The sequence below is a fragment of the Balaenoptera musculus genome, chromosome 14 (assembly GCF_009873245.2).
Source record: "Balaenoptera musculus isolate JJ_BM4_2016_0621 chromosome 14, mBalMus1.pri.v3, whole genome shotgun sequence".
NCBI classification, from domain to species: domain Eukaryota; kingdom Metazoa; phylum Chordata; class Mammalia; order Artiodactyla; family Balaenopteridae; genus Balaenoptera; species Balaenoptera musculus.
Window position 1 is genome coordinate 33,683,301 of NC_045798.1, and position 576,716 is coordinate 34,260,016.

At 41.3% G+C, this 576,716-nt stretch overlaps 4 protein-coding genes and 1 pseudogene across 21 annotated transcripts; 4 read left to right on the forward strand and 1 right to left on the reverse strand.

Annotated features, from left to right (window-relative positions):
• The first annotated feature begins 33,127 nt into the window (after positions 1–33,127).
• Positions 33,128–256,555, forward strand: EPB41L3 (erythrocyte membrane protein band 4.1 like 3). Of its 18 annotated transcripts, none has more exons than XM_036875021.1 (27): positions 33,128–33,434; positions 169,207–169,415; positions 172,306–172,503; positions 204,431–204,535; positions 206,090–206,132; positions 211,334–211,409; positions 213,412–213,630; positions 213,983–214,070; positions 219,271–219,423; positions 223,529–223,626; positions 224,334–224,509; positions 227,721–227,941; positions 232,190–232,483; positions 237,359–237,412; positions 240,458–240,493; positions 240,679–240,744; positions 241,206–241,397; positions 247,096–247,170; positions 247,548–247,637; positions 248,617–249,324; positions 249,832–249,954; positions 250,603–250,986; positions 251,782–251,913; positions 252,400–252,498; positions 252,927–253,007; positions 253,285–253,401; positions 254,594–256,554. In XM_036875021.1, exons 2-26 carry the CDS (start codon positions 169,218–169,220, stop codon positions 253,393–253,395), a joined length of 4,020 nt encoding a protein of 1,339 aa, XP_036730916.1. In that variant the 5' UTR covers positions 33,128–33,434; positions 169,207–169,217; the 3' UTR covers positions 253,396–253,401; positions 254,594–256,554. The 18 variants fall into 18 exon arrangements, with proteins under 18 accessions (XP_036730916.1, XP_036730921.1, XP_036730915.1 ...); XM_036875020.1 differs by lacking the exon at positions 33,128–33,434 and adding an exon at positions 115,636–115,983 and having other exon boundaries at positions 254,594–256,553; XM_036875026.1 differs by lacking the exons at positions 33,128–33,434; positions 253,285–253,401 and adding an exon at positions 115,634–115,983 and having other exon boundaries at positions 254,594–256,555.
• A 4,336-nt stretch (positions 256,556–260,891) lies between these two features.
• Positions 260,892–297,290, forward strand: LOC118906710 (annotated as a pseudogene).
• A 21,292-nt stretch (positions 297,291–318,582) lies between these two features.
• Positions 318,583–324,759, forward strand: ZBTB14 (zinc finger and BTB domain containing 14). Its single transcript, XM_036874798.1, is given in 5 exon segments — positions 318,583–318,719; positions 320,063–320,146; positions 321,294–321,965; positions 321,967–322,020; positions 322,022–324,759. Coding segments are annotated over 4 exon segments (1,350 nt in total). The 5' UTR covers positions 318,583–318,719; positions 320,063–320,143; the 3' UTR covers positions 322,643–324,759.
• A 25,374-nt stretch (positions 324,760–350,133) lies between these two features.
• Positions 350,134–352,303, reverse strand: LOC118906893 (protein LDOC1-like). Its single transcript, XM_036874799.1, has one exon. It carries the CDS (start codon positions 351,505–351,507, stop codon positions 351,109–351,111), a length of 399 nt encoding a protein of 132 aa, XP_036730694.1. The 5' UTR covers positions 351,508–352,303; the 3' UTR covers positions 350,134–351,108.
• A 31,097-nt stretch (positions 352,304–383,400) lies between these two features.
• AKAIN1 (A-kinase anchor inhibitor 1) lies at positions 383,401–429,771 on the forward strand. The gene is made up of 2 exons (XM_036874800.1): positions 383,401–383,688; positions 427,700–429,771. Exons 1-2 carry the CDS (start codon positions 383,673–383,675, stop codon positions 427,894–427,896), a joined length of 213 nt encoding a protein of 70 aa, XP_036730695.1. The 5' UTR covers positions 383,401–383,672; the 3' UTR covers positions 427,897–429,771.
• The last annotated feature ends 146,945 nt before the right edge of the window (positions 429,772–576,716 follow it).

Here is a 576,716-nt window from a genome sequence, read left to right on the forward strand (position 1 = left end):
GTAAGAAATCATCTAGCTTTGGGTGAAAATTAAGAGAGAAACCACTTGACCTCTTTCTCTTCTGAATGAGTCTACTCATGATCGGCACAATCAGGGTGCATTACTCGTAGAAGACGGGAACTGACATTTTGGCCTGCCAAGTACATCAGGCAATTAATTTGGGAACGAAATCTGCTCCTTACTAAGCCCATCTGGGTCTTGGGAGGCTTGTCTGATTGGGTAAGTCTCAGTGGGAAGGGAGTCCTATTAAATACAAAGACATTATAAGTGGGTTCTCAGTTCCTTAGGGATCCTGGCAGCTCTATACCAAGGTTGGGAAAACAGAAGGTACTCTGAAGCAGCCCCGTCAAGAGAGCATGTCCAGGTTCAGATGACCTTGGCTGCCATGTTGATCGCGCTTGGAAGAGGGCTCACTCCAGAAGCACCCATCAGCCCAAAGCTTGCTGACAGAAAATCCTGTTTCTTTTTGCTCATGACGCTCTCATTTATGCAAATCTTTCATGAAAGGTAATCAGTGTCACTCTCTACCCTATCCTTATCCATGAGAGCCTCAAAATTTTTATTTTGTATGATTAAATCCTCACAAAATCCATGTTGCCAAATCTACGAATAAGAGTTTCGTTTCAAACGGGGGATGTTTGTGAGTCCTTGGATTCTCCAGTTATACCGATGTCTAGCCTCTTCATGGGTGAGGCAGCCCTAAGCCCGGCATAGGGGCAGGACCCACCCTCTGAGAAAGCCCAGAGCCTCCGCGATTCTCCCCCCACGTAGGAACCCAGTTCTGCACATCTGGCAACAAAGACTTGATGGTCCCCAGACCATAGTCTAGGTATAAACTCACTCAGGGACTCTGCGATGAGAGCGCCTCATCCCTCTGGAATCCGGGACGCGCACTAGATAATTGTGCCCCCCAGCCCCCCAGGGGGAAATGATGGCAACTTATCTGAGAGGGAAAGTGAGATAAAACTCTCCTCCCACTGATGGTTTTCAGGGAGTGAGCAGGTTGACCCCCGGAGGCCGAGGGCGACTGGACAGGAGCGCTGTGACCCCCTGGCCCCTCCCACTGGCCTTCTGGGGGGCGGGATCCTAAGCAGGGCGGGATGTTCGTCCAGAGAGCACCGTCCCTGCCCCGGGCTCGCCGCTCACCGACTTCCCCACGCCCAGGCCACATAGAGACCCGGGCCTTCGTGTTTGTGTCTAAAAGCTCCAGCTCCAGCCCGCGAGGAGGCTAATTTGGCATTAAAAATGCTGCGTAAAACATACTATTAAGCTAGCTTCCGTGCAAAGCTCATAAAGATGAGCCACGGCGGGTTTTGGCTTTCTCCCCAGCGCAGCCCTGCAGGGACCATCTTTTGCATTCCGTTCTGAACTTCGCAGAGCAGGTGGCCCGATGCTGAAAGGGGACTCACATCCTTGTCCATTAGACCGGGGGTTTTAAAACAATTTACAGAATTTGCGGGCAAGTATCTTGTTTTCATCTCACAAGAATATGTGAGCCCAGGACCTGACCTACGTGAAGCTCTGCAGCGAAGTAAAGACAGAATCTCTGAGGGTGCCTGAGATGCGGGCAGAACACAGCGTTTGCTGGCACGATGGGTTACACCCAAGGCATCCACCCTGGGTTAGCGTCATTAACAGTTACTACGCCACTGACGCCAGAATCCCCACGAGACCAAAAAGCCGTGGCAGCCACCCCTCTGTCTGGCTTCCCTTCCCTCGGCTTTAGATGAGCTAATTCCCTAGTTCCCATCCCATTGGCTTGTCTGGGTGTTTTCCTCTCTGCTCCCTCCTTCAGTGATGGTTAACAGACTTTGGGAACCCCTGCGGCAGAGGATACCATGCCCCCTGTCCAACTCTGGCTCCAAGCCTCAGGTTACACACCCTGGTGATGAGGAATGTGGGTTGGAGCAGGGCTGGGGGGGGACAGTGGAGCTGAAATGGTAAGAATGCTCCAGAAAGAATCTGCAGGGCACTCTCATGGCCACTTGATCCTGGGGGTGAACTAAGGAAGGGCTTGGGGAGAAGGCGAGAAGGCAGAGGAGAATCAAGGAGGCATAAACACATAAGGCCCCTTCCTACACATCTTACCACCAAACTGGCATTTAAGAGAGGAAATGTAATAAACAATCAGGATTTATTTCTCGATTGTGGCAAATGTTTTCCAAGGCCTGTGATGTGCAGTGTGTTACAAGTAGTTTTTAAACAATCTGAGAACCATGAGGGAGCTGCAGGGCCAGCGGGGAGAGTTGTAACCACGCTTTCCAGGGAGTTACGTGGTTGGTCCGGGTTCTGAAGAACCGGTCCATCAGAGGCCAGAGGGCTGGGAGGTTTGTGCCTGAAAGAATACTACACATTTGGGGGATGTGTTTAGAATACCTGGAGCATAGCATTCAGGAATGAGGGTAGTGGTAGAAAAGATGCTGCAAAGGTAAGAAAGGGCTTTACAGTCATGATGAGGAATTTGAGCCTCATGGGTAAAATGGGTCTAATGACCTGGCGTACAGTTTAGAAATGTAATTTTCTTAGATTTTTTTAAATGAAGTATAGTTGATTTACAATGTTGTGTTCGTTTCAGGTGTACAGCAAAGTGATTCGGTTATATATACATATATATTTTTTTTCAGGTTCTTTACCCTTATAGTTTATTACAAATATTGAGTATAGTTCCCTGTGCTATACAGTAGGTCCTTGTTAGTTATCGCTTTTAAATGTAGTATGTGTATATTTTAATTCCAATCTCCTAATTTATCCCTCCCCGCCCTTTCCCCTTTGGTAACCATAAGTTTGTCTAGAAATGTAATTTTAATAACTAGATAGTGTACACAAGAGTGGAAATACCTTGTGGGAAGGAGACTGATGAGGAGGCCATTGAGGAAGGTCACAGAATGGATGGTAAGGGCTGGTCTAAGGCAAGGGCCAGCAGAGAGGATGGGGTGTATCTGAGAGAATCTCATGAGGAGAATCAGAGATGTAGAGATACAGTGGGTGAGAGGCTTAAGAGTGAAGGGGAGTCAAGGATGAAGGAAGGTGTGTGACTTGAGCAGTTCATTGTATTTTCTCTTCCAAGGACTGAGGAAACCCTTTCCCCTTTCTTTGATCTTGAAAGGGTTCATTATGAATCCCCTCCCCTTCCTCACCCTCCCAGAAAGGAAGACACAAAATCTTTCCAGAACTCTCAAGACATTCATTGTTGTACTCATTCATTATACTACTTCCCAGTAGGAAGCTGATTTAGGCTGGGGGGTTAGCTTTGGTTAATATCAGGTGCCTAGTGAGGTGTACATCACTGGCTGAGCCTTCTTCAGCCTTTCATTTCATTTATGAGAAGGGGGGAAGTACCAGAATCTTTTCCTGCTTGAAATAGATGCTAGCTCATATCTTGGACACAGCTGATCAATAAACACTTAAAAATCAAGACCTTGTTCCCATCAGTGTTGCACCCTCCATAAAGCTGGCATTCCAAAGGGACAGGGCCCTTCCTTCTTGGCCAGGTTGGGAGCCTATAGTTTTCCAGTAATGCAGCCTGTGCAGTTGAGTGTGTCCCTTTTTGGTTTAATTGTAGTTTTTGGCTCAAGGAATCTCACATTGTCTACGATAGTCCTGGCTTAGCACCAACGACTAATGGACAGTCCTGTGGCTGTGAGCCCATCATTGGCTGGAAGGATCGGTCAAGCTTCTAAGAGTTGACTTGCAAACAGGTAGAGGGGATGCTGGAACTTGATGCACAGACCAAGTCAAATATTCTGAGCTATTCTTCAACAGCGACTTGCTTGTGAGGCACCTGTTCAGGTGGTTTTGAAAATCTTTAAATCATTGGTTTGTAAAAATGCTATTAGTCCCTTGACTGTTCCATTTACCACAAACTTTTACATCTATAAAAACTATCTTCTCCATTTAAAATGCACTCTATACTCTTTCTAATTCATTATGTAACTCTGGGCTAAGGGAAGAGAAACATCTCTCTTCAGCTGTTGTTGTTTAGAGTTACTCCACAAATGTAGATTTCCATAAAAAAAAAAAAAGGAAATAGAATCTAGAACAATTCTTCTACCTGATTTTGATTGCACTTCCTCTGGGTATTTTTTAGTGTGGCAGGCATATTTAATTTTATACATTGCACTGTGATTTTCAATTATCTTTTTAAAAGCCTTTATTTTAAAATTCATACAAAAGTCTTGGTCTGCTACAGTTTTGTGTCTTAATCAGTAAAGTGTGGTTTAAATGAGTATACATGTTTATGAGGGCCTCTTAGATAATAAATCCTCTACTCTTAAGAGTTCTGACATTTTTGAAACTGAACAAATCGACCATGCTGTTTCACACAGCCTCAGGGTTGCCAGATTTAGCAAGTAAAAATACGGGATGTCAGGTTAAATTTAAATTTCAGATAAATAACAGTTTGGCTTTTTAGGATAGGTATGTTCTAGGCACTATTTAGGACATACGTATACTAAAAAAATATTCATTATTTATCTGATATTCACATGGGGTGTCCTATATTTTAGCTGGCAAACCGAAAGCTCCTGTAAATTGAAGGTTAACATACAAACCCAATAAGTCTGGCTTCCTTGACATTCTGTGTTTTTCCACAAGAAAATTTCAGCTACTGGAATATTTTCTTTTGAAATGTAGCCTCTCTCTGTGTATAAGAAGAGTGTTTTTGACAGGACAGTGTCATGCTTGATTCTTAGGAAATGAGCCTATAGACCATCTTTCAAGGATAGACACTAAAGGAACCTGTAAGGACAAATAGGAGATTCTGTGGATGCATGAAAAGATGGCTCTCTCTCCATTTCACTCACAACTTATGAAACAGAGCAAGGATCCAGTCTTCTGGGATTAGTGCAAGTCATAGGCCATGAAGATCTTAGCTGGGTCTTTAACTAGGACTGTAATATGCTCTAAATTTGGGCTTTTTGTAGCCATTTCACTAAACTGCATTTGACAGAGACAAAGGATTCCACTTATATTCCAATGAAAATTGCTTTACTATTAGACAGACCCTCTTAAGCATGTGTCACTTCACAAGGGGAAGTTAAGGATCATTCTTTTCATAGCATCCCACGTAGAAAAAAGCTCCTATTATTTCACTTCCAAATTCCTTTGAAAAGTTGCTGACCTTAATTTCCCCTTCTTTCCCAGGATGAGAAGATTAAGAAAAAAAAAAAAAAAACCCACATGTGCATGAGGTCATTTAAAGACAGCCTAATTAACAAAGACATTATATGACATCCATATTAACCCAACCCTTAATTTGCTACCCCCTACACTGCCTTCTGAGTGCTGGTTAGTATCATGTGTGGACCTTGGTGATGGAGCTTTCCTAGGTGAGGAAACTGATGCCCAAAGAGGGGCTTGCCTGGGCCAAAGTCACACATCGAATAGGAGATCCAGTTGGATCTCACACTCAGCTTTCCTGAATCTTTTCCCCAACAATTATTTCTATCTCATCCATTGACTCTATATGTGTAGGTGAAAACTCACTCAGGTGTATGATTGTTTAAAGAGTTGCCAACTGGGACTTCCCTGGCAGTCCAGTGATTAAGCCTTCGCCTTCCAATGCAGGGGGTGTGGGTTTGATCCCTGGTTGGGGAGCTAAGATCCCACATGCCTCGTTGCCAAAAAACCAAAACATAAAATAGAAGCAATATTATAACAAAATTCAATAAAGACTTTTAAAAAAATCATCCACATCAAAAAAAAAAAAAAGTCACCAGCTCACCCATGTTCACAGCAGCATTATTCACAATCGCCAAGAGTTGGAAGCAACACAAGTGTCCATAGACGGATGAATGGTTAAAAAAAAATGTGGTCTATACAAACAATAGAATAGTACTCAGCCTTCAAAAGGAATGAATTTCTGAGATATGCTACAACATAGATGCACCTTGAGGACCCCATGCTAAGTGAAATAAGCCAGTCACAAAAGGACAAAAACTGTACGACACCACTTACATGAAGGACCTAGAGTTGTCAGATTCATAGAGACAGAAAGTAGAAGGGTGGTCGCCAGGGGCTGGGGGGGAGGAGGGAATGGGGAGTTATTCAATGGGTACAGTTTTAGTTTTCAGCAAGATGAAGAGTTCTGGAGATTGGCTGTCAACATGTGAATGTACTTACACTACTGAACTGTACACTTAAAAATGGTTATAATGGAAAATTTAGTGCTATATATTTTTTACCACAATAAAGAAAAGCCTCATCAGACAAATGAATCTGATTTTGTGAGAGTCTAAGGCACTTGCTTCAAGGGCTTTGCCGATAAGAATTGGGTTTAAAATTGAGAAGAGACCTTAAGTATTCAACTACGTAAAGGATGTAAAAGTGGTTAAGAAATCTGTGTCTAGGATGATGTTGGTGACCTTTGAGAGGAAGGATGAAGCGCTTTTCAGGTGGCCCAGAGTGGAGTAGGACAGAGCTGCAGACAAGGGCTCTGAGAAGGCCATCCTGCCCCAGGGCACCCCCCTGCACTCTGCCCTGTGGTTCAGGAGATTCAACTCAGTCAAGTCGCCCTGGAAGAGTTACATTCTAAAACCGCTAGAGCAACACACTGGGCTTCTCTTCCCGGCTTCCCAACAGGTGTCCACTTTGCAATCTCTTCTCTGCACTGGATGCCCCCTGCTTTGAACTCCCAAAGCCCCTGAACCCTTCCTTCAAAGCTCTCAGCAAGGGATGTGATTTATGCACTGCAGTCCTCTGTCCACCGCCAGCTCCCTGAAGGCAGGCATGGTTCCTCCCTTGTTCTTCTTGTGACTCAGCAGCTGGCATCGTGTTCAGAACAGAGCAGGTTCACAAGGACTAATTTCTAAATGTCTGGGTCAGTCAACAAGCAGCTGAGAAGAGCGGTGGGGCTGTGAAGCTCAGCTGGGTGGTGGTGAAGCCAACTTGCTGAAGCCATCACTGAAGTACTCCTTTGCATCTGCCTAGCAGCTATAAAAATGGACTATTCTCCCCAGACTCTGACGACAGCATGATGTGAAGGGCTCCTACAGGAAGCACTGAGGCTGTAAAATCAACCTAAGTATTACATTTCCAACTTTTAAGATGGGGTACGTTTTTAAAAAGCATATCGTTTAATCCTTCATATTTCAATCCTAACTAATAGCTACAAATAAAACACCGTAAACCTTCCCTTTCTGATACTTAATGAGAACCAGCACTAGCTGTACAAATAGACACAACCATACCTTTCAGTGTTTTAGCATAATGTAGTCAGTGTGTATATGAATATATATATTTCCAAAACACTTTTGGCCAGTAACCTTAATAATTGGACTTATTAAATATTCTTTTTGCTTCTGTGGGAATTAAAGTGGGAAATAATAATCCTTTGCGAAATCTCCCTCTGGGACTGCCAATGTCCTGTAGATTTTCTCTGTAGAAAAGAATCTGAAAAAGAATAGATATATGTATATGTATAACTGAATCACTTTGCTGTACACCTGAAACTAACACAACATTGTAAATCAACTACACTCCAATATAAAATAAAAATTTTTTTTAATTTTAAAGAGAGACATTTAATTTAAAAAAAGAAAAAGAAAGAAAAGAAATTGCAAGGACAGATGATTGGACTGAGTATGTTCTGGGGCTGAGATTTGAGAGTCTGCATCAGTGTTTTAAGTTACAATGTTACAGATCTGGTGAACCACTGAAAACTGAATCTAGGTCCACATTGGAACTAAAATGCATTCACTGCCAACCACCTCCGTAGAAAAGCAAAACAAGCTAATGACTTGTATCACAATAAGTGATTTTAACAGAAACATTTTCCTTTTTTTTTCTCCTATGAAAAATCAATTCTAAAAGTCTTTGTCTAAGGTTGAAAGGTTACAAAGCCATTTGAAAAGTCATTAGCTTGTTTTGGAAGTTGGAAATTGAGATGTTTCAAATACATATTCAACAAAATTGGGAAACATTGAATTCTCCACTTTCATCTTTTCTACAGAATAAAATATCCAAGGATTTAACAAAAATTACATGAACCTAAAATTCTCCTCTAATGAGGAAGAAGGCAACCCAATCTCTCCTTATTTTATGTGCAGTGTACACTTCAACACCATGGTGACATTTCAGATAAATTTCTGATTGAATGAAATAAAGTGGATTTTTTGGTTATCAATTGGCTTCATCCCTAATGGACATTTGTTCCTTTTCCCAAAAATTCAAAAATAAGGACTTCCTGTATCTGCCCCTTCTTGTTACTACATGGTTCCATTTAGATTATGTGTCACCATGAGACCTCAGGTGGTAAAGCTTCTACTCTGAAATAAGCCTGAGAACACTGTTGGCAGTGCCTTGCCTGGAATATCATAATTTGATACCATAATACAAGACTTTCCAGTCTGGTATTTAAAAAATGAAAGCCAACATCTGCTCTCCTTGGGGTCTAAGCTAATTACTCTTAACTCAGCAAAACTACCTTTTCATGTCTCCTCCTAGATAACTAGTTTTTACAACTGACAAGGAATACTCAGAGCAAGATTTGTAAGGCAACAATTTCTTGATTGATGCTAATGATTTCCAGATGTCCTAGTGTCTCCACTCTTCTTGTTGTAGCATTTTAATATTTCCTTCAGCCTATTTAGGTTTTTACCACCAAAGTTCTTCTGTCATGAAACGATCGCAAAAATTAGTAGCGTCAACCTCAAGTACTGGCATCTATCTAAGCTGAAATAGGGATGGTAGAACTGCAACACATAGAAGTCATATCAAGATGAAACGTGGAATAAAATAACACAAAAATAATCTTTATGAAAAAAATCTTCCCTTGAATACAGTATGGCAGTTCCTCAAAAAATTTACAGTAGAATTACCATATAATCCAGCCATTCCAATTCTGGGTCTACAGGCATCCCTCGGAGATATTGCAGGTTTGTTCCAGATCACTGCAACAAAGTGAGTATCATGATAAAGTGAGTCACACAGACTTTGGTTTCCCAATGCATATAAAAGTTATGTTTACACTCTGGTAGTCTATGGAGTGTGCAATAGCATTATGTCTTTACAAATGCACATATCTTAATTTTTAAAAATACCTTATTGCTAAAGACTGCTAACCATCATCTGAACCTTCAGCGAATCATAATCTTTTTGCTGGTGGAGGGTTTGAAATATTTTGAGATTTACCAGAATGTGACACAGAGACATGAAGTGAGCAAATGCCGTTGGAAAAATGGCACCAGTAGACTTGCTCAACACAGAGTTGCTGCAACCCTTCAATTTATAAACAACAGTACCTGTGAAGCACAGTAAAGTGAAGTACAAGAAAATGAGGTATGCCTGTATCCCCAAGAGAATTAAAAGCAGGGTCTGAAGAGAGATTTGTACACTCGTGCTCAGAGCAGTGTTATTCACAATTCAAGAGGTGGAAGCAACCTAAATGTCCATCAGTGGATGAATGGATAAACAAAATGTGATAAATGCACACAATGGAATTATTCAGCCTTAAAAAGGAAGGAAATTCTGTCACATGCTGCAACATGGATGAACCTTGGAGACATTATACTCAGTGAAATCAACCAGCCACAAAAGAACAAATACTGTATGATTCCACCTACATGAGGGTCCTAGCGTCATCTAATTCATAGAGACAGAAAGTAGAACAGTGGTTGCCAGGGACTAAGGAGAGAGAATAGTGGAAAGTTATTGTTTACTGGATATAGAGTTTCAGTTTTGCAAAATGAAAAGAGTTTGGAGAAGGATGGTGGTGATGGTTGCACAACAGTGTGAATGCCCTTAATACCACTGAGCTGTACCCTTAAGAATGGTTAAAACGGTATGTCGCCTTGTCGTGATGGATAGAGTTGTACCATTCCAAGGCAGTGTGCCTGCAAGACATTCTGGGAAGAAAGCAGAAGCCTCGTCGAGGAAGAAGCAGGGCTGATTTCACCTGGGCTGGGGAGTTGGGAGGGAGATGACATACCTGCGTACCCCTGGCCAAGGAGCTTGCGCCGCGAAAATCACAAAGCTCAAACACTGGTATGGAAAACTTAACATTGACACAAACAAGTGTCAACATACAAGAATAGCGAGAAAAGAGTGGGACAGGGCAGCCCAAGTCTCACGATGATAGACAACCCCGAAGTCATCAGCAAGCCCTATGGCTCTAGGGTCTCAGCTGGTGGCTGGGGCAGGGTTGAACCTCTAGGAAGGGACCCGTGGTTATCAGAGCCCCATCCAGGCAAGCTGGGGTTAGTAGAGAGCTTTACAGGAGCTGGATGGAAACCAGGAACCAAAACAGAAGCTCCAGCAGTTAATATTCCGAGTGTCTACTGTCTGCTTTACATTCCTTATTTTACTTATCCTCACACCATTAATAACAGCATCTCTTATGTTGCACTTTGTGCCACGCAGAGTTAACAAGTTTTCCACTGATTAACTCACTTAATACTCACACCATCTGTGAGGTTTAAGTCCTATTAACACTATTTTACAAATAGGGAAACTGAGGTACAAACAACCCATAATCCCAGGAGTCAGGGGATAGGAACTCCGATGAACTGCATCACAGATAGAGAAACCAAGCCCTGAGGGGGCGGGTGGGGGGAGGTGAGTACATCGCCCAGGTGACCCAAGAACAAGCAGAGCTGAACTTCAAAGCTGGGAGTCTGATTGCAGAGGCTGGATTGTAATCGCTGGGCTTTACTTGCTGCCTGGCGAACTCCAGGGAGGCTTAGAAAACAGCCCCAGCTCAGTGTGAGCAGGAGTCCCTCCCAGGGCTCCCCCAGCATCAGGCTGAGGGCTCCAGGACAAATTCAAGACTCACACTCCCACCCCCCCACAGCCTCATCGCCTCCCCCGCCTCTTCCATCCCCCACCCCCGGTCATCAGAGACAAAGTTGACCTGATCAGACCAAGATTGGCTCCGGATCTGGCCAGGCTGATCAGGCCATGTGGAGCTCAAGGGACGGAGCTCACCGTCACCGCTAGCACACATACACCAAGAAATGTTCTTGGTAGATTACAACATTTACGGACTGTTGCAGCAACTTAAACTGGCCATTTCCCTTTATTTTTATTCCCTTTTCCCCTTAACATTGTATTCCCTCTGGTCTAGAAACAGTTCTCCTTCCAGAAAAGGAATGCCTTGAGGCTGGCAGTGTTATCAATTTTATTCTATTCATAAATTGTCCAGCTTTAAGCATGCATTCATCCAGCTCACTTCAGAGCATGAATCAGAATAGAACATGCTAGATCTCGCTCCAAAATAATTTCTAACACTCCATCACATCCCTTTCAGTCTGGTGAAAAAGGACTCTAGTTCTATGGAACTAGATTTTTGGCCCATTCTGTGTGAAGAGGCCTCTGGTCATTGCCATAGAATTTAAGTCCAGGGAAAGAGTTATGGAAAGCAGATAATGTGTGATGAGCTTACAGACAACAGTGGGGTGTCCTGGTTTCCTCATCTATCATTCTAAGGGCTATGGGATCAAATCCCTAAGAAAGTGTAACCTGAACCCTCTAATATTTTGCTTGGGATTCCATTTAAACAGAAAATGAGCTCAATATAGAGTTTTAACCATGTCTAATAGCCTAGAGGAATATCTACTTTTAATGAATGATATATAGCAGTTTAAAAAATTACATTGTTCTGCTCCCCTGTATCTCAAAGATACTGTTTTAAAATTGGAAATATCTGCATAAATATCATAATAACATTGTTAATGTCATTTTGATTACCCAAAAAATCTCATACTTCGTCATAGACATTGTCTACAGAGAAATGTTAACCATTGTGCAATTGAAATCAGGCTCATGGTCTGAAAGATATTCATTCAACTTTAAAAGTTGTTAGATGATTTTAATAGAAGTTTACATAACATCTGTCAGCATTAGTACTCTATTTCTCCTGATAACAAATTTACCAGACACTCTTAACACTGGAAAATCAAAGATTGTTGGGAAAGATTTTGCAGGCCGAGAAAAAACTATAAGGTAAGATTTTCTGATATTATAAAATATTGGAAAGCTATATCATTTCATACTTATGAAGTTTCCAGGATTTATCTGCATCTCCAGTCTTTTCAATCATCTTAGCTTTCGAATATTTTCCAACTACTCTACACTCAAAACTTAATTCACCCATTTCTCAAGCATTGAATGAATATAAAAGATCTCAGTTTTTTATGCCACTGGGGAAGAGCTTTTTCAGGCATGATCACTTGCATTGATGGCTCTGTTCTGGCACTCGGTAATGGAAGCAATAGGAATTAAATTTTTTGAATGTCAGGGCATCATTATGGTTCCAAGATTACCCTCCTTTTCTGTTTCCTGGTTTGCACTTGGCTGTTCAAATGGAACAAGTAACTAAGTTAACCAACTCATGTAGCTGGTCCTTACAGTCAAGAAAGTTCCATGGAGAGTGCTACTCTACAAATGTTCAAACTGAGAATAAGGTGCTGACCCCAGAAGGAAAAGATATATGGGAGCTAGGTCAAGAGTTGATGTTCCTCTTCACTTTTCACAAGGGCCTTTTCTACCTCTACTGCTCTTGTCTGACGGTGATCCAACTCATGAGAAGTCTATTTTAGCATCTACCGTTGTGGCAAGGACTCTCTCAAAAAGCAGAACAGAAACAGCTACAATGGTAACGTGATTTCAACCAGAAACTAGATTTGCCTCCAGGGAGTGAAGGCAGCTCTGTGCATATTAAATTCTGTATGTGGTTGAAATCTGCTTCTCGTTTACTGGGTCTGAAAGGGAATAAAATGCATGTTTGGATTTTTAGGTCCTTTATCTGTCATCAGAGGAATATTTTCATGGGCCTTATGTAATTCTTTCAAAGATGACACCAAGAATAACCTGCAAAACTTATGCTCTTTAGATATGCTCAATTTCATCCAAATATAGCAGATAACATTACTGCATCTATCTTTTATGTCCTGAAATATTCCAAGTTTGACTTAAGTAAAAGAGAAAACATTCTTCTTTCTATTATTTCCTTACTTGTGAGCAACTATTTATTATAATTCTTACTGGCGAAACTTGCCTTTGGGGTGCCTAGAAGGTGTTCATAGAATCCCCTTTGAGGCCTTTTAAAAATACAGGTGCCAACCACATATATAGTCAACTGATCTTTGATAAAGGAACAAAGGCAATACAATGGAGCAAAGATAGTCTTTTCAACAGATGATGCTGGACAGCCACATGCAAAAAAGTGAATCTAGACACAGACGTCACATCCTTCACAAAAATAAACTCAAAATGGATCACAGGTGTGGAGAAAAGGGAACCCTCTTGCACTGTTGGTGGGAATGTAAATTGATACAGCCACTATGAAGAACAGTATGGAGGTTCCTTAAAAAACTAAAAATAGAACTACCATACAACCCAGCAATCCAACTACTGGACATATACCCTGAGAAAACCATAATTCAAAAAGAGTCATGTACCACAATGTTCATTGCAGCTCTATTTCCAATAGCCAGGACATGGAAGCAACCTAAGTGTCCATCGACAGATGAATGGATAAAGAAGATGTGGTATATATATAGAATGGAATATTACTCAGCCATAAAAAGAAACAAAGTTGAGTTACTTGTAGTGAGGTGGGTGGACCTAGAGTCTGTCATACAGAGTGAAGTAAGTCAGAAAGAGAAAAACAAATACAGTATGCTAACACATATATATGGAATCTAAGGAAAAAAAAAAAAAAAGAGGTCATGAAGAACCTAGTGGCAAGACGGGAATAAAGACACAGACCTACTAGAGAAGGGACTTGAGGATATGGGGAGGGGGAAGAGTGAGCTGTGACAAAGTGAGAGAGTGGCATGGACATATATACACTACCAAATGTAAAATAGATAGCTAGTGGGAAGCAACCGCATAGCACAAGGAGATCAGCTCGGTGCTTTGTGACCACCTAGAGGGGTGGGATAGGGAGGGTGAGAGGGAGGGAGATGCAAGAGGGAAGAGATATGGGAACATATGTATATGTATAACTGATTCACTTTGTTATAAAGCAGAAACTAACACACCACTGTAAAGCAATTATACTCCAATAAAGATGTTTTAAAAAAAATTCGAAAAGAAACATACTGAGCGCTAAGTATGTTGAAAGGGCTTTAAGTGCACCTTCCCATTTTGTTTTCACATCATCCCACAAGGTGGGCATTATTATTATCCCCATTTTACAGATGAGAAAACAGCTTGAAGAGGTTAAAGTAACTTGCCTGAAGTCACAGAGCTGGAGTGAGCAGCAAAGCCTGAGTGTAGAACTGGGTCGATCTGACTCAGCATCTGGGCTTGCTCAGCGTTTGTTGTCCTCTGTTGGGTGGATCTTCCTGGACAATGAACTTGAGGACAGTCTTAGACCCTAACCCAGAACCACGTGTGACTCACCTTGCTCCTTTACCCCTTCAATACCAGCTGCTTCCACTTTCTGTCCATTATTTCTACCGAAAATCCCTACCTCGTGCCTCCCCCTTCGACCCAGGCTTTATTCTGCTGGCCAGTGAGTTTTCCTTAATCATGACTTTCAACCTGTCAGAGGCAAGTTCAAAACTCTTAAATACTAAATCTCTCTTTTCTTTATGTCCTCCTGTGAGGTCTCACGTGCAGCACTGGTTCAGGTGCTCTCCTGGCTACAAACCTTGGTCTGTTATCACCTCTCCTCCCAAATGTGTTCCCTCCTCCCTCGACTGGATAGTCTCCTCCTGGTCTCAGGAACATTCGATGACCACCCAGCTCCATTCTTGAGCTCGTATTGTCTTCTGGACTGGAATGCTCTCCCCTTTCTCTTCTGCCCACCCCTGCTCACCTCCTGGCTTGAGCCCACCTTGACCTCTTCCTCCCCTGCCCTCCTTCAACTCTCACTGCCTGCAGGGGTCTCTCCAGTTCATGGAACAAGCTCCCCCTCCGTAGACCATCTGTGCATTCACATTTATACACTACATAAATGGACTACCATGTGGACACCGTCAATGTGCATTTGCAAAATAGAAATTAAAAACTGGTGCTTCTGGTCTTTTCTTCCTTCACCTCAAAAAGTCATACTGAAAGCCCTTAGGGACAACTTCCTCCTTCCACTGGGCCGTCCCCAGGCTCTGACCACCCTGTGACCTCTTCGTCTGATGCTGCCAAATGTCCCTGTGCAGTTTGTCACGTGCCCCTACTTTATATTCTTTAAAAATATGTTGTATGTTCTTAAGGGGAATAACTCTCTTTTCAGTGGCAGAAATGGAATATCACATAGGAGGTGCCCAATCCTTTACTGATACAAGTTCACTGATGTCCACTGCACTAAGGGGACATGTTAAGTTTCAAGGCTGCTGGTTACTGTGGGATCACAGCTTCTAGTCATTGCATAAAATGAGATGGTAGTGATCTCAGTTTGTCTAACTCCAAAGGGAAGCCAGGCAGTTCATGTGTCCCATGTCACTTGGCCAGTTCCTGTGAAACTGGACATTTCCAAAAGAACAGTCTGACTTGCAGCCAAAAAGAGAATAACGTATTTCACCAAGTCTTGGCGAATTGAGAATGGTCTGGCTTTTTTTATTTCCTTCCCATCTCCCTTGCCTCTCTCTCTCTTTTTTATATTCTCTCACAGCTTTATTGAGATATAACTGATATATAACATTGTGTAAGTTGAAGGTGTACGATGTGTTGATTTGATACATTCATATATTGCAAAATAATTACCACCTTTGCATTAGCTGGTGTTCCCATCCTGTCACATAATTACCATTTCTTTTTTGCAGTGGGAACATTTAAGACATACTCTCTAACAATATTCAAGAATATAATATACTACTATTAGCTATAATCACCGTGCTGTACATTAAATGCCCAGAACCTGTTAATCCTATCACTAAAAGTTTGTACCCTTTGACCAGTATCTCCCCCTTTCTTCCATCCTCCAGCCCCTGGCTCTACTCCCTGTTTCTCTGAATGTGGCTTTTTTAGATTTCACATGTAAGTGAGATCATGCAGTGTTTGTCTTTCTCTATCTGACTTATTTCACTTAGCATAATGCCCTCAAGTTTCATCCAAGTTGTCACAATTGGCAGGTTTCTTTCTTTCTCATGGCTGAGTAATATTCCACTGTATACATCCCACATCTTCTTTATCCATTCATCCACTGACAGACACTTAGGCTGTTTCCAAGTCTTGGCTGTTGTGAGTAATGTTGCAATGAACCAGAAGGTGCAGATATCTCTTCCAGAGAGTGATTTCATTTTCTTCATATAGATAACCAGAAGTGGAATTGCTGGATCATATGGTACTTCTATTTTTAGTTTTTTGAGGAACCTCCACACTGTTTTCCACAGTGGCTACACCAACGTACATTCCCACCAACAGTGCGCCAGGGTTCCCTTTTCTCCACACCCTCGCCAACACTTGTTATCTCTTCCCTGCCTCTCTTTGAACCCTGTATAGATGTCCCTAGATTACCTGAAGGTCAGGTGTCATTTCCTGAATCACGTAGCAAGATGAAAGTTGACACTATGCACCCTGACCAACATCTAATGAACAATCTAATGTTTACAGTCATGCCTTTTCTCTGAGAAAAGTTTCAGTTAATCATTGCTCAGAATAATAACCTTGGCTGGAAAGAGTGGAGAGTCCTATTACTGAGGTATGCTTTTTTTCTTAAAGTCATTTTCACATCTTTAAATGTAGTCTTCTGTCATTAAAAACTCCCGAAATGTGTCTCATTTCTTTCTGTTCTCCCCGTCATGTTTTACACCCTTGTTAATTATCTGAGGGATGCAGAAAGTAGCACATAAGTGAAATTTGCCAATGCTGACAAATTAGATAGTTGCCAAGGGTTCAAAGAGAGGAAAGGAAGAAGGTAGGAAATAAAAAGTCACACCATTCTTAATAAATAATGAGACAATATCTAGCCATTGACATGAGTGACTCATCTGAAGGATTAACACCCCAACGTAGACACACAGTAATCCTGCCAGGGAAGACAGAATTCTGCAGCAAGACCTGGTTTCCATATTCTTTGGTGTAAAATGTGAGGGTGGTTGGCCTGTGGCATTTTCAGTGGAGGCATTTGATGCTTTGACCTTTTGGCGAAAGAACCTTACCAACGAATACTGTGATTTTGCACATGACTTTGGAAAGCAGAGCCTGGCCAGGAAGGAGCCACTCTCCTGGCCCCTGCAGAGCTGGTCTTGGGAAGATTCCAACAGTGTGAGCCCTCGCTATCTACCCCTCAGCCCGACATCATGCAGAGAAGCACGGGGCTCAGCTGTGCCTGTGGAATCTTGGGGATGATCTCAGGTGGTCAAGGCCAAGTTGGGGATCTAGGTGGCAGTGAAGTTGCTAGTGTTCCCCTGTCCCTTAGACTTCTGGTGGTCTGGTGGGGGAAGGGGGCGGGTAGGGAGTAGACAATCAGGCTTATCCTTATTAGCCAGGTGGCTTCTCATTTCCTGGCCATCTTCCCCGCTATCACCTATTAAGCATCTACCTGTGCAGAAACTATTATTTCACCTTTTCTAAAATCACCTGGCAAAGCATGTATCAGAATACCATTCTCCAGGTGAGAAGAATACTTTCAGAGGGACGAAGTCACTTGTCCAGATTCACATGGTTAGTAAGTAGAAGTCAAGACAGTCAAAGGTTGACCTCTAAACTCAAACCTTTCCGTTTCACTAGGCTACTTCTCACCTGCATTATTGAGTGGCTACTCGCTTGTATAAATATAGATCTGTGCACACATGTCCCCGCCCTACCCCACCATGTGCTAGCCCAATCCTTCTAATTCCTAAATCCACCACCTTTCCTCTGAGTTTGTTGTCGCTGTTACAGCTCAGTCCCTTCTGGTTCCCTGTGGCTTCTCCCTGAAATCTCCGGCAGCAAGAAGCTCTGAAGGCATTTTTGTTTCCTGAAATGTCATCAGTTCCCACCCACCCCCCATTCCCTGCAGAATGAGCATCAAAGGGAGACATTTTTTGGTCCTTATTTTGATGGCATTTCAGACACAGGGCTCAAATAGCCACAAAGCCCATTAACTGAACTTCAACACAGTGGTAGAAATAAGAAGTTTTGCTTCTATGCATTTTTATCTGCTATTTCAATACTAGAGTTCTTTAACTATGAAGATTCTGGTCTTGACAGAGGACTAACTTTGTGAGATGTAGGAGGTGGGAAAAAAATAGACTTCATCTAACTATGAGAAAAGTATCTTAAGGGTTATTTAAAAATCCTTTTCCAAACACCTTTCCCACCTACATTCCAAGTTAAGAAGAATGTTACCAAATATCTTTTCCTAAAATACATCCTTTGGATTCTGTGAAATAGCACTGTTATAAAGAGTATAAAGAGATTTAAAAAAAAAAAAAAAAAGGAAAGGGATAAAAAAAAGAGGATTTATTTATTCCCGGAAAATGGTTCTTAAAGTGTGGTCTTGGGAACCCTGAGCAGTACCTGAGACCCTTTCAGGGGGACTGCTGAGTTGAAACAACTTTCACAACAAAATTAAGACATTATTATCTTTTTTTACCCTTATTCTCTCATGAGTACAATCTAGTTTTCTGGAGACTACATGGCATGGAATGACATCATCTGACAGCTTGTATTCTGATGTTTTTTTAAATTGTAATTTGGTACACCCACTATGAAAAACAGTATGGAGGATCCTTAAAAAATTAAAAATAGAACTACCATATGATCCAGTAATTCCACTTCTAAGAATATATCCAAAGGAAATAAAAACACTAACTAGAAAAATATCTGTACCCCATTTCATTGTTGTACTATTTACAGTAGCCAAGCAATGAAAACAATCTAAGCGTCCATCGATGGATGAATGGGTAAAGAAGTTGTGGTGTATATATATATACCACATTATATATATAAATGGAATATTATTCAGCCAAAAAAATGAGGAAATCCTATCATTTTTGACAACATAGATGGACCTTGAAGGCATTATGCTAAGTGAAATAAGTCAGACAAAGACAAATACCGTATGATCTCGTTGATATGTGTAATCTAAAACAAACAAACAAAAAACTTCCAAGATTATAGAAAAAGAGATTAGATTTGTGTTACCAGAGTCAGAGGATGGGGAGGGGGAATTGGAGGAAGGTGGTCAAAAGGTACAAACTCTGGTTATAAGATGAATGAGTATTAGGGATGTAATGTACAATGTGATGACTGTAACTAACACCGCTATATGATATACAGGAAAGTTGGAAAGAGTAAATCCTAAAAGTTCTCACCACAAGGAGGAAATTGTTTTCCTTTTCCCTTTCTTTTCTCTTTTATTTTTACTGTATCTATATGAAAAGATGGATGTGTTAGCTGAAACTACTGTGTAAATCATTTCATAATTTATGTAAATCAAACCATCATGCTGTACACCTGAAACTCATACAGTGATGGATGTCAGTTATTTCTCAATAGAACTGGAAATAAATAAAATTTTCACTTTTATTTTCTAATATGATAAATGTGGATATAATCCACATAAGCAAAAGCTCTTCGGGGTCCCCAGTAGTTTTTTAAGAATGTAAAAAGATTGTAAAACCAAAGTCTGCGAGCTGCTACTCCAAGAAAGACTTGCTCATTAGAAATTGGTATCTCATGATATATCCCGAAAGAAGGTACCATGTCACCATGGTGGTGAGTCCGGTGAAGGTCACAGGAGGAAATGTAATATGAGTTCTCGTATTCCCAAAGACACTCCGAGGACATCGGGCTGGGACACACTTCTGGCAGGCTCTCTGCACACACAGTAGCAAACTGAAGTGATGAAAAGAAAAGAGCGGTAGGCTATCTACGATCTGAACACTCATTCAGAGCAAACACTCAGCAAAAGTGAGTGGATCTAGACGGGGAAGTCAAATGACAAATTCAAATGAAAGTGCGTGTCCACACACGTTGGGTTCGTTTGGCCATGCACAAGTCCCGGAAAGCAATCCGAGACGCGGGTCTATTTTGCAGCACCTGAGTCCAGAAGCGAAATCAGAGGCAAATGCTATGCCTGCCTGGCACAGGCTCTTCCGGCCTCCAAATGACAGTTGTGGAGGAAAGCTGCCTTTACACAGAGCCTGCCGGTTCCATCTTGTCAAGGATGGCGCTCCTAGAACGAGTGATGGAGTTCTTTCTCAAGGCTGCCTCATTGCCTGTCTTGCAAAAGCAGCCCGATTAGATATTCTTTGTGCCATCAAACAACACCACCACGTTTGGTGGTTTTGTTTGCACCCAAGGTTGCAATTATCTGATAAAATAAGAAGCCCTGATGTGTTAATTTCTTTAGAACTTTGGGAAGTTGAGAATAAAGTGTCCACTCTTTTTTTTTTTTTTTAGTTTTTATTGGAGTACAGTTGATTTACAATGTTGTGTTAGTTTCAGGTGTACAGCAAAGTGAATCAGTTATACATATATATCCACTCTTTTTTAGATTATTTTCCTGTATAGGCCATTACAGAGTATTGAGAAGAGTTCCCTGTGCTATACAGTAGGTCCTTATTAGTTATCTATTTTATGTATAGTAGTGTGTATGTGTCAATCCCAATCTCCCAATTTATCCCCCCCCCATACCTCCTGGTTTGTTTCTATGTCTGTAACTCTATTTCTGTTTTGTATTGATAGATAAACTCATTTGTACCCTTTTTTTAGATTCTGCATATAGGCAATATCACATGATATTTGTCTTTCTCTGACTTACCTCACTCAGTATGACAATCTCTAGGTCCATCCATGTTGCAGCAAATGACATTATTTTGTTCTCTTTTATGGCTGAGTAATATTCCATTGTATATATGTACCACATCTTCTTTATCCATTCCTCTGTTGATGGGCATTTAGGTTGCTTCCATGTCCTGGCTATTGTAAACAATGCTGCAATGAACATTGGGGTGCATGTATCTTTTTGAATTATGGTTCTCTCCACTCTTAAGGGAAAGTGAAAGCTATCTCCTGGTATTGATGGATGTACTTAATATTAGCAGCTTTCTACAAAGCTCTATACAGTTGACCCTTGAAAAACATGGGGGTTTGGGGGGCCGAACGCTCTCCCTGCCCCAGTTGAAAATCGTATAACTTTCCAGTTGGTGGTTCCTCCATATCCAACGTTCCACATCCCTGGATTCAACCAACTACAGATCGTGTAGTTCAAATTTGGTGAAAAAAAATCCACAGGTATGTGGACCTGTGTTCTAACCTATGTTGTTCAGGGGTCAACTGTACTTCTAAGTAGTAACTGAGAAACTCCAAATTATTCTAAACAGTCATTCAAGACAACATCAGGAACGCTTTATGTAGAAAGACATTTCAAGTATCCAGAAATTCCAGGTATTTGTGGTTAACTGTGTGTTCTCAGCAACCGCTGCTGGACAGAGAAAAGGCACCCAAAGAAACCCTGATGGTCTGTCTTACTGCTTAACTCAAAAGGGCTCAAGCAATGGTTGTACAATGTCAATGTCCTTACTGCCACTGAACTGTATGTCTAGAAACGGTTAAGGTGGTAACTTCTGTGTTATGTACATTACACCACAATAAAAAAGAAGGGGCTCAAGCTGTAGTAAAGGAAAACCACTCCAACCTTGCTCTGAGCTGCCTAAATCAAGACAATTTCCAGGGCTAGGCAGGTGGAACATGCCAAACCACATTTGACACGGCCTGATATCAGCAAGCGTAGATCCACACTGGGGCAGTAAAATGGATACACATCTGTACTCTGAACACGGAGATTATTTTAATCACCACATGTGTAGGTATTGTAAAAATCATCAAATAGAGAACAACAGACTTTTGCACCCTGGACTGCCCTTGCCTTACTGGGGAGCTATTTGCACAATCTAACACTTTGTATGAGCTATCCTTATCATCCAGGTTTGACTGCAACACTTGTGCAGCTGTTTGGACTATTTGGACTCATATCTAGGTATTGATTTGCAGAGTCAGTATTCTAACACTTGAGCCCTTGAGAAATATGACCTAAGATCCAGGGCTACAGTGTTTAAAAATAAGTAAAACAGCGTTCTTATTGCGTTTAGAAAAATATATACAAGCACAAGCTTGTCAGAAATTTAAAACAGCAAATTTGATAGTGGGAAAATCTGCGGATGGGAAGTGGGAAGTGTGGAAAGATATGCAGTCTTATTTTAAATCAGAAGTGGAACTTACCAAACAACAAGTAAAATGGCCTTTAATATAAAATGATTTTACGCATCTAAATTTAGCCAAGGATAAACCAGCCAACAACTCAGGACATTAATTGTGTTCCAGTCTTCTAACCAAAATAGGTATGGGTTTGACTCACTAAATTAAGGTATAATTTTTTTTTTTTAATTTACTTTTGGCTGCGTTGGGTCTTCGCTCCTGCACGTGGGCTTTCTCTAGTTGCAGCACGGTGAGCAGGGGCTACTCTTCATTGTGGTGTGCGGGCTTCTCATTGCCGTGTCTTCTCTTGTTGCAGAGCATGGGCTCTAGGCGCGCGGGCTTCAGTAGTTGTGGCGCATGGGCTCAGTAGTTGTGGCTTATGGGCTCTAGAGCACAGGCTCAGTAGTTGTGGTGCATGGGCTTAGTTGCTCCGCAGCGTGTGGGACCTTCCCGGACCAGGGCTCAAACCCGTGTCCCCTGCATTGGCAGGCGGATTCTTAACCATTGCACCACCAGGGAAGCCCCAAATTAAGGTATAATTTTATATACAAAAGCCTTTTCAAAATTTGGTAAAGCAGACAACTAACTCATGTCTTAAGAGAATTTGGAAACTATTAACATTATAAATCAGAGGATATTTTTCTTCAATATCCAGTGAGAAGTCTACTCACAAATATGTATGCTTTTTATTTTTAAAAAATTGTTCCAGGATGTATGGTATAATGCCATTTAAAAAATACTCAATCATTTTGCCCAATTCTAAGGTATATAATTGTACATCTAAATCATAGCTATCAGTATATTATTAGAAAAGCCATTCCAACACAACAGGCTATGTTAGCATTAAGGGTCACAATGGTTTTTCTAAACTTTGTGAACTACAAAATGATAAATATGTTGTAATTAATAATGGACAAGTTTTGTAAAATAACCATAAGAAATGCACTGAGCTTAAAAAGAGGCAGTACAACTCTGGAGAGGTAATATTTGAGCTAAACAAATGTTATTTGTTACAGTTTTCTCCCAATTCATGTCATGGATTTATTCATTTAAAGAGAAAAAGAAATATCAAAAATATAGGTCATTAATATTACTTGAGGCAGGTTTTCCTGACATCAGCCAAGAAGCCAGCAGCTCTGTCCTTGATTTTCTCCATGGTAATGTTTCTAATAAATACATTGTGATGACAATAAAATCATCTGGAAAAAAAGAACAAAATATCTCTTCTCTCTTTATGAATTGAGGTTTTCCAGACCCTTCTTTCATTTTTTCATCAAAAGAAATGCCAAATTTGGCTTCCTGATCTCAAACTTTATTACATAGTTAAAATCATCAAAACAGTATGGTACTGGCACAAAACAGCCACAAAGACTGATGGAACAGAACTGAGAGCCCAGAAATAAACCCACGTGTATATGGTCAACTAATATTTGACAAGGGCTCCAAGAATGTGGTATCTATCTATCTATCCATCTGTCTATCTATACAATGGAATATTACTCAGCCATAAAAAATGATATCCTGACATTTTCAACAATATGGATGCATCTTTGGGGCACCATGCTAAGTGAAATAAATCAGAGAAAGACAAATACTACTTGATTTCACTTATATGTGGAATCCAAAAGATTGCACTGTTGGAAACAGGGAGGAGAATGGTGGTTGCCAGGGGCTGAGGGGTGGAGGAAATGGGGAGATGCTGGTCAGAGTAGAAGCTTTCACTTATAAGATGAATAAGTTCCAGGGAATCTAAAGAACAGCATGGTGACTATAGTTAACAATATTGTATTGCATACTTGCAAGTTGCCATGAGAGTAGAGTTTTAATGTTCTGGCTAAAACAACAACAATAAAATGGTAATTTTGTGAGATGAAGGATGTGTTAACTGATCCTATTGTGGTAAACATTTCACAATAAATATGTGTATCAAATTATCACGTGCTACACCTTAAATTTACACAATGTTATATGTCAATTGTCTCTCAATAAAGCTGGGGAAGAAAAAGAGTTGCCAAATTTGGGATTCTGTGAGAGCCATTTTAGGCTTAGTTTGTGAAGGAAAGGTAAAGAAAGGGTCAAAAAAAATATCCATGGCCACATATGAATTGATGTATATGGCAGATCTGGCACTTTTGATGTTGTTTGTGCTTACCTTTTTTGATGAAGGGAAGGTTGTCATCCTTAATTCTGTTTACCAGGAGAATTTTATTTTCCCTATATTGTATTATATAATTTAAATCAAGGAAGAATTCTCCCAAATGAGGAGGAAATCTGTGACCAAAGTAGTATGAATGAATCCATTCTATCCAAAATATTTTTGAGCGCCTGCTGAAATAATAACTTTGTTTCTCATGCACAGAGAATTCTTCTAGGTGCTTTGTGCCTATAAACTAAGTGAACCCTCACAATTTCCTGCTGTGTCCCAATTTGATGGATAAATCCAATGGGGTAGGTATTTCAATGGTCCCTTTGTGCTGATTAGGAAGTTGACAAACAAAGGTGTTAGGTCAGTTAGCCCAGGTCAGAAAGACAGAGCTAGGATTCACCCCGGGGGCAGTCTGGTGCCAGAGCTGGGTGAGAGTCCACACAGGATAGCTTCTTTCTAGGTGCAGAAGTTGTAGATAAAGGGAAAAACAAAACAAACAAAAAACCCATCCCATCTCTGTCATCACGGAACTTACTGTCTAGTCTGAAAAGCACATCAATCAATCAATACTGAATGGTGAGTGCTAGGAAAACTGCACAGAAGGTTACGTGGAATCTGATTTAAACTGAGAGGTGCAAGGCGTGAGGCGAGTCCTCTCAGAGAAAGTGCATTTCAGTTGGGCCTCGTGGGATGAAGAGGCTTTGTCAGGAAGAAGAGACGGCAAAAGAAGGAACTGGGCAAGTGCAGAGAAGGAGGCTTGGAAAAGGTGGGCAAGCGCTCACTGCCATCTTGGACTCCAAGTGAGGGCAGATCGCAGTGGGAGGAGATACAGTTGCTGGGTGGGCTGGCGGCAATCCCAGATTAGGTTACTTTAGGCATTTTCAAATTTTAGCTAGGGTGAACCGAAGGTCATTGAAAAGAACTAAGCAGAGGAAGAATCCCTGGGCTGGTATGAGAAGAATGTGCCAGAGGCAGCAAGGGTGGAAAAAAAAAAAACAACACAGCAGTTAGGAGCCTACTGACAGCCCAGGCAAGGGAAGACGGGGTTTGGAAACCATGGCGATAGAAGAGGTGGACACCTTAAGGAAATGATCTGGTGGCAGATCTGGCCAAACCTGACAGGTCTCCAGGTGACTCGAGGCACCCCCGGGAAAACCCTGAAACACTGGAATAAATATCCTTTTCTTATAGATTTGAAATTCTGGATTATATTTTTAAAATCAGCATTGTTCTTTTTATGGATCAACCATATGTGAAATAAGAGAACGTTAACAAGTTTGCTTAAAATCTGATGATGGAGCGAACCTCTGCAGCAAATCCTACCCTCTTCAGGTGTCACTCAGACAGTATCTGCCTAGGAAACTCTTTATAACCTAGTTCCTTACTGTTCCAAAGGAGCCCTTCGTGTTTTAGAGATGCCTGAGCCAGACCTCTGTCAGATCCTTCTTGTGGCACCTTGGGTCTGGCAAAGTTCTGCACTGGGCCCTCCCCAGTGGACAGCCCCAGCACCCAAATAATTGACAGGATGAAAAGAGCCAGGGTGAGGCCAGAGCCAGGGGCTGACAAGGTCCAGGAGCCTTACTAAATCTCACTTAATGAAAATAAACATCACAACCAGCTACACAGTACATGGCTCCTCATGGCAAAGAATGTAGCTCTGATTTAAAAAAGAAAAAAGTAGAAACCAGATTAATATTCAGTCCAGTTACCAGCACCGGCTTAAGGTGAGACAGATGGCAACAGCGGTTAATTTTAAATCCATCTTATATTGTATTTCGAAAACTTCTTGCTTTGTAAAATGTGGCAAAGAATTCACTTTTCAGATAATTAACTCCAATGTATTGCTAAGTTCGTATGCCTTGCCCCAGATCAGAAAATAACCTAAACAGTTTCTGCATCTAGAGTGTTTTTTTCACGGGCTGCCATGCATCAAGCCAAGAAGCAGGAAACGTCAAGTCCTAAATCTTTACAATGAGTTGATGATCTGCAGTTATGTGGAAGGTTTATTGCTCAGTCACTGCTGTTTGATATTTTTCTGCCAAGGGCAGAGCTTACTCTGGAACTTTCTGCTCTCAGCAACTTGGTGAAACTTTTATTTATAATGTATAGTTTTTTGTTTTTCTTTTTAAAGGAAAACCATTCTGGGGCTGGTTTATGCCATGCCAAACCTAGCAAGTTCTGGAGGAATCATGGAAGATTCGATGGTTTTAAGTATTACAGTAGGATTTCACTTGGGGGAAAAGCTGGTCAGGAGGATGGGAGTATCTGACTGTAAAAAAAAGAAAAAAAGTGCAGGCTTCACATCAACAGTGTTTTTAAACTTCTGCTGTACAAGTGGCTTGAGAAGGAGGATGGTGGCGGTGATGATAGCACACTGTCATTCTTAGGGCTCTTTCTAGTTTTCGAAGCCCTTTCATCAAATTATTTTATTCAATCCTACCTATTTGATGAGGTCCTCCATGCCGTTCCCAATTTATCTAAGGAGACTGAGATTCAGAGAGGTTAATGCTGAGATCACACTGCTGGTAAAAAAAAAAAAAAAACAGCAGTGGGGAAGAAGTTGCAAGGCATTTCAAGAAATCACAACTTTATTTGACTTTTTGCTTAACATCTTGAAGGAGCAGGACAGCAGTATCGGGAGGAAAAGATTTATGCTGCAAAGGCCAGTCTCCAGCTTGTGCATCAGGAGGCCTTGAGTTTTGCCAGCCTTTGTGTTAGCAAGGATGACTCCTTCGAGAAAACATGGAAAGGTCTTCCCTTCGAAAGAATGCGTAAGCCAGATAGCTATTTCTGCAGAATGCAAAATTCATCTCAAAGGCTCCCACTAATGAGATGAATTTAAGAGAAATAACCCTCTTTCCAACTATCTCATTCCATTAAGGATGTGCTGAAAAACTTTAAAAGTTAGAACACCTAAAATTTCTATCGGAGCTGTATCTTTCATTCAAGTCACTGTGTTCTACTGCAATATCTACCGGGACACCTTGGGGGAATTACAGAAAATAAAAATAACTGTTTTTGTAATTCCAAATATAAATCACTGTATCATATGTGTTGTCTCCAAGCACAGTCATTAAATAATAGTAGGACTGGCCTCAGTCAAACCTGCTCTCTGAACAGTTCTGAAATGTACACTCAGATTCTCCTAAAGTACACAGAATAAGGTACATTAAAAGTTGGGGGCTTCCCTGGTGGCGCAGTGGTTGAGAATCTGCCTGCCAATGCAGGGGACACGGGTTCAAGCCCTGGTCTGGGAAGATCCCACATGCCGCGGAGCAACTAGGCCCGTGAGCCACAACTACTGAGCCTGCGCGTCTGGAGCCTGTGCTCCGCAACAAGAGAGGCCACGATAGTGAGAGGCCCGCGCACTGCGATGAAGAGTGGCCCCCGCTTGCCACAACTAGAGAAAGCCCTCGCACAGAAACGAAGACCCAACACAGTCAAAAATAAATAATAAATAAATAATTTAAAAAAAAAAAGTTGGATGATTAATCGATGCTGAAAATGTGTCCAATAGGTATGAGTTTCCATTTCATTTTGTATAAATGTTTTCTAAGGACTTTAAGCTTATAAGGCCCAAGTTGGACCCAGAGCTTTAATAGTAGAAGAAAGGGATTCATTTCCCTTGTGAGCTGAGTTGCCACTTTAGAAAAAGATAGTGCTAAATTTGAAATATCATTAACCCCTTTAATGAGTTCTTTCTGCTCCAAAAGACTTCTGTTTCACAAGAGGAAAATGTCCAAATTCCTCTTAACAGACTGCATGATCTTAAAAAATATATTTGGAAATACTTGTAGAACTTTTCATTTTGATGTCTGGTGGTATGTAATTTCACCTTTTGGTCCACTAAATGGTCAGATGATACCTAACAACACTTTGTTTCCAGATTACCTGCTTTACCTCATATTCATCAAACACATAGTCCTTTTCTGTCTTTACATCCTTGATAATCTTTTACTCTACTCTGCTTTAATTATATAGGCCTCTCTATGAAACCTTTCACGTTTACACTATTTGGCGTCAATTTCTCAAGTCACCTTGGCAACCACTTAGCCTGTGGGTGTATCTAGTCAGTTGTAAATGTGTTTATGTGCTCCCGGAATTTCACCCATTCTTTTAACAAATATTTATTGAGGGTCTATTGTATACCAGGCTCTGATATAGGCACTGAGGGTGTAGCAGGAAACAAAAGAGACCAAAATTTCCTTTTTCGTGGAGTTTATAGTCATGGCAGGGGAGAGGCAGACTGTCAATAATTCATAAAGACAATTCATACAATGTTGGACTATTATACATGCTATCGAGAAAAATCAAGCAGTGAGAGAGAGAGAGTGTGTTGGAAGGAGGGAGTGTAATTTCAAATATGGCGCCCAGAGAAGGCTTCACTGAGGAAGACACATTTGAGCAAAGACCTGGAGGTGGTGGAAATTAGAGGGACCGCTGAGGAAGAGCATCTCAGGTAGAGGGAGGAGGATGCAAGTTTCAGGAGCATCTCGGAAGCCAGTAACCTAGAGTGGGTGCCCAAGGTGGAGAGCAGTAAGATATGAGGAAAAAGAGGCATTGAGACCAAAGAGGCAGATCGGTTTGGATTTGGAATTTTTATGTTGACAAAGTACAAGCCATGGAGAGGGAAGTGAAAATGATACGACATATTTTGAAAGCATGATTTAGGCTACTGGGCTGACGATAGTCTTTAGGAAAGCAAGGTCCAACACAGGAGTCCAACACAGATGGTGGGCTATCTATATATCTCTATATAATAGATATTGAGATAGATTTCCCTCTATATGTTTCCATAGGTATATAGTTATAAATGGCTATATAGAGAAATAGATACATAGATAGACACACACATAGCAGTAGACATAAATGTATGTGTGCCTGTGTGTGAACATTTGTCAATTATTTCCTCACTCTATCCACTGAGAGAACCTAGAGGTTACGACATGCCAGTAGCAGTGAGCATGTTGGGTGCCCAGATCTCATTCCTAAATGCCATCCTCCATGAAAAGGAACCAGGGCTCCTTGGATAGCTGATTCCAAAATGAGCCCAGAACATCTTGATGTGCCAGAAAGTTAGAATGTGCCCAAAGAATCGTGGGGACATGTCAAAGGGACTGAAGAGCCATCTTAAAGAGACACCCCTTAGCCAAATCTAGGTAATTTGAGCATCAAAATAAATAATGAAAATAACAAAATGATTCATTGGATGGAATAGGAATTCCTGAGTCTATACTGACATAAATAGATAAATGCAGGGAAGGGAAATATTTTCTACAGAAGAATGCCAATTAATAGTTGCAAAAGGAATGATGCAAATGGGGGATAGTCATTTGGCAACCATCGTAGTTGGGGGGAGCTGATTCAGGCGGGAGTCATCAATGCCTGCTAAGACTGGTTGAGTGAATTTTCAATGAGAAACAGAATATTGATGTAGCCTAGGAGTATATCCCTACAAAATACTTATCAATTACAGGGCAAAATGCTGACTTCATACTGGAGGATTCCAGCATCTGCCAAGCCAGGTGATCAAGGTTAATATCACAACGGTGAGATACTTCTTAATGTAAATGAACTGCCTAGAGTACAGTATCATTTCTTTGTTATTCCTGACAAAAATGCATGACCTGGGTCAAACATGAAGAAACATCACATGGATCCAGGTTGAGATCTCTGAAATCTACAGAATGAAAGGCATGTAGTTTTCAAAGCTGTCAAGGGCATGAAAGACAGGAAAGACGGAAGAACCGTAGCAGATTAAAGGAGAAGAACCAGACGCATCACCTCCATGTAATGTGTGATCCTAGACTGGATTCGGGACCAAAAATGAAAAAGAGCCATTTTGTGGAAACCTGGTGAAATCTGAAGGGGTTCTATGGATCAGTTGTTCTGTGCTTATGTGGGAGAGAATTCCGATTTGGGGGAAATATACACACTGGAGTATTTAAGGATAATGAGGCATCATGTCTACACTTGCACTTAAATGGTTCGGAAAAAAGAATATTGATCATGAGTATCTATCCATCTAGAGAAAAAGAGAGAGAGATCAATGTAAAATGGTAACAATTAGGGAAACTGTTTCCTCAAAAAAAAAAAAGAAAAATGAGGACTTAGCTCATAAGGAATAGTTTGCAGTCTCTAAGTCAAGAATATTAAAACATGGTTAGTTTTAGCTTTCTAGATTTACAAACAAAGTTGTTAGATTTGGCCTAAAGTCTGAAAAACAACGTATTAAATACTTACTTAAAAGGAGAAAAAAAAAAGAGTCAATCTCCCATACAAAATGGGTACAAAAGTGCAGGCCTCGCTAACAGCAGCACGTTGAGAAAGGTATTTTGCTGGCAGATGGGGCTGGAGCACTGCGTTCTTTTTTAAGGAGCTCAGAGGCAATTTGGAGGGTGAGAGATGGTGAAAGATTGTGAAACCAGGTCATATGAGGAAAGGCTGGAAGCCCAGGGCACTTTAGTCTGGACAAAAGAAGTCACGCAGGGGACCTGTTATTTGTCTTAAACGATCTGGAGTGCTCTCTTGTGAAACAGGGCTTAGACATTTATATGACCACCATGGGTAGAAACAGAACCAACCAGTAAAAAAAAAAAAAAAAAGTACTGTTCCATATTTCATCTTCAAGTAAGGGAGAGGGAATGGACTTGGGGTTAGTGAGATTCTCATCACAGGGAAAGCAGAACCAGGGTGAGCACCTGCCAGAAATACTCTATCAGAAACAAATATTAAAAGTCTTAGGTGACCTTTAAGCCCCTTTTAAACACTTTACAATAACACCTACTATTTATCGAACGCTTCCTATATGCCCAGGGTTACAGACGCATTATCTCAGTTAATCCTTCCCACGGCTCTAGCAGACAGGCACCCTGACCCCCTTCACACAGATGAAGAGAATGAAGCTTAAACAGCATGTCTCACTTGGAAACCAAACGCATCACACAGAAGTTGGTGCCTGGAGTCAGCCCTATGCGTGCTGACTCCGTATGCCACTCAGGGACTCTTAGCTGCATATTTCCTGCCTCTGAGTCCCAACGACTCTCTCTTGTCTCCTCCTTCAGAATCTTGAGCCACTGGCATGTTCAATGGACCAAAGAGTGTCGGTTGATTTCTCTCACTGTCCACAGATGCTCCACTTCTCTCTCTTGCTGCTTTCTCATTCACTTGAGCCTTTAAGCCCCTTCCCCACTATGAAGGAAATGCATCTTGTGTAGTTGTTTGTGCCTCACCTGGCTGTCCACACATCAGATGTTTAGATGGATTAATATCACTACGGCTGCCATCCACACCCCAGTCCACCCCACCTCTTATCAGGTAAACCTCTGGGTATTGAGTTCAGCTGCACTCACACTTGAGCCAAGCCACACCTTCATTCTACGCAGGGTTTCAGCCAGTTCAGGTCAAAGGGCAATGCATTTAGCAAGCACTTAACGTGGAGTATGGAAATATCTCCTCGTGAATGCTTTGCCTCTGAATTGCGTGGCCCTAGTCTCCTTGGGTTTCAAGAAGTTTCAAGAAGATGAATAAGGACAGGCTTGCCTCTTCTTGAGAGAGGTAAACGTTAGCACTTGGCTGCAGGGAAAAAAAAAAAGTTGGCTATTATTTTCCAAAGGGGACCCAAGATGTTAGGATCTCATGAAACAAAATCTGCCTTAAGATGCAAGGAGCTAGTGCCATGAAGCAGCATTCCGAGTCACTTAGCCACAGTTGACAGGAAGTGGCTCCTCCTTGACCGGTGCCAACTGCCCCCTGACTTCCTTTAGTGAATCCCCTTTCCTCCCCCCTCCCCCTACTGAGGAGTCTACAAAGCACAGCCACACACGACCACGTGTGCGCGCTTGTCACGCTTAACAGTGCCACACCTGCGCTCACAAAACACAGACGTGTCCCTGATGGGCTATAAAATGTGCTATTTGGGAAGTTAATTTTGAAATGTTATTAAACTAATAGGTACTTGGCAATGTACCTCTTTCCCAGAGATACACTTAGGAGTGAGACGCTTCGGGTTGATTGGATAGCTTTCCAGAGTGGTATTTTCATCTTTTTTATATGTTTTTCTCCTCCGGTAGACTTTACCCACTGAATTTTCCAGAAAGCGTGACTTCAGGAGGTTGTAAGCGGCAGAGGGAAGAGTGCGCATGAATGCCCTGGGAGATGGCGCAGTGAACTCCCGTCCCAGTCTTTGGGGCGGCAGTGGGAGGGAAAAGAAAGATAATGTGCCCTTTGTTTACTTAAAAGGCCCAAGAGTTGTGCAAAACGCAGGCCTCCTATATGCACCGGCAGGAGTTTTCATGGCCTGGACTCCGAGGCGTAGAATCAAGCACGTGGCTGATACGCTGGGCCTTCAGGCCTGGAGGTTCCGTGGGCACCAGTGGGGGTGGGTGGCTCAGGGGACGCTGGAGCCCAAGGCTCCTCCGCGGCACTGATGCAGGTTGGGTGAGAAAAAACAGCGACCCAGGACTTATCTTCATATTTTAGCGCTTCGTGTAAACTTGTGCGAAACTTAAGCAAAAACAAACCTCCAACCACTCTCCGACTCACATCCCTGCATGCTTGCCTCTGTGGCTTTAACTCTTTTCAGGGATTGCACACATTTAATACCAGCAAACGAAACCGAGTTACCAGGTCCCCTTCAGGCACACTAAGGGCATTTCTCACATCCTCTCTCTCTCCTCCAATCCGCAGCCGACACAAAATTGCGCGTCTGTTAGTATGTGTGCCCGATCCTTCCCCTGCTTGCAAAAGCCGGAGTAGCTCCGAGAACTCGCCAGCTATAAAGCCCGGGGTGGCCGGGCAGGAGCCGCTCACCGCGAACCGCGGCTCGGGGGCGGGAGCGGGGCGGGGCCGAGCGCGGGGACCGCCCGGGCGCGGGGCGCAGCCAACCAGCGGTCGGCGAGGGCGGGCCGGCGCGGGCCGAGGGGCGCGGGCAGTCACAGGCGCCCGGCGCGCGCTGCAGGTGGTAACTTGGAGGTGCCACCGCCGCCGCTGCGAGAGGGCCCGGGTCTGAAGGCCCCTACCAGCCTCTGGGAGCCCTTTCCCGCCGCTGAACCCGAGACCAGATCCGGGACAATCCGAAGGAAAAAGCCGCTGCGCAGGGACCTGTGAGCAGCCCTACCTCTCCTCTGCCCTTGCGCTACTTTTTTTCTTCCAGGAAGGTTGTGCCGGGGAGCGGCGAACAGGCTCCTGGAGGGGCCGGAGAGGGACGCTCCCGGTGACCCAGGTGAGCCCCTTTCCTTCCCCTACCCCATCCCTCTTCGCAGACGGTCGCAGGTCGGGACTCCAGCTCTCCGGGTGGGCAGGGGCTGGTGCGTGGGCGCCTGCCCTTGGCTCGAGGTCGAGGAGGGAGAAGGCGAGGAAGGGGCGAGGCTGGCCCGGCCGGGGGCTGCCTTCCCGGGCCCGCCTGGAATCCGCAGGGACGGACAGAGAGGGCTCGGCGGTGGCCGGAGGGCTGACACCCTGGTCGCAGCGGGCCGGAATCGCCCCCCGTGCGCGCCGTTCGGGAGCCGCAGCGGGAGCCGGGCGCGGCGCCTCTGCGAACCTTCGGAGTGAGCGCGCCGAGTCAGGCGAGCGCACGAATCTTCAGTCCCTGCGAGCCCAGAGCGCCGAAGGACGTCATCCCTCTATGCCCCGCAACTCCTCCTCCGCCCCTACTCGCCTCCACCCCTCCGCGCCGGCGGCGCAGCCTATTCGGAGATTTCGTGTCTTGTCCAGCGCGCGGAGTGGTTGTTGCTGTCACTCCCCTCCCTGCCCTCGCCGGAGTTGGAGCGCCCCGGGGTCTGGTTCCCCGGCCCCGGCCTCCTAGCGGTGCGCTGGGGGCGAGTGGGGCAGGCCAGTTATCTGCGCCGAGGGCGGAGGTGGGCGCGGGCTCGCTCTCCAGTGCTCGCTGTATCCATCCCCAACCCCCTGCAGCTTGAACCGCTGGCCAAGGGAGCGGAGTCTCTGTAGCCAGACCTTGCTCGCTCTGGGAAATTGGGGGCCTCCTAGGATGTTGCAAACCTCGGAGGAGAGGCGGGAGCCTCTGCCTCCATCTGGGCGTTTCAGCCCCTGCCGTGAAGTGAACATTGGCTCTGACCTCCGCCTACGGGCTCTGGCATGGGGGTGCTGGCGGCAGTGTGGGGTGTGTGTGTGTGTGTGTGTGTGTCTGTGATCCTCCGTGAGGCAGAGGCGCAAGAGCCCACTCCCCCTGCCCCGCCGCGCCGCAGGGCTCCGCCGCCCCTCGCCGCGAGCGGCGCGCAGCTGCATCCCAGCAACTCAGCGCTGCTGGCCCCTCTCCTCCTCCCGCTCCAGCTGCTAGCCGCCCCCCCCCCCACTCGCCGCCCACCTAGGCGCGACCCAGGGTGAAAATCATCTGGCCGGAGGGTGCGGGTGGGGGAATCGAGTCGCTCCCGAGGCGAATGGGGCAGGTTTCCAAAATCCAGAGGAACGCCGCTCGCCGGGCATTTCATCTTCCCGCGGCTCGGCTGTGAGGACCTCGGGTAGAGGCTGGCGGAGGCGAATCCGCACTCCAGAGAGGGTGTCGTGTCACTCGGAAAGCCGAAGTTGGGGTCGCTGAGCATCCGAACTCCCTTTGGCGCGTCCTGCGCGGAGGCGGAGGAACCAGGGGCTGGCGTGCAGGCGCGCTGCGCGGGCGGTGGGGAGGCTGGGGACCAGCTGCCGGAGGGCGCCCCGGGCCGCTGGAGCCGGAGGGCTAGGCGTCGGCGTGGGAGGGCGCGTCGGGGCTGCGGCGGGCTCGGGGGCGCCCGACTAGCGCTGGAAGTTGAGGTCGGGGTCCGCGCCGCGTAGTGACAGCCCTCCCGGCCCCTGCGGATTCCCGAGCAGCAGCCACGCGGCGCTTTCGGTCCCCGCCTCTGCCCGCCGGCCGCGGCTTTCGCTTTTCGTTCTGCAGAAGTGAAGCCTCTGCGCCCCGAAAGCCGGGGGTACTGGAGGCGAAATCCTCCGGGGAGCGAGGGCGGCGCCGAAAAGACTCGGAAAGGGAGAACGCAGGATCCGGCGGGTAAAGCCGTCGAGCGCCAAAGATCCCCGAGGCAAGGCGAGGCTGACCCAGGCAAGAGGTCCGGCTCCCGGCCCTTTGCGCCGCTCTCCCTAGGGGACCAAGGGTTCCAGCCTCCTGCGCCCCCAGCCCAGGCTCGTGGACAACTCCTGTGTAATTCCCTCCGAAGTGCATTGGATTAAGACTGGGCGGGGAGAGGGCTGGAATCCATGAAATGAATGAAAGTAGAAAGGACTGTAAATCCCAAATATACTTCCGGTTTAAATCTAAATTCCGTTTGGTTAGAAACAGACTCTAATCTGGTAGCGCAAGGTCTGCGTGCATTTCTCCTAATGACAGTTAGTGGAGGGCCCGGCAAGGCAAGGCTCGTCCTTCCCAAGCTGGAATTGTGCTGCAGATGGAGGTTGGGAAGGGGTGGGAGTACGGGTGCACATACCCTTAATTTACAGCAGGGAAGCGGTCAAGTTCAGGTTGGTTTGGAAATGACCTTGCAGGCCTTCTTCCCCTTCTCATCTGCCACAGGCATTTCCCACCTGGATCAGTTACATACGTTCAGAGACTTAGCGACACCAAGGGGTTAAAGATCCTCTCCTGTAACATTAGTTTCCAAAGAGGACTTTTAAAGAGGCTTCTTAGAACTGTAGTGCCCTCAGGAAAACATTCTCTGTTCGGAGGAGCAGGGGTGTAAAACCGAAATTTTATAACTAGACTGTGATATCTCAGCCCCAATAAGGGAGGTTTCCTCCAGACTGTGGTGTAAGTTATTGAGAGCAGGGCTCTGTCTCATCCTTTGTCCCCCCAGGGCCTGGTATATAGTAGGTGTTCAACAAACATATATAGACTGATGCTTATAATTTAAAGTGTTGGCCTGAAAAGACATTTAATAATTTCTAGGGTCAGTCGTTTTTAAAATCAGAATATTAAACCAATTATAATAGTCATTATGAGGCCTAATGTGCATTGTTTACATGCACTTTTAAACTATTTGGGATTTGTGAAATCACTTTGAATAAAAATGCACTTAAGGTGTTAGGAAGTTTAGAAATAACAGCATGACCGTTGCATGTTTAAAGTCCCTCTGTAACAGTCTCGGATTGAATACCTCTAGAAATGGAGATCTCACTACTTTCATAAGGGTTCTAGCCACTTTAGATAAACTCATTATTCAAATGTTAGGAACTCAAGGTTGAACATGACGGGGCCTCTGCCCGTACGTGCTGGTTGGCAGGGCCAAAAAGGAAACGTGATTTGGTGCTACTGGGTAGACACGGGAGAAAGTTAAGGGATCTCAGCGCTTTGAGTGGCAGCAGCAAGGGGCACTTGACTGAGGATGGTCCTATGCTTTGGATTTGGAGGAGGAAGAGAACAATATAAACTGACCAATAAGAACTTTCTCGAAGCTCGGCCTGCTTATCTATTCCTTCCAGCGCCATTTCCTGAGCTATAACACTCAGCCCTCTCTCTCTCCTACACGCCTACGCTTCTTACATGTAAGAGCCGTCTCCAAGCCTCTCTGTTCCTTTTCTTCTTGAATCCTAAGATTCTTCATGCTATCCCCATCCCCGCATTGCCAGCTCTGCTCACAACACACTGAATATTAACATGCTATCTCTGAAAATTAAAAAAAAAAAAAAGGAGCAAAAACTCAAGCAGGGAATGATTTGTGTAGGACTTGAAGTCAGGGCGGTTGGCGGTGAGTGGTTCATTAAAAAGATCCAGGGAGCCGGATGAGTCACGGGTCCACTGTGGGCAACCACTTCCTCATCATTTTCACCTGCCACACGGTGAGAATCCATTTATGACTCCACCGTTCTCAGAGGCAGTGGGCTGGAGACTGTGAGAGCGAGCACATGGAACGTAGAATTTTCCAGTTCAGAACCAGTTAACCAAGAACAGCAAGACCCACAATTAGTTAGAAAACACGACTTTCCACGGAGAGCTGCTTAAGGGGCTGGAGATTGTAAAAGCTATCGAACCGTGCTCTTCACAGTTCTCCATCTTCTCCAAAGATGGAGAAACATCAATGGCTGTTAGAAAGTTTCTGATTTGTCATTTTGCCAGGGAGTCAGTGAAATGGTGCTAGAGAAATCAAAGCAGCCAGCAAATCGCTGAGGGGAAGAAAATCTTTGTGTTTTAGTGCGACTCGAGTAGCACGTGAGGCTTTTGTTTGACAGCATTCGGTGTCATGATGACATGAGGTACAAAGCAGGTCTGATAGATGGGCCACCTGTGTGCTGAAGGGCCACCGGTCACAGAGCCCAAAGCTAATACAGGGGCTCATATCCCGGTGGGATTGTGGACAGAAATCAGGACACCGGAGCTAGAAGTACAGTATCTTGGAATCCTCAGTAGCGAGAGAGTGAGCAGCTAACTAGGTTAAGAGCGGTGATGTGATAGGGGATGGCATTGCATATAATTGGGGTCGATTAGGAGGATTTCAGTCAAGTGGCATGAACCCAGATCAGAACTGGAGGAAAGATATGAATGGGCAAAGGAATGCCCGGTAGTACTTACACTGGGAATTCGGAAACAGAAGGAGGGAGAGAGCTGCCGTGTCTCCGTGTGGTGGGGAAGCAAGGGCAGGAGTCAGAACTCAGACCCCCCACTGTTGCTACATCACGTTATGTAACGTCTCTGAGCCACAGTGACCCCATCAGTAAAATGGGGATAAGGATACTTCCTGGTGAGGAATCAATAACCTGTAAATACCTCACATTTACTTGTTACTATGGCATGTTATTTCTGGCTCTTAGGTTAGCTACCCTGGCAACAAGCTTCCGGTTTGCTAGACCCAGGAGTATAGATTGGCTGGATGAATTATTACCAGGTCTTTCTCTTCAGCCTCCATTAGAAATCCAGTCTCACATTTCCAACTGCCAAGTAGATATTTTTACCTAGCTGTTCCAGAGTCACCTCAGACTGAATAGGTCTAAAACTTTCATTCATCAATTTCCTACTTTCCTCCCTTATCCCAGTACATGTCCTGAGTCGCCAGGCAGGAAGCCTGGTCTTCATTTTTTACACCTTCTTCTTCTCACGTTGCTGCCCTGTAGACACACAGAAATGCCAGTGGTCTTGTTGTGGTGACTCCCACTGTCACTTCCTTTCTATATTATTGTCACCAGTCCTTCCCCAGACTCTTGTCACCTCCTGCTTGGACCGTTGTGGTCATCATCCCATCCCACTCTCATCCCAGCCCCCTAACCCGGGCTTCCAGCTCAGTCCTTTGATTGGACAGTTTTGATCACATCATTGCCTGACTCCAAACTTCAGGTCTCTCCTATTTCCTGAAGGATAAGATCTCAACCCTTTATATCTGTGTTCACAGCCCTGTGTCCAACACTCAGTGTGATCTCCCACTGGCCCTGGCAGAAAACCCATGGCACCTGTCCCCGTCTTGGATGCACACCTTTAAATTTTATTTCGATGTCCTTTGCTCATCCATTTCCTTCAACGGAAATACCCCTCCTCCCCATATCTTCATCTTGAAATCCCACCGGTTTTTCAAGGTCCAACTCAAACACCACCTCCCTTCTGAAGTTTTCCCTGATCATTCTCAGAAGGGCTCCCTCCCCTTTCAGCAGATCTTTGCATTTTCCTCTTATGTGGCACGTACCAGGTCTTTATTCTGTAGTGTGTTCCTGTTGATGGGAGAACTTATTCATCTTTGTATTCATCATTGAGTGGTGCCCAGAGTGTAGGCTCCGTCACTTTTCATTGAGTGAATGGTTGTGTAGTGATGCCTGAGAAAGACAATGAAAGAAGGATGCGCCAAACCCAAGTCGGTAGGAGGAAGAAGTAGCCAACCCTTGATCGGGTCTTCGAAGGTGAAGTGAAAAAGAGGCAATTATCTGAAAGTCACAAACTACCCTCTACGTCCTTTTTGTCTAATTAAATGAATAACTTAAGCTTTGGTAGCTGGAGGAATCTGTGTCATTATTGACATTCTTCATTGTAGAAATGAGCTTCTAGTCGTGTGAGTTGGACAGTTTTCCAAAACAGACCAGAATGTGGGGAAGCCAAAGCTGACAGTGATTGGGCTGAAAGAAAACAGATATCCTGGGCAAGATGCCTGTAAATGCTGAACGCATCCAGAAAGAGGGAAGAATTCTTGGTCTGGGGCTCATGAATTTGTCTGATCTAGAATTCCTTTTAGGAAGCTTTTCATCTGATTCCTCTCATGGCTCCTTGATTTGCAAAATATACATACTATATTATCAAAATATATAATCATGCATGTGTTAATTAGCATGGGTAGTTGTCTGAATGTTTCTGATCGAGAAGAATAAAAAGACTAAGCCGATCCTCTTGTGTATACAATATGTTTGAGGACAGGTGGAAAAACAAATTATTATGAAAAGCTTGCCAGCTTGCTTGTTCTAGGAAGAGAAATGCTTCCAAACAGTCTTAAATATACAAGCCTTCAAACTTGAGAGGATAAATCCATCCTCATCAAATAAACAGCCCATTGCACACGAGGAATGAACAAGTAGGAAAAAAAAATAGGACATGATCAGGTGCTGAGGTTTTGAATAGTTAGGACTGGGACACTTACTATATAATGTTGGAATTATACTCTCAAACCTCTTCTAGAATCTGAGCAATTGGATGATCTAAGTGATCAAGGGCTGTTGTATCTGTGCTATATAAATTTTGACACATGGTGTTTTAAAGATTTTTTTTTTGATGTGGACCATTTTTAAAGTCTTTATTGAATCTGTTACAATGTTGCTTCTGTTTTATGTTTTGGTTTTTTGGCCGCAAGGCATGTGGGATCTTAGCTCCCTGACAAGGGATGGAACCCACACCCCCTGCACTGGAGGGCAAAGTCTTAACCACTGGACCGCCAGGGAAGTCCCCACACATGGTGTTTATAGGGTTTACATAAATATATTACAAAATAGAAAAGATGTTGGTCATCCACTGGGTGAAAACATTTGGCCACATGTGTGATTCTTATTCAGGACACTGTTCCAAACTGGCTAATGGAAATGATAGTGTTACTATATCACAGAGAAAATGAAAAAAAAACAAAAAAAGAAACTAAATGGCATCTCAAAGTGAGACACAATATTTTAATTACTAGTCTGATAGTTGTTTTTTTTTTTTAAATCAGCATTTTGCCATACAAATCTCTCCATCTCTGTAACCTCTTCGATATAGAAGTCCATCATGGAAGATTCACATGAACTAATTCAAATACAAGCAGATATTTGTTTTTTAAAATTTTATTGAAGTATAGTTGATTTACAATGTTGTGTTAATTTCTGCTGTACAGAAAAATGATTCAGATATATATATATATATATTCTTTTTCAGATTCTTTTCCATTATGGTTTATCATAGGATATTGAACATAGTTCACTGTGCTATACCTTGTTTTTTATCCATTCTATATATAATGGTTTGCATCTGCTAATCCAAACTCCCAATCCTTCCTTCCCCCACCCCCCATCCCCTTTGGCAACCACAAGCCTGTTCTCTATGTCTGTGAGTCTGTTTCTGTTTCATAGATATATTCATTTGTGTCATATTTTAGATTCCACATATAAGTGATATCATATGGTATTTGTCTTTCTCTTTCTGACTTACTTCACTTAGTATGATCATCTCTAGGTCCATCCATGTTGCCACAAACGGCATTATTTCATTCTTTTTAATGGCTGAGTAATATTCCATTGTGTGTGTGTGTGTGTGTGTGTGTGTGTGTGTGTGTGTGTGTATATATATACATATATCACATCTTCTTGATCCATTCATCTGTCGAGGGGCATTTAGATTGTTTCCATGTCTTGGCTATTGTAAATAGTGCTGCCGTGAACATAGGGGTGCACAAATGCAAGCAAATGTCTAATCAGAGACTAATATTCACCTTCAAAAGAGAACGTCTTTCTTTCCCCCCAGCAGCCATAAAATTCTGCAGCGCCAAATCATCAAACCAGGAGCCTGTGCGGGCAGAGACTATTTGGATAAGCTAGAGGTCTGCGTTAAAACAGACCGAGATATATTTGCATTCCACCTAAGATAGTTGTTTTTTTGGATGTTGGATGCCCTTTTTAGTTTGGGTTGTGAGAAACCCAAAATCTCTCTTTCTTATAGAAATCTGTCTTATAAATAAGATAATATCTATACAAAATGAGAATGTTTAAAATGCATAACGTGCAGACCCTAAAGAGCAGTGTGAACATGGTGATACAACATAAAATGAGCGGGAGAGCCTTGCTGCTACGGTCAGTGCCCATCCCACTGTGTAGGAGCTCCACGGAGAGTACCTTTTGGGAAAGAGGGGACAACAACGATCATATGTGGGTGGATATTGGGGTGGGGACACGTATGAGGTGCCACACTTTGCCTGTTTTCCCTCTGTATCTCAGTGTCTTCCTTTCATGCCAATTCCTGAAACACCCTTTTATCGAAGTCTTAACAATGACTTTCAACACGGATCCTTAGAAACTGTTTAAATACAGTAATGTCATTTTTGGAAAGCATTCTCCCTGCTTTCACCCACCTTCTACACGTCTATGAACTAAGCTTCCATCCCCTGCCCATACACATACGTCAGTGTCTCTATATCGTGTTATTCTGGATTTCCTTGGAAACAGAGCCTGAGATCAGGATTTGGGTGCCAAGTGGGGACAATCAAGCCGTCACACTCACCCAACTGCACTCCTGTGCCAGCAGCTTCTCCTGAATGTCTGGGGACACATCACCTAAGTGTTCTGAGTCTAGGTTTCTTCTGCAAAACTAGTTTAGTAATACCTACCTAGCAGAGTTGTTATTAGGACTAGGAAAAATACTTATAAAATGTCTGGTATATAGTAAGTGCTTGAACAAGTGTACCCATTCCTTTGTGTCCTATGATGTATATTATATTAACATTTAATTCAGTATGAAAATTTGTATTTAACCAATCAACTTTTAGTCTCAATATCTGTGTCTCAAACTTTTGGTTCTGACTCTATTTTTTAATCATTAAAAAATGAACTGTAATCCTGAGTATATTTAAATGTAATTTTCTTTTTGGCACTTTTCAAGTTTTTAAAAAAAATAGTAACCAAAGTACAATGCAGTTAGGAAGATAAACCTGATAATCCTACTGCAAAAGTTTCTGCATTTTAAAATCGATTAGAAATTGTTATTTTGTTATTTATAACAAATATTTTGTTATGTATAACAATTGTTATATTGTTATTATTATTTGTTATGAATGATGCATCATTCATACCTTCTCTATATGTGCATCATTCATGTTGCAAAAATAATGAGTGGCATAGACATTTATCCTCTGTCTGCACTAAGATAATCCATGACAAATTCATTTGGACTCCTTGATCCTGAGGTGATGAACATTGACCATTTAATCACCAAGATAATTAGGTAAAACTGCTGCACCTCGTGTTTTTCAAATGGACAGAGCTGATCTATTTCTTGGAAGAGCAGTTTAATTTTCAGTGGATATAAGAGTAACCCATGTTTTCCAGGCCAAAAAGCTTAATAACTTTAAGACAACTGACTCTATCACCACCTGCAATTGTGGTAATTCTAAATAGAGTCAGATTTCTCCTAACTGACCTTAGGAAGCCCTGGGGAATCTCTCCCCTGCTTCCAAGACCACATTCCCTCTGTGCTGTCTGTACGTCCCCCCCCCCCACCATTTCCACTTGCTTTTATTCAAGCCACCCTAGTGATATTTGGCGTTAAAGATGCCAAATGCACCAAAGGATGCTGATAAACCCACTGTGGCCTGAACCCAACAGAGAGGGGCCCATGTGGCCAGGAGGTGACATGTTCTCCAGCTTTCCTGAGGTCTGGATTGGGTGCAGGTTCTGGAGCACTGCTCAGTCGGCTGTGTTATCCCCGTGGCCCAGGAGGTCCAGCATTCATCCCCTTTTCTTGGAGACACCACCACACAACAGGGCCACTTGGTGGATTCTGTGATTGAGGTGAAGTGGCTCTTTCCCTCAGGACCCGGACACGAGCATCCGGGTGTTAGGATGGAGGCTGGAGCCAGGCATACTCTGTGTCACCCTCCAAATCTGTTCCAGCTTTCATGGTTTCATATGAAATCCTTGGCACATAGTAAACGTGTGAACAGGTGTACCCAACTTGCAAGCTTGTGAAATCTTGGAGTTTATCAAATAGGCAGTGGGGAACCATGGGGGGGATGTATGCAGAAGAGTAATACAGGAGGCTAGAAATAGAAAGCTTACTCTGGCTACGGGTGGGGTGAGTTTGATGGCGTAAGAGGGCAAAAAGCTAGATGGGCAACTAGGAAGCTTTCCCACCTAAGCACCACACCCCACACTAACTTGGGACCTTGATTCTCTTCTCCTTTGACCTGGGTTCTTTCCCAGGAGGCCCCTAACTTTTTCTCCTATGGTTAGATGTTGGAATAACAAAAGCTACAAACGTAGAGATTTCATTCTTCAAAGGTTGGGTGGCTTAGATACTTTCACAAATTTTATGAATCTTGGGGAATATTATCATATTCCAACGTCATCTGTTGAACACGTTGTATTTATAAAGGATGAGTAACTTGTGCTATTCTTAGCTATTTGCTTCCTTTGAAAAACATATTAAAGATTAAAATGAGTTAGGTAATTCAACAGTGAGTAATGCTGCTGAAGTGTATGTGCGACCCAGATGTCAAACCTTTTCACTCAGTGAAAAAGTATCACGATGTTTTGATTTATGTCTTGTACTTTTAATATATGAGTATATGCCTATCTTTCAGGTTATTTCATGTAGTATTTTGTCTCAAGTGTAGCTTTGCTCGCCCCTAGATATGATTAGAAGATAACTAAGTGTGTTTCAGGAAAAATAAGCAGTGATGTAATTTTCCAGATTGTGGGTTCATCAGCACTTAATTTCCCTAGATGATGGTTTATTCATCTTTATGATGGAGTTACAGTGGCTCCAGCTTTCAAATCTACAATCCTAAAGCGTCATCATAGATAAAAAACCTTTTGTTTTTTAAACCTGATAACATCACATAAACTTCATGATAGTTTTTATATGTTAGCATTATTGAAACACAATGTTATCACAAGGAAATGAAAATATCACTTTGCACAGGGTCTGCTATACAAAAATACTAAGTATGCTGTGTAGTAGAAATTACCACAACATTGTAAATCAACTATACTTCAATAAAATAAATTAAAAATGAAACAAGACAAAATATATACTAAAGAATTCTTTAATAACAATAATAATAGTAATAGTATTATTATTAGGAGCACAGGTAATATAGTTTTTGTTCTCCAGATAATTGATCACATTAGCCTGACGACAGTCAACTTCTCATTTTTCGGAATTGGCTCGGCACTTTTCCTGTTTAACCATGTTACCCAGAATTTCATGTTTATTTTCCTCTCCTTTCACCTCTCTGCCTAGATTTGGATGATCTCAGAGATATTCTGGGTAATCTTTACAAAGCCTGGCAAGATGATTTATCTGTGTGGTTTTCACTAAAATCTATTGAAGTGATAAGCACAGGCTAAAGTATAGCACATCTTTCAAAATGCTTTCTCCTGGACTCCATTTGGCCTAAGGAAATGGGGTGTTGGTTACATCCGACCAGCTGTTAGTCTAGTAGAAGGTAAAGGTCCACTGGGCAGGGCTGGAAATGTAGCAAGTGGCTTTAGCGGTGAGCTGCTTGTATGATGCTTCAGAGAACAGCTGGACTGAGCCACTGGTGACATCCTATTGGAGTGCAGTTCACTTACTACCTGGAAATGAGTGGATGTGGAAAAAGTATCTGACCCATAAAATTATTGCTCTGACCAAAAGTATAATTTTAATAAGATTGAGAAAGAGAGTTGAGAATAGAAAAAAAAAATGAAACAAGGAAAATAACCATTCTCTCACGTTATACTTCACTGTGTTGGATGCCAATGAAAGTGAGTGCTGGGCATCAATAAAGAAAGTTGCATTGTGTTCATAGAAAATTAGTGTCAAATAAATATGCTCTCCCTCTTTCTCTGCCCACTGCCTCTGAATATCACCCTAGTCCCTACCTCAAAACAACAACAACAGGCTTCCCTGGTGGTGCAGTGGTTAAGAATCCACCTGCCAGTTCAGGGGACACGGGTTTGATCCCTAGTCCGGGAAGATCCCACATGCCACGGAGCAACTAAGCCCGTGCACCACAACTACTGAGCCTGCGCTCTAAAGCCCATGAGCCACAACTACTGAGCCTGCGTGCCACAACTACTGAAGCCCACATGCTTAGAGCCTGTGTTCCGCAACAAGAGAAGCCACCGCAATGAGAGGCCCGCGCGCCGCAACAAAGAGTAGCCCCGCTCGCCCCAAATAGAGAAAGCCCGTGCGTAGCAACGAAGACCCAACACAGCCAAAAGTAAATAAATAAAATAAATTTGAAACAACAACAACAAACAAACCAAAACTCTTTTCTCTTCCTTCCAGTTTTATTGAGATGTAATTGACCTACAGCACTGTAAAGGTTTAAGGTGTGCAGCATAATGATGTGACTTACATACAACATGAAATGATGACCCCAGTAAGTCTAGTGAATATCCATTACCTCATATAGATAAAAAATAAAAGAAAGAGAAAAAAAACTTTTCTTCCTTATAATGAGAACTCTCAGGATTTACTCTCTCAACTGTCATATATAACATACAGCAGTGTTAATTGTATTTATCATGTTGTACATTATATCCTAGTATTTACTTATTTCATAGCTTTGTACCTTTTGACCACTTTCATCCAGTTTCCCCCTCTCACCCGACACCCACCTCAGGTAACCACAAATCTGATCTCTTTTTCTCAGTTTGTTTTTTTTTTGAAGTATGATTGACCTACAACACTATGTCTGTTCTTGGTACGCAACATTGTGATTTGTTATTTCAATACATTACAAAACGATCACCACGATAAGTCTAGCTACCCTCTGTTAACATACAAAGATATTACCTAGTGATTGACTATATTCCCCGTGCTGTAGATTTCATCCCCATGACTCATTTGTTTTACAGCTGGAAGTTTCTACCTCTTGATCCCAAAACTCTCTTAACAGCCAAGAGCCAGATTTTTGTGGGGCTGTCCTTTTACAGAGGACATAATGGGTGTTCAATAAATGCAAAGAATCATAGTGACTTGATTTAGCGTCGTGAACCGGGATGGAAACTAAGCACATCCGTTCACTCGTTTTCAAAAAAGTTTAAGTGGCTGAGTTCATCAGAGTGATAGTTTAAAAATCCTGTCTCTGCTAAACCTCTCCTTGTAACTTCAGCGAGGGGTTTGATTTTCCCTTAACACCCAATAGTCAGAGAGCTGTGAGAACATGCGTTCCACCCGGGCTGAAAACACTGAGCTGCGTTCCAGATGCCTTCTCTTCATGGTCAGATGGGTTCCTGGTTGTAGCCACAAGCTGAATTTGTCCGCATGGGGTTGCTTGCTTGAGATTTATGGTGTGGTTCTCCCCCACTTTGTGCTGACTCTTCTCTGTTCACAAAGAGACGCTGAATTCAGAAATATGCTTTTTGGCATTGACCTACTAAAGTATCAGTTTGCTCCTGATGTGAAAGCCAGCATCAAAGATGTGGACAGGACAAGGTCAGTGACCTCTGAACATCTTGAAGCCTTTTATTTTTCAACTGCACTCATGCCGGGGAGAAGCCTGGCTTTAGTAGTCCTGTGCCCTTTGGAACAGGTTGAGCATCTGCCAACAGAGTCTTCCTTTTCATTTGAGCCCATGGTCTTTGGAAGGTTTGCATCTCCCCCCATAAGGAATGCCCCCAAATCTCATACTTTGGCAAGTTTCGGCTCTCCTTTTCTGAGTTATTTTTCAAAGCAGAAGGCAAGCAATGATCACAGGGTCATTTAATGTATGTAGTGCATTTTGTTTTTTAGAGCATAGAAATGCTTATGTTCTTCAGCCTTTGGCTTTTTCGGTCCTACGGGGGAAAAGATTAGATTGATAAAAGGCAGAGAGCTACTTTCGGAATGTAGGCATTCCCCATTTTACAGATGAATCATTTTTCCAAAAGTGCATTTGTCAGTATTTGTTTGGAATTTTGAATTCTTTGCCCGGAGAGAAGATGTTGAAAATTATGGTTAGGTTTCCAGGCTAATTCAGACAGCTATACTCAATCTATGTCATGAGCAAATTTTGGAACTATTAGTACCAGTGGTGGGACTCAGACAGGAAACCAATGGTGCCCCAGGAAGCCATGGGGGCAGCCGAAGGGGCAATTCTTTGGATGCACCTATAGCATCCCTTCCTGAATCCCTCATCCATCTTCTGCCCATTTCTCTGGGCTCTGATGTCCACATACTATCCTGAGTCACACTTCTATGCTTATAGTTAGGCTTTCTTCCCAAAATACATTCCTCATTCCAAATGTATTACCTTCTCTCTTTCTCAAATAAAACTACCATTTTCTTAGTTCTGCTGCTCTAACCTGGTAATAGGGAAGCCACCTGATTAAATTAATCATATTTTTGTATGTGTGCAAGGGATTGATAACCCCATAACCCTTCATGCTATTTGCATTAAAAAATAGAATGTCTCACAGGTGGCCAACAGGCACATGAAAAGATGCTCAACATTACTAATCTTTAGAGAAATGCAAATCAAAACCACAATGATGTATCATCTCACACTGGTCAGAATGGCCATCATCAAAAAGTCTACAAATAATAAATGCTGGAGAGGGTGTGGAGAAATGGGAACCCTCCTACACTGTTGGTAGGAATGTAAATTGATACAGCCACTATGGAGAACAGTATGGAGGTTCCTTAAAAAACTAAAAATAGAGTTACCATATGATCTAGCAATCCCATTCCTGAGCATATATCTGGAAAAGATGAAACTCTAATTCAAAAAGATACATGCACCCCAGCAGCACTGTTTACAATAACCAAGACATGGAAGCAATCTAAGTGTCCAATGACAGATGAATGGATAAAGAAGATGTGATGTATATATATACACATAAACACACACACACACACACACACACACACACACAATGGGATATTACTCGGGCATTAAAAAGAATGAAATAATGCCATTTGTGGCAACATGGATGGACCTAGAGATGATCGTACTAAGTGAAGTAAGTCAGAAAGAGAAAGCCAAATATCATGATATCACTTCCATGTGGAAACTAAAAAATAATACAAACGAACTTATTTACAAAACAGAAACAGACTCACAGATATAGAAAACAAATATGGTTACCAAAGGGGAAAGTGAGGGGAGGGATAAATTAGGAGTTTGAGATTAGCAGATATACACTACTATATATAAAATGGATAAACAACAAGGATTTACTCTATAGCACAGGGAAATATATTCAATATCTTATAATAACTTGTAATGAAAAAGAATCAAAAATATATATATGTATAACTGAATCACTTTGCTGTACACCTGAAACTAATACAACATTGTAAATCAACTCTACTATGATAAAAAAAAATAGAATGTCTTGTAACTCAAATTAAATACAGGTTGTTGTATTTACTTCAGTTTGGTTTTCACTTATTTTTTTACAAGCAAGGTACTGATGTGGGCCATGAGAATAAAAGTGTGAATAAAATATGATGCTTATCATCTCACAGGGAGACAAGTATATGAATGCCAATAAACATGATACAGAATGTGATAATGATGAATTTCAAAAGAGAACTTTATGAAAATATCAAATCTTATACATTACTGGAGAGAAGCAGATAAACTGATAACAATAATATTGAAAAATAATTTGCATTTTCTTATAAAGATGTGCACATATTCCAACATAGTAATTCTGCATATAATTATATACCATTGAGAAACTGTCACACATTTGCACCAAAAAATGTTTCAAAAATACCCATAATAGCAGTAAATTGGAAACAGCACAAATGTCTTTGGACAGGAGAATGGATAAGTAAATAATGGCACAGTCACAAAATGAGATATTATACAAGCCACAGAAATGAATGAAGTATATAGGTTTAACCAACCATGTGGATGAATCATTAATAATGATGATCAAAATGAAAGCTGCAGAAGATTGAATGATATAATACAATTTTTATAAGGCTTTTTTTTTTCAAAACCATGCAAAACTTAACAGTATTCTTTAGGAAAACCTACGTTGCGTGGCAGCCAGGGGGTAGGGCAGGAGGACTGAATGGCAGATGCAGAGATTTTGGTAACAGTCTTGTGTTACTGCATTAGGTGATGGGTTCACAAGTGTTCATTTTATTATTACACTTGCACATGTATATTTACATGTATGAAATTATTGCATAATAAAAACATTTTATGTGCACTTTTTAAGTGACCGCCCCAGTTTGGGGGAAACACCAGAGAGGGGGCACTTAATTCTGACAGAAAGGCTGGGAAGGCTTCCTGGCGGAGGGGGCTGTGTTCACCCTGGACTTGGAGGAAAAGTAGGGCTTTGGGGGTCGGACAAATGCTGAGTGGTGGAGAGTGGGGAGAGAGAGAGTGAGGTGGCCATGTACATGGTGGGCTTGTGACAGAGAACTTGGGTGGGCTTGTGGGAGCCGGAGGTGTAGAAGCTGCAGCTGAGAGAGGTGGGGCAGGGGTGTGGTGTATTCTTTCCATGTAAGGAGCCAGGTGACCATGATGCCAGTCAGCCTGCTCAAGAACGCATGAGGTCACCAATGGAATGGAAGGAAAAGAAGCCACAGATGGAACCAGGGGAGGGCAGGGAACCCAGGTAAAGAAAATCAGGAAGACCCCTTGAACGAGGGGTTGAACCAGAGAGCTCAGAACCACGACATTCCAGGCAGAAGAGGCTTTCAGACCCATGGAGGGAAGGATTCCATGGCACCGAAAAGGGTTGTCCTTGAGAAAAGGGAGTAAGTAGGTAAATGCAATCACAGATTGCAGACAAATGTTAAAGTTGAACGAGTTTCCAGAAGCCACATCAATCGAGTTACCACATCCAACGTCAGATGTCAGGGCAGAGAGTTTCAACCAAATCATCACGGGATAGAGGATTCTATTTTTAATCTATTCATGAATTACAGGCATCCGTCTTCACTGTACACTCATTCACTCCCTTTCTGTTTCTCTCTTTGTTACGTATACATTGTAGTTACCTAAAAGTTGAGCAGCTCTTGGATGGCCAGTTGTGATGGGAAGAAAAAAGGGAAGGAACCAAGAAAAGGAACTGTCATTTACTGAGCACCTACTATGCTCCAAGTATTCTGATCTAAGGGCTGAATATGCCTTTATTTCTGGCTTTTCCCACACCTCTGTAGTAATGTTGAAACAACAAAATCAAGGCTTGCCCAGGGCAAGTGACTCACCAAGCCAAAGTCGATTCAGAAATACAGTCTGTCTGGGACTTCCCCTGTGGTCCAGTGGTTAAGACTCCGCGCTTCTACTGCAGGGGGCACGGGTTTGATCCCTGGTTGGGGAACTAAGATCCCGCATGCTGCGTGGTGCAACACACACACACGCACAAATACAGACTATCTCTATGAAATCATACCGGTTCCCTCCTTCACACCCTAACCCTACCCCTAACCCTTAAAACAAAGCACCTTTAAAGAAAAGCTATAATTAGATCCATTGAGAAGTTTAACTCCATGCATTTTTTGCTCAGATGTCTTTAGCATTTTTAAAGATGTGCCCTCTTCTCCTATGTTCTACCATCTCAGTCTTGATGGAAGGTTCTAGTACCTTATCAGTTGCTATCTTTAAGGTACAGGCTGTCCCCTCAGTGATGCTGTTCCAGCAGGCGTCCCTGGAAATGTACTTGGATAACAGTGTTTGCTGTGACCAGCCTTGTTTCCTGGCTGTGTTCCATCGTCCCCTTCACACACATTTCCTTACCTTGACATGCCTTAGATCTGTCTTCTCTCTCTGATTTTACGAACATACAATTATTTTCTTGTTATTAAAATCATAATCACGCTTTCAGTTGCTATTTATTCCTGGAAACTGCATATTAAGATAATTATTTTTATCTTGCTGACACTAAAGTTAACAACTCATAAATTTTATTTTATAGTCATGGATATTAACCCCATAGCTGCCTGCCTCTAGTTCCTGGGTGAAAAGAGAAGTGAGGTTTTTTTTCCCTAAGAGTTAGGGGAATGCAGAAAGGACTTGAGGGTGGGTAAAATTTGCAACCACTTCTGAGGGGACAGGTACCAAAAAGCCACCAAGGAAGCAGAGAAGGTTTGCAAGCAGCAGGGGAGGGCCTCACTGAAGTCAGGAAGGACCATCTTTCCTAGAAGCTCCATTTCCTCCCACCCCACAGAGTATCCTTAGAGCTCTGACCCTGATTTTTGGCTCCACTGGAATGTGGGCTCCTCTATAAACATTTGCCACTTCCCAATTAACCATAACGTGGGTTTTAAAAGGTAAGCGCAATGCAGACACTGCACTGACCATGTAGAGGAAGTTATTTATTTATTTATTTTAATATTTATTTATTTGTTTATTTATTTATTTATTTATTTATGGCTGTGTTGGGTCTTCGTTTCTGTGCGAGGGCTTTCTCTAGTTGCGGTGAGTGGGGCCCGCTCTTCATCGCGGTGCGCGGGCCTCTCACTGTCGCGGCCTCTCTTGTTGCGGAGCACAGGCTCCAGACGCGCAGGCTCAGCAGTTGTGGCTCACGGGCCCAGTTGCTCCGCGGCATGTGGGATCTTCCCAGACCAGGGCTCGAACCCGTGTCCCCTGCATTGCCAGGCAGACTCTCAACCACTGCGCCACCAGGGAAGCCCCCGGAAGTTATTCTTTTTGAAAGCAACCTTGAGATTCATTATAGGTTGATGAAGCTCTGTGTTGGAGCCTGATGAATTCATTTTCTATAATGAATCATTAGAGGCTGGAAAAGTAGGTTGAACAGTGAGTGATTCTGTACATCTGTCACATACCGGGAAAGAGACAGTAACTGCAGCCTCCTACACGTATAGTCTAGCCTGGTCTCTTATCCTTTGCCGTCCTGATTTGTGCTCTTGACACTGCAGTTCGCAAACATTTTGGTCTTAGAACCTCTGTACAGTCTTAAAAATGATTGAAGACCACAAAGAACCTTTGTTTATGCATGGTATATCCATTGATATGTACTGCATTGGAAAATACAGCTGAGAAATTTTTTAAATACTTAATTCACTTACAAATAACAATAAAAGTCCATGCCACATAAACCTAATTCTTTTTATGAAAGTTAACTGTGTTTCCAAAACAAAAACAATTTAGGGTAAAGAGTGTTATTGCAATTCTATTTAATGTCTGGCTTAGAAGAAGAGAGTGGATTCTTATGTAGGCTTCTGCTTCCGCGTCAGAAGCTGAGAGTGAGATCTCATAGATCATGTAGCTTCTAGAAACTTGCACTGTACACTCCTGAGAGGATGAGAGTGAAAATGCAAATTATGTCCTAGTATGACTAGGAAAATTGTTTTCATCTCACAGGCCTTCTGGAAGAGGCTTAGGGACCTCCCGGGGTCCTGGACCACACTTTAGGAACCTACTATAGATTCATGGGCCTTCTAATGGCCCATAGGTTGGTTGGAAATAAGCCAATAGGATGACTGATGGATAACGGGAAATAAGATTGGAAATTGAAGTTGAGGCTACAGCATGTCCTGTCTATTTGGACATTCCTTATCCAAGGAAGGAGCTGAGCATTCCTGCTGAGAAGCAGACATTCCAAAGCCCACTCTGAATTTGCCCTGCTTGCTATTTCCCCAAGGTCTTTTTCAAACATCATTTCATATCATCTCCACCACAACTCAATGAGAAAACCAGGACATCTACTATTCTCCTTTTCCACTCAAGGAAACAGAGATGTTTAATGACTTGCTCAAGATCCCCCAGTTCCTTTAATGGACCACTGAACCCACACCTCAGATTCCTCAAGTCCTCCCCCCATGCTGGCCATCTCCCATCACTGAGGGTTCAACCCATGCACTCAGGGACCATTTGCACAGGGTGATAGAAATTGGCAGAAGATGATAGAAAGCAGATGCGTAAGCTCACTTCTATGATAGTGATTCATGTATGCACCGTGTATTCCCTCTTCTGATTCTTTAGGAAATAAAAATAGTTAATATACCAGACAGGATCAACTATATCCTTTGGCCAGTAACATGACCGTTCGCATGTTCTCACTGAGAAGAAAATTCACCATTTCGTTACTAGGAGAGTAGATTAAACCAAATGCTACTCACAAGCCAAGTTGTTAAACTTTTAAAACATCCAGAGGACGTTGGATGTTTTAAAAGTTTGGATGGACGTTGGATGGAGGAAGACCTCGCATGGGCACTTTCCAAGGTGTCCGTGGACTTGGATGGAACAGGAGAGGGCTGTGGACTGAGTGCTGACAGCTCGATCCTCTCTGGTCTTTGCAGGCATATCCGTCACGACTTCATCCAGTGCCCTTTAAGTAACTGCTCTCATACCGCCATCGGCTGAGAAGGAAGACCAGGTTTCTTGAGTTTGTGCTAGGATGCTTTTGTTTTACAAATTGCGATATTTTTAACACTTTCTGCTGAGTGTGACTTAGAGTCTTATTCATTCTTTCCTTTGAAGATTGAATCTACACGGGGTGGCCAAAATTTCCAGTAATCATTCTGACAGTAGCTTTTTGTTTTTAATTGTAGTAATATGCACAAAACATAAAATTTAGTATCTTAACCATCTTTAAGTTCAGCAGTGTTACATCCTTTTGCATCGTTGTGCAGCTGATCCCGAGGACCCTTTTCATCTTCCCAGTGAAGTTCAACTCCCCATTTCTCCCTCCCCCCAGTCCCTGGCAACCACCATTCTACTCTCTATCTCTATGAATTTGACTACTCCAGGGACCTCATAGGAGTGGAATCGCACAGTATTTGTCCTTTTTGTGTCTGGCCTATTTCATTTAGTGTAATGTCCTCAAGGTTTATCCATGTTGGGGCACATGTCAGAATTTCCTTCCTTTTTAAGGCTGAATAGTATTCCAGTCTACGTATGGACCACATTTTGTTTATCCATCATGTGTTGATGGACATTTGGGTTGCTTCCACTTTTTGACTATTGTGTACAAGGCTGCTATGAACACAAGTGTGCAAGTTATCTCTTTGAGACCTTGCTTTCAGTTCTTCTGAGTTGATAGTAGCTTTTGATGTAATGGATTAGTAGTTTACATCTGTAGGGCAGAGGCCCAGGAGGCCCTGGTGGATCCAAGGATCACAGAATTCCTCTAGCATGACCTTGGCACTGCCTGGTCTTCCAAGGTGACTGTCATGTGGAAAGCCTGTGACAGATGCTCTGTCTTAAATGAAGCCTGTTTAGGGAGTTCCATCTACTTGATATTATGTTTTATGTGACTTTATGCTGTGAAATTTCTTCCCTAATAGAGCAACTATTATGGCTTGTAGGATCGAAAAACAACATAGCCTAGAAATTTTATGCCATGTAAAATTTTTTCATGGCCTCTGTAGAAAAGATAATAACTTATTTCTTTGGTCTTTTTATTGATGAATTCAAATTATATTCTATGGCTCTGACCTTCAGCACATTCTAAAATGAGTTATAATTTATATTCTTGGAAAATGTATAATTGGAATTATTTTAGTCAAATGCTTGTGGGAATGTGTAAATAATTTTACTGGGTTTTCTGATTTTGATTTTGAATTAGCCTAAGTCTTTACTTGGCCACAGTCTCAAACTCCCTCCCCGTCCCCCCCATTCTAGTCCAGACTTGCTTTAATTATTTTTATGTCCCTATACGTTCATACAACTCTTTCATGGTCTCTTTCTGGAAATATCTATTACATATTCAAATGTGGCCTGCATGCGTTTTCTCTTATTTGCAACTGCTCAATGAAAATGTTCAACATAGTTTTGGAAGTTTTAGCCACAGCAATCAGAGAAGAAAAAGAAATAAAAGGAATCCAAATCGGAAAAGAAGAAGTAAAGCTGTCACTATTTGCAGATGACATGATAATATACATAGAGAATCCTAAAGATGCTACCAGAAAACTACTAGAGCTAATCAATGAATTTGGTAAAGTAGCAGGATACAAAATTAATGCACAGAAATCTCTTGCATTCCTATACACTAATGATGAAAAATCTGAAAGTGAAATTAAGAAAACACTCCCGTTTACCATTGCAACAAAAAGAATAAAATATCTAGGAATAAACCTACCTAAGGAGACAAAAGACCTGTATGCAGAAAATTATAAGACACTGATGAAAGAAATTAAAGATGATACAAATAGATGGAGAGATATACCATGTTCTTGGATTGGAAGAATCAATATTGTGAAAATGACTCTACTACCCAAAGCAATCTACAGATTCAATGCAATCCCTATCAAACTACCAATGGCATTTTTCACAGAACTAGAACAAAAAATTTCACAACTTGTATGGAAACACAAAAGACCCTGACTAGCCAAAGCAATCTTGAGAATGAAAAATGGAGCTGGAGGAATCAGGCTCCCTGACTTCAGACTATACTACAAAGCTACAGTAATCAAGACAGTTTGGTACTGGCACAAAAACAGAAACATAGATCAATGGAACAGGATAGAAAGCCCAGAGATAAACCCACGCACATATGGTTACCTTAGATTTGATAAAGGAGGCAAGCATATACAGTGGAGAAAAGACAGCCTCTTCAATAAGTGGTGCTGGGAAAACTGGACAGGTACATGTAAAAGTATGAAATTAGAACACTCCCTAACACCATACACAAAAATAAACTCAAAATGGATTAAAGACCTAAATGTAAGGCCAGACACCATCAAACTCTTAGAGGAAAACACAGGCAGAACACTCTATGACATAAATCACAGCAAGATCCTTTTTGACCCACCTCCTAGAGAAGTGGAAATAAAAACAAAAATAAACAAATGGGACCTAATGAAACTTAAAAGCTTTTGCACAGCAAAGGAAACCATAAACAAGACCAAAAGACAACCATCAGAATGGGAGAAAATATTTGCAAATGAAGCAACTGACAAAGGATTAATCTCAAAGATTTACAAGCAGCTCATGCAGCTCAATAACAAAAAAACAAACAACCCAATCCAAAAACGGGCAGAAGATCTAAATAGACATTTCTTCAAAGAAGATATACAGATTGCCAACAAAGACATGAAAGAATGCTCAACATTAATCATTAGAGAAATGCGAATCAAAACTACAATGAGATATCATCTCACACCGGTCAGAATGGCCATCATCAAAAAATCTAGAAACAATAAGTGCTGGAGAGGGTGTGGAGAAAAGGGAACCCTCTTGCACTGTTGGTGGGAATGTAAATTGATACAGCCACTATGGAGAACAGTATGGAGGTTCCTTAAAAAACTAAAAATAGGGCTTCCCTGGTGGTGCAGTGGTTGAGAGTCTGCCTGCCAATGCAGCGGACACGGGTTCGAGCCCTGGTCTGGGAAGATCCCACATGCCGCGGAGCAACTGGGCCCGTGAGCCACAACTGCTGAGCCTGTGCGTCTGGAGCCTGTGCTCCCAACAAGAGAGGCCACGATAGTGAGAGGCCCGCGCACCGCGATGAAGAGTGGCCCCCGCTCACCACAACTAGAGAAAGCCCTCGCACAGAAACGAAGACCTAACACAGCCAAAAATAAATAAATAAGTAAATTTAAAAAAAAAAAAAACTAAAAATAGAACTACCATACGACCTAGCAATCCCACTACTGAGTATATACCCTGAGAAAACCATAATTCAAAAAGAGTCATGTACCACAATGTTCATTGCAGCTCTATTTCCAATAGCCAGGACATGGAAGCAACCTAAGTGTCCATCATCGGATGAATGGATAAAGAAGATGTGGCACATATATACAATGGAATATTACTCAGCCATAAAAAGAAACGAAATGGAGTTATTTGTAGTGAGGTGGATGGAGTTAGAGTCTGTCATACAGAGTGAAGTAAGTCAGAAAGAGAAAAACAAATACAGTATGCTAACACATGTATATGGAATCTAAGGGAAAAAAAAATGGTCATGAAGAACCTAGTGGCAAGACGGGAATAAAGATACAGACTTACTAGAGAATGGACTTGAGGATATGGGGAGGGGGAAGGATAAGATGTGACAAAGAGAGAGAGTGGCATGGACATATATACACTACCAAACATAAAATAGATAGCTAGTGGGAAGCAACCGCATAGCACAGGGAGATCAGCTCTGTGCTTTGTGACCACCTAGAGGTGTGGGATAGGGAGGGCAGGAGGGAGGGAGATGCAAGAGGGAAGAGATATGGGAACATATGTATATGTATAACTGACTCACTTTGTTATAAAGCAGAAACTAATACACCATTGTAAAGCAATTATACTCCAATAAAGATGTTAAATAAATAAATAAACATTAAAAAAAAAGAAAAAGAAAATGTTAACCAGAGATACCTTTGTAGCTCTTGTGAATTATCTACCTTTGCTTTTCTATAGCAACTTTGTCCTTAACCCACAGTGTCTTGGCAACGGGGCAGGTTTAGAAAGGAGAGAACTCTTATTACCATGCTCAGAATGGGGGTGAGTTACCACCAGTTGTTGGATTATTTCTAATCTGTGTTTTCTTCTCCGTTTTGCTCACCGTCCCTGTCTTGCTGCCCCTCGGAACATGGCACGTGACCTGCCCATCACCTGGAAAACTGTTATCTCTGGGCATGTGACGCGGGCGATGTGGGTGAGTCCTGAAATTAATGTTTAAGCTGTCGATTTCTCTCTCTTGTCTGGGGAAGAAAAAAGTTGCCAAGTGAAATTGTTTGATGGGACAATATCTTTAGCATCTTAGTGCCCATGTGCGTGCACCCCCATACACCTTAATGTTTTGCCATTGGTTTTCTTTATTTTTGGAAGGGGAGGGTTTATATGATTTTTGAAGAATAGTTCTTTATAACGAATCAAATGGAATTTTCTAAGGCTCTTGTTCAATTGTTTCTATAAATCACACACTGCAAATATTCATAATTACCATTTATGGCAGATATTAATGTGTTTGTTTTTGTGATGCTGGGATCGTTTCTAATATAAAGGCATTGGAAATGATGCATTGTTGATGTATTTATATTAAATGAGTCATGAATCTTGACATGAAATCTTCCCACTTTAATTGGTCCTCAGTCGATGGTTTCAAAACTCAAGGTAGCAACACTGTTAAATATCAAATTCTAACTTTGCTCTTCCAAAACTGGGCAATAAGGATGTACTGGGCACTCACCTACTGCACATGCAGGACCAGGGAGGGGAGAGAGGGTTGATGTCTGCTGGTGGATTTCTTGCTGTGGAATGGAGACCAGACGACAGGCAGGTTTTGAATACAAAAAATAGATTTTTAGTTACATTTCTTTCTAGTTATCAAGCATGTGGGAAGCAAGATTTTTTTAAAAGCCTTTGATTAGCCTGATACTATAGAAGTGGCTGGTCCAATAGCTTCTATCCATTTTTAAAATTACTTAGCATGGCTAATTCCTGGAAAAAAGAAATCAGTTGGGGTATATTTCCATAGGAAAATCACTGTCTTGGTTATCAATTCCCCTTTCATCTTGGGTCTCCCTCTGCATAAATTTCAAATAAATTTCAAACTGCCATCTTAGCCAGTTGAGGTGGTGGGATTTCACTTGTTGGGAGCAAATACATTTGTTATTGCCATCTGATATTTCTGGAATCTGTAAAATTATATTGAATGTTAGCATGAAATTTGGCATGGATGTTTGTAAGATTTTCTATTGTGGTGTAAGTAATTTGGGAATCTTTACCTTAGATGATTTAGTTGCCCATAAATATCCTAAGGAATATGTATCATTTGAGTTTACTCTGTTGAGCTGTGAGTAGTTGATTTGACACAATTACCACCTAATCAGCTGTTTTGCCTATTGGGTTATGCTATCATTTTTCAGTTCCACATCTAAAATCTCCTTTTGGAATTCACACTGTGTGTTTTCCTCCGTGTGTCTCTCTGGGTCTTTCCATCGCCCTTCTTCTCGTAAATGATAACCCGCTGGTCAGCCATCCTTAAAATCTCACTTTCTCTTCCAATAATAATCAGTAACCAGAACCTACTTCTTTTAAATTAATCATGCCCCAAATCTTGTGAATTCTTCTTTTGTCTGGGACCTGGAAGGCCTTCTGAAGATAACACTGTATTTGTGAGATGCTCTGGGAATCTTCAGAAATCTCTGGTCCTAAAAGCAGCAAAGTACAAGTCAGGGTGTTTGCTTATTATTTCTCATCCGACTCTGTTGTAGGGCATGTGTGTTCTCACCAGCCTCTCCTTTTCCTTTACTTTCTAAGGCTCCCTTCTAGTCTATTAAGGAATCTTTTGATGTGTGGGTCATTTGGTTTTTTAATCTGTTTTTGTTCCATTTATAGGGAGGGGTTAGGCTGGCTCTGCAGCCTAAAGAGTTACTGGTTTGGTCAATATGGGATCATTTTCTTAAAAAAAAATAGCTAATGGGTTTGTCACCCTGACATGGTTTACTTTTTGGGATGTGCACGATCACGTGTCATCAGCACCCTCATTTTCAGCATTACCTTCGTCACTTCCTCTTTCCCAGGTACTGGGCGATGGACTCCACATGCATCTCATTTAATCTTCCTAACAACCTCATGATACAGGAACTTTTTATCATCTGAATTTATGGATGAGTAAACTGAGGTACAGCTTGACCTGCTGAAGGCCACCAGAGTCCTAGTCATAAAATGTTTTCATTTAGACACATTTCCTTTTAACCATTTTAACATACTTTTGGACTCTTCTGTACCTTCAAAGACAGAATTTTGGTACATCTCAGACAATACTTTGTCCCGTACAATGAAATTTGTCTTTTATCCGGCAGTTATGTAAAGCTCTTTCATGAGTCATGGCAGGGAGTGAAGGGGGGGCAGGAGTGGTTATAGTAAAAGACTTGTTAATTAGTAGGGTGATTTGCCCTATGAAAGAGATTTCTGTTTCAAGAGGAGTTGATATCTTTGTATCTGACAATATAATCATATTTTGATAGAACTAACAGTAGTTTTGCAGGAAAAAAATCAAACAGAAGCTAAATTCTTTCCCAATTCATATAAACCCTGTACCTACAAATTCCATTTAGATTTCCAACTCTTGCTTTTGAGGGTTATTGAGCTTCTGAATCCATCATGAGTACTTCTCTAATAGCTAATTTTCTGCTTTATTAGTCAGGGTAATAAGGCCCTTCTCAAAATCAGAGAGACAGGAAAAGCAGGAAGTTATCTTGGTCACCTAGCTCACCCTGCTTGAATCTCCCAAGGGTCTCCATTGACAAGGGTAGGAGTTGGTGGAGCCAAGCCACAGACATCTTGGACAAGATGCTGGGATTTCCGGTTACCCAAGGTGTGCAGATACTCATAATATCTTACCTGAGTTTTGCAGCAGCTTGCCAAACCCTTCTTTTCATCTTTATACCATCCTCCATCTTGCTCCAGAGAGACATAGCCAAGCTATAAATCTGCCCACGCCTCCCTCTTGCTTTAAACACCCCAGTGGTTCCATCTTGCTTCTGGTACTGCTTCTCCACCGTAGTTTTGCAACAGCCTGGTGAGCATTAATCATTTGTCTGGGTGTCACAGGTAAGGGGCTGCTAATGATAAGTCTAAGTATTAAAGTTTAAAAAGGATTTATTTTTTTACAGTAAAATAGACTGTTTTCAAGTTTACCTCTATGGCACTATTATTTGCACTCACTTTTATTCCATATTATTTCTTCTGTGTGTAAGATAGATAAAGATCTATCTGTCTGTCTATCTATCGGATGCCACATCTGGCTATGTGCTGGGGATTGTGTATAAAATCATCAGCCCTCTTTATTTGTCTTATCACCTAATGGTTCCTGGTGTACAGCTAATAATTCTGTTTATCAAGAGTTTCTGTAGCGCTTGTGAGTTGTGATTTTGTAGTTATTAACTTGGGCAATGTAATTCTACTCGTGGAAAATTTCTAGGTAAGAAGGAAGGCAAGGGTAGATTAAGAGAGCTCCAACATTGTGTTGTATGCAGTGATGTTACGAACATCCTGACCCGTAATGACAGTAATTTTTGATGACCAAGTAAACGTCAAAGTGATGATAAGGAGTAAAACTTTCAGGAGGAAAAATCATGTAACTAAAAAGTTAAAACCTGTACATTTCATTTGTTTCAATAACAAAAAATAACATAGTTACTCTTCAAGAGTCCGTGTTTATTTACTTTTTTAATATTACCCGTGTAATGGAGGTCTGAAAAAAAAGACAAGGTTCTTCTTTCAAAATAAAACAAGAGGGCTTCCCTGGTGGTGCAGTGGTTGAGAGTCTGCCTGCCAATGCAGGGGACACGGGTTCGAGCCCTGGTCTGGGAGGATCCCGCATGCCGCGGAACAACTGGGCCCGTGAGCCACAATTGCTGAGCCTGCGTGTCTGGAGCCTGTGCTCCGCAACGGGAGAGGCCACGATAGTGAGAGGCCCGCGCACCGCGATGAAGAGTGGCCCCCACTTGCCGCAACTAGAGAAAGCCCTCACACAGAAACGAAGACACAACACAGCCATAAATAAATAAATAAATAAAATTTAAAAAAATAAATAAATAAAAAATAAAACAAGATATTTTGAAAAATCTTATGCACTGAAGGTTTACCTTGTAAGATGACTGATTCTGTATATAGTAGATGATGTTAGTACTTACATGTTTATATAAGGTGTTATCCATACCACCCTCATCCTCCTGAAATGTCTGTGCTGCTTTTTGCTTTATATTCCCAAGTAATTTTGCTAGAGGTGAGGAGTTGGAAAAATCTGCAAGTATAGGTTGCATGAAAAGTCATCTGTCTTGTGTCTCGGTCTGAAAAACAGGTCAAGAACAAAGCTCGTTAAGATGACCCACAAGTTCTCCCCGATCCTGTTACCACCTACCAGATGCATCTGCCACTTTGCTTTTAGCCCCAGACTTGTGTCACTTGTCACTCCTGCTGTGTCCCATGTGTGTTCTGCCTTTAGCATCCCAGGAACTCACATGTATCCATGATTTTTCTCATTTTCTTCCTCCTGCTTCCCGCTCCTTCCCTTGTCTTTATCTAGTAACTCCTGCTTGTCTTTTACACGCAGCTCCTGCAAGAATTCTGTCCTGATAAGCAACCTCTCCTCCCACCCCACTGGGTATAAGAATCCATCAGACTTTTACAGCACCCTGCATGTGTCTCCCTTTGTCTTTGCATGTCATAAGGGAGTGATGGATTTACCTATATATGCCCTCTATTGTTTTATAAAATCAGAAAGAACTGGGATTTCATCTTTAACAATTCCTTATGCCTAACGCCTACAGTCTGCAGGGCTGTCACGGGTTGTGTTTCTTGAGAATAGATTGTGAAATGGACATTGGCAGCCAAGGTGTTTCTTAGCAAGAGCTCCTGGGACCAAGGCCAAGGAGGAAAGCAGGACTGGGCAGAGGGAGAAGTCGTGATCCCCACAAAGGTCTCAGCTCACCCTGTGGGGACCCCTATAACTGGAATGACCTCCAAGTGGTTCCCAATTAGAGCTAGATGGCCCGAGTCTCCTTTCCCCTACTGGAAGGAGGTGTGACCTGTGCAAGACGGTTTTCTTCAGTGGAGGCAACCCCACAAAGGACTGACAGCTGAGGACTGCCTTTTGGCAGCATTTCTAGAAACTGGAGGATTATAAATCCTTTGCTCCTGTAAGGGGATCCGGGCAGGATATCATGGTGTCCACCGTATAGGCACAGAACTTTTTTGTGAAATTAACTGAAGAAGAGAAAATGCCTGTGAATTTGGGGATTAGAGGAGGAAATGAAACACGTGGGTGATTTCTATCTGCTCTATTAATAGAAATGGTTTTAATAAAATGGATTTTTCTCTGAATAAGGAGATACAATTTTTTAAAGACCCTTTAAGCTTTAAGGCTTCCAGCCCTAAAACCAGCAAATGCATTGTTTGTAACTATTCCAAATCCTGAAATTTCTGCTACTCATTTCATAAATATTTATTGACTCCCCGAAAGATGCACAGCACTATAGTAGCCAGTGTGGGACCCAAAAAAATTGTTTAAAGAAAAAATCAAATATCAAGGAGATTTCAAACCATTGGTAGATAAAGCTGTCTAGACGACTGATCATAATGCAAGGCAGAATGAAACCTTGGAATGAGATGTCATACAAGCTGAGCTTTGAACCTCCAGAGACTTGAGTTTGACTCTTCCAGGAAATGGTAGCTTTTACTTTTCTTCCTGAAATCATATCTCATTCAACTTTTATAGCTTCTACAACCAATGACGTCTATTTATTGGAAGGAGGGGTGCTCTTATCAAAACCTACAATGGCCAGTGAAATCAGAATCATAACTCCTTCTTCTCTATTCCACTTCCAGACTCTAAAAATGAAATGATGCTTGTGCCTGTCAGGCTTGGTTTCTGTAGGGAAAAAAGTCACCAAACATGGGGCTATATTTCAGTTCCAGGGCTGGACCTACAGCCGCCTACAGGTCTTGCTTTGTGATGCTGGCTTCTAATCACCTCCCAGGTTCACTGTGCACCCTTGTCCCCACCGGTGACTCTGAGCCCCATGCAGGATGGAGGTGTGCCTCAGCTCATTTCCACCGTCTTTTCAAAAGCAAGTGTCTTTGTTCACCTCCCTTTCACTTAAAGGGGACGCCCCCTTCCTTTTAATGACTTCTGTGTACGTGTAGTTCCTTTGTTTTCTCTACCTTATCTTTAATTGCTAAGATGATGACAGTGCTGGTGAAGAAGACATTATGTCTCTCCCTCAAAGCTTTAGTGAAAAGGAAAAACACCAAAGCAAACTGAATTACAATAGCAAAGTTCTAAATTATGCTTATGAGGCAGTGTTGGTGATAAGGAAGTAGTTAAACATTACTTTGCTTAGAAAGAGATTGTTCTCAGGACCAATACGGAGTGTCAGCAAAATGAAAACAATTGATTCATCAAGTTCTTCCCTCCCTGGCATATAGAGAGTGAGATTATTAGCTCGGCAAAGTTATTCTACAGTCTACTTTAGTCTGTAGTTTTCTCTATCAACCATTTTTTTCTGATGGTCCTAAAGTCCCATATTTAAAAGTTTTAAAACATCAGTTACCCATTCTCCTCTGCTGACTCTTCTGAAGATGCTGCCCTTGAGATAAAGAGCGGAGGGCTGACAGGCTGTAAATCTGTCGAGTCTGTATTGATCTTTCCTTTTGGATTTAGCGTCACTTCCCTTGTGTCCATCATGCCGGAAGTAGATACAAGGTGCCTGGCTAACCTCTATCTTTTAGGGAACAATTAGAATATAAGCTTTACTCTGTAAGACTCTTTTTTTTTTTTTAAATATTTATTTATTTTATTTACTTATTTTTGGCTACACTGGGTCTTTGTTGCTGTGTGCGGGCTCTCTCTAGTTGTGGTGAGCGGGGGCTACTCTTCGTTGCAGTGCAGTCTTCTCATTGTGGTGGCTTCTCTTGTTGTGGAGCACGGGCTCTAGGGTGCATGGGCTTCAGTAGTAGCAGCACACGGGCTCAGTAGTTGTGGCTCACAGACTCTAGAGCGCAGGCTCAGTAGTTGTGGCACACGAGCTTAGTCGCTCCGCAGCATGTGGGATCTTCCCAGACCAGGGCTCGAACCCGTGTCCCCTGCATTGGCAGGCGGATTCTTAACCGCTGCACCACCAGGGAAGCCCCTAGACTCTTATTACCATAGTATTAATACTGGCTACAAGACTGGCAAGAGGGGTGGGGAAAGTGCAGTGTTTGAGGGAAATGTGTTAGTGTGTATTTTCTGTGCTACAGGGCAGGTCCCACCCCCCTCCCACTTGAAAAACTAATTGGAAAACTCCATCACATTGGAGGAGAAGGACAAATAGCTTTGCATCAACATGAAAACTTGATATGAAAATATGAAAAGTTGAATGACCGATTTTACATAAAAGCCGTCGGTTTTAAAGATATTGAAAAAGGCTCTCTATTTAATGTAGTTTGTCCAATTCATCCAGTCTTTGTTTTAACCAAGGAATGGCTTGAGAACCCAAAGCTCAGATAGTTTCTCTTCTTTTTAAAAAATCACCTCTGTCATCAAAGATTATCCACTCCAAAGTGCTATTCTTCTTTACTCCTATTAGTTTTGCTTCTATAAATCATTTATGTAGCAGAATAATTTGAATTTAATAAATGGCTTGCAAAGGACAAAATCAGCTTGCCTGTGGAAAATATGAAGCAAACATCAAAGAACATAATTTTCTGTTTTTCATAACTGTTTGGTTTAACAGGTATAAATCCCCAGTTATGATGGATGCTGGATTCTTGGGGCAGTGCTAACTGCCTCCATGCCTACCTGACCCTGATTGAACCCGTTTCTTGGACTTTCTGGGGGAGAATGTGAGGTCAATGAATTGTACTTGTTCAAAGGTTACTCTGCTACATAATTCAGCTGTCAGCAGAACTAGGTCTGGCCTGGCCCAAGATTTTGTATAGGTCTGGAAAAAAAAAATTAAAGAGACTCTGCAACATTTTACTGCCTAGTAAACTGACAGAATCACGTCGGCTGTGTCAGCACAAGCGTTGGGGAATTGGGCAAGGGTTCTTGCTGCTGGTCTGAACTTTGCATTTCGAGCACGTTGCGTTGGAAAGACAGCCCTGAGATAGCGCAGTGGGAGCTGACCCAGGGACGATGAAGGGAGATATTTGTGGGGCAATCGTGGTGCCTTTATCCATCAGCAGTGAGTGATGACTAAGTTTGGCGGGTTATCTCTGACGCCTTATCTCCTCCAGCTTGAGTCCACCGAGAGGCTCAAGAGTAGTTAGAGCCTATTTTTAACAGCAAGTCCTACCGACCCATAATTGAACATGCGATTTTTTGTTTTTTGTTTTTTCAGTTCAGAAGCCCCTACCTCCTCAGACATTCCTAAATGCCTGATTAGGGCTTCCTATATTTCTGCATCGTGGAAACTTAGAGGTTTGAAAGTATTCTGTTTTGTTTTGTTTTTTATTTATTTTATTGAAGTATAGTTGATTGACAATGTTGCGTTAATTTCTGCTGTACAGCACTGTGATTGATTTATACGTATATATACATTCTTTTTCATAATCTTTTCCCTTTTAGTTTATCTCAGGATATTGAATATAGTTCCCTGTGCTGTTATTTTGGATGTTTTCTCTTTTACGCATGCTCTGATGTTTTTAAGAGTCTTGTTTTCCACAACAGTGTATCTCTAATTGGAATGTCATGACGGATCTGAGGACTGTGCCCACTTTAGACACGGGAGAACATTAACATTGTCAAAATATTTTTACAAGGATCCAGAAAAGATTTATCTCCCATGCCCTGTATATCTCCTCCCCAAAGGAAATGCAATGTTTGCATTGAATTCAGAACCTTACAGCTCTTGACTGTAGCAGCAGCTTTGCACCAAGTGCTTCTCCGTAGTAAATGTTGATGGTCCTATTCAGTGTCACGGTTTTAATTGTTAGAAAGAAAAATTCTTTTCTGATGGTACTGTAGATTTTGAGGGTACATTCTTAAAAAATGAGAAAATATGAGTGCCTTTTGGGTTTTGCTTTCAATTGTTAATTTTTTTTTCCTTTCCCTTTTTTAAATCACTCCAAATCTTGAACATGGGGCTCCACCTAGTGTAAGTTTTAGGTTAAAAAAATAGTATATCTATAAGGAAAGGGCAAAAATTAGCTGAATAGACTTCTTTATGATATGAATGCAGAACAAAAGATAGTAATAATTTCATAAAATGCTTTTGTGGTTCCAAATGCTTCATGGAATTTAGGGACATAGAAACATTCTTTTTCATTCCCTCGTTTTCCACAAATTCTTACTTTTATACCTTTTTTTTTTTTAAGGCAAAATTACATTACAGCTATGTGTAAATACAGTTTTAGGTTGTAAACATTTTCTTTGCCTATGGTAAATGGATTTAGATCCAATTTTCCGGTGGTATAACAAGACAAGAATCTCAAATAAAACACTTTGGGATGTCTTCACAGTTGGTAAACTTAGACTTACTGCCTGAAATTGCTTTTTTTTTTTCTTTTAATAAACAGGGACTTAAATTTTAGGCTAACATTTTAATTTAATACTTTACATAATGCCGTATGATTATATTTTGAAAATGTTTATATTGCATCCAGCTGTAAGATTTAGATTTTTTACTTAGCAACCACTCAGTGGAGTTGTATTACTGTCGATAATATAATTTTTTACAACTTTGAAATGATCACTATAGTGTAGTATTCAGTTTCTTTATATTTTGTTCTCATAGAGGGAGATTTCCAGTGCTTATATCTATTGCCAGTGAGTTCCAAGAGCAGAATGTGTGTACGTCTCTAAAGAACTAAAACTAGACTGAAGTGACACCTACAGGAAATTGACCTAGCTTGATGACATCAACAGCCAAGAGATGCAGAGAGTTGAGAAATTCACTTGAGAAAAATGTCCCCTCGAGTATTTGGATTTTCAGATGTGCAGCATTTGCCCTAGACCTGACCCATTGTGGTTTCAGGGGGAATAATATTTCTTTTGTGCCTCCTGCATGACAGATGTTGTACATATACAATGTATCTACTTTTCCTCACACCCTGTGAATTAGGAACACAGATCTATTTTACAGATAAGGAAACTGAGGCTCAGAGAAATCAAATAACTTATCCAGGTGTGTCAGGATTTGAACTCAAGACTATGTCTCTCCATACTATGTGTGTTCTTTCCTTGGCAACCTATTATGAACCTATGTAAAACTTATGAAATCCTTCATGACACCAACTCTTTTTTAGGTTTCCAGTTAATCACTATTTTTATTCAAGACTGAATATGTTCTAGATTCCAAGGGAGTTAATACTATCGTGTCCTCAGGAAACTTTCAATTTAGCTGAAGAGGCTGAGCCCAAGTGTATTTTCTAAGACCATTTATTCCCTTCTACATTTAGTTAAGTGCCTGGTGTATGGTATACATAATAAGTGCAATAGGAATTTGGATTTCTAAAAGCAAGGGGTCTTCTTTCCTACCCACCCCCTTCTCCAGCAATGAGAACTTTCCTTCTGCAATGGAGGTGACAAGATGAATCAGAGTGTTATCTAAGAGCAGTGATTCTCATAGTTTGGGCAGTTGATGCCCCTTTGCACTCTTAAAAATTACTGAGGATCCACAAAGAGCTTTTGTTTAAGTAATCTATGCCTTTTGATATTTACCATTTTAGAAGCCAAAACTAATAATATTTTAAAATATGTATTAATCCATTTAAAAATAACATTAGTAAACCCATGTTACATGTTAACACAAGTGACATATTTTTATGAAAAATAACCCTGTTTTCCCAAACCAAACAATTGAGTGAGAAGAGTAACATTGTTTTACATATTTTAAAAATCTTCTTTTTTTAAAATTTATTTATTTATTTTTGGCTGTGTTGGGTCTTCGTTGCTGCACGCGGGCTTTCTCTAGTTGCGGCAAGCAGGGGCTACTCTTCGTTGCGGTGCGCGGGCTTCTCGTTGCGGTGGCTTCCCTTGTTGCGAGCACAGGCTCTAGACACGTGGGCTTCAGTAGTTGTGGCACGTGGGCTCAGTAGTTGTGGCTCTCGGGCTCTAGAGCGCGGCTCTAGGGCTCTAGAGCACAGGCTTAGTAGTTGTGGCGAATGGGCTTAGTTGCTACACGGCATGTGGGATCTTCCCCAACCAGGGCTCGAACACATGTCCCCTGCATTGGCAGGCGGATTCTTAACCACTGAGCCATCAGGGAAGCCCAAAAAAAATCTTCTTAATGTCTGATTTAATAGAAAGAAAACCACTGGATTCTCATCTGCTTCTGCATTCAAGCTGTTACGATACATTGTTTTGGTTGAAGTCTGGCGAGAAAATCCAGCTTCACACAGAAATATTGTTGGACAAGGGAGAAGTACTTTAATAGCCTTTTCAGATAATTCTTTTGGCCTTGCTGACCCATGAAAGGGTGTTTGAGGAACCCCCCAAGGGGTTCCTAGACCCCACTTTGAGAACTGCTAGTCTAAGTAAGATGAGACCTATATTCAAATATCACTTCAGGTCTGTCACTTCCCAGATCTGAAGCCCTTGGAAGTTACTTAACCTTTGAAACAATGTATGCACAGGATCTGGCACAGAGAAGGCACTCAAATAGATGGTTGTGATGTGGATGTGATACCAGTAATAAAATGCTGCTGTTCCCCTGGCCTTGGATGATGTGAAGCCCAGAGTCAGAAAACAAAGTCATGCTCAGCTCAGGGGTGCCTAGAAGTAAAACTCTGTGGAAGACAATGATACTATGGGCAAAGCAGGACCCATCTCATTCCTAGGTTATACAGCTTGGTCCATTCAGTTTGATATCCTTCCCATCCAGGATGAGGCTGATTTGCTGGGTTTTGTACAATTTTCCTACATTCTGAATACACTACATTAGAGAACTGGTGATGGTGGTTATGACTGGAAGAAAATATAACAGAGATGGGGTTTCGTATTTTATATTCACATTTGATATGAAGTTCATTGTTTAAAGTATAATGAATAATTGCAATTTTTCATAAAATAAATGGTAGAGAATGAGTGCTTTGGGATTGGAAAAAGTTTTTTAAAATTCTGGGAAGGCTTTACAAATGCTTTTCAGCAGTTTAGTACATTGTGATTTTGAGTAAAGCACATTTCAACTATAATGTGCTGTGCCCAGTTTTTTCTGTAACACTTCGGAAACAGTACTGTCAGTCTGACACGTGATACTAAAAGGTTATGTTCAGGATGAAGCAGGACAATGGAGTCTGTTCCTCTGAAAGCCAAGTCATATTACAGGGAGATGAATTTGCATGTCCTCAGTCAGAAGGGTTACAAGACAGGTCCAGAATACCGGTCAGAGATCCTAGAAGCAAGAAGACCAATGCGTGTAAACCAAAGCAGGCTTGGGAAGGGTCTGGTGGCATTGAGGGGGAGGTTAGGAACAAACAGTAGACTGAAGTTAGACCCCTGGCAGTCTAAGATGGGACAAGACAGAGGTGAAACTTTGGTTGAAGCCAAATCTTGTAGATCATGCTTTTATCTATGGTCTTATTTAGTTATAGGGAGGGCTGGGAGAGGATATTTCCAAATGCTGGAAAATGTACTCCTTAAAAATGATTGGAAAAAAAAAGTTATCTAAAAGGTTTGTAGAAAAATATGTCATTATTAGAACACTATGAAAGTGACCCCTTGAAAAGAATCTTCTTATTGCATTGTCAGAAGGATGATATAATGTTTTTGTTTCAAAAGAACATTTTAGCCACAGCAATAAAACTGCCACAGAGATTTATCATTTAGAGGAAAAAAAAAAATCAACAAAACTCTTTATTTTCTGCTTGGGATGAGCAGAATAAGAAATTCTTTTCCTTCATAACTTCTGTGGTTTCAGGTGAAACTAGTATTGCCAATCAGTTTGAATGTCCCCAGCTAAGACAGATTTTTGTGTTTGTGCTAGTCATCTACAAGCTTCAGAGACCCAGATGTGACCTGCCTAAGAGGACCCTGCTAATCAGAGTGTGGTTAGAACCCAGGTCTCCAACTTGGCTGTGCTACTTTGGGTAGGTCACGCCCAGCTTCTGAAGGTCTCTGTCACATATACAGTAGGAAATAAGACTAGATCATTGGTCCTCAAAGTGTGGTCCACAGACCAGCAGCAACAACATCCCCTGGAACTGGTTAGAAATACATTCCTAGGCCCCCTCCCAGACCTACTGAAGCATAAACTGTAGGAGCAGGACCCAGAAATCAGTGTTCTGACATGTTCTCCAGATGATTCTGTGCATTCTACAGTTTTCAAGCCACTGGACTAGCTGATCTCTAAGGCCCCTTCTAGTTTCAATACTAGAAGATCCTGAGTCGTGTGGTTCATTCTGGCCCTCAGGGAATAGTTGTATGGAGCAATCCGAACAGAGAATTGTTTTTCTTTAATAGATATCCAAGGTGGCAACTGCCCTAGGTGGCTCATTGCATTACTTAACCATTTCAAGAAGCTCTTATACTTTATTGTTTATACAAAAATATATGTAGGACTGATTTTTAAAATTGATTTTTGGATTATGGTTACATTAAAGACTCAAAAAAAGCTGTAAAGATTCTCCAGTGGGGAGGTTGGAGGGGAGGAGAGCCACATACTAGAATAAACATTAAATTTACACACAATTTCAAGAGGTTCACAGATGCCCTAACACCCATCCCTGGTCCTCACAGACTTGGTTAAGAAAAACTGACTTAGAAAATTTTCAGTAAATTGTTAAGGAAAGTATAAGCACTTTTCCAGGGGTTCTAAAGGAGAGACTCATTCAATACATCTCCTCCAGTTTCCATTTGTTTGTCAAATCTGTTTTAAACACTTACTGATAGGGAAGGAGCTGCTCTAAGTCCTGGGGTGGGATATATCCTATTCTCTGTGAGTTTTCACACAATTATATGCAAAAGTGGCCAGAACAAGTACCAAATGGGCCACAGATTCCTTCTGCCAGAATATAATTGGGGGGGCGCGGGGGGCGGGAATTCCCAAAAGAGATGGCACTTGAGTTAGTCTTTGGAGATGAGCTAGATGGGCATTTGTGAGCTGAGAGGATGGCAGGAGGGAAAGGTGGAGGTCAAAGGTCATTCGAGAGTCCCAATTGATGGAGGAGCTTTCCACAGAGAACCCATGGCTCCTGAGTTTTCTTCAGGGGCCACATGGAAATCTCTAGAAGGAGATGAAGTAGAATCCTTTCCTTCCTTCACTTATGTTAACATGCACAGTTGTCACTTCTCTGCTTTGGCTCCAAGGATTCTCTTGGAAACAATGTCTTCCAGCTGAGGATATTGGATCTTAAACAATTGGGCTGCTCTCCTAAAAGAGCGAGTTATAACCATTTGCCCACAAGACATTTCTTAGACTTTTGAGCTCTATTTTTACTTCAACTTTCAAGAAGCTAAAAGTTGGGTCATTAATCATTTGCTTACTCTCAGTGTGCCTCATGTGAATTGATTAATTCTGTGTACTTAGCAGGTGCTCATAAGGCATTGCCTTTTAGTCTTTTAACACGATTTTAATTAATTCTTGCAAGAAAGATAATTTTCTACTCATTTCTTAGAACTTTTCAATTATAATGACAGCAGTTTTGTCTTGATGACCTCATGTAGCCCATCATTTCTTGGTTGTTTAATTTCAGAAGAAATAGGGCAGTGCAAAAGTGTTGCCAGAGGTATGACTTTCCAGGCCCCCAGAGTTCCCGGTAGTGATGGACAGCTGGGGTTGATGACGCCCGTGTGGCGTGAGTGTCTCCGGGGGCAGGGAACATCACTGTTCCCTGAGTTCTGTTGTTCCTGCTTCCCCATCTCTATGCCCCTCCCCCTCTGTTCTGGGGGCGCCTGGCTACCTGTTTGCTGCAGGTGCAAGCTTCCCTCCTCCAACACATTCCTAGGTATGTGCTGCAAGATTGGACGGAGGAACCACTGAGGGCCTCCCTCGCCAGCCCCGCCAGGATCCCCAGACATCTGAGGGCCATTCTTGCAATGGCCGGTTGGCAGTCTATCTAGCTTCTCTTTTAAAGATGAGAATGATTTTTCTAGAGTTTTTTGGTGGCATGGCTTTTTAGGTAAATTACTTATCATAATAGTTAATTAGCTCATTTTTCTTTGTTTTTCAAAAACGAGAGACAATGAGGAAGTTCACTGTTGCTTAAAACATTTTTATTTAAGTCTAGTCCCTGCTTAGCTTAGTGTTCTTTCATAGGCAATTATTTCATTTTTCTAGGAAGGGGAGTGGCTGTAAAAGATTACATCACGGCATTTATTTTGTGGTGTTCTCCCTTTCCGGAAAACGACATATTGAAATCTTTTGAAAGTCTTTGTTCGATTTCATTTTTCTTTCACTCCTGACATTTCTTTTTACCCTATACTTAGAAGTCAAATAAAGGTGAGATTCTCACACAAGTTTTTACAAAAGAAAAGTGACATATTCAGACTTTTACCAATCATTGCAAATGCCATTTGAAATTTTACTTTCCTAATATTTCTTCCACTTTTTTCTCCCAAGCAAATGATTCCTCATGTTTGCACACCACAAAAACCTTTGTGACCTTGGTCGATGTGCTTAACGTGGAAATATTCATGGCAAATGAGGATGGGATATGTAATTAAGTCCCCGGGGTATGAGAAAGTAGTAAGCATTTAACAAATTTTTATTGAATAAATGAATGGATCTACCATTTTAATTTTTCTTTTTCACTCAAGATGACTTCATAAATACTTTTCCAGGATGTACACAGCTCATGTATTTCAAATTTAAAATTATTTTATCATAATAACATATCATTCTTAGGTTACTTATAGTTGGAAAACGGCCATTTCCACATTACTGAAGGCATATTAAAAACATCTTTACACATACAACTTTTTTCCCTTTCAGTTGCATCTTGAGGGTACCAATTCTAAAGTTGGAATTACTGGGTCCCAGCCTATGATCAACATCCTGACTCTTATTGAAGATTTTGCGGTTGTTTCCCAAGTTTATTGCACTCTTTTTTTTAAAAATTAATTAATTAATTAATTTATTGCTGCATTGGGTCTTCGTTGCTGGGCATGGACTTTCCCTAGTTGCAGCAAGCGGGGGCTACTCTTTGTTGCAGTGCGCGGGCTTCTCATTGCTGTGGCTTCTCTTGTTGCAGAGCATGGGCTCTAGGCACACGGGCTTCAGTAGTTGTGGTGCGTGGGCTCAGTAGTTGTGGCTTGCAGGCTCCAGAACACGGGCTCGGTAGTTGTGGCGCACGGGCTTAGTTGCTCCGTGGCATGTGGGATCTTCCCGGCCCAGGGCTAGAACCTGTGTCCCCTGCATTGGCAGGCGGATTCTTAACCACTGCGCCACCAGGGAGGTCCCTATTGCACTCTTTACAGGAATTTATAGGGCTCCTAGCAAGTCCTGCCAACATTATTTTAATTTGCGTCTCCCAGCTCAGTAAGTGTGAGATGGTACTTTATTTAAATGTGTGTTGCCTTCGTTGTCTGCGAAGCTGAATATCATTTCAAAGTGTGTTATTTTAGTGCCTCTGGGTGTGAGCTGCATTTTACTCTTGTTAAGCTGAGGTTAGGTATTATCTTAACGGATTTAAGTAGGTATTTCTAAGAGGCTTACATTCATAATATGGAGAAATTTATTGTATCATTGCATCTGTTTTTATTTTCATCTTAGTTCTCATTTTCATGTCCTACAGAATTATTTTATTTCATTAAGTTAAAGCCATTAATAGATGATAAGAGTCAAACAAGGACTTTTCCTGGTGGCACAGTGGTTGGGAGTCCGCCTGCCAATGCAGGGGACACAGGTTGGAGCCCTGGTCCCAGAAGATCCCACATGCCGCGGAACAGCTAGGCCCTTGTGCCACAGCTGCTGGGCCTGTGCTCTGGAGCTCGCGAGCCACAACTACTGAAGCCCACGCGCCTAGAGCCCAGGCTCTGCAACAAGAGAAGCCACCGCAATGAGAAGCCCACACACTGCAACGAAGAGTAGCCCCCACTCGCCACAACTAGAGAAAACCCGAGGGCAGCACCAAAGACCCAAGTAGCCAAAAATAAATAAAATAAAATAAATTAAAAAAAAAAAAAAGAAGAGTCAAACAAACTCTAGCTGCTCTCCAGAATTAATTAAAATTCCCTTTCTCGCTCACTCCCCCTTTAGGTCTCTCTCTCAGGCTTTTAAGCTTTCATTGGTTGCCTTTACATCATATGGAAATTTCATGGATGTCACGTGAGGAAACAGAATTAGGAAGGGAAGAAGGACCATTAAGGCTGTGCGTGGTCTGAGCTGCTGGGGCACTTACCCCGGGATGGTCTTTTTCCAGTTATAAGGCCCATCGTCAGTTGATTAATTTCTACCGTTACCTGCTTCTTCCTGATGATCCCTACTTCTCAAAGTTGCATAAAATTATCTCCTTACTAAATGATTTCTGACACAGATGGTGACTGATATGGCTTAAATTTCATTTCCAAGATGTCTGTTAAAACCTGTTCTAATGAATTTTTTAAATGTTATAAACCAAAATCTGTAATTTGTTTACATTTGCTCAGGACATTTGAACAAGTTGAGGTCTTGCTGCCACTTCTTGTGCAGGTAAAGAGCTAAAGAATTGTGAAGGTTCTGAAGAGATTAAAACATGACTATAATTACCTGGGACACCGAGGGTTCGAATACCAGCTGTGTTTCCAGCATCTGCCTGTAAATGTGTCACGTTGTCAGGCTTCATGGACCCACCGAATAACCAAGCTGCCAAATAATTATCTTCGGAAATCATTTAAATGACCACACAGGAAAGCCTACTTATCATAAACAATACCCCACACAGAAAAACACAACGCAATACAGTTCGTTGATATTTTAAGAATATTTAGACTACCGATTCATAACATATGATCCTTGAATCTTTCAGCTTCTCTGTCTCATGTGGCTTGGTCAAATAAACGACTTAAAAAAAAATGCCATATGCCAAAATACAGAATTTTGCTCTAACTGAATTACTGAAGTAGGGAACACTTTTTAGTTATCTATTAGCTTGATTCGTGGATTTATCAATCAGGACCGTCCCAGGAGGCAGGAGGCACACTCAACTGTGAATTTTGGAGAATGTAACACAGGGAATTTTACAGAAGCCAACAAGGGGGTGTTGAGGCACCAGGACCAGAAGAGTAGCCAGTAGTTACCACCCCTGGCTGAAATGGTGAGGGCAGGAAGCTGTTAACAGCCCTCCATGAGCTGAAGGGTAGGAGAGAAGCCGTCCAACAAGAATGGTCCTTGGAGACAGATGCTGCCCCTGGGGGGCACATGGCACCAAAGCAGGGAGGAAGCCGGGGGTAAGTACCCCAGCCTCGCTCTACTCTGCTTGAGTCTGGACACCATCTCCCATCCTCCCAATGTCAAAGCCAACCCAAGCAGAGGGTCCAGCAGCCTGAGTGATGCAGGTCCTAGGAGTGGACCCTCCCCCAACCCCCAACTCCCTGGTACCAAGCAAAGCAAAGTAGAAAATGGATCTGGGTCCCATGAATAATTAGCATGATAGAATGTTGAGGTTCCCTTTGAGGAAATTTATTGGTAAACATGTTCAGAAGAGCAGTATGCAATAGAATCATGTATCTTTTAAATAGCTCTGTACTTGCATTACTTGTTTCAAAGATACATATTTAAGATCTTTCTATATTATTTGAGTAGCAGGAACAAGTAGAGAGATGATCATTCATTGGCAACGGCATCCACTTCTTGTAACTTACAACTGCAGAAGCCAATTAAGTGAACTTACCAGAACTCGAAAAAGAGCAAAAACTGAAATGCAGACTGCAATTAACATGTTTATGTATTTTCCCCTTTCTTTTACATTTCAGTTTGCACGTTGTCTTTCTTGAAAAGTTTCACACAATTCCTAAAGGAATAAAAGGGTCCTTCTATTAATGTGGGGGGATTACACCCTCCTCTACACAAGGCAGCCATTGACTGTACAGTAAGAGTCACACATACCCGCGGTCCAATTTTCTGAGTCATCCTCTCATGCTGGACTTAGCATTATATTCACTTTTTAAATTCAAGTCAGCCTTCTCTTTGAAGCTGTGTGCCTTCGGTTTTAATTTGCTACAGATTTTCACTTTGAAGGAGATGAAATACTTTGATACTTTGGGGTGTCTTGCCATTGGTGGTTGGGAGTTATTTTTGTATATTTATTGATTAGAGTGCTGAAATTCTCCCTTTTATGATGGGAAGAAGCATAAAATATTACTCAGGGAAGGTAACTAACATTTACTGTACACCTATTACGTGCCACAGTCTTTTCATCTTTCTCTTTGTTCTGTATCCTTCATTTTATTTCACAAAGAAGCTTGGAATAATTTTGTTAACAGGTCACGTTCTTTACCATGGCTCTATGCTGTAAGCGTGATTAATTTCACTTTACAGGTGAGTAAAAAAGATCGAGAGAACTCAAGTGACATTGTAAAACTATGAACTGAAGCAAATATCTAAGTTACACCTTGCTGTCTCTCCAATAAAAATGAGATGATCTGCTAATGTTAAACTAACTCAGTACCAGGACAACAACAAAATACGCCTCACCCCACGCATCAAAGACTTTCCGGTCACACCTGTTTTAATGGGATGACATTCGACTGCAACAGATTCATTCAAGGAATTTGGGATCTGCCACAGACAGGACTTAGCTGATGCATAGTGACTGCATCTAGGAAATAAAGGCCCCAGCTTTTCACCAGTTTATACCATACCCTCATTTCCAGTGGTTTATGGATAGAGAACCTATAGACAGGGCATGGTCCAGGTCAGAAGCACATTATGTAAGCATGTAAGAATTATTTTCTAGGACCATGTCCCTTAAAATGGTTAATCTGAAATTTTCAGAGGCGTTTATCCCCTAAAAATATACCATGTCTCTTCAATTCTCAGATGCTGTATGGTTAGCCCATTGACTTAATAACAGCTCTGGGGGGAGAAAACACTATCACGTTATATATACGAATTAGTTTCACATCCCAATTTCAGAGATACTGAAATGTTCAGAGAAAAGCACATGTTAGAAATGAGGAAATAAAGAGTTCTTGTGACATCATTTTCTGGAAGTAAACTTTGTTCCTTGTAGTCAGCTGTATCCAGATGATATTCTGAAAAAAAAAAAAAAGAGGAAGAAAAAGGCCTCTTGATTTTGAATTTTGCTGTTCTGGATGGCCCACTTAGACCGTGATTCTAATGGGTAAATGGGTCATGCCTGGGGCACCGGGCTCTCCTGGGCTGGCTCCCGAGATTTGGATTAAAATCAAGCCTCAGCCACAATGTCTGTGAACTTCCCCAGGCTTCATGAATACAGCAGGCAGTTGAAGGCCTAGCTTGTAAGGCTGGTGGACATTTAGAAGAGCTCACCTGGGTGGGGTACCCTGCCAGGTGGTCACGACTGTTGCTGTACATTTTCTATGATGGTTTTATGACCTATTGGTCTCAGCCTCCCTGCCTGGGAGTCAAACAGTAACTAAAAGAGTCAGAAAACATTATTTCCCTGACTCATCTCTTTGCCTGAATCTCCGGAATTCCAGAACCCTGTCCAGATTCTCCTTTCTATTCACCGTCATTTTTCCGGAGTATGTAAGGTGCATCTCATGGGCTTGGGGTCCTTAGTTACCTTGTGGTCCTTAGTTACCTTGTGGCATCTGCCACCTTCACCTCTGCTGCTCTGGGTCCCTGCCATGACGTCAGCAGTGGCTCTCAATTCCTGGCAGAGGCCAGTGACTTCTCTGGGGACCCTTCGCTGGCCCTGCTGAAACTCCAGCATCAGTGCTGTCAAATTTCACGTCCCTCAGGGATCCCCAGGGACTGCTTTTCGTTGGCATTTACACTTTCATGAAAGCTCCTGTAATTCCAGGGGACACTTAAGTTTTTATGAGAGGTTAAAACAAGCGAAAATCATCACTCAGGTCCGACTTCCAGCTCAGTCACAAACTATTTGCATAAAATCAGTAAGTCACTTAGCTATCTGGGCCTCAGTTCTTCCTTCCTAAAATGAGGGCTGGAAGAGCTTATTTCTTTGGTCCTTTCCAGCACTAACATTCTCTGAGTTAAAACCATTTTGGCTGCTGTAAGAAAATACGAAGTCACATTTGTCATATTTAGAAAACAGTTTTAGAATCTCCTTAAACGTATGCTGTTTAGCATTTTAAAAGTAAGCATCTGTTTGATGTTGGGGGAAATTAAATTGTAGGCTGCAGATGTGATCCTGTTGTCTGTGGAAACATCTATTTATAAGCCTAGATCTCTAACCAGCCCGGAGGCGGCTGCCAAGATTTCTGTGTCCCTTTACCTGTTTTCTGGTCTTTGTGGGATGAAGATTTGGGGAAGTTGTTCCCGCTCAGGTGGCTTCTTTTCTCCTGTGTTTAGCACTTTTTCCGGCCTGGGATCATTTTACAGCCTCCCACTGCACTTCCTCTCTGATGTAAGAGCAAAATGTAGTGGCTGCGGACACCCGGGATTCGATTTGAGAGCAAACCCTGATGGTCTTTGGATTTGAAATCACTGGGGGGGCTTTCTACTGAGATGCCATGAAGCAAAATTTTCTAGTTTGATGTAAAAACTCAACATTCCAAATCTTTATTCTCTTTTGCTTTTCCTTTTCTGCCTTTTCTATGAAAGGTATAGGTTGTTAAAAAAACAAAATTCAGTGGAGTCCATTTGAAGATCTAATTGGCTTTAATTCATGAATCAGGAGGCATCCCATCTGACAAAGAGAAAAAATGCTCCGACGAGCTGAATGAAATGGGAGATCTTTAAAAGTAGAAGGGGGCAGGGCCGAGGAAAGAGCAGATTCCCTCACTTCCTTTGGGGGCTGGAGGGTGGGACAGTAATCAGTGGGTTACCTACTACTGCTGACCAGGCTAGTCCAGATTGACTGGTTTAAGATTACAGTCCTGGGAGAAGTTGAAACTGCAGTTAGGTTGGGAATTAAGTCTTGGTTTGCTGATGTGAGGCTTAGAACAGGTGCTCCATTTTGGGCCTGTTGTCTCTTTTTTTTAACAAAGTGAAACTACAACATCTAAGTTTTTTGGAAGGTTAAATTTTTGTGTTTTGAAGATCTGAGTGACGTTTGACGGAATGTCACAGAGCTAAATCATGAAGAATGTGTGTGTATGTGTGTGTGTGTGTGCATGCGTGTGTGTGTAAATGGGTGAAAGGGGGTCCCATGCACTTTTTCCCCTAGTAGTAAATATATCTGGTTCTCACGTATCTTAAAGATTCAGAGTTTGTAGAGGTTTTTGTTGTTGTTTTCGGCTTTTTTTTGTTTGTTTTTTGGTGGGTTTTTTTTTTTTTTTTGCGTTTCTGCATCCCACTTCCAACTCTCATACCCATCTTACTTATTTACATCAACAGAAAGCACTGAAAATTGTAACCTATTTACTCTTTCATTATTCTCTGGAACGCCTAGCTCTTAAAATCCAATTTGAGATAATATTCTTATAACTGAACTTAAACTCAAGGGAGAACTTCATATTTAGACGCTGTAAGGGTAAATGCCCTAAACTAAAAGGCTCCAAAAATAGGATCTCAGAAACCAAATTTAGGAAGGCCAGACTCTCTCTAAGTGATGATAATAGTGAGTCTTATTTTTATGATAATAATTGGTACTATTCATTACGTGCTGGTTACATTCCAGATTCCATCTGCTATATATCAATAACAATAAAGTGAAATTTTTGTTTGTTTGCCTGTGTCATACCAAAAAGGCTTAATGGATTTTTTTCAATTTAAAGAGATCTGATTACAAATAGTGACAGATTCGCTTGCACTCAGTCGCTCTGTGAGGCCACTGGCAAGTGTGGGCCTGACCCTCTGAAGAAGCAGAAAGTGAGGTACGACCAGAGGCTCCAGGGCCCGAGGATGTGGAGGACAGGCATGCTGGGAGGTATATGTGAAAATGCAAACAAGGATTATAACCAGGAGCCCCAGGAGGAAAGTCATGGGCCAGGTGCTCCAAAGGAATCATATTCAATTTAAGCCAAGTTGCTTCTCATTTGGACAACTCAATGACATATACTGGAGGAGGGAAGGAACACAATAGTTTTTGACAATAATTAATGAGTCTCGAGCAGTGCTGGAAAAGCTTGGCAACATTTTGTGTGTTTGTGTCTGTACATATGAGTGCATGAGTGTGTGCCTGTACATGTATGTGTCTATACATGTGTATGTGGTATGTGTCTACACATACGTATAAGCATATACATATGAGTATTATCTGTTCATGAGTATGTGTCTGTTGTTATGAGTTTATATACATATGTGCCTATACGTGTGTATATATGTATGTCTGAATACAGATTGTGCATGTGTTTATGCACATGTATGTATGAGTCTGTACATACGTATGAGTGTGTATCTATACCTATAGTGTCCATACACGTGTGTGTGTCTACACATGTGTATCTAGGCATATGAGTATATATGCATGTGTTTCTATGGCTGTGTATTCATGTATGGATATTTGTATCTGAATTATGTATGTATCTGTGCATATATATATGTGTGTGTATCTTTGCTATTAAGAGCTTGGGCAATGAAACAGGACAGAACTGGGTTCAAGACTCTTCCATCATAATTGTGCGACCTTGGAGAAATTTCTTGACCTCTTTTTCTTTCAATCACTTTATCTTTTTTTTTTTTTAATTTATTTATTTATTTTTGGCTGCGTTGGGTCTTCGTTTCTGTGCAAGGGCTTTCTCTAGTTGCGGCAAGCGGGGGCCACTCTTCATCGTGGTGCACGGGCCTCTCACTATCGTGGCCTCTCTTGCTGCGGAGCACAGGCTCCAGACGTGCAGGCTCAGTAATTGTGGCTCACGGGCCCAGCTGCCCCGCGGCATGTGGGATCTTCCCGGACCAGGGCTCGAACCCGTGTCCCCTGCATTGGCAGGCAGACTCTCAACCACTGCACCACCAGGGAAGCCCTCAATCACTTTATCTTTAAATTGGACATAATAATCATTCATGCCTCATAGATTGTAGTGAGGGGCATATCGAAAGATGTTGGTAATGCTCTGGCTTGTAAGCAACTAAAAGCATTAGTCGTCACGATCGTCACCTTCATTGCCATCTCTAGTCCTCGTGTCCTGAGGACACTGAGGCTGCGAGAGTGAGATACCCCCTTCCAGTGACGTAGGCAGTACATTGTAGGTCCAGGACGCTAGCCTCGGTTGGTCTGTGTATTGCCCAGAAGTATCTGTTAGACTGTGATATCTTTCCTGCCTTTCTACACGATCTGGAAAAAATAAGTTGATCGGTTCTGGTTATGACCTGTAGACAAGGTTGCTCCATCATCATGGGTGAATGGGAGTCCCTTGCACTGTTTGTACGTCTCCAGTTGAGAACAGGGCAATGGTCCCTGTCCTGGGCAGTGTGGGCTTTGGAGTTCACCAGACCTGAATCTGAGTCCTTAATGCAGCACTGTATGACCTGGGTCCAACTTTTGTTTATTTGTTGCTTTTTTCTTGCTTCTTTGGGTGTTTTTAGGACCTCAGATGTACAAACTGGACTCCTAGTAATCATTGGTTAATGATACACTCTCATCTGTGTTCCCTCTTTATTTATTTGGTTATTTTTTTAAATGCAGTAAGACCAATGAGACCACCTTCCCGAACAAAAGCTAGGATTTGACAGTAACCCAGTAAACCATCTAACCACTGGGCTGTTCCCTCATTTCATCCCAGCTCCGCCTGCATTGACCTCATCCTGAATCTCACGTTTATTACTCCTTTATTTTCCTTTACATGCAATCTTATTGCATTCATAAGTATTCTGAAAAAGACACTTTTAATCGTGATTGTTTTTTACTTTCTGAAGAGGACATAATGTTGCATGTAATCCTTTGAGATTAGCCTTTTCTTGGGGAGATTCAGCTCCATTCTGATATGCTGTACTACATTTACTTTGTTCTATTGTTTAATATTCAAATGTATAAGACATTCCATAGTTTATTTATACACTCACTTGTTGATGGGGCATTTGTGTATCTTCAGGATTTTACTGTTGTGGAGAGAGCTGTTTTGACATTGTTGAACATAACTCTTCATGCACATGTCCAAGAATTTCTCTTGGACAGGAGTGGAATTGCTGGATCATAGGGTTTAACTTCAGGATATATTACCAAATTGTTTTCCAAAGTTGGTTGCCCCATTTGTCACTCTCCTTGGAATATAGATCCACGGTCCTTTAACACTTGGAATTGTTAGACTTTTTCATTTGTGCTAATTGAATGGGTATAAAATGGTTATCTCATTGGGGGTTTTAATTTACGTTTCTCTGACAATTAATGATGATGAATACTTCTTCTCATGCTTATTGGCCATATGTCTTTGTTCTGAAATGTCTCTTCATATATTTTGATCGCTTTTCTCTTGGGTTGTCATTTTCTTACCAGTTTGTAGGAGATGTTGGGCAAGTTACTTGATCGTTTTTGAGATAATTTCTGCATCTGCAAAGATGAGGATGGGACTTCCCTGGTGGCGCAGTGGTTGGGAGTCTGCCTGCTAATGCAGGGGACATGGGTTCAAGCCCTGGTCCGGGAAGATCCCACATGCCACAGAGCAACTAAGTTTGTGCACCACAACTACTGAGCCTGTGCTCTAGAGCCCACAAGCCACAACTACTGAGCCCGCATGCCACAACTACTGAAGTCCGTGCGCCTAGAGCCCGTGCTCTGCAACAAGAGAAGCCACCGCAATGAGAAGCCCACGCACCACAACGAAGAGTAGCCCCCGCTCGCCGCAACTAGAGAAAGCCCGTGTGCAGCAACGAAGACCCAACACAGCCAAAAATAAATAAATAAATTTATATATTTTTTTAAAAAATGGGGATGATAATTCAGTGTTCAGAGGGTTGATTTTCGGATTCATGTTTACATATGATACCATAAATACTGACATAGAGCACAACAGATGATCAAAAAAAAAGTTAGTTCTTGCTCGCTGCTTTAGTGAGCAAAAACTAACTTTGGAGCCTCCGTTTGGTAGACTGGCTTTGTTGGAATTTGCCCCATTTGCTTAGTTGGAGAATCTCTGCTTATTGGCCTGGGCAGTGTAGTCCTACTAATATTTTTATACTTTAGGGAATAAAGCAGTTCAATGAACTCAGACTCCCTTGGAAGAAATACAGGGAAAGAAAGTGGAAGGGAAGAACTTCAGTGGAGTCCTTGGAAAAATGAAGGAAAAAAAAATCAGTATCACTATTCCATTTTGCTCTCAATAGCCCTGTCTGTAGATGTTTGAAGTGTGTATTCATACGGCAATGGGGGAAACTAAGGAGTTTTTAAATGCTCATCTACATAATTAAACTGAAAATTCGATACCAAGCAAAAGATTCTGCGGCGCTGCTTGGGAGCCGGCGGTCATAGGAAGCCCTGTGTGACTTGAGGCGTTCTGTTCGCTGCTGCTGAAGCTCCTTCCACAGCACTTTTCCGAGTGCTGCAGTCATGCAGAGAAGCTACAGAAGGAACCAGGAAGACTATTAGGTGACGGATCTGAAAGACACTGTAAGATACTGTGCAGTGATTTCTTCCTGCTCCTGGCTTGTTTTTCGAGCGTTGAATTCAAGCAGAGTAGCTGGATGTGGTAGGAAAACAATTGCTTTACCGTGGTTCTGTTTGTGTTTGGTTGAGTCTATTCTTGGAGGAATAGAAGCCAGGATGCCAGAGCTCCGGTCACTTTGAAATCGCTGCACTGCAGTATGCCATCCTTCATCTGCCTCTATCTATGCTCAAAGTCCCTCTTAGGATTTGGAGGTAACGTTTTCATCTTCCTAACATGAATAGTACTTATGAGAAATGACCGGTTTTAGGGATTTACTCTTAATTGGATAAATATTTAAGCAAGTCCACATGTAAATTCAACCAGGAAAATGTGGAAATTCTTCTTTAGTGCCTGATGCCTCTGAAAATGTTGGTTCATTCATGACGTTGCTATGTTGATTGTTCTCTAGTTTTCCTCTGGTTTAAAAGCTTTGCTTTTCAGCTTTTAGTAGGAAAATCTGGAAATAAGAACAGACGAGGTTTAGCAACAATGTCACCTCACATTTCCCTTTGTCCTTCTTTGTCTCCGCCAGTCTGATTCATCAGAAACTCTTTGCTCTAAGGGTACATCTTAGAGAGTTTGGAAACAGCTTTTAGTTGTGATGGCAACTTCAGCTGAAGAAATGGTTAAGAGAAAAGTCTGAATGCTCTCCAAAGACAAGAATGCCACGGGCTTATGCTCAGGTTTTGCAGTTCACAAGTTGTAATTCACTTTCCTTTGTGCCAAGAATTACACAGATGAATAGTCAAATATAACTTAAATTATTTCGTAAGTAATTGTAAAAAACAACTTCATTAAAACATGGATGATACATATACCGCAAAGGGATGAAACTGCCCATCAGTCAAGCCAGGAACCTATTTCAGGCTGGAGAGTCTCATGTCTCGCTCCCTCGGTGGCTTTTGTCGGGCTTTTGTTGATCATTGGGAAAATGAATTTTAACAATAATTGGTGTTAGAAGTGACTAATTAGCAAGGTATGTATACAGAAACTCAGAGAGGGTTTTCAGTGGGCTCTTCTCCTGTTGAAATGTATTGATCTTGACATGTATTTAATCAAGAGGGTTCTTAATCTTTCCAAAGGGGCTGCTTCCTATCTGTCATCTTCCTCATCCTGAGAGACACGGGGCTTTGGATGAACAGGAACGTAACCCCTTTCCTGCCAACTACTGAGTTGCTAATTTCTCTTAATTCTTTCCTTTTCTGATAGTAACTTTCAAAAACATTATTATTAGCTGGGAGATTTTGGTGTGGTATTTTGAGTATTATCCTTATAGTGTACCACATAATATTTTCCTTTGATTGTCTGCTTCTGAAATATTTCTTACATTATTTTTTCAGTGAATCCAGAAATTTTTGCAAAACTCTACAAAAATTAACTTTCTATTATGGAAGTTACAGAGAAAATAGACCTCCCTTAATAGAGCTGTTTTGCTTCAAATGAACTTTGATAGAATGTACCTTTTAGTTGCAAATTGGTGAGAAATTATTTGTACAGAAAATCCAAATCTTGCCCCTCGTTGTTATTGGTACCTGTAGTTTTAGTCACACTTTATTTATGTATTTATTTATTAAAAGTTCGGTTTTATTTATTTATTTTTAATTAATTTATTTATTAATTTTTGGCTGCGTTGGGTCTTCGTTGCTGCGTGCAGGCTTTCTCTAGTTGCCACGAGCGGGGGCTACTCTTTGTTGTGGTGCGCAGGCTTCTCATTGCGGTGGCTTCTCTTGTTGCAGAGCATAGGCTCTAGGCGTGCGGGCTCAGTAGTTGTGGCACACAGTCTCAGTAGTTGTGGCTCGGGGGCTCTAGAGCACAGGCTCAGTAGTTGTGGCGCACGGGCTTAGTTGCTCTGCGGCATGTGGGATCTTCCCGGACCAGGGCTCAAACCCATGTCCCCTGCATTGGCAGGCAGATTATTAACTACCACGCTACCAGGGAAGTCCCTGTTCACACTTTATGTGTAAGGAGGGTAAGAACCAGAGAGGTCTGAATGACTCAGAATTAAACAGGAAATAGTGGAACAAACAGAGGGACCTAAGAACAGAAAGCAGTCTCTTCCCTCCAGGTTGAGAACTTTCTCCCCACCAGTAGCCATCCCTACGGCACCAGTTGCCAGCCCTATGGTACCAGTGTGGTCTAACTGAAGTAGTAGGCATGCACTGGAATCTGGTGGGCACACTTGGAGAACTTATGATAAAGGCAGGTTATGAAGGGCTTTATAAGTTGGATGGAAGAGGCTAGAAATGAGAAAAGTTGTGTCAGGGGGCTCCCAAATTCAGTGACTTGCTAGGAGGACCCATAAGATTCAGCATACATTTGTGCTCACAGCTGAGATTAATTACAGCAAAATGTTGCAGAGCAAAAGCAGCAAAGGGAAAAGGTACATGGGTGATGCCTTGGGGAAACCAGCCCTGAGCTTCCAAAGGTCCATGTAGTCACACAGGACATGCCTAATTCCTCCAGCAACAAACTGACAACACGTGGAAAATGTTGTCCACCTGGGAGCTTACTAGAGACTCCATGCCCAGGAGTTTTACTGGGGGCTGGTCCCATGGACATCCTCTGCCGAGTACCCATCAGAATTCCAGGCTCCCAGAAGGAAAGCGGGTGTTCGGCATAAGCCACATTGTTTGTACCAACAGTTTGGGCCCAGCAAGTCACCTGATCAGTTGGGAGCAAAGGGAACTCTTTCCCAATCCAAGTTCCCAGGCACCAGCCAAGGGCCACCCTTGCAAGCAGGGCTTTCTAAGGATAGCATCTCAACCCTGCTGTGCTAACTCTTTTCTGCACAGGAGCTATTGTAGGTTATTGAACAGCTACAGTGACCTTGAAAACCATTGTTCAAAAGATTTCATTGGAGTGGAGTGGAGAACAGAGTGGAGTAGTTGGTGAGAGACTGGAGCCGGGAGATTGGAAATAATCCAGTCCAAATCTCAGATATCAGTGTGAGAATAAAAAGAGGAGGGATAGATGTAAGAGATAGCTGGCCAGGAGAATAAATGGTTTGGAGATAAGGAAGAAGGGAATAGGAAGACGTTTTCAAGTCTGGGAGATGAAATACCTGGTAGGTTTTTTTCTGGCAGAAGAGGATTACTTAGGTAGAGCCACTCGATGGGAAGGGAAACATTCTAAATTCTGGATATATTGATATAATATATAATTTATATATATTATATATTATGTTTAGGATATATTATTTTTATTATAATATGTATATTATATATTATAAAATAATCAAAGTATATGTATATTTATTGTATATATTATAAAATATGCATATTTTACCACCAATGAAATACATTCAAGATATTGGTAAATTATTTAAAAAACTGATTCTAACATGAAATTCATGTCCATGGTATATTCTTGTGCCATGATTAGACAAGTAGAGTAAATCACATAATAAAATAATTAGTGTTGAGAGGAAAATTTGACTTGTAGTAGCAGTGAAGGAGACACTGTTAACATACATACTTTTAACCTAGAAATAGTATTCACGTCATTTAAAAGTATTTATTTTCGGCAACTTTTTCCAGCTTTTTATTCTACTTACCACTCATTGACAGTTGGAACGCTTTACCTGAGCTGTCTAATCTCATCTTGATTTTTTAAAAAACATAAATAGCTCATGTTTTCTTACGTGTTTGCAAGTAAGAAAGAAGTAGCCTGTGAGCAATCCCCTAGAGGTTTCTGTGCTGTATGTCCAGCCAGATGGCTTCTGAGAGTCCACAGTTACATTTCCTCCCCATAGTTACTACATTAAATATCCAAGTCCTATTTATTGATTATAATATAACTGCTTTTGATCAGAAAAATAATCATTTCACTTAGCCAGAGCAACATTTCAACATTCTACGTGTGTTTTGTTTTGTTTTCTTAAATGAAGGTTCTCTCTCACTTGTGGGCACAGAAAGTATAGTAACAGGTTTGGGATAATTTTTAGACTTGCATGTGTGGGGGACACATGTGATGCAGGAGTTGGGCAAAACTACTTCATAAATATGTATTGTGGAGATGACATTCTTATGTTATACAAATTGGATGTGTCATGATTTTAAATGTCACTTTCGGATTTCATGTAAGAAATTCCTGACTGGCATTTTCTCGACTTTCCTTAGAAGTGACCCCGTAGCCATGGAAACTTACTTCCAGTTCCTTGCTGCTCAAAAGTGAGATTTTTCTCTTTCCTTCTTGCGAGCCCTCCCAGCCCCACCTACTCCTGTTCCTCAGAACTCTTGCCATCTGCTTTAAATGTCAGGACTCCCGTAAGTAGGGGGAGGGATAGGGCGTCCTTCATTCCACTTGGATTCACAAAGTGGAGGTGTAAAAACAGGAAGAGGATTATCTTCTTTATCTTCCATGAGACTGTTTTGTTTGTTGTTAATTTTTAAAACTCATATCCCATGTTGCTCTTAAGTACTTGAATTAGGCACACCAATTGTTCAAATAGAATAAATGGTTGAGGAAGTCAGAGTTAAAAGACAGTATGGGAATGAAAAAGCAAAGCCAGGACTAGATGAATCTGAGAGGTGTATACCTTCATGCCTTGTGGATGAGGTAGGTTGCAGATTTGGCTCTTAGGTTCCTAGCAGGGAAAGTGAAGAGGAAAACATAATCAGTGACAGATTTGAAATATCTGTAAGATAAAAACCCAAGTTTTCCAAATCCTAAAACCCAAGAGGAGATTCTTCCGTAGATGTTCTTTAAGGGTAATGTAAAGGACAATAATTCACCAGCACCCTGTAACAGATAGTGAGACTCATTTGGCTGTTGACTAGGATGTCATCAATATATGCTTATTTATATGCTGCACAAACCTACTTGAGCGGAAGCAGTTCTAAAAAGACCACTGATTCCCAGTACACAGTCCTGTCCATAAGCAAAATTCAGGAAATTCAGAGGAATAGGCAGCCCTATATCCTTCGGGTGATTATATTCATGAATGTATTTCTCCCAACTGGGCTTTTAATAAGAATTACTCAACACAGAATATTGGTTTATTATTTCTGACTAAAACCAGGAGTGGCAGTGTTGCCAAAGTATCTAGGGGTCAATGGAGGAAGTATTGCTGAACCAAACTTGGGTCCACTCGCCTGAGTAAAGCCAATCTGTTGACACCGGTTGTGGTGAAGGAAAGTGCAGCATTTATTGCAGGCGCCAAGCAAGGAGTCGAGGTAACTAGTGCTTAAAAGGCCTGAACTCCCCAAAGCTTTCAGGGAAAAGTTTTTAAAGACAGGGGAGGGGAGGGGGGTTGTGGGGTGTATGATCAGCTTGTGGACAGTCTTCTGATTGGTTGGTGGCGAGATAATCGGGAATCAACATCATCAACCTTCTGGTTCCAAATGGTCTGGGGTCTACACGCTTGTGGTCAGCATGCAGTTAGCTTCTTCCACCTGGTGGGGGTTTGAGTATCTGCAAAACTGCTCAAAGAACATGGCTCAGAATATTATCTATAGCCCTTGAGAAGGAAGTAAAAGTCCCTGACTTTGTTTAATGGCTAAACTATTATTATTTTGTCTTGCTTGACTGTTTACCTTTCTTTCTGCATTTTCTCACTTCTCTGATTAAATTTACTCTTTGGAACTCGGGGAAGGCCTAGGAGGCTAAAGTTTTTCTACAGACAAGAGGCAGGTGGAGGACATGGTGGGGGGGTGGGTGTGGCTCTGTTCCAGGAAGGCCCCATAGGGTCCTCCTTGGCTACAGAAGGACACAGTTAATTTTCTATAGCAAAATTTAAGAACACATCCCTGAATGGATGGTCACTGTGGCTTCACTCAGGGATGAAACAAGGGAGGACCCCATAGCAGGGATAAACATCTTCCTCCAAAAATAGTTCTGGATCCACTTCAGACCAACAGAGAACATGATTCTATCTCCGGTTGTCTTACCTTTGTAGCAGTTATTTGGAAAAGTTAAAAATTTGGGCTAGGAATCATGGAACAACCACATTGCTCAGAAATGAAATGTCATTAAAAGCACAGTATGTTATGCCCACTGGAAAAGAAGTCTTAAAATGCATCATGCTGAAATGCAACGAACTACCCATGAGCGACGAATCCTCAGGGGCCTAGCATTTGGTACAGAACAGGCTGAAAAAATAAACTCCAAGAGATGATGCTTAAATTTGGATCACATTCCTGCTCATTTCAAAATAGAGGCAAGCCGACCTATAGAACGTTTGCATTCCTTTCTCTAAAGAATAGTTTTTTAATTAGCAGGTCAGTGTATTTGAAAATGGAATTTTATTTGACATAAACTAATGGTTCAACGGTGAGGAAATTTAGAGCCCATATGTATTTCTGATACCTCTTGGAATGCTTTCAGATGTGTTCACAACCACTTTTCTCAGAGTACCTGACTTCAGAATGCCAGAAGTTTTCCACTTTACCCTTCAAAGTGTGCTAGTGTAATGGAGAAGTCCATTTCAAAGCAACGCACATAATCTAAATTCTCCATGTGTACTGCACTTACATTCAGAAAGAAAGAAAGTCTCTAAAAACCTGGTGTTTGATAAGAAAGAAATACAGACTATTCAGTACAATGAAACCTGTTTTATTTCAAGGATGACGAAGTTCGATGGAAAATGCTGATAAGGTTGCTTTCCATAATGACTTCAGTCTGCTCCCTAACCTGACATCTCTTACCACATCTCTGTTGCCAGGCAACAGCAGAGAAATAAAACCTGTGTGAGTAAGGAAAGTTTCCTATGTAAGAATGGGTTGTATTCTTTAAGCGGGTAAACTGCTTATTTAGAATTTTAAATACTTTTTTTTCATGTTAAAAATATTATCATTGGCCATTCAGCGCCCAAGCCAGCCACTGTAAGTCTGTTCAATGCCCGATGCTCTTGAAGGATTGAAAAGTAGCACCTTTCCTAGCCAGAGTGAATAGGATGGGTAGTAAACCCTCTACCTCTAGGCGTCCTCCTTATAAGAATTATAACAACTGTACCATAACTAACAAATAATACTCTTTTTAAAGACTCATTAGTAAGAGAAAGACAAATATCATATGACATCACATATGATGATATGTGGAATCTAAAAAAATGATACAAATGAACTTATTTACAAGACAGAAATATATTCACAGCCATAGAAAACAAACTTATGGTTACCAGAGGGGATAGAGGGGGCGATAAATTAGGAGTTTGGGATTAACATATACACACTTCTATATATCAATATAAAATAGGTAAACAAGGACCTACTGTATAGCACAGGAAACTATACTCAATATCTTGTAATAACCTATAATGGAAAAGAATTTGAAAAAATATATATAAGTATCTACAACTGAATCACTTTGCTGTACACTTGGAACTAACACAACGTTATAAATTAACTATACTTCAATTTAAAAAGAGTGAATTATCAAAAAAAATTGATCATAGTAAATAAATTCCAATGTTTTGAGCACAAAAAAAGACTCAGTGTGCATTTTAGAAAGTTTGAATCATAAATAGTAAATATATAAAAGAAAACAGCACTGACTACAAGTTTTGAAGGGGTGTGTCTTCAGCTCTAAGCAAAGTTCATCTAGCTGTATAGCTGGACTTTGCTATAAAAGTACTACAATTTAATTATACCTATGATTTGGTATGAATTATACCAATATATTGCCATGGGGAAATATCAATATATTAAGAATTCCAACTAGGGATACCAGATAAACATCCTCCACTCAGATGCATTGAAAGTTAGCTATGGAAAGCTGTCTCCTCTTGGGACATACACAGAGGAAAAGAAGCAAGATCTTCACTTCTGCATAAGAGAAATACACATCTCTGGGTTAGTCACCAAACCTAGTGTTATGAACTGTGTAGTAAAATACATTTGCCCCTTAAGAGGCCAAGAATATGCTCCTCTCTCATCCCTCCCTCTCATCCCTCAGGTGGGCTACTCATTCACAATGGGGGTATCCCGGATTTGAGGACTGCTTTGTATATTACACCTCAGCAACGTTTTAATCTAATTGTTCACAAGCCCTGCTGACTCTTAATTGCTGTTTTGGTCATGCACACAGCAGTGACAGTGATTCCAAACTAGAAAGTGAGTGATTGACAAAAAATGAGTGATTGAAACATTTGATTAACTTCATACAGTAAGTACCAATACTTGGTAAAAATATTTGGAGGTAGCCGACCACCCTGTTTAAAATGCAGCCATCAAACTAAAAATGTTCTGCCCACCAAAACAGATTCTGCAGTTATTATTTTGTTTCCTTATTTTTTCCTTTAGTTTGCCTCTAGATCTGAAGGCCTAATTTTGAGTATTCCTATTCCAGATAACTGAAAATTGTCCTAAAAAGCTGTGCAATCCTGTTGAAAGGAAACGTTGCCCAATCAAATCTACAGATTATAATCAGGATACATTTTATAGGGACTTCCCTGGTGGTCCAGTGGTTAAGAGTTCCCACTTCCAATGAAGGGGCCGAGGGAACTAAAATCCCACATGCAGAGTGGTGCAGCCAAAAAAAAAAAAAAAAAAGATACATTTTGTAAAATTGTATTTATGGAAAAGTTCCTTAGGAGATGGCATAACCAGCACTAAACTCAATCTTTTAAGCAGTTCCTCAGGTTTTTATAACCGAAAGTCTTGGTTTTCTTTTTCTAATTTTTCAGCTTGAGTTTCTTAAAGAATTCTGTAAATTCAAAGCATGTCGGGGCTATGCCAGGACTCTTTGAAGAAGTGGTTAACACACAGCAATGTATTCAATAACAACTTCTTAATTTGGAAATTCAGGGGTCTGAGAATATGGACTTGAAGAGCAAAATATTTCACTTGGTTCCTCCATTAGAGAACCTGGGAATAATCTATATATACACTGCTAGGAAGATGCCTTAGGGAAGGTTACTGGAACTTCGTTAGTCTCTGCTCTTGTTGACAAATAATCAGTATCACCCACAGATGTTTTGCATTTAATCAGGGCTCCCTGGGGAACCTCCTAGCAAACATGCAGATACCTCTGGGAAATCTAGATCCATATTTTCACATTGAGTGTTTCAAAAACAATCTTTGATATTTCAACAAAGCCTGTGCTTTCTCTCATACCTTTTTTTTTTTTTTTTTTTTTTTAACCGTCCAGAAGAATTGGTATAAACCATAGTGGAAGGAGAAGGGAAGCTTTTGAGTATGGATGGGATGGTACTCCATTGAGGGCCAGCAGTCTTCACATTTTTTTGCTTCTGTCTCACCTTAAAAAAGTTTGAAAAACTATGTACCCCTTGAACATTTTTAGGCTCACATCTAAATGCTTTTATGTTAAATTTTTTCATGTTAAATGGTTATACAGCATGTGGTTTCAGCTATCATGCATATATTATACTTTTCATAATCAAAAAAGTACATCACTCTTTTATATGTATCTTTTAAGTATCGTAGCAATTTGCTATCTGTCATCATCTATTTTATAAGGACAGGAACAAACCTCTCTCTTACAGGTATTTTGCATCATTTCTTTTTCTCCTTAAACTTTTATTTCTTTCTACTTCCTCCACAGAATATTACCCTCATGTGATATTTTTACGCTTGAAAGTATTTTATTGATTACCTATCATAATTGTCTGCAAAAAATGGGTATATAAATTGAAATTTGAACTTTCATTTTATGTGACCATAACGTTCTAAGTTTGAAAAATATTTTCTGGATTAAGTGATTAATTATTAGCAGTAGATGCTTTGATCTAAACAACACCAATATATTACATACTATGATAAAAAAACATAAAAAGTAAAATGTTATTGGAAATTAATCTCTTTATAAGACAGGTAGAGCATTTTTTCTGTTAGTTTATGTATTTGTGGGTAAATATTACATAGTGCTAAGATGAGACAAGGTTCAGCAAAATCCTTCCTTCTTCCCTCCCTCCTTCCTTTTTTCTTCTTTTTCTTTCTCCATTTCTTAGATAAACACAATCAAAATTGTTGAGGTACAAAAGTAGATGTAAATGGAAGAAGAACCATACTACAGCAAATGTTCCCCAATTCTTTGAATATAATACATATTATATAATATATGATATGATGTGAGCTACTTCATTTTGCCCTTCCTCAGTTTGGTTGAGTGGAAAAGATGAGAATTTACCTGAGTTGTGAAAGATTCGTTAATCAGTCACCAAATTATTTCCAATCAGTGAAGAACTTGACTTTGGCAGTCTTTGGCTAGTCCCCTTTCTTGCCCTCCAGAGGGTCACCATCCTGGGATGACATGCTACCCAGCTTAGGCATGGGAGCTGGTGTGCCTTCGCCTTGTCCAGTGGGAGGAAGGGGCTTATGAAGTAGGAGGTGAGAAAGGAGAACCTCAGAATGCAGACGCTTTCTCAGGCAGATCCGTTTTAGGGTCTGGAGGTTAAGAATCCAGAAACTGAGTCCCTTACAACTAGACAAGTGCCAGCATCTTCCTTCAAAATAATTTTGTGTGCTCCTGGAGGCATCTATATTCCAGTTTGAAGAGCATTATTGTAGATGATAAATATTTTGCTATGCGTTGGTTTGTTTGAGGGAAAAGTTCTGATGATGTGTTTAGTTGTCCTATCAATGTCACCATTATTTGAAGAAAAGCCCTATTAGGTAGAATTCTGATGTCTGTGTCCCACCCCACATTGTCCGATGTCTCCCCGCTCCTCTTATTCAATACACAAACTTGATAGAGGATGTGAAAGGCTCAGGGAATCGGGGTTCCACTGGTGCAAAGGAATTTAGTAGGAGTGGAGGAGTCGGGAAAGGAAATGAGAATTTTTGTTTCCTTGGAAACTTAGATGAAAAAGTGAGGTGACAAAGTTGAGCTTCCTCGACTTCCTGACCCATTACTTATAAACTTATATATATATTATACCTAAGCCCATCTTACTCTCATTTCTGAGGATGAGGGGTCCTTCTCAGCTCAAGGACGTTGCCTCCACCTGTGCCCTCCATCCATCTCCTCCAGAATGTTGCCCAGGGACCCACCACCTGCTCCATTATTCCACCCTCTCTTTTGTGGTTCTCTCCCCTTGAGGTATGATCACGTTCAAGTCTATCTCATCCTCATCAACCCCTTTCCTTGATCCATTTCTACTAGCAACTGTCTCTCTCCTTACCTTATCTACTTCCTCATCTCTAAAATGGCAGTAATAATAGTAGCTACATGATAAAGTTACTGAGAGAATTATATGAACTAATACGTGCAAAAGATCCAGAGCCCTGTCTTCCCCTATAAGACGTCAATGAGTTAGCAATTCTTATTAGCCAAGTTTATTGATATTTAAATGTCTGCATTTATTTCTTTCTTTTCGAGCCACTGAATTATTTATCCCCAAAAGTCAGGAGAAATTGCTCTGGCAAGGCCACTTGTGACACTTGTATTTTAAATCCAGTGGACTCTTCTCAATCCCTATTTTTGTGGATGACATAACTAGCTCTATGTAGTCTCTCCCTGACAGTTTCCTGCTGGTCTTCCTCACAGCCATCCTCTCTCATACCCAACCCCTGACCACAAGTGACCCCAAGGGTTCTATCTTTGGCCCAACTCCTTATTTTTATCCATGTTGCCTCTGTGATCCTAATATCCCCTGATCTTCAAGCAAATATTTTATTGACTGTCAGAAATACGAGCTCAATACCTTGCACACAACTCAGATTCAACATGGACACAACAAAATTGATCATTCATCTCACATTCTTTCCCACCTCCCCCAACAACGTAATTCTTCACCCCATTTCTTTATCAATAAATGGCACCACCACCAACCATAGTCACCTAAGCTAGACACCTAGATTCATCACAGACCCCTCCTTTCATAGTCAGACAGTTAATTCAGTCAAAACTTGGGCCTTGGGTGGAAACTGTGTCAAGAAATGGGACATCAAGTCCTGTCAGTTTTGTCTTCTGTGTATTTCTCAATCCATCTCATTTTTCCCATCCCTACTATTAGTGCCCTAATAATAACTTAATATAACAATGACAATAACTCATTTATTAATATTATGAGTTATTATTTCTTGCTGAAAGGATAGCAGAGCTCTTCTATTTGGGGCCTCTGTCACTAACCAGTCTTAATCTCAACAACCCTTTCTCCCAAATGCCTTCAGAATGATAGCTCTGAAATACGCATCTAATCACGTTGCTCCCCTGACTACCACCAATCACCCAAAGGTAAAATTCAAGGACTTACCTTAATAGACAGAATCATCAATCACCTCGGCCTTACCTGCCTCTGTTCAATTTTTTTCCCATCCTCCCTTCTCACAGAGTTCCCCATACGCCTGACTGTTTCAAAGATCCTGTGTCTTTTCTAATTCAATTGTTCCTTCTGCCTGGAACCCCATTCCCCATCTTCATCCCATCCTTCTTCTTTCTAAACCCCTGTTCATCCAGTAAGACTCAGCTCAGGCTGGGCTGGGTGTTCTCATAGCACCTTGGCTTATCTCCAGCTGAGCATCCCCAAGTGAAGTAAAAGGATTTGTTCACATGTCTGTTCTCCCACTGGACAAGTAACAAGTCTATTTCTCCCCCCAAAGACCAGCTCTCTTTGTCCTTGCTAAGTACTAAGTAGTACTAAGTCACATAGTAAGTGTTCAATAAAAACATCTGAAGAGAACTGCATAGAAACAGGGCTGGGAAGGTGCCAGGGGGCTCTGACAGGCCCCAAAGTGGTGATGTGCAGACAAGAGCTTTGGGGACTTCTGTGGCTGAGTGATGGGGATGGGCTATCACAGGGTGGCCAATCAGAGACAGGCTGTTCATCATCGGCATTGTCAATGTTGTCTCCGTCATCACCATCACCACAGTCAACACTGATTGGGTCCCTGCGATGTACCAGGCACGGCTTGTTTCATTTAATCATCTTTCTAGCTCTATGAGGTAGGTACCTTGAGTTGTCCCCTGTCTATTGACGAAGAAACTGAGCCTTAGAGAGACTGAGTGACTTGCCCAAGGTCACACAGCTCATAACTGGTTGAGGGAGGAACAGAAGTGGGTTATATGACTAATTCTTCTTTTATCTAAGCTAGTGACGATCCCCGTTTTCACTGTTTAACTCCTGTTCGTCCTTCAAGAAACGATTCAGTTTGTAAACAGAGCAGCTAAGCAAAATTTTTAACTCTTGTTGTTTAACTCTTATTTTGAAATAATTTTAGACATAACAGAGGAGCTGTAAAAATAATAAGAAAGTTCCTGTATATCCCACACCCAGCTACCCCTGATGATAACAACTTACATAAAAATAGTACAATAATAGAAACTAAGACATGGGTACAATACTATAAACTACAGACTGTTCAGATTTCACAGTTTTCCACTGATGTCCTTTTTCTGTTCCAGGATCCATTCCGGATCTCACCTTACACATTAGTTCACTTAATGGGACCTCCTTCATCTCCTCTAATCTTGTCTGTCATGGCCTTGGTATATTGAAAGACTAACTCTAGATATTTTGTAGAATGTCCTTCCATTTGGCTTTGTCTCATGTGTTCCCATGATTAGACTGAGGTTATGCATTTAGGAGAAGAACCTGTATAGGTGACGTGAACTCTCAGGGCATCATGTCAGGGGGCCCGTGACCTCTGTGTTAACTTATTACTGATGATGTTAACTTTCATCAGTTGGTGAAGGTGGTTCTGACTGTGAGGGTAACACGTATCCTTTTGTAGTTAAGAAATATATGTGGAGAGAGACTTTGAAACTAGGCAACTTACATTTTTACCCCCTAATTTTAGCATTCATCAATGGATCCTGCCTGGAGCCATTATTCCTGTGGTTTTCTAATGGTGATTTTTCTATTTCCTTCATTCAGCCTACAATTATTAGTTGGAATTCTTCTGTAAGAGTTGTTCCTTCTACTTTCATGTATTTATTCGGTCATTTTTTTATAATAGTACAGACTCGTGCATATTTACTTGATTCTTTGGGTTATAATCCAATACTATTCTTCTTCTTGTTATTTTTTTTTTTGCTCAGATTGTTCCAGCCTTGGCCATTAGGAGCTCCTGTGTCCTTTCCATATGCCCCCCAACTTTATTTTTTAGCACTTTCTTACCTTAAAGCCCTAAGGATGCTCCAGGTTCAGCAAATGAAGCACATTTTTTACATTAATTACAACTATGTATCCTACTTGAAAATTAAAATTTCTCATTGGACACCTCATTAAGTCCAATGAAAGCCTCTTATGAAGGATTTACCTCTTACGGCCATAAGAAAACCACGGAAGATAATACGTTCTTTGTTCTTTTCCCCCAATATAAAGTCATGGAAATTACTCTGTAAAGTATGGAATGTAACATTCAAGTCACATAACAAGGCCTACCATTCAATTTCCTTTCAATAAACGTGCAAATGTTCTCCTTCCTGATCAATGTACCCGAACAAATGTAGACTTTCAGAATGGTGCAGTGGGGTATCCTGCAGTGTTCTCTAGAACTTTTAGGATCTGCTTTTAGGAACTTTTAATTCCCGTATTTAGATGAACTTGTACTTTACCTGAGGCTTTGACTTAGTTCAGTAACCCGTTGTCTCTTGAATTAAGTTTGAAAAAGTTAAAATTAAAAAGTTACTTTTATCAGGCAGATTGTGCTGCCCAAATTGTTTCGTCTTTCTAAATGCTTCCCTGGGGAGCTTTTTCTTAAAAATTAATTTTAAGCTAGGGATGAGAGTTCTTCATTCTTAAAGTTACTGAATCTAGGCTAATGTAGACTGTGGTTGTCCCCCATCCATCACTCATCAGACACTTGCTATGCAATTAATCAAGGGAACCCACCTAATTTTAGGTTCAGCTTTAATCAGTTCTTGTGCTACCTCCATTTTTATATTACCCTTTTATACAAACACCTTAGATTACTTTCAACATTTCTGTAACTCAGAGTTGCAGGAGAGCACAAGATTTTGAGAGGATTTGTAGGGACAGGAGCATCTTGGGGACAGTCAGTGGAGGTGCATATATTTTCATGTCTGGATGGTATCATAGTGTTTGAGACAAAGATCAAAATAAGATGGAAAAGAAAAAATAAGCTACCTGTAGAGGTAGGCTAAATAACATGTTCGTGTTTTAGCATGCATAAAGGCGAAATTTTGAGTATAATAACTAATGTCATAATATAGGTGCAGTATAATGAATTTTCTCTCGTCTTACTAGAAAAACTGTTAATTATGTGGTAGGTGAAAAATGTTTCATTTAGATCACATACCAAGAATCTGAGATAGTAATTAAACTGTCAGTAATTGTGTTTAGCCTTCATTGGTTTTTCTAGAGAAGCAACCAAGTAAATATTGCATGATTGATATGAACTGCAAGGTTTCAAATTAAACCATATAACCGTGAATTTATAAACACTTACAGCCATAAGTTCACTTGTAGATCGATTATTTGGAACTCAGAAGACAATTTCCCATAGAAAGATTGCTGTAGTGGTTGGCTTCCCAGGTAACTGGACGGAAGTCTGTTTCACCCACGATGCATCTGAAGAATGGATAAACTGTAGTATTTTACTTCCACCGAATTGATGTTTTTTGCATGGCTGCTATGAAGCTTTGCTTTTGCGGTCCTATCTCTGGTGGAGGTTGAGTTAGCTAGGAGTTCACAGGTGGCCCCAATACAATATTTTCCTGGTGTCCTACGATGGGGGAAGAAGCAGGTCTCTGATGGAAGCAGGGACTTCCTCTAGTTGAGGTAGATACTCCAGGTACCCATAACTTTGTCTCTCTCTCTCTTTGCATAAAATCAGTGTTCTAAGTTAGGAACCCAGGGAAATTTTTCTTCTCCATTAATTTGAAAATAGGGCTGTTAAAAGTTCAGACTTAATAATATGAGAACATTTCATGGTAGAAAACATTGTCATCTATTCTATTGATCTCCAACTTTGGAGTAACTCTGGCTGCCTTAACTTCATAAAAATAAAACTGTAGCCAAATATTTTGAAGATCACAAAGTCCTCCACAGGAAATAAGAAATGTATATTCATCTTCGTAAGGAGTGCATGCCAAATTTTTCTTTTTTGAGGTATTCTACAGAAACGGGTCCTGGAAACTTTTCACTTTAGCAACTATCATTTAATTAATTTCAGACACTGTGTAATGTTGGCAAGGAAAATTCTCCTAAAGTTCAAAAAACTCAGACTTGATGTAGTCTAATTGAATTAAAGCACCACTGTCAAAAACTAAGTACACTTGTAGAATATAAATGCCTGTCCTGTGGTGCCCTCTGCCAGATAATGACCCTTGGGGAAAATGAATGTATTTTTACATCAATGTGAATAATCATAGCTAACATTTACAGTGGGCTTCCTATGTGCTAGGTACACTTGACATATTTGATTCTCAAGCAATCTCAGGAAGAGGGTGACTTGGTCATTCCCACTCTGCATCAAAGACACTGAGGCCTTGAAGGATAATTTAGTGCACAGCCTGGAGATTCCAGAGCCAGGTTTAAACTCAGCTCTTAACACCTAGACCGTGCAGCTTCTATATAATTAAATCTAATACATAATTATTCTCCATACTACCAGCTTAAACGCTCCATGTAAGCATAATGGTACCTGGATACACATGCCATTCCCTGTTACCCATTTCCGGGTTTTTCTTAGGTTCATTTCTTCTTCCCATTTGAAAGGGTCTCAGACGATTTCTGTCCACTTGCAAAGCCCTGTTCCAAGTGGTCTAGGCCCCAGGTTCCATTAATCCTGCATGTTTATTGCAGGGTTCTGTTTTGGCATGGATTAAAGAAGCTTGACCACTATATGATTCAAAAAAATTTTTTTACAAATATATCAGAGTGCATTCATTCAAAGGAATGCTCTCTTCTTGGAGAGGAGAGAGGGATTTGAGTAAACACCTCTCTGCAGACAAGTGCAGTTCTACCATTTACCTGGTTGTGACCTTGGGCAGGTGCTGAACCTCTCAACTGTAAGATGGTATGTACACACGGCTATATTTAAAACGGATAACCAACAAGGACCTACTGTATAGCACAGGGAACTCCGCTCAATTTATATGGCAGCCTGGATGGGAGGGGAGTTTGGGGGAGAATGGATACATGCATATGTATGGCTGAGTCCCTTTGCTGTGCACCTGAAGCTATCACAACATTGTTAATCGGCTGTACTCCAATATAAAGTAAAAAGCTTTACAAGAAAAATGGTATAATATAGATTTAGGGGTTTTCTGAATCTTAAGTAATAGAGTGTATTGTAAAATACTTACCGAGTGCCTGGCAGATAGCTAGTTCTCAATAAATGAGAGTTCTTTTTGTGAGTGGAGATGGTTTTGTGGCTCAAAGTCTTTTTGGAACTGCTTTTTGAACCTCCTTCCAAACTAGCACATTAACCTCTTCTAAGAACTCAGTTGAAAGTGTTTATAGTTAAAACTCAGGGTTTTGTGTCTTTCGTTCTGTTTCTTTTTTTGATGGCCAATGGTTCTGGTCCCAGTTGACCCCTTTATTCATTAGCCTGGTGCTAAATCATTTTGCCTCCTTAAAAAAAAAAAATCCATCTTCAACAACGTGAGTATTTGCAGTTTTTGATGGGGTTCCCAAACACTGAGACAGGTGCTCTTGAGAACTTCTCAGATAAGTGCTTTAAAAATGCTTTCAGCAAAGGCGGCAAGACTGGGGGAAAAACTCTTATTAGGAGCAGCACACATGTTAATATATAAGCACTTAGCTCCAAGCAGATGTGATTTCCTGCACTTACCCCTCTCCATCGGGCAACATAACCAAGTCAGATTAGCTGTTAAGGGCTCCTGGCTGCTTCTTCCCAGCTCCTCTGTGAACGGGATTTATGAGTTCAACACACGTTCTGAAGGTCGAGAGCCATCCTTCTTCACCTTGTCAAGCAGGCGGGTTCTCCAGGGGCACCCTGCTCTGCATCTTGGAGCCCACTGAGGGGAGACGGAGGTGGGGAGACCTCAGGGGCCTCCTGGCTGCACTGGCCGAGGCAGGGTGGCCAACAGGTATTACTGTGAGCTGCCCTCATAACTGCATATAATGCCACCACCATTATATGAACTTAGAGCTAAGTGCTTTCTACATTATTTCTTTCAGTCCTCTCGACGGTCCCTGAAGCAGGTTAGTCACTCAGTTTAGAAATGAGAAAGCAGATACAAGGAGATGAAGCAACACGGCCCAGGCCAAGGTCAGGGACGCAGGCGCACAGAGGAGCCAGTGGACTGACTCCAGGCCCGATGCTCTGTCCAGCACGCAGGGCCGGGGACAGATGGAGAGACTCGGTGTCTGCCAGGCTTCCCCGCAGTCCATCCCCGATGGCTGTCCCGATGGCTCCTCTTTGCCTGCCCTCTAATTCCTCTAACTGGATTGATCACTGAAATGCAGACAGTGAACGTGAATCAGTGGCGAACCTCAGAGGCTGATGCTTTGGGCGGAGGAAGAATTGCGTCATTCTCCCCACCGTAGGGACAGCATTTCGAGCGCCAAATGTTCCTACTCCCGCCACACCGCTGGGAGAAATGGCAAGGTTTTGGTTCCTGCTCCGTCCCTGTCTGCAAACGATATGGATAAATATTTGAGCGCCCGCTGTGAGCCTTACTTAAGTGTCCAAGATCCTAAAGGCCTCGTTGAGTCTGGGTCTGTGCATTTGCTTTTCCTTTGTATCCAGAAGTAGTGAGCGCCTCACTACGGCACACATCTAACCGTCATGACTGTACCGTCTCCAATGACGACGGTCTCGTGATGTTCATCTGTCATAAGTGTTCACCGAGTGTCTCTGACGTGCCAGGCAGTGTGCACGGTGGGGACACCGTGGTAAGCAGCAGCAGCCCTGGGATCTGATTCTAGTGACAGGAGATGGTGGTTCATCAAACAATCATACCACAATGCATAGGTGCCATGGTGGCACTTCCGGAGCCTTTAATGAGGGGGTATGACCCAGTTATGGAAGTTGGAAAAGAGGAATGGAAAGGGGCCAGTCTGAGCAAGCAGAGGAAGGGGGCACGGTTCAGGAGCCCGGCGAGAACTCAGGGCATTGAGGCTGCGTTAGAGGGAGTTGTCCCTGCCCTCAGAACATTGACGTGCAGATGTTCCAAGCATCCCACTTATGTCTCTGAGAGCTCACTCTTGTCGGGGGAAATTGGAGACCCGAGAAGGGACTACTACAGGCTGGAGGGTGGGGAGGGGAGATGTGCACAGATCCAGGAGATTAAGGTAAAATGCAAAGGACTTGGTGATAGAGCTGGTAAAGGAGCTGACGGAGTGAGGTGCCAGGAAGACACCAGGGTTTCTAACTTGTATGGCTGGAGACAGTGGGGTCATTCACTGAGCCCTCTCGTACCTGGTGCTAGGAGTTATTTCAGGGTTTTTATTTTAGGGTTAATGTGCCGTGATACCCATACTGGAAAGTACAGCTATGAGAAAGAGATACCTGCTTCGTTCACAGAGCTTGCAATCTAATCATGGAGCCGGGGAGGGAGTGTTGAAGATATTCTGTCTCCTAAGATTTGTTTAAAGTATGGCTGTGGCATAAACTTGGCAGTGGTAATACACAAAGACGCTTCTTCCAAAGGGGTTGGGAGGCCTTAGCACTTGGGTGCCCTGGGGGAGGAAGAGGCTGGGGATTAGGAGACATTATTGGCAGATAAAGGAATGATCTGGTGATCATTTTGAAAAGGTCAAAAGGTGCTGTGAATCATTGAATAAGACCATAATGCAGGCCAAGTGGAAAAACACAGTACAGGCTTCAAGCCTGAGATTACAGAATCTAAGACTCATCTTTCATGGGCATGCCAAGTGCAATCAAAAGAAGTGAGCCATTTATTGGGAGCAAGTGGGATGAGAGTGATTTGTGAAGGCGGAGGGTGGACTGAACTTCTTTTCCTCCAGCAGCCTCTTAAAAGTATTCACTGCCTGATCACTGCTACATCTTTATAAATATCACCATGGCAACCACTGATATGAAAAACAATACTAGCCTGGACACTTCTGCTCCAGCTGACGTGACAACTCCCACTGCAGTGGTCATTTCCATTGTTTGTGGAGATGAGTGAGGAGGGTCCTGCCTGGACCTTGTGATATTTTCCTTTATCCTGAGAAGACAAGTGCCCATTAAATCCCCCCTGATGTTAAGTGGCATTTGGGGAGGTGGCTACACCATTCTTTATTTTCTTCTCTGAGGATGTGGCGAGAGGTGCATCCTGCTGGTGTCCTCTGTGTTGGTCTGAGGTGAGGATGGGGAATCTTTTAGGGTGGTTGGGAGACTCTGCCCAAATCAGCTCCACTAGTGGATCCGGAGGAGGTATGCTGCATATAACTCTGCACATGTTTTGACCATATATTCATTCCTCCTTATATTTAGTTTTTTCCTTCTGGATCTCTTCCTTCTGGTGTCCAGTCCCAATCCTGGGCAACCTAACTCTGTGATTCTGTCCCTCTAATCACTCTTCACCCCAGAGTCCCATCTTTTATAATCCCTGCTCCTTTCTTCATCTTTTATAATCCCTGCTCCTTTCTTCATTCTTTCATTCAGTAAACACGTATTGAAAGCCTTCCCTCTGCCAGGCATTGTTCTCTGTGGCTGGGACACCCAGGGAATAGGACCCCAGAACCCCTGCCTTTGTGGGACTCACACTGAGAATGTCAGGGGACAGACAGTAAACATAATCAGTAAGGAAATGCTGGGTATGTTAGGTTTTTTGTTTTTTAAGTAGAGTAGGGTGGGAGTGCTGAGTTAGCTGGGTCCGTTCATAATCAGGTCTGCAGGGGCTCTTTGAGGAGGCGGCACGTGATCAGACTTGAAGGAGATGAGATGTCAGCATAGCAGAGAGAGGAGCCGAGGGTGGGCTGTGCCTGGCTTGTTTGAGGATCTACAAGGAGGTGAGATTGAGCGAGGCACTGGGAGTGTGGTTGGTAGAAGAGGCCAGAACAGTGAGGGCAGAGGGTACAGTCAGGAGGCCTTTGGGGCTTTGGATGTGAGTTGACGTGATCTGGCTTGTTTCACTAAGATCACAGTATCTTCTGTTTGGAGAATGACAACAAAGGTCCCAGGGAGGCAGAAGAGGGAGATGTGATGACACTCTTGCAGGAACCCAGAGAGGGATGGTGATGGCTTGCCCCAGAGTGCTAGCAGTGGGTATGGTGGGATTCTGGATAGATTTTGAGGGTAGAGCCCCTAAAATTCACTCATGGATTAGAGCATTCCCCTTTGGCCTTTTTCTCAAACTCGAAATAGTAGTAGAATGCTCTTCTTAGTAAAATAGATCCATCTGTATACATGGATTCCATGTGGGGTATAGCTTTTTAAATTTGATATTTCCCTTTATGTAGAGGAAACTCCAGCTGAACTGATGGAATTCTGTAGGAACAACTGAACATTGTGGTTAAGAGCACAGGCTCTAAAATAAAATTGCCAGGTCCATGACTTCCCAAAGTGTGACCAGGACAAGTGACTTAGCTGCTCAGTGGCCTTGGTTTTATCATCTCTAGAATGTGGATCCTAAGAGTTCCTGCCTCACAGAACTGTGAGGAATAGAGATATAAAGCACTTAAAACAGTGTGGGCACACGGTAGGTGTTAAAGAAAAGTTAGTAATAATTATTTTACTGGCGTTTGCCTTAAGTTCTTTTAGAATCATCTTAGACTGAAAACAACCAGAGTATTCTTTCTATATTCATGTTCTTAGAGACTTTCAGCGGACTTTTCCTGTTCTCTAATATGTCCATGGTAGCAGAAATAGTCATTCCTTAACCCCATGCTTCTCTGCCTTCATAGCTAATGCAGTGTCTTCTCATTGCTTACATTACTGTAAAGTTACTGTTTTTGAAAGTCAAAAAACAATTGAAGATTGCCGATTTCATGAGATTTAACCAAATATGTGTGTGTGTGCGTATATGTACATTTGACTGTAGAGGTAGAAGCCTTTTGGGTCTAGCTTGGGAGTCAGACCACCCAAGTTTGTATCCTGGCTCTACTGGTCATGGCTGTGTGTCCTTGGACACACTGTTGAACCTGCTTCTGCCCCATTTCCCCCTTCTGTCAAATAAGGGCAATCATAGGATCTATCTCATAAGCTTCTCATGATGGTGAAACAAGGTATTCTCATAGACTAGCTCGTAAAACAGTTCCTTGCACAAGGTAAATGCTCCATAAATTTTGGCTTTTAGTAAAAATAGTGATCCCTGGGCTGGGCACCATGATGTTGAATCCCAATGCCTGAACACCCCTGGGGGAAATCGCTAGCTCCAATTCATAAAATGTTAAGATTATATTTATTTAGACATGATTCCCTACTAGACCCCTCTGATTACGTGCTGGAATCTTCTATCATCCACCACCTAAGATACTCATGAGTGTGCAAGTGTATTTTCTCTACTTCACAGAGGAACTTGGAATAAAACTGAATGATATTTTTTTTCCTTTGGGGTGTTTGAAGAGTTGTTGAAATTCTAGTCATGGTATTTAGTGTTATGAGTTCTTTATGCCTGTTGTTAAATATGCCAGCATTTTATTGACACATTACTATGAAACGGGCAGCCAGCTACAGTAATAAGTTTCCCCTAAAGAGTGTGAGTATCAACAAATCTGATGGCAGGCACTGCCAAGGAAGCTGAAGATGTGTTCAAAAAGCAACTAGCTTCACAGAGGACAAATAGGTACATGCATGTTTAATCCAGTGGCTTCTGTTTGAAGGTATAAACAAATATAAACTTCTATGAATTTTTATTTTTATGGCATCCTTCTTTTGAGGAATTCTTAATATTCAACTTAATTTTGTGCTTCAGTCTTCTCTTGCCCTTGTTTCTCAACTCTGCCTACCCTTAAAAACCACTTGGGGAATGTTAATATTGATGCCTGCCCTTCATTCTCCAGAGGTTCTGTTCTAATTGGTTTCGGGTAGATCTCAAGCATCAGTTATTTTAAAAAATATTTTTAAATTTAAACTTTAAAATATTATGAAATATTTCAAATGTACACAGAGTACAGAGAATTATAATAATAAGCCCACATGTATCCATCACGCCACCATGATAATGAACTTCAGTTGCTATTTTTTAAAATCTCCCTTACGTGATTCTTCTGATGCACTGCCATGGTTGAGAACCACGGCTCTATTCTAATAAGACAGAAAATGGAAGGAATATTTCAATGGATATTGATATCAAGAGAAGCTTAAATTTGGGAATTCCCTGGCAGCTCAGTGGTTAGGATTCCGCACTCCCACTGCAGGGGTCATGGGTTCAATCCCTGTTCAGTGAACTAAGATCCCACATGCCCCGTGATACAGCCAAAAAAATAAACAAAAATAAAAAGAGAAGCTGAAATTTGTTCAAGGCCACACAACAATTTTAAGACATCATTCAGTACTCTGTTCATCAAGCCATAATGGCATTCTTGAACATGTATGTGGTATGGCAAGTGTGTGCCTGCTTGATTTTGTTAAAGAGTGGAATCGTTTGGGAATGGGCATTGGAACACCTGGGAACATTTCAGAAAAGGGCTTAGAAATATAATGGTTTCCCGTTTAGAATCTTTAGACCTTGACTCAAACAATGTTGTGCCCACCCACTGGATGCAACGCAATAAAACCTAACTCAGAGATAAAAGTCTGATGAGCAAGGATGGGACAAGTGGGTTAGAGCTGATGGATCAGAGAGGTCATGTAGGAAGGGAACTGGTCATGGAAATTATCTTCAGATTCATGGAGAAAAAGTAATGAACCAATGGCAGATTAATCTCAACCTATAATGGAGAAGTTTTGTAGGCTCTTCCATAATATGTATACACACACACACGTATGTGTTTATATATATCTCAGTATATCTTAATGAAGTCAAGATTTGAGTTGCTACCTAAACAATGAAAAATAGTGGGCAAGCCCTGGTTCCTGGGTGGCAAACATTTGGAAAACAATTTGATCTCAGGGATGGACAGGACTTTAAATATGCTCTTGCCCAATTGCCCATGTGTAAGAGGAATCTCTTCTGGGGCATTACTGACAGATGTCATGTGGTGTCCCCTTGATCCTTCTAGCTGGAGAGCCCACTGTTCATAAGACAGCTGGTCCATATTAGTATTATCTTTTATTGAGCTGAAATCTCATTCTTTAACATAGCTTTAATGAAAGAAAATATTTCTGATGCCTCCCATATTACCTTATATTATTTTTGTTAACTTAAATATATACAGATGTAAAACTAGATTTAAATTCATCATGCTGTAGTTCTCATCAACTATAAAACCAAACTAACCTTACAAATGATATGAAAAATACAAGACCTATAAAGTAACAACATACTAATGGGATTAATGATCTTGTTTTTCCGAAATAAAATCCCTCACGTTGTGCTTAAGGGTAGAAAGATGTAGCCTCTGGTCGATTTCTTTATTTAATTTGGTTCACTAGCTTTCACTAATCAGCACAGGGTATGCCTGTCTGTATATGTATGTTATAGCAAAAGGTATGAATAACTTAAAGTTTCTATGTGCTGGGTTTGGGAAAGTCAAATCTCAAACTTAACTCAAACTGCCAGCAATTAGTTTTCCATTTACCATTTTAATGAGACATCTCTTGGCAACTTTTTCAAGATGTTTTTTGTGTACTTGGAAAGTAAGGTCAGAGTTGTAGTGTTATTGCAATCTTCGATAAATGGGCGTCAAATCCAATTATTGACGGAACTGGGTACAGAACAATCTTTCATTGTTATTACTATACTTACTGCAAATGAACTGCTGTTGCAAATTGATGCACACATACAACGACAGGATCCAAACAATAACTCTTCTGGCAAAATGTGTGCTGACTGCCGTAGTGTAGGCTCCGTACAGTTCGTGGCTGAATGCGGCTGTCCTGTCACTTTTCTCTGTCCCACCTTCTGTGAAACATTGGTGTGAACAATACACCAACTTTCTGACCTGTGTCATTATTGCTGTACCCTGGTCACCTAGATCAGTGGTTCTCAAAACCAAGTGGGATTTTGAATCACCTGGGGAGCTTGTTCAAAGTGCCTGCTCTCTGGATCCCCCCCCAGAGGTTCTGGTTTGCTTATTCCAGGGGCTGGACCCAGGAATCAACATTATGAACAAGTACTCCGAGGGATTCTGATATAAGTGGTACTTTTACTGCTTTCCAAGATTATTGTTGACACGCAAATATAAAACTTAAAACTCTTCACAAACCACCTGGATTGAGAAACTCCGGTGCCCTTCTCAGATTTCTATCATTTGCAAATAAGCCCTTTTTTGATGTTCTGACAAGTGCCTGATAAACATCTTGAACAGGAGAGAATCAATAGCGGAAGCTTTCTTTAAGATGGCTTTGACCTATTAAGCACCAAATTTATTTCAAGGGGCAAAGATAGTCTAATGATGTTTTCATTGATTCCCAGAACATTCTGGAAGCTGTGGACTATTTTCAGGTTGTACCCACACTGTTAAGTATGCATGCACAGGGAGGCATTGAACATAGCAAATAAAAGTCCTGGAAAACAGGAATCAAATCGAGCAGCAAAGCTGATATTTTTCTTGGAGTAGTCATAGCTGCATGTTTCTTCAGTTTACAAAGTTAACTATGGCTTGTTTGCCTAAAGAGGAGAACATAAACCTGGAGACAGAGTCAACAAGTTAATAAACCAGACATCTGAATGTGTCTTATTACCATTTTTTTCTTCCTCGGTTCATTCTTGTTGATTGCTGTTAGGATGAAATAGGATTATTTACAACTTTACAGGAGACTGAGGGGCTTGCTGGCATTCATTTTATGTCTTTTCGGGGGAAGTGATTAAAATGTTAACTGTCTTGGCATCATTCAGTAGTGATCATCTGTTTGGGGTATCAATATGGTCTCAGATGGTGAATCGCTTGGGAGTTGAATTTCCTAATATTATAGGTTACCAACTTCCATTACTTATATTTTGCCACTATACACAAAATACCCAAATATAAAATATTCTTTATTTTTACTTAAGGGGAAGAGAATAGACTTATTCAGCGTTTAAACTTTATAAAGAACTGAGGATTAGAATAACCCTTAAAATTTTATTGTTAGAAATTATGCTATTTATTTATTTTTATTTTTATTTTTTGGCCGCGCCGTGCGGCATGCGGGATCTTAGTTCCCTGACCAGGGATCGAACCTGGGCCCTTGGCAGTGAGAGCAAGAAGTCCTAACCACTGGACCACTAGGGAATTCCCCGGAAATTATTCTATTTAAAAGGGCTGAGATTTCTAAAATTTACTACAAATGAAGAAAGTAAAAAATTATTTAATAAGGGTATATTTTAATGCAATGAAACTTACATGATATATATTAGTCCCATCTTTTTGACGAATATTTTTACAAGAGTACAAAGACAGGAAGGACGCAAATATGGAATTTTGATGAATAGGAATGATTTTTAATTTTTCTAATTTTAATTTTATATTGGAGTATAGTTGATTTACAATGTTGTGTTAGTTTCAGGTATACAGCTAAGTGATTCAGTTATACATATACATATATCCATTCTTTTTCAGATTCTTTTCCCCTATAGGTTATTACAGAATATTGAGTAGAGTTCCCTGCACTGTACAGTAAGTCCTTCTTGATCATCTATTTTATATACAGTATATGTGTGTATATGTTAGTCCCAAACTCCTAATTTATCCCTCCCCCACCTCATTGCCTCTGTGATAACCATACATTTGTTTCTATGTGCATGAGTCTATTTGTTTTGTAAATAAGTTCATTTGTATCATTTTTTTAAGATTCCATATATAAGTGATATCATATGATATTTGGCTTTCTCTGTCTGACTTCACTTAGTATGATAATCTCTAGGTCCATCCATGTTGCTGCAAATGGCATTATTTCTTCTTTTTTATGGCTGAGTAATATTCCATTGTATATATATATACCACATCTTCTTTATCCTTTCCTCTGTCGATGGACATTTAGGTTGCTTCCCTGTCTCGGCTGTTGTAAACAGTGCAGTGAACATTGGGGTGCATGTATCCTTTCAGATTATGGTTTTCTCTGGATATATGCTCAGGAGTGGGACTGCTGGATCACATGGTAGTTCTATTTTTAGTTTTTTAAGGAACCTCCATACTGTTCTCCATAGTGGTTGTACACTCCCGCCAACACTTTAGGAGGGTTCCCTTTTCTCCACACCCTCTCCAGCATTTATTGTTTGTAGATTTTTGATGATGGCTGTTCTGACCAGTGTGAGGTGATACCTCACTGTAATTTTGACTTGCATACAAATCATTTTATTTTCCATTATGTTTTGATTTTTTGAAGGCATTGAATCTGTTCCATATCTTAACAAAAAAGGTAGAAAAGAGCTCTGGATCTTGTGGGGAACGGTTTTTTTAATGATGTACTAGCAGGGGGAAGTACATCATATGTACTTCCTCTCATATGTACATGTTTTCGTATATTTTGTGGTGCATTTGTACTTATTGGCATTTTAAAATTTCGCTTTGCATCTGTGCTCTGCATGTATGCAGACCCCTGAAATGATGTATACAAACGTGGAATGAAGGAAGCATCTGGAAGCTTTGCTGAGCTGTTAACTTGACACTATTCTTAGAACCTAGAAACTCTCAAATGAATTTTTATTTCAAAAGAGTAAGCTTGTTGCTTTTGAATTATGCATTCATCCCTGTATTTCCCTTATCTATGGTCCCTGGTAACGCCCTGGCTAAAGACTTTGTGTCCTCATTTCAAGGACTTAAGATGCAATTCAGGTGCCTGACATTATCCTGAGCATGGAATAAGTCTCAACTAGCTACTGCGAGTGTTGTTAACATTTTACTAAAGCAACTGACTATGAGAAACAGTCAACTTAAAGGGCTGAAGAATATGGAGATATTTTTAAATACCACATGCTTTAATGAAGGGTAGTCTGAGATTGTCGACAGGGCTGCATGCCTGTTAGATCGGCCGCATCTGTAGGGTTTGGTCAAGCCTCAGTGTTCTCCCAGTCCTCGTGTTGGAGGGCAACGTTCTGATGGAATCACTTGATAGATTCTCCGTCATCTCTTCCTGGGGTCTTGTTGATGAGGTTGACAATACACCCTGACATCTTGTTGATGAGGCTCTAATACAACCGGCAAATGCTGCCCTTGCCTTGGCTGTCAGGCCGCAGTTATCATTTGTTTTTCTTTTGCTTCTTCTTTTTTGGCCATGCCACGCGGCTTGCGGCATCTTAGTTCCCCAACGAGGGATCAAACCGGTGCCCCCTGCAGTGGAAACCTGGAGTCCTAATCATTGGACCACTAGTGAATTCCCTGGAGTTATCGTTGCTCATCAGGTAGCAGGGTACCAGTGAGTACCAAGGAGTCGGTATGCTGTGGATGCTTGTGGTTGGATGGAGGTTCGTGGGGAATCCTGTCTCTACAGCTTGGGATGAAGTTACACACTTATCTTACCTAAAGTTAGCCGTGTCCCTTTTCTCTGGATGGCTTGTTGGCCTTCAGTGATGTATCTTCCCTACAGTAGAGCAATTTCAGGAAGCCTATTGTAGGGTAAGCCTTAGTCATGGTGGTAGAGACCAGAACGGGCATCCTGAGACCTGGGCTTGGAGTCATGGAATCGTTCCCCACATTTCATGGCGTATTTCGGTACTTCCTGTGTGAACACAGAAAATTTGGAATCTGACTGAGTTCTCAGGCCAAATCTGCACTCACTCTGGGACTGTCTGAAAGGCATTCCTTTGACCCAAGAACTACTTTTCTGTAACCCGCTGAAACAGCACCATGAGGGGCGTCACACTGACAAGAATAAAAAGTTCTCTGGGGGTACAGTGGCTTTATTTTTGATAGTGAGAGGGATGCAGGGTGATGTTGGTCTTTTATGAAACAAAGCAAATCCAACTATAATGGTATCATCACCTTGTCTTCTCCTTTATTTTGTTACTTTCCTTCTCTTTTCCATGTGGAAGAGCTCGTTATTTTATTTCCTGACGAGCGTTAAAGTGTAGGTTTTTCCTTATTGCTTTTACTCAGCAGGTATTAATATGTGTTCATGTCTTTTTATTTTATGGAACCCTAGTATTTTTGAAACATAAGGAATTTTGGAAATAGTCCTTTATTTTATATGTGAGGAAACGGAACCCTCAAAGTCAAGTGACAACTTAGGGCATTATTCAACGTCCATTCATTCATTTAGCAAAAGTGTTCAATGCTTGCTTGCAGTGTACCCAGTGAGGCACTGTGGGGGGACAGATGACTAGCAGGGGCTTTGGCATGATATTCACAAGGTAGAAGGAAGAGAGTTTATTACAGAGATGCAAGCAAGATACTGACAGCTAGCTTTGTGCTGCTCATGAATTTTCGTTTGGCATTTCTTTTTCTCCATATGTGTGCTAGGAAAAACAAAAAAAAAAAGAATAGCGGAGAGCCTTGGTCAAACCCAAAGGGTTTCACAGTAACTGCTTCCCACATTTACTGTTAAACTGTGAAGCAGTATGGTGTTTACTCCAAATTTTGAATTTATGCAGTATTAGGATAAATAGCTAGGTACTTCTAACTTTCAAAAAATAATATTTAGTATTTGAACATTTCCTCCCAAGAAAATAGACATTCATACACTATTGCTGATTTTTTTCCATCACTAGAAAGATTAAGATTCATGAGTCAGGGAGAAAACAGTTTGCTTTCAATTTTTAAAAAATAGCAAAAATACAGCAATAAAATGAATGAGAATATGAAACCATCTCTGTCTCAAACGATAATGCCAATGTGGTATATATTGTAAACAATACAATTTGTTCAAGTCCACTTTTAAAGGAAAGTGCTTTACTGGGAGATCAGCTCGGTGCTTTGTGACCACCTAGAAGGGTGGGATAGGGAGGGTGGGAGGGAGATGCAAGAGGGAGGAGATATGGGGATATATGTATACATGTAGCTGATTCACTTTGTTATGCAGCAGAAACGAACACAACATTGTAAAACAATTATATTCCAATAAAGATGTTAAAAAAAATGAAAAAAAGAGATAAATTTAAAACATAAGAGAAACATATTGCTTCATGTAAAACAGAATTATAAATTGATATGAAAACAATTTTGAGAATTACTTTGGATTTATGTGTTATGATTTATGTGATATCAGGTTTAGCTTGGTATTACAGGTTTACATCTGCCCCTAATCCTAGTACTCCTTGCATTTTCTTCCTAACATTATGCAGTTAATAAAAACAATGGATCCTTTATAATAAACAACCTACATAAATAAAAAAAAAGGAAAGTGCTTTAGTGTGCATATCAAAAAAGGAAAATAAATCCTTTCTTTATTCACAGATCTTATATGTAACACACACCAGCATATATGTACAGATGTGATACGTGTATATATATATATGTCTAACACTTGTGGCCCCCGATAGGAAATTAACACAGGTCATCATCCACAAATGCATCCAGTATTTGAACTGACCCTTTATCTGTCACTTGAAAGACAGTTTAGGTCTTTGTTATCTCTGGTACTCGGAACAATGCCATAGTCACCTCCTGTCAGCTTCTGGTATTTGCCCATCCTTTCTAGTCTTTGCAGTGTTATCAGAATAGTTTTCCTATAACATGACTTAAGTCACATTTTCTTCCTCCAAAATTTTTCAAAGCTGCATATCTACAGAATACAGATCTATAAACTCCACAGAAACACAGGAACCACAATTTTCCAAACTTCTCTCTTATACAACCTGAAAAATGTGAATATGTGAACAATGCCCCCTCCCCTTTCTTTTTTTTCATTTCCATTTTCTGGTTTATTAAAGGATACTGAATATAGAGTTCCTTGTGCTATACGGCCCCCCCCCCCCCCCCATTGCCATCTTCCCTGTCCTGGAAAAACAGGCCAAGTCTTCCCACCTCCTGGGGCCTCACCGACAGAGCAGGTCCAGAAGCTCTGCCACAGCCATTTAACTCTGCAGCACATCTTTGGCACTGGATAGTAAATGCAATACTTCTGTAAATCCATTTTTTCCCCTCCCTAAATGAGTCGGGGAGCTCCTGGAAGGGTGACTAGGAGTAGATGGAGAGGCCCTTAACATTTTAATAAATGTGCCTTGGTTACTTGGTTAGAGCTTAGATTCTGTGAGAGATCAGGAATAATTTCTTTTGCCTGCAAGTCGCTGTGCACCACCCCGCCCTCCATTTCAGTGGGAAGCGTTATCAATAATGACTTCTCTTTAGGCTGGGAAGTCCAGGAGACCACCTGTAACTGCAGGTTTATGGTGGGGAAGGGGGAGACAGTGGGGAGGCGGGGGCTGTCCAAAGACAGGAAACCTCCTCCCTCAACCTTTAATTCAGATCTTCTCCATTAATTTAGTATTTCTGGGGCACCCACCCTGTGCAAAACGCCGCCAATTTGATTTCTTTTTTTTTTTTCAAAAAGGGAAAAGAAAAAAAAACCCTGCAGTCCCTAAGCCAATAAATAACTCACCTGAAGGTCAGGAACACCCTCCCCCCACTCTCCCGGGGGTGTCTGGGAGGGATAGAGAGCCGGGCAGAAATCGCAGTGGAAATCCAAAGGCTAACGCGATTGGCAACGGTCTGGAGGCGTCGTCCCCGAGCGCGACCCTGCGCCACGATGGAGAAGGCAGCCGCGGCGCGACGGTCCTGAAGTCCCGCGGCGCCCCCTCCCCCGCGGCCGAGCCTGGCCGGGCGCCGTCCCTGGGCGTGTGCCCCGCCGCAGCCCGCGGAGCCTCCGTGGCTCCTGAAAAAGGGGGCGGGGAGCGCGGCGAGCGGCCCGAGTCTGCGGCTTCCTCCCCACGCCCGATCCTCCGCGCAGCGCCCAGAGGACGCGCGCCCGAGCCCGGTCCCTACGCCGCAGCGCGCCCGGGCCCCCGGCCCAAGCCAGGTAACTTTTCTGCCTGCGGAGTTGGGGGGGATCCGAGGGGGGCTTGGGGTCGCGAGGTGCGCAGGGCGGGCCGTGAGCGGGCGCGGGGCGGCCCGGCGGACGCGTGGCTCCGGCGCCGCTCGTCCGCCTGAACCGCGGGAGCCCGGCGCCCGCCCCGCCCGGACCCCCGCGGGGACCCCCGCCGGGCCGAGCCCGGGTGCCGCGTGTCGCGCCCGGGGACGTGCCCGCTCCGCCGGCCGCGCTCCAGCATCGCGGGGCCGGCGCTCAGCCTGAGCCCTGGCCTCCGGCCTGGGGGCCTCACTCCGAGCCATGGCCGAGAGGGGCGGCTGGCTCCCCATGCCCCCGCTCTGTCAGTTTCCTCGCCCCCCCCCACCCCCGTCCCGGGCGCCATGTTTTGAGTTACCCCTCGGGGTAGGGTGGGGGCGGGGCGCGGGGGCGACATTGCGGCGCCGCCCGGGGCGGGGGCCGGCCGGCAGAGGGGCCTGGGCGCGGCGGCTGCAGGCTCGGCGCGGGCGGGCACGGCGCGGTGCCGGTAAGGTGTGCTCGCACAAAGCATCCCCGCTCGGGAGCGGCTGGCCGCTTTTATGTAACTTGTCCGCTTCCCCGAAGTGGGGCGGCGGCCCCCGGACGGCGGCGGGGGCTGCAGCCGGGCGTCCGGGGAGGAGGGGGCAGCGTCCCAAAGGGTTGGTTCGGGGCCGAGGGGCCGGGGGTGGCGCTGCTCACCTGGCGCCCCCGAAGCTCCGCTGCCTTGGGAGGCGTGTGCGCGGGTGGCTCTGCGGCGGCTGGGGGCGGGGAGCCCGGGGGGTGGGGGCCGCGGCTCGGAATCGCGGGAGTCGGGGGGTCTCAGCCAGTTCCTGGCGGGTGCTTCCCGGCTCCTTGCCGCGGGGGCCGGCTTTCTGGGATCTCCCCTCGTCTCTCGCCCTCTTTTCCCTCCCCCTTTCCCGTCTCCTCTCCAACTCTCCCCGCCATCTCACCCCCCCCACCCTCCGCCCCGCCAAGTTCATGGCTTCTGCAATGCGGTGGGTGTGGTTACCTAGTAAATTGACACTGTGGTCCTTTGCCGCCGGAGCGTTCTCTCCTTTTCGGTTTTCAGATTTCCGGATACAAAGTTGTCTAGGGGTTTCTCCTCCAGTTCCAGCCTAGGGTTAAAGTTGGGGAGAGATTGTTGCAGAACAAATAGAAAGATAAAGAGAACATGTGGTATTAATTACGCGTGGAGGCCGGCCTGAGAAATCCTGAGAGGGTCAGGCAGTCCTGCTGATGCGGCGCTTGCATTACGTGTTTAAGTTGGGGTTTCAGCTTTTTTACATTAGGCTTGCGGAATTGCTTTTGCAGATATCCTGCCCATCCCTTTTTTTGGCCCAGTTTAGGCTCTCTGGGGCGGCCAGGTGTGCGTTGGAGTTTCTCCTGGTAACATTAACTTTCCTAGCAGTAGAGTCATCAAATCCAGTGCTGGAAACGTTCTTTTTGAGTTTTACACTGATCTTTAATGTCTCAAGGAAACAAAAATGATAATTTATGGTCATCCATTTATGATCCGGGAGCCCTGAACGCAGCACCAATTACAGAAAATTAAGCAGAAAAGTCCTATTAAGAAAAAACAGCACATCAAAGCTTGAGTGAACTCTGGGGAATGGGAGGTGATTTGTATCTTGGCTCAGTGTTTTTAAAAAATGCATGTTAATTTTGGTAGCAGACTTATAAAATTTCAATTGGAGTAACAAAGCCCTTGTGAGAGGAAATAAATTCTACATTGAGAAGGCTGACTTTAATTTATTAACTTCAGAAGGCATTGATGAAAATAAAATAGCTGAATACTAAATAGTCTCATTTGCATTATGATTTTCTGGTGGTTTAGAAAAGCAAAATACCAGATGCACCAGTTACTGCATACAGTTTATGGAACTAATACACTTTAGGCAAATAATTTTGGCAACACAGGACATGTTTTGTGAATGATTTGTCAAGAAGGAGAAGAGAAGCCACTTAATTTGTAAACCCCTTTGAGGTGAAGGATTGAGAAGATAGAGGTCAAAGGTCTGTCTCAGGGAACTGTTTCCATTTAATTTTTAAGTCATTTCCTGTGCACGAATGCAACTTAGGTTAAAAGCAGTTTGTGTCGATTCTTGCGCAGTGCTTGGACTTGGGCCAACTTTGAATTGTGTTCAAATAGATCTGGGATTTTTTTTACTTGATCAGATGCTGTTTTATCTAGACATTGGTCTTGAAACATCGGTTGGTCAGATGCATCCAGGGGCCACTCAAGTAGAAAAGGGGCAGCCCTTCATGTCCCAGGAGATGTGATATCGTCAGTGCTTTGTGAATCCTTTCTGGATTTACTGTTTGTTGGATTATGGCAGGCATATGCTGTCCAGTGTATTCTCTTCCATGTTGTAAAACATATTTATCTTTTAAGTTAGTGATTTTTTTAAAAAGCCCTAAAATTCACGAATTAGAATTCAAGTCCTCTCCAGTAAAATAGAACTCCAAGAGTAGGCTGAAAAATAAATACATGTTTCTCTTCCATGAGAATTTGACTATAATGGAGAGAGATTTCTTAAGTCCTCAAGTACCCTGGTCATCTTTCCTCCCCCGCCTCTTCCAGGTATCCAACCACAGTCTTCCTCTGAATGTCAGCTTTATTATGGAATATAGACTTACTCAAAAACCATGACTCAGATTTCTCTTTGGCACGACTTCATTTGGAGAGATCTTTGATGGTGCCACTGCAGCATCTCTTTCTTTCGAAAGGCTCTGTAGCTGCTAGTTTCTTGGGAATTCATCAGGCACTCCTGGAGGGCCCTGCTGTCATTTGATTTGTCTGGGCTTCAGAGAATTGTGTGCTCAGAAGCAGGGGCTGGAGCAGTGAAGTCACTACCCTGCCTGGTGTTGTGACATCACGATGGCTCAAAGGAAACAAGGGTGGGGCAGGCAAAACCAGACCATCTGAAGCATCTTGCTGGCTTTAAGTTTGCCTGGTAAATGAATGAGACTCTCCTTTCTCAAGTTGGACTGCGCCGTAAGGTATTGTTTGGAGAATTAGACATGCATGCAAGCCTGCATGGGAAAGTGTATTTCATAGATCAGGGAAGAGGAGGTATTTTTGTGTGTGCAGTAGTAGAAATCATTGAATATTCCTCTTACTGAGGAAAATACTGTAATTTTTTTTAAAGGGCCACTTAAAAATTATATTTAAGTAACGAGTCTATATTGATGCAAAGAGTCAGTATATTTCTTACTCTCCTTTGCACCCAAATGTCTTGCTAAATTCTCGGTTTAGGTTATTGGTGTTGTCTTTGAAAAGTATGTGTTGTTTGTCAAGATACAGTCTCTTCTGGGTAGGCAGTATTCTTTCCGATTTATTTTTAAGTGATGTGCTCGCAGTTGGCAATTAGAAAAAATGGGGGGGCGGGAAAAGTGAGAGGTTTCACAAGTGTAGAAGATATCTGCAGTGATTTGGGGTAACTGATTTCTGTTTAAGTTTTTGCTTTATTTGCAAATTATTTTATAATTTAGCATTTTAGAATTCTCTGAAGTGAGAATTCTAGGGCAGAGATGATCACAGACACGTTGCACCCCAGTTAGTGATGAATCAGTTACAGAAGGAAGTCTGAAATTCTGAAGCTGTAAAGCAAATTTCGTGTTTTGAGTCCTGCATTGAATGTGACGTGAGCATAAAGAAGACCCGAGAATGGCCGCAGCCCGAGGTCTTCTCTCCCCCTCCTTGGTTGGATGACTGTCCTTTTTTCACATGAGTGTATTATGTATGTGGGACCTCTGGGCACTTCTCACTTAACCATGTCGCTGTTCCAAAACACATTTCCAAAGCAAAGGGAAGGAAAAAAGAAAAAGGGAAGAGTGGCACAGATAGAGAAGTTGAAATTAGGTACCAGAACTGCAGCTTGCTTGGTTGAAATGTCTTCGGTACTGCCTTTTTAGACTTTGCAATGATTGGTTAAATTGCACACTTTAGAGTTGTAAGCTTCTATTAGCACCAAACCCCTAATTCTTTGGTAATTTGCAGTACAGAGAAAAAGCTGACAACTTAATTTTTAGGTGGTTGACATTTTGATATACTGTTCTTTTAACCCTTCCTTATAAACTTAAAACAAAAAAAAGAAAGAAAAAGAAAGCAGAAAGGTTTATATTAAATCTAGAAAACAGATGTGATGTTTACTCTGCCTTGTGTGCTTATTTTTCTCTCCATTGATATTGAGCGAGTGCTTGTTGTTTGGAGGAAATTATTTCCCTTGGAGTTTGATCCCCAGACCAGTATGGGTCTCAACACTTAGGGTATTGAGTAAATATTTATGGAATTGAATTAAAAAATGAAGCCATGTGTGACTTACGCTTCACTACAAAAAATATTTGAAAAGGCTTAAAAAACATGCCCACTTATTTAAAAATGAGAATTATCGGATGCATGTATGCAGTTGTTATTTTTAATGGCACCATCCTCTTCATAACAAGTTTGCTGCTCTGTCCATAGCTCAAATTAGACAGATTCTAGAGGTTTTGTCTGATCCGAGAAGAGAATACTGCAGGTTCCCGGAGAAGAAAGAATGGGATCTTTGAGAGAAGATGTGCAGGCGGGCTGTTTCCCTTCCTGCCAGCTCTAATTGGTGTCACAGAGGACATCAGTAGAGGGGAAATACTCAGAAGAGGAGGAAAGGGATCAGATTGGGAAGAGACAAAAGCTGAATTAGGGCTGGGCCATGATATTGATCTTGACATTGAACTAAAAAGAGAAAAACTATTTTCTCTTGTAGATCTCTCTTCTTTGGTCATTTTATATGTAGTGTTTACATTCTCCAACAGTGACTTTCTGTGTGTTTTAGTCAAGCCCCACATTTCATCCTTTCTAAAACAAACCTATTTTTTTTCACATTTGTACGTCTCTGAAATTGGGAAATGTCTTACAGTTGCTCTCAGCCATATGGCAGAGAGAAAGCTGGCAACAGAATTCGTTGATGGGGCACACGCATCAAAAATTGGAGATTGGGTGTCAGTTGGTTGGAAGAAAATCTTGGAGACAGTAATGGAGCACTCGTAAGCAATAGTGCATCACCCATGAAGAAACATAGATGATATTGTGTAAAAACATAGACCACAGTAACTGAGTCGTCATGCAATTCAAAAGAGTTGGATTCTGACCTTCTAAAGAATTATTTTGAATATCTTGGCCAGTATGTTTTGTTTCTCTTTTCTTTATGCATGCACAGAATATCTAAATAAATCTAAAAGAGTTCTCTAAATAGAAAATTAAAATTCCAACCTATGAGTTACCTCTTAATTCGCAGAGTGCTACATATCATGTTATTTCTTACAATTAACGGTGTCATGAATTTTATGAAATATGGTTTGTCACTTGGCTATGCAAATTTAAAAAATGTTTTATAATGTTCGGTGCTTATTCACATGGCCCCTTCTATGTATTGGTAATTATGTTTCTTACGCGCATCCCTTTGTAGGAAAAATCGATTGAGCGGTCTTCATTTTCTGTTTTGGCTTTTCCAATTTGGTCCCTGGAAGATGGTTGGACTTTGATTAGTCATTGAGCAGACATTCCAGATAGAACACTCCAGAAGTCAAGACGCCTGCATTGAACTGGAATGTAGCCTTTATCCTGGGGAGTACTAGGAGATGAGTCAAAGGAGTGTGGGGCTTGATTGTGGATATGAAACTAAGGGATATTTTGGACTTTGCTAGGTACTGGGGAGCCATTGAAAGTAGGGGAGTCGGAAAGAAGATGCTTGGTGATAAATGTAGGATGTATTGGAAGAACAGGAGTCTGGAGACAGATGGTCTTTTGTTAATGGAGTAATCCAAAAAGTTTCAGAAATTGACTGTAATGCTAATTCCTCTCAATGATTGATATTTTGGCAATTCGCTACCTATATTTTTTGTGGTCATATTTAGTTGAAGATTAAATATTACTTTTGGACCGTTTAGGGTGGAAAATGAGATGTTCAGAAGATAGAATGATTTTCATTCCTATTTATCCTTCCAATTAAAACATCTTTGTTATTTCAGGTATTAAGAATAATGCATACTCGCTGTAAAATATTTTCTAATAATATCGAAAAACAAGAAGAAGAAATCTTGTTGTTGTCTAGAGATAGCTACTGAAGATATGTTGGCAAAAATCCTCCCAAAGCTGCCTCTTTGAGTGTGTAATAGACTATAGTGGGTCTTGGAATCAGACAGACCTGGGTTGGGCTCCCAGTCTTCCTATGTGATTGCTTTGTGACATGGGTCAAGTCTCTTGACTTCTTGAGTCTAATCACTTACAAAATGGCTGCAGTGCCTAAACCTCAAGGACATGAGGATTACATATATAATACATGCACAGCACTGGACGTAGTACCTGGTACATCACAAGTACCTAGTTAATAGCAATAGCTTTGTTCGACACAAGTACAGATTTGTAGGCAGTTACATATTTGGCATGAGTAGACTTCTGACTTAAATACTAATATGTAACCTTTTTCTTTTTTATGCAACAGTATGTTCTGGGGAGCTTTTTCATCTATACCAATCTTTATGTGCATCATTATTTTTAATGGGAGATAAATATTTTCTTTGGGTCCTGTGCAGTACTGGTAAAGCATCACTACCTTGACGATGACGATGGGAAGCCTTGTCATCCAGTCCCTCCTCCTCCCGCTGTGCACTGCCTACACTTTTCATCCTTGTCCTGCAGCACAGCCATCAGAGAGCTGTGGTGAAACAGGACATTAAAGCAAAATTAAAGTCACTAACGATGATTGTGTACATCTCAATGTTGTGCGTAAATATTTAGTTTTTAACGGAAACAACCAGCCTTCAGCCATCTATTACCCAATTTCTTAAGTCTAACTGTTGTGTAGAGGTTCTTCATGGGGGGCTGGTGCCCACCGTTTCCCACCTGCCTCCTGCACGTCCCACGGGGCAGCAGACACCGCAGCCTGAACCCGAACCAGCCTGAACTCAGAGTCAAGACGCTTCAGAGGCTGGGATATACTAGGAGTTATGGGGGCGCTGGCCCAGAGATAGAAAATACTAAACTTCCTTTGGCCTTGTTCTGAGTTCCAAAGCCTCCCCTTCTCCTCTGCAGCAGGGGGTTAGCAAAGGTCAGGTTCACCTCACAGATTCCATGCAGATTCTCCAGGCACCTGAGCTGCTGTGTTATGTTCTTAAAAAGCACATGGTTTGGATGGACCTTAGTTACCTGAAATCCAGTCTTGTGTTCCCCATGTTCATGCAGTTGAGGAAGACAGCTTTATGCACGAAGGTCATGCTGTGGGGCCTGGTACCTGGAATTCTCCTAGCCCCCACCGTCGTGGACTCAGAGCTTCAGGATGGGCTTGAGAGCGGCCGGCTTTTATGCAGTTTTCATATGCAGAATTACTCACATCACACAGATATAGACAGGTTTTGGTAATATCCTTACAGAGAATTCCTGGGTTTTTTCCCCCCACCTGATAGCATTCTTTTGTGCTATTAGATTTTTGACTTTTATTGACTTGAGTTTAAGAGGAATACTCTTAGTGGAATGCGTATAAAGTTGGAAAAATAGAGGTTGACTGATTTGTCTGCTCAGGACATTTGGAGAGTTTCTCCCCTTCATTCTTAAACCCTAGGTAGCAGTCATTCATGGGGAGGAGCTGTGTTGTAGAACAAAGGAAATACAGCGAGTTAGAAGAGATACATTGAAACGTCTGTCAACCTTCAGGTGTGTAACTTTGGACAGGTTACTCCATTTCTCTGGGCAATGAAATGGTGATGGTGGTGCAACCTCAAGGTTGAAAGGAAACTTCTGTGTTGGGAGACATCTAGAGCAGTGCGGAGTCCAAGTAGGCGTGTCATAAATGTTCTACCATTTCAGCTCATAATGTTTACCTGCTTTGCAAGTTCCTAGGGACCTAGGTTAGGAATTGCGAGGCTCCAAAGATAAATCCTCAAGGGGAGTATGGAATTTTGTAACATTCCACCACAAGCTCCATCATCCAAAAGATGACCCTCAATGAGAATACAAAATTTTGTCAAATTTGAAACTGCAAATAACAGTAGTTGAAGTTTTCAGAGAATTAGCCACAGCGGTTTTCAAATTTTCATGTGAAACTGAGTCACCTGGGGAATTTGTTAAAAAGCAGTGTCCAAGGACCCGTCCACAGTTCTCACTCAGTAGATCTGGAGTTGGGTCCAGGCACCTGTATGTCCAACAAGTTCAGTGGGTTTTGATGCAGTGGTCCCTGGACCGCATTCTGAGATCGCTGTCTTAAGGAATCATCTCAGTGACTTTCCAGCTTACTGGCTAGTGTCTGGTAAACATCTGGAAAGATAGTACACTGTAAATAAATGGTACTAATGGTCGAGAGAACGGTTAGCATAGAGGAAAGAGCCTTGCCTGGGTTTCGCTATGTCTGGTCCATCACTTACCACTTTTTTTTTTAAATTTATTTTGTTTTTATTTATTTACTTATTTATTTTTGGCTGCATTGGGTCTTCATTGCTGGGTGCAGGCTCTGTCTAGTTGTGGTGAGCGGGGGCTACTCCTCGTTGTGGTGCGTGGGCTTCTCACGGCGGTGGCTTCTCTTGTTGCGGAGCATGGGCTCTAGGCACGCATGCTTCAGTAGTTGCAGCTTGCAGGCTCAGTAGTTGTGACTCGCGGGCTCTAGAGCACAGGCTCAGTAGTTGCGTCGCACAGGCTTAGTTGCTCCGTGGCATGTGGGATCTTCCTGGACCAGGGATCAAACCCGTGTCCCCTGCACTGGCAGGCGGATTCTTAACCACGCCGCCACCAGGGAAGTCCCCACTTACCACTTTTGTGGCCCCAGGAAATTATGCAAAATTTAAAAGGTTAAGGAAGTAGGATTGAAGGTTAGTTTTCTTATCTGTTAAATAGGGGTGATAGTAATTATTTAGCATAAAGGTTGGGAGTATGAAATGAGCATCTTAAGTGAAAATATGTGGCTCTCTAATACGTCTTCAGTTGGGGTTAGTTTTCTTTCCTTATGATTGATAATAGAAAAATGGAGTGAAATCAGTGAAGAAGAGATGCATCTATGAGTAAATGTGATTCTGCTGATCAAAATCATACCGAGTACTTTGGATCTTACAGATATTTTCAAGATATTATGAAGTTCTTAACTTTCATATAGGGGCTACAAAACAAAACACTTTAAATTGCATCGATTTCTTAGGATCCAAAGACGAATTCAAGAGGGAGCTTCCAGTCTTTGGAGCTCCAGTTGCATTGCAGCCTAAGAGTCTTCAGAAGCTTTCCTGAGAGCATGGCCCTGTCTCGGTAGAGAGCCAGTAAGTCAGATGAATTATCAAAACCCCATCAGACATTGCCTTTCTCCCTCTCACTGCACCTTCTCCAGTCACCTTCAGACACACATCTTGGAGTCGCCTTTCAGAGTGTTTTAACATTAGGGCAATGTATGTAAAAGGTAAAGGATGTAATATACAAATATTAGGAAACTAAATTTCGTAATCTTTTTTTCTACTCAGTTTCCGGCAGAATGTTCCTCTGAAACAGTTATCAGCTTTATCGGTTTACCGTCATACCAGTTATTTCTAAATGCTCCTATTTAAGGGTTGGATTTCAAGTTGGTGATCTCCCTGCCTTCGCCCTTCTCCTGGCTAGAATTGTAAACGACCTTGACCTTGCCATCTTAGTCCTGAAGAGCTTGTGTTGCTGGTCAGATGAAGGACGTCCCCCCACCCTCCCTACCTCAGTGTCTGTTTTACTGGCCCCCAGGATGGATCCACATCTTCTCCACTCAGACCAGCTTCTGTCCGAATTCTCTCTTTTCCAAGTGAATCCAGTTCCATTGTCTCCCAGCCTAACAAAATAAGCAAAACAAAACAAATCAACCCATCTTTTAACTCAGCTTCTCCCCAAAGCTTACTGCCGGTGTTTCTTATCTGCTGCTTGGCCATGAGCGAGACTTTGTTGAAATTAACAATTTTTTTCCAGGCAGGATATTCATTTGGCAATAGCAATAATTAATTTTAAAAGATTCACTAACATATACCAAAATCCAGCTCTAAACTGGAAAGACTGATCATGTGACACTTTGAACTTTTGTAAAGCTTTCTTCCTTTTTTCATTAGCCATCTATCTGTTTATTCCACAAATACTTACAGAATGCTTCTTAGGTACCTGGTACCTTGCTCGGTGCTAGGGTTATAGCAAAGAACAGGACTTAACCAAGCTTCGGCTCTCCTGGACCCTGTATTTTAAGCTGGGGGACCAGCAATCAACAAATAAACAAATATGATTTCAGATCGTGACTAGGTCACGGTGTCAATGGGTGTAGAGGGCTACTTCAGATACTGCCATTTGGGGATGTTTAACATTTTATTAAGTCCTTCCTTCTCGTTTGTACCCCTCCTCGCAAGTGTGACATCAACCCTAGATTGCGATCTGTACCAGGCGGTCCACATCTTCAATCATGTGCATGTCTTTGGGCCTCGTATAGCACCTCGCCGCAGTCCCGTGTTAACTGCGGAACAGATAGCGTCTACGCTCACCAGCCCTCTTTCTTGTACCTTACCTTTCTTGTGATATGATTTTTACTTAGAATATACATTCTCTTGCTTCTCCTTTAAGTTTGATTTCTTGGACCATCCCACTCAGATGTGGACTTAACTATGGAAATAATGAAATGTGCACTTAAGTTTAAGATTTTACCATCTTTTTCTTAAAGAAGGTTTCCCAAATTGTGAAAGCTACACTTGCCTCTGATCCCAACCCACATTAAATGCCCCCTTTTGTGAATTCTGACTGCAGCTCTAGTTAGTCAGAACCCAGAAGTTGACTGTGTCCCAACTCATCTTCTCATGGGCTCACACGAGAGATATGTCGAAAGGCTTGGATTTATTTGTGATTGGACTGAAAAGTCACTGGACCTCTCAGAGACACAAATTCTCATATAAAAGTGTAGAACAACCCTTTCTTCCTGTGGAATTACCGTGATGATCCAATGGTAATTTTCCATTGATACAATCCAATTTTTAAGCCATAAGATGCGGGCAATAATAATCGGCAGTATTTTTAGGGAGTTCAGGTGGCAGACATTTAGTTGAAGGAACATCTTTGATTTCTTTCATGCTCTGCTTCCACTGTTCTGCACCTTCATTATTTCTCCTGACGATGAAGTCCGTTCTGAGGACTTAGTGCCAGCACCGTGCGGGTATTGGTGACAGAGCAGGAAGCAAGATGAACAGCAGCCACTTGCTGGCCCCCAGGGCACAGAGCTAAGTCACTGCCCGCTTGGCAGTCATTTGGCTCTGACAAGTGCTGTGATAGGGGAATCGGGGCTCCAAATAGCCCAGGGGAAGCCCGCCTCCCCCTACTCGGGTGTGGTCCTGGGAGGAGAGGGAGTGAGATCTAACCTGGGACCTGAACGTGACCAAAGGTCGGCACCTGGTGGAGAAGAAGGGGAGGGCCTTGTAGGGTCCAGAGTGGGCTAGAGAGGGGTGTTTGCTGTAACTGACCAGCAGGTACAAAGGCCCAGGGGAAAAGGGTGCTTAGTCAGAAATCGCACATGGCTACGGAGTGAGATTGGATCTGGGGAGAGCGCTGGGGAGGTGACAGTGGTGCAGAGGTCCACAGGGTCTGTGGGACATCCTGGGAGAGATGTCCGGGAGCCTTCACATGGGAGTCTGAGGGCCGGAGGGGTCCAGCTTCAAGATCAAGACGCAGACTCATTACAGTAGGATGCTATTAAAGCCTTGGAAGATGAGGCGTGGGAGAGGGCGAGGAGGGCGTGTGCAGAGGAAGAGAGTGGAAAGAGGGAAGGGGGACACACCTGGAAACGTGTTCTGGAAGGAGCAGTGCCCAGGGCTCCCGGGCACCCAGGCCCTCTCTGTGCCTGAAACAACTTTGGTTCAGCTGCCATGATGTTGGTGGTCTCACGGCGAGGGGCTTAGAGAGCGGGACCCATTTCCCCAGGGAGCACCTGCTTCTTCTGCTTCCTCGCTTTCCTTTGGTCCTGAGGATGGAGCAGACTGCAGGGAGCAGAGGAGAGTCAGGAAGTGGGGGAGCCAGTGCCCCCAGGGATCCCTCAGGGAAAAGCCCTGGATACACAGCTGCTTTTCCACATGCCGGTGAGGTGTGAAATACACATGTATATATAATATATGATGTCCTTTTATCCATGGCATTTTATTTTTTCAAAGAAGTATATTGAGAAGCAAAGGTGACATTGCTAAAAATACCTCCCTCCTATGTAGATAAGGGGCTGTGTCTAAAATGGTGACAGGCAGCTCAGTTTAAAGCACTAAACATAGATTTGCCATTTTTTCTTTTATGCAGCCTTTTCTGTAGACCCTAAACGGTTCTAATGTGTAGTTTCAGAGTGCTAGAAAAGTGATGACAGCTTTTTCATTCCCTTAATTTGTTCCCTTTTTCCTCATACCAGAAGTGATTCCACCGGTGGTACAGTATTCTTAATCACAGCGGAACAGAAATACTGGTGCTGCCTTGTCCATTATGCAGAGGTCCATGTCAGGGTGACCCACGGCTGGTTAACTAAGAGACCAGAGGATGCTGAGACAGGGTTGAAGATTCCTCTTAAAAAATAGCGCGAAGTATTTCTGATACACGAAAGGTTGAAAGGTAATATAATGACCACCTATGTATCCAACGTCCAGTTTAAGAAATAAAATGTTACCCCAAATGGCTTATCTCCCCAAGCTCTCCTCCACAGTTGTACCTCCCTCCCTCCTAGAATCGGCCACTCCTCTGATTTGGTGTTTATCGTAACCATAAAATGTCTTTATTCCTTTCCCCCTCACTCTTTATGGCATCACTAAATTATTTGTGGTGTTGTTTTTCACGTTTACGCAACTTTAAACGGCGTCCTTTACCTGTCCTTCGGCAGCTTGCTTTGTTTATGCAGCACATGCTGGAGTCTCCTGTCTGCTGACACCTCCAGGAGCCCACGGTGTAGTTCTTATGTGTGAAAACCGATGCTTTAACCATGGTTCGTGGCTTCCTCCCCAGGCCTTGAACAGGGTTGTGCTTCCCACCTCAGAACGTGGTGCAGCCGGCTGCCCTGTGTCCTCCCATTCTGCATCCCTGGATTCAGCCAACCATGGATTGAAAAATATTTTTTTAGAATGTTCCAGAAAGTTCCAAAAAAGCAAAACTTGAATTTGCCCCCATCAATTTTTTACATAGCATTTGCATTGTATTTACAACTATTTACATAGCATTTGCATTGTATTAGGTATTGTGAGTAATCTAGAGATGATTTAAAGCAGGGGTCCCCAACACCCCGGGCCACGGTAGCAGGCCAGTTAGGAACTAGGCAGCACAGCAGGAGGTTAAGTGTCAGGCGAGTGAGCGAGCAAAGCTGCATCTGTATTTACAGCCGCTCCCCATCAATCGCATTACTGCCTGAGCTCCGCCTCCTGTCAGCATTATGGTGAGTTGTACCATTATTTCATTATATATTATAATGTAATAATAATAGAAATAAAGGCACAATAAATGTAATGCTCTGAATCATCCCGAAACCACCCCCCACCCTGGTCCGTGGAAAAATTGTCTCCCACAAAACCAGTCCCTGGTGTGAAAAAGGTTGGGGACCACTGATTTATTAGAGTATATGGGAGGGTGTGCAGGGGGTTAAGCAAATACTACGCCATTTTACATATGGGACTTGAGCATCGTGGACTTGATACCGTGGATTTTGGTATCTGAAGGGGTCCTGGAACCAACCCCCCCAAGACACCAAGGGACGACTGTCCTTGCTGCCCCTCAGCCTGGGACATCCTCCCCAGCAGGTTTACAAAGCTTGCTCTGCACACACACACCCACCACCTCTCACCCCGCCCAGCACTGTTCCCCTTCCCCGCTGCTGTTTCTTCATGGCACTATGTATTTTACTTATTTATGTTTATTGTGTGCCTCCCCCAACCAGAATATCAGCTCCATGGGGACAGGACTTAATCTGTTTTCTTCACCGTGGACCCCAGCTCTGAGAACAGTGCTAGACACGTAGTAGGTGCTCAGTAAATAGTAAATGAAGGAGTCATTTAAAATGTGATGTGACCTGATGAAGGAGAATTCTCAGTCCACTTTTAACATTTCATTTAGTGGATATGATTTTGCGAAAAGTGATTTAATGTCGAGTTGTAAATATAACCTTAACAAGTGAGACTCCCTGATAAGAAGAGGTCACTTGTGTGGCCTGAAGGATCTTTCTGGGATGTGAGGGAATTGGTGTGTGCACCAGATCAAGACCTTCCTGCTCTGATGGGTGAGTTCAGCCATGCCTCCCAGAGTGACAGTTGGGTTCCAGTCATTTTCAATTAGTTTGGACTTGCAATTCTTTACGCTCATTAGAGTATAGTAATTTTTCCCCTCCCCAAGAATTAACACTTCCACATCGTCAGTATCTTCCCAGACATGCCATCTGGCCTGCCCCCTTCTTTCCCTTCCATTTTTAGCACAGTCGAAGGTAAACAGGTTATTTTTCCCTTCCTTACCAATGAATATTCCATTTTCTTGTAATTTGGAAGATAATTTGCACACCTCTCATTTTCAGTCTTTGTATTCAGTGCTGGGAAAAATCAAAGCATGGTTGGTTTTCTGAGCTCTTTAGTTAAACATCAAGTAGATAAGAGAGGTTTTGATTAGGTGTGCATCCTAATTAAAGAAAAATGAATGATAAATTTCCACTTGGACCGCCGTAGATAATGACTCTGACATATAAGGATAGATAGTCGTGTTGTCCTATTGGCAAAATCATTTATAACTTGGTTTTGAAGAATTTCTTATCTAAAAGAAAGGTTACATGACTGCCTTTTTTCTACTTCTTTATAAAAAATGAAAAATTTCTCTAAATCTGAGTATTCTGTCTAGACTTCATGAGGGTAGAGATCTGCAATTTCTCTTTATCTACCTCCAGGTACTCAGGAAGCGTTTATCTATGTCCAGGTGAAATGGAATGGTTTCTCGTCATTGTTAAATTTGTTTTCACTTATGTTCCTTTCTTCTCAATGTCAGCAGTGACTTGTTCTTGGATGAGCCTTTGCGATCTGCGTGATGAGTTGGACGTGTCGGTTGATAAAGGGGAGTTGATTGAGTGGTAAAGATGATAGCAACTTAGATATTCTCTAATAACTGAGGATGTTGGACGCCTGTACCCCCACCCCCACCCCCATCATCCTTCCTCGTGACCTGCTTCAGTGCGTGACCCACACGCTAGTTCGGAGCAAGATGTACAGGTGCCCCACCTCTTGGGATCCGTCTGTCTTTGGCTTCTGTGACTTTACGAGGTCTGATGACAACCAGGACTCAATTTGAAGCCATTATTCCTCAGCGTGGGCAGTCAGGTTTCTGTCTCAGGCCCAGATCAGCAACTTTGATGTTCTGAAACTCCTTTTAAAGAGTCTGTAATGACGGAGATAATTGTTTTTATGGCTTTCTAGTGAAATGGATTACCTGACAGAGCAGTCTTGTTTCTTGGCGTTCTTTTATCTGATACTGGAAAGAGGATGAGGTGGAAAACCGTTTCAGTAGAAATACCAACATCATTACAGTCCTCATAAGCATTAAATGTGCATTGACTCTTTCTCCTATACAAGGTGTCTTCTTGGAAGATGTGCCGAGGACAGTGCCATGATTTTAATCCAGCCGTCTGATAAAGGGAGGATTGCATGGTAAAGTAAATATCAGTTTGGGTGTTCTCTAATAGCAGAAGAGTTAGGAGGCCTATATGCCTTCTAAAATCATTCTCCTCACGTCTTTAAGTTCTGAGAAGATATTTGTCAATCTTTATTTCATATTTTTTTCTTATCTCTTACATATGTAAGAATATATAATAATCATTTGTATTTTGCATATATGTGTTACGATTATAATTAGGTGTCATAATCAGCATGGAAGTTTTAGCTCAGAATTGTGATATGCAGTAAATTACCTTTTTATGTTGTATGATAATCCCAGCTCAGTCACTTTTTACTCACAGTGCAGTCATAGGCGAGTTCCTTCATGTCTGTTCGTCTCAGTTTCCTCGCCTATGAAGTGTGGCTAGTAATACTTGCCTCGCTGGGTGCATGTGAAGTTTATGTGCTGCAAAGTGCAGATCCAACATGGGAATCGTGGTGACGCTGACCTCACTGTGTTACTGTGAGGATGATTATTAATATTCCTAATACTTCACAGAGTTGGTGTCAGAATGCCAGTCCCCAGGACAGTGCTGGCCCCTGTGAAAGCTTTCCTAGGCCATGGTGTCCCTCCCGGATAAACTCCCCATGGCTGTGGTTGACTGGGCCTTCCGCTGACCGCTCAGAGCCGGCGGCCCCAGGGCTGTCAGGCCTTCTTGGGCCCAGCAAGGAGCAAATGTAGGAAAGGGCACAGAATCGGGTGACTTCTGTTGCTTGGCTGCTCTCATGTTTATGTATCACTGTACATGGGATGAAATGAAATACGGCATATCTGGGTTAAAACTGGGTTTCCTACAATGAATGATTTAAAGGTCAAGAAGTGAAAAAAGCTGGACAGTTGATCTCACACTGTCGACGTTCATGGTGGGCATCTCTCTTTCTGACCGATGCCTCCTCCCTGTGGCTTTGGAGAACTGCTCCTTACTCCTTTCTTGGGATAATTTGGGGCTGTGGGTACTGGCCTCCTGCTCCCTGGCTAAATGAGAGGCGGGTGACCCAGGCCTTGGCATTGTGCTCCTTCTTTCCTGGGTATGTGATCCTCCCCTGGGATCTTCCATTTGGCTAGAGGAAGGTGGCTTTAACTTTCTGAGTGGTTGAGATTGAAGAAAGTGACATTATTGCTTGGCCAGGAGAGTGTGATGTCAACAAGAGAGGTGAGATAATGTGTTATTAGCAAAGTAGAATCCCTGAGGTGTTTGGGGAGCGGCTTTGTTTCCTGCAAATGACCAATGGAAATGGCCAAAACTTTTTTTGTTAATATGTGCTAAGGATAGTAGGAAAACAGCTGCTAACAGTATAATATAGTATACTATATATAATCATAATATACAATATTAACTATATAGTATAGTTTTATATATATATACTATATATAGTGTATATATATATACTAATATATGTAGAGTATATATACTATATATATATATATATATATAAACTCTACATATATATAGTATATATAATATAGAGCCCAGCCAGTTACTATCTGCATGACCAGAGGAAAGTTAACCTCTCTGTGCCTCACGTTCCTTAATTGGAAATAATGGTACCCACATCATAGGTTTGTTGTGAGAATTAAGTGAGTTAACATTTTTAGGGCAATATGTGTGTGTGTTGCGTGTGTGTACACACACATACATATGTATATACATATTTCATATAAAGCACATTTAAAATATGTACTTAAATATTTGGGGGGCATTATAAAGATGCGTGCATACTTTTTAAATTTTTTTTTTTAACAAAAGGTTTTAAAATAAAAAAAGTAGTAAGGACATGATCTTGGACAATCCTTCTTCCAAATGTTAGGTTATCAAGCTTATACCAACAGGTATTAAATTTTTTTAAAGCTGGATATATTTTAAAAATTCAAACAGAGAAAAATTACATTTTATTTTGCAGCAAGATTATACATAATTTATTTATATCAGTTTTATAGTATTAATCCTTTTCCGATTTGGAGTGCTGGTTTATTGTTTCAGTTGACAAAAGCCCAATTTATATAGTTTGAGGAATAAAAAAGGAGAATTCACAAGGAGGAGGCGTGGTAGCCCAGAATCAGAGGAGGATGAGAAGCGAACGGGAGAACTTGAAGGGACCCACTTCTGAGCAGCTTGTATTCGGAAACCATTACAGATGACTTTTGGTTCCGCAGCTACGTCTGACACCGTTTCATGTTCAATAATGTCAGTTTCCGGTCTGTGAAATCAAAGTATGGAAACCACTTCTTTCATGACATTTGTGGCCCTTGTGTGTTGCATATGGTATCTATGTCTGTCCTTATCAAAGATTTTAATGGGAATTACTCATCTTGTATGTCCCTGTTTGCTAAACCTATGATGTTTTTGATACTAGGTCGTTACTATTACTTCTCTTTCAATATTGAAATATAATGTGATTTATGATGCATGTAGTCAAATAGAAAACTTGCCTGTTATTTTGTATCTGTCGCTTTGCTTTGTTATGTTTCATTGTTTAAGATTTGGCCCCAGTTGGGATGAGTTTTAAGAGCAATTTTAGTTATTCATGTTTTCAGATCACTGAAATTAGGCCCGGGTCAAAAACTAAAGGAATAGGTGTGTGCTCGGAAGGCTTTGAACTCTAGGGAAACTGTGAGATGAGAGGGTTGATGACTTTTGAAACTAAGTAGAGTGCAAAACGACGAAATGTATACAGTCTCTGAAAGGTAGTCTGTTGAGTATACTTTGCATGACCGATACCTTCTTTCATCTCGATCACCATTTATATCTAGAGATATACATTGATTATTTTATTATACTGTAACTGTAAACATCTGTTTGGCATTGAAAGGAGTATCTGTTTCTGGTCTACGAAGATAACTCTTTTACTTGTAAACAACCTCCTGAGGTCCCCTGTTTGATTGTTTAACTGCATTCTTGCTACAAGTTAATTTTTTAACTGTTAATATTGTATATTATGATTAAGGGTTTTTTATGGCTAATGTGAGAATAGTTGCCAGTATTTCAATATTTTATGACTAAGTTAATCCCAGTAATATTTTGAATGCCACCTGTGTTAGTCACCTACATTCATTCACCCATTCATGGAACATTTCTTGAGTACCTATTATTTGCCAGACACTTTTCAACTTAGCAGTGAACAACACAAACAAAAACCATAGCAAACAAACAAACAAAAGAAACAAAACCAGAAAATCTCTGCCTACATGGAGCTTATAGTCTAGTCCAATCTGTTATCTCTAAGCCTGCAATACCTTTCTTGGGCAGGTATTACCCCCTGTCTGTAAGTCCTGAGTGGAAGTTCCAGCTTTATACTTTTTTACCCTGGGGTGGGGGAGGGGTGCATGGGTGACGTTATGTGGAAGGGAAATAAAATCAAAGTTATTCAGTGCAGCATTTTCTAATTTTGTTCCCCCCAATAATATATGTCAAGAAGAACGTCATCCCGTGTAACATAGTTGGGGAGAAGCTAGTTTAAAGTGTTTTGACCTATTTTATTATTAATCGGATTTCACATTACCAGTTTTTAGATATTTTTTTTTTAATAGCATTTTGATCATGGAAATGTCGGGTTTAAATTCCTGGAAGATATTTTAAGTGGAAGAACACTTTATTACTTATCTTTTCTTATTTGATGGGCAGTAAACTTAATAACAAAACAATATTCTGATGGAAAGTATATTATTATACCTGGGCATCTTCTAACCAGCAGAATTTAACTCCCAGGGAAGTGCTTTACCACCCTGACCTGGATCCGTCCTCCCTTTTAGGAGGCAAGCAGCTTGATTGTCTCTCCTTGATTAATACTCTGTGACTCGGTAACATGTCCAACTTTTTCAACTCAGGAATAAATCTACTGACCTAGTTTATTTGGCCTTGATTACTCTCTCCTTGATTTGAAGCATATTCCTTTTGGGGGCATCTCTGGTTTGACACCTTTGAAACATCGTCGATTACTAGATAGTATTATTAGCATGTCCTGATGCCCAGCCGGGAAGTAGGTATTGCAGCCGGGGATCACGGACAGGACCCTTGACTTGCCTCAAAAGGCAAAACAATCCCATTACTGAGCCGCCTTTGCGGCTTTGATCCCCGAAGACACTTTAGGTTGGGTTGTGCTCATTTGTAACATTTGTGGAGCGTGGTGCAGGAATGATACTCGCCCTCCCAGTGTTTCCCTGAAGACGGAAGAGCGAAGCTGGGGGATAACTAACCACGGGAGGAAGGGAATCAGGGATGCTCAGCTGAATCCACCTCAGTGCAGGGAAAGGAGGGTAAATCCTTTCTAAGGAAGAACAAAGACCATCCTGTGTGTCGGGTGGACCTCGAGGTTGAAAGTAAGACGATCCCACAGTCACGTGCAGCAGAGGTCCAGCAGTAACTCAGCGAGGAGACACCTGCAGAGGCATCTTCCGACGACGGGGGATGTCCCCGTGGTGCTCTGCAGAGCCTCCTTAGGGACCCCAAGTTGGGGGGGGGGGACACACAGCTGGTGGCTTAGGCACTTTCTCTTGACAAAGGCGGTCAGCAGTTCAGAGGCACCACCCTCTGCTCTTAAATGTATGTGGCACTAGATTTGTTCTATCGCAGTTCTTGGTTATAAGTGACTGTTTTCCCTGAGAATGTTTGAAAGGGAAAACAAGGGGAAACAACGTGACATATCAGGAGTTACTGAGATGTAAGATGGGGAGGAGAACAGGGCTGAAGAGGAAAGGGTTTCGTCATCATCAGTCCCCTCTTTACTGGAAGTTCTGGGCTGTGTCACCATCTTCCCAAGGACACACACGTGCCGTCTGCATCTGGCCCTGCGGACGGGCCACGCCGCGCTGCCACATGGACTGGCTCTGCTAGGAACGTGCTGTGTGCTTTCACCAAAAAAACAACTGTTGAGGGTCTGTTGTTGTTTCAGTCCTGTTTTCCTCTCTCAAAGCCTGGCGTGAGTCATCTTCCCTGCAATTTTTCTCTCTGATCAACCCTATAATTTTATTGTGATAATTCTCCGTGGGCTGTCACTTGACCCACATCTGAGCTGCCGTCTTGGCTGAGCAAAAACATGGCCTGCTCGTTTGCCCAACAAGTGGGTTCAGACACTTGAGCGAGCCTCTGCTTACTCGTGTTACCTTTTGAGATATTTGTACCAAAAGAAAAAGCTCAAATCTTTTCATTCTAATCCTCCTTTTTAGCTGCAAATGTGTCCACATAGAAGGAAGTTTATATTATTTCTAAGTAGTGAAAGAATAGAGACACCCTAAAGGTCCATCCAGAGGGGACCGATTGCATAAATGCTTACCATCCCTGGGGTGGGGGAACGAGGCAGTGTTAAGTGTTAAATACATGGAGATCATTTTCTCCACCTAATAAGAAAACTGTTAAGAAATAGTATTCAAAACACGTTGCTTATTTATTAGTTCATTCAACAAAGATTTACTGAGTACCTATCATTGAGTGCCAGGCATTATTCTGGGAACCCAAGACAGAAATGGGAAGAAGCAAATAAAAATTCTTGCTGTCCTGCAAGTTATACTCTAGAAAATAAACAAATTAATAAAGGGTATTCGAGGTCTGGTAAGTGTTACGGACAAAACACAGCAGGCGAGAGGAGTTAGGAAGGGCGGGTTGGCATTTTTGAGAGAGTGCAGTACTCAGGGAAGGCTTCAGGGAAAGAGGTGCATTTGAACAAAGCCTGAAGGGGACACAGGGAGGCCCGTGGGTGTGGAGGGAAAAGCATCCCAGGATAGCATCCCAGGATGGTTGAGCTCTTCACAGACTGAATGTAGGTGGAGAAGAGCGTAGCTCTGAAGACTGAGCCCTGCAGCTCTCCAGTGTCTGCAGACCATAGCTCAGTCAGAAAGGAAGGGCAAAGCGGGAGCCTGGGGCCAGGAATCCTAACGGAGCAAGTGTCTGGAGGGCAGGGGGGTGATGACTGTGCCCCTTGCGGGTGATGGATAAAGCATGGTGCAGAGTCGTGCGTACAAGATGCTTCTGTTTTGTTTAAAGGGGGAGGAGTTTGTATCCATATTGGTGCTCGATTATGCCTAGAACATTTCTGGGGAAATACCCAAAAAACTTGACATCGTGTCCCCCTGTGGAGGCCTACTGGGGCTCCAGTGAGGGGAGAGAGACTTTTTCAGTTTAAAAGTCATAGTCAGTTTTTAAGCCGTTTCCATTATAAGAACGTGTGAGTTGATGGCAACCCTTGGCTTTCCCTCCTCTTTTCTTTCCTTGGCTCTGCTTTGAGGTATTCTTCTTGTGGGATCACGCCAGACCCTCACCCTGTCAGACTCGCGGGTGCAGTTCATTCATTCACTCATTGATTCATTCACCCTGCCACAAATACTGAGTGCCTGGTATGTGCCGAGGACTGCTTGAAATGTTTGGTGATGGAGCCATAAACCAGAGACAAAGCGACATTTCTTGTCTTAAGAGCAATACCCAGACCTCCTCCCCCATGACTCATCCCCATTGGGTTTAAGGAGTCCCATGGGTCTTTGGGAGTCCACCAAAATATAGTTCTCTTGTGTGTTCTGGCTTCAGACTTTTATAGGCAGTCCTTGAAGCCTCACTGTAATTTAAGACACCAGTAATCTGTGTGGAAAACAGGATTTGGGGCTTTCAGCAACCACTGAAACCACCTCTTTACAGGTTACATTTTGGAATATAACTAACTGGCAGTTGGGAAGTGCCCATACTCGAGTTTTAACTAATCTAATCGGCAGATTTTGTAAAACAATCCGCTCTTGGTTATCTCTGCTTATAGGCATACGTAGTAGTGTAAATGCATGAATTTTGACCGCCGGAGTTTAAAAAAATAAAATCTGTCTCATTAATTGTTTTGCTTAGGCAAATCTTTTTTTTTAATTTTTATTGGAGTAGAGTTGCTTTACAATATTGTGTTAGTTTCTGCCATACAGCAAAGTGAATCAGTTATACATATACATATATCCCCTCTTCTTTAGACTTCCTTCCCATTTAGGTCCCCACAGAGCACTGAGTAGAGTTCCCTGTGCTGTACAGTAGGTTCTCATTAGTTAGGTAAATCTTAAAATGTGTTTACATTCCCCAGGTTCTCACGATCCGATACCCAGGACAGTAGTCTAGCCACATGCTGTGGAAAGGGGGTCCCGGCAGTTCAGTGTTGAGCATTTCTGGTTTAGGGTGTCATGGACTGTAAAGAACACAGAGTTCTTTCCATCAAAGATGGTTTTAAAGCCCCTTTTGGGGACTGGAAGGAAAAAAACCTCAGTTTATGGAAACATTCACATGGGAAACAGCTGATAATGTCAGGAACCAGCATGGACATTCTAGTGTTTCCTTGACCATGTGACTTCCGGTCAGTAAAGTGAGTGGAACAAGAATTTCCAGATGCCTTCTTGCTAGAACAGAGGTAGTTAGCGGGGTCCTTGGTTGGGTGGGAGGGCTGGTCCTCACATCCATTCTTTCAGTATTTCCTTAAAGTATCCTCTTAATTTTGTCTTTGGCATTTCAAAAGCCCACAACATGGATGAGCCCTTGGTCTTAGTTGTTACCTTGTGCTTTCAAGTTGAAGAAGCCGGTAGTGAGGTAAGTTCCCAGTTGTGCCCGGGTGTCAGTCGCCCAGGAGCATAGCATCCATAGATTGTGTGAAATCCGCCCCTGGGCCTGGGGCTCTTGAGGGCGGTCCACAGACCAGAGGCATCTGTAGCATCCGAAATGTTTGTTAGTGAAAAGCATCTCACTGCCCTGAGGACCCTGCCTGTATCAGTTATCAGCTCTTGGGGTATCTGACTTTTTATGGGCATTTGAGTTTCGGTCCATTGTAATAGTCATTTTTCTAGTCAGGGAAACAGTGATTCCGTGAGTTTGAGGCTGACCCTGGGCACAGGCCTCCCTCAGCAAGGACAGCAGGTCCTTCTCTGTTGGGAAAATCTACTTCTGTCCCTCTGTTTCCTAGGACTATTGGAGCAGATCAGAGGGGTGGTGGTAGATGGTGCTCTGTGTTTTGAAAATGTTCTCATTTTCTTAAAAACCAGGCTGCTTTTTGTTTGAAAGACTTACTCCAGCTTAAAGCTTGCTTCCTTCCTTTACTTTTTGACTTATTATTCTCGTTTCTAATGCTGTTGGCCTTGAGGATTTTGAAACAGGGTGGGATTTTTGCCTGCTTTCTCTTAGTTCCTCCTTGCCGTGCTGTTTTGGTTAATCTTGATGATGGTGCCTGGAAAGGAGAATTACATAAAAGGCCAAGGGAGCTGTTGCAATGGGTTCAGCGTCGACGCGCTCTGCAACTTTGAATCAGGAAGTTTCTCGTATGGTTCCCCACTTCCCCATTTTTCATGCCTGGTCTCAAGTCCCTGCCCACATGGCTGGCTCAGTGCATTTTAAAGCAGACCCGTCTCATAGAACAGATCTGTTCATAGCAAGCGGTGGAAGAATGCCTACTTGCTCTCCAGGCCGAATTCCAATCCGTGTTCTTCCAACAGCACCGTCTTGAAGGGGACTTTTTAGGGACTGCTGTACAGCACAGCTCTCTGAGCTCCCCCCAGCAGCCTTGAGGGCAGCAGCTGGAAAGTCTAATTATAGGCTGGGAAACCCCTGAGGAATTACAGAAAGTATTAGCAGAAGGCCTGCATGTAGATGACAGCTGTTTGCCTTGGGCACCAGGGAGCCACAGTGCAGAGAGAATAAAAATAAAGTGTCCTGTCCAGCAGATGTTGGCCTTAGACACATGTGAAAATTACCCTCCTTAGTGATAATACATCGGTGGTCCATCACTATAATAGTTTTGGCTCAAACCCTGTGGGCAAGAGAACATGTGCCTTCCTTGGATTGTTCAGAATTGTGTGTTTGAGACACTTGACTCTTCTGTGTCTGTTGGTTTAAAGATAGCGTAGGAAATCAACATTCTAGACCTGTGATGTGGAATATCAGAATCTTCTGGGTGCAGCTGTGCCCTGCCTGCACTAATGGATTCTAGGACCGAGGAAATCCCATCTTCTTGTCAGAAACATATGGTGCGAGAAATACTCCCTCTGTTTTTTTTTTAAAAACAACCCACCAGCACCAAAGTCATACCAAGAAAGTGCTAATGAGTCTTCGGAAGGAATACATTTCTCGGGCTTAGCATTTTTCATAAGAGGTTCATTTGAAAATATATTGTTTCTTTGTAACTTTCCTTATATTTTGGCATTCCTTGATAAAAATAAAGTGGATACGTACATTAATAATATGCGGTGCAAATAAGGCTAGGTTTGTCTTTTAAAGAGGAGAAAACTACTTTGGAAATAAAAAGAATAATTATTTGCAGGTGGACTATAATGCTTATGCATAAATGGAGGGAGAAAATGTATTTCAAGAGTGATCTTTTCATATAATGTATATTTTTACCGATTATGTGAAGTGATGTTTTATTTTGGTTATGTTGTCGAATTACTCTTGTAAAAAGTGCAAGAACACTTACGCCATTTGTGATTGGCCTCAGATATCAAAACGTACATCAACTCCACTTCTCTTGTTGCTTTCTCCTGTAAAGGGAAAATGAACCTCGCAGTGTAATCAGTGGTGAGGATTGCACTGTGCCGGCAGCTGCTCTGGCGTTCCGTTTCAGTTAGGTTGGGGCAGGAAGGAAGAGCTGCCTCATACTGAAATAATCATCGTATAAGGGTTGATGTCAGCAATGTCGCTGTTAAGAGTTGTAATTTAATACACAAGACGCACTGAGGGAAATGCTCATTTTCTTCCACTTTTGCAACCTTGTAATTATGCTTTTGCCTCTGCATTAACCAAACCAAAGTTATTATTCCTTTTTTATTGAAGTAAGTTTTGAGTTTAAAAATGCAGCTTTAGCATTGCTGTGTCTTTTCTATCATCAGATTTCTGTTAGGCCATACATGAAAATTATCTTGTTTTCTACTTGGGATCAGCTGTTATAACTATAGATACTATATTCTGTACATATTGGGTTTAGGAATCTGAAATATAAATGATAAATAATGGCTAATGTTTGAGTACCTAATGTGTACTTATATGTGCCAGACTGTATAAATTGTATGAATTATCTCACTTAATTCTCGTGAGCTGGTGAGATAGGCAGATCTGACTAATATCCCTATTTACTAAACTAAGACTCAGAGAGGTTAAGTAACTTCCCCAAAGTTACACAGCTGATTCATCATGGAGCTAGTTGAACCCAGGTGGTCTGACTTTAGGGTTTTATACCCTCTCTATTGTATTGTGTCTTCATAACGGATAGAGACCAATAAATGGTGTGAGCAGTTCCCTGCCCCAGTTGCAGAGGAGGTGCTCCGTAAGTATTTGAATGAGGGAAAAGTCTTTCCATTTGCTAGGCTGCCACCTTCAGTTTTATCTGGTCATGCCACCCTTTCCGTTTTCCGGGGTCCTTGAAACCCAGCGCAAACATGCCTGGCTTTCTCTTCCCTCATTACATCAGACGTGCGGCCTTCATGCTCAGACAGTTAGGGTAGGTGAGGTGATGCTGCTATAACAACCCCAGATCTCTGCGCCTTAAAGGAGCAAAGATTCACCTCTTGCTTGAGCTGTACGTGCATTGTGGTTTGGCAAGAGGTCTTTACTCAAGGTAGTAACTGAGGGACCCAGATTCACAAGGACGTGCAGTCTTACTATGCGCCTAGAAAGAGGTGAACGAGAGTTCGTTGGGAGAGAGCTCTGCTAACTGCACAACCAAGTTCCCAAACAGGAGCTCCACACACACCATCCACTGATGCCCGGGCACCTTGCCTGTTGCCGTTTCCCTTGTCCCACTATATCTGTGGATCCCTTCTCTGCAGAATACACTCCTGTCCCCTTACTGGCGGCTCCAGCATTTTTATATAGGGGTGGTGTAACCAGGTACGCTCTTTGGAAGTGGGGAGCTAGAAGATTTGTCTTGTACCTGCATTTGCATAGCCAGCCCTTTTTCGCTTAGATTACTGGGGGGAGGGTGTGGAGGGAGGTGGCTTATGGGGGGATCTATAAATGCTGGAGATGAGGGGGAGAGCTAAAGCTCCCCATCCTTCCTGCTCTCCCCTCCCCAGACCCTTCTCCACTTCCACGACGCTATCATTCAGGCCCTCTTCTTTTGCCTGGATCGCCATTAACACGTTCGGCACTGGGCTACACCCCAGGTCTACTCCCTAATCCATTCCGCACCTTCTAGCCTGTGTGATGCGTCTGACACGCCAATCTGGCCTGTCTCCTCCAAGCCTTCAAACCTCGAAGTTGTCCTCCTTTGATTCTGATGCGCGCTGAGTTAGTCCCCTTTGTGATCTGATCCTGGGGCCTCTTTAGCCTCCTCTGTCTCCTCACCCTCAACCCCTTACCCAAACCCAGACCCTCTTTTCCTGGCCTTGCTCTCTTCTTTGGGTGTCAGATTTCACTCTCCCTGGAAAGGAATTCCTGGTCTCTCATCAAGCTGGGTGCCCCTTCCCCACCGCGAGGCATTTCTCAGCTCTGCTTTAGAACGATTTGCTTGTCTGTGTTCTCTCTGGACTATGAGATCTTTGGGGCGGGGGGGATTTTATATCCACGTCTTTTGTGTGTATCGTTTGTCCCCCGCGCATTAGCACATTGTGCAGAGTTAGTTGAAGGAGCTCTGACCAGGCGGTGGAATCCGGTCTGCTAGCCCTCTCGTTCTTCTTCCAAAGCTGTGCCTCTTTTCCTGTATTGCGGAATTTGACTGAAAGAAAGTTCTAACTCCTCCGAGATCTCCTTGTCTCATTAAAAGCTATTCTCAGATATTACTTTATTCAGGAAACCTTTTGAAATGATTTGGGTACAGATTAGTTTCCATACGTTCTTCATCTCTAGCCAGGTGGCCCTTTCTGATTTTCCAGCCCTATTCCTGGCATACATTTCTACCCAGGAGGCATCCTGTGTGGGTCTGGAAGGTTGGGATGTTGAGGACCCTTAAAAAGTCAGCACTGGGAGTCACCACTTTGAAAATTAGTCAGTGTTTTAGATGGTAAATGTGAAAAAGAAACCTGAGAAAAGCTTCAGTGTAGTATTGCGAAATACAGATTACATATTTGACTAAAACATATCTTGATTTTGTTAGAATCATTGTGAAAAAAAACTCAGAAATCTCAGCCAAAGCCAAGTCTCCTCTCTTCAAAGATGGGAAAAACCAAAATTGGATCTTCTGATTATGTTTGCAGATAAGGGAACGTTGGGAATACATAGGAAAAAAACACAGCCATTAAAAGAAAAGGTGGGGACTTCCCTGGTTGTCCAGTGGTTAAGACTCCACGCTTCCACTGCAGGGGGCGCGGGTTCAATCCCTGGTTGGGGAACTAAGATCCCACATGCCTTGCAGTGCAGCCAAAAAAACGTAAATTTAAAAAAAAAAAGCGGACAGAAAAAAAAAAAAGGTAGGACTCAGTTCCTTTGTCTCTTACTGTCTCTTCAACTCAGTTTTTCTGAGGAGACATTGGAGAAAAGTCAGATTAATTCACTTGATTTTCACACGCTTCCTGTTTTTTCCCCCTTCCCTTGTAATGGAAGTGCTAGTATACATCAAACTCAACAGAAGGTCCACAGCAGGCAAGAACTGGAGGGGGCACGTGGGTGACAATCCACCATCTGCCCCTGGGTTTATTAGGAGTGAAGGTCTTTGGTCAAAATAGATTTGTCAGTTCTTTGTACTTTCACTGTGTTAACAGGTGTCTCAGGACTTGTGGAATGCTGACTGGTTGTGGACCCAAGTTATTGCCCACTTGCATAAAGGGACAACACACAAGTATTGTTCCTTCAAACACTCCTTTTTTAGGAGATTGATGCCTACAATGAATGTTTCATTCCTCTCCTAAATGAATAGGTGAATGGAGTTAACATTTAAGAAAAAAATATTGATATATATTTAATACATTTTATCAGATAAAATTTGAGGGTAAGTCTACTTTAAGATAAAACAACTACTAGATTAATTTCCATTATACATTTATTGAACAAATACGTGATCTGGGTACAAAGCACTGGAATAAAAAGCTAAAACTGCTTGTTCCCTGCTGAAGAAGAGGTCGTGGTCAGGGTGGGCACTAGGTAAGGGCAGAGCAGTTGTTGTAAGTATGTGGGCGCTGCTCCTGAGCACAGGGGAGGGGCTCCCCAACTGCCTGGGAGTTGGGCTTGGTTTTATGTAAGGGCTGATGCTTCACCTGGGTCCTTAAGGAAGGAAGTTGGGACCTCTGGGCCCTCTTATCACCGTTCCTGAGCACAGTGTGTCAGATCTTAACCCTCCTTGGACTACATGACATGGGGCCTGTAGGTAGACCAGATAACCTAGAGATGCAAGCGTCCCCTAGGTCCTCAATACTAGTTTCGTAACAAAATCATATAGTTCATATGTAGTCACATCACATTAACACCTTTCCTGATGTGAAAAAGAGTTCTTTTTCAGAAGTACAAGCCCTCAAATATTATTTTAAAACCGATATTACAATACCAGCTTTCCCTGATTTCCATATTAAAATACTGCATCTGTATTAAGGGGTAAGTATGTGTGTTCTAGGAGTACAGGTACCTCCTGACCTAGGTCTAGGTTGATGATGGTTAGCTGTAAGTAACTTGTTTGATGTATTTAGCTGTTTTAATGATTACCGTGTATGTATAACATGTTGTTTAGTGGTAAATATCAAAAAATAGGCCAAATCAATACGAAAAGATGTTCAACATTGCTAATTACTAGAGAAATGCAAATCAAAACTGCAATGAGGTACCACCTGACACTGGTCAGATTGCCCATCATTAAAAAGTCTACAAATAACAAATGCTGGAGAGGGTGTGGAGAAAAGGGAACCCAACCACACTGTTGGTGGGAATGTAAATTGGTGCAGCCACTATGGAAAACAGTATGGAGGTTCCTCAAAAAACTAAAAATAGAGTTGCCATATGATCCTGCAATCCCACTCCTGGGCATACATCCAGACAAAACTATAATTTGAAAAGATACAGTGTTCATAGCAGCACTGTATACAATAGCCAAGACATGGGAGCAACCTTAAATGTCCATCGACAGATGAATGGATAAAGAAGGTGTAGTATATATACACAATGGACTATTACTCAGCCATAAAAAAGAATGGAAGAATGCCATTTGCAGTTACACAGGTGGACTTAGAGATTATCATACTAACTGAAGTAAGTCAGAAAGAAAAAGACAATTACCATATGATATCACTTATGTGTGGAATCTAAAATGTGACGAGATGAACTTATCTACGACACAGAAACAGACTCACAGACAGAGAACAGACTTGTGGTTGCCAAAGGGGAGGGGGGTGGGGGAGGGAAGGATTGGGAGTTTGGGATTAGCAGATGCAAGCTATTATGTATAGAATGGATAAACAACAATGTCCTACTGTATAGCACAGAGAACTATATTCATTATCCTGTAATAAACCATAATGGAAAAGGCAAAAAAAAATAGCCAAATCAAAAATAAGATATCAGTCTCATATTTTCAGGACCCAGCATATAGCATATAAATGTTGCTGAATGATAGACTGAAGGAGTGAATGGTTCAGAATGAAGGGCGACTCTAAAGAGAATGATTAGATAATTATTTTACAAACCGAAACAAAGCAGAATAATAGCAAAACAACAAAAATCCTATTAGTAGAAACTTGCCCAAAGTGCTCCGGAAAAGCAGCTGAGCAGAGCGATCTGAGGCTGTTTCGTGGTTTCTCTGTGTGAGTGCTGCCCCTGGTTTAGGCACATCCGGTTGGGGACCTGCTGACTTAACTTTTTGATCTCCTTCGCCTCCTTTCAGATTAGTGTGATTCCAGAGTAGCAAACCGTGAAGTAGGAAGATTAATGTCTCCACTCCCATTTACATCTCCAACTGTTCCTTTCTTCCTGCCGCATTTAACTCTCTCCCCTCAGATCTCTGCTGTCCTAGGCAACTGCCCTGGCTCTGACGGACCAAGTGTCACCAGGAGGGGACGCCTTGCTGTGGACCCTCAGGACCCAGTCCTCCATCCGAGGCAGTGAATGCTCAGGAGGAGGTCGGGAGGGGAGCTGCTGGGCCAGGTGAGGACCTGAGCCCTCCTCCGCCACTGGAACAGCCTCAAGTGTCCTGTGGTTTATTTGCTCTTCTCAGAGCTAACGCGTCCTCTCGGGCAGTTCGAATGTTTGGGAAGAATTTCTCAGCACGGCTGGTCTCTGATTATGAAATTTATTGGTTTTATTACCTTGAGGTATGTTTGCCTGACCGGACTCTGAAATCTGGCCTCTTCTAGGTTGGTCTTTGTGACCCTTACGTGGGCGACCTCTTAGCACTCCAGGGCTGGTGGCGCTGATTAGAATAAATATCATCATTGTTCTCGTGATTGAGCGCAGCGTGCTTCTTTATGTTTACGTGTGATCTTTGCTTCACTGGTCTGTGTGTTGCTATCACACTTAAGAAATGGACACATCAAATAACTGTGATTCTTCTTAGATACGGTTCTGCAGAAGAAGCAGAGACGTGGTGATGGGGAATGAGTGAATATATGGGGAAAACAGAAAGGTGGAAGACAGGATTACTTTGCAAAAATTTTAGCACAAACGGAAGAGATTTTAGTGGGAGGTATATCTTCTGCTGTGGACAGTGTTGTTAAAAAATTATACTGCAGTGAATTCTTCTCTTTTTCCCCATCACCAGGGGAAGAACATAGCTTGGAAAGTGGAGTATGGTTTTTTTGTTTTATCATGGCTTTTGGAAGCTGAATGAAAGACAAAATATTTTTAGGACCAGATAAGGATTAGACTCTAGTAATTATGATTTCATAGTTGTGGTTCCTGGATACCCAGAGCATTTATTTTCATCGTCTTCCTGGCTGACCAAGGGCATCATTGTTCTGTGTAACCTGTGTCTGAACTTTCCTTATCTCCCTTCTGAGAGAGTCCTGGGGTAGATAATTATCTCCCAAGCTCAGATTTTCAGCAGAGTTCATGTAAGCACATTACTGGAAATGACAAGTGCACAGAAGTGATAGATGCGGGTGTGATTTTTCTGACAGAGTAGCCAGGAGAGAATTGAACCTGTCCCTTAATTTGGTTTATTAATTATGAATATATTAGCACTAGCGATCCTATGAAACTGTAAAGGAGGAGATAACATTTCATAAGTTTTAAGGAACTTTGCCCAAATCATCTTTGGATTTTAACAAAATGTTCATTTTTTTCCCTCACTAATATTGGAATAAATTCTAACCAGGAGATAGTAACAACAGGAATTGCTCGACTGGTTTCAAAATGATGGTCCATTTATTGAATGCTTTCTATGTGTGTTGGACTGTATTAAATGCTACTCTATATGCATTATTTTACTTAATTCTCAGCAATCATGAGAGGTATTTTATCTGCATTTTACAATTGATAAAAATGGATTGTTAGAGAATTTGAGTAACTTACTCCAATTCACGGAGCTGGTAAGTGACAAAGCTCAAATGTAACATAATCTGTTAGGTTTGAACACCTTGTAGGAGATCGGTGACTGATCCCAACTGGCCAAAGTGATTAATTGCGCTTATTAGTATCTCTCAAAGTATCTTAAATAATAATGTCCTTTTGCCTTTTATTGTTAATCCCCTTGAGAGAGAGGAGGCTCCTCTCAAACTCTTAATGCTGAATATGAGCAGGGTGGGTTATATTCTGCCTCTTGGACCTCACATCGATATTCTCCGTGTCCTTTGTTTGCTCTGTGGTTCTTTATGAGTTTGGACCAAGAGTGATCTGCCTGTGTCATAACCAAAACTGGGTCAGGACGTGGGATGGATGGGTCACTCTTTATAGCATTTTTCTGGATATCATAGACATTTTTGCCTTCTTGATTTTACACAGAAAGGAGTATTCCTCTTTAGATAAATGTGGAGCAGGTGGTACGTTCTGCATGAGATAGGGGTCATGGTTAGTGTACAAGGACACTTCGACCTTGAACAGTGTGGGTTGGAAGTACGCGGGGTCCACTTACATGCACACTTTTTTCCGTGGTACATACTACTCTTTCAGCCGAGGTTTGCTGAATCCAGGGATGCAGGACCGTGGATGCACGGGGGGAACCAGGTCTACGGAGGGTTGACTATGGTTATGTGTGGAGGGGCAGTGCCCCCGACCCCCACGTTGTTCAGGGGGTCAACTGTGCTTTTAATTCCAGCTACTCCCTGGGTTGTCCAGTGGCCTGGCCTCCTTCAACCCTGGCATCCAGACTGCCCTGCCGCCTCCAGGCATTTGGGGGCCATCCTCAGAGATGGAATTGAGGAGGGTGAGTGTCTCAGTTCTGGAGACCCTCATGCTGTCTCTCAGGCCTGGTCCAGAGGGGCCCTAAAGAAGGAACCCATGCCAGTCGAGGAAACATCTGTGATTCTGCGACATGTCTGGAGGAACCGGCTCCACTCCTCCAATTTCCAAGGTGTCGCCACTAGAGATAACAGTGACCGTGCTTTTTCTGGCTAAGGACCCAGATATGTTTTTCTCTCACACTGGACCAAAGCTTCTTTTAAATCTAGACTTTTGTCCCACCCCCTGTTCTATTAAGGAGTAGTCCACAGTGGGTAATTTCCTGAGAACATTCTGAGAAATTAGTAAGAAAAACAACAACAACAATAATAGCTATAATGTACGGAGGATTGGCTACACGCCAGGTGTTGCACATACATCATCTCTAATCCTCACAGTAACCTCGTAAGGTAGATGTCCGCTCATTTAAAGATGAAGAACCTGAGGGCTTCCCTGGTGGCGCAGTGGTTGAGAATCTGCCTGCCAATGCAGGGGACACGGGTTCGAGCCCTGGTCCGGGAAGATCCTACATGCCGCGGAGCAACTGGGCACGTGAGCCACAACTACTGAGCCTGCGCGTCTGGAGCCTGTGCTCCAGCAACAAGAGAGGCCGTGACAGTGAGAGGCCCGCGCACCGCGATGAGGAGTGGCCCCCGCTTGCCGCAACTAGAGAAAGCCCTCGCACAGAAACGAAGACCCAACACAGCCAAAAGTAAATATTAAAATAAATAAATAAATAAATAAATAAAGATGAAGAACCTGAGATTCAGAAGGTCACGCAGCCCAAGCACACACAATTCATAGGGGCTCGAGCTATAATCCCAGCCCATGTCTGGTTTTCTTGACATTCAGGATTGGGTAAATAAAAGGTTTTTGGTCGTGGGGGCTTTTTTTAAAAAAAAGACCCTGAGGTATCTGTTACCTCTTCTATTAGATGACCAAGACCCTGACTTAGGGGTAAGTGCTCAGCAATTTATGTGGAACTGGATTGAAAACATGGGCTAAAGGCTGGTCGGTGTCCAGATTTCACTACGGCGGAAACTGAAGGAGGCCTCTGAATTTTAATTAGCAGGGTTTTCCTTCCTCCCTTTTCTGTCCACTCCTCTTTCATCCTCTCCTCACTGGGAGCCCATTTCAAGTTAAGGGAGGTGCTGCTTTGGAAAGAAGAGGAAATAAGATTTACTCAACGTTAAGCAAGTCAGATGTTCTCGACCTTGTTTCAGTAATCATCATCGCTAATACAGGTGGATAATACTCGTTCCATCAGTTACTGCTTAATAGTCTGTTAGGAAGAAGACTGCGTGTGACTGAGACAGAAGAACATAGCTGTTGTGAAATAGAGCTTGGAATGAGTCTTGCTTTATTATCGAAGTGAAGATCTTAACATTCAAAAGCATATAGTCTGCATATACCTTTTGAGTAAACCAGCAAAACCAAAATGGCATATACATACGTGAGACGCAAAACACAGTAAGGTTGCTGGGCCGATTCTGTGGCCGTAATCAAAGTAAGCAGAAGCTGATGACCTTGACCAGGGCCAAGGAGCTATTGTGATCTACTGGTCATTTCTCTCTCCAAATGTAGTCGCTCAATAACTTTCAGGCTGTGAATTTCCTGATGGGCCATTGATTAGCAAACTTCAGTGCAGGAATCACCTGGGTGCTTATTAAAAGTGCAGAAATGCTAATCTCACTCTTCTCAATCCAGTCTGCATTTTAGAATCCCAGGGTAGTTTTTAAAAATTAACGAGGTTTAAGACCTGCCTCCAGGGATTCTGGTTGAATTAGTGGGGGTAGAACCCAGGCATCTGTGTGAGGAAGATTCTCTGTACCTGTGGTTAATTCTGAGGACTGTGGAAATTTACTAGAGCCCCAGGTGATTCTGACCCAAGTGGTCTGAGCACCATCCTGTGCAAACCTTAAGCCTTCACTGGTTTGCTCTCGCCACTGAATGGTGGCACCAAGTTGTATTAGTGACGGATAAATAGACGTATTTCCGAAGTGTTAAAACAAAATTATATTAGAACAAATCCATTTTTTTAAATAAAAAAACTAACTGAAGATATTAGGATAGTCACCTAGATAAAAGAGTATTTTAAAGGTGTCATAAACATCTCTTTAAGAAGCAATATTTTGTTGATTTGTTTTCTTCTGGTTATAAAAATAATACTGTTGTACAAAAACTGAAAAAGAGAGAGTCAGCCATGTAGAAATGATCTCTCCTAACATTTTGGTTTATCGCTTAAATATGTCTTTTCTTGGTGAGTCTGGATGTTGAAAACCCCAGGCTTAATCCATGGCCTTACCAGGGCTAGTCATTACCGCTACCCTCCCCAGCTGTCTGGGTTCCGTTGCTCGCCCATTCCTTCCATCAGAAAGCATTGTTACCTCCGCGATCTCAGAGAATACTTTAATCTATCTTCCTCTGTCCCTTCATTTTTCCTACTGTAGATCAGAAACATCACTGGGAGGTCGGAAAGCTCTCATTCCGTCCCGAACTTGTGTGACTCTTTCCAGTAAAGATAGAGCTTCCTGGTAAACGTGTTAGAACCAACGTCATCCTCTCTTCTTATTGGTCCATTTTGCTTTTGTACCCTGGCTTTGAGACCTTTATCATCTTCACAACCGGACCCTGGCAGAGTCTACTTTGAGGGAGAAAGCACCCTTTCCCCGCCTATTTGTGTTTTAAAGTAAGGACTGTCCTGTGGCTTCTTTAACTGCATATAAAGCTGCCAGCTAGAGAGATTTATTTGCTTTCGTTTTAAACAGACAGGTTAAAGGATGTAAAAGTAATTTCATTGTGAAAAGTGCAGTAATTTAAAAAAGTTATCAACGTTTGAAGTGAAGCAGGTTCTGCCGTGATTAAACCTTTTCTGAAAACCTAGACCGTAAAGAATGTACGAAAATTTTTAAAGATGAACTCCATTTCAGCCTTTCTGTTTTTCTTCAAATTTATTTTTGTCTGTAAGGTTTTAAGTTAATCCCCATTGAACTGGAAATGTGTGGATTTAAAAATTGAAAGAGCTATTTATTGGCTTAGTTCCACGTTAGAGAAAAAGAATATGAATGGAAGATCACCCCTGTAGCCATTCAGTCATTTTTAGTACATTGGGTGGGAAATTCAACCCCCCAGTCGGAATATCTGATTGGAAGGCGGCTCCAGCAGGCTGCGTTTTTATCTACTGAGGCACCTGGAGCGGGGAGGGGGGTGTGCAGGAGGGGAAGGTGGTGGCTGAGCCAGTCTCCTAAAGCTTTAATTACACAGGATTTGTGGTGCAGATGGAGAACGCTTCCAGTGCTACAGGCACCCAGGGAACAGCCCTGGAGTAAAGAATCCTCTTATCAGCACCTTCGGAAAACTGGACCAGGCACTGTCTCCAAGCAGCTCATTTGTGTGCCAGGGAGATCTTTTTTTTTTTTTTTTTAATTTATTTATTTATTTTTGGCTGTGTTGGGTCTTTGTTTCTATGCGAGGGCTTTCTCTAGTTGTGGCAAGTGGGGGCCACTCTTCATCACGGTGCGCGGGCCTCTCACTATCGCGGCCTCTCTTGTTGCGGAGCACAGGCTCCAGACGCACAGGCTCAGTAATTGTGGCTCACGGGCCTAGTTGCTCCGCGGCATGTGGGATCTTCCCAGACCAGGGCCCGAACCCGTGTTCCCTGCATTGGCAGGCAGATTCTCAACCACTGCGCCACCAGGGAAGCCCCAGGGAGATCTTTTAAGAACATTCTTTGTAATCTTCATCCATTGCTAGCATGGAGATAAAAGCTGATTCATTACGGTAAAAACAGAATAATTAAATACCTGGCCTCACATTTGTATTGAAGGATGAAAAAACTCAACAGCCTATCAGATCCCAAAGTGCAGAAGGATCCAGAATGCCAGAGGAGCACCCATTTCCTCTCCTCACTGTAAGAGTTGTGAACGTTTAATTAATTGTGGGGTGGCAGAGACTCCATGATATGGAACTGTGGTGAAAACCCAATTCTATTAATTTGGCTTCAGAATACATATATGTCCCAGAAAATGTGAGGATTAAAAGGGAAACTGATCGAATTTAGCATATTCTATGCGGGGAAGAGTTGAGAGCTTTTAACATGTATTCATTTCTGTACATTGCAGTAAACCACAAAACAGCCCAGGGGTTTTAGGAGTCGGACTGAATTGGATCTGAGTTCCCAAGACATTATTTGTGGACACGTGACTTAGGGCACATTTATGTTAAATGAGGCTGATGTATTCATTCATTCATTCATATACAGGCATTCCTCGGAGATATTGCAGGTTTGGTTCCAGACCACCGCAATAAAGCACCATCACACAAGTGTTTTGGTTTCCCAGTGCCGATAAAAGTTATGTTTATACTATACTGTAGTCTGTTAAGTGTGCAGTGGTATTATGTCTTTAAAAATATGCATAAAACTTAATTAAAAATACTTTATTGTTAATAAGTGCTAACCATCACTTGAGCCTTCAGTGAGTCATAATAGTAACATTAAAGATCACAGATCACAGTGTTACTGAACTGAGGTTGGGCTGTTTGCTGCTCAAAAGTCAGTAGTTCAAGAGGCAAGTGTCAATAGAAAGGAAAGGTGCTTTAATCAGAAAAGCCGGCCCTCCGGGGAGAAGGTAGTCTCGTGTCCAGAGACCAACTCCCAAGATTCTGCTCAGCCATGACAGTTTTTAAAGGGAAAAATGGTGGGGCGGGGAGTGGAAGAATCTCAGTGAATCATCCAGGCAGGAGGTGGGGGTCTGCATCATTCTCCATTGCGTGCAGGCTGGCTGACCTTCTCTTCAGATGTTGTCTTAGCCATGTGATCTACCTGCAGATTGCTTAGTGGGCTGTTGAGGGAAGAGAGCTAGTCATTCTTGAACTCCTGAATTCTTCATTCTTCTTTTTATCTAGGAAAAGAATCAACAGGTTAATTAGGTTCTTTCAAGGTTAGAGGCAAACAGAAATGGGCCAACAGGAAACGGGATAAAGAGCTGCTTTCAACAGATCACCCTAGCAAATAAAATAATGATGAAAAAGTCTGAAATACTGTGAGAATTACCAAAATGTGACACAGAGACACGAAGTGAACAGTTGCTGTTGGAAAAACGGCGCCAGCAGACTTGCTTGATGCAGGGTTGCCACAAACCTTCAATTTGTAAAAAAACACAATTTCTACAAAGCCCAACAAAGTGAAGCAATACAGTGAGGTCTGCCTGTATTTAATGACCACGGGGCTGACAATAATGGTTACTTTGTATAATTTTGTAAGTATTAAATGGAAACAATAATGGCTTGCCGGGAATTTTCCCATATATTTGATTTCCTTTTCTCAGCACTGGAAATGCCTTTTTTTCTCCTTATGTCTTTATTGATTCGATCAAACATTATTCGTGCCGTGTGAGTCTTCAAATCCCTACCACCCAGGCTCCTTTAAAAGGCAAGATACAAATATTGACAGGCAACTTACCTTCCGGGTCCTTAACAAGGTCTACTTTCCCCTAGGTTTCCCTTCTCATTCTCAGCAGGTGTCCCTCTGGTGACTGCTCCCTCTGGTGACTGCTCCCTCTGGTGCCTGCATGAAGCTTGCCATTAGGAACTAACCACAGAGATAAAAGCCTTGAGACATGCGTGCAGTTTGAGAAAATGGATCAGCCAGGGCCGCATTCTGAGGTTCATCTGAATGTTCAGGGCACTTAGGTGAAAGTAAGACCAGCCTTGTATTCACGAGGCTCAGAAACACACGCTGTTCATTCATTCGTTTTCTCAACATCTGGTTGCAAGCATTTTCCTGGATAGACAGGCGATCAGAGCACAGGTTTTGTTCTCGAGTCATTTGAGACAAGCCCTTTTTGTCCCAGCTGTCCTCAACCCTAACCTCTAGAGAAGCCTGAACCCTGGCTTCTCGACCAGGTACCCCCAGATACCAGAGGGGATATTGCCCCTCACTAAGGTGCAAAGATTGGGGGTTTTGGCCATAACCTTGCCCCTGTTTTGAAAATGAATGGTTCTGTGGGAGAGAGACCCATTTCAGAAAGAGCCAGGCAGCTCTCGTCGGTGGTGGATGACGGCACAGGGTCTGACTCTGTTTTAATTTATTCACTCTCTCTGGTTCACACCTCATTTCTCACAGATGCAGAGTCAGATGCTGGGTAATAGAGAAATATGCTCCTGCATTAAGGTGCCAAAGATATCTTTTTGCTATTAAGTTCTTAGCCAGAGATAGAATTGGCCAGCAGTACAGAAGAAACACACCATCTCCTTTTCTCTCCTCTTTTAATTTTAGCCATTGAATTCTTGAAAATTTCAAACAATGGAGTCAGACAGTTATAACTTGAAACGTATGTTGATGGCGCCTTGTCTATTTGAGGTCCTCCACAAACAACGCTTTTAAAGTTGGAGCTGGTAAAAATCTAGACATCCATTTGAGGCTTAAAGCCACCATCAGTGGAAAGTTATCATTGTTGAGACTCTAGAAGCAGGGTCAGTACCATTCGTATTTTCTCTAGAAGCAACAATGATCGTTTTGTTTGTTTTCCAGAAACAAGTTGGCAACCTGCTATAGAATCCCAAGGGCTTGCACTGGATTAGAAACTAGAATTGTGATTTTTATATTTATATATAGATATAGATAGATAGATAAAGCAAGTAGTAAAGATAAGTGCATAAAGAAAAGTAAGTAGTAGGGAAAATAGTGTGTAAAACAAAATATAGTGTTATAGAAGTTTAAATTTACTAATGTTTGATTTACATTGAGTAAAAGAATAAGGTAGCGTATCAGCATCGTGAATTACAGATGGTCACATAAAACAGTGATTTTGAAAAGCTGTCTACTTCTGAAATAAGAACAGGAGGTTAAGAGTAGGTTTTATTGCTATTACCGAAGTGCAGGACTTGTGTGGAAAAAGAGCTCTGTTATCAGAGGCAGAAACTCAGATTTAATTGTTGGCCTGTGCTTGTTATATGACCTTGGGCAAGTATGACCTCCCTGTCCCCGTCTGTCCTGTGGGGTACCATCCACCGTGCATCTTGGCTTCCCTGTGGACAAGTTCCTTTACTTTCTCAAGTGCCACACCCTGTTAATTATAAAATAATATTAAGGAAAGCACAGAAGGTTGATGAGAAATTATTGCAGCTGTCAAACTCAGGAAGCTCCTATGCATTTTACAAATTGAACCTTCCTTTGAGGAAACCATGGGCAATATTTCCTAATATTGGTATAGAGGTGAGTTAAGCAGATATGCTGTGTTTGAATTGCCATCCCCGCACAGAGGACTTAATGCCAGTTTCTTCCTTAGAAAGAGTGATTTATGCTTAACAGCAAATGGAGAGAATGGTTGCTATATTTAGCTTATTCTCTTAGACTTTCCAGGATTCAGTTTGACCTAAGGACTGTCTTTTTGCTCTTTCCGATGTATCTCGTTGGTGCTCTGAAATTTCCATGTTGATTTGATTTTTTGCCTAAAACCCCAAGGATACTGTGGGAGTGCCTTTGGCTGAGGCAAATGAAGTCATGGTCAATTCTGAACTCTTATTTCAATGATCGGGGACACTAATGAGCGTTGGTAAACAAAGGTAGCAGGAAACGGAATTCAAGTACTCATGTTCACTCCTGCAAATAAATAGATGTGTCTGGCACTTTCCTATCCCAGGAACAGCTCCCTAAAATATTTCTGCTGTTCATTGAATAATACATTCAAATGCTTGTCCAAGTGAAAAAATGTAAATATGTTGTGAAAAAAACACTGCGCTGTGGTTGGTGAGGTAGTTCTAGGTCCAACCTGGGCAAGAGGAGATTCGTGGGTGGACAACTTAGTCACTTAAATTAAACCCTTTAATAGCAGCAGAAGGGTTCTTGTGTAGACCCTGTAGAAACTTTATAACACCTATTTGCGATCCCGATAATGACAGCGTCTTGGTGATAATTCATGTTAAAACCTCATGGAGACTAAAGTTCTTTGCCAGGTTATGTGTGAAACAAGCATATACATACATATGCCCTCTAGCCATGAGCTAGGTACTCAGATGAAGTCTAGAAACCCATGCTCTACCCCCAAGGCCAAAGCTTTTCGTGTTAATCAACCTGCTTTTTCTGGGAAGGCTGGAGCTGTCACTTAGACCAGAAGAAGACGATCATTATACATGCAGCCGGGCGTTGCGTCTCACATGAATGTGTTTAGAAATGATGACCGATGACTTCGGGGTTCACTGAAGATTTCCCTCATTTAGAGATGCAGCAGCGCCCAGAAGAATAAGGATCGAAGCTTAACCTCTGCTTGTCGTTGGGGTCCCTGCCTGGTGGAGAATGCATGATGTGCCGTCCTCTCACCTCCAGGGGTCCCTGTGTCTGTAAGAGACCTAACATTTATAAGAGGTTGTGCCCCACAGCTAGCCCATCCCCCCGTCTGCACAAGGCTCAGATCAGAGCTTCCGATGCAAGGCGCCCCTGCCCTTCCTTTTGTCTCCTCCCACCCTGTTCCAGCATTTTCTCTCGCCTGGACTACTGCCATAGCCTGCTCACCACTCTCCCAGCTCCCACCCTGGCTCCCTCACTCCAAACCCAGAGTGGTCTCTTAAAAGCCTGAATGAGACCCTCTCATTCCTTCCCTTAAACTGCTCCATTGCATTTAAAATAAAACTCAGCTGCATACACTGGCTTACTGAGACCCCAAACCCCGCTCACATCTCCTACTTCATGGTGGACGTTCTCCCCTGCACCTCCTGGGTCCCAGCTCCCTCGACCTGCTTTTCGTTCCTTGACCACACCAGGCTCATTTCGTCCTTAGGGCCCGGGCACTAGTCTTCTGGAAGGCGTGACCCCAGCCCCCGTCCCTGACATGGGAACGTCCCCCCCTCTGGAGAAGCCCTCCCCAACCGCCCAACGTCAGCAACCACCCGCCCACCGTAGGTTCGCTCGTGTAATAACATCTCCCTGTAGCTGACATCTTTTCATTCTTTTTCTCCTTCAATTAGCAGGCAGGCTCTACTAGAGCAGAGACCCCCGTTCGTCTTCACCTGATGTGTCCGCAGGCCTCAGGACAGCTGTTGAGCAAATGTTTGCTGAAGGAATGTATTCATGAATAAAGAAATGATGTAGCCAATATTTCTAACCTTAACTGATAAATGTCCGACCAGAAGCAGAGAGACTCGGTCAGTGTGTGTAGCCGCGTCATGGCTGAATGTACACGTGCCTTTGAAACATCAAAACAAACTCTCAGACCCTTAGGGCCCCCTTCCCCAGTGTCTGGAGTTCAGGAATCCGAGTTTGGGAACTCCCTTGCTTTTAACAGAGTGGTCATAACATAGACGTACTAGAACAGAGCTTGAATTGGTGCTTGTGCCACTCGCTCTGTAGACCTAACTTGCAAGTAGCTTTGTCCCCTCAGGAACCCTGCCTCTCCTCCTGTTAGTGCTGTCACTGAATCCTGTTCAAGTCCTTTACTAACACAAGTCCCCCTTCCTCGAGAGGGGAAGCCAGCTGCTACCTTGGTTTTATTGAAATGTATTTAGGGGCTTATGGAAACAACCGAAAATTCTGTTATTTCAAAAATATATGGGAATTTTGTACCTGGTATTTGGCATCAGTTTGATTTGGAAATACGGATACATATTGATAAGGTGGACACTTCCATCATCACCGTATCTGTTTTCTAAACCGTATTTATTAATTTTTCTGCTCACACATAGAGCTTAACATTTTTGAACTTGAAAAGCTAAGAGCTTGCTGAAAACAGTTTAGGTTTTTCAAATGAATTAAGTAAACTAAGAGTGTTTCCTTCGGCTCTTTCAGATTATCCGGGTAAGTGTTGCTTCGGTGAATTAAATAAAACTTCAGGAGACTCAAATAGTTGATGAAGCCTTCCACTGACGCTGCAGTGGTGGGGAGGCTGGCTTTCTCTCTGGAGCGCTGGTGATTGCTGCCCTAGGAGCTTTACGTTCTTGGGCTGATCAGTAAACATCTGTCCTCACTTAGAGGACAAAATTTCCTGAGATTTCATGCTGTTAATATAACAGTATCTCAGGTTATCAGGTATTCTAGAATTTCAGACTCTTAGAACAGAAAAGGAAGCCAAGTTCTGTTGAGGTCACAAAGCATCTGGCAGAGCTGAGGCTGGTTCTTACCCACCTACCCTCTCAGGGTCCTGTGCCCCATCCTGTACCTCTCCTGTGCTTTTATTTATCCCTGACTTCCCTTTTATCTTCCTGAGGTAGCCTGTGATTTTTAATTGCTTATAAAGCTTAAAACTAGTCATTTAACTTGGGGCTGAAGGGATTTTTTCCTAACACGAGATGATTTCCTGTGAGCCCACCCAGCCTCCACGGGCTGGTGGAAAGCTCTCTCTGGGCGTATGTCTCGCACCCTCGATGCTGTGTTGCTTCGCTTCTCAAGGTAACCTGTCAGATTGTACATTCCTTGAAGCAGGGGACTGTGGCCTTATTTTTTTGGGTCTTGTTTAGTTTTTAAAAATTCTGAACACTGAATTGTAGATGCGCAGTGCTGTTATGAAACCTTTGTCTCCATACTGATGGGAGTTGGTCATCCCTTACAGGTTGACCATGGTCATTGTGAAAGTAATTTTGAATTATTATGTTGTCATCTTAAAAATTCCAGGGCTTCCCTGGTGGCGCAGTGGTTGAGAGTCTGCCTGCTAATGCAGGGGACATGGGTTCGAGCCCTGGCCTGGGAAGATCCCACATGCCGCGGAGCAACTGGGCCCGTGAGCCACAATTACTGAGCCTGCGCGTCTGGAGCCTGTGCTCTGCAACAAGGCCCGCGCATCGCGATGAAGAGTGGCCCCCGCTTGCCGCAGCTAGAGAAAGCCCTCGCACAGAAACAAAGACCCAACACAGCCAAAAATAAATAATAAATAAATTTTTAAAAAAAATTCCAGCTTTCTGCTTACACTTAAAGTCAGGCATCTTCATAGGAGTTGGTATATTGGCTTATAAGGTTTGAACTTATTTGGCCAAAAAGCTTATTTGAATAAAAACAATCAGAATTGTCTCTGCCACTAGTCACAAACGGTGTCTCAATTCCTTACTGTCAAGTTTTCAAAGATATTTTATAATGATCAACCCTGCATTCCACTGTTTTGTGCTTTGAGGAGTGACTGGTCCACCACTGCCCCATCGAGGCGGCCTTGGTCTGATAATTTGGTCTAATTTTGAGCTGATGTTAGTTATCCCCGTGGCTGCCAGAATGGCCTCTGTGTGATGGGATGAGGTCTCCTTAGCGAGGACCAGCCAGGCTTGCAAGGCCTGACCTCTGCCTGGCTGGTCTCACCGCCTCCCATCACTGCCCACACAGCCCTCGTGTTCCAGCCGCCGCTGACCACATGCCCTCATGCAAGGACGTGCACGTGGATTTTCACACCTTTCTGCTTTTCCCTGATTGATCACCTCTGCCCAGAACGTTCTCCAGTCTTCTTTCTTTAAATACAACTCAAGAGGTGACAGGTGTGAAGTGGATTGAGTTGGGAATGAGGAGGAAGGTGGTGTCCTGATCCCCAGCATGAGCAGCTGGACAGATGGACACCTACTGACATGGAGAAGACGGAAGTGGAGCAGATGGGGGGCTGGGAGGGCGGGGGTGGGGGTCAATGCTTTGGATGGAGACGTGTTCAGTGTTAGGTGCCTGTGAAATACCCAGGGAAGCGAGGAGAGAGCATTGGAGTTGTATCTGTGGATCTGAAGCTCAGAGAGGTCAGAGTGAGGAACCTGTATCTTGGATGTGCTGTTGTATTTGAAACCGAGTGAAGGAGCTCTGATTCTAAAGACCTGCAGAGTGGATATGTGGTTTTTTTTTTTTTTTTTTTTTTTTGATGTCCTGCTAGCTGTCTTTAATGAGCTCTATTCTCTGGGAAATGGAGCTGGGGAAGGAGGGGTTCTGTGATAACACTAAGTGGAGTCATTGTTACTTCGGCTGTATGTTCTATCCTGTAGCCCTTTCCCCTGGGGGATCACATAGTCACGTAGTAGCTATTATGGTTACACCGTAACTTTTTTGTAGATACTATAACTGGTTTATGTAGATACTTTGTGTGCACCTGTAGCCTTGGCAACCAGCCTCTTCCAGGCAGTGCCTGACAGCATCCTGGGGGGTGGGGGCCAGACTGCATGGTGGTTCTGAACATGGACTTGACCAGAGGTGTCAGGACAGCTAGCTGGGTTACAATGAACTTAAACATTTCGGGTTGACTAGTTACCGTGTGTGTGTGTGTAAACAGCTTATCTCCGTCCTTGTATCTAGTGGGGTCTTGATATTGTTGGTTGATATGAGTCCCATGTATGATAAAGATGACCCTTTGCCATGTCTGCTACACACATGTAATATCCCTGCAATCTAGCTTTGAGAAGGTGGGTGTGAAGAGCAAATGGAAGTGAGGCAGAAGGAGAAGGAACATCAGGAGTGTGTCAGAAACACAGAGAATTCAGAGACGGGAAGGGGGCGTCCCATGGATTTATTGCCTTATAGGGAGGTGACCTTAGTAAGATTTACTAGAATAATGGGGAATACTCTGAAGGGTGAGTGGGAGGGAGCACGTGGTGACAGCACAGGGAGGAAGTTCCTTCCAGAAGCATGGCTGTGAGGAAGAGGAGAGAAGTAGGGCCATCCTGGAGGGGTGGAGGTGGGGGTTGTAGGAGGGTAGAAGGCAAGGTCAAGAGCAGTCATTTGGGGTGAGAGTGTGTGTGTGTGTGTGTGTGTGTGTGTGTGTGTGTGTTTAATGGATGATACTGGGGCTTTTTTCATTGCAGATAGAATCCAGTAGAGGGGTCAGGGAATACTACTGTCTTTTTACTTGCTTGATGTTGGTGGTTTTGGTGGATCAGGGGATGGTATCCAGGAGTCACAAATACTTAAGCTGAGCCTATAAAGGTCTACTAGCCTCTCTTCTGTACATTTATGTTTGAAATACAAAAGGGGGGAAAAAAGCTTGTTTTTTAAAAAAAAATCGTCTGTTAGTCTTACAATCCTCTTGGCAGATAACTGGTGTGAAGGGTTTTTCTTTATGAAGTGCTTTGTTATTCTGTAGGCATCCTGTTTTATATGTAAAGGACAGAGATTTTTATGGAGCATTTTCCTGCACTAAAGTCCTAGGTCTGTGTCTTTTAATAGAATATCACTGAATTTTCTTATCTGCAAGAGAAGTAGGTACGTAAATTTGAATGCAGAAGCTAATTTAGCAGTCATTTTTTAGGAGATGTTAAATTTAGAGATGCCACTTCCAAAAGTGGAAAAGATGAGGATAAACTGACTTTTTTCTTGTGCAGAGTAAAAAATTAGAGCTGAAAAGGAACAAAGCCTGAAACGCATGCCAATGACCATTTTTTATAGGTGACGTGAATTGGGAATTGGGAATGATTTCATTCACACCTGCACGATGCCGCCTTTTAAGCTGATTACCATTTCTTTTTTTTTTAATTTTGGCTGTGTTGGGTCTTCGTTTCTGTGCGAGGGCTTTCTCTAGTTGTGGCAAGCGGGGGCCACTCTTCATCGCGGTGCGCGGGTCTCTCACTGTCGCGGCCTCTCTTTGTTGAGGAGCACAGGCTCCAGACGCGCAGGCTCAGTAGTTGTGGTGCACGGGCCCAGTCGCTCCGCAGCATGTGGGATCTTCCCAGACCAGGGCTCGAACCCGTGTCCCCTGCGCTGGCAGGCAGATTCTCAACCGCTGCGCCTCCAGGGAAGCCCTGATTACCATTTCTTTTGGTAGTCATTTAATAAATACATCCCTGAGAAGAGGCATAATGAAATACAGTTTATGTTTCTTGAAAAGATAAAGGACTCCTCGCCATCATCCCAGTACACTTAGTAAATGTCCTTACGCCAGCTTTTAGGGTTTGGAGGTCTGGGATTCCAGACCTTTTTAAGCTGAAGCAAAACACAATTAACAAGGTAAGTTTAATATAAAGAAAGGGCACAGTTTAAGCCAAAGCTAAGCATAAGCATTTTGTATCACTTTCCGTTTGTGATCACAGGTGATGGTGTTACTTCCAGTAACTGAAATGACTGACAGTTATAGGTAGTCCAGAGTGAATCTATCAGAAGAGAAGGGAACATTGGAAAATAGTCATCTGTAGTGAGTCGGAAAGGAAAATGTGCAATTTCAAGTGGCAAGGGTCATCCAAGAAAGCAAGGAATGAGTATCTTACAAAAAAAGAAAAAACCAAAACAATGTAAATATCATGAAAATCTAATTTTAAAAAATGTTTTGGCATTTGGGCATAAGATTGGAGGTGTACACTGTAGAATTATTAAAGTAATGAGTTAAAGTAAGGACTGTATTTAGATGCTTATGATTTTCATTGTGTGCCATTTAAAAATCAGTTTATTGCTTGCTTATATTGGCATGTGGGTAGGGAGGAAGATTATTTTAAAAAAAGTTTTGAAATTGAATTTACCAATTGAGGCTGTCGATACTGTTTACTCATAGGTAAACTTATGCCCTTTCAGATATGTGGAATTAAATATTGATTCTAGTGAGATTCCAGAATTTAAAAGCCTTACATTTTTAAGGTTTCTTACTTTACTATCTCTCAACAGCAAGGGAAGTTTTATTTTATTACAATTACTCAAAAAAGCAGCAATGATTTTTATTCCTTGTATTATGCATAAAGTGCTGGGGGAAATGATATACCTAGGAAATATTTGACAAGGGCATAGGATTTTATTTGAGGTTTGAGGTTCTTTGATTTATGTGATGTGTGACAGGTAAGGTTTTATACGGTGTATTCATAGGTAGAAAATAATGGTAGGTTATTTTACTGTTTAAGTAGTTGATAGGTGGTTCCTGGGCTATGTCCATTTTGCATTTTTATTCAGCTTTTGTAGAGCTGGCTCTGTGCCTTCGGGACGAGGCATGGAATTAAAGACAAAAGCCAGGTACTGAATGGTTTCATAGTGAAAGTCAAAACTGGGATTATTCCTTTACTGATTTTGCTCTTCTATTTCATATATAGTGAATCCTGGGGCTAATGTCATGTTTAGAAAGATTTTTATTTTAACACGTATTTAACCACATTTGCAAGTTTAGAGTACACTGATGTGAGATGTATAGTACCACAACGACTTGTGTAAAAAGTCCTTAGGTTTAACAAGTAGTAAGGAAATTGGGAGAAGATGGTGAAAGAGGCAGCAGGTTTGTCAGCTTAACCGGAAAGAAGATCTCAAGTTTCCGGCCTTTCACTGCCCCCTGCACCACCCCCAGCCCGTGCCCTACCCCCACCTCACTTAGTCATCACTGATTTCTAGTCCGAACCCCTTGTTTTATGGAAGAGGAAGTTGGGAGAGTAAAAAAAAAATTAGTCACCCAAGACCATACATGGCAACTTATTTGCTGCTGATTATTTTCTTGTATCTGTAAAGATTATACATAGATTTTGAAGTGACTTTTTTTTAATTAATTTATTATTTATTTATTATTTATTTTTGGCTGTGTTGGGTCTTCGTTTCTGTGCAAGGGCTTTCTCTAATTGCGGCAAGCGGGGGCCACTCTTCATCGCGATGCGCAGGCCTCTCACTATCGCGGCCTCTCTTGTTGCGGAGCGCAGGCTCAGTAGTTGTGGCTCACGGGCCCAGTTGCTCCGCGGCATGTGGGATCTTCCCAGACCAGGGCTCGAACCTGTGTCCCCTGCATTGGCAGGCAGATTCTCAACCACTGCACCACCAGGGAAGCCCTAAAGTGACTTTTTAATTTTGAGATATGATTCTGGTTTTCTGCTTCTGTGACAGTTTTGACATCTAATTACTAAGTTATAGCCATTATCTGCTGAAACACAGATAATAACAACAGAGAACCCTAAGTAGGATATTCATAGAAGATAGAAAATATTGAAGGTATTCAAATTTCTTCAATAATATGATTTATATGCTAGAACTGTCCTGTCTAGGAAAAACTAAGCATCTTCTTAAAATATGCTTTTTCTAATAGTCATTTATGTTTTACTTTGTAAATTCATGACCTAGTGGCTTTTAGGTTACTCTTTTATAGAGATTCTCTAAACCACCTGAACATTTTCTTTTTTGTGTTTCTGGAAGACCTTTACAACTGCTGATAAAAGCATTAGACTGTGAACAGAACAATAGTGTCTATTACCTTGAGAGATTTGATTTTGAAAGTTGTAACTGAGTTCCGTTTTCTATTTTTAAAGAGTAGAAATATCTACTCTTTACCCACCCACTTAAGAGAGATCTTACAGTGGTTAAAAACTATAAGGAAGAGAGATTACACTTTTAAATGCATAGTTATATAATAAATGGGGTTGATTTTATTTAGTCATTCATTAAATTATTATTGAAATACCCACTATGTTCTAGTTTTCAGATATAAACAAACATGATTTCCCCCCTTGAGTATATGGGAAGGAGGTTGAGAGATGGCTGAATAATAATCAAATTTGATGCATTATGGGAAGGAAACAATAAGGCACAATTAGGATGACTGTGCAACAAGGGAAGTCCTCTCTCAGCCAACAACTGAGGAATGAGGAGTCAGGCACTTGAAGAGCAGAGGAAAAAATGTTCTCAGCGAACAGAACAGCGTGTCTAGAAAACCCTGAAGCAGAACAAAGCCCTGATGTGGTTTACACGCTGGAAGGAGACCACGTGGCTGGATCACCGGTGGATGGCCGGATGGGCAGTGCCGCTGGGTGTCGATAGGGGGTTGAGGCCTCAGCTTAGCCTTGAAGGCCATGGGAATTAAGAGTCTTGATGTTAACTTCAAGCACATTGGGAAGTTATTAAAGGATTTTCTGCAGTGAGTGATGTGACTGGATTTATGTTTTATGAAGGTCAACAGAATAGAGGTGGATAGGAATCGAGGCAGTGAAAAGGGAGTTATTGAAGGAGTTCAGGGAAGAAATGATGGCTGGCCTAGTGGCTGGGGACCAATGCAAGATATGTTTTGGAAAGATATATATTTTAGTATACATTTATATATATATATATAATATATATATATTTGCAAAATTAAATATTTTGCAAAACTTTCTGTTGTATATTAATAAGGAAGACAAGGGAAAGGAAAATGTCAGGGGTGACTTCTGGAATTCTGGCTTGAAGGAATGGCATTGCCACTTATTGAGGTGGGGAAGGTGAGGAGGGGAGAGAAATCAACAGGCGCCTGTGAGGTGTCAGTGAGGAGTGTCCAGTGCGCGCAGTTGGACACTAGGCTGAAAGCTCAGGACAGAGGTTTGGACCAGAGATGTGAATATGCGAGCCGTTGGCATGTAGGAAGTATTTAAAGCGCTGGGGAAAAAAATACAGAGAAGAGAAGAGGGCCTAGGAGTGAGTTTGCTGGGACATTCCCACATTTAGAGGTTGGATAAGGAGTAACCTGTAACAGTGAATAGAAAGGAGTCGCCAGAGAGATAGGAGGAAAGCAGGAGAGTGTGGGGTGTTCTGAATCATGTTGACAAGGAAAGTCTCATCACCTGAGTTGGGGCTGCTATGAGGTCAGATGAGACAAGGACAGGCAAGAGTGGATTATCCTCTGTAGTGGCCACAAGAGCAACCCCGATGGAATCAGGCTGGAGTGGTGGCAGAGAAAGAGGAAATGAGGAAGTGAGGCAGGGTTGACAAGATTTTTGAGAAGTTATGAGTAGAGAGCAGGGAAATACGGTAGTAGCTGCCAGAGGATGTGAGGTCAAGAGAAGACTACTTTGTTTTAGTAAGATGGGAGCCACTCAAGTCTGTGTTTGGGTAGAATTTTAATCTGTAGAATGTGTATTAGATTCGGTGTGGGCTGGTTTACTGAGGTGCAAACAAGACGGAAGGATTCTGCCTTGTGTGACCATCCAGAGCAGGTGGGCTGCCCTCCACGAGGTCATCCCGGGACCCCGGCTGAGGGGGCTGGCTCTGGCATCCTCCTCAACTTGGGGCTTCCATGATCAGGTCTGTAGTAGTGACATCAGTCAGTATTTTCCAGACAATGCAAAAGGGAAATCTAGGGCAAGTGGCTTTCTTTTTATGAAGATGACCTAAATATTGAATACATTTTCTCCATTGTCTCATGGGTCCAGACCTAATCACATGGCCCCAACACATTGTGGTCTCCAACTGGGTGGAGGCGTGCCAGCTGAAACTGAAAGTTTGCTTACTAAAAGAAAGATGGAAAAAATAGATTCTGGAGAGAGTCTATTTCAGCCACAGACTCTGGGCTCCTTGAAGGTAGGTAGGGTGTAGGGGGTTACAACATATTTATCTGCCTCTAAACCAGGAGCAGTGCTTGACTTATATTTGGTACTCAATAAGTGTTGGGTGAGTTGAACTGATTATTAAAATTAATCCTCCCTCTCCTGAAAGGTAAAATTCAACTATAGGCTCTGAATTACACAATCACCACCTCTCCCTCCCCCTCCACTTTTTTTTCTGTAGACTTGACACTTTGCAGTATAAGAACAAAAATGCGAATATCATATTTGCCTTCAAGATTTGCTTGAAAATCTAAAATGTAAGAAGGAAAGAGAAAATGTTTTAGTTTTATGTAGATCCCTATCTGGCTTTGCATTTGGACTTGATATTTACATTTACATTGGGTAACTGAGCACATGCCAGGTTGACAGGTCTTTTATTTAACAGACAAAATAGCTGGTGACTGTAAAAAGTAACCTTAAACAGAAAGCACAGATACCACATTTAGTTTATAAAATAGGTTGGTATTTGTAATGTTTCCCTCTTCAAATTATTAAGCATTTTCCAATGTGTATTGTGAAAATAAGAACTAACTAGTAGTTTTACTATGGAGTTTTATTTTTCATAAAAATTCTACTCATACTAACGGGTGTATCATTTGCTTAAAGTATTACACTAGCCCTTTGCTCATGGTATTTTTACCATAAAATTAGAATTAGGAAGGGAAATTATGTGATCATCTGAGATATTCATTTTTGAGATATTTATCACATAGCTAAGATGAGAAATTACTTCAAATGACATGGTGACCACTGCTATAGCAGCTCTCTTGCTGCTTAGAGCAAAAAATGGCTTTAATTATAGCAGCATGTCTATTAGTAGTAGGAAGAAGTAACAGCAAGAAATAGGTTCTTTAGATGTGATCATGTTCAATGCTCTCATTTGGCAGATGTGGAAACTGAGGCACAAAATACTTATGTCTTGACGAGTAAATTATAAGGAGATGGCAGTTATATTTTAGGGCATCCTTTTTAGGATGTAAGAGCAGATTATTCTATGTCAGGATCTGTTGTTTGAGTTCCTGATGGGATATGAGATGGACAAACTTCTTCAACACTCACGGGAAATAGGAGGGAACCAGGAAGAAGCCTTTGAGAGTGAACTTGTGATGAGCGGGAGAGGGGATGCTACCCGGCTTCCCCCTGTTGGGGCCAGGGCTGGTCCAGTGCGGGACAGGTTCCTCAACACCGAGGAAGCCGCTGATGTACTGTGGTTGCTCGTTCAAAAGGGAATAACAAGGACTTCCCTGGTGGCGCAGTGGTTAAGAATCCGCCTGCCAATGCAGGGGACATGGGTTCAAGCCCTGGTCCGGGAAGATCCCACGTGCCACAGAGCAACTAAGCCCGTGTGCCACAACTACTGAGCCTGCGCTCTAGAGCCCGTGCGCCACAACTACTAAGCCTGTGCTCTAGAGCCCGCGAGCCACAACTACTGAAGCCCACATGCCTAGAGCCCGTGCTCCGCAACAAGAGAAGCCACCGCAATGAGAAGCCTGCGCACCGCAATGAAGGGTAGCCCCTGCTCGCTGCAAGTAGAGAAAGCCCACGCGCAGCAACAAACACCCAATGCAGCCAAAAATAAATAAATTTATTTAAGAAGAAAAGGGAATAACAGTTACGGGAAAATCACAGAGGGGAAGCGCGTTTGTTCACAGAAGAATGGATGGATTCACGGGTGTGGAAGGGCAGAGCAGGGCCCCTGGGAAGGGGAAAGGGAATGAGAAGGCGCATCCGCTTCCATTACTAGATCATCCTTGCCAGAGATTAAAATGTATCTCCAGCTGATTCAGAAAATTCATTTTTCTGAAATTAAACGTATCTAAGTTAGGTAATTATTATGACGGTAATGTCGTTTCACGGTCATCTGTGGCAAAAATCTAATAGAAATAAAGCCCGTGATGGTTCCAAATCAGCATTTACTACTAAATGTTCCTTTTGAGACGTCGACGGGCACCCGTCCTTGTGGTGAATTGGACAAGGCTGTTGTTAGGTATGTGTGGTGGGATCGTGTTTTGGTTCTTAGCGTTTCTCCATCTTTCCTGTGCTGGTTCCCTTCAGCCGTTCACTGTAACCTCCTACCTTTCTTGCCTGCCTGGGGGAGGTCATGGGCACTGAGTGATGGGCCCTTCCCGCTTTCTGCTTGCAGAACAATCGACCATGACAACCGAATCGGGATCAGACTTGGAATCCAAGCCGGAGCAGGAGGCCGAGCCCCAGGAGGCGGCGGGACCAGAGGGTCACGCGGGAGCACAGCTCGGGGCGCAGCCAGGAGGCGAGCCGGGCACTGAGGAGCAGCCCCAGGCACTGGAGCAGTTCGAGGAGGCAGCAGCGCACAGCACGCCCGTGAGGAAGGAGGTGAGCCTGGACCACCCCGCACTTGCGAACATCCCCCCCCAAAACCCGCGAAAGAATGTTTGCTGAGCTTTTCCAGGCTCTGCTCTGACCTTGGCCTCTTAGCACTAGAGGGAACCACCAGGGGTCATCTGCTTGGCCCCTTCTGGTCCTGGGCAGATGGAAAGTTATGCTATTTTGAGGCTTTCAGTGAATGACATTCCACAGCCTTGCCTGGTGACGCCTTCCTTTGATGAAAGCATTTGAACTCACACTGAAATCTGGACTGCAGGTCAGTGGTTTTTGTCTGGGTTTACGGGGAGGCTAGACACTGCACTGGCAGCTCTAATTATGCGCCCGGTTGTTTATTTAAGCCTTGGGTTCGGAGCTCTTGTGATTTTTCCCTGGGGCCACTCTGACCCTAAGGTTGCCAACTACTCATAGTGGGTGTTCGTGTCTCTTTCCCTCTCCCGTGGACATGTCTATTTTCAACTCTGTTACCTAAACATATTTAAGTTGTCATGGATATGTGATTATTCCTTTTAAAAGCTTTCCTACAAAATATAAAGCACGATTTATACCCGGGCCTTGAATGAATCCATGTTTAAATTTCTTTGGCTTGAAACTTCAAACCTGGAATCAGCATGTTTTAGGGTCCCGACTCATGGGTTAAGGAAATCTGGGAGTCCCTACACGTGGTTGACCTCTTACAGGTTGGAAGTATTTGTGTCAAGCCAGAAATTCTAGAAGATGTTAAGAGACATGAAACCGGCATGTCTTTGGAAAACACAACACATTGGTATAGCCTTAAACTACCATGTGTTTACAGCCTGATTATTTTATTTCTTTTCCCATGGTATTTAAGTTCTGCTTTTAAATGGTATAAAGAGTAATGTTTATTTTCACGCTCTGTAGATAGATGCTCTGTCTGATCTCAGACATTTTGTGCAGGGAGCTGGGGGTTATACTTCAACTTGTCAAACAGAATCAAAGGAACAGATGTTGTCATCATGGTTTTCCTTTATCTTTTCTTTTTGTGGAGATGTGATGGTGGTAGTGTTTTGTTTGTTAATTTTCAAATCTTCAGAAATTTAAAATTACTAGACTAGATTTTTCTCTCTTCTTTCCTCTTAACTCTGAAATGAAATAAATGTGAAAGTGGGGGAAATTGGAGAGAAGGAAGAGTTTCCATACCCAGACACGACTAGACATGTGTATTTAATAAATGCATTGACATTCTGTAGTCAGACGTTTGAAACTAAAGAGGAGTGACTCGAAGCCACCGGAGGGAAAAGTGACTGGCGGCAGAGTCACGAGACTTTAGCCCTGCCTCCCCCCTGGTTAGTTATCTCAGTGGTCTCAGAACTCTTTCGAGTCCTCTGGACCTCAGCTTACTCATTTACAGAACAAAGAGATCAGAAAAGATAATTTTCTAAGATTCTTCCACTCTCAGATTCTCTGATCCACACCAGGTGCCCAGTTATGTTCGAGGTAGAATGAAGTGTGCTTTGGTACCTCGTGATGATTAAAGCCAAAGTGGGCTTTGGCTGGATCTGAATTCCAGTTGACTAGTTTGGTGACCTTGAGAAAGCTGCAACTGTCAGTATGGTCTTACTCTCCAGCCCATGAACTTTAGCCACCAGGGTGGTGGTATATTCATGAGAGAGGAAATTTCGTGCTTATGTAAGGGGCCCAAACTGAGTTTCAGAACATATCTTTCTTTGGACTTTCAGAGTGTATTTGCAGACCATGGAAGCTGTGGTCTGGCCCTTGGGTTGAATGTGCGTTGATGGTCATTTAATACATAGAAAAAGGGCAGAAAAAGAGTTGTTGGAGAGGAGTGCACAGGGAGACTGCCAAGGGGACTGACTCAGGGGAGGATTTTATTGTTTATAGGATGTCCTCTGCAGTTCTGAGTCTAGCTTGGACTGGACTGTTGTGATTTGAAAGCAGATTAAAGCTTTTGGACAGATTTGATCTGTTCTTATACTAGCTCATTACAGTGAAGGGGGAAGCAGACTTAAGGGATTACTTTGTAGTGAATTTCAGTGCTGCTGGCTTCATTGAATTGAGTTAGAGCTAAATCAAATATTTTAACAGTTGTAAAATTACTGAGAAGATTAATACTTGAAGCTATGTAGGCCTTACAATTTATAAGATACCTGGTATGTTTATGGGACAGTTATGGGTCATGGAATAAAGGAGGATCCAGTGAATGAAAGAAGCAGAATACATTAGGTTAAATCTTAGATGCTTTATTTGTTTTTAAGGCTTATACTACCCAGTGCCTTTTTTTTTTTCCAATTGAAGTATAATTGATTTACAATGCTATGTTAGTTTCAGGTGTACAGCAAAGTGATTCACTTATACATATATATACATATTCCTTTTCCGATTCTTTTCCATTATAGGTTACTATAGATAATATAGTTCCCGGTGCTATACAGTAGGTCCTTGTTTATCTGTTTTATATATAGTAGTGTATATTCGTTAATCCCAAATTCCTAATCTATCCCTCTACCACCCTTTCCCCTCCAGTAACCATAAGTCTTCTCACTGTGTCTGTGAAAGCCGATGCCTTTTTAAAAAGTCAGCAGCCCATTTTTGTACCCTCCTTTGCTTAGTGGAATCTTGATGGCATTTGCTAAGAACTTAGCACTTCTAATGTAAATCCTTGAGTCAAACTGAAATAAGGCCCTATGGGTACATTTAAACTGCAAAAGTTATTTAGGTGTAACTGTTAGCATTATAAGTATTTGTATATGTATATCCATTCCTAATATCCTAATTCAGACATCCCTCATCCTTTAGGAAATAGGAAAGCCTGTTTCTAAAGTGTTCTGTTATTGCCTGAGCAATGTAATATTTATTTGCTGTCTTGCAATGAAAACTGTCCATTGTTTGCTCTTCACAGGTCACTGACAAGGACCCGGAGTTGGCCGCCGGACCTTCCAAACAGCCCGAATATCAGCAATTCGAAGACGATAAACTTTCTCAGAAATCATCTAGCAGCAAACTATCTCGATCTCCATTAAAGATTGTCAAAAAGCCTAAAAGCATGCAGTGCAAAGTGATACTTCTGGATGGATCAGAATATACCTGCGATGTAGAGGTAAATGTATATTTTACAACTTTTTTTTGTCCCAGGTATTGAGAGCTAGGAAATATTGCTGTAAAGCATACAAGATGCCTCTTTGTTTTTCCAGAACTCTGGAAAATTACTCAGACCCAGTTTCTAAACACAAAATTATTTCCGAAGTCTCTCACAGAGGATCAAATTACTGAAAATACTTATAAAGTCCCCAAAATGTTACAATCAAAAGAAAAATGTGGTCTTCTTAAAAAAAAAAAAAAAAAAAAGAAGAAGAAATCTCTAATACTTTCCATGGTAGGAAAAACATTTTGGAGGCCTTAAAAATCAAGTGTTCTTTAATATCCTGGCTATGAGCTAACATTGAAATGAATTTTACCTTTTCTGTTTGCATAACTTATGGCCAAGTTGTTAATTGGTAGAAACTTGCAGATTTCTGTATACAGGAGCGGTAGGATGATTTGAACTGTGAATGTCCTTTTCTTGCTTGGAGAATGGGTCGTTTTTAAAATGCATGTGGTGGTGGGCATTGCAGCTCGAGTGTAAAGGGGTGTGCTCCTCTGTGTTTTTTTGTAAAGAAAACAAAAATTCTTCTGAGAGAAGGGGCAGGTGAATGACCTTTGTCAGAGATGTTTGGCCAGACCAAGTTAACAAGTGAGAGCGACACAGGCTGTTGAGAGTGGCAGCGACGGATGGTTGTTGAGCTCCCGGGTATCACGGGGACACAGGCAGGGCGTGAACTCTGGCCGGAGAATCAGGTCAGCCCCGTCCACCACCTACACCACCTACCGCGTCTTTTCCCCCCAGCTGGGAGGGAGCAGCTTGCTCTTTTTGCAAGTTGATTCCATTTCAGATTGAATATTTTCATTCAGAGAGCTACTCTCCCGCCTCCAGCCCCTTGCCCTTGGTCCTACGTGGGCACCGCACATCCCTCTGTGCCAGCCCCGCCCACCACATGCCTCCACTGGTCCCCTCCTTCTGCCCGGGGTGCTGAGAATCTGCTGGTTCCGCAGCCAGCGTACATCTGTGTGTGGTCATGCATTTCCGTTTCTCTTTTCTCAAGACACAGCCAGCAAGCTCACCTGATCCCCCGTGGTCCACGTTCATTTGTCTCCTCTTTCTCTGCCTACAGCCCCCGTTTCATTCCTTATAGTTTGCATAATGCACTCATGCACCAGTGCTTTTCTTGGAACAAAAGATTCAAATCCATTTCATGTTGATGATGTCATTTAGGGTGGGGGTGGGTTATCAAATTATTACAGATTGCAGGGACTTAGAAAAAAAGTTTTAGATAAACTCTTAGATCAAAAGAGATTAAGTCTACCATATATTAATTCAGAGAATTTTTGTTATCCTATAACCTGACAAATATTAGTGGGTTACTACAGGGAATAAAATATACGTTCTGAGGTTTGCAATGCACAGGTCCATTTCCTGCATTTCGCTGGCTCTGATTTTGGCTAATTTCTTAGCCCAAGGTGTTCGATTATTGATTTAGATGTTTATTCTGGAAATGAGAAGATCCGATAATACACTTTTACCTGGGTTTTACTATGAAGCTTAAAGCACTTCTGTAACCTCTAGCGAGGTTGCATTTTTCCAGTGTGGATCTCCCTTCTGGAAAAATTCATCGAAGTCAAGAGGAGCTTTTTTCCTTTAACTTGGAGGCGAGTCTTTCTACTGATTGTATTTATATAATGGGATAAATAGGGTTCCCTGGCAGTCCTCTAGTCACGACTACCAGAGTTTTCTAAAGAACAGTCTAGAAGAAAGTTGATAGTGTTTCCTGTAGGGAGAATAAATGCCTCCGGGCTGACCCAGTGCACGTCATGCTGATCCTTTTGCTAAATTTATTTTGTATCCCGTGCTTCAAATCCATTCCAGCTAATCTGTGTTTTTTAGTACAGCATTTTTGGTTTGTAATTAACTCTGAGTACCATTCAGTGTTACTTTTAATGTCACTGTGAAGACTGTGAGTGGCATGGCAATGTTGGTCAGCTATTTTCTTTTATAATAAGGTATTTTTATGAATTGGACAGATTCTTAAGAGTAACTTTTTTTCTGGGACACACAAATCCTTGTCAGCAGAATATTCTCAGTGTCACAACAGAAGAAGGTGTGGCCGCTACTGACATCCTGACAGCCATGGAGAAGATGGAGAAACATGGAGATGCTAAAGTGAAATGGGTTTGTGTGTCACCAACTAGCTGGATAAGAAAAATGGGTCGTGAATCGGTGACATGGTTCTCAAGGTGGCAATGAGATGCTAGTTGAAAAAGCAGATTCAAAATGCTGGACTTCCCTGGTGGTGCAGTGGTTAAGAATCCCCTGGGTTCAAAATCCCTGGGCCGGGAAGATCCCACATGCCTTGGAGCAACTGAGCCCATGCGCCACAACTACTGAGCCTGCGCGCTAGAGCCCACGAGCCACAACTGTTGAGCCTGCGTGCCACAACTACTGAAGCCCGCGCACCTAGAGCCCGTGCTCCACAACCAGAGAAGCCACCACAATGAGAAGCCCGCGCACCGCAACGAAGAGTAGCCCCCGCTCGCCGCAACTAGAGAAAACCCGTGCGCAGCAACGAAGACCCAACGCACCAAAAAAAACAAAACAAAACAAAAACAAAATGCCTCTGCTTTTAGATACAAACTATGAAAAGTAAAGCTTTGCTGGCGAGGTACACGGGGTCTAGCAGGTAAACAGAGGTTGAAAAACATTGTCCTAGAGAAGATGGCCTTCAGCCTTTACTCTCCTCAAAACTGAGTTGTTATCTGAATCTTGGATGAAGGCACAGCACACACGCAAAAACAACTTTTTTAAGTGATAAGGGCTTTAGAAGTAAGGAACAGCCCATGTGTCAGAATACAGGTTTCTTAAATGCATGGTGTGGACACTAAAGCAAAGTAGCAAGATAACGTTTAGCAGGAGGGGAGGTAAAACTTCTCTCTGTGTTTAAAGATCAAGTGCAAAACAGAAATAGGTTTGGAGGAAGGGCCAGGCAGACTTAGTAACAGTTCGGGTGAAACTCATCTTTGGGTTTAAGGTGATTACAAACCCAGCAGGAACCAGCAGTGCAGTGTGGCTGTCAGGAATGTTCTCGAAATCCCAGGCTGCTTCCGGGGAGTGTAGTGTCTAGTTTGTGGAAGGCAGTGAGTCGTCCCCGTTCCCCTGCTGGGAGGTCCCATTTGTGTAATTCACACTTGATACACATGCTCCAGAGCCACCAGACCTGGGGAGTGATTTCAAGGAACTTCTTAGATCTTCTGAACCTCATTTTCCTCACCAGGAAAATAGGGGTGAAATAAGGCATTATTGAGAAGATTAAAGCAGATAACTGATGTACACTTTCTGGGGTGTAGCAGATTCTTGATAAATGGTACCAGTTTAACAACGATAATAACAGTGAACTTCGGCTTAAGCTTATTCAGCAGAGAATTACAGGATGGTGAGTAGTTTGAAACCTTCCCATGCGGAATGATTCGAGAAAGAATGTGTTGAAGATGGAAAAACTATTAGGAGGAGACAGGATAGCTACTTCCAGTTACTTGGAAAGGTTGTCATTGAATGTCATAACATTTTTTAACGTATAGGAAGTAAAACTTAGGAAGAAGTTACGGGAAGTCAGATTTTAAATAAGCAGAAAAAGAATGTTTTAAAGTGGTCATTGTCAACCTTGTGATGACGTGTGCTCTGCTGTTGGGATTCCAGCAGAAAGCACAGGTGCATGTCTGGTAACCAGCAGCTCCTGGGTGTAATCTCAGACCCAATGGCTTCTCGTGCCCCTTCCTGCTCTAAGATCACGGAGAGAAGAGGCACCAAGCTCTGGATGAAGAAGCAGGACAGCCTCCACGACTCCTGCCCCCAACACGTGCGGTTGTGAATTGCGAACAGGATGCAGGAGACAATAACAGGCATAAAATTTGTTGCATTGAATAAGGCATCAAAAAAGGCATTTTATTTTAGTGAACTCTCTATGCCTAGCTGTTATTCCCCTGTGGCTTATTTTATGCCTTCATTATAGTTCTCTTTTCTTTTGAAAGCACAAGGTTGCATTTCCCCTTGCCCAGCAGTGCTACAGCGGTAGAAAGCCAGGACCCTGAAAAGCAAGACACAAGAAGCAGTTGCCTTCTGAGAGCAGTGACTGGACACTGATTAAGTCTGCAATTCCCGCCCCCAGTGTTCTGATGGGAGGCCCTTACCGATTGTCCTGGAGTTCTCGAATTTCCCTCTAGCAATAGGCTTAGATCATTGTGGCATTCAGTGTTTTTCCATTTGAGAGATGTTTTTCTCAGTAATTTTTTTTCAAACTCTTGGTCTTGATTATCTAAAATATAAAAAGATCTTACAGGACTTTCCTGGTGGCACAGTGGTTAAGAATCCGCCTGCCAATGCAGGGGACACGGATTCAAGCCCTGGTCCAGGAAGATCCCACATGCCTCGGAGCAACTAAGCCCATGCGCCAAAACTACTGAGCCTGCGCCCTAGAGCCCACGAGGCACAACTACTGAAACCCGCGTGCCACAACTACTGAAGCCCACGAGCCTAGAGCCCGTGCTCCGCAACAACAGAAACCACCGCAATGAGAAGCCCACACACCACAACAAAGAGTAGCGCCTACTCGCCGCAGCTTAGAGAAAGCCCGCGCACGGCAATGAAGACCCAACGCAGCCAAAAATAAATATAATTGATTAATTAATTTAAAAAAGAAAAAAGCTCTTACTATGAGTAAAATACAAGAAAGGGCCTTACAATAAGTAATTTGATATACACGTTTGGGCAATGTTTGCAGGCTACCGGATTGTCACATACGCCAGCATAATCGCTAATACTGCTGTTCCCTTCTTGTCATTTTTACTGGACCATTAGAAAATGCAGGCTACTTCCTATGGCCAGTTTGTCATCATGGTTGCTGTTTATTTCTTGAACATGAATTTTAAAAGAGAAGGTAAACAAAAGTACCCCCTTCACAGCAGCAGAAGCAGTGCTTATCATGTTTATTTCACATTTATTTCAATCCCATTACTTCTGGGTTCCTGGACTCATCTGCCTCTGATTAGAGTAGGATGAACTTCCTGATGACCATCCAGTTAGAAATGTTTCATTCGTATCTAGTCTGATATGGTTTTAGGAAAATAAGTCAGACAGGATTTGAAATTTGAGTCCATATTTCCTAATATAGGTGTGTGCTGCACATAGAAACATCTTAAGCCATTTTTGGGTGTACTTTGGTCTGTTCTCCACAAGAAACCTGACCAGTGGAGGAGGCTTGAGCATAACTGCAAAAGAGACGGAAGGTGGACCTTGCAGGTGTTTCTCACAAGGCTCCACCGTGTTTCTCTGTGTGCGGGGACCTGGGCTCTCTCTCCTGAGCCCTGCACGTTGCTGATTTAGTAGTGAGCGAGACTCAGTGCTTCTGAGCCCCAGGTAACCCCACGCGGGCCTGGAACTCCAGGGGAAGTGCCAGTGACTCAGCCACGCTGGAGAGACCCTTGCATCCAGATTGGGGCAAATCTAAAAGCTACTCACGTGCAGCAGTAAAACCTTAAAAGCCTGTCCCACCCCCTCCCCAAGGTTTGGCTGTGTCCAGAGGCCTGCTAGTTGGTGGGTACCATTCAGACCCTGCTGGAATCGGAGAAACGGTGGTATTCACTCCAACAAGCACTTCTTGATACCACCCAGAGATGCTTCCAAGGGGCCAGAGAGGAGAAGGGAATTTATTGCACTCCATCCCCTAAATGTGCTTTTGTCACCTTCTGACTACTGGTCAGGAAGGGACTGTTTAAAAAATCTCGAAATGCTCTGTCTTGCCTGCGATTCAATTAGCGTTTCAAGTCATACTTCTGTTTCATGTATTCCACTAACTGGGATTTGGTTAGAAAAACAAAATCAGCGTCTGAATTTTCCAGCATCTCTAGGTTACATGATTAAAATGTCTTACGATCCCTTTAGAAGTTCTTGACTAGACAGCAAATAGAATTGCCGTAATCCAGAGAGAGTTGAATAGAACACCTATTGCCTTTCATGGATTATAAGAAATAGTAATTGTAAAAAATTAAAAATAAGAATTTTTATTGTTATTGCAAGTATTGTTCTTTCAATAACTACAGAAGTCAGAGGTTTTGATTCTGTGTAATCGTATAAATTACGATTTAACCTCTCAGTGGGTCTCTGCTCAACTGTATGTCTTTACTACATCTGGCCATCTGCCACGTGCTGTAACCAAGTGGCCCAGTCCTGCAGCAGCAGCTTTCCTGCCTGAAGATCAGTGCCCCCAGGGACTCCCGACCATGGCAGGGCTTTAATTAACTGTTTCCTTGTGTGATGACTCTTTGGTGCAACCATAGGAACAGTTACACACGAGGACAGTAAACAGGCACCTGCTTATTTACCTGACATAGTCAATGTTCAGCCTTCCCAAGGTGTTCAGATGATGACCTCGTGAAGGTTTGATTAAGAAAAACAAACCCTTTTACTAAAATTGTTAAAACTTTTCTCCTGGTTTTCATTTTCAAAAAGTAACAGACTGATAATCCCTCATGAGTGCAGGCATGGTCTAGTAAATACCCTACATAGTACGAAGGTTAAAAACAAGTATATTTGTCGAGAAATAAAACTAGTAAAACCCTGGGGCATATCACCATACCATGGGTTGTGTTTTGGAAGCTGAGTGAATTTGAACCTGAGTGCCTGTGCACACTGGGGTGATTGTTTATCAAAGGTAATAATCCCTGGGGAGTTCTTTTTGACTTCACTCTCAGTTGTAAAATGGAGCGAAGGCCCGAAGGGAGATTTGTTTTCCAGGTGTTACTATTCTGACATGCAGTGCCGAAACCCCAGGTCTGCTTTTTCACTCCGCTGTTCCCTTAACTCTTAACTTTCTCCTTGTATTTTCCAACTACTTTGTGTTGCTCATTTGATGAAATGAACTTCCGTGCTCTGCGTTCAGGCAGAGGGGCTTCATAAGCAAAATGTGCATGCGTAGTTTAACCTGTTCCAGCGTGCAGTGTCTTATTTATCTTTGTCCTTCGTATAACATGGTGGTTGACTTTCACATAGTAGGTATTCATTACCTATTTGGTGAAGAAGGCAATCTTCCAGGTTTAAGAACAATCCAAGTTTTCTAGTTCTCAACACTGTGCGATTAAACTTTGAGGTTTTACTTGATATTTTTATATCTAGTTGAGTTGCTTAAAATTTGCCTCCTTCAGCATCTTCCCCCTCTGAGAGTTTTCACATGTGCTCTAGACAAAAATCTTTTAAATTCCTTTACTCTGTTTGTGGCCTTAGGCGATGATGGATCAGCCACTGGCACCTTCCCCTGGGCTCAGCGGAGGAGGGTCCTGCTCTCTCGTGGCTGCTTCTCCAGAAATATGTCCCCTTAGCACACCTGGGTTCAGGCTTAACTTGAGGTTTGGGGAAAGAGCATATAAAAGACAGAATACCTGTTAGTGTATGGAAATGTAACAGATTTCTGTATATTAGTTTTGTGTCCAGCAGCTTTACCAAATTCACTGATGAGCTTTAGTAGTTTTCTGGTGGCGTCTTTAGGATTTTCTGTCTGTAGCATCATGTCATCTGCACTCAGTGACGGTTTTATTTCTTCTTTTCCAATTTGGATTCCTTTTATTTCTTTTTTCTTCTCTCATTGCTGTGGCTAGGACTTCCAAAACTATGTTGAATAAAAGTGGCAAGAGTAGGCATCCTTGTTTGGTTCCTGATCTTGGGGGGAAAAAAAAGAATACCTGTTACTCCAAGGGCCATTCTTAGGTGCGAAGGACCGAAACCCTGCTCCTGAGTTCCTAATCAGCGTCATCCTGCCTGGCACCGTTCTGCTTCACATGCCAGGCACCAGCTCATGTCCACTCTAACTCAGCCTTAGCCCCAGAAGCAAGGGAAGTTCTGCCCTGCTTTAGTCCAAGGCATTTCTCATTGCCCAGCTTGGTGGATGGCAACCAATCCCTCATACAGCGACCACAGCCTCGCATTCACACAGGGCCAAGCCGGACAGGAGTCTCTGCCACCAGTGAGCTTCTTCAGCCTCCTTCCTAGAACTGGACCTTTATTACAGCTTCCAACAATCGCTTAAGGTGTTGTCTCCACCAGGCACCTCATTCATATCTCTGTATTTTCTAGAGGACGTTGATCAATCTGTACGTGGCAGGCACCGAAATAGTTTTTAACGAGGGAGCGCATCATTCGAGTTTTAATGATGATTTGTCTCAACGAGCCTTCTTTTTCCTTGTTTACAACGGTTCCAGTTCCTAGAACTAACATCACACCGTGTGCAAACAGATGCCAAGGAGTTTTACTAATTTTGCAGAGGCTTTGATATAAAGTATTTCTTGAGGGCCTGTTACGTTCCAGGCACTGAAAACCAAGAGAGACAGAGACTTCAGGCTTAGATAGGGCATTGTCTTCCTCATAGGGTCCACAGTCTTAGATCTGGAAGGGACATTGGAGATAACTTTGTCTCCTACCTCATTTCACTGAAGAAGAAATAGGCCCAGAGCAGTTCATGGTGTGCCAGAGGACACACAGCCCAGAAGGGGCCGAGAAGGGCTAGAACCCAGATCGCCTACCCTCTGCTCCAGAACGCTCTTTACTGGGGGCATCAAAACATCCAAAGTCTGTAGCAGCAGACAGAACAAACCGAAATACAGTATTTACTGCCAGCATGGACTTGTGAAATAGTAGGACACAAAGAGAAATAGAAGGAGAAAGATCTGCTTTTCAAATTATTGAATAATGTATTTAAATATCTACTTTAGTTTTAGTTCTGTAAGCATTTGATATCAAATGGACCAGTTTTTCTAAATTTTGGGTTGAAACTTTCAAGTTCTGCTTTATGTTTTTATATTAGTTATCCATGTAGTTTGGGGGTAAGGAGAAGGAAGTGAGGCCACACTGGCCTTCCTCCTCTGTTCACTTTCTCATCTCCTTTCCTTCTTAGCCCACTTCACCCCTACCTCCTTCTCTCTCCTCCCCTCCCCTCTGCTGGCAGCTGGAAGCAGACATGCTAAAGGGGCTCTCCTTTTAATAAATGGGGCAACTTGACTCTGGCCTGAAGTGGTGTAATTAGGCCTCCCCCCTGGAAACAAAAGGGCCCTGAGGTGATGAGCAGATCTTATCCAGGAGACAGATTGAGTCAATGGAAAGGATGTTACCTTCTCAAGACTTCTTAAACCTAATTTCTCAAAACGATTGCCAAGGCTTTGCTTTTGGCTGTACTATCATGAAATAAGATACTCTGTGAGATACATGCACCCTTATGTTCATAGCAGTGCTGTTTATAACAGCCAAAACATGGAAACAACCTAAGTGTCCATCCACAGATGAATGGATAAAGAAGATGTGGTATGTATATGCAAAGGAATACTTACAGACATAGAAAACAAACTTATGGTTACCAAAGGGGAGCGGGGGAGGGATAAATTAGGAGTTTGGGATTAAAATATACACACTACTATATATAAAATAGATAACCAACAAGGACCTACTGTTTAGCACGGAGAACTATATTCAATATCTTGTAATAACCTATAACAGAAAAGAACCTGGAAAAGAATATATATGTTTATATATATATATGTGTGTGTGTATACATACACGTAACTGAATTACTTTGCTGTACGCCAGAAACTAACACAACACTGTAAATCAACTATACTTCAATTAAAAAAAAAAGATACTCTATGAAGAGTAGAAAAACAACAATATTTTGAGTTAGAAGGGGAAAACAGCTGGGGAGGTATCATGCAGAAGCTCTTCAAAGTGGGGAAGGGAACAGAGTTCCAGGCTCGACTCCCCTCTCTGCCTTAGCATAGAATGACTTGCAGCAAGTTGTACAGCTGTTACACCATCCTGCTCAAAGTGGAAAGGCAAGTCTGAACTGGGACCATGGTCTCCATGCCTTCTGGAGAGAAACAGTTTTCACCAGTGATTTTTTTTTTCTAATTTTCCTGATCAATTGCCAGTTCATTTCATAATTACAGCATTTCCCCCATGAAAGACAGGTTATAATTTTCAAGATAATAGCATCTCCCTTTAGTTAGCATTTAAATAGATGCCTTTCTTTTCACGGACGTAGTCTTGGCTCTGCAGGAAGTTTAGGAAGAAGATCACTGGTATCAGCTACAAGATGAGAAAATCTTTTCAAAGTTAGTTAATAACCTGAGAAGATTTCTACATGGTGGATCATCTCTTGAATTTGATATTACCTTTTTTATTGTTGTTACCTTCAATTTCAGAGGCGGGTGTCTTTGACCTTGTCTCAAAATTCCGCCACCTACGAACAGCGCCCATGACCTCTTTGACTACAGAGCTGAAGTTTTGTAGAATCACAGGTTCTTAGGGTCGGAGGAGGGCGTGAACTCTAGTTCAGTCCTGCAAAATGTGTACGTGGTGTGTGTGTACACACACATTCCAACAAAATACAGAGGTAGTTTCAGGAAGCCTGGAGGACAGTGTGATGTTGAAGGCCCTGTTACAGGGACACGGTGAAATAGTTACAGAGAATCAGCTTGCACACACTTACTGGCATCCACACACCAGCTGATCTGGTTTAAAAGGGAAGCGCACACAGGCAGCAGTTAGTGTCAGGATTTAGCTGCCACCTACGCCTTATGGTCCAGCTTCTGATTGGCACAAGAAAGGAGGTGAATAGGAGTTCTTAGTTTGAAAAATGTTGTAACTTAAAAGGAGATATTCAACTGCACTCATGAATACCTTTTGTGGTATTCCTATGATCATGTTAATTTCTATAGCAAAGGAAGAAGGGACAATCCATCCTAGTGATATTTCAGTCCAGTCTTCTTGCTGTTTGGATATGGCAAATAAATAATAGGAGATGGGGAAGTCAATGAGGAAATACGGAGAGGGAAAAGCTCTGCTAAAATGTTACCTAGTGAAATTGAAGAGCTTCCTTCCCTGCTTTTTTGTTAGTAACACATATGCCATGCCTGACATTTATTGGCAATAAACTAATAAATTACCTTGGCCAGTCTGGGCACTTATTTCGAGGCTAATAGTGTATTAGCTTTAAACGCAAGCTTCCTTTGGGGCCATCGATACATGGAAAAGGTATTATTAATCATTCTTGCCAAGGTTTTATATTTTCCATTTACTGATTCTCTCAAGGTTTCGTATCAGACAGACATGCTCAGAGCATCTATAGTTGCTCCAGTAAACAGAGGGCCATTTAAAAATTCAAAATTAATTTAAAAATTGGATACAGCTGTGTCAAATTTTAACTTTATTAAATAGCTGGGGACTTCTGCTAAGACACTTGTTCTGTCAGTTTCTTTTTTAATTTTTATTGAAATATTGTTGCTTTATAATGTGTTAGTTTCAGGCATACAGCAGAGTGATTCACTTATATATATATATTGATATATATGTATATACATTCTTTTTTAGATTCGTTTCCATTATAGGTTATTACAAGATATTGAATGTAGTTCGCTGTGCTATACACTAGGTCCTTGCCCTGTCAGTTTTTATGCTGCACTGCTCGAAATATGCTGCACTGCTCGAAATACGTCCATGAAAGACAGAATAGTGGAAATGTTGAACTCTAATTTTAGTTTGAATCCCTTCATCCAGCAGTGGAACCGGCATGTAGTGTTTTAGTAAAAAGGATCACTCACACCCAGGCTTTTACAAATGTGTTTATGAAACTCATAATGTACTTAATAATTGAATATATATAGCAAGGTATCACGAATCAGAGCAGACCAGAGAGTTGTTGTACAGTAGAATAAGTTTTCTCAATTGACTCTCTAAAAAATTTTTTTTTAATTTATTTCTTTTATTTATTTATTTTTGGCTGTGTTGGGTCTTCGTTGCGGCGAGCAGGGCCTACTCTTCATTGAGGTGCGTGGGCTTCTCACTGTGGTGGCTTCTCGTTGCGGAGCATGGGCTCTAGGCGCGCGGGCTTCAATAGTTGTGTCACGTGGGCTCAGTAGTTGTGGCTCGCGGGCTCTAGAGCGCAGGCTCAGTAGTTGTGGCGCACGGGCTTAGCTGCTCTGCGGCATGTGGGATCCTCCCGGACCAGGGCTCGAACCCGTGTCTCCTGCATTGGCAGGCGGGTTCTTAACCACTGCGCCACCAGGGAAGCCCAAGAATTGAATTTTGAGTCTAAGAATATTAAACTGTGGGAGGCGGTATGCGATAGTAGCGCCAGCCTGGGTGGCATCTTGGTTTGCCATTTGTTTGTAAGTTATTCGTCCTCTAAAGTGTTCTGTTTTCTCACCTGTAAACTAGAGTTCACTTGTTGTGAGTGGAAGAGAGTGTTTACAGGTTCCAGGAAACCTGCTGGACCTACAGTGACTGGCTAATTTGAAAGGCTCCCTGACCTTATGGAACTTGCACGCTATAAAGCATAAGGCAGATCCTTCTAGGCCTTGTCTCTAAGAATATAAATATAAAAGACTCTGTATAGAGAGTGGTAGGTTTTTAACGTAAAAACAGAGTCATAGCTTCATACATTTCAGAGGTTTGCTTTTATCCTTCAATGGGTAAATGGATAAATAAACTGTGTTAGGACCCAGACAATGGAATAGTATTCAGCACTATAAAGAAATGAGCTATGAAGCCATGAAAAGATGTGGAGGAACCTTAAATGCATGTTGCTAAGTGAAAGAAGCCGATCTGAAAAAGGCTACATACTGTATGATGCCATCTACTCTGGGACATTCTGGAAAAGGCAAAACTATGGAGACAGTAAAAAGATGAGTGGTTGCCAGGGGTTGGGTCAGAGGAGGGAGGGATGGATTGGTTGAGCACAGAGCACGTTTCAGGCAGTGCAAATTCTCTGTAGGATACTGGCTATATAATGATGTTACTGTACATTTGTCCATGTCCATAGAAAGTACAACACCAAGGGTGAACTGTAATGCAGACTAGGAGCTTAGGGTGTGTTATGTGTCAGTGTAAGTTCATTAATGGTAATAAACATACCTGGTGGGGGACATTGATGATGGGGGAGGCTGGGGACGGGTATATGTGTGAGCCGGGGGTATGTGGGAAATCGCTGTACCTTCCCCTCAATTTTGCTGCAAACCTAAAACTGCTCCAAAAATGTTAAGTCTTTTCAACGACAACAAAAAAACCACAGGATCGTAGCCTCCACACTGTTTAGAGATTTCCTCTTATCACCTAATATTATATTAGACACTGGAAAGTATTTCTTAAATGCAAGAAAGTGAAGTTCATCTTGACTCTCCCTTTCTAGGGTTTTTTTCCCCAACCTGGAGAGAATATTATCAGTGTTTCCATATCAGCTAATCATTCTTCTGACAGTTTGGGAAATGCTGAATGATCGTATTAAATAGGAACAGGAGGTAACTATGCTTGTGTTTAAGATTTAACACCCATTTACCTAGAAGCTTGTTAGGACTAAGACACTGACCTAGAAAACAGGAAATTTGCTTTTCTCACACTGTCCGGCTTACACCTGCTGAGATCAGACAGGAGATGCAGCTAAGGGTCTGTTGCTGTTGTGTCAGAATCAGTAGGTGTTTAACAAGCCTGAATATGTTCTGAAAATAATTATACACACCCCATTTCTGGCTTTCAGTGCTAGCTTCTTTTCCTGAGCGGACCCCCACTTCATGGTGAGTGAGGAGGCAGCGGTCCTTGGCTTCGGTGATGAACTCCTCAAGGTGTGTAGGAAAGTATTAGAGAAGGGGTCTGACGAGGTCACACCGCTTTTCCTTCACGCTCGTTCCCTTCAGAAGTCCCTTAATTGTCTTTCTAGTTCCACGAAGCCTTGATTCTTTGTATTTTCCGGTTTCTTTCATAGCAAGTCTGAGTAGTGTATTCGAAGAGGCTTCTTTACTATTCGGTTTTAAGTGTCTTACAAAATGCAGGTCATCCTATATTTGCCCTTGTGTAGCAAGTAGAGAATAGGGGAGTCTTTGACTCTTACCCTGTTAGGAGTTTTGTGATGTGCTGGGTTTTAATAAAATAACTAGGGGCACAATAGGAGCCACTCAGAAAAAGGAAAGAGTTGGAAATCTACTCAACTCACTTCCATTTCATGCTGGGACGGATCCTCTGCTATTGTAGAGAACTTTCTTGCCTGAAGAAATTGGGAGTGGCTGTTTGAGGCACGTTTCTTGGATTCTTCTTTCTTCTTTAGGACCTAGGTTTTGAGATAGGGCTGATGTATAAAAAGCATGACTCCAGAGCTTTAGCTGTCTGTAAATACTTCCTTACAAGCAAAGATTCCTCAACAGTGGTTCATGCTGTTAAAAATGGTAAGCACGTGTCCAATCACTTTTTGGCAGATAGATATTTATTATTAGAATATGTTGGCTGACTTTCCCTGCAGTGATATTTAAGTCAAGCGGCATTCCCTTATTTTATTTACTTATTTTTATATTTCCAGAATAATTCTAATTACACTCAGGATATTTACATAATTCTCTTTAGAATTTGGGCACATAAGGAGATGTGAAAAGCACACAGGGAGAATTTGAAACGTCAGGAGCAGCTGAGGCTGGAAAGGAAGACCAAGGGCCCATGAGGGAGGATGGGCTTGACTTGCTAACAAGGTTGGGTATTGTTTGTATATGTTGGTTTTCTACTGCTGTGTAACAAATTACCATAAACTTAGAGACTTAAAACAACATGTATTTATCATCTCACATCTTTTGGCTAGTCCTCTGCTCAGGGTCTTATAGAGCAGAAATCATGTTGTGCACTGGTTACATCTTCGTCCGGAGGCTGGTCTAGGGAAAGATGCATCTTCATGCTTTTTGATGCTGTTGGTAGAATGTATTTCCTCCTGGTTGTAGGACTGAGGTCCCCACTGTCTTGGTGGCTGTCAGCTGGGGACCACTTGGGGCTCCTGAGTTGGCTGTCTGGTCTGTGAGTCTCCCTCCATCTTGGCAACAGAGAACCTCACTCACATTAGAGCCCTCTACGTTCAGATCTCTCTGCCCACCCCACTTCTGCTATGAGCTGGAGAAAACTCTCCGCTTTTAAGGGCTCAGGCCTGATTAGGTCAGGCCTACCTGGATAATGTCCCTATCATAAGGTCAGCTGTGCCAGCTAATGTAACCTAATCATTAGATTAAAGTAAGATCCACTCTCTCTGCAGTCCCAGGGATCATGTGGGGCATGTACACCAGGGAGATGAGAAATCACAATAGGTGATGGGGTGCTTCTGAGGGGAGCTATTTGGCCATTTGTGTTTTGAAAATGTACTTCTACTAAATAGAAACTGAGGAGGAAGAGTCTTGAAACTGGCTGCATCACAATGAACCAGCCAAGAGATGCTGAGGACCAGAACCAAGACAGCGGCAAGTGGGACAGAGGGAAGAGAATGGATTTTAAAGAACTATCCTGAAAATGAGCAAACTTGATTAATTGGATGGGTGGGCAGGGATGTGGGTAGTGGAAGAGACAGTAACTGATAATGGCGTCCACATTTATAGAATACAGTATAAGAAGAAAAGTTTGTGGGGGAAGATAGTGAATCTAATTTAAACCTACTGAATTTAGGGTGCTTGGAATATGAAAGTAGCAATCTACTGTTGCAATTGGATACATTGTTCGGCCTTTGGAAGAGAAGTCAGGCTGGTAGGCTCTGTGGGAGCCAATATCTCTCATGCACGAGTGAATGAGATCGTGCAGACGGCCAGTGAATGAGTGGGAAGAGCATTAACAGCAGAGCTCTGGGCAACACTGATGTTTAGAATTGGGGTGGGGAATGCCTTGTCCCGTGTCCCCTCACCCCACCCCCAGCTTTTCTCATACACCCAACCCCTGCCCTTTTGGGCCATACCCCCAGCTTAGGAACCGGGCGTGCCTGACCCCATGGGGACATTACAGCAGTGATTATGGTCGAGTGGGTCTCCTTCAAACAGATCCAAGAGAGAATCTACATAGGCCAGTGTTCCCAGTATCACTTTCTAACTGCCATCAAGGCATGGCACTATTGAATGTAGAAAACAGGAGGCCAGGGATTGCCCCAGGTGCTGTCCACCGAGAAATAACTTAGTGTCATTCATTGTGATGGATTCTTGTGCCGCCCTTTTATTTCTTTTTTTTTTTTTTTCTGGTCAAAAATTTCTTGGGTATTTTATTTTTTATTTATTTATTTATTTTTAACATCTTTATTGGAGTATAATTGCTTTACAATGGTGTGTCAGCTTCTGCTCTACAACAAAGTGAATCAGTTTTACATATACATATGTTCCCATATCTCTTCCCTCTTGCATCTCCCTCCCTCCCACCCTCCCTATCCCACCCCTCTAGGTGATCACAGAGCACCAAGCTGATCTCCCTGTGCTATGTGGCTACTTCCCACTAGCTATCTATTTTATGTTTGGTAGTGTATATATGTCCATGCCACTCTCTCACTTTGTCACAGCTTACCCTTCCCCCTCCCCATATCCTCAAGTCCATTCTCTACTAGATCTGTGTCTTTATTCCCGTCTTACCACTAGGTTCTTCATGACCTTTTTCTTTTTTTTTCCTTAGATTCCATACATATGTGTTAGCATACTGTATTTGTTTTTCTCTTTCTGACTTACTTCACTCTGTATGACAGACTCTAACTCCATCCACCTCACTACAGATAACTTCATTTCGTTTCTTTTTATGGCTGAGTAATATTCCATTGTATATATGTGCCACATCTTCTTTATCCATTCTATCCTTCCTTTTATTTCTTTAATTGGGCTTTTTGCTGTCTTTTGTACATTAGAATTTCAGTTATACAAAGTGTTAAGAACTGTAACATTATATTTCCTGGAAGGAAAGACTGATCCCTGTTTCTTGGAACAATGTAAGAAGACCGTTAGGACTAGTTTTACATTAGCACGCTGTGTCATCATGATCTTTAAGTAACTGTGAAGGGGTGGTGTTATTCAGAAAGTTCTCTTGAACATTTTGATCTCAAATTAGAAAAAAATACGCCCCCCCCCCATACATAGACGCCCACAGTTTTCCAGTTCGGGGGCTGTGGTCACGCCTTGCTGTTCATTCAGGAAATACCACCCCCTTCCCGTCCTCGCCTCCTCCTGGTCCAGGGCCGAAGGGCATCTGGTGCTGAGCCCCGGGTTCCCTCTCTCGACAGCCGAAAAGCCAAGGACTCTTTTCCTCTTCAGTTTTGTGGGTTGTATTGACCAGCGAGAACACTTTCAAGTTTTTATTTGTTTCTTCTAGAAGAGGTCACGGATTCTAAGTTACAGGATCTTTTTGTTGGAACACATCACACTTCCATAGAGAACATTAGCTTCCTATAACCTGGTGCGATTTCCCTTGTCAGATGACTATTGTGGATATTTTCTTTCTAGATAAATGGATATTGGGTCTTCCTTTTGTTTCTCCTGCCAAGACCGATCTATTTTGTTAGTGTTGCCTAGTGACTGTTTCCTGCAGTTCGGGTCCAGGATGTCTCTACAAATGGCAATTTTAAATGGCTGGGTTAGGTATTAATTCATGAAAGGCTTTGATCAGTGGGGGTTTCTTCTCATTGACAAACGAGACATCTTTGCTGTGTCGGACATGTGACAGACAGCTGTGTTTAACTGGTATGCACATTTGGAGTCATTTTCTAATACGGGTGAAAGAAATTCTGACCTCGAAGTCATATTTACACTTCGAAATGCACCTCATTCACCCCGCGGCTGCGTGTAGGCATGAGCGATGGTATGCGGACGTACGGCCAGCACAAGAATTGGTTCTTAGGATGGTGTTTGGGAAACTGGAAGGAATAAAGAGACTTGTTATTTCTTATGGAATGCCATGGTGACAGCAAATAGAGTCACTGAAAAAGCCACCACGTTCTTTAGGGAAATGCCCCTGTACTGAACTTGTAAAGCACACGGGATAGTTTTCAAGGATTACCCCAAGCAAAATGCTTCGGTTCATATCTCCAGTTATTCCTTTAAAAAAAAAAAAAAAAAAAAGGCACCGCCGGGAGTATCAGGTCTTGCTGAGCTTCCTTAATTAGTACTAGGTCAAGAAGTCGTCATCATAGGGAAAAAAAAACCCATCCAAATTGTAAAGGTACTTTGTTTCAAAAATACATTTTATTTTAACTTGGGGCTTCTACGATGTACACCCAGCCATGTTCTAACGAGGATTTAAGGTGTTTTTACAGAAATACACATTATAATGAGAAGAAAATAAATAAGCAGAAAGCAGGACCAAGAGAACATGAGAGGAAGAAGCTGGAAGGAGATGAACCCATAAAACGTGTGTTCAGAGCGCTCACCTCACAGTGTCCACACAGTAAAAGCACCCCACTTGCTGGCTAGAAGCATTTTCATTCGGGGTCCCATCGTTTGAGAGAAGCTCTCTGTCAGCTTCTTCTGTGAGATTATGAATAGCCGTCAGGAAAGTGTCAGTGGTTGTTGATTCTCTCAGTCAGACCTTTAAGAAGCGCTAAGTAATGATTTGCCGGTTGGAGATGATGCTTCTCTTTAAGTATCCGAGATGTGCAGCTTTCTGCGTTGCCAGCTCAGTGGAGAACTATATTTTTTAACAGCAGAACTAGGGATGCTACTGATACCTCAGAAGAGGTGAGGGCTTGACAAGCGTGTTCACAGAAAGACCATCACCCACCTACTCCAAGGACATGGCCACAAAAATGCCTGAGGATGAAGTTAAGACACACCTCAGACATTTGGATCTAGGCCAGTGTGGAGACAAAGGATGCCCAGGACCCCGACACTGTGGACAGAGCAGGACTTCAATGATTTCAGCTCAGAAAAAACTTTAAAGCTTGAGCAGTATAAGTTCCTCTGTACTCTTCTAGGTAACCTCACAGGAAAGTCTGTGCCTAGGTGTGTGAATGAGTCCATTCCCTTTATAGGATTATTAACTGTAAGCCCATGAAATATTGTGACTCCTACAAAAATATTTACTTCAGTTTTAGAAAAGTTTTTAGGTGGCAGGACCAGTTGCACACTCAGTAGTTAACTCTCCAATCTGCTACTTAACCAGGCATTTTAAGAAGAATTTTTAAAGGAGAATCCAGGACGCATCCCTGTCCTATGCATGGAACTGCTCTCCACATTCATCAGACAGACTTCCTGAGCAGGTGCAGGACTCCTGGTACCTGTGAGTTCAGGCTGATCTCATGCAGTTTAGTCATGAAGGTCCTTAAAAACCATAACCCACCTTGGGTTTTTCTATTTCAGCGTGAGGGGTAGAGCGGGTATCAAATGAAGGTAATGGAGTGAAGCCCCAGCTCAAGACCATTCGCCCTTTGGGAGAAATTGAGAAATTTATCAGGAAGTTAACCTGCAACATTTGAGGTGGAATTTTAAAAGCTAATAGGTCTTAAATGTAAGGCCAGACACTATAAAACTCTTAGAGGAAAACACGGGCAGAACACTCTATGACATAAATCACAGCAAGATCCTTTTTGACCCACCTCCTAGAGAAATGGAAATAAAAACAAAAATAAACAAATGGGACCTAATGAAACTTAAAAGCTTTTGCACAGCAAAGGAAACCATATAAACAAGATGAAAAGGCAACCCTCAGAATGGGAGAAAATATTTGCAAATGGAGCAACTGACCAAGGATTCATCTCCAAAATATACAAGCAGCTCATGCAGCTCAATATCAAAAACACAAACAACCCAATCCCAAAGTGGGCAGAAGACCTAAATAGACATTTCTCCAAAGAAGATATACAGATTGCCAACAAACACATGAAAGGATACTCAACATCACTAATCATTAGAGAAATGCAAATCAAAACTACAATGAGGTATCACCTCACACAGGTCAGAATGGCCATCATCAAACAATCTACAGACAGTAAATGCTGGAGAGGGTGTGGAGAAAAGGGAACCCTCTTGCACTGTTGGTGGGAATGTAAATTGATACAGCCACTATGGAGAACAGTACAGAAGTTCCTTAAAAAACTAAAAATAGAACTACCATACGACCCAGCAATCCCACTACTGGGCATATACCTTGAGAAAACCATAATTCAAAAAGAGTCATGTACCACAACATTCACTGCAGTTCTATGTACAATAGCCAGGACATGGAAGCAACCTAAGTGTCCATCATCGGATGAATGGATAAAGAAGATGTGGCACATATATACAATGGAATATTACTCAGACATAAAACGAAACGAAATTAAGTTATTTGTAGTAAGGTGGATGGAGTTAGAGTCTGTCATACAGAGTGAAGTAAGTCAGAAAGAGAAAAACAAATACTGTATGCTAACACATACATATGGAATCTAAAAAAAAAAAATGGTTCTGGTGAACCTAGGGGCAGGACAGGAATAAAGACACAGACATAGAGAATGGACTTGAGGACACGGGGAGGGGGAAGGGTAAGCTGGGGCGAAGTGAGAGAGTAACATTGACATATATACACTACCAAATGTAAAATAGATAGCTAGTGGGAAGCAGCTGCATAGCACAGGGAGATCAGCTCGGTGCTTTGTGACCACCTAGAGGGGTGGGATAAGGAGGGTGGGAGGGAGACGCAAGAGGGAGGGGATATGGGGATATACGTATGCATATAGCTGATTCACTTTGTTATACAGCAGAAACTAACACAACATTGTAAAGCAATTACATTCCAATAAAGATGTTAAAAAAAAAAAAAAAGCTAGTAGGTCTACCACCTGCGGGATTGAAATACTGTCTTCTTGCAGAAATTAGGAAAAAAATCCAACAGTCTAGATCTGGCCAGAGCAGATTATACCCACGTGGTAGAAAAATATAAATAAACTGATCCTGAATAAATTTCAAAGAACAGAGCAGTTTTTTGAAGAGCTTTGAAACAGGAAATAAACCCCAGATGCATTTATTTTGCTTGATTTTCTTTCCTGTTTCAAAAAATATTAATTTTGCTCTCTGCCAGGCACAGGGGTACGTGTTGGGAATCCAGTTGCGGGTAAAAACTGCTTACCTGAGAGGCTGGCATTACCATTACTCAAATCACAACACAAAGCAGCGTGAAATTGCCACCCTGACAAGTGCAATGCAGAAGATATAAAAACGCGTTCTCTGAGACCTGGTCCTGGCGGCCGGGGGGTGGAGTCCTGAGGAAGGGGTGCTTGAGGAGAGATCTGAAGGCTGGGCGGGTGGAAGGGTCCAGGGTGTGAAGGTGGCTTGTGCAGACTTTGGCAGGAGGAAGCCTAGGGAGAGGGGCTGGAGGAAGGTTGTGTGATGGAGTAGGGGGTCGAGGCAGTCCAGGGCGCACCGCGGGGGGAGCCAAAGAGGCAGGACCTCCCCCACCGTGATGATGGGGTCTGACCGCATCCTCAGTCGGACCGTCTGTGCTCTCACTGCTGAGTCTGATAGCCAACTTCTGGTCTTCCCCCATGGGTATATTCTCACGAAGAGTTTTTGAATGTAAAGACAGAAGTGAAAATACATTTGATAAAATCTCCGGGGTCACCTCCTTTGAATTTCACTTGACATCCTCCTGAGCCCCCGAGATCGCGGGCATCTTGCTGCCCTCAGTCCTTGTTAAGCCAGGAGGGAGCAGGCAGGACTGGCTTAGAGGCTCAACCTTCAGAGAAGGGGAAGCTGCATCACTCAAGTCCCGAAGAACTTCCCGAAGTCCCTCAGCCCCGAACCTCCCAGTTCAACTCTGACCACCGATAAGGTCCGGAAAAGACAGTGGTGTTCTTGTGAGCACAAGAAAAAGCAGAATAATCTGAGTGTGTAGTACTTTACTTTTTGCTTGAATAGAACGGTTTTAAGTTTTCCTGCCAATGAAAGAACGTTACAGCTGTTTGTTAGGGCAAAAGGCTGTACCTACTTTAAAAGCCATTTGTCTTCTGGATTCAGTTTGCCTAATCATTTCAGTTTTTCTGTGATTGTTATTTACTGCCATTTGCTAATTCAATTCGTGCTTTAAAGATAAATGATAACCACAAAACTCAAAGAAATCACCATCTGAGATTCAGGAGTCAGCAGAGACTAACATTCTCTAGAGGTTAAATGAGCTCTTGGGACGGCTGCAGTGAGGGGACCTCGTGCTGACCCGAGGGGACGAGTCTGGTCTGGTTCTAGAATGAGGCCCGGGCCTCGCTTCTTTACAGGGCTTGCAGGCTCCTCCCACCCCCACTCCCAGGTGTGGGAAGTGCTGGGCCGAGAGGATTAATGCAGGCTTTTCAGGACTGCAAGCTCAGGAGCATTAAACCAGGATGCCCCCAATAGAGACAGCGAGGTCCAAAAGCAATCCCAACCTTGGACGTGTAGACCTGCTGGTACCCCAGGTGGTCCACACGGGCTATTGCACGTGTCCGACAAAGCTGGAGAACATGTAAGTAGAATCAAAAAGTTAGATGATTACAAAGGCTTTTTCCCCCCAGCTACTGGATTTTAAATACTAATCCAAAATATGATATGCTTTCAGTGAAGGCCAGACTGACCCTAAGTATCATTGAAAGTGTCATCACCTGTCCTATTTTTTTGCCATTTATTTATGTTTTCATGATAGGTCTTTCATAGGTTTTACAATTATTTTAATTTAAAACCTCTATTTTAACTAGCGAGATGATATAATTACATTTTTTAATTATGTGAGTAGTTTACGTAATAACCCTGAAATCCTTCCTCTGTGTGCTTACTCACAGCCTTGTCCCGTTAATAAGAGGAAACAGTTGATGGACACTGGTTCACTTAAGACTTATTTGTTTAAAGCACTGACTGTTATTATATGGTTTTGATCATCAGTGCCTTATAGGACTGAAAAGTGGCCGTTCTACAAATTCATACTCGTTAAATGTGTATTATTAAAAGTTGTGTTTTCACTGTCAACATTTGCATTGCCTACAGCTCTTTATTTGACCAAATGAGTTATAAATCACAATTGGGTTTTGTTTGATTTTTTTTTTTTTTTTTTTTGAGAATAGTCTTGGAAAGGAGAAATAAGTCCTTCCTCTCCCAGGAAGAATTTCACAAAGTCCCGCGTCATTCTGAATTAGGCCCTGTGGTTCTTTTACAAGATTCAGGTTTAAGTCTGTGTCTCTTTCAAGCATTGCTCTTCCCGAGGGCTTCCTTTTCTGCATTCGTTTGGCACACATTGGCTTAGTGACCTGAATCCTTAGCAGATTAACAGCAGGAAATGTTGTCTGACTACTCGCTGCCAACATCTCATATGTGTGATGTGAAGCTCTTTGTGAAAAAGCGAGCCCAATGTTTTTGCCAGGAAGAAGCACGCTTCACTGAAAAGCTATCATCTACCATGGTACATGGCTCTGAGCACAAAAGTCTGATTTCAAACAGAGGCTGAAATGACGACAACAAATGAAGACAGAAACAGATTGTGGCTGAAAGAAAAAGGCATCTTTCTAAAAAAGGTGGAGGGGCTTCACGTGCACAAATGGACTTTTGCCGTGTATGTGCTAAAAGTATTTTTTCAGAGAATCTCCATCAAACCTAGGTCGACTCTACTGCATTTGAACTCTCCCTTCTTGTTTTGGTTGTGCTGCATGCCATGTCTGTGATAATATATAACTATCATGTTTTGGCCTAGGATGTACCAAAATGTGCCAGTATACCCAGTGCCTGTTGAAAACCGTTTTGTATGTGTTTGCAAAGGATAATTGAATGTACCCTTAGTTTACTGATAATAATACTATTTTCAGCCGTTTCTCCCTTTTACCTGTACAGTGAGATTTGTTTTTCACAAGAGACATGGGATGATTTCACTGCAGATGAAATAGGCATCAGTGGTATGTCAATCTCTAAACCAAATTTCAGCATTAGAAAACCTAAATTTATTGGGCTTCTTATGAAAAGGGCCTACTAATAATCACCAGCATTTATTGGTTATCATTTCCCATGGGCTAGGCAATACGTATGCTTTCCTGTGTTTTATTTAATGCAACAATCCTATGAGTAAGGACCAATATTATTTCCATTTCTTAATGAAGGCAGTGAAGTTCAGAAAGGTTCAGTGACCGTCTCACCTCACAGCGAGTTGTAGAGCCAGGGTCCAGCATTGGGGCTGTCTGATGTGCCTCACTTAGAATAGAATGGTGGGAAAACCGACTTGAATTGGATAGGAATAATATCTTTAAAATTGCATTTTGAAGATATTTAAATAATGCTAGATGAATTCTAAGTTTCTAGACAGTTGAGACATGGAAATAAATCACTGTTTTGTTTAAAAACTTAGCAAGACCAGGAAGTGGTCCCAGGTTCATATTTTAACAGGCCACTTCAGATCTTTATTGCTAACTGAGCTGAGTTTAAGAAAGTGGCAGAATAATCATTGATTGACTTATTAATAATGTGAAAAGAACTATTATGGTTTTCTAAAAAGCTGATTGCTTGTGAATTTAAAGAAAGAGCTAGCAAGATATGTAACATCTAGGCAGAAAAAAATCATCTCTGCTTCTCACATCAGCCCTCTGAATTCGCTGCCTGGATCACACTTGGGATTTAGTACATAGACTAGGTCCTGCCCCTCTGGGCATGGATCCTGGCAGCAGTGATGGGGATAATGGACTTCCTACTGTGCTTATTAAACTTGGCATTGAAGGTACACTTGAGACAGAAAGCCCCAAATGGAAGTAGATGCACACAGGGCAGCTGGGGCCATATATTGTTTCTTAGACCTTCCCGGCCTCAGATCTCTCTCGAGTGTTGATGGACTGTTGTCACAGACCAGACACCATCGTCATCTTTTATTCCTCTTGGTATTTTCTAAGTGTAGATTTTTTTTTTTTAATCCACTTAAATTTCAGGGCAGACTGTGTTAGAACGTTTTTCTATCTGACAGAGAAAAAAGAAAACCCAGGAAAAACTGACCTACACAGAGTCCAGGTGTCCGATTTAGGCTCAAGCTCAGGCTTAGTTAGTTTGCTGAGCTCTCCACATGCTCCTATAACACCAGGCAAATTGTGTTGCCATCATTTAGAAATGAAGAGAATTCCAGTTGACCTTTAGAAGTGAGGAGAATGGAAAAGCATTCAGTGTGGAAATATGCAATTAGGGAAGGAAGCATGAAAAAAATGATGGCATTTTTCATCGAGATTAATCGAAGATAATGTGAGGAGAAATTCCTCCTTCAGATTCATGCCCGGAGCGCTTATTAGGCGCATATGTTGAACGTCTTCTGTGTTTAGGACACTCTGTCGGGGGCATTAAAAAGGTTGCACAGTTTCCTGTCCTCAGGGAGCAGAAATACAAGTTCCACACCGTGCAACAATACACGGAAGGATATAATTTCAGAAGAAAATCAGCAGTCCATTTGAAGAAGATATATGATGGAAAGAATAAAGTGCTTACAGGGCTGGCGCTCCCTCAAATTTCAAAGCAGCTGAAATAAGGGTACGGAAGTGTCAGTTTCCCTGAACGGTCTCGGTATTATATGTTTCCTTGTATCAACGCACGTGGTATAAGCCTAAGCCAATGTAACAAGAGGCGTTTTTTTCAGTGATGGTTTAAAGAAATGCGCACATAGATCCCGAGGAGCCTCAAGGATATACCCACACGCCCTGGTGCTGATGGCTTTGGTTCCCCCACCCCAAGAAGTAGGGGCGCATTTCCCCCCCCAAGAAGTAGGGACCATTGATTAGCTCCAGTTCTCAGGCAGAACGACGTGCTCTGCCTCATTTTCTTTGTGATTGTGCAGCTTCAGATAAATAAGAACTGCAGCCCGTCTTCTAAGGCGAGAAGATTATACTTGATTTTACAAATTTCTCTAATTTCAGCTTTTAGCCTTTTCCCAGGCTGATTCGTAGCTTTGTGAAACTGAAAGAAAAGACAGATTCTGTTGAAGTCTTGTGCTGAGGTTTAGTACAATTTGTGCTACCTGCTTGTGCGCTCATGACTTGAGCACAGATCAAGACACGATTTCCAGGGACTTGAGCATCAAGGCAGCGCTCATTTCGGAGGATGCGTCCACAGGTGTGCCGTCTCCTGGTCAGCTGTCAATCAAGAGAAGCTCCTCCCTCCATCCTCCCCTGGGTTCAGTGCCCAGTGTTTGTTCCTCCCCGTCACCTCGCTAACCTGCCAGGGAAGATGTGAATGCTTTTACTCCTTCACAAAAGAGGAAGTCAAGACATTTGTTAACCTACCTGGGTCATTTTTTAGTGAGGTAGCAGGTTCTTGAGTTAAAGTCTGTATGTTTTAGCTCTACCAAGGGAGAGCTAAAAAAAAAAAAATTCAACAAACTCAAAAACATTTCTATTTTGTGTATTTCGTTCGTAGCTTTAAATGCAGGTTCATTGTTTGACTGGTTTATTGGTTGGTTTTCTAGCTTGGTGGTTTATCATTGCTCATTTGTATCATTTTATTTCAGCGTGTGGCTGGTTTTTCATTTCTTGAGAACTTAACATTTCTTAAGAAAATTTGTTGGAGAGGGTGTCTTAAGATTTTAAGACTGTGTGTGTGTGTAAATAAAGTTTATCATAATGCAGCTATCAGTGTTGGTACAAGAAGGCCTGAGAGAAACTGATGTGGATCTAAATCTGAAGAAGTTACACATTTCCTCAAAAAAAAAAAAAAGAAAAATTGCTTTAGAGTCCTCCATTTAAGAATTTTTAAGTTGTAAACTTTAGTGTACCTTTCAACCATGCCTGCAAATGAGATCTTGAAAACATACAAAGGCCTTGTGCCCACCTTCAGAAATTATGATTTATTTGACCTGAGGTGGGTTCCTGGATATTGGCATATTTTAAATGCTCCCAGGATCCACGGTTGAAAAACCACTAGTTTAAAATATTGCTTTGGCAACATTGGTTATGATATGCTAGTGAGAAAAATTTTAAGTTTCATCACGTTACCTTTTTATTCTCTTAATGGTATTTGACCAAAACGGGGCTCCATAAAAAATAAATACAGGAGGCACATTGCCACCAGGAGTGTCTTTATAGTCAGTTGGGATATAAGGCGAGTGCACAGAGAGACAGCTGTGATATAAGGCAGAATATGGAACGTGCCCTCTTGGTACCATAAAGTGCTCTGATGTCCAAAGGTGAGAGAAATCACATTTGGCTGGGAGGACAGGAAATGCTGTAAAGAAGTGGCACTGGAGAAGCATTGTGAAGGATGGGAGTTGACAGGCAAAATGCAAGGCAGAGCACTTGGGGACATTTAGAGCATCAATATGGGTAACACCTGTAATGAACTGAAACACGTCAAGCCTGATTTAGCCCATGAGTTCATAGTGATAATAGAAAACAAAAATCCTAATTGGTGACTTCTGGATGGTGCTAGAAAGCCAACTCGTTATCTTGAAATTGGATAAAGGAAAAGGTGTGAGCATTGATCCTGGCTTCCATCATCAGACCATGTCACTGGATAAATAATTCTGACAAAAAGAAGTGTCTCTTCATAGACATACTCCAACTAATAAATGGGGGACCAAGGTCCGGATTCGAATATTCCCATCTTGCCACCTCAAATTAATGGATCTAGGGCAATGATCGTTAGTGACTGCTAATATCACAAAAAAGGCAAGAATTAACTTTATGCCGCCTGGTGAAATTACACAGCATCATTTATGGAAACCAGTCAAACAAGGATCTGGTCAAGCTTCTAGATTTCACTATCAGTTTACAGGAAATACAGAAGACAGAAGAACATGTTAAATTACACTATGGAGATGCAAACAGCAAGTCTAGACTGAGCGAACTCTACAGGCAAATGACCTGGTCTCCTAGACAAGTTAATTTCAAGGGGAAAACCAACATAAATGGAGAACTTGCAGATTAAGAGAGACCAGAGAGATATGTCAGCCGACTGCAGTGTATGGGCTAATCAAAGAAAATGAAAAAGAAAAAAAAAATCTTTGAAATAATTGGGGAAATTAAAGTACTGACTAGATATTTGGTGATATTATGAACTGATTGCTACTTTTTTTTTTTTTAACATCTTTATTGGAGTATAATTGCTTTACAATGGTGTGTTAGTTTCTGCTTTATAACAAAGTGAATCAGTTATACATATACGTATGTTCTCATATCTCTTCCCTCTTGCATCTCCCTCCCTCCCACCCTGATTGCTACTTTTGTTTAGATGTGATGAAGTTATTGAGATTACATTTCTTAAAAGAGCAGAGTTACATACTAAGATAAATAGAGACAAAATTATTTGCTGAGATGCTTCAGAATACCCAGGGGGAGGATGAGTGGAGCAGAACTCCGGATGAACCAAAGTTGTGGTCTTCAGAGGCATTTGTAAAAACTGGGTGATGAGTATGCAGGCTTTCATGAAGCTGTTCTCTCTACTTTAGGAAATGTTTGAAATTCCCCCATCCTAAAACATTCTGAAATTAATTCTTAAAAGTTGTTAGACAAATGAAAGTACAAATAAAAATTCTAATGTAAACTTTCAGGTGATGCTGGTTGATAAGACCTTGAGAACCAGTGTTTCACAAACATTGTAAAAATCTTGAATTATCTTGGACTTGCAGGAAGTTTCATTAATGCTGCAGAAAAGCTTATTTCATCTGCTGTGTTTGAGTGGTGATGATGGACATATCCTCATCTTCTCTATTAGAAACAGAAACCCAATTTTAAGTGGAAAAAGAGGGTAGAGAGAGGGCAGTCCACCATTGGTTTGTTACTCCAGGAAAGCAAAATCCACTTTCTTTAATGTCCAAGTGTTAAAAGTCAATGGTTATGTAGACTGCGAATGCATCTGAGTCAGAGACATGACTTAACAACTCACAGGAAACAGCAAATGAGACTAAAAGCTGTTCATCGTCTCCAGTTAAGTAAATTACCCATTGATTTTAGAATACCTCTGTCCAAAAAATGTTTTTTAATGTACTGAATTCTTTTTTTTTTCTTAACATCTTTATCAGAGTATAATTGCTTTACAATGGTGTGTTAGTTTCTGCTTTATAACAAAGTGAATCAGTTATACATATACATATGTTCCCATATCTCTTCCCTCTTGCATCTCCCTCCCTCCCACCCTCCCTATCCCACCCCTCTAGGTGGTCACAAAGCATCGAGCTGATCTCCCTGTGCTATGCGACTGCTTCCCACCAGCTTCTACTGAATTCTTGACTCATTACAGCTGTTATAAACATACCCAATGAAAGTAAAGTGCCTAGATTTGATCACTTAACGAACATCCTATCTTTGGGAACCGAATATTTAACATAAATTCTCTAAAAGGTCCAGTGACGGTTGAGCTTTAGTCATATTTTAGATGTTACTACCGAAAGCTGCACACAATGTCAACATGTAGAAATAATTGACTTAAAAAGTTAAATAATGCACTAGAAAAAAATTATCTGAGTAAGAAGAATCAAGAATTTGGGGGAGTTGGGAGTGATTGCAGAGGGGATCCTGTCCGGGGCTACAAAATAGTCCCATCTTGTGTTCTGTGCTAACTCCATCCATTGCCAGGGTCTTTCTCATCACGTGTGCGGAAGGGCTCTGAAGCCGCATTTGGGCTGCCCCGGGGAGTGAGCTGTGATCATTAGTGATGTTGGCCATGAGCACAGGTGCCCAGTTACAGCCTCAAGCCCGTGATCACCTGGCTCCATGGAGTCATCCATCCTCACTCAAGGATGAGCAGGTGAAGGCCCACATAACGGGAGAGGCCTTTCCAGTGTCATCCAGCTGGCTGGCGGCTGTGGTGATGTTTGGCAGATAGGAATTTCACTGTTTACATATAACCATCTATAACAGATTCTAGACAACCCGTCTTAGTTCTTAGGGCCAAAACAAACAGAAACAGACCCAAAAACCCTTCACAGTGAAGAATGGACCACTATGTTATTGTCTTAAGGACTGTTTATAGTGTTCAAATATGTTTAAAATAGTAAGAAAAAATCTGGTCTGTTCAAGAGAGAGCTGTGGTTCATTATAGAAATCAGATGGTGAGAAGCCAGAAAATTAAGAACCAGTTAGTACAGTGGTCTGTGCTTGAGCTAATCATTCCACCTGTTAGACAAAAGGAAGAAGACAGCAGCCAGAAGATAGCTAATAAAACAATGCCCAAGGCCGCCTGCAGCATGACCAGAATAATTCCTCCATTGAGGGCCTGGCTGTGGTCTGCTGGCTCAGAGGATGTAGAAGGCTTTGTAGAGGAAGGTTTATTGTGTTTGTTTTGATTTGTTTTTACTCATTGAGAAAGTACTTGGCCAGACACTGCTGTGTATTTGTGTGTGTGTGTGTGTGTGTGTTGTGTTCTAGTTAAAGCAGTTAGACAGTAAGCAGATAATTGATATCTGAAGAAAGAGCAGGGCATATTAATACTAAGGATGTTTATTGGCACCACAAGGAGCTGTATATGTGCTCCTACCACAGAAATGCCTAGTGAGTTCTATATTACGTATTCTGCCATTTATCAATCACGTAGGCTGATAATATCAATAGCTGACGTTTGTGGGATGCTTGACATGTGTTATCACTGGACCGAGTTGGAATACTTTGTTTCATTTTAATGTCAACCATTACAAAGAAGTAGATGGTATCATACCCGTTTTACAGAGGGAAAGCTTCGAGGTCCGCACAGCTGCAAAGGACATAAGGAAGACTCAAAGCCAGGTTTACCTATTAAAGCCGCCGTCATAGGCAACACTAAGACTGCCTCTCCCATGTAACTCCTCTGAACCTCTGTGTTCTTATCTCTAAACTGGACATCATACCAATGGAAGCATCAGAAGAACCAGGTTTTTTTGGTGCAAACTTTATAATTTGTTAAGCATTATTCAGAAGCAATATGCTGTTATTTACAAATAAAGGATTTAAACCAGTGAGCAGCATTTCATTGTCATACCATTTATTTATATCCATTGAACAATGTTACACAGTTTAGCTAACATGTAATTTATTTTCATACACTATTAAACTTTTTTCAAATTCAACATTGATTATTCAGCTGGTTACAATTCAGGCTTCACTTTTCTATCCTACATTTATCTTTTCTCCTAAATAGTCATACTTGAGGGGACTAAGTAATTTCCAATATATTTGCGGTTGCACAGTAGTACATACCACTAACACGTCTTCTGGATACTTACTCTTTTGGTATGCCCATTGTTTATCAATTTTCTTATTTTTCTCTTACTACATTAAATCTTAAAGACAAATACGCTTAAGGTACGAGATGTGAAATGTCGGTACTGCACAGACAAAATGTAGTTTAGCTTAATTGCTTCCAGTTAATCCATCTCCGACTCCAAGGCCAAGTTTAAAAGACCTTTGATGAAAATATGATACTGTATATCACCATAAATTAAGCTGATGGATTTTTTTTTTCCCCAGATGACTGCCTTTTTTCTTTCTCCAATTGACTGCTTTATGGCCAAAAATACAGCACATATATATCTACATCTTACATTTATAAATGATAATTTAAATCTTTAAACTTAATGAACATGTTTGTTATGTTTAATAGAAAGGATTTTCTCTAAAAAAAAAAAATTAAGAGAAAGTTGAACTCTGTGATACAAAATTGAAATTTGTGGCTGTAAACAAAAACTAATAAAGTTTAACGGGCTTTAGAAAGTGATCCATAGCTAGAATTTCTAAGTAAGGACTGGGATAGAAAGTTTGAAGGGGACTTCCGCCTAAGACAAGGAATGGGGTTAATTCTTCTCAGGCCCAGAGCCTGATCACCTGGGGGAGTGAGCATGGGTATTCCGAAACACAGCTGTGGTTGGCCCTTTAATGCGCTCACCATCGGGATTTTTGTGTTTCACAATATATTTGAGGCTTCCAAGCACCACTTCATTTCCCCAACTACTTCCATTTCGAAATCATCCGCAGGTCGCCTGTACTTACTCACTGGCAGGAGTTATTTTTTTATTTGTTTGTTTGTTCTGTAGGAGCTGCCTCTTGTAGGATTAGGTCCACTTTATTGAGCCTTTTTTCTAGTTAAAAAGGAGACGGTAAAGTGATCAAACCTGCTTGTTATTTACTGAACAGTTACAACAAGCAAGATTTTAAATTTTACCCATTTTTGTTCGTGGCAATTGAGAGAACTTTTTTGGTGTGTGTTGACTCGTTTTTCTGTTTTGTTCTCCATAGAAACGCTCCAGAGGCCAAGTGCTGTTTGATAAAGTATGTGAACATCTGAATTTGCTAGAAAAAGACTATTTTGGGCTTACATATCAAGATGCTGAAAACCAGAAGGTGAGTGGTTGAAAGCAATACAAAGTATTATGGCTTCAACTGTGCTTCACTGCAAGAAAGTGAGCTGAAACTGAATTGGTAAATCGTTTTCTCCACCTCCCCTCGTACTCCCACGCCCTCACATTTATTATCCAAGGCCCTAAATGCTGTTAATCACCTTATTTCTTCATGAAGGAAATTATTGACAACTTCCTTTAATCTTGAGTCTTTTGGAAACAGTCAGTCAGTCAGTGTTTCTGCTTTTCATGCTTGAGTTCTTTATGGTTCCAGAAAAGCATTTTATATGGTGCTTTGGGGGGATGATATATTTCCATGGATTTGAGCCAATGAGAATCACATACATTGATAATTATACAGAAAACATGTTCACTGGATGCCATCTTATTAATTCATCTTATTACACTTTCATATTCTTGCTGAATCACAATATGAGATGAATCATGTACGGACCTGGTGTACAAGGCAAGCAGTTAATGTATTCAGTCCACGTTTAACGTTACATGTAAAACCTCTGTAGACTCTTACACCTGCTGCAGTCTCTTCAGGCCTTTATCTCACTTATCCCCCCAACTGCCTGAAAGATAAGGAAGAAGAAATTGTTTCCTTAATGCTGGAAACTTAATGCTGGAAAAAAATGCTTAATTGCTGGAGCACAGCAATTGTGCTCATTAAATGTCACTTGTTTTGTTGTCGTTCATTAGTGAATCATACTTTATCTTTACTGAATTCCGTGGATGATGTCTAACTTCATTATAAACACCTGAGTGTTCTGATGAGGAAAATCGTGTCAAACAAGTGTTCGTTTGTTAGGAAAGCATTCTAAGAAGGTGCCTTAAAATCTATAATCACAGAAGTCACTGCGTGGGACTGAATGGCTAGGACATCAGTGGTCAAGTTACATGCAGAGTCAGCTCTCTGTGTTCTTGGGTTCTGCATCTGCAGATTCAACCAACAGCAGATCAAAAATATTTTTTTTTTTTAATTCCAGAAAGTTCCAAAAAGCAAAATCTGAATTTGCCAGTGCACCAGCAAGTATTTACATAGCATGTCCATTGAATTAGGTATTATAAATAATCTAGAAATGATTTCAAGTATATGGGGGCATGCATAGGTTATATACAAATACTGTGCCATTTTATATAAGGGACTTGAGCATCCTCAGATTTTGGTGTTACCTGGGGTCCTGGAACCAATCCCCTGTGGTTACCAAAGGATGACTGTATCTTCAGCTCATGCTTGTAACTTGTTTGAACATAGAATCCACCATTTTTTCCCCTCTGTTTCTGTGCTAGCTTGAATCCCTGAAGGCACTTGTTGTAAAAGAAAAGAACTTTGTCAAGCCTGAATTGTGTGCACACACATCTTCTTATTAGACCAGAGCCTGGGCCCTCGCAGGACTAGCGAAGGGGCACCAGATGTAGGGGAAGGACCCAGCTTGGGGAGCCTTCCGGCAGCCACTCCTTCTCAAATACGTTTAGTTCATCTCTACCCAGTCAACACTAAGTCATCTCCATTCTGCTCTGATTCATATTCAGACTCTCACTTCTTTTTCAGAATTGGTTGGACCCTGCTAAGGAAATTAAAAAACAGATTCGAAGTAAGTTCTTTTGGATTATTATGTGTAGAAATAGGAAGATTTTCAAAGGGTGGGGTTATCTGAAGTGGTAGCTCATACCCACATGGCTGGTGTGAATACGGTATTTTGAAAGACAGATGAAGATCTCAAATTTTATCTTTGGCAGGTTGGTCTAGCTCAGATACCCATTATTAATGATCACGACCCGGGAATAAAATGACATGACACTTGACCTATTCCCTTGCCTGTTCAGAGATGTGAGATATGATTTAATCAAGTGATGCCCCCGTTGACAATCATCTAAAAGTTTCAAACTTAATTATTAATGTTGTATTAAACCTAACTGCCACCAAAGTATGCAAGGCAAGCAGTCAAGCTAAAAGTAATAGTCATTTAATAGCTTAGAAATGGAGTAACAAGTCAGACTGAAGTTTACTGTCTGATGATGTCTTCTTTTCTTAGCCCTAAAGGCAATTTGAGAAATGGACATTTCCTAGCGCAGAAAACAATTACATGAGCCACTCAGAAAATTTAAATACAAGTAGCTAATAAGTATTAGAAAAGGTGCTAAGTCTTAGTAATAATTAAATGCAAATTAAAATGAGACATTTTTCACCTATTCAGATTAGCAAAGATTTTAAAAGTTTAATAATGCCCTACACTGGCAATTTTGTACACAATTGGTAGAAATATAACCCTTTAAGAAGGCACTTTGTGTCAGTATTTATTAAAATTTAAAATGTGCTTATTCTTTGACCCCTGATTTTACTTGTAGAAATGTATCCAGTGTCTGCTTAAGAGAGGAGTGTCTACATGTGTGTACATGTAGGAAAGTTCATTGTCATACCATTGGCAATAGAAAAAGACTCAAGGCAACTTAAATATCCATTTATAAAGGAATGATTAAATCGATCATGAAACAGCCATACCTTGAAATACTAGGTAGCTGTTAAATAGAATGAGGTAGAATAAATATGTTTTAGCTCTCATTAGTGAGACCTTAGAGAAATAATTCATATTTGTTTAAAATGAGTTATGCATATATAGGTATATGGAAATACCTATACCTCCAGAAGTGGCACTGCAGGGTAGGGGGTTGAGAAAGAGGAATTTTTTTATTTTTAAGCCTTTTCTGTAGCTGTTGCCTTTTACTATGGATAAATGGTAAAACATGGATATACTTTATAATTTCAACTAACTAGTTAATTTTTTTCAAGCAGTTCATTTTTTATCAATAAAATCTAGTTTAATTTTCCAGAACAACTGATTCTATTTGAAGATTAAATTTAAGACCAATTTATTAATAAGAACAGCCTTCCCATCAAAGTTACTATTAAAAGAGAGAGCAAATCTTTCTAGTGCCTTTGAATGTTCTGAGGTCTCAAAATACCCTACATGCTAATTAATAAAAAGTAATTAGTAGCGAGCAGTTTGAAATGGCTTAATACTAGATAATATCTCAAAAGAAGCAAAAAATTCGCTATGCTTCTAGATATTAGAGAGTCTGATAATTCTTTATGCAACGAAAACATCTTTACCATAGTTTTGAGAGGAATTTGGTGTGGTCACTAATCAGAAACTTGATAGTGAAGTAGTTTGATAGAACTAAGTTGGGATTAAAACCAGGGACAGCTACAGCTGTGATACGAAGGTGAAAACTTCAGAGCCCTAGTAAAAACTTTAAGATGATGAATATATTCTAAGGATCTTTTTATGGAGTTATTAAAAGCAGATGTGCTGAATATCTTAACATTTCATGTGCTTTAAGTCCTCTATATTCACCTAATTAATAAAACGCTGTTTCGTACTTGGTTGATTTTATAATTACAGAGCACTTTGAAAATATATTAAATGTTCAAGGATAAGTCATTAATTATACTGTTACAAGAAAGGCTGTAACAACAGTTAATTTTCTTTTCTGCTGTTAATGGAATTCTTTTTTTCCTTCATTTCCCATTTATCCTGTCTCCAACCTTCCTTTCTAAGAGATGAAGTTTAGGGGACAATCAGAACATGAGATTTAGAGGATATTTTCCTCATGTAGATTAGGCAGTGTTTGTGACAGCAACATAAAGAAAACCAAGTGACAATCATGCAGATAAAGGAGGAGACAAGAAAAAATTGGAATTTTTTAGGAATGGAATTGGGTGTTTTCATCTACATTCCTTATTGTTTCCCATGCACAAAATGCCTTCTTTCCACAAAAGGTACATTCTATCAAGGCAGAAAAGTATTATCAGAGCTAATGTAATTATTGTACAATCACTTCCTCTTTCTGAACATAAATATCAATAAAAGGATACTTCCATTATTTTTATGCTGTAAGTCGACAGTAGGTCTCTAGAATGAGATCTTCAAGAGAATGGCGAATGGCAATCAAGCTGATAAAGATTTTAAGTTATGAATTTATGAGAAATAGAAAATTCTGAGCCTGAAGAGTTAGTTCTTATGAAAAAAAATTCTTATTCCAGTCATCTTTTATGCCTAGCAGATCTAAAATTTCTAAATATATTCTGATACATAGTATATTTATGATATAGTAACTTCATGATATAGAATATATGATATATAGTGATTTATGCTATAAACATAGTATATTTAGAAATTTTAAGATTTGGCAAGCATAGAAGACTAAAATTAGAATTTTTTCATAAGAATGAATTCTCTTCAGTTTCACAGTTTTCTGATTATCATAAATTTGGAATTTAAAATCCTATATCAGCCTTATAGAATGTCATTTTAATGCATTCAAGCTCTTGCATTTCTGTCTCTAACCAGAGCCGTCATCTGATCAGACACAGGCTCACTCACAAACCTATTTATGGCATAACTATAGCCTCCCAGTGATTTGTTTCTACCAGATTCTTTACGAGGATATGTATTTCAGCTTTAATCTGCCTCTCTCATTAATTTCAAATGTTACACCTCATTTCACTGGTTTTTTTTTTTTTTTCTTGATTGTGGTGTAGACTGTGTTTTCCTTAAACTTTCCCACCCTTTCAAAATAATGTCCTGCAAAACCTCATATTTGATTGGGTTATAACCTTAGGAAAGAAGATTCCTTGGGATTAATGATTTTCAAAGTGCGGTCCCTGAGCCCAAGTGTATTAGAACCATTAGGGTGTTTATTAAAATCACAAGTTCCTAGGCCATAATGCACATCTCCGGAATAAAAGCCTCTGAGTAGGGCCGAGGGATTGGCATTTTTAACAAGCCCCTCAGATGCTTCTTAGGCCCACGATCATTTGAAAGTCACTTTCCTGTAATGAGGATTTTTGCATTGAAATATCTTTCTTCTATTTTTATTCCCTCTTAGTTTCCAACTTGGAGTGTTTACCCTGAATTTATTATGAGTTTAATTACATTGCTAAACGATTCATTGGATTCACTTTGAAGTGGATAAAAATTATAAAAGAGCAATAAATCCATTTCCCATAACGAATCCATTAGCTTTCATTCCAGTTGCTTGTGGGGAAACCAGCTCTCATGATGAACCTCACCGCTGGCAAGCATTCCATTTTAGCAGGAGGTGAATAGGAGTCAATAGGAAAGTAAAACCAAATCAGACTTGTTAATTTTAGAATTACAAGAGGACATTTTTGAGAACAGTGGGAAAAATAATCGCTAGAAATATATTTGATTGCCAGATATTTTATGGCTTGTAATTCTTACAGCCCATGTTTTGGGAATATTTTCTTAGTGGTTTAGAAATGGCACGAAACACCCAGTAATACCCGGTCCCTATACCAAGTCCTTTATAAGGCAACTCAAATGGTGTCCCTGCCAGGTGGACCTCTAAGTGTAATATGAAAAGCAGTGTCCAGAATAAGCCAGAATTAGTGAATGGACTATACCATGGATGACAGAAATACAGGTGACCTCTGCAGCTAAGTATTTGCTCCTCAAGCAAGAGAACAGTTCAAAGGAAGGAGCCGGGCGGTACTTAGGATGTTGTCCCTTTCTTGTGAATGTTTGGGAAGGACTCGGGGAGAGAATGGAGCTTCCAGGAGTCACTGAATGGGAGAAGGGGGTGTTTGGAAGGCTTAGGAGGGCATTTGAAGTGTGAGGGCTGGACCACGAGGTCAGAGCAAAAGGGAGACCACGGCTCAGAGGAAAGGCCTCCAGCACGGAAGCTGGGAGACCAGGAGGGTCCTCCAAGCCGCCGTTCAGAACGAGCAGGGCCCGGGCCCTTGGAGCGTGCTTACTGGGTGGAGGGAAGACATGGAAACAGTTCCCAGCGAAGGAGCACCCAGGCTTCAGTAATGTACCGCATTTATTAAAAGGCCAGACAGAGAGACCAAGGTGAAAATAAGTGACAGGGGTGATCACAGAGAGAGTAAATGTAGAAAAGAAGAAAAGGTGGGTTTTATTCTCATTTACGGTGGTAAACATGGTTAGGTATACACAACTAGAGAATGCATGGATGAAACGGAGCACTCAGGAAGGCTTGTAATGTCTCACGTTTACATATGGACAGTCCGGGGAGCAGGTGCCTGTGAGCTGACGTCTGGGTGACCCCCTTCCCCGCTGGAGAGGCCATAGGAGAGGCCACAGGAGGAGGGGCGGCCGCGTGCAGTGAGGACCGTCCTGATCAGGGGCTGAGGAGGAGGGCTGGGCTTGGTAATGCACAGCAAACACCCCCACGGTCTCTTCCATCAGAAATCTCCCCAAGTAAGGAAAGAACTTTCCGAATGGCCCACAGGCCCATCTCTCAATACGACAGCAAACCTTTCCCATAAAATACAGATATCCTGAACAGTCCCTTGACATGTATTATTCTGGGATCTGACCTGTAATAACAAAGCAGAAGGGACAAAGGAAATGGGATTCTGTCTGTAATGTTGGTATGTGAGCTCTCCAGAACTTCAGAGAATAGATCCGGTCAGCCCTAGACTCGTCTGATTGAGGCTTATCTGTCTCGTTTACTTTTTTTCCCTCTTCCCAAGGCCTTTGTCCCTGAGAAAGGGAGGAAGTTTAGTCAATTTCCTTGCTAGTTAGAAACTCCAGTAAAGGATTTAATGGGGCAGAAGATTAGAAACTGGAGGAAGTTTCGGAGTTACCTGTGAGTTTCACAGAAAGGAGACTTCCCTGTTTTCCATTGATGATTAAAATGTTGCCTGGGTGTTAGTGCCTGGAGTTAGGGCAGTTCTAGCTACCTCTTAGTATAATAAGTACAAAGGGATTGTCTAAGACTTTATTCTGATTTTTTCTCCTCTCTGCAGGTGGTGCTTGGCACTTTTCATTTAATGTGAAATTTTACCCACCAGACCCTGCCCAGCTGTCTGAAGATATCACCAGGTATTTGAAAGTTGGCAGTGAAAAAGGCAGGCATGTTGGGGGTTGTGCTCCTCTTAAATTCTCGGGAGGAGAGCAGGCTTACATCTGGTAACCTTACGGTCATCCACACTGAAATGGCAAACAAAAGGCAACTGAATGAGAGCAAACATCCGATGAGAAGATTTGCCACATCATATCTGTTCCCAGTTGAATCTTCGATGCTAAGCTGATACTTCCCTCTGCCTGACCCTGGTGGGAAAACACGCAGAATTGAGATGCTGTCATCCACCCACCACAGTCAAATTCAATGGGATTCAGCCTTAAATGATACGACAATTCCTAGTGCTCCTGTTTCAAAACTTAGAGCAAAAGCGTGTCTTTGGATGCTTATGCCTTTTTATATAAAAAGTCTGATACGTGGTGGCTGTTTTAAAAAATCACACAGGCCTGCACACACACACACACAAATGCACATAAACACGTGCACACCTAAGAGTGTACCTTCCACGCCTTCCGTATACAAGGAAGATGTTTCATTCGTTTTAGAGAAAAGGCATCAAGAAAGGAATCGAACAGTCTGGCCTGGTGACTGAGCTTTGAGTATAAGGAAGAATCTCTTTATGAAGCCGTTCTGGGTTTGCTGTGGGTCCTTCTAGGCCTCTTCTAATGCTTTCTACTTTGGAATCCTTGGTTTTCTCACTGTGTTTCGTAGTAAGTTTATAGCCAGTCAGAGTGATACTGTGCAGTGTGGCCTGACAACCCTTCTTGGCAGGCTTTTCAGGAAAGAGAAATTACTCAAAAAGCTTTCGTCACTTGCTATGATGAAAAATCATTTCAGCAGACATGTTAGGAGAAGGGAAAAAACTAGTTCCAGAAGATTTCTTTTATATTTTCATTAAATCAAAAGACAATTTGTAATTTCTTATATAAAGATACTTTTTAGTAGTCGAGGGACTATTTAATTGTGGCTAATTTATGGTTAGAGAGCGTATATATACTTTGAGTTGGAATCTAGTGCATGATTTCCTTTCCATTTGTGTCATGTGTGTAGGGCCTGTGAAATGTGTCGAAATTTTTGTATCTGGATTACATGGCGTTTACTTATATCATCAGCTTAAAACCGTATTTAGAGGGGACCTTAACATAGTCCTCAGCTTCAACAGATTAACGGTTCGTTTCTTATGTGAAAGGTACAAGGTATATTTTATTCTTATACTCGTACGCTGGGCCATGAAGACTGTTCATAAAATTCATCAATGTTCCCACTTACCTTGGAGTCTTCTACTGTTAGTATATCTGTCACTCTTAGAAGCAGAATAACAGGGAAGGTAAAAGTCAGCTATTAATGGAGATATTTGCATATGATATTGGCAAAATTATATGGAAAATGTTTCATAGTCCCCCAATTTAGAAGTGTTTACTTTTAGTGATGAGATTTTAATGTAATAATTCTTCAAAGTTAGTCTTCGTAACGGTTGAATTCTAGGAAGTTATCTAAAGAAAAAAATGAGACCTTGACCCAGGAGAAAGCTCCTCTCATCAGGAACGCAGGAAGTGGCAAGTAGTGTTCATGATGGCGCAGCCGTTGAGTTACCTGCAATTTGTCTTGGTCGTGTGGCAGGACCTTTCATCTAGATAGCAAAATGAGACTTCCTTTAGGTAGTTGGGACCTAATCATTATATTTAAGAGCACCATTTTTATATTATAATTTCCCCCGCCAGAGATTTTGTTTGACTTTCAACGTTATCTTAATGTTAGAGAAATAGTCTGTAGGTTTCTTTTACTCTGTGCCTCATCGATGAATCCCTGTATTATTATGAACTTGCCTCTAGGTGCCCTTAAATATTGTATTTTGTAGCTAAGTATCTTCCCCTAGTATCTAGATCCAAATCCAGATGCTAGACAATGTGTCCTAGTGGATTATTCTGCAGGGAGAGCTTGCTTGCCGCCCACTTTGTACTGGGCAGTCTCCTTTCCAGTCTCCTAACGCTGGCTTTCTGCCCGTCCTCTGGCTCCTGGAAGGTACTACCTCTGCTTACAGCTGCGCGATGACATCGTGTCTGGCAGGCTGCCCTGCTCCTTTGTCACCCTTGCCACGTTGGGCTCGTACACCGTCCAGTCAGAACTGGGAGACTACGACCCAGATGAGTGTGGCAGTGACTACATCAGCGAGTTCCGCTTCGCGCCAAACCACACAAAAGAACTAGAAGACAAAGTCATCGAGCTGCACAAGAGCCACAGGTTAGCGGCAGGAGCCCCGGGAGCGTCCGTTTAAGCTGTGCTCGGCGGGTGGGCATCCCCTGCGCCACCTGCGTCTCCCGGGACTGAAGTCAGTGCCTTAAGGGTGGGACTCAGCAGAGTGAGGTTCTGGACCTGGTACAGTTCTGGGTATTTACACTCCCACTCGGGACGTCCTTGTGATGTTTCTGCTAAAAGCCATTTTCCTGGTATTCTCCCCCCGCCTCCCCCAGAGTACAAATCTTTTGGTGCCTCTGTGGGAACTTGCAAGGGAGCTAAGTGGAAAATATTATGGCTCCGCCAGGTTAAAAAAAAAAAAAACAGCATTGTAATACCTCTCATTTTTTCTTATCAGAGGAATGACGCCCGCAGAAGCAGAGATGTATTTCTTGGAAAATGCCAAAAAGCTCTCCATGTATGGGGTGGATTTACATCATGCCAAGGTATGCATTTTTTAAACTCCAGGCCTTCCATCTAATTTTATTTAACAGTATCCAGGACCCAGTTGTCACAAACGTTTATATGCCAAGTACTGTGTATGCCCCGTTGTCATGCCCACCAGGCACTCAAAAAATTCATGTTAAATTTTAAAAGCTCTCTGTAAAGTTTAGATACTGTGACAAATAATCAGGGCTTTGAAATAAGATGGTTATTTTGAAGTTCAGTTAAAATTAACCAGCCAGGCTAAGATTGCCTAGTCTATCACAGTAGTTCACTTTTCCTGGGAACGGCTTTGATCCATCTTCTGAGCTGATAAAAGCTTTGAGTCCCAGAATAGCCCTGCTCTCCATCTCATCACTATCACCTTTTTATTTTATTTATTTATTTTTTTGCCTAACTTGTCTTTTAAAGAAAGAAAAAGAGGGAAGAGATAAGATAAGAGAGCAGAGAGAACTGGAGAAGCACTATAGTTTTGGGTTTGTTTTGTTTTGAACTTTCTCAGTCACTGTGTGTAATAAAACGGATTCTCCATCCTTACATACAGCACATTAATTTTAGTGTTTGGTCAAGTTTATTTTCAGGACATTCTCTGTAATAAATAATTCTGCAACAAATAAATCCTCTCTGCCTGTCCAAAAAAAAAGAAAAGATGGCCTAGTGGATGGGTGAATTGTTGAGGCTGTATCTTGGTTCCAGAGTCTTGCGAAGAGAGAAGTCAGGATTGGACTGGATTAAGGTTGGGAGGATGTTTCAGCAGCTTTTACTCCATGTCACACTTTTTCCAGAATCTCTGTATTTTTCGACAGTGAGAGAGTGAGCCTATGGACCGTTAGTCTGTTATCTGAACAGCTGTGAATAAAAGCGCCGTGGAAGCAGAGGCAAGCTTTCCCCAAAACTTCTATCAGCGAAACATAGGAAATGGGTTAGGCTCTTAGGGATGGATTCTGGTACTTCAGCAGCGCTGAAACGATCAGTACTTGAAGTTCGGGGGCAGCTTCTTCTGATTTGGGCCGACACGATGACGTCGCTCCTGGCTGGGGATGTGGCTTTACTTCGGGTGGGCAGAGTGGTCACGATCACACAGTCCGGGGCTCACAAGAACGTGCACGTCACAGGCTGCCAGCCGAGCGAGCGTCTTACACAGTCAAGTTTGGGGCCAAGAAATGAAGAGGGTTTCAGCCGGCTTTGTTTAGGCAAACATCTCAACAGCCCTGGGGACCCCTGGGAGGAAAATCTATGATCTGTACGTTCTGTTGATGCTGCATTTGGGGACCTGACAGATCGAGAGTGAGTTTGGACAAGAAAATGGTGAGGATCGAATGAACGCAGGTCGAATTGGTTGCGTCTGTGGATCATTTTGTACGTCACTCAGGGTGAGCACTTCTGAGGCCTGAAGGCCTCAACAAGAGCAAAATCTCTGAGAATTGGCTAGGGCTTACACCAGGGACGCTGGTACCGGAGAGCCAAGCTCGTTGACATGTGTGTGTAATTACAACAGCAGGTATAGCCCTGTTTACTTGCCAGTTAATTATTACACGTTTTCACTTACTTAGTGCTCGGATAACATAGCGTTTTATAGTTTATGCCAGATACAACGTAGGATGAGGATTTAAAAAGAAAATAAGGACACGCACTAAGATTGTGTTTCTCTTAGAGTTTTTCCCTACGTGGCTGAAAGATAAGGAAACAAGACAAAAATGAAGGTAGCCTGGAAATTTGAGTGACTCGAAAGCTATTTTTGAGTTACATTACACACGATGACTCACTTACTGCCCAGGGGAAAATAAATAAAAGGCGAGGGCCTCCATTTAGGAGAAGGGCAACTCAGCATGTATCTGTGTTCGTATCAGGAAAAATGAAATCACTTAACATGGCTATCGCGACTGAATTAAAATAGATGGCTGCTTTGTCATTCAATAATGTGATTTGAAATTATGCCAGTTAAAAAAGAGAGAGAATTAAAGAAGTGCCAATGCAGCCTGTGCTAGGATTTCATGTGAATACTAAGTATAACAAATGATTTGGTTTTAGACTTCATTTTCTCATGCAGACGCCCTCCATCATTTCAAGAAGGAAGTTTACTGAATTAAATTAGAGCTAATTTCCGGTTATAAGTGAGATGCTTCTCTTCTATTGATAGTATTGAAAGGCCCTGAGCTCTAGGACCTAGTTAGAAATTCTGAACTGTGATCTTGGACTCCACAGCTCTGTTTGAAGAATAAATATCCATATTAGGTGAAGGTCCCTTGGTTTGGAAAACCTGTTCTAAATGCTTTGTTTTTTTCTTAGGAAGACTGTCTCTGCTTGTTTGTCATTTAATGTCACTCTGAATAGGCTCTGTCAGAGTCATTTATTTCATATAAGATTCTGAAATGTAGTTATAAATCCATATCGGGTATCCCGTGGACCAGGAGATAATAAAGGATGGGAAAGTTGGAACAGTGATTTTAAGTTAAGAGAATAGTACCTTCGTTTATTTTAATTAGGATAGGCTGAGGCTGTCCAGGGCTTCCTTCAATGCTCCCTGCTAAAGGGAGCATTAAATATGTTTATTGATAGGGAAACACACGTCCCCAAGAAAGACCACGGTTATAGTTTTTCATACAGAAGATTCATCAAGCTACTACCTCAATGCTATGGGCTGCGGCAGTAACCTTGATATCAAAAGTATCCTTTTTTTGGGTGATGTGCCATGAATGAAATGGAAGCGTCCATCAATTTTAAGCTCCGCTTATTCCTGCCATTTTCTTTGTTCGTTTGCCTTTTCTTCCGGCAAACAAGTAGTGGCTTAACGCGTGCTAGGCAGGCGCTGCGCTGACCACGTGGCCAGGTCAGCAGGATAAACAGAGGCTGCTCTCCACCAGCCTGGGTCTGGAGAAGGAAGAGGCATGGGGTTAGTGGCAGCACCGCTGGCTCAGGCTGTGCTGGCGATATTAATGCTTTGGGGACCCAGAGAAGTGTGTGTGGGAGACGGCAAGGGAGGGGTGCATCGCAGGAGCTTCCGATCTTCCCCACAAACGGACTCCACTTTCTTGTGATTCAAAGATACCAAGGAGTGATTTAAAGTAGATAATAATGGAAGGGGTTGTAAATGCCCTGAGTGCTTCCTACACTTACGTTCTTCATCACAAGAAAGTGACTCAAGGAGCCGTTATTCCAGCAGCCCTGCTCACGCAGACATTTCCGCTCAGGACCTGGGGGGTCGCCTGTGTGGTCCTGGGAGCAGGTCGGCTAGATCTCAGGGTCCATCGTGCCCCCCGCTCCACCCTACTTCCAGCATCAGGTCATAGCTCTGTAAATTACTCTTTCAGGTTAAAGCCCTTGATAAATAGTGGCGGAGCCTTTGAATTCCCCTCAAATCTGATTATGTTGTAATATCCTGCCGTCAAGTCCTTCCACTTCTACAGAGTGATTTCGTGTCTAGTGGAGTGATACGTTTCCAAGGAAAAATATTTCATTTTACATCAGTTAAATTGTATGTGTAACCTCACAGTTCCCAGAGAGGGACCAAAATATTTATTTCTGATTCTGGAAATGTTCATCTTGTGCTTTGCACTGGCGGGATTTAGGAAGTCAGTCTCTCCCACCCCCGTACGGATGAGTCAGAAGCCCCCGTTTGGATTCTTTCATGCCTCCCTCCCCCCGTTTGCTGGGGCTGCAGTGACTCAAAGCGGGACAGCCCCGCCGATGACCGTGTCTCAGACCTCAGCTTCGCCTCCACGACACCCTGCTTCCAACAACCAGTGAGACACGGGGGGTGGGGACCGCATATCACACACAGCACTGCCTTCTGTCCTTTGTTCTTACCCCACTCAAGACCACCACAGACGTTCACTTTACCCCGATTTCACCGGGACACAACATTGAGGGGGCATAGACTGCTCGTGGGGTGTCTCCTAAGCTTTATATAACATCTCTGATGACCTCTGGGACCCCTCATTGCACATCCCTCGGAGATGACCCAAAGATGGACTGTGCAAGCCGCAAAAGCAAGTTGCAAATATAGCATGATCCCACTTTTGTTTTAAAAGAAGTCCATATGCATATATTAAATGCATTTATATAAAATTAAATATATTAAAATTAAATATATTTAAATTAAATATATTAAATGCATATATTTATGTATGTGAGCCCAGTGGTTAAGTGAGCACCACTGGGCGTGAGTGTGTGTTGGGATCCTGTTGGGGAGCACGTTCATACTTTAAAAAGACTATTTTATATTCGAATTTTACTCTGACAGTAATGGTATACAAAAAGAGAATCAAGGGCTTCCCTGGTGGCGCAGTGGTGAAGAACCCGCCTGCCAATGCAGGGGACACGGGTTCGAGCCCTGATCTGGGAAGATCCCACATGCCGCGGAGCAACTAAGCCCGTGTGCCACAACTACTGAAGCCCGGTTGCCACAACTACTGAAACCCGCATGCCTAGAGCCCGTGCTCCACGACGAGCGGAGCCACCACAATGAGAAGCCCGCACACCACATCGAAGAGTAGCCCCCGCTTGCTGCAACTAGAGAAAGCCCACGCGCAGCAATGAAGACCCAACACAACCAATAATTAAATAAATAAATAAATAATAAAAATTAAATTTAAAAAAAAAAGAGAGAGAGAGAGAATCAAGACTTTTTAAAGGAACAAACCCCAAAACACTCATCAGAAAGGATGGGGGTCTCTCTGTTACTGTACGTATTAGTTAAAAGTCCTGCCCCTGGAAGCAGGCTGCCCATATTCAACTGGGATGGACACTTAACCTTTCTGTGCCTCAGTTTTCTTGTCTGTAAAGTGGGAATAATAATAGCAGCTATCTCAGAATTATCCTAGTGAAGATTAACAATGTATGTAAAGTGGTCAGAGCCGTGCCTGGCATTCAGTAATAAGAACTGAGGCTCTGATCGTTACTGTTACTAACACACCTTCACCTGGGTGGCCTTCTCTGTGTGCAGTGTTGACATGCTGTGTAAGTCCAAGATATCTGGGTGAACAGAGTTTACACTAACAAATCTCCAGAGTGATAAATATCTTCATCAAAAGGCTATTATTTAGTGGTAATATTTTTTAAAGTGCTACAGTACTTTTCATATTTAGATTAGAGCTGCAGGTAGTTAATTATAGGTTCTGACCTGGAGGCTTAAATAGTGTACCCACCATAAATGGAAATAGGTGAGATGCTCATCCATCGTTTCTTGCTGCCATTTTCCAGGATTCTGAAGGAGTTGAAATCATGTTAGGAGTGTGTGCAAGTGGTTTGTTGATATATCGTGACCGACTACGCATCAACAGGTTTGCCTGGCCAAAGGTTCTAAAGATTTCATACAAACGGAACAACTTTTACATTAAGATCCGGCCGGGAGAGGTAAGTAGACCCCAATTTGCATGTACGTTGAGAAGAAAGTTACCAAAGAGCAAACAAAAATTTAGGTTACCTGCTCACACGTTCTGAACATGGCAGGACACAATGAGTTATAGCTAAGTGCCTAAGAGAACTTATTGTAGGTTTGTCCAATAAACAGTAATAAATTAGATATTCTCTTCTTTTTTATTGTGTTGTTCTAGTTTTTCCCCACTGCATACATTAATTGAAAGGCTTTTCTTTTTACATATTTCAGTGGAAAATCAAGATTCATGAATAATGTTTTGTATTTTTCAAGCTGCGGTATAAAAGAAACTCTTAGTTGCTAAACCTCTTTGTGAATAAAGAATAGATTTCTTCCCATCGGTCCTGTTGTTCTGTCTCCATGTCCCCTCTCTTGTCCTCCAAATCTGATAGTCCCATAAAGGGCATAGCTTAGAGGTAACATGCATCAAAGTATAAGAAAGATTAGAATAAGTGACACCGGGTATAAATTATGCAAGTTCTGTAGCCTAATGTATTTCTCCCCTTTGTTTTTCAATCAGAGAGGCTAATGAAAGAATCAAAATTGTTAATTAATCCTTGCTCCTTAGGCAGAAGCATCCATCCATGGTCAGCTTATGTCCTCCTTAGTGGTTTGACATAATATCTAGTAAATATCTGCTGTTTTCTCATAATAGATAATAAGTATGTCCAAGTTCTAATTAGTATAGTTAATATAATGGAGGCAGTTGAAGCTCTAAGACTGCAGCTCATTTAGTTTCTGAACATTTTCTGGTACAATATAGAATTATCTCCTGTCTTCAAAATTAACCTCACCACTGGTGGAAAACACAATTTAAAAATCACTGTACAGAATATAATGTACAACATGCTGACTGAAGTTCATGACATCGTATTGTGTATTTGAAATCACTAAGAGAGTAGATCTTAAAAGTTCTCATCATAAGAAAAACAATTTGTAACTTTGCGTGGTAATAGATATTAACGAGCCTCATTGTGGTGGTCATTTCACAAAATATACAAACATCAAAGCATTATGTTGTACATCCGAAACTAATATAATGCTATATGTCAGTTATATCTCAGTACAAAAAAAGTTTAAAGAATAAGACTATAAAGCAAGCAATCGTGCTTAACGTAAATATAAAATCAAACTTGTCTATGAAGACTGAAATAATCTATGAGCTTTTCATATAAATATCTGAAATTAAAGTCATTTTTTAATATTTCCTAAAGATTGCATGTTAAACTTATAACCAAGATATGTTTGATTTATGAAACATTAAGTGAGCATCTATATATTGCCAAGCACTGTGTTGGGCATTGAGAATAGAAAGGTAAATACAACCTTGTTGCTGTCCTATAGGGAGTTTCTGTTTAGCAGAGAAGACTCACACACTTGCAATTACAGCATCACAATGCAAGTGTGATAATGTTCCGTAGACGTGAAATGAGCATAGGTGTTGTGAGGGGCCAGAAGGGGAACCTGGAGCAGTGCATCATGAGACCATAGTGAGCCATGGGAGCTTTAAACTGGGATGTGACATACTCGATGGATATTTGGGGATGAAATTCAGCAACTTAGGAATGTGATGTGATAGGACCTAAACTAGGGCAGAGGCTGTGGGAATAGAATGGAAGAAGCACATTTGAGAGAGAGGTTTCAGAGGCAGAACCAGTAGGACCTGGAGACAGGATGGGGGAAGGATCAAAAGAGGAAAGAAGGGAGTCCAGGATAATCAGAGGGTTTTTGGTTTGCATGAGCGAAGTCAATGGTGATGATATTACTACAGAGAAAAAGGGAGAATTTCAGACAAAAAGATTGAAATTCCTTTTGGGACAGATTTTTGGGCGGGTGATCCTTGCATAGTAAGAAATATAAGATTTAAACAGTGTCATCAGCTGTATAATACATTTTATTCAAAGCCTTAGGCCTGGAAGAAATTACCAAGAACAAGGAAGTTAGAGGGGAAAAAACCCTAAAACAAAAACTGTGGATAATACCACTTTTTGAGGGAGAGGTAGGCAGAAAAGGACCAGAGGCAGATGAGGAAAAACAGCCAGAGAAGAGAAGAAGGGCCAGAAACAGTCATGGATGATAAATAAGGAAGATGAGATTCAGGGAACCTGGTTCACCAGCAGTGCCAGACGGGGCAGAGGAGGCGCTCGGATGAGAACTAAGGAAAGTGCGTTGAACTTGACAACCAGGTCTTGTCGCGGCAGTAGGGGTTCAGGAAAGAGTTAGAGCCCCCGGCGGGTAGCAGCAAGGCAAGGAGTGAAGTAGCAGCGGCTTCCCTTCCTGACACTTAGCAGTGATTCTGGTTCCGCAGAAACACGCTCAGAGGAAGTCGTTTCTCCCCCCTTTTTACAACCATATTCATAGGCTGAGAAGAATGAGTGAGAAGGAATTACTGGTGGCACGAAGGCTCTGAAGCGGTTGGAAGAAGTGGATACAGAGCACAGAGACAGAGAGAGATAAACGTTCAAAAAGTGCTGGCATCTCTCTCATCCTTGTGCTGAGCAGGACAGAGCAGTAAGGGAATCTTCCTGGCTTCCCGCTTCTTCCGGGAAGAGCTAGCTGACTCTGCTGTAAAACCCCTGGCCTTAGCATGGCGTGTCATCCATGTGAGATGCAGGATGAATAAATGGAGGATGGTTTAGTCAAGGTCCCTTCCTCTGGCTTGTCGGTTGACTGGGTCCATTGGACGGGGGTAAGTTTCATGACCGTCCCTGGACAGGAACGTCAGAGAGAGGGAGAAAATGGGGAAGGCAACTGCATTTAGAGCCACCCGTGATGTATTTCCCCTTCTCCTCCTGGCCAGTCCCACTCAATGAACAAGAAACAGAGGTCCAGAATAGCTAAAGTTCACATACCTCGCATAGGACCCCTCCCCTTGGTTCTTTGCCACATAAATTACTTTTGCTCTCGATTATACCAGTAGTCTGGGGGGGTTTGAGTTCTTTTGAGAAGCCTTTTACTGTTTAAGATGATTGCCCTCTGGTGGCCTGATGTATCCTGTCTTCATAAAATAAAAAAAATTTATTGAGTATCTGCCATAGTAATATTAAAATATAGTACTCAGGAAGTTAGCTATCTCACCCTGAAAAAGCAAATGGCTGATGGAGTATCATCTGAACTCTACATGCTGAAAAATATGAAAATGTGTTCTCCCAATCCCTGACCTTATACAGTCGGCCCTCCTTATCCCAGGGTTCTGCATCTGTGGATGCAACCAACTATGGATTGAAAATATTCGGGAAAAAAAATTCTAGAGAGTACCAAAAAGCAAAACTTGAATTTGCTGCATGCAGGCAACTATTTCTGTAGCATTCACATTGTATTTCAACTATTTACCTAGCATTTACATTGTGTTAGGCATTATAAGTAATCTAGAGATGATTTAAAGTATATGGGAGGGTTGCATAAGTTATATGCACATATAGTATGCTATTTTATGTAAGGGATTTGAGCATTCACAGATTTTGGTATCCACAGGGGTCCTGGAACCAATCCCCTTTGGATACTGAGGGACGACTGTGTATAATATTGAGAGATGTTAGCATTTAACATGATAATCCGTATTAGAATGCACAAATAAAATCAGCGGTATCTGATACCAAGTCATCAAATACCTAGGATATGTGCATATTTCCAGACCAGATACAAGGAGAAAATGTCAGCCTGAGAATGCTGTAGACTGTAAACATTTTATTCATTTCTGTGCATTGCAGCTGAAGTCATGATGTGAGAGAGAAACTATGAAGATTAGGCTTAGAAATCAGATCAGGACAAATTGGTCTCTGGAAGGAATACAAATGTTCTTCTTTTTTTGCATTTAGTTTTCATAAGATTCATCCTTGTACATGAAACATTTACTACATGCATAATGTGGTTGTCTGTACCTGCAGCATTTTAAGGAGATAGATATGAGATTTTTTTTTTATAATGAGTGAATGTGTATAGCATGAAATCTGTGTATAGCAATTGATTTAGGGAGTAAAGAAAAAATTTGTGGGCGGTATTTTGACTTTGTATATTATTTGCTTTCGTGTTATTTATGATTCCAAACTTCACTCTCTTCTTCAATATGTCTTTTAAATTTAGTTTGAACAATTTGAAAGCACCATCGGGTTTAAGCTGCCCAACCATAGAGCGGCCAAGCGTTTATGGAAAGTGTGTGTAGAACACCATACATTTTTCAGGTGGGTAGAGGTCATTTTGGTTTTTCCTAAGGAAGAATTAGAATGATTGGAATCACCTACACTGAAAAAAGGTTGTTGGAAAGAAGAATGTGACCACAAGATCCCTTTCTATTCCTTCAAGTTTGTTGCCGCCAGATTTCTTGATAAATCCTAAAAGAACTTCTGACTAAATTCGAAGGATTTTCCTTCATTTGTCGGATACTTATCTGTCTCATCTCCCCTTCATTATCTTTAGTGGTTTTTCATTATTTTTCTAGAACATCCACTTCAGGTGCCCAATCCATTCCTTACTCTTTCAGTAGCTTTTCAATACCATGCACCCCTTTGCCCACATACAGTAAGTACTAAAGCCCTCAGATTTGTGTCTACAAAGTAGTAAATTATCACTGTTCTTCACTAACATCACCTACTTCATTGCTCTCTGGGTCTGTAGAACCACAGACTCTCCAGTTCCATAGGATGTTCAAATTCATCTAGTCCAACTCCACCCCTGTTTTGCTTCTAGCCTCTCTACAACATCCCTAGTTGATATACACTGTGTGAAGTGATTTTTTTTTTTCCTTATAAAATCAGGTTCACTGAATGGCAGGTTGGGGGTTCAGCCTTGAGGACACAAAGCACTTTACCTTTCAGAACAGAGTGATAAGTTAGCATTCTTAGTATGTGGCTTAATAGTCTTGCTGATGTTTTTCCTTTAATATCTCCAGACTGTTGTTACCAGAAGCACCTCCAAAGAAGTTCCTTACCTTGGGTTCCAAGTTTCGTTACAGTGGCAGGACACAAGCCCAAACCAGAAGAGCTAGTGCATTGATAGACCGCCCAGCCCCTTACTTTGAACGTTCTTCCAGCAAACGTTATACCATGTCTCGCAGCTTGGATGGAGGTAGGCACCGCTCCCCTTAATGATCGCTAGTGGCTACCGAGCCGCGTGAAACCATCGTGAGCCTTTGATGGACGTAGGTGCTCTGGGATAGCATGAAAGGAAGAGCACTTGTTGGTCTTCGGCTTGAGTGGCGAATTTTAACCAACCCCCCCAAAAAAGGTGCCTGTGTGAGTCTAATGTCTGTTCTTGGTGGGTTTATATGAAATCACACAAAAGAATGGTACTTGGGGAATGAAGTAGCTTTCAGAAGCTGGTACCCTGAATTTGGAGAAGGATGCTCTCATTCTAAATAAATATGGTAATCACATACTTATAAGTAATTTGCTTCTCTTTTCAGTAGATGGTAAATGATTATCAGGTTTGTTTTAGATGATGTGTTTCCGAAAGAAAACTGTGCATTAGATTTGTCTCTCTTTCTTTAAAAATGTTATGAATAAAACGTGACTTTTATCGGTCGGTGAATAATAGCTGATAGAAAGGATGGCATTCAAATAACAGAGCAAAGGGCTCTAAGGAGATTGTCCTGGTTAATATTAATTACTACACCAGATGGGCTGGGAAAGCATTGCTGTGTAAATATTCTCTACCGTTCAGTCAGATGTGTGAGTACCACAGGGAGAGAGTCACTGAATCACTTAAGTCACATTTTTAAGGCATAATAATGAGTTTTGAGCAGGCGTGTGTTTTGTGGGGCAGTTTCCTGTGGCTGTCCAGAGTTACATGCAGATGTGCTTTCTGCTCCAAGACGTGGCAGCTGTAGGAAAGTCGGAACCTCTGTATCCGTAGATGTGAAACCCACAGACACCGAGGGCCAACTGTATTCACTGTACTACGTACACCATTTTGTGTAAGGGACTTGAGCATCCGTGGATTTTGGTTATCCACAGGGGTCCCAGAACCATTCCCCCCAGACACCAGGGCATGACTGTGGCCAGACCTCTGCCTCCTAATCCAGAGCACCTTGGGGGTGAGATGTTTTATAGGAGACTTATCCCGGGCACATAAAAAGAGAAGTTTCTAGCATGTGTGTACAATTTTAATAATAAGCAAAAGCATAAATAGAAACAAATAAAAGTTACAGGTGCCTGGTATCACCTCCCTCCTGACCTTTTTTGCTGCCCACTCACCATGGGGTCTCAGTTCTTCCTTCCATTTCTCCAAACCCCGATGTGGCTTGTGGGGCAGCAAACTCCCTGGATCCCCTGACTTAAAAGACTTTACTGTCCCAAAGGGATACTTAGAGGAAGTAAAAATTGTGTTATTAGTGCTGTATCGTTATTATAAATTATATTAGCGAAGTGGGAAGAATGCTCACCTAGCGTAGATAAGTTCAGACCGATGTCCAGACCATCTGTCTGTACTGCGGTGAGTGGATGATGTAGTATCTGCAGGTCCCAGCTTTAGTCGTCATCTGTAAGGCGGGATCAAGGCCTCCTCTGACAGGTTGTTGCGAAGAGTGAATAAGATGTAGGTGAAAGCAGTCTTGTTACAGATGTAGTCATTAATGATCTCAAGTAGGTATATTGATAGTCATTCTTTAGGCTTTTGTGAGCTGGCCTAGGAAGTCAGTCTTAACCATTCTCTACCTTCTGTAACAATGTCCCGTTTTTAGAATCTCTGAGAGCCAAACTTTTGGGAAAAACTGTTTATTAGGACCGTTTTGAGTCAGATTAAGGTACTGAAAAATTCACATTGACAGTGACACTTTCTTTTGGCGGTGCCTCATTTCCTCTTCCTTGAGGAGTCTGTGTAAACTAGTGTGTGTTCTCTAAGTCAGTGTTGGAGGAACTTGTGTAGAATCACAGCTTTTTTCCCCTGAATGTCATCCACTCTGTCCTGCGATGTGAACCCAAGGGGACACATTTGTTGTGAATGTTGTTTTCCTTGTGACCTTCTGTGTGATAATGATTGCTGAGAAGACAATTGTGAAATCAGTGTACTAATTCCATGCTGTCTCTCTCTCCCTGCCCAAAAGTGATGTTAGTATGTGTTGTCTCTCACTCTTTGGGGTCCTGCCAATTCTCGTATGTTTTCTGTGCTGCTGCTCGGGGGGGCCATGGCTGCATGTTGGAATAGAAACTGCTTTTTGCAAGGTTGCATCTTCTGTTAGAACAGCCTAACAAGCCTTTTAGGAAACTGTGTCTCATATGAGCTTTTTCATCATCAGTAAGAGATGTTAAAATATCTTAGTGAAGGTATTTTAGTAAAATGGTTTACTATTCAAAGGATTTCAGAGTTTTTTCTTACATTTATGTTTTAAACTTCCTAAAATATGAAAGCAGATTACATTTTGCCTATGATTTGAAAAGCAGCCTTTCTAAATTTCAGTAAATTTTATGGTACCTAAAACCTAAAAGAATGAGTACCAAATTTCAAAAATCTAACTAAATTAAGCATCTCTTTCACTAAGACATTTTAGCTGGGACGAAAGGCTGGGTGTTAACATCTCTTACGTTTGCGTGCTTTGCACTTGCATGAATTTCATCAGCAACGTTTGTCTTGTTTTCCCAAAATACTGGAGATGAATGAATGTATGCATATCGTGGTAGTCTTTTTAAAGCACAGTAGAAATTAAAGCATTTCTGCACTTCAGTTGAACAGAGTTGCCATCTGAATTCTATAATCCCTGCCCAGATGGTTACTTTTCATAATTACTTAGGTAGCTTTTATCTTGTAGAAGTGATAGACTTTCCAAGCACTAACAGTAGTAGTAACAGTAATAATAATAAAAAAGCATTTCAGTGCTCCCTAATGAGGGGCACTTCCAAAGCTCTGTTTAAAGTCAAGCGCACTAGGGCAGTTGTCTGTCTGCTGTTAGTTGTGGAACTTGCCCCAAGTGTCTGGTGCTGGTGCCCCGCCAGTTATTCTGTGGGTAACAGCCTCGGTGACCACTCAGCGCCCCCATCCTTCCGCTCACCTCCACCCTCACACACGTCCTCACCAGAGAGCCCGAGAGTGGATGGAAATTATTCTGGCGGCTTTGAGAGATGAGCATTGAAACCACGCTTAAACGCAGTTACGGGTGACATAGACAGATGAATCTGTGGCGTTGCTTAGATGAGAGTACCTGCAGGGCTGACCTGTCTTTTGAAGAGAAACCTGGTATTTTATGGGGGTATTTTTTTCTGTAATGGGAGCAATCGGTGGCGTCCGTCTTGTCTTCCGACTTAACTGTTTTGGTCTTTATTTCTCCAATTGTATTTGCTTTTAGCCTCAGTGAATGAAAACCATGAAATATACATGAAGGATTCTGTGTCTGCTGCAGAGGTTGGTACTGGCCAGTACATAACAACAAAGGGCATCTCTCAGACCAACTTGATCACCACTGTGACTCCGGAGAAAAAGGCAGAGGAGGAGCGGGACGAGGAAGAGGACAGACGGCAAAAGGGCGAGGAAGCCACACCAGTCGCTGCCGTACGGCCCGAGGGAAAGGTACATCTCCCCGCTGTCTCCCCGACCTGGGCGCTCTCTAAAGAACTCCTGAATGAGACTGAGGACGTAAGCCAGGAATGTGAATAAGACTTAGGCTAATTCATGTCTCAGCATTAGTCACCTTCATGTTGTCAATTTTTAAATTAGTTATGTCCTCTGTCAACACTTCTCCTCTGCAAAAGCCCTTTCTAACTTTCGGGAAATTCTTATTGAACAACTCAGGTGCTACGTGAGACTTTCAACAGCTGTCCTGTCTGTAGATCTTAAAAATACGTTTGGTAGTGAATTACACTTTTCTGTTTGGGCTCACAATTCGGAACTGTCACTAAAGCTGTTTTCTTTGTTTCTGGCCCCATCCTCCTACCCAGGGCTGTGTATTTGTCTAGATGCACAGTAATTGCTTTGCCCTTCTTCTGACTGCAGGTAGCTGAGTGACCACAGCCTGCGTACTTATACACTGTTTCCACTGTTTCTCTCTCTCAATCTTATCATCTTAACCTAATCATCAAAGTAGCCAGTGGATGTGTTTTGGAAAAGGGATATTAAGGCCGAAGGTTGCAAGGGAAGAGGGAGGGCTAACTTGGCAGTAATTTCTCCAGGGTGTTTTATTCATTGAACTTGGTCACTTCATTTCATCCAAAAGTCAATTTATTTTTAAATATTATGTTTATTTCTGGAGGTCCATCACTATAAAGCAACTTTTCAGGAAAATGAAAGTCAAAAAACATGTAGACAACCTGCTTCTGGTTCGGGGTTTTGTATGTCACAGAGCAGCTCCCTAAAAGTCAAAGAACACACTGGGAGGTTTATACATAATAATAATGGAAAAACAAGAGTGGGTCTTGGAATGTACAGAGTACAGAGTGAAAGGAAACAGCAGAATAAAAATGCCGTATAACTTAGAGGTTATGCTAAAAATTAGGTAAATTTGATTCAAAAGTGCTCTTTCGCACATGGGCTCTTCAAATGCAGGGTACAGGGCAGAGAATCAGCTGGGACTCTGTAGAAAAATGCTCCTTTGGATAAGAATTTAACAATGACCTCTAAATGGGCAGATTGGCAAACGTATCATCGTTCTGTTTATGTTAGACTATCCCAATGACCCAATCCATCATCCTTTTTTAGGGTAAGATTATTTATTTGCCAAACACAAAAATAAAAACAGGATAGGACATAATGGAAGGATATTTGGATCACTTTTGCTGTTAAAATGCACTTTGTTCTGAATTTTGTTTTTACACTCTTCAGTTAAGGCGGGTTCTAACTAGGTCACGATCAGAAGATGATATCCTTGAAAAGCCAATGTGTCCCATGATTTCTGGAAGTCGCCCAGGCCAAAACTCCATTCTGAGGGATGTGTAAATATGATTAAGTGCCCCATAAAAGTAAATGACTTGCCGTTTGCTCCAAAAACGATCCAGTCCCACTTTGTTTGATTTTAAAAGATCAGTGATTTGTTTACATGAGATGGAGCCCTAAGCCAGCATCACTTGGTGCCATTTATGCCATGCGAGACTAGAAAGACCAAGAAGACTGTGCTCTTAGAGTCGGAGCCTCTGAGAAGCCAGCACTGTGACCCTGATGCCTTCTGAGAGGCCGTGGCCGAGGCCTTGTGCTGAAGGAGCTGAAGGGCGTCTACATCTCCCCCACTGCAAAGCTGTCTTTAAAAACCACTCTGGGGCTTCCCTGGTGGCGCAGTGGTTAAGAATCCGCCTGCCAATGCAGGGGACGTGGGTTCAAGCCCTGGTCCGGGAAGATCCCACATGCCGCGGAGCAACTAAGCCCATGTGCTACAACTACTGAGCCTGCGCTCTAGAGCCCACGAGCCACAACTACTGAGCCCGCGTGCCTAGAGCCCACGCTCTGCAACAAGAGAAGCCACCGCAATGAGAAGCCCGCGCACCGTGACTAGAGAAAGCCCGGCTTAAGAACGAAGAGCCAACACAGCCAAAAAATAAATAAAATTAATTAAAAAAAAAAAAAAAAGCCTCTCTAAAAACCACTCTAATCAGCAACATGGAAGATTAAGCCGTCATTTCATTCTTCTCTATCTTCGAAAAGTAACGTAGAGGGCGCTCTTTTTTTTTTTTTTTTTTTATTTATGGCTGTGTTGGGTCTTCATTTCTGTGCGAGGGCTTTCTCTAGTTGTGGCAAGCGGGGGCCACTCTTCATCGCGATGCGCGGGCCTCTCACTATCGCGGCCTCTCTTGTTGCAGAGCACAGGCTCCAGACGCGCAGGCTCAGTAATTGTGGCTCATGGGCCCAGCTGCTCCGCGGCATGTGGGATCTTCCCAGACCAGGGCTCGAACCCTTGTCCCCTGCATTGGCAGGCAGATTCTCAACCACTGCGCCACCAGGGAAGCCCGAGGGCGCTCATTTTTTAACCAAGATGAAAATGTATTACTGAAAATAGTTCTTAAGCGACTGGTCCCTAGATTCCTTTGAGAGGAGGTGTGTTTCCCCACTAACGATCACCCCAGGTGACGGGGCAGCCTCCACGGGCAGAAGGCGGCTTGTAACTGGTACATTATCCTCAGCTCAGTGGGATTTGTGCAGGGTCTTGTTTAAGACACAGCGTTTAACGTCAGATGTGAGTACTAGGAAAAGACATACTTGTCTGATACCGAAAAAGAGACACTTCTACATTCTACTAGATCCATGGTATAATTTTATTTGTGCACTTTCTTACCCTCTGTCTCTATATTTACCAAGTCAGGGTTGGATAACCGTCACAAAGCAGGCCAGATAATGTCCATGCTCTCAGGACACTAGGCAGAAACACACATGTGGGTACACACACAGATACACACACACACACAGACACACACTCGCACGAGGAGAAGTTCAGTCATCTTCAGGCTCCAGATGACCTTGTCTTGAACTCGGCTGTAGCAGCTTCCACGCTGGCCCTGGGTCCTGTTTGGCATTTGCTTGCCTCTCCCACCCCTCTCGCCCAGCATCCCTCCACCACCTGCAGAGAAAGCTGGCTGTGGTCACGGAGACTGCGGGGACCAGGAAGGGTGTAAAGAACCTTACGTGCCCTGCAGAAGCCTGCGTGCCCCTCCGCAGGAGCACTTTTGTGGGGATGCCTGCCTTGATCGTCCCCTTATGGACTCAAACCAGGCAGCTTAAGCCTACCGCTCCTCTAAGAAAAACCGGAAGGTGGGGAAATTGTATCTTTCTATTACTTATGGACCACAAGTAATACAAAGGAAATGCTGATAAACCACATCACAAGAAAACACATTCTTTTTTGCTAGTTAGCTTGTTTGAAACCACTTCTTTAAGCTCCCCCGTGTACATTATGGGTAACAGAGCCAAAATAGGAGTTTTCGAAAGAGCCTCGGTGCTTTATGGAGAGGTAAGGTAGGTGTTCACTGTGGAATTCCCTGATTGGAGCTGCTTACGGGTAGGAGTGGGGTCAGAAACTTCTTGATTTGGAAACGCACCTGCTTTGGCTGTAACTGACTAACCAAGGAAAAGTAATGCTAGAGATTTTGTTTTTAATAATCAAAAATTGGATTCATTGTCATTTTAATCCAACTGAACCCTAGTAACAGATCTGGTAGCTGGAGATTAGGAGAAGTTATTGAAAGTCTTGGTTTTAAGTTATCAGAGAGTTGCATTTGCTCTCAGCATCCTAAAAATTTCTAGAGTTGTTGGTCTAAACAGAAGTTTTGGATCACATGAAACGTAGTCACTGAGATTACCCACAGATATCTTCGGTTCTGATTTTTTTTTTTCAAGCCCACCCTATGTTTGACTTGAGGGTCTAATGGGAAAACGATGGCCATTCGTGGCAGCGTTGGCATGCAGCTTGAATACTTTAAAATTCACAAACAACCCTAGTGCTGAAATTCTTGTTTGACGATTTTTTCTCGGTACCCATAAGAAAATTAACTAATTGCAGTTTTCTTTTTGTCCTTTTGCACCTCTGTTCGCTGCTTTCTGTCTCTCTCGCTGTCTCTCTCACATCAGTCACCCGGGCTTGGCACTGACTCATGTCCCCCCTCCCCCCCATCAGCCCGCTCTCCCCCTGCATCTCCCACAGGGCTCCGCAGGAGGTGTAAGGAGAACGGGCACCCCCCGCCGGGGGTCGAGCCGGCCAGAGACCCCGGGCACCTGCACGGGGAGCCCGCCTCGGACTCTGACGGCCGAGGGAAGCCGTGCCTGGGGAACCACGATGTGGCTTTTAGCCACAAACAGCAGCCGGGCCGAGGGACTACCCTGTTTTCCTTCTCCTTGCAGCTCCCCGAGTCCTTCCCCTCTCTTCTGGATGACGATGGCTACCTGTCTTTCCCCAGCCTTTCCGAGAGCAACCTCCTGCCCCAGAGCTTGCAGCATTACCTCCCCATCCGCTCACCCTCTCTGGTGCCCTGCGTCCTCTTCATCTTCTTCTTCCTGCTCTCCGCCTCCTTCTCAGTGCCATACGCCCTCACTCTCTCCTTCCCTCTGGCTCTGTGCCTCTGCTGCCTGGAGCCCAAGGCGGCCTCCTTGAGTGCCTCACTAGACAATGACCCGAGTGACAGTTCAGAGGAAGAGGTGTGTACCTCGGCATAGAACACACGTCCCTGTCGTGCTCGGGGCCGCGGTCCGAAACAGTCTCAGACGGCTGCTGCGATAGCGGTCCTACTTTCAGAGGCTCATTTATCGTCTGTGCCAATCTGTGCAGAGGTTTTGTGTGCAGGGGGTGCGACCCGGCCCCGGGGTTAGGCACAACACCATGTGGATGCAGCAGGCTGAGCCCGGCCCGGAGCCGCGCTGCCACCCACTGACTCCAGTGGGTGGGGAAGGACTCAGCCGTGAGCCAATTGTAAATAAATAACCCGTTAGCTACGTAAGAACTCAGGGTCGAGTTAAAGGCTCTGTTCGGTTCTCATTCAATAAAGGAAATGACACAGAAGACAGATGAGTAACTTTCAACTAGATTGGCGGCAAGTTACCAAAATGTACCCTGATGTAATGATGCACAGGGGTGATACGCACCAGGTAAAGGTGCTCAAGGTGCGGCGGGAGAGAGCACCGCCGTCGAGGTGCATCATCACCCTCGGGGCAGCTCTCCAAGACTGTAAATGCCTCCCTCTCCTCCCTGGAGATTCTGAAATGCCCCCGCTGCTCTTTGATCGTCATTGCCAGACCGTCATTGTTACGCCATGAGGGGAGCCCGATCCTGTGGGTGTGTTGGGTCAGAAAGAAGGGCTTGAGCAGTTTAAAACGCTCAGTGACATTGGACATTGGCAGGGCCAGAAACAGGACCAGAAAGAGCAGCAGTTGCAAACAGCAGTTTCCAAACACAATCAGGAAAGACTCCTGTTAGGTTTCTATACGCTGTAAAAATGGGCTGAAATTTCATGCGCACGAGCAATGCCAAGGCATGTGTTGGGTGGCACCCATTCTCTCAGTTCCAGCGTGAGGCTGGGGAAGTTGGATGGGCCTCTGCGGCTCGCAACCAGGAAAGGACTTGAGCCTTCAGCCTCCATCCGTGAAAACAGGCTGCCTGTCAGTCCCCCGTCCCTCATCCGAGCCACTGGGGGAGGTGACGTCCTAGCCGGTAGTGTTTCCTCTTAATTGCTCCCCTTTCCCTCCACTCCACTGCCGTGTGAACAGCCCAGCGGTTTCCCTTTGTGCAGCCTTTAAATAGAACGCAGGGAAAAAGAACAGAAGTGCCAGCAGGCCCCTGGCTGAAACCCACCCTCCTGCCTACGCCTGCCCCCCGCTCCTCCAGCAATTCTGGAGGGTTTTGTGTCAGGAGCCAAACCCAATACACCTAGCATTAAAAAAGAAAATCACAAAGTCAAAGCAACACTAAAAAAGGAAAGTCTATTCAGTTCTGTGCTCAGCTAGAAATGGTAATCCGAGCTGCACCTGTGAGTAGATAGCATTGTGAGGTACGTATCTATATTTAGTGGTATTATGACTGTTTCTTTGCAGCAGCAGGAGAAAAGTGAGAATGGTCTCCAAGATGTTCTCAAGAAAAGTTTCGGCTTTTCAATTTGATACTGCCTAAGAGCCCTTTGCAAGGTTCTTGGATCCTCTGCGACTTAGCTCCAAATCTATCTATGTGTAACTATTTTCGTACGTGGAAAATATTTTAAGAGAAAAACCACTCTAAATCCTAGGTTTGAATATCACTGTTTCTCATAGTAGCAACATAATCAAATAACGTAGGTCCAAACCTACAGTCGTTACGCACGCAATATTATCTACAAAAACTGTTTATAATATTAGCTGGTTTCCAACCTGCACATCTTTGTTCCTTTAGCAATGGAGCTAGTCATCAAGCTAACAGAAGGCGAAAAGATTGCCATTTTATGTTTTTCTGCATTTTAAATAACTGAACTTTTATGTAGCAAACCACACAGATCTTGTGCCTAATCCAGGGTGTACATCTTGTTGTAATCAGTGCATGAAAATTAACGTTCAACTTGGGCATGTCTGCATTACATCAGCAAAACAAATCACAGCAGTTACTCCTCGCAAGCTGGAGGCCGCGTGCCTGGTGCTTCCCACACGTGAACCCTCCTCTGAGACCGTGAACCAGCTCTGGCCGAGGCGGCCTTCCGAGTCCTCCCCTCCAGCCTCGGTCACCCATGACGGCTCTCCTGCCACATGACTTTGTATTTGGCCATCTGTTCAATGTCGTCTCAACCCCAAGTGTTAAGAGCTGTGAGCTCTGGTTCAAGCTGAGCTAGAGAACTGAGATGTAGGTCATTCAGGTAAAAAAAAAACAAAAAACAAAAACACTCGCCATTTGTTGACACGGCCTGTTTTATTCCCTGGGCCTCAAGTGCTTTGGCAGCTAAACCGGGTGACTTTGTAACATACGGTTCAGCTCTGTCACTTTGGTTTTGCAAAATCACTAACGACTCTGATTCTTTTTAAATATTTTATCATCACTGCTTACATCTGTCACGTGTGGTAGTGGCTTAATTAGTCCCAGCCCTTCTCAAGAGTGAAACCCAGCGCAGAAAGCTGTAATCATTTCAAACTACAGAGCTGTTGGCTATTTTTTTTTTTCATTTGTCCTTCTAGAATTTTGGTCAAATAAGGAGGGGCCGAATGCTAAATCATCTACATCTGTCCAGAGACATAAGATGAATTTAGCTCACCGTAATCATGTGCCAACTTGTGAAGAATTTTTTGATAATACCAAAAAAGGAGATGGATGAAATCTGGAGGAAAAGATTGATCACCTGATTTAACATTTTAAATGGTGTAAACACATTATATGATAGTCCGTGGCATGCCATACATTTTGCAGTTTTGCTTAGACATAGGATATTATATAAATAAAAGTTGCTATAAAAGCTACTTTATTCAGCCTTTATTACTTCAGTCATTAACTGTTTATTGATCAGGCACTATGTTTGTTGAATGACTGACTGACTAGGTGCTGAGTAGGAGGTTGAGGGAGTTTAGATGCAGCCTAAGCTGCTATTTATTTGTGTATAGCTAGGAAAAATAATAGCAATAATTAGGAAATACTGTGTTGATATCAATATTTATGATTTTTATAGGCATTTTTAGCTGTGTCAGGCATTGCGTAAAGACTTAGTATCCGTTACCTGATACAGTTAGGGCTATGATTTTCCCCATTTTCCAAGAAGGAAATTGGGGTTAAAATATGAAACCTGCCCCCTGTGCCACAGAGTTAAATAAATAGCAAGGATTTGAGCTGATATCAGTCTGTCCTGAGACCCCCTCACTCTTAACCATGGTGGTGATTCCACTGCCAAGATGCCTGGAAAGCTGCTGAAGTGAATTCTAAAGCCATAAGGGAAATAATCAAAGTAGGAGGAGAAATACTTTCAACAACTTTCGAAGCCTTTGACAAAACTAGTTGGCATGCTGAGCCCAAGTCATTCTTACTTGTTCTTGAAAGCCTAAGATTTCCTCGGGTTATCCCATACCCTTGAACAGGGACCTGCTTCTCTTCCTAAATCAAACTGGCCTTGCCCTAGACTGTCAGTTGGTGAAGCCATGCTAATGCCCTAGCAGTGATCACCCTGATAAGAAAATTAATAGCCACCCCCCTCCAGGTGTTGCCAAGGTGGTCGGGTCATGAAAGCACTCAGCATGCTTTCTTTACCAGCCTACTGAAAAGGATTTCCCTCTTAGGCACGGGAGCAGATTGCCAGGATGGAGACCTCAGGTGCACACGCCAAGCATGAGTTCCAACTCCATTTCTTTTAGGAATATAGAAAATGAAGTTTGGGAGAGGATCAAGAAGTCAACCCAGCCAGAGTCATGTAGACATAAAGAGCAGTGTCCCAGCCCTCCCGCTGATAATCCATGGTCTTTGCAGTGAGAGATTATTTTAAGAGGCAGATTCACAACCTTAGAGCCCCCAGTTTCGATTTTTGTTGACAAATTACTAATCGCACAGCTTTGCTCGAGAGACTTTCAATAATGACTAGTTTGAGTTGAGAAGGGAAAGTCAGTTAATATTATATAGGACGTTGAGATGTCCCAATTTCAATGGCTGTGGCTCGTCTCTCCTCCAGAAAAAAAAAAGAGTTTTTGTTTTAAATCATAAACCACTATAAAAACAGATTAAAAGTCAGTCTTGAAATTACTATTGTAATTCTCCCTTGAAAACCTAGGCTCTGTCAAATGCTGTGCTTTGTTTTATTTGTGTCCAAGTAGATGTCTCTCTCCCTCCTTCTCTCCTTATTTTTCATTACTACTATTATTATTTGCTTCATTTGAATGTTTATTTTGGAACGAGATATTTAACTACATACTTCTCTATACCTCTTTCTATTGGAGGGTGGGATGAAATAAACAACATATAGTCTTAAAAATATCTAGTTAGCAATCCTACTTGAGAATTCAGTTACATTTTTCATATATAAAACATATGCCTGTGAGTCACTGGCATGTGCTTTTTATAATTAAAAGGTAATGCAGACAGCCTGATGGTCTTAGATGGATGCAGATTACCAAAATGGTATAAATGAGGGGCTGAAAGTCCAGTGACTGTTAATAGTAGCTTTTTATTTAACTTGACATGTTAAGTTACTTTTCAAATGTGACCTATTCCTAGAATTTTTTTAAAAATATATAAACAGCAATTTTATTTGCATTAAACGTTTTTAGGAGCTCTTTCTTGGGGGTTTCAGTTAAAAATGGGGGAAAGAATGACACGGCAGCAGACATGTCAGCTTGGCTAATACACGTCCTGTGGTTGCGCAGGCCGTGTGCCTCTGGTCTTCCTCTGAGTGTCTCTGCTGATGGAACCTAGCTCTGGCCTTTCTTTTGCTTTTGTTGGAACCTGCATTCTTGTGGGAAGGTAGTGCGATACAGATCACAGAAAAAGGGACTGAACTGTAGGACCCGGGCATGCCCGCTTGACCGGATGGTTTGTTTTCTCTTCCTGCCTTCCTCCTGGAACCTGATCACCTCTGTGATCCACAGACCGACAGTGAGCGCACGGACACTGCGGCCGATGGGGAAACCACCGCCACTGAGGTTGGTACAGTCACTGTGGGTGCCGCCCGTTGCCTAACAGAAATGCTCTGCAGGCTGGTTCTGCGTTTAGGAACTTTGCATATTGCCTTTTAGAGTGGAGAGAAATTCTACTTTTAATAGTCGGAGTTAAATATATTCTACTGCCTAGACCAGCGGTTCTCAAACGTTGGCCTGCATCAGAGTCATCTGGAGGGTCCCATCCTCCTGTTTCTCATTCAGAAGAAGGTCTGCGGTAGGACTGGAGAATTTGCATTTCTAGCAAGTTCCCAGGTGACAGTGACTCTATCCATTTCAGGGTCACATTTTGAGAACCCTTGGCTAAATTGGTAATACTTTTTAAAAAATTTTTATTGGAGTAGAGTTGATTTACAATGTTGTGTTAGTTTCAGGTGTACAGCAAAGTGAATCAGTTATACATACACATATATCCACTCTTTTTTAGACTCTTTTCCCATATAGGTTATTACAGAGTATTGAGTAGAGTTCCCTGTGCTATACAGTAGGTCCTTATTAGTTATCTATTTTATATGCAGTAGTGTGTATATTTTTTTAAAAATGTATTCCCTTATCCCAGATGTTTACGCATGATAGCCATAATTGGGGGTGGGTGGTATAATTTATGTAATTAGCTTATTGACTAGATACAGATATACTTTAAAATCCCAAATGGTCAAAATGCTTGTTAAAATTATAATACTTCTCTTGGCCGCGATAGTGAGAGGCCCGCGCACCGCGATGAAGAGTAGACCCTGCTTGCCATGGCTGGGGAGAGCCCTCACACGGGAACGAAGACCCAACACAGCCATAAATAAAATTAAAAAAAAAAAAAAAAAATCAGCTGGCCATGATATCCTCTATTTAAAAAAAAAAAAAAATTATAATACTTCTCTTAACTCATTTTTCATAGCCTGGATGTAGTCTGGGTCACTCAGAAGAAATGAATTTTCCAAGGAAAAGAAAATTAACAAATTACTGTCAGTACTTTATTGGAAAAAAAATTATCACATTGACCAGTGATACTATGCTCTTATTTATCCTTTGTTAATTCTTTAGGGTTCATTAAATATGTGTATGGCTTACGTTGTTTTTTAAATCTTCTCTACCAGTAACTAATTAAAATTTCTGTAAAAACAATATTTATCTATAGTAATGGAAGTCAAGATGTTCATTTCCTAAAGTGCTAACAGAATTTATTTTTTACTTTGTGATAGTGTTTAACATTAGGTTGTTTTTTACATTATCCAATCATAACAATATTTTCTAGTTGGGTATTTAGGAAGAACTAAAAATGTTATACGTAGTATCTATACATCACTTCATTGAAAATATGTTCAGAAAAACATTTCAAAATGGAGTTTAATTGTTTCTTCCTTTGGAAATGCCAGAGTTCAGTTCAAAGTTTGGAAATCATCATTTTTTAATTTAGAGATAATACTGTAAAACTATCATCCTGGTTCTTTTAAGCAATCAAATATAAACTAATTACAAGGTAATCATTTTCTACACCAAATATAACAATTGCATCTTAATTTTGTAAGAATTAGTTATACGTAGCTACTGATACATTCAGTAAATTTCATTGTAATCCTAAGGTATGCTGTAAATGAAAAATATTTTAATACTACTACTTTAAATTTCTCTTAATTCGTCCCAGCCTCTCCTCCCCTCCCCCTCCCTGTGTCCACAAGTCCATTCTCTACGTCTCTATTCCTGCCCTGCCACTAGGTTCATCAGTACCATTTTTCTAGATTCCATCTATATGCGTTAATATACGGTATTTGAGGGAGTAGCATTAACATATATACACTACCGTGTGTAAAATAGATAGCTAATGGGAAGCTGCTACATAGCACAGGGAGATCAGCTTTGTGCTTTGTGCTCTGTGACGACCTAGAGGGATGGGATGGGGCGGGGGGGGAGAGGGAGGCTCAAGAGGGAGGGGATATAGGTATACATATAGCTGATTCACTTTGTTGTACAGCAGAAACTAACACAGCATTGTAAAGCAATTATACTCCAATAAAGATGTTAAAAAAAAATGACTCAGCTATGAGAAAAAAAAATACTATAAATTTCTCTAGCAGTTTTAAACTTTGTTCTATAACATTTGAAGCATGCAAACGAAGACGTATAACATAGGTAGGTTATGAAGCTTAAAAATAAAATGAAGAGCTATGAACCCACCACCTCTGTAGAATCAGCATGCCTCCGGCCCTCTAACGCTTCTTATAAACGCTTCCCCTTCTCTTTTTTCCGGAGCCAGTGTAACAGCAGTGCAGGGTGGGGCGTGCAGGTTAGACAGTCTGGTCCCCATTGAGACCCAGACCAAGTGATCCATTTGCTGAAGGCCATGTGCTCTGGCATCACCCACTTGTCACCCATAATTTCACTCTGGACCGCGTCTTATAGTTGATTTTTGTAGTTGATGGTAGTCTATTTAACTTCCTCACTTACCCCATCCGTATCAGCCCTCTCCTCTCCCAAATTTGTTTTTAAGTAGGTGGGTTCAAGAAATTCAAAGTTCCAAGAAATTTTTTAATGTGGGAACCTCTGTGTTACGTTCTTTGTGCCTCAGTTCTCTGGTCTACAAATTGGGGATCATAATAGCTAACCTCATAGGATTATTGTGAGGACTCCTACACTCCAAGGGAGCTCTCATCATTGGATATTCATAGCCGTTTTTGTGAATTTTAATTTCGATGTTGGCTTCCCCCACTTCCTGAACCGTTGCTAACGTCCTTTAAGGACAGCCCGCCAAGTCCTAGCTGTCACCTCCCAAGCACACGTGTGGGCTCATCGCGCTTGGAAGTGTCCAGGTTAAAATGTCAAAGACCCATGGGGCAAGGAATCTTTTGCTCCTGTCTTCTTATTAAGCTTCATAATTTGTGTGTGAGAACGTTGTGGTTTATATATAAGAAAGAAATGTCTTCTCACATAAGAGCAAACTAGCGCCCCCATGTAGCTGGCTTATGTAGACCCATCCTTCGATCTTAGAGTCAATGGCATGGTAAGACTTTATTTCCCACTCTCTCTTGATGCTGGCAGTCGGACCAGGAGGAAGATGCAGAGCTCAAGGCACAGGTAGAAAATTCAAAATCAAACACAAAAGCAGAAACCAGCGTGTGATAAGTCGTTGTTTGTCTGCGGTGTGCAGATCTTGCAGCATGCTCCGAGGTGGTGACTGTGTGTTGGTGCAGTGTGAAGGACGACACTTGTTCATGTGACTATCGTGTCCCTTACTTTCCTTTCTTCTCCACTTTTTTCAGAATAGTCTGATTAAGCGAATAAAGGGTGAAAATGTGTATGTCAAACATAGTAATCTTATGTTAGAGGTTGGTATTGGTATATACCAGTGCATGCTTGTGTGTGTTGGTTTTCCTTTGGTGGCTTAACTTGTGGGCTCGTACCATGATGCATGAAGGGTGTGTTCTCACCTGTGAATACGTGCGGTTGACTTCTCGGCTTCCTCTGATTCCTTCCTCTCTCCTAGACATAGATCCCCTTTCCTGCGTGTGTATTTATTTTAATTCTCTGGTTACATGTGAATTACACTCTTAACAGCTGACCTTTGAAACTTTTGGTTTTTATGCTTGCGTGAACTAGATTTTGTTTTCCCTCAGAAATATCACATTTTCACCAGAGTGTTTGTGGTAGTGTCATGAGCCCTGATCAGAATTCTTTTATTTTGACTACTCATGAGATAATGACCTAACTTTTAAAACGAGAGAGAGCACGCAGAAAGGAAAACACACGTAAAATGTTCACTGTTGGATTCTTCATGTTCTGAATATAGGAGCTAGATAAAACCCAAGATGACCTGATGAAACATCAGACCAATATTAGTGAGCTGAAAAGAACCTTTTTAGAAACCTCCACGGACACTGCTATCACGAACGAATGGGAAAAGAGGCTTTCCACCTCCCCTGTGCGACTAGCCGCCCGGCAAGAGGAGGCACCCATGATCGAGCCGCTGGTAGCTGAAGAGGTCGGTATTCAGGCTTTGGGTTGCACTTGTCTTCTGTTCACTAGCCTCGCTCCTCTGCAGGGTCTGCAGAGAAAGGATGTGGCAGGCTTCTGAGTAGAGAATCTCACCCCTTGCCTGTGTATAGCCAGTACAATGTTAGGCGGCCAAGGAGTGAGTAATCGCATCCCATGGTGCTTTGGAATGAACAAGGAAACTCTGGTTCAGATCTGCTTATTCTAGATTCACAGCTGGGAGACATTGACCTACTGTATTAATGAACCAACAGTTTTTCTGAATGTACTTCCGCTGCTTTAGGAAATGCCTTGAAAATTCATGACTGTTTCTCATCAATTGCAAGATGAGGCCTATTGAGATTGTCTAACGTTTGACTAAACAGTGTTCTGAAGTTGATAACATTTCAGGGCATACTTTACTCTGGGACCACTACACCAGGTTTTTACGGGTGTACTCAGTTTTTTATTTCATTTTTATTTATAGCATATATATATATATTTTTAAAAACTGGTTACTTTAACTGATTTATATATATAAACATGTATATTATATTATGACTTATAATCAGTTTTTATTTGGTTTTTAATAGGGAAACTAAAGGCCAGAATGTCTTTTTGAGTAAGTCTTCCATGTAGGAAATCGCTCTTTAATTGTACAGCAAGATAGAGGATTCAGCTGGTGTTACTTCAAGGCTCCCATCGTGTGGGACCCACAGTGGCAGTGGTACTAATCTTACTGTCATCTGCTACACACCATCTTACTTTATCTGTCTTTCAAAAGAAGTAGTTTTTTAAAACGGCATCTTTCTAGTATCATATTAACTTCTTTCTTCCCTTGAAAGCTGTTTATCTAAAGTTACCACAATCATGATGTTCATGACAGTTCCAATCCCACTTAAAAAAAAATGACAAGGTATATCTCCATTTGAATTACTTTGTAAAGGGCCTTTTTATGCAGAATAAATGAAAAGTAGTCCTATACCATTAAACATCGGTTTCATTCAGATTGCGTGAGTTTCAAGACACAAAAATTTCAGATTTTCCTGATTGATTTAAATATTGTAGTTCCTGCATTAGTAAGACTGCCACTTATGAGTTATGGTCAGATAAGTTTTATTGTAATTGGTCAAGTTTGGTTTACCCTGTTTCTACGAGGGCTGGAAATAAGGAAGGACATGCTGGCTCTGAAGACGGCAGATACTGGATTACGTTACAAAAACACAAAATAGCCACTGAAAAAGTCAAGCCTCTCTTCCCCTGCTGTCACTCAGGGACACGCGAGGTTGCAGCCCTTTGAATGGAAGTTCGGGTAGTTGCTTGGAGAAGTTAAAGGTGGTGATGATAAACAAGGGACTGTCGAAGTCTAGGTCATTAGACTAGTAAAAGAAATTTTTTTCACTTATTAAATCCTCTAATTCTCAGAGGATAACGGTGATGACCCCCAAGAATGTTAATAACTTGAAGAGGTGACGCTTTGAATATGCTGAACTTCCCCTCGATGTGGATGCCTTATCCCTGTTGGCGCAGAGAAACTGCAGTAGACCTAAGAAAGGATTGTTTTAAAAGGTTTAAAGGTTGGAGGAAAGATGTCCTCTGCAGAAGCACAAAGTAGTTTGGTTACGTAGACTGGAGACCAGCAGCTGGCTTAGTAACCGCTTTCAAGTGTCTGCTGAGTGGTGAGCAGAAGCTGTATCTTAGGACTCCACTGCCACCGGGAAGGGAGGAAATTGGTGGGAGACTTGCTAGATGTAAAGAAGAGCTTCTTAAAAACAAGGCTGGCTAACCCTGGTTATCAAAGGGGCTCTGAAAAAGCAGCTCCAAGGAGCTTCAAGTCCCAGAGGAAGAGAGGTCCCTTCTGGGAGGTCAGGGCTATGCGCGCTTCCCTCGCCTTGGGGCTCCCATCCGACCCTCCTCCCGGGGACCTTGGTGACACCCAATTTATCCTCCATTTGAGGGCCCTGGAGACAGCCCGGCAAGTTCTTACGCTCCAAATTCTTGTTCATTTCTATATTAAAACTTAATATTGGCTTTTGTTATTGGTTTTGTGAAAAGCACAAAAGATAATTTTATCCTCCCAGCCAGCTAGGCATATACAAAGCATATTTGTTTGAAAACACCTAAACAAAAGATTTTCATTTTAGAGGGGAGGTATTTTTCTAAGTAAATTACTCATTTGATGTTTTCCTTTTATTTAATATGACCCACTTTAAATTAATTAAATAATTGGCCAGTTTAGAAAGAGGTCCAATTATTTCTAAAAGAAAATATTTAACTTAATTTTTTAAAGTGACATCTCAAAGTAATATTGCTTGTGTCAGAAGGGTAAAGACACTGATTCAGTGACGCCACACTTAGTTGGATTTTTTTGGGAATCTCAGTGATACAATGTTGTTGTGAAAAAAATGTAATGACTCCTGATTTTTAATGTGACCACCTTTTTTCTTTATCTGTGGTGGTCGAACCCTAAGTAAATGTATTTCTATGCAACCAGTTTATGACCAATTAGAGAAAAATTAGGAGTTAGAAATATAGTGAGCTAGTAATGGTGATTATATTCTAAGAATATGATGTTATGTTTATTATAAAATGGGAATTTTATTGCCAGTGGTTTCAAGTTTCAAATGTTTGAGTTAACAGGAGACAAGTAGCACTGATGCCCCAAAGAAGCAAATAATAGCAAATCATCATTAACTTTGGAAAATAGGCAAACCCACATACAGGGCCCTCCAAACGTAGGACAGATGGATGGGATGTGAAGGGTTTCAGGTACATCTTCTGTCCACAGATATTTCCCATGACAGCCTTTTGTGGTATACCTAGGCCTAGTCCATATTGGACAGATATTCCTTCATGGTTACTTGAATATTAAATGTCTCCAAATCCCAACCACAATGCAATACACGTTAGCACTTACGCCATGCCAGTACTGTCCTCTTTTTTTAAGGTGGCTGGTGGTTTTACTGGTGTGTCAGCTTAATACAGTCAACTCTCCCTATTCATGGATTCCTTATTGTGCAAATTCACCTACTCACTAAAACTTACTGTAACCCTAAAATCAATATTAACAGCGCTTTCACGATAATTCACAGACAGGTACAATGTGATTTAAAAAAAAAAAATTGCTCAAGGCACACCTTCCCAGGTAAGGTGAACAGGCAACAAGTTTCACAGCCTGTTTAGTGCCACATTTTTGCTTTTTTGTGTTTTTTGTTGGTGATTTTGCTATTTAAAACGACCTCCAGGCATAGTGCTGAAGTGCTGTCTAGTGTTCCCAAGTACAGGAAGGCTGAGATGTGCCTTATAGGAAAATATGTGTGTCAGATACGCTTTGTTCAGGATAAGTTACAGTGCTGCTGGCTGTGAGTTTGATGTTAATGGATCAATAATAGATATTAAATAAGGGGTCTTTAAACAGCAACACGCATAGAACAAGGTTATGCATTGATCAGTTGATGAAAATTTCGTGACCAGAACTTCCCAGGAACCTGACCCTGTCTTTCCCCTAGGAGCTGTGGTTCCGTACTCAGTAATTCAGTGTTCACGGCGACTTTATAGAACCCAACTGCCATGAATAACTAGAATCAACTCTCTTTATGCATTTTTCTGCTTTCTTGTCCAGCTTTACTTTTGCTATTCAGGTCTTGGATGGGTCTTAAATTGGGCAAAATATCCATTCACCATGGATCATCTATTCATGGATAGAGAGAATTATCTCCATTCTGTGAATCTGACTTCTGTGACTTTCCATTCAGACCCTGGGGTGCAACTCTAGATGCGTATTACAGTCACCTACAAGATTTTTAAAATACCGATGCCTGGGTTCTACATCAGAATCTGATTTAATTAGTCAGAGGTGCACCCCACACATTACTCTTATTTAAAAGCTCTCCGCATAATTCTAATTCACAGCCCAATTTGAGAACCCCTGGCCCGAGCAGAAATGAAAGTCACAGCTCCATAGAGACCCTTAATCATCTGAGCAAGTAACACCTCTGTGAATTTTGCACGCCACTCTAGGGCCTTGTGTCCCAATTATGACACAGGCATGAACATTTAAGTAACTAAATGAAATAGTCAGGGTGTGCATCTGACTCTGTCTTAACCCCTAGTAAATGTTTCGATTATCAGCTTTTCTTTATCAGTACCTCTTAACTTTAGCCGAACTCACTGGATTGGGGTTGACAGTATACAGGATTTAATGATAACATCTATCCCCTTATCTTAGCCTTCTCGGTTCTTATGGGACATGCACAATTCTGGATGCAGACAGTGTGGACATTTTTAATTACAGACACAGACGTTTTTAAAATTAGTTGATGTCAGATAACAGGATATGCTGAAAACCACTGCTGTTTTTTTTTAAGCTTTCATTGTAGGAAAATATTTAGTTCAGTGATTATAATTAGAGGCCTAGCCATGGTATTCTGAAAAGTACCTATAATTTTGACTTCCTGTTTCTTATTTCTGTTTAAAAAAGAGGCTATGATTGAAAGTTTAAAAACTAAATCCACATTGAATGATTCCACATGGTACATTTTGTCTCTTGCAATATCTTTCTCCAGAATGGGGCAGGACAGGGATTTTTTTTTTCCCCCTTCGAAATGTCTTATTTGTTCCTCATTTGAAAGGAGCATATGAGGACGATGCTATCAAAATCTGTCAGCAGGTCGTTCCAGAGAACATTCCAGATGCTCCTCTATAACCTCTTGCAGGCAAACGATTAAATATAGTACTGATAGCTTTGTAGATACATACCTAGGAATTTTAAATACCTCTCATAAAATTATATTGCTTATCAACAAGAGGGTTTATTTTCAAAGTTCCATTCGTCTAGAAACTTTGAACTTTTCTATTATTATTTTTAGATGACTTTACCAAAATATCCTTTTGTCACTATTCTACGCAGTCATGTGCTGTGCACAGAGACAGGCTCGGTAGCTAACGTATTGCCCCATAAATTATGCCTATTTAATACTAAAGGAAGCAATAAAAAGATGAAAGGAAAAAAACTGTTCTAACATAACATATTTAATGTCCTTTTAAATTTTATATGTTAAAGACAAGTATGACTTGAAATACTTAATTCTTCACCAAGATATTCTGAAGTTGACTTTTCAGGATTATTTGCCATGTTATAAAAGTTCAAATAAAGCTATAACCTTTATTTGTGGAATAAAGACATCAATCTAGGCATAACTGTGTTTTTCAGATTAGTAGCTAATGCAGTGACCCATGTGTGTTTCCTTCCTCTGTATCAGGCAACACTTCAGTAGGGAATATGATCAAGAATTTGTCAGACATGGAAGTGAGGATTTATTCCTAACTTAACTTTTTTTAAATCTTAACATTTTCATTTTAATACTCACTTTTACAGTATTTCAGATCACTGACGTATGAACACTATTGAAATGCCAGAAAGCTCTTTATGCCACTCTTGCATGTTCTGTGTTTGTAGAAATGAGAAATGTTTGAATCCTAAAAACACTGGAGATTCAAAACATAATCTGTTACTCTTTGGAAATAATTATTAAATGTTGAGATGGCTTCAGACCATTTTCCAAATTAATAGACACTAATTTACTTCTTCAGAAAAAAAAATGAATGAGTATTATATGTGTAGCACAGAAAAGAACTCTCTTCCTAACTTGCCTTTTTGGAAACTGTCTGCTTCCTCTTCTCCAACCCAACCCCCTTTATTCAAACAGACCAAAGAAGAAAGAGAGATTTCTGAAAAGGTTCTATTTTTGCATCAAGGAAGCTCTCCATTCTTTGAGTCTCAGGTAAAAAACAAACATTAAGGAATTTTCCAGAAGGAAATTGCTCTTCAGATTTCAGTGTCATTAAAATGTCTGTAGTTTTTCCTTTCTTTTTAAAATTTACCTTGTTTGCCACTAAGGTAGGTATATCATTTTTGCTTAGATTCTGGGGAGGGAAATAGGGAATTTTGTTACTATTTTAGTTATCCGTTAGCTATCATTTCTTTGTGGCTTTTGCTCCTAGGTGATTATATCTGTGTGCGGTCATTGAAGCATTATGATTATACTTTGTAATGATATTATTGGACCTTTTAGTATCTCTTTCACCCATAGAGTGATGCTAATTTAGATGACCTTGACTGATTTTGAAAGTTCTGAACTTTTATTGGTTTTCCCACTAGCCGAGTGTGATAAAGAAAATTCAGGAAGGAGGCTCTGTGGTTACCTCTCGTCAAATCATTTTCCAGAAAACTGTCCCATCGACCCTAGAGGTTATTTTTCAATTCATTTTGTTTAATCCTGCACCAGCCTATAGATGGATCTGTAATCCTTTTTCTTAAGGCCCACCTATTTCTAGATTCAGGCTAGGATAAATAAGAACGTAGCAAACGTCCAAGTTTAAAATGTAAACCAAGGTGCTCCCTCGCTCCTGGCTTGGTTTCTCTTCCCTCTGTAACCTGTTAGACTAGTTACCTGCTAACATCCTGGTAGGCTCCCCAATACAGAAGTTTCATAACTTCCATTTCTTCTGCCTTATTGGAACTAACACTAAGGAAACTGGCAAAGAAACTCCTGAGACGATGAACTTCGGTTGTAAATAAAATCGGAACAGTGTACAGACCACTGTGACCTATTTCTAAGAGGCTCCGACAGTGTCCTAACAGTGGGAAATAGTTCATTACAATGCCTGGAACACAGGTGCACTGAATACTTATTGGATAATAAGTGCTAGAGTGGATTCCGTCTCCCATATAAGGAAGTATAATTCACAAACATGGAAAATGGTTTTCACAGAAACTTGTGGGAATGCTGGCACATTCTTTGTGAGAACAACAGATATGAAGTACAGTGTTCTATTTCACATGGAAAACTGTCTTTTCTATGTCCACGCAAGTAAAGCTAAATAACTTGTACAGCAGCTTCAAAAATGTTGTTTAATCTTGACCTACAAAATGATCAGACATTTAGCATAAGATCAAATATAGTCTTTGCAAAATTTACCACCAAAGTATTTCAAGAAATCTGAAATTGCGAGTCTACACACAGACCGTATTCCAAGTTGCAGGTTAGAGTTAATAAATTTCAGATGGGAAGAGATTGCAGCCATAATTAATAGAAAATAACCCCAGCCCTGTGCAGTCACCTCCCAGGCCTGAGTGTAGCTCTCACCCTGATTGCCTTAAAGGATTCTTATTTTAGAAATGAGATACCATCAGAACTTCTAATTTAGCTTTTATATTCCAAATATAGGGCACAGAGGACTGGGTTATTGTAGACAAAATACCCACTGAGGTAGTTGATGGTGATTCGAAAAAGACTGTGACGTACAAGGTGGTGACCGCGAGCGGTAGAACTGATGACATCCCCACCGACTTGTTAGGATCTAGCGCCACTGAAGTTCAGAGCTTCGAAGACTTGGCCCGAGAAATGCACTTGAAGGAAGAGAACAAACAGAAAATATACACACTCGGAAAGTCCTATGATACCGTGTCCGGAAAAATTGTCACTATGACAGGAAAAGTCAAAGAAGGGGAGAAGGTGTTGTCCCCCTCCCCTCTTGAGCCGGGACTAGCCGAGTCCGTGAAGACCCCCCCTGTCCTGGCAGAGTTCGAGGTCCTGGGAGCCCTCACCGAGGACAGGACCAGCAGGGGGCCTGAGGTCCACACTCCAAAGCGGAGGCCGTCGGAGTCGCTGGCCCCCATCAGGGAAGCCGAGTCCCGGCAGCAGAGCCCCGAGGACGATGCTCTGGAGAAAAGGCACGCACCCGGGAGGGATGCCAGCCTGGAGGGCGAGCGGCTGGGCAGAGCGGAGCCCGAGGCCGAGGCCGAGGCCTTGAAGGTGGGGCCCTCCGGTCCCCACGGGAAGAGCCTGTCCGAGTGGATATACTCCCAGGAACCGGCCGTCACCGTCGCCACCACCCGATACGTTGTCACAGAGTCGGCCACGTCCCAAGTCGTGGTAACCGGTGCCGCCTTTGGGCCGCCGTTTCCGATTCCAGCATGACGTTTGCCGAGGCAGCCCTTCCACCCCGAGCCTTTCCATTTCTCTTGCTGTTTGGCTTATGTTGAGAGCCGCCAACCCAAGCTTTTTTGTTGTTTTCATGGTTAAGTCACTACCGCGGTCTGACGTGAGCGTTGAGACACCTGCCGTTTTATTTCCAGCTCTTGTCCCCGAGGTGGGGTGGTGGTGCCGGGGCTTGCGGTGCCGGTGCCGGTGAAAGGATCCGCTTCACCCAGCACCGCCCTAACCCCAGGAACTCTCTCCGCTTTACCAAACCGGAGCCCCAGCTCACCCTGATTTGCTGTTGATTTCCCATTCCTATGTGTTTCCAAATCTGTCTGTAGATCCCTCCATCCCTCGCCCTGGGTCCCGCGCCTACAGTTCTGTCTAACCAGCCGTGAATGAGTACATGCCCTCCTGTGTCCCGACCTCTGTGCTTGACTCTCCATTTCTCTATTCACTCAGACTAAACAGTCTTCTGGAGAAAAGCTCATGGATGGCTCTGAAATCTTCAGCTTATTAGAGTCTGCGAGAAAACCGACAGAATTCATAGGCGGGGTTACTTCCACTTCTCAAAGCTGGGTGCAGGTGGCCATTTGTTTCCATCCTCGGTGTCTCTGTCTCTGCCTCTTTGCCTTTTCTTTGTGCCTTTTTGGGGGGTGTGTGTGTGTGTGTGTGTGTGTGTGTGTGTGTGTGTGTGTGTGTGTGTTGCGTCCAAGTGGCTTTGCTTTAAACACCTGAGAGGGGTCTTCACTTACACCCCTCTGTGCCTGTCCCACGTTTGCATCACATGTCTTTAGTTCCATTACAAGAACATACTTCAGATGTTCAGAAAGCAATTGTGCTGAGACGTTTTAACAGCATTTAATTTCTTAAAGCATTTTATGTCACCTGTTAGGTCTAAGGAAGCAGCCAAAACCAATATGCATGTGCTCCAATGCTTTCATTTTGTTTTGGTTTTTTAATTGCGTTTTTTACTGCACTCTTGTTTCTTTTGTGACATCCGAAGAAGCAGCACGGGTTCGAGGCTATGTGTCAGCCAGAGGGCAGGCATCAAAGATTCTGGTGGGGGGAATGAAAGCTAATTTATATTTTCTATAAGCGTTGCTGGTTATAAGCACTGGTACTGGCTTTAGGTACCCTGGTGAGTGGCTGTTTTTGTTTTGGTTTTTTTTTGCTTTCTGACCTTTGCTTTGTGGAAAGTCACACTGACACCACAATTTTTTTTCCATGCAGGAAACGGAAACCAAGACGGAGTCTGGCAAAATAGAGATGGAAACAACCCAGCGCCCCCAGCCACTTAGCACCGAGAAGGTTGTGCAGGAACCGGCATTGGTGGAGGAAAGACATGTGATGAATGTGCATGCGAGTGGGGATGCTTCTTACGCAGCTGGAGATGACATGGATGCTGTGACCCAGGCAGCATCTGCTGATGCTTCTGATGGGAAAGGGAAGGAGATCTCTGCTCTGACTGAGGGAGCAAAGGAGGAAAAAGGGGAGGTGGCCGACAAAGCTGTCCTCAAGCAGGGAGAGATGGCAGCTGCTTCCCAAGAGCCAGAGGAGGAGCAGAGTGCAGCCATCCACGTTTCTGAAGCTTTGGAACAAAAACCTCATTTTGAGGTAACTAGCGGTTAATGTTACTTTTAGTGCTGAAGTAAGTCCCTGAAATTTAGTTAAGCATAAAGGCAGGGCTAGGTTTAATTTTCTTCCTTTTCCAAGAGCAGTTTGTTTCTCCTCTTGTTGCCCTCTTGCATGGCAATTATGGGGTCTCCATGCTGGTCTGGGGTCCCATGCAAACATATATAATGATTATTGACAATCTAAAGTTCCAGGAAACGGCTTCTACTCTCTTTACAATTACCGTAACTGGCAATAAACCTGGGAGATGCGTAGCCTGCCAAGATATTAGAAAACTTGATAAATTTATTTCTGATCAGTGTACTTAACCAGAAGGACCAAAACCAGGCTTGCCCAGGCACCAAGTGCTAGAATTTATTCTTTATTCTCTTTTATTGAAATTCCTGAAGTACATGGGGGCGGGGTGAGGGGCAGTGGTTCAGTGTCTTATTACTTGTTCCTTCTGTCCAAGAAGTTTTTCAATAAAAGGCAAATTTATGATTTTTTAGTCTATTAAAATTAGTTTATGAGATAGAGGAGAGGGAATGTAAAAGAGTGGGTTTTTTCAATTTCCTTCGAAATATTTTCTTGTACCTGGAGCATTCCATATGAATTCTGGCAGACTGACATGTATCTGTTGTGTGCCTCATTCCCCAACTGACGACCCCCATGTAAAATGTAAACGTTTATTTCATACCAACCTGTGCTTATATATATCCACCAAGAGGGGAGGGAAAAAAACAAAGGTATGTGTTTGCAAAATTTAATAGCCACTCTGCCTGCTTCCCATTGGTATAGTCATCAACTGTGAAGACAGAAACCATCAGCTTTGACAGTGTTTCACCAGGAGAAGTAAAGCTAGAAATTTCTACCAAGGAAGTGCCTGTGGTTCACACAGAAACCAAAACCATAACATATGAATCATCACAGGTAAGACAGTCGATGAAGCCCAGAGCCCTGGCACCTGTTTTACCCCTTGAATGGCTTCGTGCATTTAAGTGTCACTACGTGATATTTAATTTGTGAGACTCAGAGGACCCAACTGTCTCTATCAAGAATGGTGCAGCAATTGTAATTTTATTACCGATCAAGGAAGAGCAGGTGACTTAAGCAGGTCTTCACATACCTTGAACTGTAGAAAGAGGCTCGGAAATCTATCTCCCTAGCCATAGATAAGGAAAAACACTAGCTCATCCAGCCCCTGCTCACATTTCTGAAGTCCCAACTTTTTAATGAGGGTTAACAATGGCCAAGTTTGATTCAGTCTTTAGTCAGTGGCAGCTCCCAGATGCTGATGGAACAGCACAGTGATTGTGCAGATAATTAAATCATCGTCATGCCGTAAACCAAGATAGCAGACGTCTGGAGAAGTAACATCAGTATTCAAGAGTGGCGTCTCCCCCTTTGCTTGCTTAGGTCGATCTTGGTGCTGATTTGGAGCCAGGTGTGCTCATGAGCGCACAGACGATCACATCTGAAACCACTAGCACCACGACCACCACCCACATCACCAAAGTAAGTGGAGTGGGAACGGACACAGGAAGGTATCCGTTCAGAACTTCTGGGTTGGGCTGCAGCAGCAGATACGTGAATATCAGGATGCCAGGCCGCTGCATTGGAGCTCTCACGGCTGCTGTATTTGTGGTGCATCTGTCCTCACATGCCAGGTTCCGTTTAAGAATATGCATTCTGATGCCCTTTGCATAACCCTTAACGCCAGTGCATAGCATATGGTAGACGTTCCAGAAACAACCAGCCAGCCAAACCTGAAGGACTCTATTCTGGCTTCGCTTCTGAAATTAACAATTGTAAATAACTGCCATAGGATTCTGTTTCAATTCTTAAAGAATGAATGATGCAACTTAAAGCTGTGTCGGCATTTTCCGCCATTTCCCCCAGTCAACAGTGACGGTAAATTCATAATGCTTATCTGTTGCTTTCAGACTGTGAAAGGGGGCATTTCAGAGACGAGAATCGAGAAGCGAATCGTCATCACGGGAGACGCGGATATTGACCATGACCAGGTAGCATGTGAGAGAGGGTAGATACCCTGGCAGGGAGACAGAGAAACACGAGCTGGTTGTACTCTTCCCAGAGCTGTCCTTCTAGTTCAGCCTGTAGTCTAAACAGTTTTCTGAATTAACTTTCCAATATGCAACGTGTGACCCCCCCCTTTGCAGTCATTGTATCCCATTTGTAAATTGTGTATATAGATCTTGCTCATAAGTCTCCACCCGGCTCTGATCTTGCACGTCCCACCTCCTTTTTTGTCTTTGCCCTTCTGTGATTTCCTGGGGATAGGCACTGGCTCAGGCAATTAAAGAGGCCAGAGAGCAGCACCCTGACATGTCAGTGACCAAAGTAGTGGTCCATAAAGAGACAGAGATCACCCCTGAAGATGGAGAGGACTGAGCCCAGGTAAGAGGTGGCGCTGGTTCTCTAGGCTCGGCCTCGGCTGGCATGTGGCCCAGGGCTTCCCTCTCTCCCTCCCCCTGCCTCTTCCCTGTCCTTTTTCTCTCACTGGCATTTGCAGGGCTCTGGGTATCACGAGGATGGAAAATTGGTTTGCGGCTGCTGGTTTGTTTCATGTTTGGAGGCTCCATACTGTGGACTTTTTACCTCCCCTGCCAGTTAGAGGATAAAGAGAAAGCAGAGTCTGCTTGCATGGTCCCGCGCATGTTCCCTTTTAATGCATGCTCTGTGCTCCTCTCATTATCCACATCTGAAAGGTCAGATCTGGTTTCACTTGCCATGTAGCCTAATCAGAACTAGGATGGTTTTGTTCTGAGAGGTGCAATTTGTGTGTTCCAAATACTAGGGAAATAAAATATAGCCTGTTCTCCTTCCGTTGGTAACATTATCCCATTGTAAGCTTTCTCTTCCACTGTGTTTGGTTCTAGCCTGTTTACGCTTTTGTTTTTGCTTTGTTTTACAATTTGAGACCAGAGCACTCACTCTCATTGTGGATGTCATCTATTTCCTGTATTCTTTGGGATGATTTTTTTCCCCAGTGTAGTATTGTGTCTCGGGAGGAAGCAAAAATGCAGTCTTGTGGTCCTGCTTTCCTCCAGAAAGCGCGTGCCTTTCCAGCCACTCTTTGGCCGACATCATGAGCAGACAGCATCTTCTGTGTGTGCACAGACTTGTCATGCATACTAACCCGCCCCTCGAGCATCCCTGGAAGGCTTTGAATGCTGAATGCAGCTCCTTGCACACTTGGTTATGTGATAAAAGTCTCTTAAATGCTTTACATGTATAAATGAAATAAGTACGTTCTCTAACATTGGTTAATGTTGATTGATGAGTGGCTTCTCTCAAAGGAAAAAAAGTATAAAAATCACTCATTATATTCAAATTAAGAAGGTAATTTGGAAGATAGAAAGCAAAAAAAAAAAAACCAAAAAAAAGGTTCTCTTCAGTGAGTTCAGCCACTTGGGTGACGATGTGGTTATTTCAGAGAAAGCCTATCAGTGACATACACTGGTATTTTCCAGTATCTTGTCAAAAAGAGCATTTTATAACCTTACAAGATACTTTTCCCATGACCTCGATCTGAGGGAAACTCTCAGATGTTTTCAAATGAGTAACTGATCAAATCTCTCTTCTACAGGAATAACCTAGGCTGCACCTGAAGCCAGTCATGCAAACCATTATGAAAAACCAGAATCTATATGGAGTTTCCTCTTCTAACCCACTGATTTGTATCTGCCCATGGACAATTTCAATCCAGAAGAACTGACCTTGACCATTTAATAAAGACACTGGCAGAGATATTCCCATAATAAAGCAATCTGAGTCAGCATCACTAAACTGATAATGCATGAAGCAACGATACAATTACAAAGCAAGCAGCATTTTTACGTTTCACACAGTGTCTAAGTTCTCAGCTACACCTGCACGTTCATAACCAACAATAGAAACCGTGATCTCATGTAACACATAAAACAATCCATGCCTTTCATAGCTGATTATTATTAAAGTCTAAACAAAATTGCAGTTTCTTAGGTGACAGATCTTTTGTTTACAGATCAACAAAGATTACCCTAAACTGCTAGAAGCTGTCTAGTCCAGTGTGTCAGGTTTTTCCCATATTAGATGTGCCAATAACCGAGTTTATTCAGTAAACAACTTGAATCTTGTACTTGTCTCCTCTGGTTTATTACTCTCACCTGTCAGCAGTAACGACTCTCCGATCCTCTGGAAATATTTAATGCTCACACTCCTGCTTTGTGTAATCTAATTTAACCGTTATAAAGTAGTACTGACTTTAGCATATTAATGTGATTTCTTCCCCGTCGTCCGCTTTGGTCTGTGTTCAGTCTGGAAAGCTTCCCAGAGTTCCCTAACAAGTCCTAAATATGTAAATTGTCATTATTTTGGAAAGAAAACCTGTATTTTTGTTAGTTCACCGTATGATGAAATTTCACTCCGGGAAAACCCGTTGGGCTTCTGTTGCTTTGTTTTCTTTCTTCATTTCTTCGTCCTTGTATTTTTTTAATGGATTTTTCTTCTTTTACTTGAAAAAAAGTGTTTTATTTCCAAATCTGGTCCATATTTGCAGTCTAGTTCAGAGCCAAGCCTTAAACTGTACAGAGTTTCCACTGTAATAAAACTATTTAGTGTTTAGTTATAAATAGCCTTCAAAAAGTTATATTCTCCATCTCACTGTCAACCGCATCGCACAGCCATGGTGAATGTATGTTTCCGCATAGCAAAATAAAAATGGTAAATGCATTTAAACCTCTTATTCTCTAAGTGTACTACTTTCAGGATTGTACGTGTTTGGCCCAGAGCTAACATTTGCATGACATCAAAGGCCTCATTCATCTTCAGGGTAGAGAGAGCCTGTCTTTTTCCAGGAGAAAAAGTGTAGACAGATGGGGAACGAAATACGTGTAGATAAATGGTTGGTTGCCTATGCAGGCCTTGAAAAGTACAACTAGTATCACAGAATCTCACTTTCAAAGTTTTCGTTTTTCTGTTAGAAGACAGGCTGTGCTATAATCCCAGTGTTTCTGGGGGCTTTTAATCTACCAGAGAGACACCTCTGTCTCACATCCTCTCCAGAGACGAGCAGGTTGGCAGCTGGGTCTGCAGGGCCGTGAGTGTTTCTGCAGCTCACTGACATCCAGCTGCTCGCATGCCGGGGACTAAGAATCAGCCTTTCCGTTACCAACCGCCCACCTAACGCCTAAATGCATTCGCTGGCATTTCTTACCTCACTTCTGGACTTTGAAAAAAACTCTAAAAAAAATGTTTTATTCTTCCTCAGAAAATTACTAGATTTGACCACAGAGCTTAGTTTTACTGAGGGAGTCAGAGTCTTATCATTTATCTCTGAAGGAGTTCTCAGTTTGTCCTTACTGTCAGTACTAAGTATTCATTTTAGGAACTGAAGCATCATTTTCATTGTGTTTAAAGCCAATCCAAAGAAACGTGTTGAGAAAAATTAACACTTTATTGATATGAAAATTAACCCTTTATTGATATGCCTGCATCTGATATGCTTACTTTGTGTCCAAAAAGTTCACTCTTTTATTTTTCTAAAATTTTTATTGAGGTATAATTGACATTATTTTCTCGGTACAACATAATGATTTGATATTGTGTATACTGAAATGATCACCACAATAAAGCTGGGTACCAAGGTCACCATACATAGTCACAGTTTTTTTTCTTGTGATGAGAACTTCTAAGGTTTACTCTCAGCAAGTTTTAAATACATAATACTATATATTTATTTCTATTATTAATTATAGTCACGATGCTGTCCATGTTTGCCATGTTTACCAAACCTAGTGTTTTCAGGTTTCTCTGTCCTCAGCAGTGAGGGCTCATTCTTTTTTGGTTTTTTTTTTTAATAATTTTTTTAAATTTATTTATTTGTATTTATTTATTTTTGGCTGCGTTGGCTCTTCGTTGCCATGCGTGGGCTTTCTCTAGTTGTGGCGAGCAGGGGCTACTCTTCGTTGCGGTGCGCAGGCTTCTCATTGCAGTGGCTTCTCGTTGCAGAGCACAGGCTCTAGGCACGTGAGCTTCAGTAGTTGTGGTATGTGGGCTCAGTATTTGTGGCTCACGGGCTCTAGAACGCAGACTCAGTAGTTGTGGAGCACGGGCTTAGTAAATAGGAACGCATGAGAAAGTTCTTTGTAAAATAGAAAATGGCAGTTTAGGGCTTCCCTGGTGGCGCAGTGGTTGAGAATCTGCCTGCCAATGCAGGGGACATGGGTTTGAGCCCTGGTCTGGGAAGATCCCATATGCCACGGAGCGACTAGGCCCGTGAGCCACAATTGCTGAGCCTGCGCGTCTGGAGCCTGTGCTCCGCAGCAAGAGAGGCCGCGATAGTGAGAGGCCTGCGCACCGCGATGAAGAGTGGCCCCCACTTGCTGCAACTAGAGAAAGCCCTCGCACAGAAACGAAGACCCAACACAGCCAAAAATAAATAAATAAAATTAAAAAAAAAAAAAAAAAGAAAATGGCAGTTTGATGTAATGACTTGATTTGTCCCCCTCTCCCCCCCCACGCTGTGCATCCCTTATTCTGTATGTGAGAATCCAAACTAGTTTATCTCAGGAAGAGCAAATTGCCTCTGCTTGAGAAAAAAATAGCCCTCTGCTTGGGGAGAATTCAGAAGCTGCAAAAATCTTTTTCTTGTTAGGATTCAAGCAATGGGAGTGACCCTAGCTAGGATCCTTCCCTGTATCCAGGTCAATGTTCACTTTGTTCAGAGGGGCAAAAAAGAAACGCGTGTTTATGATGACCTCATGCTTTCCTATGGTGAGAATTTAGCTGATATTGTCGATGAAACCATGCCCACGAGGCAGCCGGCACAATGCCTCGCAACGTTCAGCATGAATCCAAAACCTACACGTGCACGTTTGTAAGATTCTTGCGTGGCTTGTCAGGTAAGGTGTGTGTGTGTAAAGGCGTGCACATACTAGTGGATTAACTATATTAATTTTCCGTATAGGGATTTTATATTTGCATGGGCCCTTTCTGTATGAATAGAGAGAGAGTTGATAAGTGATAACAGAACATTTGTGTGCTTGAGTTGGTTCATGTCCGATACCTTTCCTGGGGATGCTTCCCAAGGACTAAGACAGAAGGAATTCACAGGCAGCACAGGCTCTGCGTCCTCCGGAGCAGTGGGTCTTAAGCCTAAATGCCCATTAGAATCACTTGGGGATTTTTTTTTTAAAGATACTGAAGTCTGAGCTTCCGGAGAGTCTGAGTTCATTGGTCTGGAGGTGGGACCCAGCATTACTACTTTGTAAGAGATTGCAGACAAATGCCATGGACGGCCAGCGTGGAGACTCACTGGCCTCGTGAAGGGGTCCTGAGACCCAAGCATGTGTCGGAATACACGGACGCCCCCCAGTGATTCAGTAGGTCTGGGGCAAGGCCTGAGAATGAGCGTTTCTAGAAAGTTCTTAGGTGCTGGTGATGCCAGGGATCTGGAGATGGCACTTTGACAACTACTGGCCTGGTAGAAAGAGCACTGATTTAGGAGAACAGCTGGGTGGCAAGTTTCTTGACCTATTGTGATTCGTCTTCTAGAGAAGGAAATTAACTTATCCACATACAAATTACTATGAAGATTTATTGAGACAGTATTCTCAGAGTCACATAAGGAATGTTTCTAGTGCTGAGTAAGCCTAAGGCAATACTGTTATCTCCCCCACATATTGGGAGCTTGAGAGATAACAGAGGGTGTGGCCCCCAGGAACACTAAGAGAAGCACGATGGTAAGGTGATGAAGGCAACGCTAGTACCACCTGTAGTTAGGCTGGAAATAACAACTCCAGTAGAAGAAATTATACCTTTAAGGGGCATCAGGAATTGCCTTGTAAACATTGATAAGAATAACCAAAGTGACAGAAAAGTAGGAAGTTTCCAAAGAGGCACCAAAAATGATTTTTAAAATATTGCAGTGCTTCCCTGGTGGCACAGTGGTTAAGGATCCGCCTGCCAATGCAGGGGACACGGGTTCAAGCCCTGGTCTGGGAAGACCACACATGCCACGGAGCAACTAAGCCAGTGCACCACAACTACTGAGCCTGCACTCTAGAGCCCCAGAGCCACAACTACTGAGCCCACGTGCCACAACTACTGAAGCCTGCACACCTAGAGCCCACGCACCGCAAGGAAGAGTAGCCCCAGCTCGCCGCAGCTAGAGAAAGCCCGCGTGCAGCAACGAAGACCCAAAGCAGCCAAAAAAAAATTTTTTTAATATAATAAATAAAAATTTTTTAAAAATATATTGCAGTGCTGCCTCCCCTCAAAGCATTTCAGCATTAGTTTGTTATAATACCCAAGACAGGTCTATAGGCTCAGAAAGCCTTGAAATAAACTACACTAGAGAAGAACCAATCGTGGCCACTCAGAAGGATGCTCGTAAAGAGGTGAGCAAGCAGACAGAAAAATCAGTATGCAATAGATGTGATGGGAGGTGTAATAGTGGTGGGTGACAATTAGCCCAGAGGAGAAAGAGCCTCTCCAGGGTGGGACAGGAGAAGCAACATTGGGATCGACCCTTAAAGGATGTGGAGCGTTCACCGGACACCAGACAAGGAGGTGGTGGGGAGGTGAGGTGCAGGACACAGGAAGTGCTAGAAGCTTCTCACGCAGGAATGGTTCCTCGGTCTGGCATTTCATGATTCCAAATAGCTGTCTGTTACCAGTTCTGTCCTCTGCCCTGGTAACTGTGGAAACGTTAACCTAAATGACAATGGAGACCACCAGAGGTCTAAGGGAAATGTCCCCAGAGTGACAATGCCAGTACAAGTGACCGAGAGTCACCAAAGGGCTACTGATTGCAATGCCCGCCCCCAGAAGGAGCCACAGTTGAAGTCCAAAGTCAGGGCTGTAAAGAGAAAGGTGGGGGCGAAGAAAGGGTTTTTATAACTTGGAGCAGGTGATGGAGGTTGTGGGGAATCTCCTCTCTAGAGATGGTAAGGAAAAGCAAAACATACAAAAGATGTCAGCTCTGGGGACTGGCTTAGGATATCCTGCAAGAAGCTTGGAGCTGGATTGGATTTCTTATCCAGTAGTTCTTCCAGCTTTATAATTCTAGATCTACATAAGTGGTAACTTTCCATGTAAGGAAAGTTTAAAAACAGAAGAACATGTTCTTGAAGTACAAGGAGAATTATCGGAACTATTTGAAAAGAGAGAACTAAGAATTCAATGGAATTTTTTTGTATAAAACCTCTCAATTACCAGAAATAGGTGGGACAGTCTGATTAGTTTTTGCCATATCTTTGATACATGATTTAACAATGTTTAAAGGCTGACAATACCGTGTAACATACTTAATGCCAATAATACTGTGAATAATTTCTCTTTGGAGAATTCAAAGCACTCTTTAAGGATTTTTCCATGTATCAGAGTCTTCATATATTATTTCTTCTCACTACACAGTGTCGTGGAGACAGGAGGTGAAGGAGATGGCCGTCACTGACCTCAGAGTCTGAAAGTTGCTTTTTGGAATAAATTCCTTGTAACAGCCTGTTTGTTACGTGACTTTCTGAAAAGTGCAAACATTAGGTGCTTTGAATTTTTAAAAACTTGAATTTAAGGTGAAGGGGAGTTTCCTACAAAAAGATACAGGGGTGATCCATGTGAAGCATGACATCCCCCCTTCTGTTTGGAGAGAACTCGATTATCAGGAGCATCTGGGGAAATCTAGCCAGCTTTGGGTCTCATTGGTATTGGCTGGGATGTTCTGTTAGATTCTAAAGCAGGTGAAATTACCCTTAGGATTGAAGACATCCTCAAACATTCAGGGTGGGGCAGCTTGGCTTCCTTGTGTAGGAATCATTTCTCAGGTTTCTTCTAGTCATTTCTGAGCAAGTGAGCTTTTTCCATCCATCAGGGTTAGTGGGTGGGAGTCGGTGGAGGAAGGGGGCATGTTGGAAGGTGCGGACCGGGACCAGGGGGACCAGTCAGCACATCCTGGGTCTGCGCTTGGAGTTACCTGGCAGGAATCAGAGGATGCTGCGAGCCCGGGGCCAGGTGACAGTCACAGGTAAGAGCACACGATCACAGCAAGTCAGAGCGGCAGGAGGGTTGGCAAGAGACGGTGTAAAGTAGGAAGGTTGAGAGGGAAGTCGGGCTTTATGGGCAGAGTCCAAAAACTTACCAAGGACTGGCTGCTCTGTGTGCAGACGGCTTTTGAAAATTCTGGTGTTTCTGGCGTGCTTGCTTGTCATTCCCCTTCCTCCTAAACGTGATCTGGCAGGAGCAGGAGACCAAGGGGAGGCAGAAGTCTAGCTGAGTGTGCCGGGCAGTTGGGTACCCATTAATAAAGGGTTGATGATAAGTGGATGTTATTTAAGAACCCATGACTAATATCTAGCTGTCATTCCCTTGCCATGGTCCATGAGATGGCCCTGCTGTGCCCAGAATGGCTCCTACAGAATTTTTTGACAGGTGCTATATGTTATAAAGGATAAACACCTGACTTCAGCCCTTTTCGACATGAAACAAGAAAAATGTTAGCACTATTTATAAGGCCATGCACAATGAGAGGTGACTTATAAGTCACCCCTCCTGTACATACACACGTACACACACACACACCCCTCAGCCCTTTGCTTACAGCTCCAGCCGTCTCCTGGTGCCCACCACACCCCTCTAGGATGGCTTTTCCAGAAGCTTCCCCATTCTTGTTGAGTTCACTTAAGCCCATCTGTAAGCAGTCTTTCCTTAATGCCTCCGTCATACTCTTCTGAGGGGCCGTTGGTCCCTGCAAGAACACTTGATCTGTGCAGCCACCTATTAGCTCTGTGATGCTGGGCAGTTATTTAAGATCGTCCCTTCACATCTTCAGGTGGAGTCGGTAAAGTGCTCGTCTGAACAATGTCAAAATGACAATGTGTGACCCGCTCTGACCTACAGAAATGGCAATGTCATATGCTGTGAGAATGACTTCAATGTAAAACGATTCAAACAGTGCCCGGCACTCTGTAAGCAGCGCCTTTCTAGTTACGATGCTCGGGTGCTATCAATGATGTCTCTGCCCAACGGCAGCAAGTCTGCGCTGCTGCCTCCTGCCCCATCCCAGGCAGACACCGCTCAGGTACTGCAGGGCTTTCCAACCGAGCCCACAGGCAAACTCAAACCCTGGGAAGGGAAGAGGCAGTGCTTTTCAACCCCATGGCCCTGTTCGTCTGGCCTTGCCCTCCAGGGATTTCCATGCCCACCACCCGCTGGTCTAGTGCAAGGGGCCCCCCACTCCCATTGTGGCGGGCAGTGTGCTCCTGGCATCTCGCAACAGAATGTTTTCATAGAAATGTTCTGCCTGACGGTTACATCACGGTGATGAAATCGTGGGTAATCACCAGTTCAATCCATTTTACCTGTAACCTGCCTTCGCTAATCAAGGTCCTTTTAATGGTTGCTGGAAAAGACCCGCTTGTCCTCGAGCTGCACGGAGCTTAAACAATGAGGTGTTTGCCCAAGTTGTCTTCCAGGGACTTGGATCAGCTGTGTCTAGTTGGAGCTGAGTTGGTTAAAACTGGATAGGACCCCTGACCCTCCATCTGGGCATGCGCGAATGTCCGCTCGATGACCTTTTGGCGTCAGAGGGCTCAAACCACCCTCAGGTGGAGCCAAGCGCCTCGGTTTTTGAGCAAGCAGAGGCTGTGGCTGAGCTGCGCCTGCGCAGAACGAGGATGACGCACCTGTTTCCCATCACCTCTCCCCGCTCTCCCCACGCTCCCCGAGCTTGAGACGCCAGCTCATCCCGTAAATACCCCAAGCCCTGCCTTCCGGGAGGTGGGTATATGGCTTTCTTTTCTCGTCTCTGTGCTCAGCTGCCTTGTGTACAAACCCTCTCACTGCTGCAAAGCTTCAGCATCTCAGCGTTTGGCTCGCTGGGCGTTGGGCAAAACGAACCTGGTTTAGTAACATTAATACTTGACTCCGCTGCAGTTACCCCCGTAAGTGGGGTTCTGTGCGCTGGCCTATAGGTTCAAGAACCTTTGCGTCATTTTGGTTTTTTGGAACTTGTGTTCTGGATTTCAGACTTCTTACAAATTAAATGTAACCTGCAGGGCTTAAGGGGTGGGGATGTTGAGCTAGCCGATGAGCTGAAGGTGACCCACACAAAACTAGCGCATAGCTTAAGTTGTCCAGGGGTGTGTTGGGGGGATAATTTTCCATGGATAGGAATACTCCAATTAAGTTAAATCATACATGTGTACCTGTACCTCCACCGACTGTCCTAGTTCTTTGCAGCTCAGTTCTTCCAACTCTGTGCTTCCTGTGTAAGCTGTCACTTCTAAATAACGTTAGAACCTCTCTGAGGCCCCTCTTTACTGTCTAGGCTTGTCATAAACTTTCTGAATCCTGCCCCTCAAGACTAGGTCCCAGCCAGGTTCTAGTCCCCTTCACCTTTGAATTAAATTTAGAACATGTTTATGAAAATGAAATATTAAAGAACTGAAGCAGACCTGTAACTTTGAAGAATTAAGACAAGTTAAAGGTAAAACATCTCCATACCCTTTTGAACTTCTGAAGTAATATGCTGAAGGACAAAGGAGGCAAAGGAGATGGTGCCTTTTTTATTTGCCTTTAAAAAAAAAAAAAAAGAATGGTACTAATGAGGCCAAATGTTCCCTTACTTTTGTTAAGTCTGTTGTCAAAGAAACAGTTTCCAGCCAGGTACACTCTGCAGGCTGGGCATCCTTCAGGGGTCCCGCTATTGGAAGGATCAATGGCTTCCTTCTCACATGAGCAAAATATTGATACATTAGGGATGAACCCCTAACAAGAGAAGCCCGGGATTGATGGAGCATATTAATTAGTTTAAATTGGAAACACCTTTTCTGCACTGTTGCTAAGAAAGGGAAAACCCACCCACCCCACCTATACTATGGGTATAGGGTGAGTGGAAGGAAGAGGTTAACAGCGAACATAATTCGTACTGAATTCAACAAACATAACTCATGGGCTTATCCAGCTGGGAATGAGATAGGGCCTGATAAATCAACTCACCCAATTAACCTTTTTTTCTTTTTTGCTTATGAAAATTCATCCCCCCATCAACGTTTTCATTTTGCATTCAGTTAGGTCATTGTATATTTATAAATTTGATTCCTTTTTACACAGAGAAGGTTTGTGTGCATTTCCAAACTATATCTTAAATGCAAACTTAGCATACTCATGTATTTTAAGAGTATATAATTTTGCATATGCAAGGTAATTCAAACAGTAGTGTAATTCCTTTTCCTAACTCAATGAAGAGAAAATACCAGTACCAGATTTTAGTCTCCCTAGGCATCTTCTGCCTGATGGAGGTTTAGCCCACGCAAATGTCACATGCATTCTAAATTTAAATGTTGTCAGATTCATATAACATTTCACTTTCCAGTGTATTTGCAACAATGTTGCAAGACATTGCTATATTTCAGGGATCGTTTTGCTCTGCTTTCAACAGTTTTGTCAGGAGGCTTGAATTTATTTGGGGAATGCTACCTAGTTTGATTTCAGAAAAGCTGTCATCCAGTATTGAGCAGCCAAATGATACAAGGTATTTGGGGACCAGAAGGACCCTTAGCTGGCTGCCTCCTGACTCAATGTGGGGATCCTGCCTAACTGCCACCCTGAGTCTGGCCTTTCATAAAGCTCAGACTTAGTATTGGGCTGTATTTTTTTTTTTTTTTTTTTGGCTGCATCGGGTCTTAGTTGCGGTGCGCAGCCTCTTCATTGCGGCGCAAGGGCGTCTCTCTAGTTGCAGCGTGTGGGCTCCAGAGCGCATGGGCTCTGTAGTTTGCAGCATGTGGGCTTAGCTGCCCTGCGGCATGTGGGATCTCAGTTCCCCAACCAGGGATCGAACCTGCGTCCCCTGCATTGGAAGGCAGATTCTTAACCATTGACTGGGGGATTTTTTTTTTTTTAATTTATTTATTTTTGGCTGTGTTGGGTCTTCGTTTCTGTGCGAGGGCTTTCTCTAGTTGCGGCGAGCGGGGGACACTCTTCATCGCGGTGCGCGGGCCTCTCACTATTGCGGCCTCTCTTGTTGCGGAGCACAGGCTCCAGACGCGCAGGCTCAGTAGTTGTGGCTCACGGGCCTAGTTGCTCCGCGGCACGTGGGATCTTCCCAGACCAGGGCTCGAACCCGTGTCCCCTGCATTGGCAGGCAGATTCTCAACCACTGCGCCACCAGGGAAGCCCGACTGGGGGATTTTTGCAGAAACCTAACGCCTGTGGCTGACGATTTGTTATGTAAGTGAATATTGAAACGTCTCTGGTCAACAACGTTCGGGTACATCTCTGGTTGATAAGGTGTTAAAAGTTAGCTCTGAACTGCTACTCAAGAAGTGTGGCTCAACTCTGAGGGTGTCTTGAAAAGCACAAATGGAAAGAAGCTATTTATCAGCGAATCTCTAGATTCTGATCACCAGGGTTCACCTTTAGTCCCTAAGTCTGGATGATGTACAGTCACCACGGCTGCCCAGGTGTAGGAAAGCCTCAAATCCACATCTTGGCAAGCTCACCCACGTGGAGGTGGCCAAGATCCTGCTCAAAATACCTCTCTTCAAAGTGAACATGGAGCAAATTCCCTCCCGGGGCTCACCACCCGCCTCCCGCTCCAACGTCCCTAGCAGAATCAGTCACTGGTCTTCAGTCAGCGGTCTAAAATCCCACCAGGCAGTCCATTTTTGAGAGGACACACACTACATTATGTTTTGCATTCACAGCAGCAAAGGCAATGCCTGACATTATTGAACCATTGAAGTGATCACTGAAGTTGATGAGATCTGATCCTGATTCCCAGACAGGAAGGACGGCCCACCTGAGTTGAATCAAGGGCACGGAGGCATTCTGGAGAGAATCCAACCAGCTTTACACCTGGGGGGGACCCATGGGGCCATCACCGTTCTCCCAAGTCTTTCAACATGATCCAGCCCCTGGATCTTGAGGCCCAATGTCAAGATCGTCACATTGCTATTTGTCTAGATTGAGGTTTTGACTCTGATTTCATATATGCGCTGAGACCACCCTAGATGATTCAGAGTTGCCGCTGGCCAGCTTGTCATCAATCAGCTCAATCCCGTGATGGCCCATCTCCTCCACCAGGTGCGTTGTCTTTCATCAGGACTGCTCAGCCTGGACATCACCAGCTCTTACCTTTTCCTAGAAACTTTTCCAGTCTCTTGGAGGGTACAGCATTCCTAGCCATCCTCTATAGTACCTGAAATCTAGCGCTTTCCTCTAATTCCTGACAGGACCACGCTTGCAGACTCCTTGCATGCAGGGGTGGTAACTCAGGTCGGCTACAGTGTAGGGAACTGCAGGATGCCATCTGGGCTTCTGAGGTTGGCAGCTCCCTCTTTTCACCTCCTTTCTTGGAACAGCTGCTAACGTCCTGATCGTGGAGGCATGGACTCCACTTGAAAGGGCCACTTCTTTCCTGAAGCAAAATCTCCCATACTTGTAATCACAGCAGAATTTATGGGAGCACCTTCCTCCCCAAAGAGAACCTTCTCATACTTTTATCAAGAAGAACAAGCAGCTTTGGCTTTCTGTGTACGTGGCCCTCCAAGTTTAAACAGGCTGTGATCAAGGCTAATTGACAAATTTAGAAGACAGCTGTCTCTATCGGGTTGATTTTCGTGCAGGAGGTGGTACAGTGTAGACTAGGGGCAGGGAGTGGATTTGGGCTTGAATCCGAAAGGGTAAGACCAATGAAATGGTCTCAATGAAATGAAAATCATGTTCTATGCAAATAATGACCACTGTGAGGATGTCGATAGATCATATGGCCTTTGAAATGCTGTAGATGTGGTCTAATATTTTATGAACATCATTTGCCACCACTTGCTCTACCCCCATAAAATAAAGTCCGAACTCTTCATCGTGGCCTTCAAGGCCACGCACAGTCAGAACCTACCCACCTTCTCAGCTTCAACACCACAGACCTCCCAGCCCACCCCGTGACCTAGAGTGTAGACACATTGGGTCCCCATCTCTCAAGCCTATATTTACACTTCAGGACATTCATTGATGGTGAGCCCTTTATGTTAGTGCGTCCCTACCTTATTTACTTAATAGCACACATCATATATCATAATTTTGCATGGTAAATGGGGTAAAATGGAAGGATTTGAGGATGTCTGTGGGGCTTTGTGAAAAAAATATTTTTTATTTACAGAATCATGATAAAATGTAAAGACAGTATATTAGGGGAAATAATTCTGATTTTTAAATAATATTTTTAAATATTTTCAGTGTTAGTGATAAACTCTACATGGTTTCATATTTCTATGAATGTATTTTTTAATATCTGTTTTTATGCTTGAAATGTTTCCATGTTATTCCTGAACAAGAAATTTTAATGATGATTTCTTCAAATTCTGATAGTCTCCCTTGATGAGAACCTTTTTTTAAATAAATAGGTAAGAAAAATGTATCAACCATTGGTTTTATAATCATTCAAAATTTATAAGTCAGGAATTCCCTGGCAGTCCAGTGGTTGGGACTCAGTGCTTTTACTGCCGAGGGTGTGGTTTCAATCCCTGGTTGGGGAACTAAGATCCCACAAGCCATGTGGCCCAAAAAAATAAATAAATTTTGAAAATAAATAAAGCCACTGTGAATTTTTTTTAATTATAAGGCTATTATATTTAAATTTATGTAATTTATATTATAAGGATATTATATTTAAATATCACAACAGCTCTCCTATTGACAAGTGTAATTTTTAAGTTCTTGTGATAAGGTTAATGGATTTTTAAATCCAGTTGAACTTTTTATATCAATTAGGTCAGATTTACTTATTCATATAAAAAGCGTTATTGATCTTTTATTCTTTGTCAGGTTCTAGATACCAGTGAGTCAGTGCCGAACAACAACAATAATGAAAAATTCCTGCCCTAGTGGAGTTTACATCCTAGTCAGGGGAGACAAACAATAAACAAAATAAATATTTAGTATGTTTATATGGTAGTAAATGATACAGAGAAAAATAAAAGTGGGGGATATTTAGCAATGGCGGTGCTGGCCAATTTTGAATAGGATGGTCAAGGAAGACCTCACCAAGAAGGTGATATTTGAACAAAGACCCAGAAAAGTTGAGGCTGTGTGGGAGGAGCGTTCCAGGCCGACATAAGGAGCATATGCAAAGTGTGAGACAAGAGTGTGTCCAGCTTGGTCCAGAAACACGCTGATGACAATCATAGATTGAGCCGAATAACCATGGCAGGCAGTAGTATGACATGAAACCCGAGACATAACGGAGGTCGGACCACAGAGAGCTCTGTAGGCCGCTGTGAGGACTTCCTGTAAACTGGGTGAGAAGCCGATGCGGGGCAATAGCAGAGGGAGGATAAAACATATATATATTTAAAGGATGACTTTCTCTGCTGGTTGAAGCTAGAGCATGTATTACTCAAGGTTCTCCAGAGAAACAGAACCGATGGACATACAGGGGTATGTAGAAGAAGACATTTATTACTACAGGAACCGGCTCATGCGGTTATGGAGGCCAGGAAGCCCCTCAACCTGCCGTCTGCAAACTGGAGAGCCACGAGAGCCAGTGTGTAATTCTCTAAGTTCCAAGGCCTGAGAACCAGCAGAGCTGGTGGTGTAATTCCCAGTCTGAGGTCAAAGGCCTGAGAACCAGCAGAGCTGGTGGTGTAATTCCCAGTCTGAGGTCAAAGGCCTGAGAACCAGCAGAGCTGGTGGTGTAACTCCCAGTCTGAGGTCAAAGGCCTGAGAACCAGAGGGCTGCTGGTATTAAGCCCCAGAAACCAAAGGCCTTCGAAGCAGGAGCTCTGGTGTCCAAGGGCAAGAGAAGATGGACGTTCCAGCTCCAGAGAGAGAAAATTCGCTCTCCCTTCACCTTGATTTCTATTTAGGCCCCCCGTGGCTTAGGTGATGCCCACCACATTGGTGAGGGCACATTTCTTTACCCAGCCTACTGAATCAAATGCTAATCTCTTCCAGAAACATCCTCCCCCAGAAAAGTTTTACCAGCTACCTGGGCCTCCCTTCGGCCAGACAACCTGACACGTAAAATGAACCATCACAGATTACAAAGGGGCATGGATTGCAGCAGAAAGAACATTAGGAGGCCTTCACAGTAATCCAGGCCGAAGACGAGAGACTATTGGAGAATCAGCATTTCACAACACACCTGCTCCCGTTCACCAGTCAGGAAGTTCTGCTCTGAAGCATCCAGAGACTAAGCCAAAGCAGGCACAGAGGGACCTTAACTGTTTCAGTTCCAGGTTTTAATTTCCCTGGAGTCCAGAGACCCTGAATCAAAGCACCCAAGTTTGAACCCTCACACCAGGGTTCTTGAGCTTCGACATTATTGAAATGCGATGGTTATTCTTGCATCCCAGCATCTCACGAATAAGCTCGCTCTGCTTATTCTCACGTACAAGGGACAGCATCAGGCTGTATCCTCATCCCTAGGGAAGCTCAGACCAAGGCAGCTGCCTCTGCACCCCTGCCTTTGCACTTGTCCCACCCAGAGAAGTGGCTCCTGGGTCCTCCTCTGTGTGGTCCCCCCATTCATACCAGCAAGACCTTTAGTCTCAGGTTTTCTCAACCGAGATCCTGAAATAAGTAGAATATTATGTAGATGTGAGTGCAGGGTGTGACTGGGTCAAAGAGAGCTCAGGACACCAAGAGTCCCCTGTCACCCTCCAAAGGCTTGGTCCCCCCATCCCTGACCCAAATTCATCTCCAGCTTGACCCCCATTCTTCATTGACCCGCTGCCCCCTACCTGCACAGCCAGATGTAGATGTGGCACCAGCCTTTGCCTGCGTTTACTCTAAAGTAAATAATTTCTTGTTCTCTACATACTAAGTCCCATCTCACCCCTCTGCGACTTCATCCACGCTGCTCCCTCTGCCTGGAGCCTCTGTCCCATTTTCTCTAATGGGTTAACTTTTACTCATTCTTCAGGGCTCAACCCAGGCATCATGGGCAACACCGCAAAGTGCCCCCTTTGCGTTCGTCTGCTGTTAGATGTGGAATATTCTATTGAAGGCATTGCTTTGTCTTTCCCACCAGACTCTAAGTTTTCAGTGGTCAGAGTGGATATCCTGTCTACTTATAAATTCCCCTGTCCTGCCTCACTTAATACATGCTTGCAGAACTCGGATTCCCTGTCTGTAAACCTTATTCAGCGGTTTAAAGTAATCCAGATTGATTGCCTCCTTGTCTGTGTTCTTAATCAGACTTAGGATGGAAGTTGTCTCTATTCTATGTCTTTCATCTACTGCTCAACTAGATGTAAGTTTCATGCAGGTTGGGATCATGTATTCAATATATGAATATTGAATATATTCAATATATTCAATATAGGTGTTAACCTAGCAATACCTACCTAGCATGGCAATGAACACACACCGTAATGCAAGTACTTATCAATTGTTTCATGATCTCTAGTTTTCTTTCTATTAAGTAAGAAGAGTTAAGTTTCTCTGCTTCAGGGAGCGATTTTGAACATTGTTTAGTAAACATTCAAGATTAGATTTGATTCTTTGGATGAAATATGGTTTAAAAAAATGAGATCTCATTATGAAAACCTTTATTCAGTATTACATGCATGTCTTTCCAGTGACTAAAGGGAAACCCACAACGATAACAGAGTAATTCCAAAAGGAAATGACCTCAATATATTTTGTTCCTCTTTTCCAAAGCCTGTGTATCTTTGAAGCTTCAATGTTAGAATTGTCATAAAAGCCAATATTTAGATATTTATACACTCCATGTCAATATCATTCTATTCACTCACATGTAAATATAATTTGATGGTTATTACAACCCCCAGAAGTCAACAAAGAGATCAACATTTGGAAAGGTCATGTATAATAAAATTGCTTAATATTATCCATATTTTATTTTTTTTAATCTCACTTCTTGGGCACAAAAGATCAGCTTAGTAATTCAAAGAAGTGAAATAGATGCAATTTTTGGGAGGTAATTAACAACATTTGGAAATTTCTTGTATACGTCTTATCTAATGATATGAGGGAAATGCTTAAAATATTATATAGTGAATTTACTGAAATGGGATATTGTTGCCTTTTTTAAAAACTAGAATGATCACAAGCCATTTCTAATCTAGAGATAACAGCAAACTCTTAGCAGCTTGAAGAGTTTGGAAGGAAGCTCACTGGTGTAGTTATTTTTAGATGCTTTTATTAGTGTGCCTGACTTTACAACTAACAACTGTCCTATCGAATCACCGTGCATGTTGTTTCATTCCACATTCTTATACAGTGACGAGGACTTTAAATTTTAAAAAATTAGCACCTACTACAAGTAGTAGAGAAGTTTATATAACAAGAAAATTTACCCTAGAAACATTTGCATAGCAACTAAAGAGCAATTAGTGCATCTGTTCATATAATTCCAGTACATTTTTAAAAATAAAACTGTTCTTCCAGATGACTATGCCTTTTGAACACGATTTGCTTACGTTTTATTCATGTTTATGAACAATATAGCATGCTGTCACATAATGTGTCATTCTGGCAGTTTTAGATCATTTAGTGAGATATTTTAAATAAAAATAAATTTAGTGTCCACTTAAGGAACAGATCAGTAGCAATAAATATTCCCTAAGTTCAGTTCTGAAATATTTTTCTAAAACTCCCTGAAAATGTTTGTCCTGGCCTGCAATGTTTAAGATCGATAGAGTGAACACGTGGAATTCTATCATTTTTTATTATGTGCTAGACCTTAGGTATTTCCTGTGCTGTTGAAGCAGCTGTAGGAGCTGTCCATGGTGTTCAGTTTTATAAAGTGCAGAGTAAGTCCCAAGCCAGTGGTTCTCAAATGTTTTGGTTTCAGGACCTCTTCACACTCTTAAAAATAATTGAGGACCCAAAGAGAGGTGTTTTATGTCAGTTATATCTACTAATATTTATGTTATTAGAAATTTAAAGGGAGAAATGTTAAAAATATGCATCCATTTTTAAATAATAAATCCATTTTATGTTAGCATACATAGCATATTTTTATTAAAAATAGGTCTATTTTCCAAAACCGAAAGGTGAAAACACTGGCATTGTTTTACATTTTTAAAAATCTCTTTAATGTCTGGAATAATAGAAAAGTAGATGAGTTTTGATATCTGCTTTTGCATTCACTCTGTTACAATACATTACTTTGGTTGAAATATATGAAGAAAATCAAGTCTCAGAAATAGTTGGAAAAGGAAAGAATATTTTTCACAAAATTTTGTGCATTCTTTAACATGACACCAAAACTCCACATGTGATATGTGGGGACTCTGAAGCCATATCAACATACTTCTCACACTCTATCACATTATTGTACATTGACTTGTATCTTGCACTTATGATTTAAGTGATGATTGTAATATTATGCATTGGTCATTCGGAAAATACCGTTCACTGGGTTACGCAGATCTTTTAAGCACTGACATATTTCATTATACAATACCAAAAATCTCCTTCATTTGTATAACCACTAATGTCACAATATTTAAAATCTTCAAGGGTTAGAGAGCTGAAAAGCTTACAGTGGCAAAGATAAGTTTTCCATTATTCTCATTTTCACTTGAAAGCTTGACTTTCATTATTAGCAAAAATAATTTCAGTTGAAGTATTTTTCCTTGAAGTGGGAACCTCTTTTTGTTTTTGAGAAAATACCTGCCGAATCCCTAAGTCTGACTAGCTATGGTTTGTCTCTCAGTCAATCATATCGCATAAAATAAACCGTTAGTTGGGTTTGCAGCTCATTGACTTTTTTTTTTTTTTTTTGGCCTCACCACATGTGGGATCACATGCAGGATCTTATTTCCCCCACCAGGGATTGAACCCGTGTCCCCTGCAGTAGAAGTGCAGAGTCTTAACCACTGGACCACCAGGGAAGTCCCTGAGATAAATTCAAATGGCCACCAGGCAACCATCGTGCGCCTGTAGCAGCCGAAGTGCTTTTCACATACTTCCAATTTCACCACCAAAACATTCAGAGATATGTTAAGGGTCAAGATCAAATAAACTTAGTAGTTTTTACTGCTTCCTCAAGGTTATCCCAGTGAAACTAGCATTTTCAAATTTTTATTTTTTTACTGCAAGTGCATTGTATTGAACACAATGGCTGCTAGAACAGATTTGTCCCACTGGCTGGATTTGTACTAAAGGGCCAGCAGTTTTACCCACTAACACTTTTGCACCTTCAATGCAAGTGTCAACACTGAAAATGGAAAACAATGTCTTAGTGTTACTAGGAAAACAGTTTGAGCTGAAAGTTCTTGGGGACCTCCTGGAGCTTGCGGGCCACACCTGAGACACTGTCCTAAACAATTACAGAATCATAGGTCACTGGATATGTGAGGGACCCCCAAATAGAATCACAGCTTTAGAAGAGGCATTGAGAGGTCATTCAGCAAAATTTTACACCGTATTGTGCCACATTTTAAAAGGGTACAGTCTTCTCCAAACTATAAAAATGTAATACGGCTTCCATTTTACAATACTATAGATGAGTATTTGCAATCAGCTATTTTTCACCCAATACATCCTACCCTATTCATAAATCAGATTTAATCCAATCACCTTTGATTCTGTTTTCAGTAGAGATGGAGGTTGGTTAGTCCACTTACTCTGCATAAGATTCTTATTTGTAAAAACATGGAAAATCAATTCTCCCTGCCTTCTCGATGTGCTTAATCGTAATCCTTACAGGTTTGCTTTGACAACCATTTTTATCCCATTTTTGACCCACACGTCTTCCACCTGACCCCTTTTTTATGTATATCTATCCTTCTTTAGCCCTTTATCATTAGCTTTGCTAACCTGAAAATGTATCACACACCTTCCCCCAGCCCCTACCTACATTCTTGCCTTATGAACATCTAGCTTGCAAATGCCCTTCATGTGGAAAGCTCCTGAGCAGTTGCAGCATGTTGTCAGAGTTTCTACTAATGGCCATGTGCGGGTATAGAATAAAATGATGGCACACAGGGAAGGAGACCGACTGTGGACTAGACCAGCCTTGTCCAACAGAACTTTCTGCAGTGGTGGAAATCTTTCACATCTGAGCGGTCCCGTGGAGGAGCCATAAACCACATTTGGCTATTTTGGACTTGAAACATGGCTACTGTGATTGAAGAACTGCATTTAAATTGTGTTCAGTTTTTAATTCAAACTTAAACAGCCATATATGTGCAGTGATTACCATATTGGATAGATAAGTAATACCATACTTTTAGTATCTCATTTAATTAGCAAATTGAATGCGCTTATTCTTAGCAATGTCTGTGTGTAGACATTACTCTTGCTCACCAGACAGGTTCTTCTTTATTTCCTGGGCACCCAGAGGAAGGCACTTCCCAGCCCTCTTGTGGGGAGGCGGGGTCACGTGACTACTTTTGGCCAAAATGCTGTGAGCAGGTGACGTAGGTCACTTTCAGGACAAACATTTAATTGCTTGCATGACACTCCTCTTTTGTCCTGTCTGGGAATGTGCCAGACAGCAGAGCCTCTGTGATTCTGAGCCCCGAATAACTGTGGAGAAGTCCGCCCCCCAAAACCCACATGGGACATGTAACATGCGTAGGAAATAAATTTTTGTGTTAAGCCACAGGAAATTCAGGATTCCTTATTACTACAGCATAACTTAGACCTTCCCAGCTGATAAGAGCAAGTTCCCATCAGAATCACTTGAGCAGACTTTTAAATCCACATACCCGGGCCCCATCCCAGCTTGGGATCTGGGCCCTTGTGTTTTGGTTCAAAAGATCTCTCCAGGTGAGTTGGATGCGTGCTCGCCTAATGAAGAACAAGAGCTGAAAGACAACATCATTGTCACTACAGATACTACAGAAATAAGGCTTAGAAACAGAAAGGTAAATTTTGCAAGGTCATTGGGCCACTGAGTGAGGGGGGGGTGTAATTTGAACCTCCTGTTTCCCTGTGCTGTGCTTCCTTTCCTCTTGTTATAAGTGGTGGGGATGGTGGGAGAGAGCAGAGTGATATCTCCTGTCTTCCCAGTTGAATTGGTCAATGCTTTTATTCTTATTATAGTACTTTTCCAAATAGCAATTAGTGCCACAGAAGCCTGTTTAAGCCAAAATATAGCTTTGAGTTGCGTACACTGTGGAATAGGCTAATAATCTAACTTATAAATTTTGTTTCCGTAGGTAAATGTATTCCAAGTTTGGCTAATATATCTAAAAATGAAATTTTTAAAATAAAAAAAATCCATTTGTATTGGACAGTTGGTTATGGAAAAAAGAAACAGCATCATATATTGCTCAATTACCAAAGAATGTTATTATTGCTCAATTACCAAAGAATGTTATTAGTAACAACTACTCTCCTCACCATATATTGCCTGCCTTAAATGTCTTCTTTAAAAACGTTTATTCATTTATGTGGCTGTGCTGGGTCTTAGTTGTGGCGTGCGGGATCAAGTTCCCTGAACGGGGATCGAACCCAGCCCCCCATGTTGGGAGCGCAGAGTCTTAACCACTGGACTGTCAGGGAAGTCCCTGCCTTAAGTGTCTATTCACCTTTTAAAGTGATAAGCCTTGGATGTTGGTTATTTCATTTATTCAGCAAATATCTATCGCGTATCTGTTACGAACCAGCCCTGGGATATGCGTTAGGTACAGAGCGGTGAACAAAATAAATAAAATACCTGTCCTGATGGAGTTTACAGTTTAGTGGGAGATGTAAACATAAAGCAAATACACAGTTAAATATGTAACTACAAATTGTGTCAATTTCCCCAAAATTAATACCTAAATTCGATGCGATTCAATTTATAATCCCAAACTGTTTTTTGATGGAAATAATTCTGTAGTACACTGATCATATGTATATGGAAGAATAAAAGACCAAGGCTAGCCAGGGGAAGAAGGAGATCTGGTGAGGCGAGGGGAGGGGAATTTACCTCGGGTGGAAGTGTGAGTCCTTGGAAAGCAGACACTGAGATAGAGTTAGGAGCGCAAGAGGTTAATTTGGGGAGGGGGAAGGGGGAGGGGAAAGAATGCCTATAAAAGGGAGGAAGCCTTCAGGCCCTGATGAGGTCTGACACCTGTGAAAGGAAAGAGTCAGGAAGAGCCTCCGCCGCCCTGCAGACGTGACAAAGTCCCGGCCAACCCAGTGCAGAGCTCTGGGTGGAGCAAAGCCTCCGCGGTTGGTGGCGTCCTACACTGGGCAGAAGTGACCAGGCCTTCTTCGTGCTTCTGCCACATCAGCTCAGTCATTCGCTGGGGGCTGCCTGGTCCCAACGCTGCGCCCCGGCAGCTCGCCTAACCCCTCACAGCTAAGCTGCTGAGTTCGCCCTGCAGGAGATCTGAGCGTGCACGTGGGGCTGCACCAGGCCAGGGAGTAGCACCCAGAGTAAAGGCCCCGCCATCAGAACAAGGTGGTGCTGGTGTCAGAACGGAGACAGGTCAGTGGGACAGAATAAGGAGCAACAAACAACGTCGGTAAGTGAGAATTACTACGCGAAAAACGTTTAACCCAGTGGGAGAAACGGTTTGTCTAATAAACGTGCTGGTGTAAAGAGCTATCTTTCTAGAAGAAAATAAAAGTCGGCCTCCAACTCAGGCACAGACAAAAATTCATGCCAGATGCACAATGGATGTCACTGGTGTTAATAAAATAATTAAAATTCTTATAAGGAATGCTATGAAACTTTATCTAAGCCAACAGCAAGGAAGACCTTATTATTCACGGCTGGAAACCCAGAAGCTAAGACTGTAGAATATGTAAAACCTTTGTTGAGAAAAGATACCATAAACAAAATCAGTAGACCAGGGAGAGATCAGGAAAATCATTTTTAACTCAGGTGAGAGAACTGGCTCATTATAGGGTACACTGTAAAGTAAGAAGGTTGATTTCTATAAGCCAGGAATGAAAATCAGTTATGTGTTTTGTAGCCAAATAACATACCTACACTTTCTATGACAGTTCAGTGAAGAAATACATAGGTAGGACCAATTGTATGACCTGAAACTCTTAAATGATGCTTAAGGAGAGCCACGTTGATTTTTCTCTAGTTTCTGATTCACTTGAACAAATGACAGCTGTGAAAAAATCCGACCCTCCTAGCCGTGAAAGCCACACCCCCGCCGTAGGCAGTCCTGGCCGTGTGGCTCTTGTATGTTAATGTGGGGGGGTTGCCTTGTATCCCTGTAGAATATAATGAATGCCCGTGGATGCCTCTTAGGAAAATCCCATAGCCCTGTGCGGAAGTCTTCATTTGCCCTAGAAGGTGTGGTCATTTCCTAGATCAGGGAAGAGGTTCCGTGAAAGAGGTTAATCTTCAGGAAATGGAGTCTAGAATGGGAGGCTTCAGGGAGGTCAGAAAAGGAACTCGTTTTCTTTTTTTGAGGTTTTCTTCCTTTGGCTACAGATTCCAATAATGTAGATGTCCTTGAAGTGACCCATGTTTGGTAGATGCTAAGATGGCCTCATTTCATAGAACTGAGAGGGTCTGAGTACTAAGCCACGAGCTGAAGATGCAGAAGGAAGATTTACAGAGATTCACTGAGACAGATACTTAAGGATCAAAAGTTCTCTGTAGCTCCTTCCCATGTATTTTCCCAAGCCTTTGGGAAACATGGCAGCCCCTACCCGTGGACCTCATGGACCAGAACATGAAAAGTCCCAGGACGTGATGACACCATTATAATTTGTTTATACTGTCTTTACCTCCTAGGACAATGCATCTGTAAATTGACTATTGCTCTGTAAAGGTTGAATTACTTTTATTAGTCCTCAGTTTGCTTCTTCAAGTTTCAAGGGATACTCCCTTACCCTAGTATGACAAGATCTGTTGAATAATTCAGAGTTACTCTCTATCCATATAAATTGTACATATATACGAACTCTAGGACCATCAGTATGCATCTGCAATCAGTTTGGTAATATTCTTGGGACTAAATCATCTTAGTATCAGAACCACTCTGGACATCAATGTAGAACAATAGTTTTCATTATATTTTTCTCCCTCTGAAATTTGAAAGAGAAATAAATCTTATCTATTATCTGTGACGATTGCAATGACAATAGGAATGGTAATTTAATTTCAATACTTATATGAATACATGAATATGCTTGTATCACTCACATGATTTATGAATAGTACATTCCGTTGAGGCTAAAAGAATGTGAGCCCTAAAGGCACAATTACATGTTTAATTCTAGTTTCTTTCCAGGAGTTTTAATTGACTTTACAAGGAACTGTCTCATTTTAATGTGATTTTTATAAATTGTTGTAAGGCGATGTGGGAGAGTGGAAAGAAAACTAGATCTGGAATTTCTAAAACCTGGGGTATGTTGCATAATGCAGGGCCCTAAGACTTTGAAGGCAGCTCTGACCTGGGCTCTGCCATTTAATAGACAATTCAGTTTACTTGGACAAATCACATCACCTCTCTGGACATTAAGATTCCTTCTTTGAAGAGGAGGACTGAGGTGAGGGCTAAGGAAGATGGTGCAGGTACAGCCCCTGCACTGTGGGTAGCACATAGAAGCTTTTCTTCTCAGTAATTTTCATCCTGGCTCCACCACTAGCTGTGTGATGCTGGGCCAGTCACAGCCTGTAAGGGCATCTGTCTCCTTTATTTAGAGCTAAAAAATTAAACTCTAAATTCCCTTCACTGCATCTTAAATTCTTATATCTGAAATGCAAGTTTTTTCCACCATCGCCATCTTAAAGCCACTCTTTAAGTTTCTTTTCTGTTACATCTTCCACGATCAACACCCATCCCCGTCTCCACATGCCAGGAAGAGTCAGTCCCTCTTCCTTGTGTCCCAGAGTCTCTTGTCTCCTGAGATCAAAAGGTCTTAGGGCCAGAGATGGTTTCTTTCTCTTCTTTGCCTCCTTGGAAATATTTAGCACTTTTCCTGGTACACAGCAAGTGCTAAATAAATGTTATTTGAATGAATGGATGAATGAATGAGGAGATGGGCGTAAGGATAAATAGATGGATAGATGAGGGGTTTATCTGTTTCCCAGGGCTGCCTTAACAAGGACCACAAACTGGGTTACTTCAAACAACAGAAATGTATCAATATTATCTCACAGTTATGGAGAATAGAAGCCTGAAATTAAGGTGTTGGCAGGACCTTACTTCCCCTGCCCAGGTACCGGTGGTTAGGACTTCAGCGTCCTAGGACACGATTCAATCCATAACAGATGCTTATAGAGCAAAGAGCTTCATCTTCTTCAAAATAACACACCTGCTGTAGCCCAAGTAGAATTCAGTGTTTGAATATATTTAAAGTCTTTCCTTTTAAGTCAAGATTAAAAATTAAGGGAGAGAAAATAAAGTGGGATGAGGTAGAAGCCAGAATCCTAAATATTAAAGCTAGAGTATAATTAGGGAGAAAGTAAAAAATCCAATTGTTGACGGTCCCAATGACATGGGTCTCTATAAAGCCTCTTCGCGCATGAGCCTCTAGCTAGAGCTGAGGATTCAATGCTAGCTTTTTCTCTGTCCAGTTACAGATCTTGGTTCTACTGTGTCTTTAAAAGTCCACCCCACTCTGTCAGATGTCACTGGAGTTAGAGGCAGTGGAAATAGAGTGGAATGAATGGCTTCTAGCATTTTCTACTTCCTATGTAAGTCCTGTATTATATACACAGGATTATTAAAAAATATAAATTTGCCCTTGTTTTTAACTTGCTGTATCATTTTAATTCAATAGGAGCTATGCTACTCAATCTTCTCCTTCTTGAAAGCCTTACTCTTAAATCTCACACACACACAAATGTAATTTTGTTTACTGTAGTTTACACTTGATCTTTCAATCTGTTCATAATCTAGGTCAGAATACAGTAGAGTGTGTGGAAAGGAACAAAGGTAGACACAGGTGGCGATGGAGGTCCCGACCTTATAGTTACCTCTACCTTTTATAGTAATTGTGCAAAGAACCCCTAGACTTGGAATTTTATGTTATTTCTTCTTTGTTAGCGCTTTAGAGATTATCAATAGGTGGATAGATAATTCACAGTGAGTACAATGAGAATTTACTGCACGGATCCATACAGAAGGTACTTCAACTTGGCCATGACCACCGCAGTGCGGTGAGCACAAATGACAGTTTTTAGGGGTACAAGCCCCTAATTTCTAAATACCCCCTGAAGCCAGGCCCTTTAAGAAACAGCACACCTTTATCATTCTATGCCAGTCGGATCCTGGGAACTCCTTCTGTCTTTAAAATTTTAGTATTTAACAATAAACTGGACTCCCTGGTGGCGCAGTACTTAAGAATCCGCCTGCCAATGCAGGGGACACCGGTTCGAGCCCTGGTCCGGGAAGATCCCACGTGCCACGGAGCAACTAAGCCTGTGCGCCACAACTACTGAGCCTGCGCTCTAGAGCCCGCGAGCCACAACTACTAAGCCCGCATGCCTAGAGCCCACGCTCCGCAACAAGAGAAGCCACCGCAATGAGAAGCCCGCGCACCGCAATGAAGAGTAGCCCCTGCTCGCCGCAGCTAAAGAAAGCCCACGCACAGCAACAAAGACCCAATGCAGCCAAAAATAAATAAATTAATTTTAAATTTTTATTTAAAAGTATAAATAAATAAAAATAAACTAATTAAATGAAAAGTATCCTCAGAAGTATGGGAATCTTGTTATTTCTGCTACTAAAAGAAACTTTAAGTCAAATATACATTTTTTAAAATAATGGAATGTTTCCTAGTGTGTGCTGCTGTTTAAACTTAGAATCAGAGGCATTTATCACTACAAGTCCTTGCCAAACAATTAAAAAACATGATTGGGGCGGGGAAGCAAAAACAATGTAATGCATCACCAAATCTTGTCCATGTTGCCTCTACACTGTCTCCTGAATCTGCATCCCCACTTCCACCATCCTAGTGAGAACTACCAGCATCGCTTACTGGGGAGCCGCCTAGCTGGTCTCCCTGCATCTTCTTTGGGTTCTCACCTGTCATTGGTACAAGGTGGTCTTTAGAAGATTCCCGCCAGACTCCCTTCATACTTGCTTCTGCTGCTGCTTCCTTCTTTCTTCTCATAAGAATGTGTGCTTGGAATCTGATCAAGTAGTAAGGATTGAAGAGGGAAAGCATTTCAGTTCCATCTTTTTCCACATCTCAAGTGCTGCTTAAACATACCTGAGCTTATATGGACCTAAATTTCATTCCCATCATTCTATGAACAAGTGTTTGCCTTAGCACTGTACGAAAATTTAGACTAATGCCCTTTTCAGGGTTCTTTTCAGTCCAAGGTTTCCATGAAAAGAGAGACATATTACAATAGGTCTTAGGGGAAATTCTATGTTATATACTATATCTCTTAAATCCTAAGATGCACATTCTTTGTATTCTTAAAATCTCTGCAATCAAGATGGAAGAGATTTTACAATTACAATTGATGTTTGGTCATGGCTTAATCAGCAAATTTTTTTCTTTCTTAAACTTTCCTAAAATAATTGTTCATCTTTCAATCAATGGAGCCTTAAGTAAAATACAGTACCTATTCCTTGAGATCCTAGTAAAAGCCTTAGTGTGCCATCGTCAACTTGTAACTCAACTAACATCAGTCTTCTTTTTGCATATATAACCAGATCAACGACTATTTATTATTTATTATTTTTCACGCATAAGGCACTGTGTTAGGTAGTGTTAGAAATAAAGAGTCATTTATTCCTTCATACAGCAAGTATATAATAAATGTTCTCTACATGCTAGATTTTGTTGTATACAGAGTGGTGCCTGTGATTTAGGCAGATAAGAACTCTATCTTCATGGAGCTTGTATTCTGGTACAGGAGAGGCTAAACAAAACATAAAAATTGTAAATATTGCTATGAAGAAACTCTGTGTTACATTAAAAAATTAAAAGTTTTATTGATCAGTTATTTTTCTGTCTTTCCTGTCCCTGAACACATTTCCTCAATGGCCCAGAAGCATTTCTGAATAAATATTTAAAGGCAGCATTCCCAGAGATATTTCAATACAACCTGAGGCTCAGAAATCTGAGTCTTCTCTCCAGAAACAAACCTACTTCTTCCTGTTGCTACATATTCTTTTAGCTACCGATTATTCTGGAAATATGTTTAATTCTTGATGTTTTGCATTCATGCTTCTAATGCTTTCACAACATAAGTATGGGAATCAACAATAAGTCAATAATTTTTAACTTCCTGCTATTATTCCTTTGGTTAAAATTTAGAAATCAGAACGTATTTAGATAATATAATACTTTTACCTCCAAGGGAAATACGATTCATGACTTACTTACAGAGGACTTTTTGTGTTACTTTATCAGAGAGAATGCACAAGTTATCATCTTTAAATGATTATACCCTAAACCCTCCTTATAGGGTTGCCTGCAATTTTTTTGTATGTGTGGTAAATATACATAACATAAAATTTACCACTTTAACCATTTTTAAGTGTGAAATTCAGTGCCATTAAATACATTCACATAGTGTGCAACCATCACCACCATCCATCTCTGGAACTTTTTTATCATCCCAAACAGAAACTCTGTACCCATGAAACAATAACTCCCCAGCCTCCCTCCCCCCAGCCCCTGGCAACCACCATTCTACTTTCTGTCTCTATGAATTTGACTCTTCTAGGTACTTCATATAACTGGAATCATACAGTATTTGTCCTTTTGTGACTGGTTTATTTCACTTAGCATAATGACTTTAAAGTTTATCCATGTTGCAGCAGGTGTTAAAATTTGCTTCTTTTTAAAGACTGAATAATATTCCATTACACCACATTTTGTTTATCCATTCATCTGTTGTACACTTGGGTTATTTCCACCTTTTGGCTATTGTGAATAATGCTGTTACGAACATGGTTATACAAATATATCTTTGAGAGCCTGCTTTCAATTCTTTTGAGTATATACCCAGAAGTAGAAGTGCTGGATCAGATGCTGTTTTCCATAGTGGCTGTACCATTTTACATTTCCACCAACAGTGCACAAGAGTTCCAGTTTCACCAATTCCTCACCCATACTTGTTATTTTCTGGCTCAGGGGTTGTTGTTGTTGTTTTAATAACAGTCATCCTAATAGGTGTGAAGTGGTATCTCGTAGTTTTGATTTGCATTTCCCTAAATATAAATGATATTAAACATCTTCTCATGTGCTTATTGGCTATTTGCATGCCTTTAGAGAAATGTCTTTTCAAGTCCTTACCCCATTATCAGGTCGTTTGTTTTTTTTGTTGTCAAGTTGGAGTTCTTTACAGATTGTGGATATTAACCCCTCATCAGAAATGTGATTTGCAAACATTTTCTCCCATTCTGTGGGTTGCTTTTTCCCTCTGTTGATAGTATCCTTTGATGCACAAAAGTTTTTAATTTTGATGAAGTCCCATTTATCTAGTTTTCCTTTTGCTGCCAGTGCTTTTGATGTCATATCCAAGAATTAATTGCCAAATCCAATGACATGTGTCTTTCCCCTATGTCTTATTCTAAGAGTGTTATAGTTTCAGCTCTTACTTTTAGGTCTTTAATCCATTTTGAGTTAATGTTTGCATGTGATATAAGGTAAGAGTCCAACTTTGTTCCTTTACATATGGATATCCAGTTTTGTCAACATTTGTTGAAAAAATTCTTTTCCCCATTGAATGTTCTTGACACCTGTGTTGAAAATCATTTGACCATATATGTGGGGATTTAGTTCAGGGCCCTCTAATCTATTTCAATGGTCTATATGTCTGTCTTTATGCCAGGACCACACTGTTTTGATTATGGTAGCTTTGTAGTAAGTTTTGAAATTAGAAAATGTGAGAATTCCAACTTTGTTCAAGATTGTCTGGCCTATTCAGAGTCCCCTGAGGTTTCATATAAATTTTAGGATGAATTTTTCTATTTCTGCAAAAAAACATCATTGGGAGATTTTGATAAGGATTGCACTGAATCTGTAGATCACTTTGGGTAGTATTAACATCTTAAAAATTTTAAGTTTTCCAATCCATGAATGCAGGATGTCTTTCCATTTATTTGTGTCTTCTTTAATTTCTTTTAGCAATGTTTTATATTTTTCAGTGTACAAGTCTTCTGCCTTCTTGGTTAAGTTCATTCCTAAGTATTTTTTTAATGCTATTGTAAACAGAACTATTTTCTTACTTTTATTTTTGGATTGTTAGTTGTCAGTGTGTAGAGATGAAGCCAATTTGCCTGTAATTTTTTTAGGAATTCTATTCAATAGGTTAGTTCACCCTTCCACCCCACTCCCACCTCCATGCCTCCTGCCCTGCTATGTCCTAAAGAGAGTGTATGGTTGAAAAAACTCTTAACATGAAAATGTTAACATTTAATGTTAATTACATTAATGTTAACTCTTATCACTTCATTTCATGTTTGACTTTTATGCCATTGGAAGAAATGAGGACAGAGGTATAAAAATACATCTCTGGGCCTTTCTAATCTCATCCTTGGGCTACATACAAATGACTATTTAACAGTATTTCTGATATGGGTTTGGGCTCCACTAAATTATTTTCACTCCCTGTGCCAGATTCTTTATCTATCAGTAGAGTTCTTATTCCTTTGGTGGACAGCAGGGGTCAAACTTAATTGTAGTTTCCACTTGACTAGAGACTTTAACATGACATAACATTTTTCATTCACACCTGGCATTGGAAACTATAAATTCTTCTTCCAGTCCAAGACTAGGCAAGTCTTTGAATGGAGATTGTGGTATCATCTCTGACATTAACCTGGAAATCAACCTAAAAGACATCACCTGGGAATGATAATCTGAATATAAGAAGCAGTTTGCCATTTCCAAGTGTCCAGAAAGACATTCAAAGACTTTTGGTTTTGCTCTAATATGATTTCCTTTTGAGCTTGACATATGCACTACAGATAAAGTCTTGCATAATTTGATATTTTCCTTTGGGCTATAACCTCTAGGTGACAGTCAATATTACTGAATAAATGATTCAACACCAGAATATTGTACAACAAGTTTTGTGACATTTTAAGCATGAGTTGTCATTTTTCTGGGATGATTTTTTATTGAACAAATCAGATTTCCCAAGAACGTGGCATTTCTTTTTCTAAAGTAATAAGACACTTGCTGAACTTGCTTTAGGTACCTCTGCAAATCTCCGATACATTATCTTTGTTTTCCTCAAATCTCACAGGTCAATAGGTCTGAGTTTGTCTGAAATGAGAATTCTCGAAAGTAAACTTGAAAGCTTCAAGGCCCTAGAGCAATATTTTTCCGAGAGACAATTTGGCCACCTCTGCAGATGGCCAGTGTCTTTGCTGGGTGTCACAGTCCTGAAGGCCTCCTGGGTCCTGTGGCCCTGGTGAAGGGACTCTTAGGGGCAGTCCTGAGCAGCACTGGCTTTAGGAAGTCACATCTTTTATGTCAAGATTCATTGTTGCCACTCAGGAAGGAGTATGACTAACTAATTCTTTCATTAAAGTCACTTGGGAGCTACTGAGTAATTCAGTAAATGACAACTTTTACTTTGAAACATAACTTTGCCAAAATCAGCCTGGGATGTAGGAAACAAGAGGATAGCAAGGTAGACCTGTAGACAGGTAAATAGCAGTTCACCCTGAGCCCTGCACCACACAGGGGTGAAATTGGCCAGGTAAACAAGCAGATTGCCACCCTCATTACATCATCGGAGTTTGACCCTACCCTAGTCTATAATCCTCACACAGAGAGAGGGAGAACCCCACGTGCTAGACACAGTGGGGCAGCGAAGTGTACCCCATTTGGGCTATTAGGGGAGAAAGAGTCTGGCCTTACATGATGGCCCCAGGCCCTCGTTACTGGTTGCCTGTGTTTTCCTACCACCTTTACAGTCTTATCTGCCCAAGGAGGAAAGACTCAAAAATATGGAGTATGTGACCCAAGCACATAATCATGTTCCTGGTTCGTTCAAAAAGTGCCATTCTGGGAAACCCACATGGAGGTGACAATAATTACAGTCACTTTATAAGGCAAGTTATTACCTTTGAAATAACTGATCTATAGAAATTGTTGAATTAGACCCTGTCAGATTATTCCTTAGAACACATTAAAAAATGAAGTACTATATAAATGAAGTGGAAATCACTTTATAGCAGGAACAATTACTACAAGCCGGCCTATTAAGAACGATCTTCTGTGACTCCTATTGGTATCAATTTAGTGGATGGGAATTCAGTTGTGCCTAACTGATCACAAGCAGGATACTAGCGTGGAGTCATTTTCTTTTTATGCTATCAGAATTCAAGAATTCAACTATAATAGCGAGTAATGGGGGAACTTTTAAAGCAACCCAGATCAAGTGAAAAGGTGATCTACTTGAAGAAGTGACCAAGAAGAAAATTGTTGTACCCACTGTCAACTGGTCTAAAGCAGATATGAACAGGATAAAAGCAGAAAAAGTATAATCAGATGGTACAAAGAGTAAAAGATAGGTGCATTTGGAATAATTCTTGTTTTTCAGTTTTACCTAGATTGGCCTCATTGGTGCTACAGCAGCTTTTGTTATTTCCAGCTTTTGATATTTCCCAGAAGCCAATATCTCCTTTAGCCCTGAGCCCACAGTCAGGGAACAAGGAGGAGTAGCCGTCTGGCATCCCATTCGCACCCAGCCATGGGGCTCCCTCTAGGTCTCTGGGGCAGAATCCTCAGGGAGCTGATTGGACTGAAAAGCCAAGAAAAGAGCTCCAGGGTCCTGACAATGGGAAGAAAGGTCTTTGATAGCTCAGGTGGACTTGAACAAAAGACCCGGGTCTGCTGAGGAGAGGATGCTTGCTCGTTGGAGGCCAGGGACACCTGGGGACTTAATGTGATTATGAGGCACGCATCCTTCACTGCTCTGCAGACGGACCTCTGATATTGGTAAAGCAGGAACAGAGATATCAGAAATATCAGTACTGCTCCCCTAGTTGTCGTTGATACAGCAATTTAAGATTCACTCACCATGCCAGGCACTGTCATAAATCCTAGAAATACAAAGATGAATACCATAGTTTTTGTGATCCAGGAAGCGACAGTCTGCTGGGGAAGGTAAACATACAACACAATAAAGGATGGATGGGATAAAGGGTAGCGAACAATAACAGAAATAAAGGATGAAGGACAGGAGTGATCATGGGGTGGACAGGGAGGGGATTACCATGGAAGAAGTGCTTGAAGCTGATCTTGAAAGATGAGTAGAAACTCTTCCAAACACCTGGAAAAAGGAAAAGACGCAAGAGCAGGGCTAGTCTGAAAAAGTCTGAGGAGCTGTAGTTGCGAGAGCGTAAGCTTCATTGGCCAAGAGGAGAGGGAGGGGCAGGAATCAGAATTTGGAAAGCCTAGGAGGTTATGCTGAGCAATTCACACATAACTTACACGCGCTGGAGTGTCCTTAATTTAAGCAGAGGGAAAAGATGATCATATCTGCATTTTAAAAGTTGATGGCAGTGTGGCGTGTGAAATTGGAAACAAACAAAACTAGCTTTGGGGAAGCTACGGATAACGACCCATTTGTGCCTGCGGTTGCGGGGGTGGAACTGAGGGATGAAGGATGAAAGACATCTAGGAAGTCTGTCACCCAATTTCAGGACGTACGGGGCTCCTGCCACCAGCAGTATTTGTAGAGGAACGCACGCGTGTGGGCGTGAGGCGGGGGTGGGAGCCAGTGGGCAGAGAAAGAACTGCAAAGGCAACTCAGGAAACTGACTTGGCTTTCACACGCCCCACTCTGACCACAGCTGCTCCATCACCTCGCCTCCTCTCCGACTTCAGCCCACCCACCGCTCCCCTTTTGGTCTCCACCCTCACCATTCCCCCAAACTGCTTTTGCCAAGGTCATCAAAGACCTCCCCAATCATTCCTCATTTTCTGCACCATTTGACACCACTGCAATCTCCCTCTTTGAGATATTTTGTTTCCTTAGCTACCACAACGCCTACTCTTCTTGTTTCTCCCCTGTTTCTCTGGCTGCTTTTTCTAATTCTTTGTAAGCTTCCTTTTCTCTCCCTAGGGTTTATCCTAGGCCTCTTTCTTCTTTTCTTCTGTTTATTTTTTTCCAGCTTTATTTTTTTTTAATAGATCTTTACTGGAGTATAATTGCTTCACAATACTGTGTTAGTTTCTCTTGTACACCAAAGTGAATCGGCCATATGCATACATATGTCCCCATATCCCCTCCCTCTTGAGCCTCCCTCCCACCCTCCCCATCCCACCCCTCTAGGTGGTCACAAAGCACGGAGCTGATCTCCCTGTGCTATGCTGCTGCTTCCCACTAGCTAGCTATTTTACATTTGGTTGAGATATAATTGACATATGTGTAAGTTTAAAGTGTACAGTGTGATGATTTGATACACATATATACATATTGTGAAATGATGACCACAACAAGGTTAGTTAATACCTCGATCACCTCACATAGTTACCATTTTTTTTGTGTGTGTTGAGAACATTTAAGACCTACTCTCTTAATACAATACAGTGTTGTTAACTATGGGCACCATGCTGTATATTACATCCCCAGAATTCACTCATCTCATAACTGGAAGTTTGTACACTTTGACCAACACCTCCCCATTTCCTCCACCTGCAGTCCCTGGTAACCACCACTCTACTCTCTGTTTCTGTGAGTTCAACTCTTTAGATTCCACATATAAATGAAATTGTACGATATTTGTCTTTCTCTGTCTGACTTAATTCGTTTAACATAATGCTCTCAAGGTTCATCCACGTTGTCACAAATAGCAGGGTTTCCTTCTTTTTTGTCTGAATAATATTCCATTGTATATATACATGCCATGTTTTCTTTATCCATTCATCTGTCAATAGACACTTGGGTTGTTTCCATTCTTGGCTATTGTGAATAGTGCTGCAATGAACATGGGAGAGCAGTTATCTCTTTGACATCCTATTTTTGTTTCCTTCGCTTGTATATCCAGAAGCAAGATTGCTGTATCTTATGATAGTTCTATTTTTAATTTTTTTGAGAAACCTCCGTACTGTTTTCCATAGTGACTGCACCAATTTACATTCCCACCAAGAGTGCACAAGGGTGTCCTTTTCTCCACATCCTCACCACCACTTGTTATATCTTGTCTTTTTATATATATATAAAATATCCATTCTAACAGGCATGAGGTGATATCTCATTGTGGGTTTGATTGGCATTTCCCAGTGATTAGTGATGTTGAGCATCTTTTCATGTGCCTTCTGGCCATTTGAATGTCTTCTTTGGAAAAATGTCTACTCAGTTCCTCTGCCCATTTTTTTAATCAGATTGTTTGGAGTTTTGCTATTGAATTGTATGAGTTCTTTATATATTTGGGATACTAACCCCTTACCAGATAGATGGTTTGCAGATATTTTCCATTCCATAGTTTGCTTTTTCATTTTCTTGATTGTTTCTTTTGTGGTGCAGAAGTTTTTAGTTTGATGCAGTCCCCCTTACTAATTGTTGCTTTTGTCACTTTGCTTTTGGTGTCATATCCAATAAATCATTGCCAAGATCCATGTCAAAGAGTTTTTTCTGTATGTTTTCTTCCAGGAGTTTTACAACATCATGTCTAATGTTTAAGTTTTTTATCCATTTTAAGTTAATTTACATGAGTGGTGTAAAATAGAGATCCAGTTTCTTTGTTTTGCATGTGTTATCTAATTTTCCGAGCACCATTTATTGAAGAGACTGTCCTTTCCCCATTGATTATTCTTGGCTCTCTTGTCAAATATTAGTTGACCACATATGCAAGGGTTTACTTCTGGGTTTTTGATTCTGTTCCGTTAGTCTACGTGTCTGTTTAATGCTAGTACCATACCGTTTCGATTATTACAGCTTTGTAATATAGTTTGAAATCAGACAGTGTAAGGTCACCACCACTGTTCTTGTTCAAGACTGTTTTGGCTATTCGGGGTCTTTTGTGGTTCCATACAAATTTTAGGATTTTTTTTTTCTATTTCTGTGAAAAGTATCCTTGAAATTTTAATAAGAATTGCCTTGAATCTATACTTGGCTTTGTGTAGTATGGACATTTAAACAACATTCATTTTTCTGATCCATGAACATGAAATATCTTTCCATTTATTTGTTTCTTCTTTTATTTCTTTCATCAAAGTCTTACAGTTTTCAGCATACAGATTATTCACCTACTTCATTAAATTTATCCCTAAGTATTTTTATTGGTTTTGATGACATTGTAAATGAGATTGTTTTCTTTATTTCTTTTTCAGCTAATTTGTTATTAGTATATAGAAACACAACTGATATTTGTATGTTGATTTTGTATCCTGCAAATTTACTGAATTGGTTTATTAGTTCTTCTAGTTTTTGGTGGAGTTTTTAGGATTTTCTACATATAAGATTATAGCATCTGCAAACAGGGACAATTTTACTTCTTCCTTTCCAATTTGGATACCTTTTATTTCCTTTTCTTACCTAATTGTTTGGGTTAGGACTTTTAGTACTATGTTGAATAGGAGTAGTAAGAGTGAGCATAGTTGTCTTGTTCCTGATCTCAGAGGAAATTTTTTTAACCTTTCACCAGTGAGTATGATGTTCACTGTGGGCTTATCATATGTGGCCTTTATTATGTTGAGGTATGTTCCTTCTATACCCAATTAGTTAAGAACTTTTTTATGAAGGAATGTTGAATTTTGTCAAATGTTTTTTCTGTATCTGTTGAGGTGATCATATGTTTTTATCTTTCATTCTATTAATGTGGTGTATCACATTGAATGATTTGTGTATGTGGAATCATCCTTGCATCCCAGGGATAAATCTCACTTGATCATTGTGTATGATCCTTTTAATGTTCATTGGATTCTATTTGTTAATATTTTGTTGAAAATTTTTGCATCTGTATTCATTAGGTTATTGGCCTGTAGTTTTATTTTCTTGCAGTGTCTTTGGCTTTGGTATCAGGGTAATGCTGGCCTTGCAAGGTGAGTTTGGGAGTGTCCCCTCCTCTTCTATTTTTTGGAAGAGTTTTAGGAGGATTGGTATTAATTCTTTAAATATTTGGTAGAATTCACCAGTGAAACCATATGGTCCTAGATTTTCTTTTTTGGGAAGTTTTTGATTATGGATTCAATCTCCTTACTCATTATTAGTCTGTTCAGGTTTTCTATTTCTTTATGACTCAGTCTTAGTAGGTTGTATGTTTCTAGGAATTTATCCATTCCTTCAAGGCTCTCCAATTTGTTGGTGTTCATAGTAGTCTCTTACAATCCTTTGTATTTCTGTGGTATCTATGTAACGTCTCCTCTTTCATTTCTGATGTTATTTATTTAAGTCCTCTCTTTTGTCTTAGTCTAGCTTAAAGCTTTGTCAATTTTGTTTATCTTTTTAAACAACCAGCTCTTCGTTTCACTGATCTATTATCTTTCTGGTCTCTATATCATTATTTCTGCTCTGATTTTGTTATATGCTTCCTTCTGCTAACTTAGTTAATTCTTCTTTTCCTACTTCCTTGAGTTAGGTTGTTCACTTGAGATCTTTTTTCCCTTAATGTAGGCATTTACCACAATAGACTTCCCTCCTAGAACTGCTTTTGCTGAATCCCATAAGTTTTGGTGTGTTGTGTTTCCATTTTCATTTGTTTTGAGATTTTTTAAATTTCTTTTTTGATTGCTTCTTTGATCCATTGATTGATCAGAAGTGTGTTGTTTAATTTCCCCACATTTGTGAATTTTCCAGTTTTCCTCCTGTTATTGATTTCTAGTTTCATACCATTATGGTGAGAAAAAATACTTGGTATAATCTCAATTTTTAAAAATTTCTTAAGACTTGTTTTGTGATCTATCCTTGAGAATGTTCTGTGTGCACTTGAGAAGAATGTGTTTTGCTGCTGTTGGTGGAATGTTCTGTGTATGTATGTTAGGTTCATTTGCTATAAAGTATAATTCAGATCCAGCATTTCCATGTTGATTTTCTGTCTGAGTGATCCATCCGTTGTTGAAAGTAACGTATTCAAGTCCCCTACTATTGCATTGTTTTCTATTTCTTCCTTCAATCTTTTAGTATTTGTTTTATATATTTAGATGCTCCAATGTTGGATTCACATATATTTGCAATTATTATATCCTCTTGATGAATTGACCCCTTCAGAAATGAAACTTCAGATTACTTCACCAAGTAAAAATTCCCAGCTAGCTTAGGTACTGGTTGAGGGCCCAGGAACCATGGAATTATTAGTAGAATAAAATGAAATTATTATTATCAACTACAGCCTTGCAGTCAGTAATAGAAATGAAGACTATAGCAGTGAGGCATATTTTTCTTGCTTGTTTTTATGACTTTGCATATTTTGAATATTTTTGCCATCCTCCTCCTTTTCTATATTACTTGGTATAAAGAAATTTCATGGTTGTTGCAGTTTAGTCTTTGCATTATAGCATACTCAGGTGGGCTTGTAAATGAGCTAGGAAAGCAGTTAGTTAATAACACACAGAGGGACTTCCCTGGTGGTCTGATGGTTAAGACTCGGAGCTTCCACCACAGGGGCACAGGTTCAATCCTGTTCGGGGAACTAAGATCCTGCATGACGTGCTGCATGGCCAAAAAAAAACAAAAACAAAAAACAAGCAAACCAAAAAACTCCCAGAGGTGGATAGATATGTAACTGGTGGGATTTTATACCTTTCTTTCTTGGATATAGGTGATGTCTTAGTCTGCTCGGGTTGCCATAACAAAAGACCACAGACTGGGTGGTTTAAGCAACAAATAGTTACTTTCTCACAGCTCTGAAGGCTAGAAGCCCATTATCAAGGTACAGGAACACTTGGTTTCTGGTGAGGGCTCTCCTTCTGGTTTGTAGGTGGCTGCCTTTCACTATGTCCTCACATGGCCTTTCCCCAGTGCATGCATCAGGGGATAGAGGGAGACCTTCCTCTTGTTATAAGGCTGCCAGTCCTATTGGATTAGGGCCCCACTCTTAGGACTTCACTTAACTTTAACTACCTCCTAAAGACCCTGTCTCCAAATACAGTCACACTGGGGGTTAGTGTTCTTACATGAATTTTGAGGGGGACACAATTCAGTTCATAGCCAATGAGAACATTTTCATTTGGACCAGGAACATCTTGTTGGGAAGAAGTTGTTGTCATTATGGGGAAGTTTAAATAAAATCAAAGAATGCGTACAGACAATGCCTCTTATAAACATAGATGTAAAATTCTAAACGAAAAAATAAGTAAATCAAGTCCAAGTCATATAAAAATAATTCATCGCTAACCAGTTGGGTTTATTCTAAGAACACAGGTTGTTTTAACATTCGAGAAGTAGTGACTACAATTCGTTTCTTTATTTTAATAAAGAAAAAATCATATATGGTCATAAAAAAGATAGACAGTAATGCATTCGATAAAACTCACCATCCAAGGTCAATACTTTTTGCAAACTATTAAGAGACAGGAACTTCCTTAATCTAAATAAAGAGTACCAAAAACCCTATAGTAAGCATTGTACTTCATGGTAAAGCAAAAGCTTTCCCTCTGAGTTGGGAACCAGACAAGGTTCTCAATCTTACCACTCTTACCACTTTAAACTTAACACTGTAATGTGTCCTAGCCAGCACAGTAAGGCAATAAACAAGCAAACAAACAAATAAATGAAATAAAGAAGAGGCATAATGATTGGAATAAAAAAATAAGTGTTCTTTGCAGATGACATAATTATGCATGTCAAATCCAAAATAAGACAAAAACTTTTAGAATTTAGCAATATCATCAGGTACCCAAATGTATTCCTTCATACCTGCAGTAAACAATTAGAAAATATAATTTGAAATGATTTAATTCAAAATAACATCAAATATATGATATTTTAAAGAATAAATCAAATGAAAACTGTGTAAAAACCATTGCACCAAAAACTAAAAAACGTTATTGAGACCTAAATACATGGAAGGGACATAACATATTAATGAGTTAAAGACTTGGATTAATTGATTTAAGACTTGGAACTCATATTAATGGGTTAAAGTTAAGGAAGTCAGTTCTCCCCAAATAGTTATGGATTTAATAAAATCCCATTAAAAAATGCTAACAGGTTTCTTTTGTATAAAAACTTACAAGACAGTTCTAATTTTATTTGAAAATGCAAAGGGCCAAGAATACTGAAAAAAATGTTGAAGGGAAAAAACAGGGGGACTTACTCTAGGGGATAAAAAGATTTATTATAAAGCTACAGTAATTAAGGGAGTGTTGTTTTTCTGCAAGGATAGCCAAATACACCAGAGGACAGAATCTACAATCAGGAAAGGAATCTACAATCAGTGCTACACTTACATGGATGATTGATTTATGAAAAGGTCACACAGCTGAGCAGGGTGGGAAAATGACCCGTTCAATAAAAGGTTTTGGGACAACTGAACATCCAAACATACAAAATAAATCCTGACCCCTACATCACAATATACACATAAATCAATTCTAGGTGAATTTTAGATATAAATGTGAAAGGAAAATATAATACAAATTTATAGCATGACATAAAGAAAGGCTTCATCAACAGGGACCATAATACTTATAAAGGAAAAGTTGAATAAGTGGAACTGCATTTAAAATAAGAAATTTTATTCACCAAATTCACCACTGTGAGTTTAAAAACAAAGCAGAAAGTAGGAGCATATGTGTAACAATGGACTTTAATTTAGAATATATATTTTTTAAACTTCTACCAAAAAAAAGGAAAAACAGCCCAGAAGAAAAACGGAGATGGGCACTTGAATAGGCACTCCATAAGAGAGGCTACCCAAATGGCCAAAAGACACATGAAAGTGTTGAACACCATCAGTAAAGAGGAAAATGCAAATTACAACAACAATACACTGTACATTACACACATATACATCAGAAGGGCTAATTTTTTAAATTTTTATTTATTTATTTTATTTTTGGCTGTACTGGGTTTTCGTTGCTGCGCACGGGCTTTCTCTAGTTGTGGCGAGCGGGGGCTACTCTTTGTTGTGGTGCGTGGGCTTCTCACTGAGGCGGCTTCTCTTTGTTGCGGAGCGCGGGCTCTAGGCGCGCAGGCTTCAGGAGTTGTGACTCGCAGGCTCTAGGCGCGCAGGCTCAGTTGTTGTGGTGCACGGGCTTAGTTGCTCCACGGCATGTGGGATCTTCCCGGACGAGGGCTCAAACTCGTGTCCCCTGCATTGGCAGGCGGATTCTTAACCACTCCACCACCAGGGAAGCCCTGGAAGGTGAAGTCTTAACCCCTGGACCACCAAGGAAATTCCCAAACCCTTAGGATTTTGGAGCAAAGCCCTGGCATCCTCTGCAGACAACAGCTCTCCTTTTGAGAAATAGCTTTTCGTTTGCTACTGGGCCTTCGTAAAGGTTGAACAATTAACCATGGGCCATCAAGTTATTGTGTGACCCTGTGCTACCCATCATGTACTGTGGGTGTTGTCTGACCCACCAAGCCATAAAGTCGGGGGTTCACAGAAGCACCCCACCATCAAGTGGAGGTGGAATATACAAGATTCAGCTCAAGTGGGCCCTGCAGGCACAAGTAAGTTACATGAAGCAGTGGCCCAAATGCCCATGGTCTCTACTCCTGCTCTCCCAGCCTGTGCCTATGAGGAGTGAGGATTTCCCTACAATCAGTTGACAGAGAGAGAGAGAGAACTTGGATCAGGTTTATAGATGGTTCTGCACAATATCCAGAAACCACCCAGAAGTGGACAGCTGCATTCTGGAAGCCCTTTCCAGGACATCCCTAAGGGACAATTTTGAAGGGAAATCTGCCTGGTGGACAGAACTTTGAGCAGTGCACCTGGTTGTTCATTTTTCTTGGAAGGAGAAACGGCTAGGTGTGCAATTGTACATTCTGAGCTGAATTGTATGTATTCATGGGCTGTGGCCAGTGGTTTGACTGGATGGTCAGGGACTTGTAAGGAACATGATTGGAAAATTGGTGGCAAGGAGGTTTAAAGGAATGTGAGGAGACCTCTGTGAATGAATGAAAAACATGAAGATATTTATGTCCTATGTGACTATTTATCAAAGGGTGACCTCTGCAGAGGAGGATTTTAATAATCAAGCAGACAGGATGACCCCTTCTGTGGATACCAGTCAGTTTCTTCCCCCAGCCATTTCTGCCATCCACCAATTGGCTCATCAACAAAGTGGCCCTGGTGGCAGGGATGGGAGTTATATAAGCAGCCAGCAAAATGGACTTATACTCACCAAGGCCAACTTGGCTACAGCCAATGATGAGTGCCGAGTCCGCCAGCAGCAGAAACCAAGACTGAGCCCCCAGATGGCACCATTCCCAGGGGTGATCAGCCTGGTGGCAGGTTGATTACATTGGTCCACTTCCATCATGGAAAGCGCAGTGTTTTGTTCTTACTGGAATAGACGCTTACTTGGTATACAGATTTGCTTTCCCTGCACGCAGTGCTTCTGCCAAAACTACCTTCTGTGGGCTTCCACAGTGCCTTACCCACTGTCATTGCCTCTGATCAAGGAACTCCAGCGCAAATGAAGTGCAGCAGTGTGCCCATGCTCAGGGAATTCATTGGTCTTAAGATGTTTCTCACCATCCTGAAGCAGCTGTCTCCATAGAACAGCGAGATGGCCTTTTGAAGACTCAGCTATCATGTCAGCTAGGTGGCAATACCTTGCAGGGTTGGGGCAGGGTTCTCCAGGAGGCTGACCTTGTCCTGAGTCAGCATTCAATAGATGATGTTCTTTCTGTCCTAGCCAGGATTCACAGGTCCAGGAATCAAGGGGTGGAAATGGGAGTAGAACCACTTACTATTACCCCTAATGATATAGTGGCAACATTTTTGCTTCCTGTTCCCATGACTTCATGCTCTGCTGGCCTATAGGTCTTACTCTAAAGGGAGAAATGCTTCCACCAAAAGATGCAACAATGATTCCATTGAACTGGAAGATAAGATTGCCACCCAGCCAGTCTTGCCTCTAAATCAATAGACAGAGTAAAGAGATACTGTGCTGTCTGGGGCAATGGATCCTACGTCCCAAGGGGGAAGTGGATTGCTATTCCACAAGGGAGTAAGAAAGAGTACGCCTAGAGTATTGGTGAGCCCTTATTACTACTGTGCCCTGGAATTAAAGTCAATGGAAAACTACAGCAACCCAATACACGCAGGAATACTAACGGCACAGACCCTTCAGGAAAAAATGTTTGTTTTACCCAACGAGGCAAAAAGCCACAACCAACCGAGGTGCTTGTTGAGGACAAAGGAAATATGGACTACGTTGTGGGAGAAACCCTCGCACATTGCTTGTAGGAACGTAAATGGTTCAGCAGCCTTAAGAGACAGTTTGGCAGTTCCTTAAAATGCTAAATATAGAATTATCAAATGACCCAGCAATTTCACCCCTAGCTATACACTCAAAAGCATTGAAATCATATGTTCCCCATACACACAAAAAAACTTCTACACAAATGCTCATGGCAGCACTATTCATAATAGCCAAAAGGTGGAAACAATCCAAATGTCCATCAGCTAATGGATAAATAAAATATGGTATATCTATACAGTGAAGTTTATTATTTGGCAATAAACAGGAATGAATTATTGGTACATGTTACAACATGGGTGAACCTTTAAAATATTATGCAAAGTGAAAGAAATCAGTCATGAAAGACCATATATTGTATGATTCTATTTATATGGAAAGTCAAGAATAGACAAATCTATAGAGACAGAAATTAGATTAGTTATTGCTCATGCCAGAAACTCCCTATATTTTCATCATGGTAGTGATTCCATGACTGTATATGTTTGTCAAAACTTAAAAAACTTAATACTACAAAATGTAAATTTTATACTATGTAAATTATCCTTAGTAAACCTGAGTTTTTAAAAGAGACAGTGACTTTACCATACCATATTCCAGTCCACTCACGTAACAATTATAAGTATTGATAGATACTCCCTATTTTACAGATAAGGAAACTAAGGCTCAGAGATAATGAATAGTTTGCTTAAGGTCACACAGCTAATCATCAGTAGAGCAGAAGTCTGGAGTATTTGACTCCAAAGCCTATAGAAGAAAAGATACATGATTGGAAATAATAGACTAAAATATTAACAGTGGTTCCATCTGTGTGATGGACTATTTTCTGCTCCTTTTCACCTGACATATATATAGAGAGAGATTTTAATAGTAAGTATGTACTTTGACAATCAAAAAAATCCTATAAAACCAAAAAAAAAAAAAAAGGTAAAAACGTTCACTTCTGGTAATTCTACAGATACAGTCACACAGTATGTGCAAAATGATATATGTATACTTTTCTTCATTGTCACATTGTTTAAAAGGACTTGACTCTAATTTGAAGACTCCAAAGCCAATATTTCTAGAAGTGTTTCTTTTTTAAAAAAAAACCTATGCATACCAGTTTGACAATGAATTTTTAATTGTATTTGCATAGCTGTTTTATGCATAGCTGAATATGAAATTGAGTCAAGAAGGTAGGCAAAAATGAGTAATTTCAGTACTAAACAAATGACAGAAGAATTTAAAGTTTTTACTGCTGTTTGCTTCACACCTGAGAAAAAGTTAAGGCAACCTCCACAAATGAGGAAAAGTCCTGAAGGTGAATTTGACACTGTAGTGTCAGTATTAATTAGCATTTATTAGATGAAGTGGTAATGATGCCAAAATAGCTAATGAAAAAGCTTTGTGTGAATGCCCTGAATCCTCAGATCTGTGAATCAGATTTCTGAAAAACTGATTTTGTTCAGAATGGTGGTACCTTTTCTCCTCCCAGGAAACAAATGCCTCTGACAGGTGGGTGTTGCCAGACAAAATTGACTTTTTCCCACTTACCCGCTTCTCCACAATTTTAAGACACAGAAAGAAATTGAATCCTGCTGAGAATTCTGTTCTATGTTAATAGTTTTCAAACGTTACTCAAGAACTCGTTCTAAGGAACAAAAGCACTTAGAAAGCACCGTACCATCGGTGGGTAAATAAGCTGGGGCTTATTTAAGGGGGCAATCAGTTAAAACAGTGCTTCTTTTAATGACGTAATAAGAGCAAAAGATAAAGTGTTGCTACCTGGCCTTCGAGTCTAGTCTAGTCTTATCCTTACTCTGCTTTATGAAATTCACCCATTCCTAGTATTACTGAGTCCAAGCTTGTATTGGTCACCACACAACAGGCCAGTAAATGGAGAGACAAGGTGTTGGGACAAGGAATAGTGACTTATTTGGAAGCCAGCAGACCGAGAAGATGATGGACTAGTGTCCCAGGAACTAGCTTCCCCTTCGTTCGTACAGCTGTCCGTATAGGTCTGGTCACAAGGTGCCTATAAACCTCCAACAAGAAAATTGTATTCTCTGTTCTGCAACTTTTTATCTCTGTATGAATGGAAGAGTGTTACATGTTTATCATCAGAGAGCCTAGAGAATGGGCTACCACGTTTATTTCAGGCAATAGGCGACATTCTTTTACAAAACGTGCAGAGCCAGCGTGACTAAGCACAGGCAAAAGAGCACAAAGTTAAAGCTAAAGGAAACAGATCTAATATGGATTCAGGTTTGTTCTTTTCTGTTACACTAGTACCTTAGTTTCTAATTGACCAGATGATTGATCTTTTTAATTTTAATCTTCCTAGTAAATTCTGCTTCAAAAAAATATAAAAGTATACATGCTTCCTATAGTCAGGGAAACAATGCAAAACCAAGAAAACCCTTCCAAGCTCTGCCCCTCATTTTTCCCACCCACCTGTCCTCAGGGACCCAGTTTTGATAGCCTGGTGTGTCTCTCTCCATATATGGGAAGGATAATTTTAGTAGAATGAGAATATTACTTAGCATCTTATCTTTCTTATTTCAAAAGTCATGGTGGATATTCACCCAGGTCAATGGCTATGAAGTGAAGTCATTTGAAAAATAACTGCATGTTATCAGTCACTATTTGCTGCCTACTTAACAGCCATTCTCCCCTGCTTCCCTGTAAAAAGAACCTTGATTTCATTCAGGTATTAAGTGAGCAGCAATGTGCTTAGGTAATGCCGGCCACTCCCCAGTCCCAAGGAATGAATCATGGCTGGTCTATAATGTAGGCACTCTATCACTCATAGTCACCCATCCCCTTGTTTGCTTGTTTGTTTCTATACAGTTTTTATTGAATATAATATTAATACAGACAAGCACTGACCATGAATAATGACTACCAAGCAACATATCCATATACACATCACCCAGATCAAGATATAGAGCATTACCAGCAACTCAGAAGCCTGTCTCAGGCATTACCCTCCCCCAAGCAATCAGCACTTGCTGTCTATAACCATAGATTAGATTTGCCACTTTTGGAACATTATATAAATTGAACAATACTGTATATATTCTTTTGTGTCTTGATTCTATTGTTCAACACTGTGTCTGGGAGATTCATCCATGTACATTTGTGCCCATTACATTCTCTCTTCACCATCCTCTGTCTTGAGTTCTTGAGACTCTTAGGATCTCAGTTGACTATTGACTTCCCATATCAATTCTACAACATGTGGGAGCAAAGTCATATCCCACCTTCCTCCGCCCCACCTACAGAAGCAGAAGGCTGATTACCTTCACCCTCCTACCTTCTTCTATTAAGCACTGCCTTGAACATAAGGACATCTTCCCCTTTGGCCAATCCCCTATTCTCCTGGAGCCACTGTTTACCTCTTCTTCCTTCTTTTACTTCCTCAAACCAGGTGTTGAAATATCTTACTTTGGTTATTTTTCATGGGGTTTCTGAATGTCCTTCTACTCTTTTCCCCATCCCCTCAACCCAGGGAATGTCTTCAATGCCCTTCTACTCAAAGTCAACTCTGGTAACACTTTCTAGAGACATACCCATGACAGAGACCACGTAGTTAGTATACATTACCCTGGAATCCATTCTCCCTCCTTTTTTTTCCAGTACAGCACATGGCTGCCCACCCACACACTACGTTTCCTTATATTCTGGGCAGCTTGATGGGGCCATGTGACTAAGCCCTCACCAATGGAATCTGAGTGAACTGATCGCACATCATCTCCTTAGAGATTTGTCTTCTACTATTTTTCTTTCCTGCTTTTTTCTGACCACATATGTGGTACTGTGAGCCAGTTTTTACCATATAGATGAAGATAATACACTACATTCTAGAACAGCACTGTTCAAGCAAAATATAATGTGAGCCACAAGTGTGATTAAAGATTTTCTAAACAGAAAAAATGGATAAAATTAGATTTAATAACATATCTTACTTGACCCCATGCATCCAAAATATTATTTCAACATGCAATCAATATAAAGTTATTAATGAAATATTTGAATTCTTTTTTCATATGGAGTCTTTGAAAACTGGTATGTGTTTGTACATGTATTGCAGCATGTCCTAGTTTGAACCAGCCACACTCCAAGAGCTCAATAGGAACTCATGGGTAGTGGATGCCATATTGGACAGAGCGGTTCTAGAGCATGGCAGAACGAGAGGGCAGAAGGAAGTTGGGTCTCTTGTGTAGACCTGCCCAGCCTCCCTGGACTATCTGGCTACAGCTATTATATGAGAAATAAATTTCTACCTTGTTGGAGCCAGGGGTTTTTTTTTTTTGAGTTTCTTCATCACAGAAGCTTAGCCTGTATCTTTACTAACACTCATATTCACATTTAAACACACACTGATAGTACTTATACCCTCTTTGAAAACTCCTACATTCAAGGCAGCTAGAAGCTTTATACAATATTTAAAATTTAAGGAATTGTAACTGAAGAAGCTCTGGAAATATGACATGGGGGAAATAGCTGGAGGGCCAGATATTCCATGGTAAACTAGGTCCCAACCCCATCTCGTTTTCATTTTACAGTTTTCTATTAATCCCATGCCTTCATCTGCTTCTCTTTAACATTTTTATTTGGAAAATATTTTGTAAGAACTGTGTAAGACAGAATTAAAAGTGATACACTGAAAATGCGATAAAGACCCAAAGAAGAGTAAGTGAAGCACAAACAAAGTTGAGGCACTTTAGAGGTCAGGTGTATGAAATTAGGGTAAATTGAATTGCTTAAAAGAGAAAATCACGGGACTTCCCTGGTGGCGCAGTGGTTAAGAATCCACCTGCCGATGCAGGGGACACGGGTTCGAGCCCTGGTCCAGGAAGATCCCACATGCCGCAGAGCAACTAAGCCCGTGCACCGCAACTACGGAAGCCCGGGCTCCTAGAGCCCATGCTCTGCAACAAGAGGAGCCCCTGCTCACTGCAACTAGAGAAGAGCCCACGTGCAGCAATGAAGACCCAATGCAGCCCCCAAAAATAATAATAATAATAATAATAAATAAAATTTTAAAAAGTAAAATAAAGAGAAAATCATTGAAGCAGATCATTGAACTTTCAGGAACATTGAAAAGTTTTGCTATATTCCAGGTAGTGGGCTAGACCAACAAAGACTGGCCCAGCAAGAAAGACTTTCTGTGGAGAAGACACCGGAGCTGAGCCTGAAGCATGTGTAGACTCGAGTCAGCTGACGTGGGGAGCAGAGGAATTTAGCAGAAGGAGAAGGATGTGCAAAGTCCCTGGGTGAGTACCAGCATGAGATATTCTGGAGACCACAGGCACTTGTTCTGACAAAAATACAGAGTGCAACAGTGCAGAGTGGCTGGAGGTGCGATCAGTGCAGTATGTAAGCGATGGCTCTCAGAAGGCTTTGCGGTCCATGGCGAAGAGCTGCACTGTATCTTGTCGGTGCTCTGGAGCCTCTGAAAATTTTCACTGTGGCGTCTCAGAGGTGGTTGGTGGTGATGACAAGATCAGATCTGCCTGATAACGAGTGTGCCATTACAGAGGTGGAACTGATATTGATTCAATGCCCAATTATTTTATTTTTATTTTTTTTTTAAAGATTGACTCAGTTCAGCTGTTGGTTCATGTATACCTTTTGTTTTTTTTATTATTTATTTATTTATTTATATTATTTTTGGCTGTGTTGGGTCTTCGTTTCTGTGCGAGGGCCTTCTCTAGTTGTGGCAAGTGGGGGCCACTCTTCATCGCGGTGCGCGGGCCTCTCACTGTCGCGGCCTCTCTTGTTGCGGAGCACAAGCTCCAGACGTGCAGGCTCAGCAGTTGTGGCTCATGGGCCTAGTTGCTCTGCAGCACGTGGGATCTTCCCAGACCAGGGCTCGAACCCGTGTCCCCTGCATTGGCAGGCAGACTCTCAACCACTGCGCCACCAGGGAAGCCCAATGCCCAATTATAATGAAGGTGAAAGAAATGGTGAATTCAAGGATGGGGTTAAGGTTTCTGATATTGGTGATAAAGTGACTGCTGGTCCCTCAAGTTGAGAAGGACATAGAGGGTTTAGAGAGCAGGATGACTAGTTCGGTTTTGGAAAAATGAAATCTAGAAAGTTGGTAAATTATCCAACCAGGGAAGAAGAGCCTGAGACACTACCAGGTGGGAGATCAACATTTAAGGTGGAGACAGAGAGAGAGGGAGATTATAAAAGCCAAGGGAAAGGACATTTCAGTGCAAGTGCTATTAGGCATGAGGACTAGACCGTGTCCTCTGGCTTTAGCAATAAGGCAGCTGATAATTTGGAGAGGGGTGTTCACTTGGGGTGGCCGGGGCAGAAGCCGGGTAAAAGTGAATGAAGGAGGGAATTGAAATAAAGTGGGCATGATTGTCACAGACCACCCTTTCGAAGAGCTTAACTCAAGAAAGGAAACGGCCCCTCAGGACACACAAGGGAGGGTTTTTAAAAAATAATAGATTATGTAAGCATTTTATGCTGAAGAAATCCTCAGTAAAATGGAAGAAAGTTATGTCTCATAGAAACGCTAATCAGTGGAGCATCGTCCAGGGAAAGATCCCTCCTCTACAGAGACGGGAAGAGGAGATCACTTGTGGCGGCAGTGAGTCTGCAGAGCAGGCAGAAGGCAGGGACCCGAGGGGTTCTCTATTCTCTCTAAACTGAGGGAGGACCTTTGCCGCATGAAGGGGGAGGCTGCTCGCTCTGGATCGGGGGTGGCACCCACCTTCTCAGTTGCGACACTTTCTCCCGTGCTTCTCAGCTGCCTGGGGGCGGCGACACAAAGATTAGAAGAGTTGGGTTGATTGAGGGTTAGGGCTGTGCTAGGTAGATCTGGGGGGAAAGATGGGCAAGGGAAGTGAGGGTTTGGGGGAAAAGGTAATTAAATTAAGGTTCTTTGGAGCGTCATAGGATAAGGAGTTTAGTCTTGTTCAACGTCTTCATTCCATAAAGGGAGAGGATGAAGAACTTGTCCAAAATCAGAGCTCGTTGCTGGTAGAGTGGTGTCCAAGATTTAGAACTTCTGACCCTCTGTCTTTTCCGCTGCACGAACTGAGGTGTTTCTGTGCCGGCTCTGCTCTGCCGCATACTTGCCCTTGGGCACTAACTTTCAGGGTGGATTATTAGAACCAGTCACCAAGCATCTGGGGGAAGGTAGGTTTGCTTTGCCTCTGACCTTGCTTTGAGCATTACTGAGTCACTGGTTGCTCCATGCAGACACGGGCTGCTTGGATTTACCTATTAGCGTGTGGAAACCTTTCCTCTTTCTGCTGGTTTCGAGCAGACACCCAGGAAGCACAGGGTTAGTACAACAGGAAGGAAACTGGATAAGAGACAAAGCCAGTGATTGTAGAGTCCCCCACAATGGAGAATTTCTAAAATCTTTTCCTATTTTTCTCCAGTCACCACATCGTCTTTTCTAGTGCCAATTCCTTTCATTCCACTTTGAATATTTCCCCTTTGATTTTACTGTCTTCTTTGTTACAAGAAGAAATCGCCGTTACTGGGATTATGGCTTTTGTGAAACAGGAAAGGACTGGCTCCTTGCTGATACTGTCACAGATATTTCTATCACCATCCTCTTGATTGGCTACTCGCTGAAAACGTATCATCGAACCTCTGATCCAATCATTTTCCGAATTGAATGTAGGCTCAGTCTCTCCCTTTCTCAGTGGTTATCAGGCTAAATCTGAAAAAGAAAAGGACCTACTACCAATGAGAATTATTCTTAAATATGGGGGATACATATTTCAAGTACTTTACTTAAGCTTAATTACAATTATATAAATGATCTCAGATCACTATTAAAATCATTTCCACTCTAACAAATGAAAGGCATCCTTGAAGTTACAGATCCCCAAATAATATGAATTAGGAATACTATAGAGACCTTTAAAAATAAGAAAATGACTATAGAAACAGGGCTGATAACACTGTTTAAAGGCTTACACTGGATTAACATTTTATTTTGTTGGACATCGTTGCACATTCAGCAAATAACAATACAGAGTGCTCAGTTAAATTTGAATTTCAGATAAACAACGAATAATTTTTAGTATAAATATGCACACTTACATATGTCAATCAAGGCTCTGCCTCTCTGGGCCTCAGTTTCCTTATCTGTAAAATAGAGGCATGGATAAGATGATCTAAGGCTTCTTTTTCCTTTGACATTCATGAGTAAAATCAGAGTCCAAATCGAAAGGCACATTCTTATGTCATTTTCCCATTTTCCCAGGTGTGTCCAGGAGTCTTGGGCCAGCTGGCCAGAAGGCAGCACTTCACGATAGGTAACCCCTTTAGTGTGGTAGAAATAACACTGGTGACACTGAACAGAAGGGGCTAGCTCCCCCTTCCGGTTACCTGCCATCATGAAACAGCTTGATAGTTGCAGGGAATCCTTAGTGTCAGGTCAATTTTGAAATTATATGGATTCCAAGTTTACTTGAAACCCATCTTTCCCCACATTACAGACACATTAGAATTCAAGAATGCCCGTCGTAACTTTTGGTTGCTTCTCTACCTGGAAACTAACAGGCTCCAGGAAGGAACTCGATAAATGTTTATTTAATAAACGAGGGAATGGTAGCTAACCAGGTACACTTAGGTTCACGCATCCTTTCATGTGAGTCTATGGCACTGGATTAAAAGAATCTCTGTATTGTTCACCATTTTCTAAATATAAGGTTTAAATAATTTGCATGTATAGATTACTAAGAGATTTTTGCTCCAGTAGGAGATTCTGGATACTTTAACTGAAATTCATCATGCTGATACAGATGTTAGACCAGATAAATATTATATTTAGAGGATGTGTATTGAATCCATCTTAGCTTCGTTTTTCCCTTATTCTCTTGGCCATCATTGCAGTGCACCGTAACTATAAAACAAGTACATAACCTAAATGCACACAGAAGGCAGAATATGATCATATCAAAGGAAAGGCATTTGTGGATTACCTTCGCTGTGCCAGGCACTATGCATAAACGGAATTATCATTAAATTGTCACAGCAATTCAATGAGGAGGTAAATTTTCATTTATCTACTGTTTTGCTTGGGAGAAATTTTTTCATGCCTTTAGGTCACACAAATGGTAGCAGAATTGAATTTCAGACCTAGGTTGATAAAATTTCTAACCCCATACTATCTTCATTGTCTGAAAGTAAAAGCAACGTTAGACAAAAGGGCATCTCTATCAAATGGAATTGGTTAAAGGCGTGGAAGAAACCCCAGGAACTACAGACATCAAATGGAAGACAGAGGATCATGGTTTTTTAACAGAACCAAACAAAAGGTCACGTTTGCTTGTCCATCCCAGCAATGAGATCCTTTTGTCAATTGTCAGACACATCGCCTCTACTTTCTAACTTCATTTGTTTTATTTGGTTTGTTGAGGGGAGTACAGAGAGGGTAGCCTTGTCAGGGAGAGTCAGCGGATTCCAGCATCCGCAGGGCCAATTGGTAACCTGTATCATCCTGGACTAGTCATTTAGCTTCCAAGTCTTGTTTCTCCATTTCTAAAATATCAACTCGGGTTTCCTGGTGGCGCAGTGGTGTAAGAATCCGCCTGCCAATGCAGGAGACACGGGTTCAAGCTCTGTCCGGGAAATCCCAACTGCCATGGAGCAACTAAGCCCGTGCGCCACAACTGCTGAAGCCCGCAACCTAGAGCCCGTGCTCTGCAACAAGAGAAGCCACCACAATGGAAGCCTGTGTACCGCAGTGAAGAGTGGTGCTTGCTACAACTAGAGAAAGCCCGTGCAGCAATGAAGACCCAACGCAGCCAAAAATCAATAAATTAAGAAATTAATTAAGAAAAAAGAAATATTGACTCTCCCAATCCAATGCTCTCCCAAAAGCATTTTTACATGCAGGGGACCCCTGTGAAATATACATGTGAATGTTGATTTCATAGCACTGTACAAAAATCACAATGACCACCTCAACTAAAGGCTACTGAGATGAATATCTGTTTTTCTAAGACCAGCAAATATAAGAGAAAAAAGGACTTAGGATGCATGACAGAGTCTAGAGATCATTTGGATTCTAGTTCAATCTGGCTGCTGTGGTGACTATAATGATTTTGGATATACTTGATGACTGTCCTTTCTACTCCACAGGGGAATAAATCATTTTATGAGTCTTGATTGCGTTTAATACCTCGACAATAAAAATGAGAACTTTCACATGAAGCGTTGATTTACTTGTGACTAGAGGTGTAGCAATTCGGACCAAGTTACTGAATTTGATAGCAGAAGAAATATAAGCATCCAGCAGTGGGTTGTTTCAAGTGAAAACAACTGTGCTGCTTCCAGAAACATTTGGCAAGCGATTTGTGTGGGGATAAAATAATAGCACAGGTAAAAATGAGCAAATGACAAGCCAGTTATCAGTGGACGCCCTGTGGAGTCACGAAAACTGAAAGAGAGATTTCCAGCTGTGATTTCAGGGTCATAATTCCTTCTTGTGACTGCATGCAAATTAAGGAAGAGTTGGCTAGACGTGACCCTATCAAGGAATTTATGAGTCAGCATCAATAAAAATGCTGACTAGGAGACTAAATAATTGCTTCTATTTCCTGTCTAACTGCCTATTCTTAAAGTTATGTCAGAATCATAAATAATGAAATCTGAACAGTATGCATGCATGCCCATGAGCTGGATTGGAAGTTCAAAATAAAGCCAGCATTCCACATGAAGATTTTTTAAGATAAATTATCAGATATCGCCCATTCCATGGACCTTTATCTATTAAAGGAGATATCATAATCTCCCTCTTGTCAGCAGAGAAAAATCAAAGAATTATTTTTAGCTGAAATCTCAGGTACTAGAATATTTTCAGCTTCCAGAGATTGCCAGGACGTTGTAAGGTACATTTGGAAATTTCTGTCTTTGGGGAATAGAGGATTGTTTGGGGCCAGAAACAAATGTGTCTCCTCATGAATTTCAAACATTTTGCAGTTTGCTTCCCCTAAAATACAGATGCGATAAAGGCCTTTCCCTTTGAAATATGAGAAACAAACTTTGGCAAAAAGATTTTTTTTAAGGAATATTAGAAATGAAGTGAAACTTACATTGTGTCTTAGCCATTATTACGGTACTCACTACTGTCACAGTCATGATGACTGTCTCTTCTAAAACATTACCAGGACCCTACCTAGTATTTAATTGTGAACTTATTAATCTATTGGGGGTGACTTTATTTGCAGCTACAATTTGCTACATCTTGTTTTTTTTTTTCAGCAACTGACCCCTTTGTTCTGGTATCGTGAGACTATTTTACCTCTACCACACCAAATTCTCCACCCTCCTCCCCCTCCATGACTAAATTATAATTTCCTTGAGAGCAGGGTTATGTCTGTCTTGCTCATGGCTATGTCCTCCATCCCTTATGCATAGAAGGTGCTCAATGTGCATTTGTGAAGTGAATGACTGAATTGAAGTAGGAGCCTGTTTTTTTTTTTTAATTGAAGCATAGTTGATTTACAATGTTGTGTTAGTTTCTGGTGTACAGCAAAGTGATCCAGTAAAAAATAAATATATATTAGTTTTCATATTCTTTTCCATTATGGTTTATCACAGGATATTGAATATAGTTCCCTGTGCTATACAGTAGGACTTTGTTGTTTATCTATTTTATATGTAGTAGTTTGTATCTGCTAGTCCCAAGCTCCTAATTTATCCCTCCTCCCCCGCTTCTCCTTTGGTAACCATAAGTTTTTCTCTATGTTTGAGAGTCTGTTTCTGTTTTGTAAGTAAGTTCATTTGTGTCATATTTTAGATTCCACATATAAGTGGTATCATATGGTATTTGTCTTTCTCTTTCTGACTTACTTCACTTAGCATGATAATCTCTAGTTCCATCCATGTTGCTGCAAATGGCATTATTTCATTCTTTTTTATGGCTGAGTAGTATTCCATTGTGTGTGTGTGTGTGTGTGTGTGTGTGTGTGTGTGTCTGTGTGTGTGTGTGTCTGTGTGTATCACATCTTCTTTATCCATTCCTCTGTGGATGGACATTTAGGTTGTTTCCATGTCTTGGCTATTGTAATAGTGCTGCTATGAATATAGGGGTGCATGTATCTTTTGAATTATAGTTTTGTCTGGATATATTTCCAAGAATGGGATTGCTGGATCATATGGCAATTTGAATTTTAGTTTCTTGAGGAACCTCCATACTGTTTTCCATAGTGGCTGCACCAATTTACACTCCCACCAACAGTGTAGGAGGGTTCCCTCTTCCATTTGGAGAAATTTTTATTTCAGTTTTTCACTGAGTTACTAAGGTGAACGTGAAGTCCTTATGACTGAGAAATCAATTTACCAATATACTTTTTTTTTGTACCTAAAAGGAAACTATAACTTTAGCTCACCAGAACTAAGGATAAATACTTTGCAGTTTTTTTGAAATGTTTTAATAATATTTGGCATCATGATGATAATTTTGATAAATTAAAACATTAAATTCTAAAGTAAACTTATGACTTGATTCTATATGTGATCCATAAACTAGACAGCTCACTAAACATCAAAAATAATATAACACATAGTTTACATATTTTAGGCTTATAATGTCAACATGATAGAAGACCAGTTTCAAAAGTAGTGGGAAAATAATCATAAACAGTTGGGTCACAGAGAAAGGAATTTGATATAAATAGAATTTGGTAGATATTTCTTTCTAGTATTATTAATAGGAGATTTTATGTGAATTGCAGTTGCAAATTAGAAAAGTGTCATTCTTTTGGAGTGCAATGGTTCAGACAGCCTGGAGTGTCATGTGTCCAGACACTGTCACCGAGTTGGAGAAGGGTAATTGACAAGCATCATCAGCCCATATGGTGGATGAAGAGCTGTACCACGCATCGAAAGTGTTCACCTTTTTAAAAAAAAAGCCCAGAGGAGACCAATTTCAGCTTCAGTAACATGCTAGCTCAAGGAGAATAAAATATTTTTAATGGTGATATAAGAATACGTGTTTCACTTTAGCAGATGAAATATTCTTTGCTCAAGGACAAAAGTCAAATCTTGAGGTTTGTTCTCCAGAAATGAAGAAAACTCTCAAGTGTAGATCATTGCTCTACTCTGTTGTAAATCAAGTAGCTGAGCTTTGCAACTGACACAAGGTAAAGAGAAGAAGAAAAAATGGCAACCAAAATTTTTCTGAGGTTTTAGGAATGCCGGCCTATAGGAAGATAACAACATTCTCTGACAGTGGGGAAGATGACAGCAGGGAAGAGAAGGAATCTTGCCCCTGATATTCTAAAATTTAAAAGATACAAAACATCCTCATAGAGATGTTTTAGCATAAACACAAATCACAGAATTGGAAGAAGGACCAGTGTTGGTATTGAATCATATAAAAAAGGTTAGGAATAAATGATGAAAGTACAGCTCCATAATAGCTAAATTCAAAAATGCCATGGGTAACCCTGGATCTGAACAAGGAAAAAAAAAAAAAAGATACGCTGTAATAGACCTTATTGGTGAAATCTTGGATACGGGCTGTGGATTAGATAATAGTGTATCAATGTTAAATGCTTGATTTCATCATAGTACTGTGGTTATGGAAGAGGACTGTCCTCATTTTTAAGAACACACACTGACAGATTTAGGGAAAGGGGCATAATATCTGTAACTTACTCTTAAAAAATGGTTCAGAAAAAAAAGTGTGTGAGTGTGTGTGTGTGTGTGTGTGCGTGCGTGTGTGTACATGGAGACTGAGAGGGGGAAAGAGAGGGGGAAGAGTAAGAGAGAGAGGGAGCCAGTGAGCAAATGATTAAACAAATGGGGGTAAAATGTTAACAAGTGGTAAATCTGGATAAAGGTAAACTGAATATAGGAATTCTTCTTACTGTATTCTTTCAAAATAAGAATTACAAAATAAAAAAGATAGGTCAAAAAAATTCCCCATATAATTAGAAACAAAATAACATTTATCACACTTGGATTATTAAATAACATGGGTTAAAAAAGGAAGTCATAAAGAAACCTAAGAAAACACACAGAACTGAATATAAATAAACTACATGGAAGAATACATTGGGAAGGGGAAAGCAGTCCCGAGGAAGAAATGGATAGCTCTTTAAAATAAATGTATCAGTAAATAAGCAAGCTTATCACCAAACCAGCAACAAGTTTACCAGTTTTTTTTCCTTCTGGTTCTCCAACCACTTGGCTCTAGATGCAAGGGCAGTCATACAAGTTCCCCATCTTCTGGTTGAGGATAGAAAAAGGGAGCCCCAGTAAGGCAGAAGGTGCCAGGGAGTCACAAAGAGGAAGAAGCCCAGGAAAGCAACAGCCATAAAGCTGTTGACAAATCCTAGGCTCACCTTCGAGCTGCACATGTGTGGATCTGATCCTAATCAGCACATTAAAGACTTTGAGAACTGAACCAACAGATTGCTGCCCAGGTTCTACACTGGCCAGTGCCTGAAAATACTTGAGACACATCCAAATAGCATGCAAATATACCAAGCAAGAGCCCACAGAATGTATGCTAAAACCTGTGACCAGAACTTAACCTAGCTGATGGTCTGCTAAAATTTAAAGAAAAAGAAATCAATATTTTTCCATAGGATTTCACATGGCCCAGAGTCTTGTAATGTAATATTTAAAATACCTAAGGCTCAATCCAAAATTACTCCATATGAAAAGACCCAGGAAATCTCAACTCACTTCCGAAAAGACAATCAACAGAAAGTAACGGTGAGATGACAAAGATGTTGGAATTAAATAACAAAACTTAGAGGCAGCTTTTATTAAAATTCTCCAACAAGCAATTATGAACACTCTTAAAACAAATCAAAAAATAGAAAGTCTCAGAAAAGAAAGAGAAAACTAAAAGAAAAAGAAAATGGAAATTTTAGAAGAGAAATAAACAACTGAAATGAAAAATCTCACTGAATGGGCTGAATAGCAGATTGGACATGACGAAAGGACAAACCAGTTAACTTGATGATAGATAACAGAAATTATTCAATCTGAACAAGAGGGAAACAAATATTTTTAAAAATGAAAAATATTATAATCCTAAGAGAAATTTTTTAAAAATCCAATGTCTATGTCATTGGCGTCTCAGAAGAATAGGAGAAAGAATGTGAAGAAATAATGGCTGAAAATTTCCCCACATTAGAGAAACATATAAACTTACAGATTCAAGAAGCTCAATAAATCCCAAATAGGATAATCTTAATAAAATGCATTCCCAGAAATATAACTAAAATGCTGAAAACTAAAAACAAGGAAAAAATCTTGAAAGTAACCAGAGAAAAATAATTCTGGTAAACCTATACAGTAAACCTTTCTGTTTTGAAATAATATTATATATACAGAAGTTATCAAAAATATACAGTGTTCCTCTAAACCCTTCACCCAGCTCCCTCTAATGTTAACCCAAGAGAACCATGAGAGGATCCTCTGGATGACCAGTTTCCAGAGGAGGAGGAGTAAAGGCTATCTTGGCATGAGGATCCAGGGTCTGATGCCCAGGGTAGACCAGATGCCCCACCAAGTTCAAACCCACAGGGGAAGGATCCCTTCATTCAGCCAACTCTATCCTTATGCAGCAGTTCTTCCCCAAGTGCAAGGCAAAGCTTGTCCTGGTGCTCCTTACCTTGGAAGATGTTCAGAACTTTTTTGATTCAACCCTCCCTCCTGAAAGGGAGCTGCTAGCCCAGGTTCTCTCTCTCTTCAGAGATCAGATGTGACAGAGAAGTCCCGGGGGCAGTTCCTGAGGACACCCTGTTCTTCTCTTCCTCCCCAGAAATTCGCTCCACCAAGGGACTTCCCTGGCCCAGCACAACCAAAATGGGCAACAAGAAATATCCATAGCAAGGGCTCCATTCAATCTTGTATCTACAAAGCCAGAAAACAGAAGTGAATTACCTGGTAAGCAGACCCACCTTCCAATAAGCCTATTTCTGAAGATACAGGACTATAGCAAGGTGCTTTTCCCCCTTTTCTACTAAAGAAACTTTGATTTTTTTTGTCTTCTAGTTTTATTGCTATTAATTAAGAGATTATACAATGGCTCAAATGTAAGCTTGATATAATCACAATTCTTAGAATAATGTTTTATAACTGTAGATTATTTAAATGTGAATCTTATCAATTAATTGCTTCCATTTTATTCTATTTGTAGGTAGTATAATTACAATATTTTTGTTCTTAGCAAGACCCCTAAAATCATTCAGAAACACAGCAATAATGATTTTTTATCTTTCTTCTAAAATAAGTTTGAGCTTTTTCTCTTTTGGTTTCATTGCTATTATTTAAGTGATTATACAGTAACTCCAGTGAAAACTTCATGGGATCATAATTCTTAGGATAATGTTCCATAAATGTATATTCTATAAATGTGAATCTCATTAGTAATTTGCTTTTTTAAAATTTGATTTCGGGATAGTGTATAGTATTTTTATTGTTGCCATTTAACAAGTTTCTTCTCTTGACCCAGAAACAGAACAATATTTTGTCTCTCTGCTAATTTACCATTTTCCTTCATTTCATTTCAAAGCTGCTGTTGTCATACAGTTGCTCATGTGGAAGTTTGACCAGAATCATATTATAATACTTCTTAGGATAGTGTGATAAATGTATTTTATTCAAAAGTAAATTTCACGAGTAAATTGTTAACTTTTATTTCCAGATAGTGCAAGATAGTAATTCAGTTGATGGTGTCGAAAATGTTCCCCATAACCTGAACTATGGGAAAAGTTTTATATGAGCAGTCGCGCCATTGGAGGTATTTGAAATTCAAAGACCATATCTGCATTCCAAGGGCTGCATTTACCCTAGTTATGAGACTAATATGCTTACCTAAGTAAATGTTAGTTTTAAAGAAAAGCCCCTGATGGCGCTCACTATGCATAGCATAAAATCCACAGCCCTCACTATGGACCACAGAGCCCCAGATGTGCTGAGCTCCGCCGTTCCACTGACCTATCTCATGCCCACTGGGCTCCGGTCACTCTGTCCTCCCACAGAGCCTCAAGCTACCAAGCCCCTCCCACCCTTTCGTTCATGCTATTCTCCCTCTGCCTGAAATGCTACCTGCAACCCCGAAGATGCCTGTCTTCCCTCATCCTTCTGTTCTCAAATGTACATCTCTGGAGAAGCTTTCACTGAGTTCTCAATCAGTATGAGTTCCTCTTTACCATAACACTCTGGGATGTGTAACTTTTCATTAGTAGCATTATCACAGTGTGCAATTGTATAATTATTTATGTGATTATATTTGAATGTGTGTATCCATACCTCCGTGTCATCAGGGATTAGATCTATTTCTTGTTCATTTACTGTGTCCAGTGTTTTCAGAGCAGCAAGGGGAGGGTGCTCCTGGCATTTGGTGGGATATTTTTCCTTGTGCAGGTGTTTCAGGTTTGGCTGCAATAACAAAGCATAAAACACAGTCTTCCAGTGCCTAACAAAGCAAGCATTTCTTTCTCACTCATGGGTTTGTGGATGAGCTCTTGCCTGCCTGGGCTTGGCTGGGCTTGGGTTTCAGGTCAGCTTCATTCTCTGAGGCCTGCTTGTCATTTGACGGCCCAGACAGAAGAGGCAGTGGCAACCTGGGCCCGGTCCCCTCACGGCGGACCGCACAAGCCCTGGTGGGAGAGTGGAACACAGGCTGCTTCTCAAAGCCTCTGTTCAGAACTCATGCACCCTCTCGTCTGCCCATCTTCCACTGGTCAGAGGGCCCAAGATCAATGTGATGGAGAAATCAACTCCACCCAAATGATCTAATGTTACCAATGTCCCTTGGGGGCTGCTTCATAGCCACTCTAGACCCTGGCACCCCAGACTCCTGCCACAGGCCCCGTATTCCAGGCCTCACAATCCTAACAAGCAGGCTCCACTCAAGAGGAGGCTGTGGGCATCCCAGGTGAGGAACAGGTGTTCCCAGCAGAGTTGTCGGCCTGAGGGTCCCACGTACAGTGACAGCATTCCTGGCAGGAGAGGCAAGAAGACTTCCTTCAACGGCCTCAGGTCTGTGTATTTCAGAAAGGTCCTAACCACCCCACCCCCATCAACCCCACTGTGTGTCCTTATAACTCCCCATGGTATTGAGTTCTGGGCTGTCACTTATCTGTACGCCCATATTTATTGAGGGCCTAATGAATGCTGGGCGGCGCCCGGGTAAGGCTGCTGGGTTAAGGTGAGGTGCCAGGTCTGGGTCAGGCCCTTCCTTTGTAGTTTTCCATCCCACAGAGTGTCCCCTTTCATTTAGACTCATCCCATGATTCCCATGAAGTAAGGGACAGCCAGGCAGAGACCAAGTGACTAGCACATAAAGCAAACGAAAAGGAAGATTAATTGATGCAAAACCAAGATGTCATGGAACCTGTCACTTGAGAAATGCATTCTAGTGCTTGAGAACTCTGCGAAACTATTTTAATTGGATCGAATTAGTCAAATCCTGAGAAGACTTTACCTAGCCATATGCAAAAAGACAGTCTTTACATAGTAGACAGATAAATATATGCAGAATGAGTGTATAAACCTACGCAATTAAGTGGTATGGGAGAAGGGGGGTGCATCAGACACACTGTTAAATGAAGTGACAGCTTTAGTGTTTGAGAACATAATCCTATGATATAGTACTATTACTATCCCCCTATAAAAACACAGACAGGATTGACGTGTAACCTTAAAAGCTATGTAAGAATAACCAGGCCCAGCATGGCATCAGAGGGAACATGGCCACCTAGGTGTCAAGTGTGGGCCTGAACTCTGGTGGTTCCGGTTCTGCCCCTGCCACTTAAACCCGTTATCCACAGAGAGTTGGCAGGTCATTTAACACCATCAGGTTAGTATTAGAGCTAAGCACTTAACTGAGCATTATTCCACTTAATCCTCACAATTCCCGGCTCTTATCAGAGAACAAGAGTGAGGTTTAGAGAAGTTAAATAATGTACCCTGTATTTGAGCTGCATATGTCTGACTCTAGAACTGGTCTATTCTACCCTGCTTCATTCAATAGACCCACTAACCCCCATGCTTTTGTGAACATCAAAAAGGATGTGTATAAAAAGCACCTTTCGAAATATTGAAACCAACGTCAATTAGTACTACAAAATCACCTCGGACCGTACAGAATTTCTCTGGAATTTAACACAATCACAATATAATTTCTTTAAAGTTTATGTGCTTTATGTACCTGTTACAAGCATTATCTTCTGTAATCATCACACAAGCCCACGTGGACGGTCCTGCACTAATTTTTAGATTAAATTACGAATGTTCTGGCGAAACGCTGTTAAAGCAAGTGTGATAAAGCCCCCCAAGCGACTCTACGGAGCCTTGGGGGGCCGTCCAGCTTCTTGTGTGCAGGTGAGCAGAAAACACGGGAGCAGGAGGGATCTCCCAGGTCCGTCACCGCGTTAGAGGGGACGCGACGATGCTTCCACAGCAGTGGAATCATTACTTTGCTGAACAGGGATGTAGGAAACAGTCCTGAGTCATCCGAGTTCTCCGGGGGAGCTGCAAATGAAACCGAGCCCAGGTGCTCCACTGCCAGGGTTAAGCTACAGCCTCCAGCCCCCCTGACTTTTCCTTGCGAGTTTCCGGGGATATGCGGGAGCATGGGCGCGCCCCTGGCTGGATCCAGAGCTTTAGGGGTGATCCCTTTCTCATGCGGGACTGCGGTCGCCCCTTACATTCCAAATGAAACGTGTCACTTTTTGCATTTGTTCTGCAAATGTTTACTGAGTGCCTACCACTTCCCCATATACAAAAATGTGGCAGAGGTACCAGCTAAGACCCAACGCCCGCAAGCGCGCGTCTCGCTGTCGCCGGTGTGCGCGGAGGGGAGGGTGCCCGGGTCGCCCGCCCTGGAGTCGCGGGAAAGCCCCGCAGACGCAGCGCCCGGCCTGCGCGCGCCCGAAGGCGGCACTGCCCACGCACATGCACACGCACGGGAGCGCCGGGCTCCCGCGTCCTCGGGGCTGTGCCGGCGCCGGGCGCGGGCGGGAGCTCGAGAGTCCAAGCGGGAGGCGGGAGCTGCAGGCGGGGCGGGTGCCCGCGAGCGGCGCTCGTGCATTCGCTCCACCGCTCCCGAAGCCCCGCCCCAGCCCCGCCCCCCGCTTCTCCCGCGCGCGGGCTCCGCGCGCCCCAAGTCGCGCGCGTGCGCGCGCGTGCGCAGGCCAGGGCCCTCCGGGGGCGGCCCCGTAGACTCCAACGAAAGCGTCGCAAGGTCCCGGATTAACCCTTTCCCTGCTCACCCATTTAGAGGCCCAGTCGGGTTCCGTGCCTGCGCAAGCCGGCGGCGCGCCTTCCCCCTCGCCCGCACCGCGCATGCACGGGAAGGGGGGGCGCCGGTGGGGGTGTTCACGGCCGGCTAGACATTCTGTGCTCGTGCAGGAGGAGGGCTCCTACCATCAGGGACGTGCACGATTCCCCACCCCGCCCCCTCCCCAAACTCCAAAAAAAAAAAAAAAATCCAAAACACACTGCCACCCACCGTGCCCCCGCGCCCCGCGTCCATCCCGTCCCCGGCCTGCGTGCAGTGAGCGCGGGGAACCCACGGCAAGTGTCTGTGGCTGTGCCAGGCTGCAGGTAAGCGCGGGCCGGGGGTGCGGAAGGGGCCCGGGCCGGCCGCGAGGCGGGCGCGGGGGCGCGGGGGAGGCCGGAGGCTGGCGCGGCGGGGCTGCCCGGAAGAAGCGCGTTCTCGCCGCGCTCTGGGGCACCAGTCAGCTCCAGGATGTGCGGGCGGCCCGGCGGCGCGGCGCGAGCGGGGCCGGGCGAGGGGCCTGGGCGCTCCGGGGGCCGCGCAGGCCGGCGAGCGGGCTCGGGCAGCGGCCGGGCGGCGGCAGTGGCGGCCCCGCGCGCGCGCTCGCCGAGCCTCGGCGGCGGAGTTCATGGCCGCCCCCGCTCGCACCGCCGCAGTGCACCGCGGTGGGGGTGGGGACGGCCCGGAACCCGGCGCCGAGCGCGGCCCGCCGGGCGCCGCCCCTCCGCTCCGCGGGCTCCGCCGCGCCGCCCCCAGCCGCCCTCGGAGGAGGGGGCCGGGACCCCGGCGCTCGCACTCCCGGGAGCGCCCGCGGAGCTCGGGAAGCCGGCCGCGCGCCGCCCCCGCCCCCGGCCGCGGGAGGGCGGGGGAGGGCCCGGCGCGAGCCGGCCGGGGAGTGCGCGGGGCGCGAGCTCCGGGCTCGCGGGCGGAGCGGGGCGCGGCGCGGCGCGGGGCTGCGGAGCCGGGCCGCACACCCGCTCCCGCTCCCCGCCGCCGGGGCCGCCGTGGGTCCTCACTCCCGCGCTCGGAGCCGCGGCCCCAGCCTGCGCCGAAAAGCCGGATTCTAAAAGGGAAAGCGGCCCTGGCACCTCTCGGCTCCCCGGGCGGGAGCTTTTGTTCGGGAAGCAGTGCAAACGGCTTGATCCGTCCCCCACCTCCTGGGCAGAAAGAGATGGGAGCGAGGCTTGGAGAGGCTCTGGAGGCTCCCTGGGTCCTCCGCTCCGTTCCCTGCTTCCTCCGCATCCCGAAGTTGCCAGCTTTGACCGGGAAGTGGTGCCGCCGCCATTGTCGCGGCGGCCCCGGGGTCGGGGAGGCGGCCGTCGCCGCCGCTTATGTAAGTTCGGCTTTACAGGAGTTCGCTCCGGCCCTGCGCGGCGGTTTGGAGAAGCGTAATAAAGGGGCAGCTTCGTTCTGGAGGTGTGATTGGTCTTCATCTTTCCCTCCACCTGCAGGGATACTGGCCACGGGTATCTTCCAGCTTGACTCACCTGAACTTAGCATCTCAACAGAAAAAAATGGTCCTCAGAGATCTGGAGAGAGAGTGGGGGCCAAATAACACACTGACCAGAAAAGGAAAAAAAAAATTAAAAAATCCAGCACACTCCCATGTTGCCATGGGTACTGTACACCACTCCTGGGCCTGGTCCATGGGCTTTTATCCCACAAGCCCTAGGGAGAGCGACTGGCAACTGTAGGAAGTGACCCGGTAGGAAGGTTTCGCCTGGCTGCGTTCCCTTGGGGGTGACTACAGGCTGGGGTGCATCCAGGGAACAGGCAGAGTAGGAAGCATCCTTAGAAATAATTCTGCTCAACCCTCACACTTGGCAGATAAGAAAACAGCCTGCCACTTTAGGCAGCTTAACGGTGTTTTTGCTTTTCCTTAGAGGGAACTTTGGAGGGTTTTCAGGACTCTGGTCCTACCACACTCAAGTTTGTGTGGTCACCATTCAGTAGAGGAGACTTTATGTTTTTCAGGATGTTAGTCTGCAGCATGGAGTTCCTCTGGTAAAAGTTAAAACTCGCAAAAATCTAGAGTCCTTTGAGTTTCCCTGTAGGGATAGAGGCAAAAACACCTGGATTTCTCAAATGCAAGCTTCAAGACCAGAGTAGCTTAAGTAACGTATGTTACATCACACACAAGTGTGGATAGAAGAAAGCAGCTACTGTTCCCTCTGCTCCAATGTTAAATGTTGGGTGTATGTACCTCTCTAACTTTGTCTATATTTGTTAAAAGTATATATACTCTATGTTTATATGAGCCTAGAGAAAAATGTGGAAGGCTGTGTATCCAACAGAAAATGGTAGGGGTAGGGGGCATTTACTGGCTTTTACTCTATCTGTGCCGCAATCAACATCCTTACAAATACGGACACGGGCTTTGTGAGGGGAAATCCCTCAGTGGTTCTCCAACCCATCCTTCCCATTCCCGGCACACACCCCCTGCAGGCTGCAAGTGCTCCAGCCCTTACCTTTTCTCCTTCGTATCTGTTCAGAGCTGGACCTGATGCTGCCAGCCACCCTCCTCTGTGTTCCCAACCTGAAAATAGGTACAGGTGCCAATGGCAAGACAAAAAAGGAAAGTTTCTTTTTAAAAATCAATTCTTGAAAACATTCTTGTTTAGAATTTGGGATAGGGGAAGAGCCTACCTTACTCTTGTATGTCCTTTTCTCTTGTAGGACTGGCGTGCCCCTGATCAGAATTATTCTGATCCGAAGAATTTGGTGTTTAAAGCATTAAGATAATAGCCTGAGTTGTTCATGGTAACTATGACTTTGGATATTAAGTCCTGAAAATATTGTTTGGTGTTAGCTTTAAAATGTCTCTCTCTCAATTATGTGTTAGCATTCTTTAGGAGACATATGTATTTTCTTCATATTTATACATTGTTGAATAAAAGAAAAGAACAATGTTTTTGAAAAGAATCACAACAGGACACATTATTTTAAAAAGATCACTTTAACACACGGCAGATGTCTTCCATGCCAGTTCTAGATTTCTTTTGCTTGTAAAACACTCGCAGCACTTGTCAACTGCATCCAATCTTGATGACACTTTGATCTGGATGGCAGATAGATCAGCATCCAGAGGGGCTGAAGCCTCTCGTCACTCTCTTCCCAAATGTCATCTGATTCTCTGAGGGTCATGTTAAACCTTGACCCTTGTTCACAAGTGGCCCAAAACTGGTGTGGAAAAACTAGAAGACAACACTGAATGGAATGTTCTGGCAATGATATCCCTCTCTGGTTCTGCAGCAGCAATTTGTCTCTTCCGTCAAGGAAGCAGAACACTGAGAGCTGCTAGTTATTTTACTGAATCTTCCTCTGTGTGAAATTTTACTGAATCTTCCTCTGCGTGAAATTAGAGTAGACGCAGCAGATGGCACTGGTGGATGCTTGCTGGAGACCTGTTTCTTAAACCTTGAAGCTGAGTTATTTGTCAGTATTACCCGTAGTTGTCAGGAAGCACGGGTTTGGGGGCTAGAGTGCCTGGATTTGAACCCTGATACTCCACTAAATAACTAGAATATTGGGCAGGTTCCTCAATTCATCTATAAAGTGGGGTAGTAATACCTATCTCTCAAGGCCATCTGATTATTGCATTTGTGAAGACGTGGAAAGAAAAGCATGTAGCGCAATGCCAGGCAGGTATTACGTGCTTGGTAGAAGTTGCTGTTACTGTGAGTAGGCAAATGCGGAGTACAGTGAAGATAAGTAGAAGGAACAATATGGAAATCCCTAAGTTGGGATCCGTCTTTTCTCCTCATGTTCTTGAACCACTCCTGACACTGACTTTCTGAAATTGTTAGGGACCGGAAATTGATCAGAAAATGAGAATCTCCCTGTATTTTCTGTATGGAAAAAGTATTGTGCATAATTACCAAAGTATTTTTTTAAACATTTTTTGTAGGAGTTTTTCATCAGTATGTCTGAAACCATTAAATACAATGACGATGATCATAAAACTCTGTTTCTGAAAACCCTAAACGAGCAGCGCCTGGAAGGAGAATTTTGCGATATCGCGATTGTGGTGGAGGATGTCAAGTTCAGGGCGCACAGGTGTGTCCTTGCCGCCTGCAGCACCTACTTTAAAAAGCTTTTCAAGAAGCTTGAGGTCGATAGCTCTTCAGTAATAGAAATAGATTTTCTCCGTTCTGATATATTTGAAGAGGTCCTGAATTACATGTACACGGCAAAGATTTCTGTGAAAAAAGAAGATGTTAACTTAATGATGTCATCGGGTCAGATTCTCGGTATCCGATTTTTGGATAAACTCTGTTCTCAGAAGCGGGACGTATCCAGTCCCGACGAAAATAACGGCCAGTCCAAAAGCAAGTACTGCCTCAAGATCAATCGCCCCATTGGAGATGCCGCTGACACTCAGGATGATGACGTGGAGGAAATCGGAGACCAAGACGACAGTCCCTCCGATGACACGGTAGAAGGCACCCCCCCAAGTCAGGAGGACGGCAAGTCACCCACGACGACGCTCAGGGTCCAGGAAGCGATCCTGAAAGAGCTGGGGAGTGAGGAGGTGCGGAAAGTCAATTGCTATGGCCAGGAAGTCGAATCCATGGAGACCCCCCGAGTCCAAGGATCTGGGATCCCAGACCCCTCAAGCCTTAACATTTAACGATGGGAATGAGCGAAGTGAAGGATGAACAGACCCAGGCTGGACCACAAGCTGCCAGCGACATGAAGTTTGAGTACCTGCTGTACGGCCACCACCGGGAGCAGATCGCTTGCCAGGCCTGCGGGAAGACGTTTTCGGACGAGGGCAGGCTGAGAAAGCACGAGAAGCTGCACACGGCCGACCGGCCCTTCGTCTGCGAGATGTGCACCAAGGGCTTCACCACCCAGGCCCACCTGAAGGAGCACCTGAAGATCCACACGGGCTACAAGCCCTACAGCTGCGAGGTGTGCGGCAAGTCGTTCATCCGCGCCCCGGACTTGAAGAAGCACGAGCGGGTCCACAGCAACGAGCGGCCCTTCGCCTGCCACATGTGCGACAAGGCCTTCAAACACAAGTCCCACCTCAAGGACCACGAGCGCAGGCATCGGGGCGAGAAGCCCTTCGTGTGCGGCTCCTGCACCAAGGCCTTCGCCAAGGCGTCGGATCTGAAACGGCACGAGAACAATATGCACAGCGAGCGGAAGCAGGTCACCCCCAGCGCCCTGCAGAGCGAGACGGAGCAGCTGCAGGCGGCGGCCATGGCCGCGGAGGCCGAGCAGCAGCTGGAGACCATCGCCTGCAGCTAGAGGCGGGGGACCGGGATGCTCGGGGCCAGGGGTGCTCCGCCGGCATCCTGCATCCTGACCCATGAACGCCAGCCGCTGCATTTCGGTGGACAACTTACGGAGCATTGTACTCGCTGGGACTTAAGGCAGTGCTTGGTTGGGTGTTTTGAAAACTTTTCAAGGAAATACCGTTCCTTGGTTCTGACCAAACAGTTTCACTGTCCCGTCTGGTGTCTAGTATTAATGTTGCCAGTAAGCATCCGCACCCCCGCCCCACTTTTTTATGATTTCTGATTTTAATTTTGAGAACTCTTGTGTCCAGTCAGAAGTGAGAGACTTCTGTTCCTTTTTAAAATTCCTCTCTCCGCTTGCTGCACCGGGGAGCGCACTGCACAGAGTGATAATTGAATGAATTGATTTCCTGATCATCACCGTTCTATGTGACTTAGGGTTACAACAGCATTTTTAAGAACTTTGGTAAAAGTACTTTGTGTCGATGCAGAAAATACGGGTGGGTGGTTGACCAAGAACCCTGCGTGCGCAGATGTGAAAACAAGTTGTGGAAATGCAAAATGGTCTCAGATTTATATACTTGGTTTGTTAATTTTCTATCACTGTTTTTCATGGTTTTTGTGGACAAATAATGGTTGCTTTGCTGAAGTGTTTCTTCATCCCTTTTGATTGCCCACACCTGCCCCCCAAAGGTTTCATCACACGTCCCGAAGGCATGTTGGTGGTCTGAGGGCTGAGTTTTTTCATTCCTCTTATTTCGGGCATTGCCACTCTGCAGCCGACGGGGTTTGTGGGATGGACCAGTGATGAGAGGGTTAGAAAAGGAGTATAGGAACCTGACTCTCAGAGACAAGGCTTGCACATTTGCCACAATTCCAAGATTTCCTAGATCAAATAAATTCCTAATTGATTTTGAAATTGGATTTTTGTTGAGGATCAAAATTAGGACAAGAACAGGTATGCCTCTTCGGATACATTGTGTAACTTAAAGAGTGTCATCAAGCTTTTGGGCTCTCTGTAGCACATGATTATCCATAAAGGAGATGCAGTGTCCTTCCTTAAATCAAGACGTTTTAAAATTTTTTAAGTGTGTAAATAGTACAGAAGCATTGGTCTTATGTATCTCAAGTACAAGTAGACAGCTGCACTTTTTTTGCACATTGATTAAAGTACTTCCATCAGCAACAAACATCAGTCTGTTTTTAACCAGTATTAAAGATTGTCAGACCAAATGTTTATGTTTTGAAGTATATTTCATCACTGGTTACACTTTTAAGTGGAAGTTGACTGCCTTTTCATAGCTGTAAATGGAATTATAAGTGCTGTTCCAATTCTGGTGTATGAAACTTCTTTTTAAACATTCTTTAGGAATATATGAAATACCATCAATAGTTTGAATTATGTTCTGTAATAAAATATTAATTATTTTAGAATGTACCATTTTGAAAAATGTCAATTTTTAAAATTTATTTTGGTGCTAGGATTTTTTTAAAGATATATTAATTTCATTTCCTAGCTTGTTGCATTAACACCTGTAATTATAATTGTGAGATAAATTTTATTTTTTAAATTGGTGTATATGTTATGCCCAAGGATGTAGGATGAAGATGCTACCTTTTTAAGAAACTTATTTATTGGTAAATGTTTAATTTAGTTTAAAATTAATTTATTTTTTTTCTTAAAAGTTGATTATTTCTCCTAAAAGTAGTCCTGTCACTGTGTTTATATACTATTAGTAGAAAGGGAACCGATTGCTGTCCTAGACTGTTTTAACCAAAGCAAAGGAAAAAATAATTTAACATCTGTGGATAGCTACTTCAGCAAATCATTTTTGGGGCCTTCGTTTTTGTATATAAAGAAAATATACTTCTGTCATTCCTGTTTTCATTTTTTCTTAGCAACCTGTCACATACCCAGGTTTCTACTAAAGTGCATTTTCTATACTGTCTTCGTCCTGGTTTTACAGAATTGCAAGTTCACCGTGTGGCATTAACCCTCATTGAAACCAACCTAAGCATGGTGGTACCCAAAAAGAAAGCTTAATATTCAGCACTTTATTTGCATCATTGTAAATATGTGTCATTTGTCCTATTTTGCATGAGAAATATATTTTGTGTTGTAATTTCTGCCACCGGTTGCTGGGTGCATCTGTGCATGTGTTCCTTGTGTTTCTGGGCAGCAGCAAGGTCATGAATGGCAGCTGTCCTGTCTCCTGGTCATTAAACTGCCTCTCCCCACCCAGCTGGCTTTAGTGTCCCCTGGATGATGAAACCCTCATCTCATGTCCAGCAGTTCAAGGGTACCTCCCATCACAGGGAGGGTAATTCTGAAACATGCTTACACTGAATCTGCCTTGTGAGAGGAAGGAAATTCCAATGTCAACGTACCACTTTTCATTATACAAAACCACCTACCCTTTTTCTATTTGTCCAAAGAGAATGTCTACAAACTTGATTTAGCTTTTTATGCCTAACTGCACGGCATTGGCAGTGATTGAGGAAGGGAATTTTAGAAGTCTAAAATTTAGGTTATCTGCCTGCTCATTAACTTGATCACAAATATAGAATTTTTAGACCTTACAGAGGTCCCCATCAAGTGAGGCTGATACTAACAAATTCCTCTTATTGTGTTGGGGGAAAAAAATTGTGTCGAGAGAGAGTGAGGCAAGTTGATAGTTTCCAATTTAATGGATTATGTCCTGTAAGGTTATCTGTAACTTAGTCATGGGAGCCTGGAATTCATTTTCCGGTGTAACGCTGTTAGTGGTGATTAGTTCGCAGGGCAGATGTAAAGCCCTTTGTGTAAGTGGAATTGAACTAGTATGATAAGGGTTCTAGTCTGGAATTCTGAGTTAGGAGTTACAGAGAAAGGGAGAACAGCTCTCACATCCCTGTCTGCCCTTTACTTTGAACATCTGCCTGCCTTTCTCCTTTACCCAGCACGCCACCCCTACCAAATGTATGGGAGACTAATAAGACATCCAGCTGGAGGCAAGGTAACTGTTGAAAATCATCGCAGTAAGAGACCAGGGCCTAAATTTATCCTGCTTCCTTCTAATACTTCACTGAAAGCTGTAAGCACGTGAGCGATGGGGATTCCCTGCCTATGTGATGAACGCCCACTCCCATCCCTAGACGTCTAACTGCTCCTTCTGCCTTGCATTCTGTCTCCGTTTTTTGCCTACCCCCTTGTAACTGGGAACTTTCTCCCCCTTGGAACTGTTCAAAATATGTTTAGTCCTACTTGACAAAGCTTCAGATACGTGAAGACTGTGTGTCCTTAATTCAGCATGTCTCAAGCATTGCATGTGAGGCCCTGGGCTGAAGGTGGCGTTTGCCCCTGATTCCTTAAAGGTCACCATACTGATCGTCTCTCAAGGGCCCTGGATGTAATTTCTCTGGATTGCGACAGGTTTCAGCAGTTGTGTGATTCCATGATATCTTCCAGAGATGCTCCCAATTACCTTTCTTCACAGAAATCTTTTCAAGATAGCAAGGAGAGAGGGTGGGTTAGTGGAAAGAATTTTGAAGTCAAACTTGAATTGGATCCTGGTTCTGCTTTTCGATTAACGTATAAATTTAGGCAAATTCTTAGCTGCCCTGACCCTTCATTTCATTATTTCTAAAATAGTGACGGGGATTTCTACTTCATGGTCTGCTGTGAAGATGAGTGATAACCAGTACCCATCTACTAACTTTGAGGTGCACTGTAATGTTCCCTGCTTCTTAAAGGGCATTCTCAATACAGAAGCAGAAGCAAGATTGAATTTCTCTTGACGTTGACATCTGTCCATCTTTGGCTCCAAGCTGTAGACCTAGACCTCATTCTGTGATATCTACAGAAGCTGTGTTTATCTTAGCATTTCTGTAATCTTCAACCAGTTCACAGCTTTGTCCTCACAAACTCCTGTATCCTCTCAGAGTGGTCTTTGGTTCTGTAATCCCCCATCCTTTAATAAGTAGGTCGTGGGAGTGTAGTCGAGTGTAAACACTGGGCTCTGGGTGGGCTCCCTGCTGTTCTTTGGGAATATGTGTGATGGCAGAGTCAGAATTGCAATTTTGAGAGCTGGCTTTTGAGTTTCATCTCTGAAATCGTTGCATTTGGGGAGGTATGTTTACATTTGCTTTTCAGAAATTGAGTGTATTTGAGTCTACACCTGACCTTTCCCTTTCTGGTTTGTATGAATTCCAAGATGATCTGTTGTCTTCTCCCCAAAGGGGCTGGCACTACTGCTCAAGAATTCTGATCTTCCTTTAGTTCCAGAATACCAGTTCACTGAATCACTTTGCTCTTTTTTGGAGGATATTTCCATCCATCTTACATAAAAGTACTTTCTATGGCGTAAGATTAAAGTATATCAGTCAACAAATGCTTACTGCATGTCTTGTGTGTGCCAGGCATTGGACTGGATGCTGGGGATGCGACAGTGAACGGGATTGACACCATTCTCAACCCCATGGAGCTTACGGTCCAGAATGGAGTTAAACGATGACTTTTCCAAGTCTTACAAAAGTTTACAGATTTACAAAAGATTGTAAATATGAAAAATGCTTTAAAAACTGCTGTGACATGTATTTCAATGCAGTTCATGGAATATACTTTAGAAGGTAATTAAGCATTTTTAATACATAGTCATGAAATTTAGTCATACCGAAGGAAACATTCTCAGATGACTTTTTGAATGTGTACTGAGAAAATGTATGTGTTCAATATTACCATTTTCAATGGTTCTCAATTTCTCTCATTGATACTGGACTTTGGAAACAGGAGTGTAAATGAGGACTATGTTTATTTCTTTAAAATAATGGATTCTGGACTTCCCAGTGGTGCAGTGGTTAAGAATCCGCCTGCCAATGCAGGAGACACGGGTTCGAGCCCGGTCCAGGAAGATCCCACATGCCGCAGAGCAGCTAAGCCCGTGGGCAACAACTACTGAGCCTCCGCTCTAGAGCCCTCGAGCCACAAGTACTGAGCCCACGTGCTGCAACTACTGAAGCCCGCGCACCTAGAGCCCATGCTCTGCCACAAGAGAAGCCACCACAATGAGAAGGCTGCACACCGCAACAAAGAGTAGCCCCCGCTTGCCGCACCTAGAGAGAGCCTGCGTGCAGCAACGAAGACCCAATGCAGCCAAAAATAAATAAATAAACAAATAATTTATTTATTTAAAAAAAATAATGGATCCTGTCATCAGGAAAGGGTACTGATGAAAATTAGAAGAGTAAAAGCGTGGTAACCTTGGCTTCCTGCAGCTTTGAACAAGGATATTAGTACCTCAGAAAGAGGGACCTCCATGAGCAATACAAGGTATCCAACTGAGATTCAGCAGGTGCTCGTTTAGAGCCAATGGATCAGGGTAGGGGTAGCAAGTAAGCTAAGGGAAACTGAAAAAAAATTTCGTCTCTTAGTTTTAGATCACCATAAGGCGGACTGTCATTTCGAGGGAGTTCTGTGGAAAGCATCCTGTGCTATTAAACTTATTTGGAATGTGGTTATTTTTTGTTTTCAATCGGAGGGCAGAAGCCTCATAGATAATTCCTATAAGTGATTCTTATAGATCATGGCTGTTTCTTTTTATTTGCTTTCACTTGTCGTGTTGAACTTCGGTCACTGGATAGTCAAGAGGGTCAGGAATTTAATAATGAAAACTAGCATATATTGAATGTTTACCAGGTATCAGGCACTATGTATACAATCTCTTTGTATGCTTTGTGACAACTCTCAGGGTACACATTATTAGGGATGAAGACACCAAGATTCAAAGAAGTTAAAAATGCCGCCAATATCAAGTTGTTATCAGAGCCAGGACAGAAGAACAAGTCCGCCTCCAGGGCCTGTGCTCTTAGTCACCATGTCATATGCCCTCAAACCAGGAAAGGAGCAACTCTGGCCCTGCACATGTTCTTACCACCTTCAGTCCACTGTTAGGGAGAGCAGCTGGAGGACAGAGGGGGCATTTACACAAATAGCTGCCCCTGAGTTTGTATAATAAATTGGTCCCAATATTTTAATTTCTGTAGACATTTCCCATCCAAGGGCCCGAATTACTAACCAACATTGTTCTGCCTCTCTTCCGGTCTAGAGGCTGCCCCCAAATTAATGTGGAAAACTGCAAACAGAATGTCATGGTGATTGCAAAATAACAAAGCTACCCGTCTGGTTTCTTTACACGTTCCGTTATGCAGTGAGCCAGGGAAATCCCACCAGACCAGAGGCCATCTACTCTGGTGCCAAAATTAACTCATTGTGTTTATAAAAATGGTTATCTATGTCAGGAGTTTTCCCACCCACCCCCTTCTCTCTGAAAAGTGCTAGAAAACTTGAATTCAGGTTCTACCTCTACTGCTTTCAAGCTGTCACCACCTTGGGCTGGTTATATAATCTCTTGAATTCCTTCAGCCAAAATGCAAACAGTGATTGCCTGCCCAGTTTACCCCACTCTTGCTTATTATTTCAAAGATAAATTCATTGTTTTGCATAAGTAACAGGTAGGAAATTTAGCTTTAAAATGTTTTTTTAAGATCAGATATAATTGATTTAAAATGTTACCGACCTCAGGATGACCGATAGAGAAGGTTAGAAGGGTAACAGGGAACTTAATTGCACTTCATTCTTATTGCTGTTTACATTTAATTAAATGAGTGTGTGTGTATTAGTACTGGTTTTCTAATTCTTGGAATATTTTAGCTACTCTTCTGCAGTCTTCCAGCAAGCTTCAGCCAGTATGAAACAGGAAGTATTAACCAGATTGGAAGGCTATGGATCAGTTGATCTGATAAGTATAGACAAGATTATATTTAATATGGACTTCCTGGTGGTCCAGTGGGTAAGAGTCGTGCTCCCAATGCAGGGGGCCCGGGTTCGATCCTGGACAGGAAATAGATCCCGCATGCATGCCGCAACTAAGACCCGGTGCAGCCTAAATAAATAAATAAATATTAAAAAAAGAAAAAGAAAAAAAATGGTGACCTACTTAATTTAACCAAGAAGATTATATTTAATAGTCTATAACAAAATGTGACATTGAGAAATGAGGAATGAAAAATGGTAGCGATGAATTAAATTTAGGTGCTATATAATTAATCATTATTTTCCCAAACTCACTTCTGTGAATTATGAGATCATAAGAATTTTCTAAATTTTTTTCCATATAAGTTTAGTGAACATCCATCTCATATAGATACGAAATTAAAGAAATAGAGAAAAAAAATTTTTTTCCTTGATGCGAACTCTCAGGATTTACTCCCCTAAGAACTTTCATATATAACATGCTGTGGTGTTCATTATATTTATCATGTTGTACATCACATCCCTAGTACTTATTTATCTTAGAGCTGGAAGTTTGTACATTTCGACCACCTTCATCCAATTTCCCCTCCCCCCACCCTGTACCTCTGATAACCACAAATCTAATCTCTTTTTCTATGAGTTTGTTTGTTTCTGAAGTATAACTGACATACAACACTGTGTTAGCTCCTGGTGCACAACATAGTGATGTGGTATTTCTATACATTTCAAAATGATCATCATGATACGTCTAGTTACCATCTGTCACCATACAAAGATATTAAATAATCATCGACAGTACTCCCTACACTGTGCATTTCATACCTGTGACTCATTTATTTTGTAACTGGAAGTTTGTACCTCTTAATTTCCCTCAACTATTTCTCTCTTCCCCAACCTCCCCTTGGCAACCACCTGTTTGTTCTCTGTATCTATGACTCCATCTCTGTTTTGCTGTGTTTGTTCACTTATTTTTTAGATTCCACATATAAGTGAAGTCAGGCATTTTAACAGGCATGAGGTGATATCTCACTGTGGTTTTAATTTGCATTTCCCTAATAAGTAGTGAATTGAGCACTTTTTCATGTGCCTGTTGGCCGTTTATATTTCTTTGGAAGAATGCCTATTCTGGTCCTTTGACCATTTTTTAATTGGATTATTTGGGGTGTTTTTTCATTAGGTTTCTAATTTTATTTTTTTTTAATTGAAGTATAGTTGATTTACAGTGCTGTGCCCATCTCTGCTGTATAGCAAAGTGACTCAGTTATACACATATAGACATTCTTTTTTTAAATATTCTTTTCCATTATGGTTTATCACAGGATATTGAATATAGTTCTCTGTGCTATATAGTAGGGCCTTGTTGTTTATCCATCCTGTATATAATAGTTTACATCTGCTAATCCCAAAGTCTATTTGGTTTTGGTTTTTTTTTTACTTTACTTATTTATTTATATTTATCTTTGGCTGTGTTGGGTCTTCGTTTCTGTGCGAGGGCTTTCTCCAGTTGCGGCAAGTGGGAGCCACTCTTAATCGCGGTGCGCGGGCCTCTCACCGTCGCAGCCTCTCCCGTGGCGGAGCACAGGCTCCAGACGCGCAGGCTCAGTAGTTGTGGCTCAGGGGCTTAGTCGCTCCGCGGCATGTGGGATCTTCCCAGACCAGGGCTCGAACCCGTGTCCCCTGCATTGGCAGGCAGATTCTTAACCACTGCGCCAGCAGGGAAGCCCTATTTGGGGTTTTTTGATTGTATGAATTCTTTATATATTTTGGATATTAACCTCCTATCATATATATGGCTTGCAATATTTTCTCCCATTCTGTAGGGTTTTTTTTTCGCTTTGTTGATGGTTTCTATTGCTATGCAGAAGCTTTTTAGTTTGATATAGTCCCCACTTGTTTATTTTAATTTTGTTGCTTGTGCTTTAGGTGTGGTTTCCAAAAATCATTACCAAGACCCATGTTAAGGAGCTTTTTTCCTATGTTTTCTTCTGCGAGTTTCACGGTTTCAAGTCTTACATTCAAGTCTTTAATCCATTTGGGTAAATGTTTGTGGGTGGTGTCAGATAAGGGTCCAGGTTTCACTCTTTTACATGTGAATATCCAGTTTTCCCAGCCCATATACTGAAAACACTGTCTTTCCTCCATTGAGTATTTTTGACTTCCTTGTCAAATATAGTTAAGTGTACATGCTTGGGTTTATTTCTGGGCTCTTAATTCTATTCCATTGGTCTATTTATTTTTATGCCAAACACCATGTTGTTTTGATTACTATAGATTTATAGTATAGTATAGTATAGCTTGAAATCAGGAAGTGTGACGCCTCCTGCTTTGTTCTTTCTCGGATTTCTTGGGCTATTCGGGTCTTTTGTGGTTCCATATAAATTTTAGGAGTATTTTTTTCTATTTCTGTAAAAAAAAAAAATGCCATTGGAATCTTAATAGGTATTGCATGGAATCTATAGATGGCTTTAGCTAGTATTGACCTTTTAACAATATTATTTCTTCCATCCGTGAACATGGGATAGCTTCCATTTACTTGTGTCTTCTTTGATTTCTTTCATCAATGTCTTATAGTTTTCAGAGTAAAGATCTTTCACCTCCTTGGTTAAATTTATCCCTAGGCATTTTATTGTTTTTGATGCTATTGTAAATAGGGTCAATTTTTAAATTTTTTTCATTTCAGATACTTCATTGTTAATGTATAGAAACACTACTGATTTTTGCATGTTAATTTTGTATGCTGCAACTTTATTGAATTTATTGATTAGATCTAACAGTGTTTTGGTGGAATCTTTAGAGTTTTCTGTACATAAAATCATGTCATCTGTAAATAGAGACAGTTTTACTTCTTCCTTTTAAATTTGATCCCTTTTATTTCTTTTTCTTGCTAATCGCTCTAGCTAGGACTTCCAGCACTATGTTGAATAGGAGTGGTGGGAGTGGGCACCCTCATCTTGTTCCTGATCTTAGAGGAAAAGCTTTCAAATTTTAACGATTGAGTATGATGTTAGCTGTGGGCTTGTCATATATGGCCTTTATTATGTTGAGATATGTTCCTTCTATGCCTACCTTTAAGTGTTTTTATCATGAACAGATGTTGAATTTTGTCAAATGCTTTTTCTGTGTCTATTGAGATGATCATCTGATTTGTTTCTTTCATTCTATTAATGTGATGTGTCACATTGATTGATTTGTATATGAGGAACCATTCTTGCATCCCAGGGATAAATCTCACTTGATCACGGTGAACCTTTTTATGTGCTGCTGAATTCAGTTTGCTATTATTTATTTTGTTGAGGATTTTTCCATCTATATTTGTCAGGGATAGTAGTGTCCTTATCTGGCTTGGGTTACAGGATGATGCTGGCCTCATAAAATGAGTTTGGGAGTATTCCATCCTCTTTGATTTTTTGGGAAGAATTTGAGAAAGGTGGTGTTAATTCTTTCTAAATTTTGGTAGAATTCACCAGTGAAACCATCTGATCCTGGGATCTTCTCTTCTTTGGGAGATTTTTGATTACTGATTCAATCTCCCAACTAGTAATTGATTTATTCAGATTTTCTATTTTCTTCCTGATTAAGCCTTGGTATTTGTATGTTTCTAAGATTTTCCATTTTAAATTTTCTCCCTACTAGTAATTGATCTATTTCAGATTTTCTGTTTCTTCCTGATTCAGCCTTGGTAATTTATATGTTTCTAAGAATGTTTCCATTTTTACATTTCTTCTGGGTTGTTCAGCTTGTTGGCAGATAGTTTGTTTGTAGTAGCTTCTTATGATCCTTTGTATTTTCTGTGGTATCAGTTGTAATGTTACTTTTTTTTTCAATTATAATTTTGTTGATTTCAGTCCTCTCTTTTTTTCCCTTGGTTAGTCTAGCTAAGTGTTTGTCAATTTTGTTTATCTTTTCAAAGGACCAACTCTTAGTTTGGTTAATCTTTTCTATTGTTTTTCTGTTCTATATTTATTTCTGCTCTAATCTCTATTATTTCCTTCATTCTGCTAACTTTGAGCTCAGTTTGTTCTTCTTCTTGTAGTTCCTTAAAGTGTAGAGTTCGGTTGTTTATTTGGGATCTTTCTTGTTTCTTAATGTAGGTGTTTATTGCTATGAACTTCCCTCTTAGACCTGTTTCTGCTGCATCCTGTAAGTCTGGTTTCCAGTTCCATTGTGTTTCCGAATTTTCTAGTTTTTCCTCTTGTTATTGATTCCTAGTTTCATGCCACTTTGTCAGAGAAGGTACTTGTTATGATTTCCATCTTTTTGAACTGGCTAAGACTTGTTTTGTATATTAGCCTATGATCTACCCTAGAAAAATGTTCCATGGGCACTTGAGAAGAATCTGTATTTTGCTGTTGTTGTTTATATTAAAATGTTCTATATATGACTGTTAGGTTCATTTGGTCTCTAGTGTGGTTCAAATCCATTGTATCCTTATTGATTCTCTATCTGTATAATCTATCCATTGTTGAGAGTGGGGTGTTAAAGTTCCCAACTATTAGTGTATTGCTTTCATTTTTTAAGCTATATGTTAATAATGCACAGAAAACAATTTAACTTTGGAGATAGGGTAGAACTAGACTTATGCTAATTAATATCTGACATCTACAGAAGGCTCTACAGTTTACATTTTTTTAATTAGTTCACAGTATTTTGAGATAGATATTATTGTCATTTTACAGCCAAAAATTTTTTAAATGGGCTCAAACCTAGGTTCTTTGATTCTGGTAATGTAAGATACATTAATGTCTGAATTATAAGCAGCCTGAAGTAGAATACTAAGTATGTATACTGTCTATTTAGTTTATATAAAACTTTTGGCTTTTCTTAAAACTTCCTAATATAAAAGACTAAGATTTGATTTAAGACTCCCAAGTTCCTAAAATTTGTTGTTTTTTTGTTTTTACTGTGTATGGCTGTCTACTAGTTATCTTCCAGTATCCATTCTACTCTTGTTCTATAGTAACTGATTTTTAGCTGTGCACTTCACTTATGACTGTAAAATCTCTAAAATTATTTTGTGGGGTTTTTTTTTCCAACTGAAAAACTTTGATAATATTTTCTATGAGTGACACCAGCCGGTACAGTAATTTGGAGTGTGGGCCCTGTATTTAGACTAGCTGCGTGTGAAATTTTGGTTCCACCGCTCACTCAGTGGCCTTGGACAAATACTTGAAACCTTTCTAAATTTTATGTTTTCTTACCTATAAAAGGGGGACAATAATAATATGAGAATTAAGTGAAATAATCTATGGAATGTTTCTACACATGATGAAACACTGTATTTTATTGTTATTTTCCTATCTATCATGAAAAGATGGGACTCCTGGCTTTCAGTCTCCTATCTGCCTTAAATTTGCTATGTGAACTTTGAGGAACTAATTTATCCTCCTGAGTCCTTGATTTAAGGAGGGGTTGTATTAGATGATCTTTAAGTTTATTCAGGATTCAAGTCTATTGTTCTGTAATTATTTAATTAGTTGGATAATACCCTTTAGGCATTTTTGTTTGTTTTGTTGAAGTATATTTGAATTACAATATTATATGTTACAGGTGTACAATATAGTGATTCACAATTTTTAAAGGTTATGCCACATTTATAGTTATTATAAAAATTGGCTATATTCCCTGTATTGTATAATATACACTGTAAGCTTATTTCTATACATAATAGTTTGTATATCTTAATCCCCTGTACCTATGTTACCCCTACCCCCTTCCCTCTCCCCACTGGTAACCACTAATTTGTTCTCTATATCTGTGAATCTGTTCTTTTTTGTTATATTCACTAGTTTGTTGTATTTTTTAGATTCTACATGTAAGTGGTATCATACAGTATTTGTCAGTCTCTGTCTGACTTATTTCACGTAGCATAATACAATCTAAGTCCATCCATGTTTGTTGCAAATGGCAAAATTTCCTTTTTTTGTGACTGAGTAGTATTCCATTATATATATATATTATATATATATTATATATATATATATATATATATAATCTTCTCTATCCAGTCATCTTTTGATGGACACTTAGTTGCTTCCATATCTTTGCCAATTGTAAGTAACGCTGCTATGAACACTGGATGCATGAGTCTCTTCAAATTAGGTTTTTGGGGGTTTTTTTGATATATAACTAGGAGTGGAAATGCTGGGTCATATGGTAGTTCTATTTTTAGTTTTTTGAGGGACCCCTACACTGTTTTCCACAGTAGCTGCCACCAATTTACATTCCCATCAACAGTGTACAGGGGCTCCCTTTTCTCCACATCCTCACCAACATTTATTGTTTGTATTCCTTTTGATGATCCTTCAGGCATTTTTAAGGTAATTACTTGAATTGCCTGCCTTCTAACTCCAAATGGGCACCAAAGGTGATCCCAAGGTCCAAGTCCTCAATACCTATGAGAGGGTAATAGGAGAGGGGGTTCGGAAGCTGGTGAACATCACTTAAGTTTGTGCCACTTCAAATAAGGGGGATATGGATGATTCCACCCACACTGTTCACAACTCCTAGTAGAATCATTCAAATCACACTTGATGTAATGCCACTGAACCTGGGCTTTCCTTCTCTTATTTAAGGACATCTCAGACTTTGGAGATGCATCTAAAGAAACACAAATCTTACTCTAAAAAGTATTCCTGGATCCCATGCTGTCTTTTGATTTATTCTCTTGCTTTGGTGGAGGAGCACGTGCTCAGTCTGAGGAGAGAATAGCAGTGAACTTTGTGAGATCCGTTTTACCTTCATGCGTATTGATGGTTGGGCTGGGGATTGAATTGTAGGTTGGAAAACAATCTGCCAGGAAGTGAAAAATTCATGTTCTTGCACAGAGTTTTCTGAGCAAACTTTTTATGAAACCTGGGTTGAAAAACTAGCCTGGGAAGCTGAAGGGTAATTGAATAGCCAGAGACCTTCCAGGATTCTTAGAGACTTATCTCCCAATGTGTTTACATTTCAAAGGTGTTGAACCACAGATCCCGGAGCCAGTCATTTACATTCCGAAAGATTGTTAATAACTAGGGAGCAAAATTTCTCTGCTTCTCTCAGGAGGGAAGGGGCAGTTTTGGGGTCTATATAAACTCCCAGATTCATCATTTCAGGCAGACCTGTGTGCAGAGTGACACCTGGCTCCCATCATGTCACCTGTAGGGTACTAGGTATAGGGAACTAGTGCTAAGTAATAACAACTTTGATTTCTCCTCTAGAAACCTCACATCTGCTTTCAGGGTAAAAATATGAATAAGTAGATAGTAAAGAACGTATAATCTATCTTACAATTTTGAAGTATCTGGAGAAGTCTAAAGCAGTTCTGATTTCTGATCCTTTACGTGGGGCCCATATATTTTTCTCTCTTTAAAGCTTGAAGAATCTTCTCTTCAGCCCCATGTTCTGAATGAAATAGGATGATGTTTCCTGGTGTGGGTCTTTGTACTGCAAACTGGTGGGTCCTTTCAATCTGGGAACTATGTCTTTCAGGCCGGGAAAGTTTTCTTATTTCATGTATGATTCCTTATCTTTGTTTTTACTTTTTGTCCAGTTTTCCTAGACAAGTCTTCTAAATTTCTTGTTTATTTCTTATTTTCCATCTCTTTGTCCTCTTCATCTGATTTCTGAGAGATTTCTTTAATGTTATATTTCCAACATTTATACTAAGTTTAAAAGAAAGCTTTTTGTTTGATATAGTTTTAGATTTACAGAAATGTTGCCAAATGAGTACAGAGAGTCTCCATATACCCCAGCAAACTTTCCCTAATGTAAATATCTTACTCGACCATAATGTAATAATCAAAACTAAGAAATTAACACTGGAACAATTCTATTAATTACAAACTTAAGTTTGGACTTCACCAGTTTTGGGTTTTTTTCTTCTCACTAATTAATGTCCTATTTCTTTTAATGGATCCAGTCCAGGATATCACACTGCAATTATTTGTTATATCTCCTTAATTTTCTCCAATCTGTGATGGTTTCTCATTCTTTCCTTGTCGTTCATGACCTTGATACTTTTGGATAGGACTACTGTGTTATTTTTGTAGAATGTGTCTCAGTTTGAGTCTGTCTGATACTTTCTTATGATTACATTGAGGTTGTGCATTTTGGGCAAGAATACCACAGAAGTGATATGTCTTTCTCTGTGACTCATATCAGGGGGTTCCTGTTGTTGCTATGTCTTATTTCTGGTGGTGTTTACCTTACTTGAGTGATCTAGTTTTTGTGAGATTTCTCAACTATAAAGTTACTATTTTGCCCTTTTTAATTAATATCTTGGAAGTGGTACTTTGAGAATACGTAAACATCCTATTTCCCCTCAAATGTTTGGTCACTAATTTTAGCATTCACCTTTGGTGGAAATTGCCTACAATAGTTATTACTATGCTGTTCTAATAGTGATTTTTCTATTTTCCTCATTCTTCCTAGATATGTTCATTCTTTATAAAGAAGAGATGTCCCTTCTCCTCCAATTATTTATTCAATTATTTTTTTATCACAACTCATGAATATTTATTTTATTCTATGAGATATAAGCCAATGCTATCATTATTTTGTTACTCAAATTGTTTCAGGTTTGGCCATTGTCTACCACAATTTTAATTTCCATAAGGTTTGTTTTCTTTTTCAATTGCCTCCCACCAGCTCTCTTTTCATAACATTCTGTTCTTGTTTTATGGTTGCAAAATCTTAATTTTTCTGAAGATACTAATGGTAATTTGTTTTTTAATGTTCTCCCTGCATCAATCATCTGTTTCCTCCAGGTTGCTTTTTTCTATTTGTTTGTTTGCTTGCCTTGGTTTCTCTCTTTATGTTAGAGACATTCCTCAGATGACTGGTGATACATCTTTGTCATCTCATTTCTAAAAGTATGTTATAAAAGCTGATGGGAATCCCTGAGCCCATGGGAGAGGCTTCACTGTGTGGTGACTTGACTGGGATGCTTGTTAATTATCACCTGATGTCAGCATCTTCAGATCCTTCCATTTGAGATGGTCAGACATACAAAGAATATTTTCAAATCTCCTGTTTGGGAGGAAATTCTGGGAATCTGAAGGAGAAGAAGGCTGAAGAATATCAGTATGTATGAACTCCCTTTAGTCTCCTTGTTCTCTGAATCCCCACCTTCAGCTGGTGTCCCAAAATCCAGAGGCTTCTTATTTTACCCCCTCAGGAGCATATTTTTAAAAAATCTCTTTATTGTCACTTAGTAGCATTTTGGGATGGTAAATTAAGAAAATACATTTGTTCATCTGTCATGTATAGCCAGAAGTCTCAATTACTATTTTAATATGAAACTTCTTAAGGGGGTTATAAGTAGATCTTAATTAGGATTTGGCAGAAATGTGCCGAGGCCTGTCTGTCGGTGGCAGCCTGTGGAGTCAGTCAGTAAATCGGAAGTTCTAATGTCTTTCCTTTAAACCAGAGTAACGTGAGGACATTCAGATTTTGTACTTTGGTTGTAGACCTTTAGTTTGTGAAGCCTGGGGAGAAATAAGCACACAACTATGAGACTCCAATAAGCTATTAAAATGTTAATGACATTTTTCATTCCCAAGTAAAACTATTTTAGTAGGATCTTTCTAAATGAAATATAGAAAATATTTATCCTATTGGTAAAACTTACATATGATGATGTTCACAGGCTTCGGTTCTCTCTCTGCTTTTTAAACCCCCATTTGATACTTATTGTGCTTTATTACAAGCCAGGTCTTTTTTTTTTTTTTTTTTTTTTTAATTATTATTTATTTATTTATTTATTTTTGGCTGTATTGGGTCTTCGTTTCTGTGCGAGGGCTTTCTCTAGCTGTGGCAAGCGGGGGCCACTCTTCATCGCGGTGCGCGGGCCTCTCACTATCGTGGCCTCTCTTGTTGCAGAGCACAGGCTCCAGACGCGCAGGCTCAGTAGTTGTGGCTCACGGGCCCAGTTGCTCCGCGGCATGTGGGATCTTCCCAGACGAGGGCTCGAACCCGTGTCCCCTGCATTAGCAGGCAGATTCTCAACCACTGCGCCACCAGGGAAGCCCCACAAGCCAGGTTTTGTAGGAGGTGCCAGGGATGCAGTGAGAATCCTCACAGTCTGGTGGGTGGAGAAAGATCCATGAACAATTACACTCTCATGCAAGGGGAGTGTGGGAGTGGGATGGGAGCGGGTGGTGCCCCACAGGGAAAGAGCACTTAATTCAAACTTGGGGTGAGGGAAGGCTGTTGGAGAGAAGCCTTTCCACATACTAACTTCATCATATGTGGTCTCCATATTGATTTCTGGTAGGCATCTCGGACATAACAAATCCAAAACCAGACTCCTGACTTGACCCTCAGATCTGCTCCCCACACGTTCTTTCCTGTCTCACTAAATGGCAACCCCATCCTGGCAGCTGTCGAGGCTATAAAACCTTTTCCTCAGCATCCCACAGCCATTCCACATGCTAGCCACCAGCAACTCCTACTGGTCCAGCCTTCAAACTGGAGCCAGCATCTGACTGCCCTAGTTCTAAGCTACCGTTATCTCTTGTCAAAATATTGCACAGGCCTCCTGTTTCTGCCCTTGCCCCATTCCACTACAGTCCAGGCTAAACTTAACAGCCAGAAGGATCTTTATATTTTTAAAATAAATTTATTTATTTTATTTTTATTTTTTTTCACTGTGTTAGGTCTTCGTTGCTGCACAGGGGCTTCCTCTAGTTGCGGCGAGCGGGGGCTACTCCTCACTGCGGTGCGCAGGCTTCTCAGGGCGGTGGCTTCTCTTGTTGTGGAGCACCGGCTCTAGGCGCGTGGGCTTCAGCGGTTGTGGCGCGTGGGCTCAGTAGTTGTGGCTCGCGGGGTCTAGAGCGCAGGCTCAGTAGTTGTGGCGCACAGGCTTAGCTGCTCTGCGGCATGTGGGATCTTCCCGGACCAGGGATCGAACTCGTGTCCCCTGCACTGGCAGACGGAATCTTAACCACTGCACCACCAGGAAAGTCCCCAGAAGGCTCTTTTAAAATAGAAACTCTAATGTCCCTTCCATCACGTTCCTGAGGTCCTTTAGGTCACTACTCAAAAGTTACCTTATCAGTGAAGTCTTAACCACTTTATACAGATAGCAACCCCCCTACCTCCACCTAGGCATTCACTATCCGTTGTACTCCTTGTCTTATGACATGCTGTATCTTACTATTGTAAATTTACTATTTTGTTTATTTTCTGTCTTTCCCCCACTGGAATACAAACTCCATTATAATCAGAATTTGGTCTGTTTTGTCCATTACGGTATATTCCCTAGATAATCCTAGAACTGTGTAAATTTCTCTTGACATTTTTGTGTATGCCCTTCCAGACATTTTTCTATATTTATAAATATATTTAAATAAACATTGAATCATGTTATACATCCTGTTTTTAACCATGCTTCTTTCATTAAGCAGCATATAAAAACATTTTTCAGTAACAATACTATTCTTGCACAGTATAATTTTTATTTTTGTGTAGCATTCCAGTATTTGGATGTTACCATAGTTTATTTGTTCAAGCTTTTATTTTTACACTTTTTTTTTTACACTATGTTTAACTTTTTTGTGTGCCTAAAGCACACCATTCTGACCAAATATTTGTTCACATCTCTGAGCACAGGATATGTCCCTCAGATGGGTCTTAAGAGGTGGTCTTGTTGGCTCAAGATACATAGAAAATTATAAACTTTGTTACCAACTGCCAAATTGCATCTCGGAAGGGTGATATTATTTATACTTCTACCAGTTTCATACAATTTCTTTTAACACTTACACTAGCAGGTATAGGAGGTATAGAGATAACTTCAGTTTTTCAAGATAAAACTGAAGAAACCAGTTAGAATTTGATCCTTTTCTTTGAAGATAAAAATCTTCCCTTTTCAGTCTATTGCTTGCCTTATCTGTATGGTATCAGACTCACTCTAAAATTTTGTGAAAGTCACTTAAACGTGGTGTGATAAACTTTTCAGTGGTTTCCTGGAGACTGCTTTTATCTTCTAAGAGACTTTCTCGTTTAGAAGGATCCTACTAAAAATATTTTTACTTGGGAATGAAAAATGTCATTAACATTTTACCCATAATAATTCATATACATAATACTACTGCATATTTTCTACAAGAAATTTTAAATATTGGCTTTATTTTTATAATAATAAAAAAGTAATGCCCAATATTTTTTGGAAGGTGCCCTGATAAATAAGAAGTAACTGCCAGTCACTTGCAAGTTCCATAGTTTTTATTTGTGTTTAGGATTGCACAGACACCAGAAAATTCTGCTACTACAATGAATGGAATAATAAGAAAAGGATGAAGGTAGATTTAGTATGTAAGAGTTGCATTCTTGCAAATGGCACTGAGCAAATAAAAGACTGGTCACTTAATGAAAAACATTGGTAAAGTAACATGTACCTTAAAGATTTATATGTAAACCACTTAAATGTACATTTTTTAACCTGCATTTGATACAGGGTCAAGAGGTTCAGTGATTAGATTGTCATAGCGTAAATAATTCATAACCGTAATACTGTTTCTTTAAAATAGAGAGAGAACTTAAACCCACTCTGAAACCATGATTATTGCTTAGATTTTTGGAATTTTTTTAGCCAGTATTTTATATTTGTCTCACCTATGCATAACATAATTTAGCTATTCAATTTTTTGAAGGCATCTAACATTTCTTTTTATAGAAGCAAACCTCTTTCTTCTCACAATGATTTATCAGTTTGTGAAATATTTAACTGAATTACATATTTAGATTAAAAATATGACTGGCATAAATATGTCTGAGGATAGAGGAATCCAACTCTCAGCAGGCATACAATTCAACTGATAGAGGCAGAAATATGTAAATGTTCTAGAAAGTAGCCCACTAGCCATGAGTCTACAGGGCATATAGAGTGCCATTATCATTAGTACCATATTCAGGTTGTGAAGGAGTCATTTCTTTTCAGCAAGGCACATCCATAATTTAGTTTTAACTCATTCATTTGAATTTTATTGGTTTTGAAATTTGGTTTGTATTTAATTTGTAATTTTAACAGTGTGTAAAAGCTACAAAGATTTAACTCATATAAGGATTTAGAGTTGGTTTAATTTGTATATGTTTAAGTGACGTTCTGATAATTGAAGCCAGCCTCAGGGATAGGTGAGAATCTTTTTTTTTTTTTTTTTAATTTAAAAAAGATACATGTATAATACTTGAATATGAGAATCACTACCATATTGGCTAGGAAGGAATTAGCAAGAGCTGATATAAAGAGATACACACACACTTATATTTACTGATCCACTCTAACCCTCCACCCCCTACTCTCTTTCTCAAATGAACTGTCAGTCAGTCATTAAACACACAAGGGAAGCTCAAGCTCTGAATATTTGTGAGAAAGTGGATACAAAGTGGATACAAGTCTGGAGTGGGAGGAAAGAGACATAATGCAATCACTCATTCAGCTACTATTTAACAAGGCAAGAAGTTAAGTGCCATGAAAAAAAGTAGAGGTGGCTACTTTGAAACATCCAGAGCATGGGCTGATCCTGCTGCCACTTAGTTTTTGCACAGTGAGTTTCAGCATTAAAAACTGTGATTTGTACCTTCAAGAATACTTCATTCTGAACTTGCCTCTCTATGGGCTAAGGCCATTATCATGGTGACAACTGTTCAGTTCTCAGTTAATATTTGTTGTTATTATTACATAAACAAACCATATTGTTTGCAATTACACTCTCTCTTCTAGGCCCACGTAAGTCTGTTAAAAGGGAGTGTGTGTGTGTGTGTGTGTGTGTGTGTGTGTGTCTGTGTGTCTGTGTTTAATCCCTTTAAGTATGAAAGCTGTACATCTGAGAACCTGAAGCTAATTCACAATTTCGAAATGGCATTGGTAGTTTATTAAAAATGAAGACTATGGCTCTCATACATTTTTACATGTCCAGATGTTCATGTCATAGGTTTTCTGCGCTACCATACATTTGTTCTATTCAAGGAAATTATGCATATAAATGAAGTTCTGACCAAGTCTACAATATTAACCCCTCCCAGGGAGGAATCTGGCAAGTACCCAAGTATCTACCCAAACCTGGTCGTTTCACAGCAGGACAGGACCTAGGCAGAGAGAGAGATTTGGGAACTGGGCTGGGTAGTCAGATAAACTGAACAATAGGGTCTGGTCTTGAGGACCAATTCACAGAGATGGGCATTCGGAGGCCTGGTGCCCGGGCTGTTCGGGGTCTCTTGATGTAAGATGTCCTTCAGTCTTGAGTGAGTCAGAGGCAGGCAGACCAGGTTCTAGGGGGAACCCTGCAGGGGATTTGGGGAGTTTGGGGAGAGAGAAGCTGAGACCGAGTTCTGTCTGTTGAGGCCTCCGTAGAAGTAGAAAATATGTTAAAATTTGACCATTAGTCCTTCACGATGGTCAGATTAGTTTAATGACTTTGCAAGGGGAAGGGAGAGACTCACAAATTATGACCTTTCCATGTATTTGTTTGTTTATTTTGGTTTTTTTGGCTGCACCGCGTGGCTTGTGGGATCTTAGTTCCCCGACCAGGGAAACATGGAGTCCTAAGCACTGGACCACCAGGGAAGTCCCTCCATGTTCTTTTCTTTAAGGCATTATTTACTTTCTGAAATCCGTACTAATTTTTTCCCTCCTTCTTCCTTCATTCCTTCCCCCCTCCCCTCCCCTCCCCTCTTCCCTCCACTTCTCCCTCCCTCCCTCCCTTCCTTTCTTTCTTTTTTTCTGTATTAGTGTACTAGGGCTGTCATAACAAAATACCACAAACTGGGTGGCTTAAAAGAACAGAAATCTATTTTCCTGAAGTTCTGGGGGCCTCAATCAAGGTTTCAGTAGGGCCATGCTCCCTCTGAGGTTCCCATGCGTCTCTCCCAGCTTCTGGTGGAGGCCAGCAATCCTTGGTATCCTTGACCTGCCCCTGCATTGCTCAATCTCTGCCTCTGTTGCCACGCGCCTTTCTTCCCTGCGTGTGTCTGTGGCTCTCTCTGCATCCTCTCCCCTTATAAGGACACCAGTCTTACTGTATTTAGGACCTATCCTAATCCAACATGACCTCAATTTAACTTAACTAATTAAATCTGCAAAGATCCTATTTCTGTATAAGGTCACATCCTGAGTTCTTGGGCGGACAAAAATTTGGGGGAGACATTATGCAACCAAGTACAGACCCCTTTCTGTTACCCATCCCACCCCCCTGTTTTGCTTTTTTTCCCTTCCCTTTTAGAACTTTAATCAGTTGCAAGATAAGCAATGAGCTGGTTGTGTTCTTACTTGGTTTTGATGACCTTTTACAAATCACTCCTTGTTATGTTTTTCTTAGCATTCATGAATTATAAGATCATCAATAACTCATAAAGATAAATTATTTATTTTAAACATGCTGATTATTCAAGCTTCATATATTTTCTTGGACGTTTTGCTTGTCTTCTTTAATTATCCTGCTCTTCTGGAGCTTGCTTGAACTTCAAAGGTCAGTCAATGCATTTTTCATAACTTGTAATGGATTTGGGGGGTTTTATTTTTAATCAGCCTTTCAGAAATGGAAAATATCTCTATCAACCTCTTCTTTTCTCATTTTTCAATGAGAGATTCTGGAGATTCTGTGTGGCTTTATTTTTTGATGCAGATATTTACAGTGACCTGACAAAGGGGTAATGTCAAAAAACAGAGGCCAGTGAGGAAAACGTGAAGTGTGGATAATATTATGTCATAAAAATGGCATAATTTCTGCATCAAGGTGAAGCAGAAAGTTGACTGGAAACGCTTCTTACTAACATCCATGTTGTTGCAGGCTGAAAATAGACTTCCAAGTCTCTTCAGGTAAATCAGTTGCACTACTTGGGGAAATTTAAAAAAGTAACCATGACCCGTGTGGACAATGGGCTGGAAGGGAGTAAGAAGGGATGTAGTCAGGGGTCTGTTGTCATAGTGCCAAACTGCAGAGCGACAATAGGAACCAGAGGACCAGCTCTGCCTGCGCACAGGGGGAGTGTCTCCGGATCCATCCACAAGGAAAAGGATGTCCAAAGACTAGTGAACTCGGACCAATCACTTTATTCTCTCCTCCTCTCTTGGAGAGGAACAAAACAGGGGATGTAGAAAAATGGAAATGGAATCTGCAATATTCCTGACTGGGGAGAGAGGAAGAAATACTTCCCACATCCATTTATCTGCAGGGCCTGCCATTTCTGTCTCCAAAACATACCTCAAACCTGTCCTCCTCTCTCCACTTCCGTTGCCTCCACCTTAAACCAAAACCCTTTCCTTTCTCATTAGATTAATGCAATTCAGGCCCCAGCTGCCTAAAATCCAGAGGAGATGTATGCAGGCCGACGTGGTCTCCAAGTCTATTAGAAGTTCAAGATCAAGGTGCTGGCAGATCTCGGCCCCTGGTGAGGGCCTGCATCCTGGTTTACAGATGGCCATCTTCCTGTATCTTCACATGGCAGAGAGCAGAGAGAGGAAGCAAGCTCTCCCGTCTTTTCTTCTAAGGGCTCTAATGCGGGTTATGCAGGCCCCACCCTCAGGATCTCGTTACCTCCCCGCAAGCTCCAGCTCCCAATACCAGCACATTGGGGGTTAGGATTTAACATATGCATTTTGGAGGAACACAAACATTCAGTCCTTAACACCCCCCAAGGCTGCCTTAGGGGCGCCACTTTGTGCTACCATGGGCCCGCTCTTCTTGTCCCCTCCTTGCTGCAATCCTGCATTATAATGGCCTGTTTCTTTATCTTCCCAGTCGTAAGCTCCTGGAGAATCAGGACTGTCTTGTTCATAGCTGTGTCCGCAGTACCAGCACATAACATGATAGAGAGTTGTCTGGTGATTAATAATGTAAGCACTGCATGTTACAGGGACCCTTGCTGCCTCTTTTCTGAACTTACTAATGGTTTGGAAAACATAAATTTCTCAATTTTGTAGATGATATCAAGTAAGGAGGATGACAGAATCAAAACTGAAAAAGTCAAAGATCTAAAATGCCACAGGCTGAAACCAATAAGGTAAAGTTCTAGAGAGAAATGTAAAATTCTACAGGTAGGTTCATGTTGTGCAGTGGTTCTCCAAGTGTAGCCCTGACCAATGTCGGGAAAATGTAATTAAGAACAAAATGCCTTGTCAACCTAGAAAACCTCTTCACAAAGATAGAAGAGAAACAAAAGGGTTTTATTTTGAATAAGCATTAAACCAGAACGTAATGTGAATCACAGAAAAGCCACTGAGGGGATAGGTAGCAAAGACAAAAAGAAATGGCACCCATTTACGTAACCAGGCAGATGAAACCAATTACCTCCACGTTTTCAAGATAAAGGGTAACTGATTCTCAAATAAGAGGACTAACTGCCTTCAAATAAGGGAAAAATAAATTTCTCATATCTTTATGACAGAAGGTAGGTTTGTATTTGGAGACAGGTACCTGCTGAAGTTAGGCTCCTATACTCCCAGGAAACTGGGAGGAAGGGGTGCTATCTTCTTGCTGGTTTCAGTTCTATGTGATGGCTCCGGGTCCCCTTTCAAAGAGAAATTCCTGGATTGTAAAATGGGAAAGAGGCTTATTTAGCCTTTAAAACGATCTCCAAACATTTCAAAAGGCAGAGAAAGAGCCCACAAGGGCAAGTTTTCTAAAGTAAATGCTCTCTTTTTCTTTGCACCAGGGAGAACGAGATATTTTTCTCATCTCTAATTTATTTTACCCTTACACCAACAGCATCAGCATCACCTAGGAACTTTGGTTAGAAATGCAGATTCTCAGGTCCCAACCCAGACCCACTCAATCTGAAACTCTAGAGTTAGGGCCGGGCAATCTGTGTTTTTTAACAAATCCCTCAGGCAAGGCTTATGCTCTCTAAAGCTTGAGAATCACTGTAGAGAACAGTTGACAGCAGGCCACTTGAAAAGGATTTAGGGAAGATGAAGGATTTCACTGAACTTGAATTAATAGTTATCTGCAGTTTGCATTACAGAGGTAGTCGCTGCTCTGCTAATACATTACCTTCAATTAGTTAGCAAGAAATTAAGATGTCTGAAATAAAGATATTAGATGAACCTTGGTTTAGGGTAGACAGTCAAATCGTAACAACTTGCGTAATAGAAATACAAGCAAAAGCATTATGAAGAATTATGCTCATCTGGCTCTCAAGTGCATTCCTTAATTGAATATATGAGAGTTGCCTGGTTTTCTGGAAAATCACAAAATGCCCAAATCAGGTAAAGCCATACAAGCCAAACTCAAGAGAAACTAGACAACTGTGCAATTTTTTTTGCATGAACCCCTTCTTAAGTTCACCTGGCTTTCTGCTGGGGGGACAAAATCTGTCCTTTCTCAGTGCTTCTCCATTTGGGATGCAAATTGGAATCACTTGAGGATAAGAAACACACACTCAGAGGAGATTCAGAGCAGCAGGTAGTGGGTTCTTCGGGGGCATGGGTTCACATAAGCAGTCGGGACAGTGAGACCTGCTCTCCTTTCTCAGCATGGGCCAGAGTCTACCATGGACCTCCAAGAAGAGCGCTCCAGAGCCCCAGCTATAGTTCTAGGCATGGGGGCTGATGTGGAGAATTTGGAGTAGTCTGGAACGTCCTCATCTAAAGAGTTTGCTTTGACCCACTTCTGAAAGACAGCCCTAATAAACTGGTTTCTGTGGCCACTGAAATAGACAACATTCATGATGCCAAGCCTTCCTGAGGAAGACCACCTAAAGTGAGGCTGGTGGCATTTGCTGTCTTAGGAGCTCTGGGTATCCCTGTGATGGACTCTCCCCCTTGTGTCCTCAGGCTATGGACCTTTTCCTGCCCACTGGTCCCATTCGTGGATGTACTGCAGTTTACCCAGAAGGACCTGGAGGTTGCAGTTAAAGCCATGCAGATGGAGAACCTTAAATTGAAAAGCAAGTATGAGGAGCTCCATGCGAAATGCTCAGAGATGGGGAAAATTACGATCGGATTTTTAGGGATGTACCCAGGTGATGGAGAAGGTACAGAAACAGAAGAAGCTTGCCAAAGCTGAAATCTAGAAAGTCAGAAAGGAAAAGGTCAACTTACTACAGACAAATTCCATGAAGCATATTTCTCTGAACTTTTCAAGGAATTTGAGAAGCAGGAGGTGACTGAAGGCTATCTCATGAATGAAGAATGGCTGAAGAAGTGTGCTGAGGATTACAAATTAAGAAGAGGAATGGAAGGCCAAAGATACCAAACATTAAAGGCCCACACAGAAGAGGTCCTCAGTCTGGAAAAGAAGGAAATCGCTCGGGTCCAGAGGAAAGGCCCCGGTGGCCTGTTGGCCTTCTAGGTAAGCCTGATAAAGGGCCAGATGAGGAACATTCCCCAGAGACCATTCAGCAGAAGACTAAAGAAAGCAATGAACTACTCATCATCTGTTATGACCTTATTTCAGAGATGGAATGATGTGGAGGTCACTGACCAGTAAGTGACCTTCTCTCCCTCCTCCCGTCTCTCTGTGTAACTGTAAGCAAGACTTGTATACTTTCCTCGTTTTTTCCTTTTGGTGGAGATCTGATACCCTTAAAATAAAAATAGCTATAGAAAATTAAGTATGAGATATCTTGACTTCTGAGTTATGCTCTATTTGACTTCTTCAATGTTGATGCTGATCTTTCATTAGCAAGTTTTTGTATCCTATCAAATATGTGCTCTTGTGAGGTTTACTGAAATTTTGGGGGGTGCTATATCCTGCAGGTTTTTTTTTACTGTGGGAAAAACACTGCTCTGAAATTGACAGCCAATAGGACCAAGAATCAATTAATTTTGTTAGTACATATGTATCACAAAAGTATAGTTTATAAGAAGTCGTGTTGGGGGTCCCACCCAGTCTCTTATAAACTCTTACAATGCTAACTGGCAATGATAAAATAATTGCTATAACCTGTCTTTTAAAAAAACTTTATTGTAGTTCATTTATAGTTATAGTTGCAGAATTAAAGTGTATTGACATGTGTACAAAATGAGCATTAACTGGGTGAAGAGCATAAGGTTGTGGGGTGTTGTTTAGTGGTCTAGTATTTTGGCTCATCCCCACATGGCGAAATAGGTATATGAAGGACCTTTGTGTCTGAGTTTTTATGGCAAGAAAATTTTATTTTTTAAAAATTTATTTTATTGAAGTATAGTTGATTTACAATGTTGTCAGTTTCTGCTGTACAGCAAAGTGACTCAGATATACTACTTTTTCATACTATTTTCCATTATGGTTTATCACAGGATATTGAATATAGTTCCCTGTGCTATACAGGAAGACCTTGCTGTTTATCCATCCTATATATACTAGTTTGCATCTAATCCCAAACTCCCAATCCTTTCCTCCCCGACCCCCCTCCCCCTTTGCAACCACAAGTCTGTTCTTTATGTCTGAGTCTGTTTCATAGATATGTTCATTTGTGTCATATTTTAGATTGCTATAACCTGTGTTTTAATCAAATCGTGCAAAAATATAATTAGAGGTTTTCAGTTCAGTCCTTAGGTATGTGAACTGTCCATCAAGGGGGCAGTGATGAGTTTTTCTTCGTATGAAGATGTAACTAGAATTCAAGCTATTTCAGTGAGACTATATTGACCACCAGAATGACAAAACCTATGGACATGTAAGGAAAGGCAGCTATAGATTTTGGTCCTGAGAGGATTTCAAGAACTACTTTGTTTGACATGAGGGCTCAGACCTTCCTTTTTCTTCCCCTTTTTTGGCCCTAAGAGATTCACAGAATTCTCAACCAAATTTTAATGATCAAGTAATGCCTTTAATTACAAAAGAAAAACTGAGGCCAAAACTGTAATTTACAAAAAAGGAAGCAGCCAAGTCATTTAATACAGGGGAATAAAGGTGAGTGGATACAGCTCAAAGAATGCACCATTCCCTGCCCCCCCTTCTTTTTGCTACAAGTTGCACCCATCTTTAAAAACACCATCTTTGCCAGATTCAGGAGCAAAGACAGAAATTGCTCAAATTGGGTTTTCTGCCTCCTTTGTAAGCTGCACATGTTTTTAACATGTATTTTAAAACTGTGATGTGAAAAGGCCATAAAACAAGAAGCAAATATGCCATTCTCTGCACATGAAAGCATTATTTTACCAGACATCAGAATATGCACTTAGAATTTTTTCTCACAATTGTGTTCCTGTGGAGATATACATTTGGTCTTATTCATCTGTTTCTCCTGTAACCCCAAGTACAGTCCCCAATATATGGTGCTGTAAGATACAAATTTACATTTTAAAAGTAAATACGTTTTCCATGTACTGTTCAGCGCCTGGACTTTTCTGATAAAAGGCACAGTCTCTGAGCCTGTTGTGGTTTCAGAACAGAAACGAAGTATGTGAAAAACAGGTTCCTGGGGCAGGAGTGTCAATATTTGTCTGCCAGCCACGCGAACCCTGGCAGCTGTCTCCGGACCTGAGGTCTCCAAATCGGTGTCCCCGGGCGTGTGCCAAGCTCAGGCACTTCCCAGGCTGGCACAGATCGTCCAGGGCGGGCAGCAGCAGTTTTCTGAGACGGCAGGTGGCAGGGGCGCGATTCGGGGTGGTCCGTTCAATTGCTAACAGGTCCCCCGCCAGTGGCCGCGCTGCTGGGCCGAGTGCAAAGGCAGCGGGGCTTCCTCGCAAGGGTTGGGCCCAGCAGGTGGGGACTGGAAAGCTCTTTGTGAGTCACGGCCAAGCACGACCCGGTCCGTGGGGCTCGCAGCCCTGCCGTTTCCTACCCGTTCCTGCCAAAGGCCCGCTTCAGCGCGTCCACGAAGCCCTCGTAATGCGCCAGGATGGGGCTCTCCCTCTCGATGTAGGGGACAACCCACTCCTCGGCCGGCCCACTGAGGCGGCTGATTAAAAACGCCACCTTGAGAATGTCGTTCGAGAACCTGGCCTCAAAGAACCTCATGTAAGACGCCGCTTGGATCAAAAACTCGGGAAGCCGGGCGGAGTCGCCTTTGAACGTCTCGGGAAAAGCCACCGGGCAGGCGGGCGGGCGCACCTGGGCCAGCAGGTTGGCTTTCTCGCACAGGAGCCGCCGCACCTGGTCCATGAGCTCTTTGTTCTCCCTGCGCAGCGCACGGTTCTGGGTCAGGAGGTCCTGCATCATGACCGCCAGCGCGTCCATCACCGCCCGCCGGGTTCCGTCCCCGCCGCCGCGCCGCCGGAAGTGCGTGTCGCTCGGGGGCGGCTCCCGGGGGTCTCGGGGGCGGGTCCCGGGGGGGGGGGTCCCGGCGGCGCGCGTCCGCCCTCCGCGGTCCAGGCCGGGCTTATGCCCGAGCGCCGGCAGGCAGCGTCGCCGGGACTATTGGCCGGAAAACCAGCATCCGGGAGGCCTGAAGCAGACGAGCGGCGGCCAGAGAGGAACTTTGGAGTAGACTGGGGGCCGAGCCGAGGGACGCAGCGCCGCGCTCGGCGGAAGAATCTGACGCCGTGGCTGCGCTCATGGACTTCCGGTGGGCTCCGTCTGCGACTTCCGGTGGGCTCCCTCCGCGGCCGACGCGCAGGTGCTTAAAGGGGAAGCTGTCTGCTCGGGGATCGCGCGTCACTGGGTAGCTGAAGCTTTGCCCGCTCCTCCCGAGCTGCGAAGCAGTCGTAGAGTTTTTTGAAGTTCCATATTCCTGGCTGTTTGCATGTTACGCTCAAGGCTTCACAGCCACGAGGAGGCAGTTCTAATAAAGCCCTCTGTGCCTGCAGAGTAGACCATCTCTTGGGGCTTCCAACTTGACGGAACAAGGAGCATCTCCTATCCGAGTGCCTCCCAGGTGCCAGACGCCTTATCCTATCTCATCTAAGCCTCCCGACTCTGTGAAGCCCATGCTGGGATTTTGGTTTGTTTGTTTTTTGAGGACACAAGCAGCCCAGAGAGTATACAAATTTACTCTGGCTACAAAGTCGGTGGTACGTTGATGAAGGCTTCCTGAGTGCCAGGTGATTGAGGATGAACTTAAACTTAAGGTGGCGGCAGGGTCTGTAGATTGGAAGAGGCCCTGTTGAGCTGAACGCCATCTGTATTTATATGAATGAGAGGAACAGATTCCGTCTGGTCCAATTCAGCCACCGTTTACTGGCGCTGGCTGTGAGCTCTGCTTCTCTACTGTAATTAGGCTCTGCTCTGACCTCCTTCCTATCTAACAATTCTCCTATTTTTTCCATCAGTGTGACGCGCTAGGTAAAGAAAACTTCAGCCTTTGTGTGTGTGTGTCTGTGTGTGTGTGTCTGTGTGTGTGTGTCTGCGTGTCTGTGTGTGTGTGTCTGCAACCAGCGAGTCGGTAAGCACGTTGTCTACCAAGAACCACTCTCAGGCTCTGGGACTTCAGCTATGTCCCACTGTTTCCATATTTGAGGCGCTCAAAGATTGACCCCGAGGACCCTCCCATGCCAGAACCACCCGAGGTGAAACTGTGGGGAGGAAATTTCAGGAGGGGGTATTGCTGTGTGGTTCAGTGACTAAGAAACCCAAATAACATATCTTGATGAGTAGTTACATTTACGTTTAAGAATATAATTTTTGACTTTTTAGAAATGAGAAGTGATACTTTTTGCCGGAATCCTCCGTTTGTCATTTACATGGAGATGGTAGGTTTTGATTCTGGCTTTTGATCGATGTTCTTTTATTTGGTATTTTACTGTTGGAGACTAGTTTGTATTAATAAACTAATGTTTCCTAATAAAGCTGCAGGTCATAAATTGTGCTAAAACACTTTCAAAAACAAAGTACAAAAGTACTTGAGATCAGTTATTTAAAATATATATACCTCAAGAAAGAAGAAAGTCATATAACAAAAAAGTGGTTTTCTTAGGGTGGTAAAATTTTTATTTTATATGTCTGCATTTTTGAAGTGACTATTGATTTTACAATAAAAACAATAAAATTTATTAAAAATGAAAGAAAACAGGAAATATAAAAGAAATGCTTTACATTTTTAACACATTAGTTATCTAAAGGGAATTTTGGAAAGCACAGAGGATGAATGCCTATCTTAACTGAGACTGCATTTCAGATCTCAGGCTTAATCTGAAAACATGTAGTGTTCTTCTGTTCCTTTTTAGCTAGAAATTATTATTATTTTGTCAAGGAAAAGGATAACATGTCATCATATTCAGTTCATCTAAAAAAAGAAAGCCATTTACTGAGTCAGTATAACTTACGGAATTTCTCTGGAGCTACAGAGAGTATCCAAATGTCATTTAAAGTTTCAGAGCCAAAATGAACTCTTAGTTTGTCCTCAATATAAGAAATACAAAATTTATGAACCCAAATACAAGACTGGGCAATCAGCTCAAAACACTGAGGATGTGCTTTCCACTAACTAATAATTTAATCTCTTGTTATAGGTCAGTGCAGTTTTTCTATTCCTTCTTGAGTCAGTTTCTTGAGTCAGTTTCGGTAATTGTGTGTTTCTAGGACATTTTTCAATTTCATTTAATTTATTGGTGAACAATTATTCATAGCATTCTTTTATTTTTATTTGTGTAAAGTTGGTTGTAATGTCCCCATTTTCATTTCTGATTTTAGTTATTTGCATCTTCTTTTTTCTTTCTCAGTCTAGTTACAGTTTGTCAATTTTGTTGATTTTTTTCTAAGAACAGACATTTGGTTTCATTGATTCCCTATTTCACTTATCTCTGTTCTAATCCTTATTATTTCCTGCCTTCTGCTAGCTTTGGGTTTAATTTGCTCTTCTTTTTCTAGTTTCTTAAAGTGTGTATGGACCAAACTGGGTCCCCTCAAAATTCGTATGTTGAAGCCCTGATCTTCAATGTGACTGTATTTGAAAATAAGGCATTTAGGGAGGCAATTAAGGTTAAATGAGGTCATAAGGGTGGTTCTGTTTCTCTGAAGAACCCTGACTAATACATTCTTCTTTTAGTCATTTCTAATTCTTCTTTAATCAAGGGTATATTCATGGATATATTCTATAAAAAACTATCTTTCAAGTGTATAGTACCAAAAAAAAATCCTATGACAAATAAGAACCAGGACCATGAATTTTTTGTATGTGTGTGGTTCTGTGCATTCTCAAGATGTTTTAAAAGGCTTAAGAGAAAATACATTGAATGATGGTACACACCTGCTTTGGACAGGGTTGTAGTGGAGGATGTTAAATTTATTAAATTTATTAAATTTGGGGTCGGGGGGTGACTTTTGCCACTGTGGGACTTGCAAGTCCAAAACCTGTAGGGCAACCTGGCAGGCTGGAGATTCAGGGAAGAGTTGATGTTGCAGTGCTGAGTCTGAGATAAAAGCGCAGGCAGAATTTCTGTGTTGTCGTCTGGAGACAGAACTCTTTCTTTGGGAAACTTCAGCATTTGCTCCTAAGGTCTTCAGCTGATTGAATGAGGCCCACCTGTGTCATGGAGGATACTCTGCTCACTTTATTTTACTTTTTTTTAAAGAGTATTTTTAAAAATTTATTTTATTTATTTATTTTTGGCTGTGTTGGGTCTTTGTTGCTGCGCGTGGGCTTTCTCTAGTTGTGGCGAGCAGGGGCTACTCTTCGTTTTGGTGCCTGGGTTTCTCATTGTGGTGGCTTCTCTTGTTGCAGAGCACGGGCTCTAGGCACGCAAGCTTCAGTAGCTGTGGCACACGGGCTCAGTAGTTGTGGCTCGCGGGCTCTAGAGCGCAGGCTCAGTAGTTGTGGCGCATGGGCTTAGTTGCTCCGTGGCGTGTGGGATCTTCCCGGACCAGGGCTCGAACCCGTGTCCCCTGCATTAGCAGGCACCAGTGTGCCACCAGGGAAGCCCTCTGCTCACTGTAAAGTCAATGATTCTAAATGTCAATCACATCCAAAAAATACCTTCACAGCAACTTGAAAACCAGATGTTTGACCAAGCAGTTAGTCACCATAATCTTGCCAGGTTGACACATAAAATCAGCTATGTAGAAATTTGATCATTTTAGAATAAAATTTGAAGACATTTGAAGAAATGGCCTAAACAAAAGTGAGCATTTGTGAGAGAACTCATCTGAATGTTGTTTTTTATTTGACTCACAATTCTTGTAAAAAAAGAAGTTAAATCAGGAATATTTCAAAATAGTTACTTCCTTTAGGCAAGTAAATGCAGAACCATGTCCCTATCTGTGTGGGGTTAATCAGAATATATTTCAAACTGCTGAAAGCAATTATGACAAAGGACAGTGTGACTGTCTAATAAATGGTTGTTTTTGTTGTCCAGCATGTATCTTTATCACTTGTTTGCTCTCTTTGGGGGAATCATTTACAGTGACTCAAACTGCGAGTCAGGAAGTGAGATGTCCCCTGATGTCACACTAAAAAGACTTGTGAGACACATACTACAGGGGCTTGATGAATGGATAACCTGTGGAATTGAAACAGCATTTTAAATGGGTATATTTTTCTTGCAGATATCCTTAGGAGATAGTCCTCCTGCCTCCTGGAACGAATGGGCTTTGTTTTGACGTGGGCCCCATATTAAGGTAACAGTCTCTTTTGGTCATTTGTCAGCGTGTCTGGAACCCCAGCTATATTCACCAACCTTTATAGATTTGTTAGGGGAATCAAGTGAGTAATGCATGTGAAAGCATTTTGGAAGCGATCAAAAATTAGAAAGTTGATGATACAAGTAAGACAATGTCTTTACCAAAGTGATTATAAATGTCAGAGTATTTATCAGAGACCATTTGTTGGTTTCAAAGCTTTGTACAATATTTAAATGAATTTTGGCACTTTTGGTGGGAGGGATGGTTTTATTGAATTTTCAGAGCTTTCCGTGTGGGAAGCAAAGCACTAAGGAATTCACTGAATTCAAGATTTTAATAGCAGAGGCAATAATATGGCCTCTATGACTATCAGTTTAACAAGGTTAAGTGGTCCTTTAAAGGACAGAATTATGTGTCAGATTGTCCTAGGCACTAGGACACAACAACGAATAAAAACAGATACAGTTGTTGCTATTCTGGAGTTCGTGATCCATGATTAAAGAAAACTGGGGCAGCATAGTAAAAGAAAAATTATGACAGGGGACCCCAGTTGATACTGTGTAGTCAGAGAAGTGGGCCTTGAAGAAAGGGCACTTAAGTTGAAATCTGAAGGACATGAAGGCATTAACTAGGGAGGAGATGGGGATTTTCACAAAGGCAATCGGCAAAGTCTCTGGTGTCAGAGGAAGTATGGTGTATTTGAAGACAAAAATCCCAGCATATCTAGAGCGCAGAGTGAAAGGGAGAACAGTACAAGATAGGGCTGGAGAAGGAGGCAGTGACTAGACCGTGCAGGTGCCCAGTGGGCTACGTTACAAATCTTGGTCTTCACCCTAAGAACAATAGAAAGCCATTGAAGTTTTAATTAATAGGGCTCATGATTATTTGTTTTGAAGAGATTACTCTGGCTATAGTTGGGGTCAGAGCAGATATGAGGAGACCAACCAAAAGGCTGTTACAATTGTCCAAGCAAGGGATGATGGTAGCTTGGATCTGCAGAGTAGCGGGTGAAAAGAGAGAAGCAAACAGCTTCGGGAATTCTATAAGGGGTCAAATGGACAAGATGTAGTGATGCATTGCATGCAGCAAAGGAAAGGCTTGGTGACTTCATTTACTAAGATAGGAAATGCTGGAAGAGGATCATAGGTTTATCTTGGACATGTTGGGCCTGCCATTACTAATAACTGTAGCCCTCCTTAATGTCAATTCCAATCACCCTATTACCACCAGTTCTTATGTTTCCATCTCACTCTCTTTAGTACCCCTACTCCAGTGTTGCTTTTCCCACCAGTCCCTATAGTCTATTGATCTCTCATGGTTTCATGGCTTCTCACTCTTTTCTGCTCTCATTGACCACTTTATTCAATTTCTGTTCCTTCCGTAGCATCGTTATCATCACCTCTTTGCATACATGCTCGACTCCCTTGACCTTCTCTTGCTTCATTCTCTCTTCTTGGAGAAAACACAATCCTACTTAAATTCAGTTCTCTACTTGCTCCTTACCTGCCCTCATTCTGGAGAAAAACACAAAGCCATGCTGAATGGGCTCAATTTATATGAGCGTTAATATCAAACATACCCATAATGCTGCCTGAAAATCATACTGGCTTTCACTAGTACTCACTCTTCAACTCTCCTTGGTGATTGTTTCATACTGACCACACCTCAAATCTTTCTTCTCCACTTCTCACTCTAAGCGGATGAGCTTGCATCCTGCCGCACTGAGAAACAGAAGCAATCAGAAGAGAATGTCCATGAACTCCCGCCATCATGTCTACCCGCCTCTAGGTGTCTGTAATCATTTCTTGTGCCTTTTCTTCTCTTAGTACAGAGGAACTAAGCTTACCCTAGCAAAGGCTAACCTCTTCACTTGTGATCCCATTTCCTCCTAGGATGGGACCACCCAAGGGCAAGGGCAACACTCAGAAATTCTCTCCTCTCTCCCCTGCATCATCACTCTTCTCTTCCACCAAAATCTTCTCTTGACCTCACTTTTCTCTCTGGCTCATGTCCATTTTCTTTCCCCCTCTTAACAGTGAAACTCCTCAAATGAGTTGTTTGTATTCACTGTCTCTGTATTATCTCCTCTAATTCTCCATCCACTTTAATCAGACTTTCGTACTTGGTACTTTACTCATCCTGAATGTATCAAGGTCACTGTGACCTCCATGTCAATTTCAACCCTCATTTTATTGGACCTATTGGTAGCATTTAATATCAATGCCAAAGATCAATTTGTTAGCAAATCACTCTTTCCACCTTGCAGCTGTCTTCTCTTGGTTTTCAAGTATCACATTCTCTTGGTTTTACTCCCATCCTCCAGATGCTCCTCCCAGTCTCCTTTCCTTGTTCTTCCTCACCTCCCTGTGTGCCCGGATCTCGTTTCTTGGACCTCTCCTCTACCTCCACTTCTTTAGTGATCTTGTCCAGGTGTGTGGCTTTAAGTACCATGTATAGATCTGCAAACTCCCTAGTCTTTATCTCCAGCCTAGACCTCTCCCTGAGCTCTAGACTTGTATATCCAGCTGGTTACTTAAGAGCTCCTCTTGGATGTCTAATGCATGTCTCAGATTTAACATGTTCCCAAGTGAGTTTCTGCTCCTCGTTTCTGGACCTGCTCCTTCTGAAGTTTTCTCCATCTGAGAAAACGGAAGCGTCATCTTTCTAGTCACCCTGGCCAAAAACCTGGGGGTTATCCTTGACTGCCGTTTTTCTTCTCAAACACTATGTCCAACCATCAGCAAATTCTCTTGGCTCCATCTTCAAAATGTGTATGGAATCTGATCACCTTTTACCAGTTTCACAGCTAATACTTGGTCAGAGCCGCCATAACTGTCCCATTGGACTACCATGCCGGCCTCCTAACTGGGCCCCCTGCTTCTACTCCCAGCCCCACGCCCAGAGCAGCATTTTAAAAACACAAGTCAGATCGTGTCATTCCTCTGCTCAGAACCCTCCAGTGGCTTCGCATTTCTTCAGAGTAAGAGCCAGAATCCTTACAGTTGCCTCCAAGGCCCTGTGCACTCTAGGCCTCCTGTTTGCATTCTGATCTATCTCCCTGCTCTCCCCTTTGTTCTCTCAGCCTCACCCACGTGGTGTCATCACTGTTTCTCGAGGGTGCCGCGCACATTGCCACTTACAGGATTTTGCACCTTTTGTTCCCTCTGCTCAGATGTCCGCTTTCATTGCTTCTTTACCCTTTTCAGGCTTTTTCTCAAACATCACCTTCTCAGCGAGGCCTTATCTGATCACACTAAATAGCGTGTGTTCCATCTTCTTCCCAACACTCCCTATCCCCTTCTCCCACTTAATTTTTCTCCATAGCATTCATCCTGGTGAAAAATGTCTGTTTTTATATGTTTGTGCTTTCGTTTCTCTCTCCCCAAAGAGAACTGAAGCGTGATGAGGACAGGAGCTGTGTCTGCTTTGTTCACTGTTGTATCATCAGTTCCTGCAACAGTGCTCGACCTATAGTAGATTCTCAGTATTTGTTAGAAGCGTGGATTAATGAATCCAAGTGCATATCGTGAGTGGGCAACTCGGTCTTTGAGTCTGGAGCTCAGAGGAGAGGTTTTCACTGGGGAAGCACATTTGGGGCTCATTGGCATAGAGATAGGGTGACCGTGTATTCAAGTTGGCCCAGCACAGTCTGGGCATAATTGCTAATAGTACCCCTCCTTTACTCTGAAAAAATGCTCTGGTTTGAATGATAAATTGTAGAGTTCTCCTAAAAATTCATGGTAGCTGAAACCGTAGGACTGGATGGCATTGCCTGGAGAAAGCCTATAAAGTAAAACCAGAAGAGGATCTAGAAAGAGCCCTTAGGTTCTCTAACTTTTAAAGGCTCATAGAGGAGGGAACAGTCAGACAAGGAGGAGAAAAACCAGACGCACAAAAGCTACGAAAAAAGAGCAGTTCAAAAAGAAAAGCAAGAGGTCAGTAGAGTCAAAATCTACTGAGAGGTGGAATAAGATGAGGACTTGAGAGATAGCCATTAGATGCTTAGAAGTCAGTGATAGGCCTTAGATGCTCAGTAATAGGCCTTCTGGTGGAGTGATTAGGGCAGAAACCAGATCGATGTAATGGTGGGAGGAGAAATGAGGAAGACGGCAAGTTATAGAAAATCCAGTTCCTTTGGTTGTGAATATAAGAGAGAATGGGCAAATTCTGGATTACCCATTGAGCAGACTGAGTAGGTGCTTAAGGCAAAGCTCGTAGCAGAGTAGGAGCCGCACAACAGAAGAAATGTGGAGAGAATTTAGTGCTTGACAATTGGAAACAATGAACTAAAGGAGTCGTTACCAAAAACTCATAGTTCTATCCGGCTTGCTGTGCGTTGTTTTACTGTTTGCTTTACGTGTGGGAAAGAGTACCTCAGTACTTAGTCCTCTGAGTGATCTGACCAGGCCCTGAATGTGGTCACAGTGGAAGTGGGTGTGGCACTGAAAGGGCATGTTTTCTGTTTTTGTTTGGAAGAGGTTCGAGCTGAAATGTCGATGGGCAGGATCCAGATGAGAGAGAACAGCAGAGCAAACAGGAGAGGGGAGAGAGAACTGATGGTGGCATTTTACCTGGGAAGGTGGGAGGGGCGTGGGATATGAGCATTGATGGGAAGAGTGGCCAGAGGTGGATTGAGGGGTACGTGTCTGCTGTAACTGGAGGGAAGAAGGAGGGGCTGGGCACACATACAGCTGGGTTTGGCCAGGTGGATGTGGGAGGAGAGGGCATTGCTGTCTGGGGTCTTCAGCGTGCCCGAGAAGGAGGAAGGACCACCTGTGAGTGCGGGAGATGCCTGTCTGGGGCTTAGAGCAGTTGCAAGAGTGACAGAGTCACTGACAGAGCAAACAATGTTAAGGGCTCTTTTGAGGTTGGTGATCATGAATCATCGGCTGACATGTCTTCAGTTACCTAGGTGATTACAGGAAATTAGGCTTTTTCTCTGATGGAGCAAAGATCACCGAAGAGAAAAGTATTTAAGAGTGATGTTGCCTTCAGCGGCCAAATACCCACTTCTTTTTCTGTGATGTCATGAGTCAACATATATGTGTGGGAAAAGGTAGGGATCATTTGGAGAAACACGCTCTGGAAGACAGTCTGTTCTGTTTCTCCTTCAGGAATGAGTGAGGCTGAGTAAAACGGAGGTTTTCCTCAGATAAAGTTCTCACCAGACTGGGTGGGAGTCAGGAAGCCTGAGTCCCAGTGCTGGTCCTGCCAGAGCCACGTTGGCTTCCTTCTCTGGGTTTCAGGTTGCTCACGGAAAAGCTGTCAACAGACGATCTATTTTCCTTCCACTTCTAGAATCTGTGAGTCTATGATGTCCTGTCTCCATCTCAGCTGCCTCCAGCAGACAGGCAGGAGTGTAAGTCCTGGACTTCGTTTTGGAATTGGAAGAGTTCTAACAGAGTATCTGAGCCTGAATTTGTGCTCCAGCATACTGGCTTTCGAAGGGGCCTGATGAACTTGACCCTTCTTGCTGGGTGGAGCTGTGAACCCATTTTTAGCAGATGAGGCAAAGGAGTCAGGCAGGTGTAGATTAAAACACAGTTTTTATTACTTTACCAGTAATAAATCAGCTTTACCTTCTGATACTGGAGAATGTGGCTTTGAGCAGCTTAGGCAAATGGGCTTTGTGATACTGAATTCCAAAATGAGGTTCACGCACCCACCAGAGTCACAGGAGCACAGAAATTGCAGACTTGGCCACATCGTCCTTGAGGACGTGATCACACAGGGAACAGAAGAGGACACAGGCTTTGTGCGGGCAGCCAGCTCCCTAAATAAAGGCAGAGAGAGGAAGGAGTGGAGTCATCAAGTATCAGGTTCTCTCCTCCACTTACCACTCAAGTTAAGTTGCTCCTTGTCAGGGGAGAAGTAAGGCTGAGGGAGAGAGGGAGCGAAAGAGCAGGATTTATGGGAAGGGACACTATCCTTTCCAAGGCTTATGAAGGTGGAAAGTGTAAATGGAAGCACAAGCAATTGCATGGCAGGGCAGTTTTTTGTTTCTTTTTTTAATAAATTTACTTGTTTATTTTTTATTTTTGGCTGCATTGGGATTTTTTTTTGGATTTTTTTTTGGATTAATAGTTAACATTTATTAACATTTGACTATAATTGCTTCATCTGTTTTTTTGTAAGAATATTTTAATGGCAGACATTTCTCCCCTAAATATTTTAGTGTGCATCTCTAAAAAAGTCTTTTTCTGTTTACATAACCACAATAACTTTATCACACTTAACAAAATTGACAACAATACCTTATATTATCTAATATCCAGATCATATTCACATTTCCTCAGTTGTCCCAGGATCCAGTCAAGGACCCTGCATTGTATGTGGATGTTACATATCCTAAGTCTTTTTTTTTTTTTTGAATTTTATTTTATTTTTTTATACAGTAGGTTCTTTAATTAGTCATCCATTTTACACACATCAGTGTGTACATGTCAATCCCAATCGCCTAATTCATCACACCACCATCCTCACCCCACCACGGCTTTCCCCCCTTGGTGTCCAGACATTTGTTCTCTACATCTGTGTCTCTTTTTCTGCCTGGCATACCGGTTCATCTGTACCATTTTTCTAGGTTCCACATACATGCGTTAATATACGATATTCGTTTTTCTCTTTCTGACTTGCTTCACTCTGTATGACAGTCTCTAGATTCATCCACGTCTCAACAAATGACCCAATTTCGTTCCTTTTTATGGCTGAGTAATATTCCATTGTATATATGTACCACATCTTCTTTATTCATTCATTTGTCAATGGGCATTTAGGTTGCTTCCATGACCTGGCTATTGTAAATAGAGCAGCAATGAACATTGGGGTGCATGCGGCTTTTTGAATTATGGTTTTCTCTGGGTATATGCCCAGTAGTGGGATTGCTGGGTCATATGGTAATTCTATTTTTAGTTTTTTAAGGAACCTCCATACTGTTCTCCATAGCAGCTGTATCAATTTACATTCCCACCAACAGTGCAAGAGGGTTCCCTTTTCTCCACACCCTCTCCAGCATTTGTTGTTTGTAGATTTTCTGATGATGTCCATTCTGATGATGTGTGAGGTGATACCTCATTGTAGTTTTGATTTGCATTTCTCTAATAGTTAGTGATGTTGAGCATCTTTTCATGTGCTTCTTGGCCATCTGTATGTCCTCTTTGGAGAAATGTCTATTTAGGTCTTCTGCCCATTTTTGGATTGGGTTGTTTGTTTTTTTAATATTGAGCTGCATGAGCTGTTTATATATTCTGGAGATTAATCCTTTGTCCGTTGATTCATTTGCAAATATTTTTTCCCATTCTGAGGGTTGTCTTTTCATCTTGTTTGTAGTTTGCTTTGCAAAAGCTTTTAAGTTTCGTTAGGTCCCATTTGTTTATTTTTGTTTTTATTTCCATTACTCTAGGAGGTGGATCAAAAAAGATCTTACTGTGATTTATGTCAAAGAGTGTTCTTCCTATGTTTTCCTCTAAGAGTTTTATAGTGTCCAGTCTTACATTTAGGTCTCTAATCCATTTTGAGTTTATTTTTATGTATGGTTTTAGGTAGCGTTCTAATTTCATTCTTTTACGTGTAGCTGTCCTGTTTTCCCAGCACCACTTATTGAAGAGACTGTCTTTTCTCCATTGTATATCCTTGCCTCCTTTATCATAGTTTAGTTGACCATAGGTGCGTGAGTTTATCTCTGGGCTTTCTGTCCTGTTTTGTTGATCTATATTTCTGTTTTTGTGCCAGTACCATGTTGTCTTGATTACTGTAGCTTTGTAGTATAGTCTGAAGTCAGGGAGTCTGATTCCTCCAGCTCCATTTTTTTCGCTCAAGACTGCTTTGGCTATTCAGGGTCTTTTGTGTCTCCATACAAATTTTAAGATTATTTGTTCTAGTTCTGTAAAAAATGCCATTGGTAGTTTGAGAGGGATTGCATTGAATCTGTAGATTGCTTTGGGTAGTATAGTCATTTTCACAAAATTGATTCTTCCAATCCAAGAACATGGTGTATCTCTCCATCTGTTGGTATCATCTTTAATTGCTTTCAACAGTATCTTACAGTTTTCTGCATACAGGTCTTTTGTCTCCCTAGGTAGATTTATTCCTAGGTATTTTATTCTTTTTGTTGCAGTGGTAAATGGGAGTGTTTCCTTAACTTCTCTTTCAGATTTTTCATCATTAGTGTATAGGAATGCAAGAGATTTCCATGCATTAATTTTGTATCATACAACTTTACCAAATTCATTGATTAGCTCTAGTAGTTTTCTGGTGGCATCTTTAGGATTCTCTATGTATAGTATCATATCATCTGCAAACAGTGACAGTTTTACTTCTTCTTTTCCAATTTGTATTCCCTTTATTTCTTTTTCTTCTCTGATTGCTGTGGCTAGGACTTCGAAAACTATGTTGAATAATAGTGGCGAGAGTGGACATCCTTGTCTTGTTCCTGATCTTAGAAGAAATGCTTTCAGTTTTTCACCATTGAGAAAGATGTTTGCTGTGGGTTTGTTGTATATGGCCTTTATTATGTTGAGATAGGCTCCCTCTATGCCCACTTTCTGGAGAGTTTTTATCATAAATGGGTGTTGAATTTTGTCAAAAGCTTTTTCTGCATCTATTGAGATGATCATATGGTTTTTCTTCTTCAATTTGTTAATATGGTGTATCGCATTGATTGATTTGCGTATACTGAAGAATCCTTGCATCCCTGGGATAAATCCCACTTGATCATGGTGTATGATCCTTTTAATATGTTGTTGGATTCCGTTTGCTAGTTTTTTGTTGAGGATTTTTGCATCTATATTCATCAGTAATATTGGTCTGTAATTTTCTTTTTTTGTAGTATCTTTGTCTGGTTTTGGTATCAGGGTGATGGTGGCCTCATAGAATGAGTTTGGGAGTGTTCCTTCCTCTGCAGTATTTTGGAAGAGTTTGAGAAGGATGGGCTTTAGCTCTTCTCTAAATGTTTGATAGAATTCACCTGTGAAGCCATCTGGTCCTGGACTTTTGTTTGTTGGAAGATTTTTAATCACAGTTTCAATTTCATTACTTGTGATAGGTCTGTTCATATTTTCTGTTTCTTCCTGGTTCAGTCTTGGAAGGTTATACCTTTCTAAGAATTTGTCCATTTCTTTCAGGTTGTCCATTTTATTGGCATAGCGTTGCTTGTAGTAGTTTCTTAGGATGCTTTGTATTTCTGCAGTGTCTGTTGTACCTTCTCCTTTCTCATTTCTAATTTTATTGATTTGAGTCCTCTCCCTCTTTTTCTTGATGAGTCTGGCTAATGGTTTATCAATTTTGTTTATCTTCTCAAAGAACCAGCTTTTAGTTTTATTGATCTTTGCTATTGTTTTCTTTGTTTCTATTTCATTTATTTCTGCTCTGATCTTTATGATTTCTTTCCTTTTGCTAACTTTGGGTTTTGTTTGTTCTTCTTTCTCTAGTTCCTTTAGGTTAAGGTTAGATTGTTTATTTGAGATTTTTCTTGTTTCTTGAGGTAGGCTTGTATAGCTATAAACTTCCCTCTTAGAACTGCTTTTGCTGCATCCCATAGGTTTTGGATCATCGTGTTTTCATTGTCATTTGTCTCTAGGTATTTTTTGATTTCCTCTTTGAGTTCTTCAGTGATCTCTTAGTTATTTAGTAACGTATTGTTTAGCCTCCATGTGTTTGTATTTTTTTTAAAATTTTTTAATTTATTATTTATTTATAAATTTATTTATTTTATTTATTTTATTTTTGGCTGCGTTGGGTCTTCGTTGCTACGCGCGGGCTTTCTCTAGTTGTGGCGAGTGGGGGCTACTCTTCCTTGCGGTGCGTGGGCTTCTCATTGTGGTGGCTTCTCTTGTTGCAGAACACGGGCTCTAGGCGCGTGGGCTTCAGTAGTTGTGGCACACGGGCTCAGTAGTTGTGGCTCGTGGGCTCAGTAGTTGTGGGTCGTGGGCTCTAGAGTGCAGGCTCAGTAGTTGTGGCGCACAGGCTTAGTTGCTCCGCGGCACGTGAGATCTTCCTGGACCAGGGCTCGAACTCGTGTCCCCTGCATTGGCAGGCGGATTCCTAACCACTGCGCCACCAGGGAAGCCCTGTGTTTGTGTTTTTTACATTTTTTTCCCTATAATCGATTTCTAATCTCATAGCATTGTGGTCAGAAAAGATGCTTGATATGATTTCAATTTTCTTAAATTTAACAAGGCTTGATTTGTGACCCAAGATGTGATCTACCCTGGAGAATGTTCAGTGTGCACTTGAGAAGAAAGTGTAATCTGCTGTTTTTGAATGGAATGTCCTATAAATATCAATTAAATCTATCTGGTGTGTTGTGTCATTTAAAGCTCGTGTTCCTTATTTATTTTCTGTCTGATGATCTGTCCATTGGTGTATGTGAGGTGTTAAAGTCCCCCACTCTTATTGTGTTACTGTCGATTTCCTCTTTTATAGCTGTTTGCATTTGCCTTATGTATTGAGGTCCTCCTATGTTGGGTGCATATATATTTATAATTGTTATATTTTCTTCTTGGATTGGTCCCTTGATCATTATGTAGTGTCATTCCTAGTCTTTTGTAACATTATTTTAAAGTCTGTTTTATCTGATATGAGTATTGCTACTCCAGCTTTCGTTTGATTTCCATTTGCATGGAATATTTTTTTCCATCCCCTCACTTTCAGTCTGAATGTGTCACTAGGTCTGAAGTGGGTCTCTTGTAGACAGCATATATATGGGTCTTGTTTTTGAATCCATTCAGCAAGCCTGTGTCTTTTGGTTGGAGCATTTAATCCATTCACGTTTAAGGTAATTATCGATATGTATGTTCCTATTACCATTTTCTTAATTTTTTTGGGTTTGTTTTTGTAGGTCGTTTTCTTCCCTTGTGTTTCCCACTTAGAGAAGTTCCTTTAGCGTTTGTTTTAGAGCTGGTTTGGTGATGCTGAATTCTTTTAGCTTTTGCTTGTCTGTAAAGCTTTTGATTTCTCCATTGAATCTGAATGAGATCCTTACTGGGTAGAGTAATCTTGCTTGTAGGTTCTTCCCTTTCATCACTTTAAGTATATCATGCCACTCCCTTCTGGCTTGTAGCGTTTCTGCTGAGAAATCAGCTGTTAACCTTATGGGAGTTCCCTTGTATGTTATTTGTCGTTTTTCCCTTGCTGCTTTCAATAATTTTTCTTTGTCTTTATTTTTTGCCAATTTGATTACTATGTGTCTCAGCGTGTTTCTCCTTGGGTTTATCCTGTGTGGGATTCTCTACACTTCCTGGACTTGGGTGGCTATTTCCTTTCCCATGTTAGGGAAGTTTTCGATTATAATCTCTTCAAATATTTTCTCGGGTCCTTTCTCTCTCTCTTCTCCTTCTGGGACCCCTATAATGCGAATGTTGTTGCGTTTAATGTTGTCCCAGAGGTCTCTTAGGCTGTCTTCATTTCTTTTCATTCTTTTTTCTTTATTCTGTTCTGCAGCAGTGAATTCCACCATTTTGTCTTCCAGGTCACTTATCCGTTCTTCTGCCTCAGTTATTCTGCTATTGATTCCTTCTAGTGTAGTCTTCATTTCAGTTATTGTGTTGTTCATCTCTGTTTGTTTGTTCTTTAATTCTTCTAGATCTTTGTTAAACATTTCTTGCATTTTCTCGATCTTTGCCTCCATTCTTTTTCTGAGGTCCTGGATCATCTTCACTATCATTATTCTGAATTCTTTTTCTGGAAGGTTGCCTATCTCCACTTCATTTAGTTGTTTTTCTGGGGTTTTATCTTGTTCCTTCATCTGGTACATAACCCTCTGCCTTTTCATCTTGTCTATCTTTCTGTGAATGTGGTTTTTGTTCCACAGGCTGCAGGATTGTAGTTCTTCTTGCTTCTGCTGTCTGCCCTCTGGTGGATGAGGCTATCTAAGAGGCTTTTGCAAGTTTCCTGATGGGAGGGACTGGTGGTGGGTAGAGCTGGGTGTTGCTCTGGTGGGCAGAGCTCAGTAAAACTTTAATCCACTTGTCTGCTGATGGGTGGGGCTGGGTTCCCTCCCTGTTGGTTGTTTGGCCTGAGGCGACCCAACTCTGGATCCTACCTGGGCTCTTTGGTGGGGCTAATGGCAGACTCTGGGAGGGCTCACGCCAAGGAGTACTTCCCAGAACTTCTGCTGCCAGTGTCCTTGTCCTCATGGTGACACATAGCCACACCCCGCCTCTGCAGGAGACCCTCCAAAGCTAGCAGGTAGGTCTGGTTCAGTCTCCTGTGGGGTCACTGCTCCTTCCCCTAGGTCCTGATGAGCACACTACTTTGTGTGTGCACTCCAAGAGTGGAGTCTCTGTTTCCCCCAGTCCTGTCAAAGTCCTGCAGTCAAATCCTACTAGCTGTCAAAGTCTGATTCTCTAGGAATTCCTCCTCCCGTTGCCGGACCCCCAGGTTGGGAAGCCTGACATGGGGCTCAGAACCTTCACTCCAGTGGGTGGACTTCTGTGGTATATGTTCTCCAGTTTGTGAGTCACCCACCCAGCAGTTTGGGGTTTGATTTTATTGTGATTGTGCCCCTCCTACCATCTCATTGTGGCTTCTCCTTTGTCTTTGGATGTGGGGTATCTTTTTTGGTGAGTTCCAGTGTCTTCCTGTCGATGATTGTTCAGCAGTTGTGATTCTGGTGTTGTTGCAAGAGGGAGTGAGAGCACGTCCTTCTACTCCACCATCTTGAACCAATCTCTCTGCATTGTGTCTTCGTTGCTGTGCATGGGCTTTCTCTAGTTGTGGCAGGTGGGGGCTACTCTTCGTTGTGCATGGGCTTCTCATTGCGGTGGCTTCTCTTGTTGTGGAGCATGGGCTCTAGGCACGCGGGCTTCAGTAGTTGTGGCTCGCAGGCTCAGCAGTTGTGGCTTACGGGCTCTAGAGCGCAGGCTCAGTAGTTGTGGCATGCGAGCTTAGTTGCTCTGCGACATGTGGGATCTTCCCGGACCAGGACTCGAACCCATGTCTCCTGCATTGGCAGGCAGATTCTTAACCACTGCGCCACCAGGGAAGTCCCAGAGTAGTCTTGATAATATAATACACACATTGTTTGTATATGCATGTGTGCAGGGTACATACAGATTCAGTGGGCAATAATGTTATGTTATTCAAAAGTACATGTATGTGAAAATATTGGCAGTGTGTCGATTTTCCCTAAGTGTTGGAGCGGCTGTTCATTTAAAATCTCAAATCTCAGTACCAGGGTCAAATGAGTGTTTTTCCATGGACAGAGGCTCGTATGTCTATGGGTATTTGTCCATTAAGGTTTACCTTTACACATTTTTTTGCCTGTGATTCTCTAATTTTAACTTATATAAAACTCATTTCGAGAAAAAAAAAAAAGCTCATTTCTGTAAAGTTGGAAGTAATCTGTCCATTGTTTGAATTCTTTGGTCTTTCTTTACACTGTTGCTTGGCATTTAATCCTATTCTGGCTTGCAATATCATGGTTTATATGTGTGTCTCTCCTTTATTAGAACGGAAACTTCCTATTTTTTTTTTTTTCTTTTTTGGCTGCGCCGAGTGGCATGTGAGATCTTAGTGCCCGACCAGGGATCGAACCTGTGCCCCCTGCATCTGAAGCACGGAGTGTTAACCACTGGACCACCAGGGATGTCCCTAGGAATGGAAGCTTCTTGAGGGCAGAGATCCTATCTTATTTTTATACCTTCCACAGTGATTAACCTTCTGCTATGCATTTCATAGGTGTTAAGCAAAGATGTGTCAGATGAATATTTAACGAATAATCTTAAAAAAATTTTTTTAATTTACGTATAGTTGATTTACAATGTTTCAGGTGTACAGCTTAATGAATAATCTTAAACATTATTTTCCCATACCATTTTAAAGGGATTTCACACTCATTTATTTTCAACTCATTTCTCTAAGAAGCAGCTTTGTGCAGAGGAAAATACTACGTAGATTTTTGGACTTAAGCCAGGTCATAAAAGTTGATATTTAATAACAAAAACTACTACCTCTGTTACGGCTACTGCTGCTTCTCTAGTTGCTGCCTCTAGTTGCTGTTCATTGGGCAAGATTGTGTTTTATCATTTGTTATATCACTCAATTTTCTTTCAAACCCTATGTGCTGGCTATTAATTTTTCTGTTTTAGCATTTAGAAAATGTGCTTAAATTCTCATGACTAGATTTGCAAAAGCACATCTGTCTGACTCCTAACTTTTCTTTCTTCTATTCTACATGGCTTTTTTCTAGTTCGTCATATGAACTCAAATTGTATTTTCAATATATATTCTTATCATGTGGTAAAATGATCAACAAATGTTCATCCAAAAATAGAAATAAGTATGTTATCCTAAAGACAGGATAAACAAAAGATGTTGCTTTTCTTAAGCACAAAATCTCACACAGAAAGTGGATGAGATATAAGTTTATTTAGAAAAAGTATTTTAGAAAGTAACAGTAATTTCCTGTTTGGTTTGGCATTTAAATGCTCATATTAAAACCTGATCTTTGGAATAAATTATATTAGTTTAAAAGTGAAAAAGTGTTTCCATGATTCCCAGAATGGGCCCAGAACCACAGCCTCTGAGGGGCATGAAAGAAGCCCATACAAACTTTCTGGAACGGATAATCTTGCCATGGAGATGGGATTCAGACCTGAGGTATGTATATATATGTGTGTGTGTGTACATATATATATAAAACAAAAGATGTATGTGGCACAATGATAGTATTCAAGCCCTGTTCCATTTATACAGTCTCTTTTTAAAATCAAACTAGTTCATTGCTTTCATTCAAACATGCATGCATTTAATAAATATCTTAAAGTGTGTACGGTTTCTACTATGTGCTAAGAAAACTCTGGGCATTGGATTGAAAGGCGGATAAGACACAGAAAAACTTCTGTTGAGGAACTCATAGTTCATGGGGGAGACAAGTAGATAATGATAACCCAGTGCTGTACTAACAATGATAGAGATGAACAGGGACTCTTGGGAAGCAGGGGACGGCACCAAATCCTGTGTGGACAGCGGAATGCTTCCAGAAGGAGGCCTGCGTCTTCTCTGTAGGAATAAGTAGGAATTAGCCAAGTGAAGAGGAAAGGTGAGTAGGTCATTCTGGGCAGGAGGAAGCACATGGATAAAGATGTCAGACTAGGAACGTCAGGGAACAAGAGTTGTGTGCGGGGAACCAGACACAGTTCTGTGTCGCAGGAGTGGGACAGCACGGCAGGGAGTGGTGAGATATAAAGGCAGACAGAAGGCAGAGGCCGGATGCCGCCTGCAGGCCACCTTCAGAAGTATGGATCTTTTATAGACAGCGCGCGTTATCAAAAGTTTTATTTTTCCCTTTGGAGAGGAGTGACATAGTATGTGGTTGGTGTGGCGTTCTCTATAGATAATTCTGGTAAGTGTGTGGTAAATCAGGCGTTAATCTGGCCTACTACCTGTTTTTATAAAGTTTTATTGACACAGCCACACCCATTTATGGACACACTGACTGCTTTCCTATTGTGAAAATGGAGGTGAGTGGTTGTGAAAGAGATGCCTAGAAAGCCAGTGAATGTAAATAAGCAGATGGATGTGAAAACAGAAGACCAGTTACGATGCTACGGCAATAGTCCACGTGAGAGAGAATGAGGGTTTGATTAGGGCAGGGGTGATAGGAATGGAAGGTACCTGGTAAATCTAAGAAATATTTAGAAAGTAAAGGCAAGTTAAGGATCACTCAGCGACTTCTACAGTAGGTGGAAGATGCTGCCTCCGGTTGAGAGAGTGAGAGCACAGGAGAGTACTCGTATGGGAGGGAGGGGATGCCTAAAGTTTTGAATAGACTGTGCGTCTAAGACCTCAGCCCACCTGCCACCTCATTCAAGAAAGGTCTGAGCTTTGGGATTGGGATATGGAGGGCTGCTGCAGTACGGCAATTAAAAACAAAAAAAAGTATCCAGTGGTTTGTTTTTTAAGCTGTACCAAAATATCCCTGAATCCCATGGAGCTCTATCTCATCCTCATCTGTGTAGTCTGTCCCCACGTAGACCCCAGGTGCCATCGGAAACCTCTACACTGTCATCAGCAAACTACATCCTTGGACTGAAAAATCCCCCCATCTGAGAAGTAGAAACTGATTTTGGCCCACATTCCAGTGTCCTGGCCCTTGGGAGGGTCCACTGGTCATTGTCCTCCTAGTGCCACAGGGACGGCGAGGCCCAGGCCATTGCCTTCTGTGTTTGTGAAAAGAGAAAACGCTATGCTGTGCAGTCAGTCACACTTAGCTTTTTTTATCCTTCTTACTTGAGTTTAAATTCTAGCTCTACCATTTACTGGCTGTGTGACCTTTGCAAAACCACTTAACCTCTCTGTGCCTCATTTGCTGTGCCTTTAGAACGAGAGCAATAACAGCATCTATCTCAGGATTAAATGAGACAAATTCAGGCAAAGAATTTAGCATAGAGCTTGGTATAGTCATTCAACATGTGTTTCTCGAATGGCTGCTGTAGAGCTAAAACCATGCTAGGCACTGTGACCATTGTGATAATTAAACAGGCACAGGCTCTGCCCTTATGGTGATACCAGTGTAGCACTAACCAGGTAATCAAATAACTATGAAATACTAAATTGAGGAAAGGGAGATAAGGGAAATGAATCTAGGATCCTGATATAGAACAAATGGTGTGTACATTTGTGCATGTGCGTGTGTGTGTGTGTGTGTGTGTGTAGTAGTTGGCGGTTAGACATGCTAAGATTAGTTAGCCAGGAAAAATCTGTCTGAGTAATATTTAAACTTAGACTTGGATGAGAAAGAGACAGCTGTGTGGGATGAAAGGAAGAGCATCTCAGGCAGCCAGAACCACTGTGTGAGTGTCCTAAACAAGCACTCAAAAAAACGTTTAGTGAGGCTGGTAGACAGTCACAGGCCACACCCTCAGGTGGGGAACAAAAGATTTTTTATAACTAAGAGCCAATCTTTTTATCACTTTGATGGCAGAAAACTTAATCCAGTTACTTCTAGGCAGACTCGGTCAAGATGATTGATTACTCAGTCATTTCAGAAACCTCTGAGTAAAGTTCTGGAATTTAAATAGCTAATACAGGATTTCCACTTTGGACCTTTCCCGAGGCTGTGTCTAGACTCAAGGGCCGGGGTTGTGGGGTATCCAGTTTGCAGGCACCAGCCATGCCTTGGCAGTTGCTGAGACGCAACTTTGTCAGTCCTCCGCTTGTGGGACTTGATCCCTGATCCATCATCTGAGGTACCCACGTCTCCCCGTGGCCTCTGGTCCCTCTGGAACCTTCCTTATTCTGACCTCCAGACCCATCCTGAGGTGGGTTCTGAGGCCTGTCCCTATATGTCTAAGCCCTTCTACGTATGTGAGTGTTCTCTAGCGCTGGGAAGGGCCTAGGAGGTGGCCCTCAAGCTCATCTGTCCAGACAACTCACTTCGCTGTTGGTATTTTATCCCTCTAGCCTCAGCCTGGAAATTTTCAAGAGGCTAGAGGTCTTTGTGAACTACTTACCCGTGGAAGTCAGATGAAGGTCTTGGGATTTCTCCAAATTCATCTGGGCTCTCAGTCATTTCCCCTTTGAGGCCCCACCTCTCCATGGACTGACCAGGCTTGGGAGGCAGTCTGAGACACAGTCCCTTTTTTGGAGGCCCTGCTAAATCTATAGTTTCTTATCTGTCCTTGTGAAAAAAAAAAAAAAAAAAAATCTTGCCTCCAAGCCCAAAAGGAGTTTTCAAACAAAATAAAACAAATGCAAAATATTTCCTTTGGGGTTTGAATGAGTTTTCAAACAGAATAAAACAAATGTAGAACTGGCTATGCTTTTTCCCCCTTTTCACGCCAGCTCTTTTTATGTTACAAACTTAACCTTGAGGCTCGGACTCAGAAAAACTTTCCCCTCTGCTCTGGCAATTAATTGAAAGCCTCAGCTTTCAAGACTTTAGCCTCTGCTTTGCATTTCAAGCGCTTATTTTAAAATTCAAATGCCAGGAATTTGATTGTTTATTTTCTGAACTCAGGTCAGTCTCTCTCTAAAGCAGTAAGATCCAGCCTAATGTCTACTGTTGTTATGTAAAGTGGTGTAAAAATCAATTACTATGAAAATTATCAATTTCAATTTCCAAATGTTATCATGCTACTTAAGCATTATTAGCTTATTCAAGGACCTTTTAACTATTTTTTCCTTAGATTTATCTGGCAGCTTCTCAGTACTAAGTATCCACTCCCCTGCCCACTGCCACTGACAGAAGCCAAGCTGTGTGGTTCATTATCTTCTCCTGCTTGCCCACCCACCTCCCAGGATGACCTCCACAGCCCCTCACTTCAGTCTCAGGGTTCTTTCACTCCCTCCCTGGGGTTGTTCTGCAGTCACTGACGGGTGCTCTCAAGACCTTGCTGTCCTCCAGGACTCTGCCTTAAACCCAGAAATCCTGCCTTCAGTCCTGGCAGCTTTCTTACTTTGCTCCTGTGGAGCTAGCATTTCAACCTCACAGCTTCTAATCCAGAACCACCTCTTATTTTCCTCCTCCTTATGGAGTTCCCCGTGGCTTACTTAATTTCTTTCCCTTAATTTCTTTCCCACTTGTATCCCATTGGTTAAGTGCATTCTCAACTGTTAAAGGAAAAATCCAACAATCATATATTTTTGAAAAGATCATGAGTCGGGCAGCATCCAGGTTCAGGAGTGCTAAGAGAAAGGAGCTCTGAAGAGCTGCTCTAGGTGAGAGATTTTTATAGACCAAAGCGATCAGGAGCAAGGAAGTTATACTGGGCGTTTGCTGATTGATCAACGCAGGGTTACCCGCTTCATGGAGCAAAGGGATGTCTTGGAGCTGGTCTGGATACTTGTGTTGAGCAGGGAAGTGCTGATTGGTGGACCTAGGCCATCCTTTTCTGGGAGATCCCAGCATAGAAACTAGCTAAGTTTTGGTTTGCTGACTGGGGCTTAGCATGAGTGACCCCTTCTTGGGCCTACTTTAGATATTTTAACATACCTGTACCTGACTTCATGTGACCACAGCACCTGACACGTCTCTAGATAAGTGTTTGCAGACCTCAGCTGGGTCTTAGTGTTATTCTCTCCCTCTTCCTCTCCCCTGCTTCTTTTTCCTATCTCTTTTTTTCTACTGGACTCTAAGCTACTGGGTCTTATGCCTCTGAATCTTTAGTGTCTAATACTCTTCTTAGTACTGATCAATAAATATTTGGTGAATGAATGAAGAAAAGAGTAATGCTTATTCTTCAAATAAATTCTAACATTTTATATCTACTTATTCATTCTTCAGTCATTCATAGTGGCTAAATACAATGATTCAAAAGTGTTGAATAGAAAACGTGGAATTATTTTAGATTTAAAACATTAAAGAATGAGGAAAAATTGAGTTAACATACTTTATAGTTAAATCTGGCTCTTGAAATATTCCATTTTTGGGATATTCTCACCCATATTTCTATTTACTAGAAACATTAAATTATTACAAACTCATTTTTAGATCAACTTATAGTAGTATAATTTACATGAAATAAAATGCACTCATTATAAGTGTATAGTTCAATGAGTTTTGACACATGTAGTTACCCATATAACCACCACTAACAGTAAAGATATAGAACATTTCCATCATCCCAAAAAGTTCCTTTGTGTCCCTTTTCAGTCAGTCCCGATCCACCTCCCTGTGTCCCCAAGCCCCAGACAATTACTGATCTGCTTTCTGTCACTATAGCTTCTTCAGCTTTTTCTAGAATTTCATGTAAATGGAATCATACAGTATATACTCTATCGTGTCTGGTTTCTTTTGCTCCGTACATTGTTGAAATTTATCAGTGTTGTGGTCTCTGCCACAATTTGTGTAGCCATATAATGTTGATCAACTTTGAGGTTGTTTTAGTTTCTGGCTGTAATGCATAAAGCTGTTGTCCATGTTCTGCATAAGTCTGTATATGGATACAGTTTTCATTTCTCTTGGGTAACCACTTAGGAGTAGAATGCATGGGTCTTAGGGTAAGTATGAAGTTAATGTTATAAGAAACTGTCAAGCTGTTCTCCAGGGTGGTTGTTAACATTTTACATTCCCACCAGAGTTCTAGTTGCTCCCTATCTTATCACACTATATCTCATCAACACTTGGCATTGTCAGTCCTTTTACTTTTCCCCATTCTACTGGGTATGTAATAATGTCTCACTGTGGTTTAAATGTACATTTCTCTGATAACTAATGATGCTGACAAGTCTTTATGTGCTTATAGGCAATTAGTAATATATTCCTCTGGTGAAGTGTTAGTTTAAACATTTTGGCAAGTTTTATCTGGGTGCTTTTCTTATTGAGTTGCAAGAGTTATCGATATATATGTCAGATATATATATTGTGAATATTTTCTCCTAGTCTGTACTTTGCATTTTTATTTCCCTAGCAGTGTTTTTCAGATAGCAGAAAATTTTAATTCCAGTGAAGTCCCATTTATCAATTATTTTGCTTTATGATTCATGCTTTCTGCGTTTCATCTAAGAAATCTTTGCCTACTCCATGGTTGCAAAGAATCTCTCTTATGTTACAAGCTGATTTTTAAAATAGGTTAAAAACTAACCAGTGAGTCAGCATTGTTATGATCTTAGCTACTGTGGTCTAAAGAATAATTCTTCTTTGATACCAAAATCCCTGTGTAGTATACTGTGACTCTCCTAATTCTGAACTAAGCCTTTGAATAGAGATGAAGAGCTTTGAACAGTTGTTTAAGAAATTAATGAGTATTTCCAAAGGTAATGATTACATTTATTCCCAAACATAGAGCCCAAGTGAACAGGATACGAGAAGAGCACCCAGTTTCTCAATTCGGACTGTATTGAGGTTCTCTTCTTTGTCATTTTATGTGTATACACACACACACACACACACACACACACATAAAACAAGCTTGTCATTCCCGTTTTCTTTCTCCTTTTGTTTAAAAAAAATCTGTTTTGAGTCTCTCAATATGCCACTTTTTCTGTCTTTTGTATCTTTTCCCCTTTATATTTGCTCTTCCCAGAGAGCTCCATTTATTTCTTGCCTCTTTTCTTTCCCTTCCCATATTCCCTTCTTATCTCTTTTTACTTCTCTCTTCACCTCTTCAATTTCTAGTCTTTTTCTTCTCACTGATTATTCCCTTCTGAAATTGACTTAGTGTGGAACCTATATATAAACAGACAGAACTATGCATTCAGAATTTGAGTAGAGTTTTATAGTATCTATTCACAATTTTGAAGATGAGTTGAATGCTTTATGCTTCTCTTTAAAAACTGACCAAGTTGGTTTTAATTTGAATATTGTTCTCAACTGATTCTCTCTCCTGTCATCAGGTAGAATCAAGTTTTATTTGGTAATTTGGGAGAACTTTTTGTACAAAGATGAACACAGATACAAAGCTCTTTGGTAGGGAAAAAAAAATCTTCAAAGTGAGATTGTTTTTTCAGGAAAATATTCATTTTGCATAAACATTGTACAAAATTTTAACTGTTCTAATGTACTTTGGGAGGTTTTGCTGACGTTTTCTTTCAGAAAATATGGCTATTTCATAGTCCCTTTTAAAGACTCTCACAGGACTTACAAACTGCTTCATAAAATGCAAACCTACAGAGACATTGTCCTGTATTCTTTAAGCCTGCAAAATTCTTTAACATTTCCCATTTCTTTTCTTAATGTGGTACAGTCATTATTTTTATTCTCCCTTTCTCTATTCCATATTCTATCTTCATTTTTTTTCCAATTTATGTCATTTGCTCTCTCTGTATATTTTTACTGCACTCTTTAAGGCTTTACAGTTTGGATAGCACAATGATTGCTTTTTCAGTGTCTTCTTCCCCCTTCAGGTTTTCTATTTTCCCATCCCTCTATACCACATTCTCTTATTCCTTTAAAAATTTCTGCTTAATTCACATCTATGCTTCTCCTTAGATCCAATTCAGCGACTTCTGGCAGCTCTTAGGAGAAGGAAAGAGTTCTTCTCCAGTACTTCATTTCTGTAATCATTTGAAACCTACAAACTAAGACATTTGGAAACAATTATGGTTTAATGCTTCATAATGAAAATGCTTCTTTTCAGTCCATTTCAACTGTCCTCAGAGATGCTAAAACATTTAAAATTTTAGTTGATTGAGTAATGCATTTGAAATGAGTATAGATGGAAAGAATCAGGGTATGGCTAGAGCCAAGGTGAACTGCAAATCATGGAAACAGTGGGCATATTTCAGAATGGGTTTTCAAAGTTTTATATCTGTGAAAGCTCTAAAGACAGAGTGGAATAAATAAATGTTAAAGGGGATGGATACAGACTTGGGGAAGTCTGAGAGTTACAGCCCTAATCTGCCTATGGTGATTTCTTTGGCATCTCCAATTTAATGTTCGTACGTCACATGAATCACTACTTCATAGTATATCCATGTTCATTTTTTAAAAAATAAATTTATTTGTTTATTTTTGGCTGCATTGGGTCTTCGTTGCTGCACATGGGCTTTCTTTAGTTGTGTCGAGCGGGTGCTACTCTTCGTTGCGGTGTGCGGGCTTCTCATTGCAGTGGCTTCTCTTGTTGCGGAGCACGGGCTCTAGGCACGCGGGCTTCAGTAGTTGTGGCACACGGGCTCTAGAGCGCAGGCTCTGTAGTTGTGGTGCACGGGCTTAGTTGCTCCGCGACACGTGGGATCTTCCTGGACCAGGGCTCGAACCCGTGTCCCCTGCATTGGCAGGTGGATTCTTAACCACTGAGCCACCAGGGAAGCCCCTCCATGTTCATTTTTGTATAAAATAGTCTCCCAAGTCTCCAAGTAAGATAGTTCTATTAGATGACTTTTTTCTTTTTCCTGTGCCTTTCAGTCCATCCAGCACCTTGTTCAAGTATCTGTAGGGGTAGGAGTGCCCAGTGTGACAAGCTCAGCACCAGAGCAAGAAAGTTGGGCATCTCGTCCAACTTGTTTACTCTCTTGCTTCCCGTCACCGTTACTATCATTAACTGGGAACGAGGGTGCTGGAGGAGATAGATGGTGGTGGTGATTGGGGGCTGCCTCTCTGGTAGATGACTGTCTCGAAATGCAATGGATTGTTTGAGTAGAGAGTGACTCACCCTGAGTGGAGGTGTTTAAAAAGAGACAGGGGACTTCCCTGGCGGTCCAGTGGTTAGGGCTCCACGCTTCCACTGCCAGGGGCACGGGTTCGATCCCTGGTTCAGGAACTAAGATCCCACATGCTGTGCGGTGCAGCCCAAACAAACAAACAACAACAACAACAAAAAACCAGAGTGAGGTTGTGGGCTAAGAATGGATAAATGATCTATCAAAGAATCTGGCTGTTGTGGTAGAATAGAAGGGAATTTTTATTTTCCTAGAAAGCATTCTATTATTAAATGGATCATTTACATTAAGACATAAAAAAAATCTAGTATCATTTTTAGGGTATTGAAAGTAAACCATGAAAACAATTCCACTAAGTAGTACAAATTAGAGATAGTATTGTTGAATATAAAATTTACGAATGAAATAACTGTAAATTAAAAATTTATTAAAGTGCCTTGGTTTTATTGGGAATAAAATTAATTGTTCTTACTAAAATATAAACAAGCAAAAACTGGAATGGGAGGGAATTCCCTGGCTGTCCAGTGGTTAAAACTCAACACTCTCACTGCCAAGGGCCCGGGTTCGATCCCTGGTCAGGCAACTAAGATCCCACAAGCCACGTGACCGAAGAAACAAAACAAAGCACTGGAATGAGAGTATATTGTCCTCTGGCTAGGTAGCAGTCGTGTGTTGGGTAGAGAAAATGAAGAGATGATGGGAGGAAGAAAGACAGAGAAGAGCTGAGGATGGGGCTGAGAACTGTCCTTGACCTGTTGCATTGGTTTTTACTGGGTCGTGTTATTTCCTGTTGCCATAGCAGGCTAATCAAACGAGCTCTGGGACCTTTTTCAGGCATTCTTTCTTTCTACTACCATCTTGGCCTCTGTGTAGCTTGGAAATCTGTGGGAATCCATCCGAGTTCCTTCCATATTTAACATTTGGGGGCTTCCCTGGTGGTGCAGTGGTTGCGAATCTGCTTGCCAATGTAGGGGACACGATTTCGAGCCCTGGTCCTGGAAGATCCCACATGCCACGGAGCAGCTAAGCCCGTGAGCCACAACTACTGAGCCTGCACTCTAGAGCCCGTGAGCCACAACTACTGAGCCTGAGTGCCACAACTACTGAAGCCCGCACACCTAGAGCCCGTGCTCCGCAACAAGAGAAGCCACTGCGATGAGACGCCCGCGCACCACAACGAAGAGTAGCCCCCGCTCACCACAACTAGAGAAAAGCCCGCACGCAGCAACGAAGACCCAACGCAGCCAAAAATAAATAAATAAATAAATAAATAAATAAATAAATAAATAAATAAATTTATGACATTTGGAAAGATGATCTCTGACGTTGGAGGAGATAGAAGTAATTTCTCTTTTTAAATGCTGACACATCGACACCCTGCTACTCAAAATATAGTCTATGGACCAGCAGCACCTACAGTGTGGACATTACAAGGGAACTTGTTAGAAATGCAAAATGTCAGGCCCCAACCCAACCTGCTGAATCGTGATCTGCATTTTAACAAGATCTCCATGGGATTCATGTGCACAGTCAGGCTGGAGAAGTACTGATCTAACATACTTAGTTGGCATTCCTATAGGGTATCCTCTACTCCCAGGGTGTCAGTAATTTCCTGGAATGTGTTTAATTGGGGCTGTGCTCTCTTAATTAATCTATTAATCCATTATCACGTTTAATCCTCACAACAAACCTTCAAGATACCTTAATCCTTCTGTTGCAGATAATGCAGTTAAGTAACTTATCTAAGGTTACGCAGCTAGTAAACAGTGGAAATGTTCTACTGGGATCTGACTGATTCCCAAGCTTTTTTTCTTTTCCTACACTATATTGCTTTTTCTTGAACTTAATAATGAGTAATTGTTTATGCATTGGGAGAATAAACTCATTAAAAAATTAAGGTTGTAAAAGAGAGCCCTTTTGAGCGTGTTAAGAGAAAGAGGTCTTTCAATCATTTAAAGATTATTTCAACCCTCAGAATGGGAGAAAATATTTGCAAAGGAATCAATGGACAAAGGATTAATCTCCAAAATATATAAACTGCTCTGCTGCTCAATATTAAAAAAACAAACAACCCAATCAAAAAATGGGCAGAAGACCTAAATAGACATTTCTCCAAAGAAGACATACAGATGGCCAAGAGGCACATGAAAAGCTGCTCAACATCACTAATTATTAGAGAAATGCAAATCAAAACTACAATGAGGTATCACCTCACACCAGTTAGAATGGCCATCATCAGAAAATCTACAAACAACAAATGCTGGAGAGGGTGTGGAGAAAAGGGAACCCTCTTGCACTGTTGGTGGGAACGTAAATTGATACAGCCACTATGGAGAACAGTATGGAGGTTCCTTAAAAAACTAAAAATAGAATTACCATATGACCCAGCAATCCCAGTATATACTGGGCATATACCCAGAGAAAACCATAACTCAAAAAGAGACATGCACCACAATGTTCATTGCAGCGCTGTTTGCAATAGCCAGGTCATGGAAGCAACATAAATGCCCATCGACAGAAGAATGGATAAAGAAGATGTGATACATATATACAATGGAATATTACTCAGCCATAAAAAGGAACGAAATTGGGTCATTTGTAGAGATGTGGATGGACCTAGAGACTGTTATGCAGAGTGAAGTAAGGCAGAAAGAGAAAAACAAATATCATATATTAACGCATATATGTGGAATCTAGAAAAATGGTACAGATGTACTGGTTTGCAAGGCAGAAATAGAGACACAGATGTAGAGAACAAACGTATGGACACCAAGGGGGGAAAGCGGTGGGGGTGGGGTGGTGGTGTGATGAATTGGGAGACTGGGATTGACATGTATACACTAATATGTATAAAATAGATAACTAATAAGAACCTGCTGTATAAAAAATAAATAAAATTCAAATAAATAAATAGTAAATAAATAAAAGAGGAACTATAAAGTCATAGGTAAGGGGGCCAGGAATATCCTCTGACTCCTGACTCTGCAGGCAAAACTTACGTAACCTTGAAATACTATTCACTCTGCATCAATTGCCTTAGTTATAAATTGGGCTAATATAATACCTATCTTTTGAAAAAAAAAAAAAGATTTTTTCAAATAGTGCTTCGCACCTCTGTTGGTGATAAAGCAAAGAAGACAGAGTGAAGCATCATTGGTCCCTGGCTGTTGGAGTAACTTAGGGAAGTGGGAAGAGTGCATCCTGGCATGCACACGCTTCATCCTGCCCGTCAGCTGACCTGTATCTTGTTGCTGCTGAGGTAGGCCCCATCTGTTCAAGCCCATGTTGAGCCAGGTGGTAAGAGCAGTACTGATTGTTTTATGCTTAGGCTGCCCATATGCCTCCATGCAAACTGTAGTTCAAGAGCTGTAGAACTATTTGCACTTGCAGTCTATCAGATGGCTTTGAACAAAACTAGTGCCAATAAGGCTATTTGAAAAATGCTTAATATTTGCCAAAAGAGTGTAGAACGTATGGCCACCAACCAAATTATTAAGAAATCTTGCATTTTCAGAAAAGCTCAGTTTTCCAGGGAGAGGTGCAAGTGAAGAAACCCTGTAAAACACTGGAGGTGACCCTGATCACCCTTCCTTCTTGGAAAACTCCACTCAGCTGCAAAAACAGAGGCTAAAACCCAAAGCCACTGACATTTGCTTTGAGGCTAGAGTATCCTTAAGTCACCCTAGCTCAGGGGTCGTAACCCTGATGGAGTTGTTTCTATCTGGGCAGTATCTAGTGTGGGCTGTCCACGCTGCACAAGCATTTCTTGGGATAATGCTTTAAAATGAGCAGCGTATTTGAAGCACGAAGTGAGCCTGGGGGCACGTCCCAGCATCTTTAGAGTAGAACAGGGTGTACACCGGGGCATGGTTTTCAGTTGGGTGAAGGCAGGGGAAGGATTGATGTTTCTGGATGGGTCTCAGGGCTCTTCTCACACTTGAAGGGAACTCTGTTGGCCCTACCTTTCACAGGGTGTGTGTTTGTTGGCGGAGGAGACCCGCCTCACCAAGGTCTTTACTCTGCGCTGGCCAGCCCTGCTGTCCCTAATGTGATGACCTTGGGGGCCTCCAAGCTTGGGAGCTTTCAGAGTCGCCTGGGAGCGGGGCCTGATAGCGGCGCCCTCCTCACGCGCTCCATCGTCAGCCTGTCCTTCCCTCCAGCTTCCTTTCTGACGTTAGTAGAAGGTTGGGACTTGGGGCGAGAGAGTAGTCCTGGACTTCAAGGACCGATGAACTTGGAGGCCCCACCCCTCGGTTCAGAGCTAGCCCAACTCGGAGAACTCAAGAGTCAGCCTCTAGAGTAAAGCTCTTTGAGTTATATATGTTAAAAAAAAAAAAGGGCAAACCCATCCTAAATGTCAGTCCAATATCCACGGGGGCGTGAGACAGCAGGTAAATAGAAGCAATTAGCTGTCCCCCTGCCGGGAAGCCGGGCAATTACCTTTTCTGTCTTCCTCTTCCGTCCGTCCTTCTGTGTGGAAGCGGTAGGAAGGTTTTGCTCCCCAAGCAGCAGTGTACGCTGAGCTGGCGCGGGAATGAGGGATGGACTGAGCAGGCATCAGCTCTGCTCCTCCCGCCGCCGCGGCGGCCGCCGGCAGAGCAGTGCATTGTGGAGGCTGAGCGCGCCGCGGCGGCGGGACCTGCGGCCCCGGGATCGCGCGCCGTGGAGCTGTCCGAGGTGCTGACCGTCCCGACCCGCGGCCGGCGCACCTGCAGCGGACCCCAAGTCCTGGTCTGCCGCCCACCCTCCGTCTGTCCGTCCGTCTGCCTGTCTCTCCTTACCTTGGGGCGCAGCGGCTGGAGGAAATCATGGTGTTCGCTCCAGGTACACCAGCACCTTGCTTTTTCACCAGGTGTCCGGAAGGGGAGCCGGGAAGAGACGGGAGAGGATAGAAAGAAAAGGCCTTTCTCTTCGGCCCACCTGTGCGTTTTGGAGTTACTACTGTCTGTGAGCGGGGGACGGGAGGGAGAGTGTCCCTCTCCCCAGTCCCGCCCCATCTGTCCTGTAAGAATCTCAGCCTTCGTCCTGCCCCGCCGCTTCTAATGCCGCCTGCTGCTCCGTGTCCCGTCGGACTCAGGCACCTTGAGAACTGGGACCTTCACGGCAGCACAGGCGCCTACTTGAGCGGGAGGGTGGAGAGATGGGGCAAAGAGTAGTGGGTTTCGGGCTACTTCGGTGGGAACTTCCCCCTCCGTAGAAGTGATCGAGTGACCCCGTTCCTCCCGACCTCCTGGGGAGAGAGGTGTGTGAAGCCCAGGGAGTGGGACGAAGGGCGGAAGAGCAGTACTCCTTAAGGAATTTGATCTGAAACTCCAGCGGCCGGAGGCTGCAGTACAGAGGCTGCTCCTGCGGCGCCACTGGCGGTTGCAGTGTCTTTTTGGAGCTGGCGGTGAAGGACTCAGTCCCTTTGCTGCTCTCTGTGGCTACAAGTTGGCGAAGAGTCAGCTTTGCCTGCGGTTGACCGGCGGACCAGCGTATGCGTGTGTGTACTTGACTGAGCCTCCTCAGCCCCCCAGCAAGGACATGGGCGTGTGTTTCGGGTGAGGTCAGGAGAGCTAGGGAGTGGCGGGGAAAGCGTGGTCATTATTAACGTAGAAAGCTCTCTCTAGGGAAGAAAGCTTCAGTCTTTTTTTCCCCTCTCTTAAACGACAGGCTCTGCTATCACTGAAGACCGCTGTGGGGGAAAAAAGGAAAAAAAAAAGTAAGGAAAAGAGTAGAGGGGCCTGGAAGTCTTTAATTTTGTTATGGTTCTTTAACTTAAAAGGTTGGTTTGCATTTGCTGTGGCCACTGACCTCAGATGGCTAGGGAGGAGAGGTATAATGCATTTTTAAAAGGTAAGAATTGAGCCTGGCCTTCAAAAAATTCAAAGAGCAAAACTGGAGAAAAGGAAGTGTCCCCCCCCCCCCCCCCCGCAAATCAGCAGGCTAGCTGAGGAGGCAGGAATGAGTTTCTGTCATTCTGACACTCACCACAGGCAGTGACTCAGAGAAATGCCTTAGAGGAAAGCCCAGGAGACCTTCTGCTGCCCACCCCAAATAACTCAAGGGGAGACAGTGTTCTGTACAGCGAAGGACACTCAGTCAACCCAGAATCTGTGACGTTGGGAAACAGCAGCTCCTTGTTGCGCTTATAAGCTACTTAACACTTTATAAAAGCATTTTCAGGTCGTTATCTCATTCGATCTTCAGATTACCCTCTGAGGTAAGCAGTATCATCTCTAGTTTACCACCCCCCAGGGAGGTGGTGGTTCCAGATAGTCTTGCCAGCCTCAGCTGGAGTTTTCTGACTTCAGATTCTCTTTCTTTTCTATACCTCAGACAAAATACCTTAGTTTCAGGGATAGCTGCTTTTTGGTCCAAGGTCAGACATAGCCAAAGGGAAGTGTTCTTACACTTCCGAGGTGGGGGATGGGCTGGTGTTGTCCAGTGAGGATTGTTGGGTGATGTTAACTAGGCATTTTTTTATGGTAATAGGTGGAAGATTGTCTAAAGAGCAGTGGGGAATTTCTGGAGCCCACCCTTTGGGTAGGGCTTTATTTTTCCATTTTTCCCCAAGTTTGTATTAGTTCCATCTTTTCATAACTGTTAGAGATGGCATAAATTGACCTGAATAGGGTATGTACAGAAACTCACAGGGAAACACTTTTTGGGTCATTTCTTCAATTTTGAGTTTCTCTTGAAAAGTCATAAGCATTTTGGGGCAGTAAGAACAGGGTGCTAAAAATATTATGTCAATTACCTTCTCATCTACTGATCATCAGTCTTCTAACTCATGTAGTGATATTATTCTGAAAGAAAATCAGAACAATGAATTGCTTTTTAATTCTGCCAGATTTTCAGCATTACAACCTCATTTCTAGGACTCTTACTCTTCTAAATCTCTTTAATCTGGGGATCCAGATGCTTTGTACTAAGTGAGGGGAAATACTCCCCCATCCCTTTCTCCAAGCCAACCCTGACACTCAGGAAGGGAGGGAATAGAGGCAAGTGCTATGGTTATTCCAAAATTAATAAAAAGTGTTAGAAAATTCAAGATGAATATAATAACAAATTAACAGTGAGCTGTTCATAAAATTGGGTCAGTGGGTACCATGCCCTTCAAAACCCATTGTAGCTTTTCTGGATTTTAGCAAAGAGAGACAAGAAGCCTGAGTTCTAGTTCCGGCCTTGCCTGTATAGACTGGCCTGCCTTTGAATGGTTCTGCTGCCTCTTTGCTTACCTTAAAGGCAAGGTGAAAAGTGACAGAGATTCATGAAGCAAATTTAAGTCCAGAAGTATAATGGAATGAAGGAGAAATAACCTTATATAACTCTAGTTATGATTCACTCTCATCATATAGTATAAAATAGTCTTGCATTCTCTTGTTTCAATTCATCTGCAGATTATAAGGAACAGGGCTTAAGTTGGGCAGGTTCTTTGGGTGGTTTTTCAGTTTACATAGGGTAGACAATTCAATTCTACACTTTTCCCCCTTCCTATACCATTCATAGGCTTTGTAATTTAAGAGGGTTTTAGTTTTGTGCGTACCAATGTTAAACCCCTTAAAGGTAAGGGCCAAGGCTACTAATTATTTGAGAATTCAGTTACCTGAAGGCTGCTATCACTCATTGCTTCTTCCCTTTAAAGGAATTACACAAAATTAATAACAGTTAAATGAGAAATAAAAAATTACAGAATTTCTCTGTAAATACCATATATCCCTAAACATAGGTTAAACTAAGCTGGGGGGGGGGTGGGGCCCATGGCTGAGGCAAAAGGTCAAAGGCAGGCCCTTTGCTTTTCCTAAATATCTAATCTATTCCTCCTGCTTTCTTACTCCCAAACTGTGGTTAGAATCCTTCTTCATAGAGAAATTTGAGAAGATTTAGATGCATACCACCAGTGCTAAAGGAAAGAGGGTGACACAAACAACATGGAAAAATATTTTAGCTCCTGTGCATGCTACTAAATTGACCCAGGTTACTTGGTCTGTGACTATAGCAAAAGCTCCCACTTGGGAGAAAAGGAAAAAGTTCTGGAAGGAAATGTCTGGACTTCCCATATGGTACTGTTGGTTTTGTGGGAGAATATCAAGGCATTCTTACCAATTTGTGGACAAAGTCAAAGCGGAGGAAAGGAGAAAGACCACTGGACATTGGTGTTGGAAGTGAAAAAAAGCACACAAGAGAATGTCAGGATATTCCCTGGCCTATTCCAGGATGAGAAAGAAGATGCTCACAAATTCAAATGTCTTTTCAATGCCATGGTTTCACCCAAAGAATTCAAGACTATGAACAATCAGATTAGCAGCCCCTCCTCCCTTAAGGAAGAGCTATTAAAGAATAGAGTATGAGGTGGAAAGTGGGACAGAAGCTTCCTTATCCCTGGGCAGTTCCCCCCTTTCCCCCAATGATTAGTTTATACTTCAGGGGTTAAAATGCACCTCTCTGTAGATGGATCTAATATATACTTGACTTTGTTTGGATTGCCTTCAAGTAAGAGGTTCTGTCAGCAAAATGATCTCTCTTCTCTTGCACATGAATTAGTCAAGGTCTGATAAGGATTTCAGGGGGGAATAAAAATGGTATAATTTTAAGCCATTAGCCAGTCCCTTGACTTCTAAGATTAGTTTGAAAAACATTTAGCAAAAATAATTCTAGAGAGAGCTATCAAAAGTATTTAAGAAAATAATTATTGCAAGGGTGTTACAGCTTTTCTTTATATAAATCTCTTACCAATTCTTGAGAGATCCATGAATGAATAAATTATATAGCAGACTGTCTTAACTGTAAGGTTTACAGTCTGCCAACTCAAATTCTCTTCTGTTGGCATAAAGGTTTTTTTTTTTTAACTTTAATTAATTTATTATTTAAAAAAATTTATATACAGTTAAACTGACATTTTTTTTGGATGTACAATTCTCTGAGTTATAACTCATGCATAGAGTTGTATAATGACCACAGAACAGTTCCATTGTACCAAAAAATCTTCTCCTGCTACCCCTTTTGTAATCAAACCTTTCCTCCTACCCCTAACCTCTGGTGACCACTGATTTGTTTTCTACTCTTACAGATTTGCTTTTTCCAGAATGTCATATAAATGGGATCATACAGTATATAACCTTTTGAGACTGGCTTCTTTTACTCAGTGTAATGTCAGTGAGATTCATCCACATTGTTGCCTATATCAAGAATTCATTCCTTTTAATTGTTGAGTAGTATTCCATTGTATGAACAGACTCACAGGTGTTTATCCCTTTCCCCAAAAGTTTAGGTTATTTTCAGTTTTCGGTGATTATGAATAAAGTTGTGGTAAACATTCCTGTACATGTTATGTATGAACATAGGTTTTCATTTGTCTAGGGTAAATACCTAGGCTTGGGACTACTGGATCTTATAGTAAGTATATGTTCTTCAGAAGGGTTGTACCATTTTGCATTACCATCAGCAATGTTTGCGAATTCCAGTTGGTCTGCATCCTTGTCTTTCTAACAGGCATATAATGGTATTCATTGTCACTTTATTTTGCATTTTCCTAATGGCTAATGATTTTGGTAATTTTTTTCAGGATTTTATCAATATTTGCCATAGGTGTGTCTTCTTTTTTTTGTAATTTAATTTTATTTTATATTGGGGTACAGTTGATTTACAATGTTGTGTTAGTTTCAGGTATACAGCAAAGTGATTCAGTTATGCATATATATATATATCCATTCTTTTTCAGATTCTTTTCCCATATAGATTATTGCAGAATACTGAGTAGAGTTCCCTATGCTATACAGTAGGTCCTTGTTTTTTTTTGTTTTTTTAAAATATTTATTTATTTGGTTGCGGCAGGGGTCTTAGTTGCGGCAGGCAAGGTCCTTAGTTGTGGCATGTGAACTCTTAATTGCGGCATGCATGTGGGATCTAGTTCCCTGACCAGGGATCAAACCCAGGCCCCCTGCATTGGGAGCGCAGAGTCTTATCCACTGCGCCACAAGGGAAGTCCAGTAGGTCCTTGTTGAATGTGTTATCTTCTTTCGGTGAAGTGTCTGTTCAAATCTTTTGCCCATTTTGCGGGGAGATGTTTGTGTTCTTATAGTTGAGTTTTGAGAGTTCTTTATATATTCTGGATACAGATCTGTTGTTGAATATGTGATCTGCAAATATTTCCTTCTAGTTTGTGTCTTGACTTCATTCTTTTAACACTTTTACCTTTTTTAAGGGCAAAAGTTTTAAATTTTGATGCAGTCTAATTTATTGATTTTTTTCTTCTGTTGATTTTACTTTTGATGATGTCTTAGAACTTTTTCATAACCCAAGGTCAGGCAGATTTTCTAAAAGTTTTATAATTTTCCATTTAGATTGAATCATGGGATTAGATGCCCACCCTTATCACTTCATCTAAACCTAATTGTCTCCTAACAGCCCCACCTCCTAATACCATCACACAGTAGGTTAGGGCTTCAACATGATAATTTTGGAGGGACAACAAATATTCAGTCCATAATAAGTTGAATTTTGGATATGATGTGAATTACAGGTCAAGTTTAATTTTTTTTTGCATATGAATGTCCCATTGTTCTAATACCATTTTTTGGAAAGACACTATTCTCTGTTGAATTACCTTTGTAACTTGTTAAAAAATTATTTGACTATATTTGTGTGGGCCTATTTTTGGACTCTTTGTTCTATTTCATTCATCTTATCCTTCCACTAACAACACATATTGATTACTATAGCTTGACAGCAAGTCTTAAAGTCAAGTAGTGAAGGTCCTTGTGGAAGGACAAGAGAAGTCCTTGTTCTTGTGTTTCAAAATTTTTTTGGTTAGTTCTTTTGCTTTTCCCTATAAATTTTAGAATCAGCTTGCCTATATCTACATAAAATCTGCAGAGATTTTGATTGGAATTTCATGAAATCTATAGATCAGTTTGTGGAGAATTAATATCCTAAGCATGTTGAGTCTCCAATCCATGAACATGATATGTCTCTTCATTTATTTAGGTCTTTTATTTCTTTCATCAATATTTTGTAGTTTTCAGATCTTGCATATGTTTTGATAGACTTGTACCTAAGTATTTCTTTTGGGGGAGGAGCATTTAAATGACATTAAAAAAATTCAATATCTAAACATTCATTGCCAGGTTAGAGATATGATTGATTTTTGCATGTTGACTTTGTTTCCTGTGATTTTACCTACCTCTCTCATTAGTTATAGGAGCTATTTTGTAAATTTCTTGGGAATTTTTATGTGGGCAATCATGTTGTCTGTAAATAGAGGTCATTTTATTCCTTTTTTTTTTCTCCCAGTTTTATGCCTTTTTGCACTGGCAAGGACTTCTAGTACAATGTTAAATAGGAGTAGTGAGAGTGGACATTCTTGCCTTGTTTACAATCTTAGAGGAAAGCATGCAGTCTTTTACCAGTAAGTGTGATGTTAGCTGTAGGATTTTCTGTGGATACTCTTTTAGATTGAGGAAGTTCCTTTCTATTCCTAGTTTGCTGCAAGTTTTTATCATCAATAGATGTTGAATGTTGTTAAGTGTTTTTTTCTGCTTGTGACGATATGACCAAGTGGATTTTTGTTTTTTAGACTGTTAATATGGTGGATTACATTGATTTTCAAATAGTGAACCAGCCTTACATTCCTGAGATAAAAATCACTTGGTCATGATATATTATTCAATTCATTAATATTTTGTTGAGGATTTCTTGTCAATGTTCATGAGGAATGTTGGTTTACAGTTTGCTTTTCATGCACTATTTTTGTGTGGTTTTGGTATCAGTATAATGCTGTCCTCATAAATGACACAGGAAATGGTCTCTCCTCTCCAGTTTTCTGGAAGAGATGGTGTAGTATAATTTCTTCTTTAAATGTTTGGTAGAATTCATCAGTGAAACCATCTGGGCCTAGAGTTTTCTTTGTAGGGAGCTCTTTAACCATGAATTAAATTCCTTAAATAGATATAGGACCATTCTGTTTATCTTGGCTGAGTTTTGGTAGTTTTTAAAGGAATTAGTCCATTTCATAAAAACAAAAATAAACAAATGGGACTTAATTAAACTTAAAAGCTTTTGCACAGCAAAGGAAACCATGAACAAGACAAAAAGACAACCCTCAGAATGGGAGAAAATATTTGCAAATGAAACAACAGACAAAGGATTAATCTCCAAAATATACAAGCAGCTCATGCAGATCAACATCAAAAAAACAATCCAGTTAAAAAATGGGAGAAAGACCTAAATAGACATTTCACCAAGGAAGACATACAGATTGCCAAGAGGCACATGAAACGATGCTTAACATCACTAATTATTAGAGAAATGCAAATCAAAACTACAATGAGGTATCACCTCATGCCGGTCAGAATGGCCATTATCAAAAAAGCCAGAAACAATAAATGCTGGTATGGGTGTGGTGAAAAGGGAACTCTCCTACACTGTTGGTAGGAATGTAAATTGATACAACCACTATGGAAAACAGTATGGAGGTTCCTTAAAAAACTAAAAATAGAACTACCATATGACCCAGCAATCCCACTAATGGACATATACCCTGAGAAAACCATAATTCAAAAAGAGACATGCACCACAGTGTTCATTGCAGCACTATTTACAATAGCCAGGACATGGAACCAACCTAAAAGTCCATTGACAGGTGAATGGATAAAGAAGATATGGAACATATATACAATGGAATATTACTCAGCCATAAAAAAAATGAAATTGAGTTATTTGTAGTGAGGTGGATGGACCTAGAGTCTGTCATACAGAGTGAAGTAATTCAGAAAGAGAAAAACAAATACCATATGCTAATGCATATATATGGAATCTAAAAAAAAAAAAATAGTACTGATGAACCTAGTTGCAGGGCAGGAATAAAGAAGTAGACATAGAGAATGGCCTTGATGACATGGGGTGGGAGGGCAAAGCTGGGGCGAAGTGAGAGTAACATCGACATATATACACTACCAGATGTAAAACAGTTGGCTGGTGGGAAGCAGTAGCATAGCACAGGGAGATCGGCTTGGTGCTTTGCCATGACCTAGAGGGGTGGGATAGGGAGGATGGGAGGGAGGCTCACGAGGGAGGGGACATGGGGACATGTGTATGCATATGGCTGATTCGCTTTGTTGTGCAACAGAAACTAACACAGTATTGTGAAGCAATTATACTCCAATAAAGATCTAATAAAAAATCATAAAGGAATTAGTCTATTTCATTTAATTTGTTGAATTTATATGAATAAATTTCTTTGTAATATTCTCTTATTATCTGCTTAATCTATGTGGGGTCTGTAGTGATCACTTCCTTTTGTTCCTGATGCTGGAAATTTATGTTTTTATTTTTGTTTGACATTTTGGCTACAGGTTTGTTTGTTAATTTTTAAAAATCTTTTCAAAGAAACATCTTTTTGTTTCATGAATTTTCCTTATTATTTTTCCTATTTTCAGTGTCATCGGTTTCTGCTCTTTATCATTCCTTTCTTTCTACTTGCTTTAACTTTGCCTCTCTTTTTCCAGACTTAAGATGACACATTGTTTATTTGGGATCTTTCTTTCTTTTTTTTTTCTAATATAAGCATCTAATGCTATAGATTACCATCTAAGCATTGCTTTAGAATATCTTATAAATTTTAATGTATTTTCATTCAGTTCAAAATATTTTCTAATTTTCCTTGATACCTCCTCTTTGTCCCATGAATTATTTAGAAGTGTGTTGTTTAGTTTCCAATTATTTGAAGATTCCCTACATATCTTTCTGTTATTCATTTCCAGTTTAATTTCATTATGGTCAGAAAAATAAGCTTTCTATGGTTTCAGTTGTTTTAAATTAGGTAAGGTTTGTTTTTGAGACAGGGTATGGTCTATCTTGGTGAATGGCTCACGTGCCCTTGAAAAGAATGTGTATCTGCTCTTTTCAGGTGAAGTGCTTTATGAACGTCATTTTGTTACAGTTGGTTGATGAAGTTGTTCATTCTTCTATATTCTAGCTGATATTCAGTCTACTTGGTCTATTGATTACTAGGAGAGGAATGCTGAAGCCTCTAGCAAAAACTTGATTTTTTCCTTTCCCCTTTGGTTTATCACCTTTTCTTCATGTATTTTGCTGCTCTTTTATTAGGTACATATACATTTAAGATTGTTATATCTTTATCTCTGGCAATTTTTCTTGCTCTGAAGTCTATTTTGACTGATAATAACCTAGTCATATCACCTTTCCTTTGAGCAATGTTTGCAGGGTACAGTTGATTCTCATCATTCATGGATTCCATGTTCGTAAGTTTTCCTACTCACTAAAATCTATTAGTAAAATAGATCAATGGAAATCAATATTTGCAGTGCTTTCTCTGTCATTCAAGGACATGTATAGAAAGGCAAAAAATTTGAGTTGCTTGATATACATGTTCCCAGCTGAGGTTGAACAAGGCAATGTTTTACCTTTTTGTTTCAGCTCTCATACTGTAAACAAATGTGCTTTTTGTGGTCTATTTAGTTTTTTACACATTTGTGCTTTTCTTGGTGATTTCATTGTTTAATGTGGCCTTCAAGTGTGGTGCTGAGGTGTTGTCTAATGTTCTAAGTACAGGAAAGTTGTGATGTGCCGTATGGAGGAGGAGATTATTAGATAAGCTCCATTCAGGCATCAGTTATAGTGCTGTTGGCTGTGAGGTCGATGTTAAGAAATCAACATCATGTATTAAATAAGGTGTCTTTGGGACTTCCCTGGTGGTCCAGTGGTTAAGACTCTACGCTTCCACTGCAGGGGGCACGGGTTCGATCCCTGGTGGGGGAACTAAGATCCCACACGCTGCATGGCACGGCCAAAAAATAAAAAATAAAACAAACAAATAAATAAGGTGTCTTTAAGCAGAAACATACATACAACAAAGTTATGTATTGATCAGTTAGCAAAAATACTGTGACCAGAGGCTTGCAGGAACCTAACCCTTGTATTTCCCTTGGGAGCAGTGGTTCCATATTTGCTAATTCACTATTTGCAGTGACTTTATAATATAACTACTATAAATGAGAATTGACTGTATATCATTTTCCATCCTTTTACATTTAATATCTTTATCATTATACTCAGTGTAGGTTTCTTGTAGATAGCATATTGTTGGGTCTTCTTTTTAATCAAATGCATAGAGTTTTAAAGGTGGTAAGTTAGCTACTGACTGCCTAGATGTCTTTCTTCTATAATTACTGCATTTTCTAATTCCCCATTATCATTTAAAGTTAAACAATATTTCATCATTTGAAAATTTTTGTTGTTATAGTTCTAGAAATTTTAATAAGCATAGATAATCAAAAAGAAAATAAAAATCACAATATTATCCAGCAGTAACAACCGTTAATTTTTTATATACAACTTCTCAGACTTTGTCTCTATGATTACATCTTTCACTTTCTTAAACAAAAGATTATCCTGACATGGCTGTTTATTTTTGGCCATGATTGTTTACAGGATGTACCATTATCTTTACATGCCATTCAGTTGTCTTCTACATGTCATTTTAAAAAAGACGTAGAGCAGAGTTGTGCATTGTTCCCATTTTTATAGATGATAAAGTAAGGTTCAGAATGCCTGATCATTTGATGTTTCAGAACCAAGATTTGACATTGGGGGCACTTATTTTCTATATACAACGTAGTTTAAATGCATAGCAAGCAACAGACAGTTTGCACACTAGAATTAGAGACAAAGAAAAGAGGTAAAACTGGTCTCCTTGGGGAGAATCTCTGTATATTGAACATCTCTTCTTCCAAGTTAGAGGACACGAGGTACTCTCTCAACCACCCTGAAATGGACTCTGTCTTTCACACTTCCTGATTCTTCATCTTCTCCGGGCCACTGCCAGTGATGGAGGGTGAAACAGTGGACAGCCAGAACTGCCAAAATAGAAGGGAGAATAAAAAGCTCTAACAGATTTACACAGTGCTTTATAATTTCTAAAGCATTTATATTAACTAAGTGCCATATGCAAGACACATCTTGGGTTGAGAATAAATGGTATTGGGTTAAGTATAGTCTCTCCTCCTCTATACAAACTGATGAGAATATTTCAGTTATTTGACAGCAGTTCAAATATGAGGCAAAGTTGGTTCTGCAGAAGCTTGGGTTTGGGGACAGACAGGCCTGGGTGCAAATAGCTCACCTCTGCCATGTCCACACTGTGGCATTGGCTAAGTCATCCCATCTTGCTGATTTGCTCATTTGTTAAATGAAGATCAGAATATCTATTTCCAGGGTGGTGATGATAAAGATGAAGTGCCTGACTACAGGGTGCTAAATGGTAGCGATTACTGACATTATTGTTTTAAAGGCAATGACTAAGAATGTGTATTTTATATACATATGCATGTATATGATTCAAGATGGGACCATCAGTCTTGGGGAACTATACAGTTGATTCTTTCCATAGAAGAAGAATGGCTTACTGGTTCACTATGTCACCGTGGGTAGAGGTTACAAAACTTTAAAGTAAAATGCCATGACAAGGTGAATTGATGATAAAGCAGATGTCGGAGTGCATCCTGGGATGAATAAGTTATGATCACGGAAAGTTGCTGTTTAAAGGCTCGCAGCTGCGTGCTTGAAAGCAGATGGCGGTCTTGCTGATCTGAATCATTCTGATCTTCTCTAATTTAAAAGCTGAATGATGATTTTCTGGTAAGGTGTAATGCAGTATATTTTAATATTAACTACGTAGTTAGAGTAAATTAGTATTTTGGGATTTGAGATATTGTTTCACATTCTCTATGCCTTTTTTTTTCCCCTGGAGCCTTAAGTTCCCATTTCGTGATCGTTAATGTCATGGCCACACACACTCTTAGATGTTATTCTTTGAACATTATCTTGGTCCTACATAAATCTCATTAGGAAGAAAGCCATTAACTTTGTCTGTTGAGACAACCTCACAGTCATGAGCCAGAGATTACCAGAGAGGTTGGAGTTTTTCTTCAAAAGTTTCCCTGACTTGCTGTGTGACTTTGGGTAAGTGATGTGCTTCCTGCCTCTCTTTCCAAAACATTTTCTAAATAGTCCTCCTCAGCATCTTAGAGGTTTAGCATCTTAGTTCTCAGCACAGATGTTTATTGGGCAGAGAAGATGAATGCAAGAAGAGGTAAGGGAGCTACATTTGTAGAAGACCTACTGTGTGCTGGGTGCGTCACATGCATTATTTTTTAAAGCAAGGCACGAAGAAATGCCAACCTAGAACTGCCTTTCTTTAATTTGTGGCTAAAATGCTATTTCATGTTCCAAATAGTCACGGAGGATCTACTTGCTGAAATTAGTAGACAAAAATGAAATGCCTTCTCCTTTGCCTTTAAAAAATCGTGTTTTTTTTTTGTTTGTTTGTTTGTTTTCCAAATGAGAGACATAGAGCTTATGGTACTCAAGAAATATTTTCAGATTACGAATGTAAAATCTCTGTTCTGAACACGTCTCATAAACCACATATAATGGGTCTTTCTGGTATTTAGACAGGAGGCCTCCGTAGAATCCACAACTGTGTTGTCTGATGGAAGTTGTTCATTTTTCTCTCCATGGAATTTATTTCTAACATTCTGTGTGTGTGTGTGTGTGTGTGTGTGTGTTTTGTTTTGTTTTGCTTTTTTTGCCTTTCCATTTTAATTTTACATTTTTGCAGGAATAAAAAGTGAAATTCTATCTTTACTGCAGTACCGTAGATGAGATTTTGATCACCCCTAGCCAGGGAATTTGGAAAGAAGTTCCCTATAGCCTTAATTGCAATCTGACTCATGCTTCAGAATAAATTATTTCACCACCAATCAGGCCATGCTGTACAAATCCATACATGATAGTTGTTTTGCTCTAAAAATAACTTAGGTCAAGAAGGACAACATTTAAAGTTTCACTTACCTTGCCATTCTTTCTTGTGCCTTTGGGGCATTGCTAGTAGGGTGGAGCTCTTAGCCATTAGAATGGCTCTAATGGCTCTTAGCCATTAGAATGGAACTCAGGAAGAAGAGTAGGTATGATCACTCCTCCTCCGATTCCTTAGAGCAGAGCAGAGCCCTTAGAGCCACTTGCAACCTGACCTGGGGAAAGAGCAATAGTGTCCTTGGTGAGGGTGGAGCTGGGGATGTCAGGGAAGGCCATGGATAGGTGGGTGGAGGTGGGGGACACACACTTTAGATAATTTCATCTATTTATTCATTCACTGCCTATCTTCTCTGAGCCAGACACTCTGCTGGGCGTGGACACTGGGACTTTGATATCCAGAAGTACACTAAAGGATTAGAATTCTGTGACTGAAGGGCAGAGAGTAAAGGGGCATGAAGAGGAGGGGTGGGTCAATTCTGCTGGGCAGGAAGTGACTGTCTTTCCCTGGGTCTGATTCCTCCTGGGAAGCCTGCCCTAGGGAATAGGAAAGCCTTACTCCAGAGAAACCCTCTTCTGTTGACCATCCCTTAGTGCCACTGCGCCATGCGTAAGGACCCTGTGTGTGAGTGCTGGAGTGTGGCCTGGGGAGACAGGGACCACCAAGGGAGAATCAGAGCCCCCTTTGTCTTTGCTTTTAGGCACATAAATGTACCTTTTAAAGAAATGGTCTTTATAACCTCTAAATGACAGTAAAGATGTCCTCAAGGCAGAAATATATTAAAGACCTAAAAGGAAACTCTCTAAGGCGAGCAAATGTGTTTGATCTGGGCCTGACTCTGCTTGAGGTCATCTCCCTTTAAGGACCACTGCCACCACCAGGACAGGACTAAGGTGCTATGTTCCCCTTAAAGAGTTCCCTCCAGCCTGGGTAGATGGGTCTTTTTCTGTTTCTCCAAGCAGAGCCGGGGGGACTTTTATTAAACATCAAGGGAAAACCCAAAGGAAATCAGCATACAGTACATTAAAAGGGTTGGGATTTTGATGTGATCACAGGTATTTTACTTCTTGGTCCCAGTGGGGTTCCAGCCCACCTGTAACTATCTGTGCTGTAGCTCAGGGGTTCTCACTGCTGGCTACACACTGGAAGCTTTTAAAATCTCTCAGTGCTCTGGGTCCAACCCAGGCTGGTAAAATAAAAATCTCTAGTGGTGTGCCCTAAGTGTAAGTGTTCATTAAAGGCTGTCCAGGTGGTTGACTGTGCATTTGGGCTGAGAACCACTGATCTCACTTCAAAGGGCAAGCGCACCAGGCAGGCAGCTTGCCTGATTCTTCACTCCTATTCCTCCTGTGTCTTCTCTTCTCAGACGGGGCACATACAAGCACTTGGTACATGCCGGATAAATGCATGAATGAATGAATCAATGGTCATCTTTCTTTTCACCTCATCGTCATCCCATTAAAGTAAAAAGCAAGAGAAGATTCTGACTCTGCTGCCCACATGGGGTCTTTCCAGCCAGGACCTGCTCTGGTTGAAGGAAGATACCTCTTCTGGTTATTAGCAGGGCTGTAGTATTGTCACTCTTTAGATACTGGGAGTGGTCTTGTCCCACTTGTTCGTGGGGAGATGACAGTCACTCAATGACTATGGCAGCTAGACAAGCAGGATTATGCATGACAATTAGCAGGAGGGTCTGCATATCGTAGGCAGATGAGTGGCACCTTGGTAAGGCTAGGGGTCAAAGCCAAGGTAGCCCAGTCCTCCAATGCTGGAGCATACAGACCTAGAGGGATTTCAACCAGGGACTTGCACTGAGACCTTGGGATATAACCTTCTTGCAGGGGTGGTTTGCCTGCAGGCATGACTCTTAGATGGGTGTGGTGTCACAGCTGAAGAGAAGGAATAAGGCAGAACCCCTGGAATATACCAGGAATTCCACCCGGCAGTGTCAATTCTATATGCTCTCCAGTGATGTTCTCAGTAGCTTTTGGTGTTCCTACAATAGTCTGGGTCAAATGGAGAAATAGGGACAGTTTTCTTGGTTCCACATTTCAGAAGGGCATAACACTGCAGATTCAAACACAGAAGAAAAAGAATCAAGACAAGTATATCGTCAATCAGTTTTCCCTTAGGCTTAAGACATATTTTTGATATGTAATTTAACTTAGAATCAATTTACATATCATAAAATAGGAAGAATATATTTATTATTTATAGAGTATTACAACAATGCATGAGTCTGAAAATAAATATTTAATGCTATTTAATATGCTAAGTGTCCCACTTGGTTTGGTGACCCTGGTTTGAATTGCCTGAGTTTTTTTGTAATACTACTGCAAGAGGTGATTATATATATTTATTGTTCAGAATGATTATTTGTAATGAAATTACACAGTTTGAATTCTGTGGCTTGAACGTGCATCTATACTTCTGACCAGAACAGTGGAAATGCTGCACAAAACTTACTGAACTGTCTTTATTTCACTTCCTGAACGCACGTGTTCTACCAACATGTGACCTTAGGCTCACTGACGACTCAGGAAGGACTGAAAAAAAGGAGCTAAGGATCACCCTGTCTTTCCCTTTCCTTCTATGTCACTGTTTTCAGCTTAGGTTGTTGGCTAATACAGGGGAGCAGTAAGAACAAGAAAGAATATGATGGGGTCCATTGGTTGTGCACGTTTCTTAGACTGCTGTAGGCTTCTTCCTGTGTTCTAAGCAAGCCGTGGTTCTAACAGCAAGTGTCGCTGCCCCCAACCCAACCCCTCCCCCAGTTGTAGACGTAACACACTTACCTCATACTCGCGTGGAGGCTTTGAGCCGCCCTGGACTCACCCGCATCACGATCCACCGGAATTCTGTGCTCATGGAGCATCACTAAAGCTATATTTATACGCGTACGGGGGGGCAGGGAATGACATACTGCATGGATCTCTCTGGGCAGGCCTCTGTTCCATCACCCCAAAACTCAAGTTCAAAGATAAGATCATTAAGAATTTCAAGGTGGCAACAGCAGAGCATTAAATCAAGCCCAGGAGGCTTCTGAATGTGGGGCTTCGTGTGACTGCACCCGTCACACGCCCGTGAAGCTGGCCCTGGCTACCAGCATCTGCCCGAGAGGCTAGGGATGTCGCTGAGCATCGTACAGTACCGGTGCCTGCCTCCCCATCGAGGGCACTGCTGCAGAGGCTGCTGTTCTGTCCCTGAAGAGCATCAGAGGCCTGCACACAGGGCCGGTTCTCGCTTTGTCTGTAGAATTGTTCCCCTGGTGGGCTCTGCTCCACGTTCCTCAGTGTCACGCTCACTCCACCAGAGACCACGGCCTTCTGCTCCTTGCGGGGAGGGACTGTTTACTCTGCACTGGTCGGGCCCCTCAGCGCTTCGTCTAAGTGGGCAGTTCTGCTTCCTGCTCTTTGCTGTCAATTTGCTGATGAGAGACGGGTTCTCCGGGGTGGACCTTGACCGCACCTGGGTGTGGTACATGGCCCTCAGGGTCCCTGTAGGCAGTGCCCCCTTGAAAGGGAACCCTCATGGGCACTGCCTCTCCCGCAGGGCAGGACATTGAGAGGCTTGGCCCTCCTTGTGCAGTGGTTCCCGGGGTTGTTCCTAGCCAGGCAGGATCGTCTCCAATGCCAGAGTCCACAGCACTATTGCAACTTCTCTGCACGTCTGAAAGTTGAAAAAAAATGTTCGTGGGAGAAAAGCCAGAGAACGTAGGGCAGGGGGCAGAGAGCAGGTGCGGAACGAACCCTGGGGTGGAGAGGGGTCCGGGGCGGGAGGGAGGCTCCGGGCGAAGAGCTCAGGGCGTCCTTCTTGGATTGTTGTCTTCACGTGGCAGGAAGTGTGCTGGGGGCGGGCGAGCAAAGATCCCAGACAGCCCAGAGTCGATCCCCCCACCCCCTTTTTCTGCCTGGTATCCCATTTCTAGGTCTGCAACCATGCACAGCAGATGGCAGGGGCGGGGATGATGGCAGAGGAGGGCCAGGCCGGACAGGTGCTCGCATGGCACTTGCTGCTGCTGCTGACCACCGTCGGTGTGGTCCAGGGCTTAATGATGGCTCTGTGCTCCCAGCATTCAGGATCCTTCTTTGAAGCGTCCCTCTGAATTCCCAGAGCTTGATTCATGTTAATTAATTTATGAGGCAAACACTCTGTGCTAGACCTGGGCTCGAGTGAAACAGGCGTGACCCCTGCCCTCAGGGGGCTTGTCATGCTTAGGCACAGAGACTAGAAAAACAACTGCCCGGTGTCTTGACTCTGTTTTCTCTGTCAAAGGAAAGGACACGATTTTATTCCAATTAGAATATAAGCAAAGTCAGCCCCTCATTTCTGTTTTGGCTCAGAGTCGAGTTGCCAGCTGCCTTTGTTGGGCTTTTATGTCACTGATGGCTATTCTTTTTGGACGTGGGGAAAATGTCAGTTTCTTGAACCAATGATTTGGAAAACAAAAAATATACAGAAGATGAGAAAGCTACACAATGAAATACAACACACACCAAAAAACACCTACTATGCCCCGTAATGTGATATTTAAAATTTTTTTTTGTTTACTTTCACAAAAGGCTTTCAGCAATTATATGCAGTGAATCCCAGGGAAATTCACATGTATTATGCAGCAGCGTATGGTCAGTCAAAGCAAGTTCTCTCCTGGCAGAGGATCTGAGCATTTTCATGGTTAGTAGTAATTAGGATGCTTCTATTAGGCTCTTTATTTTGCATATTACAATATCAAATTATAGGATTTGAATGATTAAATAATTTTTAACCAGTTGTGAAATGAAACATTTCTCATGCATTAGAACTCAGACAATGCTTAAATAAGACTTTTCACCAAATCATTTGTCCTTATGCTATAAACTTTCAAACAAAAAGTGTGTTATCTAGATCTCACCCCCTGTTTTCTTCCACTGTAACTCTTTTTCTTCATTGGCAGGAACCTGATCTTCACAGTCTTAATATGAAGGAGGGAGTTTTATAGATTTGGTATAAATGAATTGAGTCAGGCACTTTAGAAATTGCTTCTCCAGGCAGTAAAAATTCTATTTCTTATATTCTTGGGAAGTACAAATAGAAGAGACCAAGAACAACTCTTTCTGATAGAGGGTATTGTTTTCTTTTTTTTCTTCCCTAAAATGTTGTTATGGATCATCTTAGCCTTTGGTAACGTGATTTCTTGGGGGAAAATACATATAATTGTATAAAAATTATGTAAAATACATTAAATAATTTGGTCAGTGAAATATCGCAAGGAATAAGTAGGGCTATGAATCAGGGACTCATCATTCTATCTATCACCAATTACTTATTAAGCAGATATATAGCATACTAAGAGCGCTGTCTGTGGAGGCAACCTGCCTGGGTTCAAATTCTGCTTACAAGCTGTATGATATTGGGCAACTTACATAGTCATTTTTTGCTTGTTTCCTCATGTGTAAAACGAGGATAAAATACTACCAGCCTTATTCTAGTTATCTATTACTGCATCACAAACCACCACAAAACTCAGTGGCTTAACAACAGGACACTAGTCATTTGGGTCATGAATCTTCGCTTTGGGGAAGGCGGAAATAGCTTGTCTCTGCTCCATTGGCATCAGCTGGGATGACGAATATCTGAGGCCATGTTCTCTTCCACGACTGATGGTTGATCCTGGCTGTCAGCTGAGATCCTAGCTGGATGCTGTTGGTTGGAACACCTCTACGTGGCCTCCCCACGTGGCCTGGGTCTCCTTACAGCACGGTGGCTGTGTTCCACAGTGCGCACCCCAAGAGAGAAAAAGCCAGGTGGACGCGGTATCGCCTATCCTTGGAAGTCAAGCCATCCCTTCTACCATATTCTATAATTGAGGCAGTCCCCAAATGCCTCACACAAAGTCAAGGGGAAGGGAAATAGATTCCATCTCTTGATGAGGGATGGCAAGGTTCTGAAGAACATGGGGGGCCAGAGATGTTGTCATATTGGGAAAACACAACCTTTGACATACTTGATATGGTTTTTGTGAGTCAATTCATAAATAAAATGTTTAGCAAATATGGAGCAGTAAATACATGTGCTATTGTTATTGCAGAGCATGTAAAATGCCCTAGGGGACTGTATAAATTCTTTGGTTAGCAGAGACAGAAAACTTTAGAGTTACCAGTCCAACCCCTAATTTCAACATAAGGAAATTGAAGGCCAGAGGTTAACTTGCTCAGCCATCCAGTGAAAGAACTGTGGTCATGAGACCAAAGTTGTGAGTGCTTATTGTTTAAGGTCAGACAATGGAAACTTACAGAGCTGGCAGTCATGGGAATAGACCTCTAAATAATTAGTTAAGTAATAAATGCTCTGTCTCCGGAGATCCTTGGAATCAAAGATAGACCTGATTATAAAAGGAACAGGCCTTTTCTCTAACTTGTAGTATATTTGTGTTCAGTTGCAAAGTTGGTTTTTTTGCCTTTATTTTGTGGTTGATAGGATCAGATGAAATTCTGCCAAAATTGCTAATACCACATATTTTGCCACATAATGCATACAAGGCAGTATTTTTGTTAAAAATCAGAATATTTTTGACTATCCCAAATGTGTGAAGGTGGTGTGCCAGTCTTGTATACAAATATAATTGTATGAGGAGATTGTACCTGATAAAGTGGGCGGACAGGACGTTATACATGGCACAGTCCAGGGCTTCAGGTGGCGGGAGGGGGCTGGGATGTGTGGCGGGCCTTTTTTCCTCTGCCTGCACTTGTTCATTTCAGAAACCTTCACCTGCCACCCCAGAGCCCAGCAAGCCCCAGCCCGAGTTCCACTCCCATAGGCTGAGATGCTTGACATGGGACTAATGGGAGTCTTGCTACCTTGGACCAGTTCTTTGCAGATAAACTTTGTCTTCTTAATGACGCCTCTGTGATCATCATCATGTTGGCCTAGCTTGACCAGCGCTCTCCCTAGAAAAAGCACATTTCCATTGGCCTTGGCCAAGCTCATGCTGATTGAGTTGTTCCTCCCAGAACCTTGGGGCAAAAAAGGGTCTACAGGAACTCTCAGCTGCCTCTGTCTGCTGGCTCCCAAAGGCAGATATAACACTTTCCCAATGTAAAATTTCATTGGTTACAGTTATTAAAACTTCAGGCTGGTATGGATTGAGGGGCTGTGGTGAAGAGTAACTATACTGACTGGGCATTGGCTGTAATGGTAGATAGTTAATATAAACATGTTTTAATGAGGACTCATTTCTTTCCTAGAAAATTATGTGTATAGTTTATTATAAAGCTTTATCTTTTTGCTCAGAAATATGTTAATTGAAGTGTTTTCTTGCTTTTAGTTTATTGGGATTTTCTAAATCTGTCTGTTAGACCCTCTAGGGACCTAAGAGGAGCCTGGAGCTGCCAAGTGTCGTTGGTGGTGGGCGTGTGGAATGTAACCCATGGTCATGGTGCTGGTGTGGGGAAGGCCAGTGGGTTCATCTCGTCTTCCAGTTCAGCCTGGCTTCCTGGAGCTAAGCTGTGCAGACCTCGCCAGGGAAGACGGCCTTGGCTGACGAAGGGTGTCTGTCGTGGCTCAGGCAGAGGCGCTGGCTGTGCCGACATGCTGTGCATTTGCTGTCCCCGCTTGTAAATCTCACCCAGCCTTCCTACTGTAGTTAATTCCACATGTCAGTTTGGCCAGGCGATGGTCCCCAGATTTTGTCAAACATGAATGGGCCTCATCCCATCCCTGGAAGGCCTTAAGAGGAAAGACTGATGTGCCGGAGGAAGAAGAAATTCCTCCTCCAGAGACTTGCCTGCAACATCAACTCTTCCCTGCTGGCCCGCCCTGAGATTTTAGACTTGCAGCCCTCACGATCACGTGAGCAAGTTCCTTTAAATCTCTGTCTCTAGCTCTGTCTCTATCCCATCTGTTCTGTTTCTCTGAAGATCCCTGAGTGATACACCTCCTTTAGATCCCTTATGTAGTTGCCCCACACTGTTTTTGTTTGTTTGTTTGTTTTTTAAAGAATTGTTTCCTGTGAAGAGAAGAGCACCTGTTTATGGTCCGTGTCATCCAAAGGGCACATTTCTTAGCGAGGCTGGCTTTGGAGGCAGGAACCGTAAGGAACATGTTTACACTAAGACAGAGATACAAAACTTGGTAGTAGGTTTCAGGATAAAGGAGCATTTAAACAATATAAGATATAGAAACGTGGAGACAGGGTGGTGCCGAGGAGGGAATGGGCATGAGTTTTGGAACTGGGCAAGCTTGGACCTGGACTGTGATCTGCAGCCTCCTGGCTGAGCTACCTTCAAAAAGGGACTTAACCTTTCTGAGCTCCAGCTTTCCTCATCTGTCAAACAGGCGAAATGGACATCCAGTTTTTGGTGGGTAGTAGATCATGTAGGTGCTCAATCATGGGTGGCTACTTTGGCTGTTTTGGTTATTAAGAAAGGCTGCATTAGGGCAATGGCAAAATGATGCGGTGGGTCGTATTTCTTTATTGTTTCCTTCTGCTCTGCTGAATAAACAGTTTTCAGATTGGTCTCCTCCCTTTACTTCACCCAGCTGTGCTTGCAGACTGTTCATTCATTTCAAGATATAAGTGATACAGAAGAGCACCCATTGTTACCCTTTTCCATAATAGGGCTTAAGGAAAAGCAAAAGCGACAGAAATTCTGGCAGTAGCCATAATTCAGGGCAATCATGTTCAGATTGGGGTTGAAGGACAGGGGCAGAAACGGTGGTCTCTTCTGCAGTGAGCAGAGCATGTGGTCCGTCTTCTGCCTGCAGGTAGGAGAAACAGCACTACTTCCTGTAGGCGGTTAGAGGAATAAAGGAGGTAATTCATGAAATGTGCTCACTGTGCCAGGAGCATAGCAAGTGCTTAGTAAAGGTTAGGTAGAAACAGCAGCAGCGGTGGCAGAATAATTTACTACAAAGATTGGCATCCAGCACTTCAGGTGGGGGAAAGTATGAAAGAAGGCCACGTGGGAAAATAAACGTGATGCGTATTCTGATGCCAACTAGACTATAGGGAAAACTTTTCAGTGGGGATTAGGGAAAAGTAAAATATTTAAGGTAGAGCCAGGGCAGTGTCATAAAACTCAAAACGCTGTCGTATGGTTATTCTTACCGCTGTTTGGCAATGGTTTATGAGAATCTGCCCTGTAAAACATCACTTCTGTTGTACAGTCTGTTGTTATAAACTCTTGATGGGATGGCATTGCCTGGTATTTCTGCAAAGTTAACAACACGGATGTGGCAGACACTGATGCTCGCCTAGACAACAGCAACTCCTCCTTCATCTGGGTGAGCCCTGATTTTGTCCTGGTATCTTTCACCCATGTGGTTCAGGTAAACACTGATTAGTCTAGGCTATAATGATGGTTCCATTCCTGTTGCCAGTGATTGGTTCAGGGTGGCCATATAACCAAATAGATAAGAAAGAAATCTTGCTGGTTGAGACATGTGTGGAGGGGGTGGAAAGGGAGGAAGGCATCTAGTAAAAAGTTCCTAGCTCTTAGAAATAGTCAGAAGGAAGAAGGAGTCCACTTTCCACCTCTGGATGCTGCTTTATGAGGGTGTGATGCCTGGATCTATTGCAGCCATCTTGTGGACATGAGGGAGAGACCAGCCATCATTTTATTATTATTATTATGGCTTATTTTGCCTGGGGGGAGATACATCCCATCATGTTTTTATTCTGGATGAAGATAGGACTGAAGAAGGAGGGTGAATACATATGCTGTTGTTTTTGCACATTTTGCCTTTGTTGAGCCCTACTTCTTACTTTCTGCTCCACAATACTGTGATTCTGATCCCAGAGTCTCTCTGCTCTCTTGGGCTGACTGAGTCCCACCTTCTTGACAGTCCTCTTCTAGTATATTCTAGGATGTGGCCTTTTCTGACTATTTCCTACGTCTACTCAATCCTATATGCTTTTCTTTGTCCAGAAATTTGTAAAGCTCTCTCTTCATTGGTGCCCTCTGTTCCATTTTCTCTTCTTTTTGTGTTTGTGGGTTTAGTCCTTTTTGTACTTTTATATATGGGAAAGTACACAGGCTAATGCTTGTGCTTAGTGGATCAGTATGACTATTTCTTTTGTAAATTGCTCCTTATAATTAATTTCTGTTTATATTGGGGTTGTCATCGATTTGCAAGACCTATTTACATATTAAGATACCAACCGCTTTTCACATATATAACCAACATTTTTCCTAGTTTATTGCTTTTGAAAATTGTTTGTGTTTTTCTTGACATATGGAAGATTATATTGTCACGTAGTAAGATTTATCAATCTTCTTTTGTGGTTTCTTTCTTTGTTTTTATTCTTAGAAGGACTTTTTCTCCCCAAGATCAAATATATATTCGCTATACATTTTGATTCTCCCTTCCTCTCTGTCTTCCTTTCTTCTTTCTTTTTGCCCTCGAATGGCTTAAATTTAACTGATAACATTTTAATTCATGGCACACCATCATCATTGGTCCATGCAGAGCTCTTGTTTTTTTATTTTCTTTTTTCCTTTTATCCACCATCCTCAGTGCCATTTCTCTCTCCAACCACATACATCTATTCTAATGCATCCAGTGTATGTTCTTCATTTTAAAAAAACATTCACCGTTTTTTCTCCATCTGGAGTTAAGAGATTTAAAAATTAAAAAAAAAAAATTTACCCAGTTTTCTCACTATCTTTCTCTGTTCATTCGAATTGCCTTCTTTACCAAATGTCAGGTACCAGGCTTTCTAACCTGTTCCATTTATCCATCTGACTGCTTTGGTGCTAAGATCACACTACCTTAATGATTATATAATTTAAAAACATTTGAGTATGCAGGAATGAAAATCACGTGTGATGTTCTTCCTGTGTCATTTAATTCTTTTCTGTTTTTTAATATGATAGACAAGGGGACCATTCTCTAATAACTAGCACATCTATGTATGTTAGTGTAGCAAATTGCTAGTCACTGTCACCTAAGCCAGTCATGCCTTACATTTTGCAGATGGTGAAAAATATTATGGTAGATGTGACTTTAGGAGCAAAAACATATTTAAAAGTAGTGCCTATGACTGATTCAAAAGGAAACATGCTCACATGTTTTAGTGAACTCTGGTTTAGAGTTACTGAAGATGTTTACTGTGATTAACATTCTTGTAACCTTAAATCATGCTCTGTCAACTTCTAAGAAAACAATTTCAAATGTCATTCTGTGCATTGATTGTGCAAGGATCCAAGAACGAAATCGGGTTCTGACCTTCTTTTTATCCGTGTTGAGCAGACTTTTCTGTCTGGAATTGATATTTATCAACAGCTTTCGTCTTTCCTGTGTGTTTATCATGGGGATGTGGTTTGAATATGGTTCTTATTCCATGGAGCATGTGGAAATATTGTGGTGAGAATCAGATTTTCTGCTTTTGGACACAAAATAGTGCCTTGTTTCATGAAGCAGCACTGGACGGTGGTCCTGTGTGCCTGCTGTGGGGGAGGACAGACAGGGAGGAAGAGCGAAGCAAAGACTTTTTTGTGCCCCCTGGAGCAAAACAAAAAGGGAAGAGTTGGCAACTGACTAGTGCCCGAAAAGTCAAATGTGTTAATTCAGAAAAATGAAAACTCTAGCATTTTGTTGGGACAAAATGGCAAAAAAACCAAATGCATTGCTATAAGATGTGAACATTTTAATTCCTACCAATAATCAGTAATATAATAATTGAGGGGGGCTTGGTTTTGAGGAGGGGTTAGGACACTTTAGGTAATTTAGGTAATTATTTAGTTTAGGGAACTTTCTCACTAATAGATGCTTATAATCCTTCTGGATACTGTGTACATTCTAATTGATTTGCCAAAAATCACATAGCTTAAAAGCTATGAAAATAATAGCTTATCACAATAATTGCATAGCACATTTTAGAACGCTGAGTATCAGAGGAGTTTTAGAAAAGGAACCTTGAACCCAGACAGGTCAAATGAATTGTCAAGTTGCTTAGTAACTTAGGGGTGAAGCTGGCTGCAAATCAGACCTTTATCAAAGCCCACTGTGGGAACTTCCATGGTGGCGCAGTGGTTAAGAATCCACCTGCTGATGCAGGGGACACGGGTTTGATCCCTGGTCCAGGAAGATCCCACATGCCGCGGAGCAACTAAGCCTGTGCACCACAACTACTGAGCCTGCGAGTCACAACTACTGAGCCCATGTGCCGCAACTACTGAAGCCCGGGCGCCTAGAGCCTGTGCTCCACAACAAGAGAAGCCACTGCAATGAGAAGCCCACGCACCGCAACAAAGAGTAGCCCCCGCTCGCTGCAACTAGAGAAAGCCTGCGCGTAGCAACGAAGACCCAACGCGGCCAAAAAGAAAAGACCAGTGTGGGTTCTGCCATGTAGGAAATGCAAACTGCTTTCTCTAAGAATCAACTGGCAAAGGCTGTCTGGAGCACTGGTTGGAGACTGGGGATGTAGCCAAGCTCACTTTTAACAAGTGACAGGAGGGTTAGCAGTGCCAGCCTTAGAAAGAGGTGAGGTGAGACATGCAGCCTATGTCTGCTCACACTGTATTGCACTTCTCTTGTACTCCGAGAGATAAGTTTATAGATGTTCTTAGCTTATCCACTGAGGATTCCACTTAGGCCACATTGGATGTGTGGGTGAAGCTCCCTGGTACCTGATTTAAGGACAGGGATTGAAGACAGAACAAGTGCCCAGATAGAACCCTTAGCATCCCATCTTGGAAAACTCTCATCTCTACTTTATTTGAAAACTGGGCGTGACCCCAGAGTGTCCCTGTGCTCGTGCTGCTCTGAGGGGTTAAAGTTTGTACTGTAATTACAGAGAGCAGACAGAGCACAGGGAGTGAAGTGCTTTGTCATTACTGCTGTTATTTCTTGCCCTTCACTCATACCACCCTTGGGGTGTTGGCAGGTATGTGTCCTGCAGACCTCACCACTCTCCAGTTACCAGGTGAGCATGGGATGGAGCCAGTAGCTGATGGACCATTTTATTTGCTTTTCTTAGGCACCAATTAAAGTCGTAGATGGCATCTCCCCTTAATAAGCAGTAGACAGACGTTGAAACACTTCAATAGAATGTTTTGCTGGGTTCATCTTTCTTGCACTGATCCATATTTCCTCAGTGAGTTTTCATGCTCTGCAGCCTATCTGGCTGGTAGACTAGAGTACACATAAGAGAGACACCAGCTGTCTACAGCAGGAACTGAAATAATGAGAAGTATTCAGTTAATGGGCTGGAAAGGTGGAAATTAATTCAAATCATTGAGGACAATGTTACTTACACATTTTGTTGTTTTTAGACATAATGGAATAAAAGGTAATGGTTTTACTCCCAACTTTTAATATCCATTCATAAAGACCAGTGATATGGTAATTTCCCTTATGCATTGTCACTGGGAATGCATTATTGCATCAATTCATTTTTATGTTACATGATATAAATGCTACATATAAAGGATGACACTAATGTCCTATGTATTACTTGTAAGGCAGGTGCTACAATTGTTTTCAAGTGTTGTGATAAAATTTTTGTTAAGCTACTCACCTTCAACCACCTTTTCCCCTGTGACCATTGAGGATACACTGAAGCAAGCTTACATGTTGAGAGCTGCGATCCCTATTTCTGGAAGGACTGGAGCCTCCTGGCTCATCCCAGATTGTCTGACCTTGACCGTTTTAGCTCTATGCAAAACAGTTGAGTTCACTGGATTAGAGATAATGAAGTAGAAATTAGATACACATTTTTCACTTGCTTTTCCAGAGTTAATTTTCTTTTGAGTGAATGAAGAACTCATTTAGTAAAATAAATACAAAATTGTCATATATCTGCAATCCACCAGTGCCTCTAAATTATGTTAACCCTACCTCAAGTCACAAGCAGTGAACTGATTGCTCCTCAACTTCACAGAATTCTAGCCTGTGTAGGCAAATGAACTTTGTAATCAGAGTAGGCACTAATAGGGTATATTTGTTATCTTTTTATCATCTTGCTAGGATTAATTTTTCCCTCCCCCTGGGTTAACATGGTTTTTTACATAACATCATTTCCACATGCATTTTATTTATTTATTTATTAATAAATTTATTTATTTATTTATTTTTGGCTGTGTTGGGTCTTTGTCGCTGCACAGGGGCTTTCTCTAGTTGCGGCGAGCGGGGGCTACTCTTCGTTGCGGTGAGCGGGCTTCTCATTGCGGTGGCTTCTCTTGTTGTGGAGCACCAGCTCTAGGCACGCAGGCTTCTGTAGTTGTGGCTCGCAGGCTCAGTAGTTGTGGCTCGTGGGCTCCAGAGCGCAGGCTCAGTAGTTGTGGCGCACGGGCTTAGTTGCCCCAGGGCATGTGGAATCTTCTCGGACCAGGGCTCAAACCTGTGTCCCCTGCGTTGGCAGGCAGATTCTTAACCACTGCGCCACCAGGGAAGTCCTCCACGTGCATTTTAAATTCAAATATGAGTTGGGTTTTTTTTTCAACCATCCTTTTTTTTCATCTTGCTCTAGATTTTCTGCACACAGAGAATATATTCCAAATACAGGTGCAATATCTGCCTATGATATATATTCAAATGTGTATCATCTTTTCTGTTCATTTGATAGAATTACAACCTCTACCCTTTTCACAGTTTTCTAAAAAGGCCTAATTGTTGTACTATTAGATTTTAAAATAAACTGCCCAGTACATTATGTGGTTCACTAAGTATACCAGATGGATCCAAAAGATACTGAGTCATATTGTTCAACCTGAACACACATATTGATAACATTATCTGCCAGCATTTTTTTTTTTGTCATTTGCAAATATTCTACCTGTTAATGCTTCAGAGATTTGGAAGTATGTCTTCTAATTTTCTTACTTCTTAGAATCCATTTTAATTCATATCTATTAACTCCAATCAAGTATTGAAATAAATAGTTTGAAGGCTGCCAAGAAGACAACATGACTTTAACATACAAAGCATTTAAAGCATGTGTATGAGAAGGACTTTTTCCATAGATAAGAGCTTCTAACTTGAGAGTGTTTCTGGTCAATAATGCCTTTGGCCTCGAAACAAAAGCAGGCTTTGAGGGTTTTCTCCTTGATTTATTTCCATCTCTCAATGATCCAAAAATGATTAAAGAAGCAGCTCCATTTCCCTCAAAAAAAAGTTGTTTCTTACATTCTCCATGAACCTGAGAGCTTTGACAAATTTAACCATAATTAAAGAGGAAAACCCTGGAAATAATACTAATCTCCATAACCCTGGTTGGAGACCAAGAGAGGGGCATAGATGTAGCAACAGTTAGAATTTTGGAACTAATGGGTCAGACCTTGTTGAAGATGAATGTCTGATTAGTGTTTCCCAGAGTGCCGTTGGGATCTGGCAATTAGCTAATTCAGTAAATGGAAAAGACACCCCTCGCACTTGGGGGCTTTTATTATCGGTTTGGTTGTCCCCATTAATTAAGTAAACAGTGAAATGCTCACTTGTCCACTGAATTTCCTCATGCTCCATGGGTATAGACTGAAGGTGAGCATTAAATAATAGGGTGAGCATTAGATAACGTCTGAAGCTGCATCAAAGTTACCTGCCGTGGTGACTAAATATGTAAATTTCTGAACCCCATCTGCCACCCTCTTCCCTGTGACATCACTATAACTACGTGGCTCTGGTGATGCCAGGTTTCGGGAACCACCGACCCACCTGAGGGTCAGTGACCTGCCTGGGGCCCGTCACGTCGATCTGACCTTTTCAGTGAAGGATCATCCTCTTTATCATTTTTCTGTTTGTTCACTGTTTTCTGCTGCCTGTGCTATGACTGGGCGACCCTTTTGCTCCTTATGCCCCTGGTCGTGCTGATTTTAGGTCTTTCTAAAGAGAAATCTGTACAAAATAGGAATTTTGAACTTACGGCAGAATTTGAAAGAATCCCTTCAGCCTTAGTTGCTATATACCATGATGCAAACACATATCACATTCAACTACTGATAGCGTCTGAATATTTATTATAAATTTTTTATCCTCATATTTATGTAATACACCTGGGAAAGCATTTCTATTGTGATCTCTGTGCAAACCTATGCAAATATGTTATTTTCACTCATTAAAACAAAAATGGCAGCACTTTAAATAATATGTAAATGTGAAGTCTTGAGTCTTAAACTAGTTATAATGTGTCTTATGTAGTTAATTTCTATTTTCCATAGTTTGCTTGCTGGAAGCTTTTTTTTTTACTATCTACAGTTTCAATCAGACGCATGTGATTTAATTTTATTTTGGGGTAGCTAATTTGCATCCTCAGAGAAACTGTTTCTCTTTTTCTTCATCCCTCCCTCCCTTCCTCCCTTCTTTTCTCCGAATCTGATTCTCAGACCAGATGCTCAGTGCGTTTGCTGTGCTCTGACTTGGAGTTTTGAGGCCGACAGCCAAAGCTCCCTGAGACCCAGGGCGAGACGCGAAATGAGCCCCCATCACGTGGGTCTAACAACGGTCCCTACCGTCTGGGTTTATTTTCCTTCAGCTTCTTTTTCCTTCTGAAATATCACTGGAGAGAAAAAAAGACATAAAACATCTGATTTTGTTCTTCACTTCCTTTTCTATTTCCAGCCACCTGTTCTCATTTTCTAATTAACCCCAACACAGCAACAAGAGCCAAGATTCTCATGGTTATATAAAAAGTAATAATAAAAGAAAGCCACGTCTGCTAAAATTTTGCCCTAGGGAAACTCAGCTTCATGGTTGAAGAAGGCGTTCTGTTCTCTCTTTGTCCAATTTGTAGGGGAAGCAATGGTGATTTGCCTTCTCACTCCTCTGCTACAAAAACAAATCAGGTGTTTTTGCGTGTACTGTGTGAGGAAGGCAAGGCTTCCTGTGAGCTCAGAGAAGTCTGGAGGTGGGGTTTGAACCCAGTACCTCTAGGACAGGGGCCCCCTCCGCACAGGCTGATGGCCTCTGAGCACCTGCTGTGAAGACCTGATTCATTAGAGCCCGATGTGTGCAGGGTTCAGGGAGTTGATACACGCCTGGAGAGTCTTCATGGCAAACGATTGACCAAGAGGAACAAAATCACGCTTCAACATCTGAAGGGACTTTTCACACCGCCTTGCTCTGAACAGTATTTGAAACCAAATGGAGGGTGCTGAGAACTAACACGAAGGGGGCTTGTAAGGATGGGAAAGGAGGAGAGAAGGGAGAAAAACAGGCTGATAGGAAACAAGAGGGAGGAACTTGGTGTAAAATTTCAAAAGTCATCATTGGCCTGGTTAGATGTGGCCTAGAAACTGGAGCAGCCTTTCTGATACTCTTACGCCAGGTTGCCTTCTGCACGGAGGCCCAGGCTGGTGCCAAAAGGACGTCTCCTCGGCTGTTTCCTCCTGAGCTGGACTCTCATTGCAGTGAAGCAGCAAAACGTAGCAAAGGCGGCCAAGAGCCGGGAATTAATGGGAGCAGAGAGAGAGGAGAAGACAGAACAGATTGGAGAACGAAAACTGGGCACCCAGTGCAGCAGTCCTTCACCCAACAAATCCTGAGTGTCTGCTGTGAACCAGGGCTGTGCTAGATCCTGGGGTCAGAGGGGTGAGCAGGACAGATGGGGTCGTGCCCTCGGGGGCTGCTGGTCTCGTGAGGAAGGACAGACCATTAGCACAGGCCAGGCTGCTGCCAGCAGATGGGTGGTAGGTTCATTCCTGACAGCTGTTCATTCCCTCTTGATGAGAGACTTTCAGAGAGCCGCAGTATAAGGAAGAGTTTTCTTCTCAGGATTAAGTTCAGAAAACTGAATGCGGCATTGCTACCAAGGGTCAAGTGCCCCATGTTAAAGGTTTTGAATTTTAGACAAAGGTGGACGGCTTGAAATCCATGTAGACCCAAACTCTTTTGCTTTTTGTATTTTAATTTATTTAACAGTCACCGTGGTCAGGGTCCCCAACCTTTTTGGCACCAGGGACCGGTTTCGTGGAAGACAGTTTTTCCTCGGACGGGGGTAGGAGGTGGGGATGGCTCAGGCAGTAATGCGAGTGATGGGGAGCAGCAGATGAAGTTTCACTGGCTCGCCTGCCGCTCACCTCCTGCTGTGTGGCCTGGTTCCTAACAGGCCGCTGACCGGTACTGGTCCGCGGCCCAGGGGTTGGAGACCCCTGACTTTGGTACTCCTTGCTTTAAGTCACAGTTCTAAGAACACAAATATTCACGTGTTTAATCTTCATAAAATTCTTATGAGGGAGGTGCTATTATTGTGCCCACTTTATAGGGGAGGAAGTTGGCTTGCTCAGGGTCTCACAGTGCTCTGGGCTCAGTGTTTGGGTCCTCCCCAAGTTCATATGTTGAAATCCTAACCCCCAAGGTGGTAGTATTAGGAGGTGGGGATTTAGAGAGGTGATTAGGTCATGAGGGTGGAACCCTCATCAATAGGATTAGTGCCCTTATCAAAGAGGCCCCAGAGAGATCTCTCCACCCCTCCACCATGTGAGGACACAGTGAAAAGACATCTGTGAACCAAGACTCAGGCCCTCACCGGACACCGAATCTGTGGGCACCTTGATCTTAGACTTCTAGCCTCCAGAACTGTGAGAAATGAATGTTTGATGTTTAAGCCCCTCGGGCTGGGATATTTATGTTATAGTAACCTGAACAGACTAAGACACACAGTGAGTGCTAATGGGCTATTCATGCATTCAACACTGGGTCTTCTAGTGATGAACTCAACACAAAGCCAAGTGAGAGAAGGAGGGAGGGCTTAGGGTCAGACGAGAGACAGGTGCCTGGTCAGCAGGGCCCTGAAAGCTATGGTGAGAGGTGAGCTTTCACTCCAGCTGCAGTGGGAGACCAGGGGAGGTTTTGAGCCATGGAGTGACATATTGGGTTTCCATTTAAAAAGGTTCCTCTGGCTGCTGTCAGAGGAGGAAGTGGAAGGATAAGTAAAAGGTGTAATAACAAGACAATGACTTGATGTGGGGAAAAAAAAAAAAAATTAGGAAGCAAGCCCAGGCATGTGTTTATGTAGTTTCCATGCTGTGCAGAGGACGAGTTCATCTTTGGGCTGCATTCCGAGCTGCCAACTCCTTGCCTTCTGGAGACCAGGTGACAGCAGGGAGGCGTCATGGAAAGGACTCCTGGCAGGCAGTTCTAATCTCAGCTCAGGGACGTACAGAGTGGGACCCCAGTGAGTGGCTTCACACAGTATCTGGGTCTCCATTTCTCTGCTTAAAAAACTGAGAGACTTGATTCTTTATCCCGTTCATCTTTTTAAGTCTTAAAATATTTTATGGTCCTTAAAAACTGCGAGAAAGCTTAGACATCACATCCTTCCGGAAGGTGAAAACTTGGCCTGTCTTGTGCGAACCTGGCACACTTAGACATGTAATCAGTGTTTCGTGAGTGACTATTTAGGAGCAGGTAGACTTGAGGATGGCTGCTGGAAGGCTAGTTCCACAGCGCGCCCCGGCTTCTGCTCACGTTGCTCCATCAGGAGTTCGTTTGTAGCATCTGTCTGCCTCTCACTGCTTCTAGCATCTCTAGGGTGATGTGGGAGCAAGAGGGGCCCTGGGGGCCATGGAGCTGTTTCAAGGGACAGGGATGCTGCCGCGCCTGCAGCACACCCTTCCTGTGGCTGGAAGTCACGGTCTCACAGAACTCCTGCAAGTGTTCAAACGTATATGGAGGCCGTGGAGATTAATAACATTTACATTCGTCTAAAAGCGTTTCTGAATTCATAGCCTCTTTTTGTCTTTGGGTCATGAGGGGCTATGTGAAATACTTTGACATGACAAAGGAATCATCTTCAAAACGTTGGGAGCTGCTCCTTCAAGGAGGGTAGGAGTGCTTTTACTTTACGCCAGAGGATAGTGTTCCTCTGGTTATACTCCTGAGAGTCCTGCAATATACTCCCATCCTCCAGGGGTGAAGAATGACTGTTGAGAGATTATTTAGACAAGACGTTAAAATCTAATCTTGCACTCAAGACTCGTCACAGCTGGGAATTTGACTCCTTCTTTAGCAGAAAAATGGTGATTGTGAGGATTACGCTGTTTATTTTTAGGGAGGACAGTATGAGAGGGATTCTTCTTCTTCTTCTTTTTTTTTATAAGGCCGCACCGTGTGGCATGCAGGATACCAGGGATCGAACCTACGCCCCCTGCACTGGGAGCATGGAGCCTTAACCACTGGACCACCAGGGAAGTCCTTGTTTTTGCTTTTTAAGGATTCCTCCGAAGGCACTCGAAGAGCTGATATCAGTTCCTTCCTTCATCCCTCTCTTTCTCCTCCTCTTCCTCCTTCCACCCTTTCCGTTTTGAGTAGGAAGGGAGAGCATGTCGCTAGTTTTGCCTAGGAACTCAGAATCTTCTGTTAAATATTTAAGAGATCTGGTAATTCGGTCAAGTAATTTTCATCTGAATGACGACAGGAAACCTCTGGACTGTATTTCCAGCCGCTCCAGAACTCTTGGGAGGACAAATCTATAAATGGCCTTGTGAGAGTTTCTGTGGTCAGAAAGTACCATGGATGTGCTGGTTATTCTTACTGTGTTTGATTAAATAAAACCACAGCCTTGTCTCATGAATCAAAGATTTCCCCTGCCGACAGTCACACACACATTTACACACTCACACATTCACACACTCATACACTCAAAATATTCACACACACACCCCCCCACCCCCCATCCATCCCGGGTCTGCAGCAACCCCAGAAGTGGCCACTAGGGGGAAGCAGAGGCTGCAGAACCGGGCGGTGGGGGGAGCGGAGCCTCGGGGGTGGAGGGAAGGCCTGGGGCAGGGACCTGGCTCCGAGGGTGGGAGGGGCGTCCGCGATCCCCAGCGTCCCCAGGCTGGTTCTGCTTTCTCTTCGGGTCTAGTATGTCGCCTTTTTTAACACCCGCTCTCACATGGTGCTTACCTTTTCTGTCCCCTTAATACCTGGCTCCCATATTTCCAGAGTGGCCATCTGGGCTGTGACCCCACCTACTGTCCCTTCCTGGCACATCCCTGGGACGGGAGACTGCGGGAGCCCACAGTTTTGGCCAGCTGGGTTTGTTTGGTGGCCCTGGGAGGGGAGGACGGGCAGTGGGTGACATGGCCACGCGGGAGAAGTGAGCTGATTAGAAAAGCTGAGAAGAGGGGCAGTGGCTGTCACAGGGTGGTCGGGGGCCCATCTCCCCCTCGCGCCCCCTGTTGTTTGATGTGGGTAATGGACTTGTTTTCATTCTCGTGGAAAGTGTCATGCACACCGTAGTCTGGGGACAGATTCTTGGTTTCCCCTTTCCTCTGCATTGCCATTCCCGAATCCCTCCTGCATAGAAATTCTAGAGCTGCTACTGACCGCAAAACACTAGGAACCAGAGGAGTTGGGGTTCCTTCGTCTTTGGGGCGAAAGGAGGGAAACTTGAAGCTGAATTTTGCAGAAATCCATGTGGAGGTCAAAACCGCCTTTTGCGTCTCTCGGAACTCATAACCCAGTCTTGATGGAGTTATTTGCTAGCCAAGTGTTCAGAAAATCAAATACCTGAAGCATTTCCAAGATGGCATTTTTACAAACATTTTTCCTGCCTCAGCTTCCTCAAGTGAAAAGCTTTTTTCTCTTGTGTGTGTGTGTGTGTGTGTGTGTGTGTTTCCATGACAAAAACTGCTTAGTTTAAGGTAGCCTGACTTATGAATTTTTTCCTTTATGGTTGTTACTTTTTGTGTCCTGTTTAAGAAATATTTGCCTACTCCCAGGTCATAAAAATATTCTTCTGTATTTTCTTCTAAAAGCTTGATAGTCTTTTAAACACTGTTTTCCTTAAGAGCAGTTTTAAGTTCACAGCACCATTAAGGGGAAGGTAGAGAGATTTCCCAAATACCCCCTGCCCCACACAGGCACAGCCAGCCCCCTAATCAACATCCCCACCAGGATGGAGCATTTGTTACAGTCAGTGACCCTGCATGGACACGTCATCACCCAGAGTCTATAGTTTACGTTAGGCTTCACTCTTGGTTTTATATTAATACATTCCATGGGTTTGGACAAATGTATGATGACGTGTATCCACCATTATAGTGTCACACAGAATATTTCCACTGCCCTAAAAAAATCCTCTGTGCTCCAGCTTGTTTTGCTTTTCAAATACCGATATGAAATCCACCTGGAACTGATTTTTAGGCATAATGTGAGGTAGTCAAAATTCTTTATTTTCCCATATGAATAACTACTAGGCCCGACCCCATTGCTTGAAAATGCCGTGCTTTCCCTACTCCACTACTGCGTTGTTTTTTCTGTAAATCAGGTGACCCCAAATGTGTAGGGCTGTTTCTAGACTCCTTATTCTATTTTACTGGTCAGTTTTTCTACTGCTATATCAATATCCCACTTTCTTAATTACTATAGCTTCATGACTAGTATTGAGAGCTGGTGAAACAGGTCCTCCCTGTTTGTTGTTCTTTTTTCAAAATTACCTTTGCTCTTTTTGGCCAAAATACTCAAATTTGATTTCTAGATTAAAACTGTCTTTTCCTCTTCAAGTTTTATGGGCATGATTCCTTATGGCTTTCCTAAAAATAACACATGGGAGGCCAGTCATATGGTATAAGTTTAATTATGTTCTAAAATAATGAGATAGCGCTACAAGGGCAAAGCTTTCTAGGACACGGTAAGTCCGTGAGTCACACGTCTGTCCTGCCCACCAGGGTCAGGGAAAGAATTTCCCTTTTTTTCTCTTTCCAAATTCCAGCTGTCTTTCAAGGCCTGCTCCAAAGCCGCACGTTCCCACCTGGATTACGTAACTCCCCTCACACTTGCCCAGCCGCCCTGCATGGCACAGATTTGGTGATGATGCAGTGTTACTCTCAGGAAAAGACGAGACGCCTCCCAGCCTCCCAGGACCTCCACCGTCCGGGCTGGACCACTTTCCACAGCATCTCCCGTTTCCCCCTCCCCCCGTGGTACCCAGCCTTCAGGTCCCCACAGGGCTCTGCCCCACACACTCCGGCGACTTTCCATTTGGGTTTGATCTTTCTGCCTCTGCGCAGTTCTTCGCTTCTTGTTCCCACAGCCTTCCTTGTATGGGCTGATGCCTTGTGAACCCTTCAAGTTCTCCATCTGGGCATCCTTCCCTGGCCCCCAGACTACATCAGCTCCCCTTGTAATATGCTCCCCCTTCATGGCGTGCGTCGCAGCTCAAAATTATAAACCTAGTGGATGATTTGATCGACGCCTGACTCTTCCACTAGATTCTAAACTCCAATAAGGCGGGATCCAGGACTCATCCTTTTTCATCTCTGATATCTAGCCTAGTATTTGTCACATAGCAAGTGCTCCATAATTCTTCTGTGAATGAATGCATGCGTGAATGAAACACTTTGGCCTCATGGCCTACGTTACTCTTCACAGCACCCTGCGTGCAGATGCTCTATAAATATCTTTCTGATTCATCTTACCTTGTTCTATAGGACATTTTAATAACGAATTCTGTGTTGTTTGTAAGAGTAGCTTGCCACATTCTGAATTGAGAGGCCTGGCCATTGCAGGCAGAGTCAGGGTGATTCTTCAGGCCCTGTACTTGGTTTGATAGGGGTGGTAGTGGTAATCAAATATGACTTAGAAGTGTCCCCCACCTGCCATACCTGTCTTGCTTTCCATATCTCAAGTCTACCTTTTGGAAACCCCTGGGAATTCATGTCACTTCACCTTGCTCAGTGGCAAAGCAGGGCAGCCAGGAGGGCTTCGTTGGCAGTTGGCCTAGATGAGTGAGAGCTAACATCTGGTCCATCATGGAAAATTCCTGTAGTTACAGAGCTGGAAAATAGACTATCATTCCATTAATAAAGGGACCAGAATTAGTTCTTGTTCTCTGTGCTTCATGTGCTAGTCATTGATGAATGATAAGCCTGTCTTTATAGTCTCAAGCAGTCAGAGGGGAAGATAAAAAGTATGCTCCCTGGTCACCATCAGCAGCGCTGCATTGGAGGGAGGGGGCAGGCTGTGGTGGTCGAGCCCCATCCTGTCCTGATAGGGACATCTGCAATTTGCATATTTAGTGGGGAGAGGCAACAGCTAGAGATGCCGCTTCTGATACAGCCTCTGCTCCCCGCACCCCCGCCCCGTACGACCAAGGGAGAACCACTAATTGGATTCTGCCTCAAAAATGGGAACACTGACCTTTTCTCAAATTCACCAAACTGGAGTGTAATAGGGTTAATGTCATAGAGGTAAATGACACTTAGGTTCTTAGGGGAAAAAACAGTGTATACTTTTATCAGGAGGACCTTCCTATGGTCCTTAGAAGCATGGTTTTAATGGATATAAATAAGGAATTAAGACCAGTTATTAACCACATTGCAGTGGAGGTCCTCAGTTGCCTTCCGGGGCTGGGGCAGGTGGAACAGCGGGATCTGAGGGCGGGGTGAGCCAGGGGGCGCGCAGGGAAGCACGACCACAGGGATGTCTGAGTGTGTGTGTGGGGGGGGCGGGGAGTGGGTTATGATTCAGGGTGGAAAGACGCTGAGGACAAATTAGGTTACATCCCAGTCTTGATTTCAGTGTGTTTATATTGGACATTTTGAGTTTAAAGCTAATTAAATCGATGCATCATCTTTTGTGAAATACCAAAAGGATTTGGTAAACACTAATTAGGCTAGAGGACGTTTACATCATTTAACACTAGGCAATTGGCCATCTACAACATGTAAGGTGATTCATTAATTTCAAGTTAATTTAATGCATGTAATTAAATGGCAAGACTCTGAGGGTTTCTGTGGCTGGCTCTGCCTTCCGCCCAGCGCAATGCACTTCTTCACACTTACTTATATTCAGGGTGTCCACCGGGATGTTCTCAAAGACCCTATCCTCCTATGTGAATGCCAGAGGAGTACCAGCAAGTTGTTACACTGGATGCGTGCCTGCTTCCTCCACCCTCACTGGCACCCCGTGCTCTGCCCCCCAGGGGGCCTGGGTGGTTCCTTCCTGTGTTCCACCTCTTGATCCAACCTGATTGGGTCAGAATGAGCCCCAGGCGTTCAATCGATGGTCTGGCATGAAAGTCCTGTATCTCAGGGATGTTGGTGGTTGAGTCGTTCATATTCTTGCACAGGAATTTCAACTGAAGAAATGGCCAGAATCAGGCAGTTGCAAGTAGAATCTTAGTTGAAAGGTTCTCAGAGAGAAGGCAGTGTGCAAAATCACGAAGCACTACAGGTCATGAATAAGTAAAAGCCATGAAGTCAGGGAGTCAGGCTGGAAGAAAGGGAGAGTTGTTAGTTGGAAGCAGCTGATGGAGAGTTGAAACTCTCTAACAGCAGAGAATAATCTAGATAATCCAGTCACTGGAGCTATATTGGGTTATTACAATTTCTGAATTGAAATGTAAGACTCAGCCGACCATTTCCATGACGTCTGGCTATGACACGTGTATCCCCACAGTAACACCCCCTACCCCGCCCCCCACCAAAAAAAAAGGAAGCAGAAGAGAGTATCTTTCCTTGCATGCCAAGGAATCTAACACACAACATGTATCTGAGGTTTATGTAACTTTTTTCTTTCAGTTTTATTGAGATATAATCGACATACATCACCATAAAAATTTAAGGTGGACAGCATAATGAGTTGACTTATGTGTATTGTGAAATGGTACCTACAATAAGTTTAGTTAACATCAATCATCTCGCATAGATACAATGAAAAAAAAAGAAAAAGAAAAAATTTTTTTCTTGTGATGAGAATTTTATGATATATATTCTCTTAGCAACTTTCAAATATATATTTGAAACTTTCAAATGACAACTATAGTCATTGTACTGTACATTAAATCCTCAGTACTCATTTATCTTATAACTGGAAGTTTGTACCTTTTGGCCACCTTCATCCAATTCCTTTTTTTTTTTTAATTTATTAATTTATTTATTTATGGCTGTGTTGGGTCTTCGTTTCTGTGCGAGGGCTTTCTCTAGTTGCGGCAAGTGGGGGCCACTCTTCATCGCGGTGCGCGGGCCTCTCACTATCGCAGCCTCTCTTGTTGCGGAGCACAGGCTCCAGACGCGCAGGCTTAGTAATTGTGGCTCGTGGGCCTAGTTGCTCCGCGGCACGTGGGATCTTCCCAGACCAGGGCTCGAACCCGTGTCCCCTGCATTGGCAGGCAGATTCTCAACCACTGCGCCACCAGGGAAGCCCCCATCCAATTCCTTCACCCCCCATCTCCCACCTCTGGTAATCACAAGTCTGATCTCTTCTTCTATGAGTTTGAGTTTTTTGTATTTTGGTTTCTTTTAGATTCTACATATAAGTGAGATCATATGGTATTTTTCTTTCTCTGCCTGACTTATCTCACTTAGCATAATGTCCTCAAGGTCTAGCCATGTTGTCACAACGGCAGGATTTCCTTCCTTTTTAATGGCTGAATAGTATTCCATTGTGTGTGTGTGTGTGTGTGTGTGTGTGTGTGTGTGTGTGTGTGTGTATCTCACAACCTCTTTATCCATTATCTGTTGATGCACCCTTAGGTTGTTTCCATGTCTTGGCTGTCATGAATGATGCTGCAGTGAACATGGGGGTGCAGATATCTCTTCAAGATACTGATTTCATTTCCTTTGGATATGTACCCAGAAGCAGAATTGCTGGATCATATGGTAGTCCCATTTTTTATTTTTGGAGGGACCTCCATACTGTTTTCCATAGTGGCTGCACTAATATGTAATCCCACCAACAGTGCACCAGGGCCCCCTTTTCTCCACATCCTCGCCAACATTTATCTCTTGTTTTTTGATGATAGGATTCTCACGGGTATGAGGTGATATCGCATTGTGGCTTTGATTTGCATTTCCCTAATGACTAGTGATGTTGAGCATCTTTTCATGTAGCTGTTGACCACTTGAATATCTTCTTTGGAAAAAATGTCTGTTCAGCTCCTTTGCCCATATTTCAGTTGGATTACTTGTTTTTCTGCTACTGAGTTGTATAAGTTCTTTATATATTTTGGATATTAACCCTTTTCAGATATATGATCTGCAAATGTTTTCACCCATTCTATAGGTTTCCTTTTCATTTTTGAAATTTTCATTTTTCATTCCTTTTGTTGTGCAGAAGCTTTTTAGTTTGATGTAGTCCCACTTGTTTATTTTTAATTTTGTTGCTTGTGCTTTAGGTGTCATAGCCAAAAACTTGTTGCCAAGACCCTTGTCAAGGAACTTTTTTCCCTATGTTTCCTTTTAGGAATTATGTGGTTTCAGGTCTTATATCTAAGTCTTTAATCCATTTTGAGTTAATTTTTGTGAGTGGTGTGAGATAGGGATCTAGTTTCATTCTTTTATATGTGAATATCCAATTTTTCCAGCACCATTTATTGAAGAGACCGTCTTTTCTCCATTGAGTATTCTTGGCTCCCTTGTCAAATATTAGTTGACTGTATATACATGGGTTTATTTCTGGGCTCTCTATTCTGTTCCACTGGTCTATATGTCTATTCTTATGCCAGTACTATATGGTTTTGATTACTGTAATGTTTATAAATAGCTTGAAATCGAGAAGTGTGTTGCCTCCCACTTTATTTTCCTTTCTCAGGACTGCTTTGGCTATTCAGGGTCTTTTGTGGTGCCATATGTAACTTTTTGTTTTGCTTTTATTCTCTAAATGCTCTGAGTGGCTTTTACCCTCATCTTCATCCTTCTCTTTCTCTGTTCCAGCTTGTTGCAACTCTTTTTTGTCCCACATCCTCACCGTAGATAGATATTCCTGACCCAGAGCAAAGTGGTAATGAGGGCAGTTAAGGTTATACCAGCCTTGCAAGTCACCAAAGGAATGCTCCAGACACAGCATCATGCAGACTGCCTTTGACTTTTTAGTCAATTTATCTTCATAATGGATGTGGACCATTTTTAAAGTCTTTATTGAATTTGTTATAATATTGCTTCTGTTTTTTTTTTTTATGTTTTGGCTTTTTGGCCGTGAGACACGTGGGATCTTAGCTCCCCGACCAGGGATGGAACCCGCACTCCCTGCACTGGAAGGCAAAGTCCTAACCACTGGACCGCCAGGGAAGTCCCCATCTTCATAATGGATGGATGAGGGGAAGACGATTTAGCTCAGATATTAAGTCACAGCTAAATTTAGAGTCGATTTTCTTCTCTTTCTCTCTCTCTCTAAGAAATCAGCTTACTCTTATCCTTAGATTCTTCCTTCCTCCACCCAAAGATTGAAAAGTAGCTTCACACTAGGGACTTTTTAGAGTAAACACAGATCTGGTTTGGCTAAGATACTCTTTCCAGGAGCAAACATGGACCTTTTGAACTTTTTTTGTTTGTCCACACCCTTATGCTATTTGTTGGTCGTAGCCAGAGCTCCCTGAGGATCAGGGAGTGCAAGTGTATATCCTCCCTCTTTTCAATTTAGCCTTGCCCTTGCGTGGAAGTAATTGCGTCTTTTTTTTAGCGATAGAACCTCCCTGAGTTGTAGCTGGACATATGGCTACCCGGTTGAAGACTATATTTCATAGTCGCCTGTGTGGTAGGTGTGCCCACATGATTCGGTTTCCCGCCATAAAATGTGAGCAGAGTGATATTCACAGGGTCTATGGCAATTCCTCAAAAGGAAATGACCTGCCCTCCCTTTTCTCTTTGGCGTCCTTCCAGCCCCAGATGGGATCTTGGTTAATAAGCTCCACCCCTGCAGTTGAGGGCAGAGTAATGAGAGGGAAGGGAGTGGACTCTTGAGAGAACCTGGTGGAGCAGGACCACCTACTCGCAGGAGAACCCCTGGGCTGTTACAGGAGAGAGCAGGCAGCATCTCTTCCCGCGTCAGCTCTTCTATGTTTGAGTTTCTCTGTTACAACTGCCCAGTCTATACCCCAGCCAGTACACAGTGGTGGACACTAAGTGCTCAGGAACCTCACTGAGTGATGAATAGGTGTTATGTCACTTGATCTTCTAGCAACCACCCCTAAATAGATACTACTTGCCCATTTTACAGATGTGCAAACAGACTTAGAGAGGCGAGGTGACTTGCCCAAGATCACATGGCTGTAAGTGGTAGAAGGAACTTGGACTCGGCTCTGAAGTGCTTCAAAACACGTATCCTTAATTGCTGTGCCCTCGCGTCTCTTGATATTACTGTTCACTCTTTTTCTAAGAGAATATTCGAAGTGTTCTTCTCTGCCAATTTAAAGTTTCACTATGTTACACATCGCGACTCTGGGCTCTACTGCTTCTCTGCTTGGTTTGGTGTAGATTGCTCATTTTATTCTGCTGTTTTTGGGGGGTGGGGGTGGGAGCGAGGATCATCCTTTAGTTTTGAATAAATTCATGTTGCCTCATTCATTAGATTGTAAATCCCTCAGGGGATAGTGCTAGTGACACATGCTGAGTAAATGACAGTTACACGTCTAAAGAGAGAAGATATGTCTGGTCTTCCAGAATGATGCAGTATTCTCTTGGGTGATGTTTTCCTCACGGGTGTATAAATTCTGTTGTTAATCAATCAATCCTGGTGAAAACCAGCCCCCATTTAAAATACATTTTTTATGGCAGAATATTTGAATAGAGGAAACATTGGCAGAGATGATTTTGAGTAAGGAATGATGCCCATTCTACTTATTGTTCTAAATATAAGCAGGTGGGATTTTAAATTTTCATAATGGCACTTCAGCCAGATGTTAGATTCATGATCATTCTGCCATGTCTGAGTTCGTGTGAAGTTTGCTGCATGATTAAAGAAAGTTCGAAATAATAGTGCTTCAAATAAGATGTATTATTTTTTTTTCTAACATGGAAAACTCTGGAGGTGGGCAGCTGAGGACTGGTATGGTGGCTTCTTGGTCACCGGATGCTCAAGCTCCTTCTCACTTTTTCCTCCCAAATCCCTGAAAATGGTTTCCATTCTAAAGGTTCCCTCCTGGTTACCAAGAGCCCTGGTAGAGACAACCATTGTTTCAGAGTTGCAGGCTGTAGGATGGGGAGGGGGCAAAGGGCCTTTACCTTCCTTTTCCCTCTTAAAGACTTCTTCCAGAATTTTCACTAAATGAACCTCCACCTCACTGGTCAGAACCTAGCTCTACCTAGTTACAGAGCTGCCCAAGTAAAATCAAGGTTTTTGTCTTGTTTTTAAGGAAGAAGGAGAAGACTCAATGTTGGGTAGACTGCCTGCCTTCTAATTAGAAAATTCCCACCATTCTAGATCAGGGGTGGCGAACTGTGGTCCATGGGCCGAATCTGGCCTGCAGCCTGGTTTTTAAATTTACTTTTATTTCTTATTTTTAATAGCTCATTTCAGGTTACCACAGGAGAGCTGAGTATTTGTTACAGAGATTGTAGAGCCCACAAACCTAAAATATTTCCTGTCTGGTCCTCATTAGAAAAAGTGTGCCAACCCCTGTTCTTCTAAATCATGGGGGATGGATTCTGAGGAATGAATGGTTTCATTCCTTGGGATGCCATTCCAGGAGCAGCATGGAGCTTAATATGAATTCAGTAATAATCTGTTCTTCTCCAACCCCAAGTGAACTTATATCCATTAAGCATATGTTTGCCTGCAAGTACCGTAAAACCTGACTAATGGCAGATGAAACAAAAAGAAGTGTATTTATCTTGGATACAAAGAAGTCCAGAAGTACGTGGTCCAGGATTGGTACAGATGCTGAATGATGCTTTCCAAATGGGTTCTTTTTTTTTCTCCCCAACCATGCTGAGAATGCTGTCTTCCATCTCATGCTTATTGTAAGACGGCTACAGCGCCTAAAGGTGTAATGTCTGCATCCTGCATAGGAAGAAAGGGAAGGTGCCAAAGGAGGCATGAGTCCATCCCCTTCCGAAAACTTTCCCAGGGTCCTCATTGGCCAGGACTATGTCTCATGACCACCGCTAGCAGCAGAGGATGCTGGGATGATGAGAATAGAAATTGGGCGCATCACTGGGGCAGACACATGGAGATTGTGTTGGAAAGGGAGATGTGGAGACAAGAGTGGTGTGTGCTGTGTAGGGCCCCCCGCAACTAATGTGGGTCCCTCTAGAGATATTACCTTTGTTAGAGTCTCTCCTTTCCTACCTGCCTTTACCTGTCACAGTTCCCGAAATTAATTAATTAATTAAGATTAATTAATTAATCTTGTTCTTTTCACCTCCCTTTCGTATTCTCGGCTAGGTGAGAAACCTGGAAGTGAGCCTGAAGAGGCGAAGCTGCAGATCGCCAGCAAACAGATCGTGCAGAATGCCATCCTGCGGGCTGTGCAGCAGGTCTCCCGGGAGAGTCGGCAGAGGGAAGCCAGGGCTGGCGACACCCCCCGGGGCAGCTTCCGGTCGGGCGCGGGGGAATTAACCCAGAAGCATGAAAAGAAGTAACACGGTGGATGGGGCTCTTGTCACACGCTTGGTTTCCAGCCTTTTATTAGTATAGGATGTGTTGCCAAAAATGTTGCCAGTAAGGCAGACCAAAGTGTCATCGACACCTAGCAGTAGGATGAATTCACACTAGGCCTTGGCCGAGAAGCACTGTTCTGAAAAAGTGCATTAGATGATTCTGTTTATATTAAGGCAGTGCCTCTGAAACGTAGTCGAGCCAAACATGACACTGTCATTGCAAAAGTAGTTTTGCAGCACAATTCATTTCTAAAGTTCTTTTTTTTAAAAAAAAATGATTCCCTCTTGTTAATTTACTTTGGCCTTGTATGCATTCTGTCTGTGACCTTAACCAGCAGTTCTTTCTGCTGAAACACCGAGTGCTGTGCTGTGATCTTTAATATTTAAACAAGACGTGCTGGAAAGGTAAAGGAATGGTGTTACAGTCCTCCTCAAATATGGAATTGAAGGCTTTACTAAAGTGGGTTCAGGTCCAAGATCATATTAAGCAAAGGCAAATTCTAAGTCCCTCAGGATCTTCCCAAGGCATGTATTTATATATATGTTTTTTTTTAAAAAAGGAGGAACCCAGCTCTTCCAGAACTCAGTCTCAGTTCTCTCAATTGTTTGATAGTTAATGTTTCCTCTCTGTGCAGAAATCCTTGGGAAATATTATGGATTTCTTTTTCCATTTCAAGATGAAAATAAGACAGGTGAATCTAAATGCATGAGTCGCCAATGTCGGCAGCCCCTTGAAGAGCAGCTGGAGTTGTAGATTCCATCCTGGAGATATCCTAGGGTCCGCTTATGGGGTGCAGGGTCCTTGGAAGGAGCTCTGGGGACTTATAAATGCTGTGTTGCCATCAGACTGTGCATTTGCACTAGTACCTTGCTAAGAGGAACTTTTCTTTTCCCATCCACAAATTAGATTTTTTTTTGAGATTATGGAAATCATACATATCAGGAATGAATGACACATATAATGGGAAAATCATTTCCTCAACTGAAACATGAAAATCCAGTGGGATCAACTAAGCGACCATGCTGTGAAAGCAGGGAGCATATGTGTGTGAATGAATAAAGCCATCTCTGTTGCAACAGAATGACTTCCACTCCACTCCCATGTGGGTACCGCACAGCTTTCTGTGTCCTTAGAGTCCCATTTCCTGGGTTTCCCAACAGTTACTGAGTTGATGCTACTGGGAACATATGAAGAATTTGACCTTTGTTAGAAACTTTTGGGCTTCAGAGTATCAATGTCTACATTTGATAGTTTTTTAAAAAGCAAAAGTATCAACATGTGAAGTGTGACTGATATTAAGACATACTTCTAAAATTCCAATATGTTACACTTTCCAGAATGGATACTATTGAGAAATAAATGAAAACAATCTCTTATCAGTTCTGTTAGACTGTCTCACACCATGTACAGATGGAATAAATTCACAGGGAGAATGTCTGTGGGAGGGAGCAGAGGGGTTAACGTTTAAATATGGTTTATTCATAATTTTCTTTAAGTAGTGCTCATGACAATTGAAGAATGAGTTTAAGTTGACCTGAAGTCATATAATGGATGTGATATAATTGTACAGCCTAGATAATAGGAATGAAGGTATTAAGGGAAATTATTCAGGTGTATCCACAAATAACAAAATAAACCCAATGCTTGTAGTTTGCAAGTGATCTGGCACTCTGTTTACTGAGATGTCTGGATATAACCAGCCTTGGATTTTGCTGCCGTATGTCAGAAACACATAAACACGTTCTCTTTCCTCTCTGGTGTGTCTGTGCTACTACGTTGGGGATCTTGGAGAATATCTGATTAACCTCTGTATCTAAATGTTATTTATAAATAAAATATATCCAGCTTTGAAATACGTTGTCATTTATAGCCAAGTTTTCTTTGCCCTACTCTTTGGCTCCTTTCACATGGGGCCACGAGGCATCCCAAGGCTGTTCCAAACCTCTAGATATCGTGACCCTGAAAGCACTTCTTAATAGGCCTTCACTGTCACTGTCTGAGGACAGCTGTGGGGTGGGGGTTCCTGAGGCTTGAGCAGAAAAGGATGTGTGCTAAGAAGTGGCCTTTTGATCTCAGGAAGAAAAGGTAAGTAGATGGGGGAAAGCTGAGTGTCTTTCATGATCTTGTGAGATGGAAAGTCTCCAGCAAGGAACAGAGATATTGATAAGTTCTTGGAAGGAGAAAAGAAAGTTAATCAATCCCTGCACTCGACAGGTAGGTGCCGCATTGGCAGAATCCTAAGAAAACTCAGCCATAAAAATAAATGCATCTGTTAAACTCCTCCTTATATCTGTCTTGGTATAAAGTTACGGGGTTTTGAAGGGGCCGACAGAACTTCTTTCGGTGTAGGATCAAGGTGGGCTTCCCCTTGGTTATTACATGAAGCTCTTGGTTTTAGGAATTAGTGGGAACATGTATTTCATGCCCTTTACCTTCCTGGCTTAACAGATAGTAAAATGCACGTGGGCTTCCCAGCTCTGCGTGTTCAGCTGTTTGTCTTGGGCTTTGCCTGTCCCTGGGGTGGAACTGGAGACAAATTCTTTGCTGCTGCTTTGTTTTTCTGTAGTCACCTACCCAGCGTGAAGAGTGTTGTGAAAAGAACTCACCGCTTCATCCTTGTTTCTCTTTTTTCTCTTTTAGCTGCTTAGTCTTCCTTTATGGTGTGGTTTCAGGTTACAAATAAATGAATCAACATTTAAAGATAATCACTGAACTTATGCCATTCAGGCTATATTCAAGGTTTAAGGTCTCTATAAAAAAACTACAAAAAGGAGGGAATTTTACATTTATCCACAGTAACAACTCTTCTAAGTAAAATACAGTAGAGAATAAAATCTCTGAAAAATCTGGTAACTAGTTCAGCAACTCTAGTACCCAAACTGGTAAAGAAACTAAATACTCCAGTTTGAGTAATTTGTCAAGTTTATGTAAAGAGAAAGTAGAAAATACAATAATAATATCAGCTCTCTTGAGTGTGAGAAAGTTTTCTGAAATATATGACTACCCATTAACTCACGTATCTCATTGTCACAACTTCACAATTAAGGTGTAGCCGGGAAGATTTTATTCTCCTTTTGCAGAGAAAGTCACACTGAATCTCAGAGAGGGTAAGTATGAAAAGTGAGTACTATTGGGTGTAAGAATACACGCAGCAGAATCACTGATCTTTGTGGGCATATGCATTAGCTAGGGAGCGTAAGAATATAAATTCCAGGGATATCTACATTAAGATGGAACGAACTGCCTTACAGAATCAGAAATGTAACACATAGTAAAGGGCCAGCAAAAATCATCATCAGGAGAAAAAGCTCAATGCCATCGCCCTTGAAAAGTGGCAGCAAAGAAAAGAAACGGGAGACTCCAGAAGTAACAAAATAGAAAATCACAACAGAGCACGTGAAGTTGCTTCTCTTCCCTTTAGGCCTCAGCAACCGCAGAATCCTGACCCAGATGTGGAGAAAGGTGAATGAGGAAGTGACATTACTGTTTGTCTTCTGGCTACAGTGTAGGGGAAATGACCATTGGGAAGAAATAGGCGAAACAGGGAAAAGGACTCCTTTCAGAAAGAAGTGACCACCTGGTCTTACAGAAATGAAAAAAGACAGAAAAGAAAGAAAATACATGTTAAAAAATCCCCTCATTGGGGGGTGGAATGAATTGGGAGATTGGGATTGACATATATAAACTATTGATACTATGTATAAAATAGATAACTAATGAGAACCTACTGTATAGCTCAGGGAACTCAGTGCTCTTGTGGTGACCTAAATGGGAAGGAAATCCAAAAAAAGAGGGGATATACGTATATGTATAACTGATTCACTTTGCTGTACAGCAGAAACTAACACAATATTGTAAAGCAACTGTACTCCAATAAAAATTAACTTAAAAAACAATAAGAAATCCCCTCATATTCTAGGAAAATGGATACAAATGCTCAACAGCAATATTTCCAAGAATAAAAGAAAAATTCTTGAAAATTCTGGGCTGAGACCTAGTCCCTTACAAAGGTAAAACTTTAGGCTGGCATCAGACTACTTCATAGCGGCGTGTGACAACCTAACATAAGGGAGAAAGGCTACAGAGTAGCTCTGAAGGAAGGAAAGTGTGAAGGAAGGGTATTATTCCCAGCCAAGATGTCATTCAAGAACAAAGGCAAGCATAAAAAAAAAAAATCCTACTCAAGGGCCCTTCTTGGAAAAACTGCTTGGCCGGGAACTTCAGCCAACTAAAAAGATAAATCGTAATAAAGAATCTAGGTGTAGGGAAGCTTCAGTAGAAGGACTGGTGAGGAGCAGTGCTTTCACTTAAATATCAAGTGAACCTGATGTGATTGCAAAAATTGGGCTAAAGAAAAGTGTATTGTTCTATCTTCACAGTATAGAAATATAACTTACAAAAATCAGGAGATGGGGCGAGGGAAATATCGTGCTAATGACTTCATCTGTTAGAGAAAGAGAATTTATCTGATCTTAAGTTGAATGATCTAGTTTAAAAAACCCCAAGGATTCCAATCTCTTAATTGATTTCATAATTTCTCTCCTTAACCCTTGAGGAATGTATTAGAAAATAACATTTTATGATAAAGATTTATTTAAGGTGTAGCAATTCCTTTAGTTTCCATTTAGTTTCCTTTTCTTTCATTAAATTAAAAATGAATTGTTATATATATAAATTCCCTTGGTACCACACATGACAACTATTCGCTCATTCTTCCGTTGAAACTGATCACAAGGCTCTTGCAACTCTTGCAGCTGTGAAGACCCAGACTGACCTTCCCTTGGGAAAAGTAATTCTGTTGATTATTACGCCTAGGCCACAGATGGTCCGTGGTCTAAGTAATAAGAGAAGAAAAGAATAGCTTTATTTACATACTGCTTTTATTTTTTTACTTTTCTATTTTTTAAATTGTTTTTCTTTTTTTAAATTGAAGTATAGTTGATTTACAATGTTGTGTTAGTTTCAGGTGTACAGCACAGTGATTCAGTTATACATATATGTATGTATATATTCTCTTTCAGATTCTTTTCCCTTATAGGTTATTACAAAGTATTGAGTTCCCTGTGCTATACAGTAGGTCCTTGTTGATCATCTATTTTATATATAGTAGTGTGTAGATGTTAATCCCAAACTTCTAATTTATCCCCCCCCCCTTTCCCCTTTGGGAACCATAAGTTTCTATTCTATGTCTGTGGGTCTATTTCTATTTTGTAAATGAGTTCATTTGTATCTTTTTTTTAGATCCCGCATACAACTGATATCATATGGTATCTGTCTTCTTCTGTCTGGCTTACTTCACTTAGTATGATAATCGCTAGGTTCATCCATGTTGCTGCAAATGGCACTTCATTCTTTTTTATGGCTAATATTTCATTGTATAAATATACCAATCTTCTTAATCCATTCATCTGTCGATGGACATTTAGGCTGCTTCCATGTCTTGGCTATTGTAAACAGTGCTGCAATGAACATGGGGGTGAAAGTATCTTTTCAAATTATAGTTTTCTCCGGATATATGCCCAGGAGTGGGATTACTGGGTCATAGTGTAGTTCAATTTTTAGTTTTTTAAGGAACCTTCATACTGTTCTCTATAGTGGCTGCACCAATTTACATTCCCACCAACAGTGTAGGAGGGTTCCCTTTTCTCCACACCGTCTCCAGCATTAATTTGTAGATTTTTTGATGATGGCCATTCTGACTGGTGTGAGATGGTACCTCATTGTAGTTTTGATTTGCATTTCTCTAATAATTAGTCATGTTGAGCATCTTTTCCTGTGCCTGTTGGCACATAGTGCTTTTCAGTTTTTAAAGCAGGTTGGTCTTGTGCCTTAGACCCTCTCTTAGCTGGTTTCTACTTAACTGTTAAACCAGCGCTTTCTGTACATGCCTGACATTTGTGTGTAAGAATCGACCCCTTTGCACGTGTTTGCACTAACACTCCACTAATACGTGTGGCCGACACCATTGGTGGCCTGTTATAGTCCCTCAGTATTTGCCATTTTCCTATGCACAGATGGTGTCTCAGTGCAAAAGCTGTCACTTTCTGCCTGTGTGCTCAGCTCACACAAGGGGTAGCTTGAAGCACCAGGGAGCTAAGTCCCCAGGTGCAGCCCTCAAATGCTGATGGATGGTCCATAAGTACCCCAGCCTCCTCACCCTTAGGTGGACCAATCCTGAGGCTCCTAGCATTGCAAGTCTGATGTGTCCCAGGTGTGAACAGCCCTTCCCTCCTGTCTCTCTTCACCATCTCCCCACTGGTGCTTCCTAGGGTGAGCTCTGAAATGAACTACTTTCACTCAAATCTTCGTCTCAGAGTGTACTTTTCTCGGGGTTGGGGGGACCCAAACTCAAGACAGTGGTATTATGGCTGTTTCCTATCAAAGAAAATTGAGGTTACTAATGACTTGTGTTTTGTTGCAGGCAAATCAGAGCAGCCTTTCTGGGAAGATCATCTGCCCCAGATAGATCTCAAGCGGAAGCTGGCGTCATTCGAAACAAATCTCCAAAGTAACAGACCGTGAGTTGGTTAAGAAATTAGATGTGTATTTTAATTTTATTACAGAGATTTTGGTTGTCTTGAGGTTGATTTATCTTGGTTCCGTTTTCCAAGTTTCTGGCTAATTTATAACAGTTGGATCCACATAAATGTCAAATAAACAGGCGCGGGAGGCGAAAGTGGCTGAGAGACCACGGCCAGGTCATCCGCCTCGTGAATCTAAAGTACTGAGATTTAACAAACAGGAAGCAAATTTCAAGTCCAATAATTTTAGCAGTGCTCTTCCTGCTGAAATCGAGTCTTTTCTGGCAAGTCTTGAGAGAGTCATTCCTTTACATTTATTTATTGTTTTGCCTATGCTTTATAATTAAAGGTTGCCCTTTGAAATCTGGAGAAATAAATTTATGTAGACTTAGAATTTGCTCCTAGTTTTTTAAAAGTTCAGAGTTTATGGGAAAAGGCAGTGTTTTTTGGAATCAAGAGAGCACTATTCTGTCAGCCAGGTGAGCTGGGCTTGTGCTCCAGGTGCGATCACTAAAAACACCCTGTGTTGGTCCTTCACAACTTTTATCACAATCTGTAATTACGTATTTATTTTTTTAGGTTGTTTGTTTAATATCTGTTTCTACAGCTAAACTGTAGGCTTCATGAAAGCAGGTAATGTGTCCGTCTTGATAACCTGTAACTTCATACAGTGTCAGCAAAGAGTAAACTTCCAGTAATTACTTGTTGAACAAATGAATAAATTACCTGCATGATATTAACAAGCTTCTTAATTTTTCTGAGACTTGGTTTCCTTATCTGTAAAATAAAAGTTGGCTAAGATGATCACTAAGCTTCTTTCTAGTTCTAAAATTAAATGATTCTATGTAGGATTTTTTTTGGTATTTTTTTATTGAGGTTTCATGTAAGTGTACAGCTTGATGAATTCTTTTTTTATTTAACTTAATTAATTTTTGGCTGTGTTGGGTCTTCGTTGCTGCACGTGGGCAGCAAGCAGGGGCTACTCTTCCTTGTGGCGCACGGGCTTCTCATTGCAGTGGCTTCTTTTGTTGTGAAGCACAGGTTCTAGGCGCACAGGCTTCAGTAGTTGTGGCTCGTAGGCTCTAGGGCGCAGGCTCAGTAGTTGTAGTGCACAGGCTTAGTTGCTCCACGGCATGTGGGATCTTCCCAGACTAGGACTTGAACCCGTGTCCCTTGCATTGACAGGCAGATTCTTAACCACTGTGCCACCAGGGAAGTCCCCCTTGATGTATTCTTATGTGTGTATATACTCAAGTAAGTGCCACCAGATTGACACAATGTTTCCAGCACCTAAGCACATTTCTTTATGCCCTTGGCTGGTTGATACCTCCACAAAGCTAACCACTGTTTGACCTATATAATTAAAAATTAGTTTTGCTCATTTTTGAACTTCATATAGATGGAATCATGTAGTATAAACTTTCTTTTGGCCTTTTTCCCTCAACATTTTGTCTGTGATATTCACTCATGTTGGTGCAAATAGTGGTAATTTTTTTTTCAATTTGCTGTGTATTCTATTATATAAATATACCACTACTTATTTATCAACTCTACTAGGGTTTCCCTCCAACTTTGGCTATTACAAATAAAGCTTCTATAAATACCCTTGTACATATCTCTGGGTAGGTATATGCCATCTCCTTTGGGTAGACACCCAGGAGTAGAATTGCTGGGTCATAGTATATATGTGTTTACTAGATTCCATCAAAGAGGTTTCCAACATGGTAGCACTAACTTATCCTGCTCCTAGGAATATATGAGAGTTCCAGTTGCTTCATATGTTTGAGGCAGACCTCATCCTTCTAAAGGGACTTTGTTTCGTAAGCATCATGAGATTATGGGGAATTTCACTCTGCCTTTCAGAGCCCTTGGTTCTCCAGCCTCCTGCCTGTTCTGCCAGAATTCAGCATGAGTCCTTTGGGGGAGACCTGGCCTAATTTTGGATATCTCATGTTTCCATTCAGTCCATTGGACTGCCAAAATCCTTGCTGATTTCATTTTCTTCAGTCCTCGCCCCAGAATCAGCCAAGACCCCACTCCCCTCCTCCTTTTAAGAAAACATCTCACCCTGGAAAGACTTGCCCTGATTTGAAACTCCAGTTTACCGAGGTCCCACTGCATCCCGCCACTCTGCTTTATCTCAAGTATGCTCTTGGTAATTGATCCACTCTTTTTTCTAGTTGCTATCCTTCCCCAAAGCAGAAATCCTCTGATTCTGTGAATTATTAATCTAGACATGGTACCAGTGATAACGTACCAGTTACAGATCACATTTTTAATAATGGGATCAAATATAAGAACAAAACCCCAATTTTCACTTTGATTTGTTTTAGAATTACAACTTGGAGGCAACCTTGAGTAACTACATACTCTACTGATGTGCTTTTTGATAGTGTTTTGCAGCAAGGAAATTTTGATAGGGTCACTTAAAATTATGTCACGGTGGGTAATAAAGGAATCCAGTGCTATTAGATAACAACCCTTTTCATCTCTTGTTTGACCAACTTTCCGCAAACCCTTCTGTACTCCTCCACAGTCATCTTTCCCACCATCAAGCTTCTGCATCATTACCATGCCTTGACAATTCTGAATCCATCTTTGAAAGAAGAAGAGGTGAATGAAGGGAAAAGAGAAAAAGAAGGTTAAAGTGAATCAGGGAAGGAGTAAGATTTATGCTCTGTGTAGAAATGTACACATATGGGCACGTCCACATGGACACACACGTGTGTATTGCATGTGTGTGTCTGTATTACGGTGTATTTATGTCCTAAGTCTGAACATGCACATTTAGGATAAAATTAAGTAAATATTTTTGGTCTTGGTTCTAAATGAAAAGTAGGCCTATTTTATAATAACTCACATAAGTATTAAACAAATAACTTGCATTAAAAGTAATTTCTTAGACTTTTACTCTTTTCCAGAGACTAGAGCTCTGTGGCATTAGGACAATTAGAAGTAGTCTTCTTGGCAATTGCTGGTTTTCTTCCCCAATTCTTTTCCAAGTAGGTTTTGTTTACTCCCCAAATCCCTGAGCCAGATGTGGAGGTGCCTACACTCCCACACCCTGAGTGTCCAGCCTTCCCCTGTTGGGTTTGTAGTCTCTCGTGCTGTGCCTAGTGGCACCTGGGCTGGGAAGGACACTGCCCCTGTCCGGGTTTTTCTAAATGTCTTGCTCAAGTTCAGACCTCCAGCTTGTGAATCAACTGTGTCTCTTTTTTGACTTGGTAAGCAAGTATTAAGCTTTGGGGTGGGGGGGGGGAGGTATGTAATGTGAAACAACTTCTTGTTGTCTTTTTTTTCCCCCTCCCATTGTTGTAAATAACTTTTAATGGCCAAACCCCAGATTTGTAATTTTTTTTTTTCTAACTGCTAAAACCATTCTCTTCCACCTGGTATAACCCTAACATTTGGAAAAGGAATAAACGTTGTCCCTTTAAAAAAAAAAAAGTAGTCTTCTTCAGATACATGACCTCTCAATTTCTTGGAAACCTTGCCAGCCAAGCTTCCAAAGAGAATTCTTTCATTCAAATTGAGTTATGAACTCAGAGTCTTGCTACTGTCTTAGAAAAAACAAAACAAAGGCAACACAACAGAAATACCTTCCATCATCTTTACTAAAATAATTTTCCTTTTGGAATAGCTTCATATCCTAATTTGTTTCAAGTAACTTATTTTTACTGTATTACATTAAAAGTTTATTGAAAATTGGAGTTCCTGTTGAAATAATATAACTATTAAACTACTACAAACCACTCTGATGCTGATATTTGTTCAGAACTAATTAGATTTGTGACCTGAAGCAAATGAGTTTATCTTTCTGGTGCTTGTTTTCATTATTTCAGAGACAAAGGATCATTACATGGTTCTACTTTTTTTTTTTTTTAATTGAGTATAGTTGATTTACAATGTTGGGTTAATTTCTGCTGTACAACAAAGTGACTCAGTTATACGTATATATATTCTTTTTCATATTTTTTCCATTACGGTTTATCACGGGATATTGAATATAGTTCTTTGTGCTCTACAGTAGGACCTTGTTGTTTATCCATCCTATATAATAGTTTGCATCTGCGAATCCCAAACTCCCAGTTATTCCCTCCCCCATCCCCATCCCCCTTGGCAACCACAAGTCTGTTCTATATGTCTACACAGTTCTACTTTTTACTATTAGTTGGTAGGTGAATGGTATCCAAATGCTGGTGTCATTACCTTCAGTCCTGTGAGGGTCCCAAGAGCTAAATGAATGAAGAGCTCCCAAGGCAAATGCATCCTTAATCCTTGCAAGACATCAGAGCCAAGACCACTACGTGGTTTCTTAACCTGGTGAAACATGCAGGATAAACCTTTTTACCTGGACTAGTGGAAGGCCTAAGTATCCGGCTGTATACCTGCTTTGAGTCTTTTTTTTTTTTTAAACCCACCTTTATTCCTTCTGGGCTTCCAAAGATAGGGGTAATCCTTGGCAAAGTCTTTCATACCATATGCATGACAGGATGAGAACCATTAGATTGGTCCCATGCAGAAAAGAGTTCCAAGAAAATATAATTTTTTTTCTCCAGTTCAGTTCTACTTACACTACCCATAAAGGCTACACCTAGTCTTGTAAGAGTTATGTTCTGTGGTTAATGATCTAGTTATATACCTATGAGGATTCCCTTTTGTCCTTGACCCACACAAAAAAACACTTCTTTAGAGGTGGAGTGAAAGAAAGTTCTTCGCACTCCCTCTTGAGGGAAAAGTACGCTATTACATTACCTTAGAGGGTTAGTTTAAGAGATCATGTTAATGCTTAGAAAAGTTCAAAGCGCCACACAGATGCTGTTGAAAAGCTATGATGTTGGGTACTGTGTGAAAATCCTACTTTGCAGGATGGTTTTAAGGTCTAGGAAAGGAAAGGGAGGGAAGACGTTATTCAAATGCATATCATATAAAGTAGAAACGAACAGGTTTATTTAGATATAAAATGGCAAAGGAGAGCAGGAACGGGTCTTTGGAGGAAAGGACATGTCAATGGAAATCTTTTTGAACTAGAGAAATGGAAGAAAAGCAAAGAAAAGTCATTGTTTTAAATAAAAAAATTAATTATTTTAAAATATTTTATTGAAGTATAGTTGATTTACAATGTCGTGTTAATTTCTGCTGTACAGCAAAGTGACTCAGTTATACATACATACATTCTTTTCCATTATGGTTTATCTCAGGATTGAATATAGTTCCCTGGGATATACAGTTGTTGTTTATCCATCCTATATACACTAGTTTGCATTTGCTAATCCCAAACTCCCAATCCTTCCCTCCCAACCCCTAAATAAAAATTTTAAATTATTATCTTTAAATTTTTTGGATTTCAATAATACATTTTTTATTGATCAAAAATACCTTGTAAATGATCACCTCCTCTACCTGTTTAGCTTCACCTCTCGCCACTTCCTAACTCACACTTTACGCTCTAGTCGTCCTAAAATACTTGTAGTTTCTCTTTAATTTCACACTTTTGTGTCTGTGATCACGTAGTCCCCTCAGTCCAGAACACTTTCCCCAACATCTTTTATCTTGGAATCTCTTACTCACTTTCCAGAATCAGCTCAAGAATCTTCTCTTTCTAAAAGTATTTCTCACACCTCTATACTTTCATTCATTCCCCCAGTGAGATTGGTCTAAGCACAGCCTTCCATGTGTCCCAAAGCTCCCAGGGATGCCTCTATCTTAAGATCTGCCTCATGTTTTTACAATCGCTACGGAAGTGTCCATCTCCCCTGCTAGACTGTAAATTCTTCTGGGGTAGGGGCCATATCTTAACCATTCTTGCACTCACATGATAGTGTGCAGTGCTTTGAATAGGGTTTGAACTCAGTAAATGTGGAATTGAGTTGTACTTTTAGACTTCCCAATGTATATTTTGAGCTGTGCTGCATTTTAGGAATGGGGCACAGGTTAAAGGAGATCCCACTCAGTCTGGCCTTTCTTTATTTTGCAAGTGAGATGAAATGGTGAAGGAATTTTATGACCTCTAATTATCATGATTTTGGCAGCTACTAAGAGGCATAGGAGGACTAAGATTTACCTTATCTTGTGACAGGAATTATGTCAATAACAGCCCATACCTTAAACCAATGAATCGGAGAATTCTTAGGAAAGATACCAATATTTATGCCTCTTGTAGAGAAAATAATTACTTTTACATATTATTACAGTCGAGAGTGATCTCTCCTCCTTCAGCAGCCGCCTAGAGAGGTCTTATAAGGATGCTGCCACTTTGTATTGTGTACAGTAATGTCAGCTGGGCAGTACTCATTCCCGTCCCTAACTCTTCTGCTGCCATTAGAAATCACCCCCTCAAGGGTACCGAAAGCATCACCAAACCCAAGAAAAGAACACAACTGCCGAACAGAAGGCGAAAAGTGTTCAGGAGGGAGAGTCTTGATTGTGATTTATAATAAGGTCCCTCAAGATAGAAGCCAACCAATGAATTAGAATGAGTTTGTTGGATCCTTCAGAAAAACTACATGTGCACTCCCAAGACCTAAAGACTACTGATGATTTCCACAGGACATTTTACCAAGCTTTTGGATGTCCCTTGAACATTTTTCTCTATCTAATTGAGAATTTAAGATAGTGGTTTAAGTACCTTATTCTTTAAACCTAAGTGTACCTTATCTCTAAACCATGATAGAGATTCTGCTACCAAGAAATCAGTTTGAAGACATGAGTGGAAGTTTTGGAAAGAAGAGGTGTGAATACTGTTAGAAAAGTGTTAACAAGCTTAATTTTTTTCTGATTTATTACTATTATTTAAAAATACTTGGGTCTACCTAGATTCATTCCATCCCCTTACCATGCGGCACTACTCATCCTTCATGGGGCACTACTATACCTTAGTCCTCAGCTTTCCGGTCTTTTCATCTGTTAAGAGCTCATGTAAATTACAGTAATTATAATAAACGAGCTACAGAATCCATGACCACAACTCCCTCGCCTTGTATAGAGTGGGTGCTCAGTATACATGGTTTGGAAGAATAAAGAAATTAAGTAATAAAAACTTTAATTAGCATTTATTATGTTCTAAAATCCATGGTTAGTTTCTTGCATATACTAACCGATTTAATCCTTATCTCTCTATAAAGTGTGTACCACAATCGGTACATTTTACAGTTTGGGAAATTGAGATGTAGAGAAGTTAAATAAGTTAACCAAAGCCATCATCTAATAAATGGTGAGATCAGAATCTAAAGGAAAGCATCCTACTGTTTGCAACTCACGACCACTGCCTAGTGTGAACCCTGGTGGCAGACTGGGAATCACCACGGGGGGAGCCGGGAGACTGGGTCCTAATTTTTCCCTCTACTTTCCCAGCCTGCACGTCCTCACTGTAAATGTGCAGGGTGATAACCTCCTCGCTGTCTTTCTGCCAGATTATTGTGAGGATTAGGTTTAGATCAAGGTGACTATAAAATGTCTGGCAGAGAAGTCAATGTATTTTTGAAATGCTAGGTAAATAGGGGAGTTGGGAGTTTAGGCAGGAGAAGAGTGGGGGGGGTTACCTTCTCTTCAAGTTTACTGAACTGAGGAAACTGAGGGCTTGGGGGAACCTCAGATTTCCCTGGAAATCTTGATCAGAGTCAAGGGCACTGGGAGTAGGATGTGGGTAGAAGAGGAATCCTTGCAAAATCTGTACATATATATATCATAGATGTTAACTGACCTAAGAGGGAAGATCTTGATCAATACTATAAAGTATTTTGTTAATAAGCCTTGAAGTGCATATTAGTAACTTAAATGTGATTAGAGAATGTTTTTAGTTACAGGATGATACCATCTGTTTGCTAAAGCTTTTTTTTTTTTTTTTTTTTTTTGGTGCTGTATCTGGAACATATCTCAGGGCTCCTGTCAAATAGGGGATAAAGTTGAAAGGTTTTTCTCATCTAATTAAGGATGCAGAATTACCTAACCAGATTATAAAGGGGCTGTGCTGTCTCCATCCCCTACCTCCAGTCCTCCTGCTTCTTTTTATAAGTGAATTAACATGCAGTTTAAATGGAATGAATGATAGCCCATCAGGATAGATACTTTAATAGCTGCTGGAACAAAAACTAATAGAAAAATAAGCTTAACGGAATCTAAAGTTGCCTTAAAATTTAGTTTGAAATTGAGTTTTAAAGCACTTAATGGGTAAGTTCCAGAGTTCAAACGTATGATATATTTTGGCTTTTATTGCTTTTGTGTTATGTGTATGAAAATCTGACACAGTGTTTCTAAACTGTGGTATTTAATTGTAGCCATAGTGACTATTGACTTTAATAGTTTATAATTAACCACATGTGGTCATAACATGTTAGAACTGAAGGGACTTTCAGCATAGCATTTCTCAGAGTTCTATAGGAGCCTTGTCCTGTAAGATACTCTGGGGGAAAAAATTGTTCTCCATGCAATTAAGTTGGAAGACATTGCATGTCATAGCTCACTCTTGGTAACTGAGAATGCACGTGAACTTATGAAAGACTGAGAAGTTCTGCAACAATGAAACCTATCGATCTTTGTTTAACCAACTATTTCTGCAGTATATTTCACCATGGAAACTTCTAGACAAACAGCCATTAGTGACTTGTAGGGAAAACACTGGGGTATTTAGTCCAGAGTCAAGTGACTTGCCCATAGCCACGCAAACTCCAGGATCTTAACCCCCAATCTATTATAGCTAGTCAATGTCAAAATGTGATTGTTATGGCCTATTTTTAAAGAACATATGATTGTAAACTAGTGACTGCCTTTTTTTTTTTTTTAATCTTTATTGGAGTATAATTGCCTCACAATACTGTGTTAGTTTCTGTTGTACAACAAAGTGAATCAGCTATACATATACATATATCCCCATATCCCCTCCCTCTTGAGCCTCCCTCCCATCCTCCCTATCCCACCCCTCTAGGTCATCGCAAAGCGCCGAGCTGATCTCCCTGTGCTATGCTGCTGCTTCCCACCAGCCATCTATTTTACATTCAGTAGTGTGTATATGTCGATGCTACTCTCACTTCGCCCTGGCTCCCCCCCACCGCCCCCTCCCCCTGTGTCCTCAAGTCCATTCTCTATGTCTATGTCTTTATTCCTGCTCTGCCACTAGGTTCTTCAGTACCATTTTTTTTTCTTACCCTCCTGCACTCTTGGTGGGAATGTAAATTGATACAACCACTATGGAGAACAGTATGGAGGTTCCTTAAAAAACTAAAAATAGAACTGCCTTTTTTTAAATGTTCACAGACCATCTCTTTAATAACCTGTCCTGAAATGTTGCTGGTTATTGATATCAAGTTCATCAATCTGTAATGAATGCTTTTTGAAACTTGAAACATTTGCCAATTTTTAATCCTTTGATATTTTTTCTTTGTTTTGGTTTTCCAAAGATTATTAATAATGGTTCTGTAAATACATATTCAAGTCTCATGATGTGATTCTTTTGGTTAGAACATTTTAAATCTTTGGAAGCAATTTTTGATCCAATTACCTTATATATCTTGGTGTCTTTTCCCCTTTACTCTTTGTTTTGCCTTTTCCAATTCTTCTTCTTAAAGGAGAAAAGGGATTATTAGTTTATCTGTTTATTACCAGTTGTATACAACAACGTTAATGATGTGTAATTTAATTTAACATGTAATACTTGCACATTGTCTTTTGGAGCTTTAGATAAAAACCATTAAATAGTTAAATGTTTTTGCTTATAATAGTCCCATAATTTGAATTTAACCCTATAGTATTTCTAGACTGTACCCTGTAAAATTCATTTATACATTTGAATTAATTTCTGATTTGTTTAACACATTAGTGTCCCTGCCCCAAAACAAAAAGGGAAATTAATATAATGCTGAATATTACTTGGGTTAAAGCCGGAAAATACCCCTTGTATAAATAGTAGTAGGTTCATACCTGGATACTTGTGAAGTTCTTCTTTTAATTTTTTTAAAGGAAGGTACTTTTTCTTTTTTTAAAATTTATTTATTTTTATTTATTTATTTTTGGCTGAGTTGGGTCTTCGTTGCTGCACACGGGCTTTCTCTAGTTGTGGCGAGCGGGAGCTACTCTTCGTTGCGGTGCATGGGCTTCTCATGTTGTGAAGCACAGACTCTAGGTGTGTGGGCTTAAGTAATTGTGGCACACAGGCTCCATAGTTGTGGCTCACGGGCTTAGTTACTCCATGGCATGTGGGATCTTCCCAGACCAGGGATCGAACCTGTGTCCCCTGCATTGGCAGGCAGATTCTTAACCACTGCGCCAGCAGGGAAGTCCACTTGTGAAGTTCTTAAGGTAAAGCTTCCCTAAAGGCTGACATAAGCGCTAACAGAGGCTGGCAATATAAAGGAAGAGAATTTGGAGGGTCCAACCTCAAATGACGTGTATTAGTGAGAAGCCGTGAAGCCTGGAGCGTAGAGATGAATACGATTCAAAATTGTGCAGCTTTGAGGAGGTATAACATGGTCTAACAGGTCCAGAATGTTCCCCCTGAGCAGTGGGACTTTTACTGTACTAATTATTGATCAATGGTCAACCGTTAACTATCAAGGGAACTTTTCTTTCAGAAAAGTTAAGAGCTTGATATCATAGAGGGCTCCATTCTATGTGAAGTGATGAGGCATGGAAGGGAAGGAGCCTGGCAAATCTGAGAAAGAAGCTGATGGAAGAGTGCGAGAAGGTTACAGACCCAGGCTTCAACCAGGAATTGTTTGAGACTTACTTTAAGGTGTGATGCAAGGTAATTTCCAGGTAGCAACGTCACACAGTAATAAGTAGCATTTCCTAAGCTGCTGCTATTTCAAGTGTTTTCAAAGTCCAATTTCATTTAATTCTCAGCACAGCCACATTAAATATGATCATAATCCTCACTGTGCAGATTTGAAAGCTAAGGCTTAAGGAGGTTACGGAATTTGTTGGAGATCCTACGAAGTGGCAGGGCTGGAATCTAGATCTGAGTCTGTTGCCTCTGACAGGTCCCGGCTGTACTGTCAACTGAAAAGTATCCAGACAAACAGTTGGCCCTGACTTCCCAGGATATCTAAACAGAACGAGTACAGCAGTAGGGACATTTGACAGAACATTCACTCAGCTACCATGTTCATAACTCTAAGTTATGATGCTAAGCACCTGGGCCATGTTGAACTAAACACAATCTTTGATACATGGAGGTCTCAGTCTAACTCTTGTGCCAAATACCTTCAGTGCATTTGGACAGCAGAAGAAAGGATATTAAAACAGTTATACTGTGTGCCTTCTGACGAAGCGGGCCCTTCTCAGATGCCACAGCCTTCACCACTTCCTGCAGTGATTTGATTCACCTATTTCAACATGCTCCCAACCCCTAAGACATTTGAATTGGCAACTAGGCCCCAGCATTTGCTGCACAGAGGAGGGAGGAATAGTGTTTGAAAAAGATCCAATTGTAGTAAGATGGTGAATATATGAGCAGGAAACAATGCAGCATATTTTGCAAATTTTATATTTATCAGTATTTTTTTCCTACCCAATTTTATGTATGATTCCCCCCCCCCCCCAATTTTAGCAAAACTCAGTCATGCTTTTATTTATCTAATTTATGACATTTTAGTATCTCCCAGTTTGCTTCTTATTTAGATTTTTGTTTTTGGTAAAAAAAAAAAAATTTTTTTTTAATTGTATTTTTGTTGCAAAAATTTTAAAAAAAGAGAAAAAAAAATCCCTGTTAATCCTGTTGCTCAAAGGCAAACACTACTCCTGATACCTTCTGGGATTTTATGTACAGGTATATAAATTTTAAAATTGTTTACAAAATTGGAACATTCTCTGTATGTTGTTTGTAACTCTCTTCTACTTAGCAGGCTATCAGAAATGTTTTCCCCATGTCATTAAACATTTAAGCTTTTGAGTTACATAGAATTTTGTTGAAAGGCGATGTCATAATCTATGTAATTAATCTTCTATTGAAGGATATTTCTTGACTTTTGTGTTAATGATTTTTAAATCTACTTTTAACCTGAATTTACAAATAAGTATCCAATGTGCATTGTCAGATTGTTGAGAGTTAAGTTTCTCCATGACTCTTAACGTTGACAGTGCTGGTGAGTTGAAGAGCTGCCTACAACTTGTGCTCATGTTTCTGAGGCAAAAGGAGCCGAAGAGGGTCCATTTTAACTAACCCTCCACAGAGGATGTGAAGCAAGTGAAGGCTTCAGGTGACTCTGAACTTGAGAACAGCTTCACTTCCCTTGCTCGACACTAGGTGTCACTCTAGCTGTTGAAAAGCAATATCGGGCTATCTTTAGAAACTGAAGTTCTTCCAGTAGACATTGAGATTTAATTTATGCCTAATATTTTCAGTGATGATTACTTATATTCTTTTTACTTTTTTGAGTTGTCTCGTCTATGACTACACTGTAGCAGCACGATTAGGCTGGCTTAATCAGACAAGAACATTTCTGCCTTATTTTGTCTTAAAAAAATCTCTGAAATACTTAGTTTTCCTGTCCCTCTTACCTTGTTAGTCAGAACTAAAAAGCAAAAGCAAAACCCAAAATAAACAAACAAAAACCAACCAACCAAAAAAAAAAAAACCTGGATTGAAAGTGCTTTAGGATCTTAAGTTTGAGGAGTCTCAGTTCAGTTCTCACATCCAGCATAAATGAATACAACTTTCTTTTCATTTTCTATGAAATAATGAACATGAACTTTCAAAAACCATGCTTAGGAATTATCCGTATGTTGATGATTTGTGGGGCAGGGTTGAATCTAGTTCTGTTGCTTTGTCATCTTGTTAAGTATAATACTGCATACCTGGGGTGTATGTCTGTATGTATGAAGAGGAAATCTTGCTGCAGGGATGCAGTAAAAAGCCACATGCTATATTAAACTCCTTTTGCTTGCCATAAGTGGTTAATTTCTTGGGTTATAGGATGATAAGAATGATGGCCTTGAATCTCCTTTACAGACCATTGGGAGTTGAACTATGTATGACTTACGTTAAATTTGACGTTGACGGATATACCAATTCCTCAACCAGCCTTCTTACCTTTCTTGTTGGGACAACTAGATTAATTCCAATCCAATACACATTGTGTATCTTTGTGCTTAAAGTTTTATTTTTTTCTAATTCAGCTATTTCTCAAGGACAAAACCCTATAAATGGCATTATCAGCTCAAAAAGCATTTTTCACATTTTAAAAGATCTTACTACATTATTACACAATTGTTTTGGAAACAGATCAACTGATTCTTAATGTAGAGAGACCATAAATTTGTTTTCTTATGATAGATTCTTAATTTAGTTGTGGTTCAATTACTCACAACATGACAATTTTAGGGTTGTTTGAAGGTATCTCTTTTTCGGTGCAGATTTAGGGATCATCTCCTTTCTTACAGAGAAAACAACATTTTTTTTTTTCTTCAGCTTACCACATTACATTCAGTGTGACTGTTCGTAGTAAATTATAAGGCTTTGGTAGACCCACTTGCTAGTTCCCTTGTTATCTTGGGATTTGTGCCATTTGGACCCATTGACTCTATGGTTATGGTGTATTTCCCAAACATCCTTGTAGACTTTTTGTTTTTTGCAAGTTTTTTCCAGCCTTATCTTCTATGAGTTAAAAAACAGACTTGAAATATTAGCAAGAGGACAAATCTTTAAATTAATTTAGTCTGTTTTCTTTCCTTATTTGATTTGTAGAGTTGAGACTCAGACGTTATTCTTGACTTTCTGATAATCTTTCTGGATGAATTCTGGGGTTGACATCTATGATACCTGAAAAAAAGTCCTACCTCTTTAAAGAACTGTGGGTCTCGATTAAGTCAGACAACCCCTTAAACTGTGAGTACATACTGGGGCTCTGTGACTTGCAGTCTGTTATGTGACTGTCCCCTGTCTGCTTGGAAAAACCTGGTTTGTTCCTTTGATGCTTTTGAGCCACTTATAAAAGGAGGCTACCAGGAGACTATATCCTAGAAACAAGAAAAATATGCAGTAGACTAGTCAGTATGACGACTCTAACCAGAATTTTAGACTCGCCTATGTAATTACCTTTAAAAAATAAGCCAATAATATCTGACTACTTAAAATAATATATATTCATAATAAAAATATGGGAAATGTACATAAAAGATGTGTCAGTCAGTCATATGTTGTTATCAGATGACAGAAACCCATCCAAACTAATCTGAACACAGGAGAAATGTATGGCTCAATACATAAAAAGTCAAGAGGTTAATGAAGTTTCAGAAAACTGGATCAATGGTGATGTTGAATTGAATGATGATATTCTCTCTAGAGGTCATATTTATTTTATTTTATTAAAAAATTTTTTATTGCAGTGTAGTTAATTTACAGTGTTGTGTCAGTTTCAGGTGTACAGCCAAGTGAATCAGTTATACATACACATATATCTGCTCTTTTTTAGATTCTTTTCCCATATAGGCCATTACAGAGTACTGAGTAGAGTTCCCTGTGCTGTACAGTAGGTCCTTATTAGTTATCTATTTTATATATAGTAGTATGTATATGTCAATCCCAATCTCCCAGTTTATCCCTTCCCCCACCGCCTGGTAACCATAATTTTGTTTTTTACGTAGAGATCATATTTCTTGAGAGAATCTCTCTCTTTCTTTTTCTCTCCCTGTTTTGTTTCTTCTTTTCTGTGTCTTGGCTTCATGTTAGAAGGCTGTCTTAATGAGGTGACAAAACCACCACCACAAGAAAAAGTCACACTGGCATCTCTAAGTTAACAATAACTTTACCAGCTGATGGTGACCCAGAGAGAAGACAGGGCCTCCTTCCTGACATTCCAGGGAAGGTGCTGATGGGCCAGGTTCAGAGCCTGTGCGCATCCCTGAGCTAACTACCGTGGGCAGCCATTTACCTGAGTCCTCTGGCTGGGCCTGGTCATGTGCCTTCCTCTGCTGAGGGATGAGAAGGCCAAGCTACCTACAGCCCACAGAAGGGCTGCCTATAAGACAGAGGGGCTGTGCTACACAACACAATGGAGAAGGCGTATGATCTGGGTAGAGAGAACAGGAGCTACGCCAGTTACCTGCAGAAGAGAAGAATATTTATCATGACACCACTCAGAGATAATCACATTTTTAGGTATATCCCTACAGTTTTAAAATCTATACATTTTAAGAAGTTAAGCCCATTCTGTTCTGTATGTGACATTCTGTTATGTTTTCTTTTTCTTTAACAACTTATTGTCAGCTCTGCCAGTATCGTGTGCTTGTATATCCAAATCCTTTTAACATCACTAAATTCATCCAAGGGTAATTCTATATCTTGAAGCGCAGAGACTGTTATATCCCTACTCTGTTGTTTAATACTCAGTGAACATATATGTTCTAGACCTCAAACTCCACCCCCCCCCCAAGTTAGAGTTCTCCATTGTCTCCTGTTTTCTATGCATCATACGACTGTCATTACGACTGGCCTTTGGTGTTTATTGACGAGGTCATTTCTAAGTCTTTCTGGTTCTTTGATGGGTCCCAAACACCCCCCTCCCTGTCTTGGAGGAGGCCCAGGGCAGGACTAGAGTGAGGCTAGGAAGATCCTTGACTTCACCCCCAAATTTAGGGGTGCCAAAACTCAGTCATCAAAATATTTTCATGAAATAGCTTCAAAATCAAAATTAATGCAAAAATCCATGATGAACAAAATACAATTTTAAATAAAGACAAGATGGGTATTACCAGTGTTTCCTTTTGCCCCCAACGAGAGTCAGCGGGATACTGGTCTTAACTATCAGGGCTGCTGAGGCACGTCCGGTATGTGTCCCTCCCAACAGGGCAGTTCCTCTCCCTTACTGACCACACGAGGGAGGGGGGTGCCTGTATTACCCATGATTGATTTTTATACACATTATTCATGTTTATGGTAATTAGAAAATACAGACAAGAAATATGTAAAAGAAAAATCACATAGGATACTACACCAGCAATAACCATGGTTCACGTTTTGGAATACTCTTCCAGACTTTTCCTGTGTACACAAGACATGTATATAATATATGTTTACAAAAATGGAAATGCATGTGTCTATATATAGAAAAGACTACCATAGGTAGCAATATACACTTATTTATAAATATGTAGCAAACACCTTTCTATGTTAATAAGTACATATCTACTTCTTCATTTTAAAATCTCTTTGATTCTCATAACACCACCACCTGCCTTTATTCTCCCCCTTCTGCCCATGCAGACTTTTTTTGTGAAACAGAGCATCCCCACCCTAATCTCCATCCCAGGAAGGACCAGGTGTTGTGGATAGAGGTGGGGAGGACCAGGATGGGGTGGTACGTTTTTGAAAAGGCAGAGGATGCCTCAACTTTAAGGCCTGTCTGCGTCATATGTTCCAAAGGGAGCATTGGGGAGGAAATGATTCTGTAGGGTGGAGGCGTTCACGCTGTCTTTCCCACCCTCATCCATTTTATAGGTCCTTGACTCAAATCGCTGTTTTCAGCCCTGGCATGTGGTAGATTAGATTTCCAAGCCAATTAGTGGTTAGATGGAGCCTTGAGACATATTTTGGCCACTGAAATATGGGTAAAAGTTGTAGGGATCACTTGTGGGCTAACACAGTATAAATCCCTACACAGTCCCCTAGTCTCTCTTAAGCAGAGAAAACCAAGTCCTCCTAAGAGAACAAAAATCACAAAAATTGTATGGTTTTTACATGCACAAGAAATACATCTTTATTGGGTTAAATCACTGATATTTGAGGCTGATTTTCATCACGACATAGTCTATCCTATCCTGAACGGTTTTGCTCACCTTGATGGTATCGTCTTGAATGATGGCTGCCCTTGGTCCCAAAGGGAGATCAATTTCAAAGATGATTTTTGGAAGTTTACTAGTGTAGGGGCTCAGGGAGCCTTTTAGTAGATCTATAGGCTCTATCAGATTCAAGGATGGCTTGGAACCCATCCTTCCTTCCTGATGAGAGTCTACAATTTTGAAACCCATATGGAAGAAAAGTCTAGAAACACTTGTTCCTTCTGGCAAGTTCCTACATGGTGAGGTGAGGAGCTTGCAGAAAAATAGATACCTGAACACTGGAAGACGCTCTTTCCCATGATGTGGCTGGAGTATGTGAATGGAAAGCTGGAGGTGGTGGGTTATCTTTGACCACAGGTCCTGGGAGCCAGCAAACGAGGATGGGGTGTGGCCAACAAACTAGTCCTCTGCCCTCCAGCCCCTCACCATCAGTCTCCTTTGTCTTTGAAAGACTAAGGGTCTAATCTTAGGGAATAAAAACTCAAAGTTCCGCACTGAGAGAACTTTAAGCCTAAAAGTACATGATGTAACTGAATCTAGATAAAAGGAATGGGACGCATAGATATGCTCCCTTTAATGTTCACCTCACATTCTGACATTTTAAGCTACATTTACTATCGTTTGGGCATCTGGGACATGAGTAAATGAAGGTAAATTGCTAGATCTTGTATCTTGAACTTTTTGCCATGATTGAGCCACACATGTCTTCAGGGCAGGGACCTCTATATCTTGTTTGTCATCACATTTACCCAGCATTTGATAGGTGTGTTTAAGCAATTGGATGGATTTAAGTAATTCTTGCAGTATACCTACTGCTGGAGGATCCAAAATGTCAACTGTTCCTCAAAGATTTTTGACTGACAGATGTTCATGCTGTTTCTAGCAAGGACAGAACTTCCTGCTGCATAAAGTCTCAGGCTATCCTCTGTAACTCCAATCCAGAGGGCCCAGGGGAAGCAATCCTCCAGAAACAGAAGGTGGAGTGTCACCTGCTCCCCCGGCCCCCCACACCTGTTGGAATTCCACCTATTTCAGTGGATAGATAATCTGGGTGATAGTTTTGCTCTGGACTTAGCAATGGATCACGTGCTTTTGGTTATGGACGGGAGGGGGTTTAAGATTTAAGGGAGGTGCATTGCTGGGGCACAGGGAGATGAAGGCAGAAAAAAAGCAAAGGAAGGGAGGGGAGAAGGAAAGAAAAAAGAGGGGTCTTGCACATTATAGCAGTAGATATTAGCTTGTGTATATATGTCAATAGCAATGTGGTCGATCGGTATTTTCAAACACTTCTGTAATTTTTATCTGAGTTTTAATGACCCAGTTTTGGTGGGGATGGGAGAAGACTTGAAATAATAGTGACTCCAAAATGTCCTCTTGATTGAAGTTCTCATTGCTTTGAAAGGGAAAGTGGTTTGCAAATCATTGTCCTTCTCCAGGCCAGAATTAAAAGCACAAGTGTGCTCTGGTTTGTGAAATTTGTGCTCAATTAGTCCCAGAAGACAGAATGAGTCATCACTTAGACAAAAAAAAAAAAAGACTCTTCTTTGCGGGCCCTGGCTGGTTGTTTGTGTTTAAACCTGTGAAGATTTTGAAATTGTTTACGCATTAAAGCAAGGAACCAATTGTCAAGAGTTGGATTTCTGGGTGCAATAAAAACAATCATTTTGACTTAGGTATTCCTGTGTTCATACCCCGCAAGACAGAAAACCTCATTCCAGGCTGATCCGTGTGCTACTAGCTCAGGTGCAGCTGCTGTGACTATTGATGAGTGAATAAGCACACGGGAATTACATGATACATAAAACACAGCACTTAAGCTTGCAATCTACCCGCTGCAGCCATTTACCTTCAAATGTTTCAACTGGTTTTGGTTTAGTAAAAAAATGTATGAAAATTGTGTTTTATTGGCTTGCAACACATAGCACAGGCGGCCTCATGCAGACTCCATTCCTCCAGCAAAATCACCTCAGGGATTTCTGAAAGTCCCCGTATGGTGTCCAAGTTGCCTCTAGCAGAAAGGGTCAACAACCGCAAGGAGACCCCTGGCGACCCGCTGTTTGCACCAAGGCATCACTCCCTCTGCTGGGCATTGCAGCTTCCATCTGTTTTAGTGGTTCTTTTGTGGTATCCAGCTTAATCCTGAATCTAGCTTGATGAGGATTAAAATGTAGGATCTGCTTTTGTAGATACCAGGTTTTAAATGAGCTGTCCAGGGCTGAATCCTAGGCTTTGGATTTCCTCATTTCTATCATTTTTGGGCTGCAGTCATGTCCCCAGTTTCATGCCAAAGAGGTACCCTTAGAGCTCAATCAATCCATGGGTGAACTGCTCTCATGTTCTGCAAGGAAAATTCCCTGTGATGCCCAGGTCAGTTCTTTGAGAGGGTTTTTTCCTCTCTTAATCACTTAGTTTTTGAAATTACATAATTAAAAACCCCTTCTTGTCACTTTCCTTTTGATTGAATTAATCCTCGAATCAGTCAACGTTCTTCAGAGAAACAGAACCAATGAGGGGAGAGAAGGAGGGGGATAGATGGAGAGATTGATTGATTTGCTTTTAAGGAATTGGCTCACGTGATTCTGGGGGCTGGCAAGTCTGAAATCTGTAGGGCAGGCTGGCAGGCTGAAAACTCAAGGGGGACTTTTATGTTAGAGTCTTGAGGTAGAATTCCTTCTCAGGGAAACCTCGATCTTTGCTCTTAAGGCCTTTGACTGATTGGATGAGGCCCACCCAAATTATTGCAGATAATCTACTTAAAGTCAAATGATGGCAGATGTTAATCCAGTCTACAAAATGCCCTGACAGCATCATCCAGGCTGATGTTTGAACAAACAACTGACCTCATTTTACATAGAAAATTGAGGCTCAGGAAGGTTGAGTGACCTGCTCAGGGTACCCAGAGGTGGCAGAGCCAGGGTTGGCACCATGGTCTGAACTGTCCGTCCACTTCCTTTTGTGGTCATGGAGGATAGAACTCGGGCACCACTCCTTGGGTTGGGTGCCCCTCTTTACGTTCCCATTATGTCCTACATGTATCTCTATCATCCCACTGGACACATTGCATTCTAACTCAGCTGTTTGTGTCTTCCTCTCTGTCCTGGGGTTTCCTCACTGGGGATTGAGTCCTGCCTTGGTCCTTGCCCGGTTCAGGTCTGGCATGTATTTTCCAAATGCTCGTTGATGGTAGACGACACACCTACACTCCAAGTTCTCCCAGAGGTGACCCAGCCTCCTCCCCATGCTCACTGCGCATTCAGTGGATGGAGTGAAGAAACTGTTTCTTGTCCAACGCTCACAGGTCTCAAAATGACAACCACTTTTCCAGGACCCTTTAATCACTGAGGACTGTTCTGGCTGGATCTCCCTCCATCTCTCTCCTTGACGTGACAGAGTGGATTTGTATCTGCAGGAAGACCACCAGGGCTCTGCTTCGGGGCAGATCACCACCAGGAAAGACAGTTCTTTGGAGAAACGATACTGTTTCTCTACCTGTCCTTCTTCTTTCCCCTCCAAAGCCTTATCTTACGTGTATCTCTTAGAGACGAATCGTGGACTCCTAACGTATCAAAGATTTTCCATCACTTGAGGAAGTAGCCTACCTTCCTTTTCCATTCTCGTTTTGCAGGAGCTAGGGCAGCAAGTGTTGAGGGGCTGGGGATCTGCTGGGTGGCCTTGTGGGTTTCTGCCAAGCTCTGGGATCTCTAAAGCCTCTGAGCTCCCTCGTCTAGGACCCGAACACGCTCTGGATCGCCATGGAAACCTGTGGGAAGCCGCCCCTCCCAGCAGGCAAGGTCAGAGGCTCTGCAAGGATGGTGAGTTAACACTTGCCCTTCCTTCTGTAGACAGAGTTCTCTATACTTTTGCATCTTCACTGCTGAGTAAGGACCCTGTGGGCTGTGACTTGAACACAAGTGGCCCAATGGCCATCTCCATAGTAATTCTCTCTCAGATTGGGATTGAAACTTCCAGCAATGTCTCTTTGCTTGCAGGGCGTTTTTCCTCTCACTCACTACAAACTCTTATAAATGTGGTGCCAGATGTCCTATTTATTTTGGGACAGAGGCCAAAGTGAACGGCTTCTCCATCAGTTCTGCTAAGCAGGGTGTCATGGGGCATCTTGATAAAACAGCCATGGCCGGTGACGTGATTTCATTTTCAGAACATGACATACTCCTTGGACCAAAGGGCTGTCTTCTTTGGAAGCTGGGCATGCAAGCAAGTCGCCACCCGCTGACAGCTCGGCTCCTCTGACACCGTGCACACCCTTTGGTGTGGGTCGTGTTGCCAGGCGGGCAGGAGCTGCAGCTGGCAGAGTCCCCGAGACGACCGTGTGTCCCCAGTCGGAGCAATGAAAGCTGATGGTGTTGGCCTAGCTGTGAGCACATTTGCACAGGGTGAAATGAAACAGACAGTGCTTTCCTCACAAATCCACCCACCGTTCCTCAGGAGAAAAAGCACAGGGGAGGACTGGGAACGCAGGCCAAGTTCCTCTAAGTAGAACGCACGGAGTCACCGCTGCGATGTTCAAGGGAATGGAGCCCAAGATGGGTCAGGGGCACTGCCTCCAGCCAGAAAGCCGGAGGCATGGCGGAAGGTTGCTCCCAAGCTGTCTGAGGAGCCGGGGCCGGAGAGAAACAATTTTTAAAGGAAACTACTTTAAAAAAACTTTATATTTTAGAGCACTTTTAGGTTCAGAGCAATATTGGGAGGAAGGTACAGAGACTGACCACAGACCCCCTGTTCCACACATGCACGGCCTCCCCGTTATCAATATCCCCCACCAGGTGGGAAATTTGTCATAAGTGATGAACCTAACATTGACATCCCATTACCACCCACTGCTTTTTTTTTTTTTTAAGTTTTTTTTGGCTTTTGTTTTCATTTTTTGTTTTTGTTTCTTTGATGTGGACCATTTTTAAAGTCTTTATTGAATTTGTTACAGTATTGCTTTTGTTTTACATTTTGGTTTTTTGGCCCTGAGCCATGTGGGATCTTACCTCCCGGACCAGGGATCCAACCCGCACCCCTTGCATTGGAAGGTAGAGTCTTAACCACTGGACCTCCAGGGAAGTCCCCCACTGCTTTTGAATGGACTCTTGTTAACCATTCTTTAGTGGCTTGGATTTCTTTCTTTTTTTTTTTAAACTTTTAATTTTATATTGGAGTCTAGTTGATTAACAATGTTGTGTTAGTTTCAGGTGTACAGCAAAGTGATTCCGTTACACATATACATGTCTCTCTTCTTTTTCAAATTCTTTGCCCATATAGGTTGTTATATAATACTGAGCAGAGCTCCCTGTGCTGTACAGTAGGTCCTTGTTGGTTATCCATTTTATTTTATTATTTTTTAACTCTTTATTTTATATTGGAGTATAGCCAATTAACATCGTTGTGATAGTTTCAGGTGCACAGCAAAGGGACTCAGCCATACATACACATGTATCCATTCTCCCCCAAACTCCCCTCCCATCCAGGCTGCCACATAACATTGAGCAGAATTGCCTGTGCTATATAGTAGGTCCTTGTTGGTTATCCATTTTAAATAAAGCAGTATGTACATGTCAATCCCAAGCTCCCTAACTATCCCTTCTCCCCACCCTTCCCCCCTGGTAACCATAAGTTCATTCTCTAAGTCTGTGAGTCTGTTTCTGGTTTGTAAATAAGTTCATTTGTATCATGTCCTTTTAGATTCCTCATATAAGCAATATCATATGATATTTCTCTTTCTCTGACTACTTCACCCAGTATGACAATCTCTAGGTCCATCCATGTTTTTTTTCTTCAATTTAAATACAGCTTTATTTAAGACATTGCATTTTCCACTTACAATACTGTGCTTGTAAAGTGCAATGTTATTTCCTTTCCCTGTGCACATGTTCCATGTTCAAGTACCCAGAATGCCCAGTTTACTATAGCAGCTCAACTTTAAAACTGCCATGGAATTTGCTACAAATTTGGGTCCTTCAATTTTTTCTGTGGAACAATGCTAATTTTGCTGCAAGTGGCATTATTTCATTCTTTTTAATGGCCGAGTAATATTCCATTGTATATATGTACCACATCTTTATCCATTCCTCTGTTGATGGACATTTAGGTTGCTTCCATGTCCTGGCTATTGTAAACAGTGCTGCAATGAACATTGGGGTGCATGTATCCTTTTGGACCATGTTTTTCTCTGGATATATGCCCAGGAGTGAGATTGCTGGACCACACGGTAGCTCTATTTTTAGGTTTTTAAGGAACCTCCATACTGTTCTCCATAGTGGCTGCACCAGTTGACATTCCCACCAGCAGTGTAGGAGGGTTCCCTTCTCTCCACACACTCTCCAGCATTTATTGTTTGTGAATTTTTTGATGATGGCCATTTTGACTGGTGTGAGGTGATATCTCATGTGGCTTGGATTTCTTTAGATTTAGGGAGGGAAAACTAGCACTAGCTTTTCCCTCCTATTTTATTCTTGATGGAGTTTTCTGCCCTTTTTATTCACCACTAGTCCCTACTGCGGTACCCATGGCAGTGTCCTCACCTGACTATCCCCCTGAGCTTCCGTAGAACTTAAAGGCTCTACTGTTCGATCGAGCACACCTGGAAGTCTTACTGCGGTCTTACGTGCATTCGTTTCAACTTTTCCAATAGGTTGTGTGCTCTTTGAGGACAGGGACTGTTTCTCAGTGCTGAGCTCATGTGCTCTCAATAAAATAGGTTTTGCTGGACAGAAGTTTATTTTTTTTAGGAGGATAAACCCCAAAGCTATCCAAACACTGAGGTAGTTCTGAAAGAATTCTGTTATTATGATCATCCATTTGGTCGTCACACATCTGCAGGAATGGAAGGGCAGTCTGCCTCAGGGCACAGTGATGTGTAATAAGCCAGGAAATGAGGGGCTGTGTCCCAGTGGTCCAAACTCCGTGATCCAGACGGCGTGATGGGGTTTGTAGCAGACGTATGAAAAATGACCCTGTCAGGAGTTGTTCGATGTTATGAAAATCTTATAAATTACATGGAACGAAGGTCATTTACTCTAGAGCAAGAGATATTCCAGGTGGATAGACAAGCACAATTTGGAAAGAAAGATGAAGCTAGAGCAAGCAGAGGATGTTGATGAATGTTAATAAAGACCACTTCTGATGGTGAGTGATTTCTGTCACACTCCTCCCCACTGGTCAATAAAGATGCCCAGAAACACAAAATCTCTGTGTCTAGTTCACAGTATTCTCTGCCTTTTAAAATGCAGTAAATACATAATGCTAGTTTTGATTCTTTTGTGTGTGTAAAAATTATGTTAGGTGTATTCAATGTATTTATGGTATTAAATATTTGGAATATTATATGACTTTTGTTTACTTGCAGATAAAACCAAGTAGTTTTAATTGATATGAATTGATTTTGGATACTCAATACATTCTTCAATTAATTTGTACTGAACAATAGACTTTGTAAGTTTTTCTTAATTCTTACCACACTCTACATCCCTATTTTTGGTACTGTTGCCTTATGGGCTAAAGTGTCTTCCTAAAATATTGTGTTACAATGAAGTTACGATTTCTGAACTTCAGAGATATTAACCTGGAAGCAGTTAGTTCCCTGACATTTTGAGTAAACCCTTTACTATATTTCTATGTTTACCAATACACTTAAAACTCATCTTAAAAATTATGGTGACTTGCGTTGCCATGTATATATTATGTTTTATGCCATCACTTTTTTTTTTTTTACTGAAGTATAGTTAATTTACAATATCATATTAGTTTCAGGTGTACAGCAAAGTGATTCAGTTATACATACATATATTATATATTTATTCTTTTTCAGATTCTTTTCCATTATTGGTTATTACAAGATATTGAATGTAGGTCCCTGTGCTATACAGTAGGTCCTTGTTGTTTATCTATTTTATATATAGTAGTTTGTATCTGCTAATCCCAAAGTCCTAATTTATCCCCCTTTTCCCATTGGTAGCCGTAAGTTTGTTTTCTATGTCTATGAGTCTATTTCTATTTTGTAAATAAGTTCATTTGTATCATTTCTTTAGATCCCACAAATAAGTGATGTCATATGATATTTGTCTTTCTCTGTCAGACTTACTTCACTTAATGAGATGATCTCTGGTTCCATCCATGTTGCTACATACAAACGGCGCTATTTCATTCTTTTTACGGCTGTGTAGTATTCCATTGTATATCTGTGCCACATCTTCTTGATCCATTCATCTGTCAATGGACATTTAGGTTGCTTCCATGTCTTGGCTATTGTAAATAGTGCTGCAGTGAACATTGGGGTGCATGTATCTTTTTGAATTAGAGTTTTCTCCAGTTATATGCCCAGGAGTGGGATTGCTAGATCATATTGTAACTCTATTTTTAGTTTTTAAAGAAACCTCCATACTGTTCGCCATGGTGTATGCCATCACTTTCATTAGGTAAACTTAAATCAGAAACTTAAGACTTGTTCTTGACACATTCTTCTCAGCTTTATGTCCATTCAAATTCCTAAATATCCCTCACGTCTTCCTGTCTCTCATCCTTCCTGGGGACTTGGGCTTACACGGCACCCTGGATATGTCCTTCATGTCACTGATGGCAGCCGCTAACCTCCACATCATGATGTTGTCCCCAGTCCCCAGCAGGTGCCAGACATGTACTAGATGTCGATGAAAATTTGATGAATAAATGAATGAATGAGAGCCCCATGTAGTTTGAAGTATCAGGAATCCTGAATTAGTCAGTCCTAGCCTATGACATTCAATTAAGCATTACAAACAATTCATACTAGGCAGTGCCTGTCCAGGGGAAAGCAGTTCTCTAGGAATTGTTTGATGGGCCTGAATGACCTACTTGATAAATTCGATGTGTGTTCTTTGGTTATGATCGTCAGGGCTGGTGTTTTCTGAAACCAGTTAATGTCTTGGCTTGAAATGACTCTTACGTCAAGGTCATGGGCAGATGATATTTTCTCCCAAAAGGAGAGGAGAGTGAATATTGGTGTCTGTTTTGGAAACCAGGCAATGAGGTGATAGCATGACAGCTGTGTTATCTTGAATCCAGGAGAAGAGGTAATATAAATTAAACACGGGTGTGCTAGGTCGTGAAAATATCTCCCAGAGGTCAGGTCAAGCCAAGGACAGAATCAAAGAGGCCAGTGGAGGTCATGGCAATTTGAGCTCTCATTTGCCTCTTTCTCTATCCTTTGGAGGGTAGCTTGGAGAGGATTTTTGAAATGCAAAGGGCAAGCATCCTTCTCTCCTAGCGACCAATAAATGGATTTTTCTAGAGTGCAGTGTGCATATATGGGATCCGAAAAAAGCCCCAGAGATGTTAAGAATAATGTGTCACTGTCACTTGTAATTTTTAATGACTTCCTTCTTTAAATAGCTTCCCTATATATTTTATACAATTTTTTTTGTGTGTTCTGTTCTCTCTTCCCTGGGATCCTTCATTGAAATGAAATTTGAGATTGTGCTCTAGTGGCTCTTTATAGGTACAATTTTCTCTCCCTGTTTAATAATACTCCTTGTGTCCTTACATGCGTGTTCCTTATCTTTAGTGGATGGTCACATAACATCTTGAAGTGAGAGAAAATGCCTGTAAGTTTTTATCTCCTTTCTAATGACAAGAATCCCGCAGCTCAGAGTTGACATTCGTAGTGGGAATTTTTAGGCAGCATTAATCTTGGGTCCAGTTTCTCCTGGGTCACTGTGCATGGGCAGTGCCTGGTAATCTTAACGAGAACCAGGTGGGCGGGCACTGCAGGGGTCACAGCCATCTTCCTGCCCAGGGCTCCAGGCTGAAATGCAAGGGAGAGTTTGTCTGAAATGCTTATTTCTGATGCAGAAAGTACCCAGACCTGGAGGTTTTAGGGTCTAGAATTAATTGAAAGCAGAGAAAGAAAAAATCTGGTATTTGAGTAAGAGAAGTGATCTCTTCTCAGCGTGCAGAAAAGTTTCACAGTGGGTAGAAAGTCTTGGGTTTTTTTAAAATTATAATTTTAGTCCATTTCTTTTAAAAATTATTTAATTTATTTATTTTTGGCTGTGTTGGGTCTTCCTTGCGGTGCGTAGGCTTCTCATTGCGGTGGCTTCTCTTGTTGCGGAGCACGGGCTCTAGGCGTGCGGGCTTCAGTAGTTGTGGCACATGGGCTCTAGAGCGCAGGCTCAGTAGTTGTGGCACATGGGCTCTAGAGTGCAGGCTCAGTAGTTGTGGCTCACCAGCTTAGTTGCTCCGCAGCATGTAGGATCTTCCTGGACCAGGGGTCAAACCCGTGTCCCCTGCATTGGCAGGCAGATTTTTAACCCCTGCGCCACCAGGGAAGTCCAAGTCTTGGATTTTTTTAAAAGAGAGGTTTGAGAATCTAGGTCGAGTAAAAAGTGTTTTCACAGCTTTGTCTGCATAAGGCTGAGAAAACTCTCCAATTCGAAATAACGAGCCAACCGTTTTTCCTGGAAAAGTGTTATGTTTCTGAAAAAGACCATTTATGAATATCAAAAAAAATGGAAAAACATGTTGTTTATCAATCCCTTGGTCAATCCCAGACTTAAGGCCTCTAAAGACCCTAAGAATTAAAAATATGTCTGTAGCCAACCCAACACATGTAAATTAAGAGGAAATCAATTATAAATGGTAAAATAAGTGTGGTAAAGTCAAAGAAGTTCTGACTTGTTTACCAGAACGACTATTTTCAAATGTTCTTTTTAAATTTGAAAGATCAAATTAGTTAAAAATAATGAAGAAGGGCTGGGGATGGGGTTGTTCTGCTTTGCCCCAAGCTTACATACAGTCTGCAGTTTGGATAATAATTCTGTGCTAAGCAGATACCTCTAGGAGAAAGATACTTTTCCTAATAGGCACGTGGGTGGAGTTCCTTGGTGGTAAAGCTCTCCTTGGGAACTATGTCAAAGTGAAGTACAATGCTGCCACCTGGTGGCCACAATTTGAAGTTACAATAATATCTTCCTGTAGGGCTTTTGCCAGCTGCTTCCTGCACCAACGTTAGGCGACGTCAAAGAATTTTAGAGCCAGAGCAAGTTGCATGCAGCTTTTCCAGTTTACAGGTGAGAAATCGAGACCTTAGTTAAAGTGGCACAGCCAGAAGGTGGCCCTGGTACATATACCTAGTTAATGGTCCATTTCGTGGTGTAAGTAGGCACTTGGAGGCAGCAAAGTTGGATTTAAATGGCAGCTCTGCAATTTACTAGCTGTAAGATATCGCGCAAATGATCAAACCTTGCCGAACCTTGGTTTCCTCACATGTAAGATGAGAATTCCATGAGAATACACCTCGTGGGCTTACTGGGAAGATTGAATGACATAATACGTGTAATTTGCAGACACGATTGAGACGTGCCTAGCAAAGGACAGAACGTTGTTAGAATAAATGTGACAATGGACTCGAGGGTGCCTCGAACATTTACTGAACTGTACAAATAGGGGTTGGTATGATTCATGATCAGTTGAAATCAAATGACGTAGAATAAAAAACACTCTTTCCCCATTTCCTTCTTCCTCTTTGGGAAGATGCCAAGTTGCTTTTGATCCATTTCATTGCCTTATTCTACCGTTTCTCTTCTAAGTTCTGAAGCTCTGCTTTGTTGAATTTCTTGCAGAGTCTCAACCATTCGGGGGTAACCAGGGTGGTTGTAACTACTGTCTAAACTGAAATCCCTGTGAATTATTTTGTTTTGAATCCTGAAGTGCCAAGACAGAGTTAAGTGGTGACGCTGAGATCAGTAATTCACGCAGCCACTTTAGCATAAAGTCCAACCAGGCAGAGCCCAACAACCGCTTTAAGCTTCCTCTGCACTTGTGAGCTTGTGCACCTGTAGCCTGGGGAGGTCTAATATGGAAAATAGAATCTAACCATCTGAGCTTGACACGTAACGAGTTTCCTTTTTTGTCCCACTGTTTCAAAGACTGGCCAGGCAAAGGATCTAATGTGTTTGGTCCGTTTTCTTCTTGCCAAGGCACCATGGAGTATGCCAGGACTTATTTAATTTTTTTAAGTTAAAAAAAAATAAACACCAAGAAAACCCTTTGGGTCTAACGCCTGAAAATGAAAACGGTTTCACCCTGCAATGAATGCCTGTAAAATCCATAGAGGACTGCAGTGTGCATGGCTGATTCTGATGCAACGACATTTATTGGACACCTGCTGCATGTTAGACACAGGCCAGGTGCATTACACACGTTACCTGGGGGTGGACAGGGCAGACGCTGCAGCTGCTGACAGCTGTATTAAGTCTGCTTGAGATGGAAGAGTGTCTTAGTTTGTGTTCCCACGGGAGCAGACCCTGGATAAATGTTTGCGTTCAAGGCATTCATTTGGGAGGTGATCTCGGGAATGGATCCTTTGATAGGGAGGAGAAGGAAGCTGATAAAGGCTGTATGATCAAACAAGCTTCTACTGTGGGCAAATAGAACTTAATTCTTCCAGGGAGGAAGGGGCTGTGGGGAAGAGAATGTGAGCCTCAGAATTTTCTCACCATCCATCAGTCACGGCGCTATGGTGTCTGCTCCCTGGCTTGCTGACGCCCAGTTTTGCCTTCAGGCAAAGACGGCAGGTGCTAGCACTTTGAAGTTGGGCCAGCACACATGGAAAGGGTAAGTGCTAGGCAGCATGGTTAGGGCTACAAAGAGGGAGAAGCCCAGGGCCACACCCTTGGGGATTCCCAACCCCTCTAAGTCTAGAAATCCACATTTGGTGGAAGAGGGGCACGTGAAGATTCTGGCAAAGAATTAGACGAAAACCAGTGTTTCTTTACTGGCATCTTTACCCGGGTGTCTTCAGCAGGTCTGACACATCACCTAGATGATGTCCTTGTGCAGATCAACCTTGGAGGTGAAGAGATAATGCTTGGCTGGGACCTGGGAGCCTGTACCACAGGTCACCGGGACAGATGGGCCAAGGGGATGTCCAGGCAACATTTGTTTTTGCCTCAGACCCAAGGCATCTCCTGATGATCCAGGAGGGAGCTTGTAGAAAGAGAGAGGGAAGACAGCCAGATGAGAGGTTAACCCAAGGTCATCACTAAAAACAAGCCATGGGCCTCCAGGACCCTCTCTCACTAATACCAAGCCATGGATTTTATACCTCTGGTGGTGAGGAAGGGTGGCCAAGACAAATAAGGGAGGAAGGTGCCTCATACCCAGTGCCTAGAGCCAAGCTGAGGCAACATGGAATGGTCGGTAGGGCTCTGAAGCCAGGCTGGTTCTAATCCCAGCTCCGCACTCAGTGGTGTTGAAATCTAGAACTCTCTGTGGCTTGGTTTCCTCATCGTGTGCCTACCTCACAGGGCTGCTGTGAGGATTAGAGGAGGTAACTATTTACAGACGAGCCTGTAAGTCTGTAATGGGAGCATTATTGTGTACGCTGCCCACACCCAGTGGGCCCAGGGCCATCTTGCTACATCTAATTAAGGTGAAGAGAAAGAAGCCATTTTAAAGGGGAATCTAGAGTCAGCCCAAATCTCTAGCTCCGTGATTGATAAGTCTTCTTGATCCTGACCCAACCTTTGGGGACAGTGAGAGAGGAAAAGGAGGGAGAGGGAGGGAAAGATAAAGGGAACATGGGAGGATAGAAAGGGGAAGAGAGAGGTTGGAACTCTGCCTGTAAGTTGGGATGTGTCAGGAAAAGTCTTATTTTATTTTGGCAATTTGAACCCCACGTTTATGCGGTGGTGAAGAGGAGTTTAAAAGTTTTAAAGTGCCTCCCTCCCCTTTTAAGCTGTGGACATTCTTGGACATATACAGAGACGGGATTTCAGTCTCTATCAGATATACATGAAGAACTTTAAAAATGTCTTCAGTGGTTTGTGTGTGTGTGTGTGTGTGTGTATGTGTGTGTGTGTACACATAGAAAGATAATCACTGAGAATTCTCATCCTCCACTCCCTACCCCGACAGGTAACCACTTACACGAGCCTCTTATATATACTTCCAGAGGTTCTTTATACAAAGGCAAGCAAATATGAACATATTTTAACTTTTATCCCCAAGAGGTGCTTAAAATGGATGATAATAATAATAAGTAACAGGTTATTAAGTATTATCTATATACCAAGTGTCCATTTTATATACATCAGACCCATTTTACAGATAAGGAAATTGAGTGCGGCGTTAAATAATTTTCCCAAGGTCATAGAACAAGTAAGCTAGGGGGACAAAATTTGAGCCTAGTTAGTGTGCAGAGTCTGGGCTCTTAGCTATTATGCAATATCACCTCTTAGAAAGTAATTAAAATCCATAGAGAGAATACTTCTATTATCTCCAAAGGGGTAGTCTTTCTAGTAGCTTTCTGCTCAAAAGTTATTATTTTACGTCCAAAACTTTCAGGACCACGTTAAGTCATTATTCCAAATGTCTCAGAAAAGAAGTAAGTGGACACAGGAGTCAGCTGCAGGCTGAGTGGCACTTACTCCCAGAGTCCCCTGGGGCATCCAGTTAGACCAGAGAGATATGCCAGTCTCTGCGTGAGACCAGAGCTAACCGTGGGCTGTGTCCAACCGCAGAATAAAAGCCAAACGCCTCAACTAAATCTAATACCTTTGAGTGCCTATGTTATACCAGCACATTGCTAAGCATCACATTTTTATTCTCACAGGCTACCATAGCAACATTCTTATGGACCCACCTAAATGTTCCTACCTTTCTCTTGACGTTTCAGAAGTACCCAGGAATTACAGTGTCGTGATAGAGTTTTTTTCCTCCCAGCCTGATTGAGCAGAATCTTAGGCCCCGTGATTTTGAAGCCAACAGTAATAGACACTGACAGCTGAGAATTCAGATACAAGAGTCATTACCTGGGTCAGATCAATCCCCCAAAGTACATCAGTCTTAGGCTTGCCTCTGCCCTCTCAGGTATGCAAAGACCTGGCTTGCTGGTCTCTGTTACCTACAGAACTGAGAAGCATGAGCTGGCTCAGGAGAGCTCTGTACTTAGAAGACTTCTCACAGCTGTCTTAACCAACTGAACAGCTTAGGACTAAGTGGCTCGGGGTCTATATTCACTGTTTTCTATCCTCCCTCCCCCTATCACCCTTAAACCAACCTTTGGCAGCCATGAGGATACACTGCTCAGATCTCCTTATTTTTTATAATTTTATTTATTTATTTAGTTTTGACTGTGTTGGGTCTTCGTTTCTGTGTGAGGGCTTTCTCCAGTTGCGGCAAGCGGGGGCCACTCTTCATCGCGGTGCGCGGGCCTCTTACCATCGCGGCCTCTCTTGTTGCGGAGCACAGGCTCCAGACGCGCAGGCTCAGTTGTTGTGGCTCACGGGCTCAGTCGCTCCGCGGCATGTGAGATCTTCCCAGACCAGGGCTCGAACCCATGTCCCCTGCATTGGCAGGCAGATTCTCAACCACTGCGCCACCAGGGAAGCCCTCAGATCTCCTTTTAAGACAGCCTGCTGTGAGGAACGTAGTCAGCTCATAGCCTCCAGCTGACACATCCCTGAGATCCACTGAGGCCACACCCGGCCTCTCCAGCCAGTAATGGAGCATGATGGGGTACTAAACTCCAGCCATTTCTGCCCAGTGTGGCACTATAGTGGACACGCTTGCTCTGGGTGTCCCCAGTGGTCTGACTGAGACTCTTAGGTCTGCCGTGAAGATGAAAGCTCTTCCTCCCCAATCCCCCTTCTTCCCTCCCCCCCCCCGACATAGGTGTCCACCTGCGTCACAGTTTAAGGTGCTCCTCACCAACTTTATCCTTCAGAACCACTGCATCCCAAATCTCTTGCACTTCTAATTTCTTCCTTTTTTTTTCCACCTTCACTCATTTTGCCCCTGCTGCCCTGGCAACCACTAATCTGTTCTCTGTATCCATGAGTTCTTTGTTGTTATTGTTTACATTCCACATAAAAGTGAGGTCACTTGGTGTTTGTCTTTCTCTATCTGACTTATTTCGCTTAGCATATTGCCCTCAAGGTTCATCTATACTGTCACAAGATTACCTTCTTTTTTATGGCTGAATAATATTGCGTTGCATACACACACCATTTCTTCAATCATTCATCTGTTGATGGGCATTTAGGTTGCCTCCTTGTTTCAACTATCATAAATAATGTTGCAATGAATATGGGGGTGCAGATATCTTTTTGAGTTAGTGTTTTTTTTAAAATAAACTTATTTATTTTATTTGTTTATTTTTGGCTGCGTTGGGTCTTCGTTGCTGCACACGGGCTTTCTCTAGTTGTGACGAGTGGCGATTACTCTTCGTTGTGCTGCGTGGGTTTCTCATTGCGGTGGCTTCTCTCGTTGCAGAGCACAGGCTCTAGGTGTGTGGGCTTCAGTAGTTGTGGCACGTGGGCTCAGTAGTTGTGGCTCATGGGCTCTAGAGCGCAGGCTTCAGTAGTTGTGGCGCACAGGCTTAGTTGCTGTGCAGCATGTGGGATCTTCCTGGACCAGGGCTCGAACCCATGTCCCCTGCATTGGCAGGCGGATTCTCAACCACTGCACCACCAGGGAAGCCCATCACTTCTCTTTTTCATCATGACTCCAGTTACATGCTTTTCCCAAACCATGACTGGCCAGTGGTCCAAGTGGTTTGCACACCCTGCCGCAAACTGTGTGATTGATGGAAAGAAATACAAAACTGGAAAACTACCAGATTCAGCCCTCAAGGGCTCACCCCCTTTCCCTTCCTTCATGTACATGGTGCTAGACCAAATCTCCCTCATTTCACTGAACCACCCCTGGAGACCACACAGCCTGCAGTGAGATGTTCCCTATCACTTTTCGTGATGTCTGGTGTGGCTGAGAATTTCTTAATTTCTGGAGGCAGAAGGTGCTCTTGGTAGGAACTTGCAAGTTTGGCACATTTACAGCAGTGGCCACAGCTTCGAATGAGTATGATTTTTTTTTGAGTTTCAGGCTTGGTGAGCAGAAATGGAAATTTGCTTTCTTCTAACAGACCTTGGCTCTTGAATCCCTATTCCTCTATAGGGAAAACTTAATTTTGTAATTTAAGGTCATCCATCCATTTTGAAAATTTAGAATTCTGTCTCTTTCGGGTACACAGTCAAATGCATTGTGTTCTCCTTCACTGTTCCTGTCTTCTGGCAGGAAGTAGCATGATTGTGTGGGGCTTGCACACCGCCCTGTGGTCGGGGAAGGGTGTGGTGGCAGCTCTGACGACATCCGATGCCAGCCTCATCTCGGGAACGGCTGTGATTCTGGGGGAGCCCTGTGGCCTCCCCTTGCTGGCGTGGCAGTCACTCAACTTTGCCTCCTGCTGTCCACACTGAGAGTCCGCCTCGGCCATATGTGCCGTTGGGTCTAGACCTTGGGTTTCCACTCCATGGCCTGAACCCCAAGAGAGAGCGTCCCATGCCCATATCTGATGTGCCTGGCTGCCCTCCCGAGCCTAGAAAGGCTTGTGCCTGAGCTCTGGGTGGTGGGAAAGCTGCTCTTCCTCCACCGTGTTTTCTTTTCAACCAAAAACTTAGACCAGCACGCAACTCGGTTTTCAGTCCTTCATGTTTCGTTCTTATTTATTTATTTCATCACTGCCCATAGTTACAATTTTTTTCTCATGATAGAAACTTCTAAAACCTACTCTTTTAGCAACTTTCAAATATACAATAAATACAGTATTATTAGCGAAAATCACCATGCGGTACGTTATATCCCTAGGACTTATTTATCTTAAAATTGGAAGCTTGTGTCTCTGGACCACTTTCACCCATTTTGCCCACACCCCTCTTGCTGTCTCTGGCAACCACCAATTTGCTCTCCGTAAGATTTTTTTAGATTCCACTTATAGGTGATATGATACAGTATTTGTCTTTGCATAATGCCCTCAAGGTCCGTCCATGTTGTTGCAAATGGCAGGATTTCTTCCTTCTTTAAACTGGTTGAATAATATTTCACTGTAAGTATATACTACGTTTCCTTATCCATTCATCCATTGAATCATCCATTGATAGACACTTAGGTTGTTTCCATGCCTTGGCTGTTGTGAATAATGCTGCAGTGAACACGGGGGTACAGATATCTTTATGAGTTCGTGTTCTCATTTCCCTTAGATCAATACCCAGAAGTGGAATTGCTGGATCATCCATGTTTCATCCTTGATAAACAACAAAAACAAGTTGATAGGATTCCAAACACTTTTCTTTCCCAAGTGCCTGCCTCTTTCAAATCCTCCTTTGTTTTTTCAGACTATTATTCTTCCCTTACAGTTAAGGGGCTCATTCAGAAGTTGACTATTCTGTTCTAGCCTGGCTTAGCTCTCCCCCCTGGCCGTGAAGCTACTTATTCACAGGTCACAGGGGCTCAGAAATAGAAAAATGCAGAAAAGAAGAGCCTGGTTATTATCTGAAGGTATTTTCCTGATATGAGCACATCAACACTGCAGACACCAACTGGTGGTAACAAATGGTCACTTATGGCTTTTCTTGGCCAATACTGCTCATGAGCGCTCACTGCATTTGTGCTTCGTTTTGAGGCATTTTACAGACGTGTTATCTCATTATACCCAATAGTACTACTGCAGTATCAATGTTGCGTGTCCTGGTACAAATGATGTGTATGATGGATGGAAACTAAAGAAGAAATGATTATCCAAAAATAAAACGATGGTAGAGAAATAAAGATTTTTCCCTATAGGAGTCGACCCAGGTTTTGTGGCGCCTGAAGTTTATTGAAAAGTTGAGATTATCTTTAAGTAAAAGAATATAAAATTACAAATAGAAAATTTGGATATGAAAGGGGGTGGTGGAAGGATTACCAGAAGCCATTCCAAAACCGAGACAGCCAGCAGTAACTTAACTGCACTTGCAAATAACTATAAGCCACCCAAATATATCCCCCTAAACCCTTTTCAAATGTGTGCCCGAATCAACTTCCTTTTAATCAGAGCCCCAATGTTCTCACGGCCACTCCAGTGTTACCCCACGTGAGAGGGAGTGGGATGGGTAGGTATGGAAAGATACAGCAGTCATCACAAACTGTGGTGAAAATATGTTAGTTTTGCAAACTTTACAAAAGCATACAACATTGTCTGGGACCGTGAAGCGGTGTGTGCAAATGAGGGGCCCTGAAGAGTCATCAGCTTCATGAAAAGCCCACCTCTGATTGTCCACACACGTGGGGTAATCAGTTGGCACTGAGGACGATTCTAAAGGACAAAGCAAATCATGAAAGAGATGGACAGGGTGTGCTCATGCCATCAACGGTAAATAGCAAGAAACGAGGAAAGGTGATGGGCAAAACAGAATGCTTCTGTAAGTCAGGGTCACGTGGAGCATTATTGCTAATGTGGGGTGCTTAGTTACCCAATGTTAACTCCAGACAAGGCTGAGTTTATTTCAGAGTTTGACGCATCTTGAAAGAACTGTCGATGATCCTGTCACCAACTTGGAAACCAGGAATGGCTTTGCTGGTTTAAAGCACTTCTATCACAGTGAGTGGTCAGTGGCTGTGCAGTGGCAAGGTTCTTTTGTTTTTTGTTTTTTTAACATATTATTTATTTTTGGCTGTGTTAGGTCTTCGTTGCTGCATGTGAGCTTTTTCTCTGGTTGCAGCAAGCGGGGGCTACTCTTCGTTGAGGTGCGCGGGCTTCTCACTGCGGTGGCTTCTCTTGTTGTGGAGCACAGGCTCTAGGCACGCGGGCTTCGTAGTTGTGGCACACAGGCTCAGTAGTTGTGGCGCACGGGCTTAGTTGCTCTGTGGCATGTGGGATCTTCCCGGACCAGGGCTCGAACCCGTGTCGCCTGCATTGGCAGGCAGATTCTTAACCACTGCGCCACCAGGGAAGTCCCACTGTCAGGCTTCTTTAACAAAGGTTGAGAACTGGTCTTCCAGCCAAGTCTGGCAGACCATCTGTCTTCCTAAGTAAAGTTTTATCGGTGCACGGCCATGCCCATTCATTTATGCATTGTCTGCAGCTGCTTTGGGGCTACAACAGAAGAGTCGAGTCATGGCGGCAGAGACCTTATCGCTGGCGAAGCCTAAAATAGTTACTCTCTGGCTTTTATAGAAAAAAAACTTGCTGACCCCTGTTCCAGAAGGAAGCAGAGGCACACTCCAAAGGGTTTAGTGAAAATTATTCAATGATAGAACTATCTACAGAGGTAGGAAAAGGAACAAGGGAACCAGGATGGATATAAGGTGCCTGTTGGCGAACGAACGAGGTGGAAGCACTTCCTGTTCCTGGGCTTGAAGGGTCAGCGAAGGAAACAGTGTTGCTAGAGCCCAGAGGGTTGCAGCCTTGGGAGAAGGGCATGCCCTGCCAGCACTGCCTTGAGGCAGGGAAGGGGACAGGGGAATCTACAACCTGACGTCTTCACCCTTGTCATGGGGTGAATTGTGTCCCCCCCCCCCATTCATATGTTGAAGCCTTAACTCCCAGCACTTCAGAATGTGACTTCTTAGGAAACAGGGCCTTTTATACAGTCATTAAGGTAAAATGAGACCATGAGAGTGAATGAACCCTAATCCAATGTGACTCGTGTCCTTTATAAGAAGAGGTGATTGGGACACAGACTCACACAGAGGGAAGACCCCGTGAGGACACGGGGAGAAGGCGGTCATCTGCAATCCAAGGAGAGTGACCTCACAAGGAACCAACCTGCTGACCCATTGATCTGGAACTTGTACCCTCCAGAACTGTGAGAAATTAAATTTCTGTCGTTCAAGCCACCCAGTTCGTGGTGCTTTGTTATGGCAACCCTAGAAGACTACCGCATGCCTTTCCTGAAGGTGTTCCCTCCTTTCAAAGACCCAACTCTACAGGAAGTCAGAGGGCAGGGAGCCCGGGGGATTCTGTCTGCATCAGTCAGTCTCCTGGCCACAGGGTGGGGAAGAGAAAGATGTGATGTGGGTGGAAGGTGGGGAGGCAAACAGAGAACCCCCAGGACAAAGGGCACATACAGAAAGCACAGCAGCAGAAAAAAAACAGAGGAGTTGCCTACAGAACCTGTGTTCACATGGAGAAGGAGAATGTGCCTTGCTTTAAAACTTCAGAGGACTGATCCACACTCTTAAGTAGCGGAAATATATCTAGAGACTCTAAGCTTAAATTTCTCACAAAACGCGTGAACTAAAAATAGCCTTTTGGAATCTAATCTATTGGTAGGCCAAGAGTTCTGGCACTTGACTTGCAGTTGAGATAAGTTGCCTCTAAGTTAATTATAGGACCATGGTTTGAAGAGCTAGATTCGGAATTTTCCAGAACATTTAGTAAGAGCTTAGGGAAAAGCATGGTGCTGAGTGTTCTGCAAGATAGAGGGTTTTATATAAGATGTTTTAGGAGGTGTATCTGAGCAAACCCAGAACTCCCATTTGCCTGGAACACCCAGTGTAGGCATCGTGTATACAGCCGCATTCAAGGTATCTTGTTTTCCATGAAGGAAACAAAGTCATTTGGTCCTTAGGTGGGTGTTTGAGCCCAGCCCTGGTGTAGTTACTATCTGTGTCCACAAGATGGCAGGCACAGCCAGGAAAAGGCTGCAGGAGCCACTGGATGTCAGTCTCCAGGCTGGACCACTGGTGGGGTCTCTAGAAGTTCCTGGAGGCAGGCTGGGATTCCATAGTAGTTCTTCCTATGAGGAGGGAAAAGGATCAGGTCAGAGGACAATGAAGTAGCTGGGAGGGGAGGGAGGAGATAATTAAGTTTCAGCATAAAGTTGGGAGAGGGATGATAGAGTTGTTTTGATACAGAGTTGAGGCACAGAGGATAAACCACAGAGACAGGAGGAATGTCAGAGGAACCAGAACACCAGGTAAAAAGATGAAAGGCTGAGAGGTAAACCAGGCAGCAGGGTCTACCGGAGGGGGGAAGAGGAGAGGGGCATGTCAGGGCAGCACCAGGAGAAGTTGGGTCTGAGGTCCATGATGCTGGTCCTGACGCCTGTCCCTGGTGCTTGGTGCTTCCAGGAGAGGTGGCTGCAGGGATGGATTCTGACTTACTGGATCTTGAAGGAGGAGCAGGGGATGAAAGACACAGAACTAGTCAAGTTCACAGCTGGTTCAGGGAATGGCAACACTTCTGATGGGCCGGAGCAGAGCTTTGTGGAAAGGGGGAGGGAGGTGAGGCTGTAAAACTAGGGGTTTTCCCGTTCCCGGAGAATCCTTGAATGCTCAGCCAAGCAGTGTGGGCTGAATAGAAATGATGCAGTCATTAAGATATTTTAAATAAGAAAAATGATCTATACTGGTGCTTTGGAAGGGCCAATTTGCAGCTAAATACAAGATTGATTTGAAAAAAAGTGATGTGAGGCGCTGAGGGGTTCCACAGCTCTGGAAATAGTCTAGAGGTATGGAATTAAGGGTCCAACATGGTAATGATATTTTTTTTTAAAATGCTCAATATTAAAAAAACAAACAACCCAATCAAAAAATGGGCAGAAGACCTAAATAGACATTTCTCCAAAGAAGACATACAGATGGCCAAGAGGCACATGAAAAGCTGCTCAACATCACTAATTATTAGAGAAATGCAAATCAAAACTACAATGAGGTATCACCTCACTCCTGTTAGAATGGGCATCATCAGAAAATCTACAAACAACAAATGCTGGAGAGGGTGTGGAGAAAAGGGAACCCTCTTGCACTGTTGGTGGGAATGTAAATTGATACAGCCACTATGGAGAACAGTATGGAGGTTCCTTAAAAAACTAAAAATAGAATTACCATATGACCCAGCAATCCCACTACTGGGCATATACCCAGAGAAAACCGTAATTCAAAAAGACACATGCACCCGAATGTTCATTGCAGCACTATTTACAATAGCCAGGTCATGGAAGCAACCTACATGCCCATCAACAGACGAATGGATAAAGAAGATGTGGTACATATATACAATGGAATATTACTCAGCCATAAAAAGGAACGAAATTGAGTCATTTGTTGAGACATGGATGGATCTAGAGACTGTCATACAGAGTGAAGTAAGTCAGAAAGAGAAAAACAAATATCGTATATTAATGCATGTATGCGGAACCTAGAAAAATGGTACAGATGAGCCAGTTTGCAGGGCAGAAGTTGAGACACAAATGTAGAGAATGGTCATATGGACACCAAGGGGGGAAAACTGCGGTGAGGTGGGGATGGTGGTGTGCTGAATTGGGCAATTGGGATTGACATGTATACACTGATGTGTATAAAACTGATGCCTAATAAGAACCTGCAGTATAAAAAAACAAACAAAACAACTAATACTAAACTTTCATTGGGTTATTTGTATGGAAATATGTTAATATAAATGTTTCAGACATTACATGAAATTTCTAAAAATCTTATATTTGTATTTGTATGGAAATATGTATGGAAATATGTTAATATAAATGTTTCAGACATTACATGAAATTTCTAAAAATCTTATATTTGTATTTCTATGGAAATATGTATGGAAATATGTTAATATAAATGTTTCAGACATTACAAAAAAAAAAAATGGGGAAATGTTAAAGGGATTAGTGGCTTATGTGTAATGAGACAAAATGCTTAGGAGCGTTTTTATACTCGTTCTTAGAAGAACTTTAAAACACACACACAGACACAATTAGGGTATTTCAATATAAATTTAGAGCAAGAGTTAAAGAAATGCTAACACCTAGACACACGTAGATATTTTACTTAACTGTTTTCTACGAATGGTTTTCTCTGAGGTGTGGCTATAACTATCTCATCCCAAATGTTTTACTTTGTAATGAAACCTTCAGGAGTATGTACATGGCCTTGGCTTACTTCACGGTTTCAATGTAGTTTAGAAATGTTTGCCTTGTTAGAATTCCCCAGATATCATAGACATCGGTCTATACTTATCCTGGATACAGATAGATATAGAAGAGTGCTGTCCCAACTCAGAACATGCCACCCATCCCCTACCCCACTACTTTAAAGAACACGCTAAAACAAAAACATTGGGCAGTCCCTTCCTTCCTTTCTCCTCAAGGCTCAAGCTCTACCATTGCCTTTGATAGGGACTGTTTTCATCTGGTTTTAAACCATAACTATTATTTTTTTTAACCTATTGTGCTAAATCCTTCCTGTAATACAGAAAGTCTTTGCTATCTTTTCCTTGGACACACAAAGATCTAGGAAATCCATGGACCCAGGGCTCCCAATATTTGTTGTAGTTTTTGGTTCCATTCTCTTCAGCACTTAAAATTTTAACTTGACTGAAATTAAAAAAGAGTAAAGATTATCTCCATAGAGTGAAGCTGCACACCAACCATCTGACACAGGATTACTATCTTTCCTAATCAGAAGCACGTCCACCATGTTTCTCTCTCTTAAGTGATTATCAATATTGGTTAGGGCTGGGGTGGGCTAGCACAGTCATTTCCAGAGTTATAAAAATCTATCAGGGGGCTTCCCTGGTGGTGCAGTGGTTGAGAATCTGCCTGCTAATGCAGGGGACACGGGTTCGAGCCCTGGTCTGGGAGGATCCCACATGCCGCGGAGCAACTAGGCCCGTGAGCCACAACTACTGAGCCTGCGCGTCTGGAGCCTGTGCTCCGCAACAAGAGAGGCCGTGATAGTGAGAGGCCCGCGCACCGCGATGAAGAGTGGCCCCCACTTGCCGCAACTAGAGGAAGCCCTCGCACAGGAACGAAGACCCAACACAGCCAAAAAATAAATGAATAAATAAATAATAATTAAAGGTGCTAATAATTAAAAAAAAAAAAGCTATCAGGACATGGTTTTAGAAATGCACTTAGAATCTGCATGATGTTAAATCTCTTGGGCATCTTTGAGATAATCTATTATAGTAGAGTCCAGCTCCTTACAAATGTTCTGGCTTACCCAAGAGCATACATCTATTGGGTGGGAGAGTTGGATGTAATTTAGGTTAGATATTCATCTTGACATGTTGCACATTGCCCAAACAGAGGACTGTATCTTTGGTAGACATAAAGAACAAGAACACAGGTATTTTGACACGTGGGCTACAGGAATTTGCCATTTCATTGATCTGTAGCCCCCAATTTCAAGCTATGTACTTGGGTAAGAGTTTGAAACGCCCACTGCTAAACATGTTACGGTTTTGAAATTCGGATGAGAAGTGGTCTTTCTATCAGTGGAAAACCATTCTTCTAGAAATTGAGCTCTGTCGATTGAAAAAAAAAAAAGGCACAACCTAAAAGTTGGGAATTATGTTTTATTCGGCAGATTTTTGAGGACTTAAGCCCAGAAGATGGTCTCTCAGATTGCTCTGAGGGACTGCTCCAAAGAGCTAAGGGAGAAGCCAGGATATATAGGGGTTTTTGCAACAAAAACCAGGTAGTTGGAACATCAAAAGATTACTTTTAATTAAAGAAAACCAGTTACCTCAAGTTAAGGAATTTAGGCTTTTCTATGTATGGGAAGTTGCAAGTGTCTGGGCTCATTGGAATCATTCCTTTGCTCTGCACCTTGGCTGTCTAGGGCCGGCATCCTGCTCTTTCCCATCCTGAGTCCCCTCAGGATGCACCATTGGGGGTGACTGCAGAGGCTGAGGGCTTGATGGCTGCAGAATCCTTTGTTTGCTGATATGGCAGGCAATATTTTTTCATCCACAGCTCCATTTTCATGCTTCCAAGTCTCTGCTTCACCCTTATTGTCACCCCTGCTTCCTTTGGAGGTTTTCTCTAGAGAGCTCTTAAACTTTTCTACCACATCCTTGCCACTTCGTTAGCATATGTGTGTTCCTTCCTGTCCACTCTCCACTGACCTGTGGGCTGCGATTTATTCTGACCCTTCTTTTCTCCAAGGCTTTTTGTATCTTGCTTAATATTCAATCCCGCGGATTATGTTTGCATTTTTTCCCCTCTTAGCCAAAGAGTGCCTTTACTTGACCTCCAATCACTGGAAGAGTATAGATATATCATAACGAGTCTGTTTTAAAGTCAACAATATAGAAATAATTAGAAAAGCTTAGATGGAGACCTACTTTTGGATCAGCCCTATCAGAGCTATGTTTTGTCCTAACAGTTGCTCTCTAATCCATGCTTCTAGTGGCTGTTAAATCCCTTCTTCCTTCTGCTTTAACTTGGCTGATGCTAAGCTTTCTTTCTGGGATGTCTGTAGTAGAGCAGGAGACTAGGACAGGATGAGTGTCCCTGTAGTGTCACCAAGGAAGTGTATGAATAGCAACAATGCTCAGTCTTATAAGACTGGGCATTGGTCCTTTATTTTTACAATCCCAATTGATTTCCATGGGAAATTTTTTGTGGTACCTGAAGCAAAAACAGAGGTTAAATCTTGGGAAAGCATGCTAATAATTTAGGTACAGGATAACTGAGGAGGAAGCACTCCTAAGATATAAAACTTTAGCCTCAGGTTGCATTTATTCTAATTTTTCAAGTAATTCTGATAGGATTTAGCGGAATTACTTTTACGTCATCAATTTGCCTAAGCAAACCCATTCATGGTTGACAAAGGTTGAGGGCTGTTCACAAGGAGGTCATTTATATACGTAATTGACAACTACAAACCATAAAGGACCACTGGACTGTTTATTGTGGAAGATTTCCTAAATCTCTTTTGCTGCTTTAGATTTGGTCATCACGTGTATTTTAAAACAGTAGTTGCTATTCCTTGAAAATACTTTGTTTGCTTATTTACTCATTTATTATTTCATTAACATTTGACTACCTACAAATAAATTTATTAGTTTAGTGTTTTCCTTATTAAGCAAAATTTTGTCAGTTTGATGAGTTTAGAAAAATGTAGTCAAAAAGAATATGTTAGTTATTGCAGGGGATTAAAAATCAGCTTCCCTGGGTTCTTGTACTGAACGCATTCTATATTAGTTGGGTGAGTGTAGGCAACTCACATAATCAGTCTCAGCTTTAGTTTACTTATTTGTAAAATGAGGATATTATCTACCTGCTTGGCATCATAGGAGTTTGGCAAGGATAAAGGGAAATAATTTGTGTAAAAATGTTTTGCTAAATTGTAAAATGTTACATAAGTAAAAAAGCATCAGCATTAGGCTTCCAGAAGCTAAGTCATATGGTATAGAGGTATGCTTTTCTTCTAACTTCTGTGACTTTAACCGTATTCTTAGAACATTAAAAAATTGGATCTGTCAGCAAAATTATCCATTTGTGTTTCAAAAACAGCACCTGGAAACATCTCTTGTGCCCAAGGTGACTGTAATGAGGCAGCGAGGCTTCCAGAACTTTCCTGTTGTAGACATTCACACATGCATCTAGAACCAGGGCACAGGGCTTCCTTGGTCAGCTCAGAGTTCTGGTAGACCAGTGAGGTTCATGCCTCATGTCCTAAACTCAGTACCCAGGGTATCTGATCTTCAGAAAGCTTTGTTTATTGCTACTTACTGACTTTTGTCATTGATCTCAGATGAATGAGCTTTTAAAAACATTTGTATTCATGTTTGTTTTGTGCTATGATACAATATGACCAACAAGATTTAAAAAATGGAATAGAAATCCATTATGTCCCTGCTGAGTGATAAGGCTGATGTCTGAGTGTAGATTCTTCCTGCTTTTCTGAAAGAAAACGATACCTATGGCTACATTCACAGAAGCCATTGGTTTATCTACAGAATGATCAAATTCATGGCACTTGTAGGTATCTTTTAGCACGTGGAGTAGGTGGACCAAGAAAAGAACCATCCTTCTTACCTTACCCTTGTTTAGAGGTTCCAGAGATTGTAGGATGTTTGCAGCTGGAATCACACTGAGTTTCCAGCAAGCAGCTGTGCTGCCCCATCACGAGAACTTCTAGGTTAAGAGACAGGGGACAAGGGTATTTTTTAAAAATAAATAAATTTATTTATTTATTTATTTTTGGCTGCATTGGGTCTTCCTTGCTGTGTGCGGGCTTTCTCTAGTTGCGGCGAGCGTGGGCTGCTCTTCGTTGTGGTCTGCGGACTTCTCGCTGCAGTGGCTTCTCTTGTTGTGGAGCATGGGCTCTGGGCGCGCGGGCTTCAGTAGTTGTGGCTCACAGGCTCTAGAGTGCAGGCTCAGTAGCTGTGGCGCACGGGCTCAGTTACTATGGCATGTGTGATCCTCCCGGACCAGGGCTCGAACCCGTGTGCCCTGCATTGGCAGGTGGATTCTTAACCCACTGCGCCACCAGGGAAGTCTGGGACAAAGGTATTAATCAGAGTTCTCCAGTGTAACAGAACCAGTAGGATGTATGTGTGTATATAATATATATTTTAATGACATATATATATATATATATATATACACACACACACACATATATACCTATATATATTTAAGGAATTGGCTCATTACAGTTGTGGAGATGCAAGTCCAAAATTTGTAGGGCAAGTTGGCAGGTTGTTGATTCAGGAAGAGCTGATGTTACAGTTCAAGTCCAAAGGCTGTCTGCAAGCAGAATTCCTTCTTCCTGGGGGAGATCAGTTTTTGTTTTATTCAGGCCTTCGGTTGATTGGATGAGATCCTCCCACGTTATGGAGGGCAATCTACTTTTTTTTGGTATCCTTTGACCTACATCTTCCCATTTCCCCCTTCCCCCCGGCCCCTGGAAATATTATTCTACTCTGTTTCTACGATATTGGCTTAATATATATATTTTTAAGATTCCACGTGTAAGTGGTGCCATGCGGTATTTGTCTTTCTCTGTCTGGCTCATTTCCCTTACCATAATGCCCTTCAGGTTTGTCTGTGTTACTGCAAATGGCAGAATTTCTTTCTTTTTTATGGATGAATAATATTCCCCTGTTTGTATATATGTGTATACACGCACACACACACACACATATACTACATCTTCTTTATCCATTCATCCACTGAATGACATTTAGGTTGTTTCCATGTCTTGGATATTGTGAATAATGCTGCGCTGCACATGGCATGGGTATGCAGATATCTCTTTAAGGTACTGATTTTAATTGCCTTGGATATATAACCAAGGGTAGAATTGCTCTGGTTTACATTGTAGTTCTAATCTCAGTGTCTTTGCCATGCTTCTTCGGGTCTTTTCCACCCGTGTACATCTCAGGGGCCATGCTAGGGTTCGTGCCAGGTCCTGCCTGGAATTAGGGGGTGTGCTTCCCCAATTCTCCTGTTCCTGGGATCACTCCCACGCTGTGGCTCCCAGTGGTTCCCTACTCCCAGTTCCCTGGCCAGGAAGTCAGGGCTCCTCTGGGTTTAGGCTGCCCACACTACTGCTTTGCAGGCTGGTGCAGCTGGAGTCACCCTTGACACAAAGTGGCGAGAGAGGAGCAATTTCTCTTACACAGGCCCTCCTTTTCCTTGTTCTCAAGCCAGAAAGATGGGCTGAAAGTTTTGCTGCTACCTCGGCTGTGCAGTTCCATGGCTGGGGCCACCCTCTTTTCAAAGCTGGGAGGAGAGACAGGAAAAAAGCCCACCCACGTATAGATTGCTTCTTCACCTTTGACTCCCTTCTTTAATCTGTGTACTGATAGTTACTTTTCTAAATCCTCACGTGGTTGCTTTTTTGAAAGTTGTAGTCATTGGGTGTAGGGGGCTTACTTCACCTTGGCTGGCATCCAAAGTCTCCAATAGATTATTGGTGTTGGCCATTGTTAGGAATGTCAGGAAACTTCTATTAATATCTTGATTGCTGAGACCAAGAAGACCATTTAGATAAATACATTTTCAGTAATACACAGAGACAAATTTGAGAATGAAGTTACCTTTTTACTTGTATGTTTGCAACAGAACCCACTCATTACAGAACTGACTCCCAGCTTACAGGATACATTGGATTTAAAGGTAAAACCTACAAAGGTCTGGTGAATCTGCTCAATATTCTCTTTGGTGAAAAAACAATAGTTCTTCTCTCTGGTAAAAGTTAACAGTACCTCTGTTTTTTTCCCTAAGGAGCAAGAAACTTACAGAAAAAGAGCCTAAATTCTCTTGTAATTCAAGAAATAGGGCAAAGCAGAAATACTGGTCAATTAAAAGTATATTTCTGTTTTTCATGATTAATCTTGAAAATCCAAGTCTTTCAATATATGCTATTGATTCTGTGTGGCTGGAGTCATGGATGAGGTTAAGGGCTAGAGGCAACTTTTCTTTCTGAGAATAAAGGAATTGTAGAACTTTGGCAGAAAGACAAAACATTTTTAAAGAATTTTTACACAAAAACATTTTAGAACTTTGTGTATTGTAAAAAAAAAAAAAAAATCAGTGCTAGGCAACAGGAGAATAAAAGTTGGAAATAATATGTGAGGGAACATTTGAGAGATTACTGTTTTCCAAGTACTGTTCTAAGTGCTATACATGCTCTCAGTAATTCCATGAGGTGGTTATTTATAAATTTATTTATTTATTTATATTTTTATTTTTGGCTGTGTTGGGTCTTCGTTTCTGTGCGAGGGCTTTCTCCAGTTGCGGCGAGCGGGGGCCATTCTTCATCGCGGTGCGCGGGCCTCTCACTGTCGCGGCCTCTCCCGTTGCGGAGCACAGGCTCCAGACGCGCAGGCTCAGTAGTTGTGGCTCACGGGCCTAGTTGCTCCGCGGCATGTGGGATCTTCCCAGACCAGGGCTCGAACCCGTGTCCCCTGCATTGGCAGGCAGATTCCCAACCACTGCACCACCAGGGAAGCCCCACGAGGTGGTTATCATTACCCTCTTTGTATAGGTGAGGAAACTGAGCCTTAAAGACATCATTCATCCATGTTCTCATAGCTGGTAAGTGTCAGACCTGGAATCTGAAATCAGTCTGAAATCAGAGCCTGTGCTTTTAAGTCATCTGCTGTGTTCAAGTGCAAACCCTATCATATGAGTATAAAGCAAAGAAAGTGTGCTGTAATGGTTTCTAGGTGTCAGGACATGGATTTTAGGCCTGGCCTGCTCACTAATTAAGGATGTGACCTTGAAGAAGTCATGCCACCCTTTTAGTCTTTAGTTTCCTTATTTGGATGATCTCTAAGATACTTTCCCAACAAAAGAAAATGTAGAAGACTAACAAATCTTGGGAGGAGTAATGAGTTTCAGCACAAAACGAATTCATTCATGGGACTTCCCAAGAGGTCCAGTGGTTAAGACTCCGCGCTTCCAATGCAGGGGGCCCGGGTTCAATCCCTGGTGGGGGAACTAAGATCCCACATGCCAAGCAGCCAAGAAAAAAAAAAAAAAAAAGAGATAATTCATTTGTCGAACGCTGAGTATGCGTTACATAATCTTTTTGAGAACTGAGGATACAGGGTGAACAAAGTGGATAAAACTGTTATCTCATGGAGCTTTCATTTAAGTACAGAAGACAAACATGTCAATTCATAATAAACACAGAATGTTAGGTGGGGATAAGTGCCATGATTGAACACAGTGGTAGAGAAGGGGAGTGATGGATCCATTTTAGGCAGGGGGTTCAGGGAAGTTCTCTCTGACGAAGTACCATTTGAACAGAGAACTGGGTAAAGTCGGGGAGCAGGCCATGTGGGTATTTGTCCAAGAGCATTCCAAGCAGACAGAATGAGTATCTCAGAGTACAAGTGTCTTGTACATGCACCTCAGTATATTTGAGCCAGCATTTCTGTAATATAGATCTAGAAGTTTTATTATATTTATGAATGTAATTACTAATGAAAATTAGTGGGTTTCTGCATGTGTCTGAAAAAAATGTACATAAATTTGAAATAATTTATTCTATTACCTCCAAACACTTCATTAGGCAAGGATTTCAAAGTTTCCTTATATTTTAAATGTTCTGTGAAGCCTGGAGCCATTAGCTCCAGGTCAGAATTATTTGTTCTTGCTTTATGCCAAAACTGATGGAACTAGGCAGTTTGCCATCAAAATGGGAGCCATCCAGCCTCTAATCTCTGAATGAGGTTGAGAAGGGAAATGCATTTGGAAAACAAAATATATTTCATTCAGAAATAATTGAATTCACTTCTTGAATGACTGATATGAACTGACCTAAAGTTATTCAATAAGACAACAGGAGTTTGGAAGATAGAAACCAAATCAACACTGTTGTTTTTTAAAGTCAAAATCAAGAAGGACCTAAGTCTTAATTAGTATTCTATTATATGCAACTCTGATTCATTCAAAACCTGAATTTAGGAGTGGTATTTGCCTATCAATTTAGGAGAAATCTTTACCTCAGAGAGGAGGATTAGGTATTCCTATGGAATGGGGACCAGGGAATGCTCAATGTTTATGGCTGCTGTGGGGCACAGAGAGATTCTTAGGGAAGAGACTGTAGTGAAAGCAGGATTCTGTGTTCCTGGCATTTTTGCTGCTTGAAATCTTGCTAGACCACATTTTCACAGGCTGCCTTGAAGCCTCTGGGATTTCTTGGGCAATTTAAGCATACCTTATAATGCAGCAATTTTTAGACATCATAGCTTGTGCTGGTATGTTTGTGTTTTTTCTCATACTTTCTGTGTAAATAATACAGGTTTTCTATATAAACTTTCACGTACAAAATAGCCCTTTACATGTTATAAAATATTTCCACATGCTTTATCTCATTTGGTACACACAATCCCCTTTAATTTCCATATGACAATAAAAATAAGAACATTTATTGACTATGGGATTTCATTTTATCTTTATTATTGTTCCAATTTTGTTGATGAGGAAACAGAGTCTCAGTAAAGTAACTCTCAAATGGTTTTGGACACTTGGAGTGACAAAATACCCCATGATTATTTTACTGATGTAATTGGATGTAAGACTATTTTTCCTCTTGGGTTCAGTTGTGATTTGTAAGTACCCCGCAGTTAATTACCCCCCAGAGTATGTTCAAATTCAAGATCAAGGAGACAGACCAAGGTTAGTTAGCCCTGTTGGTCATCCATTTCCAGTAGGAACAGTGTAGGTTGAAGAGCCTGGCAGAGGAATCTATCGGAATAGATATGTAGGATGACTGTCTTATGTTTGCTGTGGTACAGGGAATTGTTTCTCCTTATTTCAAGCCAAGTGAGAGGGGCTTCAAGGGAATCACCTAGAAAGTTTGATATGTGTCTCCTGTAGTTTGGAGGACACAGAGGAACTGGAGTTTGACATATGGCTTAAAAAATCTAAACCCAAGTGGTTCTGATAATTGGCTTGAGAAGCAGAAAGAGGGAAAGATGGGATGTATTAGGAGCATCATACAAGTGGGTCAAAAGGTGCTCCCCTGGACCAGGTATGACCAGCTTAGTCCTTTAAAGAACTCTGTCTAAGAGGGCTGCCTGGAGGGAGCAAGCAGAAAGGCAGACTACCAGAGCCAAGGGCTAAGGAGTCAAAAGCAACCAGATAGAGGAGGGGCACTGCCTGAATCTTGGGAGACGGGGCTATCTCTGAGGACCTTATGAAAGTGTCCCCGTGTGAGAAATTGCCACACCCAGAGGACAATGCATGGTTGCAACCACTGCAGCTACATATGAACTTTCCTGTTGGTATCAGTCAAGGTAGAATTGTTTCTGCTGCAATCATAAATTAACTGTAAATCACATCAGCTTAATACAATGAAAGCTCTTTCTGTGCCCACATAAAGATGAATGGGGTTTGGGTGCCTTGCTCCATCTTGTTGCTGTATCATCTAGAACACGTGGTCTCTAAGGCTGTTGCAGCAGGGACCTTAGGAGGAATGGGCCAGGTACACAGGCTCTTACCTGTCCTGGTCTGGAGGTGACATTTTATTAGCCAGACTGACTGCAAAGGAAGCTGGGAAATGTAGTCTGCCTGTATGTGAAGGAAGAGGAAATGGTACAGTAAACACACAAAGTGTCTTTGCCAGCTGTTCCTTAACTCTTTTCCCAGTTCCCTGTCCAGCACTAGAGGACCCAGAGGCAGCCTAGTGAGTGGAAGCAGGAGCAGAAACCCAGGGCAGGCTAAGAATGAAGAAACCATCCCTGGCTTCCTCCCCACTGTAGCCTTCAAAGTCTAAATTACCCCAGAGCTAGAGGAGAGGAATTGGTTTTAATTAATAAGATTATTTAACATCAGGTTGGACATTTGATTACTGAAATGAAATGGTTCTTCTTGTGGCTGAAAATGACCTGAAGAACTGCATTATTTGAATTTGGCCATAACATTTATGGAAACTGCATAAGATTTGATTTTATCCAAGGGATGGGAAAGTATGAGCCTGTAGATTGGACTGAAAGGGACAGATGTGTAGAAGCAGTAAGTTTACACGTAGACTGGGTTATTCAGAGGGTGTTGAGATAAAGAACTCACTGATACTGCAAGCTCTTCACTCTCCCAGACTGCCAAAGTGTCCATCTGGGGTGTGGCAGCTGCTTGGGAAGGACAACCTGGGAAGGTCCTTCCTTCCTGCTTGGGAAGGAATGTTTGTGTCCCCTGCCTTCCATTCATATCTTGAAGCCTGATCCCTAGTGTGATGGTGTTTGGAGGTAGGGCCCTTGGGAGGTGATGAAGTCATGAGGATGGAGTCCCCGCGGCGGGATTAGTGCCCTTGTAAGAAGAGGCATGAGAGAGGATGCTTCCTCTCTCTCTCTCTGCCTTGTGAGGACACAACAAGAAGGCATCCATTTGCCAACCCCAGGAAGAAGACCCTCACCAGAAACCCAGTGGGCCAACACCTTGATCTTGGACTTCACAGCCTCCAGAACTGTGAGAAATAAATTTCTGTTTTTTTTTTTAAATTTAAATTTATTTTTGACATATAATTGACCTATAACATTATATTATTCCCAGGTGAACAGTATGATGATTTGCTATGTGTATATATTGCAAAATGATCACTGCAATAAGCCTAGGTAACGTCTGTCACCATACATAGTTACAAAGTTATTTTTTCTTGTGATGAGAGCTTTTAAGATTTACTCTTTTATCAACTTTCAAATATGCAGTACAGTGTTATTAACTATAGTTACTGGGCTGTATGTTGCATCCTCGTGACTTATTTATTTTATAACTAGAAATTTGTACATTTTGACCCTCTTCACCCATTTTGCCCACCCCTCATGCCCTCCACCTCTGGCGACCACCTGTCTGTTCTCTGTATCTATGAGTTTGGGTTTTTGTTTTTGTTCCTAATTTTTTAGATTTCACCTATAAGTGAGATCATATGGTATTTGTCTTTCTCTGACTTATTTCACTTAGCATAATGCCTTCACGTTCCATCCATGTTGTCACAAATGGTAAGATTTCATTTTTTTTATGGCTGAATATTCCATTGTGTATCTTTATATATATATATGTAGATATATATGTATGTGTATATATATATGTATTACATATATGTGTGTGCCTGTGTGTATATATATATATATCTCACAACTTCTTTATCCATTCATCCATTGATGGACACGTGGGTTTTTCTGTATCTTGGCTATTGTAAATAATGCTGCAGTGAACATGGAATTGCATATATCTTTTCATGTTAGTGTTTTTGTTTTCTTCAGATAAATACCCAGGAGTGGAAATGCTGGGTCATATGATAGTTCTATTTTTAATTTTTTGAGGAAGCTCTATACTGTTTCCCTAGTAGCTGCACCAATTTTCATTTCCACCAACAATGCAAACTCGAGAGTTCCTTTTTCTTTACATCTTTGCCAACATTTTGTTATTTTTTGTCATTTTGATAATAGCCAACCTAACAGGCGTGAGGCAGTGTCTCATTGTGGTATTGATTTGTATTTTCCTGCTAATTAGTGACGTTGAGGAATTTTTCATGTACCTATTGGCCATCTGTAAGTCTTCCATGGAAAAATGTCTGTTCAGATCCTTGGCCCATTTTTTAATGGGATTGTTTGTGTATTTTTTGCTACTGAGTTATAAGTTCTTTATACATTTTGGTTATTAACACCTTAACTGATATATGATTTGTGAATACTCTCTCCCATTTGCTAGGTTGCCTTTTCATTTGTTGATGGTTTTCTTTGCTGTACAGAAGCTTTTTAGTTTGATGTAGACCCCCGTAGTTTTGCTGTTGTTTTTGCTTTTGTTGCCTTTGATTTTAGTGTCAAATTAAAAAAAAAAATCTTTGCCAAGACCAATATCAAGCAACTTATTATCTTTGTTTATTTCTAGGAGTTTTATGATTTCAGGTCTTACATTCAAGTCTTTATTCCATTTTGAGTTCATTTTTGTGAATGGTGTAAGGTAGTGGTCCCATTTCATTCTTTTACATGTAGCTGTCCAGTCTTTGAAACATCGTTTATTGAAGAGACTCTCTTTCCCCAGTGTATATTCTTGGTTTCTTTGTCATAAATTAACTGATTGTGTATGTGTGGGTTTATTTCTGGGCTCTCTATTCTGTTCCATTGGCCTATGTGTCTGTTTTTATGCCAGTACCATACTATTTTGATTACTGTAGCTTTGTAATATAGTTTGAAATCAGAGCATGTGATGCCTCCAGCTTTGTGCTTCTTTCTCAAGGTTGCTTTAGCTATTTGGGCTCTTTTGAGGTTCTATACAAATTTTGGGATTGTGTGCTCTATTTCTGTGAAAAAATGCCGTTAGTGTTTTGATAGGAATTGCGTTAAATCTGCAGATTGCTTCGGGTAGTATGGACATTTTAACAATATTAAGTCTTCCAATTCATAAGCATGGAATATCATTCCACTTACTTGCATCTTATTCCATTTCTTTCATTAATGTCTTAAAGTTTTCAGTATACAAGCCTTTCACCTCCTTGGTTAAGTTTATTCCTAGGTATTTTATCCTTATGATGCAATTGTAAATGGGATTGTTTCTTAAATTTCTCTTTCTTATAGTTTGCTGTTAGTGTATAGAAACACAACAAATTTTTGTATGTTGATTATGTAACCCAAAACTTTACTGAATTCATTTATTAATTCTAACAGTTTTTGTATAGAATCTTTAGGGTTTCCTATATGTAATTTCATGTCATCTGCAAATAGTGATAGTTTTACATCTTCTTTTCTGATTTGGATGCCTTTTATTTCTTTTTCTTGTCCAATTGCTCTGGTTAGAACTTCCAATACTATGTTAAATAAGATTGGCAAGAGTGGGCATCCTTGTCTTGATCTTAGAGGAAAAACTTTAAGCTTTTTTTTACCATTGACTATGATGTCATACATGGCATCATATATGGATTTGTCACATACGGCCTTTATTATGTTGAGATACGTTCCCTCTACATCCACTTTGCTCAGAGTTTTATTGTAAAATGAATGTTGAATTTTGTCCCATGCTTTTTCTGCATCTTTTGATATGTTCAAATGATTTTTGTCCTTCTTTTTATTAATATGTTGTATTACATTGGTTTATTTGCGAATGTTGAACCATCCTTCCTTGCATCCCTGGAATAAATCCCACTTGGTAATAGTGTATGATCCTTTTAATATACTGTTGAATTTCACTTGCTAATATTTTTATTGAGGATTTATGTTCATCAGGGATATTGGCCTGTAATTTTCTTGTGGTGTTCTTCTCTGGTTTTGGTATCAGGGGTAATGCCGGCCTCACAAAATGGGTTTGGAAGTGTTTGCTCTTCCTCTTTTTAAAAAAAAATTTTTTTTATAAAGATATTCCTCTGTTTTTTCATTTTACTTGACTCTCTGTGTTTGTTTCTATGCATTATATAAAATAGCCACCTCTCCCAGTCTTGAAGAAGTGGCCTTGTATGGGAGATGAACTGTTAACTCTGCCCTACCTCTTGGTTGTCTCTTAAACCTTTGTGATTATCTAAGCAACTATTTTATTTTTAGTGGCTCCCAGTAGTTGAGGATGTGCCAATACCTGTCAGTGTCCAAAGTGGAGGGTCTTAGCAGCTAGGTTTGGACTGATTGGAAGCCAGACCCTCAGGCAGCAACCTTTACAAGTGTGCAAATATGTACAGTCCCATGGGACTGCAAGCAGAAGTCCACTGGCTGCCAGAGCCTGGCAATCTAGAGGTGTCCTCTTGGCAGCAGTCACAAAAATCAGAGTGTCAGGTGTGTACAAGCTCCCTTCCAGGAGTTATCGGTGGCCTGGAATGAGGCAGAGGGAGAGTACAAAGATGGCATCCACTGGCCTCCATCCCCAGATTGCACCTCAGTGCACCCCTAGATGTGTGAGAACCTGAAGTCTGCCCCTCAGACTGGAGCTCCAGAGCTAGTCTTTCTCTTTCTCAGTCTGCTGTCTGTGCTGGGTGGTAGCCGGCTAAGAACTTTGTCTCCGTTTGTTACAGTCCCGTGGGACACAGGGATGCAAGCCCTGCCCGCCACCAAAGCCAGGTGATGAAGGGGCATCCCTGGGCATCAGCCACGAAAACTGGGGTACCAGATACATGTACAAGCTCATTTTTAAGAGATACTGACAAGCTGAAGCAAGGTAGAGGGAGCGTGCAAAGATAATGTTCACTGGCCTCGGTCTCCTGAGAGATGTGGGCCATGCCAGAGTCCTGCCCCTCGGGCTTCAGCTCCAGGACAAGCACACAGGCCTCTTTCACAGAAAGACTGGGGGCGTTTCAGTCTGCTGTCTGCACAGTGCCCTGGGGCTGGTAGCCTGCCAAGAACTGTCTCTGATTGTTACAGTCCCAAGGGACCCAGGAACACAAGCCCCCCTGGCCACCTGAGCCAGGTAATCAAGGGGTATCCCCTGGGCAGCAGCTGCAAAAACCAGTGCACCAGACATGTGTAAAAGCTCCCCTCTGGGATATACTAGCATTCTGCAGTGCAGCAGAGGGAGAGCACACGAAGGAGATACAATCTCTCTGATGTCTCTGGACAGGACTACATTAGGCCCTAGATATGTTTAATTAGAAGCCTGCCCCTGAGGCTGCAGCTATGATGAGAAGAGAATATGCCTCTTTCACAGAAAGTCTCCTCTGACTTTTATCTCTTGCTATGCGTTAGGGATAGTAGCCTTTTAAGAATGCTTTCTTCAGTGGTTCTAGTCCTGGGGGACCCTCAAGCACAAGCCCCACTGGCCACCAGAGCCAGGTGACCTCTAGATTTTGCAGCAGCCATAAAAATTGGGGTGCCAGAGGAGGGTACAAACTCCTTTCTGGGAGATGCCAGTTAGTGGAGGAGGGAGATGGAGAGTGCTGTTTTTGTTGTTAAGCATCTTAAACAATTCAAGTTTGAATGCCTGGTTTTCAGTACACTTGGGTCATTTGGTTTCATAGGTATTCATTCACTTTTGGACTATGGAGTGACTTTCATTTTCAGAAAATAAATTTCCATGTCATGGGAGATGTTTATAGGAATCATTTGTGATTCCTTTGAGCTGTAGTTGTGTCATGAATAATCCATACATATTTGAAAAAGAAAGACACTGAGGAATAAGATATAAAATTGCATCCATATGTAGAGTTAACTCTAAAGTGAATATATGTGAAAGGGGTGGTGGTGTTGCAGAAAAACTGGTAAATTATTTGTGGTTAAGATGACATCCAAAGTGATCTACAGAGTCAATAAAATCGTTACTGAAGTCCCAATGGCCTTTTTATAGAAATGGCAAAGCCAATTCTACAATTCATAAGGAATTGCAAGGGGACCCAAATAGCCAAATGGTTTTGAAATGGGAGAGGAAAGATGCCAAGAACAGAAAACAGGTGTTCAAATAAAAATTGTGTAGGAATGTTCAAAGCAGCCCTATTCACAATAGCCAAAAAGTGAAAACAATTCAAATGTCCATCAACTGATGAATGGATAAACAAAGTGGTATAGCCATACAATGGAATATTATTCAGCCATAGGAAATTGAAGTAATGATACATGTTATCTCATGGATGAACCTTGAAAACTGTTATGTTAAGTGAAAGAAGTTAGACACAAAAGGCCACATTTTATATGATTCCATTTCCATGAAATATTCAGAACAGGCAAATCCATTGAGACCAGAAGCAGATTAGTGGTGCCCAGTGACTGGGGGGTGTGGGCGGAGGAGAGATGGGTGAGGGGAGTGACTGCTTAACGTACATGGGTTTCTGTTTGGGATGATGAAAATATTCTGGAATTAGCTAGTGGTGATTATTGTACATGTACATAGTGCTGCTGAACTGTATGCTTTAAAATGGTTAAAATGATAAATTATATGTAATATGTATGGTACCACAATGAAAAAGTCTGGCAAGTCTTCCTCTCAAGGATTGGCCCGTGTTTCCCTGAGCCAGAGTTAGGATCAGCTGCTCTGCACCTCTGCAGGAAAGCAGCTGGGCGTTCTCACGTAGCCCTGCTTCTGGATGGGTTTAAAGGCAGGGGTGGCCAAGAGCAATGCAGGTAAAAGAAGTATGCAAAGTGCTTGAGAAGAAACTAGCCCCTCTCCTGACACCTATGCCTGCGAAGGGGTGGGAGTGGGCAGCCTGTTAGCCTGTTTTTATGAGTAGAATGTTTCAGTGCATAATAAGGATTTTATGTTGTTCTATTAAGATTTAGACAAATACCAAGATTTTGATTGCAAAATGCCATTCTCCAAAGGACTCAGGGACACTTCTTGGAGAAATGTTTTATTCCAGGCTAGGCAAGGAAAACCACGAATAAACTGGAACATCAAATTGGGTCAGAAAATAAGAAAGGGCTTGAAAATTTTTGAGACATTTCAAAAGGGCACAGAAGGCAGCTTGAAGACCTGTCAGTGTCAAATCTAGGACGTTTGAATATGAAAGTAAATCATGGTCAGAATCTATATTCCGTATACAATAATATAAAGTTTTAGTAAGAATAAACAAATTTTAAAACAAACTACAAACACATAACTGAAGGATCAGGGAAAACTCTTGCTTAGAGTGAACTCCAACCAAAAAATCCCCCACCAGGGGGCGCCTTCAAGATGGCGGAGGAGTAAGATGTGGAGATCACCTTCCTCCCCACAAATAAATCAGAAATACATCTACATGTGGAACAACTCCTACAGAACACCTACTGAACGCTGGTAGAAAACCTCAGACTTCCCAAAAGATGCCCTCAGGCAACCTACATGCAGAGGCAGGGCCAGATCCAAAGCTGGACCCCAGGAGCTGTGAGAACAAAGAAGAGAAAGGGAAATTTCTCTCAGCACCCTCAGGAGCAGCGGATTAAAACTGCACAAATAACTTGATGTACCCTGCATCTGTGGAATACCTGGATAGACAAAGAATCATCCCAGAATTGAGGTGGTGGACTTTGGGAGCAACTGTAGACTTGGGGTTTGCTTTCTGCATCTAATTTGTTTCTGGATTTATGTTTATCTTAGTTTAGTATTTAGAGCTTATTATCACTGGTAGATTTGTTTATTGACTTGGTTGCTCTCCCTTTAAAAATTTTTTTTATATATATATTTTTTCCTTTTTCTCTTTTTGTGAGTGTGTATGTGTATGCTTCTTTGTGTGATTTTGTCTGTATAGCTTTGCTTTTGCCATTTGTCCTAGGGTTCTGTCTGTTTTTTTTTGTTTTGTTTTGTTTAGTATAGTTTTTAGCGCTTGTTATCATTAGTGGATTTGTTTTTCTGTTTGGTTGCTCTCTTCTTTCTTTCTCTCCTTTTTTTTTTTTTTTTATTACTTTTTAATTTTTTATTTTTAATATTTTTTCTATTTTAATAACTTTATTTTATTTTATTATTTTTCTTCCTTCCTTCCTTCCTTGCTATCTTCCTTCCTTTCCTCCTTCCCTTCTTTCTTTCCTTCTTTCCTTCATTCTTTCTTCCTTCCTTCCTTCCTCCCTCTCTTCCTTTCTTCCTTCCTTCCTTTCTTTTTCTTTCTTTCTTTCTTTCTTTCTTTCTTTCTTTCTTTCTTTCTTTCTTTCTTTCTTTCTTTCTTTCTTTCTTTCTTTCTCCCTCCCTCCCTCTCTCCCTCCCTCTCTCTCTCTCTCTCTTTCTTTCTTTCTTTCTTCCTTTTCTTCTGAGCCACGTGGCTGACAGGGTCTTGGTGCTCTGGCTGGGTGTCAGGCCAGAGCCTCTGACGTGGGAGAGCCGAGTTCAGGACATTGGTCCACGAGAGACCTCTCGGCCCCACGTAATATCAAACAGCGAAAATCTCCCAGAGATCTCCATCTCAACGCTAAGACCCAGCTCCACTCAATGGCCAGCAAGCTACAGTGCTGGACACCCTATGCCAAAAAAACTAGCAAGACAGGAACACAAACTCACCCATTAGCAGAGAGGCTGCCTAAAATCATAATAATTTCACAGACATCCCAAAACACACCACCAGGCGTGGTCCTGCCCACCAGAAAGACAAGACCCAACCTCATCCACCAGAACACAGGCACCAGTCGCCTCCACCAGGAAGCCTACACAACCCACTGAATCAACCTTACCCACTGGGAGCAGACACCAAAAACAACAGGAACTACAAACCTGCAGCCTGTGAAAAGGACACCCCAAACACAGTAAGTTAAGCAAAATGAGAAGACAGAGAAATACAGAGCAGATGAAGGAGCAAGGTAAAAAACCCACCAGACCAAACAAATGAAGAGGAAATAGGCAGTTCTACCTGAAAAAGAATTCACAGTAATGATAGTAAAGATGATCCAAAATCTTGGAAATAGAATGGAGAAACTACAAGAAACATTTTAACAAGGACTAGAAAACTAAAGAGCAAACAAACAGTGATGAACAACACAATAAATGAAATTAAAAAATTCTCTAGAAGTAATCAGTAGCAGAATAACTGAGGCGGAAGAACGGATAAGTGACCTGGAAGGTAAAATAGGGGAGAGCACTACCACAGAGCAGAATAAAGAAAAAAGAATGAAAAGAATTGAGGACAGTCTCAAGAGACCTCTGGGACAACATTAAACGCACCAACATTCGAATTATAGGGGTCCCAGAAGAAGATGAGAAAAAGAAAGGGAATGACAAAATATTTGAAGAGATTATAGTTGAAAACTTCCCTAATATGGGAAAGGGAATAGTCAATCAAGTCCAGGAAGTGCAGAGAGTCCCATACAGGATAAATCCAAGGAGAAACACACCAAGACACATATTAATCAAACTATCAAAAATTAAATAAAAAGAAAAAATATTAAAAGCAGCAAGAGAAGAACAACAATTAACATACAAGGGAATCCCCTTAAGGTTAACAGCTGATCTTTCAGCAGAAACTCTGCAAGCCAGAAGGGAGTGGCAGGGCATATTTAAAGTGATGAAAGGGAAAAGCCTACAACCAAGATTACTCTATCCAGCAAGAATCTCATTCAGATTCAACAGAGAAATTAAAACCTTTACAGATAAGCAAAATCTAAGAGAATTCAGCACCACCAAACCAGCTCTACAACAAATGCTAAAGGAAGCACAAGAGAAGGAAAAGACTTACAATAACAAACCCAAAACAATTAAGAAAATGGTAATTGGAACATACATATTGATAACTACCTTAAAAGTGAATGGGTTAAATGCTCCAACCAAAAGATACAGACTGGCTGAATGGATACAAAAACAAGACCTATATATATGCTGTCTACAAGAGACCCACTTCAGACCTAGGGACACATACATACTGAAAGTGAGGGGATGGAAAAAGATATTCCATGCAAATGGAAATCAAAAGAAAGCTGGGATAGCAATTCTTGTATCAGACAAAATGGACTTTAAAAAAAAGACTATTACAAGAGACAAAGAAGGACACTACGTAATGATCAAGGGATCAATCCAAGAAGAAGATATAACAATTGTAAATATTTATGCACCCAGCATAAGAGCACCTCAATACATAAGGCAAATGCTAACAGCCATAAAAGGAGAAATCGACAGTAACACAATTATAGTAGGGGACTTTAACACCCCACTTTCACCAATGGACAGATCATCCAAAATGAAAATAAAAAAGGAAACACAAGCTTTAAATGATACATTAAACAAGATGGACTTAATTGATAATTATAGGACATTCCATCCAAAAACAGCAGATTACACTTTCTTCTCAAGTGCTTATGGAACATTCTCCAGGATAGATCATATCTTGGGTCACAAATCAGGTCTTGGTAAATTTAAGAAAATTAAAATCGTATCAAGTATCTTTTCCAACCACAACGCTGTGAGACTAGATATCAATTACAGGAAAAAATCTGTAAGAAATACAAACAAATGGAGGCTAAACAACACACTACTTAATAACCAAGAGATCACTGAAGAAATCAGAGGAAATAAAAAAATACCTATAAAAAATGACAATGAAAACACAATGACCCATAACCTATGGGATGCAGCAAAAGCAGTTCTAAGAGGGAAGTTTATAGCAATACAATCCTACCTCAAGAAACATCTCAAATAAACAACCTAACCTACACCTAAAGCAATTAGAGAAAGAAGAACAAAAAAACCCCAAAGTTAGCAGAAGGAAAGACATCATAAAGATCAGATCAGAAATAAATGAAAAAGAAATGAAGGAAATGGTACCAAAGATCAATAAAAATAAAACCTGGTTATTTGAGAAGATAAACAAAACTGATAAACCATTAGCCAGACTCATCAAGTAAATAAGGGAGAAGACTCAAACCAATAGAATTAGAAATGAAAAAGGAGAAGTAACAACTGACACTGCAGAAATGCAAAGGATCATGAGCGATTACTGCAAGCAACTATATGCCAATAAAATGGACAACCTGGAAGAAATGGGCAAATTCTTAGAAAAGCACAACCTTCCGAGACTGAACCAGGAAGAAATAGAAAATATAAACAGACCAATCACAAGCACTGAAGTCGAAACTGTTTTTAAAAATCTTCCAACAAACAAAAGCCCAGGACCAGATGGCTTCACAGGCGAATTCTATCAAACATTTAGGGAAGAGCTAACACCTATCCTTCTTAAACTCTTGCAAAATATAGCAGAGGGAGGAACACTCCCAAACACATTCTACGAGGCCACCATCACCCTGATACCAAAACCAGACAAAGATGTCACAAAGAAAACTACAGGCCAACATCACTGATGAACATAGATGTAAAAGTTCTCAACAAAATACTAGCAAACAGAATCCAACAGCACATTAAAAGTATCATACTCTATGATCAAGTGGGGTTTATCCCAGGAATACAAGGATTCTTCAATATACATAAATCAATCAATGTGATACACCATATTAACAAACTGAAGGATAAAAACCATATGATCATCTCAGTAGATGCAGAAAAAGCTTTCAACAAAATTCAACACCCATTTATGATAAACACTCTCCAGACAGTAAGCATAGAGGGAACTTACCTCAACATAATAAAAGCCATACATGACAAACCCACAGCAAACATCATTATCAATGGTGAAAAACTGAAACCATTTCCTCTAAGATCAGGAAGAAGACAACTTGCCCACTCTCACCACTATTATTCAACATAGTTTTGGAAGTTTTAGCCACAGCAATCAGAGAAGAAAAAGAAAAGGAATCCAAATCGGAAAAGAAAAAGTAAAACTGTCACTGTTTGCAGATGACATGATACTATACGTAGAGAATCCTAAAGATGCTACCAGAAAACTACTAGAGCTAATCAATGAATTTGGTAGAGTAGCAGGATACAAAATTAATGCACAGAAATCTCTTGCATTCCTATACACTAATGATGAAAAATCTGAAAGAGTCATTAAGGAAACACTCCCATTTACCACTGCAACAAAAAGAATAAAACACCTAGGAATAAACCTACCTAAGGAGACAAAAAACCTGCATGCAGGAAACTATAAGATGCTGATGAAAGAAATTAAAGACGATACCAACAGATGGAGAGATATACCATGTTCTTGGATTAGAAGAATCAACATTGTGAAAATGACTATATTACCCAAAGCAATCTACAGATTCAATGCAATCCCTATCAAACTACCAATGACATTTTTCACAGAACTAGAACAAAAAATTTCACAATTTGTATGAAAATACAAAAGACCCCGAATAGCCAAAGCAATCTTAAGAAAGAAAAACGGAGCTGGGGGAATCAGGCTCCCTGGCTTCCGACTATACTACAAAGCTACAGTAATCAAGACAGTCTGGTACTGGCACAAAAACAGAAATATAGATCAATGGAACAGGATAGAAAGCCCAGAGATAAACCCATGCACATATGGTCACCTTATCTTTGATAAAGGAGGCAAGAATATACAATGGAGAAAAGACAGTATCTTTCCATTTTTGATGTCTATTAATACTAGACATCAAAAATGAAAAGATAACGTGAAAAAATTTCATATTTATTTATAGGTATCACTGTTCATGCATTGATAATGCAGAAGCAGTAGTATGATTGCTTTATGGTCGCCTAGTGTAATTGATATGATTGCTTCACAGTGGCCTAGCCTATACACTAATCATTATAAAATTTTTATGGCACACAGTATTACAGTCATATTCATAATACAGCATTGGAAAAATTGTTACATTTTTATTTATTTATTTATTTTTTGTTACATTTAAAAAAAAAATAAACCACTGACCTGAGATGATAGGCTGATACGTAGTTTCTTTGATTATGGGAGAGGCATCCTGAATGATAGTGTGATTCTTTGAAAGCAAAGTTATAAAACAGTAAGAAAACTAAAACGCTATTAATTTTACATTAAATATAACCTTATGCCTATGAAAGGATAGACTAGTATCTACATATATTTTACTGCATTTTTTAAAATTATTATTAACAATGTATCTAATGCCATTTTGCTTTCTTATCATTCATGTGTTCGCTGGAGTAACATTTTAAATCTCCTTAAAGACCTTTTCCTTTGCATTCACAACTTGACTGTTTGGTGCAGAGGCCTAGCTTTTGGCCTGTCTTCGCTTTTGACATGCTTCCTCACTAAGCTTAATCATTTCTAGCTTTTGATTTAAAGTGAGAGACATGCGACTCTTCCTTTCACTTGAACACGTAGGGTTATTAAGTGGCCTAATCTCAATTTTGTTGTGTCTCAGGGAATAAGGAGGCCTCAGGAGATGGAGAGAAATGGGACCTGCCAGTTGGTGGAGCAGTCAGAACACACACAACATTTATCAATTAAGTTCGCCCTCTACATGGTAGTGGTTCATGGCATCCCAAAACAATGACAATAGCAACCTCAAAGACCACTAATCACAGATCACCTTGACAAATATAGTAATAATGAAGAAGTCTGAAATACTGGGAGAATTGCCAAAATGTGATGCAGAGACATGCAGAGCAAACGCTGTTGGAAAAATGGCACCATTGACTTGCTTGACCCAAGGTTGCCACAAACCTTTAATTTGTAAAATTCAGCGTCTGCGAAATGCAATAAAATGAGATATTCATGTGTACAAACCAAACCCAAACACCTTTTCCTGTTATGTTCTTTCCCTTTACTCTGCCTATTACCTCCCTCAGGGTTATCTTGCAATAACATCTACCTACAGATGTTAGGTTCATAATGTGTGTATCTTTTATCATCTTGTCGTTAAACATGGGGTTTGGGTTGGTCTTTCAGTTTAGCCTGTTTGGTGCCTTGGTGATAACCATAACAGTAGTTAATTTTCCTCCGAGTTCATGCATGCCATGTTATGCTTATATGTTTTAAACCACATAAGAACGATATAATTACATCTCACTGATGTCAGTATAAACTGACCAGCCTATTTTCCACTATTTCTGTATTTTTTCCCCCTCTGGCAGAGGCCTGCTTATCTTTTTACTTCTGTTTACATGTTTCTAGAGTACTGTAAGGCCAGTGTTATATCTTAATTTATTTTTGAAAAGGGATGGAGATTAAAATTTCTCTCCTTTAGTTTTACAATATTAAATAAATATTGAGCGAACACTTCCTGGGAGATTTAATCATGAACAACTTTATTTTTGGCTCCCACTGCCCCTGTTTCTCTCCTGCCCAGGATTAAATGTAAGTCATGTTCGTTGGGTTGTCTGGTTTCTCCCAGCAAATGTAAATGGCTTCACTCCAGGCACTAACATGTCCAGTCCCCCATGATATTCATGACTGTGCCCATCATCTAAAGGTGCGTCTCCTCCCTCCCCCAGCCTGGACCCACCACACCTGTAAGGGCTCGGGTTGGGTAAGGGGACCTGATCCACTTCTTGTCTCTTTCCCCACTTCTGTTCCTACTACACCAGGTTGCATGCAAGGAGAGAGTTAAGGAAAGGTGGTCAAGAAAGTTCTCATCTGATGGCTGTTCCATGACCTGGCATCAGCACTTACACACTTGGCAGATGTTTAAAGCTGAGTCAGCCAGCCCTTTTGGACAAGACTGAACATTGGGTCTCCCATGAGTGCCCCACATCTGATCCACCCCAAACACACACATTCTTTGCTCTGAAAAACTCATTGCATGCGAGGTGTCCAAGATCCAGTAATTTTCCTTGACTCTGCCGTCAAAGCTTATTTCTTACACCTTAGGTCCCCTGGGCAGGAAGAAGATACCGGTTAACCATGTCCTCTAACTTAGGGGACACAGAAGGGGACACAGAATGCCCCTTTTACTTGACTTGAGGAGGAAATACATCCATTGCCTTCATTCTTGCAGGAAAAGAGCTCTCTCCAAATATTCCCCGACCCCCCCAATAAATCCTTCCTCAATATCAAATTTAATTTTTTCTTACATTTCATGTGAGTGGGGTGTGAGGCTTATGAACTGTTTCCAGACGTTTCCTTTATGAATTCTGCATGGGGTCTCGCACTTCCTTTGGAAGGCACTATGTACTGTCCTTAGGTCTTCGGGTGAAACTTGCACTTAACATCCTGTGACATGAAGGGATAACAGATGTTATTATGTTCATTTTGCATAATATGAATAATTTTAATTTGCATGTTTCAGGCTACACAAAAAATTGGCATGATCTGAGAAGCAGTGAATATTAGAACTGTGCCAACTGTTCATTATTAATCAATTTTATATGTGAGTTCAACCTAAAATGGTTAGTCAATTCTATTCTAGGCATTTTGATGGTATTGATCAAATCTATGTGTCCCAAATTTATTATACCTACCTATTTAGAATTTGAGTGCGTTTTTGTGTAATTTAAAGGCATCGCTTTAATATTCAAAATTCAATTCAGTTCATCTATGTCAAAATCTAGTTTCGGGAGTCTGTGTGTAGAGGTAACATTTTGTACAGATTATAACAGCTGTGTCATGCTGTCTTGGAGGGGATATTAGTTGTTTCTACAGTTAAATGCCACTTAGAACTAAGAACATAGACCTGGGAAGCATGCTAGCTAATACTTTAAAATTTTAAATTAAATGACCAATAGCCAGTGGACATCGTAGAAAGAATGAGATTTTTCAGGAAGGAAGATGAAATGAGAGGAGGAGGAAGGGTGTAAATATAAATTAAAAAGGTACAAGCAGAATAAGGGTTAGTTTGAAGTTCTTACCCTGGACTCCATGCAATGCTTGAGGGTCAGTTTTAAGCTTTAGGGAGTCTGTAAACCTCCTGAAATTGTTGCAAATGTCATTGTGATAATGTGCCTTTTTTAGAAGAGAGGGTTCTCAGCTTTCACCAGATTTTCAAAGGGACCCCAATGACTCCCACATAGAAAGAATCATGGTTTATTACCAGTAACATTACATTTGGACTTCTGAACTCTGGACTACCTAAATCCTTCTTTCACTAGCTAGGCACACGGTTGGGCTAGTCGCCTTAACCTCTTTGGGCAGCAGTGTTTTTACCTGTGCCCTGGTGTGAGCTGTAGTTTCGTGCCAAGCATAGGGGTGGGGCTTAGGGAGAGAGCTAAGTAGCATTATTCTTCCTCTCCAGAATTTGGAATCACATGAAAGTAAAATATGTTCCTAAAACAGATGGATACCACATTTCCATCTTATACATTTTAATTTTATTAAAGCTGGATTGGAGAATATGGTTTAGATCTGCAGCCAGTGTACCTCTTACATTTCACTACGCTGCTTCTCTGCTTGGTACATTGATTTACCGGAACAGCAAATAGATGCCTCTGTAAGGTTACTGCCTGGAGAAGCGGAGAATATAGGCATCCTGAGGGCACACTTTTCCAAAAAGAGTATCCAGAAGGTACTGAATCAAGTGTTTTCAGTTCCTTTTCTCAATTGTACCAAAAAGATTAGAGAGAGAGCACCTAGAAACCATTTTCTTCTAGGAGAGTAAACCATCAATTTCCTGCTTTATGAGACAATGTAGAAATGCTGGAAGGCCTGGAAAAGCACTACCCATGGCAAGACGCAAAGCAAAAAGGCTGTTTAATAAGATAGCTCGGAAAAGTCATTTGAGGTCCATGGATGTAGCACATTTTATGTAACTTTAAGAAAGTTTAATTTGATCAAACAAAACATGGTTATTTACTTTTTGAAACAAATGTGATATAACCGAAGTGTTTAAAGAGGTTAAAGTCTGACGATTATTATAGAATACGTTAAAGTAGTAAAAAAGGGCAGATAAAAACATAAACCAGAAAGCTGTTGTAAAAGTCATGGTGTTAGGAGCTGATTTCCTGAACTGGTAGTAGTAGAAATAAAGATAAACAACCATGATGGTGATTCATTAAATGCTGGGGGCAGAACAGCTACAGAATCAGAAGAATCATGTGCAACTCTAAAGCTTAGGTCTTTGGAGGACGAGGATGGAGTAAACGAGGAAGGAAGTTTTTGGGGTTGTGGCCAATGGTGAGTTTTAACTGTGCCATTTTCACCTGCTAGATTCTATTGGTGAATTGGGGTAAGCAATGTATGGCTTGCAATTAATAAAACTGAAGCTAGTGACAAAGAAGTCAAGAATATACATTGGGGAAAGGGCCAATCTCTTCAATAAATGGTGTCAGAAAAGCTGGACAGCCACATACAAAATAATAAAATTGGACAACTATCTCAAACCACACACAAATTAACTCAAAATGGATTAAAGACTTGACTGTAAGACCTGAAACCGTAAACCTCTTAGAAGAAAACATAGGCAGTAATCTCCTTGACATCAGTCTTGGCAGTGAGTTTTTGGGCTTGACATCAGTCTTGGCAGTGAGTTTTTGGGCTTGACATCAGAAGCAAAGGCAGCATAAGCAAAATAAACTAGTGGGTCTACATCAAACTAAAAAGCTTCTGCATAGCAGTGGAAACTACCAACAAAATGAAAAGGCAACCTACCAAATGGAAGAACATACTTGCAAATCATACATCTTATAAAGGGTTAATATCCAAAATATATGAGAACTCATACAATTCAATAGCAAAAACCCAAACAATATGATTAAAAAGTGGGCCAAAGATCTGAATAGACATTTTTCCAAAGAACACATACAGATGGCTAAGAGTGAAACACATGAAAAAGTGCTCAACATCACTAATCATCAGGGAAATGCAAATCAAAACCACAATGAGTTATTACCTCACACCTATGAGAATGGCTGTCATCAAAAAGACAAGAAATAAAATGTGTTGGCAAGGATGTGGAGAAAAGGGAACCTTCGTGCACTGTTGGTGGGAATGTAAATTGATACAGCCACTATGGAAAACATCACGGAGACTCTTCAAAATAATAAAAATAGAACTACCATGTGACCCAGAAATTCCACTTCTGGGTGTTTAGTCAAAGAAAACAAAAACAGCATTATTTATAATAGACAAAATATGGAGGCAGCCTAAGTGTCCAACAATGGATAAATGGATACAGTAAATGTGGTGTATATATACAATGGAATACTACTCAGCTATAAAAAGGAATGGAATCTTGCCATTTGCGACAACACTTAGGTAGAATAAAAAACAAAACAAAACTGCGCTCATAGATACAGAGAACAGATTGGTGCTTGCCAGAGGTGAGGGATGTCGGGGGGTGGGAAAAATGGATGAAGGAGATCCAAAGATACAAACCTCTAGTTATAAAGTAAGTCATGGGTATATAAGGTACACCACGGTGCCTATATTTAAAAATACTGTATTGCATATTTGAAAGTTCTCATCACAAGAAAAAAAGTTATAACTCTGTATGGTGATGGATGTTAGACTTACTGTGGCGACCAGTTTGCAATATATACAAATACCAAATTATTATGTTGCATACCTGGAACTAATGTCATATGTCAATTATACCTCAATAAAAAGTAAACAGACTACTATTAGTTATTACCTATCCAACGTTATACCGTAATTGGGCTTTCCAAGTTATCTCTGGACGACATAACTAGTATTGGTGTTATTTGTAGGTACACTTAATTGAGTTTTATGATTCTTTACTAGGCATTCTGCCCGTTATCAATTTATGGCTTCCCAGCTGAACGTTCACCCTTCCCCACCTTCTCTGCTGCAATGGAGCACATTTCTACTTTGCCACAAGTGCGCTGTCAAGCTTTGCCATTAGAGGGAGCTAGAGGGTGATGGTACAAGATGGGGCTTCCTCGTTCTGCAGCTGCGGACTTGCTTCTTCTCCCTGGATTTGTCAGCTGTGTGTGTGTGGTGGGACAGGGGATGGGGAGCGTCCCGTGGCACTCAATTCAAGCTGTGTGCCCAGAGTACACTGCCATTTTGAAGGCGCCCAGCCCCAGCTCTGGCCTGGCGACCACCTTACATGGACATCATGCACCTCAGACCTCCTGGTGCCCTGCTGATGAGTGTGGGCTACTCGCCAAGATACGCTTTGTGTGTTCGCCTTGGCCAGCGTCGCCAGTTTTTCCAGTGCTGGGCTCCTGCAGAGTGTGCTTTCTGCAGTGCTCGCATCCTGCAACAGCCTGTTTTTCTCTATCCCGGTCCCTTCCTGGTGCACACTTTCTTCAGTGGTCAGCGCTTGCAATGGCTCAGCTTTCTCTAGCTCTGGGAGCCCGCAGGGTCATGGCTTTCTCTTGCACTGGGCTCCTACAGGGAAGGTTTCCTCCAGCAGTTTCCATTGGTGCCTGGAGGGCAGATTTTCTGCAATTCCCACTTATGAGGCACTTAGGAACTCCCCACCACCCAGAGAGCCGTGGTTTTGTCCTTCCCAAAGGGGACAGCATTTCAGCCCTGGAGAAGAGGGCCCTTCTGAGGGTACCCATTTCAACCTTAAGGATATGGGTTGCTCCATATCTCTGCTCCTCCTGGTTCTTAAGTATTCTCTTTAACTCTTATTAGCCAATTCTCCATTATTCCAATTCCATGCTAATAATTCTTTACGTTAAACTTTTCTCATTCACATTACTATGTGGTTTCTGTCTCCTTACTGGATCCTAACTTATACAGGCATTGACCTTGCAATCTTTCTCATCTTCTCTTACCCCTCTACCAGTGACCACTCTCAGCCCGATTCTACTTTATAATGACTCCTGCTTGTGTCTACATAGCCCTAACCACTTGAAAAAGACCTGCAGTAAAGCAGCTCTATCCTGAATTATGTAAATCTTGGAGGTCTAACTCATTTATGGAGAATAATTTCTAGTGGCTCACTTGAGTAGGAGAAGTCTTAGCGGAATAGAATGGGGAAGAGTACGGCTCCTGAAAGCAAGAGTGACCTACCTGTTCCTGCGTCTGCAGGGAACAGGCATGTAGCTTTTTCCCTTCTCTTCTCCGTTTTCTCCTTTCTCACTTTTATCTCCAAGTAGGCAGGGACTGAAATGATACTTTAGGACTGGAATTAGGCTGCACAGGACTGGGGAGGCTGGAATAAACTGTGGCAAACAGAAGATTGCAGTTTTCCAAGCAAGTCTGAATTACTCCAGTCAAGACATTAGTCAGACGAACCTCCAATAAGGTTTCCCGCAAATGAATGTTGGGACAGTTATCTGCCAAACCACGGCCAATTCTCTCCTTTTCCCTCTCTACTTCCATACCCCACCCCAACCTCCTGACAAGTGCCCACCTCGTGCCAACATGCTCCCAAGTTCTCAACCCCCATGTGGTCTGCTCTGTTCCTCCCTGCCTAAGGAATTAAGGAATTCACTTTCCATGATTGCTTTTCTTCCTTCTGTTCCCTTTTTTTTTTTTTTTTCAAGTCACAGATGAATGTTTAATTTTGTCTTTAGCAATATGCCAAATGTTCTGAAACAGTGATTAACTTATATGCATATAATTAAAACGTGTCTGTTAATTTATACACTTAATAACTTATATAATCCTCTTAATTCAACTTATTGAATTTTTTTTTTTCACACACACACACTGTATTTTATTTTTATAAGAGATAAATAGACTGACACCAAGCATTGTACATGGATGACCACAACAAAAGCAACAATGATTGCAATTACCAAACATGAAACACACTCATACTATGTCATAATATTGACATTCAGTCCAGTAATCCTCCACTGTAACAGCTCCTTTACTTTGCAGTGAAAATTGATTTGTATATTCTTTGCCTCTGAGTCCTTGTGGGATTTTTTTTTTTTTTTAAATTCAGACAGAAAGTCACAAAAATTATACTCATCCTCATCAGTTCACTCAGTCCCATGTAATTCATTTTTTTTTTCATCTTGATATTTTGTTAGCACTTTTATGAGTTCATCAGTTTTTCATTAGAGTTCTGAAAATGCTTATTCATTCAGTTCAGCAGTACAGTCAGTTACCAGAAACCTGTACTTGTCAGAGTCTTTTCCATGAATTTCTTGAAGATGAAACCCTTTTATAGGAACATATTTGCAAAATCATCAGAGTACACCCAGAACTGTCTGTAAATGACAAAAGACTTAAAAATGACCACGGTTAAAGATTTGATGAGAGTTCATAATAATGCAGTTGACAAGAAAATTAGTTATTTCTGAGATATACATTTTAAAGTAATAACTAGGATTATTACTTATAACATTATACCAGAACATATAAGATTTTTAGAAATTTCATGTAATGTCTGAAACATTTATATTAACATATTTCCATACATATTTCCATACAAATACAAATATAAGATTTTTAGAAATTTCATGTAATGTCTGAAACATTTATATTAACATATTTCCATACATATTTCCATACAAATACAAATATAAGATTTTTAGAAATTTCATGTAATGTCTGAAACATTTATATTAACATATTTCCATATAAATAACCCAATGAAAGTTTAGTATTAGTTGTTTTGTTTGTTTTTTTATACTGCAGGATCTTATTAGGCATCAATTTTATACACATCAGTGTATACATGTCAATCCCAATCGCCCAATTCAGCACACCACCATCCCAACCTCACCACAGTTTTCCCCCCTTGGTGTCCATATGTCCATTCTCTACATCTGTGTCTCAACTTCTGCCCTGCAAACTGGCTCATCTGTACCATTTTTCTAGGTTCCACATACATGCATTAATATACGATATTTGTTTTTCTCTTTCTGACTTACTTCACTCTGTATGACAGTCTCTAGATCCATCCACGTCTCAACAAATGACTCAATTTCGTTCCTTTTTATGGCTGAGTAATATTCCATTGTATATATGTACCACATCTTCTTTATCCATTCGTCTGTCGATGGGCATTTAGGTTGCTTCCATGACCTGGCTATTGTAAATAGTGCTGCAATGAACATTCGGGTGCATGTGTCTTTTTGAATTACGGTTTTCTCTGGGTATATGCCCAGTAGTGGGATTGCTGGGTCATATGGTAATTCTATTTTTAGTTTTTTAAGGAAACTCCATATTGTTCTCCATAGTGGCTGTATCAATTTACATTCCCACCAACAGTGCAAGAGGGTTCCCTTTTCTCCACACCCTCTCCAGCATTTGTTGTTTGTAGATTTTCTGATGATGCCCATTCTAACAGGAGTGAGGTGATACCTCATTGTAGTTTTGATTTGCATTTCTCTAATAATTAGTGATGTTGAGCATCTTTTCATGTGCTTCATGGCCGTCTGTATGTCTTCTTTGGAGAAATGTCTATTTAGGTCTTCTGCCCATTTTTGGATTGGGGTGTTTGTTTCTTTGATATTGAGCTGAATGAGCTGTTTATATATTTTGGAGATTAATCCTTTGTCCGTTAACTCATTTGCAAATATTTTCTCCCATTCTGAGGGTTGTCTTTTCGTCTTGTTTATGGTTTCCTTTGCTGTGCAAAAGCTTTGAAGTTTCATTAGGTCCCACTTGTTTATTTTTGTTTTTATTTCCATTACTCTAGGAGGTGGATCAAAAAAGATCTTGCTGTGATTTATGTCAAAGAGTGTTCTTCCTATGTTTTCCTCTAAGAGTTTTATAGTGTCCAGTCTTATATTTAGGTCTCTAATCCATTTTGAGTTTATTTTTGTGTATGGTGTTAGGGAGTATTCTAATTTCATTCTTTTACATGTAGCTGTCCAGTTTTCCCAGCACCACTTATTGAAGAGACTGTCTTTTCTCCATTGTATATCTTTGCCTCCTTTGTCATAGATTAGTTGACCATAGGTGCGTGGTTTAATCTCTGGGCTTTCTATCTTGTTCCATTGATCTATGTTTCTGTTTTTGTGCCAGTACCATATTGTCTTGATTACTGTAGCTTTGTAGTATAGTCTGAAGTCAGGGAGTCTGATTCCTCCAGCTCCGTTTTTTTCCCTCAAGACTGCTTTGGCTATTCGGGGTCTTTTGTGTCTCCATACAAATTTTAAGATGATTTGTTCTAGCTCCGTAAAAAATGCCATTGGTAATTTGATAGGGATTGCATTGAATCTGTAGATTGCTTTGGGTAGTATAGTCATTTTCACAATGTTGATTCTTCCAATCCAAGAACATGGTATATCTCTCCATCTGTTGGTATCATCTTTCATTTCTTTCATCAGTGTCTTATAGTTTTCTGCATACAGGTCTTTTGTCTCCCTAGGTAGGTTTATTCCTAGGTATTTTATTCTTTTTGTTGCAATGGTAAATGGGAGTGTTTCCATAATTTCTCTTTCAGATTTTTCATCATTAGTGTATAGGAATGCAAGAGATTTCTGTGCATTCATTTTGTATCCTGCAACTTTACCATATTCATTAATTAGCTCTAGCAGTTTTCTGGTGGCAGTTTTAGGATTCTCTATGTATAGTATCATGTCATCCGCAAACAGTGACAGTTTTACTTCTTCTTTTCCAATTTGTATTCCTTTTATTTCTTTTTCTTCCCTGATTGCCGTGGCTAGGACTTCCAGAACTATGTTGAATAATAGTGGTGAGAGTGGACATCCTTGTCTCGTTCCTGATCTTAGAGGAAATGCTTTCAGTTTTTCACCATTGAGAATGATGTTTGCTGTGGGTTTGTCATATATGGCCTTTATTATGTTGAGGTAGGTTCCCTCTATGCCCACTTTCTGGAGAGTTTTTATCAGAAATGGGTGTTGAATTTTGTCAAAAGCTTTTTCTGCATCTATTGAGATGATCATATGGTTTTTATTCTTCAATTTGTTAATATGGTGTATCACATTGATTGATTTGCGTATATTGAAGAATCCTTGCATCCCTGGGATAAATCCCACTTGATCGTGGTGTATGATCCTTTTAATGTGTTGCTGGATTCTGTTTGCTAGTATTTTGTTGAGGATTTTTGCATCTATATTCATCAGTGATATTGGTCTGTAATTTTCTTTTTTTGTAGTGTCTTTGTCTGGTTTTGGTATCAGGGTGATGGTGGCCTCATAGAATGAGTTTGGGAGTGTTCCTTCCTCTGCAATTCTTTGGAAGAGTTTGAGAAGGATGGGTGTTAGCTCTTCTCTAAATGTTTGATAGAATTCACCTGTGAAGCCATCTGGTCCTGGACTTTTGTTTGTTGGAAGATTTTTAATCACAGTTTCAATTTCATTACTTGTGATTGGTCTGTTCATATTTTCTGTTTCTTCCTGATTCAGTCTGGGAAGGTTATACCTTTCTAAGAATTTGTCCATCTCTTCCAGGTTGTCCATTTTATTGGCATAAAGTTGCTTGTAGTAGTCTCTTAGGATGCTTTGTGTTTCTGCGGTGTCTGTTGTAACTTCTCCTTTTTCATTTCTGATTTTATTGATTTGAGTCCTCTCCCTTTTTTTCTTGATGAGTCTGGCTAATGGCTTATCAATTTTGTTTATCTTCTCAAAGAACCAACTTTTAGTTTTATTGATCTTTGCTATTGTTTTCTTTGTTTCTATTTCATTTATTTCTGCTCTGATCTTTATGATTTCTTTCCTTCTGCTAACTTTGGGTTTTGTTTGTTCTTCTTTCTCTAGTTTCTTTAGGTGTAAGGTTAGATTGTTTACTTGAGATTTTTCTTGTTTCTTGAGGTAGGCTTGTATAGCTATAAACTTCCCTCTTAGAACCGCTTTTGCTGCATCCCATAGGTTTTGGGTCGTCGTGTTTTCATTGTCATTTGTCTCTAGGTATTTTTTGATTTCCTCTTTGATTTCTTCAGTGATCTCTTGGTTATTTAGTAACGTATTGTTTAGCCTCCATGTGTTTGTCCTTTTTATGTTTTTTTCCCTGTAATTCATTTCTAATCTCATAGCGTTGTGGTCAGAAAAGATGCTTGATATGATTTCAATTTTCTTAAATTTACTGAGGCTTGATTTGTGACCCAAGATGTGATCTATCCTGGAGAATGTTCCATGCGCACTTGAGAAGAACGTGTAATCTGCTGTTTTTGGATGGAATGTCCTATATATATCAATTAAATCTATCTGGTCTATTGTGTCATTTAAAGCTTCTGTTTCCTTATTTATTTTCATTTTGGATGATCTGTCCATTGGTGTAAGTGAGGTGTTAAAGTCCCCCACTATTATTGTGTTACTGTCGATTTCCTCTTTTATAGCTGTTAGCAGTTGCCGTATGTATTGAGGTGCTCCTATGTTGGGTGCATAAATATTTATAATTGTTATATCTTCTTCTTGGATTGTTCCCTGGATCATTATGTAGTGTCCTTCCTTGTCTCTTGTAACATTCTTTATTTTAAAGTCTATTTTATCTGATATGAGTATAGCTACTCCAGCTTTCTTTTGATTTCCATTTGCATGGAATATCTTTTTCCATCCCCTCACTTTCAGTCTGTATGTGTCCCTAGGTCTAAAGTGGGTCTCTTGTAGACAGCATATATATGGGTCTTGTTTTTGTATCCATTCAGCCAGTCTATGTCTTTTGGTTGGGGCATTTAATCCATTCACGTTTAAGGTAATTATCGATATGTATGTTCCTATGACCATTTTCTTAATTGTTTTGGGTTTGTTTTTGTAGGTCCTTTTCTTCTCTTGTGTTTCCCACTTAGAGAAGTTCCTTTAGCATTTGTTGTAGAGCTGGTTTGGTGGTGCTGAATTCTCTTAGCTTTTGCTTGTCTGCAAAGCTTTTGATTTCTCCATCAAATCTAAATGAGATCCTTGCCGGGTAGAGTAATCTTGGTTGTAGGTTCTTCCCTTTCATCACTTTAAGTATATCATGCCACTCCCTTCTGGCTTGCAGAGTTTCTGCTGAGAAATCAGCTGTTAACCTTATGGGAGTTCCCTTGTATGTTATTTGTCGTTTTTCCCTTGCTGCTTTCAATAATTTTTCTTTGTCTTTAATTTTTGCCACTTTGATTACTATGTGTCTCGGCGTGTTTCTCCTTGGGTTTATTCTGTATGGGACTCTCTGCGCTTCCTGGACTTGGGTGGCTATTTCCTTTCCCATGTTAGGGAAGTTTTCGACTATAATCTCTTCAAATATTTTCTCTGGTCCTTTCTCTCTCTCTTCTCCTTCTGGGACCCCTATAATGCGAATGTTGTTGCATTTAATGTTGTCCCAGAGGTCTCTTAGGCTGTCTTCATTTCTTTTCATTCTTTTTTCTTTAGTCTGTTCCGCAGCAGTGAATTCCACCATTCTGTCTTCCAGGTCACTTATCCGTTCTTCTGCCTCAGTTATTCTGCTATTGATTCCTTCTAGTGTAGTTTTCATTTCAGTTATTGTATTGGTCATCTCTGTTTGTTTGTTCTTTAATTCTTCTAGGTCTTTGTTAATCATTTCTTGCATCTTCTCAATCTTTGCCTCCATTCTTATTCCGAGGTCCTGGATCATCTTCACTATCATTATTCTGAATTCTTTTTCTGGAAGGTTGCCTATCTCCACTTCATTTAGTTGTTTTTCTGGGGTTTTTTCTTGTTCCTTCATCTGGTACATAGCCCTCTGCCTTTTCATCTTCTCTATCTTTCTGTAACTGTGGTTTTTGGTCCACAGGCTGCAGGATTATAGTTTTTCTTGCTTCTGTTGCCTGCCCTCTGGTGGTTGAGGCTATCTAAGAGGCTTGACGGGAGGCTCTGATGGTGGGTAGAGCTGACTGTTGCTGTGGCGGTCAGAGCTCATTAAAACCTTAATCCACTTGACTGTTGATGGGTGGGGCTGGGTTCCCTCCCTGTTGCTGTGGCGGTCAGAGCTCAGTAAAACCTTAATCCACTTGACTGTTGATGGGTGGGGCTGGGTTCCCTCCATGTTGGTTGTTTTGCCTGAGGCAACCCAACACTGGAGCCTACCCGTTCTCTTTGGTGGGGTTAATGGCAGACTCTGGGAGGGCTCACGCCAAGGAGAACTTCCCAGAACCTCTGCTGCCAGTGTCCTTATCCCAACGGTGAAACAGAGCCACCACTCGCCTCTGCAGGGGACCCCCCAACACCAGCAGGTAGGTCTGGTTCAGTCTCCCCCAGGGTCACTGCTCCTTCCCCTGGGTCCCGATGCACACATTACTTTGTGTGTGCCCTCCAAGAGTGGGGTCTCTGTTTCCCCCAGTCCTGTCAAAGTCCTGCAATCAATTCCCACTAGGCTTCAAAGTCTGATTCTCTAGGAATTCCTCCTCCCGTAGCCGGACCCCCAGGTTGGGAAGCCTGACGTGGGGCTCAGAACCTTCACTCCAGTGGGTGGACTTCTGTGGTATAAGTGTTCGCCAGTCTGTGAGCCACCCACCCAGCAGTTATGGGATTTGATTTTACTCTGATTGCGCCCCTCCTACCGTCTCACTGTGGCTTCTCCTCTGTCCTTGGACGTGGGGTATCCTCCTTGGTGAAGTCCAGGGTCTTCCTGTCAATGATTGTCCAGCAGCCAGTTGTGATTCTGGTGCTCTCGCAAGAGGGAGTGAGAGCACCCCTTCTGTTCCCTTTAATAAAAAACTCCCAGTCATTGAGCCTGAACTAACTTAGTGCTTTTTAACATTAAGGAGTAAATGACTATTTATACTTTATACTGTATCGTATATACTATATACTATACTATATTTAATACCTATCTGTAGCCCTAAAGAGGAGCTTCTTAGCCAAATTAACTTGAATTGATGGAATGTGGTCAGGGAAAGATTAGGTAGATAGTTTGGAGAAGGGGACATAATGATACTTTCGGTTCAACCTAAATGCCTCCTCTTTCTCCATCATATCCAAGCTAGGTTTCTGGGGGAAAAGTATTGGTAATTAGCTTGGAGCTAACATGCCACTCAAACCTGAGTATACATGCCTCTTAGCTGCATACCTCTCAAACCTTTATTTAATACTCTGTTCCCATGGGGCCACTAAGAGCCAACAAATCATGCTCAGGTTGGCAAAGTAAACTGGAGAAATTGTGGATTTCTGGGTCATCTTTTGAGGTGTGCATTCACTTCTGGCAAACATTGCTCCTGACAATCTTATTTCTCCTGCACAGTTGGCTGACCCAAGCGCTTGCTTCTTTCGGTTTTATACAATGAAGCAGCCAAAGAGTTAACTCAGTTGCTCAAGGTCATGGCCCATTGAGGCATCAAAAATGATTAGACTCTTGAGTCTGTCTGTGTCATCACATTGCTTTCTATCAGGGGATTTTACTTTGAATTTTTCAAATCCCTGACCCATTTTTAAGCTTGCAGGTTGGACTTGTGAACCAAGGAAAATGGTAATTCGCAGGGGAGAGATTTCAAATACCTACTGATAGGAAGGACTGCCTTAAAGTGGCATAAAAGACCTCGAGGTTTTCAAAGTCACTTCACAAGCCTTTTTGAGTCTTCTGAACATCAAATGATTCTCGCAAAAAGAACATACTTCTAATCTCAAGGTTAAAGAAAGGAGGGTGAAAAGCAAGGACTATTGTCAAAGCTTGTTCTGAAAAAATGTGGAAGAGCACATGGGCAGAAGAAGGGATAAGTATTAAATGTTTTCATCTATATTTTAATATAATTATGTAGCGATTTCTTTCCATACATTGATTTGAAATTTCTAGTTCATCAGGCTTATTTTATTTTTAGATTTCTTTCTTTTCTTAATTGTATATTGGGTTGGCCAAAAAGTTTGTTCGGGTTTTTCTGTAGCATCTTGCGGAAAAACCCAAACAAACTTTTTGGCCAACCCAATATTTATTATATTTTTTAATATGTGTATATGGATGTATACACACACACATATCTATACACATGTGTGTGTATATATATATGTGTGTGTATGCATGTATTTTGATTGTAAGAGTTGTAGAGGTCCAGGAAAATTTTCAACCTTACCAAGTCTGTTATGCCAAGGTCAGGGCCCTGACTTGGCAGGAATAGAGTATTAGCACTTGGGATCTAGACATTTGAGTTAACACACTCAAATATCTTGAATTTCCTGGACGCTTTGGGCCTACAGAAGTAAGAGCTATCGCTTTTTCTAGTTGAAGGTTAGTTCTGCCATCTGCTTGAAGATGATGTGGGGACTTCTGCCTAGCAAGATTACTCATGTCCTTTTAAAATCTACTCACACTTTCTCCCCCCAGTCACCAATGGCAAAGAAGGATCACTCAAAAACATTGGATCCCCAAGTTTCTGTAAACCTTTCCTAGTTAAAGTTAGTGCTCTCACGTTGTTTATTTTTTTTTTCTCCTTTTTCATTTCAATTTTATTATTTTGAGTCCTCTCCCTCTTTTTCTTGATGAGTCTGGCTAATGGTTTATCAATTTTGTTTATCTTCTCAAAGAACCAGCTTTTAGTTTTATTGATCTTTGCTATTTTTTTTGTTTCTATTTCATTTATTTCTGCTCTGATCTTTATGATTTCTTTCCTTCTGCTAACTTTGGGTTTTGTTTGTCCTTCTTTCTCTAGTTCCTTTAGGTGTAAGTTTAGATTGTTTATTTGATTTTTCTTGTTTCTTGTGGTAGGCTTGTATAGCTATAAACTTCCCTCTTAGAACTGCTTTTGCTGCATCCCATAGGTTTTGGATTGTTGTGTTTTCATTGTCATTTGTCTCTAGGTATTTTTTGATGTCCTCTGATTTCTTCAGTGATCTCTTGTTTATTTAGTAACGTATTTTTTAGCCTCCATGTGTTTGTGTTTTTTATGTTTTTTCCCCTGTAATTGGTTTCTAATCTCATCGCATTGTGGTCAGAAAATATGCTTTATATGATTTCAATTTTCTTAAATTTACTGAGGCTTGATTTGTGACCCAAGATGTGATCTATCCTTGAGAATGTTCCATGCGCACTTGAGAAGAAATTGTAATCTGCTGCTTTTGGATGGAATGTCCTATAAATATCAATTAAATCTATCTGGTCTACTGTGTCATTTAAAGCTTGTGTTTACTTATTAATTTTCTGTTTGGATGATCTGTCCATTGGTGTAAGTGAGGTGTTAAAGTCCCCCATTATTATTGTGTTACTGTCGATTTCCTCTTTTATAGCTGTTAGCAGTTGTCTTATGTATTGAGGTGCTACTATGTTGGGTGCATATATATTTATAATTGTTATATCTTCTTCTTGGATTGATCGCTTGATCATTATGTAGTGTCCTTCCTTGTCTCTTGTAACATTCTTTATTTTAAAGTCTATTGTATCTGATATGAGTATTGCTACTCCAGCTTTCTTTTGATTTCCATTTGCATGGAATATCTTTTTCCATCCCCTCACTTTCAGTCTGTATGTGTCCCTAGGTCTGAAGTGGGTCTCTTGTAGACAGCATATAGATGGGTCTTGTTTTTGTATCCATTCAGCAAGCCTGTGTCTTTTGGTTGGAGCATTTAATCCATTCACGTTTAAGGTCATTATCGACATGTATGTTCCTATGACCATTTTCTTAATTGTTTTGGGTTTGTTTTTGTAGGTCCTTTTCTTCTCTTGTGTTTCCCACTTAGAGAAGTTCCTTTAGCATTTGTTGTAGAGCTGGTTTGGTGATGCTGAATTCTCTTAGCTTTTGCTTGTCTGTAAAGCTTTTGATTTCTCCATCAAATCTGAATGGGATCCTTGCTGGGTAGAGTAGTCTTGGTTGTAGGTTCTTCCCTTTCATCACTTTAAGTATATCATGCCACTCCCTTCTGGCTTGTAGAGTTTCTGCTGAGAAATCAACTGTTAACCTTATGGGAGTTCGCTTGTATGTTATTTGTCGTTTTTCCCTTGCTGCTTTCAATAATTTTTCTTTGTCTTTAATTTTTGCCAATTTGCTTACTATGTGTCTCAGCATGTTTCTCCTTGGGTTTATCCTGTATGGAACTCTCTGTGCTTCTTGGACTTGGGTGGCTATTTCCTTTCCCATGTTAGGGAAGTTTTTGACTATAATCTCTTCAAATATTTTCTCGGGTCCTTTCTCTGTCTCTTCTCCTGGGACCCCTGTAATGCGAATGTTGTTGTATTTAATGTTGTCCTAGAGGTCTCTTAGGCTGTCTTCATTTCTTTTCATTCTTTTTTCTTTATTCTGTTCTGCATTAGTGAATTCCACCATTCTGTCTTCCAGGTCACTTATCCGTTCTTCTGCCTCAGTTATTCTGCTATTGATTCCTTCTAGTGTAGTTTTCATTTCAGTTATTGTATTGTTTGTTCTTTAATTCTTCTAGATCTTTGTTAAACATTTCTTGCATCTTCTCGATCTTTGCCTCCATTCTTTTTCCGAGCTCCTGGATCATCTTCACTATCATTATTCTGAATTCTTTTTCTGGAAGGTTGCCTATCTCCACTTCATTTAGTTGTTTTTCTGGGGTTTTATCTTGTTCCTTTATCTGGTACATAGCCCTCTGTCTTATCATCTTGTCTATCTTTCTGTGAATGTGGTTTTTGTTCCACAGGCTGAAGGACTGTAGTTCTTGCTTCTGCTGTCTGCTCTCTGGTGGATCTCACCTTGTTTAAAAATGATGCTAATTCTCAATATCTTTACATCACTTGTGTCTTGTTTTATTTCTAATGATATTTATTTAGGTTGTGATTTTATTTTTCCTTGATCAGATTTGTCAATGTTTGATCTGTTTTAGTGTCTCCTACCCTACTTCTGCCCACCCCACACGTTTCCTCTACAGATCCTGTTCTTGTTTATCAATTACAACATTTTTCTGCTTTTTGATTTATTAATTAACCTTTTATCTTTATCTGGCTAGTGGGTGTAATTACTTACTCTGTGTCAGGCATTGTGATAAGAATTTTACCTTTATCACATGAATTCATTTCTATCTATTGATTTCATTGGCTTTGTTTTGCTCTTCTCTTTTTAAATTGTAGAGCTGAATACTTTATTTAAAATGACCTTTCCCCAAAAATATTATTCTTTAATAAAATTATATTCTGTAAACATTAGAGTGAATCACTGATAAAATACAGCTGCACAAATTTTAAATGGGAAATATTGTTTACAGCAATATTTAGAACATATCTAGGTCTGGGAGCACTTTTGAGCTAGCAGGAAGTAGACCTGCTAATTGAATACTGAAAAACATTTTGTAAGCCAGAGAATTCTTTTTTTTAAAAAAAATTCCGAATGTAATGTTATCCTCAGTCAATAAAAGTTCTGAGGATATGTCTCTTTGATTGAAGCTGGGGTGAAGGACTCAGAGCCTGGACAACTCAGTTCTCTTTTTTTTACTTCATCATTTTCATCTCAACGGCAACTCCATAGGACCTTAATGCTTCATGAGGCAGTGTGATCTCTTTCACCCTTTTTATTTTACGAATGTGGAAACTGGGAACCAAAAGTTTCTTCTTCTTTAGTGTTAATTGCTACATATCGTTTCTTAATCTGATTTTGGCTTTCCCTATTCTATATTTCCCAGTATATTTTCTTACATGGCAAAAATTTTTAGGAGCTTCTGGCTAGCTTTTGTTGTCTGGGTTGGGGATTTTAGGTAAATTATTGTGGCAAATATTTCTTAAAGTTTCTTAAAATTATGCTTATAATTCTTCAAAGAGAGAGCATCAGTTTTCCATGTAGAACCCAGAATATTCTTTTTCATGCTATCTTCTTTGAATATACTTGGACTTCAAAACAGTATCCGGTTTCCAAGGAAAATTAGTGACTACTATGCCCACCCACATTTGCATATAGGAAGAGGATCATACAATCATCATCATTGTCTTTTGTCATCACCACCATAATTGTTACACATATAAGCTGGAGTCCTATGTGGTCCAGTCTCCATGCAGAGTCACATTCAAAGAAACCCTGAACAGCAACCCAAAGTAATTGAAAGGAAACATCAGTCTCATTAAAGAGTATTCAAAGCATAACCCAGAGCAGCACAAATCTCAACACATCTCCAAAGCCCCTTTCTGCTCCTAAAATATCCATTATTCCACGTGCTCTGGTGTCTCTCACACAGCTGCCCCTTACTGTCCCTGAAGTCTGAGCAGGTTTGTCTGGTTATTTCTCTCCCACTTTTCTCTAACTCTATTATTCCCTACCCCTTGCTCTCGAATCTTTATCTTAAAAGCTTGGGAATGAAGTCAGCAAAGACAGAATCCTTTTGAGGGTAAGCAAGGGAAGAAAAGAAAAGGAAAAGAAAGCAAAGGAGAGAAAGCAAAACCTTTTCTTTTAAAGGATTTGGTGGAAGAAAACATAGAAGAACTCGGACAGGAACACATTTGTCCTTGTCACTTAAGTGGCTATATATGCATTAGCTCATTCAATCCTCACAGTAAGTGTATGAGGTAAATCATGTTATTACAATTTCTATTTTCTTAGCGGGGTAACTAGGACTTCGGGAGATGAAGCAATGTCCTCAGGTCACCTAGCTAGTGAGTGAACAAGGCCCTCACTTTTAAGCAATTTGCTGTAATATTGTATGAAGTTTCCAGAGTTTCATAAAGCTCAATAATGGTGATTTTCCAATTAGAATATATTTTTTCCCATATGACCGAGTTTTCTTCTCCAAATCTAAGCCCTGAGAAGTGCATCTTTGCTTAAAATGAATCTTTATCAGATGATTTATGCATTACCAATCTGCTGACTTCTTAGTTTTGGAACCTGAACTCTATCAAAAAATTTGCTTTCGTTATTCTAAAAATTTAAAACACATTTTTACAGAATGGTAGAAGTCATTCTTCCTGCAACTATTAGGATATTTTTTGTTGATGCAGGTAAATTAGATAGAGTGGGTTTCTTTTAGCAGGTAAGATTAGTATGGAGATGTCCTGGAAGGTGTTTCCACCAATATGAGGGCACACACAGAGGCCTCTGTAATACTTGTATTGGTATTGGAGTCTTGAGAATAAAGGCAAGTCTTGGAAGGAAGCACCAAAGTTGCCATCTTGCCATGGTAGGAGATAAGAAAAATTATAATTTGCTAAAGGGGGGAAGTTACAACTATAATCTCCGGTGTGAAGGAGGAAGAAACATAACTATTGTGGACATTTGAACAATATCAAAGAGTTCTTTGTGTTAGACACTACTATATCAATTGTGTAATAGGTGTTATATGTTGTCATAATTCAGCATATGGTCTTTCCCTTGGTTTGTGAGTTAGGGAAGTCCTGTGAGGAAGTGCATGAGAGTTCAGAGGGCAGGAAAATAAATAGGCACTTGCTTCAATCTGACTCTCCCGGGACCCAGATATTCATGATGAAACTGGCCTTGGAGAATGCAGACAATTGCAAACACTCACTATCCCAACCCATTATTTATACAACAAAAATGAAACGAAATACTCCTTGAATGTAGGCAGGCATGTTGGAAAATAATTTTTGAAAAGGTAAGTTCTAGGATATCTTTACATCCAGGAAGGCAGAGAGCTTTTGTAGCTGATGCTTCTACAAGTCAGAGCTTCTCTGTTCTGAGTATAATGAGGATGCTTTACGCTCTGTACATGGTCATTCCTGATCAATCAGTACCTTTCTGCTTTTATAGTCCCAAAGGATAAAGGCCATATGTATTTCGGTTTTAGTACGTGTCTGAACTTGGGTGCATGGTGTTCTTGGTCATCTGTTCTTTACAGCTGACCTTTTAAGCTGAGAAGGAAATGGGAAAGGGAACTAATATCTGGGTGACTTCTGTGTTCAGGTGCCCTGTGGGTGTTTTATGTACTATCTCATTTACCTGCCGGGAGACACAGCAAATAGGTAATACTGTCTCCATTTCTCTGATGAAGAAACTAGAGAGTTGAGGTACCTCATCCAAGCTCACACAGATGGTAGACAGGCAGAGTGGGGATTTGAATTCAGATTTGCCTGATTCCTCACCCTGTGGTGCTGCCCTAAACTGTGATATTCCAAAGGACGGAGTCTACACATACAGCTTAGGATCCATTCATATATGAAGTGTTAAATACGTATCAAATATTTGTAGCCTATCACTTAGGGAAATGATTGAATCCAGTCAAATATTAAAATTTGTTTACATAAATCAACTTTGTTTCTGTTTACATGATGTTTTAATTTGACCTGTTAGTTGTTTTGGTTGTTGTTGATTCAGCATTTATTTTTTATTGCAGTATAATTGACATACAACATTATATTAGTTTCAGGTATACAACATAATTATTTGATATTAGTCCATATTGCAAAATGATCACCACAATAAGTCTAGTTAATATCCATCATCACAAATAGCTACAAATTTTTTTTTCTTGTGATCAGAACTTTTAAGATCTATTCTCTTAGTAACTTTTGAATATGCAATACAGTATTATTAACTATAGTCCCCATGCTATACGTGACAAACCCATGACATATAATTTATAACTGAAATGTGTACCTTTTGACTCCCTTCGCCCATTCTGGCCCCCACCTCCACCCCGTACCTCTGGCAACCACCAATCTGTTCTCTGTATCTATGAGCTTGTTTTTTGGTTTTGAAATCCACATATAAGTGAAGTCATACAGTATTTGTCTTTCTGTCTGGCTTATTTCAGTTAGCATAATGCCTTTGCAGTTCATCCATGTTGCTGCAAATGGTAAGATTTCATTCTTTTTATGGCTGAATAATATTTCATTGTATATATAAACTTCATTTTAATTTTTTAATTTTAAAAAATTTTATTTTAGATTATTAAAAAAAATTTTATAAATCTCATTTTAATTTTTATTTTATTTTATTTTTTATCCTGAAGGTAGTTTTATTTTTATTAGTATTGTTGATATAATTTTCTAGGTCAAAAGTGAAGCCTGTCCTACCTAGAGTGCCACCTTGGCAAACCGAAATTTAGGTAACTTTCATGTCCCTGTAAATGCTCCAATTGCTAGAAATGCAGTATATCAGTCAGCCAATTCCCAAATGCCAAGCTGGCACTGGACACTAATTTCCTTGTTTCTTCTCACCCCAGACAAGCTTGACTATGTGGGCCCAGCCAGTCAGATATTTTCTATTTTTTTTTTCCCTCCGAATCTGGAACTTTTATTTTTTATTTATGTATTTTTAACATCTTTATTGGAGTATAATTGCTTTACCATGTTGTGTTAGTTTCTGCTGTATAACAAAGTGAATCAGCTCTATGTGTACATATATCCCCATTCCCCTCCCTCTTGTGTCTCCCTCCCACCCTCCCTATCCCACCCTTCTAGGTGGTCACAAAGCACCGAGCTGATCTCCCTGTGCTATGCAGCTGCTTACCAGTAGCTATCTATTTTACATTCGGTAGTGTATATATGTCAGTGCTACTCTCTCACTTCATTCCAGCTTACCCTTCCCCCTCCCCATGTCCTCAAGTCCACTCTACGTCTGTGTATTTATTCCTGTCCTGCCCCTAGGTTCATCAGAACCATTTTTTTTTTTTTTTTAGTTTCCATATATATGTGTTAGCATACGGTATTTGTTTTTCTCTTTCTGACTTACTTCACTCTGTATGACAGACTCTAGGTCCATTCACCTCACTACAAATAACTCAATTTCGCTTCTTTTTATGGCTGAGTAATATTCCATTGTATATATGTGCCACATCTTCTTTTATTTTTTTTTGTGATTGACATAAATTTATTTTTAATGAACACTTTTATCTTTTGTTTCTAAGTTGACATCTTTTTTTTTTTAACATCTTTATTGGAGTATAATTCCTTTACAATGGTGTGTTAGTGTCTGCTTTATAACAAAGTGAATCAGCTATACATATACATATATCCCCATATCTCTTCCCTCTTGCATCTCCCTCCCTACCACCCTCCCTATCCCACCTCTCTAGGTGGTCACAAAGCACCAAACTGATCTCCCTGTGCTATGCAGCTGCTTCCCACTAGTTATCACTTTTACATTTGGTAGCATATATATGTCCATGCCACTCTCTCACTTTGTCCCAGCTTACCCTTCCCCCTCCCTGTGTCCTCAAGTCCATTCTCTAGTAGGTCTGCGTCTTTATTCCCATCCTGCCCCTAGGTTCTTCATGACCTTTTTTTTTTTAGATTCCATATATATGTGTTAGCATACAGTATTTGCTTTTCTCTTTCTGACTTACTTCACTCTGTATGACAGACTCTAGGTCCATTCACCTCAATACAAATAACTCAATTTCGTTTCTTTTTATGGCTGAGTAATACTCCATGGTATATATATGCCACATCTTCTTTATCCATTCATTTTTCGATGGACACTTAGGTTGCTTCCATGTCCTGGCTATTGTAAATAGAACTGCAGTGAATGTTGTGGTACATGACTCTTTTTGAATTATGGTTTTCTCAAGGTATATGCCCAGTAGTGGGATTGCTGGGTCATATGGTAGTTCTATTTTTAGTTTTTTAAGGAACCTCCATACTGCTCTCCATATTGGCTGTATCAATTTACATTCCCACCAACAGTGCAAGGGGGTTCCCTTTTCTCCACACCCTCTCCAGCATTTATTGTTTGTAGATTTTTTGATGATGGCCATTCTGACTGGTGTGAGATGACATCTCATTGTAGTTTTGATTTGCATTTCTCTAATGATTAATGATGTTGAGCACTCTTTCATGTGTTTTTTGGCAATCTGTAAGTCTTCTTTGGAGAAATGTCTATTTAGGTCTTCTGCCCATTTTTGGATTGGGTTGTTTGTTATTTTGATATTGAGCTGCATGAGCTGCTTGTAAATTTTGGAGATTAATCCTTTGTCAGTTGCTTCATTTGCAAATATTTTCTCCCATTCTGAGGGTTGTCTTTTTGTCTTGTTTATGGTTTCCTTTGTTGTGCAAAAGCTTTTAAATTTCATTAGGTCCCATTTGTTTGTTTTTGTTTTAATTTCCATTTCTCTAGGAGGTGGGTCAAAAAGGATCTTGCTGTGATTTATGTCAAAGAGTGTTCTTCCTATGTTTTCCTCTAAGAGTTTTATAGTATCTGGCCTTACATATAGTTCTTTAAACCATTTTGAGTTTATTTTTGTGTATGGTGTTAGGGAGTGTTCTAATTTCATTCTTTTACATGTAACTGTCCAGTTTTCCCAGCACCACTTATTGAAGAGGCTGTCTTTTCTCCATTGTATATTCTTGCCTCCTTTATCAAAGATAAGGTGACCATAGGTGCGTGGGTTTATCTCTGGGCTTTCTATCCTGTTCCATTGATCTGTATTTCTGGTTTTGTGCCAGTACCATACGGTCTTGATGACTGTAACTTTGTAGTATAGTCTGAAGTTAGGGAGCCTGATTCCTCCCACTCTGTTTTTCTTTCTTCAGATTGCTTTGGTTATTCGGGGTCTTTTGGGTTTCCATACAAATTGTGAAATTTTTTGTTCTAGTTCTGTGATGAGTCTGGCTTGATTAGAACCAGCTTTTAATTTTATTGGTCTTTGCTATTTTTTCCTTCATTTTTTTTCCCATTTATTTCTGATCTGATCTTTATGATGTCTTTCCTTCTGCTAACTTTAGGGTTTTTTTGTTCTTCTTTCTCTAACTGCTTTAGGTTTAAGGTTAGGTTGTTTACTTGAGATTTTTCTTGTTTCTTGAGGTAGGTTTGTATCGCTATAAACTTCCCTCTTAGAACTGCTTTTGCTGCATATCATAGGTTAGGGTCATGTTTTGATTGTTTTTTGTATCTAGATATTTATAGATTTCCTCTTTGATTTCTTCAGCATCTCTTGGTCATTTAGTAGTGTATTATTTATCCTCCATGTGTTTGTATTTTTTACAGTTTTATCCCTGTAATTGATATCTAGTCTCATAGCATTGTGGTCAGAAAAGATACTTGATATGATTTCAATTTTATCAAATATACCAAGGCTTGATTTGTGTCCCAAGATATGATCTATCCTGGAGAATGTTCTGTGAGCATTTGAGAAGAAAGTGTATTCTGTTGTTTTTGGATGGAATGTCCTATAAATATCAATTAAGTCCATCTTGTTTAATGTATCATTTAAAGCTTGTGTTTCCTTATTTATTTTCATTTTGGATGATCTGTCCATTAGTGAAAGTGGGATGTTAAAGTCCCCTACTATTATTGTGTTACTGACTATTTCCCCTTTTATGGCTGTTAGCATTTGCCTTATGTATTGAGATGCTCCTATGTTGGGTGCATAAATATTTACAGTTGTTATATATTCTTCTTGGATTGATCCCTTGATCATTATTAGTGTCCTTCTTTGTCACTTGTAATAGACTTTATTTTAAAGTCTATTTTGTCTGATATGAGAATTTCTACTCCAGCTTTCTTTTGATTTCCATTTGCATGGAATATCTTTTTCCATCCCCTCACTTTCAGTCTGTACATGTCCCTATGTCTGAAGTGGGTCTCTTGTAGGCAGCATATATATGGGTCTTGTTTTTGTATCCATTCAGCCAGTCTATGTCTTTTGGTTGGAGCATTTAATCCATTTACATTTAAGGTAATTATCACTACGTATGTTCCTATTACTATTTTCTTAATTTTTTGGGTTTGTTATTGTAGGCCTTTTCCTTCTCTTGTGTTTTGTGCCTAGGGAAGTTCCTTTAGCATTTGTTGTAAAGCTGATTTCGTGGTGCTGAATTCTCTTAGCTTTTGCTTGTCTGTAAAGGTTTTAATTTCTCCGTCAAATCTGAATGAGATCCTTGCTGGGTAGAGTAATGTTGGTTGTAGGTTTTTCCCTTTCATCACTTTAAATATGCCCTGCCACTCCCTTCTGGCTTGCAGAGTTTCTGCTGAAAGATCAGTTGTCAACCTTATGGGGATTCCCTTGTGTATGATTTGCTGTTTTTCCCATGCTGCTTTTAATATTTTTTCTTCATATTTAATTTTTGATAGTTTGATTAATATGTGTCTTGGCGTATTTCTCCTTGGATTTATCCTGTATGGGACTCTCTGTGCTTCCAGGACTTGATTAACTATTTCCTTTCCAAAGTTTTCAACTATAATCTCTTCAAATATTTTCTCAATCCCTTTCTTTTCTTCTTCTTCTTCTGGGGCCCCTATAATTCGAATGTTGGTGCGTTTAATGTTGTCCCGGGGTCTCTGAGACTGTCCTCAATTCTTTTCATTCTTTTTTCTTTATTCTGCTCTGCAGTAGTTATTTCCACTATTTTATCTTCCAGGTCACTTATCTGTTCTTCTGCCTCAGTTATTCTGCTATTGATTCCTTCTACCGAATTTTTAATTTCATTTATTGTGTTGTTCATCATTGTTTGTTTGCTGTTTAGTTCTTCTAGGTCCTTCTTAATCATTTCTTGTATTTTCTCCATTCTAGTTCCAAGATTTTGATCATCTTTACTATCATTACTCTGAATTCTTTTTCAAGTAGACTGCCTATTTCCTCTTCATTTGTTTGGTCTGGTGGGTTTTTACCTTGCTCTTTCATCTGCTCTGTATTTCTCTGTCTTCTCATTTCGCTTAACTTACTGTGTTTGGTGTCTCCATTTTGCAGGCTGCAGGTTCGTAGTTCCTGTTGTTTTTGGTGTCTGTCCCAGTGGGTACGGTTGGTTCAGTGGCTTGTGTAGGCTTCCTGGTGGAGGGGACTGGTGCCTATGTTTTGGTGGGTGGAGCTGGATCTTGTCTTTCTGGTGGGCAGGACCACGTCTGGTGGTGTGTTTTGGGTTGTCTGTGAACTTAGTATGATTTTAGGCAGGCTTTCTGCTAATGGGTGGGGTTGTGTTTCTGTCTTGCTAGTTGTTTGGCATGGGACCCCCAGCACTGGAGTTTGCTGGCCATTGACTGGAGCTGGGTCTTAAGGTTGAGACGGAGATCTCTGGGAGAGCTTTTGCCGTTGATATTATGTGGCTTTGGGAGAAGTCTGGTGGTCCTACTCCTGAACTCAGCTCTCCCACCTCAGCATCTCAGGCCTGACACCAGCCTGTGGCAGCAAGATCCTGTCAGTCACACAGCTCAGAAGAAGAAGGAGAAAAGAATAAAGAAAATAATAATAATAAAGAAAAAGGAAAAATAAATTTAAAAAAGAAAAAAATTATGAAAAAAAAAATAGTAAAAAAAAAAAAAAGAAGAGATCAACCAAACCAATAAACACATCCACCAATGATAAGAAGTGCTAAATACTAAACTAAGATAAACATGAAAATCAGGAACAAATCAGTCGCAGGTAGCAACCCCTAAGTGTACAGTTGCTCCCAAAGTCCACCGCCAGAATTTTTCAATGATTCGTTGTCTATTCACGTATTCCACAGATGCAGGGTACATCAGGTTGATTGTGGGGATTTAATCCACTTCTCCTGAGGCTGCTGGGAGAGATTTCCCTTTCTCTTCTTTGTTCTCACAGCTCCTGGGGTTCAGCTTTGGTTTTGGCCCCACCCCTGCGTGTAGGTCACCCTCAGGCATCTTTTCCCCACCCAGACAGGAGGGGGGTGGTGGTTAAAGCAGTGGCTGATTAGGGAGCTCTTGCTCATTCAGGCTGGGGGGAGGGAGGGGTACTGTAGTTATAATTGGAATGCAGGGCAAGCCTGTGGCAGCAGGGGCTGATATGATGTTGCAACAGCCTGGGGCACACCGTGTGTTCTCCCTGGGAAGTTGTTCCTGGATCATGGGACCCTGGCAGTTGTGGGCTGCACAGGATCCTGAGGTGGGGTGGGTGGATAGCGACCTGTGTTTGCACACAGGATTCTTGGTGGCGGCAGCAGCAGCGTTAGTGTTTCCTGCCTGTCTCTGGGGTCTGAGCTGATAGCCGCGGCTCGCACTCATCTCTGAAGCTCGTTTAGGTGGTGCTCTGAATCCACTCTCCCTGAGCACACGAAATGATGTTTTTTTGCCTCTTAGGGAGGTCCAAACTTTTTCCTGGATTCCCTCCCTCCTAGCTGTGGTGCACTAGCCTCCTTCAGGCTGTGTTCACACAGCCAACCCCAGTCCTCTCCTTGGGATTTAATCTGTGCAGCCTGAGCCTCAGCTCCCAGCCCCCACCCGCACCAGCGGGTGAGCAGACAAGCCGCTCAGGCTGGTGAGTGCTGGTCGGCACTGATCCTCTGTGCCGGAATGTCTCCACTTTGCCCTCTGCACCCCTGTTGCTGCGCTGTCCTCTGTAGCTCTGAAGCTTCTCCCCTGCCCAACCCCCCGTCTCTGCCAGTGAAGGGGCTTCCTAGTGTGTGGAAACTTCCTCCTTCACAGCTCCCTCCCAGAGGTGCAGGTCCCATCCCTATTCTTTTGTTTCTGTTTTTTCTTTTTTCTTTTGCCCTACCCAGGTACGTGGGGATTTTCTTGCATTTTGGGAATTCTGAGGTCTTCTGCCAGCGTTCAGTAGGTGTTTTGTAGGAGTTGTTCCACATGTAGATGTATTTGTGATGTACTTGATGGGGAGGAAGGTGATCTCCACATCTTACTCCTCTGCCGTCTTGAAGATCCCCCCAAACCTCATTTTTAAATCCATTCATCTGTTGATGGACACTTAGATTGCTTCCATATCTTGGTCATTGTAAATAATGCTGCAGTAAACATAGGAGTGAATATATCTTTTGGTGTTAGTATTTATTTTCCCCGTTGAATAAAAACTCAGAGTAGAATTGCTGGATCATATGGTAGTTCTATTTTTAATGTTTTGATAAATCCCCATAATGTTTTTCATAGTGGCTGCACCAATATACATTCTTGGCAACAGTGCACAGGTGTTCCCTTTTCTCCACATTCTTGCCAACACTTGTTATTTCTTGTATTTTGATGACAACCAATCTATCAGGTGTGAGATGATAGCTCACTGTTGTTTTGATTTGTATTTCCTTTGTGATTAGTGACATTGAGCACCTTTTCATGTACCTCTTGGCCATTTGTATGTCTTCTTTGGAAAAATGTCTATTCAGATTCTCGGTCCATTTTTTAACTGTTTTTTTTTTTTTTTTTTTGCTATTGAGTAAGTTCTTTATGTATTTTGGGTATCAACCTCTTATCAGATAAATGATTTGCAAATATTTTCTCCCGTTCAGTAATTTCATTTTCAGCCTTTTCATTTTGTTGATGGTTTCTTTTGCTGGGCAGAAGCTTTTTAGTTTGTTATTGTCCCACTTGTTTATATTTGCTTTTGTTGTCTGTGTTTTGGTGTCAAATGCAAAACTAATCACCAAGATTGATGTCAGAGAGCTTACTGCCTATGTTTTCTTCTAGGAGTTTTATGGTTTCAGGTCTTACATTCAAGTCTTTAATCCATTTTTTAAAATTTTTATTTATTTTTTGGCTGCATTGGGTCTTCGTTGCTGTGCATGGGCTTTCTCTGGTTGCGGCAAGCAGGGGTTATTCTTCATTGCAGTGTGTGGGCTTCTCATTGTGGTGGCTTCTCTTGTTGCAGAGCATAGGCTCTAGGCACCTGGGCTTCAGTAGTTGTGGCTTGTGGGCTTAGTGGCTGTGCTGCATGTGGGATCTTCCTGGACCAGGGATCCAGCCTGTGTCCCCTGCATTGGCAAGCAGATTCTTAACCACTGCACCACCAGGGAAGTTCCTTTAATACATTTTGAGTTAATTTTTGTCTATGGTGTGAGATGGTGGTCCAGTTTTATTCTTTTGTACGTGGCTGTCCAGCTTTTCCAACACCATTTATTGAAGAGACTGGCCCTTTCCCCATTGTATATTGTTGACTCCTTTGTCATAAATTAATTGGCCAGCAACTGAAGCAGATATAGGAGAACTCAGCTGAAGAGATTTGGGTTGAGGTCTGCTATATGTATATTTAAATTCCTTAAAAATAAGGAATTTTTGATAATAATACAGACTTAGTTACCCTCTAATGCAAAGGACAGTTTTTAATGCAAAGGCATAATAACTAATTTAGAATTCAAGAATATGTAGGGCAGGTGTTGGCTAATTATGGACGGTGGGCCAGATGACGCCCCCTGTTGGATTTTTGTAAATAAAAGTTTTATTGTAACACAACCCATTTGTTTCCATATTGTCTCTGACTGCTTTTGCACTACAGTGGCAAAGTTGAGTACTTGTGACAGAGACTAGATGCCCACAAAGTCTAAAATATTTACTCTCTGGCCCTTAACAGAACAAGTTTGCCGACTCCTGACATAGAGCTTAAATGGGAAGATTTTTAGCTAGGGAAGCCTTCCTCTGTTGCCTTCTATAGGTGAGGATGACTTGTCCTTTCATCAAGATACTCACTGGTCTGTGGGATCATTTGAGCACTTTGTGTTCGTGCTATTATATAGTTGGCAGACAGTTTCCAACTGCCAATTTGGGCACTTTCCCCTGAAACGATGACAGATGAAAGATTTCTTGAGGTCCTTTCCAGGTTAAGCTCTGGTGTTGGGAAAATGTACAGTGCTGGCAATGTGAAATGACAGCAATTTGGGGAAGATTCGTTACTAATACATATATATATATATATACACACACTTCTTCATATTAGGCAGGTTCTTCATTCTATTGGGAGGAAAAAGCACTCTTTATCCAGGTTGGATGTCATTTGAGAGATGAAGGATCTGTTTTGCTCATAAGGAGATTTCAGAAGAACTTGTTGTAGACAGTAGATCACAATTTATAGGCAATTTCTTCATGTATCACCAAAAGAGACAATTTCTAACACTTTACTACCAGTTTTCATTATCTTCAATTTGCTGGAGAGGCCAAAAGTGCTGTGCAAATATGTAAGAACATCCTTTTGCAGGATGATACATTTATAGATATGCTGAGTTATTGGGGGAACTCCCACGATAGCAGCTAAATTTAATAGATCCTACAGTGCATCAGTTGGACTGATGCACTGTAGGATCTATTAAACCCACATTTCCCACATTAGGAAATATTCCACTTCCTAAACTGTCAAAGCCACAACAGCAAGTTCAAACACCAGCCACATTATGGCAAGCAGAACTCATGGAGACTCTTCTGTGAAAAAATTCTGACTCTTTAGAAGGACAGTACAAAAATACAGTCAGAGATGCAGGAAGATGAAAGGGGAAAAAAGTAATTCACTAAGGTTTCCTGCTCATGTAATAGAATTTTAATGGAGAAATTTTGTTTAATAGATCTTTATTGGAGTATAATTGCTTTACAGTACTGTGTTAGCCTCTGTTGTACACCAAAGTGAATCAGCCATATGCATACGTATGTTCCCATATCCCCTCTCTCTTGAGCCTCCCTCCCATCCTCCCTATCCCACCCCTCTAGGTCATCGCAAAGCCCCGAGCTGATCTCCCTGTGCTATGCTGCTGCTTCCCACTAGCTAACTGTTTTACATTTGGTAGTGTATGTATGTCAATGCTACTGTCACTTCGCCCCAGTTTCCCCCTCCCACCCCATGTCCTCAAGTCCATTCTCTATGTCTACATCTTTATTCCTGCCCTGCAACTAGGTTCATCAGTACCATTTTTTTTTTTTTTTTTTGATTCCATATATATGCGTTAGCATACGGTATTTGTTTTTCTCTTTCTGACTGACTTCACTCGGTGTGATAGACTCTAGGTCCATTTTAATGGAGAAATTTTGACTGAGCCATCAACATATACAAAGAATGAAATTCCTAAGTGTGGGAGTCAGACCAAGAATTCTCAGAGGAAGTATTCAGGACTGTGTTTTATGACTCTTCGGCATTGTACATGTAGTAACGGTGTAGAAATGTAGGCTTTATTAATACAGGCAGAAGATTTAGTAATGAGGTTTAAGAGAAAGCTGTTAATATAGAGACAGAGAGTAGAATGGTGCGTTCCAGGGACTGGGGGCAGAGGTCATGGGAGTTATTGTTTAATGGGTATAGAGTTTCTGTTTGGGATGATGAAAAAGTTGTGGAAATGGAAAGTGATGATAGCTGCACAGTATTGTGAATGTGATTAATGCCACTGAATTGTACACTTAAAAATGGTTAAAATGGCTTTGTGTTAAGTATATTTTACCATAATTTAAGAGAGAGGAAGCTATTGTTGTGCTATGAGTTCCACCCCTCAAAACAGAAGACTGGGGATGTGTCTTCCTCACCTCAAGCACTGTGGTGAGAGTATTCAAAGAACCATTTAAGCTTGATTATTATATCTTCCTCTCCGTCCCCACACACGAGGGCATTCCAGGACATGGTGCCTGACTTATGCCTGAGGAAAGGTTAACGGTCTTTGGATATAAGAAAGAGCTTTGCCTGAGAATAAATACTGTCAACTACAATGAAGATAATCATTTATGAGTCCTGCAAGTAATGAAGAGCAAACGCAACACTTGTAAACTACTGTTTGACTTATAAATTCACAGTCATTTGGAAAAATCCTTTGGCAATATGTAGTAAAACTAAACACATGCATAGCCAATAATTCAGAACTTCCACTCCTAGGTGTATATCTAACAGAACTGACTTTGTAAGTGCACCAAAAGACATACACAAGAACGTTTATGTAAGAATTTTATAGCTGTAGCAATAGCCCTCAAATGGAGACAATAAAAAAGTCAATTTATAGTAGAATAAGTAAACAAATTATGGTATATTCATACAGTGATATATTATATAACAATGAAGTCAATTAACTATTGCCATACACACCATGGATGAATTCCCACCTCCCCAAATTTTGAGCAAAAGAAGACAGATATAAAGGAGTATTTACTATAAGAATTTACTATAAGAATTCATGTAATATTTTCTTATCATTCTTTTAATGTCTATAGGAATTATAGGTTTGTCCTCTCTTTTATTCTTGATATGGGTAATGTGGGCCTTCTTTCTCTTGTTGTGATCATTCTGGCTGCAAAATTTTCAATTTTATTGATCTTAAAAAGCCCAGATTTTTTTTTGAATTTTATTTTATTTATTTTTTATACAGCAGGTTCTTATTAGTTACCTGTTTTATAAATATGAGTGTATATATGTCAAGCCCAATGTCTCAATTCATCCCCCCCCAACTTTCCCCCCTTAGTGTCCATACATTTGTTCTCTATGTCTGTATCTCTATTTCTGCCTTGCAAACTGGTTCATCTGTACCATTTTTCTAGATTCCACATATATGCGTTAATATACGATATTTGTTTTTCTCTTTCTGACTTACTTCACTCTGTATGACAGTCTCTAGATCCATCCACATCTCTACAAATGACCCAATCTGATTCCTTTTTATGGCTGAGTAATACTCCATTGTATTATTATTATTATATGTACCACATCTTCTTTATCCATTCGTCTGTCGATGAAAAAGCCCAGATTTTTGATTCTTCAATTTTCTCCTTTTTTTTTGTTTGTTTACTTACAATTCCATTGATTTCTGCTCTGCTCTTTATTACTCCCTTCCTTCTGATTGCTGTGTGTTTTGATTTACTCTTCTTTTTTTTCCATCTGTTTAAGGTAGAATCTTAGATAACTGATTTAAGATTTTCTTCTTCTGCAGTATAAACACTTATTAGTATAATTTCCTTCTAAGCCCTCCTTTAGCTGCATTTCACAGATTTTGATACATTGTATTTTTATTTTCATTCAGTTTAAAATATTTTTTAATTTCCTTTGTGACTTTCACTTAGACACAGTTATTTAGAAATGTATTGCTTGGTTTCCAAATATGTGGGAAGTTTTCAGATATCTCTGTGTTGTTGATTTCTAGTTTGTTTCCATGTGATCGGAGAACACACTTTGTATGATTTCAGTTCTTTTAAATTCCTTGAGCCTGGGTTTATTGTTGTGGATATGGTCTATCTTGGTGAATGTTCTATGTGCACTTGAAAATAATTTACATTCTGTTGTTTTGGGGGTGGACCATTCAAGAAATATCAATTAGGTTATGTTGGTTAATAACGTTATTCAGGTCTTCCATATCCTTGCCTATTTTCTGTCTACTTGTTCTGTTGTTTACTGAGAAAGGATTGTTGAATCTTCAACTTTAATTATGAATTTGTCTATTTTCATTTCTCTCAGATTTTGCTTCATGTATTTTGAAGCTCTGTTGTGAGACGCATACAAATTTAGGATTGTTATTTCTTTGTGATGAATTGACTCCTTTATCATTATATAATGTCTTTTTTTTTTTTTTTTGCACTGTCCTTTTTATCCTTTGAAATGTTTACTTCCGATATCAGTACAGCCACTCCAGTTTTCTTTTATTTTTTTAATTTCCTATTTTATTTATTTATTTATTTATTTTTACTTTAGTTACTTTTTTATTGAAGTATAGTTGATTTAAAATATTATATTAGTTTCAGGTGTACAGCACAGTGATTCAGTATTTTTACAGATTATACTCTATTATAGCTTATTACAAGATAATGGCTATAATTCCCTGTGCTATACAATATATCCTCATTGCTTATCTATTTTATACATTGTAGTTTGTATCTCTTAATCCCATGCCCCTAATTCGTCCCTCCCCCCTTCCCTCTCCCCTTTGGTAAACATCAGTTTGTTTTCTATATCTGTGAGTCTGTTTCTGTTTTGATATAAACATTCGTTTGTATTATTATTATTTTTTAACATCTTTATTGGAGTATAATTGCTTTACAATGGTGTGTTAGTTTCTGCTTTATAACAAAGTAAATCAGTTATACATATACATATGTCCCCATATCTCTTCCCTCTTGCGTCTCCCTCCCTCCCACCCTCCCTATCCCACCCCTCTAGGTGGTCACAAAGCACCGAGCTGATCTCCCTGTGCTATGCAGCTGCTTGCCACTAGCTATCTATTTCACGTTTGGTAGTGTATATATGTCCATGCCACTCTCACTTTGTCCCAAGTTACCATTCCCCCTCCCCATATCCTCAAGTCCATTCTCTAGTAGGTCTGCATCTTTATTCCCATCTTGCCCTAGGTTCTTCATGGCCATTTTTTTTTTTAGATTCCATATATATGTGTTAGCATACAGTATTTGTTTTTCTCTTTCTGACTTACTTCACTCTGTATGACAGACTCTAGGTCCATCCAACTCACGACAAATAACTCAATTCTGTTTCTTTTTATGGCTGAGTAATATTCCATTGTATATATGTGCCACATCTTCTTTATCCATTCATCTGTCGATGGACACTTAGGTTGCTTCCATCTCATGGCTATTGTAAATAGAGCTGAAATGAACATTTTGGTACATGACTCTTTTTGAATTATGGTTTTCTCAGAATATACGCCCAGTAGTGGGATTGCTGGGTTGTATGGTAGTTCTATTTTTAGTTTTTTAAGGAACCTCCATACTGCTCTCCATAGTGGCTGTATCAATTTACATTGCCACCAACAGTGCAAGAGGGTTCCCTTTTCTCCACACCCTCTCCAGCATTTATTGTTTCTAGATTTTTTGATGATGGCCATTCTGACCGATGTGAGATTACATCTCAGTGTAGTTTTGATTTGCATTTCTGTAATGATTAATGATGTTGAGCATTCTTTCATGTGTTTGTTGGCAGTCTGTATATCTTCTTTGGAGAAATGTCTATTTAGGTCTTCTGCCCATTTTTGGATTGGGTTGTTTGTTTTTTTGAAATTGAGCTGCATGAGCTGCTTGTGTATTTTGGAGATTAATCCTTTGTCAGTTGCTTGGTTTGCAAATATTTTCTCCCATTCTGAGGGTTGTCTTTTCATCTTCTTTATGTTTTCCTTTGCTGTGCAAATCTTTTAAGTTTAATTACGTCCCATTTGTTTATTTTTGTTTTTATTTCCATTTCTCTAGGAGGTGGGTCAAAAAGGATCTTGATGTGACTTATGTAATAGAGTGTTCTGCCTATGTTTTCCTCTAAGAGTTTGATAGTGTCTGGCCTTACATTTAGGTCTTTAATCTATTTTGAGTTTATTTTTGTGTACAGTGTTAGGGAGTGTTCTAATTTCATTCTTTTACATGTAGCTGTCCAGTTTCCCCAGCACCACTCATTGAAGAGGCTGTCTTTTCTCCACTCTATATTCTTGCCTCCTTTATCAAAGATAAGGTGACCATATGTGTGTGGGTTTATCTCTGGGCTTTCTACCCTGTTCCATTGAGCTTTATTTCTGTTTAGGTGCCAGTACCATACTGTCTTGATTACTGTAGCTTTGTAGTATAGTCTGAAGTTAGGGAGTCTGATTCCTCCAGCTCCGTTTTTCTTTCTCAAGATTGCTTTGGCCATTCGGGGTCTTTTTTGTTTCCATACAAATTGTGAAATTTTTTGTTCTAGTTCTGTGAAAAGTGCCAGTGGTAGTTTGATAGGGATTGCATTGAATCTGTAGATTGCTTTGGGTAGTATAGTCATTTTCACCATGTTGATTCTTCCAATCCAAGAACATGGTCTATCTCTCCATCTATTTGTATCATCTTTAATTTCTTTCATCAGTGTCTTATAATTTTCTGCATACAGGTCTTTTGTCTCCTTAGGTAAGTTTATTCCTAGATATTTTATTCTTTTTGTTGCAATGGTAAATGGGAGTGTTTTCTTAATTTCACTTTCAGATTTTTCATCATTAGTGTATAGGAACGCAAGAGATTTCTGTGCATTAATTTTGTATCCTGCTACTTTACCAAATTCATTGATTAGCTCTCGTAGTTTTCTGGCAGCATCTTTAGGATTCTCTATGTATAGTATCATGTCATCTGCAAACAGTGACAGCTTTACTTCTTCTTTTCTGATTTGGATTCCTTTTATTTCTTTTTCTTCTCTGATTGCTGTGGCTAAGTCTTCCAAAACTATGTTGAATAATATTGGTGAGAGAGGGCAACCTTGTCTTGTTCCTGATCTTAGTGGAAATGGTTCCATTTTTTCACCATTGAGAATGATGTTGGCTGTGGGTTTGTCATATATGGCCTTTATTATGTGAGGTAAGTTCCCTCTATGCCTACATTCTGGAGAGTTTTTATCATAAATGGGTGTTGAATTTTGTCGAAAGATTTCTCTGCATCTCTTGAGATGATCATATGGTTTATCTCCTTCAGTTTGTTAATATGGTGTGTCACGTTGATTGATTTGCGTATATTGAAGAATCCTTGCATTCCTGGGATAAACCCCACTTGATCATGGTGTATGATCCTTTTAATGTGCTGCTGGTTTCTCTTTGCTAGTATTTTGTTGAGGAATTTTGCATCTATGTTCATCAGTGATATTGGCGTGTAGTTTTCTTTCTTTGTGACGACTTTGTCTGGTTTTGGTATCAGGGTGATGGTGGCCTCATAGAATGAGTTTGAGAGTGTTCCTCCCTCTGCTATATTTTGGAAGAGTTTGAGAAGGATAGGTGTTACCTCTTCTCTAAATGTTTGATAGAATTCACCTGTGAAGCCATCTGGTCCTTGGCTTTTGTTTGTTGGAAGAGTTTTAATCACAGTTTCAACTTCAGTGGTTGTGATTTGTCTGTTCATATTTTCTATTTCTTCCTGGTTCAGTCTGAGAAGGTTGTGCACTTGTACGAATTTGTCCATTTCTTCCAGGTTGTCCATTTTATTGTCATAGAGTTGCTTGTAGTAATCTCTCATGATCCTTTGTATTTCTGCAGTGTCAGTTGTTACTTCTCCTTTTTCATTTCTAATTCTGTTGATTTGAGTCTTCTCCGTTTTTTTCTTGATGAGCCTGGCTAATGGTTTATCAATTTTGTTTATTTTCTCAAAGAACCAGCTTTTAGTTTTATTGATCTTTGCTCTCATTTCCTTCATTTCTTTTTCATTTATTTCTGATCTGATCTTTATAATTTCTTTCCTTCTGCTAACTTTGGGGTTTTTTTTGCTTTCTTTTTCTGATTGCTTTAGGTGTAAGGTTAGGTTGTTTATTTGAGATGTTTCTTGTTTCTTAAGGTAGTATTGTATTGCTATAAACTTCCCTCTTAGAACTGCTTTTGCTGCATCCCATAGGTTTTGGGTGGTCGTGTTTTCATTGTCATTTGTTTCTATGTATTTTTTGATTTCCTCTTTGATTTCTGCGGTGGTGTCTTGGTTATTAAGTAGTGTATTGTTGAGCATCCATGTGTTTCTATTTTTTACAGATTTTTTTCCTGTAATTGATATCTAGTCTCATAGCGTTGTGGTCAGAAAAGATACTTGATACGATTTCAGTTTTCTTAAATTTACCAAGGCTTGATTTGTGACCCAAGATATGATCTATCCTGGAGAATGTTCCATGAGCACTTGAGAAGAATGTATATTCTGTTGTTTTTGGTTGGAATGTCCTATAAATATCAATTAAGTCTATCTTGTTTAATGTATCATTTAAAGCTTGTGTTTCCTTATTTATTTTCATTTTGGATGATCTGCCATTGGTGAAAGTGGGGTGTTAAAGTCCCCTACTATAATTGTGTTACTGTCGATTTCCCCTTTTATGGCTGTCAGCATTTGCCTTATGTATTGAGGTGCTCCTATGTTGGGTGCATAAATATTTACAATTGTTATATCTTCTTTTGGATTGATCCCTTGATCATTATGTAGTGTCCTTCTTTGTCTCTTGTAATAGTCTTTATTTTCAAGTCTATTTTGTCTGAATTGCTACTCCAGCTTTCTTTTGATTTCCATTTGCATGGAATATCTGTTTCCATCCCCTCACTTTCAGTCTGTATGTGTCCCTAGGTCTGACGTGGTTCTCTTGTAGACAGCATATATACAGGTTTTGTTTTTGTATCCATTCAGCCAGTCTATGTCTTTTGGTTGGAGCCTTTAATCCATTTACATTTAAGGTAATTATCGATATGTATGTTCCTATGACCATTTTCTTAATTGTTTTGGGTTTGTTATTGTAGGTCTTTTCCTTCTTTTGTGTTTCCTGCCTAGAGAATTTCCTTTAGCATTTGTTTGAAAGCTGGTTTGGTGGTGCTGGATTCTCTTAGCTTTTGCTTGTTTGTAAAGGTTTTAATTTCTCCGTCAAATATGAATGAGATCCTTGCTGGGCAGAGTAATGTTGGTTGTAGGCTTTTCCCTTTCATCACTTTAAATATGCCCTGCCACTCCCTTCTGGCTTGCAGAGTTTCTGCTGAAAGATCAGTTGTTAACTTTTTGGAGTTCCCTTGTGTGTTATTTGTTGTTTTTCCCTTGCTGCTTTTAACATTTTTTCTTTGTATTTAATTTTTGATAGTTTGATTAATATGTGTCTTGGCATATTTCTCCTTGGATTTATCCTGTATGGGACTCTCTGTGCTTCCTGGACTTGATTAACTATTTCCTTTCCCATATTAGGGAAGTTTTCAACTATAATCTCTTCAAATCTTTTCTCAATCCCTTTCTTTTCTTCTTCTTCTTCTGGGACCCCTATAATTCGAATGTTGATGCATTTAATGTTGTCCCAGAGGTCTCTGAGACTGTCCTCAATTCTTTTTTCTTTGTTCTGCTCTGCAGTAGTTATTTCCACTATTTTATCTTCTGGGTCACTTTTCCGTTCTTCTGCCTCAGTTATTCTGCTATTGATTCCTTCTACCAAATTTTAAATTTCATTTATTGTGTTGTTCATCACTGTTTGTTTGCTGTTTGGCTCTTGTAGGTCCTTGTTAAACGTTTCTTGTATTTTCTCTATTCTATTTCCAAGATTTTGGATCATCTTTATTATCATTTTTCTGAATTCTTTTTCAGGTAGACTGCCTATTTCCTGTTCATTTGTTAGGTCTGGTAGGTTTTTGCCTTGCTCCTTCATCTGGTGTGTGTTTCTCCATCTTCTCATTTTGCTTAACTTACTGTGTTTGGGGTGTCCTTTTCACAGGCTTCAGGTTCATAGTTCCCGTTGTTTTTGGTGCCTGTCCCCAGTGGCTAAGGTTGGTTCAGTGGGTTGTGTAGGCTTCCTGGTGTAGGGGACTGGTGCCTGTGTTCTGGCGTATGAGGCTGGATCTTGTCTTTCTGGTGGGCAGGACCACGTCCAGTGGTGTGTTTTGGGGTGTCTGTGGCCTTATTATGATTTTAGGCAGCCTCTCTGCTAATGGATGTGGTTGTGTTCCTGTCTTGCTATTTGTTTGGTATGGGGTGTCCAGCCCTGTAGCTTGCTGGTCGTTGAGTGAAGCTGGGTCTTGGCATTGAGATGGAGATCTCTGGGAGATTTTTGCCCTTTGATATTATGTGGAGCTGGGAGGTGTCTTGTGGACCAATGTCCTGAACTTGACTCTCCCACCTCAGGGGCACAGCCCTGATGCCTGGCTGGAGCACCAAGAGACTTTCATCCACATGGCTCAGAATAAAAGGGAGAAAAGAAAGAAAGAAAGAAGATAAAATAAAATAAAATAAAATAAAGTTATTAAAATAAAAAATAATCAAGAAAAAATGTTAAAAAAGTAAAAAAATGAAAAAACAAAACAAGAAACCCCAAAAAACGGGCAGACAGAACCCTAGGACAAATGGTAAAAGCAAAACGATACAGAGAAAATCACACACGGAGCATACACATACACACTCAAAAAAAGAGAAAAAGGGAAAAAAAAATATATCTTTGCTCCCAAAATCCACCTCCTCAATTTGGGATGATTCGTTGTCTATTCAGGTATTCCACAGATGCAGGTACATCAAGTTGTTTGTGGAGCTTTAATCCGCTGCTCCTGAGGCTGGTGGGAGAGATTTCCCTTTCTCTTCTTTGTTCACACAGCTCCCGGAGTTCAGCTTTGGATTTGGACCCGCCTCTGCGTGTAGGTCGCCTGAGGGCATCTGTTCCCGCCCGGACAGGAGGGGGTTAAAGGAGCAGCTGATTCGGGGGCTCTGGCTCACTCAGGCTGGGGGGAGGGAGGGGTATGGATGCGGGGCGAGTCTGCGGCGGCAGAGGCCGGCGTGACGTTGCACCAGCCTGAGGCGCACCGTGTGTTCTCCTGGGGAAGTTGTCCCTGGATCACGGGACCCTGGCAGTGGCGGGCTGCACAGACTCCCAGGAGGGGAGGTGTGGATAGTGACCTGTGCTTGCACACAGGCTTCTTGGTGGCGGCAGCAGCAGCCTTAGCGTCTCATGCCCGTCTCTTGGGTCCGTGCTGATAGCCGCGGCTCACGCCCGTCTCTGGAGCTCCTTTAAGCGGCGCTCTGAATCCCCTCTCCTTGCGCACCAGGAAACAAAGGCAAGAAAAAGTCTCTTGCCTCTTCGGCAGCTCCAGACCTTTTCCTGGACTCCCTCCCGACTAGCTGTGGCACACTAGCCCCCTTCAGGCTCTGTTCACGCAGCCAACCTTAGTCCTCTCCCTGGGATCCGACCGAAGCCTGAGCCTCAGCTCCCAGCCCCCGCCTGCCCCGGCAGCTGAGCAGACAAGCCTCTCGGGCTGGTGAGTGCTGGTCGGCTCCGATCCTCTCTGCAGGAATCTCTCCGCTTTGCCCTCCGCGCCCCTGTGGCTGCACTCTCCTCTGTGGCTCTGAAGCTTCCCCCCTCCGCCCCCTGCAGTCTCTGCCCGCAAAGGGGCTTCCTAGTGTGTGGAAACCTTTCCTCCTTCATGGCTCCCTCCCACTGGTGCAGGTCCCGTCCCTATTCTTTTGTCTCTGTTTTTTCTTTTTTCTTTTGCCCTACCCAGGTACGTGGGGAGTTTCTTGCCTTTTGGGAGGTCTGCGGTCTTCTTCCAGCGTTCAGCAGGTGTTCTGTAGGAGTTGTTCCACATGTAGATGTATTTCTGATGTATTTGTAGGGAGTAGGGTGATCTCCACGTCTTACTCTTCCTCCATCTTGAAGCTCCTCCTCCAGTTTTCTTTTAATTAGTGACTACATAATATGTCTTTCTATCCTTTTATCTTTAATCTATATCTATATACTTAAAAATGGATTTCTCATAGACAGCATATATTTGGGTCTTAATTTTTTATCCAGTATGATCATTTCTCTATTTTTATTGGTGTGTTTCCACCATATACAATTAATATAATCTTTGATATGAGTAGATTTAAATCCATCATCTTGTTAGTTGCGTTTGACTTAATGCTGGACAATATGTGTAGAACAGTAGAGACTGAGGATATTTATGACTAGCAATGGGCATGCCTCTTCTTCTGATGGCCATTCATTTATGTAAAGAGTTGAGCTGGATTTGGGTTTTGTTGTGCTCTGATTACCTTCAGGGTACCATCAGCTTCAAATTTTTTGTGTGTTACTTTGTACTTATGGTGGGGGCTATGATGCTAGATGTTTTTTCCTCAATATTTCTGCCTCATTTTCAGATCATCTCTGTTTACCTCCACGTTGGGAGGGGCTCTTCCTTCATCCTCAGAAATCACACACCATCATTTCTGCAACATCCTATGGTTACACCAATCACCTCTGCCCAATGTGGTGTTGGGGAGAGCAGAGGAACATGTGTAGCAGTGGGCAAGAATAATTAGAACCCTCTGGGAGGCTGCCTACCAGAAAGACTTTTGTTTAAGATTGATGCAGAGGAAAATTTTGAGCCCTTTAATTTCCATTTTTTAAATAAATTTATTTATTTTATTTTATTTTATTTTATTTTTGGCTGCATTGGGTCTTCGTTGCTGCACACAGGCTTTTCTCTGGTTGTGGTGAGTGGGGGCTACTCTTCGTTTTGGTGTGCAGGCTTCTGATTGTGGTGGCTTCTTTTGTTGGGAGCATGGGCTGTAGGTGCGCGGGCTTCAGTAGTTGTGGCACACGGCCTCAGTAGTTGTGGCTCGCAAGCTCTAGTGCACAGGCTCAGTAGTTGTGGCACACGGGCTTAGTTGTTCCACGTGGGCTTAGTTGTTCTGCGGCATGTAGGATCTTCCTGGACCAGAGCTCGAACCCGTGTCTCCTGCATTGGCAGGTGGATTCTTAACCACTGCGCCACCAGGGAAGCCCCTAATTCCCATTTTAATACTAGTTAATACTTCATTATTTCCCCAAACTAAGGCTTTAATCAAGATGTAAATTGTCTTTTGAATAGCAGGATTTGAAAAATCATCAGAACAGCTTTAGATTTCTTAGTGGTATCATTGCTTTAATCTCTCCTTGTCTGCCAAGCTTTTTAGATGATGGGTGGAAAAGGGGCTCAAAGTATTGGAGCCTTTCTCTCCTTCTGGCTCGTATGCTTTTGGTTTGTAATAGCTATTTCCACAGCACCTCCCAAGTTATCTCTGGGGTTCATACTTCTCAGTAGAGAGTATTACAGTCTGTGGTTGCCATGCTCTTTCTCAGTACTGAATCTCTGTGTTAAGGGAGAAAAGTGGATTTACTGTCCGTGAAACTCTAGGGTCACTTCCCAGTCCCACACTATCCTTTACACCATCTTCTTTTTCCTGGAGCTGGGTTAGCTTTACTCATCTTTCTATGTTAAACTTGTCATTTCTCACTGTATTTCCCGAAGTTTCTCATTCCCTAAGCTTTGCTTTCTACTTCTTTTGTTTGCCTTAATATGAGAAACCTACATCTCCTTTTCCCCCCAGTATATGATGATTAGAGAGAAATATACTGGGTTGGCCAAAAAATGTGCTTGGGTTTTTCCACAAAGCCGAACGAACTTTTTGGCCAACCCAATATATTGTAGATACCAACAATCCAAGGGAAGTAACAAAGGTACCAGTTATCTTAGAAAGTCCTGAACCATAATCCCTAATCTTTTTCTTGTAACTCCTAGAGGAGACTGTCAGTTGGCTTTGGAGTTCAATCAGAAATAATTTTGAATTCCATAGTGAGCTGCTAGGTGGATTCAAAGGTCTGGGTGTTCTCTGATGAGAATTAACCTGGGAGGTTTGGCTTGCCTGCTCTAATTCTCCCAGATCAGTCCCTCTGGTATCTCTGGGTGAAGATGGCACTTCAATTTTGCCCTGCTGTGCAGTTGTTTGTTTCTTTTACCTTTATGGGCAGGTTTTTTCTCTTTTTCTTTTTGGCCTAGGAATCTAGGCCCTTCCAGGGAAAAGCCAAAATCAGGACATACACATTCTTACTGCAAATATATTTTGATAACAGTTTTCCAAAAATCCATTTATTCATTCATTCGTGTATTCACACATTCATTCATCCATTATTTAATAAACATGTATTATGTGTCAAGCACCATCCTATATGCAAGAGGGGCTGGACATCAGTGGTTCAAAAAGAGGAGGAGGTATGGTACCCACTCTAGAGGAGATTAAACATTGTCTTAGAGATTTTGCTCTCTCTATTTTCTCTCTCACATGTGCTTACACCTAACTAAACTATTATATAGAACAGCTTAACCTGGACTGTTCTTTAATAAAATAAAAGCTAGTCTGTGATTTACTAGAAGAAATCTCAAACTGAGTTGTTACAGTGTGATATAGATTTCCTGGAGGTGGTGAAAATCTGATCTGGGCTTTGCAGATAATAAAAACATGGGAAACAGAGTTTATACTTTAGATCCTCAAGCTGACAAAATGGAAACATTTTCAGACTTCTGAAGCAAAGATTTGGAAGTGAAATGGACCCTGGAGACAGGCTAGTTTAGCCCTCCTGTTTTATAGAGAACGGAGCTGAACCCAGGAGAGATTACGTGGTAGGGTCTGGATTACAACTCAGCTCCACCAGGTATTCAGTCCATTGTGCTTTTGCCAATGCCCCCTCTTTGCTACTGCTCTTTAAAAGAGTCAAGAGAGATTAAATCAACACAACAAAAACTTACTACGGGGCTTCCCTGGTGGCGCAGTGGTTGAGAGTCTGCCTGCCAATGCAGGGGACATGGGTTCGAGCCCTGGTCTGGGAGGATCCCACATGCCGCGGAGCGGCTGGGCCCGTGAGCCACAACTGCTGAGCCTGCACGTCTGGAGCCTGTGCTCCGCAACAAGAGAGGCCACGATAGTGAGAGGCCCCCGCACCACGATGAAGAGTGGCCCCCGCTTGCCGCAACTAGAGAGAGCTCTCGCACAGAAACGAAGACCCAACACAGCCAAAAATAAAATAAATAAATAAATAATTTAAAAACAAATCCTTTAAAAAAAAAAACTTACTACGCGCCAGGTGTTAGGTGAGATATAAAAGGGAATAAGACCTACTCCTCACCTTTGTGAAATTTGTCGTCTGATGGGGAAGACAGACCTACAGGTGCCTAATTATGTAATAGGCAGAAAGAAGTAAGGAGCAGAGAGAAGGGAGAGATGAACTCTCCCTTCTGTAGCAGGCTCCAGAAACACTTTCTGAGATTAGATCACATTCGAGTTGAAACTAAAGAGTCTCCAAAATGCGGCTGCATTTTGCTTAGTTTCTTCCAGAAAAATGATGTGGCGAGAGCTTTGCAGTTCCCCAGCAGCTTGGCTGTCTCAGCTGAAGACTCTCAAATGGTCCTCGTGGGCACATGCCAAGTAATGAGCTCAGAGACCATAGCCAAGTTGTTAAAACAGTTGTTTCACACTGTTGTCTGCGTAATTATTAGAGGCTCTTCTTTACTCTTTCTGTCATGGCCAGGTCTTGTGTATCAAACAAGTGTGTTGAGTTTCTCTAAGAGCTATCAAGCGTGATGGGAGGAAGCCACAACAGACAATAGTACATTCTGGACATCAAGAACTAAAACTTCCTTCCTCCCTCCCTTCCTCCCTTCCACCCCCTCCTCCTTCTTCCTTCCTTCCTTCCTCCTTCCTCTTTCTCTCCCTCTTTCTTTCTCTCCCTCCCTCCCTCTCCCCCTCCCCAAAGTGTGTCATATTTCACAGTAAGGATATATAAGAAATAATGAACACTTCTTCTATCAATAGACGTTGAAGTGGTACACGCGATTTGTCTATAAGCTTTACTTTTTTTAACTTGATATTTTGGTCAGTTATTAAGTGTGAGTAAAATCACTGTGATTGATCTCTGTAGTCAACTTCATTCAATTCAGTTTCCTTTCTGGTTTTTTAATTGATATTTTTTTGCTATTATTAATTGATCACAGTACAGAAGTTGGGGGTCTGATCCTGGGAGGGACAGATCTTATGAAGTCATAGACTTTACTCCCCTGACTTTAATTAGTTTATATTTAAACTATTTCTAGTGCTTTCCACCTGTGATGAGCTCATACTACTTGTCTGGGTTTCCATAGAACTACAAGCCACCTCCTTCACTGTTAGTAAATGTAAACAATATCATATTTAGGTAATATGCTAAATATTTTGACTTTTCTTTACACGTGTATTTAAACACAGCTTTTGTTACAGATTTTGCCCACTGCTCCCATGTGCTGGCAGTTGTGTGAAGCATATGGGATGAAAATAATAGTAATAAATAGGGAATGAACATGTGGTTCCCACAATCTGAGTGACCAAAGGGACCACAATGAAAATGTGGAGGAACTTCTGCTGACCTTCCCCTTCCCACACCCATGCTTTTCTCCTGCTGCTTTCAGTGGCCTGAATGGTCACTTGAGGAAGCAGTTGCCCTAGACTCCAAGTTTCTGCATTACTGTGGGGTAGGGAAAGGATACTAAGTGACAGGAAAACCATCTCTCTCAGCTCTGTCCAATAGGAATATTAAATGAGCCACATATAATTTAAAAAAAATTAATAGCCTCATTAGAAACTTTAATGATAAGAAATAGGTGACCTTAATTTTAATCTATTTTTACCCAATATATCCAAAAACATTATCATGGGAACATATATATAATATACATAAAATTATTAATGAGATATTTTATTTTCCTTTTTTGTGCCAAGTTTGAAATTTGACATGTATTTTACATGTCTTGCACATTTCAATTCAGATGAGCCACTTTTCGATTGCTGTTGCTGAGAGCATGAAGTGGGTGGGAATTTGCTGGGGCTTGAGTGAGGGTCCGAATGTTGGGGTGAAGAACCAGGAGGGAGGGCAATAGATGGTGATGTGTCCTGTTCTTTGCTTCCACTTTTCCATAGTTATTCAGCCAAACTGAGCATGGCTGTTCCTGGCTACTTACCAAATTTCCAGTTTTGAATTCTGACCCATCTGCCTTGGGCAAAGTCAGACATTAGAATTTGATCCATATGGATCAAATCACTTACAATGGTGTGACCTCAGTGAAGTTATTTAACCTTTGTCCTGCACTGATTTCCTTGCCTGTAAAACAGAGCTAATAATAAATACTATTTCTTTTGGCGAGTTGAGGGTTAGATACGATATATGGAAAGTGTGTAGCACAGGGCCTGGTACATAACAGGTGTTCACTTAATAAGAATTGTTGTTATATTTGGTATAAGAAAGTCCTGTCACAAATAGGCTTTTATGCTACTAGTGTTGGGTAGGGAGGTGGCAGATTGGGCTTTCAGTGAGCTATCCTCAATCAGGTTTAAATAAAGTCTATGTGAAGAGAGACTTATATCTAGGAAGAAGTTCCCAATCTTATCAGACAAAGCCTCCTTTTTATAGTATTTAAAACACTACCTTTTACTGAAAAAAAATTCATAGGTAATATAGCTTAACCACACTTAAATTATTTTTAAAAATCAATATAATGTTCTAATGTAATATACAGGGAAAATCCAAGGAAAGACATTCACAATAAAATGTGTATTTTAATATGCAAACGCATAGGCACCACTGCTCTGGAAAGCATAGTGAAGTTGTCAGATGATGTCCTCATATGTAGAATCACTGGCAGTGGGACAGCTCTCAGGTGACATTGAGAGAGTTGACTCAAATACCAGAAGTGGCACAGTTACTGGTAACATGATTTTATGAAATAAGCAAGAGCTCTTGGTAGAATTTCCAACAAATCAAAGGAACACTTTTCCTTATTTTACTTTGTAATTGTATCCCTGCATAATTCAGTTTATATTAAAACTGTGCAAAAAATACTTTATATTTAAATGTAAATGGTCTTAGACTCTAGAATCGGAAACTTACAGATTTTTCACTTGTACTAATTGTTCTGTGGGACATTCAAGAGTAGTGTAGGGCATGGAACAATTTTTTATTGGGCAAGAGTGTTCTTCACATTGCAGGTCATAGAGCATCTTGCCCTTCCCCACCCCCATCTTCACCACTAAATGCCAGTAGTGCTTACTTTTGTCATAATCATAACAGACAATTGGCTTTAGAATATGTGGTACATATACACAATGGAGTACTACTCAGCCATAAAAAAGAATGAAATAATACCATTTGTAGCAACATGGGTGGACCTAGAGAATATTATACTTAGTAAAGTAAGTCATACAGAGAAAGACAAATATTATATGATATCACTTATATATGGAATCTAAAAAAACAATACAGAGATGAATCTATATACAAAACAGAAACAGACTCACAGGCATGGAAAACAAACTTATGGTTACCAAAGAGGCAAGGGGTGGGGGAGGGATAAATTAGGAGTATGGGATTAACAGACACAAACTGCTTTACATAAAATCGACAAGCAACAAGGATTTACTGTATAACCCAGGGAACTATATTCAATATCTTGTAATAACCTATAATGGAAAATAATCTGAAAAATATATGTATAATGGGATCACTTTGCTGTACACCTGAAAATGACACAATATTGTAAATCAACTATACTTCAGTAAACAAAACAAAACAAAAACAAAAACACCCCTGCAAGTTTGCGAAGTGTCCATTAGGAGGTGGTACAACCTCAGTTGAGAACCACTGCTCTGTGAGGATATTGCACCGTTTCCTATTTTCAGGAAGGTCTCTGTGGTCTCGGGCCATATGCCTAAGGAGGGCAGCACTTGTCCATTGGTTAGAACTGTGCCAGACACTGTGGGCACCCAATTGCTTACACTAAATGGGAAAACATTCCTTTTCCTGAGTATCTTTTTTTTTTTTTTTTAACAATTTTCATGCACTTTATTTTAGTTTTTTAATTAATTAATTAATTAATTTTTGGCTGTGTTGGGTCTTCGTTTCTGTGCGAGGGCTTTCTCCAGTTGCGGCGAGCGGGGGCCACTCTTCATCGCGGTGCGCGGGCCTCTCACTATCGCGGCCTCTCTTGTTGCGGAGCACAGGCTCCAGACGCGCAGGCTCAGTAGTTGTGGCTCATGGGCCCAGCCGCTCCGCGGCATGTGGGATCCTCCCAGACCAGGGCTCGAACCCATGTCCCCTGCATTGGCAGGCAGATTCTCAACCACTGCGCCAGCAGGGAAGCCCCTTCCTGAGTATCTTAAGAGAAGTGGAAAGTCTCTGCTCAAGTCAAACCCCAGTATTATTTCAAACAGAGCTTTTGTGGAGTCCAAGTCACTGTCATGTGGTGCCCGGGGAGACTGAACTTGTCCTCCAGACTCATGCAGACTTTCCCCTCCCGTGTGGAAAGGGGTGGACGTGGGCAGTGGGGAGGCTGTCATCAGTGCTGGACAGAGCTAGAGAGGCAAATTGTTCAAGGAGCAGATCTGATACCGACCAGGGTTCTTGGCCTTCCCCAGTCAATAGAAATTGATAGAAGGTCAGCCAAGAAATTCAGGCAAGGCTTTATTGGGGCTCCTGCCTCCGCAGGAGGGAGCAAAAACAAGTAACAGCTTCCCTTGCTTGCTCCCCGAGGAGGGGCGAGCTGGTTCCTTAAATGGGGTGAGGTTAGGAGTGTGTCCAGGGGTCGGGCCGGAGGGGTGTCTTAGGTGGTTTGCCCACCCCTTTGGTGGTGGTGTGTGCAGGGGGCATGTGCCCTGTTTTTGCTCCTGGCTCTTCAGAAGTGGCAGTTGAATGTTTTTGGTCTTTTGTCCAGAATTTGCCCCAAATGTGCATGCATGCAGTTATTTTTAGTCCCTTATAATTTCTTTGTATTTTGTTGCTTGAGAAGACGTGTGTCCAGGTGCAAGCACTGCAGCAAAGGGTCCCAGGTCCCAGCCTGTCTCAGATCCACCCACTGGAGGAGCATCTAATAAACTGTGCCAATAGGAAAAGATGGAAAAACTCTGCCTGTTACAAAAGCAGAACAAAATCAGTTCTGAAATTTCCTATGAGAACTACGCTCAGGTTGATGAATGAGAGCGAGGGGATAAAAAGGCAGATTTGTCTAGTCAGGTTGTTCTGATTGGGCTGTGATGTCTAAAAGGGATGTCGCCTTACGCTCCTGAGGGGATGGTGAGGGTTCCAGCTCAGGCTCAGAGAAACCAGCAAGTCGAGAAGTTAGCTATTTGGGTTACAATCTCTGACCTAATCCTCTCAACTTACCCAGCACTCGGGTCCACTGAGGAGGGTGAATGTAGGTCAGGTGGAGGCAAGTTCATAGCGTGGCTGCTGAGTTTGTCAGGAGAGGAGGAGCTAATAAACACAACTGGCCGGTCAGCCACATTAGGCAAATCCCACTGCTGTGCTTCAGAATTAATTAGAGGAGTAGAAAAGTTATTAGCCACTATAGTAACCAAGGGAGACCATGCTTCGAATGCACGTCCTGAAGAATCGTGTAAAGGAAGATCAAAGAAAACACAGTAGAGTTGAGGTTGAACCTTAGGTTAGAGGCCAATGTATACCTAACTTGCCTGGTAAAGTTCTGTAGAGACTGTGTGTACGAAGGAGTAAATACACTGAGTAGCTTTTTAAATTATTATTTTTTTAATTTTAATTTTTTCTTGTGAAGGAGAGTTGATTCACAGTGTTGTGTTAGTTTCAGGTGTACAGCAAAGTGATTCAGTTATACGTATATATATGTATATACATATATATATTCTTTTTCAGATTCTTTTCTATCATAGGTCATTACTATAGTTATTGACTATAGATATTGACTATACTATAGATATTGACTATAGTTCTGCATGCTATACAGTAGGTCCATGTTTATTTATTTCATATATAGTAGTGTGCATGTGTTAATCTCAGCCTCCTAATTTATCCCACCCCCAGCCTTTCCACTTTGGTATCCATAAGTTTGTTTCCTATGTCTGTGAGTCTGTTTCTGTTTTGTAAATAAGTTCATTTGTGTAACCTTTTTTTAGATTCCACATATGTGACATCCTACAGTATTTGTCTTTCTCTGCACCGACTAGCTTTAAGAGAGGTTGCAGGCAACAAATGGTCAGTGGACGGAAGGAATACCAAAGGGAATATTTCAGTACCTGTGTTCTCATCCATAAGTACTGCTGATTCCCTTCAGTATTGTGAAAAATAATTGTGAGAAAACTTAATTTTTTAACGTTAATTTTTTAATTGAAGTATAGAGTTACATTGTTGTGTTAGTTTCAGGAATACAGCAAAGTGATTCAGATATATATATATATATATATATATATATATATATATATATATACACACACACACACACACACACACACATGCACACACATATATATATTCTTTTTCAGATTCTTTCCCATTATACGTTATTACAAGATATTAAGTATAGTTCCCTGTGCTATACAGTAGGACCTTTGTGTTTATTTTATATATAGTATAGTAGTTGGTATTTGCTAATTCCAAACTCCTAATTTATCCCTCTCCCCCTTTCCCCTTTGGTAACCATAAGAAAAAAACCATTATTTTCAAAATGCCTATTCATTGTACAGTTTTCTTACATGAAAATTTTATTTGGCATTTAAAATAATTTTCTCCACTATTTTTAGGTCGGCATGGCTTAGTTAGTTCGGGTTTTTAAGCAGGGATGCGCCTCAGAAACTTCTGGGGAGATTTTAAAAATACAGATTCTTGGCATCAACCCCAGACCCCTGAATCAGAAACTTGAAGGAGTGAGGCCTGGAAATCTGTGTTTTTAAAGGCTCTAAAAACTCCTTGGTGGTTCTAATGTGACCTTGGCTTTGGAAAGCATGATCTGTGATGATGTCCCTGCTAGAGTCTAGCATAGGATTGTTTCACACGGACGACTGTTGGCTTTTTCAGCTCTTGCCCTCTTGAGCACACTTTCAAGCAAGTAAAATTTGAAAAGCCAGGGTAATTTCTTTGGAAAAATAGAAAAGAGATCATGACACTCTTCTGCCTAAAATTTTCTGGTGACCTCTCATGGCACTTAGAAAACAAATCCAAGTCTCAAGTGTTCTGGCCTGGGGCTACTTCTCCTACATCTTCACTACTCTCTTGTTCCTCACTCAGTTGGCTTTTTTTTTTTTTTCTACTCGTTGGCCATGCCAGTTATGTTCTTCCTGCTCTTTCTCTTCTTTCTACCCAGATACCAGTTTCCTGAGATCTTTGCATGGTTGGATCCTTGTTTGAATCTCAGCTCAAATGTCGGTTCCTCAGAAAGACCTTATGTAACAACTTCAGTTGAACTGAACAAGTTCAGTTCAGGGATGAATTGGGAGATTGGGATTGTCATATATATACTAATATATATAAAATAGATAACTAATAAGAACCTGCTGTATAAAAATAAATATATAAATAAAATTAAATTGAAAAAAAGACCTTATGTAACAAGTTCTTACTCTATCACTCACTAGCATATCATTTCATTTGCTGTTTCTTCATTGTACTTATTACTATTTGAAATTATTTTATTTATTTGTATATTATATAGCTCCTCCCCATTAGAATGTTAAATGTTACATTGCTTCTGAGTCTAAGGCTCCATTAACAGTACACTGTGGATGCTGAGTATGTATTTCAAAGTTAGATGAAAGAAAGCAGCTCATAAAGTATCCCATGAACAAGAACAGCAAGTTTTAACCTTGAAAGAATAGCCACTTAACAGTCTTGCCACCCAACAGTCTAACATCCAAAGGTTCGCCTTGGAAAACTTCATCCTGTACTTTGTATTAGAGACATTAATGTTTTAGTAGGTTGGAGAAGGCATAATTAAATAAAGTGAATCTAATAGCATCTTGTCTTTTTAGGGAATAATGGCAAAGTTAAGACTTGGAGATTAGTTTCCTCTTAAAAATTCTCATGCTGGAGAATGAGCTCTTGAATACAATTTGAATTTCATTATGAGCAGAATAGAACAAGAAGAGCTTGATAATATAGGAAACTGTGTGTACAGTTCTCTGAATGTGTCACAGAAAACAATGAAATGGAAAGAATAAGTAAAACAAGAGACTTTGAAGTTTCCGTAGTTTGGTCACAGATTCTGAGTTAGAAGAATAATGTGACAAAAGTAAATTAAACCTTTGACGAGTTTCATGAACCAGTGCTCCAAGTGCTCAGAAGCCCCTTAGGGAACTTAGGGAACCAGTTTTGGGTTAAAATACATAAGTTAAAATAGAGTCCTCATTACTTATTCTTTTATACTATAGAACCTGCACCTCACTACTACCTTGAAATTAACATCCAAAATGATAGAATCAGTTCTCTACACTCAGCATTTCTCCCACTACCTACGTGCTCATTTAAAAATTACAGTGTTGTTATTGGGATTGACATATATACACTAACACGTATAAAATGGATAACTGATAAGAATCTGTTGTATAAAAAAACAAATAAAATAAAATTCAAAAATACAATGTTGTTAATGTTGATAATAAAGAAATGTCATTTTTCAAGCTTTAAGGGCTTAAAGAAAATTCTCCAGGCTAGTAAGTCTTTAAACCACAGGGAAATAAGACACTAGAACATGTCCCCCAAGAAAAATTCATCAGGTAAACCTCAGTTATACATACAAAACAACTTAGAGCTTTCCAAACTAATGATACTGAAGTTAAAATCAAAATTTTAAGTTTTTATAACAAGACCTTATAAGTTCTTATAACAAGAATTTTTAAGTTCTTATTATTTAGTTGAAACTAAATAGTAGTATGTAAAATACAAACAAAATTTTAGTTTATGTCACTGATTAAGTTGAGTTAAAATTTTTGAAAGGAAAGAAGTATTAATTTGCTGGATTATCCCTCCAAGCTTTTGACTGTTTTCTCATTTACCATCTGATGTCTTGATTTTTAAGGCCAGCATTTGACATGAGGATAAACAGGCCATACAGTAGAGCTATTCTAGTATGGACTAATCATCATCTAGTGGCAAAAACTTCAGAGAGTATTTTAGTTTCAATTTTTTAATTTCAGTTTTTTATTCCACAATATTTAGTGACCTTTTGTGTGTGTGTGTGTGTGTGTGTGTGTGTGTGTGTGTGTGTGTGTGTATGCAGAGAGAGGGAACCAGTTTTGGGTTAAAATACATAAGTTAAAATAGAGTCCTCGGGCTTCCCTGGTGGCGCAGTGGTTGAGAATCTGCCTGCCAATGTAGGGCACACGGGTTAGAGCCCTGGTCCGGGAAGATCCCACATGCCATGGAGAAACTAAGCCTGTGCGCCACAACTACTGAGCCTGCACTGTAGAGCCCGTGAGCCACAACTACTGAAGCCTGCGTGCCTAGAGCCCATGCTCTGCAACAAGAGAAGCCACCGTGATGAGAACCTGTGCACCGCAACGGAGAGTAGCCTCCGCTCACGGCAACTATAGAAAGCCCGCGTGCAGCAACAAAGACCAAATGCAGCAAAAAAAAAAAAAAAAAGAGTCCTCATTACTTATTCTTTTACACTCTGGAACCTGCACCTCACTACTAGCTTGAAATTAATGTCCAAAATGATAGAATCAGCTCTCTACACTCAGCATTTCCCCCACTACCTACATGCTCATTTTGAATTAAAAGCTTCATGTCTTTTGGATATCTAACTATAGAAAGGCTCTTCTATATATATATAATGTTATGTGGCATATACGAGAGGTCCACAGCATTATTAGGTAGTATTAGAGAAAGACTTCAATGGCAAAGCCTCTCACCATTCCATACCTAACCCACAGCACTATCATCTGCCTTGTAAAATGATTCCTTTAATTCTCACTAACTAAGCTACCCTTAGCAACATCAAAAGAGAGAAATGCATAGCTTAGACATCATGGGGGTGGGGAGAGTCTGTCTTAAAGAAGCCTGAACCAAGAGTCAGATTTCTTCAAGAATTTGTATTTCTTCATAAAAATTAATGTGACTTTTGAATCATATTCCATAATATCTTCATGTTTTTAAAAAAATAATAAAATTGTATTTTAAGTGACCATGAGACACAGTTGACATTTTAAAAATATATACCATATTTCTGTATCCTTAAGCTTTCTTAAGAGATGGACATTAACATGTGGATAGCTATGTGATTGGCAAAAACATTGACATTTGTTGGTGGGCAAGGGCCAGGACAAGACATGAGCCACGAAGGAAGCCCTCAGTGGGGATGCTCTGGTTTCTCTCCCAGACTACCTGTACTACCTATCCATTGGAGAAGCTGGGCTTCCATCATGTGTTTATGCACCTTGGAAATGAAACAGGACATTAAATGTGTTGAATCTGTGGGAATGGGGAATATGCCTTTATCCATGTGAATTCATGATATTTTTCATCATTCCATGCCAATAAAATCTTAGATTTCACCCTAAATCTTACCTACCAGGTAAAACTGGAGGGGGAACAAGAGTATGTTGCAGGGAAGGTGCTGGATTTCCTATAGTTTCATGGGCTCCTCCAGCACCTGGTTTTCCGAGAAGAGGGTGGCCTTGGGGTAGAATACTATCCAACACATTGAAATCCTTCAGAGTGGGGTTCAAATTTTCCACCAGGCAAATCTGAGGAAAATTTGCTTTTCCACCTCTGCAGAACATGGGAAGGATAATTTCCCCCCTGGCCCTTTTTGAAATTTGCATTTGGATGTACATTTTCTTGTTATAAAAATCAAAGAAATTTAAAATAGCCTCTTGTCTGTGGATTTTATAGCTTATTATTACAATGTGGAAGAAATAGATGATTTGTTATCTTGGAAACAATATTTAGAAACAATAATTAAGATGTTAACTCTAATGAAGACAATTGCATTTGACGGATATTTCCGGAGACTTAAGAAAATGGTACCGCTTAAAATTTACGGAGCCAAGTACCTTACATTCATTGTCTCATTTGATGTGATTCGTTGCAACAACCTCAAGAATTGGCATTTTTATTGTCTCTGTTTTATGTATGTGGAAATGGAGTCTGAAGAGGACACATGAGGAGACATTTAATCTTTTTTTTTTTTTTAAGATTGATTGATTGATTGATTGCTATGTTGGGTCTTCGTTTCTGTGAGAGGGCCTTTTCTAGTTGTGGCAAGCGGGGGCCACTCTTCATCGTGGTGCGCGGGCCTCTCACTATCGTGGCCTCTCTTGTTGCAGAGCACAGGCTCCAGACGCGCAGGCTCAGTAATTGTGGTGCACGGGCCTAGTTGCTCCGTGGTATGTGGGATCTTCCCAGACCAGGGCTCGAACCCGTGTCCCCTGCATTGGCAGGCAGATTCTCAACCACTGTGCCACCAGGGAAGCCCCATTTAATCTTTAGCAAGGATATAATGGAGACTATCTATCTACTGGCTTACATCTAAGGACCGTTATTCTATCCTGTCATTTAATTACTTGAGAGTTTGGAGTTACAAGCATGAGCTATGGTGCCACCTGACTCCTTATTTGAATGCCAACTCTAACACTTATTAACTCTGTGAACTTGGGCAATTTACTTAACTTGCATGTTTCTCAGTTTCCTCATCTGAAAATGGGAATAAAAATAGTGCTTGCTTTGAGAAGTTTTTACTAAGGGATGTCGTGCTCAACTAATTCATCCAGTGATACTATTTCATAGGCCACCCCCACCTGGAGATGACACATTGATTCACAAAGTAGTACATGAGGCTCTTTGCATTCATGACCATTATATTCGTGGTTTGGCCTGGTTGTCAGCACCTCTGATGGTCTGTAACATGTAATCACGTGTAATATTACCGGGGTGTAAGTCTTAGTTACAGGTATAGGGAGGCTAGCGTGTGGGAGTGCTGAGCTACCCACCTCTCAACTCAGCTTTATTGTTCCTTCTTATCGCTCCACTGGCAATACTTCATGCAAAGTGATAAAACAGGAACAACAGAATTTGGGGGGCTGTGTGTGTATGCGTGAAAAATGGCTCTAAAACATATTGGTGATTGAAATGAAGAGAACATGCTGAAGTCTCAAGAACTGAATGGATCTTAGCTAGAAAATATAAGCAATGGGTAAGTTAAATCATGGCATGTCAGATTCAATGCCAGTCAACACCTTTTTGAGTGAGTCCACCATACTATCTTCGGGGAATCAAGACCAGACAACTCACGAAACTGTTTCAGTGGATGCTAAAAGCACATTTATTTTAATCTCTTCATGAATGAATTTTGTAAAAGTCAGGGTCTGAACAGGAAGAAGATGGCACATTTAGATAAGTTAATGGAGGGGAGATGAAGAAAAACTATTTGCAAAAGTGAAGATGGGTTTAAAGGAAACGGACAGACAGTTACAGAAAGATAGAGAAGATGAAAAGGCAGAGGGCTATGTACCAGATGAAGGAACAAGAAAAAACCCCAGAAAAACAACTAAATGAAGTGGAGATAGGCAACCTTCCAGAAAAAGAATTCAGAATAATGATAGTGAAGATGATCCAGGACCTCGGAATAAGAATGGAGGCAAAGATTGAGAAGATGCAAGAAATGATTAACAAAGACCTAGAAGAATTAAAGAACAAACAAACAGAGATGACCAATACAATAATTGAAATGAAAACTACACTAGAAGGAATCAATAGCAGAATAACTGAGGCAGAAGAACGGATAAGTGACCTGGAAGACAGAATGGTGGAATTCACTGCTGCGGAACAGACTAAAGAAAAAAGAATGAAAAGAAATGAAGACAGCCTAAGAGACCTCTGGGACAACATTAAACGCAACAACATTCGCATTATAGGGGTCCCAGAAGGAGAAGAGAGAGAGAAAGGACCAGAGAAAATATTTGAAGAGATTATAGTCGAAAACTTCCCTAACATGGGAAAGGAAATAGCCACCCAAGTCCAGGAAGCGCAGAGAGTCCCATACAGAATAAACCCAAGGAGAAACACGCCGAGACACATAGTAATCAAACTGGCAAAAGTTAAAGACAAAGAAAAATTATTGAAAGCAGCAAGGGAAAAACGACAAATAACATACAAGGGAACTCCCATAAGGTTAACAGCTGATTTCTCAGCAGAAACTCTGCAAGCCAGAAGGGAGTGGCATGATATACTTAAAGTGATGAAAGGGAAGAACCTACAACCAAGATTACTCTACCCGGCAAGGATCTCATTTAGATTTGATGGAGAAATCAAAAGCTTTGCAGACAAGCAAAAACTAAGAGAATTCAGCACCACCAAACCAGCTCTACAACAAATGCTAAAGGAACTTCTCTAAGTGGGAAACACAAGAGAAGAAAAGGACCTACAAAAACAAACCCAAAACAATTAAGAAAATGGTCATAGGAACATACATATCGATAATTACCTTAAACGTGAATGGATTAAATGCCCCAACCAAAAGACATAGACTGGCTGAATGGATACAAAAACAAGACCCATATATATGCTGTTTACAAGAGACCCACTTTAGACCTAGGGACACATACAGACTGAAAGTGAGGGGATGGAAAAAGATATTCCATGCAAATGGAAATCAAAAGAAAGCTGGAGTAGCTATACTCATATCAGATAAAATAGACTTTAAAATAAAGAATGTTACAAGAGACAAGGAAGGACACTACATAATGATCCAGGGATCAATCCAAGAAGAAGATATAACAATTATAAATATTTATGCACCCAACATAGGAGCACCTCAATACATAAGGCAACTGCTAACAGCTATAAAAGAGGAAATCGACAGTAACACAATAATAGTGGGGGACTTTAACACCTCACTTACACCAATGGACAGATCATCCAAAATGAAAATAAATAAGGAAACAGAAGCTTTAAATGACACAATAGACCAGATAGATTTAATTGATATATATAGGACATTCCATCCAAAAACAGCAGATTACACGTTCTTCTCAAGTGCGCACGGAACATTCTCCAGGATAGATCACATCTTGGGTCACAAATCAAGCCTCAGTAAATTTAAGAAAATTGAAATCATATCAAGCATCTTTTCTGACCACAACGCTATGAGATTAGAAATGAATTACAGGGAAAAAAACATAAAAAGGACAAACACATGGAGGCTAAACAATACGTTACTAAATAACCAAGAGATCACTGAAGAAATCAAAGAGGAAATAAAAAAATACCTAGAGACAAATGACAATGAAAACACGACGACCCAAAACCTATGGGATGCAGCAAAAGCGGTTCTAAGAGGGAAGTTTATAGCTATACAAGCCTACCTCAAGAAACAAGAAAAATCTCAAGTAAACAATCTAACCTTACACCTAAAGAAACTAGAGAAAGAAGAACAAACAAAACCCAAAGTTAGCAGAAGGAAAGAAATCATAAAGATCAGAGCAGAAATAAATGAAATAGAAACAAAGAAAACAATAGCAAAGATCAATAAAACTAAAAGTTGGTTCTTTGAGAAGATAAACAAAATTGATAAGCCATTAGCCAGACTCATCAAGAAAAAGAGGGAGAGGACTCAAATCAATAAAATCAGAAATGAAAAAGGAGAAGTTACAACAGACACCGCAGAAATACAAAGCATCCTAAGAGACTACTACAAGCAACTTTATGCCAATAAAATGGACAACCTGGAAGAAATGGACAAATTCTTAGAAAGGTATAACCTTCCCAGACTGAATCAGGAAGAAACAGAAAGTATGAACAGACCAATCACAAGTAATGAAATTGAAACTGTGATTAAAAATCTTCCAACAAACAAAAGTCCAGGACCAGATGGCTTCACAGGTGAATTCTATCAAACATTTAGAGAAGAGCTAACACCCATCCTTCTCAAACTCTTCCAAAAAATTGCAGAGGAAGGAACACTCCCAAACTCATTCTATGAGGCCACCATCACCCTGATACCAAAACCAGACAAAGACACTACAAAAAAAGAAAATTACAGACCAATATCACTGATGAATATAGATGCAAAAATCCTCAACAAAATACTAGCAAACAGAATCCAGCAACACATTAAAAGGATCATACACCACGATCAAGTGGGATTTATCCCAGGGATGCAAGGATTCTTCAATATACGCAAATCAATCAATGTGATACACCATATTAACAAATTGAAGAATAAAAACCATATGATCATCTCAATAGATGCAGAAAAAGCTTTTGACAAAATTCAACACCCATTTCTGATAAAAACTCTCCAGAAAGTGGGCATAGAGGGAACCTACCTCAACATAATAAAGGCCATATATGACAAACCCACAGCAAACATCATTCTCAATGGTGAAAAACTGAAAGCATTTCCTCTAAGATCAGGAACGAGACAAGGATGTCCACTCTCACCACTATTATTCAACATAGTTCTGGAAGTCCTAGCCACGGCAATCAGGGAAGAAAAAGAAATAAAAGGAATACAAATTGGAAAAGAAGAAGTAAAACTGTCACTGTTTGCGGATGACATGATACTATACATAGAGAATCCTAAAACTGCCACCAGAAAACTGCTAGAGCTAATTAATGAATATGGTAAAGTTGCAGGATACAAAATGAATGCACAGAAATCTCTTGCATTCCTATACACTAATGATGAAAAATCTGAAAGAGAAATTATGGAAACACTTCCATTTACCATTGCAACAAAAAGAATAAAATACCTAGGAATAAACCTACCTAGGGAGACAAAAGACCTGTATGCAGAAAACTATAAGACACTGATGAAAGAAATGAAAGATGATACCAACAGATGGAGAGATATACCATGTTCTTGGATTGGAAGAATCAACATTGTGAAAATGACTATACTACCCAAAGCAATCTACAGATTCAATGCAATCCCTATCAAATTACCAATGGCATTTTTTACGGAGCTAGAACAAATCATCTTAAAATTTGTATGGAGACACAAAAGACCCCGAATAGCCAAAGCAGTCTTGAGGGAAAAAAACGGAGCTGGAGGAATCAGACTCCCTGACTTCAGACTATACTACAAAGCTACAGTAATCAAGACAATATGGTACTGGCACAAAAACAGAAACATAGATCAATGGAACAAGATAGAAAGCCCAGAGATTAAACCACGCACCTATGGTCAACTAATCTATGACAAAGGAGGCAAAGATATACAATGGAGAAAAGACAGTCTCTTCAATAAGTGGTGCTGGGAAAACTGGACAGCTACATGTAAAAGAATGAAATTAGAATACTCCCTAACACCATACACAAAAATAAACTCAAAATGGATTAGAGACCTAAATATAAGACTGGACACTATAAAACTCTTAGAGGAAAACATAGGAAGAACACTCTTTGACATAAATCACAGCAAGATCTTTTTTGATCCACCTCCTAGAGTAATGGAAATAAAAACAAAAATAAACAAGTGGGACCTAATGAAACTTCAAAGCTTTTGCACAGCAAAGGAAACCATAAACAAGACGAAAAGACAACCCTCAGAATGGGAGAAAATATTTGCAAATGAGTCAACGGACAAAGGATTAATCTCCAAAATATATAAACAGCTCATTCAGCTCAATATCAAAGAAACAAACACCCCAATCCAAAAATGGGCAGAAGACCTAAATAGACATTTCTCCAAAGAAGACATACAGACGGCCATGAAGCACATGAAAAGATGCTCAACATCACTAATTATTAGAGAAATGCAAATCAAAACTACAATGAGGTATCACCTCACTCCTGTTAGAATGGGCATCATCAGAAAATCTACAAACAACAAATGCTGGAGAGGGTGTGGAGAAAAGGGAACCCTCTTGCACTGTTGGTGGGAATGTAAATTGATACAGCCACTATGGAGAACAATATGGAGTTTCCTTAAAAAACTAAAAATAGAATTACCATATGACCCAGCAATCCCACTACTGGGCATATACCCAGAGAAAACCGTAATTCAAAAAGACACATGCACCCGAATGTTCATTGCAGCACTATTTACAATAGCCAGGTCATGGAAGCAACCTAAATGCCCATCGACAGACGAATGGATAAAGAAGATGTGGTACATATATACAATGGAATATTACTCAGCCATAAAAAGGAACGAAATTGAGTCATTTGTTGAGACGTGGATGGATCTAGAGACTGTCATACAGAGTGAAGTAAGTCAGAAAGAGAAAAACAAATATCGTATATTAATGCATGTATGTGGAACCTAGAAAAATGGTACAGATGAGCCAGTTTGCAGGGCAGAAGTTGAGACACAGATGTAGAGAATGGACATATGGACACCAAGGGGGGAAAACTGCAGTGAGGTTGGGATGGTGGTGTGCTGAATTGGGCAATTGGGATTGACATGTATACACTGATGTGTATAAAATTGATGCCTAATAAGAACCTGCAGTATAAAAAAACAAACAAAACAACTAATACTAAACTTTCATTGGGTTATTTATATGGAAATATGTTAATATAAATGTTTCAGACATTACATGAAATTTCTAAAAATCTTATATTTGTATTTGTATGGAAATATGTATGGAAATATGTTAATATAAATGTTTCAGACATTAAAAAAAAAAAAAAAAAAGGAAACGGACAAGCAATGATTCTGGACCCCAAAGCAAGCAAAAGTGAGGAGCTGTTAGACCTGCAGGTCTAAAGCTTTAGACCTCCTCAAAGGTGGAGGACCTTAGCTTTAGACCTCCTCAAAGGTGAGGAGATTTAGACCTGCAGGTCTAAAGTGCCGAGGGATGGGAGTGGGTACCTGAACCTGGAGAGGGTAGCGGTTTCTTAAAGGGTGGCGGCCTTTGGAGGAGAGGTGCAGCCAACCTGTGGCAGCTTGGAAGAGATGGAGCCAGGGTAATAAATATCCTTATTCTCCTCCTACCAACCGATCTGCTGGAGCCTGTCATTGGTTGAGCCTTCATTGAAGCCAAAGAGTGAGGAAAACTCTTGATAATAAAGGTCCACCTCCTGGGATACAGAGCAGGGTGGAATTTGGGGAGTAGATCTGGGGGGACTAATGGAAAATATTCAACACAGTCCTGCATGTATCAGGTCGTAGATGAGTTGAGGTTTCTTAAAATATTTGGCTTACTTGTTCAATCAACAAATATTCACATAGTATGTTCTTGGTGTTATTCTAGTAACCAGGGATATAGGAGTGAATAAAAGAGACAAAAATTCCTACCCCCATGGAGCTTACATTCTAGTTGTATTTCTATCTAATTGCATTTTATGGAAGTAAATTATATGCCCTAAAATTATTTGTGGATTTGCATATTCACAAAGGTTTCTGAATGGATACTTCTTGCATACTTACAGGTTATTGCTCAGGCCCTTTGTTGATTTCTACCAAATTGTTTTAATAGTCTTATTATTTTCTTTTTTTATAAACTAGTCTTCTTTCCCTTAAGATGAGTTTATTTCTAGGAGTGTCCTAAATCATTCATGTAATAAATATCTCTTGCAGATTAGTCTTACCTTTTCTCCTATAGTAGATGATAAGATAAACAAAATTAGAATAAAATTTATTATAATATAATAGTGTATATTATATTATATACAGTGGATAAATGCTCCCGTATTTCCAGTAGAAAGTTCTGGGAGACATTCTGTGCTTCTGAGAGAGCCCACTGGAATCAAGCCCTATTGCCTGTCTCACTCTGTACTCCCTCACTTCTGCTTCCTGGGATCACCTGTCATAAATATCTGCACCCAAGTCCTTGTCTCAGGCTCTGCTTTTGGGGGAACCCAGATGAATACAGACTTGTGCTGCCTGCAGCCTTCCTCAACTGAGCTGACAACTCCACCCTTTCCTCCACTTAGATGACAAAACCGGGAGTCATTCTCACATCATCTCACACGCAAAATCTAATCTCTCAGTAAATCTTGTTTCCTCTACCTTCAAAATATTTTAAAAACCTGCCACGTCTAACCACCTCCACTGCTGACCATCAGGCTCAGTTATGCCACAGCCTGGAACGTGTCTCCCTGTTTCTCCTCTTGTTCACCGTGGTCCATTTTCAACAGAGCAATCAGGATGGCATTTTATAAACATAAGTCAGATTAAAACCTTTCCATGGCTCCTCATTTCTGTCTGCCCTACCCCTTATCCCTCTGAACTGCTTTCTGTATTAACTATATTTTTAAAAATGTCTGTGTTCTTGATGCTGTAGCTTCTGGGGCCTTGATGATCAGGAAAAGACTGCCATTTCCAGGTCTACCGAATTCTTAGAGATCATTTATAAGCACGTCTTTCTTATACAAACTAGCCAACCCAGAATCCACACTCCAGCCATCTACCTTACTGGGCTATCACACTCCGGGCTACTTCCCATCTGTCCTAATCACCCCAAGACCAGGTACCAGACAACTCAGGACAGCCCTGAACCCCAAATCCCTCTGAAATTATTCCAACTAGCCAATTCTAGGCCTGCTTACCCTGCCTTGCCTGTTCCTTTTCTCAAAAACCACAGTCAAGGCTCTTGCCTATGCTTTCATCCCACTCCTTCTGCCTCCTGACTGACACTGGGGCTTCCCCTGTGTGGTATGGGGTGCCCCCTCCTCTTGGGAACTGGGAGTAACAACTCTCTTGTTAATGGCAGCCGTCTGCTGGTCTGCTGGCCTCACCATACTTGAATGAGAACAAAACCTATGTTGTAAAACACTCTCCTCCTCCCTTGCTTCTTTTCCAGCCATACTGGTCTCCATACTGTTCCTCAAATACATTATCACACTCCTGTTATGGGGTCTTTGCTTTAGGGTTCTGTCTGCCTGAAAAGTTGTGCCAGATTTTTCCTTTGTTAAATTTGTAATCTCCTTCTGGTGTTTGCTCACAACTCACCTTTTCAGTGAGGCCTAAATTTACTGACACTACGTAGTCTGCTCTCTTCTGCCCATTCCAGAACTCCTAATCCTTTCCCGCCTCCTCCTTTTTCTTTTTTCTTCTGTATCACTTGGTATATGATAGAATTTCCTTTCTCTTCTTATAGAAATTATTTTTATCTGTTTCCCTCCTTCTGGAAGGTAAGTTCCCTAAAGGTAGGAATCTTTGAATATATTCCTAGATGTAACCCAAGCATTGAGGTCAGTTCCTGGCAAGCAGTAGATATTACATAGAAAATTGTTGGATGAATGAAGGGACAAATTAATGAAGTCATTGTATGAGGCCAGTATTGACTTCTTCGGAGCCCAGCAAAACTTCCTACTTCATTAAGAAAGTGGTTGAGGTGTATTAAATTTAGAGTTGAGTTGTGGTTTTCTTAAAAAAAATTGTATCTTTTTTTTCTTTTTAAAGAATATGATCAGCAATTCTTCTTTACACTTTATTTTTTAAATTTTAAAAATATATTTATTTATTTATTTTTGGCTGCGTTGGGTCTTCGTTGCTGCACGTGGGCTTTCTCTAGTTGCGGCGAGCAGGGGCTACTCTTTGCTGCGGTGTGCGGGCTTCCCATTGTGGTGGCTTCTTATTGTGGAGCACGGGCTCTAGGCATGTGGGCTTCAGTAGCTGTGGCATGTGGGCTCAGTAGTTGTGGCTCATGGGTTCTAGAGCACTGGCTCAGTAGTTGTGGTGCACGGGCTTAGTTGCTCCGCGGCATGTGGGATCTTCCTGGATCAGGGATCAAACCCATGTCCCCCGCATTGGCAGGCAGATTCTTAACCACTGCACCACCAGGGAAGTCCCTATATCTGGTTTTAAGTCAGATATATGGAGGTATCATTTACATACATTCCCAATAAAATTCACCCCTTTAAAGTGTAAAGTTTGGTGAAAATTGACACATCTACAGAGTCATGTAACCACCAGTACAATCATTCTACATTGTCGGTTCTTTCCGTCTACACTTAGATCTTGGAATTGATTTCTCTCCTTTTAGCTTTGGCTTTTCAGAATATTAAATGAATAGAATTATATACAGTATAAGGTATATTATATCATGCTTCTTTCATTTGGCATAATTACTTTGAGAATCATCCATATCGTTGCATTTATTAATAGGTTTTTTCCTTTTGTCGCTGAATTCCATTTTAAAGAGACACATTCCATTTTAAGGAAGGCCAACAATGTATCTATTCATCAGTTGGTAAGTTGTTTCCAGAGCTTGGCAATTATGAATAAAGCTTATGTGAATATTTGCATATAGGTCTTTGTGTAGAAATATGCTTTATTTCTCTTGGTGCAATGACTGGAAGAGGAATTTCTGGATGTTAAGATAAATACATGTTTAGCTTGATGGGAAACTGCCAAACTTTTCCAAAGTGGCTGTATCTTTGTCCTTGTGTATTCCCACCACTTGCTCATCATCTTCACCAACAGTTGGTACTTTTCATTTTAGTCATTCTAGTGGGCGTAGCTCATTGTGGTTTTAATGTGTATTTTTCTAATGATGAATGATGATGAACATCTTTTCTTATGCATATTTTTCATTTGCATGTCTTCTTTTGTGAGGTGTCCAAATCTTTTGCCAGTGTTTTACTGGGTTGCCCATCTTCTTTTAAATGAGTTCATTCTATATTTTGGATCAAATCCCGTTATCAGATATTTGTTTTGCCAGCCTGTGGTTTTCATGTTCTTAGCAATGCCTTTCAAAGAGTAAAATTTTAATTTTGATTATCAATTTATCACTTTTTTCTTTTATAATTTGTGCTTTATGTGTCCTAAGACCTAACCCAAAGTCATAAAGTTTTTTCCTTTTTTTTCCTTGTCGAAAAGTGTGGTTCAGGATGGGTATGCGGTCCACATAGGACCAAAACAATTCTGTTGGATTTTTCCAAATGAAAGCTGTGTGAATGAACAGCTCCTCTTCTCTGACATTAAGCCTATAAGGCAGTGATTCTCAAGTGGGGACACTTTTTCCTCCCAGGGGACATTTGGCAGTGTCTGGTTTTTGGTTGTTACAGCTCAGGGGTGGGGAGGCTAGTGGTCAGAGACCAGGGCAACTGCTAAACACCCTACATGCCACAAAACAGATCCCCCAAACAAAGAATGATCCAGCTTAAAATGTCAGCAGTTCTGAAATTGAGGAACCCTTATGTAAAGCTCAGAATTGTCTGTGGTCATGATTCCAGCCATGAAGAAATAGCAAATCTACACCAACAGAAAAAAGCAGAGAAAAAAAAAAAAAAAAAAAAAAAAAAGCAGAGATAAGGAGAAAGAGCGAACCCTAATGGTACTTAATATCCTGGATCTAGTCCCTCCAGAACATGGCTCCATCTACACTGTTTCCTTGGTTTTGTCACTGAGCAATTTTAACAGTATACAATTTTGTGTTGAGTTTCTGTCACTGGCACCTCAACTATTACATAAAATATATAAGTTTTGCAGTAGATGCTGCATTAGGTTAGAACTAGGAAGGTGAGGCAGCTGCTATTCTTACCACCCATTTTCAATTAGTATTCATTTTCTAATAGGTAAATGTTGGAAAAATTCTAAGAGAAAGGAATGGATGAATCCATACCCGTCAGTTTTGCAGCATGTGTATTAACTTCTTTTAAGAGGAAGGAAAGTTTACCTACTTCCGATTATCAGACCCCTAAATTTAAGTTCCTGACTCATCCATGTTTTGAAGCTAGATTTCATTAAACCTCATTAACAAATGACCACTCAGACTACCTCTTACAGACACAAGTCTTTGTGGGAGAAAATATGAGGTCCATACATAAAAATGTCAATGTGGAATTTATCTCAGTGAACTTTTTTAAGCCTTTATTACCTTCTAACTGCCCTTAAAACCTCATAACACGCACTGGAGAGCTGCTTGTTATAGTCGGTTATTGGAACATTGAATTTGTTTTCAGGTCTTGATTTCTTGACCTAAATTACCTTCTAAATCATAAAACACACACTTTTTCCCTAGAAGATAAGACACCATCACTGTACTTCAAGTTTATACAATGTATTTAGGACTTTCCCATTAAATTCCAAACTCGTTAGAAATTTATTCAAGGTCCTTTCTGATATATTTTCAAGCCAGATTTCAATAATCTTTTAAAAATATATACATATACAGCCTTCCGGGTGCAAACAGTCTTAGACTGATATTGGACCACCCACTATTTTCTCAATATTGCCTACACTTTTAGGCCTCTCTCCTTAAATCAAACTGTCATGGCAACCTGGATTATTCTCTTCTCTCTTTTCATCTGCTGAAAATACACATGTCCTCAAGTATGATTCAAAAAATCTCTCCTCCATGAAGCCTCTTCTGATCCTTAATCCTTGGACTCAGTACCCCTTTCTTCCATGTTCCCACAATGCGTTGCTTGTGATAGCACTTGTGTTATCCTCACTGGCTGTGTAGGTCATGCTTATCATCTTCTGGTTCATCTCTAAGTGCAGCGAGGCAGAAACTCCCTCTTCCTCACCTCCTCGGTCTCCTTCCTTCTGTCGCATTAGTTACTGACTTAGAAATTGTCTGGGGGCTTCCCTGGTGGCGCAGTGGTTGAGAATCTGCCTGCCAATGCAGGGGACACGGGTTTGAGCCCTGGTCTGGGAAGATCCCACATGCTGCAGAGGAACTAGGCCCGTGAGCCACAGCTACTGAGCCTGCGCGTCTGGAGCCTGTGCTCTGCAACAAGAGAGGCCACGATAGTGAGAGGCCCGCGCACCGCAATGAAGAGTGGACCCCGCTCGCCGCAACTAGAGAAAGCCCTCGCACAGAAACGAAGACCCAACACAGCCAAAAATAAATAAATAAATAAATAAATAAATTACTTAAAAAAAAAATGAAGTTGTCTGGAAATGAGATTCCTCCTTTTGGAGTGGAGAAACACAGAGCGTGAGGCCAAGGTTATTTAGCTTAAAGTATAGGAAATTAATCTGCATAAAATATCTGAAAATTATTAGTAATGATTTTGAAGAGGGTTATAATTAGCTATGTGTCAAAAGTGAGGAACCATCTGTGTTGTGTCAGTAGCAAAGAAAATTCATTTTATTTATTCTATTGTTAACATACTGCTTAAGGGTCAGCGAGATGAGCCATGAACAAAACCTATCTCTGGAGTGTTTATTTGTGATTGACAATTATATGTTTATACCGACATAATATTTAAAGCTTTAGCTGTTGAAAGGAGTGGCTAAGAATTGCATGCCATATTGAAATTTAAAATATGGTCTCAGATATTTCATACTGGAGTAGGAGCTCCAATCCTCTGTGCTTCATCTTGATGTATAGTTGTTGGAGGTATAATACATTTTACAAATTATTTTGGCCTGCCAACTCAGCACCAGCTCCACAAACCATACACACCAGTTCCTCTTGAATTACGTATTTTAAAGCCTCACCCCAGGACATTTGACCAATTCCTCCTCCAAGTGCTTTAGACACTTCTTAGATGTTGAATTTCAAAAAGCAACCTTCATTCAAATTCTAATCATTTGAGTTACATTTACAATGTACTCATTATATAATTTGCAACCACTTTAAAGTATTTCTCCTCTAATTGCTAGGCTGTACTATTGTCTCCTTCATGTGGGAAGGAAACAAATAAAAATAAGTGGAACATGAAACAAATCTCATAAGTGCCCACTTATTTATTATGTGCTAACTAGTATGTGCCCCACAAAGAAGGGGGTGAATTTGCCTAAAAGAAAAGACAAGTCAAAGAATGACTTGCATATGAGGATGAAAGAACAATTTTCAGAATTCAGATTTCAAGCTAAGTCATTCACAGGACAGATACAGAGACCCCAGCATCCCTTCGCTCAGGCTGTAATGCTTTCCCCAAGGTTTTTTTTTTTTTTTTCCAGTTGAATTCTTACTTAAACTTCAAGACCTGCTTCAACTGTCACTTCTTTGGCAAGTCTTCTCTGAGACTTTCACCACTGGTTATTCATGCATCTATATTCCATTAAAAAGATTTATTTTCTGCTTTACTGCTTCTACCAAACCATCTGTACCTTCTCAGCGTTATCCCAGCTGCAGATAAATTAATTCCAGGTCAATGTGAAGAATACCTCTTTATGGTCATGAACCAGAAATCCCAGGTCCTAAGGTCATTCTAGGCAACACATCAGTAAAAGCCACGTTAACCATTGAAGACATGAAGTACCTAGACCCGCCCAGTTCTACTAAGTTTTACCATCATGGCTCTTCAGCCAACGTCTCCCATGGCCACACCTATGCTCCTCTCTGAAGTAGTAAACCTTGTCTCTTTTGCTGACTAAGACCTCTCTTCCTTTGGCTCTTTCCCGCCTTTATTTCCACCACATTTGTTCTTTGCATCTTTAGAATTTCCAGTCATTACTTACTCATTTCATCACTTTTCTTCTGGTTTTACAACCTTAAGCAATAAAAATCCTATAGTGCATGACTACCTTCCCTTTCTCTCCGATCCCCACAACTTCCATGCCTCCTCGTGCTTGATCCACATTCAATGAGTTCCCTTCCTGACCACTTGCTCACTGGCAGTGGTACGAAGGTTGCCAATCAATGATGGGGAAAATTCTCCACAAATTGATGGGCCTTAAATCTGGTTGGGCCCTAAGTCAGCAATTATTGACCATATTCCTGTTTACTTCATTTCCTGTTGCCCATAGAGTTAGTCCTATCCTTCTGAACTTGTTCTCCTTTTGCACAGCATAAGACTCTTTCCTCTTCCCAGAAAATTTATTTTTCATGATACTGCAGTAGTAATCTTAATGAAACATCTCATTGAGTGCTTTTATTATAGTTTCTTGATTGAAAAATATGAGGTAGAATATTAAATTGACACAAAGAATCTCATCCACCCCAGATGAGTGCTGTTTTTTCCCCAGGCAAACCAATGTTAAATTTCTTGGGATCCTCTCAAGTATATTTTATGCATATGTAAACATAAATGTGCATCTATTCCTTCTTTATCTAATGTCACTTCCTCCAGACATAGGGAACGGCTTGTGGCTCTCCACCGTGCCATGGGAGCTCAAGCCTCCGTGGCTTTGCACTTGATGTTCTCAATGGAAGGTCCTGCCTTGTCATCTTCCCCATCACATCCTTTCCTCAGGTAATCCCCCTTTATCATGATAACCTCACTGTTGAGCACACTACCTAGCATATAGGAAGCATGCAATAAATGTTCAGTGTTATCACTTTATGATTATTCCTAAAAGAGTGGTATTTTCTACCTTCAGTTCATCATTGGTAAAATTTAAGCTTCTTTTTTTGATTAAGCAGCTGCTCTTGGGTCTGTGAGAGAATAATAGCTAGGAATTTTCCAAAAGGATTATATAAGGTATGGAAAAATGCCAAGAGATTATTTTGCACAATTTACATGGAAAAAGAGTACAAAAAAAAAAAAAAAGAAGAAAGGAGGAGAATTCTGGGAAACAACATATACCTCATTGGACTGAAAAGAGGTCCTAATTGAGGATATATTTCTGAACTCTTAGTTGATCAGATTGGAGCCCCAGCTGTGTTTTGCTGCTGAATTTTCTGTTGGTATTTCAAAATTCTTTCATCATGCCCTCTTCTGTTTTCCTATGTAATTGGTACTTTACAAATCCTTGACAGTGAACGTGATGTTAGAAAATGAGAAATATATTCCTGGGTTAGCGAGTTAGTAACGGTAACACTGGAATAACTACTTAGGAGGTGGGGGGCAATTTGGTTGCACGTGCGGGCAGCAAGTCTTACTCAAAGTTACATTTGGATAAGAAAGAAACTGTTTTTACTTTTTGGGGGGTGGTTTTGGGGCGGTAATAACTTCACACTTCTAGTCACCCTTTAGAACTACCCTGTTGACCGAAATTATTTCACAAAACCTATTCCTCAGGTCAGTTCTATTTCTTTTTTGTGCTCTATAAATATCTTCCTAAAATGTATCTACTAAAATAGTAATTAAACTCTCTAGACCAGAAAGAAAAGTTCTGAGGGCATTATAACCTAGGAAAAAAGTTGTCTCCACTTGCTCGCATTACCTTGTTTAAAACACAGCAATGAGATAGTACACTTTCTCTCTACTTTTTTGTCACTATAACTAGAAGGGAATATCCATGAGATAGGCCTAATAAGCGTGCTTCTCTCCTCACATGAACCCGAGTCTGCAGGATTCAGGATCTACAATTTAAAACTCATCTCTGCATTATGCATCTGTGCTGTGACTAATGACTTGATAAATAATGAAAGCCAAGGGTCGCTTTGGTTGCAAAGCAAATCAAAGAGCAGAAAACCTTTGGGACTTCTGTCCATGAATGTCAAGGTCAGGGCCAGCAGCTGCTACAGTGAGATTCTGTCCTCATGCAATGGACATCCAGGCACCTAGTTTCCAGAAATACTTCATAATTCTGCTTCTAACACAGCATGACATGTCCTACCAGCTAAGGACTTCGTATTTTAGGTCAATAAGTATACTTGCAGATGAAATATGACACTAATTAAAGACATGACTGGCACCAAAAAACAAACAATTTTCCAAACATAAAAGCAAAACATGGCAAACAAAAATAGTGAAAATTGCTTAGTTTTATTTTTTGAAAAGTAGTTTTTTTGACATGAAGATTCAAATATATATTATTTGGACAAAAATCTAAGCCTAGAAAAATCCAGTGTTCAGCCATTTCCCATTTGTTAGATGGAAGTTTCTTCCACAGTTGGAATACTAGGTCTTTCTAAGGGACCAGAATTTTGAGAGCTCTGATTCCATATATGTCTTTTTTTCAATATATGTAAATTTTACTTATACACACAAATTACCACACATATGTTATTAAGCGTATATATGTATTTTTTTTAATTAAAATTTTTTTTTTAACATCTTTATTGGAGTATAATTGCTTTACAATGGTGTGTTAGTTTCTGCTTTATAACAAAGTGAATCAGCTATACATATACATATATCCCCATATCTCCACCCTATTGCGTCTCCCTCCCACCCTCCCTATCCCACCCCTCTAGGTGGTCACAAACCACCGAGCTGATCTCCCTGTGCTATGTGGCTGCTTCCCACTAGCTATCTATTTTACGTTTGGTAGTGTATATATGTCCATGCCACTCTCTCACTTCGTCCCAGCTTACCCTTCCCCCTCCCCATATCCTCAAGTCCATTCTCTAGTAGGTCTGTGTCTTTATTCCTGTCTTACACATAGGTTCTTCATGACTTTTTTTTTTCCTTAGATTCCATATATATGTGTTAGCCTATGGTATTTGTTTTTCTCTTTCTGACTTACTTCACTCTGTATGACAGACTCTAACTCCATCCACCTCACGACAAATAACTCAATTCTGTTTCTTTTTATGGCTGAGTAATATTCCATTGTGTATATGTGCCACATCTTCTTTATCCATTCATCTGTTGATGGACACTTAGGTTGCTTCCATGTCCTGGCTATTGTAAATAGAGCTGCAATGAACATTGTGGTACATGACTCTTTTTGAATTATGGTTTTCTCAGGGTGTATGCCCAGTAGTGGGATTGCTGGGTTGTATGGTAATTCTATTTTTAGTTTTTTGAGGAACCTCCATACTGTTCTCCATAGTGGCTGTATCAATTTACATTGCCACCAACAGTGCAAGAGGGTTCCCTTTTCTCCACACCCTCTCCAGCATTTATTGTTTCTAGATTTTTTGATGATGGCCATTCTGACCAGTGTGAGATGATATCTCACTGTAGTTTTGATTTGCATTTCTCTAATGATTAATGATGTTGCGCATTCTTTCATGTGTTTGTTGGCAATCTGTATATCTTCTTTGGGGAAATGTCTATTTAGGTCTTCTGCCCATTTTTGGATTGGGTTGTTTATTTTTTTTTATTGAGCTGCATGAGCTGCTTGTAAATTTTGGAGGTTAATCCTTTGTCAGTTGTTTCATTTGCAAATATTTTTTCCCATTCTGAGGGTTGTCTTTTCTTCTTGTTTATGGTTTCCTTTGCTGTGCAAAAGCTTTTAAGTTTCATTAGGTCCCATTTGTTTATTTTTGTTTTTATTTCCATTTCTATAGGAGGTGGGTCAAAAAGGATCTTGTTGTGATTTATGTCATAGAGTGTTCTGCCTATGTTTTCCTCTTAGAGTTTGATAGTGTCTGGCCTTACATTTAGGTCTTTAATCCATTTTGAGTTTATTTTTGTGTATGGTGTTAGAGAGTGTTCTAATTTCATTCTTTTACATGTAGCTGTCCAGTTTTCCCAGCACCACTTATTGAAGAAGCTGTCTTTTCTACACTGTGTATTCTTGCCTCCCTAATCAAAGATAAGATGACCATATGTGCGTGGGTTTATCTCTGGGCTTTCTATCCTGTTCCATTGATCTATATTTCTGTTTTTGTGCCAGTACCATACTGTTTTGATTACTGTAGCTTTGTAGTATAGTCTGAAGTCAGGGAGCCTGATTCCTCCAGCTCCGTTTTTCTTTCTCAAGATGGCTTTGGCTATTCGGGGTCTTTTGTGTTTCCATACAGATTGTGAAATTTTTTGTTCTAGTTCTGTGAAAATGCCATTGGTAGTTTGATAGGGATTGCATTGAATCTGTAGATTGCTTTGGATAGTATAGTCATTTTCACAATGTTGATTCTTCCAATCCAAGAACATGGTATATCTCTCCATCTGTTTGTATCATCTTTAATTTCTTTCATCTATAATTTCTTATAATTTTCTGCATACAGGTCTTTTGTCTCCTTAGGTTGGTTTATTCCTAGACATTTTATTCTTTCTGTTGCAATGGTAAATGGGAGTGTTTTCTTAATTTCACTTTCAGATTTTTCATCATTAGTGTATAAGAATGCAAGAGATTTCTGTTAATTTCTGCATTAATTTTGTATCCTGGTACTCTAGCAAATTCATTGATTAGCTCTAGTAGTTTTCTGGTAGCATCTTTAGGATTCTCTATGTATAGTATCATGTCATCTGCAAACAGTGACAGCTTTACTTCTTCTTTTCCGATTTGGATTCCTTTTATGTCTTTTTCTTCTCTGATTGCTGTGGCTAATACTTCCAAAACTATGTTGAATAATAGTGGTGAGAGTGGGCAACCTTGTCTTGTTCCTGATCTTAGTGGAAATGGTTTCAGTTTTTCACCATTGAGGACGATGTTGGCTGTGGGTTTGTCATATATGGCCTTTATTATGTTGAGGTAAGTTCTCTCTATGCGTACTTTCTGGAGGGTTTTTTTTATCATAAATCAGTGTTGAATTTTGTCGAAAGCTTTCTCTGCAACTATTGAGATGATCATATGGTATTTGTCTTTCAGTTTGTTAATATGGTATATCACATTGATTGATTTGCGTATATTGAAGAATCCTTGCATTCCTGAGATAAACCCCACTTGATCATGGTGTATGATCCTTTTAATGTGTTGTTGGATTCTGTTCGCTAGTATTTTGTTGAGGATTTTTGCATCTATATTCATCAGTGATATTGGCCTGAAATTTTCTTTCTCTGTGATGTCTTTGTCTGGTTTTGGTATCAGGGTGATGGTGGCCTCGTAGAATGAGTTTGGGAGTGTTCCTCCCTCTGCTATATTTTGGAAGAGTTTGAGAAGGACAGGTGTTAGCTCTTCTCTAAATGTTTGATAGAATTCGCCTGTGAAGCCATCTGGTCCTGGGCTTTTGTTTGTTGGAAGATTTTTAATCACAGTTTCAATTTCAGTGCTTGTGATTGGTGGTCTGTTCATATTTTGTATTTCTTCCTGGTTCAGTCTTGGAAGGTTGTGCATTTCTAAGAATTTGTCCATTTCTTCCAGGTTGTCCATTTTATTGGCATATAGTTGCTTGTAGTAATCTCTCATGATCCTTTGTATTTCTGCAGTGTCAGTTGTTACTTCTCCTTTTTCATTTCTAGTTCTATTGATTTGAGTCTTCTCCCTTTTTTCTTGATGAGTCTGGCTAATGGTTTATCAATTTTGTTTATCTTCTCAAAGAACCAGCTTTTAGTTTTATTGATCTTTGCTATCGTTTCCTTCATTTCTTTTTCATTTATTTCTGATCTGATCTTTACAATTTCTTTCCTTCTGGTAACTTTGGGGTTTTTTTGTTCTTCTTTCTCTAATTGCTTTAGGTGTAAGGTTAGGTTGTTTATTTGAGATGTTTCTTGTTTCTTAAGGTAGGATTGTATTGCTATAAACTTCCCTCTTAGAACTGCTTTTGCTGCATCCCATAGGTTTTGGGTCATCGTGTTTTCATTGTCATTTGTTTCTATGTATTTTTTGATTTCCTCTTTGATTTCTTCTGTGATCTCTTGGTTATTAAGTAGTGTATTGTTTAGCCTCCATGTGTTTGTATTTTTTACAGATTTTTTCTGTAATTGATATCTAGTCTCATAGCGTTGTGGTCAGAAAAGATACTTGATACAATTTCAGTTTTCTTATATTTACCAAGGCTTGATTTGTGACCCAAGATATGATCTATCCTGGAGAATGTTCCATGAGCACGTGAGAAGAATGTGTATTCTGTTGTTTTTGGATGGAATGTTCTATAATTATCAATTAAGTCCATCTTGTTTAATGCATCATTTAAAGCTTGTGTTTCCTTATTTATTTTCATTTTGGGTGATCGGTCCACTGGTGAAAGTGGGGTTTTAAAGTCCCCTACTATGACTGTGTTACTGTCAATTTCCCCTTTTATGGCTGTTAGTACTTGCCTTATGTATTGAGGTGCTCCTATGTTGGGTACATAAATATTTACAATTGTTATATCTTCTTCTTAGATTGATCCCTTGATCATTATGTAGTGTCCTTCTTTGTCTCTTGTAATAGTCTTTGTTTTAAAGTCTATTTTGTCTTATATGAGAATTTCTACTCCAGCTTTCTTTTGATTTCCATTTGCATGGAATACCTTTTTCCATCCCCTAACTTTCAGTCTGTATGTGTTCCTAGGTCTGACGTGGGTCTCTTGTAGACAGCATATATACGGGTCTTGTTTTTGTATCCATTCAGCCAGTCTATATCTTTTGGTTGGAGCATTTAATCCATTTACATTTAAGGTAATTATTGATATGTGTGTTCCTATTCCCATTTTCTTAAATGTTTTGCGTTTGTTATTGTAGGTCTTTTCCTTCTCTTGTGTTTCCTGACTAGAGAAGTTCCTTTAGCATTTGTTGTAGAGCTGGTTTGGTGGTGCTGAATTCTCTTAGCTTTTGCTTGTCTGTAAAGGTTTTAATATTTCCATCAAAAATGAATGAGATCCTTGCTGGGTAGAGTAATCTTGGTTGTTGGTTTTTCCCCTTTATCACTTTAAATATGTCCTGCCACTCCCTTCTGGCTTGCAGAGTTTCTGGGGAAAGATCAGCTGTTAACCTTATGGGGATTCTCTTGTGTCTTATTTGTTGTTTTTCCCTTGCTGCTTTTAATATTTTTTTCTTTGTATTTAATTTTTGATAGTTTGATTAATATGTGTCTTGGTGTGTTTCTCCTTGGATTTATCCTGTATGGGACTCTCTGTACTTCCTGGACTTGATTAACTATTTCCTTTCCCATATTAGGGAAGTTTTCAACTATAATCTCTTCACATATTTTCTCTGTCCCTTTCTTTTTTTCTTCTTCTGGGACCCCTATAATTCGAATGTTGGTGCATTTAATGTTGTCCCAGAGGTCTCTGAGACTGTCCTCAATTCTTTTCATTCTTTTTTCTTTATTCTGCTCTGCAGTAGTTATTTCCACTGTTGTATATTCCAGGTCACTTATCCATTCTTCTTCCTCAGTTATTCTGCTATTGAACCCTTCTAGAGAATTTTTAATTTTATTTATTGTGTTGTACATCGCTGTTTGTTTACTCTTTAGTTCTTCTTGTATTTTCTCCATTCTATTTCCAAGATTTTGGATCATCTTTACTATCATTATTCTGAATTCTTTTTCAGGTAGACTGCCTATTTCCTCTTCATTTGTTAGGTCTGGTGGGTTTTTACCTTGCTCCTTCATCTGCTGTGTGTTTCTTTGTCTTCTCATTTTGCTTAACTTACTGTGTTTGGGGTCTCCTTTTCACATGCTGCAGGTTTGTAGTTCCCATTGTTCTTGGTGTGTGTCCCCAGTGGCTAAGGTTGGTTTAGTGGGTTGTGTAGGCTTCCTGGTGGAGGGGACTAGTGACTGTATTCTGGTGGATGAGGGTGGATCTTGTCTTTCTGGTGGGCAGGTCCACGTTTGGTGGTGTGTTTTGTGGTGTCTGTGGCCTTATTAGAATTTTAGGCAGCCTCTTTGCTAATGGGTGGGGTTGTGTTCCTGTCTTGCTAGTTGTTTGGCATAGGGTGTCCTGCACTCTAGCTTGCTGGTCATTGAGTGAAGCTGGGTCTTGGAATTGAGATGGAGATCTCTGGGAGATTTTCGCCATTTGATATTATGTGGAGGTGGGAGGTCTCTTTTGGATCACTGTCCTGAACTTGGCTCTCCCACCTCAGAGGCACAGCCCTGATGCCTGGCTGGAGCACCAAGAGCCTGTCATCCACACGGCTCAGAATAAAAGGGCAAAAAAAGAAAGAAAGAAAGAAAGAAGAAGATAAAATAAAATAAAATAAAGTTATTAAAATAAAAAATAATTATTAAAAACAATTTTTAAAAGTAATAAAAACAAAGAAAGAAAGAAGAGAGCAACCAAACCAAAAAACAAATTCACCATTGATAACAAGTGCTAAAAACTATGCTAAAAAAAAAAAAACAAGAAAAAGAAAAAGAAAAGGGACAGACAGAACCCTAGGATAAATGGTAAAAGCAAAGCTATACAGACAAAAGCACACACAGAAGCATACACATACACACTCACAAAAAGAGAAAAAGGAAAAATATATATATATGTTGTTGCTCCCAAAGTTCACCTCCTCAATTTGGGATGATTCGTTGTCTATTCAGGTATTCAACAGATGCAGGTACATCAAATTGACTGTGGGGATTTAATCCTCTGCTCCTGAGGCTGCTGGGAGAGATTTCCCTTTCTCTTCTTTGTTCGCACAGCTCCTGGGGTTCAGCTTTGGATTTGGCCCCACCTTTGCGTGCAGGTCGCCTGAGAGCGTCTGTTCCCACCCAGACACGATGGGGTTAAAGGAGCAGCTCCTTCGGGGGCTCTGGCTCACTCAGGCCGGGGGGAGGGAGGGGTACAGATGCGGGGTGAGCCTGTGGCGGCAGAGGCCGCCATGATGTTGCAACAGCCTGAGGTGCACTGTATGTTCTCCCAGGGAAGTTGTCCCTGGATCCCGGGACCCTGGCAGTGGCGGGCTGCACAGGCTCCCGGG

Excerpts from the sequence above, each read along its gene's own strand:
- EPB41L3 (XM_036875021.1), top strand. The coding sequence starts at position 169,218 with ATGACAACCGAATCGGGATCAGACTTGGAATCCAAGCCGGAGCAGGAG. Across the intron at positions 232,484-237,358 it reads GTGACAGTTCAGAGGAAGAG|ACCGACAGTGAGCGCACGGA; the intron begins GTGTGTACCTCG and ends TGTGATCCACAG. Across the intron at positions 240,494-240,678 it reads ATGCAGAGCTCAAGGCACAG|AATAGTCTGATTAAGCGAAT; the intron begins GTAGAAAATTCA and ends CACTTTTTTCAG.
- LOC118906893 (XM_036874799.1), bottom strand. The coding sequence starts at position 351,507 with ATGGACGCGCTGGCGGTCATGATGCAGGACCTCCTGACCCAGAACCGT.